Raw genomic sequence first — 576,716 nt, 5'->3', positions numbered from 1 at the left:
CAGACAAAGGGGAACAGAACAGGTTCATGCCATCAAAATTGTGTGTCCCAGGGACTTGGGTGGTGGTGCAGTGGTTAAGGCTTCATCTTCCAGTGCAGGGGGTGAGGGTTCAATCCCTGGTCAGGGAGCTAACAGTCCACATGCCTCATGGTCAAAAAACCAGAACAGGAAAAACAAAATAAAAGCAATATTATAACAAATTCAATAAAGAATTTTTTTAGGGAAAAAAAAAATTGTGTGTCCCAACCCAGGGAATTTGGTGAGGAGTCTTATGATGAGCATGGTTCAAGGGTGGGGTTGCCAATAATGATCAAGTTATGTGCAGGACCTGCAGTCTTTAATCTGGCTTTAGATGGTCTACTGATGAGTTTCTGTGGTTCTTGAGGTTTCCAAACTGTGACCTTCTCTCTGGACTAAAGAATGCTTCAACAAGTAGTAGTAGTCGTTGTTTCCTTCAGGCGCTCAGTTGTGTGTCCAACTCTTTGCGACCCCATGGACTGCAGCATGCCAGCTTCCCTGTCCGTCTCCATCTCCCAAAGTTTGCTTAACCTCATGTCCACCGAGTCCTTGATGCCATCCAACCATCTCCTCCTCTGTCGTCCCCTTCTCCCCCTGCCTTCAATCTTTACCAGCATCAGGGTCTTTTCCAGTGAGTGGGCTCTTCTCATCAGGTGGCCAAAGTAATGGAGCTTCAGCTTCATCAAATAGTTAACATCTTCCACTTGTTGGGGTTTTAATTTTGCAGAAAAGTTCAAAGATATTGATACAGTTATCCCTTGGGGCAAAACAGGACTCTGTCCCAAGCCTGAACTATTGTTTCTTGACTGCTGCACTCTTGACTGCTGGTCCCTTGTCTCTGCATCCCTTCCCTTCCCTGATTAGCAACTGTTTGAACCTGCCCTATAGAACTCATGGAGGCTGAGGCCTATTCCCTATGAAAAAAGAAATGGGGGACACAGATAGGTTTCCATGCCCAGGAGCCCTGCAGGGCCCTGCTCAGTTTCAAGGGCTAACATAAATTCTGAGAATTCATTCCTGAAGCTGGGAAAGTATAGGGCTTGTAGGCCTGTGGAGTACAGCCCAATGTCATATGGAAAGGAGCTGCTAAGCTGCTAAGTCGCTTCAGTTGTGTCTGACTCTGTGCGACACCATAGACAGCAGCCCACCGGGCTCCCCTGTCCCTGGGATTCTCCAGGCAAGAACACTGGAGTGGGTTGCCATTTCCTTCTCCAATGCATGAAAGTGAAAAGTCAAAGTGAAGTCGCTCAGTTGTGTCCGACTCTTAGCGACCTCATGGACTGCAGCCTACCAGGCTCCTCCATCCATGGGATTTTCCAGGCAAGAAAACTGGAGTGGGGTGCCATTGCCTTCTCCAATGGAAAGGAGAGTGGCTCCCAAATTAGATTTTTCATTACTCAGCAATGTAACAAAATCTAGCCCTAGGAAGTTGTCTCTCTGGGTCCTTCCAAACAGTTCTGCCCCCATCATTCCTACGGCTGACTTGCCCACCCATCTCTGGGTACTTTCTCTCTGCACAATATCTATCCATGATGCCCTGTCAGGGGTGCTGTTGTATGGATGAGGCCCAGGAAAGGGCACATCTTGCCCAGGTGCAATTCAAAAGTGGCAGGACCAGGTTTTAACCTCTAGCCCATCTGACCCAGAACCCACACCCTCCCTGTGACTCCACTCTACTCCAAAATGAAGTTCACTGGGCTCTCTCCTCTGAAAAAAAAGAAAAAAGAAAAACTTTTGTTTTATAAAGAGAACCATTTCTTGTAACATTTATTTTTTCCCTTTCATCCATACCTGTCGCTCAAGTGCCTCCTCCTAGCCCCCTGCTTCCTTCCTCAGAAAGCAAAGTCACGGACAGGTTGAGGCAGAAATGTGCTGGTGTTTCAGCCACTTTAATAACCAGATCAGGTGTCTTTATGGTCAGCACTAAGCTAGCCAGATGGAACAAAGCTGTATATGCCTGGGGCAAATATGTTCATAGATGATAGCCACGGTGAGCTTCAATTCTCCAAGACACATCTAAATATTCACTTTATGCTTGTCCCAAACTTTCCCCTGCTTCCCGTGGTCATTTATGCCTTAACGTTGCTCTCCTGCCAGCAGCCAGCAACCTGCGGCTCCTGAACAGCCCCTTAGGGAGATGGCAGCTCTTCTGCCTCAGTCCCTTCTTCATTTTCCGGGTTGGTCTTTGTTTCTTCATTCTTGCAGCTGGGCTCCTCCCAGGGTCTCCCCACCTTTGTCCCCTGGCCCCCAGATAGCTGTCACTGAGACCGCTGTTGACCCTGGCCTTTCCAGGACCTGCTCTCCTCCGCCCGACATCCTTTATTGAACTGCGGCTGCCTTAGGCAAAGCTGATTAAACTCGCCTCCTGCACTGCCACGCTCCTTCCCCGGGGCTTTGTGCCACCTCTGGCTTTCTTCTTACCTCTCCTGTGATCTTTTACCTTCTGTTCTCCCAGCTCCCTTCAATTCTGCCTGTGCACTTTGTTTCTGTCTGACCCCCTCTATCCCTTCACTTTTAACTGTAGCAGACTCAAGGGACTGTCTTAAAAAAAAGAAAAGAAAAGAAACCTGAAACACTCTCTTCCCTCTATTCCCTGCCTTCTCTCTCCCAGCTCCTCCTTTCTCTTTTAAGGCAAGTTGCCACCATGTCAAACTAAAATCGAGTTTTATTGTTTTTGCCTCAGGCCCTTTCCTTTCTCATTCCTAATTCCTAAACTCCAAGCCTAAAGTACTCCTACAGTGTCTCAGATTGAGACCCTCTTTTCCTTTTTTTCCAAAGATCTTCAGAAATCAGTCTTCAGCTCCTTCCTCAGCAGAAATGTCTTCATTCAGGGTCTGTGTGGTACACCTCGGCTAATGAAATTCTTGGCTTTTCATCATGGAGCCCAAGACAGAACCCAAGACCGCCACCTTCGAGGCCTTCTTGGATGGCTAGTACAGATGTAAACACAAGAGAAGTGTCTTGTTCACGGCAGGCACGTGATAAATACTGACGCAGCACAGAACGAGGTAGGATGGTGGTTTCTGGAGTCAGGCAGATGAAGGTTCCAATCCTGCTGGATTCCTTAAAATCTCCCCATTCCTTCCTCTGTGAAGGATAAATTATAATGACTGCCTACTTTATGTGCTTGTCGTAAGGACTGGGTGACATAATGTGTACAAAAGTTAAGCCCTAAGTCTGGTACAAAATACTGTTCTAAAACATTAGTTGTTATTAATAGACGAGGAACAAATTCCATGAGACAGAATTGTAGCTTCTTACAGCTTAACTTCTGACTCTAATTTTTAAAAAATAAAATCTCAGCTTATTGCTAGGTTTAACTGACTGAAAGTGGTTCCCACTGTGTCTTAGGCCTGTTTCTAGTTCTTACGTGTAATACACATTTGGAGTATGAGCAGTTCAGCATGAATCAGGCAGCCCCCACCCCAGCTTTATCTAAAAATCCCACAACTCACCTTGTCACTTTCCATTGGTATCCCCTGTCAGAGAGCTTTGAGGTACCTAGGCTTCCCTGGAAGCTCAGCCAGTAAAGAATCTGCCTGTAGTACAGGAGACCTGGGTTTGATCCCTGGGTTGAGAAGATCTCCTGGAGAAAGGAATGGCAATCCACTCCAGTATTCTTGCCTGGAAAAATTCCATAGACAGCTTGGTGGGTTACAGTTCATGGGGTCACAGAGAGTCTGACATGACTGAGCGACTAATACTTCAGGGTTCACTTGAGGGGACAAGTTTATGCCTTAGGAAAGAATTATTTTAACTTGCGTGACCACCCATCCCCAGCCCAGCCCTGTGCAGTATATGTCGCTTAAGACAGTCACAGGAAAGGCATGGACACAATTCCTCCCCAGGAGAGATTGTACTCTTTCAACTCTTTTAATTAAATTGGCCAGTAAATTCAATAAGCATTTTAAAGAAGGATCAGTGCAATCAAAGAAATAAGGAATTCAGTATAGCCACAAGGTAGGGGTGGGGTGGGGATGTGGGTGTGTGTGTGTGTCTGTCTGTCTGTCTGTCTTGTGGATGAGCCACTATTGCAGTTGAGACAAAGTGGAAGCATCTGGATTGCATCAACTTCCTTTAAAGCGCTTGCAAGTAAGTTGCCTTGACCAAGGGGCTAAGCAGTCGGCCTTTCACTACCTTCTCAACAAATGATAATTTTTTTCATCAGCCCTGTCAAGTCAGTGTCTGAAGCCAAAGTGTTCGCCATTATTCCCAGAAGAAGAAAAGGGAGCCCAGTGCTGTTGCTTGAGCCAAGAACCGGCCGCCAAGACTTGGAGCTCTTGGTTCTGTTGCATGATCAAGGCTCTGTGAAGACGCCCGGCTTCCTCTCCCTCACCTTCTGCATCTATGAAATAGGAGTGAGTGATGCCTAGGATGGCCAGAGACTCAAGGAGAAACAGGCATCAGTGAGGCCCTATGTGAAATGTTCGGTGAGATTCTTGGATAAAGAATTACCAGGAATTACATATGTGCCTGCCCACTTCCAGATTTACCAAATCTGTTATGTTAATGCATAGTCAAATTCAAGGAGAGCGAGTCCAAATTGTATTAGAAGGAAGGACTTTAAGTGCAGCCAGTTGGGGAAAGCTCCTCTGACCATCTGGGCTCATCCTACTTGCTCTTCCATTTCAGGCATCAGTCTCTGTGTGTGATGGGTCCCCCAGGCCTGCAGTCTCAGGGTCACCCAATCCTTGCTGCCCACCGCCTCCTGCAGCTTTGTGCTGTGTCCTCCAATCTTATTTCACAATGAAAGATCACAAGGCTGCCTTTTTGCTGCTAAGTCTCAAATACCCCTGATGTTAATCCTTGGAGGCTACACAAGAGTGTCATTTTTTCAATGCCATCCTCTATTCCTATCAGTGGGTCATCCAAGCTCAAGAATATACACACCATACGCTTCACCCCCGACTCCATGAAGCCATTTTTCCTTTGAATGAGGGAGTAAGATGCCTCCAAAAATGTATTGTTTTTTTTTCCCTTAACTGACATTTTTGTGAAGAAGTTATGTAGCATTTGCCCTGCTCTCAGATTGTCTCATGCAGTGAGCCATGTTATAGAGACAGCCTTTCCCAAATATCCTCCCACACCTCATGCATCCCCTCTGAAAAAAGCAAAGATGTGTGTGCTAGATTTTGGGGAATGGAAATGGTTCAAGGCTTCCACCCACTCAGAAGGCACCTGGTCTTCCAGCTCCCCAAATCTCATCCTTACTCCCCTTAACGTTTTTTCTTTGTCCTATTTCTTAAAGGAGCCAATTCAGTGCATGTGTGAAGCTGGTCTCCAGGGAGAAACATTCTCTCTCTAGTGAACCCAACTAGGCGGGGGGAAGCCAGACAGGGTCACGTCCCCCCATCCCCTTGGTGGAACCAAGCCAGCAGTCAGCTTGGAATGTCTGCGGAAGAGGACTCTGGCAGCCAATCTAATTGCACAACCCCGCAACTCCCCTGGGCCATGAGTCACCCGCCTGCTGTGAGCCCACAGCGCTTTGATGCAGCCCTTCTCAGATCCCTGGGCCTGCTGCTCTCATGCCTGTCTAGCCCATTTCCCCATGAGTCCAGGCAGGCAGCATTAAATGCTTTTCAGTGTGTCCCTCTGTGCCTAGCACTGTGCCTGATGCTTTGGAAGCCTTCACTAATTGTCAGATGAACGAACACAGATAAAATATCAGTTGACAATTAACCCACTTCAAAGGATATGGAACTCTATTTCTGGAAACTGTATTGAAGTAATTGGTTCACAGCTTAAATTACTAAAAGTGCTTACTGGATAAATGAGTGACTTTCTTGGCACACTTTATAACAAGTGACACCTCTTTGACCAGTCACCAGAAATGTGAGTTTACCCTCCAGTGTATATTGAGATCCATCTGTGCACCCACGATTGTTTAGCACATGGGAAAGGGGAAGACAGAAAGGGAGACGTAATAGAAAGGGAGACCTCAGCCTTGTCCTCAAGAACATCTTAATCCTAACGAAGAGGGGCAGATTCAGAAAACTCTTTGCAGAATCCTTCTGCTGTTTCAAGCTGGCCTCAGATCCCCAGACAAGCTTGCTGGGATTTAGACATTGCTCAGCCAGCCAGATTGGTTCTGGTCACAGTGTCTCAAGAGCTCATCATGTCACGATGCTCTACGGTCACATCACTAAAATATTCAGACAGGCGTTCAACCATTATGAAGCCAAACCAGTGTCTGTGGGGAGATGAGTGGTTCCCATGCAATCCCCAGTCTGAAAGCAGGAAAAGCAAATGGAAAACTTCATCAGACATACCAACTGAAAGAGGAGGAGATGTGCCAGCCTCTTCCATCAGAGCTGTGGTCTCTTCCTTCTGTCTGTCTAGATCCCCTAGCCATCTCTTAAAAGGAGAGTGTGCCTAAGTTGTTTTGATGACACCTATTTCCAACTCCCTTTTCTTTCACAGTCCTCTACTCTCGAGGCTGGAGAAACTATCATTTTTCTCAGCCTGCATTATGAGGAAGGCTGGTCATTTGATCTTTGTGGCCAAGAGATGAAAGTCTTCTAGAGGCTTCTGAGAGTGCTTCTGCTTTCCTGACACTACCCCCATTCAACCCCCAACTTTCTGTCTTTTTTAAAATTATTATTTATTTGGCTGCACCAGGTCTTGGTTGCGGCACACAGGATCTTTAGTTGCGTCTTGAGGGATCTAGTTCCCCGACTAGGGATCCAACTTGAGCCCCTTGCTTTGGAAGCATGGAGTTTTAGCCACCGGACCACCAGGAAAGTCCCCTACTTTCTATCTTGAATGCAGATATGATGCTTCATGTTGGACAGTCTTTTTGTAAACATGAGATAGATGAAGAGAAACATCAGTCTCGACACCCTTGAACCACAAAGCAACCTTCAGACTTCTTATGTGAGAAAAAAAAATTGACTTTTGTTAAAGGCACGGTTAGATTTCCTGTTACTTGCAACTAAATACGTACCTAACTGGATTAAAATTTTAAATGTGTTTTTAACTTTTCATGAGGAATAATCAACAAAACATTAACAATGAACAGCAACTAGGAAAGAGGAAAATGGTAACAGAGAGGCTGGTCTCTCTGGGAGGCATTTATGAAAGAAGAGCCCATTGTGGTTGTTAGTGGATATGTAAGGGGGTCCTTTTCTTGTTTCCCAATTAATACATCGTGGAAACTTTTTTCAGTTTTAATATTTTTTTATTGAAGTAAAGTTGATTTATAGTGTTGTGTTGATTTCTGCTGTATAGCAAAGTGATTCAATTTTCTGTTGTTGTTTAGTCACTAAGTTGTGTTAGAATCTTTGTGACCCCATGGGCTACAACATTCACACCAGGTTCCTCTGTCCTCCACTATCTCCCAGAATTGGCTGAAATTCATGTCCATTGAGTCAGGGATGCTATCCAATAATCTCTTCCTCTGCTGCCCCCTTCTCCTTTGGCCTTCAGTCTTTCCTAGCATCAGGTTCTTTTTCAGTGAGTGAGCTCTTTGAATCAGGTGGCCAAAGGATTGGAGCTTTAGCTTCAGCATCAGTCCTTCCAATGAACATTCAAGTTTGATTTCTTTTCGGATTAACTAGTTTGATCTTCTTGCAGTCCAAGGGAGTCTCAGGAGTCTTCCAGCACCACAATTTGAAAGCATCAGTTCTTCAGCACTCAACCTTCTTTGTGATCCAACTCTCACATCTATACATGACTGCTGGAAAAACCATAGCTTTGACTATATAGACCTTTGTCAGCAAAGTGATGTATCTGTTTTATAATATGCTGTCTAGGTTGTCAGGAGAAGGCAATGGCACCCCACTCCAGTACTCTTGCCTGGAAAATCCCATGGACGGAGGAGCCTGGTGGGCTGCAGTCCATGGGGTCGCTGAGGGTCAGACACGACTGAGCGACTTCACTTTGACTTTTCACTTTCATGCATTGGAGAAGGAAATTGCAACCCACTCCAGTATTCTTGCCTGGAGAATCCCAGGGATGGGGGAGTCTGGTGGGCTGCCGTCTATGGGGTCGCACAGAGTCGGACACAACTGAAGCGACTTAGCAACAGCAACAGTCTAGGTTTGTCATAGTTTTCCTTCCAAGGAGCAAGATATACATTCTTTTGTAATATTTTTTCCATTATGGTTTATCATAGTGTATTGAATATAATTCTCTATGCTTTGGAGTAGGAATTTATTGTTTATCCATTCTGTATATAAAGGCTTACACTTGCTAACCCTGAGCTCCCAGTCCACATCCCTTGCTCAACCTTCTCCCCATTGGCAACTGCCAGTCTGTTCTCTATGTCCATAATCCTGTTTCTGTTTCATAGATAGGTTTATTTGTGTCCTATTTTAGGTTCCACATATAAGTGATATCGTATATTTGTCTGTCTGATTTACTTCACTTAGTATGATAATCTCTAGGTCCATCCTTGTTGCTGCAAATGGCATTATTTTGTTCCTTGTTATGGTTGAGTAGTATTCCATTGTGTGTGTGTGTGTGTGTGTGTATCTTGTCTTCTTTATCCATTCATCTGTTGATGAACATTTAGATTGTTCCCATGTCTTGGCTGTTGTGAATAGTGCTACTCTGAACATATGGGTGCAGGTATCTTTTTTAAGTTTCATTTTATCTGGATATATTCCCAGGAGCAGATTGCTGGATCAGGTGGTAATTCAACTTTAGTTTTCCGAGGAACCTCCATACTGTTTCCCTAGTGGTTGCACCAACTTGCAGTCACACCAACAGTGTAGAAGGGTTCCCTTTTCTCCACAACCTCTCCAGCATTTATTGTTTGTAGACTTTTTAATGATGGCCATTCTGACCATCATTGTGTAAGATGAGGTGGTATCTCATTGTACTTTTGATTTGCATTTATTAAATAATTAGCGATGGTGACCATCTTTTAATTTGCCTAATGGCCATCTGTATCCCTTCTTTGGAGAAATGTCTGTTTAGGCTTTCTCTCCATTTTTCAATTGGGTTTTTTGTTGTTGTTGTTGTTGTTGAGTTGTATGAGCTTTTTATATATTTTGGAATTTAAGCCCTTATCAGTCACATCATTTGAGATATTTTCTCCCATTCCATCGGCTGTCTTTTCATTTTGTTATGGTTTCCTCTGTGCAAAAACCTTAAGTTCAATTAGGTCCCGTTTGTTTGTTTGTTTTTCTATTGCCTTGCATACTGACCTAAGAAAGCATTAGTACAAGTTATGTCAAGGACTATTTTGCCTATGATCTCTTCTAGGAGTTTTATGTTTAAATCTTTAAGCCATTTTGAATATTTGTGTGTGTGTGTGTGTGATGTGAGGGTGTGTTCTAGCTTTATTGATTTGTATGCCACTACCCAACTTTCCCAGCACCACTTGCTAAAGAGACTGTCTTTTTCCCATTGTATATTCTTGATTCCTTTATCAAAGTTAATTAACTGCATGTGTGTGGGTTTATTTCTGGAATTATGTTCCATTGATCCATATGTCTGTTTTTGTGCCAATACCAAACTGTTTTCATTCCTGTAGCTTTTTAGTATTGTCTGATGTCTGGGAGGGTTATGGCTCCTGTTTTGTTCTTTCTTCAGGATTACTTTGGCAATTCTGACTCCTTTTTGGTTTCATATGAATTTTAGGATTCTTTGTTCTATTTCTGTGAAAAATTCCATGGGTAATTTGATAGAGATCACATTAAATCTAGGTTGCTTTGGGTAGTGTGGTCATTTTAGCAATATTAATTCTTCCAATCCAAGAGCATGGAATATCCATTCATTTCTTTGAATCTTCTTCAATTTCATGGAAACTTTAATGTTTTTAACAATGAAACCTCAATTAGCCAGCCCATTGGCTTCAAATATCTAATTATAACTCTCAAATAATTGGCCAAGATCACATCATTGATTACTAATATTTGGATCAATGCCTTCAGGTATTAGAAAGCACTTTTACACATGTCATTTGGTTTGATCACTACATCCTTCATCAGTTCCATGGATACAGATATACACAGGCATGCCTGCCTGGTATTAGAAGGGCATTTTGAATCCTCCAGGAAATATACCTATTAACTAATTATTTACTGCATATGAAAAATATGCTGGTTTTATGTTTTTAAAAGCTTGTGTTAATCATTATAGTATGCTGGTCCATAGTACCATTACTTACGATAGCCAAAAGGTAGAAACAAACCCATGTGTCCATCAACTAATGAATGGATTTTTAAAATTTAGTATTTCATACCACAAGATATTATTTGGCCATTAAAAGCATTTAAGTACTGATACATACTACTACATGAATGAACCTTGAAAATATCATGCTCGATGAAATAAATTGGACACAAAAGATATACTGTATGACTCTATTCTATTTTTAATTCCATTTATAAGAAATGTCCAAAATAGACAAATCCATAGAGACAAAGTAGATTAATGGTTACCAGGGACTGGACAAAAAGATGAATGGGAAGTAATGCTCATGCTCACCAGGTTTCTGTTCGATGGTAAAAGTGTTCTAAAATTACAGGGAGATGATAGTTGTACTAGCCTGGGAATATACCGAAAACCACTGAATTGTATACTTTAAAAGGATGATTTCATGGTATATAAATTATCTCAATAAAATTGTCATTATCTATATCTAGATAGATATGAAAGCTCAGACTTTGCAACCCAGCTTCTTGGGTTTGGATTCCAACACTGTCACATACCAGCTGTGTGATTTTGGCCAAGTTATTAACTTCTCTGTGCTTTAGTTTTCTCATCTGTAAACCAGAAATAATAAGATTCATGTCTCATAGGACTGTTGGGGGGATTAAAAATACATATAAATTGCTTAGAATCATGCCTTACATATAGAAAGTACTATGTATTATTATATTAAATATTATTTATTATTGTTATTATTAAAACCCAATTGTCTTATTTGGTACAAGAACCATTATTTATATCAAGTTGTAGATAAATTTATTTGAAAAATAGATAAATTTTAATGTATAGATTTGGTTTTCCTGTCTTCATCCATTTCCTACCTAAATGGATATCTGTTATAGACTTAGTTTTTTGTAAATTCAAAGGTAGTAGTCACTAGCTAGTGGTTTTAAACACATACACACACAAACGCACGCACGCACACTGTGACTTTGAACTCCACGTATGTTCAAGTATAAGACTTCTCTTTTTTTCAGGAAGTCCCAACAAGGAGCTTGCATGAGCCCACAGTCGATCAGTCAACTTCCATGGGTAGTGGGTGCCCACATTTTCTTTCTTTCTCACTCTGGCTAGCATAGAGCTGCCTGAAGGATCCCCTGCTACACTGGGACAGTGAGCATCCCCAGTGCCATTTCCCACCTAGACTGCTATCTCCAGTGTGCCCAGAGTAGGCAGGGGACCTATACAGAAGAGAGAGTAGAGACCTTCCCTGCCATACCACCCCCCGTGCTGCAAAGCAGCAGTCCACGCCCAGAATCTCACAGAATAGTCTCAGGAGAAGAGCTCTCTCCTGCTTTCACTCTTCTTCCTCTGATGGTGACTTCAAGCCTTACCCACCAGACCATACTGAAAATGGTTGTTCCTACCATCTTAGCCAACACATTCTTTTCTCTTTTGCCTCCTTCCTCTGCCAGTAAAAAAAAAAAAATTCCCCATGCAGTTAAAGGAAGGATCAGAAACAGATACAAGCAGCATGTAAAGAGGAGGCTTGTGTAACTAGCAGCACCCAGGAACAGGGGTCCAGTTTGGTCAGCAAAATGTTCCACCCACTTTTGGTAGAGAACTGCCATCTGAACCCCTCATGAGGCTGACAGCCTGTAAGGCAGTCTTTTAAAAGGTCATGCTAATTCATTCAGTGAATTGTTATTGATCACTTACTAAGTGCCTGGCATTGGGCTAGTGCCAGGGGTACCATGATGCATAAATATAGAATCTAGCCTAAATCACAGTTTGCAGTGAGATGAAACATGGGTGAATTTGCACATGCTTCCTTTCCCAGTAGAGAGCATATCAGTGATGTGTTCTCCCTTTTGGATGAATAAGACACATTCCCAGCCTGGACTCTCCAACTCCCTCCATAGAGAACAGAAAGATAAACATTCTTTTATTTGCAGTTGACATGGTTTTATTTTCATGAACTAGGAGTGGCCTTAATAGACAACAGGCCCTACTCTCCAATTACTGCCAAAAAGAAGAGCTACAAAACATCTTTTCTGAAACCATCTCTGTGAACATTTAACTCACTCAAAGTTCACAGTCCTATACAGTTACCTTTTGGTCTATAGTGTAAATACATATATTCGATACCTTCTAATCTAAATTTTCAGGATAGCACATTAAGTACCTAGTGTAGTCCCCAGATGCTCATTTTATAGAATTCCTCTAGGATAAAGAGAAGTCCTCCTAGGAAAGGCTGCATAACTCATCTAAAAAACAAACCAAAACGTTTGGGAAGAATCTCAGCAAGAGTGATTGGAAGAAAAATGGAGAATTCTAACTAAACCCTCCATTAACCAGACTATCCTCTGCATGTAAGCATTCTAGCTGATCAAAATTTTATTATACTCTCAAGAATTTATAGTAAATCCTTAGGGGGCCCACTTCAACATGTAATGGTACATACTTCCACCTCCTGGTATATATCCCAAAGAATTAAATGGGGGGCTTCAATAGATATTTGTATGTAAATACATGAAAAGATTCTTAACATCATTAATTATTAGGAAAATGCAGATCAAAACTACAATGAGGTACCACTCTACACCCATTGAGATGACTACTATAAAAAAATGGAAAATGAAAACTGCTATTGAGGATATGGAGAAATCAGAAACTTTGTGTACAGTTGGTTGAAATATAAAATAGTGCAACTGCTATTGTGGTTCCTAAAAAAAATTAGAACTTGAACTACATATGATCCAGCAATTCTGCTTCTAGGTATGTACCCCAAATGTTTGAAATTAAGGTCTGGAAGAGGTACTTATGTATCCATGTTCATAGCAGCACTATTTACAGGAGAAAAACAGTAGAAGCAATTAAAATGCACATGGATGGATGAGTGAATAAAAACAATATGGAATATACATATTATGGAATATTATTCAATCTTAAAAAGGAATAGAATTTTGATACATTCTACAACAAGTGTGAATCTTAAAGACATTTGTGCTAAATGAAATAAGCCAGACACACAATGACAAATACTGTATGATTCCATTTATATGAGACACCTGGGGGCGTCAAAATCAGACCAACTGAAAATAGAGTAGTGGTTCCCAGAAGCTAGAAAGGGAAGTATAGTGGAGTTTTTCTGTAAGGGGTACAGAGTTTCAATTAGGGAAGATGAAAAATTCAGGAACTGGATGGTGGTGTTGACGTACCATGTGAATGTACCTAATGTCATTGAATTGTGCACCTAAAATGATTTAAATGGTATATTTCATGTTATTTATATTGTACAAAAAATTAAACTAAGGGAATTCCCTGGCTGTCCAGTAGTTAGGACTGCACACTTTCACTGAACCTGGGGTCAGTCCCTGGTCAGGGAGCTAAGATCTCCAAAGTCACAGAGCAGCCAAAATAATCAATAAATAAAATTTTTAAAAATTAAAGACAGAATAGGTGTGCTTAGAATGCAACTTGCATGTATGTGCATAAATAGAACAGGCCACTTGTCTCTTCAAAATCTGAAGAGCTCTGCCTTCTTGGGTCTGTTCATCCTATAGCAGGGTCGTTGGCCATAGTCTCTATATCCACCATCCAGTAAGGAGTATCTGATTAAGTGACACTGCTGTATCCGCATGATTCACAAAAACCCTGTTTCGTCTTCACCATCACTACTGTTTGTGGCTGCACACGAAATAGGAATAATCTCAAAAGGTTCCAGCTGGCCTTCCTCAAAGGTAAAGAAAATCCAGCATTTTTAAGGTCTCTCTAATCTTTTGTTGTTTCAAGTGAATGCTTCCTCTGAAGGACTGTTTCAGCATTTCTGGGATCTATTAAGAAGAGCGTAATGAATGATACAGAACCAGTCAACTTAAAAAAGAGAGATAGAGAAGAAAATACTGCCAACTTCCAGACACCTCCCCTACTCCTTTTATACCAAAGGAGCCATATCTTCATGCCATAATAAATGCAAATTTGGAAAGGCTCGCAAACCCGGCTGCCTCTTCAGCTGACAGCCTCAATTATGGGGCCTAATCCTGCATTCCTGACACTCCCTTTACCCCTGTATAACTTCCAGAGGAGTCAAAGGACCCTCAGCCCTGGCCCTGGCAGGGAGACATTAGTTATGCACGAGCAGTGCCTGGGGCGTGCTGGCAAATTTAAGGGTCTGTTCATATAATGACACACACTTGGAAGCCTTAAATCCTCATGCTTTGGACTCTTCACCTTCTACTGAAATAAAAAGCCGCAGCAACTCCATTAAAAAATATAAAATTGCTCCACAGGAAATGAACACTAGTTTGCTTCCAGTTTACTTTGGTTTTAGGTTTCTTCTTCCCTGCCCCTCCCCCTTTTTACTTTTAATGTCAGTGTCCAGTTTTATGGAAAATATTTTCTTGAAGGAAAAGAATAAACACAAGCCTCGTGCTGGGTCTTTGCTTTTTATTTACTGAAGTGGGCAAAACAGCTTTGACTTGCTGGCTCTCACCCTCCTGTAAATCAGTTGGAATTCCTCGCAAGTATACACACAGGCTACCCGCCTTATGTCACCCTGTGAGGACACCTAATGACCTCTGGCTTATTGAGAAGTGGCCTTGTTTTATATAAACTAACCATCCATCCAGCTATATTAATAACGAGGCTATAACTCATTTTCATCCCAGGCACACGCTGTACATTATCAGTCTCCTAATTAATCCCAGGCAATTCAGGGGGCAGGGATTATTCCTTCCAATTTTCCTCACCACTCCTCACTCCTGAGACCCGGCCAACAGAGGGTCAGGCTCTGCGTCCCGCAGGCACGGCCCTGAGTCCCAGCCCAGAGCCCAGCCCGCCCCAGACTTGCTCCCTCCGCCCTGGGGAAGCCTGGGAACTCGCACACCCCTCACCCCTGCTGATCTCAGAGGCGGCAGCGCTGCCTCTGGGGAGAAAAAACCTGGGGTCAGCAAACATCTGGCAAGCCTGCCGAATGGACGAAGTCCACAGCTGCTCCCCTGAGTCAGAAAATAAACTCAGAGCCTTGGGGCACGAAGCAGAGCTGGGCCCCATGCTCTGGGCAGCTGAGATATTCACCATCCGCCCCGAAGTCCACCTTGCGGGCACCTTTGTCCTTTCTGGGCACAGGTGGGGGCAGCTCCAGGTACCCTGCCCACCACCACAGGCCAGGCTGCTAGCTGTTCAAAGTAGAGACCAGGGACTGAATGTTCAAATCTCTCCGGCACATCTCCCCACCTCACACAGGGAAAATCAGAATCCTTTGATGACATGGTGTCCAGAATATTGAATAGATTCTTAGGCTTACTGAGAAAGGAGTTTCTCTTCCTCTTCCTCCTTGGTTCTCAGAGCCTGTGTCTGCCAAGGTGAAATGTTCAAGCATGAGCATGAGCATCTCTAAACATCCGTGAAGAAGGACAAGCTCCCTTGACTCCCGGGGTGCTTGAGCACTGGAAAAGCTTCCCTTGTTTCATTTGAAAGACTACAGGGTCTGGAGTGGTGATTTAATCACTAAGTTGTGTCTGACTCTTGCAACCCCGTGGACTCCTCCTCTGTCTATGGGATTCTCCAGACAAGAATACTGGAGTGGGTTGCCATTTCCTTTTCCAGGAGATCTTTCTGACCCAGGAATCGAACCCAGGTCTCTTGCATTGCAGGCAGATTCTTTACCAACTGACCTACAAGGGTCTGGAGACCTGTGTTCAAGTCCTAACTCTCCCATTAACCTGGTGCTTACTTGACCTCCAGAAGTCTTGGTTTTCTCATCTTTAAAGTGGGGATAATAGTGCCCTCTTCCTTTGCAGGGTGCTTGTGAAACAACAGCCTTTTCAGGCTCCTTGATAAGCCTTTCTTTGGCTCAGCCAGCAATGGTGAAGTTCCTGAGCACAGGGTCCCTGACTCTCCTCCCTTCTCACTCTCTCCCTGGCAGTCCTGTCTGCCCCAGTAATGACCATGTCAGTGTTCCACCTGGTAGGATTTTGATCATTTTTGAGAATTCTGTGCCTTACCTATGGTTCCTCGGACAAGGAGGAGGACTGCCCTCAGATTGACTGCATGGCAAAGAGAGGAACATGCCTGGGGATGTATCACATCACATGTGGTTCCTACATGGTGGGTGGGAAAGCTGTGAGGCTTAATGAGTTCTCCAGAATTCCCTTTAAGGAATCAGGCTGACACTGATGCCAAAAACTCAGCCTCTGTGCATCAGTGCTGAATCAAGTCTCAGAGACAGAGTTTGGGCTAAAGTAGAAAAGAATAGCTTTATTGTTTTGCCAGGCAAAGGGTACGCAGCAAGCTCATGCTCCTGAAAAAGGAAGTTTCCCAACCTGTGAGGGTTTGGTAAGGAGTTTTATAGCAGTGGTTCAAGGATGGGGTTGCTGATAAGATTTGGGTGTGTGCAGGGCCTGCACTCCTTTAATCTGGTTTCAGACAATCTCTTGATGAGCCTCTCTGATTTCACTAATCTGGCCTCAGGTAGTGTTCTCTGGAATGAAGAATACAAATCCATTTGTCAGAGGTTTTGGTTCTGTAAAGAGCTCAAAGATATTGTTCTGTGCATCACTTAAGACAGAACCAGGATCCTGTCTCAAAGCTACACAATTGTTTCTTGGCTATTCCTCCCTAATCTCTGCATCCCCTTCCTTCCCTGATTAGCAACTGTTTGAATCTGCACTTTGGAACTTAAGGAAGGTCATGGAGGCTGAGGCCTATTCCCTACAAACAAGAAACGGGGGACACGGACAGGCCTCCATGCCCAGAAGCCCCACAAGTTCCTGTCGATTTCAGCATCAGGCGCACACCTCGCCTCTGCAAGAGTTTGCCTCTATAAGCTTTTGTGAAATGAAACGTGACTCCTGTCTCATATGTTATACTCTTATGTTAAGACAAAATATTAGAAGTTTCTGGTTCCACTTAGTTTCCTCTCTCAGCGTTCAGCTCATTTTCCAGACTAAGAGCTTGACTGGTTTTGGGGAAATGAAACCGGACCTTTGGAAACATAAGAATTAAGTTTCTTCTCTTTAATTGTTGCATGACCCAATCACAATGGTTAATTTGGCCATGGGCTGGAGTAAATTTCAGATAGCGCTGTTGCTTTTGAGCAGGGAAGTGAATCCATGCCGCTTCATTTTTTACCCTAGAACCTGGGCATTTTTACACAGAACCTTGACAGCCTCAGGTAAGCAGCATGTCCCAAGGCAATTCTTCATCTAGGACTTCGAAGATGGCCACACACAGGGACCTCAGAGTCCATGTGACAAGGGAGGCAGGCCCTACGCGCCCTGCTTCTCTTGGAATCCATTTTGTACTTCTGTAGATGTTGGGTGCATCCGGTCCCATCTCTTCATGGGAAATAGATGGGGAAACAGTGGAAGCAGTGTCAGACTTTATTTTTTGGGGCTCCAAAATCACTGCAGATGGTGACTGCAGCCATGAAATCAAAAGATGCTTACTCCTTGGAAGAAAAGTTATGACCAACCTAGATAGTATATTCAAAAGCAGAGACATTACTTTGCCGACTAAGGTCCGTCTAGTCAAGGCTATGGTTTTTCCAGTGGTCACGTATGGATGTGAGAGTTGGACTGTGAAGAAGGCTGAGTGCCAAAGAATTGATGCTTTTGAACTGTGGTATTAGAGAAGACTCTTGAGGGTCCCTTGGACTGCAAGGAGATCCAACCAATCCATTCTGAAGGAGATCAACCCTGGGATTACTTTGGAAGGAATGACGCTAAAGCTGAAGCTCCAGTACTTTGGCCACCTCATGTGAAGAGCTGGAAAAGACTCTAATGCTGGGAGGGATTGGGGGCAGGAGGAGAAGGGGACGACCGAGGATGAGTTGGCTGGATGGCATCACTGACTCGATGGACGTGAGTCTGAGTGAACTCCGGGAGATGGTGATGGACAGGGAGGCCTGGCGTGCTGCGATTCATGGGGTCGCAAAGAGTCGGACACGACTGAGCGATTGAACTGAACTGAACTGAACTGAACTGGGTGCTTTGTACTTCTTTGTGGCCAGGCTTGTCTTGCCGAAGTCTGCCTTGATTTGACACTTTCCTATAGTTTACTCCCTGGTGGCTCAGATGGTAAAGCATCTGCCTACAATGCGGGAGACCTGGGTTCGATTCCTGGGTCAGGAAGATCCCCTGAAGAAGGAAATGGCAATCCACTCCAGCACTCTTGCCTGGAAAATCCCATGGATGGAGGAGCCTGATAGGCTATAGTCCATGGGGTTGCAACGAGTCAGACACAACTGAGCGACTTCACTCACTCATTCATAGTTTACTCAGATTGAGGAGCTGGGTTGAAAATCAAATTCTCAACCTCGGACAAAGCTCTTGATGATATCACTCAGGCCCAACATTTCAGTGACTGTACAGTTTATACAATGCTTTTTTATATATTATCTTTGGGGCCTCGTCCGGCTGCCCTCTTTCTGGTAAGTTCTATCCAGGTCTTCCCTCCTCTTAATTCAGATCTCAGTGTCATCTTCCCTGACCCATGCTGTGAGCAGGCCCTTACACAGCTGTGTATTTTCTTTCCAAAGCTCTCATCACTCTTGGAAAGGATCTTGTTTACTTTTCTGTTTCCTTGCTGAATACCTCTCTCCTCATACCAGAATGTCAGCCCCACAAGGGCAGGGACCTGTCTTATTAATCCTGCCTCTCTGTGGCCAAAAACAGTACCTGGCCCTTTAAAGCACTCAGCAATTTTTTTTGTTGTTGTATTGGTGGAGAAGTAAATGATTTTATTTAAGTATTGTGGTCATGTAAGGTAGTTTTTATCTTCACTTTTGAAATGAGTTACCTACATCTTCATGAGATTAAGCAATTAACCTGAAGTCCCCTGGAGTAGGAAATGGAAACCTGCTCCTGTAGTCTTGCCTGGAAAATTCCATGGATAGAGGAGCCTGGCGGACTATAGTCCAGGGGTTCGCAAAGAGTTGAACATGCCTGAGCATGCATGCCAACACACAGCTGGTCTGTGACAGAATAATACCTCAAACCCAGGTTTTCTACTTCTGTTCTCGAGTCTTCTTATGGGAAGGAAAGTGAAGTTTTACCCAAAATTGGATCATGCTTGGTACTTTTAAAAACAAGCACCCCATCAGAGATCATTGTCAACAGTTTGGAGTGTAAAAACTTGATAAAACCCTGACTCTAGTCCCTTTATCAAAGATGAAAAAGCAGTTTACAAGATGGGCTTATAAAGCAGAGCCCGAGACTGCTTCCTACAACAGTCCCTGGGTGGATCACTGCCCCTCTCCTCTGACATACCACGGACCCTCTCTCATCCCTCCCTTCCCTGGCCTTGGACCTCACTGGCCTCTGGGTCCCTCATTCCTGGAGGCCCTGGCCTGGCTTTCTAGACTTTCTGCAGTTTTTCTGATGTCCTAATTTCTTGATCACCTGTGCTGACACGATCCTGATTTCCTTCAAAATGTCTTTTTTCCACTCCTGGGAAATTTATGTCTGTTCTGGCATATGTCCCCATCTTCCTTTGTGAAAAGAGAGGTAAGGAGGGGAAGGAAAAATGCCTTTTAATATTTTTTTGCAATGTCTTCATGTTCTGTCAATAAATTACCTCTGTCAGCTTTTAGAGGCCCTACTGACTCTTGTACTGACCTCTTGTTCTTCCTGTACTTGAAAAATGCCTTATTATTTATCTTAGCCTCTCTCGCAATCTTCTTTTCATTCTTCACCTTTGCTTTCCTTATCATGTTTTTGCACTTTAACTTTGTACTATAATTTCTCCAGCTGAGTTGCTGTTTGATTTTTTTTAATACTTTCTCGCTTTCCTAGTTTTGATTACTTCCCCTACCACTACCAGATCCTTTTTAGAGCTATTTGTTTGGCCTATTTTCTATGCAGCAGGTTGCTAGGGAGCACGCATTTTCTTTGGGCAGTTTCTATTCATTTCTCTCTGATTACACTCTTCCGTCAGCGGCTTTTCTTTCCAATCTTTCAGTGCCCTTGGCTTTTCTTGGTAGGAACTGACAACTTCTGTTCCTTCTGGAATTACTGCATGTCCTGCTAAGAGGGTCCTAACTCCTGCTGGGCCTTACTTGGAATGAGCCGTTCCCCCAGACGGCAGGCCATAGGTCAAGAGGAAGCTGGGTACTTTGATTGACACATCGCTCAAGCTTCCCCCACATCAAACTGCCTGCAGGTACAAGACCTTACAGCGAGTGTAGGTACCCTGTGCATGCTGGCAGGAACTCAACGCCCTGCAAAGAGCTTGCCTCGGTAGTTGGGAGAATCCCATGGGCTCACTAACAAGACCAGTCGGGTGTGAACACTACCCTCGGGACTCCTTGGCCAGTGTCTACCTTCTGGATGCCTTTTTATCTGCTAGGCACTGTTGCTAATGCTGGGCACTGCTGCCACCTCTGTTGGGTGTTGTCACATTGACTGCTGTTACCACCTAGCCACCACCAGACTGCTCACTGTCGTGGTCAAGACCACAGCTCTCAATATCTCAAAGCCACACTGTTTGGATAGACATCTCCTCTCCTGCGTTATGCCGCAGGTGTCGAGTTGCCCTTGCCTTATAGAGCCTTCGGGGAGGCAGAGAGTTTCATCATTGCTTCCAGCCCTCCTTTACTGGAGTGAGAGCCCTGAGACTGAGTCAGATGCACCCTCAGGATGATGGTACCTTACTTGAAAGGGCGTAGGGAACTGGCCCTGAAGTAGATGGCAGAGCAAGCCAGGGCCACTTGTGAGGCAAAGATACAGAATTGTAAGGACATGAGTAAGCAGAGACAGGAGAGGACCTCAGGAAGACAGAGGACTGGGGCAGATACACAGAGCATGGTGGATCAGAGTTCTCGTGCACCTCTGGCAAATTAACATCCCTGATTTCCTGGTCTGGGCCCTCACACAGCAGCACTTTTTCCCTCTTACTTTCCTGTAACATTATCTGTTGTACATCTAAAGTGGCATTCCTCTTAACTTCAGCTAGTTTAACTGGAGATTTTTGCTCTGCAACCAGAATCTTAACTAATGTAACCTCCCAGTTTACCCAGCTGCGGCCTTCTGGTGCAATTTTTCTGATGCGAATGCCTGCTTAGTCTTCATTATCCAACTTCATTGTCACCTCCTCTCTGAAGTCTTTCCTGACAGCGCCCTCTCTTGTGACACTTCAAAACTCTGCTCATAAGCACTATCCTGGAGTGTGATTCATCTGTTTATAAACACTCCACTTGCCAGACCATGAGGTCCTCGAAGACAGAACCGTGTCTTAGTGCCTGAAACCCAGGTGCTCAGTCAGTGTTTGCAAAGATGCCTCAGTGGCTCCAAGTGGATTCTGGGAGCCACCTGCCAGTTGGCACCACACTGCCTGCTGCTCAACCTTCCAGGCACTCGAGGGGTCTGAATTTCTGCTGACTTTGCTAACTTAGCCCTTCACCCTCAGCTCCATCTTTTCCTAGTCCTCCCTGGGGTCCAGGATTGCTTGCCTGCTGGGACCCTCCTGCTCTGTGCAAACTTCACTACCTTTGGATCGGTGACAATTCCAAGGTGACCCCCTCTGGGGCAGAGCACACGCTGTTTCCCAGGGTTCTAGAACCCTATGCTGAGTCTCGGCTCCTCTTAATGGCTTTGTGTGGTTGCCTGGGGCCCGTGCTACCTGCGTGTCTGCTCATGACAGCATCCCCCACCTGATCCAGCCATCTGTTTATTTTGGCTGCATCTCCTTCTTTATTCTCTCACTCCTGAAAGATGGTGAACAGTAGCTACTTCCTTTAATCAGCCAGAAGCCCGGGTTGCCTTGTCCATGGTAGAAAAATGGTCTCCAGATCAGTTGCTGCTTTCTTACATGAAAAAGAACATCAGTGCTCATTTGCTCAGGAAAAGCAACAACAAAACCCTCTCGCTCTGTTTAGACCATTTTTCCTTTATGGATTTCAGTGCCCCTAGCACGCCCACCAGGTTTCCCTGCCAACTGCCAGCCATGTATCCAAGTTGCTGTTTCACTCCCTGACAGCATGGGGCAGGGGAAGAGCTTCACAGCTTTGGGTGGGGGGTTGTTTGCTTTACTCAGGTTCTCACATACAGAGTGTTTTGCAAGAAGGGTTTCTGCCAGTAACTGATACTCTAACCTCTGTACCTATAGGTGTGCAGTTGCCTGGGGCATCAGGTGGTTTAAATGCTCTGGGGTTGTAACCCCTTTGCCCCTCAAAGTTTTACTTTTCTGACCTCTGCTTCCCGCCAAAAAGAAAAAAAAAAAAAAAAGGATACCCACGCTTAGTTCATCCTCAGGAATTTCAGAATGGTCTCCCTCTGAGCCCCACCTCTTGTGCTGATCGACATGGCTGTCTGAGATTCTGTGATAGCCACGTGCTGTGGTCTGGAAATAAGAGTCAGAACTTTGGGCAAAACAGTGCCTGCTGGGGACCCAGGCTCAGGCTGTTTCTGGTCTCCATGATGGATAAGGATGTCCACTCAGGATGGGCTCATATCCAAAAGAGCTTTTTCTCACTTGAGAGGAAAGAAACAGCACTTCTGCACCAGGCAGTGGCCTTTGGGCCTGTTGCTGTGGGTTGGACACAGAATGAAAAATGAAAGGCCATCTCCAGCCAGGCTGAGGCTATGAGGGATGAGCATGGCAGAGGATGGTGTTGTCCTGCCTCTCTTTCTCTCCTCCTCTCCTCGGCTAACTGCCTTCAGTAAGAGATTTCAGTGCATCAAAATATTAGCTAAAGAGATACTTTAATCTGGGGACAAAAGAACACCTATTTAAACCTATTTATCAGTGAAGGCAGCTAGAAGTGGTTTGTATCTGAGCATAAATTACCACCCCACCCCAACCACCACCCGCCCCACTCCAAAGCTGATCTTTTAAAGTGAAAACCTGGTTTGGTGATTTGGGGCAGCCTAAAAGCATGTGTAATAGAAGAGAAAGAGAAACTGTACAGGGAGTCAGGCCATGTCATTTCTTTATACATACATATACATGTATGTATATAATTTATTTGTTTTATTTTAGGTATTTGGGGCTGTGCTGGGTCTTTGCTGCTGCACGCAGGCTTTCTCCAGTTGCAGCTTGCGAGCTCTCGTTGCAGTGGCTCCTCTTGGTTCAGAGCATGGGCTCGTGGGCTCGTGGGCTCCAGTAGCTGCTATGCATAAGTTCAGTAGCTGCAGCTCGCAGGCTCTAGAGCACAGGTTCCGTAGTTGTGGCATGCAGGCTTAGTTACTCTGCAGCAAGTGGATTCTTCCAATGTCAGGGATTGAACCAGTGTCCCCTGCATTGCAAGGTGGACTCTCAACCCCTGGATCACCAAGGAAGCCCAGTGTCTCCATTTCTACCGCTAGACTCATTACTAATGATGTCATTTTGGGCAAATCATTTCTCCAGCTTCAGTAGTGACCTCAGTGGAAGCAGAAAACACTGACATTCTAATAGCCAAATCCATAGGCTAAGTTTCATTCCTCATCCTATTTGATAACTCCATTGTACATGGTGCTCTTGATTGCTCTTCTCCTCTCAAAACTGTCTCTGCTTTTAGTTCCTGGGGCTCGCCTCTATGAATCCTCTTCCCATCTCTCTCCCAGCCCTTCACACTCCTTTCTTAAACCCCTCCTGTCTCACTGCTGCCCATCCTTTGCCTGCTGGTATTTCCCAGAATTTCCCCATTGAGCCTCTTCTCATCATTCATCCATTTCATAAGCAATTCCAAGGATCCAAACACCATCTCTTAGCTGATAGCTGCCATCTCTCTACTTCAGAGCTCTCTCAGCCTCTCTCCTGAATGCCAGCCTCTCCTTCCAACTTTAGATGACAAGCCCCTCCAACTCAGCCTGTCCAAACTCAGTTCACTGTCTTCTTGTATATGTCCCATCTGTCCCCTGAAACCCAAGTCCTTGCAGCCTGTTTTGCCTTCTGTATTTCACTCGGTCTCAGAAGCTAAATGATCTTTTGTGCTTCATTCTCCCTAAATAGATGTTGCTGCCTAGTTTACCTGAGGCAGGTAGGAACATGAAGATATTCCTACATCTTCATGCCATTGCTGCTGCTCTCTTCTTGTCCTCAGGGTCTGTCACCTGAATCTCTAAAATAGTACCGGAAGTAGTTAAGGATGGGTGTAGCTGACATAATAGAAAGCAAGACTTGCCATGGCTTACCCAAACAGAGAGTTTTGTGGTTTTTTTTTTCTTTTCATGCAATATGAAATCCAGATACAGAAGACCCAGAATCAATATGGCAGCCCCATTATACTTCCAAGGCATGCCCTAATTTCCTTCTATCTTTCCATTCAGCCATCCTTGACTGGTGCTATCATCTGTGGGCTTGTCACCTCATGCTCACTAAATGATTGCTCCTCTTCTACATCCACATTCCAGGCAGAAGAAGAGGAAAGGCAAAAGGCAAATGTCTCTCAAGTCTGTTCCCTTTCAAAGAGCAGTCCTGAAAGCTCCATCCAGTGACCTGACTTACCTTCCATTGGCCAGAATGTCATGGGACCACTCTCTGCAATGAAGACTGGGAAAGGGCGTGGGAGTTTAGTTTGTTTTTTTAAGCAGGGCACATTGCCTCCCTGGGGGGGGGGGGGGGATTGAGGATGGTTCTGTTGGAAAGGAAGGGAAGGAATGAAAGGAATTAACACTGCATAAGCAAATATCTGTGACTGCAACAGCCTGTTCTTGGTCTCCTGGCCATACTCTGTCCTCTATATCCCCTAAAAGAAATCTGACCATACTGTGCCACTATTTAAAATATCTCTGTTGAGTCCTCAGTGGCTGCAGAATAAAGAACAAACACTTTGGTCCGTGGGGTCCCATGTTATTTTCTATGCTCTCCTCTTGTCATCACCGTCTGCCCAGAACACACTCTAAGATCTCATAGAACCCATAATAGTATGACTATTCCCATTGCCCAACTGCCCTTCCCACTGCTGGAGATATTTCTTCAACCTTCATTCCTGGGGAGGGTGTAGGCATATATCAACCCCTTGACTCAAGTTTCTTCCTTAATCTTTAGAAGAGAGACCTTCCTCATGCCTCTGAGTCCTCCCCATCCTACACAGCTTGTGATCCTTGGGTGCAGACCATGGTGTGTTGGTCAGTGTTTAAAAACCAGCTCTCTGGGGATGGGCTTCCCTCATAGTTCAGGCTGTAAAGAGTCTGCCTGCAATGCAGGAGACCCGGGTTCAATTCCTGGGTCAGGAATATCCCCTGGAAAAGGAAATGGCAACCCACTCCAGTGTTCTTGCCTGGAGAATCCCATAGGCTACAGTCTATGGGAAAGTAAGAGTCAGACGTGACTGAGTAACAAAGCACCCTCTGGGGATGGGAGGCTCTGGTCTCTAGAGTTTACTGAGTCCTGTAGTGTAAATACTACCCCCATGACCAGATTCAAGCTACCAACATGATGTAACCCAACCTGTAACTGAAAGAGGCATGGTTGGCTCCCAAGAGCCATTTTGAGTACAGCAGGAGACCCCCAACAGGGAAGAAGGGTGTGTGATTAGGTCACAGCACCAAAACCACAGGCAAAGCTTAGCAGCCACCCCCTCACCATCATCTCTGAACCAACACTCCCCCCACCCCTGCCCTGCCAAATAGATCTCTTCTTTCCCCGAGTTCACACTGCTCTTTGGTGATTCTTCTCCCACAGTAGTGTTTTTCTGAAATCTTCTGTGTGAACGGGTGTACTTTTTCACACTGTAGGTTCCCTTGATCGTTTACTCCACACACGGGGCACTGAGCCCCTTTCATTCGTGATTCCCTGGTGAATCCTCACCTCCCTGGAGAGGCTGCCACACCTCAGGTGACCACCAGGAGTTACTCTTCAGCATCAGATGCAGACACAGAACCTGAGCAGCAGGCGGCACATAGTGGGACTAAATGCCCACTTGTTTAAAGGATGAAGGAGAAAAAAGAACTGATTTTTCTCTACCTGGAGCCCAGTCCCTCTTCCCTGATATCCTAGGACTATTCACTTATCATTTAGGGCTCAACTTAAATGATTCATTCTCTAGGAAGCCCTTCTTGGACCAGCCAACCCTCATCCCCACCACCAAAGGTGGGTTAATACCCCTTCTTTGGGCTCCCATAAGCCTTGGCCATCAGTAGAATTGATCACCCTGTATACCTGTTTCAGTTATGACAGTTTTGACAGCCTGCAGACCATCAGCTTCCTGAAGGCAGGGGCCTTGTTTGCAGTGCCACAAAGGAAGTCTTTACTGATCGTTTGCAGAATGGGGCCTGAGCAGAATGTGTAGAATGCTCAAATATTCCCTGGGGAGGTTTAGTTTCATTTCTTTTGCCTTTGTCTTTTGCTCTTGCTATCCTTATTATTGTTTTTCCCACCAAATCCCTCCTTTCAATTGGTAATACCAAAAGAAAAGAAGAAAGATTTCAATAAATTGCAGCTTCCAGCTGGTTATCATTATTTAAATTCTGGCTTTATCTTTGTGGGCAACTGAAGCCTGTGATTTAAGCTATCTCTAGCTGAGCAAGAAGGTCTGGTGCCCGCCCAACCACTCATATTTCTAGAGTGCACTTTGCTGTGTCAATACACATTACTTGTCACATTGCAAAGAGTCTGAGGAGAAGTTTGATCTCTGCTGTTAGATTGTTGTCATGTGTCAAATCACACAGCCCAGGGGGAATGACTACAAATGCACAAGAAAGGCAGACGCTAAGCCCTGGTTGGACTGCCTGAAAGATAAACACCTTGTAGAGACCAGGAAAAGAAAGGTCAAAAAACAATCAGAAGCCACAGACACTGTAAGCTTTACTTTCGTCTTCTTGCCCCTCTGAGCATCTCATTTTACCAGCCTGGGCAAATATGCATTTTTCATCCAACTGGCCTTCCAGCTGATGCTCCCTCAAGCGGGGACTAGTTTGAGTCTGTAGTAGCATCACTGGTAACCAGGGTGGCAGCCACGATGCTCTCACAACACAGCTGAGGAAACAAGGCCGGGGACTGTGCAAGTTCCTCCCCGCCGGCTCCTTCCCAGTGAAAACCCAGAGAAAATGGGCAAATATGACTAGACTCGGGGAAGAAAAACCCACTTCAGGGAGTGTGAGCTACCCAAGCAGGAAGGCTGGAATAATTGTTTGCTGCGGCTGGTGATAGTTTTTTTTCTTCTTCTTCTTCTTGTTTCAAGTTGGCTGAAAAAAAAAAAAAAAAAACCCAAATGGGTACTAGCTGTTCCATATTAAAGAAGGAATGGGCGCTAGTCAGTCGCCCCATTTCAAAACGCCCACGTGCTTGAAATAGTTTCCTAGAAAGGCAGATATAATTTAACTGGGTGTAGCTTAGCACTCTGGCAGGGCATTTTTACGACACCCTCCAAATCCTCGATGGCTGATCTCGTGGTATGACAGCAGCACACCACACTCATTGCACCAGACAAGGATTAGGGGAGTAAAATTAGTCATGTATGTAAATTGTAATCACGTTGGACGGTTGTATGTGCTCATTTAGGCATTTTAACAGTGTGTGATGCTATCCTCTCCGCAGGACTAATAAGCATTAGCCATAATGAGGTCAGTCAGTCAGCCAGGCATTCTCAGGGGATTTAATTGGGACATGGGTCTCTGCTGAAGTGAAAATTAATAACTTTTGTCAATGTTCTGGTGAAATGTTCTGTCTTATTAAACTATGAGGGTCAATTAGAAAGCATTATGTAATAAAGTCCCCAGCAGCAGAACTCAAATTGAGTTATACCACAGTCATTATTCCAGGGCGAATGCATTTGAAAATGGAAAACCAGAGCGCCATATGGAGGATTCGGGTCAGATTTACAAGCATCGCATGTTAAGGCTTCAACAAGAAGGAAACAATTAAACGTAATACCGAAATAAATCAGTGCGCCCGGCGTGCTGTGCAGGGCGGGGCGCCTGGGGCCAGCGCAGCCCCAGAGCCGTGACACTGCGCAATGGCAGCACAGGCGAAAGGCTTGTTTAGGCTGTATCAGGCAGCGCCGTCCCCGCAGATCTCTCTGAGTGCTTGCTTCAAATCTGGGGCACACCTGGAAGGCTTGGGCCGGCACTCCGCCTCCTATAAATAACTCTTTATTGTCTGGCTATTAAGACGAGAGATTGCTTTTTATTAAAGTGCAAGTTATTGTGGTACAGCAAATTACAGAATTTTAAAGTACACTAAACAGCCTCCGATAGTCCCCATTCAGTCATGTTTTATTGTACTTAATTAAAAAAAAAAAATCGTAACTCCCTCAGTAAAGAGTTCCACGAGGTTCCAGTAGGGTTGATTCGCCTGCCCCCTCAGGACCCTGCTGGGGCCAGGGCACTAGACCTGCTTTTCAGGAGCGCCACAACCTCCATCCTAAGAATGACGGAGCCCATCAGCAGCTAGAATGCTTCTAGCTTCCGCCAATTAGCGCTCACGAATCGTACGCCTTTTCCTGTTTTCTTTTGGATCTGCTTTTTGCGCTCCAGTACTCTTGCCTGGAAAATCCCATGGACGGCGGAGCCTGGTGGCTCCGCCGTCCATGGGATTGCGAAGAGTTGGACACACTGAGCGACTTCCCTTTCACTTTTCACTTTCATGCATTGAAGAAGGAAATGGCAACCCACTCCATTGTTCTTACCTGGAGAATCCCAGGGACAGGGGAGCCTGGTGGGCTGCTGTCTATGGGGTCGCACAAAGTCAGACACGACTGAAGTGACTTAGCAGCAGCAGTTTGCGGGCATCACAAACTCCTTCCTGCGAATGGCGGAGCCAATCAGCATCCAGAATGCTTCTGGCTTTGGCCAATCAGTGCTCACGAATCCTCTGCCTTTGCCGTCTACTCTGGCCTTGCTCTAGGAAAGGTGCTAGAATCCTCTAAGGTACTTGAAATGAGCAGCGTATTATGACGGAGAGAGTCTAGGCCACGCTTTGAGCTTTGACACAGAACTGTTCAGGCACTTATAACGAAGAGAGATTGGGAAGAATGGATGCTGGGGACACGGCCTCAGGCCTAGATGTGCGGGGGTGCTAGGAGGTGGGGTGCTGGAAGGACCCGACTGTCCTGTCTCTTCTGGAATCCTGGGGAGGAGGCTTGTCTGCTGCACTCTTCAAACAGATATTTAAAGATGCTCTGCACCTAAAACAACTAGGGAATAGAAGAGAGGGAGGGGAGGAGAGGCAGGCGGATGGGGGAGAGGGAAAGAAATACATAGAGTATCCTTACTCTCCTGTTGCTGAAGGACCACAGCCTCCTTATCTGTCCCCCACCCACTCTTTTCTGAACTTTCTCTTCCCTAGTGAAGTGATCTGGGGTCTGATTACTTCTCCTTTCCCATAATCACGTATGTTGATTGTGTTTCTCATCAAACGCCAATTGTAACAGTGCCCCTTTCTCGAGTCCAGACCACGGAAGAAGCCAGTTCATTCCCCTCACCCTCATCTTCATGGCCACAGCTACAGTCTGAATCCCTGTCACCTCCCACCAGGGCCCCTTTTCCAATGCTGCCCCCCTCCCACCCATTTTTTCACACCAGTCACAGTAATGTTTAAAAAGACACACACACAGATATGGTCAAGATGTTTAAAAAAAAAAAACCAACTCTAACACTTTTCGTTTGCAAATAGAATAAATTCCAAAACCCTTGCCACAGCCCACAGAATCCCGCCCGGATGTGTCCAGGGCTCACCGGAAGCCATGCGTCCTCTCACACCGCTCCTGCGGCTTCTAGATCTTGTGATGTTGTTGCCCTACTTGGAGTTTTTGCGCATGTAGTTTTCTTAGTCTAGAATTTTCTTCTTCCTGGTTGCGGATGACTAGTTCCTCTTAAGCTTAAATAGCACCATCTGGGAGGCCTTTCCCAGCCATTCTATCTAAAGTAGACCCATCTAGAACTATCATCACCCTGTATGTTCCCAGTATAATACTTTCCATAGTGTTTAATTTTAAAAAACAACTTAGTTTGGGCTGTTCATTTTTTTTTTTTTTTCCGGATTACTTCTGAGTCTAAGTTCTATGATGGCAAAGACCAGATCTGTTTTATTTTCAACTATGTAGTCAGCAGTGGGGACAAGTGACAGGTGCTGTGTGCTCAGTGAATGAAAACCTCATTGAATTAAAGTGTTGTTTCGGACAGAAACATGAAGTTTTTCCAACTCCTTTACTTTGTAGAAACTATTTCTGAGGATGGAGAAATAATATGCACAAGAAAATTTTGGAAGAGTTGGGACCGGTACCTGATTTACCCACAAAATATTTCTTTATTACTTTCTTTTGCCACACCACCCAATCCTATCTATTGAACACATCTTGTCTATTTCCCTATTTGAATAAACACCACCAAATCCTATGGTGAAAGCATGTTTAAAACCATTTTAAAAAGTAAAGCTGCTCCATCAATAACAGAACAGATTATTTGATTCTAGTATATTCACATAAGGGAATGAAAATGAATGAACCAAAGCTATGGGCCTAAAAATGGTTGAATCACAAACACATAATGTTGAATAAGAATAGCTAGTTACAAAACAATATATAATTGTAATAGCACTTATATAGAGTTTAAAACATAAGAAAACTAAATAGCAAGTGGTTAGTGGATATATGGTCAAACTCTAATAAAAAATAGGAATAAAAAATTTTTTTTGAAAAATAATAAAAGGAACATTCAGATGGTTACTTGCCAAGTGTAGAGAGAGGTGGGAAGGAAAGGAGCCTGTGGAAGGAAGAGCATGGAGATGGGGTGGGTGGTGATACATTAGTTGGGTAGCAGTTTCACGATTACCCATTTATTTTTTATACTTAATAATTTGTAAGCTTATTTATATATAAAGGACTTATCAGGTGGTTCAGCAGGGAATAGAATCAGGAGCACAAGAGATGCACTTTCAATCTCTGGGTCAGGAAGATCCCCTGGAAGAGCAAATGGCAACCCACTCCAGTATTCTTGAATGAGAAATCCCATGGACAGAGGAGCCAGGTGGGCTACAATCCAAAGGGTTGCAAAGGCTTTGACATGACTGAGAAGCTAAGTACATGTATGAAAAATTGATTAATTTTTAATAATTAAAATTGACATGATTTCAACTTTGCCTGACTATAGCCAGTCTCAGAAAGGAGTTCTTTCTCCTTCTTCAGGAGTGCCTCAGAGAGCTTTCTCCAGCCTCACAAAGCTGGCGAACTGGAGTTCTTGGGGCCTGTTCCTGAGCCAGGTCAATATTATACAAAAACATGCAATAATTGTTCAGACTGTGTGGAAGATGACGTTGGAGTTAACTACCCAATGGGTTAGAGCCCTTGAGCAAAGTAACCTCTTTATTTGTCTTTCTACAATAACAGACTCTTCTTTACTGTCCTCAGCATTTTTGCTCATTTTCTATCCTGTGATTACAATGCAAACACCCCTGGAAGTATCCACATCAAAATCAACACCCTAATGACCTTCACAGATGCTCAGCGAGTGGTATGTTGAAGAGAGGCATGGCAGTGGTAAAGGAGGTGAGAGAGCCTCAAAGGCAAGTCAGGCTACTGTCCTCTTATCCAGGTGGCCTTACCTATTTTTTTGCACAACCTCATTAATTGAAGGAGAAGCGGGTGACAGAGGATGAGATGGTTGGACGACATCATTAACTCAATGGACATGAGTCTGAGCAAACTCCAGGAGATGGTGAAGGGCCAGGAAGCCCGGCATGCTGCAGTTTATTGGGTTGCAGAGAGTTGGATATGTCTGAGCGGCTGAACAGCAACAATTTATTTCACATTCTTCATCTCTGATTTGAGCCCTGGACTTGTTACCAGCACACAGTACCCCAAGATAGCCAGCAAGTGTGCCCTAGTGGTGTTGCCACATGCTGAAATTAGCCTCCTTGAGCAATTCCTTATTCTAATGTTAGTGGAGGGAGTTCCCACCATAAAGGTTTCTGGTTCATTTGTGTTACTGGGTCTCTCAGGGCCACACTTCTGTTTTGAGAGAGAATTTTGGCATCAGGCTCCTTCTGACATGTCAGGCTGAAAAGTGATTTTGAGCCAAAAGTTCTGTTGCTTCATTTCAGTTATTTATGAGAAGCTGGTATTTTCTGCTAACAAAGACAATGGGAAATTTCAAAACCTAAAAATTATCAAGCTGTTGGGATAATGGTGGGAAAATAGAAATTGCAAAGTATTTCTCAACAGTTGGAGTAACTTGCCTTCCATATTTTTTCCCAAGATAATTATGAAGATAAATGCCACTTGCCTTTTGGAATCTTTTTGCTGATAAGTATGAAACTATTCCAGGGAGATTCTGGATGCCGGGTCCGCATGACCACACACTCCTATAGGAAAATGCAATCTGCCTGCACTTTCATCTGTTGGTTAGTGAAAAAATGGAAGAATGAATGAGAAAACCACTCAGCTACACACACACACATTGCCACATATACTCATGCATTACTTAGTTTGAGGCTAGATTGTTTCTTTATCTTAAAAAATGTGGGGGGTTTCTCTGATTATAAAACTAACATGTCATTATAAAATGCTTGGAAAATATAGAAAAGTATAAAGAAAAAAATAAAAGCATCCATAATCCAGCCTCACAGAAAGATCTTATTAACACTGAGGTTTATATCACACTATTGTTTTTTTGAGCATGTAACTGTTGCATGGCTGAGATGTTACTGTGCATACTGTTAATATCTGTATTAGACAGAATTCTAAGATAATTCCCCAATGCCTGACACCCTTGATTTATCTCCTCCTCCTGGAGCATGGGCAAAAGTGACCTGCAAATGGGAAATAGATATCACTCCCATGGCTGGGTTATGTTACAATGGGCTTTAAGAAAAGGAGACTATCCCAGGTGGGTTTGACCCAATCAGGTGAACCTTAAAAGAGACTGGACTTTTCCTGGACACAGAGATATGAAGCATGAGAAGGATTTAAAGTGAAGGAGATTCTCTCTTGGTGGCCTTGAAGATACAGAGGGCTACAGGGCAAATAATTCTGGAAGGTTTCAGAAGTTAAGAGCAGTCCTCACTGACATCCAATAAAGAGACAGGAACCTTGGTCCTATAACCACAAGGAACTATATTCTCAAACTAGTGGAAAGAGTTTAAAAGAAGACCCCAGCTCCAGATGAGGACTCAGCCAGGCCAACACATTCATTTTGGTCATGAGACCCTGAATCTACAGAACCACAAAATAATAAGTGCCTCCATTTGTAGTAATTTGCCATGTTGCAATAGAAAAATGACCAAATATTCTTTTTCATTCATATTATAACTTAAACCTTTTTTTCCCATTATTGTTAACTAAGATTTTCATATTTTCATCTAATATGTGTACAGATCATTTGTTGTTGTTCACTCAGTCCTGTCTGACTCTTCATGACCCCACGGACTGTACCACGCCAGGCTTCCCTGTCCTTCACCAACTCTCAGAGTTTGCTCAAACTCATGTCCATTGTGTTGGTGATGCCATCCAACCATCTCATCCTCTGTCGTCCCCTTCTCCTCCTGCCTTCAATCTTTCCCAGCATCAGGGTCTTTTCTAGTGATTCAGTTCTTCACATCAGGCGGCCAAAGTATTGGAGCTTCAGCATCAGTCCTTTCATTGAATATTCAGGATTGATTTCCTTTAGGATTGACTGGTTTGATCTCCTTACAGGCCGAGGGATTCTCAAGAGTCTTCTCCAACACCACAATTCAAAAGCATCAATTCTTCAGCCCTCAGACATTTTTATTGTTCAGCTCTCACATCTGTACACGACTACTGGAAAAACCATAGCTTTGATTATATGGACCTTTTTCACCACAGTAATGTCTCTTCTTTTTAATATGCTGTCTAGGTTTGTCATAGCTTTTCTTCCAAGGAGCAAATGTCTTTTAACTTCATGGCTTCAGTCACTGTCCACAGTGATTTTGGAGCCCAAGAAAATAAAATCTGTCACTGTTTCCATTGTTTCCCCATCTATTTGCCATGAAGGGATGGGACCAAATGCCATGATCTTAGTTTTTTGAATGTTGAGTTTAAGCCAGCTTTTTCACTCTCCTCTTTCACCTTCATCAAGAGGCTCTTTAATCCCTCTTCCCTTTCTTCCATAAGGGTGGTGTCACCTGCATATCTGAAGTTATTGATATGTCTCCCCGCAATCTTGATTCCAGCTTGTGCTTCATTCAACCCAGCATTTTGCATGATGTACTCTGTATATAAATTAAATAAGCAGGGTGACAATATACAGCTTTAACGTACTCCTTTCCCAGTTTGGAACCAGTCCACTGTTCCATGTCAGATTCTAACTGTTGCTTCTTGACCGCATACAGGTTTCTCAGGAGGCAGGTAAGGTGGTCTGGTAGTTGCATCTCTTGAATTTTCCACAGTTCATTGTGATCCACACAGTCAAAGGCTTTAGGGTAGTCAATGAAGCAGAAGTAGATGTTTCTCTGGAATTCTCTTGCTTTATCTATGATCCAACAGATGTTGGCCATTTGATCTCTGGTTCTTCTGCCTTTTCTAAATCCATCATGTGCATCTGGAAGTTCTTGGTTTATATACTGCTGAAGCCTAGCTTGGAGAATTTTGAGCATTACTTTGCTAGCATGTGAAATGAGTGCAATTGTGCAGTAGTTTGAACATTCTTTGGCATTGCCCTTCTTTGGGATTGGAATGAAAACTGACCTTTTCCAGTCCTGTGGCCACTGCTGAGTTTTCCAAATTTGCTGACATATTGAGTGCAGCACTTTCACAGCATCATCTTTTAGGATCTGAAATAGCTTAGCTGGAATTCCATCACTTCTGCTAGGTTTGTTCATAGTGATGCTCCCTAAGGCCCACTTAACTTCGCACTCCAGGATGTCTGGTTCTGAGTGATCACACCAACATGGTTATCTGGATCATTAAGATCTTTTTTGTACAGTTCTTCTTTGTATTATTCTTAATATCTTCTGCTTCTGTTATGTACATACAATTTCTGTCCTTTATTTTACCCATCTTTCCATGAAATGTTCCCTTGGTATCTCAAATTTTCTTGTAGAGATCTCTAGTCTTTCCCATTCTATTGTTTTCTTCTATTTCTTTGCACTGTTCACTTTAAAAGGCTTTCTTATCTCTCCTTGCTATTCTTTGGAACTCTGCATTCAGATAGGTATATCTTTCTTTTTCTCCTTTGCCATTTGCTTCTCTTTTTTACTCTGCTATTTGTAAAGCCTCCCCAGACAACCATTTTGCCTTTTTGAGTTTCTATTTCTTGAGGATGGTTTTGATCACTACCTCTTTTACAAACCTCTGTCCATAGTTCTTCAGGCACTCTATCAGATTTAATCCCTTGAATCTATTTATCACTTCCACTGGATAATCATAAGGGATTTGATTAAGGTCATAGTGATTTTCCTTACTTTCTTCATTTTAAGGTTTAATTTTGCAATAAGGAGTTCATGATCTGAGCCACAGTCAACTCCCGGTCTTTTTTTTTTTTTTTTGCTGACTGTATAGAGCTTCTCCATCTTTGGCTACAAAGAATATAATCATAATTTATATTAACCAGTCTGTATTATTGGGTATTTAGGTGTTGGCATTATCATGTTGCCATTATACATCTGTACAGTCAAAGTATGGTTTTTCTGGTAGTCATGTATGGATGTGAGACTGGACCATAAAGAAGGCTGAGCAACAAAGAATTGATGCTCTCAAACTGTGGTGCTGGAGAGGACTCTTGAAAGTCCCTTGGACAGCAAGGAGAGCAAACCAATCAAAGGAAATTAGCCTTGAAAAATTATTGAAAAGACTCATGCTGAAGCTCCAGTCCTTTGGCTACCTGATGCCAGCTCATTGGAAAAGACCCTGATACTGGGAAAGATTGAGAGCAGGAGGAGAAGGGGGCAACAGAGAATGAGATGGTTGTATGGCATCACCAACTCAATGGACATGAGTTTGAGCAAACTCTGGGAGACAGAGAAGGACAGGGAAGCCTGGCGTGCTGCAGTCCATTGGGTCACAAAGAGTTGGACATAACTGAGAGGCTGAACAGCAACAATTATAGGTGTTAGAGATGCATTACTTAAAAATTAAGTGTTGTCTTCTTATTTTGTAACTGTGCTTTTTATTTTATTTTATTGTCACATGAAAGAAAAACAAAACATCTGCTCAGCTTCATTGCCTCTCAGAGGAAGAGACAGAGAAACAAATAGGAACATGGTATGTCTAAAGTTTTCTCTTTGCTCCTGAATGGAAGGTAAAGACTGTGTGTTTCAAAGATGGGAGTCCTGCACACCTGCAGGCTACCTTGCTCAAGGGGAGGGATGAAGACTGGGAGCTACAGAGGTTAAAGACTGGCTTCTCCCTAGTTAGGGGCTCCCCAGGGCTGAAGAGAAATATGGGTTGGACCCCTTATGGAGCTCTGGTCCCATCTGAGCCTGGTGCTCTGGGTCACCTCAGAGTGCATGACCGACCATGGGACTGATGAGGCTCTGCCAAGGTCCTCAAACCCAGTTTGAGGTGGGCAAACTGAGAACTTGTCTCATTATGCTTGGTTACTACTGGTTTCAACCAAATTTAATTTCACTTTGAAAAATAAACATGAAATTTTATACTTAAGAGATATGGGGCATTGCTACCTGTTACTTAAATGGTACTGTGATAAATAGTCCTACGTAAATGTGTCTCTCTATTTATTACTATTTATTTGAACAGGTTTCTAGAGATAGGTTCAAGGATATAAGTATTTTGACATCCTTTATATAAATTGATGCTTTTTAACTGTGGTATTGGAGAAGACTCTTGAGAGTCCCTTGGACTGCAAGGAGATCCAACCAATCAATCCATCCTAAAGGAAATCAGTCCTGAAAATGCGTTGGAAGGACTGGTGCTGAAGCTGAAACTCCAATACTGTGACCACCTGATGGGAAGAACTGACTCATTTGAAAAGACCCTGATGCTGGGAAAGATTGAAGGCAGGAGGAGAAGGGGACGACAGAGGATGAGATGGTTGGATGGCATCACTGACTTGGTGGACATGAGTTTGAGTGAACTCCGGGAGTTGGTGATGGACAGGGAAGCCTGGCGTTGTACAGGCCATGAGGTCGCAAAGAGTCAGACATGACTTAGCAACTGAACAGAACTGAACTGAACTTATATAAATAATAAAATTAGCAGGTTTTTAGATTTCTTAAGCTAAAATATATAGAAGACACTAGATGCATAATAAATTCTCCGTTCGGCCTCTTCCCCCAACCACCCCAGTGTACTAATCACAGAAGATTCAAGCCCAGTGGAGCAAGTGTAGGCACTGTACATTTCCTCATGGAGAAGGTACTAGCATGCAGCCTCCGCTGTGTAACAACTGGCACAGACATGGCCTGATACACACCCACCTATGCCAGTAACTGGCTATGTGACCTTGTGTGTGCATTTCTTGGGGCTGCCATGACAAACTACCATAGCTGGATGGCATGAACAACATAAATTTATCATCTCACAGTTCTGGAAGCTAGAATTCCGAGACCAGGGTCAGTAGGATTGGTTCTTTCTGGAACTGTAAGGGAAGAATCTGCTGAACTCTCTCTCCCAGCTTCTGGTGGCTTACTGGCAGTCACGGCTGTCTTCTCCCCACGTCTTCATATGGTCTCCTCTCCACTCCAAACTCCCAATTAAAAAAAATAACTTTGTTTCCTTATTTTTCACTGTGCTGGGTCTTTGTTGCTGTGCAGGCTTTCCCCTCGTTGTGGCAGGGGCTCCTCTCTAGCTGCGGTGCGTGGGCTTCTCATTGCAGTGGCATCTCTCGTTGGGCAGCACGGGCTTTCGGGTGCATGGGCTTCATTATGCTGTGTATGGGCCCTAGAGCACAGGCTCAGCAGTTGTGGCACACTGGCTTATTTGCTCCTCGGCACGTGGGATCATCCCAGACCAGGGATTGAACCCGTGACTCCTGCATTGGCAGGCAGATTCTTTACCACTGAGTCACCAGGAAAGCCCCCCATTCACCTTTGTACAGGGATACCAGTACTATTGACCTCATCCAAACTTGAGCATCTGCAGAGACCCTATTGCCATACAAGGTGACATTCACAGATCCTGGGGGTTAGGACTTTAGAGAGACACAGTTCAATTCATGACACTTTGGAGAGCCATTACTCTCTTTGAGGCTCTGTTTCTGATCAACGAAACAGGAATGATACTACCCTCCCTATAGTGAGGGCTCAGTTTACATGATAAATGGGAAGAGAGGTAAGTGATAGAGCACTTACTCAGTGCCTGGCACACAGCACTTACTTAATAATATTGACTAAGTTACCAAGTAAAACTGTTGCTCTTTCTGTTGCAGTGCACTCACGTGGATAGAGAAACCCATCTCTAATTATTGAGTGGAGATGTGGGCTTATGTGACCACTCCAGCACCCCTACAGAGGAGAGGCCATCTTACTTTTCAAGTGTCTGGTGCATTTTCCTGGTCCAGTCTTCACAGGCTGATTGTTAGCCAGACACGGACCTCACCTCTGCCACAAAGCCCACTTCGGAGATTGGTGCCTGCCTTCTGCTGCTAGTTCGTTGTTTGAGAAGTGCCAGTGCCCCTGTTCATCCACAGTGCCAGGACTCTGTGCAAAGCTGCCCACACAAGGAAGGCTTCCCTGAACTCCAGGGTTTCAGAAGGTGGATCTGGTACCAACCAAACGTAGTGAGAGAGGCCTTTGTGATACACACGCATGTGCACATGTGCACACACACACACACACACACACACACACACACAAAAGCCAAAGCAAAGACCCCAATCAGTACTTAAAGCAACTTTTAGAAGGAATAGAAATTGCTCAATCTCTTTGATGATATTCAAAGAGTCTTTTTTAATATATGAGAAAGCTCATTCTAAATTCTGAACACATCTGGTGTCCCCAGCTCTTTCTCCCCCCACTCTAAACCCTCTTAAGTCCATAAATTAGAAGGTCTGAAGACACACAAGGATCTCACTGCAGCATAACTGGGCATCCTGAGCCCTCTGGGTTGGTTTTGGTGCCCCACCTCAGCCCAGGGAAACTTTTTCACTGAGTAGGAGAGGGAAGGTTTGGGGAAGGGGCAGGGAGCGGGAGGGCGTGGACAGTCGCCTGCCTTTGATGGGAGAGCTAAGCCGCCTGCAGGAAAATGTTTGCTATTCATTTCACCCTGACACTCCAGGAGAGGAGCACAATTTCTTTTGTGATTGGAGGTAATGTAATCTACAGGAAAATCAATGTGGGCTGACAGGAGAATCGCCCAGCTGATCCGCAGACCAGAGACACTGAATCACAGCAGGCTGCAGGCAGCCGCTTGGCTCTGCACTACTGCTGCCTCTGGGAGAATGAGGTTTTGGAAAAGCTCACACCCTGGGGTGCTCCTGACTCCGCTAGGCTGTCAGCCCGGCTGGCTGGGCTGCTAGAAGTTGAGTGACAAAGCAGTCAGTTGAGGGGAATGTGTTAGGGGCACAGAGGGCCACAGCATGAGGCCTGGAGGGTTTCTGTGAGGAGGGAGACAAAGATGCTCATATTACAAAGAGATGGGAGAGATAGACCCACAAACAGATACACGTGCACACACACTCAGTTTTAAATGATCTTCGTGAGCCTGTATTACTTTACTGCTTTTTAAATTAAAAAATTCAGACTCTCTACCTGTACCCTCAAACATGCATTACTCTAGTAATCAGAGAATTAAATGGAAAAATAAATCGGAGAAACTTAACGACTACAGCTCTTGCCACCCTCAAAACAGCTGCACATTTGCTGGGCCTGGTGCAGCTGACCTCAGCACCCATAGCCACCACAGCGGCAGTGGCAAGGTTAGCAGGTGTCACCCCAATATGGCTGCAAATCACGTCCTTCAATCTGGAGATGTAGTCAGGATCCTAGGCGCATGCTGTCCCCACCCCAAATGTCCCTTTTACTTGCATCACGGTCACGGACAGCCCTCTGGTCCCTGGGTGTTTGATTTAGGCATTACCAACACTTCCCCTTTGGGGGTGAGGGGACTTGAGATCTGTGTAGTTAAAACACGTAGTCTGTTGCAAGAAGCATGTGGAAAACAGCATTTGAGAAAGTAATGGGTTAAGAACCAGAACCCAGAGATTGAGTCCTGGTGGTACCCATTGGTACCCCAAACCGATTCCCAGGCCCAGGAGCCTGGGTGGCCCAGAGGAACTGGCGAGCCTCACAGGCCTCTTGTGACCCCTCCCTCTTGGCTTAGCGAAACCACGTCTCCCACAGACACTGGCTCCTCCACTTCCCTCCTGTCTCCTGCCTCCCAAGCTCCCTGGCAGAGGCTTTCTACTTCACCTACTACGTTCCTAGCAAAAGCGTTTGAGGCCGTAGAGGCGTCGGCCTCAAGCCTGTTCTCTTCCCAGATCTGGGGGCAAGTCTTGGTCTGAACAGGCGCCCATTCCTTCCTTTCCCCCTGCACAGTCCCTGCTCTGCAAGGAGCTGACAAGGGCTCTGGACAGCGGGACAGCGGGATCCAATAAATCTGAGGCCTGTCTAGGTGCTTCATTTATCAAGAGGCCTCATTTACCCAGGCCCTTTAGACTAATTGCAGATTTGCAAAAACTGCTGAGAGTGTAGAACCGAGTATTGTGAGTGTCCCTTGCCATATTTCTGCTAATGTGTTTCATCTGGAGTGCATAAAGAGGCAGGGATGCTGATTTTAGACACAGCACTTTGGGGCTAATCCAGCTAAATGATTAGCCCTAAAATTCTGCAGTGATGTCATTTTCCCTACAGTGCTCTGCCAGTCGGCTTGTTTGCTTTATAGTGAGAAATATGTACTCGCAGCCCCTGCTAGCTGTCTCGGCTTCAGGGAAATCTGCCCTCCGTGGTTTATTTGGGGCAGCAATGCAGCCCATTCGTCAATCTCTGGGTCTCTTCCCGGGTTGACAAGGATTGCCAGCAGACAGCAATAATGGCAAAATGTAACTTCTTCAGGGGACTATTGGATATACTGCAGTCTCCTCCATCACCCTAGGCATGCCTATGGGCAGGTTCCGCCAACCAGGGATGCCATTCAGATTCTGAGTGTCAAGCCAGATGGATATGGATAAGAGATGGGGTCTCAGCTCTGTCCTCAGCTGTGTTGGCACCTGCCAGTTCCACGACCTCTCTGAGCCTCAGTTTCCTCCTCTAGGAAACAGACATGAACACCTACTGAGAAACTCAAAAGAGATAATATGTATGCAAGGGTTACCCAAGGGGGCAGCCCTCATGGCAAGGATGAACAGGGAGCTTTGGAGTCAGATGGCTGAAGTTCAAGCTCAGTCACTTCTGAGCCCTAAGATCTTGATTACTTATCTGCAGTGAGCTCTAGGCTCCTCCTACTTCAGATGCACAGGTATGAAGGTAACCTTGCAGGATGGTTGAACTCAGCATCCACTCACCCCAGCTCCAGGTCTGTGTTCTGCACATGACGGGTGCTCAGAAAACAGTGCTCTGATTTGGGTTTTTGCAAGTCCCCAATGTTGGGCCCATGTATCTGTTTCAGAAGTAGTTAATGGTTGTTTCACAGCCTAGCAAGTTATTTTTCCAGTAAGTTCAAACAAGTCTGCATTTGGCATAACCCATACTTTGGCCACCTCATGCAAAGAGTTGACTCATTGGAAAAGAACCTAATGCTGGGAAGGATTGGGGGCAGGAGGAGAAGGGGACAACAGAGGATGAGATGGTTGGATGATATCACCGACTCGATGGACATGGGTTTGGGTAGACTCCAGGAGTTGGTGATAGACAGGGAGGCCTGGTGTGCTGCGATTCATGGGGTCGCAAAGAATCAGACACGACCGAGCGACTGAACTGAACAGAGTTGAAAAATAAAATTTCTAAAGTTGGTTAGACTTTCTGGAATTCTTGCTGTTTTGGAGAAGGGGTAGCAATATCCAAATTGCCAAAATCTTTGCAAATTCCAAAGCGCATATCCTCCTTAGTATTTATAACAAACATGTATAGAGTGGTTAGTACATGCCAGGCACTGTAATAGAAGCATTTTATATACAACTGCCCATTTCCATCTTAACCACACCTCTCCAAGGCAAGTGCTATTATTGTGTCCATATTAGTGATGAGAAAAATAAACTTTGTAAGGTTAAAGACTTAAACCAAAATTTCTCTCTCTGTTAAGGAACAGAGAAGAAACTCAAACCTTTGGGTCCAGCTCCCCTCCAATTGATGCTTTGTCTGGAACATCACACAGGGGCAAAGTCACAGGAATGGAAACCTGCAAACACAGGCTGCAACCCAGCAGTGGTCTACAGACTGCCAGTTACTAAGCTGGGTGCTGTCCACATAGCATCTCTAATCTTCCCAACAATGCTGCAGAGTGGGAAGTAATATTGATTCAAGTTACAGATGAAGAAAGGAATGCTTGTGCGTTTCCCCAAGTTACTGGGCTTGAAATGGGAGGAGCTGAGAGTAGAATCCAAGGCCAGCTCCCTCTAGAGGCTACTTCTTTGTGCTAATCTGGGAGAAGGATGAGCCCCGCAAATGGGCTCATGAAGCAGACACCCATGATGGAATTGCTGGGCCCGTAATCTTTAGAAACTGGCTCTGGTTCAGTTGTGAGCATGATCTTAACTAGGCCAGAATAAATGAGGCTTTGTCTTTGACACCTTCACAAGGCCCCTCGCTTGCCTAAAAACTCTGCAGCATGATCCTTTGGCCTAGAGAATTGTTAAATAGCAGCCCTGGAGAAGCTGAGGGCAAAGAACTCCTCTATGTTGTGAGAGGCTGGGTGTAAAGCCATCTTATTAATTGGCCCGCCTGGTGGGGATGTCTGTCCTGATGGATCAAAGCTTAAAGTTGAGACACAGCACCCAAAGCCATGGAGGCAACGTTTGTCTTGCATCTCCCATCTCTGATTAAGAAGCTGGGGGGCGTGGGCCAAATTGCATGATGGATTCCTCACACATCATACCATAAATTTACCCCCAAGGGCCCGGTGCCGTGGGTCCCACCTGTGTCAGCATGCTAACACACAGCCTCAGAACCATAACATAGTGTTCTAGGGGGAGGCTGAAATTAATGAAACCCTGGCTGACATTTTGAGCACGCACACACATATCTCAAGATTATCCCACAAGTATATTTCTTATAGAGAGAGTAGTTTTTCCATATTAAAAGATGGCATTAACCTTCAATAGTCCATCACTTGTGTTAATCCTTTCCACCTGTAAATATTTCAGATAAAAATATCACACTGGCTGTGCCTGTGTCTTACAAATGTGGCTTAGATCTGGACATGGGAGAGATGATAGGTTAAATTTTTCACTTGCAAATATCCATCAAAACCAGAATCAGTGGGTGGTGGTGGAAGGAACATGGGATTTGAGGTCTGCAAAGCCTGGATTCAAATACCAGCTTCATTACTAGCCCAGGGACTTTGGGAAGGTTCTTTGTCCAGTCACCCCCTACATGCGTGGAGTTTATGCCTTGCAAAAAAGGGCTTTGTGTAATCAGTCCATCCAGAGTGTCTGAATTTTTATAATTCATCTGCCTGGAGGGCATGGTTTCAATAGTTACACCATTGTAAGCTTGAACACAGTCTTTGCTGCCCTGGCTTTTTCAAGGCTCATCAGCCTCCTCCGTAAAACAAAGAACAAGCCTTCTTTTCCATGTTCTGAGCTTGAGTAATGCTCTATGTATAAGCCCAGACTCATATTTCTATCATGGAAAGGAGGCCCAGTGCATTCACTGTAGCTAGAACCAGGATTATAAAATGGCGGCCTGTGGGCAAGGGTCACTACACATATGGGTTTTATTTGGCTCACACCTGATTTTAGAAATGTTGAAGACAAATCCTTTAAAAACCACAATAATCAGGAGCCTAAAAACCTTTCAAAATCAAGAGCTGTTTGTTTTTATAAAAACTGCACTTCCAGTTGTTGTTTGCTGTTCAGTCGCTAAGCTGTGTCTGACTCTTTGCAACCCCATGGACTGCACTATGCCAGGCTTCCGTGTCCTTCACCATCTCCTGGAGTTTGCGCAACTGATATCCATTGAGTCACTGATACCATCCAACCATCTCATTCTCTGTCACTCCCTTCTCTTCCTGCCCTCAATCTTTCCTGGCCTCAGGGTCTTTTCCAATGAGTTGGCTCTTTGCATCAGGTGGCAAAAGGATTGGAGCTTCAGCTTCAGCATCAGTCCTTCCAATGAGTATTCAGGGTTGATTTCCTTTAGGATGGACTGTTTTGATACTCTTGCTGTCCAAGGGACTCTCAAGGATCTTCTCCAGCACCACAATTTTAAAGCATTGGTTCTTCGGTGCTCAGACTTTATGGTCCAAATCTCACATCTGTACATGATGACTACTGGAAAAACCATAGCTTTTACTATATGGACCTTTGTCAGCAAAGCGATGTCTCTGCTTTTTAATATGCTGTCTAGGTTTGTCGTAGCTTTTCTTGCAAGGAGCAAATGTCTTTTAATTTCGTGGTTGTAGTCACCGTCCACAGTGAATTTTGGAGCCCAAGAATATAAAATCTGTACTTCTAGTTCCTCTTGGCAACTGGAATGTCTGGGCACATGAATGGCACCCGCCAAGAGTGATAATCACCAGGACCTGTGAAAGGGTGCTTCTTGCAGAAAGGCAAGCTCATTGCAGGTCTCACGGCCCCTGCTCTCAGCCTACGCGGGCACCATGCGCGCCACCTCCCTCAGACATGTTCACCACCAGTTCCTGTTCCCACTGCCATTCAGACGTCCAGGCTCCTGCTCCCTGAAGTGCGATCTCCTGGCCAGCACCTGGGAGCATGTGCAAGAAGAGGAAGCTCAGGCCCCAGCACAGACTTCCTGGATCAGGATCCACAGTTTAACAAGGTTCCCCGAGTGAGCCACAGGCACACTAAGGTTTGAGAAGCCCTCAACTACGAAGAGGGTGGCAGTCTGTGGCCTGCGAGCCAAATCCAGCCAACTGCCTGTTTTGCCAGTTAAATTTTATTGGAACACAGCCACGCCCATTTGTTTATATGGTCTCTATGGTGAGTAGTTGCAGCATGCCCTCAAAGCCTGAGATATGTACTGTCTGGCTCTTTACAGAAAAGATTGCCAACTCCTGCTCTAGAAGAATGCTTTTGCTAAAAAAAAAAAGCAAAATATATTTCTAAAAGAATATCTTATCATGGGTTCAAATTGGACATTCTGAGTGCTATAGATGCCACAGAGGGAGTAACTGTTCAGGAACATTTCTTCATACAAACTGCTAGCTTCACCTTCTCTGGTTTCTCTTGATTTGGGGTTCTGAGTTCAGTCCTTAGGGAGACCACAAAATTGTATCCCTAACGTTGGCAGAGGAGCCTCTTCCATTTGGATCTCCTGCCTCTTCTCTGTCTCTCTCTCAGCCTTCCAGGCATTTATCCCCTGTTTCTTCTCTTCCCCAGGACTTGCTTCTTCTTTTTTTGCCTGTTACACCTTCAGCTAGGCCAGGTTTCTTCCTGGATGATTTGGGTAAGTACAGCCCTGGGCCAGTCAGGATGGGGAGGTCAGGCCGGGTTGTCAGTGCAGAACCCGTGAGATAAGCAGGCCTTTCACCAACTCTCAGATTCGTAGTTCATCTTCTACACTAGTGCTTTGCTATGAGCGTGTCTCTCTTTGCCTTATGCCAGCCGTGTGTGTACAGACTCCAGAAGACACAAAGAGCAAAGCAGAGACTCAACCTGCAACCTGATGAAACAACTGGCCCACGGGAGGCCCTCGCTGCTGGTACCTGGGGGCCTTCCCACCTGAAGCAGCGTGTTGTTCTTTTTTTTTTTTTTTACTGATCTGGAGGTAGAAAACTCTGTGAAATACTGCAAAGTAAAATTGTTTTAGAGCCAAAAAAGTGTCTAGAGCCACACAATTTCCATATGTGTGTATGATGAATTTTCAACTGACCAGTCAGTCAACAAAGACTCTTCGTCTTCAAAGTGGAATTCAGCATTTCAGAAGGTGTGCCAGCCAGCAAGGTGTTCACCACATGGGGAGCCCACAGTGATGGAAAACTTCAGGTGGGCCTCAGGGCTTGCACAGAGGATCTGGAGTGTTAGGCACGGTCCCAAACCTCCCCTTGGCACCCGATGAGGGGACTGGAAGCCTCAGCGGCTGAGGGGCATCACACTGGATTGTAGTGTCTGAGCTGGGAGAGGCTCCTACGCCTGCCTTTCCACCTCTTTGTCTATTTGAATGTGATTCCATCAGGGGAAGACTTCCAGAGATCCACGCAAATCCTTTGTATTATTGAACCAACAGAGGATCTCATAGCCCACTCTGGAACCCTTCACCATCTCTGTCAGGAAATGATTCTTAGAGAGAACCTAAATCCCTCTTGCTTCTTTCTCTGCTTTCTGTTTGTTCTCTCTTTTCTAAAGAAGCTTCAGTTGCTACTCTCCCCCTGCCTTTTAAAAAACTCTCATTTATTTATTGCTGGGCTGGTTCTTGGCGACTGCACACGCTTTTCTCTAGTCGTGGCAGCTGGGGGCTACTCTCTAGGTCCAATGCGTGGGCTTCTCGTGGTGGCTTCTCTTGTTGCAGAGCATGGAGTCTAGGGCACACAGGCTTCAGTAGTTAGAGTGCACGGGCTCAGTAGTTGCAGCTCGCAGGCTGGAGAGCACAGGCTCCGTAGTTGTGGTGCATGGGCTTCATCGCTCCGCAGCATGTGGAATCCTCCTGGACCAGGGATTGAACCCATGTCTCCTGCACTGGCAGGTGACTTCTTTACCACTCAGCCACCAGGGACGTCCCCATTCTCTCTTTCGTCTATAGGGAGGGGATAGTGCCCCTATCCTCCCGGCCATCTCTTCTCCAAATTACAGTTGTACTTCCTTTCGTCTTTCCCCATTAGTCTTGTTTTACAACTCTTAAGTATCACTACCCTGGAACTGTTTCCAAATTCCCTGCATTCCTACAAACCTCATTCTTATCTTGAAAATTATATAAAAATGTATGAAGTCAACATAGGAATGGGATGGTTGTATAGGTATTAAACTCTATCATGTTACAGACATGGCCAGGATTTCTTCTGAAGGAAGTGTTCAGAAGTAGTGAAAGTGGGGATCCAGAGCTGGAATTTTCTCACATTTGTTTCTTGGAGTCAGGGGATGTAGGAGATGGTTGACAAAGGCCTACTAAGAATAATGGTAAAGTTAATAATGATGACAATCATATTGAATGTTTATGATGTACAAGGCTCTGAACTAAGGTTGACACGTAGTATTTCACTCAGTCCTCATAATAACCTTTGGAGAAAGCACCGTTATTATTTCTGTATTCCAAACAAGGAAATTGAAACACATAGAGATTAAGCAACAGGCTCAAAGCCCTCCTGTGGTAATTCCAGATGATCTCACAGAAAGGTTCCCTTTCTGCTATGAAGGATATAGAATTTCCCTGATTGTAAGAGAGACATTGAGAAGCCGGTTCAGGGAAGAGGCAATCTTTTTATTCCCCACTGGACCCCCAGCAGCGTGCCTGGTACACAGTGGGTGCTCAGCAAATGTATGTGGGGTGAGTGGGTAAATAAACTTCACTGCTGGCTTTGAGCGTGGTGTCAGGACTCAGCAGAGACCTGTAACTGAGACCCAGGTGATGACGCATGCTTACAAGAACATAACTGAATTAAGGGGTTATCCCTCCTCCTGAGCAGCAGAACCACCCAACAAATGCGGAAGGTGCAGCTCCTCTGGGCTCGCTGTGGGTGTCCTGAATTGGAACCTTCTCGAAGCAGCCCGGGAGTCTGCTTGCTATCAGACCTCTCTAGATTATCAGCAGGCAGGACTGCCCAGGGACTCCTTCACCCTGCGTTGTACCCAGGGAGCGGGACTCTACAGACTGTACTCGTGCGCAGACTGCTTCTATGGGCGCCTGCCCTCTGACTGCTGACTGGGTCCAGGCGTGGCAGAGTACCAGGGGGGATCAAGCGAAGGAGAGCTTTCGTGCAAGTTGCTCTGACAACTGCTGCTTCCCCTACGGAGGCCATAGCTCACCAGGCACCCAGTCGTGGCTCCCTCCCGCCCTCACCCCTTTAGCCTTTCTGTTTCTCTGTTGTTATTAACCTGGGTGCCCCTCAGCACCCCTTTTAGTTTCCCCTGATTGCACCCCTCCCCACACCTTTGAAAACAGTCAAGTATGCAGTCTGCTTCCTCTTGGGACCCGGACTGGCCATGTGTGACTGTGAGGTTAGGCACACTCTCACACAGTGGGGGTGGTATGAAGGGGGCTACCATAGGTTCCTTTCTAGGGAGTTTGCTAATGGGACTATTCTAAGCCCTTTATCCTACTGCTGGGACCCAGAGGCTAACCACTGACAAGGTCTATCTGTGTTCCAATTTGCAGTTTTCAACCCAGATCTGACTTATCAAATTTTTGTTCAAAGTAAGCTGGAAAAATCCTAACATTATCTTTTGGAGTACTGACCTGTACCGTCATGAGCCTGACTTGAAACATTCTACTGAAATGAAAACCTTTCTCTTGTGAGGTTTTCATGTCCAGGTTATTGAAAAGCCACTCTGCCCGAGGTTCCTCTGTTCCCTCACTCCGTGCATCCTGGAAGGTTGGGGTTGTGGGTGAAAGTAGATGAGCCTTATAGGAATGAACATGGGGAGAGAGGGCCAGCATTCCCTCCAGGAGGTAAAACTCAGGCTTCAGATACTTTCCCAAAAACCTCAAAGTGAAAACTGCTCACAGCCCCCGGCTTTGCCTGTTTTCTGCCCAAACTCACTAAATCAGCCAGTTTGCATACCACCCAGACCAGCATCTGCTGAAACAGACTCAGGCCCTGAAGAAACCCAGGCTGAGAAAGCCCCCTCCAAACCCAGTCTAGAGTTTTCGAACCTTGGCCAACCTTTCCCAAGTGTTTGGCCCAACGCACAGGCCTGGGCCCAGTTTAGGGTTTCAGAGTGGCAGTTTCAAAGCCGTCTCATTATTACTGATGACCAGGGCTTGCCGAGAGCAATAGTGTTTTATAGCCCACTGAGCAGAGGGCCCCTGGAACTGTGGGGGATACACTGCCTCTGAACTTGCCCAAGAACTGTTCACAAAGGGGGTGGAGACCACATGCTTAGCTGAAGCTGCTCCAAGTAAAGGTTGCAAAAAGCAGACAACCAACTCTTAGGCTCCCACACAGCAGCCCAGACAAACAGCGGTATCCAGCTGTGGCCTCTGACCTTGTCTGTGGGCCTCTCAACTGCAAGGAAAGCAGAGGGAAGCTGTAGGCAACTGCATGGTTTTGAAGGCAGGTTTTGGTCCTTCCGGACATCATCAGGTCCCCTTAGGATTACTGTTGCTCCAAACTGAATGATGCTTCCACTCGTTCCTGGGCCATCTTGCTTAGGTGTAGGCCTGAACTCTCATTCTTTACCAAAGTCGATTTCCTTCCTGTCACCACTCACCCTCTGCTGTCCTGGCCCAGTAGAAGTCCTGAGAAAAACTGGAGTGTGAGTTTCAGGGAGCAGCAGGAGTAATATTTATTGATGCCAGACTCTTTTCATCCTTTGAGTTTCACGTTTATTCTTCATAGCAATCTTAGCAGGCATGATCATTCTCATTCGCATAGCTAAGGCTGACACACCGGTTTTTAGGCAGTCACACAGCTGGGGGCCTCCCTGGGGGCTTAGATGGTGTGCCTAAGAAGTATGGAGCCAGCTTTGCTCTGTTAGCTTCATGGCAGATTCCAGAGTGAAGCCCTGGGCAATCTGTGTTTCCCCCAGTGCTGTTCTTGGGAACTGTTTATGCAACTTTTGTTATCACACAAACTCCCTTGACAGAATCTCTAATACAGGTCCTCCGGTTGGCAGCAGGGTGTCAGTCTTGGACCTCAGATCCGTGGTGACAGAATCTGTGGGTGTCTCCCAGAGGAAGTCAACGGAGGCAGCAGGGACCAAGGTGACCTCCCCTCCTTCCTTTCTGTATGAGATTGTCTGTTCCTTGAAAAGTCAAACAGGACTTGAATATGGTGGGTTGGCCCGCAGGATTCCCCACACCAGCCTTTGTGGCACGTGGCGCCTCCCTCAGCGATTTGAAGGCGAAACTGAGCTTAAAAGGCATTGCTTGCGCCTTCTGGCTTTACCCTGTTCTGCCTGCCTCTCCTTCTTTTCATCATTGATGACCTGGGGACAGTTCAGACAATGGACTCTGCAGCCACCTGTCTGTTACTTACCAGCTGTGTAACTCAGCTCAAGATACTTAAAGTCTCTGTTCTCAGTTTCCTTACTTGAAAAATAGGAATAATAATCATAACAATACCTACCTTGTGAAACTGTTGTGAGTTGTTATCCGTAAAGCACTTTGAACAAAATCTAGCATATGGTAAGCCCTTTCTAATAATAGTAATAATACCGATATTATTATTCATTCTTACACCTCATTGCAAACTCTGGTGTCTCAGGCACTGAGAAGATCAAAATAAATTAGCAGCTGTCCTCGCCCTCAGGAAGCACATGGTCAAGGAGGGGAGGCAGAGACATAAACACAGACAGGCAGTGACGCATTCCGAGTACCGTGGAAGCCTCCATACAGAGCCCCATGGAGGACCACGGTGGGAGCGGTGGTTACCCTGCAGACCTAACTTGCTCACTGTTTCATCCGCTGTCCCAGGTATAGCCGCTAGTCCAGGGTCTGCATTCTGCTGGACTGGAAACAGTCAGGAGCTGAGCCTGAAGAGGAGCTTACTAGACAGGGGAGTTGGAACGGACTCAGGGTTTTCTAGGGGAACAAAGGGGAAGAGGTGAGAAACAGCCATGAGCAAATGTGCCCTAGCATGAAACAGCCTGGAACATTCTGACAACTTCAAGTTCAATGTGGCTGACCCTCGGGGGTGGGGGTCGGGGGAGAGCAATGTGAGTAACAAGATCGAAGTAAGAAAACCAGCTGATAAACTTAGTGCTAATACTGAGGAGAGCTAATGAGGACCCAGATGGAAGCAGGTCCGTGAGGAGAGCTGGGAAGCCTGGCTGGGGGACTGTGGAGGAGGTAACCCTTGTGGTAAGCTGGGAGTGCAGTCAGCCCCAGGAGGCCAGCCCTGATATCTTGGAGCTCAAGGGGACAGCATGCAGACGAGAACCACTGGGACTCTCGTTTACATGGATGAAAAGTTTTTGCTCAGATAGAGCAGCACTTCCTGTTCAACTCGTAACTTTGCAAGACACTCAGTTCTTTTATCAGATATTTTCTCTGAGGAAAAGAAGTCATGTCATTCCATGTTTAGAAATAGGATGAATGTGCACAGTCAGGTCTTCCCAGTGGTAAAGAATCTGCCTGCCAGTGCAAGAGACGTGGGTTTCATCCCTGGGTCAGGAAGGTTCCCTGAAGGAGGAAATGGCCACCCACTCCAGGATTCTTGCCTGGAGAATCCCATGGACAGAGGAGTCTGGCGGGCTACAGTCCATGGGGTCGCAAAGAGCCTGACACCACTGAAGTGACTTAGCACCAAGAGGGTTCACAGTCAGGGTTCCATGAATGCTCTCTGGCCCCAGGACTGCCTCTCACTTTCCGGCCCAAGGCGCCCCCTACTGGAGGTGTGAAAAACACCCATGGCTGCAGGTCAAACAGGGCAGCCCCGTGAAATCAATCAGATGTCAGATGTAACCAAGACCTCAGAATCTGTGCTTTTGTAAACTCCTCCTCAGGAGTGAGAAATGGCTCAGGATTTCAAAAACAAACCTGTACATTCACAGCATTGCTACTGTTGTGCTGCAGGAGGCAAAGGGGATGTGGCCGCGTGGCCTATTTGGAGTCACCCACCCGTGAGTTACTCTACCCCAAACCAACAGCATTGATGCCAAGAGACACCTTGGGAGCAGACAGCCCGCACGCAGAGCACGCCTCAGCCCCACCTCAAGGGAAACGTCTTGTCCTCAGAGTAGCAAACACCTCTTGTCTCTGTCGTTTGTTTTAAATGGTGAAATCCCTCCCTCAAAAAATGAGAGTGAAAACGTACCTCAGTGTGTCATCATCTATCATCACAAATGAACAATAGGGGAGAGTACCAAGTACTAGCATTCGTTTTGTCCACTTTCGTTTGGTTATTAATTTTTAATTCCTAAAGCAGTTCACCATTATAACAATTTTAAATAATCCATTAAATTGTTCTGGGCACTGATAGCATTAGAATATTTTTAAAGTAAATTTATTACTGACAGCCATTAAATTGTGTTGGTAGTCTTTTGATCATACGCCATCCATTCAATACACTTTTCTGAGATGCCTTTCAACAAGTGCATATTGTCAAGGTTGCCTGTCTTTCTGATCCTATATGTTAAAATATACTAACATTTGTTTAAAGTACAGTAATGAGACAGACAGCTGAGTTTTCCTTACTTTATGCAGTACGTATACTCCTAAAAAGTTGCACCTAAGTGGCATTTTTTTAAAGTTTTCTCATACTTTAGTATTCTCAGTTTCAGTTCGGTCGCTCAATCGTGTCCGACTCTTTGCGACCCCATGAATCGCAGCACGCCAGGCTTCCCTGTCTATCACCAACTCCCGGAGTTCACTCAGACTCACGTCCATTGAGTCCGTGATGCCATCCAGCCATCTCATCCTGGGTTGTCCCTTTCTCCTCCTGCCCCCAATCTCTCCCAGCATCAGAGACTTTTCCAATGAGTCAACTCTTCGCATGAGGTGTCCAAAGTACTGGAGCTTCAGCTTTAGCATCATTCCTTCCAAAGAAATCCCAGGACTGATCTCCTTCAGAATGGACTGGTTGGATCTCCTTGCAGTCCAAGGGACCCTCAAGAGTCTTCTCCAACACTACAGTTCAAACACATCAATTCTTCAGCGCTCAGCCTTCTTCACAGTCCAACTCTCACATCCATACATGACCACAGGAAAAACCATAGCCTTGACTAGGCGGACCTTAGTCGGCAAAGTAATATCTCTGCTTTTGAATATACTATCTAGGTTGGTCATAACTTTTCTTCCAAGCAGTAAGCATCTTTTAATTTCATGGCTACAGTCACCATCTGCAGTGATTTTGGAGCCCAAAAAATTAAAGTCTGACACTGTTTCCAATGTTTCCCCATCTATTTCCCATGAAGTGATGGGACCAGATGCCATGATCTTCGTTTTCCGAATGTTGAGCTTTAAGCCAACTTTTTCACTCTCCTCTTTCACTTTCATCAAGAGGCTCTTTAGCTCCTCTTCACTTTCTGCCATAAGGGTGGTGTCATCTGAATATCTGAGGTTATTGATATTTCTCCCGGCAATCTTGATTCCAGCTTGTGTTTCTTCCAGTCCAGCGTTTCTCATGATGTACTCTGCATATAAGTTAAATAAGCAGGGTGACATATACAGCCTTGATGTACTCCTTTTCCTATGTGGAACCAGTCTGTTGACCCATGTCCAGTTCTAACTGTTGCTTCCTGACCTGCATACAGATTTCTCAAGAGGCCGGTTAGGTGGTCTAGTATTCCCATCTCTTTGAGAATTTTCCACAGTTGATTGTGATCCACACAGTCAAAGGCTTTGGCATAGTCAATAAAGCAGAAATAGATGTTTTTCTGGAACTCTCTTGCTTTTTCCATGATCGAGTGGATGTTGGCAATTTGATCTCTGGTTCCTCTGCCTTTTCTAAAACCAGCTTGAACATCAGGGAGTTCATGGTTCACGTATTGCTGAAGCTTGGCTTGGAGAATTTTGAGCATTACTTTACTAGCGTGTGAAATGAGTGCAATTGTGTGGTAGTTTGAGCATTCTTTGGCATTGCCCTTCTTTGGGATTGGAATGAAAACTGACCTTTTCCAGTCCTGTGGCCACTGCTGAGTTTTCCAAACTTGCTGGCATATTGAGTGCAGCATTTTCACAGCATCATCTTTCAGGATTTGAAATAGCTCCACTGGAATTCCATCACCTCCACTAGTTTTGTTCGTAGTGATGCTTCCTAAGGCCTACGTGACTTCACATTCCAGGATGTCTGGCTCTAGGTGAGTGATCACACCGTCGTGATTATCTGGGTCATGAAGATCTTTTTTGTACAGTTTTTGTGTATTCTTGCCACCTCTTCTTAATATCTTCTGCTTCTGTTAGGTCCAGACCATTTCTGTCCTTTATCAAGCCCATCTTTGCATGAAATGTTCCCTTGGTATCTCTAATTTTCTTGAAGAGATCTCTAGTCTTTCCCATTCTGTTCTTTTCCTCTATATCTTTGCATTGATCGCTGAAGAAGGCTTTCTTATCTCTTCTTGCTATTCTTTGGAACTCTGCATTCAGATGCTTATATCTTTCCTTTTCTCCTTTGCTTTTCGCCTCTCTTCTTTTCACAGCTATTTTTAAGGCCTCCCCAGACAGCCATTTTGCTTTTTTGCATTTCTTTTCCATGGGGATGGTCTTGATCCCTATCTCCTGTACAATGTCACGAACCTCATTCCATAGTTTATCAGGTCTTTTCTTTTCACAGCTATTTGTAAGGCCTCTTCAGACAGCCATTTGGTTTTTTTTTCCCCCCCTTAGGGATAGTCTTGACCCCTGTCTTCTGTACAATGTCACAAACCTCATTCCATAGTTCATCAGGCACTCTGTCTATCAGATCTAGACCCTTAAATCTATTTCTCACTTCCACTGTATAATCATAAGGGATTTGATTGAGGTCATTCCTGAATGGTCTAGCGGTTTTCCCTACTTTCTTCAATTTAAGTCTGAATTTGGCAATAAGGAGTTCATGATCTGAGCCACAGTCAGCTCCTGGTCTTGTTTTTGTTGACTGTATAGAGCTTCTCCATCTTTGGCTGCAAACAATATAATCAATCTGATTTCGGTGTTGACCATCTGGTGATGTCCATGTGTAGAGTCTTCTCTTGTGTTGTTGGAAGAGGGTGTTTGCTATGACCAGTGCATTTTCTTGGCAAAACTCTGTTAGTCTTTGCCCTGCTTCATTCAGCATTCCAAGGCCAAATTTGCCTGTTACTCCAGGTGTTTCTTGACGTCCTACTTTTGCATTCCAGTCCCTTGTAATGAAAAGGACATCTTTTTAGGGTGTTAGTTCTAAAAGATCTTGCAGGTCTTCATAAAACCGTTCAACTTCAGTTTCTTCAGCGTTACTGGTTGGGACATAGACTTGGATAACTGTGATATTGAATGGTTTGCCTTGGAGACGAACAGAGATCATTCTGTCGTTTTTGAGATTGCATCCAAGTACTGCATTATGGACTCTTTTGTTGACCATGATGGCTACTCCATTTCTTCTGAGGGATTCCTGCCCGCAGTAGTAGATGTAATGGTCATCTGAGTTAAATTCACCCATTCCAGAATTCTGTGGACAGAGGAGCCTGGCGGGCTACAGTCCATAGGGTCACAAAGAGTTGGACACAACTGAGCAGCTAACAACACTTTCACTTTTTTTTATTCTTTTAGAAAATAAAAAAGATCAATACTGAACTTTTTTTAATACATAAATTGAGATTCCCCATGTCCAGTGTGCTTAAACTGAAGTATACCTAAGAATCATTTTAAAAATTATATTAACAGTGAATGTATGTATGTGTATTTAGCCTTCATTCAATACATACTTACTGAGTACCTATTGTGTGCCAGGCACTGCTCTAAGAAGCTGGGAATTCAGCAAACAAGCTAATGTCCCTTCCCTTGCAGAGATGATATTCCAGTGGGACAGTCATACTAGCCAAGTAAATAATTGTGTAATGTAATTTCAGCAGCAGAAAAACTGCTATGAAGACAAATAATGCAGGAAAAAGAGAACAGTGGTGGAGAGGGTATCTTAGACATTGTGTTCATTTTCCATTGCTGCCTAACAAATTACCATGACCTCTGTGGCCTAAAGCAACACAAATATATCATCTCACATTTTCCATGGTCAGGAATCAAGGGAGTGTTGGCTGGGTTCTCTGCCTAGGTCTCAAGGCTGTAGCCAAAGGGTCAGCCAGGGCTGGGCTGCATCTGAGGCTTGGGATCCTCTTCTAAGCTCCTGTGCTTGTTGGCAGAATTTAGTTCCTTGCAGCTGTAGAAATCATGGAGGCAAAAGGAGAAAGGCCTGTGACTGCTCATCTGGTTAGGTCAGATCCACCCAGGATAATCTCCACTTGATTAACTCAAAGTCAAATGATTAGTAACCTAAGTATGGCAGTTATACCCTATTAAAGTACAGGTTCCTGGTGCACAGGAACATTTTCCCAGTGGGGAGATCTTGGAGGCCACCTTAGAATGTTGCTTATTACAGAGTGGTCAGGGGAGAACTTTTCATGGAGGTTACATTTGAGCAAAGACATGGGAAAAAAAATCAGAGATTGAGCTGGGTAAAGGTCTGGGACAAAATCATATTGGCATGTGCAAAGGCCCTGTGGCAGGAATTGGTATATTCAAGGACTGCAGAAAGGCCAGTGGAGTTGGAGGTTAGTGAATGAGAGGAAACATGGTATGAGGTCAAAGAGGGAAGCAGGCCACAGCTCATGGAGAGCCTTGCAGGTTATGGTGAGGAGTCTGGAGGTTTCTGGGTTGGAAGTGATTTGTGATCTGATTTATATTTTTAAATTCCTCTCTGACTTCTTTATGAAGAAGGAATTGTAGGGAATTATAGAATAGAAAAAGAGAGACTATTTTTAAAACTTTGGCTGAAGTCCAGGAGCAAGGAAGGTGGTTTGAACTAAGGTGGCAGCTGTTACTTACAGAAAAGGAATTCAAGGTGGGTTTTGGAGGTAAAATCAATTAGATATACTTAAAATATAATGATTTAAAAGCATATACTCTGGATCCAAACTTCCTGGGTTCAAATTCTTGCCCTGCCACACACCAGCCATGGGAATTTGGACAAATTATTTAACTTCTCTGTGTCTTGGTGTCCTCGTCGGAAAAATGGGATTTATAATAACACCTACCTTGTGGGGCTTTGTGAGTGTTTGGTGAAATAATTCTGATAATAATTGACGTATGAATGTCATTTACGTGTATATAAATGGTGGCTGTTATTATATTTATTGATGATAGACGTGGAATTTGAGAGAAAAGATATCACGGGTGTTTTCAAGGCTCTTATTCTCAGTAACTGGAAGAACAGTGGAATGGGAAAGACTGCAGGCTGCACCATGTCAGCTTGTCTAATATTTTAGTGATTAGAATACAGTTACACAATGCATGCATTTGCCACTGACTAGCAGTGAGAAGGTGGATAATAATTAATGTGACCCCACGAACCTCAGTTTCCTCATCTGAAAAAACAAATAGGGTTAGTAATAGTCATTGAGTTAGACAAGGCTGTGATCCATGTGATCAATTTGGTTAGTTTTCTGTGATTGTGGTTTTCATTCTGTCTGCCCTCTGATGGATAAGGATAAGAGGCTTGTGGAAGCTTCCTGATGGGAGGGACTGGCTGTGGGGAAAACTGGGTCTTGCTCTGGTGGGCAAGGTCATGCCCAGTAAATCTTTAATCCAATTTTCTGCTGATGGGTGGGGCTGTGTTCCCTCCCTGTAGTCTGGCCTGAGGCCAAACTATGGTAGGGGTAATGGGAACCTCCTTCAAAAGGACTTAAACACTATACACTCTGCCAGCATTCAGGGGCTCCCAGGTCTGTTGTAGTCAGAGCCCTGACTCTGCAGCAGGCCACTGTCAACCCACACCTCCACCGGAGGCTCCAGGGTACTCACAGGCAAATTTGGCTCAGTTTCTTGTGGGGTCACTGCTCCTTTCTCCTGGGTCCTGATGTGAACAATTTTCGTTGTGCCCTCCTAGCCTGTGGAAGTTCTCCAAAGAAATCCCACTGGCCTTCAAAGTCAAATTCCCTGGGGGTTTTCAGTTCCTTTGCCAGATCCCCAGGTTGGGGAATCTGTTGTGGGCTCTAGAACTTTTGCAACAGTGCAAGAACTCCTTTGGTATAATTGTTCTCCAGTTTGTGGGTTGTCCGCTTGGTGGCTCTTTGGTGGGGCTAATGCCGACCTCCTCCAAGAGGACTTGTCCCACATGCTGTGCCTCCAAGGTCTGCTGCAGCCAAAGCCCCCTTCTCCGCGGCAGGCCGTTGCTGACCTGTGCCTCTGCAGGAGACACTCAGACACTCAAAGGCAGGTCTGTCAGGCTCTTGTGGAGGTAACTGATCCTTTCCCTGGGCCCTGGCATGCACAAGGTTTTGTTTGCGCCCTCCAAGTGTCTCTGGCAGGTACAAGGTTTGAGTCTAAACACAGTTGCACCTCTCCTACTGTCTTATTGACGCTTCTCCTTTGCAGTTGGATGTGGGGCATCAAAAACCAGACTGGAAGCTGACTGTGGGTCAGATCATGGACTCCTTATTGCAAAATTCAGCCTTAAGATGAAGAAAGCAGGGAAAATCACTAGGCCATTCAGGTATTACCTAAATCAAAACCCCTTATGATTATTCAGTGGAAGTGACAAATAGCTCCTATACTTTGGCCACCTGATTGGAAGAGCTGACTCATTAGAAAAGATCCTGATGCTGGGAAAGACTGAAGGCAGGAGGAGAAGGGGATGACAGAGGATGAAATAGTTGGATGGCATCACCAGCTCAATGGATATGAGTTTGAGCAGGCTCTGGGAGATGCTGAAGGAGAGGGAAGCCTGGCATGCTACAGTCTGTGGGGTCGCAAAGAGTCAGACACGATTGAGCGACTGAACAACAACAAAAGTGATATTCATCTTCCAGAATAGAATGAGGTAGCCCCCAGCACACCGTAGGGCAGAAGGAAATGTAAGGATCTCTTGCTTCGAGAAAGCAGTGGACCATAGGGCAGTTCTTGTGTTTTTTCACAACTGTTGAAACAGCTGTCTCCTTTATACTCACTTAGCCAGGGATTTTGCAGTGTTTTTGGCTCTCACTTAAAAAGCCTGCAGGGACTGTCATTGAAAAGCTACGAGGTAGAAAGAGCTTTTGCCTTCCACTATCATTGGGGCTAGCTGAAATCTAGCTACAATCTCTCTGAAAGCAGGCATCATGGACTCTCTCGCCAGGGTGTTGTTAAGAAGCCCTCATCTCCTGATCACTCTGGGACCCTGCAGGCAGTGTTGGGACCCTTACAAACGTGCACAACCTTATACAGTCTGCAGTGGCTGTGTGGCGCATAAGCGGCTGAGAGGACCTCCCTCACATCCAAGGGCAGGAGCGGCAGCTGCACTTTGCTGGAGCAGCTGTGAAGAGATACCCCACGCCCAAGGTAAGAGAAACCCAAGTAAGATGGTAGGCACTGAGAGAGGGCATCAGAGGGCAGACAGACTGAAACCACAGTCACAAACAACTAGCCAATCTGATGACACGGACCACAGCTTGTCTAACTCAGTGAAACTAAGCCATGCCGTGTGGGGCCACCTAGGACGGATGGGTCACGGTGGAGAGGTCTGACAGAATGTGCTCAGCCAGAGAAGGGAATGGCAAACCACTTCAGTATTCTTGCCTTGAGAACCCCATGAGCAGTATGAAAAGGCAAAAAGATAGGACACTGAAAGAGGAACTCCCCAGGTTGATAGGTGCCCAATATGCTACTGGAGATCAGTGGAGAAATAACTCCAGAAAGGATGAAGAGATGGAGCCAAAGGAAAAACAACACCCATTTGGGGATGTGACTGGTGATAGAAGCAAGGTCTGATGCTATAAAGAGCAATATTGCATAGGAGCCTGGAATGTTAGGTCCATGAATCAAGGCAAATTGGAAGTGGTCAAACAGGAGATGGCAAGGGTGAATGTCAACATTCTAGGAATCAGTGAACTAAGATGGACTGCAATGGGTGAATTTAACTCAGATGACCATTATATCTACTACTGTGAGCAGGAATCCCTTAGAAGAAATGGAGTAGCCATCATAGTCAACAAAAGAGTCCAAAATGCAGTACTTGGATGAAATCTCAAAAACGACAGAAGGATCTCTGTTTGTTTCCAAGGCAAACCATTCAATATCAAGGTAATCCAAGTCTATGCCTCAACCAGTAACACTGAAGAAGCTGAAGTTAAACAGTTCTATGAAGACCTACAAGACCTTGTAGAACTCACACCCCAAAAAGATGTCCTTTTCATTATAGGGGATGGGAATGCAAAGTAGGAAGTCAAGAAACACCTGGAGTAACAGGCAAATTTGGCCTTGGAGTACAGAATGAAGCAGGGCAAAGGCTAATAGAGTTTTGCCAAGAGAACGCACTGGTCATAGCAAACACCCTCTTCCAACAACATGTGTAGAGAAGACTCTACACATGGACATCACCAGATGGTCAACACTGAAATCAGATTGATTATCTTCTTTACAGCCAAAGATGGAGAAGCTCTATACAGTCAGCAAAAACAAGACTGGGAGCTGACTGTGGCTGAGATCATGAACTCATTGCCAAATTCAGACTTAAATTGAAGAAAGTAGGGAAAACCACTAGACCATTCAGGTATGACCTAAATCAAATCCCTTAAGATTATACAGTGGAAGTGAGAAATAGATTTAAAGGACTAGATCTGATAGACAGAGTGCCTGATGGACTACGGAATGAGGTTTGTGACATTGTACAGAAGACAGGGGTCAAGACTATCCCTAAGGGGGGGAAAAAAAGCCAAATGGCTGTCTGAAGAGGCCTTACAAATAGCTGTGAAAAGAAGAGAATCAAATAGCAAAGGAGAAAATAAAAGATATACCCATTTGAGTGCAGAGTTCCAAAGAATAGCAAGGAGAGATAAGAAAGCCTTCCTCAGCAATCAATGCAAAGATATAGAGGAAAACAATAAAATGGGAAAGACTAGAGATCTCTTCAAGAAAATTAGAGATACCAAGGGAATATTTCATGCAAAGATGGGCTCAATAAAGGAAAGAAATGGTATGGACCTAACAGAAGCAGAAGATATTAAGAAGAGGTGGCAAGAATACACAGAAAAACTGTACAAAAAAGATCTTCATGACCCAGATAATCACGATGGTGTGATCACTCACCTAGAGCCAGATATCCTGGAATGTGAAGTCACGTAGGCCTTAGGAAGCATCACTACGAACAAAACTAGTGGAGGTGATGGAATTCCAGTTGAGCTATTTCAAATCCTGAAAGATGATGCTGTGAAAATGCTGCACTCAATAAGCCAGCAAGTTTGGAAAACTCAGCAGTGGCCACAGGACTGGAAAAGGTCAGTTTTCATTCCAATCCCAAAGAAGGGCAATGCCAAAGAATGCTCAAACTACCACACAATTGCACTCATTTCACACGCTAGTAAAGTAATGCTCAAAATTCTCCAAGCCAAGCTTCAGCAATACGTGAACTGTGAACTTCCATATGTTCAAGCTGGATTTAGAAAAGGCAGAGGAACCAGAGATCAAATTGCCAACATCCGCTGGATCATGGACAAAGCATGAGAGTTCCGGAAAAACATCTACTTCTGCTGTATTGACTATGCCAAAGCCTTTGACTGTGTGGATCACAGTAAACTGGAAAATTCTGAAAGAATTCTGGGAATTCTGTACCAGACCACCTGACCTACCTCTTGAGAAACCTGTATGCAGGTCAGGAAGCAACAGTTAGTATTGGACATGGAACAACAGACTGGTTCCACATAGGAAAAGGAGTACATCAAGGCTGTATATTGTCACCCTGCTTATTTAACTTATATGCAGAGTACATCATGAGAAATGCTGGGCTGGAAGAAGCACAAGCTGGAATCAAGATTGCCGGGAGAAATATCCATAACCTCAGATATGCAGATGACACCACCCTTATGGCAGAAAGTGAAGAAGAACTAAAGAGCCTCTTGATGAAAGTGAAAGTGGAGAGTGAAAAGGTTGGCTTAAAGCTCAACATTCAGAAACTAAGATCAGGGCATCTGGTCCCATCACTTCATGGCAAATAGATGGGGAAACAGTGGGTGACTTTATTTTCGGGGGCTCCAAAATCACTGCAGATGGTGATTGCTGCCATGAAATTAAAAGATGCTTACTCCTTGGAAGGAAAATTATGACCAACCTAGACAGCATATTAAAAAGCAGAGACACTACTTTGTCAGTGAAGGTGTGTCTAGTCAAGGCTATGGTTTTCCCAGTGGTCATGTATAGACGTGAGAGTTGGACTGTGAATAAAGCTGAGCGCCGAAGAATTGATGCCCTTGAACTGTGGTGTTGGAGAAGACTCTTGAGGGTCCCTTGGACTGCAAGGAGATCCAACCAGGCCATCCTAAAGGAGATCAGTCCTGGGTGTTCATTGGAAGGACTGATGCTAAAGCTGAAACTCCAATACTTTGGCCACCTGATGCAAAGAGCTGACTCATTGGAAAAGACCCTGATGCTGGGAAAGATTGAGGGCAGGTGGAGAAGGGGACGACAGAGGATGAGATGGTTGGATGGCATCATCGACTCAATGGACATGAGTTTGGATAGGCTCCGGGAGTTTGTGATGGACAGGGAGGCCTGGCGTGCTGCGGTTCATGGGGTTGCAAAGAGTCGGACACGATTGAACGACTGAACTGAACTTATACACTCTAGAAAACAGGAAATAACAGCTAGACCTGAAGAATCCAGAATGCACTTACCCTCTCTCTGCTGACCTATTCTGGCCATTGCTAATTCTTGAGATAAAATGTTTATTTCTCCTTACTAGTCCTGGGATAAAGTGGTTCTTCTAGAACATAAGATTCACTGGATTCACTGAGTGGGGTTCTCCCATTGTTCCTTCATGATCTCAGCATTCTGAAACCAGCTGGGATCTCAAAGAGTGGGACACGACTGAGCACCTCCCCTGCCCTCTTAGACAAAGTCAAGATCTCTCATTGTGTCCTCAGGGCTCCCTGTAATATGTCTTCATGGTCACAGGTCATCATTACTGCTTAGATTAAGGTCTGTGTTACCACCTGAACTATAAACTTTGTGGGGGCAAAGACAATCTCAGCTTTGTTCACCACAAACATCACCAGCCTCTCATAGACAGTCAGCTGATGCAGCTCTGCACCCACTACTGAGCGCCAGTTGTTTGCCAGGGCCTGTGTACTGGGAATATGGTAGTTTGCAAGATAGACTCCTTCTCTTTAAAGGGTCTATAGGCAATGTAGTTGTTAACACTCCTGCCAGCAGTCAGCTGGGATGGAATGGTAGAAGAAAGGCTTATATGTTATCTCTGATGTTTGAGAGGTTTGGAGCAAGTAGAAGGAGTATTATATAGCACTGATCAAATGCTTTCTAACAACACTGAAAATGAGCACTATTGTGCTCCTATTTTACCAGTAAGAAATCTGATGTACCAGGAGGTTGGATAGTATCCTGGTGAAAATGTGGAAATGTGGTAAGACCATGATATGAATGTAGGCCAGGGACAGAGCCACAGAGCAGATGCATGGGAGTGCAGGTGCACAGGCCCCCATGCTCAGGAGGACCCAGTGCTGGGCTCAATGCTCTACAGTCCCCACTGTGGGATTCCTAGCAATTTTGCCTTTAACTTGGGTGTGTAAGTGAACTCTGACAGGATAATAGAGCAGGTACGTGAGGAGATGCACATGATCTATCTGCCAGTCCTTCCCCCTCTATTTACATATAGCGTTTGGGATGCCCCGTGGCATAGAATTTCAGAGGCACCATCCTATGTGAGGGTCAGGGAGACTCCAAGTGAGTACAGGGTAAGCGTGTTATGTCTATGGCTGAATAAACGAGGGTGCTGACAGCCCTAAGGACCTGCATCATTTTCGTTTGAACCAGAACTTACTTCTAACACAGGAAGGGAATAACGGCATTCTAAGAAACAATCAATCAGTGAACCCTAGCATATCCTTTCTTACTCTTGCTGCTTCCCATACACTGAGAATGATGCCTTAGAAGGAGAGAGAGAGGGAAGTCGGTCCACATTTGGTTTCCTTCTCAGTCCTTCCACACTCAGCAGTGAGCCAGGCAGAGTGTTGCTAGAACGCACACAGATCCAGCAACTGAAATTTGTGGCATGTATCTACTGTTCTAGCGACAATGAACTACATGTGTGAGCCATGAAATAGGAACGTGTCGTTTTGATGATTCCTCGTGAGTTAAGTGCTATTATGTTTACATTTAAAACTCCATGACATAAAGTTAAATGGTAAAAGGGATGCTAATAATTTAAGATTTTAATTTAAAGGGGGCTTCCCTGGCGGCTTAGAGGTTAAAGAATCTGCCTGCAATGCGGGAGACCTGGGTTCAGTCACTGGGTCAGGAAGATCCCCTGAAGAAGGAAATGGCAACCCACTCCAGTATTCTTGCCTGGAGAATCCCATGGACAGAGGAGCCTGGTGGGCTACAGTCCACGGAGTCGCAAAGAGTTGGACACGACTGAGCGACTTCAATTTCACTTTACCTTTAATAGCTTTGTTTCCTGCTTTTTCAGCATGAGACGCTGCATTTCCATTTGCCACTGGGCCCCCCAAATATAGGTGGTCTTGGAAGGGAAGTACCATAGCTGGCACTATTCAGTGCTACACATTCTTAAGACAAGTTCCATTCTCGTAACTATAGTGTGTGGCTTGATAAGAAGGGTTGTGTAACCACCATTGTCACAAGTACACTCCCAGGGAAGGGCAAGACTGTCATTGTGACCTAGGTAGACCCAGTCTGGGAGGAGCCAGTGAGCAGAGCTGGCGGTTGGTTGATCAGCAGACACCAGCTACTCTCACCTTGAAGCCTCTCATGGAGACTGCATCCTATCCAGAGATTAGTGGAGGAAAAGTGACTGCCTGTCACATCCAAAGAATGGAGATGAGAGTGCTGCCCAGAAGGTTACAGAAGGCTGACAAGACACCAGATCCTAAGCACCACTGAGTCAAAATCTTCCATCTAGAAACCCCAGCGAGTCCGTGATGATTACCCAGCCAAACCCACCAGTTGAAAAGTTCATGTGAACTTTGGGGTTTTGTTGCAAAACCTATAATCAGGCCAGGTTTCAGGTTCCATAACAAAGTGCTTCCCAGCCTGGTGACCGCAAGCCAGACTGACATTTGTGAGTGCATTTCCATGGAAAAAGAAGGTGCTGCTTAATTGCATTAGGAGAATTATACCACAGTCCATGGGGGAACACTGACAAGCTTTGACAAGCATGAGGAAAACGTACTCTTTTCTGCGCCATGTCCATTTTCTTTGGGGTCATGGCCATTACCGTGGAGATGATCTGCAAAGAAGAACTAGAATTTATTCCCCTAATGAAAACCAACTTGGCTGTTCTTTCTTAGTAATAATCACAGCAACCACCCAGTATATTGCTACCAAACCATCCTACTTCCTCTAGTCATGAGGATTGTAATTCCGTTCTGCACAAGGCTATTATTGTAACTTAGGAGTTTCCCAGAGGGAGGGGCATGCTAAGCATGGGGAAAAAATCTAGGGTTATAGGGAGGGAGCAGATAGAGAGATAACACTGATGATTCAGTGTTGTTTGTTAACCAGGAAAGTATAGAAAGCATGTGAAATAAAATCCTTCAAAGACAATTTTTCAGAGTACATACGACCCTTGGGAAAGTGTTTTAGGAAGGAAGTCGAAAATTATGGATGTTTCAAACAGGAAAATTGTATAAATGGACATTTCCTAAAAGGGAAGTGTGTAACTATGCTCCCTGAAAGCTCAAAATCGTATTTCTGTAGCAAGGATAATATTTTGCAAATATTACGCTCTTCTAACTTTTGGGTTTTCTCTTAAATCACCTTCCCCTGCTGTCTTCCACCTCCAAGGCTGAGGCTTGGGGCTTCTGGCCCCAGGGATACTGCCTAGAACAAAGAGACCATTGATCAGTTTGAATCTCAAAGCTGACTTTCTTGACCTCTTAAGCAAGAAAATCATCCTCAAAGCCAGGCATTGTTGAGAAGGAAAGAGATTTTCTAAATTCCTTTAGCTGCCATTAGTATATCAAGAGCCAGGCCTGGTGGAATAGGCCCTAAAGAGATTTACTCCACACCACCATGATGGGCTATGCAGGAGTGGGAAGCTGGCTGCTCTGAGCCAGAGAGGTCAGACAAAGAAGGCAAAGGAGGCAGGCAGACATGGGAACCAGCGGTGTCCTGGACTCTTCTCTCCAGTCCTAAGTCCTGGGCCTGGGGGGCCTTGGTAGAAAGACCAAGGGAAAGGCTGAGAACATCAGGAGGACTGTGACTCACTTCTTGTCATGCTTCCTGGGGGATTCTTTGGGGTGGCTGTGAGCCTCAAGAAGTCCCCTGTATGGTCACCTCTGACAGGATACAAGACCATGAGACACAATGGAAGCAGAAGGGAACCAGGCTTGTGCATCTCAGGTGATGCTCCAGGTTCCTTGCGCCCTTGGTTGTCACATGGAGGATCCAGGGTATAGTGATGAGAAGGTGGGAGGGATGAAAGCAAGGATCAGCATGAAAAGGCCATACCATGCTCTGAGAGCAGGAAGAATGGCCGGAAGTGGGTACCATTCCATCACCCCAAAAGGCCAGGTAAATGTTGATACCAGAACAGGGAGCAGGCCAGCTCTGCCACTTTGCAACAAAGACCAGCAAGAGTCTAGAGGATCCCACCTGGTCCCCTCTCTCCCCTCCCACCAAATTACACAGAAACCTCTTTAGCCACCCTTTAAACCATCTTGAGATGGAAAAAGAGTGGGAGAGAGGACAAGAAGTCCTCTTAAATACAGTCCTTTTACATACAGAGGACACTCTGTATGTAAAGGGAAAATTTAAACCAACCCTAGAAAGGAGTTGAATTTCAAATAAATAAAATATTTAAATGAAAATGAGAAAATTTAAATTGGAAGAGACTCATATTGTTAATTGGCAAGTGGTGGGGAGGGGTGGTTGTCAGAGGAAGATCAGACCAGCTTTGGGAAGTAGAGAGACCATTTGATATTGCGCATCTGAGTGGAGTGTGAGTGAGTTTGCAACGCGGCTACATCTTTATTCCTCCCTCCTCCTTACCATTCTATTGAGCATACACATGTCATCTTCCTTCAAGTCAAAGCAAATTTGGTGTTTGGAAGTGTCCTCTGGGAAGCCTAGGGGCACGAGAAACTTTCTTTAATGTCCCAAAAAGGCAATAGCAATTTGAAGTTTTCAAGATATCCTCCTGAGAAGTCCTCAGTGCTCTCATCACTTGAATTAAAATCAAAGCTGCTGCGAAGACTCGCTGAGCCCCACTGAGCTCCATGTAAAAGTGGAGGTCAGCATTCTTTAGGGTCGGGGGAGGAGAACTTGTTGGGAGGAAGTGGGAGACGTGGAATGAAAAATCATTAAGAGTTTATCTCCCTGTAAAAGTCTCAGTTGAACCCACAATGTGTTGAAGCCAACTAGACAGACTCTGGTCTGCATATGAGAGAGAGACTAAATTTTATGATAAGAGGTAGCTAGTAACAGTTAGTGAGCAGAGCTCCATTTTCCATCAGCATCTCTGCTGCCTCCACCCCTGGAGCTGTGCAGGGCAGTGCTTGTGTGGCTATGTGCACGTAAATATGTGGCCCAGGCAGAGCCCAAGAACTCTTTTAAGGATGCTTAAAAGCTGAAGTTCAAGAGCAAAGCTGAACCTGCATCAGGAAAATGGTTGCACATGTTAAGTCATCTCTAAGGTGTTTGACTGTAATTGAATGCCCACTTTATGGTCATAGGCTGTTTTATGAAGGTACCCATCCTGAGAAGCTGCCCTCTGCTGCCTCTGCCAGCCCTCCTTGATGTTCAGCAGTTTCTGAAAACCATGCTGGATACATGGAGCAGCCTGACTTCTTACAAAACACACAGAATCTCAGAAAGATTCAACTAAAGGTTATAGCTAGACTTGAGCATTGAAGATTAAAGTATGACCTGGTCTGAACATCAGATGTTCAGCAGCACAGAAACATTTAGAATAGCAGTTCTGCTGCCTTTTACTCATGTGCCACCAAATTCTGATCAGAGTATAAATAGATTTTTGTTAAAACAGGCATGTATACTGTTCCAGTGATGTCTGCCAGACAGATGAGCAGAGCCCCATGCAGGAGTGTGGAAGGGATCACCCGCCTGAGAAAGTGTACAAGGTGAGGCATGACAAGGAGTCAGTGTTCAGTGTAGACTAGTGTTGGCTGAAATGTGGGACATCTTTCCTCAGGAGTGTACAACAATGGGTGACCGAGGTGGTCAACAGTTCTATTCAAGGTCAACTCAATGCTGAAGGTCAGGCAAGTCAATGGTGACATAGCAGTAAATGTAACCACCCCATCACTTGAGTGCTACTAAATCTCAGATTCAGAGAGCACAGACTGCAAGCCAGGAGCCGGGAGGGAAACCATTGGTTCAGTGAAATATATTCTTGAGGAAGGAAGTCACAGGTTCCACGTGCATTGTTGTCTTAGGCTGATGTACATTCATGTGATGGTTAATTTATGTGTCACCTGTGACAGAGGTGCCCAGATTTACATTGCTCCTGGCTGTGTCTGTGAGAGCGTTGCTGGATGAGCTTAGAATTGCAATTGGTGGACTCTGTAAAGTAGGTTGTCCTCCCCAAAGTGGGCAGTCATCATGCAATTCATTGAGGATCTGAGTAGGACACAAAGTGGAGGAAGGAGAAATTGGCCCTTCTTTTTCTCCTGTCTGCCTCCGTCAGCTGGGACATGATCTTCTCCTGTTCTTGGGATTTATACCATCCATGACCCGGACTGAGAAATACCACCTGCTTTCCTGGGTCTTCAGCTTGTAGGTGACAGATCATGGGACTTGTCGGCCTCCATAAACATGTTAGCCAATTCCTCATGATACATCTCCTTGCGAATTTATATATAGATAGACTCTAGGATATCTGTATCTAGCTATAGACTTTCAGACATGTGTCTTATTGGTTCCGTTTCTCTAGAGAATTCTAATATAGTTAATTCACAAACTCCCATCTTTGTGCTCTAAAGGGTATCAGAAAGCATTCAATCCAACGCATTCATGTTTCCATACACATTAATTGTATGTCCTGTGGACTGTGCTAAAATGTAATGTGACCCTGCCTTCAGCGTGCCCTCATTTAAGATGACGTTGCATATTTTATGCCATCGTATCATAGGTTCTTCAATTGGAAGGGAATTAAAAAATCCACCACATCCAACTCTCCACATTTTATAACAAGATTCCAACCAAAACATTCCCCTCAAGTGGTCCTTCAGCGCTTCAAACACTTCCAGTGACCAGGAACTTGCTACTTCCAAACACAGCCCATTCTAGCCTTGAAATTACGGTTATAAATTACTAAATCACTCTGTGGAATTTTTATGCTTTGTTAAGAAAGCATCAGGACATTAGCTAATTTTTTTAAACTATTCTCTGCAAAATATTATATATACATGTACAAATGTATACAGTAAAACATAGAATCAGCTGCTATAGTACTTCTCAATAGGATTAATGAGGGAAATGGATTCCACTTGTGTGTGTTTGCATACACATAAGCACACACATGGACACATAGTGTTACTCCAGTTCTTAAATTGTCATCAAGAATGGTTTATTTATACAAGCATTGGCTGCTCTTCTCTTTGGAAATTATTAACAGACCCAAAAGAGTTTTGTGTTGTTGTTTTTTTAAAGCTCACCAGTTTACCTTGGAGCAGAAAAAAATGTAAGTGTAATTTATCATTTTGCCAAAATAAGTAAGCGTTGAGGAGGTGAGCACCAATCAGTTGCTTAAGTGAGTTAATAACGGGAACGTCAATATGGGCACTATCCATTCTTTGTCTGGATATCAGTGAACAGAGCCAGTTCATGGTCTCTCACCCCCGCATGTACCCAGATCATCAATGCACATGCTTCTAGCCATGTGCAGACCTTCTCTCCATGCGGTATGCTGTGGAACAATTGATAGGTCTCTTTGGTGTATTTAAAAGATTCAATACCTTCCTCCCTATTGTATTTCACTGCTGCAAGCACCTTGACTGGAAGGCAGGCCATTGGTTTTACATCACGTTTTAGGGGACACTGATATATCTGATGGACAAGTAAGCTGCACGCTGTAAGCCTCCAGATTTCCGAAAGGTTGAGTCGTGGGAACATCCGTTGCAGTTAAGAAAATACAGTTTACTTTCCTGAGCATCAGAGAAATAAAATGCAAGGAATTTCTTCAGCTGAACTACCACAAAGAGGATTGAGTTTAGGTTTGTCTGGTGTTTCTATCACTTGCCCCATTCCCTCTGGCTGTTCTTCCAAGCCCCCCTGTTCTCGTGAACGTTATGCTTTCACCTCTGTTGGCATCTTCTTCTAGGTACGTTTACTTTTACCACCTTTATTTTTGGCAGCGGTGCTGAGTTTTTTCCAGCCAACCAAAATAGGGCCAGCTCTCATCTGAAGGTGTATCATTTGGGTTTCTTTAAGCTCCTAGGCTGATATATCCCGAAAAGCCGATGTATCAGGAGAGATACAGCCCATGAATTATGGACATAAATAGTATTGGGGGAAGATTGACCTTCACACAGACCGATAAATAAGTGATAACAGTGAGACAAATAAGAGCATGTATATAAATAAGTGATAATCTCAAGAAAACTTTTTTTCTCCCTACATCTGTAACCTGAAAACTTGGGTGTTCTCTATTCATAGGTCTCCAGAACTCTAGAACAGACCCCTCATTTTGACTCCAGCAGACGGTCCAGCAAAACTGAGACAATGCCCAAGCTTCTTTGCAAACAGTGACAGAGTATTGGTGCAAAGTGAAGGACACACTTTGTCTCATTTTGAAAAAGCCACAGGTGGAGGCTAGGGATGGGGTAGAGGGTCTCCCTCTTTCCTTGGAATAAACTTTGCAAAATATTTGCAAATCCTGAGAGGAAATTAAGAGTGGGTCAGGTGCCCTCCAGGTCACTACTTTTTGCCAGTTTCACTGGCAGTCCCTTGCCCAGCTTTGTTCAGCTAATTAATCCCCGCAGACACTTGCATTCACTACATGCAAATTATAGCAGAAAGGAGCTTTTTTCCCCATTCTATTTTTCTTTGACATACACTTGAATTATACTCTTCTGACATCAGCTTCCAGCCCCACTGAGGGGTTTCCAACAGCCTAATAACAAACAGATTAGAGGCCAGAAGAGCATGTATTCCTCAAGTCCCTCTCTGCGTCCAGCTGTGAGGCTGCATGGCCGGTATAGGCAGAGGCGAGCCGGGCTGTGGCTCCAACTCTGATGTTAAAATGGAAACTCGGTGTGAAGGCCTCGGGGGGATTAGAGAACACTAACTTTGCTGCCCATCAGAAAAGGATAATGTTCCCCGTTCTGTTCCTGCTGGTATCAGTTCCAAGTTGGAAAGCCGCCTCCTCTCCTAATTCAAGCTGGGGCCAGAGTGGAGCAAGCCCTCTCAGATATTGTAAGCCAGTGTGAGCTCAAAAAAGAATTCACCGCTCAAGGCCAAATAGCTTCAAAGCTAATAATCCTCCAGAGTCGGTGTGAGAGTGCTACAACTGTCAATGTCAACTTACACAAGGCATGGTGAGAGCGAAACTTCAATAATGACATCATGGAGGAGAGGGCAGAGGGCAGCCGCTACACAGGGAAGTGCCGGGGCCCTTCAGATCTTTGAAACCTGCAAGGATTTATCCGGACTAACGTGTCTCCATGTAGTCATTGCGGTCTTAGGCTACTCTGATTAAGGATTTAACGTATTCAAAGGGTTTCAGCAGCAGCAAGATGACACGTCTTCGGGAGCTCTATTGGATTCCATTATCTTCTCCTCTCTTCTCCTGTAGACACCCTCCCTCCCACCCTGTCCTGTCTCCTCCCAGGCCCCTAGACAGACCTCCTCAAACGAGAGGCTGATCCACTTTGGGGTCTGTACTGGCCCCCATCTCGCCGCCTCCTTTGTTTCGTGCCTGGGTTTGATTGTCAAACAGGCCTGGCCACACTTATGTACTTGAGTGTCAGGATGCAAACCCCAGCAGACTTGAGCAAATTCCTGCAGGATTCCCTGGAGTCTCACATAACTTCCTTAGCCAGCCCCGTGGTGGAAAGAACGCAGGTTCTTGTTAAAATTCACCCAGAGATATATATGGTCATGATCACAGCTCAAAAGAATAAACTTCGCAGGATCCCAGGGGAGGGAGGAGGAGGGAAGAAAAGCTCAGGGCAGGAGTGGAAGGTCAGGGAGGAACCCCCCCCCCATCCCCATCCCCGAGGCCCGTGAGGACAGGGCAGTTCACTTCTGCCACTGGCTGCTGGCCGTAAATGTAGCGCCTGTCTGCCAGGCACAACGGCGACTACAGGAAAGAGGGGGGTTCAGAAGGCTCACTGGGGAAGGGAGATGCCCTGAGGATGTTGGCAGCACAGGGAACCTGAGTGCCTTGCAGCTGCGGCCATGTCTAGTGCCCCCTTTGGAGGACAGCGTGGTCTGATTTACTAGGCCACGATGGGCCCAGTGTCAGAGGCCCTGGACTGCAGGGGTAAGAGCTCAAGGTCTGAATCACACAGATGTGAATGCCAGTTCTGGTCTGACTTGCTATGTGCCCTTGGCAAAAGCCTTCACCTCTATGAACAAGGGTCCTGATCTGAAAAATGAGAATAATACCTCAGAGAATCAGGGCTATGTGATGATTACATAAAATGATCCAGAGTATCTGGCCCTAGTAAATATTCAGTAAATGTTAGCTGTTATTATCATCATCATCATCACCATAATCCAAATGGCAGTTTTCCCTACATCTAAAGGAATTTTCCTGGAGAAGGAAATGGCAACCCACTCCAGTATTTTTGCCTGGAAAATCCCATGGACAGAGAAGCCTGGTGGGCTACAGTTCATGCAGTCACAAAGAGCTGGACATGACTTAGCGACTGAGCACAAAGGAATTTAAAATACAAGAACTTGAGAGAAGCATAAAAACACTTCAGAGGAAAGAAATAAAAAATGTCTACAGATTAAACTATACACAGCTTTCCGTAATGGTTAATGTCAATATATATCCAGATTGAAAATTCCAAGTGTGGTCTGCAGGACTGTCTCTGGAATGTTGATGGAGTCCTACTCAAGAACAGCCATGAACAGCTTGGGATGTATTCTCAAATTAATCAGTCTCACAACCTTATTAAAGCACAATTTACACATAACAAAATACATACACTTTTGGTACACAGTTTTGATGAGTTTGGGCAAATGTGTTCACTCACGGAGCCACCACAACAATCAGTTACAGTCATGAGTGCATTTTCAGTCACTCAGTTGAGTCTGATTCTCTTGTAACCCCATGAACTGTAGCCGTCCAGGCTCCACCGTCCATGGAAATTTTCCAGACGAGAATATATGAGTGGGTTACCATTTCCTCCTCCAGGAGATCTTCCTGACCCAGGGATTGAAACTGTGTCTCCTGCATTGGCAGGCAGATTCTTTACCACGGAGCCACCTGGGAAGCCCCAATTACAGGCATACCCTGTTTTATTATCTGTTGGCTTATTGTGCTTTAACGATACTACATTTTTTTTACAAATTGAAGATTTGTGGCAATACTACAAATCCTAGGTCTATTGGTGCCATTTTCAAACAGCATTTGCTCACTTCATGTTTCTGTCATATTTTGGTAATCCTCAGAATATGTCAAATGTTTTCATTACTATTGCATTTGTTAGGGTGATCTTTCATCAGTGATCTTTGATGTTACTACTCTGACTTGGTAAAGGCTCAGATGACAGTGTCTTTTAGCAATAAGTAATTCTTAAATTAAGATTGTACATTGTTTAAAAACATAATATATACTTGATAGGCTGTAGTATAGTGTAAATATGACTTTTCTGTGCACTTCACGTGGCTCAGTTCATTTTTATATTCATTTTATTTCCGTGGTTGGAACAGAATCTGCAATATCTCTGAGGTTGTAATGAGCACTAGCCACATACCAGAAAGTTCCCATGTATCTATTCCTAGTCAATACTCACCCTTGGACCCGGTCTCAGGCAACCATTGTTCTGCTTTCTGTCACTAAAGATTAGATTTCCTGTTCTTGGTCTTCAAATACATGAGATCAAACAGAGTATATTCTTTTGTGTCTGGATTCTTTTGCTCAGTGTAATATTTGTAAGATTCATTATTTTGTTGCATGTATTGGTACTTTGTTTTCCGTTTCTGGGTAGCATTGCCTTGTCTGGATGTATCACGTTGAGTCATTCAGCCTGCTGATGAACGTTTGGATTGTTTCCATTTTGGGTTTATTATAAAGAGAGCTGCTTGTGAACATTTACTCCGTGTGTTTTTGTTTCTCTTTGGTAAATATGTAGAAGTGCAATTTTTTAATTTTAAAAGAAACTACCAAGCAGGTCTCCAAGGTGGTCACACCCTATGACACCCCCACTCTTGGACTGTTTCCCCATCTTGGCCAAGAGTGAGGTATCAAGGGAGAGGGGAGGGGGCTGTTGGGGGGTTGCCCTAGCCAGGGAGCAGAATGTTATCACTGGCATTGTGTTGCACGGTGATAATAAAAATTGGACTGGCTTTCAGCAGCTTTGTTACTGTTTTTAAGTACTCTGCAGACAGTACCCTTCCTCACTGTCCTGGCCAGATGGACTGTTTGCACCGCATCACCATTGCTCACTGTTCCCCGAGAGGTGGCATGGTCAGTCTTTTGCATCTTAGCTACCTTAGTGCCTGAGTAGTGGTATTTTATGTGATTGCCTGGGATTTCTTTGGAAGGAATGATGCTAAAGCTGAAACTCCAGTACTTTGGCCACCTCATGAGAAGAGTTGACTCATTGGAAAAGACTCTGATGCTGGGAGGGACTGGGGGCAGGAGGAGAAGGGGACGACCGAGGATGAGATGGCTGGATGGCATCACAGACTCGATGGACGTGAGTCTGAGTGAACTCTGGGAGATGGTGATGGACAGGGAGGCCTGGCCTGCTACAGTTCATGGGGTCACAAAGAGTCGGACACGACTGAGCGACTGAACTGAACTGAGTTTGCCTTTTCCTGATGGCAGATGAACTTGAATTTTTTGGCTTCTCATACATCCTTTTTTTTGGCCAGGTGTCTTTTCTAATCTTTTGCCTATTTTTAATTGGATTGCTCATTTGTCTTTATTTTCTGGTGCTGTAGTAGAAGTTCTTTATGTATCCTGGGTGCAAGTCCTTGGCCAGGTGCATGTATAGCAAATATTTCCTCCCGAAGTGTGTGGCTCCTTAAATTTTCGTTTCTGTGTCATCCTGCTAATCTTTATCTCACTGACCTTCATGGACATCAGATTTCTCCCTTGACACCCAACAGTTCACCAAGTGCATTTCTGTTGCAAAGACATAAATGCCACGATGCCACTGACCTAAAGGGGGCGCTCTTCTTTGTTCCTTCCTGTGGTGATTCTTGCTGCTGTCAGTGCCCTTTTTACAGATGCTGGTTAGATTAGGAAGCTCTGCCTTCTGGCCTGCCTGCTGCCAGAAATATTTCCCACCCTCCTGCTCTTTCCCATGTCTCCCTCAAATCCCCAGAATGCTTCATGTGGGCTTTTTCAGGGTCTTGCTCCTCAAAGTCCTACTCTCACAGCCCCCACTCCAGCCACACCATGACATGGGGTCTGTGCTGGGCTTAATCTTCCTGAACCCTTCCCACCTCTATACCTCTGCTTCTTCATACGTCTGCACGATGCCCAGAACTTAACTGGACTGTTTTGAAGCAACCAAACTCCTCTGCGCCTACCCGCCCACTCCGTGCCCGCCCCCGCCCCGCCATAGAGCCATCAGGGGAGGTCAGAGTGTTCCAGAGGAGTCAGGGAACTCCCGGCCCTCCACCAGGAGGCTGTGAGGAAGCATGGCACTGGTTTATAGAGGCGCGATTCGGGAACGGGCTGCTGGCAGGCAGAAGAAAGGAAGGCAGGTGGGAGGCAGGAGAGGCCAGGACCTGCAAACCTGGCCCAAGCGCCACCACAGGATCCCGTCAGTATCTCACTCAGGCGTAGACTGCGAGGATTAAAAGAGATGCTACATAAAAGGCACTTAGTTGATGTCTGGCACCAAATAATTGCTCAATAACTGTTAGCTATTAGATCAGGATCCCTTTTATCTGACACAGTATGGACTGGTGTTGGTCAGTTAATGGAAAAAGTTGGTTGAAAAGGGAAATCAGAGAAAATTATACTACACACCTTCAACATTTTATTTTAACTTAAAACGTATAAGCGTACATCCACTCACTGTTGTTTGATGTAAGTCCAGCGCCTTTCCTTTGAGTGTGGGTCCATGGATGGGCGTGTCCAGCCGCCTTTCCTGAGTCAGCCACACCCAGTAATGTATTATCTACCATTTCGCGTTTCTTTAAAGTGGTTCGAGAACTTACACTTGCCAAGTCCTGAGTGAAGAATCATTAAAGATGTGTGCATTTCCCCCAACCTTTAACGGTGGCTTACCCATACCTAACTCATCAGCAGTACTTCAGCAGCCCAGCATCATTTGCTCATCTCAAAGTACCCAACTCGGTCTGCATACGAATACAGACTCTTTTTCTTTGCGCTCTCATTGTATCATCTGTTTGCAGAAGGTTTCATTTAATTACTTATTCGCAATAAGACTTTCACAAAGACAGGCGAAGCAAGAATAAGACAGGTCCAGGATAAAAAGTCCACTGATGCTTATCATGCAAGGGTACATTCACCTGAGGGGAGTAGCAACTCAAGCTGGAGAAGGCTGTGCTGGTGTGCAGGGGCAGGGCACAGTCAAGGCCCTGGAGGCTGCAGAACGGCTGCCGGCCAGGCTCGTTCCCTGTGACGTGGGCATCAGTTAATTTAGGAGGGGGTTGAAGAGCAGCTGTTATCTAGCAGGTTGGTTAAATAGAAGCCGTTGAGAGAAGCTCTGTGTAACTTGGGTCAGATGCTATTTGTCATCAAACTTTGCCTGGACCTTTGAGATTATAATAGTCCCCTCTCACCCTAGGGAGATACATTCCAAGACCCCTAGTGTTTGCCAAAGCTGTACTCAACCCTATATGTACTATTTTTTTTTCTATACATGCATACATATGAGAAAGTTTAATTTATAAATGAGGCACAATATGAGATTAACAATAACAATAAATAATAAACTAGGACAGTTAGAACAATATACTGTGATAAAAGTTAGGTGAATGTCTCTCTCTCAAAGAATTATACAAATTTATTGCCTTTTTCATCTTAACCAAGCACTTAGCACGCACTGGGGCTATAACAGTTTGAGGCACAACAGAAAAACTAGCACTGATTTCTTTTTTCTTCTTCACAGTTTTCGTAGATAGAAGATTTGTTCTCTAGTGGGATGGGATGGGGCAGGAGGTGGGAGGGAGGTTCAAGAGGGAAAGGATGTATGTATACCTATGGCTGATTCATGTTAATGTTTGGCAGAAACCAACACGATCCTGTAAAGCAATTATCCTTCAATTAAATATAAATAATTTTTTTAAAAAAGATTTGTTCTTACCATAGACCTTAGCAATGTCAGCATACAGTTTTCCTTCTTTCCTCTTTGAGTTGAAAACATTCACTCTTTTACTTAAAGGAAGCACTTTATGGCCTCTCTTTGGCATACCTGAATTGCCAGCATCACTCTTCTTATGCTTTGGGGTCATTAGTAAGTAAAATAAGGTTTATTTCAACACAGGCACTGTGATACTATGACAGTTGGTACGATAACCGAGGAGGCTACTAAGTGACCAGGGGGTAGGATGCTCTAGACAAAGGGAGATTCACTTCCCCAGGCAGGATGGAGCGGGAGGGCAAGAGATTTTGACATGCTCTTCGGGACAGCATGCATTTTCAAAGTTATGAATTGTTTTTTTTTAGACTTTGCCGTCTAATATTTTTGGACCACAGTTGACTGCAGGTAACTGAGACCGTGGAAAGCGAGATCACAAATAAGGGGTGGGGGGAACTACTGTACTTCCCATCCTCCTGGAAATCCACAGGAGGAGGCACTGGGAGTTAGAAGACTGTGTTCTGGTCCTGGTTCTATCAGTACTTACACGCTTGTGACCTTGGCAATGACATTCACCCTCATTTCCTAGGAGGAAGTTTTGATGCTTGGGGAGTTGAGTGATTTTTTCCACATCATTTCTGAGGACCTAATGAGATCGTCTGAGTAAAGCTTTGTCCGAGTTATGACAGATCTCAGCTTGAGCAGTTTCTCTTGTCTTTCCACGAGTTGCCGTAACCCAGAGGCTGAAGGTCAGGCCATGCCACATTTTGTTGTTGTTGCTCAGTCATGTCCGACTCGTGACCCCATGAAATGTGCCACGCCAGGCCTCCCTGTCCTTCACTATCCCCCTTAGTTTGCTCAAACTCATGGCCATTGAGTCGATGATGCCATTCAACCATCTCATCCTCTGTCGTCCCCTTCTCCTCCTGCTCTCAATCTTTCCCAGCATCAGGGTCTTTTCCAATGAGTCAGCTCGTCTCATCAGGTGGCCAAAGGATTGGAGCTTCAGCTTCAGCATCAGTCCTTCCAATGAATATTCAGGGTTGATTTCCTTTAGGACTGACTGGTTTGATCTCCTTGCAGTCCAAGGGACTCTCAAGTCTTCTCCAGCACCACAGTTCAAAAGCATCAATTCCTCAGCACGTAGCCTTCTTTCTGGTCCAACTCTCACATCCATATTTGACTACTGGAAAAACCATACCTTTGAATATACAGATCTTTGTCAGCAAAGTGATGTCTCTGCCTTCTAATATACTGTCTAGGTTTGTCATAGCTTTTCTTGCAAGGAGCAAGTGTCTTTTAATTTCACAGATGGAAAAACCATACCTTTGAATATACAGATCTTTGTCAGCAAAGTGATGTCTCTGCTTTTCAATATACTGTCTAGGTTTGTCATAGCTTTTCTTTCAAGGAGCAAGTGTCTTTTAATTTTGCAGATGGAGTCACCACCCACCGTGATTTTGGAGACCAAGAAAATGAAATCTGACACTGTTTCCAATTTTTCCTCACCTATTTGCCTTGAAGTGATAGGACCAGATGCCATGATCTTGATTTTTGAATGTTGAGTTTTAAAACAGCTTTTTCACTCTCTTCTTTCACCTTCAGCAAGAGGCTCTTTAGTTCCTCTTCAATTTCTGCAGTTAGGACTTTCAAATTCCAGGCACCAGTCACTTAGGACAGGAAAGGGCAGAGGCCTGCCTCTCTGTTAGCTCCTCTTAGCGTCTTGCATCTGCCTTCCTCCTTGCCCTTTCCTTGACTCCAGAGCATTGTTTATCAGGCAGACCCCAGTGCAGCACCTCAGGCAGCAGCTGCTGCACTAGACAACTCTCCCCTGGGTCAGTACACCCATTGCCAATAAGACAGAGTTAACTACAGCCAGATCCATGCCATTCTCTCTGCATGTCTTTGCAAGGGGATGAGTGTGGGGAGAAGGTGCTATATAGAATGTAAAGAAGGAACCCATGTTAAAGACTTCTACCCACCAAGCTGAGCCAAAGCAAAAATGCCCAGCTGTGGATGTGACTGGTGATGGACGTAAAGTCCCATGCTGTACAGAACAATATTTCATAGGAACCTGGAATTTTAGGTCCATGAATCAAGTAAATTGGAAGTGATCAAACATTTTAGGGATCAGTGAGCTAAAATGGATCAGAATAGGGGAATTTAATTCAGCTGACCATTATATCTACTACGGTGGGCAAGAATCCCTTAGAAGAAATGGAGAAGCCCTCATAGTCAACAAAAGAGTCCAAATGCAGTATTTGGGTGCAATCTCAATAACGACTGAATGATCTCGGTTCATTTCCAAGGCAAACCATTCAATATCAGTAATCCAAGTCTGTGCCCCAACCAGTAATGTTAAAGAAGCTAAAGTTGAACAGTTCTATGAAGACCTACAAGATCTTCTAGAACTAACACCAAAATAAGATGTCCTTTTCATCATCGGGGACTAGAATGCAAAAGTAGGAAGTTAAGACATACCTGGAGTACAGGCAAGTTTCGCCTTGGAGTACAAAATGAAGGAGGGCAGAGGCTAACAGAGTTTTGCCAAGAGGACACACTGGTCATAGCAAACAGCCTCTTCCAACAACACAAGAGAAGACTCTACACAGGCATGTCACCAGGCAGTCAATACCTAAATCACATTGACTATATTCTTTGCAGCTGAAGATGAAGAAACTCTATATAGTCAGCAAAAACAAGACTGGTAGCTGACTGTGGCTCAGATCATGAACTCCTCACTGCAAAATTCAGACTTAAATTGAAGAAAGAAGGGAGAATCACTAGACCATTCAGGTATGACCGAAATCAAATCCTTTCTGATTATACAGTAGAAATAACAAATAGACTCAATGGATGAGATCTGATAGACAGAGTGCCTGAAGAACTACAGAAAGAAGTTCATGACGTTTTGTAGGGGACAGTGATCAGAACCATCCCCAAGAAGAAGAAATGCAAAAAGGCAAAATGGTTGTCTGAAGAGGCCTTACAACAGCTGAGAAAAGAAGAGAAGCAAAGGCAAAGGAGAAAAGGAAAGATTCATCCATCTGAATGCAGAGTTCCAAAGAACAGCAAGGAGAGATAAGAAAGCCTTCCTCAGTGATCAGTGCAAACAAATAGAGGAAAACAATAGAATGGGAAAGGCTAGAGATCTCTTCAAGAAAATTAGAGACACCAAGGGAACATTTTATGCAAAGATGGTACAATAAAGGACAGAAACAGTATGGACCTAACTGAAGCAGAAGATATTAAGAATAGGTGGCAGGAATACACAGAAGAACTGTACAAAAAAGATCTTAATGACCCATATAACCAAAATGGTGTGATCACTTAGCTAGAGCCAGACATCCTGGAGTGCTAAGTCAAGTGGGCCTTAGGAAGCATCACTACAAACAAAGCTAGTGGAGGTAATGGAACTTCAGCTGAGCTATTTCAAACCCTAAAAGATGATGCTCTTAAAGTGCTACACTCATTATGCCAGCAAATTTGGAAAACTCAGCAGTGGGCACAGGACTAGAAAAGGTCACTTTTCATTCCGGTCCCAAAGAAAGGCATTGCCAAAGAATGTTCAAACTACTACACAACAGCACTTATCTGACACACTAGCAAAGAAATGCCCAAAATTCTCCAAGCTAGGCTTCAACAGTGTGTGAACTGAGAACTTCCAGATGTTCAAACTGGATTTAGAAAAGGCAGAGGAACCAGAGATCAAATTGCCAACATCCGTTGGATCATAGAGAAAGCAAAAGACTTCCAGAAAAACATTTACTTCTGCTTCATTGACTACACTAAGGACTTGGACTGTGTGGATCACAACAAACTGGAAAATTCTTACAGAGATGGGAATACCAGACCACCTTACCTGCCTCCTGAGAAATCTGTATGTAGGTCAAGAAGGAACAGTTGAAACTGGACAAGGAACAATGGACTAATTCCAAATTGGGAAAAGAATATGTCAAGGCTGTATATTGTCACCTTGCTTATTTAACTTATATGCAGAGTACATCATGAGAAATGCTGGACTGGATGAAGCACAAGCTGGAATCAAGATTACCAGGAGGAATATCAATAACCTCAGATATGCAGATGACACCACCCTTATGGCAGAAACTGAAGAGGAACTAAAGAGCTTCTTGATGAAGGTGAAAGAGGAGAGTGAAAATGCTGGCTTAAAATGCAACATTCAAAAAACTGGGATCATGGCATCTGGTCCCACGACTTCATGGCAAATACATGAGGAAACAATGGAAAGAGACTTTATTTTCTTGGGCTCCAAAATCACAGTGGGTGGTGATTGCAGCCATGAAATTAAAAGACGCTTGCTCCTTGGAAGAAAAGCTATGACAAACCTAGACAGCATTTTAAAGAGCAGAGACATTACTTTACTGACCAAAGTCCATCTAGTGAAAGCTATGGTTTTTTCAGTAGTCACGTATGGATGTGAGAGGGACCATAATGAAAGCCAAGCAGTGAAGAACTGATGCCTTTGAACTGTGGCACTGGAGAAGACTCTTGAGAGTCCCTTGGACTGCAAGGAGATCAAACCAGTCAATCCTAAAGGAAATCAGTCCTGAATATTCATTGGAAGGACTGATGTTGAAGCTGAAGCTCCAGTCCTTTGGCCACCTGATGCGAAGAGCACCTGATGCTGGGAGAGATTGGAGGCAGGGGAAGAAAAGGGGACAACAGATGTTGAGATGATTAGATGGCATCACTGTCTCGATGCACATGAGTTTGAGTAAGTTCTGAGAGCTGGTGATGAACAGGAAAGCCTGGCATGCTGCAGTCCATGGAGTTCCAAAGATTCAGGCATCACTGAATGACTGAAAGACTGAACTGACCCACCAAGCACGTTCGCAGCCTTCGGGGGTGGTTCCAAAGAGCCAAGAGCGCCCGATGAGAGCTGTACTAGGAGAAGTCCTTTTGGGATGGTGGGGTTAGCAGCCCTCTACATTGGGAGCTTTGTTCCTAGGATATCTTCAGGGGGCTTCCCAGGTGGCTCTAGAGGTAAAGAACCTGCCTGCCGACACAGGAGATGTGAGTTCGATCCCTGGGTCGGGAAGGTCCCTTGGAGAAGGGAATGGCAACCCACTCCAGTATTCCTGCCTGGTGAATCCCATGGTCAGAGGAGCCTGGCGGGCTATAGTCCATGTGGTCACAAAGAGTTGGACACGTCTGAAGAGACTTTGCACACACACACACAGGATGTCTTTTGCACCGCCCTCCCCCCCCAACTCATGGCTCCTCACCAGCTCCCGAGGCAAGAGGCCCCACACACTTGTGGCCATTTGTCCTGGGATCATGGCCTCCAGAAAGGAGACACATTGAGTTCTTTCCTCAGGTCCCCTGCAATCTGAGTAGCTTGGAAACTTTTTGCAGACTTATTTTTCATTGGGCTGAAAGAGGAAGACATGGGGACACAGAAGAAAAAGAGAAAGGCAGTATTTGTGGGAGAAAAAAAAAGAACACAGAAAGGAAAAGGTCCAAGGAGACTGCCCAGGACTAGAGCAGAAGAAAAGCCTGACAGTGAGCCAGGTGCCTCAGCAGTGCTCCCTGACATAGCAGCTCACAGATGCAAACAGCCATGCTCTGTGTGTGTCTGTGTATGTGTGGTGTTCCCACAAAACCCCTAAAATCATTCAATAATATTTTAAGTTTTTTTTTTTTTTACAGGATGAACAAATTGACATTCGGTGAATTTTTTCCTCCCTATAAACCCAGCTCTGGTTCTTCTCTCTCCATCTGTGTTCCTTTGGCAGAAACTTGTATCAAAAGAAGAAGAAGAAGGAGCAAAGGGTCATTCTGAGAAGTGACGGGATGCTGGCCAAGCTGGGAATGTTCCACGACTGTGGTGCGCTTCTGCCGAAGGGACTCAGCCACCGGCCACCCTGGGAGACGTTCATGATGGAGTAGAGCCTGGTAAGGGGCCTGAGCTGCGGGTCCATCTCGTGTGTGCTCACTCTTAAGTAAGGGTCACAGCAGCTCCACTTTGGGATTTTTGTGCAGTTGTGTTTCGTTTTTGTAAAGCTTCAGCCCTGCCATCCATACCACATGCTTCTTGCTGGGGGAGGGGGAGGGGGTGCAGGGTGGTCATCACATGAGCTTCCTGAGCCTGGAATTTCCACCCTGGTTGTCCCCACACATCGTGGAAGTTGAGGAATAAATCCTGCATGTTTGCGTTTAACCGCTGAGTGACTGGGTAGGCCCTGAAGGGAGGGTCAGTGTGACCTCCAGAGAGCTGACATTGGTTGTTCACTTGCTGTGGTCCTTCAGGCAGGAACCCATCTTCCTGACCAGACCAAGGTGGGACTCCTGAGTCACTCCGCAGGGTCCTCCCCAGCAGGTGCAGTGGAGACGGCGTCTCTAAGGTGGCTTGCAGAAGTGGAGAGTCTGACTTGTGGAATCCCAGTTCTGCCCTGTCCATGACCTTGAGCAAGTCACTTAATTTATCTGAGCCCCACGCTGAAATGTATCTGGGACTTGACGGCAGGGTTAAGTGAGACTGAGAACAGTTCCTGGCACAGACTCTGAAGGTGACGGCCACTTATCTTACTGGCCCTGGCCCCCTCGTCTTCGTCCCTGGAGAGTGCCCAGTGCCAATGAATGAGGTTAGGGAGGGCTGGCATTTGGTGGAAGAGTCTGAGCTTTCAGCGTTTCCCCCTCGGCCCTACTCCCGCTGCTCCCAGGAGCCCTCTAGAAGGCTGGTGTAGCCCTGAGTGCAGTCTTTACAATTCTAAGTGAGCCAAAGAGCAGCCTGTGGCTGCCTGTCACCATCAGAAAGGCCAGGTTGTGCTAATAGGAAGTGATGGTTGGTCCCATTTAGTAGAAAATGTCCAGGAAGGCAGGATTTAAAGGAGGCTCACATTCCTATGGTGCTTCTCCTGGGAGCTCAGGCTCAGGGGTGAGCAGCTTGGACTCAGATGCAGAAGGGCCTTGCAATTTGGGTAGAAGGAGAGGTGGGGCTTGCAGGCCCTGCACTGGCCCTGCCACTCACCAAGGACTGTTCTATTTCTGTAAACCCTTTATTCAGGCTGAAAAGGGGGAAAGTTTGGGGGAATATTTGGGAAGGACGGAAATGCTCTTGGGCTGGTATAGTATTCCCAGAGGGACAGAAATGGTGGAGAACAGACACACGGGGTCTCTGTGCTGCTACTCTGGAGTCACCCAAACAAGGGCAGATCTGAGTCTTGGCAGTTTGATGCCTGGACGGATGAGATGACCCACAGTTTCATCAGCAGTTCAGGGAGCACACAGTTAAACAGCCTCACCATCACTCTGCTGGCTCAAATGGATGACAGTGTTGTTCGTTATTTCTCGTGATCCATCAAGGCTCTTCTGAGGCAACTCAGAGATTTGATGTCACTGTTCAGTCTCAGGGAGGGAAGACCACTGGCTTGCTCAGGGATCCCTGGACATCACTGAGGCGATCCCAGAGCCAGACCTTCCTACAGGATGGGTGTGTTCATGTGCGCTCAGTCACTAAGTTGTGTCCAGCTCTTTTCAACTCATGGGGTGTAGCCCACCAGGCTCCTCTGTCTGTGGGATTTCCCAGGCAAGGATACTGGAGTGGGTTGCCATTTCCTCCTCTAGGGGATCTTCCCAACCCAGGGATCAAACCCACGTCTCCTGCACTGGCAGGTGGATTTCTTTACCACCGAACCACCTGGCAAGCCCAAGATGGGTACCAGGGCATAGTTCAAGGTAGGCTCAAGTCTTTCTCCACCCACTGCCTGCTTCCCAGATGAGCTAGTGGGAATAACTTGCCTTCTCAAGGAACAGCCTCCTGGGGTCCATATCAGCAATTCTTGCCCACTGACAGGTCAGGCAAAGTGGACCTAAGGAGGGCCACTTTCACTGGGGCATAGAATCCCCTGCTCACAGGTCGGTCTAGTCCTCTGGACTCTGCTCCTTTCAGTGGGGACACACGCTACCTTCTAGCTGGAGGCCTGGACATTCTGGGTGTGCATTTTGTTACAGAGACTTAGATACACAGCATAGACTCTAGCCATAAGAATCATTTAGCCGAGCTGAGTGTCTTAATCCCTTGAGCTGCTATAACAGAATACATTGGCCTGGGTGACTTATAAACAGAAGAAATTTATTACAGTCCCAGAGACTGGAAGGTCCAAGATCAGGACACCAACAGATTGGGTGTCTGGTGAAGGGCTGCTTCCTGGTTCTTAGACAGCTGTCCTATCACTGTGTGCTTGTGTGGGGGAAGGGGTGAGAGAGCTCTCTGCAGTCCCTTTCAGAAGGGCACTGACTCCATCAGGAGGTCTCCATCCACGTGACCTAATCACTTCCCCAAAGTCTTGCCTTCTAATGCCATCGTACTGGGGCTTAGGATGTCAACATGTGAATCTGGGAAGGACACATTCAGTTGATGCACTGAGCCCAGCAGGTAAACTAGTATCTGTTATATGTCAGAACACACAGAAGGTTGGTTACTGTGATGGGCAGCCATGGTGTAGAGTCACAGCATGGTAGAAAAAGAAGGCACTTCAGTGGAAAAGCATGGATTCAGAAAGATCAAGCAATCTGCCCCAGCCTCCCAGTAGATTTGTGGTAGAAATGGGACAAGTTATACAGGTTTCCTGCACCCCAGTCAAGGGATGGTTCTGTCCTGTCTCCCATACCATAGCTCCATGTGGAATGAAGAGCTAACAGGGAAGACGGCACAGAATGATGGAAAGGTCTGAGCTTTGAGACCAGAGAATCCTGGGTTTGAATCCTACTTACTCTTCAGGACAACACGGGCTGAGTCCATAAATGATGATGGACGCTCACAGGCAGTGATGGAGAACCTTCATTGAGAGGACCCGCTAAAAGAATTTATGAGTGTTTACATTTCCTGAGCCTAGGTTTCTGCATCTGTGAAATGGGAACAGCAGGGTCCCCCTAAGCTGTGCCTGTGGAGGGGGAGTCCATGAGAGAAGACACGGAAAGCACTCACAGTGTGTCCTGCCATTCCACAGACTTGTTTACCAGGCTGTCAGTTAAAGCAAAAGCCACATCTTGCAGAAAATAAGGTTAAAAGCAGGTCTGAGAGAGGAGAGATTGTCAGAGCCCGGAGGAGAAAGCTCTCCAGGAGATGAAGAATGACCTTGCCGAGGAGCTCACCAGGGAGGAGTCGGCCAGGTGAATGGCTGGCGTTTAGCTGAGCCAGGCATTCTCGGCCTCGCTCCCGGCCCCCTCGGCCTGGGAAGAGTGCCCTGCGTGTCGGCTGCCAGCGCTCCGAGGCGCCGCGTAATTACTTAGCAGTTTACTAGCATTGGAGACACCCAGGGTGTACTTGAGCCATCAATTAGCTCCCGCTCACAGCCCCCCTGTGAGGCCCAGTGGTATCAGGACTCCCATTTTTCAGCCAAGGAAACTAAGGTGTAAACAGGTTAAGCAACCAGCCCAAGGTCACACCTCAAGTCAAGCGGTCACGAGGCGCCAAGGCCGCGTCCTTGCTGGCTCCCCGGCCTGTCCTTAGCCCACTGGCCCATGCTGCTGCCTATAAAATCTGCCGTTTATATCTCGTCAGAAAGCCAGGTAGTGCACCAGGGACATTAGGAGATGTGCAGAAAGGCCATTCAGCTGATTTCCAAGGCACTACAGGGTTTTTAAGAAGCTGTTTAACCCCGTGCTTTGAGAGGTCGATGGGGGCGACAGGACCTGAGCTGGCAGTTCCTGTGCTGGGTGGCCAGCTTGCCTCCCACGTCACAGCTGACTTTGGGGGCCTGGCTCTGCTTTCTCTCCACCTGCTCTGGGAGACATGCGTGCTGGCACCATCTGGGGACCACAGAGAGCATCTCCTAGGAGATGCTGAGGTGGTGAGTATGAAGTGCAGGCCCCACTCCAGCTGGCCCGTGGTTCCAGGACTCTCCCATCAGTTCCCACAAATAGGAGAGAAAGGTGGCCTGAGATTGACCAGCTTTCACAGGTGTGTGGGTGAGCCGGCAGGAGGGGTGAGGCCCGGGGAGCTCTCTGTGGCCTGATGATTCTCCTGGCCACACAGAGCTGCTCCTGATGGTCCCTGGCCCCAGCCAGCCACCTCCCTGACCTGCCTGTCCTAGAAAAGGTTCCAGACCTTTTCTCTCTCAAGGGCACTGTCCTAGCCCATGTCCTGTTCTTTCCAGGCCTTTCTAGGTCACCAGCCAAATATTCTTGGTTTCTCCCTGTCCCTCAGCATCCCTTCCCTAAATCCAACCACTTGTCTCCCTAAAATATCTCACAGATATTTCTGGAATTGCTACCCAGACAGTTCTACCCTAGACCATTGTAGGTAAATCAACGGCTTAGAACTAGATTGAGTGGTCTTCAGACTGCGTGGGGAAGCCCAGGTGGGGGCCTTTGGTCCTGCTCTTGGGATGAAGGAGAGCTCAGCAGGTAAGTCTCCAGTCTCCCAACATATATCCTTCTTCCATCAGATAATCTGCTCTTGTTAATTTTATCAGTTGGGCTTCTACAGAAGATATCGTTTAAATGAAAGATCTTGCAGCTAGTGAAAGTTAAGGAAACTACCTAACCTATGGCAAGGCCAAATGGGGGCATTTCAGATAGACCAGGGTATCTTTTAATGTGGGCTTCCCAGGTGGGGCAGTGTAAAGAATCCACCCACCAGTGCAGGAGACCCGGGTTTGGTCCCTGGTTTGGGAAGATCCCCTGGAAAGGGGAATGGCAACCCACTCTAATATTCTTGCCTGGAGAATCGCATGGACAGAGGAGCCTAGTGGGCTACAGTCTGTGGAGTCATAAAGAGCTGGACATAGCTGAGCACACACAACAGCAATCTTTTAATGTCCCTCCAGTCATACGCTTATAGCCTCAGTGAGCCTCCTTGAATATAAGCAGGGAGCCCACAGAAGCATCTCTTTTCTTGTAACTTTTGGGAGTCTCCTGGGACCTCAGGCATCAGAGGCTACTTTGGGCAGAAAGGTTCAAGCTGTCAGCTGAGTCTCTGGGCTGGGAAGGCTGCTTATAGCAGAAATCAGACAGGGCTAGTAGAGAGGATGGGCAGGGACTACCTGGCAATAAAAGGACTTGGCCCAGACTCCACTCCAACCTCCAGCTGCATCAGCCATGGCCTCACAGAGAGCTCATCGGAAAGGGACATGGAAAGATGCCAGAATCATCCTATTCATCAGGAACCCAACCTGAGCCATTTCCAGGCACTCACAGGCATGAGTCCCCTTTTCCAGGTACAGACAGGGTGTGTTCAGGGTAGAATGAGTGATGTGGGGAGCAACACAGCCTCTTCCTGGAAGGGCCACCCAGCTCCCTGCCTCGTGATCTCTAGTCTATGTGGCACCCTCCTGGCCACATCTATGGTACACGTAGGCCAACCACAAAACCTCACCCTCGTTTCCTGGGTCCTGAAAGGCTCAGACTAGGGGACCAGACATGTCTGGATTCTTTTCCCAACCTGGCCACTCTGCAAACCCCGAGACCTTTGTTAGGCAAGTGAATGGCTTTGAACCTCAGTTTTTTACCCTGTAAAATGGGGAGAAGTCATTTAAACGATTTGCACTTTAGTTTTCTCATACATAAAAGTACAAATAAAAGCAAAACCAATATCCTTGATTGTAAGGATCAAATGAGATCATGTATGAGAAGAAAGCACTGAGGCAAACCTGACTCGGTGAGCTCAGTTTATCAGGATGAGGATCTGGTTGCTGGCTGAGTCTCCTCTGGCTGCTGGCCCCGGCATGTCACTAACTTCTCCTGCCCACCCCCCAGCACTCTCCTGTGCAGAGTCGTCTGTCCCTCCTCCTCCCATTTCTCACCCCTGATGCCCCATCTGTCCCCACCAGTAGCTGGGTCTAGGATGTCCCCCTCAGGCATTCCTGCCGAGAGGAGTGCCTATAAACACACCTGGGACTAGTTACCATTACGCGTTTCAGCTGTTAGTGGGCATGCAGGCCTATTATTGGCAAATCACACTTTGTTAACAGAAGCCAAAAATTAAGCATTTTAATGTGAACGTTCTGACTTTTGAAGCATTGACTCTTTCTTAAGCACTGTGCAGGTTAAGCAGAATACGTCTGCCCCCGGATGGGCCCACATCTGTTCCAGTGCCTTTGGTTTCATGCCGACCTCCCCGGGGCTGTGATGCCTGCCTCCCCCTCAGCGTGTACCTGGAGGAGGAGGGATATCGGTGGGGAAGGAAGGTGGCTGGGGAGAGAGGGAAAGTGGAAGGCCTGTGCAGCCGGGTGGCAAGTTCTCCCACTCAGAACATTGATCAGCCAACCGGCATGATATATTGAGTTCGTTTCCACAGGTAATTGTTTAAATGTTATAGCAGCTTTAACGTGTTGTCTATTAAAGCGTATTGGTTCGGCAGCCATTGCAAACTTGTAATGTGGGTAATATTTAGATGATTTACTAGGTGAAGTGCAGCTTCTGATTCAATCAGAGTTGCCTTTGATTCAATAGGTGATGCATCTCATCTGACTGGGAGCCCATCGAATCCAGAGGTGATGTGTTTGATTCACGGGCTGGTGTACCTGATTCAGAAGGTGATGGATCTAGTCCATGCTGAAGGATTCCAATTCCCCCACACCAGGTGTTTGCTTCAGTGTGTGATGTATCAGTTTTAATAATAAGACACGCTTTGGCGATGGTGAGGCTACCGGCTCCTCCACAGCTGGCACGTCTGCGGCTATAGCCCACTTCCTACAGAGCTGGTCTCAGCCTCGTGGACCAGAGGGACAACATGGGGGCAAAACCTAGTTTCCCAAGTGTGACCTGAGCCTCCCAATGCTGTGTCACCGCCACCCTTCTAAGATCCATACGTGGTCTTTTGTCTGTTTAATTGTCTAGAGGTCCATGGACAAGGCCATCATGCTTAGGACCTGGTTCCTTGCATGTGAGGGGATACGCTAGTCAATTAGGAGATGCTCGGCTGTGTAGATCTGCTCTCGGCGGCTGGAGGTTCCTGGAGCCTCACCTGACGCTTCGTGGGGTCCCAGTGCAAGTTTTCCCAGGCTGGGCACAGAGCTTTCAAAGAGCATTTGAGGGACTGGATTTTCATATCCCAGCTGGGGAGAGAGGGAAACCACCTTTCTTCCCCTCCCCCATCACCCCTTCCTTCCCCAGTGACTGGCAATCTCCATCCTCCCAAGAGCTGAGATGTCCTGTTCCTATCCTCCCCTCTGCCCAGGATGCCCCTCCCCTTCTTCCTCCTCGTGTCAGCAAGCTGTGTGCCCTGTCCAGAGTCACCGGCTCCTGTCACCCTCCCTGACAAGCCACCCCTGCCCTGCACCTCAGCTCAGCCCCAGAAGAGCACCTTCCATGGTTTTCCTAGTCTCTGGCTGTATCTCTGTGATAACACTGGTCACACACGTTGTCCTGTGGCGGAGAGGTCTCTTCCTCACCCTGCTGTTTCCAGCACCTGCTCAGCACCTGGCCAAGTGCTGGCACACTGACGCGCAGGACATTCCATGGCAGACACGCAACCTCAGAGGGGGGAGGTAAAGTTTTAATTAATAATGTTAATAGTGACAGCTCATATATACGGAGCTCCGCGTATATTCTAATTATTATAAGTGTAAAGTCCTGATACTTCATGAGTATCATCTCTTTATCTCTCTCAATCCTCACAGCACACCATAAGTGGTAAGAACCATCATTACCTCCACATGTACAGACGGAGACACTGAGGCTCGGCAAGGTTAAATGATTTCCTCAGGGTTCACCTTAGCCAAATCAGAGTTGACACTAGATTTCTCAGACCCCAGAGCCAAGCTCTTAACTGTCGCATCATGATCTGGCCCCCAGGAACAGAGAGACTGCTCTGTCCTCAGCCAGGATAGGGAGGCTGGAGTCCCTGGAGATGCAGAGATGCCCTCAGGGAGACAAAACCATGACACAAGGCAGAACAACCTAATTAGCAAACTGAGGCACAGGGGGAGAGGCAGAAGAGGCAGGAGTAATTAGGGAAGGCTTCCTGAAGGAGGTGTTTGATCTCACTCTGGAGGAAGAGAAGAAGAAAAGTGGGGCTGCTGGCTATGCTGATGCCTATCTCAGCTGCCCTTCACCCAACTCTCATGTCCTCAGGCCACGTCTAAGCACGGGGGAGGCAACAAGGCTGAGTGTGTGACAACTAGTCTTTCTGGTAACAACTATCTTTCCCCTACCAGGAGTTCTGTGTGGCTGGGAGCTGGGCCGGGACAGCCCGACAGTAGGAGCAAGCAGCGATCCTATCTCTGCCCACAATGCAAGAGTCGTCTCACCAGATTCCAGGAGGGAGAGATGATGCTCTGAGCCCGCGCTCAGGTGAGTCCTGGATGCTCCGCAGCCACAGGAATCATCCGGGTCCCGCTTCTCTCACTCCTGCTCCTCCAGTACTGACCCCACAGTTTCCCCCTCACTCGTTTCCGTCACAGCCTTGTATCCTCAGAGCCCTGGCCCCGCTTCAGCCTGTAGTCTGTTGTAAGATGCCATCATCCGCGGAGCGGGGTTTTTGGAAGACAGACTCACAGTTTAACCTGCCGCCTTCCAGGCCTCTGTCATGTGGGTCTGAGGAGAAGGCTGGAGGTGTCTGAGGTAGGGCTCTGCTTCCTGGTGACCTGGCCCACTTCCTGTCACAGGCCCCACCGTCTGTCCCCCTGAAGCTGGCATCTGCGTTGACCCAAGCTCTCCGCTGGAGTTCAACCATGACTGCGTTAGGCCAGGTGTGCAGGTGCCCAGGAACAGGGCCCTGGCGTCAGAGATCGCAGGGCCCGCCCCGCCCAGCTCCCTACTGTTCCAGTGCCACAGCTCGCTGAGCCCTCCGCCTCCATACTCTCCATCCCAGCTCCCAAGAGAGCAAATCTGACTGGTTCAGAGCAGCCTAGAGGTTGACCCCTGGCAGCGGGGTTACAGCAAGCACAGCAGGCAGTAGTCAGGGGAAAGTGTGCAAACCAGAGCGGGCAAGGAGGAGAGGATGGACAGCTCTGCCTGGGAAACGAGGCTTTCCTGGCTACCTGCTGCAGGCCAGAAACTTCCACATTCTCCATCCCATCTGGCTCCTCAGCCCTGAATTCTACCCCCATTTTACAGAGAGAACACTGAGGCTTGGAGAAATTAGTGGGCTTAGCCAGGGTCGTCTACCACAAGTGTTGAAAAATGAGGGAGGGAAGTTACACATGCCAGCCCAGGGCTGCCCGCCCTGTCTTTCTCTGTCCCTGTGTGTCTCTGTGACTCTGTTTCTCTGTATGTCTGTCTCTGTGTCTCTCTGTCTCTGTGTGTCTCTCTGTTTCTGTGCATCTCTCTGTCTCTGTGTGTCTCTCTGTCTCTGTGCATCTCTCTGTCTCTCTGTGCATCTCTCTGTCTCTGTGTGTCTCTCTGTCTCTGTGCATCTCTCTGTCTCTGTGTGTCTCTCTGTCTCTGTGCATCTCTCTGTCTCTCTGTGCATCTCTCTGTCTCTGTGTGTCTCTCTGTCTCTGTGCATCTCTCTGTCTCTGTGTGTCTCTCTGTCTCTGTGCATCTCTCTGTCTCTGTGCGTCTCTGTGTGTCTCTCTGTGCGTCTCTCTGTCTCTGTGCATCTCTCTGTGCATCTCTCTGTGTATCTCTGTGTCTCTGTGTGTCTCTCACAGTGGGCTATCAGGCCCTGTGACAGGCTGGTGTGGGAGATTTTGGACCAAGTACATCTCCGTGTCCTCCGGGCTCACCACCCAGGCAGAGGCCTGCTCTAGCCCAAGGTTGGTGACGGGCCAGACAGGCTGATTCCTGGGAGGCTCGGTGCAGAACAGCTGCCGATTCCATTTCTGCTGCTTCCGGAGGCTGCCGCGGCCCTGACTACACACATTTTCCCAGGCTGCACCCGAGAGTGGGGGGTCCTCACATGCAAACAAAGGAACAGCTCAGCCCTGCAAATGGCTTTGAAAATGGGGCCACAGGGATTCCACTTGGCTGACACACTCCACCCTGGCCTGGGCTTCCTCCCCCAGGGGCATCCCCCAGCCCCTGCCGGCCAGCTGCGTCTCCCACCGCCACCCACTCCAAAGCCCTGACCACATGGACATGGTGGCTCAGTCCAGAATTCCCTGCGCACCCCTTCCCACGCAGGGAGGGGCAGACAGCAGGGGTTGGGGGGCTGACTCACCGCCAGAATCTAACACTGGTCACAGAGCCTCACAGGGCATCCACACCCCCCCCACCCCCCCGGGCTCAGCCCTGCCTGAGCCGAGCAGGGTGTTCACATGCGACCTGCCTGTCGTTCTTGCCTCGGATGAGACCTCCAGCCTGAGACAGAGGATGTTAATCCCCCACCACGCTATTGAAGGATGTCAGACCACTTATGCAGAACTTGCTAAGGGGTGACCACAAAAGACACAGGCACCTGTTAGCCCGGCAGTCTTCCTGGGGGGTGTCCCTGGGGACATATGGACACATTCACAAGAGTACTGAAGCACTGACAGTTTTGAAGACGTCACTTTCCAGCCCCTCTGTTTTAGGTATTCTCTCCTAAAACCAATGCGTCTGAGCATACACTGGTGGCTTCCAGTTTTCCCACAAAACAAAGAAGGGCCTTGCCCTTCCTGAATCGGGCTGTGGTACGTCTCCTCAGTAAGTAAAGTGCTCAGCACCAAACAGAACTGCAGACTCCAGCTATCATCCAGGCCAGGCGTGGTCCACACAAATGACAAGTCCCTGCGAACTCTGCATCTGGCTGCCTACCATCCATCTATCTTGTGCTAAGAATGCAAATGTCTCCAATACATATTAATATATACATTTGAACAGAAAAATGAAATCCAAAGTTTTCCTTTTTTTACAAAAAGGTGTGATCTAGCTATTTGCTTTTTGCTGAATTACATTATAAGGTGGCTATTTTCTGTAAATTAAATAACCCAGATCTGCAACTTCAAGGTTTTGATGAACAATATTTAAAGTGTATACGTCATATTCAATACTCCAGACATTTTATCCTTTATAACTATGTAAACTTGTGATGTAACATTTTGGACATCAATCTCAAATGCTTAATCATGAAAGCATTTTAAAATGCTTAAAAATATTTGAAAGGCGACATGGTTTTCCAAAATTCTTTTCAGTTCAGTTCAGTTCAGTTCAGTCGCTCAGTCGTGTCCGACTCTTTGCAACCCCGTGAATTGCAGGATGCCAGGCCTCCCTGTAATCAAACAGGAAATGTTGAAGGCCGTTGCCTGAGTCCACCTCACACTTCAATAACTCACAGAAGAGGACCGGTCAATAGTGACTGATGGGGACAGTTTCCTCAGAGCAAGAGTTGTCTTGCGAGCCTGCTCTGTGGCCCTGGATCCTCGGGAGAGTGTGACCTCAGGCCTCTGGACAGATGCTTACTGCGCAACAGGAATCTGAGTCATGGTGAGAAAACTAACTGGAACCTCTCAGGAAGGCAGCCCTCGAGGGAGCCTGACACGAACCCAGGAGCTGGAGACACTGTGTTGATGCCTGGAGCACATCTGCAGAGGCCCGAAGGTGAGCGGCTGGATGAGGGCAGAGAAGGCAGCAGTGGGGAAAACCGGGCTTCCACCCAAACAGGAGAAGGATGAGGCTGCAGGCCATCGTTTGAGGGCCAGGTGCGCCTACGAAGGCAGCAAGTATGATTTTGTCTTGGAGAGCCCTCCAACCGAGCAGGCTTCCTGCCAGGGCCTAGGCAACCCCAGGAGAAGGAGGCTAGAGGTGGCTCCTGGAATGCAGAGCTTGAGAAGGGCAGGTCGTAAGCTGTCAGCTAGAGATCGCATCTCCCCAGCCATGTAAAACCATACGAAGTTATGTTTCATCTTTCACTAACTTCCCATAGACTCAGACTCCTCAAGGCAGGGAGGGGGTGGTCAAAGCCTGGTGCTCATGGTTAGGCTTCAGAGAAAGCAAACCTCCACAGGTGATGTCAGGCAGAGAGAAGAACAAGGCGAAAGGTCCGTGCTAGAGGAAGGTGATAGTGCACGTGCGGCAGGGCGAGAAGGGTCACCGAGCGGCTTTCATTGCACAGCGTGTGGCAGCGGGGGGAGCCAGGGGGGAGCGGCGGGCAGGGTGAGAACTGCTCCAACAGCATCCCCACCCTCAAGCGTCCCCCCAGTTTAGTAACCGTGAGTTACAGGGGGCCATCTGTGACATGTGCCAAGAGTGTGGTGCAACGTGTTAGAAGAATCTGGAAGAGAGACTTCACCTGAGATGACTGAACCTCCGAGTTGGACTTTGAGAGATGGGAGGCTGAAGATGCTGAACGAGTTTATGGAAGAGAAGGGCAGACTTGCTGAGTCCTGGGTGATGCCCACACAGCCTTGCTAACCCTGTGGTCTCCCAAAGCCCAGACAGTGCTACCCACCAGCACAGATCCATCTGCCACCCTCGGAGCCCCAGCTTCTGAGCTGTCACTGTGGTCACCTGGGCTTAGGCACCCAGATGAGTTGGGGCCGCAGGCGGAGCTTTCAGATGTGCCTGGCAACCTGCCCTGCTAGGTCCATTCAGTCTCCATTCTTCTTAGCCCCAGAGCCAGTGTACCCACAGACGCAAACATGTGTACATGTCCACATACACACACATGCATGGTGATACGTGTATACACACTGCAGATGCTACTTGTCTCAGGGAGCAAGCTCTTTGAGAAGAAGCAGAGTCAAGCACAGGCAAATACCTTTTGCCTCCTAGTCCCTAATTCACCAGACATAGCCGATTTGATGAAGGCAGCAACGATGAAGAAGAAAATAGCCCAGACTCATCCCACCCACTAGGGAAGGGTTGGGTACAGACAACTGCCGAGTCTTGCCTTGACCGTCTCCCTCCATCACATGAGCCCTGTTAACTTCTCGTCCTTTCAGCATTCTCTCTGCCTGCAGAGGAGGCCATGGCCATCTCAGGAGCATCTGGAGTCCCAAGGTCTCAGTGGCCTGGAGGTGCTCAGTTCGCCATGCTCGTGCAGGCCCCCCAGAGTCCGGACTTGGACATCTGGTTCCCCCATCTGTCCAACCTGTGGAGAGAATGCTACTCTCTCCATGAGAGCACCAAGAATCTCCTGTGTCAGTTCTAGGAAGGAGAAGTCCTGTGGGGAAGGGTGGTTGACCAAGTGACGTGCACTTTCGCTGAGTTTGACCTTCTCTTGGGCTCACTCCCATTTCCACCAGCATGTCACCCCATGGGAGTATTGTTCCCCTGATTGCTCTGAACAAGAACACTTGGTTGTCTGGAAGGACCTTGGTGCTCATTCCCAGTTACCTGGACAATGAACTTGCTGGCACCTAGGGCCCCAAATTTCCTGGCGAGGAGAGCCTGGGCCAAGGTCAGTTGCCCAGAGTCATGGGTCTCAAGGGCTCCAGATGCTGGGAGCTGGTGTCCTTGGATACCTCTGGTAAGTGCTGGACCCCAGGGCCAGCCTGCATTGAGCTAAAGTGGTCTGATTGTTGCCCCCAAAGACATGGTTTTTCTCTTGCTTGTTCTATAAGAAGAGACCTTCAGGAAGGACAGAATCTCTATGTGGGAGTGAAAAAGTTTGCAACCCAGAAAACTTCCCAAACCCATGGGCCCAGTGGAGAATGGGGGCCTTTTCTCTGGGACTCCTTATAATTTTCCATTCTCTGTACAACCTGTCCCTTAGCCCGTGGACTAAGACATCTGCCTCCACCTGGTGCGTGATACACTGTGCCCAGCAACAAGCCAGCTAACTGTGCCATAACAAGGTACTGTCAGCCGACTAGCTTAAACAGGTCAGGAGTCTAAGATCAGGGTGCCCATAGGGTTGGGGTGGTGGCTACTGGGGTGGAGCCAAGCAAGGAGATTTCCAATACTGTTCTTTGGGCTTGTGTTGGGAACACAAGTCTCGGGTTTATCTTTGTTTCTGTCTCTACCCAGGCATTGCTGGGAGTGGTTGCATAATGCTGTCGCTTAACAATTGTGTGATATGTGCTTGTTTCCTGTACACCAGCATCCCCAGTGCAGTTTGTGCATCTAAGATCCAGAAGGATGAAGTATTAGGACTTGAAAGACCACCAGGGAAAGACTAGAAAGTGTTTGCTGCCCTTAAGGCTCTGCTTGCCTAGAGGAGAGTCACATAGCCTTTAAACAACACTATCACAATGTGTTAAGTTCCCTGATCAAGTGATGCTTTGGGGGGTCCCAGCAAGGGACCAAGGAAATGGCAACCCACACCAATATTCTTGCCTGGAAAATCCATGGACAGAGGAGGCTGGTGGGCTACAGTCCATGGGGCTGCAGAGAGTCAGACACAACTGAAGTGACTGAGCAGGGATGGGAGCAAAAAGGATTTCCCACATTTTGGGTGATTAAAGTGGGGCCTGGAGAGTCAAGGTGATGACAACTCTTTTTTTTGTTTGCTTATTTTCTTGTTTGTTGGTTGGATGCCAAGTCCAGGAGAGGCCCGAGTACTGCAGTGCTCTCTCTTTCCAGAGTCGGGTCTGTACATGGGGTTGCCTCCCACCCTTTGGTAGCCCTGACACTCAGCATCCCCAGAGAAGATGCCGGCAGCGCTGCCCTCGCACTGGCTGAGTACCTGGAGCCGTACCAGGCAGCCGATGCCCACCCTGTACTGGGGCCACCTGGACAGTGTGGTGGCCTTCCGGGGATGGGGGGGGGGTCGGGTGTGCAGGGGCAGGGAGTCCACCTGGTCTGGTCTCCCAGCCACAGGAAGTGACAGCTCCTGGGCTCATGTCAGCAGCTGTTGCTTGGTCTGCATGGCTGGGATAAAGAGGCTGATGTCCTCAAGGCGACCTCCCTGACTCAGAGAGTTTGGGAACTGAGGTATTCATTCCCTAGGGGGCAGGGAGGAGGCAAGGACAGGACTTGAGCTGCTGACTCACCCTCTCTTGCTATCTCTCTGTTCCCATTCTTGAGGAATCAGGAGAGAACTGGGCAATGAAAGCGCTCTCTGTGAGGGACAGGTTCCAGGACAGGCTCTCATGCCGCCCCTCGCCTCTTCCAGATGGCAGCCGCTTGGGGCACTGTCTAGCCTTCGTGAGACAGCCTTCCTTACGAGGCCTCTGGGTGGTCAGGTGAGCGAGGGAGGGGAGAGATGATCCCACAGGGTGCCAGCTGGAGGCACAGCTAGGTAAAGTCACCACAAATATTTTTGGGGTGACATATGAATTGTAAATATTGGAGAAGGAAATGGCAACCCACTCCAGTGTTCTTGCCTGGAGAATCCCAGGGACAGGGGAGCCTGGTAGGCTGCCATCTATAGGGTCGCACAGAGTTGGACATGACTGAAGCGACTTAGCAGCAGCAGCAGCATGAATTGTAAATAAACGAGGTGGGGATAATAGCAGAAACAGCCTAGAACTTTAGTGAACAGAGGAGCCTGAAGGGGCATTAGACAGTGCACAGTCTCAGCCCATGGCCAGGGCCAGCTTCTTGGGCAGGTGACCTCCGCAACCGTATAGGGCCCCGCCCTCAGAAAGGCCCCACTCTTGGTTTAATCCAAGCAGCTCTGCTGCTACCATCTTGAAATTCACAATAATTTTCTGACAAAAGACCCACATTTTCATTGCACACCAGACTCTGTAAATTATATAGCCAGTCCTGTCCACAGCCTTCCAGGTGAAACAGTCCAAGAGGGATCATGGCTGCTCAGGGTCACACACCTTGTTTGTTATAAAGTAGTAGTGACAGTGTTAGTCACTCAGTCGTGTCCAACTCTTTGTGACTCCATGGACTGTAGGCTTCTCTGTCCCTGGAATTCTCCAGGCAAGAATACTGGAGTGGGTTGCCATTTCCTTCTCCAGGGGATTTCCCCAATCCAGGGATCGAACCCGTGTCCCCTGCATCTCAGGCAGATTCTTTACCGTCTGAGCCATTGGGGTTTGTTATAAAACCTGAATGGACCCCAGCCCTTTGTTCTTCTGCCACACACTGAGTCTCACTCTGCCGATCGTCTCTGTTTGGGGCAAGAATGTCAGCCTCTTGACTCCTCAGCGCCGAGGCTCTGTGCTCTGTCGCTCTGTCCACAGAGATAGGCCATGGCATCCTGGGTGCGGCTGGGTGGCTGTTAGTTGTTGGCAGCCCCCAGCTAAGGGGAACTGGAGTTCAGGGCAGCAATATTGGAATCTCAGCTCAATATTTCTTCCTTTCAACCTCTCTCTGACCATTTCAGATATTAGTACCTATTTTTAGCAATAACACAACGGTTAAAGATAACGTATGTCAGGAACCCAGGATGTCAGCTCGTGTATGTTTTGGAGAAGGAAATGACAGTCTACTCCAGTATTCTTGCCTGGGAAACCCCATGGACAGAAGAGCCTGGCGGGCTACAGTCCAGTGACGTTGCAGAGTCAGACACGACCGAGCAGCTAGCCCACCACCACTAGGTATGCAGTAGTTCCCACTGGTAGGAATCAGGGCTCGTTCTCCAGCCTTCCTTCACCTGCAGACTGTCACAGCTTCTCAGACCTCCACATCTCTGAGTGGCAGGTGGGTCAAGAGAACTAATTTTGGAGCAGATAGAGAGATTTAAGCTGCAGTTCCACCATTTTCTAGCTGGGTAAGCTTGGGTCAGTTCCTTTATCTTGCTGAGCCTCAGTTTTCTCACATAGGAAGTGGGAATAATAATGGGATTCAGTGTATGGAGTTATTAGGAGGATTGAGTCTGTGCAAAGCAAGGATTTAGCACTGCACCTGGCATAGATCAAGTGCTCTGATGAAGAACATTGTTGCTGTAGCTCCGCTGGGCCTGGCCTAAGGGGAAACCCCTGCCTTAGCTCTTGAAGCTGTCTTCTTGAACCCTCCTGCTGCTGCTGCTGCTGCTAAGTCGCTTTAGTCGTGTCCGACTCTGTGCAACCCCATAGACGGCAGCCCACCAGGCTCCCCCGTCCCTGGGATTCTCCAGGCAAGAATACTGGAGTGGGTTGCTATTTCTTTCTCCAATGCATGAAAGTGAAAAGTGAAAGTGAAGTCGCTCAGTCATGTCTGACTCTTAGCAACCCCCTAGTCACACCATAATCTAGGGACCAACAGGATTGGCCTTGCCTTGAAAATCACCAGAAATGCAGAATCTCAGGCCCCACCCAGGCCTACTGCAACAGAATCTGCAGTGTCGCAAGATTCCCAGGTGACTCATGGGCATTCACTTTTGAGAAGCAGTGTGACTTCCAGTGCATGCAGCTGGCCTCTCTTGCCCTGCCTAAGGGGAGATGAGTCACTTCCTAGACCCAGACAGAATTCTTCTTAAAAAGGCAGAGCCCAAGCCTGCCATGGTGGATTTGACTAGAATCTCGGGCCCTTCCTGAAGGCTTGCAATGTGGCTGGGAGACTAGGCGAGGAAGGCAGTGACGTGAAGGGTGTATTGAAGCATAAATGAGGGATAGTACTGCAGTGGTCCAAACAGGAAGTGAAGGGCCTGAATTAGGACAGGGCCAAAAGTGTGGGGTAGAAGGGGCTGAGTTGTAGAAAGTTGTCCATCTAGAATTCAGCAGACTTAGCACCCAGGTTACAGGTAAAATAGGATGAGGAAGGATCAGGGACAACTCTGAGGTTCTAGATGGAGATAATGGGATGATAATACATTGACAGAGACAAGGTTGGCCAGAAAGAGGAGAAGGGGGTGATGATTAAGAGAAAGGAGGTATGCTTTCCATCCAGGACACTGTAATTCTTTTTTTTTTTTCTTAATTGAAATATAGTTGCTTTACAATGTTGTGTTAGTTTGTGCTGTACAACAACTTGAATCAGCTATATGTACACATATATCCCCTCCCTAGGGAGCCTCCCTCCCAATCCTAGTCTCCCAACTTGTCCTACCCTCCCCTTCCTGCTCTGTGCTGGACACTGTGATTCTGATGGACAGGTGGCAAATTAGTTAAAGGTTTTCCATGAGAAGAGTGGGCTTCCCATGGCAATTAATTCCCATCTCCTTGCAGCACTCATTGTTCTGTGGAGTGCTTCAGGGCACTGACGTGAAAAGGCTGTGGGTTCAAACCCTGACCCTCCCACTTAGGAGCTGTGCAGCTTGTACAAGCTTTTACATGCACAAAATTACCTATCTCAGACCCCAGCAGAGAGGATTACATGAATTAACATTTGTGATGTGCCTTAAACCATGCCTGGACCATAGCAAACGCTCAGATATTATCCATTATGATAATGGCCTGTTTATTTGAAATTGTGAGGTCCTTGGGGACAGGGACCTCAAATAAAATCATCTTTGTGTTGCATAACACTAAACACAAAGCAGGTATACAATATGGCCCATGACATATGTTGTTCATTAAAGGTGGCCCAGTGGGCCGGTGTGGTATCTGTACACAGATGAGTACAGATGTTGTATCCCTTTACAAATGTTCATCCCTTCCCCACTCCTTTTTTTCTAATCACAACTTAATGACTTGTAGGTAATGAGAATCCATGCTCGTTCACAGCCTAAGCTTGGCTGTGGGTTACTCTGATAACTGAGCTGGCTCTTGGGTAAATCCACTCTCCCCAGAGGATGATACTGCCCCTCGAGCAGGGGCAGCCTGTCCTCTGAAGATTCTCTCGTTCATTTGACAAAGATTATCTGTGTGCCAATCAATAAGAATGATATTCACTGCCATTTCTTGAGGTCAGACCCCAAGCTGAGTTTGAGTAAGACCAAGGCTCTGCACCTTGCTCTAGAGCTCACAGTCTTGTCAGGGAGAGAGACCGGAAGACAGGAGATTGTAACAGAGTGTGAGATATGTGACATGGGAGGTAATGCTTGCTGCCAAGGGCCGGGCAGACTCAGAGGAGAAAGAGCACCCCAGTCTGCTCACTTGAGATGTGTCTTCTTCCAAAAGAGGACCAAAATGGCAGCCTTGAGTGCATGCCAGCCCCACCCCAATGCTGCATACATTTTCTCTTTCACTGTCACACTGGGCTTGGTGACACTGGTCAGGATTAAAGACTGGGAGCAAAAGGAAGGCAGAGGTCAGGTACCAGGCACACGGGCATGGAGGAGTTCACGGCTGGCACAGATCTTAGTCAGAGTGTCTCAGGTCCTCTTTACTAGAAGCAGAGCTTGAGATTTGGGGAGAGTACAGGTGAGTTATTGAGGGGGTGCTTCTCAGGGAAATCTAAGGAGGGAGAAGGGACAGAAAGTCAAGGAAGAGAGAGAAGAGAGCAAGAACGTGGTCTCAGCTGAAGTCTGGTCTTTTCCCAGATCCTCAGGGTCGGGGCTGAAGAAGCCTTGCCCAGGCAAGGCCCTCCCTTGGTCACACAGCCGAGAAGGCAGGAGGCTCTGAGTTGTCGATAGCCAGCAGCTGCAGCATCTAGGGGGGCACACTGACCCAGAGAAGGGGACCTGGGTGTGGCCTCCACATGCCAGCACAGGCAGGTACAAGTCCAGGGTACCAGCGTGCCACAAGGTCCACTCACCCCCAGGATCACTTTGGTCTATCTGTGACCTCTCAAGCATGCACTTTGTGAACTGGGGTGTTCTACCAGGTTCCTGGAAGAATCTCAGGCCACACTCGGTATAGAGCTTGCTGGTGACCAACTCTTCCAAGTCTTTTCCACAAATGCTGCTGCTGAGCACATCTACCTCATCTTGCTTGTGCATCCAGAATAGTCCTAAGAACCAAGACTTTGAGTGTTCAGGACAAGTTGGTTTGCCCCACACGACTGGATATGGACACCCTGGAAGTTAGAACTCAGAAGATCACTGGAATGAAAGTCAATCCAACTGGCTTGCTGTGTGACCTCGGGCAAGCCCCTCCAGCATCCCAGCTCTCCCAACTTTGGCTTCCTCACCTGAAAAATGAGGAACTAGACTAGAAAGTTTCCAAAGTGAGATATCCCGGAGAAAGCAGACAGACAAGTGTACACAGCAGGTATTAAAGTTACATCCGCAGTTCACACACATCTGTAAACTGGTGTGTGTAGTTCTGTGTGTAGAGAAAAAGGAGAGTATTTGCAAGCCAGAGTGCTGGGACCTTTTATTCATATGTATTTAGAACCTTTGCTGTTTGTACTTGGCCAGCTTTGGATGGCAAAACAGTCTATTCTCTGTGGAAATTCTGACTTATTTTTCCAGCTGGTCTGCCAATTGCCAAGAAATGTCATCTGAATATCATTATTTAATCGAAGATTAGTCCACGCCTGTGATATAGGCTGTAACTATTATCTTCTTTGATTTTTTACATAAGCACACATTTTCTTCCAGGATTAAACCTCACATTCATAGAGGTAAATACTACCCCATCTTTGACCAAATGGCCAGGAGCGTGATGAAGTAACCCATTGGGATTGTGACCCTCTATATCTCTGTGTGTGTGTGTGTGTGTGTGTGTGTGTGTGTGAGTATTCATTGCATATACGCGTGTGAGTGGGAGGATGTATAAGTGAGTATGAGTGAGAAAAATACCTTTGGATTCATTTCTTACAGAAAGAAAGAGGACCTTCCTCGATCGTTGGTCGTATCACCACAGCCTTCTTGCAGCTGATTTCCAGTATTTGTTTTCAGATCAGAACATGTGAGAAATAAAACCCAGCCAAGCCTGCTGGGAGGTAAAGGGATGGACCAGACTCTATTTGCAACCCAGTCATATTGCAGATCTCTTGGGAAAAGCGAAGGAGGAGAGGGCAGGGAGGGCATGAGTTCAAGCTGTAAACGTTGGCTTGGGTGTTGGAAAACTCTAGACTGAATGACCTTAGGAGGCTCCCACTTAGCCCTGGAATGTCTCCAGCCTTCTTAAGCTCCATGTGACATCTAAGCTAATCTAGTGCTTTCAGTGTTTCCTAGGACAGTTTTCTCATTGGCCTTGGTCTAGCCAGTTGAGGTGATAACATTTCATTTCAGTTTCTTTTTTTTAATCAGGTTGCTCCCAGTAAAGCTGGGCCCCCACCTGCCCTCGAAATAGAGCTCATTACCAAGTTAGGACTAGCTCCCCAGTTCATGAAATCCCTTTAGATTCTTCCCTTTTTTTCCCAGGCTCTTGGCTTCTGCCTGGTCTTAGGGCCACACTATGGCCAAACATCTAACACCACCATTCCCAAATTATTAGTTAAATGATTATCTGCCAGAAAAAGAGAGTCCAGGGACAAGACCTTGGACCTACTAGGCTGCGTGACTGTTCTCATACACCATCATGGGGGCAGAAGAGGTCACTGGCTTCATCTGTAGGAGCTGTAGGGACAGCAAGCCTGGACCCAACAATCGGGAATTCTCAGGACTTGCTTATTCTCCTCTCCACTTCCTTTCCTTAAACTTTTTCTATTTCCAAAGGCAGTTCATGGATGTGTGTTTGCAGATGCATGATGCTCAGTTATGTCTGACTCTTTGTGACCACATGGACTGTAGCCCACCAGGCTCCTCTGTCCATGGAATTTTCCGGGCAAGATACTGGAGTGGGTTGCTGCTCCCTACTCCAGGGGCTCTTCCCCACCCAGGGATCAAACTCGCATCTCTCGCATCTCTTACATTGGCAGGCAGACTCTACCACTGGTGCCACCTGGAAGGTGCAGTTCACGGTTGTGTCAACTCGGAGAGGATCATAAACACCAGGATGATCACGTGCACACCACCAACACTTCGCCACAGGCCTGGCCTGTTGTAGGCCCACAAATACATTTTTTGAATTAATGAATGGGGTGAGTGCATGAGTGCATGGAATGGGTGGATAGATGGAGATAGGTTTCAGAATAGACCTTCAAGATAATCTTCTTTGGAAAGGGTAGAGTTGGGAAAAGTCCTTCGTCTGCATTTGTGACACTGTTACAGACGTAAGTGTTTCCTACCCTACTGAGTGATCCAATCTTCAAATCAAATTGGAAAGCTCCTTTGAGGTTCCTCTGGGTGCATAAATGAAAGCTGGACGAGGAACAGAGGCAGATGGGGAAGGAGTAACCAAGGTGAAGGTCAGACCCCAGTTCCCATTTGAGCTATATGTATATTTCAGGTCTTTCCCATACTATTCCGCACATCTCTCCCCCTGGGACTCCCACAGGTAATGATGGGGAAGATGACTCGATGGAGAAGGTAACCAGAAGCCCAGCTGGATTTTCTTTTCTTTTTTTTTTTTTTGGTCCAGTTGCTCAGTATAGAGTGACTCGTAAGAACTCCAGACAAGGATGACGATGGAAAAGGAGTCTAGCAGTTCAGGGGAGGGTTGGGGGAAAGAACGGGGGACCCTGGAGGCTGGGAGAGAATGGGAAACATGTTTTTTAAGATTTCCAAGATTTTTGGGGGCTGTTGTTAAGGACTTTTTCGTAAGACCTGTTATCCTGCTGGGGTTTGCATCACTATTTGATCTAAGCCCCAACAGGACGGCTACATCTGCTACTAAGCTGTGTTGTAAATGTCTTTAATTTTTATATTTCATCTGAAGGGAGTTGTTAAAGTGAGTTTACAGGGTGATGGCTCTTTGAATAAAGGCCATCAATACTGGAGCAGGGCTCTGTGTGACACTTAATTTTCACTCTAATAAGCCCTCCTAAAACATTACAAGATTTAGAAGAGGTGTGTGTGTTTTTCCCCCTTCCTTTCTTCCTTTCTCCTTTAACTTTCCTCTTCGCATTTTTCCTCCGCTCTCGATCTCTTGTGCTCTCCTCTCCTGCTTTCCTTGAAGGACACATTTGAAGAGAATATTTCTGCCCAGATGACACCACTTCTCTTTTCACTGCCAGCCAGATGTGCTCTTGACTTCTGAACAGGAGAAATGTTTCTTTGAAGTTTTTCAAAGACGTTGCTTTTACTTAGAATGTTCTTCCCTTTTCTTTCTCTCCCTCATGTTTAACTGATTGGGAAGCCCTGAGAGGGGTTTTCACAGGGGCCTCTTTTCTTTTTTGGGGGGCATAAAAGGACTGGGATCAGAAGCACTTTATTCCCAGAGAGCCTTCTATCTTCAGCCCCAGTGATTCCAAGTATTTGCTGGTGGAGCCGCTGTCCCCAAAAGCAAAAAAAGACGGCATCGCATTTATCCCGGAAGCATGTTTCTGAGATGAACAGAATAGTTCTGTTGGGAGTGCATTTTTCTGAACATCTCTCTATCTTCCATAAGGTTGGATAAAAGAGGCTTTTTCTTTCTGGCTATGGTGCAGTGGCTCAGAAGGTAAAGAATCTGCCCGCAATGTGGGAAACCTGGGTTTGATCCCTGGGTTGGGAAGATCCCCTGGAGAACGGCATGGCAACCCACTCTGGCATTCTTGCCTGGAGAATCGCCATGGACAGAGTTGCTTGGCAGGCTACAGTGCGTGGGGTTGCAAAGAGTCGGACATGACCGAGTGACTAAGCATACATGATGTGGTCACGGAGGCGCAGATACTCCTGTTCGGTCACTAAGGCACTGTTCCTCACCACCTCCAGGAGTTTGCCCAAGTTCATGTCCAGATGCTCGTGCCTTGGCTTGAAATTTTGTTAGAACAAAGATCAGTGATGGGAATTCAGGGGACACTTCAGAAAAGTATAGATTGGCACCCAAAAACTAGATCAGAAGCCCCTCTGAAAACAAGAAGAGAGCTTTTTTCTGTCTTTATCTCCCTCAAAGCAGCATAGTTCAGTGTGCTACCAGACAGACCAGTGTTTTAAAAGGGAACTGGGACGAGTTAGTGCTTCAGGAGATGTAGTGATAGGAAGCTGCAAGATCCATCTGGAGAATGGGCCCATCTTTAATATGACATATTAGGGCAGAGGATTTGGAATATGAAATCCTGGTTAAAGTTCCAGCTGTGTGCAGACTACCTGTGTCTCTACCCCCATTGAATGTAATTTCCAAAAAGGTGACATACTCTGGGGCCTAAAAGAATGCCTGGGACTCAGTAAGCACATGGTAGATCTTTGTTGCCTTTGTGAATGTGTCTGTCTAGCAATAGCTGTGATTCTTTGGGAGGGAAGGGCATTCTAGACTTAGAAAGAATTTGTTGCCTTAGAGTTTCTCAGAGGAAATAGTTACAGTAAGCCCCCTACATATGAACCTTCAAGCTATGAACTTTCAAAGATGCGAACGTGCATTCACATATCCAGTCACGTGAGTTACTTCACAATGTCTGGTGTGCATCGTCATGTGTGTGCACCCTCTACAAGCGGTGGTGCTCCTGTGGACTTTGCTGTACAGTACTATATAGAGTACAGTAGTACAGATCTTAATTTCAAGCTAGATCTGCAAGAGGAGGGCTTCTTTGAACGACTTGCTGTGCAACATAAGGAGCTTACTAATGAAGACCTGATGGAATGGGAGGCCCAGGGAAAGGATGGACAGAGACAAGAGGAAGAAGAAGTAACTGAAGAATTGAAGAGGTTCACAGCACAGGAAATGTCAAGGGGATCTGGTTTATCTGAGCAGGTACTGTTAGTTTTTGAGGTGAAGGAGCCAGCTGTAGAAGGATACACGAAGGTTGCAGCAGCTGTTAAGAATGCAATCCGTGCTACTTGCGTCTAAGAGGAGAAATAGTTACTACCCAGACATCACTGGATTGTTCTTTCAAGAGAGTAGATAGACTTGAATCCAGCAAGGAACCCAGAACCTGTGCCATCAGCATCAGGCGTGAGTGAAATTGCCTCTTGCCCGGCATCTCCTGTTGCTGACGATCCTTCAGCTCTCCCATCTCCCACCTCCTCGCCCTCCTGCCGTCAGTGACTGTTCTTTCGATGCCAGCCCCTGTATGCTAGCTGTTATACCGTACTTTTCAAGGTGCTGTACTATAAGATTAAACATGTTTTACTTTTCTGTGTTTGTTTTTATGTATTATTTGTATGAAAAGTATTATACACCTATTACAATACAGTGCTATATAGACAGTTGTGTTAGCTGGGTACCTCTGCCAACTCTGTTGGACTTCTGCACTCTCAGATGGGAATTTGCTCCTATATAGGGGACTTACTGTATTCAGGATTATCAGATAACTTCTTACTCCATCAAAATACTTATATTTCTGAGGTTGCTGAGAAAGATAAATAGATTTGGTATTGTGGATTTTGTGTTTGGTTTATGTAAAAATGTGTTGATTGAAACCCAGAAGTGTTTGTGTACACATGCACACACGAACTGGTTTCTGTCTTATGTGAAGTGTGTTGATGCTACAGATAATCACAGTCAGGCACTCCTTTGACTAACTCCTGGGGACTAACAAAGACCCAGTCAGATTCAAGGCACGCCACCTCCCAGGTGCCTGGAATCATACTACTCCTCCAAGTGACTGGGTGAGTTACTAAAAGTTATTCTCCAGCCTCTCTTCTTACCTACTTACCTGTGTTCTTAGGGGCAAGTTTCACATATGACTTTAATTTCTGGATTTTGGGGAAACCCTGAAATTACCCTAGTGTAGCTAAAACGATGAGGCCATCGTATTTCCCAACCTCCTTTATAGTTACTAATCACATTGTCCTAATAATAAATTATATAGTATAATATATTTTATATATAATTATCATATATATATAATAAATATAGCGTATTATTAGGATGGTATGATTAGTTCAGTACAGCAGACTGTGAGGAGAGGTGATGCTGATCACCTCTCAGTCAAGTCAGTTGAAGGTCTTTATGCCTCTTCTGTCCCTCTGTTTCTTCCTCTTCTTTAGCATCTGGAAGGCCACATCCTTCAAATGGTACAGAAAAACAGAACAGGACCTCTTTCAGGCTGGGTTTCTGAATCTGGGATGTTCAACATAAGCAAGTAAAAACTTGTTACACTGCATATTGAGATTTCAAGAATCATTTGTTATTGCAGCATAACCTAGCACATCCTTACTAACATGCCTTTGGTCCGCTGCCCAAGCTATCACACCAACAAAGCTGATGGCTCCCCTTTCTTAAAGTCTCTCACATCTGTTCCTTTCCATTTCCACTGCCAAGATTCCCAGTTCACACACCCAACCTCTCACTTGTACACTTGCAGGAACACTGCACCACCTCTAAGCCTCCAGCCTCTCCCACTCTATTCCTTCCTCCTACCTCATTTTCAGGTCCTCAAACATAGCTTAGCATCCTGCCACTCTCTTGCTCCAAAGGGCTCCCCTTTGCCTATAAAATAGTCCAAACCCTGAAGTCAGAGCCACAAACCCTTCTGTAATGAAAACTTAATCCTGTTGTTGCAGCTTCTTTTCTCAGACCCCTCGTCCTACCTCTGATTGAATTAATCAGTCTCTCTCTTCGTGCTCCCATGCTGCACTTTCCCACCTCCACTATTGCTGTTCTTCCCCCATAAGTCTTATCTCTCCTCATTCCGCACCCCAGTTATTCCTACCTGACAAAGGCTTCAGGGCCAATTCCTCCATGACATTCTCTCTCTCTGTTTTTAATTTTTATTTTATATTGGAGCATAGTTGATTAACAATGTTGTGTTAGTTTCAGGTATATGGCAAAGTGATTCAATTTTATTTGTACACACACACACGCACACATCTATTCTTTTTCCAAATAGGTAATTACAGAGTATTGAGCTGAGTTCCTGGTGCTATACAATAGGTCCTTGCTGGTTGTCTATTTTAAATTTAGCAGTGTGCACATATCCATCCCAAGCTCCCAGCCTATCCCTCTTCCACCCTTCCCTCCATAACCATAAGTTGTGTAAGTCTGCAAGTGTGTTTCTGTTTTGTAAATATGTTCATTAGTATCATTTTTTTTAAGATTCTGTATATAAACTATGTCACATATTTGTCTATCTCTGATTTCACCTAGTGATAATCTCCATGTTGCTGAAAATGGCATTATTTCATTCTTTTAAATGGATGAGAAATATTCCGCTGTATGTATGGACCATGTCTTCTTTATCCATTCATCTGTCGTTGGACAGTTAGGTTGCCTCCATGGCTTGGCTGTTGTAAACAGTGCTGAAATGAATATTGTGTGTTTCGTGTAGCCCTCTGAACCATGTTTTTCTCTGGATATATGCCAAGGGGTGGAATTGTTGGATCTTATGGTAGCTCTGTTTTTAGTTTGTTAAGTGAAGTCACTCAGTCATGTCCAACTCTTTGCGACCCCCATTGACTGTAGTCTACCAGGCTCCTCCGTCCATGGATTTTCCAGGCAAGAATAGTGGAGTGGGTTGCCATTTCCTTCTCCAGGAAATCTTCCCAACCCAGGGATTGAACACTGGTCTCCCAGATTGTAGGCAGACGCTTTACCATCTGTGCCACCAGGGAAGTCTCTTTAGTTTGTTAAGGAAGCTCCATATTGTTCTTCATAATGGCTGTACCAATTTATATTCCCACCAACAATGTAGGAGGGTTCCCTTTTCTTCACACCCTCTCTAGCATTTATTGTTTATAGATTTTTTGATGATAGTCATTCTGACTGCTGTGAGGTGGTATCTCATTGTATTTAATTTTTATTTACTTATTTATTTAGTTGTGCTGGGTCTTGGTTGCACCACACAGAATTTTCGATCTTCTATTGGAGCATTTGGAATCTTTTAGTTGCAGTGTGCAAAATCTTAGTTGCAGCATGTGGAATCTAATTCCCTGACTGGGGATCAAACCCAGGCCGCATGTACTGGTAGTGCAGATTCTCAGCCACAGGACCACCAGGGAAGTTCCTCATTGTAGTTTTGATTTGCATTTCTCTAATGATTAGTCAAGGCTATGGTTTTTCCAGTGGTCATGTATGGATGTGAGAGTTGGACTGTGAAGAAAGTTGAGCACCAAAGAATTGATGCTTTTGAACTGTGGTGTTGAAGAAGACTCTTGAGAGTCCCTTGGACTGCAAGGAAATCCAACCAGTCCATTCTGAAGGAGATCAACCCTGGGATTTCTTTGGAAGGAATGATGCTAAAGCTGAAACTCCAGTACTTTGGCCACCTCATGTGAAGAGCTGACTCATTGGAAAAGACTCTGATGCTGGGAGGGATTGAGGGCAGGAGGAGAAGGAAACGACAGAGGATGAGATGGCTGGATGGCATCACTGACTCGATGGACGTGAGTCTGAGTGAACTCCGGGAGCTGGTGATGGACAGGGAGGCCTGGCGTGCTGCGATTCATGGGGTCGCTAAGAGTCGGACACGACTGAGCGACTGAACTGAACTGAATGATTAGTGATGTTGAGCATCTTTTCATGTGCCTCTTGCCCACTTGTGTGTCTTCTTTGGAGAAATGTCTATTTAGGTCTTCTGCTCATGTTTTGATTGGGTTGTTTGTTTTTTTGATATTGAGCCACATGTGTGGTTTGTAAATTTTGGAGACTAATCCCCTGTCAGTCACATCGTTTGCAAATATATTCTCTCATTCTGTGGGTTGTCTTTTCATTTTATTTATGATTTCCTTTGCTATGCAAAAGCTTTTGCTTTTAATTGGGTCCCATTTGTTTATTTTTGTTTTTATTTCCACTACTCTAGGAGATGGTTTGGAAAAGACATTGCTGCAATTCATGTTAAAGAGTGTTCTGCCCACGTTTCCCACTAAAAGTTTTATAGTATCTTGTTTTACATTTAGGTCTTTAATTCACCTTTTGAGTTTATTTTTGTGTATGGTGTTTAAGAATGTTCTAATTTCACTATTTTACATGTAGATATCCAGTTTTCCCAGAACCGTTTATTGAAGAGGCTGTCTTTTCTCCATCACGTAGTCTTGCCTCCTTTGTATAGATTAAATGACCATAAGTGTATGGGTGTATTTCTGGGCTTTCTATCTTGGGCCCTCTATCTATGTTTCTACCCTCAGCTTTCCATCTATGTTCTATTAACCTATGTTTCTGTTTTTGTGCCAGTATCATGCTATTTTGATAACTGTATCTTTGTGGAATAATCTAAAGTCAGGCAGCCTGATTCCTCCAGCTCTGTTTTTCTTTCTCAAGATTGATTTATCTATTTGGAGTCTTTATGTTTCCATACAAATTTTAAGATTTTCTGTGTTCTAATTCTGTGAAAATCCATTGGTAATTTATTAGGGATTGCATTAAATCTGTAGATTGCCTTAGGTGGTGTAGTCATTTTGATTTTTTTTTTTTCCAATCCAAGAACATGGTGTATCTCTCCATCTGTGTGTGTCTTCTTCAATCTCTTTCACAGCACATGATAATCTCTCTGTCTAGCTCCCTCACATAAAAGTGATCCTATCTGCCTCTGAATTCCTAAAGACCTGGTCCTTTCCTGTCACAATTAACCCCTACCTCAGAGTATTACTTGTGTGTTACAGAGGAAGTCTAAGAACTCTTTATTTGCACCATCCTCATCTAATTCACAGTGACTAGCTCAAAGCCAACACACAGTAGCTCTACAAACTGCTGAAGAATTTACAAAGAATGAGCCAATAGCTCAGAGACCTAGTAGGAAGGAAGCTCTTTATTCTACTGTGTATACTAGCTTATCGAGTATTTAAAACTGTTATTTTGAGAATATTCTGATTCCACAGCTTTAGAGTGGATCTCCACAATGTGTATTTTAGTAAGGACACAAGGGGATTCTGATGCAAGAGATCTGCAAACCACATTTTGAGAAACACTGAAGTATACAAATGTGTGGGTACGTGTTAGTGAATGCTCTCAGTATATGACTGAAGTGCGATGGTAGTTTGGGTCATCAGAGTGCGATCTTTTCCAGGGATGGCAAATACACTTTATCTCACTTGTCAACACCAATACATTTGCTGGGGCTGTCCAGAGTGCTGTTTTAAGTAGGTCTCTAGGGCCACATCTGGACTGCACAGGAAAAAGTCCTGTGATTGATGGATGATGTCTGCTGTAGGACCAAGAAGGAAATGTGGCGGCCTGTGTGCCAGGTGTCAGCCATCACTGCCAGCTCCTTGTTTTGGAGACAGTGAGCCAGGACATGGAGATGGAGATCAAAGGATCATCTGACTCTTAATCCAGCCTGCAACCAGAACTGACATCAGCCATCGACTCCCTCAGGTGACTTTGTGGCAAAAGAAAATAAAATCAAGATGTGTAATAAAAGGCATCAGTCAACAAAGAGCTACAAGTTGTTGGAGCGAACATTTGTTGTTTACATCCAAACCTCCATTGCCCCCCACCATTCAACGGCAACTTGATTTTCCCCTCATGCATGCGCCCCTCTCTGTTCTATTCTGTTCCCACACACCTGTTCTGAGGTGGGCTCTGACCGGCTTAGGCCAAGCAGCATATTCTGTCTCTCCAGGAGCAGGAATGGAAGAGAGATTCCCAGGACTCTTGGGAGCTTGAGGAAGACCCTTTCCTTGCTCCTTGAAGGGAGGTATGAGGGTGTGAAATTGGACCTGGCTACAGTAATTTTATTACCATAAGAGGAGGAACTGCAGCTGCTAGGGGGCCACTCTGAGCAGTTGAGGATGATGCCAATACCACTGAGAAAGAGAGACGAGAAAGAGGGAAGTGGGTCCCAGGTAACATTATCTGGGCCACTGGATAAAGTCTGACATAGCATCAATCTTAACACTAGACTATTCAGTTACATGCACTTTCTTTGTTATCTAACTAGTTTTTTTAGTCGTTCAGCACCAAACGAATCCTATCTACCAGTTCATTGAAGGAAGATGGAGATTCAGTGGTATTTGGCCCTAGCATAGGCCAGACACAATTGTGGCAGACTCAAGGCCCCACCTGGAGTCCATCTTTGTCTGACTGTGCACACATAAATTCACTTCATTCCTTTGGTGCTTCTGCTGCCGTTACCCTGGAGTGAGCCATTCATTTCAGGAGGAAAGGAAACAGAGGGAAGTCAGTCCCACAAGGTGGTTCGCTCTGGGCCGCCAGCCTTGCGCTCGGCTTTCAGCACCTAGACCTCATCTGAGTCACTGGGCAGTAACGCCTGAGCTTTCATTACTTGCATTGGTACTGGTCTTTGAAGATGAAAATTGCCGAACATCAGTGTTTTGATTCTTTTGAACTTAGGAGCATGTTATTACACATATAAAATAAAAAATCAATAGCCACTGAATTATAAACACTAAAAGTGGTTGGCTCACACATCAGCATATAGATATATAACAATTGCTTTCATGGGACGGAATTTAAATTTATGTATTATAAAAGATCCTATTGTAGGGCTCTCATAACTAGAATATTTTATTAGTCACCTTTTTCACTACAGCCCCAGCTAAAAAGAAAATTTTATTTCTACACAAACTTACTTGTCTATGTGGGGTTTATTCAAAATCACATGTATAGAAAACACTTTGAATGAAAAAACACTCAAACATAAAAACACAGGCCTCTATTGTGGGTTATTTTTCCTTCCCTCCATTGGTTATCATTTCTCTTCTAAATTAAAGGTGAAATTGATGAGAATTAGACTGTCTGCAAGCTGGAGAAGCAATCACTTAAATAATAACATTCAAATAGATCATTTGGTATCATGTAAATGTCGAGTGAGGGTCATTTTTCAAAATAACACCTTTGTTCAACTGGGTCAAGTGTCCAGACACACTGTGTCCAGCTGCAGTGAGTAGATCCCTCCCTCTTACTTTCTGTTGGTCCTTGAACAGAAGGGCACCACCTCTCATTAGAACATCCTGTGCCCTATGTGTGTGTGCATGTGTGTGAGTCTGTGCAAGTGGGTGAGTGTGGGGAGGGGAGGAGTCAGCTCAAGAAAGAGATCTTCCACTTCTTAAAATGATACCGTTAATTTCTTCAGTTTGGGAAAAAGAAAAGGTTGTCAAGATGAAGAAAAAACAAAAACAGAACAATTTCCTTCCTCCCTTTTGAAATTCAGCCTTATGTCTTTAAACCACCCTCTGCTCTTTTCGTCTCTCCACCAAAATCGTGCCGTCTGGTTTCTTACCTTATGAAATATTATCGACCAGCTTGAAATGAAAGTGGGCTGTAAATTAATGCAAGCTCCCATCGGACGGGTGGGGCTGGAAAGCCACAGCTTTTAGAATGTTAAATATTTATGGTTATCGTTTGAACCAAAATATGAACTTGTACAAAGAACATGATGCAGATCACATTGAAAAGGTTTGCCTCACATTATGTCACAGAGAAACTTCAGAAAACTAGGCCTGGTGCGGATCGTGCAATTCGGCTATGAGCCCATAGACTCCCAGAAGAGAAATGCAGGACTGGGTTGCAAATGACTGGGAAGAGCCGCCAGTCTCCCTGAGGAGCGTTTCCCTTGTTTCCCGGTTGAGAGATGAGAGGCTCATTTAGAGGATCCACTTTCCCATCCTTACATCTGGCTGAGTTCTTCATACTCTCCATGTGACCTCCCATCGTGGAAATGAAAGTTGCTTATCAAGTATTCTTCTAAAAGTCATTGCTATGGATCATTTATTGCAGACAGTAATTGCTTTGTCTTTGTTATTGTTGGACCTTTTAATCCCTAAAGTGGGAGAGTCTTAGTCACTCAGTTGTGTCTGAGTCCACCAGGCTCCTCTGACAATGGAATTTCCCAGGTGAGAATACTGGAGTGGGTTGCCATTCCCTTCTCCAGGGGATCTTCTTGGCCAGGGATCGAACTCAGGTTTCCTGCACTGCAGGCAGATTCTTTACCATCTAAGCCACCAGGGAAGCCCTAAACCTGAATATTTAAGATTTGTTGTTAGTTACAAATCTCTCAGCAACTGCAGATTTGTGAAGGTTTGAAAAAAATTTTTTTGAATATTTTTACTTATATATTTATTGGCTGTGCTGGGTCTTTGTTGCTGCAAGGGCTCTCCCCTAATTGTAGCGAGTGGGGGCTGCCCTCCAGTTGTGGAGCACAGGCTTCTCATCGCAGCAGCTTCTCTCGTGGAACACAGGCTCTAGGACACAAGGGCTTCAGTAGTTTCAGTGCCTGGGTTAAGTACTTGGATTCCTGGACTCTAGAGCACAGACTCAATAGTTGTGGGCACGGGCTTAGTTGCTCCATGCCAGGTGGGATCCTCCTGGACTAGGGATCGAACCCACGTCTCCTTACCTCAGTGGATTCTTTACCACTGAGCCAGCAGGGAAGCCCTGAAGATATTTTGAACATAGACAAATACTGTAGGAGAATAAACTGTGTTCTCTTTTGGACTTCATCACCACAAGGAAGTGAATTTACTTCCCAGGTCTAGCAAAGAAACACAAAATAACTCCAGGTATGCTGTGACCAAAAATATTATGAAGAAAAATCAATAAATTCACGATGTAAGTTGAAACCAAAGAGTGGCAGGTGATTTAGAAACGCCTGCAAAGGCAGAATATAAGGATGTCCCAGAGATATGAGCTGGGTTCTGAAAGGATCAACACTGTATACATTGTGTCATACTCCACTGAGATGTGTCTGCCTCAAAGGCTTCAAAACCTTCGCACTCAGGGTCAAATAATACTCATATCCCCACCTTAATCTTGAAAGAAATTCAAGTGGCTTATAAAGATGTGAATATTATTCCAAGATTAAGTAACTGTTACATAAGGTTTAAAGTTTGAGACAAGGGAAAATAGGGTCAGAGAAGTAGGGTGGCATCAAGAAGCTAAACTAAACTAAACACCCACAATTAAGCATTCAAGTTTGAACTACAGGCGGTGGTAAATTTTCTCTGCGCTTCCCAGCAGCCACCATGAGGAGGGAAACATGAAAGGCCATGGAAATTTAGTCTGTAAAGTAAAAATAAGCCAGTTTTTCAAGGAAGCAACATAGTCATTGCTGGTACTGAGACCAATCCGGTAGCTCTCCCGAGGGTCCTTGTAAAATAATAGATGTCATCTTCTGCAGCATCAATGATCATAGCAATAAGCTTCATAGACTATGTCTTATGAGAAGAGGAGGCTATGTTTTTTGTCAAGGGCACACAAGTAACTGGGCTTCTGAAGATGCTTTCAAGGTCTGTCTGTAGGTTGGAATAGGAGAATTAGTCTTTCTGAATATTGCAGTCCATCAATCTTACGCTTGTACAAAGTACAAATGCAGTTGGATAGGACTTGACTAAGGTCTCGAATTAGCAGTGTTTGGAAGGTTCAGAATTCTGCAGTGAGGTCACACGTCTCCTTTCAGAGTAAGCTGTCTGTAAAATGGCATGTTAGCCCTTACCAAGACAGTGGATATGATATGGTTTTGTGGAGGTCCTGTTATTGATAAATGGATTAAATTGGTCTGTTATAGTGAGAAGTGATAAGATTGCTTTGTTGCTAGCTAAACGTCAAAGGACTTTTCTTCCTCTTATCGTGCAATGAGAGGGCTTTTATAAGAGTAAAATGGTAATGAGATGCATCATTTGTCTGCCAGAACCCCTACCTTTCTCTGCAATACAATCCACCCCATTTAGGACATTGTTCCTCCTCCTCTCTCAGATCATTTATTTGTAGCTGGGGTCAAAAGCCATAGTCCCTTAGCCCTTTGACCCCAGTTGATTTCTCTAAGTGTGGTACCTGATTCAAACTGGGCCAATCAGAATTCTTCCCTGGGATGTTTCAGACTAGAGCTAAAGAAAGGGCTTCAGGCTATCTTTGGTGGTAAAATTGTTAAATAGGGGCCCCGGGAACTGTCAGCAACCACAGTCTCAGTCATCTGAAGGCAGCCAGTCTGCATAGAAGGTGATGAAAGATGGAGAGAAGCAAAGAAAAGGCACAGACCTGGCACCATCATGGCCCAAGGTCTCTGGGCATCTTTTAGACCTTTTATGATTCCCCTGTAGCCAGTTAAAGTTGAGTTTCCACCACTTTGCAACCACGTCTTGACTAGTTCACGCTCTTACCTTTCCTCTAAAACCTTTCCCCCAGTTTGAATAAACACAAGTAAGCAGATTATCCTGAAGCTCCCCCAGGAATGTTTTATACATGTTTTCCAGAGCGGGGTTGCTCAGTTAGGAGATAGTTTGTGTTCACATAGCTTATTCTCAAGAATTATACAAATAGTAAGATGGAGAAGAGGGTGAATTCCAGGCTTCCGGGCATCAGCTTGGGCCTCATGTTCTACAGTTTCCAGCTCAAAGCTGACATCCAACACAGCTTTACTGTGTCACACACAGAATCACAGGGCTCCCTGACCTTAACATATTTCTAGCAAGTGTTTAATTTAGGCTGTTTGACAGTTTATATGATTTAGAGCCAGTTATATCTGGACCAACAGTCAAACTGGTGTTTTCATAGTCATTGTAAATTGGGACAGTCTCCCCTCAAGAAACATATCTCTCCAACTTCAGTTACCGAGTAAGAATGGGAGGCCAGATTTTTGTGTTAGGTATCATGGAAATTAATGAATTAACAAACTGGTCTATAACCCAAGAAAACACATTTTAAAATTATTTATATGGGAGTTAGTAACTGAGAGCTAGATCTTTGTCATAATGTTCACTGATTTTAAAAAGTTGTTTTTCCAGCATTTTTACATCCTTGACAACAGAATATAATTGATACTAGATGGGGGACTATAGTTGCAGCATTTCTTTCTTAATAATGCATGAAGTGATAGGATATCTTACAAACAATGGCATTTTTTTTTATTTTATAAAACATGGTGTCTGATCAGGAGAGCGTGTTTTCTTTGCTATAGTATTTTCAAATATTATTTCCTTTTTTCCTCACAAAAGTTCTGTGATGTCAGACAACTTCAGAGATGTCCAGGTGTGAGCCTAAAGCTCCCCAGCTGTTACTGGCAGAGCCCAGCTTAGAACTTGCCTCTCTGGGGTCCCGTGCAGGGTTCTGCACATGGGCTCAGACTGAGCAATTCCAGATGAGAAGTGTATTCAACAAGAGCTCTCTAGCTACCCCCAAATATGTTTGGTTTCACTATTTCCAGGCACTTCCAATAAAATTGGTATGGGGTGAAGGGGATAGAAGTAATTGGCACCATAAAGGAATCAGTTTCTGGACCTCAGAATGACCAAATGTTTAGTAAGGATTTGGGGCATGTACCCCTGACTAAGGCCCAACCACATTGTCCTCTCTCAGAGTCTTTTGTTGAATGTCAGGACCGGAAGTGAAATTGGTAAGTCTCTGCCTATGGTGGACACTGCTATGGGATCCAATTCTCTTTCCCATTGACTCTGTGTTTTCTGCACATAAAATAGTTGGGAGAGCCACTGCCAATCACATACAGCCCATCAGATGAAACCCTTTTGTTACCCTTGACCTTCAACAGGAATTCAATCCCCTTAACCCTTTGCAGTCTGAACACAGCCTCCATTACTTGCCAATTTCATGCCATAGTTGATGGAATTGCTCACTGTCTCCAGCTAGATGCTGAATTTTCAATCACCCTGCCCTCCAGAAACTCCTTACTTTTCTTTCGCATGTTCACTTGTCCTTTCACAGTAACCCCCCCAAAAAACAACTTTTTTTCCATCAAAAGTAAGCAGTTTGAGCACTAAACTCCTATAGCATTTTATCTTCTGTTTCTGTTGTATCAGATTTGAATTTGTTCCATGATATAAGGTGCAAATAACATTACTTACTCTTCCTCCAAATAAAACTATGCTGATGACCACTAAGGGCTGGGCCTCAGGATCTATAGGCACTGTAAAATTGGGCATTGGCACAATGGCTGAGGGCAAGGAGTCTAGGAGCCAGCCTCAGTTCAGTTCAGTCACTCAGTCATGTCCGACTCTTTGCGACCCCATGGACTGCAGCACTCCAGGTTCCCTGTCCAGCACCAACTCCCAGAGCTTACTCAGACTCATGTCCATTGAGTCAGTGATGCCATCCAACTGTCTCATCCTCTGTTGTCCCCTTCTTCTCCCACCTTCAATCTTTCCCAGCATCAGGGTCGTTTCCAGTGAGTCAGTTCATGGCATGAGGTGGCCAAAGGATTGGAGTTTCAGTATCAGTCCTTCCAATGAATATTCAGGACTGATTTCTTTTAGGATTGACTCGTTGTTGGTTTTTCAGAAGCGTGTTGTTTAGCCTCCATATAAAATAGACAAACCATTAGCCAGACTCCTCAAGAAAATAAGATTGACTGATTGGATCCCCTTGCAGTCCAAGGGACTCTCAAGAGTCTTCTCCAACACCACAGTTCAAAAGCATCAATTCTTCTGCACTCAGCTTTCTTTATAGTCCAACTCTCACATCCGTACATGACTACTGGAAAAACCATAGCTTTGACTAGACAGACCTTTGTTGGCAAAGTAATGTCTCTGCTTTTTAATATGCTGTCCATGTTGGTCATAGCTTTTCTTCCAAGGAGAAAGCATCTGAATTTCATGGCTGCAGTCACCATCTTGCAGTGATTTTGAAGCCTGTTTCCATTGTTTCCCAGTCTATTTGCCATGAACTGATGAGATTGGATGCCATGATCTTAGTTTTCTGAATGTTGAGTTTTGAGCAAACTTTTTCATTCTCCTCTTTCACTTTCATCAAGAGGCTCTTTAGTTCTTCTTCACTTTCAGCCATAAGGGTGGTGTCATCTGTGTATCTGAGGTTATTGATATTTCTCCCTGTAAACTTGATTCCAGCTTCATCCAGCCTGGCATTTCACATGATGTACTCTGCATATAAGTTAAATAAGCAGGGTGACAATATGCAGCCTTGACGTACTCCTTTCCTGATTTGGAACCAGTCTGTTGTTCCATGTCCAGTTCTAACTGTTGTTTCTTGACCTGCATACAGATTGAGAAGGAGTAATCCTGCTTCTGCTACTTCCCACCTATAAGAGCTTAGAAAAGAGACCCAACTTCTTTCCACTTCAGTATTATCATCTACTGAAAGAGGATGAGAATGGAACCTATTTGGAGAGATTTTATGGGAATTCATTATAATATACATAGAAAACTTAGCACAGTGTCTATCACAGAGTAAAGCTCAATAGGCATTATTTATTATTATTATTACTATTATGAGGCTTCCCTCCTGTTATATGTTAGGTCAAACAAGAATTTTAGGACTAATGGGCCTGGCTCTCCATCTTTGGTGGCCACCACCATTACCTGCCTCCTCCTACTATAGGGTAGCACAGGTCAGCAGCAGTCAGTCCTCTGCCACCGGTGGCCCTGATGCAGCAGGCAAGCTCCAGAGGCGCACTCCTAGAGCTCACTGCAGCCGCAGCTCCTCCCCTCCCCAGGCTCCCAAAACATGGGAGCTTAATAATCAGTCCAACGACCGGGGTCTGCCCTTTCAGAAGTGATGCAGTCTGGCCCAGAAAGGACAGCAAGGAGGCCCAGCACAGTTTCTACCCTCAGACCATCAGCCCGAGTGGTCCTCTCTCCACCTCCTCCACTTCTGCCCAAGCTCCAGCCGTGACTCCTGCCACTTCATGAGTCCTCTCAAGTCCCCAAAGACCCTATGTGGGGACTCTCCTGGAGTCAGACATTTTGGGGGTGAGTGGGGAAAATTACATTTTCATTCTTCTGTGCCTCCTCTAACAGCAAAAATGAATATCAACTTCCATTTTCCTGGCCGTGTCCCACTGTGGAGAAAAGTGCTTCCCTCTGCTATCAGACGGTAAGCTCTGGTGGGTTATATCCACGTCAGGCTCACTCTCTGGTTTTCCCTCAGGGTTGTGCACAGTTCAGCTCATTCGTGTCCGACTCTTTGCAACCCCATGGAATGCAGCATGCCAGGCTTCCCTGTCCATCACCAACTCCTGAAGCTTACTCAAACCCATGTCCATTGAGTCGGTGATGCCATCCAACCATCTCATCCTCTGTCACCCCCTTCTCCTCCCGCCTTCAATCTTTCCCTGCATCAGGGTCTTTTCAAATGAGTCAGTTCTTCTCATCAGTTGGCCAAAGTTGTGCACAAAGGGTCCTTATTCTATGAGTATTTATAGCAGAGAAACTCCATGGGGGCCAAGACACTCGATACCTGCTTCCCCTACAGCCACCCCATCACCCCAAGCCACTGGGTTAAAATACTGCCAAGACATGCTGCCAGTGGGTGAGGGCAGACCAGCTTCTGGGTCCCTCAAGCCAGCTTTAAATCTGGGGAGAGGGTCCTGCCATCAGTCCCCCTCCCCTTCCTTACCTCAACTTAATGAGCAAATAAGGAAAGAAAATTAAAGCAAAAAAAATTAAGCAGCTTTAGCTAAGATCAATAGAATTCTATAAAGCTCTGGGCTGTGGTATTGAGTGAGCCCAGAGTAATCCCCAGCATATTGCATGTTAAGTTAACTTGTAAGAGAAATATGCTCCTTGCTCAGCCTCACACCTTCCTCTCCACTGTGAATGAGGAAGCAGGGAACACAAATTAAAATAATGTTGATTTAGTTTTTAAAGGGAGTGCCTGGGAGCGTTTTCTGCATGGCCAGCTGAAAACCCCAGCCCCAGATGCACGGTGCCTCCCTCTGCACAATACAAAGAGAATATTTGATACCCGGAGCTCAGCCCATGAGTGGATTTTTGTTTTGTTTTTGGCTTTTGTTTCCTTTACGCATTCCTTTGGATTTCAAACTTTTAAACGCCAACTCGAAAATTCCTTTTTCTGCAAAAGGTCTCTACTCTAGTCCTGCAGGGCTCCCTGGACTCAGTCCTCACCCATAGGCGTCTGTGATCTGGATGCTTTGCATATGGGAAGCAGGCAGGGAAGTTGACCGCCTGTGCGTAGGTACAGTGTAGGTTACTGTGTCTTTTCATCCACTTGGGTGCCCCCAGGTGATGGAGAGCTCAGGAAATCAGGTCTTCAGGCTTGTTACTGGCAATTCAGCCACCTCCTCAAGTCCTGCCGACACCAGGTTTAAATTCAGACCGTGGCAGGCACTGGAAGCCAGTGAGGCCCCAGGGATGATTCCTTGTGAAATGAACGCATTCATGGTCAGCCATAGTGAAGAAGTGTCAGGGCTTGAAAAGGGGGCTGAGTACTCAGGCAGACCTGTGTCACCCCTAGCTCCACCACTAATTAGCTGCATACCCCTAATGAAGTTATTTAACCTCTCTAAACCTCAGGCTCCCATCTTTAAAACAGGAGTTGTAACGCTCCCCTTGCAGAATGGCATTGAAGATTAAGTTAGATAAAGCGGTCAGGCCACTCAAGATGACTGTCTTCACGCTCTACGTGCATCCCTGTTTCTACCAGCACCTGCTTCACCTACACCCTACTCACATGACTGACCTTCCCACATACCTGCCCCAGCCACAGATCCTTCTAACCTTTAGATCAGAACATCTTCACCTGTTGGCTTACTAAAGGAGTGGTGAGGGGCATGCCCCTCTGCTGATCTCCCTGGTAAATGATGAGCCAACCTGAAGTAATTCTCCCAATAACTAGTAACCTCCCCTTCCCTCAGAAGTAATGAAGACTGCTGCCCTGTCCTGCCCATCATCTGCAGCACACTCTGGGTGTCGCTTCAGAACCTGGCTTCAGACGTGTAAGTCTCCCATTCATTGAACCGCTGATGGCTGTGTCACTGACTTTAGGCCCTTTCTTTGGTCTCATGACTGGGCAAGCACCAGGCTCATAGGCCTGTGAGGTACAAGCCAACAACTGGTAGAGCGGCCAGGAGACCAAGGAAACTCCCATGAGATGTTGGGAAATAAGGATGGGGATGGGAAGTTGCAGGGGGCCATGCACTAACATGTGGGGCCTAAAAGTTGTAGGGGTGCTCTCAGGAAGGCCTTCCACTAGAACAGGAAGTCATATTGAATGTAGAGTACTTAAAAACTTTAAAGACATAATCAAAGAGAAGTAGTAAAAAATCCATAATCTTGGCAACCAGAAATAGGTACCATTATTGTTTTGGTGTAAGCGTTCTGGATATTTGTTAATTTGCAGAGATACAAATATTTGTTAAAGCAAAGAAGGGACCATCCTGAAACACTTTTGGTGTAACCCATTTCATTTATTTAACAAAAGATCTTTAACATCTTACCATGTCATTCAATGTCCTTCTATTATGTGACTTCTGTTAAGAACTGAATAGTATTCCCCGAACATATCTTCATTTCTTTAACTAGGCTCCTTCTTGAATATTCAGGCTATTTGCAAAGGCTATTCAGGCCTTTTATGAATGAAGCATGATGAATACCTTAGACATCTGTCTTTGTGACCACGTTTGAATACTACCTAAAAATGAGTTTCTAGAAATAAAATTCTGGGTGAAAGACACTGGAAAGGTCTAAAGTCTATCAGAAAAAGAGCTTGAAATAATGACATTGTGGGAGCAAGATCCAAATAACTTTCATAGCTACCTGACCTCCCTTTCTGACCAAATGAGGCCCCAGGCCTTGGCCCAAGGCTGGAGCTTGGGAACTAGAGGTGGCCAGAGGGGAAGGCCTCCTCTGAAATGGCCTGGGGGAGAGGGTGAAGAGATGAATAGAGGCAGAATAGGTGATGTGCCATCATCACCCGTGGCTGTTTGACCCCAGGCAAGTGTTTTCATCTTCCTGAGGCCCTGGGAACTCTGCAAAGTAAGAATAGTAGTATTTTCCCACCCACTTTGGGGGCTTGTTATAAGGATCTAATGAAAGGATATCTGTGAAAATGCTTTGGGAAGAGCAAATGAAACTAGGGAGGAGCTGTTCTATGGGCAACTCGGGAAAATTGAACAGTTTTTCCAAACCTCCAGAGACTAGCTTCTCAGTGTGTGGCTTTAAGCTTTTATTTGCAATGATATGAATTCCCAAAACATCAGACACACCCACGGTCAGATGTAAGTACAGAACACACCCGAGCCAAGGGTGCTGGGAATCCTGGCCCCTCTCTATTCATGGTTATTCACCCTGGACCCGCCTTCCTTCCACCAGGGCAGTCAGCTGCCTGAGATACAGATTACAGATGCCACATCACCAGCCCCCAAAGCACCAGCCTGGAACCTTTGTCCATCATCCATGTCACCCAGTCATCGGGTAGACGGAAAAAAGGAAAAAGACAAGCATAGTTGCCAATTTATCCAAGTCTTCTAGGCTCTTGGGGACATTTCCAGATACCCCTTAATTCTGGTCTGGTGAAACTTTCCAGAAAGATGGCTGAGGCTGGCTTTCCTTCCTGCAGCTTGAGCTCTCAATCTGGCACAGCGTCTGCTACCATCTCTCCTCCAGGGCATGTTCTTGTGTCTGGAGGAGTGAGAGGTGCGTCAGAAGAACCAAGACCAGCCACTGTGAAATACAGCAGCTCTCCCCTGGTCTGCCAGAGCAATAAGCCAAGTTTGTTTGGATCTAGACAGTCCAGTTTTGCCCACCCATTGGGGGCTTTGGCTGGGGGGAGGGCAGAGCTGGGCTATTGCTGGAGAGAGTGCATTCATTCACAAGTCAGTAGAGGACATTCCCTGGATGCTGGGGCCAGAGCTAAGCACTGGTGCAAAGGTATGAGAGACAACATCTTCTGAAGGAGTGTATGGAGCTTCCTCCTTGTGGAAGAAGAAGCCCTCAGGCTCTGGGCCTATGCACCACATCCACCTCAGCCCCTTCTCCTCACTCTGTCAGCCTTTCTCCTCTGGACCTTTCCAGTCTCAGTGCCTCCAACTACCAACGGGTATAGGCTACGTTTGCTAAAATCTCTCACCATGTCCATTCTCCCCAAAGCTCCAGAAGGGTCAAGACAGTTCTTCATTTCAACAGTCACTCAGCTGGAGCATTGGGCAGGGTGACACATGAGATATTAGTTCCCCTCTGGCAAACAACCCCATCCTTGGGGTTCACACACCAGGAAATGCAGCCAGCTTTCCTCAAAGAGATCTTCCTGTGATGACAGCTGACTCAGGTCCTTGCAGTGAGCTGGGCACTGTTCTCTGGGTTCTGTTGATAATTATAGAACTCCCCAGTCTCTATACAGTGAGCCATTTAATCCTCATAGCGTCCCCATGAGGTAGATGTTCTCATCACCCCCATTTTACAGACAAGTCAATGGAAGTACAGAGAGGTTAAGTAACTTGGTTGAAGTCTCACAGCTCGGATGTGACCCAGTCGGGATCTGAAGCCAGGCTGTCTGGCTCCAACTTCTGGCTCCTGATCACAATTGTCCAGTGCCTCTCCATCTTTCTCTTATAGGCTGGAGATGAAGAATGGATCAAGGTGTCAGAAAGGAATTTAGTCATCTCAGCATGTGAGCAAATGTGTGTAGCACCAATCTCTGGAATGTGGTGGGTATTTGTCACGCATTGACATCAGCTTTCAGTGAACCAAAATTTTATAGACAGCAGTCAAGGTCCCACTTAACAGACTGTTACTTATATATTTAGAAATTTGCCAGCCATTTCTTTATAACAAATGGAAGCTTCAAGGCTCATGGTTTAGAAGGGAGAGAACGAGCCAGAACAAAATGTATCATAATGCTGTGTGAAAGTGAAAGTGAAGTCACTCAGTCGTGTCCGACTCTTTGTGACCCCGTGGACTGTAGCCTACCAGGCTCCTCCATCCATGGGATTCCTGAAGTGGGGTGCCATTTCCTTCTCCAGGGGATCTTCCCAACCCAGGGATCAAACCCAGGTCTCCCGCATTGGAGGCAGATGCTTTAACCTCTGAGCCACCAGGAAAGCCCTTGGTGCTGTGTAGATGCTGTGTTTTTTATTTCATGTCATGAATTTCACAAATATTTACTAAACACCTACTATGGTCTGTTAGGGGCTGAGGATATAGTGATCAGAATGGACAAGGTCCCTGTATTGTGGAAAGTCCCTGCAGTTGGATGGGAAAGTGTCCTCTGGAAAGAATTTCTATTACCTTTTGCTGCATGAATAACAACTCCAAACTTAGTGGCTTTAGATGACAGCAGCCGTTATTTGCTCATATTCTGTAACTTGGAGAGGCTCAGAGGGGATGGCTCAACTCTGCGGCATGCGTATCTGCTGGAGTCTCTTAGGCTGCAGAGACCTATTCACCTGGGGCATGCGTATCTGCTCGAGTCTCTTAGGCTGCAGAGACCTATTCACCTGGGGCATGCATATCTGCTGGTCTCTTAGGCTGCAGAGACCTATTCACCTGGGGAGATGTCCAGGAAGGTATCACCCACAGGTCTGGTAGTTAGTCCTGGCTGCAGGCTACTGTGCCTCAGGTTTCTCTCTCCCTCTGGGAGTCTATATTGGCTTCTTTACCAAATAGTAGCTGGTTTCCAAGAGGGAAGTCCCAAGAGGATGAGCCCCATTGTGCAAGGCTCTCTACTTGCATCTGGCTTGCTTATGTCTCATTGACCAAGCAAGTCACAAGGCCCAGCCCAGAGTCCATAGGAGAGGGCACCACACAGGGAGGCATGGTTCACGGGGGGCCAGTGGTGGTAAAGTCTACCACAGAAGGCCTCACAGGCTGTCTGAACCCACCAACAGCCTCTCCCAGGTAACTGAATCTGGCTGTGTTCCTGGCTCCCACCCTCCCTGTGGAAATTCGGACCTGGAGACTGACACTAGAAAGCTTCTGAGCCAGTGGGAAAAGGCCAGGAACCTCTTCCCATCAGATCAGAAATCTACCTTCTGTATCATCACTTCTGTGGATCACTTTCAAGATACACCCTCAGGGTCCCCATCTCAAAAATAATCTCACCCTCTGCCATCTCTCCATTATAGCTGCATTCTTTGGAAAATACATTCATGTCTGAGTGGAATAGAGACATCTTTAGTTACTGAACCCGAGCCCAGCTGTGTGTGATTTGGTTCATAACACATAATTGTAACAGGATCTGTCTGGACCCTGTTAGCCTGGAGGAGAGCTTAAGGGCAGTTTAAATAGAATTAATCAAATGGTTGGAGTGAAGTGGCAGAGTACAGAGAACAGCTTCCCTGTGGGCTGGTCACAGACATGCTGTGAAGGCAAGTCCTTGGTAGATGGCAGGAAGAAGAGGTTGAGGGCTCTGGGTGGGCCAGTGAGAACCAGAGGGTGGGCAGACTGCAGGGATTGGGATGAGGGTGGCTGCGGTGCATCCCCATTAAACATCTCCTCCATTGCTTTCCCTTTCCTCGGTTTCCCATAATCCCAGTGATTTTTCTAGAGGGGTCCAGGCAGGAATGAGAATCCCTGGAAGCTCAGTTGTAAAGAATCTACCTGCCAAGGCAGGAGACTCGAGTTCAATCCCTGGATCAGGAAGATCCCCTGGAGAAGGAAATGGCACCTCACTCCAATCTTCTTGCCTGGAAATTTTCATGGACAGAGGAGGCTGGCAGGCTACAGTCCATGGGTTTGCAAGAGTCAGTCACAACTTAGTGACTAAACCACCACCACCACAGGCAGGAACATCTTGCTCTTAATCCTAAATTTCTCCTCTATCTTTTGTCAGTTCTTTCTTTCCTCACAGGGTCTAGCGTTTGGACCTCAAAGCCAAGAAGAAGTTCCCTTTTTCTCTGCCTTCCCCTATCACATTCTTTCCTGAGGGAATGAATACAGAAAGACTAGCCTAATTGAAGGGGGCAAAGGGCCAGAGAAATTATAATGGGGAGAAAATTTTGTTGACATTTCCAAAAATTATTATCCCATTGCGTAAGAATGCATAACCTAACCATATGCTGAAACTTATATTGGTCTCATCCCTTTGGGTGGGTTCAACCATGATTAACAAACCCTTGTATTGTCTTGTTAAGTTCAAGAACCTCTCCAGGTATTTTTATAGCAAGAGTGGGCTAAGTGGGAGTGACCCACCTCTTGTAGTCAAGATTCTGGCATCCAGAGAGGAAAAATGAGGTAAGTAACTCCCCTTACAAACAGATTTTTCCCTATTGGCAACAGCAGAGTTTGCAGGAGGATAGGAAGTGACATGACCAAAATTGTATTTGGGGAAGATTAATCTGGCAGCAACGTATTAGGCTGGTCTGGAGGTGAGAGATCTAATAATAATATCTATGAATTATATAGTATCTAATGTGACCCTGTAATAGACACTTGATGTAGTCACTCCCATCTCATCCTCACACACCTTCAAGGCCGTGCATTGCTTTCTGAATTTTGCAGATAAGGAAACTGAAGTAAAAGAAAGCTAGACATGTGCCCCAGAGTTTCGCTTTACTTCACTGCCAACAGAGTGTTAGCCACTCTGTTGTGTCCAACTCTTTGTGACCCCATGGACTGTAGCCCACCAGGCTCCTCTGTCCATGGAATTCTCCAGCAAAGAATACTGGAGTGGGTTGCCATGTCCTTCTCCCGGGGACCTTCCTGACCCAGGAATCGAACCCAAGCCTCCTGCATTGCAGGCAGATTCTTTACCATCTGAGCCCCCAGGGAAGCTCTGACCCAGAGTTCAACTGCAAATAAGTGGTAGAGTCAAGATCAAATTTAGATCCATGTGGCTCGAAAGCTCCGTCGTCTCTGTTCAAAGATGCTACGATAGCATAGATGAGAAATGACAACAGCCAGAACTAGGGCGTTGAGAAAGGTGCAGTGACGAGCACAGCGGGACAGAAGACCTGGGTCAGAGGAGTCCCACAGGCTCAGCATCAACGTGAAGTCGGATTGAGCCAAGGCGTCTCTGAGTCCTTCTACCTGGACCACTGACCACAGGCATTGAAACTGCATTGGCCCTGGAGTCCAGAGACAGCTTCTCAATGAGGCAGACAGGCCAGGAGAAGCAAATTCAATCAGGCTTTCCTGGTGGTACCTCTGTTCTGTTTCAGAAAAACTGATGAATCCTACACATTTAATAGGCCAGGAATGAAGGGTAATTATTTACTAATCATCCACTATTTTAAATCCATCTCTTCATTTGTATATGCCTGCTATGCTAATTCACTTCAGTTGTGTCTGACTCTTTGTGACCCCCATGGACTGTAGCCCGCCAGACTTTCCTCTGTCCATGGGATTTTCCAAGGAAGAATAATGGAGTGGGTCGCCATTTTCTTCTCCAGAGACATTTGTGTATTCTCTTATTCAAATAATCAGGGTAGGGTAGGGGTGCATGGCATAAACAGAAAGCAGGAAATCCTGGAAAAGACACTAGTTACTATTCCATAGTGATGGCAGTGCCCTGCTATAACCTGCTACCACTGAGAAGGCCAGCCCTGATGCACACACCCCTTTTGGTTTCCATCACTTAACCATCATAGCACCCCTCCCAGAGTAGAAATTCAACACAAGCTTTGAGATCATGATGTTGACAGGGCCACCCGAGAGACATCAGACTGCCTGGTCCAGACTCTAGATTCATGGATGGGTTACGGGTCCCTGAGCAAGTCATTTAATGTCCTGGTGCCTCTATTTCCTCATCGAAAGGACAGGAGAGGAGTGGGACTTACCCCAGTGGGTAAGTAAATTTAGTGAGTTATATGTAGAGGACTTTAAGCAATGTATTCTAAAAGTATTAGCTATTATTATTATTATTATTAAGCACCTGGCTCCCATTAGGATCAACTACCTTGTCTCCACCACAGGCTCCTGGGGGTGGTCTCAGGGACCCGTGGGTTACTAGACACAGGATTTTATTAGCCCGAAACGGAAGCTCATTGATGTGAAGAAGCTCACAGTTCTCTGAACCAGCTTGCCTCCCACATTCTCAGCCTCCCCTCCTATGATGCCACTCAGCTCTGTGCCTAGACTGAGTCTGTGGTGGTGCCTAGAGCCTCCCACTCTGAGACTGTCCCCATTGTCACAGGCACCTCCTCTCTTCCCAGGACACCCTCACTGAACCCTGCTTTGATCCTCTCTGTCATGTTGAGAAAATCTATTTCAGCTGCTTCCAGCCTCTCCAGCCAAGTGGCCCATAAGTGCTTCAGGAAAGTACTCGGGTTTCCCAAGCAGACAAGAAAGGAGGTGAATGGTAGCTCTGGCCGACAGTTTTGGAGGGACCCTGGAAGCACCCTGTCCTGCACCCGTCCTGGTCACCTCTCCCATTCTGAATTTCCTGCCAGGACCTCTTTGATCTACTTCTGAGAAAGTCACTGTCACTTGGTACAAGAAGTCCCATCCTCTCTCTGGTTTGCTACCACTCCTTCACCAGTCATCGTCCTGCTCATCCCTACTAGCTCAATGTCTTCTTGTCTTTGCTGAGGTCCCCCCTCAGGTCACCCATCCTAACCCTGAGAGCATTTTCTCCGTGGCTCACTTTTGTCCACTCTTGGGCTCCCCTCTCTCATGCTTCTCTGGTCTCATTCATCTGATGGGAATATACAGCGTGTGTGTGTGTTAGTCACTCAGTCATGTCTGACTCCTTGTAATTTCTTGGACTGTAGCCCACCAGGCTCCTCTGTCCCTGGGATTCTCCAGGCACGAATACTGGAGTGGGTCGCCATTCCCTTCTCCAGAGGATCTCAGCCCTGGGATTGAACCCAGATCTCCCGCATTGCAGGTGGATTCTTTACCAACTGAGCCACCAGGGAAGCCCAAACACACAGCACTCATGCCACCTTGAGAGGCTTAACCTTGACCCCACTGACCTGTTTAGCCTGCATCTTAGTTCATTATTCCTTTTCTGTTTCGAACCTTTGGATCTCAAAGTAGTTATGTTTGCAGCAATAGCCGCCTCCTCTCCCACTGTCTCCCTAAGCCCTTTTCTTCAACTGGTGTCCACCTCCTGGTGTTACTCACAGTTCTCTCTCAAGAGTCATCAGAAAAACCCCAACCTCCAAAGCAAATGACTGTTTCCTAATCCTTAACTCTCCAGACCTTTCAGAAGTATGTGTCTGCATTGGACACATACTCCTCCTTCAAAACCTGCTCTTGGTTCCTGGTGCCTCACTTCTCTGGCTCTCCTGCCTCCTTGAAGGCTCTTCATCTCTGTTCTTAGTGGGCTTATTCTAAAGCCTGAGACTGTTCCCTTTAGGGATCCCATGTCAGCAACTCTCCAATCTAGAGCTGCCTGCAGGATATTTCCACTTGGTATCTGATGACCAGATCCAACCTAGAAGTCTAAAATGCAGTGATTTGGCCCCTTGACCAACTGGCTTTCCCATTTTCCATCTGTATGTCTCTCAGTGGTACTATGGTGTTTGAGGAACTCAGCTTGCAATCTGGAATTGCCAGTGATCTGAGTCTTCTGCCCAATTTCCAGGTCCCTCAGATGTCAGGGTTCATCCCCTAAGGGTGTCTTTCCATCTCCCTGCTGCCACTGCCATCAGGGCCTCCACATTTCTCCCTGGATCATCACAAACTGACCTCTCCCTTTCCATTCTGCCCCCAGCCCTCGTCGGACTTAAACTGGGTCTTTGGTGGTTATGGAATGATTTCCGGAATTCAGGTCTCATTTCCCTAAGACTGGAGGACCATGATGGCATCACCTTCATTCACCAGTCCCAGGGGGCCATGTCCATAAAAAAGTTGTCATTAGCTGTGGCCCAAGACATGTCTTTACGGTAGTTGTATCCAGGGCAATGATTGTGACTGGTCTGTACCGTCCCTTCTCCCCTGGTAGCAATGGTTCTAAGACATCAGTCAACTTCTGGATTCACTCTGACCACCACCAGGGACCTTTGCTTACAGTCCTTAGACTCCCTAATCTCTCTTAGCACTATCTTGCTACTTGCTCTAAATGTCTTCTGCTGTAGACTGTGGTCCTTTATTTAGTTATGAGGACTTTTTAAAGGCAGGAACTACATCAATTTTGCCAACACTGAATGGAGAATTGTGTGTGTTAAGAAAGGTGATAATCTCCAGGGCCAGCACACTAACATTTAAACATTTACGCTCACATTATTTCCCCAGTTATCCCAAAGTTCTCTATGCAAAATGACAATATCTCACATTTTTCTGAATGTTCCTCTTTGTGTGTGTGTGTGTGCAATAGGAAAAAATTAGTTTCCACAGACCAAAGGAAAAAAACATCCAAGTTGGAAAGACCTTAGTTTTGCTACCATTTGCTTAAAAAAAGACCGATTAAAGACAAATGTGCCCATGAGTCCACAGGAGGTGATTAAGCAGTCACGCTCCTCGCCCTCGGGGAGGTCATTACCTTGAAGAATGAAGCAGCCACTGCAGCTCCTATTAATGGTACATATTGACTATATCTGTTTTCGAAATCCCTTCCCTTAAGGATGGGGCACGTCCCCCAGGGCCACCAAGCTCTGTGCAGCCCTCCCAACCTCAGTGAAGGTCATGCCCTGTAGGCTGCCCTGAAAGCCTGATGCCACCTTGCACTTGACACCACAGTGGTGAACAATGAGGCTCAGTCTGTAGGGATCAAACATACACAGAGGGTAAAAACACAGGTGTCGATGACTTCAAAGGAAATGGCAGACCCCAGGCAAAGAGCCTGGCAAGTACCATTCACTTCAGATGATTCTGAAGACTCAGAAGTATCAGCAGACCAGAAGCAGCATGGCTGGAAGCAATCTCTGCTCTGATACTTGGTAGCTGAGGGACTTTGGGTAAAGCATTTGTCCTCAAGTCTCAGTTTCCTCATCTGAAAAACGTCCACCTCGTAGGGCTGCTGTAGGGATGACTTAACGTCGAATAGGATTTCAGTGTGTATTTTGTGCCCAGCACAATTCTAAGCATCTATAGGCATTAAGTCATTTAATTCTCTCAACAAACCCCTGAAACAAGTAGTAGTATGATCCCCATTCTACACTGGAAGGAAATCAGAAACAGAAGGGTAAGCAGATTGCCTAAGGTCACCCAGATGATAACTGATGACTATGCACAAAGCCACTAGCACAGCGGAGCAGCTGCTCTAAAAGGTTCGAGTCAGTAGAGGAGACCCGCTTGGAGGGGGTACAGAGCAGGGCCGTGTGGGACACTCCCACGGTCTAGGAGCAGAGAGGGCATTGGGCAAAGATCACCCTCTGATGTGTCAAAATCAAATCTGACTGTTTTTCCCCCCTTCTTCTTAATGTGACTGTGTAAGTGTGTGCACGTGTGTGTGCACATGTGTGTGTGTGTGTGACAGGAATGAGGAGGCTCAGGAATGGGGTGACACCCTCAATGTATCTTTGGCCCCTCCACAGCTGCTGCCCTGAAACCTCTGCCTTCAGACAAGCACAGGTGACGGGAGCCTTAGGGAGAAGTTTGCTTCATCCCTGACTCCCTCTTCTGGCTCCTGGTCCATCTCTTCTCCTCCAGACTAGCTCCTGTTTGATCTGTTTATACTTTGGGAATTCAGGTTAGGTCTTGTTGGGGAGGAAAGAGTTCTGCCACTTTATAAAACCTTTAAAAATCATCAGTGAACACATATTCTTCATATAAGGATCATTTACACCAACCAGGTTTTTAAAAAAAGTTGGAGCCAGTAGTTGGAAGTTACGAGTTTCTGGGAAAGAGCTAAACTTAGTAATGAAATAGACAACTCTGTCCATCTTGGAAATGAAGTGCCTGTTATCTGCATGTGTGTTCAGACACTAAGTCGTGTCCAACTCTTTGCAACCCTATGGACTTAGGAACTAAGATTCAAAGTTGCCTTGATGAGGCCCTGGCTCCCAGGGGGTTTTCAGATAGGGAGAAGATAAATACATGGAGTGTGAGGCAGGGATGAAACAGGTGCTGGGAAGACCAAGAGTAGGGGTGCTGAAGCCTCACGAAGTGAAAATGCTAGAATACTGGGTTTGATCAGTTGCTTCCCCAGCAGCCCTGCTAGGAATAATCCTGCAACTGACTTCACTCACCCTAAGACTCTAGAAGTTCTCCACTCAAGCTTTCCTAGGACTGATCCAATTCATGACTCTGCCTCTCTAGGACCCACACAAGGAATTGAAAGCCTCGTATCGGCCTGTAATCTGCATTTTTCACCATCAATGTACTGGGATTTGTACTGGGCTTATTGCTATAGATAAACACAGCCTAAGACACAGTAATAAATAGTCACGGAGGTTTCCCTTCTGGCCAGGGCAGCTCTGAGGGGCAGGGGAAGGTGATGAGCTGAAGAGGAAAGGCAGTTTCCTCACTGAAGGGACCAGGGGTGGATAGGACGCGGAGGCTGTTGCCTTCTTCGTTTTCTTTTCTTAAGGTGGAGCCCCCCACGGTGGGATTAGTGCTCTTCTAAGAGGAAGAAGAGGCCAAAGCCCACTCTTTCTGCCACGTGAGGGCACAGCAGGAAGGATGTTGTCTGCAAACCAGAAGAGCCGTCACCAAGCCTGAATCTGCTGGCACCTTGACGTTGGGTTTCCCAGAACTGTGAGGAATGGCTGTTGTCTAAGCCAGCAGTGGGTGGGAGGGATAGTTTCGGTTTTGCCCTCTGCTGCTTATCTCTTGCTGGGCAGCCTGGTTCCTAACAAGCCTCAGACCAGTACCAGTCTGTGCCCCAGGGGTTGGGGACTGCTGGTTTAAGCCACCCAGTCTGTGGTGTTTTGCTACAGAAGCCTATAGGAAGCGTAGGAAATTTCCTACAGATAAGAACTAGGATCTGATGCAGAAAGAGCTTGGAAAAGTGGGGAGTCTTTGTACCCTGTGTCTTCTTGCCTATTTTAATACCCCATCAAAGGTCTCCTTCCCACACCAGCATGCCAGAATCAGTCAGCCCCAACTTTGCTAGGACTTGAGGGCTGGTTATCATGTGTTGGTTGGACAGTCATGTCTGACTCTTTTGCTACCCCATGAACTGTAGCCCGCCAGGGTTCTCGGTCCATGGGATTCTCCAGGCAAGAATACTGGAATGGCTTGCCATGCCCTCCTCCAGGGGATCTTTCCAACCCAGGGATCAAACCAGAGTCTCTTGCATCGGCAGGCAGGTTCTTTACCACTAGCGCTACCTGGGAAGCCCCTTGAAGGCTGAGCTCCTTTGAAAGAGGCTTTGATTTGTAAACCTAGGAGGCTGAAAACTTGAGTCCTTCTGAGAACAGATCAGAATGGAAGTCCCTCTGGAGACAGTGTGGGGTTCGGCTTGGACACACAGACACACAAGGAAGAGAAGACAGCCAGCAGGTTAGGTAGAAGAGAGAGAGGAAATATCTCAGGACTCCCGCTGGGGGCTGTCCCCCTCCCCTCCCATCCCGACCCGCAACCAGAGCACTTCATTTCCAACGAAATATGAATCAAGAAAGAGTGTTGGTCACACGCGGTAATGAAAATCCATGATTCAACTGTGCGTTCATAATTATTTCATAAATAAATGGCTTCTGGAGAACTGCATCTGTCTCTGGCCACAGTGTCTGTCTTTCACTAATGTATGCTGGCCTGCACAGAGCCGGCCCATGAGCCCCACTCACGGCCTCCTCTCCTCCTCTCCATCACTGTCCACCCAGAGGTTCCTGTGGTTCAGAAAGAGCTGCAGCCCCACACTCCTCCTTGAGGCTGATGGCTCGTCAATAACATTAGCCGGCATTATGGGCCGCATCGGAGTAGAGCAGAATCAATACGGCCAAGTAAAAAGTCTGATCAGTTGACGTGGCTATCCTCAGCAGGCCTTGCATTACAAGAAATGAGTTTTCTTAAGGAATCAGCATCAGGGTTGCTTAGGTGTCCCACACCCAGATGTCCTAAGATTTATAGCTTTGCATTAAGCAGGATTGGTGGGGAAAAGTGAAATGGTAACTGGGGTTAACAGTAAAATAAATGGGGGGCCTGGGCCACTCCATTGATGAGGAGGGAGGCATGTGGCTGGCGGAGCCTTCGTGGGACCGTGCTCCCCACAAGCCAGCCAATCCTGCAGCTCATACTGCTGTTCTATTCCCAGGGGCGACTCCTGCTGAATGACGGGAGGTCACTTCCCCTCCGAGAGGCTGCTTAGCCCTCAGGCACTGCCGCGGCCACCCCTCCTCCTCTCCTTTCACCTAGAGTCACCCACATGCCACCAGAGCAGAGAGGAAGATGCACTAGGTCTGTTACTCTTGTGAACTCAGATGCTCATCTTTGTCCATTTGTCTGGTCAGTGGTAAAGAACCTGCCTGAAATGCAGGAGACCTGGGTTCAATCCCTGGGTCGGGAAGATCCCCTGGAGAAGGGAATGACAACCCACTCCAGTGTTTTGCCTGGAGAATTCCATGGACAGAGGGCTACAGTTTGGTAGGGTACAGTTCATGGGGTCGCAAAGAGTCAGACATGACTGAGCAGCTAACACTTTCCTCTTCTGGTGATCAGAGGGAAGCCACATTCAGTCACCTGATATGAAAGTGTCAGCAGGAGACTTTACTGGGCTCAGTCGTTTTTGAGACAACCTACCAGAGGTAGGTTTCTCCACAGATTTGCTGTCTTCTTCTTAAAGGGACAGCCCCGTGATACAAAGCCAGGGGGAGAATTCCAGTAGCCCCAGGAGAGCGCTCACCCATTCAACCTCGCCTCTCATGAGCGCACACAAGCCTTTATCTCCTTTGGCTGTGCGGGCCCTTTGCTGCTGCATGCAGGCTACTCTAGTTGTGCCCAGGCTTCTCACTGCAGGGGCTTCTCCTGTTGCAGAGTACAGCCTCTAGGGCACTGGGCTCAGTAATCATGGCACGTGGGCTTAGTTGCTCCACGGCGTATGGAATCTTCCTGGACCAGGGATTGAAGCCATGTCCACTTCATTGGTAGGTAGATTCCCAACCACGGGACCACCAAGGAAGTCCCACACAAGCCTTCTGACCTCAAGTTCACAAACATAGATCAAGGGTGAGGGAAAGTGCTGCTAAGTCACCCCAGTCGTGTCCGACTCTGTGCAACCCCATAGACGGGGGCGCACTGTCTCTGGGATTCTCCAGGAAAGAACATTGGAGTGGGTTGCCATTTCCTTCTCCAATGCATGAAAGTGAAAAGTGAAAGTGAAGTCACTCAGTCGTTCCCGACTCTTAGCGACTCCATGGACTGCAGCCTACCAGGCTCCTCCATCCATGGGATTTTCCAGGCAAGAGTAGTGGAGTGGGGTGCCAAGAATAAGAAATGGTCTCTTCCGCAAATTGCTGGTGGAATAAAGGAAGGACACAGGCAAGGGCCCAAAATGGCTACTATATCAGGCAGGCTGAGAAACAGTCTCTTTCATTCATTCTTATAGGAAACAAATACATTGAGGACCTACTGTGTGCTGGCATTGTTCAAGGTGCTGCAGTTGAGCAGTGACTGAGAGAGACAAGGTCCCTGTCCTGGAGAGCTCACACTTTTGAGGGGGTCAGCAAACAGTGAGCAATTTCACAGGTGAATATAGTTTCAGGAAAATTCTATGAAGAAAAATAAGGCAGGTGATGGAGAGGGCAGTGGAGATGAAAGGGGAGCTGCTGCTGTGAATGAGGTTGGTCAGTGAAGGCCTCGTTGAGGAGGCACATTTGAGTAAAACTGTAAAACAAGGCCTGGCTGAGAAGACAAAGCACAAAAGTCTTGAGCAGGCCAGGAGTGTCCCTGGGGAGTTAAGGAGGAGCTAGGAGGTAAATGTGAGGAAGGAGAGAATGGCAGGAGATGGCACTGGGGAGGGAGCCAGGGGCCAGAGCCTATCGAGTCTTCTGGGCAAGGACTATGGAGTCTCTCTCAACTATATTGGGTTGGCCAAAAAGTTCCTTGGAAAAACTTGAACGAACTCGTTGGCTAACCCAATAGTAGGAAGCCATTAGACAGTTTTGAGAGGGAAGTCGACATCACATGTTTTCACTTTATCAGGATCCTTCTGGCTATTTCATGAAAATAATTTGGGACAAACTGGGTAAGAGATGATGGACTCAGCAGTGGAGAGAGTGATAAGAAGTAGTAGGATTATTTTGTGGAATGGTGAAATCAAGAGATGACTTGGGGCATATTGAGTTTGAGATGCCTATTAGTGTGTGACAGAAAGAAGTCAAGGGTGAGGCCGGGGTTTTTTGCCTGAGGGAATGAGCAAATACTGGGTTCTTGATCACAATAAACTGTGGAAAATTCTGAAAAAGATGGGAATACCAGACCACCTGACCTGCCTCTTGAGAAATCTGTATGCAGGTCAGGAAGCAATAGTTAGAACTGGACATGGAACAACAGATTGGTTCCAAATAGGAAAAGGAGTACATCAAGGCTGTATATTGTCACACTGCTTATTTAACTTACATGCAAAGTACATCATGAGAAACGCTGGACTGGAAGAAACACAAGCTGGAATCAAGATTGCAGGGAGAAATATCAATAACCTCAGATATGCAGATGACACCACTCTTATGGCAGAAAGTGAAGAAGAACTAAAAAGCCTCTTGATGAAAGTGAAAGAGGAGAGTGAAAAAGTTGGCTTAAAGCTCAACATTCGGAAAACAAAGATCATGGCATCTGGTCCCATCACTCCATGGGAAATAGATGGAGAAACAATGGAAACAGTGTCAGACTATTTTTGGGGGCTCCAAAATCACTGCAGATAGTGACTGCAGCCATGAAATTAAAAGATGCTTACTCCTTGGAAGAAAAGTTATGACCAACCTAGATAGCATATTCAAAAGCTTTGCCGACTAAGGTCCGTCTAGTCAAGGCTATGATTTTTCCAGTAGTCATGTATGGATGTGAGAGTTGGACTGTGAAGAAGGCTGAGTGCTGAAGAATTGATGCTTTTGAACTGTGGTGTTGGAGAAGACTCTTGAGAGTCCCTTGGACTGCAAGGAGATCCAACCAGTCCATTCTGAAGGAGATCAGCCCTGGGATTTCTTTGGAAGGAATGATGCTAAAGCTGAAACTCCAGTACTTTGGCCACCTCATGAGAAGAGATGACTCACTGGAAAAGACTTTGATCCTGGGAGGGATAGGGGTCAGGAGGAGAAGGGGACAACAGAAGATGAGATGGCTGGATGGCATCACTGACTCGATGGACGTGAGTCTGAGTGAACTCCGGGAGTTGGTGATGGACAGGGAGGCCTGGCATGCTGCGATTCATGGGGTCACGAAGAGTCGGACACAACTGAGCGACTGAACTGTCTCAGGTGGGAGCAGATTTGAGCAGGTAAAATCAAGAGATGATTTGGGGGCATGGTGAGTTTGAAAAGCCCATTAGTATCCGAGCAGATTAGAAGATGTAGCTGTGTGTTCAAGCCTGGAGTTCCATGAGAGTTCTAGATTGAAGAGATTAACTTGGAAGTCACCGGCATACTGATGATGATAATATTTAATATCATATTCCTGGATGAGTCACTAGAAGATGTAGCTGTGTGTTCAAGCCTGGAGTTCCATGAGAGTTCTAGATTGAAGAGATTAACTTGGAAGTCACCGGCATACTGATGATGATAATATTTAATATCATATTCCTGGATGAGTCACTTTGAAAAGGAGTCCAGCGAATGCAGCCATGCAAAGGGATCAAGCACTCTGCTTGGAAGCACTCCAGCATTTGGGCGGCAGAAAGGTACAAAGGAGCCAGCAGTGAAGACTGACAAGGGTGGTCTGGGAGGTGGTGAGGGTTTGGACAAAGTGCTGTGAGATCAGTCCAGAGGGAAACGTTTAATCTGGAGATGGCAGAAGTTGAATGTCAACCTTGAAGGATGAGATAATTGTGATTAGATGGGAGTGGAAGGAGGAAAGTTTGTCAGGAAGTGAGGGTGGAGAGTGAGGGTGGAAAGAACAGCAGGGAGAGACAGTGTGGGGAAAATGGCAGGCTGTCCAGACAGGCTGGCACAGGTCATGCATGGGGGCAAGGAGAGGTAGGTGAGAGGAGAGAGCCCAGATCAGCAGAGTCTGCAGCCAGATTCTGAGTGAACATGCATGACTCGACACGACGGAGAAGTGATAGCAAGTTGTGTCCAAACTGCGTCAACAGCCATCAGAGAACATGGGAATCATAGCCCTTCCTAGGTTACTTAACAGGTAAGACCCCTGAGCTAAAGTGCCTTCTACCCTATGTTGAATATCACCCACCTCTCCACTTCCCATTCCCTCGTGGCTCAGAAAGAATTTGCCTGCAATGCAGGAGACCTGGGTTCAATCCCTGGGTCAGGAAGATCCCCTGGAGAACGGAATGACAACCCACTCCAGTATTCTTGCCTGGAAAACCCCATGGACAGAAGATCCTGGTAGGCTATAGTCCATAGGATCACAAAGAGTCAGACACGACTGAGCAACTAACACCTTCACACTATGGGAAATGCTCATGTAATTCCAATAAGCCTAAGCAATTTAAAACATAAGGAAAAATTAAATTGCCAACTGAACAGAATGAGTCAAGTCTCTGTGTGTACCCATCCCTTGAACAAAACTGAGCTAAAGCTTCTTGAAATATCTGATCCATTTGCTGATGATTTATCCCATGAAACAAATACTAACATATTGTTTCTTTCCCCCAAATATCTACATTGATTTTGTCGTACATTCATCTTATGTTGTATTTTAAAGACCCAACGATTGTCAGTTCTGCCAATAGCTTTGGCCAAAAGCAATAACATTCTGACCTGTGAAAAGACCTTGTTGGGTCTTTTGGGAAAATAAAGGCTTATGGAACAGTGTCTCCAGGGAACTTAAGCTCCATCAGGGGAGAGAGCACAAGGAATAAGGAGCAATAATTGCTCTAGAAAGAAGAGACTCAGAGTGGGGCGATATCACCAGCTGAGGGTGGCTGGGAAAGCACAGGAACCCAAGGGACCCGCATTTGGGAGGAGGAGCTGCCGAGGAAAGTAGTGAGAATATCATTTGCTGAGTGCCCATCTGAGTCAGGGACTGTTGGGTGCTTTACAGGAAAAATAAACAAACCCCAAACAACTCTGTGGAGTAAACATTATTTACCTTCATTTTAGAGAAAAGCCAAATAGGAAGGTTAAATTCTTGTCCATAGAAGTGGAGCTGTGAGAGGAGAGGCAGGTTTCCACTGCAGGTCTGTCTGGCCCCAAACCTTAATCATTTATCCTCCAGATTCTCACAGAAGAACTGGCTTGAGTGAGTGGACACATGAATGCAAGGAAGGAGCAAACAGTTAGAAGAATCTTTGGAGTGGGAGAGCCTTAAACATGCTTTGTTAAACTATGCAGTGGCACCATGAACACTTTCCACCACCAACAATAGAATGAAATAGAGGCTACAAATAATCCCCAACCACACCTTCAGTGGACTGAAAACACGCAGGCCCCCAAAACACAGGGCTATCAGTGACTAGAGCTACCAGAGCCACCAGTGACAGAACGACCAGAGCCTTGCCCTCCATAAGGCTAGCTCCGTCAGCCAGGAAATCTTCAGACAACTTGAGTTCAATAAGAATGAGACACTCTGGTGTCACGTGTTAGAGAATTTTGGTAATAAATGTATACCTCCAAGATGGGAAAGGTTCCTCTTAAATATGGCACCCTGGATTGGTAATTGAAAATCTCATGTTGAAGAAACCATGAGAAAACAAAATTACTGGTGGAAAGGCAACAAGGTTTAAACTTTACAAAGATCATTTGTAAATATGTGTTAAAACTTTAAGCATATATATCCTTGGACCCATCAATTACTATGGAAGAATAGATTCTAAGAAAATAATTGAGTAGGTCAATTAATTCATGTGTTCTTGCCTGGAGAATCCCAGGGACAGGGGAGCCTGGTGGGCTGCCGTCTATGGGGTCGCACAGAGTCGGACATGACTGAAGTGACTTAGCAGGAGCAGCAGCATTAATTCATGTGCAAGACTATTCATTGCTAACTGTTAATATTAATAATGAAAATCAGAAACATCTACATTTTATAGATAGAGAACTCATTAAATTATATTAAATATTAAGTGGAATATCAAATCACTGTTTTAGAAGTGAGTTAAATCTCTGTACAGAAAAAATACTATCAATATCTAGTTAAGTAAAAACAAAATCATATATTACCATTATTTTTAAAAGTTTATACATAGAAGAAAATCTTGAAGGAAACCAATATGGAGGTAATTGTGGGCAACCTTCCCTTTCTTGTTTTTCTGTTTACTAATTATTTGGATTTTCCACTAAACAAGTATCACTTTTATAATAAAAATAAATAATTCTGTACTGAAAAAACAAATCAAGTTCATAAATGAGAAGGCTTTGAGGGAGGAAGTTTTTCAAATTAGTTTGTCATTAACCAAAATAAATTCTAGCTGGATTAGAGTTAGGTATACAGTCTGTGTTCAGCAACTATATTCCAATAAAAACTAATAATAATAATTGGAAAAATAAAATTATTACCAATAAATAAATAAAAGCAGTCTATAAAAACCAGAAAGAGACCAAGTATTGAATAATCTCTGCAGAGAAAAGAATGTCTTAAATGTAAAATCAAAGCAAGAACTAACAAAGGAATTTCATTTTTGTGTATTTAACTAAGTCAAAAGTTTGAAACTATCTTCTGAACATCAAAAATCATCATGAGTAAAACTGGAGAAAATATTTTCCACAACAAAGAGATAGTGACTACTGCCTTTGATATACAAAAACTCACTGAAAATGTTAGGAGAGATACTATGAACTCAATATTTTAAGTGGAGAAACATGAGAGGTGATAAATATGTTCATAATGTATGTTTACCTCATTGGTAATTTACAAAAGGAAGACTATACAAGGAGATAATTTCTCTCTTGTTTTCTCTACTGTTTTATCAACAAAGACTTTAATGTAATAATAGCACTGGAGAACATGAGCCTGGCATTTTTCACATATGGCTGGTGAGAAGGTTAAATGTTCCTAATCTGGGGGAGAGCAACGTGGAAATATACAACTCCTTTCAAGGGGTTTTCACCTCTTGGTCTTAATTCAGAAATATTTCCTAGGGAAATAGAGAATAAATAACAAAATTTCTTATACATCTTCATGGTATGTTACATAATAGCAAAGAAACAAATAGAACGGAAATGTTCAATAGGTGAACAGCTGACTATATTCTGCAATAGACATACTATGGGGCATTGTGCAACTGGGATAAAAGCAAGTAAGACAGTTTTCCAGATTTTTCTTTTTGAAAATGTGGTCCTTATCTGCAAGGATACAATTCTGCTGTGGAGGTGAGTTGGAGAACTAGCATATGGTTTCAAGCTAGTATATGGTTAAGGCTGCAGGTGCTATCAGGATTTCAGAGACAGAGTAGCCCCGACACACACACACACCTTATATTGTATAACTCTGTGTGTGTGTGTGTGTGTTTGTGTGTGTGTGTGTGCATGTCGCTCTGCTGCTGCTGCTGCCAAGTCGCTTCAGTCGTGTCCAACTCTGTGCGACCCCATAGATGGCAGCCCACCAGACTCCCCCATCCCTGGGATTCTCCAGGCAAGAACACTGAGTGGGTTGCCATTTCCTTCTCCAAAGCATGAAAGTGAAAAGTGAAAGTGAAGTTGCTCAGTCGTGTCCGACTCTTAGCGACCCCATGGACTGCAGCCTACCAGCCTCCTCCACCCATGGGATTTTCCAGGCAAGAGTACTGGAGTGGGGTGCCATTGCCTTCTCCCTGCATGTTGCTCAGTCGTGGCCAACTCTTTGTGACCCCGTGGGCTTAGCCCACCAGGCTCCTCTATCCATAGGATTCTCCAGGCAAGAGTACTAAAGGAGCATCATTTTTCCTGCTACTCCATCCTATTTTTCTTTTTTTTGCCTTCATTCTTCAAGGTAAGGTGGTTGGACCTAAGATAATAACTGTTTCTCTGACTTACTACACTTAGTGTGGTAATCACTAGGTCCATCCATGTTGCTGCAAATGGCATTATTTCATTCTTCTTTATGACCAAGTAGTATTCCATTATATATATACATATCTAATAGAAGAAGGTGTGGTGTGTATATATATATATACACATATATCTCCATTCATCTATTGATGGACATTTAAGTTGTTTCCATGCCTTGGCTATTGCGAATAGAGCTAGACGTGGAGTGCTTCTAACGCAACCATTTCTGCCTTCTAGGAGGAAGAGAATCCATCATGAACGAGGCTTTTGCTGAGAGGCCACAGTGAGACACTATTCCAGTCTATTCCTTGATATATTAGGATTCAGCTGTCATACTGAAAAGCCAGTTTATTCTTCATAATAAACAAAGGGGGTCCTACTTAGGCAGACAAATTGTTCTTCCGGGACTTGGTGGGATGAGGCCACCAGCATGGGTCTAACCCAAAGTGGAAAGAGAGAATATAAGTATTTGACTGCCACTGTAACAATTTATCACAAACTTGGTGGCTTAAAACAATGCAAATTGGTTATCTGAAGATTATAGATCAGAAGTCTCACAGGGATTCTCTGGGTTCAAATCAAGAAATTAGTAGAGCTATATGGTGAAGACCAGAAGCTCTGGGTGAAAATCTGCTTCCAGGATCATGGCAGAATTCAGTTTCATGAGGCTGTAGACTGAGGTCCCCCTTTCCTGGCTGGCTTTCACTGGAGGTGCTTCTCAGCTTCCAGAGAAAGCCAGCTCCTGCTCTGCATCCTCCATTTTCAGAGCCAGCTACAATGCTTGTCCCTGGGGATTTAATCAAACACTCACCTAGGTACTGTTGTGAATGGGGTTTTACAGATACACTTAAGCTTACTAATTAGCTGACCTTTAAGAAGAAGGCAGCCCAACTGAATCGCTTGAGCCCATAAAAACAGAGAAATTTCTGGAACTGGAGGCTGAGAGATGTGGTAGAAAAAGAAAGTAGAGGGTAGATAAGGAAGAGGGAATATTAGAGGTCTGACAAGTGAGAAGAGCTTAGCCATTGCTGGACTCCGTAGTCTGTGCCGTCCCATCTATCATGCTTCTGATTTTGTAAGTAACCATCTCCATCTTCTTTTACACTCTCTCTGTGACTCTGCTCAGCTGTGAGGGGATTCCGTGGGGCCAGGCAGCCATCTGGGAGGATTTCTGCAGCATTAACTAATGATAGCAATCTTTGCCACCCCAGGATATGACTATTTCCCCACCTCCAGGTTGGGGTTCACTGAAGGGATTGTGTCTTAGAGATTCTGTCTAAGCTGTCAGGTGTATCTTAAGTGGCTACTCTCTTTAAACCACACCAGCCTAAGGAAGTCCATCCTCTGTCCAGTGTTGGTAGGCAAACTAAATAACAACCAGAATGGCCCAGCACTGACAATCTTGCTGGACGCCAGCCCCAAACAACCCAACAGGCATACTGTACGAAACATGAGCCCTGTCTCCATCTATCTTCTGATCATGGTCCACAAGGAAGCGCTTCCTTCATTCCTCTTTTTGGAGGTTGAATATGGTTCCTCACACAATGAACTCACTATTTTCCAGAGGCTTTTAGTTCATTACAAGAGAAAAGACATCCTTCTGGAGATTAAGCTGTCTAAAAATTTCCTGTGGTCACATTCAGAGAAGGCATTAGCATACACTACTCTTCTTTGCCTCGGGCAGTTGGAAGGCACAACAAGGAAGAGAGTTCACGGGGCGGGAGGCAGGAGACCTGTATTTTCATTGCATGGCCATTCTTTTTGACCTCAGGTGTGATGGATCGGTTTAACACGTTAGCTTGGACTCAGCTATAACCCTCAGTTATTCAATCAAACATTATTCTGGGTGTTGCTATGAAGTTATTTTGTACCTGTGACTACAGTCTACAGTCAGTTTACTTTAAGCAACATTATTCTAGATTATCTGGATGGGCTGGCTCAATCAGTTGAAAAGCCTTAAAAACAGGACCAAGTCTTCCTTGAAAAAGAAATTCCACCTATGGAATGCAGTTTCAGATCATGCCTGAGTCTTCTGGTTGCCCTTCTTGAGCCTGCCTTGTGGTTTTCAAGCTTGCCTAACAGACTGCACAATCACATAAGCCAAGTCCTGGCAATCAATCTTCATATAGCTTTTTACATACAGAAAAGCTAGGCACCTGAGTGTGCTCCCTCTGCAGTCCTGCAAGCCTGCAAACAAGCCTGTGGCCCCTTCCTTGGGGGAACAAGGCCCATGCCCTCCAGAGTGGGAACAGGTGAGTAAGAATGGGGCTTGCTTTACAACAATGATCGGAACAACAGCAGGCATTCACAGGTGCTTGCTGTGTGCCAGATCCTCGTGACCAAGAGGTAAGTACTATTATTATCCTCGGTTTGGAGACCTGACACTGAAACCGAGAGGAGCATGTACTCAGTCCATGATAGGGTTGGCAGCGGGCACCAGGCAGCTTCCTGTGCTGACTCGGACACCCGCGGCAGCACCCTGCGTCTGGGAGCGCTTACACAGGGCCTGTGGCCTCCCTCCTTCTGTTCAACAATGGTTACAGGTAAGAATCTGTCTTAAATGAAAATGGTTTTCATTTGTCTTAAATGAAAACAGAAAATGGTTTTCTCCTGTAAAGTTTCCAAATTTTAGGACTCAGACTTGCTTTGGGGGTAGCTAGAACTTGTGTACCTTTAATTCTCCTTCATGGTGTTACTGACCTCCTTGGTTCTAGCAATTGAAGTTGGAGTATTAATAAAGCAGGGGTCCCCAAACTCCAGGCCATGGACCACTACCCATGCATAGCCTGTTAGGAAGCTGGCTGCACCGCAGGAGGTGAGTGGTGGGCCAGCAAGCGAAGGTTTATCTGCTGGTGCTTGTCGCTAACATTATCACCTGAACCTTCCCCAACTCCAACCCCACTCCTCTGGGTCCATGGCAAAATTGTCTTCCTCAAAACCAGTCCCTGCTGCCCCAAAGATTGGGGGCCTCTGTATCAGAGGAAACATGGGACATTCTAATGCATGATATTGTTTCTGGTTAAATGTATTGCAGTTTAAGGGCATCAAAGCAACAGGGTAGTGTGAGCAAATAGCTGAACCATCCAGGTATTTCTTCAACAATCCCTTTTTGGTGTTGACTCACTTATTTGGAGCACTTGGATCTGTGGGACCCAGGTTTCTGGGGAGACAGAAAGCTCAGCCCAAAATAAGCCTTTGTGTCCAAGTTCAGGTGCTGTGCATTAATGACCATCTCCAGGTCAAAGTCTTCCAGGAAAAAAGTCAGTGTCACCAAGAAGGGGCTGGGTAAGCATCAGAAAGCGGGGGGCCAGGTTGGTACCCGCCTCGCGTCCTGAAGGCCCTCAGTTGAACTTCAGGCCAGCCCCTCCAGGGATGGGCTGGTGTTAATTATGATGCAATCCCCCAGCCATGCAGCCTCAGCAACAATTTCGGGAGTCAGGGTCCATGTGCAAGGCCATTAACACTAAACATGTTTTAATCCATAATTGTGCGAGATTTATTTAATTTAGGGGCTTTATTTATAGTTCGATTGGAATTGTAATGTATTTTCGGCCCTCCGCACTGGGATCTGTCAATTTTTACGGCGTCTTTTAATTGTGTTCTTCTAGGCCAGGTGCAAGCAGTTTTCCAAAGCAGGCTGATCACAGGAGGCCTCCTGTTACGTGATGGGGGAGGGGAGCGGCCTTGCACAGACATGACCCGGTGTCACCAGGAGGGCAGGGACATTGACGCTGGGTCCCCAGTTCTTGGAGGGACCCAGCCCTCAGGTTGCAGTCATGACCCCCACCCAGCCCAGCCTCTCCCTTCCTGGTATGTCAGAGCTTGTGTGCTGAGCACCAGCTTCCAAAAATTTCCACTAACACCCTTCTATCCTTTGTTCATTCCTTTGTTTGATTATCAAATGTGTGCTGAGTGTCTATTGTGTACCAAGCCTTGTGCATGGCTTAAGAATGCAAAAACAAATAGGCTGGTGGCCCAGACTTTGAGGAGCTGAGAGTATACCAGGAGGAGACAAAGAAGAACTCATAGGCTGCCTGGTACTAGACACTGAGCTCCATGCTAGAGACTCACAAAAGAGCAGAACCTCATCCTGCAGATTTGGAGGAATGAGAACAAATTTATCTGAGAGTCATTTGGCTGTCATTTGTCTGGTAACAATGTGGAGGAAAGCAAGTTTGTCAGTACGGCGATTTGATCCAAGCACCTCCAGCTTTCATGCTGTCTGCACTGAGCACTTCTGCCGGGGAGGAATGCTGGGTTTCATTAAACACAAATATTTCTCAGCCTTGTTTATCTTGGAGCTTTGGTAGTTGTCAAACACCATGGGGGTACTTTTGCAACCCTTTATGCATCTTTGAGCATTAGTCTAGTTTTCCAAGTTATTTCCCTCCGAATCATATACTGCCACGAGCTATGAGTGTTGGAGGAAAGTACCAGAAATCGAACTAAAAGGAAATGGAGAAATGAAACAAGGTTGTGCCAGCTGGGAGCTCACACTGGGAAAGATTCATTCAAATGTAGCTAGAGGAGAATATAGCCCCGCCTCTCTGCTAAGACCAAGACACTCGATGAAGTCGGGGCCTCCTCTGTATGGTTCACTCAGTTATCCCCCAGAACCTAGAACAATGCTTGGTGTGCACAGTCATCAATAAATATTGAATGAATAAATGAGTGGGGAAAAAAAAAACACCAAGGGACAATGCTTTACTGGTTAGAAAAACAAACATGCTTGGTCAGGAAACAGTGGGGAAAAAAATGTATTTTCTGAGTGCCTACTACATGCAGTAGGGGTTACAAAGACAGTCTCTTGCAAATGGTGTTAATAAAGCTATATAAACCACATGTAACAAAGTAAATCCTCACAACAGAGTGAGGTGATCATATTATTCCCACCTTGCAGAAAAGGATTTGAGAGCTTAGGGAAATGAAATAACTTGTTTGGGGTCTCCAATTATAAGAGCTAGGGAAAAGAAAGGTTAAGGATAGCCCTGGTGAAGAAGACCTCCTTTCCTGTAGCTTTGCAAGAGCCAAGATAGCACATCCTAATTCAGGAATAGCTGATAATGGCAACACATTACTCCAGAAAGAATAGCAACATTTTATAAACATGTAATTATTCAAAGTGCTATACTTTTGTAGGTTTTCAGAAGAATAGCTTTAGGGCTGAACAAGCCATATTCAGTAAAATTGGAATATGAGGAAGCTGAAATATGAAATCCTTCCCTCCCCCGTCCCACCCCACCCCACCCATGGCAGCTACAAGTCTGTTCTCTGTGTCTTTATGTTTCTGTTTTGTACTTAGGTTCGTTTCTGTCATGTTTCAGATTCCACCTATAAGTGATATGGTGTTCTTTCTGATTTCACTTAGTATGATAATCTCTAGTTGCAACCATGTTGCTGAAAATGACATTATTTCATCCTTCTTTATGGCTAACAGCCCACTGTATAAATACACCTCATCTTTATCCATTCAACTGTTGATGAACATTGAGGTTGTTTCCACGTCTTGGCTAGTGTAAATAGTGTTACTATGAACATTTGAGGTTCATGTGTCTTTTCAGAGTATAATTTTGTCTGGTTATATGCCCAGGAGTGGGATTGGTGGATCATATGATAGCTCTATTTTTAGTTTTTTGGGGAATCTCCATACTGTTTTCCATAGTGACTGTACCAATTTATAACCCCACCAACAGTGTAGGAGGATTCCCTTCTCTCCAGACCCGCTCCAGCATTTGTTATTTGTAGACTTTTTAATGATGGCCAATCAGACTGGAAGAAACACAAGCTGGAATCAAGATTGCTGGGAGAAATATCAATAACCTCAGATATGCAGATGACACCACCGTTATGGCAGAAAGTGAAGAGGAACTAAAAAGCCTCTTGATGAAAGTGAAAGTAGAGAGTGAAAAAGTTGGCCTAAAGCTCAACATTCAGAAAACGAAGATCATGCCTTCTGATCCCATCATTTCATGGGAAATAGATGGAGAAACAGTGGAAACAGTGTCAGACTTTATTTTTTGGGGCTCCAAAATCACTGCAGATGGTGATTGCAGCCATGAAATTAAAAGACACTTACTCCTTGGAAGAAAAATTATGACCAACCTAGATAGTATATTCAAAAGCAGAGACATTACTTTGCCGACTAAGGTCCATTTGTCAAGGCTATGGTTTTTCCTGTGGTCATGTATGGATGTGAGGGTTGAACTGTGAAGAAGGCTGAGCACCGAAGAATTGATGCTTTTGAGCTGTGGTGTTGGAGAAGACTCTTGAGAGTCCCTTGGACTGCAAAGAGATCCAACCAGTCCATTCTGAAGGAGATCAACCCTGGGATTTCTTTGGAAGGAATGATGCTAAAGCTGAAGCTCCAGTACTTTGGCCAACTCATGCAAAGAGCTGGCTCATTGGAAAAGACTCTGATGCTGGGAGGGATTGGGGGCAGGAGAAGGGGATGACAGAGGATGAGATGGCTGGATGGCATCACGGACTCGATGGACGTGAGTCTGAGTGAACTCCAGGAGTTGGTGATGGCCAGGGAGGCCTGGCGTGCTGCAATTCATGGGGTTGCAAAGAGTCGGACACGACTGAGTGACTGAACTGAACTGAATCTGACCAAATGAGGTGATACCTCATTTGTAGTTTTCCTAATAAGTAATGATGAGTATCTTTTCCTGTGCCTTCTGGCCATCTGTATGTTTTCTCTGGAGAGATGTGTATTTAGGTCTTCTGCCTGTTTGTTGATTGGGTTGATTTTTGTTGTTGTTATTGACTTGTATGAGTTATTTGTATATTTGAGAAATTAATTCCTTGCTTGTCAAATTATTTGCAAATATTTTCTCCCAGTGTGTGGGTTTACTTTTCATTTTGTTAATGGTTTATTTTACTGTGAAAGGCTTTTAAGTTTGATTATATACTATTTGTTTATGTTTGCTTTGATTTCTATTGCCTTGGGGGATTGATATTTTGCCTATATTCTGGGAATATTAGGGTGTCATGTCTTATATTAAAGACTTTAAACCATTTTGAGTTTATTTCTGATTGATATAAGGGAATATTGTAACTTCATTGATTTACCTGCACCTATACAGCTTTCCCAATACCAAATGCTGAAGAGACTGTCTTTTCTCCATTGTTTTTTCTTGCCTCCTTTCTAAAAGATTAGTTGTCCATAGGTGTGTGGGTTTATTTCAGGGATCTCTATTCTGCTGCATTGGGCTGTATGTCTATTTTTGTGCCAATATCATGCTGATTTGATTACCATAGCTTTGTAGTCAGAGAAGGCAATGGCAACCCACTCCAGTTCTCTTGCCTGGAAAATCCCATGGATGGAGGAGTCTGGTAGGCTACAGTCTATGGGGTCGTGAAGAGTCGGACACGACTGAGTGACTTCACTTTCACTTTTCACTTTCATGCATCGGAGAAGGAAATGGCAACCCACTCCAGTGTTATTGCCTGGAGAATCCCAGAGACGGGGGAGCCTGGTGGGCTGCCGTCTATGGGGTCGCACAGAGTCGGACACGACTGAAGCAACTTAGCAGCAGCAGCAGCAGCAGCAGCAGCTTTGTAGTATTGTCCGAAGTCTGGGAGGGTTTTGCCTCCAGTTTTGTTCTTTTTCCTCAGTATATCCTTGGCAATTCTGGGTCTTTTGTAGTTCCACATAAATTTTAGGGCTATTTATTCCAATTCTGTGGGAAATATCATGGATAATTTGATAGGGATCACATTCAATCTGTAAATTTCTTGGAGTAGTATGGACATTTTAACAATATTCTTCCAATCCAAGGGCATGGGGCATCTTTCCATTTTTTTTTAATCATTGTCATTTCCTTTATCACTGTTTTATTGTTCTAAGTGCATAGGTCTTTCTCCTCCTTGACTAGGTCTATTCCTAGAAATTTTATTTTTTAGACACAAAAAGATTTTTTTTTACTTTCTCTTTTTGATGTTTCTTGTTAGCATAAAGAAACAAAACAGATTTCTATATACTTATCTTGCTATGTTGCCTACCTCATTTATCAATTTTAGTAATTTATGTGTGGAGTTTTTAGAATTTTGTGTATGGTATGTCATGTTATCTGAATATAATGACAACTTTACCTCTTCCTTTTATTTTTTGTCTGATTGTTGTAGCTAGAACTTCTGATACTATGTTGAGTAGAAGTGGTGAGACTGGACATTCTTGTCTTGTTCCAGAATTTAGCATAAAGGCTTTAAGGTTTTCATCACTGAGTATTGCATTGGCTCTGATGTTTATTATGTTGAGATATGCTCCCACTATAGCCACTTTGGTCAGAGTTTGATCATGAATGGCTATTGAATTTTGTCAATGCATCTATCATCTTTTGAGTCATGTAGTTTTTGTCTTTTCTTTTGTTGATGTGGTATATTACATTAATTGGTGCATAATGAACCACCTTATGACCCTGGGATGAATCCAACTTGATCATGTTGTACAATATTATTCTTCTTTGTTGTTGGATTCAGTTTGCTGGGATTTTGTTAAGGATTTTTGCCTCTATACTTATCAAAGATATTGACATACAATTTTCTTTCTTTGTAGTGGCTTTGTGTGGTTTTGTTATCAGGCTGATGGTAGCTTTGCAGAATGATTTGAGGAGTAGTCTGTTCTCTTCAGTTTTTTGGTAAATTTTGAGAAGGATCAGTTCAGTTCAGTTGCTCAGTCGTGTCTGACTCTTTGTGACCCCATGAATCACAGCACGCCAGGCCTCCCTGTCCATCACCAACTCCTGGAGTTTACACACACTCATGTCCATAGAGTCAGTGATGTGATCCAACCATCTCATCCTCTGTCGTCACCTTCTCCTGCCTTCAATCTTTCCCAACATCAGGGTCTTTTCAAATGAGTCAGCTCTTCACATCAGGTGGCCAAAATATTGAGTTTCAGCTTCAATATCAGTTCTTCCAGTGAACACCCAGGACTGATTTCCTTTAGGATTGATGGCTGGATCTCCTTGCAGTCCAAGGGATTCTCAAGAGTCTTTTCCAACACCACAGCTCAAAAGCATCAATTCTTTGGTGCTCAGCTTTCTTTATAGTCTAACTCTCACATCCATACATGACTACTGGAAAAACCATAGCCTTGGCTAGATGGAACTTGTTGACAAAGTAATGTCTCTGCTTTATAATATGCTGTCTAGGTTGGTTACAACTTTCCTTCCAAGGAGTAAGCATCTTTTAATTTCATGGGTCCAATCACCATCTGCAGTGATTTTGGAGCCCCCAAAAATAAAGTCTGCCATTGTTCCCACTGTTTCCCCATCTATTTGCCATGAAGTGATGGAACTGGATGCCATGATCTTAGTTTTCTGAATATTGAGCTTTAAGCCAACTTTTTGCTCTCCTCTTTCAGTTTCATCAAGAGTTTCTTTAGTTCTTCTTCACTTTCTGCCATAAGGATGGTGTCATCTGCATATCTGAGGTCGTTGATATTTCTCCTGGCAATCTTGATTCCAGCTTGTGTTTCTTCCAGCCCAGCGTTTCTCATGATGTACTCTGCATATAAGTTAAATAAGCAAGGTGACAACATACAGCCTTGATGTACTCCTTTTCCTATTTGGAACCAGTCTGTTGTTCCATGTCCAGTTCTAACTGTTGCTTCCTGACCTGCATACAGATTTCTCAAGAGGCAGGTCAGGTGGTCTGGTATTCCCATCTCTTTCAGAATTTTCCACAGTTGATTGTGATCCACACAGTTACAAGCTTTGGCATAGTCAATAAAGCAGAAATAGATGTTTTTCTGAAACTCTCTTGCTTTTTCCATGATCCAGCAGATGTTGGCAATTTGATCTCCGGTTCCTCTGTCTTTTCTAAAACCAGCTTGAACATTTTGAGAAGGATACGTATAAATAATTATTTGTTTGGTAGAATTTCCCAGTGAAGCCATCCAATCCTGGACCTTTGTTTGCAGGGAGATATTTGGTTTTCTTTTTGCTTATTTGTCTTAGATTCTATTTCATATAGACTGATCAGTTATTCAAATTGTCTGTTTCTTCTTGGCTCTTGTTGGCAAGCTGTGCTTCAGGAAACTTTTCCATTACTTCTAGGTTGCTCAGGTTGTTGGCATATGTTCATAGTATTTTCTTATACTTTTTGGCATCTCTGCTGTATCTGTTATTTCTCCTTTCTCTTGAGTCCTCTCTTCAGTTTATCAATTTTTGTTTATCATTTTAAATAGGCAGCTGGTTTTTTTTCTGTTGTTGTTCTCAATCTCCATTTTATTTCCTCTGATCTTTGCTTTCTTCCTTCTGCTAACTTTACATTTTGCTTGTTCTTCTTCTTCTAGTTCTTTTATGTGGTAGTTAGATTGTTTGAGTTTTTTTTTTTAATTTTTTTGCAGAATGCCTATATCATTTTGAATTTCCCTCTTAGAACTGCTTTTGCTACATTTCTTAGATTTTGTAAGGTTGTGGATTCATTTTCAATTGTCTCAATGTATTTTTTGATTTCTTTGATTTTATTGTTGGTCCATTTTTTTTTTAGTAGAATATTTAGCCCCCATGTGTTCTTTCTTTTCCAATTTTTCCTTCTATGTTTGATTTCCAATTTCATATAGTTATAGTTAGAAAATGTGCTTGAAGTAATTTCTATTTTCTTAAACTTGGAGCTTGTTTTGTGATCTAGTATGTGGTCTATTCCTGGGCACATTCTGTGTGCACTTGAAAATAATGTGTATTTTTTTTTCAATGTAATGTCTGGAAGAAATGAATTAAGTAAATGATTATTGTGTTATTTTAGGGTCTCTGTTGCCTTATTGATTTTCTGTCCAAAAGATCTGTCCTTGATGTCATTGTGGTGTTAAAGTCACCTACTATTATTATTGTGTTTCTGTCAATTTCCCCCTTTATGTATTTAGGTGCTCTGACTGATGCTAAAGCTGAAACTCCAGCACTTTGGCCACCTCATGCGAAGAGTTGGCTCATTGGAAAAGACTCTGATGCTGGGAGGGATTAGGGGCAGGAGGAGAAGGGGACAACAGAGGATGAGATGGCTGGATGGCATCACTGACTTGATGGACGTGAGTCTGAGTGAACTCCGGGAGTTGGTGATGGACAGGGAGGCCTGGTGTGCTGCGATTCATGGGGTCGTGAAGAGTCGGACATGACTGAGTGACTGAACAGATACTATGTACATATATGTTAATAAAATATAGAATCCTATTCTTGAGCTTATCTCATTATCATTATATAGTATCTTTCTCTTTCTCTATGACCATTGTTTTAAGCTTATTTTCTCTGAGTATTGCTATACCACCTTTCTAGTCATTTCTATTTGCACAAAATAGCTTTTTCTATCCTCTCATTTTCAATCTATATATATCTTTCACACTAAAGTGTGTCTCTTGTAGGCAACATGTTGTAGATTCTTGCCTTATTATCCAATCTGCCACTCCATATTTTTCAACTGGGACATTTAGTCCACTGATGTTTAAAGTAATTATTGTTAAGCACATATGTATTGGGCTTCCCTGGTGGCTCAGTGGTAAAGAACCCATCTGCCAATGCAGGAGATGCAGGTTCTGTCCCTGTGTTATGAATATCCCCTAGAAAAGGCAATGGCAACCCACTCCAGTATTCTTGCCTGGGAAATCCCGTGGACAGAGGATCCTGGTGGGCTATAGTCCATGGGGTCGCAAAAGAGTCAGATGACTTAGCAACTGAACAACAACTCATTATTGTTACAATCACTTTCACAAAAAATTTTTATTGTTTTTCAATCTATGTACTGGCTTACTTAAGTGGTATTCAATCCCTTTATATATTTGCCTTTCCTTTTATGATTTTCCATTTGCAATAGATTCTTGTTTCTCTTCTATTTAGACAAAACTTTTCAATATTTCTTCTATGTTTGTTTTAGTATTGTTGTACTCTTTTTTAGATTTTGACTGTCTGAGAAATTCTTATATCTGATTCTGTTCTAAATGGTAATCTTGCTAGGTGGAGTATTCTAGTTTGCAGGGGTTTTTTTTGTTGTTGTTTTTGTTTTTTTCAGAAATTTGGACATATCTTGACACTGCCTTCTGGCCTGCAAGGTATCTGTACAGAAATCAACTAATAGCATTATGGGGGTTCCCTTGTAATTGACTCTCTAATTATTGAAAATATAACACATTTACAGGAGACTTGGAAAATACAGAGCAAATTTACATATAGTTCCACTATACATTACAATTGTTTCTTTTAAGTAGATCAGTTCAGTTCAGTTGCTCAGTTGTGTCTGACTTTTTGTGACCCCCATGGACTGCAGCATGCCAGCTCCCTGTCCATCACCACCTCCCAGAGTTTACTTGAACTCATGTCCATTGAGTTGGTGATGCCATCCAACCATCATCCTCTGTCATCCCCTTCTCTTCCTGCCCTCAATCTTTCCCAGCATCAGAGTCTTTTCAAATGAGTCAGTTCTTTGCATCAGGTGGCTAAAGTATTGGAGTTTCAGCTTCAACATCAGTCCTAATGAACACCCAGGACTGATTTCCTTTAAGATTGATGGTTGGCTCTCCTTGCAGTCCAAGGGAATCTCAAGAGTCTTCTCCATCACCACAGTTCAAAAGCATCAATTCTTCAGTGCTCAGCTTTCTTTACAGTCTAACTCTCACATCCATACATGACTACTGGAAAAACCATAGCCTTGACTAAACGGACTTTGTTGACAAAGTAATGTCTCTGCTTTTTAATATGCTGTCTGGTTAGTCATAACTTTTCTTCCAAGGAGTAAGCATCTTTTAATTTCATGGATGCAGTCAATATTTGCAGTGATTTTGGAGCCCTCCAAAATAAAGTCTGCCACTGTTTCCATTGTTTTCCCATCTATTTGCCATGAAGTGCTAGGAAACATGATGCCATGATCTTAGTTTTCTGAATGCTGAGCTTTAAGCCAACTTTTTCACTCTCCTCTTTCACTTTCATCAAGGGGCTCTTTAAATAGATAAATTAAGATTTTTAGTTGGAGTTTTAACATCAGCCTCTCAAAAATTAATAAATGAATGTACAGAGAAGTAGAAGAATACAGTAGACCTGAAAAGCAATATGAACCAATTTGACATAATTAAAATTTATACTATTTTCACACAACAGTAGAATACAAATTCTATTCAAGTTCCCATAGCCTTTAAGCTAGGAGACACTGGAACATATCCAGAGACATAAGACCAGGTAGAGAAATTCATGGTCTAAAGGTAATGAAATCATGCAAGATTCTGTTCTTATTACTGTGGAATTTTGTTAGAGATCAATGTCAAAAGATATTTGAAAATAACCCACATGTTTTCAAGTGCAGTGTGATATTTACCAAAAAAGTTCTTTGATTTAGCTATTGAAAGTCTCAATAAAGTTAGAAAACTGAAAAAACCCAGAGGGAGATGGCAGAGAAGAAAACATTTAAATGAGAAATTAATATCACAGATACTTTAACTAATCCCTTGTATTTGGAAATCAAATGTCCACTTTTAATGAGGGATATATATGAGAAGCCAAAACAAGGAAAATTAGAAAATATTTGTAGTAGAATAAAAATGAAAAGAGAATTTACCAGAATTTGTTGCAGGCAGCTGAAGCTGCTCAATGCAATTAAATATAATGTGGAGTCTTGAATAAGGTATGAAAGCAAATAATGGACAATAGCATAAAATTTTGTGAGATCTGAAAAAATCTGTACTTCAGTTAATAATATGGTGTTACATGCTAACTTCCTGTTTTTACAACATAGTATTTCTTTATATTCTCAAATTAGAATATCAAATTAGATTAGAAGTTTCAAGCCTCATTCATATTTTTTAATCACTAATAAACTTTCTAGACTTTTAGTAGTAATGCTAGATGCCAAAATACAGGGAACTATACAAAAATTTGAATGAATATAAATTAGAAATCTAGCATTATATTCATACTAAGTCTAACAAGTGGAATCAAAATGTCATAAATTGTTTAGCTGGGCAAAAATTCTAAAGTTTTCTGAAATATATGTACTATGTATGTATGTATGTATACAAAAGCTTTTCTACTATCCTTGGTAGGCTTGAGAAAGAACATTTAAAAAAAGAGATGGAGAAATTTAAAAACATAAGCTAAATGAAATGGGAGCACTGAATATGAAATAGAAAAAATGAAACAAACTAGATAAAAGTAAAAGATCTTTATATAGTCCAGTTGTTTTTAAACATGACTGCTCATTAGAAACCTATCTGGAGCTCTGGCAAAACAAAAGAAATACCTGAGCATTTGTATTTTTCAAACACTTCTAAGATAGTTCTGATATGCATCTGGATTTTAAAAAGTGATTACAGGTTTTTCTATTAAATGCTGGTTTTAGTGATATAGAATTCTATTATTTTCTGTTGGTCAATCATGATACAGTTATTGTATTAAATAAAAATCACAATAGTAGATGTTTATCGTTTTCACAATCAATAGCCAAATCAAAAAATATCATTACAATTGCAAGCCATAGTGGAAACATGATTAACCTAACAATATAAAATAATTACATACAATTTGGGGGTGTTAAGTAGAATGATGTGGTAAGTGGAAGTACATCCATGCACATGTTTTCATCTGCCCAGCCAGTCTATATTTTTTGGTTGGTGCATTTAATCCATTTACACTTAAGGTAATTGATATGCATGATCCTATTACCATTTTCTTGTTTTGGGTTTATTTTGTGTAGGTATTTTCCTTCTCTGTGTTTCCTGCTTAGAGAAGTCCCTTTAGCATTTGTTGTCAAGCTGATTTGGTGGTGCTGAATTCTCTTAACTTTTGCTTGTCTGTAAAGCTTTGGATTTTTCTGTCAAATCTGAACCAGTCTTGCTAGGTAGAGTATTCTTGGTTATAGTTTCTTCTCTTTCATCAGTTTAAATGTATCATGCCATTCCCTTCTGGTTTTTACAGTTTCTGTTGAGAAATCAGCTGATAGCCTGATGGAAGTTCCCTTATATGTTATTCATCATTTTCCCCTTGTTGCTTCTAATATTTTATCTTTGTCTTTAATTTTTGTTGGTTTGATTACTATGTGTCTTGGTGTGTTCCTCCTTGGGTTTATCCTTCCTGGGACTCTCTGTGCTTCCTGGACTTGGTTGACTATTTCCTTTCCCATGTTAGGGAAGTTTTCAGCTATTATCTCTTCAAATATTTTCTCTTTTCTCTCTCTCTCCTCCTTCTGGGACCCCTATAATGTGAATGTTGATGTGTTTAATGTTGTCCTAGAGGTCTCTCTTAGGCGTTATTCATTTTTTGTTTTCATTCTTTTTCCTATATTCTGCTCTGTGGCAGTGATTTCCACCATTTTTTCTTCCAGGCCATTTATCCATTGTTCTGTCTCAGTTATTCTGCTGTTGGTTCCTTTTAGTGAATTATTCATTGTTTGTTCTTTAGTTCTTGTAGGTCTTTGGTAAACATTTCTTGCATCTTCTCCATTGTTTTCCTGAGATCCTGGATCACCTTCACTATCGTTATTCTGAATTCTTTTTCTGGAAGGTTGCCTATGTCCACATCATTTAGTTATTTTTCTGGGGTTTTATCTTGTCCCTTCATCTGGAACATAACTTTCCACTTTTTCATCCTGATTAACTTTCTGTAATGTGGTTTTAGTTCTAGCTGTGCGATTGTGTTTCTTCTTGCTTATTCTCTCTTCCTTATGATGGAATCTAAGAAGCTTTTGAAACCTTCCCAATGGGAAGGACTGGTAGTGGGAAAAACTGGGTCTTGCTCTGGTGGGCAGGGCCTTACTCAATAAAGCTTTAATCGAATTATTTGTGGATGGGTGGAGTTGTGCTCTCTCTCTGTTAGTTGTCTGGCCTAAGGTGACTCAACCCTGGGGTCTACAGGCTCTATGGTAGGGTTAGTGGTGACCTCCAAGAGGACTTATTCCAAGGGGCCCCTTCTAGGACTGCTGCTGTCAGTGCCCTGATCCCTGTGGCAAGCCACTGCTGACCCACACCTCTACAGGAGACCCTCCAACACCAGCATTTAGGTCTGGTTCAGTCTTCTGTGGGGTCACTGCTCCTTTCTCCTGGGTCTTGGTGCACGCAAGACCTTGTTTGCATCCTCCAAGAGTGGAGTCTGTTTCCCCCAGTCCCATGGAAGTCCTATAATCAAATTCTGCTGGCCTTCAAGGTCAGATTCCCTGGGGACTCTCAGTCCCTTTGTTGGACCCCAGGCTGGGAAGCCTGATGTGGGGCTCAAAACCTTCACAACAGTGAATGAACTTCTTTGGCATTATTGTTCTCCAGTTTGTGGGTCACCCAGTTCAATTCAGCTCAGTCACTCAGTTGTGTCCAACTCTTTGTGACCCCATGAACTGTAGCATGCCAAGCTTCCCTGTCCATCACCAGTTCCCAAAGCCTGCTCAAACTCATATCCATTGAGTCAGTGATGCTATCCAACCGTCTCATCCTCTGTCATCCCCTTCTCCTCCTTCCTTCAATCTTTCCCAGCATCAGGGTCTTTTCCAATGAGTCAGTTCTTTGCATTAGGTGGCCAAACTACTGGAGTTTCAGCTTCAGCATCAGTCCTTCCAATGAATATTCAGGACTGATTTCCTTTAGGATTGACAGTTCCTTGCAGTTCCAACACCACAGTTCAAAAGCATCAATTCTTCAGCACTCAGCTTTCTTTATAGTCCAACTCTCACATCCATACATGACTACTGGAAAAATCATAGCTTTGACTAGGCAGACCTTTGTTGGCAAAGTAATATCTCTGCTTTGTTTTTTTTTTTTTTGGTGGGTGGCCCAGCCAGCAGGTATGGGATTTGATTTTATTATGTTCGTGCCCCCACTACCATCTTGTTGTGGCTTATTCTTTGTCTTTGGTTATGGGGTGTCTTTTTTTTTTTTCTTTTGGTGGATTCCAGTGTCCTCCTGTTGATGGTTCAACAGCTAGTTTCAATTTTGGTGCTCTCACAGATTAGCGCATGTACTTTTATTCTGCCATCTTGAACCAGAAGCTGTAATTGACTCTTTGTTTTCCTCTTGCTGTATATGGAATCCTCTCTTTATTTATTTATATATTGTCAGCTGTGCCGGTTCTTCATTGTTGCTTGCAGTCTTTTTCTGGTTGGGGCAAGTGGGGGCTATTCTTAATTGTGGTGTGTGGGTTTCTTATTATAATGGGTTATTTCATTATGGAGTATGGGCTCTAGGCATGCACGCTTCAGTAATTGCAGCCTATGGGCCCTGGAGTGTGCAGGCTTCAGTAGTTGTGGCTTGCAGGCTCATTAGTTGCGGCCCTTGGGCTCTAGAGCACAGGCTCAGTAGCTGTGGCACATAGGCTTAGTAGCCCCACCGCATGTGGAATCTTCTTGGACCAGGGAGTGAAGCTGTGTCCCCTGCATTGGCAGGCGGATTCTTTACCACTGAACCACCAGGGAAGTCCCTATCTATAACAGTTGACATTTTATTTATGGAATGTCTGCTGTTCCATTTCATCTTGTTTGGGACCATCTTTGCTTCCTGTTCCTGGATATGTGCTTTCTTCTTTAGGTTTGGGAAGTTTTCAGCCATAATTCCTTTTTTGTTTTAATTGAAGTATAGTTGGTTTACAATGTTGTGTTTCTGCTGTACAGCAAAGTGATTTAGTTGTGTATACATATATATTCTTTTTAAAGATACTTTTCCATGATAGTTTATTAAAATATATTGAATATAGTTCCTTGTGTTATCAGTAGGCCCTTGTAATTTACCTGCTTTATACATAGTAGTATGTTTTGTGTTAATCCCAAACTCCTAATTCATCTCTCCCTCCATTCCCCTTTGATAACTGTAATTTTTTTTCTATGTCTGTAAATCTGTTTTGTAAATAAGTTCATTTATATTCTATTTTTGATCCCAAACTTAAGGCTAGGACGTCTGTCCTGCTCTGGGACATACATGATCCCAAAGCCCAGCATGACCAACAGTGTCCCACCATGAGCATGCTGATAATGAACTACTATGGCAGACCCGCCCTCCATCCTGTGTGCACCCATAATTGCAGCACAGACTATAGTCTAGGCTGTCTCCATGCAACCAAACCAAGGCCTCTAGCTGAGTCCGTCCACTGAAGCATGAGTTTTGCTGCCTACCCACTGCATCCACTAGCAGGAATGCCTCATGAGCTGGGAAATGCAGTGATGTGGCAGGGACCATCTGTGCCAGTCCCCCTGTACACTGCCTGGCGGCTCCCATACCCTCCTCATGCCCTCCTCTTGAGCAAATTCTAAGCCACTCCATATTCCTGTATGTTCCAGCAGGCTTCTGAGCCAGCAGAGGATCCCAGGTTGAGGGACCCTTTCCTCTTTTACAGCTCCCTCCAAGAGGTACAGTTTTCAGCCTGATTCCTTCTTGTATTTTTCTTTCCTGTCATCTTACACGTTACATAGGGAACTTTCTTGCAGTTTTGGTTGTATAAGCACTCTTCTGCCAGTTTTCAGTTGGTATTTTGAGATTTGTTCCACATGTAGACGAGTTTTTGATGTGTTTATAGAGGGAGGTGGGTTCCATGTCTTTCTACTCTGCCATCTTGATCTCCTTCTCCCCATTCTAACTAAATTTTGAATCTTAGTACTGGTTTGTAGTGGGCATCCTTGCATACCATTGTTCCTAGAAATTTCTCACTGGCAATCTCTCTGCCAACCTGTTGCTCAATACCCTTTGCCTACCTTTCCCCTCTCCTTTTAATGTCTTCTTTTAAAAATGCTTGTTTTAAAAGTATTTATTTAATTAATTTGGAGAAGGAAATGACAACCCACTCCAGTATTCTTGCCTGCAGAATCCCAGGGACAGAGAAGCCTGGCAGGCTACAGTCCATGGGGTCACAAGAGTTGGACATGACTTAGCGACTAAACCACCACTTAACTAACTAATATTTTGGCTGCATTGGGTCTTAATTGTGACACATGGGCTCTTCTTTGTGGGCTTAGTTGCCCTATAGCACGTGGGATCCCTGTTCCCCAAGCAGGGCTCAAACCCACACACTGGAAGGTGGACTCTCAACCACTGGGCCCCCAAGGAAGTTCTTCCTTTTAACTTGTTAATCAGAGTAGTTTGTCTGCCTGCTTGTTCCCATGCATTCTGGAAGGATAATGCCCTCTGCACTCTATTTCCACAAAAAAGACTTGGAAAATTATGTACAATACAAAGACTTTAGAGGAGCACTGATGCTAGTGATTAAGGTAATATATTTTTCACCCCTGAAATAAATAGCTATATTCTTCCTTAAAGCCCAAGTTGGCATGCATCCTATGGTCACATTTAAGATACTTGTAGACTGAGCAGGTAGCAGAAAAATAGCCAAAAGACTAGATTCAGGAGTAAAGAAAAGGAAGTGTTTGAATTAATGGGTATATCCCATCTTGAAAATTAATTACAGAAATTTCATACTATTTTAGATGACTTCTCAGGACATAAATTGCTTTTCTCAGTCCAAGATAACAAGAAGCTGAATCCCAAAATTATCTCCATGCCTTGGGTTAGCTAACACCTGGCATCACCACCAAGTTCTGCCCAGACTACTCTGAAAAGCCTCTAAGGTAAATTCACTTTGGAATGTGCTGGTTGACCTGCTTTTTAAAGTAAAGATTCTTTTCAGTCTGTGCACTCAATCCTAAAGGACTGTAACATCATGAGCAGATGTGAATGAACTCATGGAACCCTAAAACTTTGGGTGAAGTCAGAATTGTACTGAACTTAATTTCCTTAGGAGAGGAAACATAATTCTATGGTAAACAGAACCATTTTGATTATACAATATAACTAGAAAAAAATAATGGATTTCTTATTTTCAGAAAATATATTAAAATATGTAACTAATTTTTTAGAAATGCTGATGATGGTTTAATAACTAAGTCATGTCCAACTCGTGAGCCCATGGACTGTAGCCCGCCAGGCTCCTCTGTCCATGGAATTCTCCAGGCAAGAATATTGGAGTGGGTTGCCATTTCCTTCTCCAGAGAATATTTCTGACCCAGGGATTGAACTCTGATCTCCTGCATTGCAGGCAGATTCTTTACTGACTTAGCTATGATGGGAGTCCAAGCACTTATTGTCTAAATCTGTCTGTGTGTTTTTCAAAAACCATTATGTCCCAGTGGAAGACTTCCTTGATCAATGTTAACATTCACTGATATTTTTTTTAAAGGTGAGATCAATCTAAATAATCTCTCTAACATACATGCAACAGAGATTGTGAAGAATTTGCTAAGCTGACCCCAAGGGTTCTACTCAAGCAAACTTTGTACTTGAGGTATTATGAGGACTTTAGGGAAGTGCTTGGGAGAGCTGCAAGGTTAAACAAGAGCTTGAAGAAAGGTGATACTTTAAAAATTATATCGTTGGATAAATTTTGTATGTTTTAACGAAGTTTGAGTCATTCCCCCCCTCCAATTTTTTGTTTTCCTGGGTTTTGGTTTGTTTGGGGTTTTTTGTTTTTGGGTTTTTTTGTTCTTTTTTATCAATTATCTGTTTCTGTGTTTGGGAATGGTCTGTCATATGAATCTTGAATCTTGGGTAGGGCATGTGCCAGTCAGATTAAGTTAAAATATGTCATAACAGGCTTCCCCATATCATAGCGGCTTAAAGTCTAATTCATGCTAATGCTGCATACACGTCATAGGCTGGCTATAGCTTTGCTCTTCATCCTCTTCTCTTCTTATACCCAGGTTGATGGAGCAGCACCAGTCTAGAATACTGATGTTCTTGCTATTTTTAATTGAACTCTAATGTCTTCCCTGATGGCTCTGCCTGCCAATGCAGGAGGAACGAATTTGATCCCAGGGTTGAGAAGACACCCTGGCGAAGGAAACGGCAAGCCACTCCAGTATTTTTGCCTAGGAAATCCCTGGGACAGAGGAACTTGGCAGGCTGCAGTCCATGGGGTCCCAAAAGAGTCAAACACAATTTAATGACTAAACAACAACAATATAGTTGCTGTACCATATTGAAGTTATAGGTATATAAAATAATGATTGACAATTTTTAAAGGCTCTACTCCACTTGCAGGTATTATAATATAATGACTATATTCCCTGTTATAGAGTATATCTTTATAACTTGTTTTATACATATTAGTTTGTACCTCTTAAGCCTCTATTCCTAAATTGCCCCCTCCCTCCTTTTCAGTCCCTACTGGTAACCACTAGTGTATTTTCTGTATCTGTGAGTCTACTTCTTTTTTGTTATATTCACCAGTTTGTTATAGTTTTTAGATTTTGCATATAAGTGATATCATGCAGTATTTGTCTTTCTCTAACTTATTTCATTTTGTATAATATCCTCCAAATCCTTCCTGCTGTTGCAAATGGTAAATTTTCGTTGTTTTTATGACTGAGTGGTATTCCACTGTGTGTGTCTGTGTGTATCGTCCTTCGTAACCATTCATCTGCTGATGGATGATTACATTGCTTCCTTATCATGGCTATTGTAAATAATGCTGCCATGAACATTGGAGTGGATGTATCTTTTCAAGCTAGTGTTTCCGTATTTCTTGGATAGATAACCAAAAGTGGAAATACTGGGCTATATGACGGGGTATTGTTTTAGTTTTAGTGTTTTTCTTTTAAACTCCATATTATTTTGCACAGTGACTGCCCCATTTACTTCCCCACCAACAATGTATGAGTGTTCCCTTTGTTGTTGTTGTTAGTTTAATTTTTATTTTATATTGGAGTATACTGATTTATACTTGTGTTAGCTTCAGGTGTACAGCAGTGATTTAACTGTCCATATGCATATATCCATTCTTTTTCAGAATCTTTTCACATATAGGTTATTACAAAATGTTGCATATAGTTCCCTGTGCTAGACAGTAGGTCTCATTGATTATATATAATATAATATATTATATATATAGTATATATATACTATATATAGTAATGTGTTTATATATATAGTTATATATATATATATATATATAGTAGTGTGTATATGTTTTATATACAGTAGTGTGTATATGTTAATCCCAAACTCCCTGCCTTTCCCCTTTGGTAACTCCAAGTTTCTTCTTGAAGTCTGTGACTCTGTTCAGTTCAGTTCAGTTACTCAGTCATATCTGACTCTTTGAGACCCCATGAACCGCAGCACGCCAGGCCTCCCTGTCCATCACCAACTCCCAGAGTCCACCCAAACTCATGTCCATTGAGTCAGTGATGCCATCCAACCATCTCATCCTCTGTCGTCCCCTTCTTCTCCTGCCGTCAGTCTTTCCCAGCATCAGGGTCTTTTCAAATGAGTCAGCTCTTCGCATCAGAAGGCCAAAGTATTGCAGTTTCAGCCTCAATATCAGTCCTTCCAGTGAATAACCAGGACTGATCTCCTTAAGGATGGACTGGCTGGATCTCCCTGCAGTCCAAGGGACTTACTATTTTGTAATTAAGTTCATTTGTATCATTTTTTTTTTTTTTAGATTCCGCATGTAAGTGATATCATATAATATTTGTCTTTGTCTGACTTCACTTAGTGTGATAATCTCTAGGTTCATCCAAGTTGCTGCAAATGGCATTATTTCATTCTTTTTATATGGCTGAGTAACATTCCATTGTATATATGTACCACATATTTACCCATTCTTCTGTCAATGGAGATTTAGGACATTGACTCTTGTTAATAGTGCTGTAGTGAACATTGGGGTATGTGTCTCTTTTTAAATTATGTTTATTTTCTAGATATATGTATAGGAATGGGATTCCTGGGTCATATGGTAGCTCTCTTTTCAGTTTTTAAAGAAACCCCCATACTGTTCTCCATAGTGGATGTACCAATTTACATTTCTGCCAACATTGTGGGAGGGTTCCCTTCTATCTACATACTAGTCAGCATTTACTATTTGTGGACATTTTGAAGATGGTCATTCTGACTGGTGTGAGATGATACTTTATTTTAGCTTTGAATTGCATTTATCTAATGATTAGGGATGTTAAGGATCTTTTCATGTGCTTTTTGGCCATCTGTATGTCTTATTTGGAGAAATGTCTATTTGGACCTGCCAATTTTTTGATTAGGTTGTTTGTTTGTTTGTTCTTTGACATGGAACTCCATGAGCTGTTTGTATATTTTAAAGATAAATCGCCTACTGTTTGCTTCATTTGCAAATATTTTCTCTCATTATGTGGGTTGTCTTTCAGTTTTGTTTGTGGTTTCTTTGCTGTGTAAAAATGTTTAAGTTTAATTAGATCCCATTTGTTTATTTTTGTTTCATTTTCATTACTCTAAGAGATGGATCCAAAAAAATATTGCTGGGATTTATGTCAAAGAGTTTCTGTCTATGTTTGCTTCTAAGAATTTTATAATAACTGGCCTTACATTTTAGGTCTTTAATCTGCTTCAAATTTATTTTTGTGTCTTATACTAGGAAATGTTCTAATTTCATTCTTTTACATGTAGCTGTCCAGTTTTCCCAGCACCCCTTAATGAATGAAGCATCTATTTTTTCTACAATGTATATTCTTGCCTGCTTTGTCAAAGATAAGATGACCATAGGTGCATGGGTTTATTTCTGACTTTCTATCCTGTGTCATTGATCTATATTTCTGTTTTTGTGCCAGTACCCTACTGTCTTGATTACTATAGCTTTGTAGTGTATGTAGTCTGAAGTTGATTCCTCCAGCTCTATTTTTCTTTCTTAAGATTGCTTTCACTACTCAGGGTCTTTTATGTTTCCATACAAACTTAAAAATTTTTGTTCTGTTTTTTTGTGAAAAATGCCATTGGTACTTTGATGGGGATTGCACTGAATCTGTAGATTGCTTTGGGTAGTATGGTTATTTTGATTCTATCTATGCAAGAACATGTTTTTTCCCATTTGTTTCAATTTCGATTTTTTTCATCAGTGTCTTAAAGTTTTCAGAGAATGGATCTTTTGCCTCCTTAGGAATGTTTGTTCCTAGGCATTTTACTCTTTTTAAAAAAATTATTTATTTTTAATACAGTATTGTGTTGGTTTCTACCAAACATCAACATCAATCAGCCATAGGTTTACCCATGTCCCCTTCCACTTGAACATCGCTCCCACCTCCCTTCCCATCCCACCCCTCTAGGTTGTTACCAAGCCCTGGTTTGAGTTCCCTGAGTCATACAGCAAATTGCCATTGGCTATGTATTTTACATATGATAATGTATATTTCCATGCTACTCTCTCCATACCTCCAACACTCTCCTTCTTCCCTCCAGCCCTGTCCATTAAGTCTGTTCTCAATGTCTCTGTCTCCATTGGTCCTCTGCAAATAGGTCCATTACTACCATCTTTCTAGACTCCATATATATGCCTTCAGTTCAGTTGCTCAGTCGTGTCCGACTCTTTGCTACCCCATGAATCGCAGCACACCAGGCCTCTTTGTCCATCACCAACTCCTGGAGTTTACTCAAACATGTCCATCGAGTCGGTGATGCCATCCAGCCATCTCATCCTCTGTTGTCCCCTTTTCCTCCTGCTCCCAATCCCTCCCAGCATCAGAGTCTTTTCCAGTGAGTCGACTCTTCACATGAGGTGGCCAAAGTACTGGAGTTTCAGGTTTAGCATCACTCCTTCCAAAGAAATCCCAGGGCTGATCTCCTTTAGAATGGACTGGTTGGATCTCCTTGCAGTCCAAGGGACTCTCACGAGTCTTCTCCAACACCGCAGTTCAAAAGCACCAATTCTTCGGTGCTCAGCTTTCTTCACAGTCCAACTCTCACATCCATACATGACCACTGGAAAAACCATAGCCTTGACTAGACGGACCTTTGTTGGCAAAGTAATGTCTGTGCTTTTGAATATGCTATCTAGGTTGGTCATAACTCTTCTTCCAAGGAGTAAGTGTCTTTTAATTTCATGGTTGCAGTCACCATCTTCAGTGACTTTGGAGCCCCCCAAAATAAAGTCTAACACTGTTTCCAGTGTTTCCCCATCTATTTCCCATGAAGTGATGGGACCAAATGCCATGATCTTCATTTTCTGAATGTTGAGCTTTAAGCCAACCTTTTCACTCTCCTCTTTTACTTTCATCAAGAGGCTTTTTAGCTCCTCTTCACTTTCTGCCATAAGGGTGGTGTCATCTGCATATCTGAGGTCGTTGATATTTTTCCCGACAATCTTGATTCCAGCTTGTGCTTCTTCCAGCCCAGCGTTTCTCATGATGTATTCTGCATATAAGTTAAATAAGAAGTGTGACAATATACAGCCTTGATGTACTCCTTTTCCTATTTGGAACCAGTCTGTTGTTCCACGTCCAGTTCTAACTGTTGCTTCCTGACCTGCATATAGGTTTCTTAAGAGGCAGGTCAGATGGTCTGGTATTCCCATCTCTTTCAGAATTTTCCACAGTTTATTGTGATCCTCACAGTCAGTCTTTGGCATAGTTAATAAAGCAGAAATAGATGTTTTTCTGGGACTCTCTTGCTTTTTCAATGATCCAGTGGATGTTGGCAATTTGATCTCTGGTTCCTCTGCCTTTTCTAAAACCAGCCTGAATGTCAGGGATTTCATGGTTCACGTATTGCTGAAGCCTGGCTTGGAGAATTTTGAGCATTACTTTACTAGCATGTGAAATAAACACAATTGTGCGGTATTTGAACATTCTTTGGCATTGCACTTTTTGGGGATTGGAAAGAAAACTGATCTTTTCCAGTCCTGTGGCCCCTGCTGGGTTTTCCAGATTTGCTAATAGCATTATCTTTTAGGATTTTAAATAGCTCAGCTGGAATTTCATCACCTCCACTAGCTTTGTTGGTAGTAATGCTTTCTAAGGCCCACTGGACTTCACACTCCAGGGTGTCTGGCTATAGGTGAGTGACCATGCCATCATGGTTTTCCTGGTCTTTAAGATCTTTTTAAATAGTTCTTCTGTGTATTCTTTCCACCTCCTCTTAATCTCTTCTGCCTCTGTTGCATCCTTGCCGTTTCTGTCCTTTATCATGCCCATCCTTCCATGAAATATCTGTTTGATATCTCCAGTTCTCTTGAGGAGATCTCTAGTCTTTCCTATTCTATTGTTTCCCTCTACTTCTTGGCATTGTTCATTGAAGAAAGCCTTCTTATCTCTCCTTGCTATTCTCTGGAACTCTGCATTCAGTTGGGTACATCTTGCCCTTTCTCCCTTGCCTTTCACATCCCTTCTTTTCTCAGTGATTTGTAAAGCCTCCTCAGACAACCACTCTGCATTCTTGCATTTCTTTTTCTTTGGGATGGTTTTGGTCACTACCTCCTGTACAATGTTATGAACCTCTGTCCATAGTTCTTCAGGCACTCTGTATACCAAATCCAATCCTTTGTATTTGTCACTTCCACTGTATAATCATAAGGTATTTAATTAAGACCATACCTGAATAACCTGTTGATTGTACCCAGTTTCTTTAGTTTAAGCCTGAATTTTTCAATCAGGAGCTGATGACATTAGCCACAGTCAGTTCCCAGGTTTTTTTTTGCTGACTGTATCGAGCTTCTGCATCTTTGACTGCAAAAAATATAATCAATCTGATTTTGGTATTAACCATTTGGTGAGGTCCATATGTAGAGTTGTCTCTTGTGTGGTTGGAAAAGGGTGTTTGTTGTGACCAGTGCATTGTCTTGGCAAAACTCTGTTAGCCTTTGCCCTGCTTCATTTTGTACTCTAAGGCCAAACTTGCCTGTTACTCCAGGTATCTCTTGACTTCCTACTTTTGCATTCTAGTCCCATATGATGAAAAGGACATCTTTTGGGGAGGGGGGTTAGTTATAGAAGATTTTATAGGTCTTCATAGAACCATTCAACTTCAACTTCTCTGGCATCAGTGGTTGGGGCATAAACTTGGATTACTATAATGTTGAATGATTTGACTTGGAGAACTAAGACCACTCAGTCATTTTTGCAGCACCCCAGTACTGCATTTTGAACTCTTGTTGATTATGAGCATTGCTTCATTTCTTCTATGGGATTCTTGCCCATAGTAGTAGATACAATGAAAAGTGAAAGTCACTCCGTCATGTCCGACTCTTTGTAACCCCATGGAAAAGTCCATGGAATTCTCCAACTCAGAATACTGGAGTGGATAGCTGTTTCTTTCTCCAGGGAATCTTCCCAACCCAGGGATCAAACCCAGGTATCCTGCATTGGAGGCGGATTCTTTACTAGCTAAGCCACCAGGGAAACCCAAGATTACTAGAGTGGGTAGCCTATCCCTTCTCCAGGGGATCTTCCTGACCCAGGAATTGAACTGGTGTCTCCTGCATTGCAGGTGGATTCTTTACCATCTGAGCTACCCAGGAATTCCAGTAAATAACAATGGTTATCTGAATTAAATTTGCCCATTTCCATTCATTTTAGTTCATTGATTCCTAAGATGTTGATGTTTAATCTTGTCATAACCTGCTCGACCATGTCAAATTTACCTTGATTCACAGACCTAACAGTCCAGATTCCTATGCAATATTATTCTTTATAGCATCAGACTTTGGAGAAGGCACTGGTGACCCAATCCAGCACTCTTGCCTGGAAAATCCTGTGGACAGAGGAGCCTGGTAGGCTGCAGTCCATGGGGTCACTAAGAGTTGGACATGACTAAGTGACTTCACTTTCACTTTTCACTTTCCTGTATTGGAGAAGGAAATGGCAACCTTGTTGCCTGGAGAATCCCAGGGATGGGGGAGCCTGGTGGGCTGCCGTCTATGGGGTCGCACAGAGTTGGACACGACTGAAGCGACTTAGCAGCAGCAGCAGCAGCAGCAGCAGCAGCAGCAGCATCGGACTTTACTTTCACCACTAGACACAGCCGCAACTGGGCATTGTTTCTGCTTTGGCCCAGCCGCTTCATTCTTTCCGGTGCTATTAGTAATTGCCCTCTGCTCTTGCCCAGTAGCACTTTGGACATCTTCTAACCTGCTGGGCTCATCTTTCAGAGTCATATCTTTTTGCCTTTTTATACTGTTCTTGGGGTTCTTGCAGCAAGGATACTGGAGTGGTTTGCCATTCCCTCCTCCAGTGGACCATATTTTGTCAGAAGTCTTTACTGTGACCCATCAGTCTTGGGTGGCCCTACAGAGCATGGCTTATAGTTCATTGAGTTACACAGCCCCTTCACCACAACCAAGTCACTGATCTATGCAGGGGATTTTGCTGTGCAACAGATTTTAAGCTTAATTAGGTCACATTTGTTCATTTTTGTTATTATTTTCATTTCTCTAAGACGTGTGTAAAAAGGCTCTTGTATGATTTATATCTAAGAATGTTCTGCCCATGTTTTCCTCTAAGAGTTTTATAGTGTCCAGCCTTATCTTTATTTTTTTTTCAGCCTTATCTTTAGATCTTTAATCCATTTTGAGTTTATTTTGTGTATGGTATTAGGAAGTGTTCCAATTTCATCTAGTTTTCTCAGTGCCAGTTATTGAAGAGACTGTCTTTTCCACATTGTATATTCTTGCCTTCTTCATCAAAGATAAGGTGACCATAGGTGTATGGACTTATATCTGGGCTTTCTATTCTCTTCCATTGATCTGCATTTCTGTTTCTGCGCCAGTATCCCACTGTCTTGATTACTGTAGCTTAGTAATATAGTCAGAAGTCAGGGAGCTTGATTCTTCTGGCTCCGGTTTTCTTTCTTAAGATTATTTTGACTATTCAGGGTCTTTTGCATTTCCATACAAATTAAAAAATTTTTCTTCTATTTCTGTGAAAATTGCCATTGGTACTTTGATGTTGATTGCAGTGAATCTATAGATTGCCTTGGGTAGCACAGTCATTTTGACAATATTGATTTTTTTCTATGCAAGAATATATATATTTTTTCCATTTTCATTTTCTTTCATCAGCATCGTATAGTTTTCAGAGTACAGTACAGTTTTTTGTCTCCTTATGTAGGTTTATTCCTAGGCATTTTACTCTTTTTGATTTGATGATGAATGGAATTGTTAATTACTCTTTCTTATTTTTCATTGTTAGTGTATAGAAATGCAAGAGATTTCTGTTTGTTGTTCAGTTGCTCAGACTCTTTGTGACCCCATGGATTGCAGCATGCCGGGCTTCCCTGTCCTTCAATATCTTCCAGAGTTTGCTCAAACTCGTGTCTGTTGAGTTGGCGATACCCATCTGACCATCTCCTCCTCTGTCACTCCCTTTTTCTCCTGTTCTCAGTTGCTCCCCACATCAGGGTCCTTTTCAGTGAATTGGTTCTTCTCATCAGGTGGCCAAAGTATTGGAGCTTCAGCTTCAACATCAGTCCTTCCAATGAATATTCAGGACTGATTTCCTTTAGGATTGACTAGTTTTGAGAGTCCCTTGGACAGCAAGGAGATTAGAGTCTTCTCCAGCACCACAGTTTGAAAGCATCAACTTTTTGGTTCTCAGTCTTCTTTATGGTTCAACTCTTACATCTGTACAAAACTACTGGAAAAATCATAGTTTTGACTAAAAAACCTTTGCAGCAAGTGATACATCTCTGCTTTTGAATTTTCTTCCAAGGAACAAGCGCCTTTTAATTTCATGGCTGCAGTCACTGTCCACAGTGATTTTGGAGCCCGAGAAAATATAGTCTGTCACTATTTCCATTTTTCCCCCACCTCATTGGCATGAAGTGATGGGACTGGATGCCATGATCTTAGTTTTATGAATGTTGAGTTTTAAGCCAGCTTTTTCACTCTCCTCTTTCACCTTCATCAAGAGGCTTTTTAGTTCCTCTTCACTTTCTGCCATAAGGGTGGTGTCATCTGCATATCTGAGGTTATTGATATTTCTCCCAGCAATTTTGATTCCAGCTTGTGCTTCTTCCAGCCCAGCATTTCTCATGATGTATTCTGCATATAAGTTAAATAAGCAGGGTGACAATATACAGCCTTGACGTACTCCTCTTCCTATTTGGAACCAGTCTGTTGACCCATGTCCAGTTCTAACTGTTGCTTCCTGACCTGCTTATAGGTTTCTCAAGAGGCAGATAAGGTGGTCTGGTATTCACATCTCTTGAAGAATTTTCCCAGTTTGTTGTGATCCACACTGTCAAAGGTTCTAGTATAGTCAATAAAGCAGAGGTAGATATTTTTCTGGAATTTCCTTGCTTTTTCTATGATCCTACATGCATGTATACTCAGTCCTGTCCAATTCTTTGCGACCTCATGGACTGTATAGCCCGCCAGACTCCTCTGTCTATGGAATTTTCCAGGCAAGAATACTGGAGTGGGTTGCTATTTCCTATTCCATCTATAATCCAACAGATGTTGGCAATTTGATCTCTGGTTCCTCTGCCTTTTCTGAATCTAGCTTGGACATCTGGAAGTTCTTGGTTAAGCCTAGCTTGAAGGGTTTTGAGCATAACCTTACCAGTATGTGAAATGAGCACAGTTGTGTGGTAGTTTGAACATTCATTAGCACTACCCTTCTTTGGGATTGGGAAGAAAACTTGACCTTTTCCAGTCCTGTGGACACTGCTGGGTTTTCCAAATTTTATGACATATTGAATGCAGCACTTTCCCAGCATCATTTTAGGATTAGAAATAGCTCAGCTGGAATTCTATCACCTCCACTAGCTTTGTTAGTAGTAATGCTTCCTAAGGCCCCCTTGACTTCACACTCTAGGATGTCTGGCTGTGGGTGAGTAATCACACCATCATGGCTTGCTGTTGTACAGGCACTCAGTCATATCTGACTCACTGTGACCCCATGGACCGTGGCATGCCAGGCTTCCCTGTCCTTCACCATCTCCCAGACCATGCTCAAATTCATGTCCATTGAGTCAGTGATGCTATCCAACCATCTCATCCTCTGTAATCCCCTTCTCCTCCTGCCTTCAATCTTTCCCAGCATCAGGGTGTTTTCAAATGAGTCAACTGACTCTGTATCAGGTGGCCAAAGTATTGGAGCTTCAGCTTCGGCATCAGTCCTTCTAATGAATATTCAGGATTGATTTCCTTTAGGACTGACTGGTTTGATAATCATCATGGTTATCTGGGTCATTAAGACCTTTTTTTTTACAGTTCTGTGTTCTTGCTATCTCTTCTTAATTTCCTCTTCTTCTGTTAGGTCCATAACATTTTCTGTCCTTTATTATGCCCATCTTTGCATGAAATATTCTTTTGGTATCTCTGATTTTCTTGAAGAGATCTCTAGTCTTTCCCATCCTATTGTTTTCCTCTGTTTTTGCATTGATCACTGAGGAAGGCTTTCTTATCTCTTCTTGCTGTTCTTTGGAACTCTACATTCAGATGGATATATCTTTCCTTTTCTCCTTTCCCCTTTGCTTCTCTTTTTATTTTCTCAGCTATTTGTAAGGCCTCCTCAGACAACTATTTGTCCTTTTTGCATTTCTTTTTCTTGGGGATGGTTTTGGTCACTGTCTCCTGTACCATGTTATGAACCTCTGTCCACAGTTCTTCAGACACTCTGTCAGATCTAAGCCCTAGAATCTACTTGTCACTTCCACTTTATAACCATAAGAGATTAAGTCATATCTGAATGGCCTGGTTGTTTTGCCTACTTTCTTCAATTTAAGTCTGAATTTTGCAATAAGGAGTTCATGATCTGAGCCACAGTCAGTTCCCAGTCTTGTTTTTGCTGACTTTATAGAGCGTCTCCATCTTCAGCTGCAAATAAAATAATCAATATAATTTTGATATTGACCATTTGGTGATGTAGATATGCAGAGTTGTCTCTTGTGTTGTTGCAAGAAGGCGTTTTCTATGACCAGTGCGTTCTCTTGGCAAAGCTGTTAGCCTTTTCTCTGCTTCATTTTGTACTCCAAGGCCAAATATGCCTGTTACTCCAAGTGTTTCTTGACTTCCTCTTTTTGCATTCTAGTCCCCTATGATGAAAAGGACATCTGCTTTTGGAGTTAATTCTAGAAGGTCTTGTAGGTCTTAATAGAACCATTCAGCTTCGGCTTCTTCAGCATTAGTGGCTGGAGCATAGACTTGGATTATTGTGATACTGAATGGTTTGCTTTGGAAATAAACAGAAATCATTCTGTCATTTTTGAGATTGTACCCAAATACTGCATTTCAGACTCTTGTTGACTATGAGGGCTACTCCATTTCTTCTAATCACTTCTTTCCCATAGTAGTAGATATAACATTCTTCTGAATTAAATTCACCCATTCTGGTCTGTTTTAGTTCACTGATTCCTAAAACATCAGTGTTCTCTCTTGCCATCTCCTGTTTCATCACTCCCAACTTACCTTGATTCATGGACCTAACATTCCAGGTTCCTGTGCAGTATTGTTCTTTACAGCATCAAACTTTACTTTCACCACCAGACACAGCCATGACTGGGTGTTGTTTCCACTTAGGGTCAGCATCTTCATTCCTTCTGGAGCCATTTCTCTGCTCTTCCCCAGTAGCATCTTGGACACCTGTTGACCTGGGGAGCTCATCTCTCAGTGCCATATGCTTTTGCCTTTTCCTACTGTTCATGGTTAGTGTATAGAGATGCAAGAGATTTCTGTGTATTAAATTTGTGTCCTATAACTTTCTGAATTCATTGGTGAGCTGTAGTAGTTTTCTGGTGGAATCTTTAGGATTTTCTACATATTACTATTATGTCTTCTGTGTACAATGACAATTTCACTTCTTTTCCAATTTGGATGATTTATTTTTTTCTCTTTCTGACTGCTGTGGCTAGGACTTACAAAGCTGTATAAATAATAGTGGCGAGAATGGGTCCCTCTGTCTTGTTCCTAATCTTAGAATAAATGGTTTCATTTTTTCACCACTGGGAATAATGTTTGGTGTAGGTTTGTCATCAGTATCAGTTCAGTCGCTCAGTCATATCCGACTCTTTGCGACCCCATGGACTGCAGCACACTAGGCCTCCCTGTCCATCACCAACTCCCAGAGTTTACCCAAACTCATGTCCATTGAGTCGGTGATGCCATCCAACCATCTCATCCTCTGTCATCCCCTTCTTTCCCTGCCTTCAATCTTTCCCAGTACTAGGATCTTTTCAAATGAGTCAGCTCTTCACATCACGTGCCCAAAGTAATGGAGTTTCAGCTTTAACATCAGTCCTTCCAATGAATATTCAGGACTGATTTCCTTTAGGAAGGACTGGTTGGATCTTCTTGCAGTCCAAGGGACTCTCAAGAGTTTTCTCCAACACCACAGTTCAAAAGCATCAATTCTTTGGCACTCAGCTTTCTTCACAGTACAACTCTCACATCCATTCATGACCACTGGAAAAACCATAGCCTACTAGACGGACCTTTGTTGGCAAAGTTGAGGTAGGCTCCTTCTATGCTCACTTTGTGGAGAGTTTTTATTAATGAATGTTGAGTTTTGTTAAAAGGTTTTTTTTTTTTTTGCATCTACTATTATCATATGGTTTCTGTTCTTCACTTTGTTATTGTGGTGCATCACATTGATTGATTTGTGTCTAGTGAAGAATCTTTGCATCCCTGGGACAAAGCCCACTTGGTCATGGTAAATGATCCTTTTTATGTATTGTTGGATTCTGTTTCCTAGTATTTTATGAGGATTTTTGCATCTGTTTTCATCAGTGGAACTGGCCTGTAATTTTCTTTTTCTGTGATATCCTTGGTTTTGGAATCAGAGTGTTAGTGGCCTTGTAGAATGAGTCCGGGAGTATGCCCTCTACTGCAGTTTTTTGGAAGGGTAGGTATTGGTTCTTGCCTAAATGTTTGCTAGAATTCATCTGTGAAGCCATTCATCCTTAGGATTTTGTTTGTTGGAACATGTTTTGTTACAGTTTCAATTTCAGTGCTTGTGATTGTTCTGTTTATATTTTCTTTTTCTTCCTGATTTAGTCTTCGATGGTTATACTTTTCTAAGAGTTTGTCCATTTCTTCCTGGTTGTCCATTTTATTGGCATATAGTTGCTTATAGTAGTCTCTTATGATCCTTTGAATTTCTACGTGACTATTGCAACTCTTTCTCATTTCTAATTTTATTGATTTGAGTCTTTTTTCTTTATGAGTCTAACTAATAGTTTACCTATTTTGTTGATCTTCTCAAAGAACCAGGTTTTAGTTTTATTGATCTTTGCTATTGTTCTCTTCATTTCTTTTTCACGTATTTCTGCTATGATCTTCATGAGTTCTTTCATTCTGCTAACATTGAGTATTTTTTTTCTTCTTTCTCTAACTGCTTGAAGTGTAAGTTGAGGTTATTGACTTGTGATTTTTCTTATTTCTTGAGGTAGGATTCTGTTGCTATAAACTTCTTTGTTCTGCTTTTGCTGAATCTTACAGGTTTTGGGTCATTGTGTTTTCATTGTCACTTCTTTCTAGATTTTTTTAAATTTCCTTTTATATTTCTTCAGTGATCTCTTGGTTATTGAGAAGTGTATTGTTTAGCCTTCATGTGTTTGTGTTTTTTACAGTTTTTTCCTCTGTAATTGATATCTAATCTCATAGTGCTGTGGTTGGAAAAGATGCTTGATAATGATTTCCATTTCCTTAAATTTGTTGAGACTTGATTAGTGACCCAAGATATGATTTATTCTGAAGACTATTCCTGTTCACTCGAGAAGAAAGTGTATTCTGCTGCTTTTGGATGGAATGTCCTGAGATATCAATTAAGTCTATCAGTTCTAATGTGTTATTTTAAGTTTGGTTTTCCTTATTAACTTTCTGTCTGGATAATCTGTCATGTAAGTGGGGTGTGAAAGTCATCTACTATTATTGTGTTACTATTTCTCTTTTTATGGGCGTTAGCATTTGCCTTGTTTATTGAGATGCTTCTATGTTGGGTGCATAACCATTTACAATTGTTATATCTTCTCTTTGGAATGATCTCTTGATCATTAGATAGTGTCCTACACTGTCTCTTGTAATTGTCTTTATTTTAAAGTCTATTCTGTCTGAGTATTGCTACTCCAGCTTTCTTTTGAGTTACATTTGCATGGAATATCTTTTTCCATCCCCTTACTTTCAGTCCATATGTGTCTCTAGAGCTGAGTGGGTCTCTTATAGGTGGCAAATACATCTATGGGTCTTGGTTTTGTATCCATTCAGCCAGTATGTCTTTTGGTTGGAGCATATAATCCATTTACACTAAGATAACTATTGATATATACCAAGATATATTCTCTTATAGCCATTTTGTTATTGATTTGGATTTGTTTGTGTAGGTTTTTTTCCCTTCCTTTCCTCTTTTTCTTCTCTTGTGTTTTGATGACTATCTTTAGTGTTGTGTTTGGATTGCTTTTTCTTTCTTGTGTGTTTCTGTTGATTTTTGACATGAGGTTTTGATATGGCAATCTATATATATATATGTATATATTGTGTATACATATATATGTGTATATATGATATATATTATATATATACACACATATACCATCATGATTATATGGGTCATGAATATCTTTTTTGTATAGCTCTTCTGTGTATTCTTGCCACTTCTTCTTAATATCTTCTGCTTCTGTTAGGTCCATACCATTTCTGTCCTATATTGTGCCCATCTTTGCATGAAATGTTCCCTTGGTGTCTCTAATTTTCTTGAAGAGATCTCTAGTCTTTCCCATTCTGTTGTTTTCCTCTATGTCTTTGCATTGATTACTGAGGAAGGCTTTCTTACCTCTCCTTGCTATTCTTTGGAACTCTGCATTCAAATGGGTATATCTGTCCTTTTCTCCTTTGCTTTTCACTTCTTTTCACAGCTATTTGTAAGGCCTCCTCATTCAGCCATTTTGCTTTTTTGCATTTCTCTTTTTGGGGATGGCTTGTTCCCTGTCTCTTGTACAATGTTATGAACCTCCATCCATAGTTCTTCAGGTACTCTGTTTATCAGATCTAATCCCTTGAATCTATTTCTCACTCCCACTGTATAATCATAAGGGATTTGACTTAGGTCATACCTGAATGGTCTAGTAGTTTTCCTACTTTCTTCGATTTAAGTCTGAATTTGGCAATAAGAAGTTCATGATCTGAGCCACAGTCAGCTCCTGGTCTTGTTTTTGCTGACCATATAAAGCTTCTCCATCTTTGGCTGCAAAGAATATAATTAATCTGATTTTGGTATTGACCATCTGGTGATGTCCACATGTAGAGTCTTCTCTTGTGTTGTTGGAAGAGGGTGTTTGCTATGACCAGTGCTTTCTCTTGGCAGAACTCTGTTAGCCTTTGCCCTGCTTCATTCTGTACTCCAAGGCCAAATTTGTCTGTTACTCCAGGTGTTTCTTGACTTCCTACTTTTATATTTCAGTCCCCTATAATGAAAAGGACATCTTTTTTGAGTGTTAGTTCTACAAGGTCTTGTAGGTCTTCATAGAACTGTTCAACTTCAGCTTCTTCAGCATTACTGGTTGGGGCATAGACTTGGATTACCTTGATATTGAATGGTTTCCCTTGGAAATGAATGGAGATTATTCTGTTTTTTGGTTTTTTTTAGATTGCATCCAAGTATTGCATTTCGGATTCTTGTTGACTATGATGGCTACTCTCTTTCTTCTAAGGGATTCTTGCCCACAGTAGTAGATATAATGATCATCTGAGTTAAATTCACCCATTCCAGTCCATTTTAGTTCACTGATTCCTGAAATGTTGACATTCACTCTTGCCATCTCCTGTTTGACCACTTCCAATTTGCCTTGATTCATGGACCTAACATTCCAGGTTCCTATGCAATGCTGCTCTTTACAGCATCGGACTTTGCTTCCATCACCAGTCACATCCACAACTGGGTATTGTTTTTGCTTTGGCTCCATCTCTTTATTCTTTCTGGAGTTCTTTCTCCACTGATCTCCAGTAGCATATTGGGCACCTACCGACCTGGGGAGTTCATCTTTCAGTGTCCTATCTTTTTGCCTTTTCATACTGTTCATGGGGTTCTCAAGGCAAGAATACTGAAGTGATTTGCCGTTCCCTTCTCTGGTTGACCACATTTTGTCAGAACTCTCCACCATGACCCGTCCATCTTGGGTGGCCCTACACAGCATGGCTCATAGTTTCATTGAGTTAGACAAGGCTGTGGTCCATGTGATCAGATTGGTTACTTTTCTGTGATTGTTATTTTCAGTGTGTCTGCCCTCTGATGGAGAAGGATAAGAGGTCTATGGAAGCTTCCTGATGGGAGAGACTGACTGAGGGGAAACTGGGTCTTGTTCTGATGGGTGGGGTCATGCTCAGTAAATCTTTAATCCAATATTCTGTTGATGGGTAGAGCTGTGTTCCCTCCCTGTTATTTACCTGGGGCCAAACTATGGTGGAGGTAATGAAGATAATGGTGACCTTCTTCAAAAGGTCCCATGCATGTACTGCTTCACTCAGTGCCCTCAACCCTGCAGAGGGCCACCATGCCCGTCAAAGACTCCTGGACACTGCTGGGCAAATCTGGGTCAGTCTCTTGTGAGGTCACTGCTCCTTCCTCCTGGTTCCTGGTGCACACAAGGTTCTGTTTGTGCCCTCGAAGAGTCTATCTCCCAGTCCTATGTAAGTTGTGGCAGCTCTATGGTGGGTTTCATGGTGACCTCCTCCAAGAGAGGTTATGCCATGCCCAAGTCAGCTGCACTCAGAGCCCTGGCCCCTGCAGCAGTCCACTGCTGACCCGTACCTCCACAGGAGACACTCAAACACAGTTCTGTCTCAGTCTATGTGGGGTTTCTGGGTCCTGGTGTGCACAGGTTTGTTTGAGGTCTCTGAGAGGCTCTGGTGGAAATGGGGTTTGATTCTAAACTCAGATTTGCTTCTCCTACCATCTTTCTGGAGCTTCTCCTTTGCCCTTGAATGGGGGGGTATCTCCTTACAGCAGCTCCACCACCGTGCAACCACAGCTTCAGCACCATAGATGTATATGTGTGTGTGTGTGTATGATATATATATGTTATATATACATATATATGCGTGTATATATGATATATATATGTTATATATACATATGCATGTGTGTATATATGATATATATATGATTATTTTAAGTTGCTGTTCTCTTAATTTCAAGTGCATTTTCAGCACCCTGCATTTGCATCCTCTCCTCACTATTTTGGGCTTTCCTGGTGGTTGAACAGTAAAGCATCTGCCTGCAAAGCAGGAGACGCAGGAGATACGGGTTTGGTCCCTGGGTCAGGAAGATCCCCTGGAGGAGTAAATGGCAACCTGCTTCAGTATTTTTGCCAGGAAAATCCCATAAACAGAGGAGTTTGGTAGGCTACAGTCCATGGGCTCACAGAGTTAGACAGAACTGAGCATGCACACAGGGGTCAGGGCCTTCCCACTATTGCTCGTTTCGATATCTGCATGTAGTTGATTTCCTATCTGTATGGTATATTTGCTTTTACTGGTGAGCTTTCCCATACATAATTTTCTTGCTTCTTGTTTCTTTTCCTCATAGAGAAGTTACTTTAGCATTTGTAAAGCTGGTTTGGTGGTGCTGAATTCTCTTAGCTTTTGTTTGTCTGTAAAGATTTTGATTTCTCCATTGAATCTGAACAAGAACCTTGCTGGCTAGAGTATTCTTGGCTATAGGTTTTTCCACTTCATCGCTTTAAGTATATCCTGCCACTCTTTTCTGGCATGCTGAACTGCTGAAAAATCAGCTGATAGCTCTGTTAGAGTTTTCTTGAGTGTTATTTGCTGCCTTTCCCTTCCTGCTTTAAATATTTCCTCTTTAATTTTTGTTGCTTTAATTAAAGTGTGCCTTGATGTGTTCCTTCTTAGGTTAATCCTGTGTAGGACTTCCTGTGCTTCCTGGTCTTGAATGACTGTTTCCTTTCATAGTCAGGGAAGTTTTCAGCTATTAAGTTTTCAAATATTTTCCCAGGTCTTTTTCTTTCTCTTCTCCTTTTGGGACTTTTATACTTATACTGCTTTTTACTGTATACTGCTTATACGTTTATACTTATACTGCTTATACTACTTTTGATTCCTTGCAGTGTATTTTTCATTTTACTTATTGTATTCTTTATCTCTGTTGGGTTGTTCTTTGTGTTTTGTAATTCTTTGTTAGAAACTTCTGCCTTCTCACTCTGTGCATCTATTCTTCTCCTGAGTTCTTTGATTATCTTTAGGATGATTACCGTCAGTGCTTTTTTAGATAGAGTGCCTATTTCTTAAATTGAAGAAAGTAGAGAAAACCACTAGACCATTCAGGTATGACCTAATCAAATCCCTTAAGATTATACCGTTGGAGTGAGAAATAGATTCAAGGGATTAGATCTGATAGAGTGCCTGAAGAACTATGGATGGTGATTCTTGACATTGTACAAAAGACAGGGATCAAGACCATCCCCAAGAAAAAGAAATGCAAAAAAGCAAAATCGCTGTCTGAGGAAGCCTTACAAATTGCTGTGAAAAAATGAGAAGTGAAAGGCAAAGGAGAAAAGGAAAGATATGCCCATTTGAATGCAGAGTTCCAATGAATAGCAAGGAGAGATAAGAGAGCCTTCCTCAGTGATCAAAGCAATAAATAGAGGAAAACAATAGAATGGGAAAGACTAGAAATCTCGGTAAGAAAATTAGAGATACTAAGGGAGAATTTCATGCAAAGATGGGCACAGTAAAGGACAGAAATGGTATGGACCTAACAGAAGCAGAAGATATTAAGAAGAGGTGGCAAGAATACACAGAAGAACTGTACAAAAAAGATCTTCATGACCCAGATAATCATGATGGTGTAATCACTCACCTAGAGCCAGACATCCTGGAATACGAAGTCAAGTAGGCCTTAGGAAGCCTCACTAGGAACAAAGCTAATGGAGGTGATGAAATTCCAGTTGAGCTATTTCAAATCCTGAAAGATGATGCTGTGAAAGTGCTGCACTCAATATGACAGCAAATTGGGAAAACAGCAGTGGCCACAGGACTGGAAAAGGTCAGTTTTCATTCCAATCCCAAAGAAAAGCAATGCCAAAGAATGCTCAAACTACCGCACAATTGCACTCATCTCACATGCTAGTAAAGTAATGTTCAAAATTCTCCAAGCCAGGCTTCAGCAATACGTGAACCATGAACTTCCAGATGTTCAAGCTGGTTTTAGAAGAGGCAGAGGAACCAGAGATCAAATTGCCAACATCCATTGGATCATTGAAAAAGTGAGAGAGTTCCAGAAAAACATCTACTTCTGCTTTATTGACGATGCCAAAGTCTTTGACTGTGTAGATCACAACAAACTGTGGAAAATTTTGAAAGAGATGGGAATACCAGACCACCTGACCTGCCTCTTGAGAAATCTGTATGCAGTTCAAGAAGCAACAGTAGAACTGGACATGGAACAATAGACTGGTTCCAAATCGGGAAAGGAGTATGTCAAGGCTGAATATTGTCATCCTGCTTATTTAACTTATATGCAGAGTACATCATGAGAAATGGTGGACTGGTTGAAGCACAAGCTGGAATCAAGATTGCTGGGAGAAATATCAATAACCTCAGATATACAGATGATGCTGCAATTATGGCAGAAAGCAAAGAAGAACTAAAGAGCCTCTTGATGAAAGTGAAAGAGGAGAGTGAAAAAGTTGGCTGTAAACTCAACATTAAGAAAACTAAGATCGTGGCGTGTGGTCCCATCATTACATGGGAAATAGATGGGGAAACACTGGAAACAGTGTTAGACTTTATTTTGGGGGGCTCCAAAATCACTACAGATGGTGACTGCAGCCATGAAATTAAAAGAAGCTTGCTCCTTGGAAGAAAAGTTATGACCAACCTAGACAGCATAAGACAGAGACATCCATTTGCCAAGAAAGGTCCATATAGTCAAAGCTATGATTTTTCCAGGAGTCATGTACGGATGTGAGTTGGACTAAAAAGAAAGCTGAGCACTGAAGAATTGATATTTTTGAACTGTGGTGTTGGAGAAGACCTTGGACAGCAAGGAGATCCAGTCAGTCAATCCTTAAGGAAATCATTCCTGAATATTCATTGGAAGGACTGATGCTGAAGCTGAAACTCTAACTTGTTGGCCACCTGATGTGAAGAGCTGACTCATTTGAAAAGACCCTTATGCTGGAATGATTGAAGGTGGGAGGAGATGGGGATGACAGAGGATGAGATGGTTGGATGGCATCACTGACACAATGGACATGAGTTTGAGTAAACTCTGGGAGTTGGTGGTGGACAGGGAATCCTAGCATGCTGCAGTCCATGGGGTCACAAAGAGTTGTACATGACTGAGAGACTGAACTGAACTGCCTACCTCCCCTTCACTTAGTTCTTCTAGGGTTTTATCTGTTTTCTTTATCTGTAACATGTTCCTCTGCCACCTCATTATTCTAAGTTACTATTTATATTTTTATGTATCTGGTAGGTTAGTTATATTTCCTGACCTTGGAAAAGTGTCCTTCTGTAGGAGACATAGCTTATTACCCAAGCTATGCTACCCCTATGAAGCATGTGTGGGTCCTTCAGTTATAGTGGGATGACTATGTGGGCAGTCTGACATGCTTGAATGGCCCCTAGTCTGGTTGGTTGCCAAACCCTGCATTGTGCAAAGGCTGCCAGCCGGTTGTTGTCACAGTTCAGTTCAGTTCAGTTGCTCAGTCATGTCCGACTCTTTGCGACCCCATGAGTCGCAACACGCCAGACCTCCCTGTCCATCACCAACTCCCGGAGTTCACTCAGACTCATGTCCATTGAGTCAGTGATGCCATCCAGCCATCTCATCCTCTGTCGTCCCCTTCTCCTCCTGCCCTCAATCCCTCCCAGCATCAAAGTCTTTTCCAATGAGTCAACTCTTCACATAAGGTGGCCAAAGTACTGGAGCTTCAGCTTTAGCATCATTCTTTCCAAAGAAATCCCAGGGCTGATCTCCTTCAGAATGGACTGCTCAGTCATGTCCGACTCTTTGCAACCCCATGCACCGCAGCACGCCAGGCCTCCCTGTCCATCACCAACTCCCAGAGTCTACCCAAACCCATGTCCATTGAGTCGGTGATGCCATCCAGCCCTCTCATCCTCTGTCGTCCCCTTCTCCTCCTGCCCCCAGTCCCTCCCAGCATCAGGGTCTTTTCCAATGAGTCAGCTTTTCACATCAGGTGGCCAAAGTATTGGAGTTTCAGCTTCAAATCAGTCCTTCCAATGAACACCCAGGACTGATCTCCTTTACGATGGACTGGTTGGATCTCCTTGCAGTCCAAGGAACTCTCAAGAGTCTTCTCCAACACCACAGTCTGATTGCAGGGACCAGGGATCCCAGAGTTGGAATCAGATCACCACATGTGTGGGGGGAGAATTCCTGACAAAACTAAGTATAGGGTCTGGGGTGTCCCAAAGCTTGTGTTAGCCTACTAGGGTGTAGGGCTGGGACCCATCTGATCCCAGGGTAGGGTTTGGCCTCCTGTGGGCAGGCCGGGTCTGCAGGCTGTGTGTTTGTGGTTTTCTTATGTCTGGTGTCTGCCGTCTGGTGAGTGAGGCTGCTCCAGAGGTTAATGGAGGCTTCCTGGAGGACAGGACTGGTACCTGACCACTGGTGGGTGGAGCTGTGTCTAGAGGCATGACTACAGTAACTGCGGGCTTAGGAAATCTTTTGGAAACTTGTCTGCTGGTGGGTGGGGCATTGTGCCCATCTAGTTAATTGCTTGGTCAGGGGCTACCAAGCCCTGATAATCACATACTCTTGGGTGGGGCCGGGTCTTGGTGCTAATCAGCTAGAGGGAGAAATTTATAATGGTGCTCATCAGCACCAGTATCCATGTGGTAGAAGAAGTTCCCATTGATGGTTTGTCACCACTGTGTGTCCACAGGGTGAGACACAGATGACTCTTGCCTCCCTAGAAGATTCTTCAAGACCTGTTGGTAGGTCTGGACCGGATTCCTATCAGATTACTGCTCTTGTCCAGGATTCCCAAGCATTTGAGATTTTTGTGTGTGCCAACAACAACAACAACAAACAATAAAACAATGAAAGTGTTCTTGTTCAGTCACTCAGCTGTGCCAACTCTGAGACACCATGGACTGCAGTATGCCTGGCTTTCTTGTCCTTCACTCTCTCCAGGAGTTTGCTCAAACTCATGTCTATTGAGTTGATGATGCCATCCAGCCATCTCATCCCTTGTTGAGATGGTGTCAACAATTAGGGTGGTGTCATCTGCATATCTGAGGTTATTGCTATTTCTCTCAGCAATCTTGATTCCAGCTTGACTTTCATCCAGCCCAGCATATTGCATCATGTACTCTGCATAGAAGTTAAATAATCAGGGTGATAATATCCAGCCTTGACGTACTCCTTTCCCATTTGAACCAGTCCATTTTTCAGTGTCCAGTTCTATCTGTTGCTTCTTGGCCTGCATACAGGTTTCTCAGGGTAAGGTGGTCTGGTATTCCCATCTCTCTAAGAATTTTTCAGTTGTGATCCACACAGTTACAGGCTTTAGCATAGTCAATGAAGTAGAAGTAGATTTTTTTTGGAATTCTCTTGCTTTTTCTATGATCTAATGCATATTGTCAATTTTTGATCTCTGGTTCCTCTGCCTTTTCTAAATCTAGCTTGTACATCTGGAAGTTCTCAGTTCACCTACTAAGGAAGTCTAGCTTAAAGGATTTTGAGCATTACGTTGCAGCATGTGAAATGAATGCAAATGTGTGGTAGTTTGAAAATTCTTTGGCATTGCCCTTCTTTGGGGTTAGAAAACTAACCTTTTCCAGTCCTTTGATCACTGCTGAGTTTTCCAAATTTGCTAGTATATTGAGTGCAGCACTTTCACAGCATCATCTTCTAGGATTTAAAACAGCTTAGCTGGAATTCCATCACCTCCACCAGCTTTGTCCATAGTAATGTCCCTAAAGCCCACTTGACTTCACACTCCAGGATGTCTGGCTCTAGGTGAGTGATCACACCATCATGGTCATCCAGGTTATTAAAACCTTTTTTGTACAATACTTCTGTGTATTCTTGCCACCTTGTCTTAATCTATTCTTTTTCTGTTTAGTCAGTTCAGTCGCTCAGTTGTGTCTGACTCTTTGTGACCCCATGGACTGCAGCACACCAGGCTTCCCTGTCCATCACCAGCTCCCAGAGCTTGTTCAAGCTCATGTCCGTCGAGTCGGTGATGCCATCCAACCATCTATCTCTTCCTGTGTTGTCCCCTTCTCCTCCTGCCTTCAGTCTTTCCCAGCATCAGGGTCTTTTCCAATGAGTCAGCTCTTTGCATCAGGTGGCCAGAGTATTGGAGCTTCAGCTTTAGCATCAGTCCTTCCAATGAATATTCATGGTTGTTTTCCTTTAGGATTGACTGGTTTGATCTCCTTGCAGTCCAAGGGACTCTTCTTGCTGTTCAAGGGATTATGCTTCTCTTAAGTCCATACCATTTCTGTCATTTATTGTTCCTATGTTTGCATGAAATATTCTCTTGGCAGCTCTAATTTTCTTGAAGAGATCTCTAGTCTTTCCTGTTCTATTATTTTCCTCTACTTCTTTGCATGATTTACTTAAGGCTTTCTTATCTCTCCTCGCTATTCTTTGGAACCCTTTATTCAGATGGTTCTATCTTTCCTTCTTTTCTTTCCCTTTCACTTCTCTTCTTTTCTCAGCTATGTATAAGGCCTGCTCAGACAACCATTTTGCCTTCTTGCATTTCTTTTTCTTGGGGATAGTTTGGTTACCACCTCCTGTATGATATTATGAACCTCTATCCCTAGTTCTTCAGGCACTCTGTCTATCATATCTAACCCCTTAGATTTACTTGTCATTTCCACTGTATAATCATAAGGGATTTGATTTAGGTTATACCTGAATGGCCTAGTGGTTTTCCCTACTTTCTTCAATTTAAGTCTGAATTTGGCAATAAGGAGTTCATGATATGAGCCACAGTCAGCTCCCAGTCTTATGCTGACTGTATAGAGCTTCTCCATCTTTGACTGCAAAAAATATAATCAATCTGATTTTGGTATTGACCATCCAGTGATGTCCATGTGTAGAGTCATCTCTTGTGTTGTTGAAAGAAGGTGTTTTCTATGACCAATGCATTTTCTTGGCAAAACTCTGTTAGCCTTTGCCCTGCTTCATTTTTGCCAAACTTGCTTGTTACTCCAGGTATCTCTTGACTTCCTGCTTTTGCATTCCAGTCTCCTGTGATGAAAAGGACCTCTCTTTTTTGTGTTAGTTCTAGAAAGTCTTGTACATCTTTATAGAACTGTTCAACTTCAGCTTCTTCAGAATTAGTGGTTGGAGCATAGACTTAGATTACTGTGATACTGAATGGTTTGCCTTGAAAATGAACAGAGATCATTTTGTCGTTTTTGAGATTGCATCCAAGTACAGAATTTCAGACTCTTTGACTACAAGGGCTACTCCATTTCTTCTCAGGGCTTCTTGCCCTCAGTAGTAGATACAATGGTCATCTGAATTAAGTTCACCCATTCCTGTCCATTTTATTTATTTTTTTAAAAAATTATTTATTTTATTTTACTTTCCAATACTGTATTGGTTTTGTCATATATCAACATGAATCCACCACAGGTGTACACATGTTCCCCATCCTGAACCCCCCACCCCCATACCATCTCTCTGGGTCATCCCAGTGCACCAGCCCCAAGCATCCTGTATCCTGCATCAAACCTAGACCGGCGATTCATTTCTTATATGATATCATACATGTTTCAATGCCATTCTCCCAACTCATCCCACCCTCTCCCTCTCCCACAGAGTCCAAAAGACTGTTCTATACATCTGTGTCTCTTTTGCTGTCTCGCATACAGGGTTATCGTTACCATCTTTCTAAATTCCATATATATCTGTTAGTATACTGTATTGGTGTTTTTTTTTTTTTCTGACTTACTTCACTCTGTATAATAGGCTCCAGTTTCATCCACCTCATTAGAACTGATTCAAATGTATTCTTTTTGATGGCTGAGTAATACTCCATTGTGTATATGTACCACAGCTTTCTTATCCATTCATCTGCTGATGAACATCTAGGTTGCTTCCATGTCCTGGCTATTATAAACAGTGCTGTGATAAACATTGGGGTACACGTGTCTCTTTCAATTCTGGTTTCCTCAGTGTGTATGCCCAGCAGTGGGATTGCTGGGTCATAAGGCAGTTCTATTTCCAGTTTTTTAAGGAATCTCCACACTGTTCTCCATAGTGGCTGTACTAGTTTGCATTCCCACCAACAGTGTAAGAGGGTTCCCTTTTCTCCACACCCTCTCCAGCAATTATTGCTTGTAGACTTTTGGATCGCAGCCATTCTGACTGGCGTGAAATAGTACTTCATTGTGGTTTTTATTTCCATTTCTCTGATAATGAGTGATGTTGAGCATCTTTTCATGTGTTTGTTAACCATCTGTATGTCTTCTTTGGAGAAATGTCTGTTTAGTTCTTTGGCCCATTTTCTGATTGGGTCGTTTAGTTTTCTACAATTGAGCTGCAGGAGTTGCTTGTATATTTTTGAGATTAGTTGTTTGTCAGTTGCTTCATTTGCTATTATTTTCTCCCATTCAGAAAGCTGTCTTTTCACCTTGCTTATAGTTTCCTTTGTTGTGCAGAAGCTTTTACTTTTAATTGGATCCCATTTGTTTATTTTTTCTTTTATTTCCAGTATTCTGGGAAGTGGGTCATAGAGAATCCTGCTGTAGTTTATGTCAGATTTAGTTCACTGCTTCCCACAATGTCGATGTTCACGCATGGCATCACCTGTTTCACTACTTACAGTTTACCTTGTTTCATGGACCTAACATTTGTGGTTCCTATGCAATATTGCTCTTTATAGCATTGGACTCTACACTTTCACTTTCAGATGCATCCACAACTGGGCACTTTGGTTTAGCTGTTCAGCCTCTTTATTCCTTCTGGAGCTATTTCTCTGCTTTTCTCCAGTAGATTATTGGCCACCTACCAACCTGGAGTGTTCACCTTCCAGTGTCATGTCTTTTTGATTTTTCATACTGTTCATGGTGTAAAAGCTAAGTCTCTATTTCTCCCAGTTCTTTGGGACTCATGAAATTAAGCCCTGCTGACCTTCAAAGCCAAATGCTGAGGACATTCATCTTCCCAGTGCAGCACTCCCTGGGCTGGGAGCCTGATGTGGGGCTCAGAACTCTTATTTCTGTGGTAGAACTTCTACAATGTAATTATTTTCCAATTTGTGGGTCATCTACCTAGAGCATGTTGAATTTGATTACATGGTGTGTTTGCCCCTCCTACTCATCTCATTGTGATTCCTTCTTTATGTCTTTCATTGTAGAAAATATTTTCTGGTAGGTTCTGGTCTTTTTCATTTGCAAATAGTTGCGATTTTTGAGATGCTTGTTAGAGGACAGGGTCTTTCTACTCTGCCATCTTGGCTGATCTTGAAAGTACAGACTGGCTCTTAATGTTTCCACATGGAAGTTGTTCATCTCATTTTTCTGCCAAAATATTTTTTTTTTAGTTCTTAAATTTTTTATATTGTATTGGGGTATAGCCGATTAACAATGTGGTAGTTTCAGTTGAATTGCGAAGGGACTCAGCCATACATATACATGTATCCATTCTCCCCCAGACTTGCCTCCCATCCAGGCTGCCACATAACTCTGCACCAATGCCAAACAGAAGTACAGAGACATTTATGGAGGACAAGGAAAGAGTGACTTTATTTCTTTGCCAGACAAAGGGAGAACACAGCACACTAATGTCTCAAGAACTGTGCCCACACTCTCTGATGAATAAGGAGAGATTATGTAATCAGGAAGGGGTATCTGATAAGAATCAAGGCAGTAACAATCTTGCATTCTTCTTTCTTCTGCCAAGTTTCAAGAGGATGGGTATTCTGACAAGATTAGGGTATGTGCAGGGTGTTAGGTGGTCTCCTAAACTTAATGAGCCTCTCTGGTCCCTTTAATCTTGCTTCACGTGCTTTCAGCTGGAGAAGGGATAGGCTACCCACTCCAGTATTCTTGGGCTTCTCTTGTGGCTCAGCTGGAAAGGAATCTGCCTGCAATGCAGGAGACCTGGGTTCGATCCCTGGGCTGAGAAGATCCCCTGGAGAAGGGAATGGGTACCCACTCCAGTATTCTGGCCTGGAGAATTCCATGGATTATATAGTCCATGGGGTCACAAAGAGTCAGACAAGACTGAGCAACTTTCAGGTGCTTTCATGGCTGTTCTTCCCTTGATTAGCAACTGTTTGATTCTTCTCATTGGAACTCAGAGAAGGTCATGGAGACTGGGGTCTTGTCTACAAGTAATGGGGGACAAAAAGGCCTCCATGCCTGAGAGTGCCACAGGGCCATTCTAGGGATCAATTTTTGCTTATATTTTACTGGTCAAGATAAGCAACATGGTCAAGCCAGATGTCAAAGAGACAAGGAAGTATAATCCTCCCCCTAGGGAGGCACAGCAAACATTTGGGAACAAAGATATAGTATAGTACACAGAACCTTCCTTTCTACTATAAAAACGTTCAAAGACTAGACTTGCAGGGATGGTCTAGGACTGGCCAAGCAGATTAACCCACTTGGACTCTCTGATTGAGAGCTGGCTATGCAAAGGAGCAGGATCAATGGAGAAGTCATTCTAGGTCTACCGGGCTGCAATGCTAGCTGAAGTATCCAACACCCAGTGCTGATGACACATCCAGGTTCACACTGGACTAGTTCTGTGATATGATTTTGTTGTTTGCTTAGTTTTAGCCTCTTTCATTTCTGTCTACTTCCAAGCTTTAGTGATCCAATCTTCTTAAAACTTCTGTGAGCCACCCAGTAGTATCTGGTACATCTTTTCTATATAAATAAGTCAGTCATTCTCTGCTGCTTTCAGTTAAAAACTTGACTGATACCATAAGACTTTCAGCCAACACAAACATTTCTCCAATTTCTGATCACCATGTGACTTTTGCCCAAAGCACCATTACCCCTGTACAGATGAATGTCTAGGAAAGTATCAGAGCAATTTACACTAAAAAATATTGCAGAGGAAAGGTTGGGAGGAGCCCAGGTCAGTCTTGGATTCTGTGCACTCTTTAGATTGAGAGGCGCTGAAGGTCAAAAATAAATGTGAGAAGGGTTTTGTTAGGTGGATACTGGGATAATCTTGAGTTGAGTTCAGTTCGGTTCAGCTGCTCGGTCGTGTCCGACTCTTTGCGACCCCATGAATTGCAGCATACCAGGCCTCCCTGTCCATCACCAACTCCCAGAGTTCACTCAAACTCACGTCCATCGAGTCAGTGATGCCATCCATCCATCTCATCCTCTGTCGTCCCCTTCTCCTCCTGCCCCCAATCTCTCCCAGCATCAGAGTCTTTTCCAATGAGTCAGCTCTTCACATGAGGTGGCCAAAGTACTGGAGTTTCAGCTTCAGCATCATTCCTTCCAAAGAACACCCAGGACTGATCTCCTTTAGGATGGACTGGTTGGATCTCCTTGCAGTCCAAGGGACTCTCAAGAGTCTTCTCCAACACCACAGTTAGAAAGTATAAAAAAATGCAGCAAAGTTTCAGTAGCATGACCAAATATTCTGGGTTGCTCTGGACAGTCCCAGGTTACTATTTTTGTGAATCTGTTCATGCGTATCAATTATCTTTATTGTCCTCTTTTACTCTCAAACATTCTAGCTTAGACAATAAGTTATATGACCACTCCAACTGTAATGGAAATGGTCCTGGACCAGAAGTCAGAAGATCTGCATTGTAATCATAACCTAGCACTAATCTAGGCAGTGACCAATAAACTTTCTGAACCTTAGCTTCCTCATCTATAAAGTGGAAGAGTTCATGTAGATCACTGGTTGGCAAATCATGTTCCAGTTTTCGAGAACTACCTCAGAGTCCCCTGCAGCGAGGAAAAGAGGAGGCCAAGTGGGAAAAGCTCTTGACACTCCCAGAGAACCTCTCCTCCTGTTTGTTTCATGCCTTGTGGCTGAACCTAACTTTTTGTTAGGAAAACGTGTTCATGCAATAAGAAACACACAGACACAGACACACACACACACACAGGAAACTCAGTGGCCTGGATAATCTCTCAGACTTCAAAAGTCCGATTCCTAGAACTTGCTCTACTGTTGTAACCTCTGTGTCCTTGACAGTGAGCTGGTCATGAAAGGGAGTCATTAGGAGAGAGGTGCTTGGCTGCTCAGCTCTTTCATTTTAAAGAGACAAATGCCAAACTCCTCATTCTGTCAGTTTAACAAGTTCCATTAAAATGCTGCTGCTGCTGCTAAGTCGCTTCAGTCGTGTCCGACTCTGTGCCACCCCATAGACGGCAGCCCACCAGGCTCTGCTGTCCCTGGGATTCTCCAGGCAAGAATACGGAGTGGGTCGCCATTTCCTTCTCCAATGCATGAAAGTGAAAAGTGAAAGTGAAGTCGCTCAGTTGTGTCCAATTCCTAGCGACCCCATGGACTGCAGCCTACCAGGCTCCTCTGTCCATGGGATTTTTCCAGGAAAGAGTACTGGAGTGGGTTAAAATGATGCTGACATTTACTTATTTATTTTAATTGTTAAAAATATCCCTAACCCCCCTTTTCCATCCTGGTTTCCTGGGTCTACTCTGTCCCCAAACCTGCCTCAAGATTCCCTGTAGCTCTGCCTCAGCTTGTGGGGCCCCTCATCCTCTCTTGGCCAACTCTGAGAGTTCAGCCCAAGTGCCGTCTCTTCTGGGAGGCCTCCCTCAACCACTGCAGCCCTAGGAATGACTTCCACCTTTCATCCTGGCCTTCTCCACCTTGTTCGGTAGTTAGCATATGTTGCTTCATATGCTATTGTCTTTCAGCCCTAAACACACTCTTTTAGATTCTGGTCTGGGATGCTGAGGCTGGTACTCTTCCACCTCCATTTCTCCTTTGCCAATTGACTTCCTGTTACATGGTGCCAGTATTGGTAATTCCAGAGAGATTAGAAGGCAGGAGGGAGAGAAAATGGACTTGCTTCTTCCCGCATGCCTGCTATTCCTGTCAGTGTTGCCCCCAGGCAGTAGAGCTTGGTTCTGACCTCCAACTTCCTTGCCTATATCCGGAACCAGCTTCACTGAACAACCTCAGAGGTCCTACCGGTAGCCAAGCAATAGTCTCTCCTCAGAAATCTGAATTTCAGTTCTTCAGGCCCCTCTACCTCAAGCTCCTGAGATAAAAGTCCTTGGCCAGACAGCCCACCTCCCCATGTTTCAACCCCAGCTCCTTAAGGCACTTTGTCCATACCTCTGAGGTACCAGAGGTTCTATACTTTCTCAGAGGCCCAGTTAATTAGGCCCCTCCTCTGAACTTGAAGGTTCTGAAGACCCAACCACTTCCTTCCTTTTGATCCCTAAGACTTGGGGGTAGTGGCTGCTCCCTGTAGCTATTATCTGTTTTCCTTCAACATTCTCCTTTACCATTTTCAGGCTTCCAACACCCATTTAACAATTCCCATATTGAATTCTATCTTCACTATGAAGTACACAGTGAAGTTTCTCTTTTCCTGACTGGAACCTAACTGGCCTACCATGAACTGTCACTTATGTCACACATATTTTTATTTCTCAACTCTATTGGAAATTTGTTTTAGTTTTAGGTGCACCAAAAAGAACTCCACAAAAGTTTTCTTGTTGATTGATGAGCATATAAGATTCATGAATAGGAAAAATGATGAAAAGTGAAAAGAGCAGGACTTCAGACAAACAGATCCGAGTTCAAAGTCCAATTTCAATGGTCTCTGTTACTGAACTTCCTTGAGTCTCACATTCTCAACTGTAAAGTAGGATAATGCTTATCCTACAGGTGTGATGGGGGTGGGGCAAACATGAGAAAAGGTAGGTCAAGTGCTTAGGAGGGAGGCTGGTGGATGTTTCACACTTGTACATGGTGCTCTTTCTTCCACCCACACTGATCACTTTGAATATTCTGTAGCTCCTTCTCTGCTAGGTAGGTGGTCATCTCTAGGCATTTCTGGTCCCTTGGGTATTTGTAGCAGAAGTATAACACTCTCTGACTGTCGAGGTCGATCGAGAGGCGGGACTTAAATGAGTCAGCGTAATGGTATTCCTTACATCCTCCTTCATGCTTGAGTCTTTCCTCTGATTAAACACACACACACACCCCACTGCCCTTGACCTTTCTTTGCAATCTGACATAAGCTTTCTTCTTTTTGCCACCAAGCTTCCTAAGAAAGCGCCCCACACAGCCTGATCCCACACACCCTCCTGCAGGCCAGAGCAGCAGTGGGGACCTGCTTCTTCATCCATCTCTCTCAGCATTCCTAGCCTGTGTCTGTCTCTCTTTTTCTCTTTTAACGTTTGCTGTTTTCTTCTATCACCGAACTGCTCGATCTACTTTATATATCAGAGTCCAAATCCTGGACAGAGCTGGTTTAAATAGCTGTTATTATGTTTGTTTTGTACCAGACCTCCTCATAGGTCCTCTTGTTGGCCAGTTGCCCAGTTGTGTCCGAGTCTTTGCAACCCCATGGACGGCAGCATGCCAGGCCTCCCTGTCCTTCACCATCTCCCAAAGTTTGCCATCCAGCCATCTCAACCTCTGACCTCCTCTTCTCCTTCTGCCTTCAATCTTTCCCAGCATAAGGGACTTTTACAATGAGTTGGCTGTTCGTATCAGATGACCAAAATACTGGAACTTCAGCATCAGTCCTTCCAACAAGTATTCAGGGTTGATTGACTAATTTGATCTCCTTGCTGTCCAAGGGACTCTCAGAAGTCTTCTCCAGTTCAAAGTCATCAATTCTTTAGTGCTCTGCCTTCTTTACCATCCAGCTCTCACAGCCATACATGACCACTGGGAAGACCAATGTTGTTCAGTTGCTCAGTGGTGTCTGACTCTTTGTGACCCCCATGGTCTGCAGCATGCCAGGCTTCCCTGTCCTTCACCATCTTCCAGAGCTTGCTCAAACTCATGTCCATTGAGTCAGTGATGCCATCCAACCATCTTGTCCTCTGTCATCCCCTTCTCCTCCTGCCTTCAATCTTTCCCAGCATCAGGGTCTTTTTTTTCCAGTGAGTTGGCTCTTTGAGTATTAGAATTTCAGCTTCAGCATCAGTCTTTCCAATGAATATTCATGGCTGTTTTCTTTTAGGATGGCCTGGTTGGCTCTCCTTGCAGTCCAAGGGACTCTCAAGAGTCTTCTGCAACATCACAGGTTGAAAGCATCAATTCTTGGGCACTCAGCCTTCTTTATGTACCAGCTCTCACATCCATAGATGACTACTGGAAAAACCATAGACTTGACTATACTCACCTTTGTCAGCAGAGTAATGTCTCTGCTTTTCAACACACTGTCAAGGTTTATCATGGCTTCCCTTTTCAAGAAGCAGTTGTCTTCTGATTTCATGGCTGCAGTCACCATCTGCAGTGATTTTAGAGCCCAAGAAGAGGAAATCTGTCAGTACTTTGGCCTTTTCTCCTTCTATTTGCCATGGAGTAAGGGGGCCAGATGCCATGATCTTAGTTTCTTAAATATTTCATTTTAAGCCAGCTCTTTCCCTTTCCTCCTTCACCCTCACCAAGAGGCTCTTTAGTTCCTCTTCACTTTCTGCCATTAGTGGTATCATCTGCATTTCTGAGGTTGTTGATTTTTCTCCCTTCTATCTTGAATCCAGCTTATAACTCAGCCAGCCTGGTATTTCTCATGATGTGTTCAGCATATAGGTTAAACAAACAGGGTGACAGCAGACAGCCCTGTCGTACTCCTTTCTCAATCCTGAACCACTCAGTTGTCCATACAGGGTTCTACTGTTGCTTCTTGACACGCATACAGATTTCTCAAGAGACAGGTAAGATGGTCTGGTATTCCCATCTCTTTAAGAGCTTTCCACAGTTTGTTATGATCCACACAGTCAAAGGCTTTAGTGTAGTTGATGAAACAGAGGTAGATGTTTTTCTGGAATTCCCTTGCTTTCTCTACGATCCAGCAAATGTTAGCAATTTGATCTCTGGTTTCTCTGTCTTTTCTAAACCCAGCTTGGACATCTGGAAGTTCTTGGTTCCCATAATGCTTAAGCCTAGCATGCAAGATATTAAGTATGACCTTCCTAGCATGGGAGATGAGTGCAATTGTCCAGTGGTTTGAACAGTCTTTAGTCTACCTTGTTGGGAATTGGGATGAGGATTGACTTTTCCAGTCCTGTGGCGACAGCTGGGTCTTCCAGATTTGCAAAGTGCAACACTTTGATAGCACTGTCATTTACGGTTTTGAATGGCTCTACTGGAATTGCTTCGCATCCACTAGCTTTATTAACAGCAGGGCTTCGTAAGGCCCACTTGACTTCGCACTCCAGAATGTCTGGCTCTGGGTGACTGACCACACCATCATGGTTATCTGGTTCAAGACCTTTTTTGTACAGTTCTTCTTTGTATTCCTTCCATCTCTTCTTGTTCTCTTCAGCATCTACTAGGTTTCTACAATTTCTGCCCTTTATTGTGCCCATGTTCCCTTGATAGTTCCAATTTTCCTTAAGAGATCTGTAGTTTTTCCCCTTCTGATGTTTTCCTCTATTTTTATGCACTGTTCATTGAAGAAGGCTTTCTTGTCTCTCCTTGCTATTCTTTGGAACTCTGGGTTTAGTTGAGAATCACCTTTCCCTTTCTCCCTTGCTTTTTACTTCTCTTCATTCTTCAGCTATTTGTAAAACCTCCTCAGATAATAACTTTGCCTTCTTGCTTTTCTTTTTTTGGGGGGGGATGGTTTTGTTCATTGCCTCTGGTAGAGTATTATGGACCTCTGTCCCTAGTTCTTCAGGCACACTGTTTACTAGATCTAATCCCTTGAATCTATTCACTTCCACTGCATATTCATTGTATTGTTCAGTCACCTAGTCATGTTCAACTCTTTGCAGCCCCATGGACTGAAGCATACCAGGCCTGTCTGTCCTTCACCATCTCCCAAAGTTTGCCCAAGTTCATGTCCATTGCATTGGTGATGCCATCCAGCCATCTCATCCTCTGACACCCTCTTCTTCTTCTGCCCTGAATCTTTCCAAGCATCAGGGACTTTTCCAAGGAGCCAGCTGTTCAGATCAGATAACCAAAATACTGGAGTTTTAGCTTAAGCATCAATTCTTCCAAAGAGTATTCAGGGTTTATTTCCCTTATGACTGACTGGTTTGATCTCCTTGCAGTTCAAGGAACTTTCAAGAGTCTCCTCCAGCACCAGAGCTCGAAGGTGGCGTTCTGCCTTTTTTACAATCCAGCTCTCACAACTGTATGTGACCACTGGAAAGACCATAGCTTTGACTATATGGACCTTTGTCAGCAGAGTAATCTCTCTGCTTTTTGTCATACTGTCTAGGTTTGTCAAAACTTTCCTGCCAAGAAGCAAACATCTTCTGATTTCATGGTTGCAGACACCATCTGCAGTGAGTTTAGAGCCCAAGAAGGGAAAATCTGTCAGTACTTCCACCTTTTCCCTCTCTTATTTGCCATAAAGTAAGGGGGCCAGATGCCGTGATCTTAGGCTTTTTAATATTTAGTTCTAAACTGGTTCTTTCATACTCGTAGGGGATTTGATTTAAGTTGTACATGGCTGGTCTAGCGGTTTTCCCCCGCTCTTTTTAGTTTAAGCCTGAGTTTTGCTATGAGAAGCTGATGATCTGAGCCACAGTCAGCTTCAGGTCTTGTTTTTGCTGACTGTATACGGCTTCACCATCTTCTGCCATAAAGAATGTTATCAATTTGACTTTGGTTTTGACCATTTGGTGATGTTCATGTGTAAAGTCATCTCTTGTGTTGTTGAAAAGGGGTGTTTGCTATGACCAGTGCATTCTCTTGGCAGAATTCAGTTAGCCTTTGCCCTGCTTCATTTTGTTCTCCAAGGCCAAACTTACCTTTCATTCGAGGCATCACTTTACTTCCTACATTTGCATTCCAACCCCCAGTGAGGAATAGACTGAACATCTCTTTTTGGTGTTTGTTCTAGGAGGTCTTCTAGGTCTTCATAGAACTGATCAACTCTAGCTTCTTCAGCATTGGTGGTGGTGGCATGGACTTGAATCACTGTGATGTTGAATGGCTTGCTTGAAAAGGAACTGAGATCATTCTGTCATTTCTGAGGTTGTATCCAAGTACTGCATTTCAGACTCTTTTGTTGATTATGATGGCTACTCCATTTCATCTATGGGATTCTTGCCCACAGTAGTAGATACAATGGTCGTCTGAATGAAATCCACCCATTCCTATTCATTTTAGTTCACTGATTCCTAAGATGTCGATGTTTACTCTTACCATCTCCTGCTTCACCACATCCCATTTACCTTGATTCATGGGCCTAACATTCCAGATTCCTATGCAAACTGTTCCCTTACCAGCCTATAAACGGGCAGCTCTTGGTCTGTCACTCATGCCTGGACAGTCTCTGGGCACCGTTCTACAATAGTCGAACGAGCATGGCTTTCTCGTGTCGGGGCTGAGGGGGAGCACTTCTTACTAGCAAGGAAAGCTGGACTTGATAGGCACTTGTAATTCATACCTTCTGGACATGCTCCGTTTGCACCAAAGTATTAACAGTTTCCTTAATCACCAAATCTAATGAATGCATCCCAATTTTCATCTTACCTGATTCTCTGGAGTGTTTTATATAGCTGACCACTTACCCTTTGACACTTCTAAGTCCCCTATTTTCCCCTCCATGAGTCTGGTTCTCTCCTTACCATTCTTGTCAGTCTCCCTTGTTGATTTCTCTGCTTCACTCACTGCTAACTTTGATGAAGCAGCTAGTCCATGGACTTTGCAGTGGAGACATAACACCTCAGACATCCTTCCTACCTACACCCTTGTTGCTTCAAGGTACTGCAGCCTGTATGTGCATTAGGAGAAATGTGGAGGGAGTAGCTGGAGATTCAGTTTCCAGTTAGTGACTGCAGGGTACTGAGGAGCCCTAGGGCAATGGTCAGGAATTAGGAGCTGCTTACTGGGCTAGAGGGAAGGGCTCCAGATAGTTAATATCACAAACATTCTGCCCCTGTCCTTCTCCATCACAAATATCGGAAGTGTTCTCTAAGACTTGTCTATCAATATGAAGGCTCTTAGGTAACTCCAGTCTTTCACTGGCGGCATCTCCTGTCAAAATGTCCCGCGCCTCCCTTTGCAGGCTCCATTTAATCAGAACACACGGCTGTAAATAAGCTGAAGAATATTTAAAACTTCAGGTGAATTTAAATCAATGAGTTTTCCCTAAAGGATTTAATTTTAAGCCTTATCATTTTGATGTGAAGGACTCTGTCCTTTTTTAAATGACATTCCTGTAAAAGCAAACAAATAAGAGAAAGGGATGTGTCACTTAGAACTGAGGGTGAGAAGGAGGCAGATTCACTCTCTCTGAAATCAGAGTGCCTAGCTCTAATTCCATTAAAAAAATTAATATATAGCAAAATCTACTTTTCCCCTGTATTCTATAAAATTCAGGACAGAGTGGTTACCACCATTGCAAACAGGACATAGTAATGTTCCATCACTCCAGAAATTCCTTCCTGCTCTCTCTCCATAGTCATAGTCCACCTTCTCCCTAAGCCCTGGCAACCACTTATCTTTCCTCTGCTGCTACCGTTTTGTCTGCTGCTGCTGCTGCCAAGTCGCTTTAGTCGTGTCCGACTCTGTGCGACCCCGTAGATGGCAGCCCACCAGGCTCTCCCATCCCTGGGATTCTCCAGGCAAGAACACTGGAGTGGGTTGCCATTTCCTTCTCCAATGCATGAAAGTGAAAAGTGAAAGTGAAGTCGCTCAGTCGTGTCCGACTCCTAGCTACCCCATGGACTGCAGGCTACCAGGCTCCTCCGTCCATGGGATTTTCCAGGCAAGAGTACTGGAGGGGGGTGCCATTGCCTTCTCCCACAGTTTTGTCTTCTAGACAACATTATATAATAGAACTGTACATGGTATAATCTTATATCATAGTTGTCTTAAGTTTTACATATACTATGTATATACTAAACCTATACTAAAACACCACCACACAATGTCATATTTTTTTGCCTTCAAACCATTAGAAAGTTAGCAGGAGAAAAATAATTTATTGTATTTGCCCATATATTTATAATTTTTGTTGCTCTTCTTTAAAAAAAAAAAAACTAGTTATTTTTAGACTGTGGTGGGTCTTCACTGCTGCATGCAGGCTTTCTCCAGTTGCAGAGAGTAGGGGTTACTCTGTTGCAGTGTGTGGGCTTCCCATTGTGGTGGCTTCTCTTGTTGCAGAGCATGGGCTGTAGGTCATGTGGGATCAGTAGTTGCAGCTCATGGACTCTAGAGCCTGGGCTCCATAGTTGTGGTGCACAGGAGTGGGGCTCCCTAGCAGGTGGGATTTTCCCAGAACAGGGACTGAACTGGTGTCTCTGCATCGCAAGGTGGATTCTCAAACACTAGACCACCCGAGAAGCCCTCTGTCTTCTTTCTTGAAGTTCCAATTTTCTTTTTGTGTAATTTCTTTTCTTTATAAGTAATTTTCTTTAGCAGCTCTTTTGGAACATATATACTGGTGGAGAGGGATTGAGAAATCCTTCATCTGAGAAGGTCTTTAATTCACTTTCCTGCCTGCAGAATATTTTCCCAGGATTTAGAGTTCCAGGTTGAATGGTCTTTTCTTTCACTACTTAACAAAATGTTCAACTTCTTTCTGGCTTTCTTAGTTTCTGATGGAAAAAACACAGTCATTCCAATTGTTACCCTAGAAGTGATGTATCATTTTTCTCAACTTGTTACTTTTGGGGATTTTTTTTGCCTTTCAGTTCAGTTCAGTTCAGTCACTCAGACGTGTTCGACTCTTTTCGATCCCATGAATCGCAGTAGGCCAGGCCTCCCTGTCCATCACCAACTCCCAGAGTTCACTCAGACTCACGTCCATTGAGTCAGTGATGCCATCCAGCCATGTCATCCTCTGTTGTCCCCTTCTCCTCCTGCCCCCAATCCCTCCCAGCAGCAGAGTCTTTTCCAATAAGTCAACACTTCACATGAGGTGGCCAAAGTACTGGAGTTTCAGCTTTAGCATCATTCCTTCCAAAATAATCCCAGGGTTGATCTCCTTCAGAATGGACTGGTTGGATCTCCTTGCAGTCCAAGGGACTCTCAAGAGTCTTCTCCAACACCACAGTTCAAAAGTATCAATTCTTCGGCACTCAGCCTTCTTCATAGTCCAACTCTCACATTCATACATGACCACAGGAAAAACCATAGGCTTGACTAGACAGACCTTAGTCGGCAAAGTAATGTCTCTGCTTTTGAATATACTATGTAGGTTGCTCATAACTTTCCTTCCAAGGAGTAAGCGTCTTTTAATTTCATGGCTGCAATCACCATCTGCAGTGATTTTGGAGCCCCCCAAAATAAAGTCTGACACTGTTTCCACTGTTTCCCCATCTATTTCCCATGAAGTGATGGGATCAGATGCCATGATCTTTGTTTTCTGAATGTTGAGCTTTAAGCCAACTTTTTTACTCTCCACTTTCACTTTCATCAAGAGGCTTTTTAGTTCCTCTTCACTTTCTGCCATGAGGGTGGTGTCATCTGCATATCTGAGGTTATTGATATTTCTCCCAGCAATCTTGATTCTAGCTTGTGTCCAAGCATTTCTCATGATGTACTCTGCATAGAAGTTAAATAAGCAGGGTGACAATATACAGCCTTGACGTATTCCTTTTCCTATTTGGAACCAGTCTGTTGTTCCATGTCCAGTTCCAACGATTGCTTCCTGACTTGCATACAGGTTTCTGAAGAGGCAGGTCAGGTGGTCTGGTATTCCCATCTCTTTCAGAATTTTCCACAGTTTCTTGTGATCCACACAGTAAAAGGCTTTGGCATAGTCAATAAAGCAGAAATAGATGTTTTTTCTGGAACTCTCTTGCTTTTTCCATGATCCAGCAGATGTTGGCAATCTGATCTCTGGTTCCTCTGCCTTTTCTAAAACCAGCTTGAACATCAGGATGTTCACAGTTCACGTATTGTTGAAGCCTGGCTTGGAGAATTTTGAGCATTACTTTACTAGCGTGTGAGATGAGTGCAATTGTGCGGTAGTTTGAGCATTCTTTGGCATTGCCTTTCTTTGGGATTGGAATGAAAACTGACCTTTTCCAGTCCTGTGGCCACTGCTTTTTTTTTTTTTTTTTTGCCTTTAGACTCTAGCAATTTGATTTTGCCTATCTGGGTGTGTATTTCTTTGGTTTTATCTTGTTTGAGTTTACTCAGTCTCTTAAATCTGGAGGTTTGTGTCTGTTGCCAAATTTAGAATGTTTTCAGTGATCAGTTTTTTAAATACCTTTTTTTTTTTACTGAACTTTCTCCTGTGGTTCTGGGACTCTAATAACACACATTAGATGTTTTGTTATCATTCACAGGTCCCTGAGGCTCTGTTCAATTTTTTTCTCTTTGTTGTTCAGATTGGGTAATTTCTGTTGACCTGTCTTCAAGTTCACTGACTTTCCTCTGTCATCTCCATTTTACTATTGAATGGATCCAGTGAATTTTTTATTTTAATAATCTCATTTTTTGGTTTTAAAATTTCCATTTAGCAGTCTAGGAGAACTTCTAGTTTGCTATTTGTTTCAACAGAGTTTGACCTTACTGTTGGTGTATTTAAATAATACTTGCTTTTAAGTCTTTTTCAAGTAACTATACGTTTGTCATCTTGGTAATATAATCTACTGATTGTCTTCTCCTATGTGAAAGATTTTCCTAGTTCTTCATAGGCTGAAAAATTATGGATTATATTCTGACTGTGTGTCACCACTTTTATCAGTCAAGTTGTTAAAAGTAAGTCACTAGGTCCAGCCTATACTTAAGGGGATGGGATCGTGTAAGGATATGAAAACTCCAATAGAGGTTTATTGTTGCTGCTTTTCAGTCACCAAGTTGTGTCCCACTCTTTGTGACCCAATGAACTGCAGCACACCAGGTTTCCCTTTCACTATCTCCCTGTGTTTGCTCAAACTCATGTCCATTGAGTCGGTGATGCCATTCAACCATCTCATCCTCTGTCATCCCATTCTCCTCCTGCCCTCAATCTTTCCCAGTATCAGGGTCTTTTCCAATGGTTGGCTCTTTGCATCCAGTGGCCAAAGTATTGGAGCTTCAGCTTCAGCATAAGTACTTCTAATGAATATTCAGGGTTGATTTCCTTTCAGATTGACTGGTTTGATCTCCTTGCTGTCCAAGGGACTCTCAATAGTCTTCTCCAGCACCACTGTTCAAAATCATCAATTCTTAGGCAATCAGCCTTCTTTATGGTCCAATTCTCATATCCATACATGACTACTGCAAAAACCATAGCTTTGACTAGATGGACCTTTGTTGGCAAAGTGATGTCTCTGCTTTTCAGTACATTGTCTAGGTTGGTCATAGTTTTTCTTCCAAGGAGCAAGCATCTTTTAATTTCATGGCTGCAGTTACCATCCACAGTGATATTGGAGCCCAAGAAAACAATGTCTGCCACTGTTTCCATTTTTACCCCATCAGTTTTGTCATGAAGTGAAAGGACTGGATGCCATGATCTTAGTTTTTTGAATGTTGAGTTTTAAGCCAGTATTTCACTCCTCTTTCACCTTCATCAAGAGGCTCTTTAGTTCCTTTTTGCTTTCTGCCATTAGGGTGATGTCTTCTGCATATCTGAGGTTGTTGATATTTCTCCTGGCAATCCTGATTCCAGCTTGCACTTCATCCAGTCTAGCATTTCACATGATGTACTTTGCATGTAAGTTAAATAAGCAGGATGACAAATGTAGCCTTGATGTACTCCTTTCCCATTTTGAATCAGTTCATTTTTCTGTGTCCAGTTCTGTCTTTTTGACCTGCATACAGGTTTATCAGGAGGCAGGTAAGGTATCTGGTAGTCCCATGTCTTTAAGAATTTTCCACATTTTGTTGTGATCCACACAGTCAAAGGATTCAGATAGTCAGTGAAACAAATAGATTTTTTTGGAATTCCCTTGCTTTTTCTATGACCCAGCAGATGTTGGCAATTTGCTCTCTGGTTCCTCTGCCTTTTCTAAATCCAGCTTGTACATCTGGTAGTTCTTGATTCACATATTGTTGAAACCTAGCTTGGAGAATTTTGAGCATTACTTTGCTAGCATGTGAAATGAGTTCAATTGTGTGGTAGTCTGAATATTCTTTGGCATTTCCCTGCATTGGGATTGGGACGAAAACTGATCTTTTCCAGTCCTGTGGCCAGTGGTGAATTTTCCAAATTTGCTGGCATATTGAGTGAAGCACTTTCACAACATAATCTTTTAGGATTTGAAATAGCCCACCTGGAATTCCATCACCACTAGCTTTGTTGGTAGTAATGCTTCCTAAGGCCCGCTTGACTTAGAGCACTCCAGGATGTCTGGTTCTAGGTGAGCAATCACACCATCGTCATTATCTGGGTCATGAAGATCTTTTTTGCATAGTTCTTCTATGTATTCTTGCCACCTCTCCTTAATCTCTTACACTTCTGTTAGGTCTTTGCTGTTTCTGTCCTTGATTGTGCCCATCTTTGCATGAAATGTTCCCTTGGTATCTCTAATTTTCTTGAAGAGATCTCTAGTCTTTCCCATTCTGTTGTTTCCTCTATTTCTTTGCATTGTTCACTTAAGAAGACTTTCTTATCTCTCCCTGCTATTCTCTGGAACTCTGCTTTCAGGTGAGTATATCTTTCCCTTTATCCTTTGCCTTTCACTTCTCTTCTTTTCTCAGCTATTTGTAAGGCCTCCTCAGACAACCACTTTGCCCTCTTGCATTTCTTTTTTTGCAGATGGTTTTGATCACCGCCTTCTGTACAGTAGTACAAACTTCCATCCATAGTTCTTTAGGCATTCTGTTAGATCTAATCCCTTGAATCTATTTGTCACTTCCACTGTATAATCCTAAGGGATTTGATTTAGGACATATGTGAATGGTCTAGTGGTTTTCCCTACTTTCTTCAAATTAAGTCTGAATTTTGCAATAAGGAGTTCATGATCTGAGCCACAGTCAGCTCCAGGTCTTCTTTTTGCTGACTCTAGAGAGCTTCTCCATCTTCAGCTGCAAATAATATAGTCAATCTGATTTTGGTTTTGACCTTCTGGTGATGTCCATGTGTAGATTTGCCTCTTGTATTGCTGGGAGAGGGCATTTGCTATGACCAGTGTGTTCTCTTGGCAGAATTCTGTTAGCCTTTGCCCTGCTTCATTCTGTACTCCAAGGCCCAACTTGCCTGTTACTCCAGGCGCCTTTTGACTTCCTGCTTTTCATTCCAGTCCCCTGCGATGAAAAGGACGTCTGTTTTTAGTGTTAGTTCTTTACTGTAGGTCTTTATTGAATATTTATATTTCAGCTTCTTTGACATTAGTGGTTGGAGCATAGACTTGGATTACTGTGATGTTGAATGGTTTGCCTTGGAGAACTGAGATAATTCTGTCATTTTTGAGACTGTACCCAAATACTGCATTTTGGAGTCTTTTGTTGACTATCAGGACTACTCCATTACTTCTAAAAGATTCTTGCCCACAGTCATAGATATAATGATCATCTGAATGAAATGCATCCATTCCCATCCATTTTAGTTCACTGATTCCTAAAACGTCAGTGGTCACTCTTGCCTTCTCCTGTTTTACCACATCCAGTTTACCTTGATTCGGACCTAACAGTCCAGGTTCCTATGCAATACTGTTCTTTACAGCATTGGATTTTACTTTCACCACCAGACACATCCACAACTGGGCATCGTTTTCACTTTGGCTCACCTCTTCATCTTTCTCTGGAGCCATTTCTGTGCTCTTCCCTGGTCGCATATTGGACACCTACCGACCTGGGGGGCTCTCCTTTTAGATTCATATCTTCTTGCCTTTTCATACTGTTCACGGGCTTCTCAAGGCAAGAATGCTGAAGGGGTTTGCCATTCCCTTCTCCAGTGGGCCACGTTTGTCAGGGTCTGACAATCAGGGACATGCCCTTCAGCCACTCCACGCACCTGGATGACATGCCTGGTGCCCTGGTTGTCCCACTGTCAGAGTTTTGCCAAGAGAGCACACTGGTCCTTGTTGAGTACCTAAACCTTCACTAGCTTATTAGGGACCATCTTAGAAGTCTGCCTAGTGCCTACTGTTGGAAGCAACCCAACTCCCTGTTAGCAGATTAATGGATAAACAAAATGTGGTGTATATACACCATGAAACCCATGGAGCTTTTAAAGGAAGGACATCCCAACACATGCAACAACGTGAATGAACCTTGTGGACATTATGCTAGTGAAACGAGCCAGTCTCAAGAGGACAAAGATGAGAAGATTCCACTTAGACGAGGCAGCTAGAGTAGTCAAATCCATAGAGAAAGAGAGCAGAATGGTGGGAGAAGGGCAGTGGAGAGTCAGTGTTTCATGGGTACAGAGTTGTATTTGAGGAAGATGAAGAGTTCTGGAGATGGATAGTGATGATGGTTGCCCGACAATGCGAATGATACTCAGCACCACTGAACTGTACTCTTTAAAATGGTTAACAATACATTTTTGTTATGTATATTTTACCACAGTTGAAAAGCAAGAAGTTTGCTTACAACACATATTATGAGGTGCTGCTGCTGCTGCTAAGTTGCTTCAGTCGTGTCCGACTCTGTGCAACCTCTAAGACGGCAGCCCACCAGGCTCCGCCGTCACTGGGATTCTCCAGGCAAAAGAACACTGGAGTGGGTTGCCATTCCCTTCTCCAGTGCGTGAAAATGAAGTCACTCAGTCGTCTCCGACCCTTAGCAACACCATGGACTGCAGCCTACCAGGCTCCTCCATCCATGGGATTTTCCAGGCAAGAGTACTGGAGTGGGGTGCCATTGCCTTCTCCATGAGGTTTTGGGACTTGTTTAATTCCTGTGGAGAATATCTCCACGTTTTTAGCAAGGCCTTCAACCTTAATTCAGGTTGCAAGTCCCACATCAGCCTTCTGTGGGTCTTTGTTCCGGTGTCAGTTCAGTTTTCAAAACCCTTGAAGCACTATTTGGATCTGGCCCATGTGAGGATGTGCTATGTGAGATCAGGGGTGATTCAGAAATTCATCGGAAGGGGCTGCTTTTTCCAGGATCTCTCTGTCTACCATCTCCCTGGAATTTTCCATCCTTGCCCTTTCAGTCCTCTGGCTGGAAAGCTGCTGCTTCGCAGTTTACTTCCTGGGGCTATGCTCACCTCCCAGACCAAGTGGGTGCACAGACTGAGAGAAAAAGCAAAAGGGGTTTCCCCACCCTCTCTGGACAGAAGCTCCCCCAGTTCAGGCGGGTGGCTCCCTTCCCCAGGATTTAGGTGCCTTCCGGTTCCTGTTGCCACTGTTGCCCGTTTTGTCACAGGGTTGCTTGGGTTTGAGGCAGGCATGAAAAAAACAGCAAAAAGAAAAAGGAATAGGGAATTTTCCCCACTCTCCTGAGCATCCATTGTTTTCTTCCTGGCTCCTTGACCTGAGGGTTTCTCCTGGAGAGTTCTCTGTCCAGCTCTGAGGACTACTCATGGGTTTCAGGTTTCCAGGAGTTCCGGCCTGGGCACAGAGAGGGAAAATGGCAAAGTCAGGCTATTTCAGCGATACTGCGAATCCTGGTCAGCTTCCTCAGTGTTTCTGCTACTATTTGCTTTGCAGAGTCTTCAAATAGCTGATGCCTGCATTCTATGCAGGTGTGACAGCCTCCGCCTTATGCTGGCTCTGACCTTGGCATTTAAGAGCTCTATCCGTTCACCTTTCATCCCCATTTGCGGTACCCATTTATTCTGTGGATGCACCTTGACCACCTACTACGTATCACAAACTATAAGGGTTAGAGAAACTGCCCATCTTTAAAGTGTTGAGGACACAGTTCCCTGCTAGACACAACTTCCTGGATTTCACCCTGCTTTCTGCTTACATTCACAGTAGATCTGTGAAGTGAGTGGGCTTTGTTGCTTCCTTGAAAAGGCATGTCTGTATATGAGCCTGAAACCATTCTCATATGTGTGCTCTGTGGGTGCGGCTGAGGGCTTTGGAAAGAGACATCTTTTCAAACACACAGGTTTGTGGTTTTTGAAAGAACAGAAAGCATAAAGCATAACATCTTGCAGGATTACTTTCTGCTGAAGACCAATTGATGTGACATCTGAAAATAATCAAATAAGTGTCTTGTTTTCAGTCTGCAAATGACTTTGTGAAACTTGGGAAGGAAATTCTCCACTTAAGAAAAAAATAAAAAATTGAAATTGAGATCATGGGGAAGAACAAAGATGGGGAATTATGAGAGTGCTTTGAATTCTTAATAGCACTTACATTTGTAAAAATGAATCTCTCTAAAAACCTGGAAGTGGCCTAATAACTTTAAATCACCTCACACAGTATATGCCCCAAACCCTGATAACCTCCAAATTCAATTGCTCATAACCACATTTTTGTTTTTTATTTTTTGGAGCATTCCAAAAACTTGAAGTTACCGCACAATCCACAGAGCTTGGGATTTAAAATTACTGAAACCTTTGATATTTTTTTTCCATATAAGCTCTGACGTTTGGAAAGAAGTTAAGGTACAATTTAATCCCAGAGGATCAGAATTTATTGAACTGATTTTTTTGTTTGTTTTTTGGTTTCGGCTAAGAGAATAGAAACTGAGCTGAACATTATAATGAAGATAATAAAGACAGGAGGAGAAAAGGCTGAAGGTGGTACATACACAAAATTCTCGAAGTCCAAGGAGAGGCTGGACCTGAAGGTGAACAAGTCTGCTGACCAAGGTAAGACAAAGACACACTGGTGAGAAAAATTGGAGGCAAATGACATTAAACATCATCAAAATCCGAGACTGAGGTAAGGAGAGACTGGAGGAAAGAGAAACTTGCCTTTAGCTTCAGGGGTTAAGGGGTGACTTCATGTTCCTACAGCATTTCATTCATATCTAAGTCAAGTGTTGCTAATATCCAGTGTGGATGACAGGCAGTTGGACTTCGTGAATTTCTGGTTTCTAATGATGCATTTGAGTTTTATTTTTTACAGCTGTCCTTGTCTTAATCCTTTCCATTTTTTTTTCTCCCTGGGGTTCAATGGTTTCTAGTTACCTATCAGCATTTTATACAGCCTGTCAACCTCCAGGTAGCACATGGCTTCTGATAGTTGTGGTGTGTGGGTCACCACTAGTTCTCTGGAAGGACAAGAGCCCGCCTGAACCACACAGCAAACTCCCTTGTATGAATGGAGCACACTGAGCAGGTTCTGGGCGCATGCTAGAAATTGAACCAAATACCTTTTGCAAACAGCAGCTCAATGAGGTTTCCTGCCATGAGGCAAAATGCTTGGAAAGTTACTCTGCGCTGGCATCACTGGGTTTGGGGTCAGCGTGCTGAAACCGGGACTCATTATGTTCCTACCATGCCAACTTGGTGCAATTAGCCTAACACGATAATTTCCCGAAGCCATATGTTGATCTTTAGGGGAGTGAAGGCTTCATCTGCCTGATGGCTCTGAGCTCTGACTGGCATGTCCCAGCTTCCAGCACATTTCTGTAAATCAAGATAACACAAATGGCAATCAGAGATGAGGTGGGACTGCCAGCCTGGAGAGGGGCAGGCAACCTGGAGCAGGGCTACGGACTTGTTGACTGTTCTAAGTGGGTGAGTTTTCTCTTTTTTCAAAGAAGGTTTCAGAGAAAGGTCAAGGGAGCACCACTGTGTACAAAGCTGTCTCTCCCTCCACCCTCCCCTCCCCACTAAGCAAAATCAATGGAAGGACCTAGAACAGAGTAAGTTATGTTCCAGGGCTGCATGGCCTGTATTCCCATTGGAGACCCATCAATGTGAACTAGCCCTGTTGGGAGCTCTCTTCAGCTGCCCCTGTTAATCAATACCTCTGTTCATTATATGTCTCTGATGAATATGGGTAATGATTGGGTGCCTGAGAGTCAGGTGACTAAAAATAACTGCGCTGTTCAGAGGATCAATAGATTCTCAGCCCCCCTGCCACCCCCGCCCAGTATTACTTGAGGCAATTCGATATTCTCTGCCACCCCTCTTGAGCCCCCAACCCATGCTATCCTCTCTGGTCTTCATTGATAGATCGGCTCCGTCCTCAGAGCAGCTTTATTAAATTAGTAGCACTTAATCTGCTGTCCTGTCATCAATGACACGGGGCAGACTAGCAGATGGCAAGTCTTTCAGTGGCTCAGGAGAGCTAAGGGCTGTAGCCCAGGCAGTGCGGATTAGCCTTGTGTTGAGAGCTGAATTCATGGGTGCCTCTTCACTAAACAGGAGGATTTCCATCGTTTGACGAAACTTAAGAATATATTTTTTTAAGAAGGAGCTCTTTGAGGGAGGATTCTTGCCAATTACAGACGTGTTATGACAGATGAAAAGATCATAATTATGCTTGGATTCCCCGTAGGGGTGCGTTAACATATCCATGACATTTAATAACCACATGCCTGAACCAAGGTTGATTTCCCCCAATTGTTTTATTTTTCATTTCTTTGTTCTTACCCCTAGTCTGTGGGTGCTCAGAGGAGATTGGGATGGGGGGAGGAGTGTCAAGCCTTGGTGGCTGGCACCTTAGTTACCTTGGGAGGGACCCTCAGTCAGTGGTACCTGAAGCTGGCTGGACAGTTCTTTACTGTGGGTCTGATGACAGCCAGCAGATACAAGCAGCCCTGTTTAGCTCCTTGCTGCCAGAGACCTGGGGCCAAGGGGGCTGCTAGATTGAGTCTGGGTAGCTGCTGGTTTCTCTGGGTCAGAGGAAATGGGAGAAGGGGGTGCCACAAGATGGGAGACTTAAGATATGTGTGGCTCCAGGGATGGAGACTAGGAAATACTAAATGGAAAGGGAGACTCTAGGAAAAGTTACCGTCTGGGTTAGCCTACTGTTAAGCTAGAATTGGTTTACGAGGTGGGGGTGATATTAAACAATCGCGGAGTCAGAAGCAGCCTGTATGCTTCCTCCCACTGGCCTCAAGCAGTGTGGCAAGAGATGTGGCCGATGATGACCTCTCTCCATCTGCTAGTTTTATTTCTAGATGATAAAAGCCCAACCTGCAGAAAACCATTGTCAAGAGAATATAAACTAAAACACAGACATCTAGTTTGAAAAACTATATAGTTATCATCCTGTTAGCTGCTGTCCACAAATTTCCCAAGGTCAGGGTGGAAACTATTTACAGAAGGCCAAGGTGCAAAGATACTTAAGGTCTTCCTTTCCTTAAAAGATCTTGGGCCAAGGCTTCTGGGAAAGGAAATTCTGGAGACACTGGAAAAACATCCCCAAAGGGATAGCTTTAGTGATGAAAGAGACGGTGTTTGCTGGGCTCCATTGGAACTGACTGACTAGGATCTCTGGGGCTCTGACTCAGCTTGGCTATCTGAGCATAAGATGAATTTGATCTTCCTAAGAAGTGTGTTCAGTAATAGCATGATTCAGTCCAAAAAGGAGACCAAGTTATCTAACACAGGAGCTTAAATAAGGGTGAATCACAATGTAAGCTAAAGTGTGTCTTGGTGTATTTCATAGTGGTCTCTTGGAGTTGGTTGAGGTTTCTTCAAATCAAGGAGGTAAGAAGAGATCAGTGACTGATAAATCTTTAATATAAAAATTGTACAAGAATTTTGATACAAATTACAAGAGGTATTTGGACAAAATATGAATAAAATTCCATTTACATCCCCAAACCCTTATGCATTTTATGCAAAAAGACATACTGTAGACAGTTACAGTACAGAAAGTACAACAAAGGAAACGGCAAATAAAAGCTTTTAATTCCCTTAAACTACTAAGAAAAAACAATAACAAAACAAAGACAAAACCCTTGTTCAAGGTACATACAGTATTTATGAAGCTACCGACGTCACAATGATCAGATCAGGGTGATGTAAGCTGTGCCCGTCCCTGGGTGCTGACCCCTTTCGTAGTGCAGACTTTGGTTCTGTGACAGGCTGGGCAGAAGAGGCTGGTTTGATGCAGAGGAGGACAGAAACAACAAAAAGCACAGCCCCCTCCCCCCACAACAAACTCCAGGGGAGGGGGTGGGGAAGAGGACCTATCTTAGGGAACATTCCTTTTCCTTAAGATGATTTCAGTTCCCTTTGGCCAATTTTGCTGTCAAATAGGACGGTTGTGTCCTGTGTTTTTGTTAGCAAGACACACCATTGGGTTTGGGGTGAGTAAGAAAGTTATGCGTTCTCTCAACCAGGTGAGGGGATCTTGCTAGTTCTAAAAGGCTTAGTCAATGAAGAGCATTTGAGATCTGAGAGCTTGCTTTCCTGAAGTATTGACTCACCTCCACCTTTGAGGAAAGGCCCAGGGAGGCCTCAGACTCACATCTTCTCCTGGTTTCTCCACCTCCCTCACCCCTCTGACCTCCGGGTACCCATGTTTAGCTCTCCTGCCCTGTTCATACTGGCACTGGTAGGAAAATGGTGGAGACTTTTCTGCAGGGCAGCAGAACCAAAGTTTGCTCAGGAAAGGGAGAGCACCATATATTATAAATCTTAGTCATATCAGGTTAATATATAATACTAGAACACCTCATTCACTTAATTCACGTTATGTAAACCCCAGACAGGGTGGAACACACAAATGTTTCCAGAGCGATCAAAATCCAGATGAAGGAGGGAGTGTTCTACCTTCTTGCTTCAGAAAAGATTTTCTTTGAAGAGGGGTGGGTGAGATCAGAAGAAGAAGAAAGGGCAGTAGTGGAAAGATAATGGAGAAGTCAGGGGAGATTAAGATGGGCAACGAGAGGAGTGGATCTGTACAAAGACACGCAAAAACACTCCACATTGAGTACTAGATGAAAACAGTCAACTTGGTTTATACATCTCAAGTGAGCCTGTTAGCTGAGCACGTTGTCTGGGAATCAAGAGCATCATGCCACATGAATCACTGTCGTCTTGGCCACGGCACTGATTCACAGGCAGGCCAGGGTGCTCTGTCTCCTGGAGTGGGAAGGGCGGGTCACGCGGCTCCTGCGGAAACAGGGCCAGGTCAGCTCACCTTGGGGTAGGTCTACCAAGAGGGCTGGTCTTTTCTCCCCTTGTTGTGGAAAACGCTTCCAGGGCCAGAGGAGTGGAGCTGTCTGACCCAGATAGGCCCCTTCAGCCCTGGGGCCGCCTCTCAGTCCTGCACTTTGTAACAGCAGTGGGCAGAGCCGGTTGGTACTGGATTGATGTGCCTTCTTGTGCATTATTTCAGCATCGCGTTTGGCAACAGGAAGCCTTATAAAGTCTTGGTATAGCTCTTGCATACTTTAAGAAATATAGTTTTATACTATTTCTTTCCATTTTTGTTAAAATACCTTTTTCCATTCTTCCTTTCCTTCAAAGAATCTTAGAAAAAGGAAGTTAAAAATATGCTAAAACAATTAAAACTGTCCTTAAGCATCCCTGTTAAGTGCAGGGGGTGGGGGTACAGTTAATATTGAATAATGTGTGCAATTTTGGCAACTGAATTTTTAATTAAGATTCTCTTAAGATGTTTGCTAAATGATTGTAACATATACATACTGGGAGAACTTAAAAAAACATCAACTGCTTTTTCCCTGACTGCAAGAATCGTTACTCAAAGTGCTTTTCTGCCCAGTCCGCACATTGCTTAGTACAATTATTTTAGCACGGGTTTGTCTACGTAGATCTTTGTCTCTCTCTTAATCTGCCACTTTTCTCTTTCCAAAAGTTTGCGTCAAAGATGACACCTCCATGTGTCTTATTTTTTGACATAGATTTAAAATGTGACTGTTTAAAGTCAGTGGGGGTGAGGGGGTGGGATCAACAGCATGTATCAGACCCGCTGCAGGAGGGTTTAGAAAGAAGCAGGGTGTCCCCTAATTCCCCAAGGAAGAGGCACACTGAGATCTTATACTTCATTTAGCCACTAACTAGCCACCGTTATGATCCTTTAAGTAGTTCAGTATACAAAAATAGCAGCCAATACTTATATATATGTTATTTGGGCTCAAGATGTTTGGGAAGATCACATTTTCACATGATTTTTCTTTGCACCTTTTGTCCCCTCGTACTTGATTTTGTAAAGCTCATGTGCTTATAATTACCCAAATTCTCCCAAAGTGGAGAATATACTTTCTACATATAGGGTAGTCCCTGTTTTAGTGATTAAACTCAAAGTCCCTGTGCCTTATTATTTTTTTTTCAGATTGTCAGTCCAATTAAAGGTAAATCTGTCTTGTTACACTATGGATTTGGAGGTTGTCACAGCAAGAAACCTGTGTACATCTAGACTACTGGTTGGAGGCCAAAGCTAAAATTTTTTTTTTTCAAACCACCATGCACAACCAATTTGTTTACAGCACGTGCACTTTTTGAAGGAGAGGAAAAACATCTTAGTTCTTTATTTACAGAACATGGGGCAATCTAATCCCACTTTTGCCACTGACTTGTAGAAAATTTGTTCTAATTATGGGGCCATACCCAATACTCCCAAAATACACGGGCTTAGAATTGCAATACTTAAGTTTCCAAAGACCCAGAGGATGCTGTCAAAGCCAGAATCTCTCTACTGACCCTTTATTTAAGAAGTAGTCTTGTTACTGTGCATTTAATAGCTGGAGAGGGCACCGCAAGGCAGCCGTGGGCTTACCAGAGATAGTTTAGTGGGTGTGTGTACGTGCTCGTATGCTGGGAGGAGGTGAAGGGAGGGAGGGAGAGACTGTGGATGTGTGCGCATCGGGGAACTCAGTGGGAAAGCCTAGCCCTTGTACTCAATTTCCCCTTCACAAGGGATAAACAGGCAATTACGCATCCTTTTATATTTGATGGCCAAGTGCTGAACTGGAAAGCACACTATTAGTTTGTGTCCCTTCAGGGCCAGGGCAATAAGTAGCCAGGAGAGCTGGGGCTGAAGCAGACAGGGTGTTGTCTGCTGTTAGTGTGACAGTCTTGTCAGCAGCGTTCACATTACTGGAAGGTAATAAAGTGACAAGTAAGTTATTAGAAAGATATGAGGTGAAATTGAACTGAAGCTTCTCGCTGCTCAGCCTGGCTTTTTCCGTTTCCTCTTTTGTAATGGTCCACTATTTGTTACAAACTGAGCCTTGTCTTGATACTCTATATAGAAAAGATTTTTTTTTTTTGCTTGCAGTAAAGGTCAAGTGAATTTACAACAACACTTCAGAGGAGAAGAATAAAGATAGTTTTATGACAACTATAGTATGTTACTTCAAAAAAATATATAGCATTATAATGAACAATAATGCTGATCCAATTCAGTGTACTTGTAAAAATGTTTAGTTTTTTTTTTTCTTTAAACCCCCTGTGATCAGGCATTTGGATTTTTCGACAAATGCCAAAAAGATAGCTGTTGATGTCCAGTTATTGCCGAATGACCATAAACCTCATCTTGTGCAAGATGTGGGAAGAATAAGGATGATGGGAGGATCCAGGAGAGGATGGGTGTCTGGGCAACAGTGATGTTACATTAACCCACCAGTCAGTTGTACAGCTGGGTTTACACAACACTAATGGAAAAGTACCGTGTACAGTGAGCAAGTCCTGACTAGAGGGAAGGGAAATGCCTTTGGGACAGAGCAGATGTGGCCTGATGCTAACATGAGGAAAGCTACCTACCACACATGGTTTGGCCTGGAGGGAAAACGTGAAAGCAGCAAAGTTGCTTTTATGTCTGTAGGAAGGTGAATGAGCTCACATTTTGATCAAGAGATCTTTGCAGCCAAAGAGCAGCACAACCGCGGCTATGTGGGCAAGCCACAGTCACGATGGAGGAAGAACAGACCTACACTGGCAATCATGCCTTTCCACTCAGCACAACTAGGGCTTGGTCTGACCACCAGCCTTTTCTAGGATCTGGTAGACCCAATGGATCTTTTAGTTCCCTAAGGGACTTGAGCATCACTTCCACTCCAAAAGTAAGAAAAAAAGAACACCCCACCCCCACCCCGCCACTAAGTGCCTGACCTGGCTGGGACTTGAGCTACTCCAGGCAGCACTCTTGCTTTCCTCCTCCCTTCTCAGACTAGGATTCAGTGAGGCACCTGGTCATGGGGTGCTCTGGGATGCACTGCATGGATCCGCTCCCACCCACTGCTAGGCTGAGTTGCACCGGACGTTCCTCGACTGCCTCCTTTCAGCGTGTTCACCATTTTCTTTTCTAGTTATCTTCAAACCAGGACAGGTACGAGTCCTCTACTTAACACCCCTCACTTCACTGTAAAAAACTGGGATTCCCTCCCATCTCTGTGGCACCCGTCTCTGAATGCCCTCCATACTTATTTCAACCCCTCCCATTAGAAACACAGAATGAGAACGAGAAGCAAACTCCTCTAAATATTCCAAGTCTGGGTGAAATGTAAGTGATTTTCCTAAACCTCAAAATTTGTCATAATTTTTTGCAAAGCTCAAGAGAAGGAGCGTGTCCATAAGATCAAAGAAAGTATCTTCTGGCTGATTTGTTTCATATGACAGTAGATGTAGCGTGTCTTATGACAGTTGACACTTATTTACTTAGTCGATCTAGCCCAACACTAAAGACCAAGTGCAAGTTAGGACTGCTCAGGTCAACGGCTGGCAGTTAGCAGCATGTCCATCTCTATCTGGTTACTGGCTTCTTTCTGTTTTAATTCCCAAGGGCCTCTGTTCTCATTTGCTTGGCACACATGAGGGGTGTGTAAAGAGGAAAAGGAACAAAAGGTCACTTTTTATTTGGTGGGAACCTAGTGCATGGTTTCCCCTGAGTAAAATGAGGAGAATGCCTCTGCAACAGTCCCTTCTTGATATATTCAAAGCTTGCCTTTTTTAAAAAATAGCAATATATATATATAATATATGTATATATTATATATACACACACACACTAACAGGCTATTAACCAGTTATGTGCCTTTCTCCTCCTACTGGAAGGGCCTGGGAATTCATGACCAAAGAAATTACACTATAAGGACAGTGGTGCCATTGTGCTAAAAACAATTTCAAAAGAGATATTTGCCAGCTTTAAAAGGCATCAGCCTGGACTAAGATCTGAGATGCACTGACTTATTTCTATACAATTAATAGCAGAACGAAGAATGTCATGCTTTTTATCACACTTTAAACACCAAATTATTTATTATCTCTTGTTATTCTTGCTCCGGGTCATCCCCTTCCACAACACACAGACAATCCTTAAAGGAGACTAAGCCTTTCTGATCCTTACAAACATATAGCTTAAAATGATCAAAACAGAACATTTCAATACCACCTAGCAAACATGCATGTTAATAATACTGCCCAGTTTTGTGCCTGTGACAGAATGCTGGTTAAAATGAATCAAATGGGGGAAAAAGGTTGCTTGGATGAAACGCTGCATCCTATTCCTTTTTCAGCTGCCCTAGCATGGATGCAGCTGGACAGAGCCTGTGTCACAACAGAACACTCCTATGAAAAAAGAAATGAGTATGAATGGACAGAGAGGAAGGGCTCAGTGGTTAAAATGGTGATCACATCATCCTTCCCATTTGCAGATAAGCCTTGGGGTCACCATCTTAACTAGATTTAGAGTTAAGTCAAAACACTGCACTCAGGCACACACCCAAGAGCAAGCAACACTCTGGGACTAGAAGAAATGTACGTTTTCATGATTCTACATCTTATGGACCACTTCTGTCCACTCCCCCTGTCCCTTTAAGCAATTAGGCTTTAAACTGGAAAATATTATACACCCACTTAAAAGGCCACCATAACATGTGGGCACTTGAGGCACAAAACTAGTAGCAAAGAGAGGAGAGACTTAAAAAGGGCAGGTTGTCCAGGACTCATGGTCATTTCTCCAACAAAAGGCAGGTGAACACATTCATGCTTCTGAGCAATGGAAATTCTGCTAGAGAATCTTGTTACTTCTGGGCTTATTCTAACTGGCTATCCACATCAGCCTGGTTTGTGGTGAGTAACAAACACTTGTTCTAAGCCTGGTTCCTTTGTTGTGACCTGCTGGCAGCTATGTAATTCACTCATTAGGGCTCTTTGACCTTTCAGTTGACATTAAACAGACTAAGCACTGATTTTGTACAAGCTGAGTTCTAATATCTCAACTGAGTGTAATTGTTAAAAATCGCTGAAAATGTGTTATTTCATAAAAGTGTCATTTGGTCTATGTACACTTGTAAAGCTAGCGTTTCTATAATCTTTTGCTGGGATACCAACAAAATATTTTTCCACCCTTCTGGAATCAAACCATTTGGTTAATGGGGCAATAGCGCAACACAGAGAAGGCTAAGAGGACCAAAATGTTTGCAAACAAATTTTCATTATTCTAGTTCAATCTTCCACAAACATACTGTACAGAGTCTTATATGGTATAAAACAAAGGAAAACATCTCTGTCTATTCAGTTTAACAACACTGAAATAAAGCAATTAAGACTTTGGGGAATTCAAAGGTACAAGAAAAACAAAAACGGTTAGCACTAATTCCTCAGCTTTTTTACCGTAAACATTTGTCATTAAAACATAGTGTTTGATATAGTTTCTTTTGTACTGCAAATACTTTTGGTCTCTCCTCACTGTAGAACAAATGAAAAATTAAATGAACCCCATAGCATCCTCTGAAGGAGATGAAAAGATAAAGCTGCTAGACACATCTAGCTTATCTTAAGATTCCATTGTTTCTGAAATTTTCACACAAAAATACTGAAGCCTCAACTAATGATGCTTATTTTTGGAAACAATAAATACTGAGGTACAATAAATCCTACAGAATAATAACGAGAGAAACATATTAACAGTTTCCTTTGGCAAATTTAACGGAAGTGAATGCTGATGTGAACCTAGAAAAAAATAATTACTAAATATATGAAAAATGGAAATGCCATTAAAAAGTTAAGACAAAGGGAGTACTTCTAACTTTTAGACTGATGAAAGAAATGTTTGAGGCCCTTAAATGCAGAAAAGAAATACATTCTCTTTAAATTATTGTGTCCTGTTCGACAAAATAAGCCTTGTTTATCTTTTTCCCCCTCCACTTAAAAAAAAAAAAAAGACAACAAAACACTGTCTGCAATGCACACCCTAATGGTTTTGGCTGCAGATTGAATCTGAGTAAATATCATCATTTAGTCAGTATGTTGTGGTAGCTGAGGCTGCCGATGTGGTTAACCAGCTCAGGCAACATGTGTAAACATCGGAAACAAAATAAAACAAAACAAAAAAGGTTTGGAGAATCCTCTCCCTGTTCTTTCTCACTCTCGATTGCTTGGTTTCAGGCTTGCTTTCATTTCTCTCTGACAAATCGCGTGGGGAAACACAAAACACTAAACGGTGAGAGATCCTATTTTAAACCCCCTTCTGGCTGCTCAGAAAGGAGTATTGCTTAGTTCAAGTTCAGCACATGTTTGCAAAGCTTCCAAGTACTGCTGCCTCTACCATTAAACGTCTTTTGATTTTGTCTATCAAACCAGCCTGAATCATAGTACTACTGCAGTACTTGTGACAAATTACACAGCCACATAACAGACCCACTCAGTTCAGACTTTTCCTTCTTTTTAATGGAGAAGGGTCAGGTCCTTGCGCATGAGCATTCAGCTCTTTCACTGTATTCAGCTTTGCTCCATAGTGAGTAATCTGGGCTTTTGTATCCTGAAATATTATCCTGCCTCTAAAGAATAAATGCCTTGGCTGTTTCACACGCATCACTTTGTTTTCCTTTTATGTAACTTAACATATAAGCAAGAAGGATACAATGTTGATTGTAATAACATTCGGCACTTGAAAGCATCACCAAGTGTTTTTTTTTAAAGCGGTTTTCTGGTGGCCGACAAATTGGCCTGTGGTTATGTTGAGTGACTAATTGTATTTTCTTTTCTGGAAACTTGTGCAAAGTTGGCAGTTTTGTGTTAACACTAATACTTTTGTTTGGCATTTGTGCCCTATACTGACCAGACCATTTTTATACAAGTGAATTTTTTAAAAAAGACACTTACTTGAAGTATGGCAATAGTTTAAGGATAAAAAAGAAGCATGGATATTACACATCCCCTTGTAGTGTATGAAAAAAAGTGCATGACTGGATTTATGTACTAGTACAGGACATTTTAAAAAATCAGATCTGTGCTGTAAGGCATGCCAGCACCTCTTTATCACTATATCTAGCAGGTAGTAAAAACAAGACCATGTTTTTTTTTCCTTAAAAAATGTGCATTAATGCTAACATAAATGAATAGAGCTAGCCAGCAAACTATTTTTTTCCTGTATATCTAACAGCTGGATGTAACTGTAAAAATTAAACAAAAGAGTTAAACAACCATCAATACAATTGTTTTACATCATTGGCCTCTGAAGGCTAAATATTTACAGGTGAATCTGCCATGCTCTAAATGAAGATTCTCTCAAAACCTTAAAGTTCACAAAAGACAACTATAAGAAGTTCCTTTTTTGTGTTTCCCCCCCCTTTATCTCTTTGCAGGCAACAGTCATAGGTACAACAAATCGTCTCTTTGGAGAGGACCAAAAATTGTTATTCTGTCAAAGTTTGGGCTAGTTGCACGCTTTTATGTGTGTGCGCGTGTGTATTTAAAGGGTACTTTGTTTCACCTCTAAATTAAAGATCTGACTTCTTTCTCAAAACTATAAAGGAAAAGGACAAAAAATTTCAAAAGCACCTAGTGTTTATCTTCTTATAATCTAAAGAAAAGGTGTGTGTGTGTGTGTGTGTGTGTAGACACAGGTATACGTGTGTGTACACACACACACACACACACACACCTCCTCCCCCAAGTACACAAGCACACACTGACTATGGCAGTTCAGATACATAGGCCGTCTGGTGAGAGCTGGCATTTGTAGTGTCCGTTCTGAGGCTAATCTACTGCAGTGAAGGGAATGTTTTTGTGGAGGTTAGGGTTCTGACTGTGCCGATTCCGGCTTCGCACAGAGGAAAACATCATATTGCAACCGGGGACTTTGCACTTGTGCATCTCTCGCAGATGCACGGTTTTGTAGTGCACCCTCAGCGTCCCCTTGTTGCTGTACATCTTGTGGCAAATGTTACACATGATCCCACCAGTGCTCCCGGACAAGCTGTTGAACATCAGAGACCCTGAAACGTCAGCCCCGAGGCCGCCAGGGAGGGTGGGGGCCTCAGCCTTGTGCGCCGACTCCCCACTGTCACTCGCCCCGTCAATGTCGTCCAGGAGAATCCCCTCATCGCTGCCGGCATCGGATTCTCTGGAGGAATGGATGCTGCTGCTGGACTGGAGGCTGGAGGTGGTGCTCAGGTCCAGGACCATGTAGTCCTCCGCCATGCCCCTCCCATACCCGTTCAGGTGGGAGTCTTCCGTCCCCGCGGGAGAGGAGGCGTCTTCCCTGATGTCGAGCCCCAGGGGGTGCTGGGCACCATAGATCTTCATCAAAAATTCATCCCGGAGGTCCTTGCTAAGGGAGGGCTGTGATGAGTCCAGGCCCATGTCATCGAGTTCTTTGGTCAACAGTTTACGATGCAGATTTATGTTGGCACTGTGTCTAGGAAAACAAGAGGGAAGGGGGGGCGGGTAGGTGTACAGGGAGTGGAGAGGGCGAGAAAAAAGAGAGCATTTTAAAATTGATTCAGTTTCCGCCAGGCATCACCTAAGCGGATTCATTGCTAATGACATTATTGTAAAAAGCAAGCATTTTCCTACATCCTCAGGATTAGGGAGTAAGTGGCAGTGGGGAGTGCAATAAGGGGAGCTCTTCATTAACATAATTTTTATAAGAGTGAAAGTCCTCAATGGAAGGACGAAAGCAAACCCATGCACCTTTTTCTGAATGATTGTTCTGTTCCTTTCACTCTGTAGCAGCATCAGCTGCAGAGAATCTCACAGGAGAGATTTGAAAAAATATACTCAATATGATAAACAAATGGAAACTTTCTGCTTGTCCAAATAATTTGAATTTACCTACAAACAGAAGGAAACCCCCTTTTTTCTACAGCAAACACTTTAGAGGTATGAAAAGGATTCCTTTAAAAAAAAAAAGTAAATAGTTTAGATAATTTAGAATTCACTTGACAAAATAATAACTTGTTCCCCCTCATCTTCCTCATCTTATTTAAGAAAATAATTTAGCTTAAAAGGTTAGCAGTTTATTTAATAAAAATAGGGTTACACACTATCTTTAATATAAATCCCCTTTTTAAGAATGATTTGGGAGATCAGCTAAATCTAATAGTAAAATACATTTATCTTCAGAAGCTGCTATATTTCAGAGTTAAAAATAATATTTCAAGTAATACCAAGTTGTAAACTTTAATCTTAAAAAAAGGTGAAAATTAGCTTAATAAATAAAATCCACCCCCCCATTAAAAAAAAATCACACCCAACAGAAAAAAAAAGGGACCAAAAAAGAAAAAAAACCCACACACAATAAATATAAAAACAAAATTTCAAGCACAATAATAACACATGGTCCCTCCATTTTAATAATTGGAATCCATACTTCTTAGGCAAGCAAAACTTACACTGTACTCACTGAGTGCTTTGCTTGTGTATATATATATATATATGAAGAAAAAAAACCCCAAGATTTGTTCCAGAGCATCCATAGGGATGTCATGATTTACAAAGCCTGATAGGTTATTATCTATCTGAAAACACTGACTTAGTATTTACATCCCCCATTTATTTTTAAAGTGCCCTTGGGCATATACCTCTCTCCACCTGCAAAGGCTTATGTTTGACAAGTGTCTAAATTGAAGGCTACCCTTCCAAAAAGCAAACCAATAAATAAATACAGATGCATAAAAGCTTCTCAATAATGGTGGAAGCTCTACATCTTGGAGAAGTTAATTGTGATAATAGAAATGACCCAGAATGGCCTGGATCAAGTTTGACAGACCTGCTGATTATAATTAAAAAGTATGGAAAATCCAAAATGAGTCACACCATTCAGTGACGAGCGTGGCTAATATTTCTTAGAGATGGTTGAGAGGTATGTGCCTCAGAGACAAGAAAGGTGGGAAACACGTTCCACCTTTCCACACAAGACAATATATAGCACTCTGGGTTTGAAGGGGCAGAGGGGCGGCGGCCCCCTCTGCACTGCACTTAGAACGGCTGAGCTTACCTTGTGATAATAAGATCAGCTTTCTAATCTTTTGCTAAATCGATCACAAAAGAAAGCAAGAATGAGAGACAGAGAGAGAAAAAGAGAGAGAAGGAGAGAGAGAGAAAACAAATTCACATTCTAGACATCTGGTTTGGAAAAAAAAACTTAAACAGTAACATAGGGATTTAAAATGTTCTGATCAAAAAATCATTTTCTGTCATAAGCGATCATTTCATATGCTGTCTTGATGATTTTCAGATCAGCCGCATCATCCAAAAGTCATAAATTAAGATAAACCAAATTCACAGCATCATCGTCATCCATAAATGAGTTCTATACAGATGCATGCAGTGTTGCAGATATGTGAATGATAAACAGAAGTGGTCCCCAGGGTCCCTGCTCTGACAGTCGCGCCCCGTCTCCTTGGTGTCAGATGGCAGATGATTCCAAATGCAGGTTGTTAAGCAGAGTGCAGGAAATGCCTACTGAGAAATCTTTCCCCTTGACATGTGGGTATGACACCACCAGAGTTATTACAGGAATGTGGAAATAGAGTTACAGTATGTACCATTACTCCATTGATAAAACAACCTGCCAACCATAAGCAGCTCGCAAAATCCTACCCCTCTGTGTATTATTTTTAACACCCTTCCCTCCCTTTCTTAATTTCACAAACACACATTTTGCGATGACTTTAATCTAGAACTCTGTTGCTTCTCACACATCTGCAGTTACTGCTTCCTAGATTCACTGCTGAGAAAACAGCAGCCAGACATACAGCAGTCACATCAAGACACACTGAATAAGGAAGAATAAATTAACATTGACAAAAGGACACACTGATCCCCAGATGGACACATCTTCCCTGAGATGACTTGTGAAATTACACATCTCCACTGTTGTGTTACCAGGAAGAGATGTTTCTCTTCATGTCTCACTTACAGCAATAGAAATCCGTAATCTAATTAGATGAGGTACCAGCCCTCAATATCTGTCAACCAAATGATGTGCAGAAATGTGTAGGCCAGCTCCGGCACTCGGTTCAACAGTGTCCCTTTTCCGCTGTCAGCAGTACTGTTGGCCTCTGCTAATATAATTACACTGACTTTTATTCAATTAAGTGCCATCCTTGCCTTTAAAAAAAAAGCTACTTTATCAATTGATTCAGGTGTAATGCAATAATAAAGATGAACTCATGGCAGTGCATTAGCTCTGCTGTTCATAACTTCAGTACATGGGTTCATTCGTGGTAGTCGATTTCCATTATGCAACCACAGTTCAAGAGGATTGATTCTTTTATGTTCATTTCTTAATCTATTTCATTTTTGTGTAATAATCTTCCTAAATACCATATGCAAAATACTAGAAGTAGGGATAGGAAGAACGTGCGGTGGAAAGCTTACTGGTTCCCTCTCATGATGGTGGGCTTGGAGCTATTCTAACTTAACTCCCAGTATTACTGGAGTGGAAAGAGGCAAAGCAAGAGGAGGGAGAGGAGACAGACTCTTGAGAGAGTCCTGATGCTGCACCTCAGGAGGTTAGCTTTGCCTCTACAGGGTGGACAAAATGCAGCGCTTGATGTTAACAGACTTGGACCCAGTCAATCCAAACCATGAGCTGCCACAAAACACTACCGAGGAGAAGAGACGGAGTCCAGGAGTTAACAGCAGCTTACAAGTTTACACGGACCAGCAAAACCTAGACAGGTGTAAAGGCAGATGAAGAGACACAGAAAGAAGTCACCAGGAGACTCTCAGGTATCCAAGACAGAGGATTCCAAAAAGTGGAAGAAGACCAGAGAGTGTGCTGGAAATGGGAGGACCCCCCGCAGAGGAAGCAGGGGCAACTGTCTGCAGTAAGGAGCAGGAGGGCTCCAGAAAGGAACAGATGTGGAGTTCTCCAGAGATGAGTTTTTCTAGAAAATGAACCTAATGTTCTGAAAAGAGGAAAAAATAACCATGAACTAAAACTGTATGAGAACTTACTATATAAGAATGTCAGCAGTACAAAAGCTGTTTCTATTTGCATTGATGGGGTATTAGGTAGGTAATACCAATATGAGGAGGCAGCTTCCTCTTAGAAAAAAAAGACAGATGAAAACAGAAGGTAAGTTGATAAGTAGAGGGAGGAAGGATCTGATCTTACTGGGGATCTCGTCAAGACAGTAGGCCAAAACGTAGTTCCATGATGGTCACTTTTAAGAACACAAACTATATCTTATTCAACCTCAAGTCTCCTGCAGCTCAAATAGAATACTGGGTTGACCAAAAAGTTCATTCGGATTTTCCCATCACATCTGATGGAAACACTCTAACTTTTGATCAACCAATACTTTGCACATGGACATAATTAAAAGTACGTTTATTTGACTTCATTCAGCAATAGACAGAGTCTTAAAGAAACTTTCCCCAAAACAAATTATAGAAGTGAAAAAAATGATCCCAAGATTGGAAACATGTACCTAAAGATTTAAGAAAAGACACAGATAATATAGCAGAGGATAATCCTGACCTTCTCACACCCCACTGTGGTGCAAGGTAATGCTACATAACTAGGGCATGACACAGTCCTATAACTTGGGCGATGCTTAGAACCACAAATGTTTCTTCTGACCTCTGCACTCATTCCTACTATTTCTGTACTGAGTTTACCAAAGCCTCTTGAAAACTAAGAGCACCCTTAAAAGCAAAAGGTAATGAAGCTTATATGACATAGAAGAGGTCATGAAATCAGATTTACTCTTTGAAATGCGTGGTGGGAGCACTCTCACTAGATTAAAGTGGACTGCCACTCTTTTTTTTGGTTTCTTTAACAAAAACAAGTCAATTATATCTCAGTTGAAAAAAGAAAATTTTACCATGCAACCACAGAAGACAGCAAATCCAACAATCAAATAAATGCAAACCCCCTTTAGGGAAGTCAGTCCTATCTTGAGCTTTTCTTTCCTCACATTTCCCTTTCTAAGCTTGTTCAAATACCTAGTTCAACTTAATGCAATGCTTAACCATAAAAAGAAAAAGGAAATTAAGCACACTGAAAAAATGTTTTGGGATTTTAACTTTGGTTTTGAGATACAAAGAACTTTTTAAAAAATAAAAATCTCATGACTAAGAAAATCAAAATGTGGCCATCAAACTGTATCAAGCTATAGGTTACAGAAGAAGCCCAATCTAACCTTAATTCTTAATCAGTTCTGAGCCATCCTAAACTTACTGAACTGAAACAAAATACTTGATAATTAATTGCAGTGCCCCAGGTGAAATGGAACTGAGGCTCCGTTTTGGCCTAACTTTTGCCTTTATTTTTTCTTCTTATCTTTGCCACTTCACACACACATGCACACACCTCAAACTGTCCAGAATGATCACAGTGCAGTATACACAGCAGATACAACCACATATAAATAGTGTACGTGTGTTTTTATGTATGTATATGGGCATCCATAAATTTATATTCAACCTGTAATATAAAATCTGGATGCTGGGTTTGAGTGTATCGTTGGACACTGAGTCAATATTCCTGATCGGAAATGTAAATCTGCTCTCCAAATCCACAGAAACGAAAAGTTAAAACTTCTGTGCCTTATTTATTCTTTTATCTAGATTGCCATGACACTACCTGTTGTCCTGAATGCCTCAAAAATATTTGTATTCCCATTTATTGATGGTGGCATACTTATAGCCCTGTGAAGTCATGGTATTTTTGAGAGTATATACATTTTTGCAAAATGAGCAGGTGCTCTCTAAGGTAGTATTTAAAGATTTTCTCCAAAAGATCTGAAAACCATCCCCAGCTCAGGAAATTCAATGTAAAATTTTAGTGAACAATGCTCAACCCCTCCCACCCCCCAAAAGTACAGAAGTACATGATAAATGCAAGAAACAAAAGCTAAGCAAATTCTTACAAATTAAAAGTATGAAATCCAGTCCCTTCAATCCCTTTCAATATAAAACAAATCATCCATACTGGTCACGCAGACAGTTCTCTCTCCATTCAAATTATTCACTTGAAGATAAGCTCCCACCAAACTCTTTAGGGGTTTAGCTAATTTACTGCACAGATACGGCACGTCTGTTGTAATAACAGGTAGGATGTATTGGGGTCGACCATTTATCAGAATTAGACTTCTTTTCTCAATTCACAGTGAATTATGCTGCCTACATGACTCCCCTCTCTCAGAGCCTGCCATCCCCTTACGGCCCCTAATGTGGCAGGCAAACCAAATTGACAGTCTCATCTTGTCAACAAGGGGTGATTCTCCTGAGAAGCCATTTAACTTTGCCGAGGAAGCAATGTATTAATGTGCCTGTCCCAGGAATGTTAATCATCTTCAAGCTTCCGACCTAACTTTGACGTGAACGAAATCACCAAATTTGTTTACTAAATGAATCGTAATATGCTAATAAGAAAGCATGACATATATGGAAAAGCCAAACAGATGGTTTGTTTACTCCACTTTGCAACTTTATAAATGTTGTAACTCTGAAGATGTTAGTGAGAATTACTGGTTTGTTGGCAGAGGCGAACGTGTCTCTCGCATACTAAATCTGGCACTACGGCTACAAAACAATTTGTCATTGCTGTGGAATGCTTAAAAAATGTTAATGTGGTGATGGCATGTGGGAAGGAAGATTGGTGGATGGAAAATGTCTATGCTGGATATTCAGGTTAAGTGCAGAATTGATATCCAACGCTGTTCCCTAACCATTTTACTTCTGAGCTGTATCTGACACATCGAGGCTTCCCGAGGGTGCTGATTATTCAACAGATAACCTGTTGCACTGTAATGTGAGATGTGTGTTACACTGTGAATAGCATTATGTTTTCACAGCATTTGGAAAATTTCTCAATCAGGCAGCTCATATGGTGCTCAGCTTACTACTACTGTTGGGTAAGAGAAAGCAAAGCCATTCATCCCGGCATCTTTTAAGGACTTGAATAAAACCTGAGCTACAATTTTGAGATGTATATTTACCCTGGATGAACTGCTGCTGCTGCTCCTGCTAAGTCACTTCAGTCGTGTCCGACTCTGTGTGACCCCATAGACGGCAGCCCACCAGGCTCCCCGGTCCCTGGGATTCTCCAGGCAAGAACACTGGAGTGGGCTGCCATTTCCTTCTCCAATGCATGAAAGTGAAGTCGCTCAGTTGTGTCTGACTCTTAGCGACCCTGTGGACTGCAGCCTACCAGGCTCCTCTGTCCATGGGATTTTCCAGGCAAGAGTACTGGAGTGGGGTGCCATCGCCTTCTCCGCTGGATGAACTAACTCTCCAGTTTCCCATCCCATGTTTTACCATCTTATACAAAGAGTTCCGAATATCTATTTCCAAAGCAGTAAGAATGCATTTTTCTCTTGACATTCAAATTTCTTCTCCTATTTAAAAATAAGCTTTCTTTTCTAATGTGTACAACATGGAACATCAGTTTCTTTCTGAGATCTTTTTCAAAGGAAATTCTTCCTAACTATCCAAGAAGGTTTTATATCATTAAAACAATTTGTGATCTTTTAAAAAGAGAGCATTAGGGATGTGTGAATTTCCCAAGGGACAGGATTTTGTAGGCAATATTATAATTGAGCTACGGCCTTATCTAGAATTCTGTGTTGAAAATGAAACTATTTAAGACACATGAACAAAAAGAATGCACAAAAATCTAATTTATATCTTTGGTTAAATGGTGTCAAAACTACCAACAGGAAAACTTCAGTTAAGCAACCAGCAACACAACTACGCTACCTTCCAATGTTTAGAAACATTCAGATTTTTTGGAAATTCTTTTTACTCCTGATTCACACAAGCATAACCATAGAAGCAGAATTCTGTATGAAAGAGGTGCTTATTGCTTCCAATACCAGTAACCACTTCCCCCAACTTCTTAGTCCTATATATACATACTGAGACCACCACACATCTTGTGGGATTCACCTAGTGTATCACCACAGAAATTTCTACCCGTCTGCCGAAGAGAAACGAGAGCAAACCAAGCTAAAGAAACCTCTGACTTCATCTTGTTGCCCAAGGATCACTTTGAAGCAAGAAACATTAGCAGCTTTCCCAGCCTGGCGCATCTCATTTGAAACATCTCCTCGTTCCTGACCAACAAAGAAAATTTCAATAAGGTACTTTTACTGGTTTAACAACAGTGAGCTCCTGGGATTGTCAAAGTGCTAAGCCTTTTCCAAGGAGAGAAGAAATCAGCAGCTCAAATATAATTAACCTTCCATTCTCAATGCAAACTGCCACGCACAGGAGCTCTGCAGTCTATTAGCGAAGTTATAATGGCCAACGGGCAGAAGCGAAATTGGTCAAAAAGTTGGCTGCTGCTGTCATATTTTTGGAATTATGATTAATGGCACTAATAATGTGGATGATTACTGATATGTGTATCTCCAGCAGTTTATCATATTGCTCTGGCTGCCTACGTCCACAATAAGCAGGATGCTATCATTTACCTCTTTATTGAAGGCAATCCTTCTCTTGAAGGAGCATATTCTAATTACTTCGTAATGTTTTATGTCTTAAACATTTTGCAGCTCTGGACCTTGCCAACTGCTTCATGTCTACCATTGATTAATTACTGAATGTTTAATCAAAATTTAGAACCTAATGTAGTCATTTATGAGCACACTGCAGTGCCAAAGTAGTTAGGCTCTGCTCCCAAGTTTGGGGAGTGCTGGGTTAAAAATCAAATCCCAGCCAGGCATGAGGATCCAAGAATTTCACCTTGGGTGCTCTGAGGTTGCCAATTCCATCTCTGCTGATGAATGGAAGGTAATCTAACTACAGGGTAAACAGCATCTTTACCTCCCCTCTCCCCACTGGATCTCTCCCTCTTCTCCTGATTCCCTAATCAACAGAGCACCGCTGACTGCTTGCTTCTCAGAGCAAGAAGGTTCTTCCTGAAAACCCATCTCAAGAACATAGCTTTGAAGTGGTTAAACAAGTGAAAAATAATTTGCTGGGACAAATACATAAGTTTTTTTTTTTTTAATGTGGATTTTTTATGGTACTGTCATACAACCATTCACCGTTGAAGTTAAGTGTTTTTTTAATACCATTACTGAACTGCTGAAATGGATGCTAATATAGCTTGGAGTGCTAATGTCAAGTCCTGGTAATAAAAAAGACAGACTGCTGAATGAAATAATTTCAAGTAAAAAATAGAACAAAAGTGCTCTCTCTCTTGCTCTCCACTTTTATTGAATTGGGACTGACTGAGCCAATTGCTTTAGAAGTCTGTAAAACACAATTACTAGTGAGCGGACTGACCCCCCAGTGCCCCCTTGGTGACAGAGCGGACTAAAAAGCCAGCAGAGTTCGAGCGGCTCCCCTTAGCTGGCCGTCAGACCCAGGAGGCTTACTTCTGAAGGTCTGTCGTTCTCATCGCCCAAATCTGTCTCTTCTGACTGAAAAAAAATCTTATTTCCCATCCATGTGCTAAAGTAACTTCATACATCATTTCCCAAGATGAAGATGTCTATTCTGGCAATTAAGAACGATCTGTCTTTTGATATTCTGATTTATGTGGCTGTTCACATATAAACACACATATACTTTATGTGGATACATTTACATGAGAACGTTAGCATAGTTTCTGAATAGCTGGCAATAACTCCAATTGATATATGCAATAGCAAACTGGAGCCATCACTTACATATGTTCAGGTTAGAAACACAGCTTTTTTTTTTTTTTTTCCTAAGGTAAAGTCAAAATAATTAGAGCAAGCAAGAAAAAGAATTAAACCAGAAGTAGGTAACATTTTCCCCCCCTAGTTAATAAAAGAAGTAATAAACTCCATAAAGTACTAGAGTTAAGATCACTAACACTTCAGGCATAACAGCTTTCTACCAGGAATTTACAACTCCTGTTTTAATTCAAGCTGCTTGCATTAGGACATAAACTCTAGGTATTTTAAAAAAGTGTAGCTTTCTGTTAAGTAACTGAAGAAAAATTGTCCTTTCCTGAAAAGCATTCTTTTTTCCTCTTTCTCAGCTTGCTTCTCTCTCACACATGCACACACACACATCTTGGCACTCAAGAATCAAAGTTAATAAATCCTTTTTTTATGACATTGTAATTTTTTGGCAAGTGTAAACTCCTTTCATATTCTGCCACATTCATTTATTTGAAGCTTGTGGGAGTCTTAAGGCAAAAACATTAAATTATTTCTGAGAAGGCTTTTTAAAAAGAGAAAAAGAAAGGCTTTCTAGCCCAACCTTCACAATGAAATTTCAACAGAGAAAGAAAAGTCTGTTTCCTTAGCACAACAACAACAAATCACTCAGCAAGAAAGGGCTGGTAGACGCTTCTTACCTTATGGAGAACCCACTTTTGCAGGATACAAGCAAATACTAATATGTATGTGAAGTCTCATAACCTGCTTCCAGGTGAGAAATGGCCTTTCTTATTTGTTTTAAAAAAGAAAAGACTATCTACAAAAACAAATACTTAGAATGAATCATTATGAGAAAGAATGAGACCAAAAAAGTCTAGCCGGCGATCAGATAGATGATGGGAAACGCAAGGGAGACGGAAATCATGAAGATGACCCTTTCAAAGTGGTGCTATCTTGAAAATTACCACCTATGCATGCAGTATGTACATGCTGATCTAAATGCTATTTCTGCCTGGATTTTCAAGTTCCCAGTGGAGAGAGTAGTAGCTCATTCCTTTTGAGGGAAGGTAGGAATACAGGGTATATGGAAGCATTGCATTTACGCAGTAGAAGTTATGTAGTCACAAGAGATTTAATGGTACTCCTACCAAGAGAAATTTGTAAGAACTTCTTTGTATCATGGACAGGAAGTCCTTTGCTCACCATTAAGCTTTGTTGTCTAGTTGGTAGGCAGTTTGGTGGAAGTGATTGGTGTACTTCTTGGGCTGGAGGAGTGAAAGGTCAGCAGAGGCTTAAATGAGCTTGTCTTACATCCAGCTGGGCCAGCAGGAGGTCATTAGGAAGATCCGAGGCTCATGGTAGGCTTGACAGAGTCTCTCCCCATGATACAAGGAGGCCGTTTTGCTCACTGCCCTTCTCCCAGGATATAAAAAGAACCCCCGAGACAGGAATGACACTGAAGTTTATCTTACTACCAAAGTTTCACTTGAGGAGGGCACAACTAGCAATTACTCAGAAGGGGGAATTTATTTTGTTTGCCTTTGATGGAAAGTAATGGAGATAAGTACAAAAGACCTATTGATCTCCTGGCTGTATTGTGAAACTAAAAAGAGTAACAGAGGGGGAAAAAAATGTCTTCCTTTAAAAGTCAGAGGACCAACATGACTTTACCTTTTAAAAGAATTCTGGTAAAGGAGAGCTGCAGTTTGGATGGCAAAAAATATAGGAAATGAAAAAGCTGATGCCTTAAAAAGTGTTCTCTTCTCGTACTTGGAGAAGATTAACACACTGTTTGACAGCTAATTGTATTAGGGCAAATACACTAATAGTTATCTTAAATTGGTGCTAAGTGGCTTATTTCTTGGAGGTATTGCCTGGTGAAATCATATGCATTTATTGAAAATCTCTCTTTGGAAACTTACAGAGAACTTTTCTAAACAAGAATGATGGCAAAAATGGATGTCACTGTTGGGAAGGTGAAAACAGGAGGCAGGTAGCATGTTTTCGCATCTTCACCTCTGCTGTTAATGTATGCAGTGGCTCGTCAGAGGTAGCTTATGTTAATTTATTCCTGCACACCTGTACAGGGCTGGAAGTCAGGTAATCAAACAAGCAAAAACCATACATCTCTGCTTTTTAGCTACGGCTACCCAGAGGCCTATATAGGAACAAATTTAGTTCTGGAGACATCAGCAGGTTTTAATAAACCAAATACAGATGTCTTACTTCATACAAATCAAGAAGTTTACATGTTTAAATCTGGACGGATTTAAGTAGCAATCAAAGAGAAGGTTTCCACTTGGCACCAATGGTTGCCTCATATTTATTTATAAATCACCCTAAGCAAATATTATTTTGTTTCTAAATTTATTCATGGGGCTGAATCACCTTTCCTACACCTTGAAGATCAAACATAATGCTTACCTTTCTGATAAAATTCAAGACAAACTGTAGCCATGAGTGGCCACTATTCTCAGAGGGAAGAGAGGAGCAAAGATGGTAAAACTCATGTTAAGATGAAAAACAAACAGATTAAGTATTTCCTTCTATGCAGACCATCTAGTTTCTGTAGACAAAGTCTTCATTATAGTTGAGGAAGTTTTAAAACAGCGAATCACTGAAACAGGTATAAATAGATTTTTAACATACTAACAAATGATAAGGAATTCAGTAGAAGAGGACACAGGGGGTTTTATTTTTTGGAATAAAAACCAAATGTAATTTATAAATGGGCTTCCCTAATATACAGATGATCCATGGACACTCAGCCCTCCTGGGGATCAAAACACCAGACAGAGGATAAGAAATGACCATAGAAAGCCACGGCCAACCAATTCTATGACATTCTTCAAGAAAATGTCCTTTATGAAGACTGTAGGTTCTAGGCCAGTTAGAATTCTTCTTCCCAGGGAGTATTTTCATAGGTATACTTCAAAGCCTAGAGTCAGCTTTGCTGTTCCCTGACAGAAGAGCATCTTAGCAGAAAAATCAAGGGACAAACAAGAAAGAAGTACAGGTGTCTAGTGACTGTTGGGTGTAACACTACACACTACTATCAGTATACACTTAAACACTTAAATATCAGTCATCGCCTTATAGTTCTGTAGTTCTACTTCCATCCCGCTAACTGCCTGTCTGAGACCACACACACAACTCCCTCAAATATAACCCTCTTGGCAGAAGCCGAGGAAGACCTGTTTCTCACTCCGGTAAGGTGTTCTAAGCCCAAAGACAAGAAGGCTGTTTTCATAAATAGAAGGAAGAGGGTTTATTCTGTTAAGTTTTATCACAGGTAAACCCCTTGCATACTTCGACCCCACCTCAAAATGCCTTCTAATGCTCTGTTTGCACAAGGAAGATATTGCGGAGTCCAGAATGGATGAATCGAGACGCTGGGGAGAGGAGAGAAATGGACACAGGCACAGCAGGATTAAAGACAGAGGGGGATTTCTGCTTGGGAAGGTGTGTTGGTGCAGAGAAAGGCAAGAAAACTTACTAGCTTCATAGTGAATTGAGGAGGAAAAAAGCAGGGGCATAAAATTCCTGGGGTTCTTGTGACTGATACAAAGAAAAGTGAAGAGACAAGGGAGGAGAAGTCTACTGGGTAGATTTGAGATGTGAGGCAGAGGCTTTGTGAATAAGATCAAATTACAGGTCAACATTAGTTGATGACAATGAAACAGGGGTACAATTATAGAGCAGTTACATTTCCTGAGATGCAGAAGAGGATGGTATTTAACGGCATCCCTGTTTTTGCTTATTTGGTGGTAGCTACGCTCACATATTAAGTCATAGACGCAACAAGGATGAACACTCTTCTTATAAAAAAAAAGTTGAAGTATCAAAGTTTCGGCTAAGTGTTTACCCTTGGGTCAAAAGATTTGAGGACTCTTGAAAAGCAAAGTTTCAAGTGAGAATCAGAAGACTTTCTTGTACTTTTTTTTTCCAATTTGCTTCTTATTGCGTGTGACAAACTTCCAGAATTAAAACGATTTGGCGTGACATGCTATTTCACCCATATGAAATGTAATCACCTGTCTTCTGGGGTTTGCAATCTCTTGTGAGACTGAACATACATGGGAGACTATCTGTATTATGCTTCCCACCTGGAATAGCCTATATCCTAGTTATCCTGGGCAGTGGTCTCAACTTGTATATGGATGGTCAACCATGGAACGCTCAATCCTTAGAATAAAATTAGAAATATTCTGCTTCTATCAATAAATGTTTTTCCTCAGACAAACCACCCTCTCCACAGTACTTTCTTATATACTGAGGCATAAAAACAGCGCTTGCATTTTCTAGTGGCTTGATGTAAATGAAAGAACCAAGCTTTGGGTGTTGTAGCCTTTGGTCCCAGAGCCATTTATCTGAGTGTTATGACTTGCAGTATTTTCAGCAAAACAACTAAAACTGTGATAGGAATTCATGCAAATAAGCTTAAATTTTGGCTTCTCTTCAAACACTCCATTTCCATAAATATTTTATGCAGTTTTTCATGAGTCTTTTATTTTTGTTAAAAAAAATCCAATGCATTAACCTCATTATCACAAGTGCACTATTTCAAATGTAAAAGAATGAATATTACTTACAAACGTGGGGGGGATGGATATAGTATTATATTTTATTATTCAAAGTCTAGCTATCTTAACTGCTGTATTCTGGGACTGTTAATGATAACCTGGAACTTCAGAACTCTGTGACCATAAAACATTTTTACAGAACAAGGTAAATGGAGTTGGGGGGAGGGAATTTTTTAAGAAGATAGATTTCTCTTCAAAGCATGTTTTGAATTGTATGAAGAAAGCTACTGAATTTTCTCAGAGCTTTTGCTTTTCATGCATTGGGTCCCATGTATTTTAGTATAAAAGGAAAAAGTATTTTCTTCTTTAATTTTAAGAAGACTGAACTTTTAAATATGGCAAAAACAGAACATTCTAGAGGCAGGTCACTACTTTTCAGTGTACTTCTATTGTATGTTACTTTATCAAACAACTCTACCCACCTGGGAAACACTAGAATTTGGGGGGTAGCTATTTGGAAACTTCCTAGTTAATATTGTTTCTTCTACATATATTGATTTTTACCATGTAAAAAATTTTCTCCAGATACATTATTAAAAGACAATGTAAAACCAAAACCTGCATTTGTTATCATGGGATGAACTAACTGTGTGACTCTCGTTAGGCTGGTGTGTAATACTCTGCTCATAAGCTTATCTCCACAAGGGGAAAACAACTGTGCCACTCCACCACTGACCACCTTAACACATTCCTTTTATATTACATTTGCTTTAAGATTGAAAAAGAACACTGTAGGTTTAGGACCAGCTGCTTCTGTTTAAGCCCAACTGTTTCAGAGCCACAGCTACATACCTAAGGTGTGATGTCATCTGAAGGCTGGACATAATATATTCTAACTGATCCTCAAAGTATATGCATGCCTCCCCTTCTATGCATAATTCCCATGACAGACTATATTTCAGAGATGTGCTCCAAGACACTGTGAAGTTGAAGTAACCCACAATCGTCATAACAGTTCCCCATATCAACAACTACTTTGGTCCCATTTTCTTCCGCTATTTCTACAACTCTTAAAGAATTCATGGACACACTAAATACTCATGTAAGAACGATAACATTTCTGGTTATACCTACGCAGATGCAGGCTGTCTCGATGTCCTGGACCTATGGTTCTTTCCATCCGTAAATTTCTGTTTCTATATTGGATAAATACGTGTGTATGAAGATAATATATTGATTTAATTATAAAGCCACAAGGCAAAGCAGAAATATATATAACAGAAGCTGCAGCTTCTAAGTGAAGGTTCACGGGAAAGCAGGGAACTGTGTACACAGTTAACTTATTCACACCTAGATGCATGGAGACACACACACACATACACACAAAGCACAGAGAAAAATGGCGTGCATTACTGAGTAAGATGGCGTATGATTCTGCATGCTTAATCAGAACAAGCATCGACTGCAACAATCCTTCACGAGCATGGCAGCCTGGGGATCACGCGGTCACTGTGGACAATCTTTACAGTGCATCGAAAACATTGAAGTTGGATTTTTTTTAATGTGTCAAGTCCACCATGACTGGCACCCTCCACCCCCCGGCAGGAGCAGCCAATGGAGATTTACTGACCTGTCTCTGCTTCGGCGAGAGGGGAAGGCAGCGTTGCAGCCAGCCACCGTGCAGACATGCATCTCTTTCAAGTGAACGTTTCTGTAGTGAAGCTTCACGCTGTAGGAGCTTTTGAAACTCTTCTTGCACACATAACAGATTTTAGGGTCTGGGCTAGAACACAGGTCCCCTTCTGGGGAGAACTTCTGAGGGCTGCCGTAATTCAGAGACGATGTAAAACTCTCGTGCAGGGCTGCCATGCTGGCACCCCCGCCGTTGTACAGTCCATACTGGCTCATGTAAAACATGTCATAAGTGGGATCTGTAAACTCCTCCTTCACCTTGATGACATCCTGGTGAGAGGGCTCACTGTGGTTCTCGTCCGGCCTCTCACTGCTCATCAGGACTTTCTCGCTCACCTCACCGTGCATGTGCTCATCCCCCTCCATGGATTCCTCACCAAGTTTGGGCTCCGAAGACTCAGACTCATTCTCATAGTCCCGCTCAGGTTCTTGGTCCTCAGAAGTCATGCTGTCAGCCCTTCTTATTTCTGTCCTTGAAATGCACCGGGTCCTGCTATGCTTAGAAAAGTCCTTCACCGACATGCCCGGACTCATCTCCTCCTGGGAGTGGCAGTGATTGTCATGGCCCCCATCGTTGACCACGGCCCCGCTGTCGTTGGGGTCGTCATCGTCATCGTCAAACTCATCGGCGGTGTCGATAATTTCCTTCTCGATCTTCACAGGCATGCTGGACTTCCTGGGCTTCTTCTTGGGCGCCAGGTCGGCACTGGGCTCATGAGTGGCCATCATCACTACTGGCACTGCTGGCTCAGAGGAGGGTGGGGGGTGCTGCTCTATGGTACCACTGGTTGGAATGATGGGACTGGTCGGGAGGGAGGTCGGAGGACTCACCATTTCCCCTGGAGTGAGTAAACTTCTATAAAATGGAGGAACTGGTTGGACAGTCTTTAGTCCAGAGAACACCAGCTGGCTAGGGAGAGGGTTCTGTAACACGGGGTCTAGTGGGGGAGTGGTAAAACCCATTGGGGGCCGGCCAGGGCTCGTGAGTGTGAGATTCGATTTTGTACTTGCTATGACGGGGGTGGCGGCCCCGGACGTGGCCCGGATTAGATCTTTGTCTCGGTTGTTCCTTAGCATAGGCATGTGAAGGCGAGGGTTAGGGTTCGCACTGTGGCGGTTCCGGCTGCGGAGGGAGCTAAAGACCATATTGCAGCCTTCAATGGTGCACCGATGTTTGATCTTCAGGTGAACGGCATTATAATGGATTTTGAGAGTACCTTTGTCATAGAACGTCTTCCCACACGCGTTACAGAACACTCTTCCCTTCCGGGAGGCTGACCCCATCCTTCTCATCCGGTGGATCCGGAATGAGCTCTTCGGGTGTTCAGTTTTGGACAGATCACTGACTGGGGCGGAATTCTGAATGGGGGACACGCAGGCTGGCTCGGTTTTGGGCTCCACGTTAGTGATGCTGGTCAGGGCATTTCTATTGGGCGTTTGATCATTCTTATAGGGCGTGGGGGAGACTTCAGACTCACTGCTCTCATTATATTCATTCTGGGTGGAAAGGCTGGGCTCCCGCAGCCTCAGTCCTGGTTGCTCTAACAGCAGCCCGTTCGGAGGCAATCCTAGCAGCGGGGCTGAGACCGGGTTTATGTACTGGAATGGCAGTAGGAAGGCAAGGCTGTTGGGGATGTTTTCAAAGTGATGAATGCTGGAAGGGTTGCTGTTCTCTAGATGGGCGAGGAGGCTAGGACTCCTGGTGCGATTATTGCTCTCAATGAAAGTTCTGATGTCTGAGTCTGTCTTTGAAGATGGTACAGCTACGGCCTGCCCTTCTTTCTCCTGAATCGCCATCAGCTCCACGATGGATTTGGTTTCTCCGAACCGCAGAAACTGCTGAAGGGTGATGATTTCCTCTTCTCGAGACATGATGGCCCAGCGGTCCAGCACCTTGCCGGCAGCATCCTGGAGGCCACATCAAAGAAACGACAAAGACAAACACAGAAACTTATTGATTGTGCATAATTATTCAGTGCAGCTGAAGGTGCTCTGTCTGCTCACGGAACACCGCGAGCAAGAGCAGAAAACAACATGCAAGCTCTGTTAATATACAAGTTGATCCACAAAGCAAACTTTTCTGCCATGCAAATGCAGTCATTAGAGTCACAGTTAGAGAAACAGATTGAGTTTAATAATGTCAAAGCAAACAAAACGTAGACCACGGGGGCTCTGTGATCTAAAATGCCTGCACTCTACTGCTACTTTTAACAACAATGGTCTATAGACTATGCAAGTATTTAGCATATATTAGTACAAGACGCAAACTCTTGCTGTGCAACCCAGTGTATGCAAAAGCAAAACATAACATGGTACCTTAATCTTTATCAAATAGTGACACCACAGGAAGGAATTAGGTACATTTTTCAAATTTTATTTTTTTTCTTTTCAAATTTTCTTTAACACAATCAGACATGACACTGGATTCAATGATGAAACTTCTTTTAAATAAGAGCTATTATCTGAGTTTCTAAATCACGAAGATGAATGAAGTAGCGTCACCCCCATACTCACATTGCTATGCTGTATTTCTCCCCTTTCGAGTGGCTGAATTTTAGTGTCATGTTACAGTAGGCAACTTCATAAGGTAGAGTAAGGAAACACAGTAGTTGTACTTTTTCTGAAAATTGATTGTAATTCTATGATTCAAAGTTTGAGTTAAGAGTATTTGACTTTTTATGATCTTGTTATAAATGACAGTTATAGATATTCAGAAAGTAAACATGTGATGGATTTAGATAAGAATGTGTAAAAATATTGTCTCTTAACATCCTGCTCTGATAGTAGAGAGTGTCCACAGAGAATACACATCAGTAATCACCAGACTATGTGTTGTTAAATATACATTAAAAAGCATTTCACACTTTCATTTTTGCTAGTAACTATGAGATATGCCTGGAGGTAGCACTTAAAAATCCTGCAATGTAACGTCAGGCAATCCATTTCAGTATGGATTGAGAGAAACCTATTCAAACACTTAATGACTCCATCATCTTCTAGGGCATAGCTCCTTCCCACCAGGACAGGACACTTGGCAACTCTCTGTGAACAGTACTTGTTCCAACCCTTGACAGTCGATTTATGGAAGCACAAAATCATCTTAAATACAAGACAAGAACCTTATTAATTACAAAGAGGAAAATCATAACATTGTAAGGAAGAAACCTAGCAGACACCACCTTAACCAACTTGCCTAAATGAAGGATCGTCACAGACCTTGTGATCTATATACTGAGAAGGATACACTGTGGTTTCTGTGGCATGCTTGCCAAAAAAAAATGCATACCTCAATCTAATTATGAAAAAACATCAGATAAACCAAAATTAAAAGGTGTTCTGCAAAACAGCCGCAAGTATTCTTCAAAGTGTAAACGTTGGAAAAGATTTTTTTTAAGTCAAAGAAACACCAAAGATTGGTTAGAGACTGGAGGAGACTAAGACAGCGCAAATGAATGTAAGATTCTAGGGATCCTAGACCAGAAAAAGAACATTTGTGGGAATACTGGAAAATTTCAGGAAAGTCTCTCAATTAGTGAACAGCGTGGTATCAATCCTAATTTCTCAGTTTTAACAACTGTACTATGCATATGTAAGATGTTACATTAGGGCAAACAGGATAAAGGGAACTGTACTATTTTTACAAAAGAGAATTCTCTCTCATAGACAGTTCTACTCAGCCCTGTGATGTGAAATTCTCTCTGGACCACAACTGTATGGTCTGAATCACAACACCTAATTTGATATTAAGGTGATACTTGTCATTTATTTAAATTACTTAAAAAGAAGCTCTAATAGTTAAAAGTCATTCCTTATAAGGCTCACTTCTGACATTCTATCCTTTTATATGTGTGTTGGTGTCTAGTACTACCTGACCTGCCTCTTGAGAAATCTGTATGCAGGTCAGGAAGCAACAGTTAGAACTGGACATAGAATAACAGACTGGAGCCAAATTAGGCAAGGAGTACATCAAGCCTGTAAATTGTCACCTGGCTTATTTAACTTATATGCAGAGTACATCATAAGAAGCGCTAGGCTGGATGAAGCACAAGCTGGAATCAAGATTGCTGGGAGAAATATCAATAACCTCAGATATGCAGATGACACCACCCTTGTAGCAGAAAAAGTGAAGAACTAGAGCCTCTTGATGAAAGTGAAAGAGGAGAGTGAAAAAGTTGGTTTACAGAATTGAAAGAGACACGTGTACCCCAATGTTCATCGCAGCACTGTTTATAATAGCCAGGACATGGAAGCAACAGATGTCCATCAGCAGATGAATGGATAAGAAAGCTGTGGTACATATACACAATGGAGTATTACTCAGCCATCAAAAAGAATGCATTTGAATCAGTTCTAATGAGGTGAATGAAACTGGAGCCTATTATACAGAATGAAGTGAGCCAGAAAGAAAAACACCAATACAGTATACTAACGCATATTTATGGAATTTAGAAAGATGGTAACGATAACCCTGTGTGTGAGACAGCAAAAGAGATGCAGATGTATAGAACAGTCTTTTGGACTCTGTGGGAGAGGGAGAGGGTGGGATGAGTTGGGAGAATGGCATTGAAACATGTATAATATCATTATATCAAACGAATCACCAGTCTAGGTTTGATGCATGATACTGGATGCTTGGGGCTGGTGCACAGGGATGACCCAGAGGGATGGTATGGGGAGGGAGGAGGGAGGGGGGTTCAGGATGGGGAACACGTGTACATCTGTGGCGGATTCATGTTGATGTATGGCAAAACCAATACAATAGTGTAAAGTAATTAACCTCCAATTAAAATAATTTATATTTTTTTAAAAAGTTGGTTTAAAACTCAACACTCAGGAAACTAATATGGCATCTGGTCCTATCACTTCTAGCAAATAGATGGGGAAACAGCGGAAACAGTGAGAGACTTTATTTTCTCGGGCGTGCTTGTAGCCATGAAATTAAAGACGCTTACTCCTTGGAAGGAAAGTTATCACTAACCTAGACAGCATATTGAAAAGCAGAGACATTACTTTGTCAACAAAGGTCCATCTAGTCAAGGCTATGGTTTTTCCAGTGGTCATGTATGGATGTGAGAGTTGGACTGTGAAGAGGGCTGAGCTCCCAACAATTAATGCTTTTGAACTGTGGTGTTGGAGAAGACTCTTGAGAGTCTCTTGGACCGCAAGGTGATCCAACCAGTCTATCATAAAGGAAATCAGTCCTGAGTGTTCACTGGAAGGACTGATGCTGAAGCTGAAACTCCAATTCTTTGGCCACCTGATGCAAAGAACTGACTCACTGGAAAAGACCCTGATGCTGGGAAAGATTGAAGACAGGAGGAGAAGGGGACAATACAGGAAGAGATGGCTTGATGGCATCACTGACTCAGTGGACATAAGTTCGGGCAAACTCAGGGAGTTGGTGATGGACAGGGAGGCCTGGCGTGCTGCAGTCCATGGGGTCGCGAAGAGTTGGACACGACTGAGCGACTAAACCATGTAAACTGGCAAATACAGATATCCCTCCCTCATTTGTAGGAGAAATCAGCCTTCAGATTAAACGTTCTCATGCAGTTCTCTGCTCACAACAGTCATACCAAGATATGTCGACACAGTGACTGACTGGATAATCCTGGAGTTGCGAAGGAGCCGCTTTTTTAAAAGTATCACTCGTAGCACTGGTCTCCCTTATGTCCTTTATTGGGACAGGGAAGTAGAGGAGACTGTTGGTATTGTAAATAAGCAGAGAAATAAATAGTGATTTTACAGAGATTATCTCATTTGAGTCTTTATAATAGCTTTCAGAGCTCGGCAAATGTTTAACAGATGAGACACCAGAGGTATGACTGCTTAAGGTTGCAAAGATGCTAACTGGGGTCCAGGACTTGAACGCAGAAATTCTGACTCCAGGTTCGCTGAACTTACTGTCATCCATGAGGCCATTTCCCAGGTGGGCACACTGAGTCTGTGATAACAGGGGGCAAGACCTCTCCTGAACAAGGCTGGTCTCCAGATCACTGCCATGTCCTCTTCTACACCATTTTTCCTTTACCATCAAATCCATTTTCTTGATTATTCTTTTTATGAAAGCATTCACTGTGGAAACTCAATCTGAGTGGTGTACAGCCATTTTTACCTCAGGTTCTTCCCAGGTAGCCTGCACCTAAATGTGCATGTTGATACCGTACATACAGAGCTGGCAGCCTCTGATATTAAAATGGGCCTCAGAAACCATAGCAACTGATCAAACCCACCTGAGGCATCTCCTTTCCATCACCCTTCTGTCTTCCCTCCCCTAACGGTACACAGCAGTCCCATATGGTTTCTCTTTTCTCCTGGCCCGCCACGAATGCCTGCTGCTATTTCTAAATCTACTGCCTTTCAGATTCTTTTTTAGTCCTGAGTGGCTGTCTCCACTAAAATGGAGACTGCTCTGTTAAACTACTTACTTCTGGTGGAAGAGATCCAGGTAAGCAAGGTTTAGAACTTTGCTGGTTGCCTGAATGGTAAAAGAGAAGCTTTATTTATCATGGTAACAGAAGCATCCATTTATATTTACCTAGAAGGACAACTGAGTGACTTCACTTTTGCTTTTCACTTTCATGCATTGGAGAAGGAAATGGCAACCCACTCCAGTACTCTTGCCTGGAGAATCCCAGAGACAGAGGAGCCTAGTGGGCTGCCGTCTATGGGGTTGCACAGAGTCGGACACGACTGAAGCGACTTAGCAGCAGCAGCAGAAGGACAACATAGTATCTTTGTAAATGAATGTGCCTGGGGACAGGTCAAGTATCTACATGACATACTCCAACTAGAATCCTCCTGATAGGGTACCCTCTGGATCCAGGCAATGTGACGTTCTTTCCAAAGAAGCCATCATTCATCAAGACCATCTAAAGACCATCCCTTTCATAAACAGAAAAACTGCAACAAGAAACAAAGTTGATTGTCTCATGTAATAGAATGGGTCTGAAAGCTCAATGCAAGGAATGACTATCAGTTTTAGCATATCCTTCAACTCCTTTAAGTTGAAGGGAGTTAGAAATCATCAAAGGAAAACAAGGGAGGCCCAGGATTTTTGCCTGGAGATCTTTGTGACAGAGGTAATCCGGATCTGGTGCAGTGATTCTTAAACCATGGCTTAAGACTCCTCTGTTAAGACTTTACATGAGTGGCCTGAAAGAAAGTAAAAGTGAAGTCGCTCAGTTGTGTCCGACTCTTTGCGACCCTCATGGACTGTAGCCCACCATGCTCCTCTGCCCATGGGATTTTCCAGGCAAGAGTAGTGGAGTGGGTTGCCATTTCCTTCTCCAGAGGATCTTCCTGACCCAGGGATCGAACCCAGGTCTCCCGCATTGTAAGCAAGACGCTTTACCGTCTGAGCCACCATGAAAGTCCTAACCATGAGTGGCCCATATGCTATCAAAAAGGACCACTCTGCAAGGAATTGAGAGTAGCTATCTGGTAACTTTCAGGACAATGTGACACTGCTGTACAATGAAAGACATGGTCATTTCTTCTTTTAAAATTAACTGATTTTTACTTTATTTAACTTAAGTATTGGCTCAAGATCAGCTGGGGGAAAACTGGTCCTTCCTCACGGATAGTTTGAGAAGTACAAATCTAAAACCTAGGCCTCCTTATCATGTCAACTACACTTTACCAGTGATTGAGAGCCATAAAGAGAATTTGGTATTGTCACAAAATAAACAGTAATGGAAAGAATTCAATCTGTTAGGTCACTATGGACATCCTGACCGCTTCATACTGGGATAATGGGCTTGTGTGTGGATGAAAAGTCACATCAGAGTGAGCAATTGGATTCGCGTCCTTCCCATTCGTATTGTAGCTGGTGACTGAGTTACTTTCGGCTCCCCCATTTGTAACCAGCGCTCAATGACCATTTCATTGGAAATTATTATTTACAAAATAAGGATGATAAGATTTGTCCTGCTAAGTGAAATGCAAAGTATTAGCATAAATACTTTTTTTTAATTTTTGGCTACACCATGTCAGTCTGTGGGATTCTAGTTCTATAACCAGGGATCAAACACAATGAAATGTGTTGGCAATGAAAGCACGGAGCCCTAACCACTGGACAACCAGTGAAGTCCCTAGGATAAGTATTGATTTCCTATGATAATAATTGGCTATCCTATCAATTAGAAGATTTGTAAGCAAATAATCCAGACTTATAAACCAGTTTTACTGGGTTCAGAAACAGTATAAAACACTTAAAATATTTACATCTAAACATTTTAAATGAAAAGCCTTCCTTTTATATTCACTGAACTGGTGCTTATATCACTTAGGAGAAATCTGGCACCCAGTTCAATATGGGTCCAGAGTGATTTTCTAAAATCTTTGTCAGTAGGGTCAACAATCATGGCTTCAGTGGTTTTATTTGGGTCCCTTTTTCATATCAAAATACCTTACATGATGCGTAGTTTTACAACCAAAGTCAAGTAAGATTGACTTTTTTTCTTATGTGATGGAAGGGAGAATAGAGAGGGAAAGATGTGAAGAGACTGGAGAGAGACCAGATAGAGACTCTGGGATCATTAGACTGTCAGCTGACCTTTAGCCCTGAGAATCTGCTTGAAGGCCAAGAATAAACTTGTTTGTGCTCATGGCAGGCCACTAGCATGCTAGAGCACAGAGGGTAACACTGCCTTTCCTTCCACACATGGAAATGAGACCGGAACACTAAACACAGCAGAGACCTAGGGCCTATTTGCTCAGGCACTATTCACATTACGAAGAAATCAGCAAACAGCTTAAAGACCAGCACAGAATAGTGTAATTTTCTACTCTATTTCATAAATTTCTTTCTGTCAAATTTAAGGCATAATTTAAAGGAAAAATAAAAAAAAAGGAATAGCTAAACACTAAAAACATTTCCCCTTTGATCTAATTTTAAAGCTTTTAATGAAATGCTATCCACCTAAAACAAAGCGAGAGGTTTACGAGGCATGCCTTCTGATGCCATGTCTAGATTTGCAAGCATAGTGTGCTATCTTAAGGTATTATTCCATTCCAACTGTATCGGCAACTTATTTTCATGACCAGTCTCCTACTGGGATTTTCTCTTCTTTTTGAGCTGGAATCAGGATTTCTGGGAGAAATATCAATAACCTCAGATATGCAGATGACACCACCCTTATGGCAGAAAGTGAAGAAGAACTAACGAGTCTCTTGATGAAAGTGAAAGAGGAGAGTGAAAATTTGGCTTAAAGCTCAACATTCAGAAAATGAAGATCATGGCATCCGGTCCCATCACTTCATGGCAAATAGATGGGGAAACAATGGAAACAGTGACAGACTTTATTTTTGGGGGCTCCAAAATCACTGCAGATGGTGACTGCACCCATGAAATTAAAAGATGCTTGCTCCTTGGAAGGAAAGTTATGACCAACCTAGACAGCATATTGAAAAGCAGAGACATTACTTTGTCAAAAAGGTCCATCTAGTCAAGGCTATGGCTTTTCTAGTGGTCATGTATGGATGTGAGAGTTGGACTATAAAGAAAGCTGAGCGCCGAAGAATTTATGCTTTTGAACTGTGGTGTTGGAGAAGACTCTTGAGAGTCCCTTGGACTGCAAGGAGATCCAACCAGTCCATCCTAAAGGAGATCACTTCTGGGTGTTCATTGGAAGGACTGATGTTGAAGCTGAAACTCCAATCCTTTGGCCACCTGATGGGAAGAGCTGACTCACTGGAAAAGACCCTGATGCTGGGAAAGATTGAGGGCAGGAGGAGGAGATGACAGAGAATGAGATGGTTGGATGGCATCACCGACACAATGGACTCTGGCAGTTGGTGATAGATAGGGAGGCCTGGCGTGCTGTGGTTCATGGGATCGCAAAGAGTTGGACACGACTGAGTGACTGAACTGAACTGAACTTCTCTCTCCTTCAGGAGGAGTTCAGGTATTAAGGCAAGAGGAATGGACTTGGGTAGAAGGTAGAGAAACGATCCCAAGCCAATCCAGCTTGGTACTCTATCAAAACTGAACTATTAATTGCAGAGGTAAAAACTGATGAAACCATGCTATGCAAAATTTGAAACATACGTTTTTCCAGGTTTTCTTGATGTTTAAGTCTTAATTAAATAGTGGGAGAAATACACAAAGGAATCTTCCTTTAAACTATGGATAGAAACATAACCTTAAGAATGAAAGAAGAAGTCAGACCTAAAAGATAACTGATGTTACTATGCCAGTCAGAGGAATCATCCTTGAAAAGTAATCCTACAAGAAGAGAAATGAGATCAGTAGTTGCCAGGGCCCGAGGGTGGAAGAAAGGACTGGCTGTAAAAGAACAGTGGGAACGTTAGGCAGTGATGGAAATGTTCTATATCCTAAGGCTAATGTACATATGACTATCTAGGTTGTAGACTTAAAAACTCCTAGATTTTTTGGCATGTGAAGTCTACCTCAGTGAAGCTGACACAAAACATTAAACTATGAAAATTGCATGAACTCTCACTCGGAACTCAACATTCACAACTTTCCCCATGTATATATAGACCATCTTCATGTTCCCTGCATTCTGTTGTGAACAGGAAAACACATACCCCCTCCTCCATTCTCTCCTATCTGTAGGGGGTACACAAAAGCCCACTGATGTGGTGAGTAAACATGAGAATTTCTATTTTTTTAACCTAAAAAGACAAATGTGTTACGTTTTTATATGTAAATTTACAATATATTACTAACTTGGAAACAGCTTCACATGCACTGGGGTGCACGCTCATGTATTTTATGGAAAGGATGCGTAGTCATAAAAAGTTTAGGCTGCGTCACTACAGAGCTAATATTGACATGTGGCAGACACGGAGCATGCACACACATCTTCACACACACTCTGGAAGAAGTTGAAGAGTAGTCTGTTAATTCACCCAAGCTCCCCTTCACCTGCCTTTGTGCTGGCCTCTTGGTTAGGTGGACGTGTGTCAAGGAAGTGGCCCAGAAATTACGAAATTTATCATTTAACTGGTAGGTCACCTCAGGGGGAAGTGGTGGGCTCGGACTATTACCTCAGATGTCATGAACAGGGCCAGTCCCTCAACTTCATATGGGGGTGTAGGGGGTTGCTGCAAATGAGAGCTCATGTATGCCACCTGAGGGCTGGGCGGGGCTGCAGGTGAGGGCTGAAAGCACTACCTATAGCTTTACCAAAAAAAATCTTACAGAAGTTATAGAAGTCCTCTTCTCTCCTTTTCACCTACAAGCTACCTGTTTTAGAACTCATGTAGGTCCATATGTGACAAGCAGATATTTCAATTTTCAATTGTTCCTCTAAAAGTCAAGTTACTTTTAAACCCTCTCTTCAGCCAAAAAGTTTAACTGGTCTGGGTACTCTCCACATATATCAGAGTCACTTCCCCTCTTTTTGTTGGGGGGGGGGGGGGTGGAATGGCTAATTATTTATTTATCTAATTTACATGACTTGGCATGGGTTAAAATTTTTGTGTCTGTGTGGCTGCATGTGTGTGTGTGTGTGTGTGTGTGTGTAAGCAAGAAGTGGGGGTGGGAGAGGTGGGGGTGTGCAGGAGCGGGGAGATGAAGAAAAATGGTAAAACAACAACAAAAATTTCTTATTGAAAATAACAGATTCTGGGAAGCACTTGGGGAAATTTTGTAAGCAGTATTGTGATAATTTTTCAGAAACACTTGAAATTATGTGGGGAAACAACTTGGCATGCTTATTTGTTTTAGCAAATTTACATTTAAACACACATTTCTGGGAGGGCACCGACTGAGAAAGATGAGCCACTACCATATACAGTATACACTGGAACAGTCTGGTTGTGTAAGTAAACAGAATTATACTCTTCTTTATTCACCGAGTTCTTTCAAGTGAGTGTGCTTTTCCGGTGTTTCAGGCTAATATTTCCAGGCCAGTTGAAACAACTGTAATATCTGTAGGCAGAGTGAGGCATGCTCATTTATACCATGATTGCACCAAATGGTTCAAATTAGACTTGATAAGAAAAAAAATCAAATTTGTTTTGGGTAATAAAAACTACCCGATTTCCGTCATTTGGAAATTTATGTTTTGCAGAATTTCTCAAGGGCATCACTTTACCTTTTAAATACAATGTTGACCAGTCCATTCTTGCTTCTTCTGCCCCTCCCCAGGACAGAAGGGTTCCATGAGAAAGAATCAACAGGGTGTGGTACAAAAAGACATGAAAACTTGCAAAGAAAAATCAAGACTGGACTTTGTTAACCTACATGCACATTTATCCCTTCTGGGAAACAAATATGCTTTCCTCATCAACCCAAGCCCATCGATGTCATGAAATGTGTGCCCAGCTATGTATATATTGGCTGGCTGTGATTACAGAAGCTGGTGCTAAATTCAGTGTGTGGATTATAAAGGACCTGTCTGAAGTATCTTTCCAATTCCTCCTTTTTCCCCCAAAGGAGAAATGAACTCTACAGGAAGATCCACCACTGGTTAGAAGGACAGAGCTCTCAAAAAACTTTGCCTTAAAGAATTTTCTGTCAAGGTGAGACTCTTATTAGTCCTTGCTAACACAGGTCTGCTCTCTGTAAATACCATTTGCACATTAGGGATTGACTTTAAGAGTTACTTATCACGTACATGTGCATGTACACAAACGTGCACCTGTAGAGACTACCATCCTCAGGTCACTGCACGACTCTCATTATAATTGGTCTTATTATAGATGAAAAATGCTCAATCATGAAGAATCAGTAGTATACTAAGGAAAGGCACATCAAATTACTTGCAAAAAAAAAAAAAAAAAGAAAGTACAGAATTAAGGAATTCATCTCCTTGAATGAAACTGGAAGTTTGAAGGAAATGGCCCTTGACTGCAGTTGGGAGCAGAAGGAAAAGACAACATGGTAATTTTATGTGATTTTTAGGTATGGCTGTGGTAGATTTTTCAAGAAATAAATCCCTACCATTTCTGTTTCTGATTCATATTTGAAACTACTTTTCAGTGAAGAAGGTATCTTTTAGAAGAAAAAAATTATTGAGAAATTGAACAATACACCATCCCAAAATGACCACTTCTCAAACCAAGAGAAATCAAAATGTCAAGGCATTAGTTCTAAATGGCTCTTCTGATTTTTTAAAGTATACTGTTTGATTTTTGATATAAAAATTTACTTTGTTATAGAATATTCTTGATTATGGACCAGATGAGAACATATAGTTCATAGAGGACGATTGCTTTTCTCCTCAATAACCGTCTGTACAGCAATTTTATTTTAAAATCTGTGATTACGATAGATCACTCCAGGGTTACAACATATTTAATCACAGAAACTCCAGCTAAGCTCTGTTAAAGGCCTGTCAGGATTTCTTCCCTGTACCCAGGAATTTTAGCTTGTCTGGCTTTAAACCAGGTCCATGCATTTCTTCTGTAGGTTATTTGTTTGCAAATAAATAAAGCAAGTGCCTTGCTTTGCCATCTACAGAATTTTCAGAGGTGTAAATTACTTTCCACAATATCTAGAATTGCACTTCAAAGAGTCCAAAGTTATTTTTCACATTACCTAACTCCACTGTAAATCAAATCTGAGAAACTTTTAAAGACACAATACATTTTAATAATTAACAATGGTATCTTAAGAATCATTTAAGTTTCAAAATAGGAAATCTCAAATCCAGCAGATATTTATTCCTAGAAGATCAACCTTTAATATAAAATTACCCGTGCATCTTTAAGCACAGAGTATCTAACTCGGAACTTAGAGGCTAAAAGAGAATTTGGATCTTAAAATTTCAAATTTTGGTTATGCTTAATATAACTTCCTCATATTCAGCCTCAGAGGAAAATAAAGAACATAAGCAAATGACACCCAAATTCTAGTCTTTGTTTTGCCAATGACCAGCTCTGTGACTAGGAAGTAACCAGGACCTAGTTTCATTTCCTTACATGTAAGTAAGAGTCCTACTAAACTTTCTTGTTGATGGTGTTTAGTTGCTATTGTGTCCAACTCTTTTGTAACCCTATGGACTGCAGCCCACCAGGCTCCACTCTCCAAGGGATTTCCCTGACAAGAATACTGGAGTGGGTTGCCGTTTCCTTCTTCAGGGAATCTTCTCGACCCAGGGACCAAACCTGGGTCTCCTGCACTGGCAGGCATTCTTCACCAAGCCACCACGGAAGCCCCACTAACTTTCTGAGCCTTACTGAAAAAAGTCAAATTCCCTTATTTGACTATTTATACCTAGAATCTGGACACACAAGACATTTCAATTAAAATGTTTCCAATCTTAGGCTAAAATTTTTCCTCTCAACCAACTTGTGTATATACAACTTACTTTCAGAACATATGTGTTTATGACTGAAAATATGCCAGCATGAGTTACTATATGGTTCCATAATCTGCATGCTTCTCTTGATGCTTTATCAGTAATGTGATTAGAAGTAGTAATTCTTGTGGATTACCTTTTACTCCTGGTCAATTTAATGATCTGTTCAAGTGAAAACTTCGCTTGTATAGGGAAACTGCTCAGGAAGTTCTTTCGAAGCCCCCATATCATTTTATCAACAGAGTTTGTGGAAATCCTGTAAAACATGAGGCTCAGCCATTCCAAAATAAATATGTTATATCTCCATCAAGCTAAATAAATAAATATCTGTAGTTCTCCTGTGATCTCTGGAGTTCTGAGAAACAGCAGTATCTGTATATAAGGCTCTTGCCTCAATTAAACCTTTTAAATCGACACGTTACTCTTTTGGAGATGATCACCATGAGATGCTAGGGGGTAAGTCATTTTATGGTTCAGGACAGCAAAGGAACAGTTTGAAATCCTCAGAGAAAACACTAGAAAGAGGAGGAAGGAGAAGGATGGGCCCTGCAAGTGGTCTTGTTTTCTTCTCCCCTCAGACGTAAAGATAAAACCTGAGTCCTTGGACAGCTATAAATCTGCTTGCCTGGCAATAAACACCACTCACCAGAGTCTGTGCTAGCATTTTTGCTTTGAGCTTTACATCTTCTAGTTTACGTTTCTTTCCAGAACCAATGTTCTGCCACCAAGCTTGTAGAAAGCTTCCGTCTGCCCAGGGGTCTGTGCTGAGGTTTTATGTATCTAAACACAAACACCAGAGAGACCCTGGCATTTCCTGTTGGGCTTTCCTATAATGTCTGATAAACAGCAAAAATGGGTGCAAAAAAAAAAAAACAACAACACTTTTTTTTTTTTTTTTTCCACGATGAGTATGATTTTCCACATTAGGTAAGGGTCAAAACCTTGGAATGAATTCAAGGTCACAACCTTCAATCTTTGTATGAAGTTTGTCTGTACAACCAAGATCCTTAGTACTCATATTCCAGCTTCCAAAGCTTAAAAGGCTGATTCTAGCTCACATATTATACTTTGAATCGCTCCACAACTGAAGCTGATTGAACAACCCTAAGGAGCTTTAACATATTCGTTAGGATGTGGGGGGGCAGGGGGAGAAAAGAACTGAACATTCACTAAGCAGCATTCCATACAGCACGAGGAGGACGGAGTGTGTGACTGAACAGAGAGATGTACTGGGAGATTTAACTTTGTTCTTCTCTGGGTATAAGAATGGCAGTAGAACACAAAGATTAATTTCCTGCTTTAGCATTCATCAGGGAACAACACGTTATTACTTGTAACACATACACGAGGCTGTTGATGGATATACTTTCCTTTGATTGCTCAGATTAAATGTGTTCCTATAAAAGGCACCCCCACATGTGTGTGTGTAATTATCAATCTACATATGCGTTATCAGTTTGCGTTTCTATGTATTTCTAAGCTATCAGTGTAGCTATTAGTCATTTTATCTGGCCACAAAACAGAAGTGATTGGGGGTCGGCGGCTGACTGAAGAAATAGAAGGTCAGAAAATGTAATCATCAGAGTAAATAATCAACATATGGTACTATAACGCCAAACTCAGAATTCCAAAATAGAGGAGGGGGAAGCATGCATTACGGAGCACAAGGTAATAACTGCGTCTGCATGCCTTAATACCCTCTTGTCCCAGCAGTCCTGACTTTCGAAGCAGCCCACTTCTCCACATTAACGGTAGTCATTTGGAGAGCAGCAAACGTGCCATTAGAAGCACTTTTACAAGTGTATATTCATCCACCAATTAGCTTAATGTGGCCGCTTTCTGCATATTTTCTATCCAGGCTTGCACAAATCTTATTAATATTTCCCCCTAGCGCTTTGACAGATTACCTTGTCATTACGCATCCTGGAGCCTTTTAAACAATATGGGTAAACTACTGTTTGTGAGGTTAATGACAATTATCCCCTAATTACTGCATAAGTCACTCAGTCCACTTTATCTCATAGGCAGGGTTCTGCTCTGTGTATCTGCCATTGTGTCACCGTAAATGAATCTTGTATTGCTATGTTTATCTGCCACTGCCTTGTAAATTATACTGACAGAAGAATGAACAAATTACTGCATGTCATCACTTAAATACTGCTTCTGAAACTGGAAAAAAAAAAGCAGCTTCAGCACAGAGCTTGAATTGTAATTTTAGCAGATCATTAGTAAAAACATATTTAATGTTTTCTGCTATATTTCAAGGCAGATGGCTTGGAATTTATAGTGAATTCATGATGGCACTGGGGGTAAGTGGAAGGTGAAGAGCAGAGGAAGTAAAAGAAAAAAAAAGGTGAAAACAGAAATGCCAGCCCAACCTCCTGAATGCATTTCCTATCATTCTAACAGCTGATGTGGTACTCTCGAACTATCTTCCAAGATTTTTCAATTCCAAATCAAATTCCGTGGGTTAGGGATAAGCTACACTCTTCAGCTAGGATAATTTTTTTTTTGGGGGGGAGGGTTACTTATAATCAGTCCAGACATAAGACATGGAATCTGTGTAATTGAGAAGAGAGACTGTAATAAAGGCCACAGGCTAAGCCAATTTCATTGATGCATTTTTAAACATCATTAAACAGGCTCACAAATACTGCTTCCAAAGTTGCATTGGAAATTGTTTAACAATGATTACATCAGTGAAATTAGTTTAGTCCCTCTTACTGCCTCAGGGTGACTGTATCTGCTCTAATTTACACGGAAAACAGGACAGTCTGAGTATCTTTAAATTTAAAAATGTAAGCCATATTGAGCCAACTACAAATAATTTGGAAGAATTTGTTTTTAACCAGAAATCTGTGATTCTGAAGATTATCAGGTGAACAAATGTTTGCATGAGAATGGGAAGAAACAGCTGGTTTCCTAAGATGACTGTCATTTAATGAGTGTCTTAAAACATTGTGAAATGAGAAACATTCAAAATGCCTCCATTTACATGACACCAGGTTGGCTGACAACTGACAAGCTTAAGTGACAGAGCCATCTGAAGGATAGGTGTGTAGAAAGCTGGGTGTGTAGAAAGCTTGCATCAAATCTGTCTTATGAAAGCCACGAGCATGTGAAGGAGGGCCCACAGCACTGATGATAAAGCTATTCGGTGGAAGCATACACGCGTGCACAGACAGGACCTTCTGGTACGTTCACTAAAAAAGGTGGAAAAAAGGTTGCAGCAGAGAAAAAGGGAAAACATGAAAGCCAGAGTTGATGGCCTGACCCAGCAGCCTCAGGGATCCCAAATAAACCCCCAGGGGCTCCCTGTGATCCCCTCAAATTGATCTTAGTGTCTGTCCTGTGTTCAGTCAATGCAGCTTCAATCAAGCAAGTGTTACAATCAAACATGAAAACACCATACAATGTTCTTTGCTTTTAGTGTGTTAAGCCAAAGTTAAGGGTTAACATCAGTTAACAGCAGTTAAGACTGACATCACTGTGACAACCACTAAGGGATTAAATTTTTCCTGACCTTTAAAAAAAAAAAAGCTATCTAAGCTACCTATGGATACTGAGTAAACTAGATTTCTTTTTTTTTCTTTTTTGGAAAGTACATTTCTAAATCATTCATCTCCTTTTTCTTTTAACACTGGATTTTCTTGCCTTTAAAACAAAAACAAAAACAAAAACAAACCACATTGCTAATGGTACAGCCACTCTGCTTGGTTGGGGATAGGGGGAGCCGGTGTGCACTTAGGGGGAGATAAGCTCTTGGTGTCACCTCAGAGGAGCACAAACACTGTTTTCTTGAGTTTGTGAAGTCAATGATGGTTACAGAAAGGGAGACAGTGCTGGAGGGATCAATATAAGTGCACAAAGGTACCTGGGTGTAAGGTAACAGATGAAGACAGCCATTAAGAAAACAAATCGGGTTTCCTTGCTCACTTTAATCCACTCTTTACAGACTCTCATCAAGTTTCCAAAAACTGAGACTCAGAATATTTCATTCCCCTTCCTGGCAAACCTTCAGGGGCTTCCTATTGTGCAGAGAGCAAAAAATTCCCTTATCTGGCATCTGAAATCCCTTCGGGTGCTAGTAGTAAAGAACCTGCCTGCCAGTGCAAGAGACATAAGTGACACAGGTTCGATCCCTGGGTCGGGAAGATGCCCTAGAGGAGGCAATGGCAACCTACTCTCGTATTTTTGCCTGGAGAATCCCACGGGCAGAGTACCTGGCAGGCTGCAGACCACAGGGCCGCACAGTGTGGGACACAACCAAAGTGACTTAGCACAGATGCACAGTATAGACCCAATCCACCCTTCCTACATCATTTCCTGCCAGGACCTCTGAACTCCAACTGCAAAGATCTTACCATAAACACCAAGTGCAGTAAAATCTCACCTGCTTTTGAACCCTCTGCTTCTGACACATTTCCATCCTTCAAGGTCCAACTGAAATTAACCTTTAAGATATTTCCTATCCTACCCTTTTCCTTCCTTCTCCCCACTCCCAACAAGAATTACCTGCCCCTTCAGCAATCTGCTTATATTTCTATGTCATGTGTATCTCTTTATCACAAGATTATTGTACCTTCTATCCCAACTGCCAGGATGAATCAATACTGAATGAATTCATTAGTATTATGAATGCAGGGGTTGGGAGGCAATTTAGAGGTCATCTAACGCCACTTTTTAATTTTACAGAAGAGAAAATTAGCAAGTATCTTGCCCAAGATCAGGAAGCAAGAGTGTGAGGAGCTGACTTGAGAGAACCTGTCCAGCTCCTCTGAGCCAGTGTAGTGCTTTTCCCACAATACTGTCCTTTTCTTTTATGCTGGTGTAAGGACTCAACTCAGGACAGAGAACACTGACTGTACTGTACTTCCATGTGCTGAGTGTGAGTAGATTCCACTCAACTGGGAGTCTTTTCAGCCCCAGACTAGCCCTACCTGGAAGCCATTTTCGCCTGGACTGGACTCCCCTGCTGACTATCATGAAGATGCCCAACACAAATGTGAAGCCATTCCCTAAGACCACTGGTGCAAGGAGGTGGCTTCATTATAGTGTGCTGGGGGTGAGAAAAAGTTAAGAATGGCAGCTTTAGCCATATTAATATGCTTTTTTTTTCCTCTGAAAGTACCAGAAAATTATCTATTGCATTTGGAAAAAGCTTTTGGCAATGGCATTACATTTATGTTGGACATTTTCAGGATCAATTTTAAATCCTGGCATACAAAGGGCTAGAAGGCAAATGTAACAGTGTCCTATGCATGGCTGATGTTATGTATTTGCCTACAGAGTGAAGACATGCATTAAATTAGTGAGTTTAATATTAGACACAGAAATGACAAACCACTACAGTTAAAGATGTGTGTGCTTGCACATTCTTTCTTCATTTTGTCTGCTGAAAACAACTGTACTTATTAATTCCTGAATCCTCATCCACCTTCCCATCAAGCCTGCCATCTTTCATCTCTAACCTGCATCTGCTTTATCACTTTCCTGAGAAAAATATTACGTCTAAGGGTTTCTTTAGGGATTCTGCCTCTAAACCCAGTTGCTCAAGAAAAACTGTTATCTGAATTCTGAAAACAAAACAAAATCTGAAATACACTAAGGCATGGAGGCAACTGAAAATGCTCTTTTCAGGCTCTGAGTTTGCTTAAATAATACATAGTTGACCCTTGAACAATGTGGGGTTATTACTGACCCTCTGAACAGTCAAAAATCAGCATATAGCTTATAGCTAGTCCTCCATATACGAGAATTGATTCTTCTATCTGTGGCTCCATATCTGAGGATTCAACAAATTCTGGAAAATGTAGACTGTTGTATTTACTATTGAAAAATATCTGAGTGTAAGTGGGACCCACACAGTTCAAACTTGTGTTGTTCAAGGGTCAACTGTAGACTCTAAACTTATCTTTCCCATATATGAAATGGATAAAAATAGCTACCTGCTAGGGCTCTGAGCCAACTCACTAGAAAAGACCCCGATGCCTGGTAAGATTCAAGGCAAAATGAGAAGGGGGCAGCCGAGGATGAGACGGTTAGATGGCATCACCAACTCAATGGTCATGAATTTGAGCAAACGCTGGTAGATTGTGGACAGCAGAGGAGCCTGGCATGCTGGTGGTACACTGCAGTCGATGAGGTCGCAATGAGTGGACACAACCTAGCAACTGAACAACAACAAAGGGCTCTGAGGGTTAAAGAAAAAAAATAATGCCTACACTTTGTTGAGCACTTACAACGAGCCAAAGAGGCCTCTAGGAAACTTACATGTATTACATTCATCTACACTCAAATCAGGTTTGAAGTACTATTACCAGACCCACTTTACAGATGGGGAAATTGAGGCACATAAAAGTTCATTCAGTTCAGATCAGTTGCTCAGTTGTGTCTGACTCTTTGTGACCCCATGAATCGCAGTACGCCAGGCCTCCCTGTCCATCACCATCTCCCGGAGTTCACTCAGACTCACGTCCATCGAGTCCATGATGCCATCCAGCCATCTCATCCTCGGTCATCCCTTTCTCCTCCTGCCCCCAATCCCTCCCAGCATCAGAGTCTTTTCCAATGAGTCAATTCTTCGCATGAGGTGGCCAAAGTACTGGAGCTTCAGCTGTAGCATCATTCCTTCCAAAGAAATCGCAGGGTTGATCTCCTTCAGAATGGACTGGTTGGATCTCGTTGCAGTCCAAGGGACCCTCAAGAGTCTTTTCCAACACCACAGTTCAAAAGCATCAATTCTTCGGCGATCAGCCTTCTTCATAGTCCAACTCTCACATTCATACATGACCACAGGAAAAACCATAGCCTTGACTAGACGGACCCTAGTTGGCAAAGTAATGTCTCTGCTTTTGAATATACTGTCTAGGTTGGTCATAACTTTCCTCCCAAGGAGTAAGCGTCTTTTAATTTCATGGCAATGATTTTGGAGCCCCCAAAAATAAAGTCTGACACTGTTTCCATTGTTTCCCCATCTATTTGCCATGAAGTGATGGGACCGGATGCCATGATCTTCGTTTTCTGAATGTTGAGCTTTAGGCCAACTTTTTCGCTCTCCTCTTTCACTTTCATCAAGAGGCTTTTTAGCTCCTCTTCACTTTCTGCCATGAGGGTGGTATCATCTGCATATCTGAGGTTATTGATATTTATCCTGGCAATCTTGATTCCAGCTTGTGTTTCTTCCAGCCCAGCTTTTCTCATGATGTACTCTGCATAGAAGTTAAAGAAGCAGGGTGACAATATACAGCCTTGACATACTCCTTTTCCTATTTGGAACCAGTCTGTTGTTCCATGTCCAGTTCTAACTGTTGCTTCCTGACCTGGATACAGATTTCTCAAGAGGCAGGTTAGGTGGTCTGGTATTCCCATCTCTTGAAGAATTTTCCACAGTTTCTTGTGATCCACACAGTCAAAGGCTTTGGCATAGTCAATAAAGCAGAAATAGATGTTTTTCTGGAACTCTCTTGCTTTTTCATGATCCAGCGGATGTTGGCAATTTGATCTCTGGTTCCTCTGCCTTTTCTAAAACCAGCTTGAACATCAGGTTCATCAACTTGCCTAAAGTCATAAAGCTAGTATAGTATATAGTATATTTCTCGAGCTGGGATGCTAGTCGTGATCTGAGTCCAGAAGTACACTGAAACAGAAGGCACTCCTGTTTGCCACCCCCACGCCAGCCTCCAGCAGGGTCTGTTTTCTCTTCCCACTGTTCTCTCCAAACTGAAATCCAGGCTTGGATAACTTAGTTGTCCACTCACATACCTGTCTCTTTATACCTATTCTCTCAAGCTTAGTGATGTCCCACATTACCTAACTGGATTATTTTAACCATTCCTCATACTTCCCATTTACTCTTTTCATCTCACTTATATTTTGACTACATTCTGATGTGAAGTTGCATTCCCTAAAGTCCATCTCTGGACACATTACAACTTTTCCCTCCAAACTATACTTCAACAGCTCCCCCTGCTAAATGACTTAAGCATAGATTCTTCATGCTAGTATTTAAGAACTGTCCTCATCTAGCTTTTAAGTCTTGCTTCTTTTGTGCACACTCTGTCACTGGAAACCGGACCAATCAACTATCAGTGCACACACTATGCTTTCTCACCACACCATTTTGTCTATACTGTCTCTTCCACTTGGCAAGGCTGGCATCAATTTTCTAGAGGCCCACTATCAATCAGCCAAGGCCCTCTTTTCAAATATCACTTCTATCATAAATTCTATGATCTACCCAGAATTCCCATTTGCTTTTCTTTTTTTTTTTCAGTCTTTTAGTTTTTATTTTAATTGGAGGTTAATTACTTTACACTATTGTATTGGTTTTGCCATACATCAACATGAATCCGCCACAGGTATACACGTCTTCCCCATCCTGAACCCCCTCCCTCCTCCCTCCCCATACCACCTCTCTGGGTCATCTCAGCACACCAGCCCCAAGCATCCAGTATCATGCATCGAACCTGGATTTTTATTTTTACCACATTCCATTATATTGGTTACATGCAATTTCAGAAAACTAAGATCATGGCAATCAATCCCATCACTTCATGGCAAATAGATGGGGGAAAAGAAATGGAAACAGTGGCAGATTTTATTTTATTGGGCTCTAAAATCATTACAGATGCTGTCCACAGCTGTGAAATTAAAAGGTGCTTGCTCCTTGGGTGAAAAGTTATGACAAACCTAGTGTGTGTGTGTGTCTTAGTTGCTCAGTTGTGTCCAACTGTTTGAGACCCATCAACTGTGGTCCACCAGACTCCTCTGTCCATGGGATTCTCCAGGCAAGAATACTGGAGCAGGTTGCCATATAGGGATCTTCCGACCCAGGGATTGAACCCAGGTCTCTTGCACTGCAGGCAGATTCTTTACTGTCTGAGCCACCCAGGATGCCCATGACAAACCTAGACAATGTATTAAAAAGCAGAGATATGGACAAAAGGTCCATATAGTCAAAACTATGACTTTTCCAGTAGTTATGTATTAATGTGAGAGTTGAACCATAAAGAATGTTGAGCATTGAAGAATTGATGCTTTCAAACTGTGGTGCTGGCAAAGACTCCTGAGAGTCCCTTGGACAGCAAGATCAATCAACCCTGAGGGAAATCAACCATGAATATTCAATGGAAGGACTGATGCTGAAGCTGAAGCTCCAAAACTTTGGCCACTGATGTTGAAGCTGAAGCTCCAAAACTTTGGCCACTGATGTTGAAGCTGAAGCTCCAAAACTTTGGCCACCTGATGCAAAGAGCCAACTCATTGAAAAGACCCTGATGCTGGAAAAGACTGAGGGCAAGAGAAAAAGGGGTGACAGAGGATAAGATGGTTGGATGGCATCACTAACTCAATGGACAGGAGTTTGAGCAAACTCCAGAAGATAGTGAAGGACAGGGAAGCCTGGCATGCTGCAGTCCATGGGGTCACAAAGAGGTTGGAAACGACTTTGCAACTGAATAACAACTTGCAGTGTAGCCAGGCCCTTGAGTAGAAAGGCTCCACAGTACTCATCTTTATATCCCTATAGCAACCATGGTGGCACCTCACACATTTTAAGCAAATGACTTTGGCTTTATACCAATTCATTTCTGTTCACAACTGATCACTTGTAACTTCTGTAAACCCACTATTTTCTTTAGATGGATGCTTACTAGATATCTAAAAACAGTATGAGTCCAAAACCTAACTTGTCCAATATCTGGCTAGGCAGTCATATGCAAAAGCAGATATCCATAAGTCATATATTATGTACTTAGGAAATAAAAATATATTTTCTAACACAAGTAAATAATTCATTTTTCTCAAAATATTTTAAGTTCTTGGTTGATTCTATGCTTCCAACATCATTTTATTTACTTTATTATTTACAGGTTCAGGGACAAAAAAGTAAACTTCCTAAAATGCAAAAGGAAATGACAATACAGAAAGAGTGACTGTCACAGGAAAGTAAGCTGGGGGGCAGGGGGAGGAAATTTGGGAATAAGAAACAAAGTATTAGAAAGAGAGCTCGAAAATGCATACATAGAATATGAATATACATTTAAAATCTGACAGACTAGAAATGATTTCCACTTGTGGCCAGCAGTGAATTACTCAGTGTTAATACTGAATATCAGAATATTTAAAATGATTTGATTGCAATAGTACATAGCTGAATCCTGGCCAGGGTTTTAGGAATATCAGTATGAGCAGACTGGGTAGAGAAGAGGAGGACACAAAAGCATAGAAAGATTTGGTAAAACTAAAAGGGCAAAGAGAAAATTAATACCTAGGTATATGAAAGTAGAGGCTACGGTAGTCAACTTTGAATATATCAATTAAATTCTTACTATGGAACTCTGGTTGTGTGCCAAAAGTAAAATAGACAGGATGGGGAGTGAAAAAGCATAGAAAATAAATGTGGATGAATTAACATGAAATGTTTTTTAAAAAAGGAAATATTACAGAATACCTATCCAGCTAAACTGTAAAATATAAAAGGCTTTCATTTTTAATTTTATTGAAAAAAATTTAACATTTGTACAGAAACAGAAAAGACCCCCAAATAGTCAAAGTAATCCTAAGAAAGAAAAAAGGGAGCTAGAGAAATAAGGTTCCCTGACTTCAGACTATACTACTGATACAAAGCTATAGTCATCAGAGCAGTGTATGGCACTAGCGCAAGGACAGAAATATAAATCAGTGGAATAGAACAGAGAGTCCAGAAATAAATCAATGCACCTATGGTCGATACAGAAATGTTATGGACCTAACAGGAGCAGAAGATATTAAGAATAGGTGGCAAGAATACACAGAACTGTACAAAAAAGATCTTCACGACCTAGATAATCATGAAGGTGTGATCACTGACACTTACCTAGAGCCGGACATCCTGGAATTTGAAGTCAAGTGGGCCTTAGAAAGCATCACTATGAACAAAGCTAGTGGAGGTGATTCCAGTTGAGCTATTTCAAATCCTGAAAGATGATGCTGTGAAAGTGCTACACTCAATATGCCAGCAAATTGGGAAAACTCAGCAGTGGCCACAGGATTGGAAAAGGTCAGTTTTCATTCCAATCACAAAGAAAGGCAATGCCAAAGAATGCTCAAACTACCACACAATTGCACTCATCTCACATGCTAGTAAAGTAATGCTCAAAATTCTCCAAGCCAGGCTTCAGCAATATGTGAACCGTGAACTTCCAGATGTTCAAGCTGGTTTTAGAAAAGGCAGAGGAACCAGAGATCAAATTGCTAATATCCACTGGATTCTCAAAAAAGCAAGAGAGTTTCAGAAAACATCTATTTCTGCTTTATTGACTATGCCAAAGCCTTTGATTGTGTGGATCACAAGAAACTGTGGAAAATTCTTCAAGAGATGGGAATACCAGACCACCTGACCTGCCTCTTGAGAAATCCGTATGCAGGTCAGGAAGCAACAGTTAGAACTGGACATGGAACAACAGACTGGTTCCAAATAGGAAAAGGAGTATGTCAAGGCTGTATATTGTTACCCTGCTTATTTAACTTCTATGCAGAATACATCATGAGAAACGCTGGGCTGGAAGAAGCACAAGCTGGAATCAAGATTGCCGGCTGAAATATCAATAACCTCAGATATGCAGAGGACACCACCCTTATGGCAGAAAGTGAAGAACTAAGAGCCTCTTGATGAAAGTGAAAGAGGAGAGTGAAAAAGTTGGCTTAAAGCTCAACATTCATAAAACGAAGACCATGGCATCTGGTCCCATCACTTCATGGAAAATAGATGGGGAAACAGTGGCTGACTTTATTTTTCTGGGCTCCAAAATCACTGTGGATGGTGATTGCAGTCATGAAATTAAAAGACGCTTGCTCCTTGGAAGGAAAATTATGACCAACCTAGACAGCATATTAAAAAGCAGAGATATTACTTTGCCAGCAAAGGTCCATCTAGTCAAGGCTTTGGCTTTTCCAGTAGTCATGTATGGATGTGAGAGTTGGACTATAAAGAAAGCTTAGTGCCGAAAAATTGATGCTTTTGAACTGTGGTGTTGGAGAAGACTCTTGAGAGTCCCTTGGACTGCAAGGAGATCCAACCAGTCCATTCGAAAGGAGATCAGTCCTGGGTGTTCACTGGAGGGACAGATGTTGAAGCTGAAACTCCAATCTTTTGGCCACCTGATGGGGAGAGCTGATTTATTTGAAAAGACCCTGATGATGGGAAAGATTGAGGGCAGGAGGAGGAGGGGACGACAGAGGGTGAGATGGTTGGATGGCATCACTGACACAATGGACACGGGTTTGGGTGAACTCCGGGAGTTGGTGATGGACAGGGAGGCCTGGTGTGCTGTGGTTCATGGGGTCGCAAAGAGTCGGACACGACTGAGCAACTGAACTTAACGGAACGGTCAATTAATCTACAACAGAAGAGTCAAGACTATACTAAATGGAGAAAAGACACAGTCTCTTAAAAAAATGGTGCTGGAAAAACTGGCCAGGTACCTATAAAAGAGAATTTCTAATTTCATTCTAACACCATACACATCATTCTCTAACAACATCATACCATAAACTCAAAATGGATCATAGAACTAAATGTAAGGCCAGGTACTATAAAATTCTTAGAAGCATACCTTGGCAGTACCCTCTCTGACACAAATGCAGCACTATCTTATTAGATCCACCTACTAATGAAAGTAAAAGCAACAATAAACAGATGGGACCTAATTAAATTTAAAAGCTTTTGCACAGCAAAGGAAACCATAAACAAAACAAAAAGACAACCCACAGAATAGGAGAAAATACTTGCAAATGATACAACTGACATGGGGTTAATCTCTAAAATATACAAACAGCTATCACAGCTCAATTAAAAAAAAATAAAAAAAAATAGGCAGAAGATTCAAAGAGACACTTCTCCCAAGAAGACATATAGATGGCCAAAAGACACATGAAACGATGCTCAGTGTCACTAATTATTAGAGAAATGCAACTCAAAACTACACTGAGGTATCACTTCACACCAGTCCGAATGGCCATCATCAAAAAGTCTACAAACCATAAATGCTGGAGAGGGTGAGGTGAAAGGGAGCCCTCCTACACTGTTCGTACAAATGTAAATTGGTACAACCACTATTGAAAACAGTATGGAGGTTTCTTAAAAAAACTGAAACTAGAGCTACCATATGATCCAGCAATCCCGCTCCTGGGCATATGTCTGGAGAAAACCATAATTTGAGAAGAAACATACACCTCAATATTCACTGAAGTACTATTTAATTGCAAATAATTGCCAGGACATGGAAGCAACCTAAATGTTCATCCAGCAGAGAAATGGATAAAAAAGATGTGGTGTATTTGCACAATGGAATATTACCCAGCCATTAAAATTTGCAGCAACATGGATGGACCTGAAGATTATCATACTAAGTGAAGTAAGAGAAAGAAAAATGCTGGATGATAGCGTTCATACGTGAAATTTAAAAAAAAAAAAGGATAAAAATGAACTTACAAAACAGACTCACAGACTTCAAAGACAAACTGATGGGTACCAATGGGGAAAGGTGGAGAATGGGATAAATTAGGAATTTGGGATTAACATATACACACTACTATATATGACAGATCAGCAACAAGGACCCACTGTATAGCACAGGGAACTCTGCTCAATATTCTGTAATAACCTATATGGAAAAAGATTCTAAAAATGGATATATGTATAACTGAATCACTTTCCTGTACACCTTAAACTAATAAACATTGGTAATCAACCATACTCCAATATAAAATAAAAATTAGAGATAACTGTTAGAACTTCATTTAACATAAAGTATTTCATACAAACAAAAAATTAGAAGCTTTCACTTATTCTACTTTTCATACCTATTGGCAGTTGTTACTTCTAAACACTGACTGTAATGGTTCCACAGAATATCAAAGGAATGACTTGGTTGTCTTAGAAATGTACTAACTTTAATAACTAGTGAACTGCTCCCCATGAAGCACTGTGCAATAAAACAGCTGAAGCCTCCTTTTAAGAAAATCAACTCTTTGTTGATTTTCTAAATCACCAGGAGGACTCTTTCCTTTATTTATGTTTATTTGAGGATGATAAGGTAGTATTGAATAAAAATCATCATGGAATTAAGTCACTTTAATAAAGAAAAATGTTATTCATGGAGAGAATTGCATACCACATTTTACTTTTTACAGAGTCACCTATCAAGGCAGGAAATAAGATTTTTGTCATCTCATCCGTCTTCTCTTTCAACTGTCTATTTTCACGAAGTCTAAAATAGACACTGTCTATAAATTTACATGCTCTATTTGCTCATGTTCACTTGTCTCAGAAGTAACGCATGGAGGTTATCCAACCAGACCAAAAAGGCAAAGAGTATGTAAACTCTTGCCAACGGAGGAGAGCAGGGCCAGGCCAGCCAGCGGCAGGCACACTGTTGACGGTAGCCACCAGTGAATCCAGTTATTGGTCTTACGTTCTCCCCAAATGCTCTCCCGGGGGATTATTTCTCAGGAGCACTTCTGTTTTGCCTCCTTCTTTCCCAAGGAGTAAGCAAGTAAAAAAGCCTTCCAAATGGAGAGAGAGACTTAAAACTTTAGCAAATTCTCCGCGCAGTAAGGAAAGGCAGATTCTAGATACACATGCAAGATGGAGAATAGGGCAATTATAAGCCCCCCAGATTTAACCTTAATTGAAGGTAATTTTTGTTATTTTATTTTGCTAACTCAGATTTCCAAATCAAGGGCAACTGCCACTGTATTCCATCAACGAGGAGAATTCTAGTTAGTACTGATTTCCGATTATTAGCAGAAGAGATGACGGGGGAAATGTATGTACGCGTGTAAGAGGAAAAGACAAGACAATGTGTTTTGTCTCTCTCTCCTTTATACCTCAGTTCCAAGGCAGTAAGGAACAAGGATGAATTCACATGGATAACTGAATGTGCCAGATGTGCCCACCTCATTATACTGCAGTCTAAACACCGTTACTGAGTGTAACACCAAAATGAAGAAGTGCTTAGGAGGAAAATGATCCATAAGGCAAAGCCTTAGGCACACCTTCTGCCTTCCTCCTTGTATGGAATCCTACACAAGTTAGGTTTTAACGACTGTGCTGGGGGTTCCCAATGCTAACCCCAATCAGTAAGACTTGCAGGACTCGGCACATAATCATGCTCACAGCTAAGATTTATTATAGTGAAAGGACACAAAGCCAGCAGAGGGAAAAGGGCATAGGGCAAAGTCCAGAAGAAACCAAGAGCATCCTTCAGAGTCCTTGCCCCACAGAGACACACAAGATGCATTTAATCTCTAGCATTGAACTGTGACAACACATAGGAAGTGTTGTGTACAAGGGAAGCTGCTTAGCAACTCAGTGGGTGGGATTTTCACTGGGGGTTGGTGACATGGGCCCCCTTTGTGGCACATGTACTAAAACTCCAAATTCCAGACTTCCAGAAGGAAAAGTAAGTGTTCAGCATAAACCACTATTATTTGCACAAACAGTTTAGAAAAGTAAAGTGAAAGCTGCTCAGTCATGTCCGACGCTTTGTGACCCCATGATCTAGTCCATGGAATTCTCCAGTCCAGAATGCTGGAATGGTTAGCCTATCCCTTCTCCAGAAGATCTTCCCAACCCAAATCAAACTGGGGTCTCCTTCACTGCAAGCGAATTGTTTACCAGCTATCAGGGAAGCTTAGAACAGTAAGCCTCTCGTCAATTACAGAATGGTGGAAACACCCCCAAACCTAAGTTCCTAGATGCTGCTGCTGCTAAGTCGCTTCAGTCATGTCTGACTCTGTGCAACCCCATAGACGGCAGCCCACCAGGCTCCTCTGTCCTTGGGATTCTCCAGGCAAGAATACTGGAGTGGTTCGCTATTTCCTTCTCCAATGCATGAAAGTGAAAAGTGAAAGTGAAGTCGCTCAGTCGTGTCTGACTCTTAGCGGCCCCATGGACTGTAGCCTACCAGGCTCCTTTTCCTTCTGCTACTGCTTCTGCTAAGTCGCTTCAGTCGTGTCCAACTCTGTGAGACCCCATAGACGGCAGTCCACCAAGGCTCCCCCGTTCCTGGGATTCTCCAGGCAAGAACACTGGAGTGGGTTGCCATTTCCTTCTCCAATGCATGAAAGTGAAAAGTGAAAGTGAAGTCGCTCAGTCGTGTCTGACTCTTAGTGACCCCATGGACTGCAGCCAACCAGGCTCCTCCATCCATGGGATTTTCCAGGCAAGAGTACTGGAGTGGGTTGCCACTGCCTTCTCCGGCCATTTCCTTCTAGCGACAGGCAAATTTCATACGCAGGCCTTTCTAAGGATAGCAACACAGACCTGCTATGTTACCATTTTTCTGCACACCTACCCATTATTGTTTCAGATCCAACATTGTTTCAGAGCTGTACCCCACCTGCCACCCCACCCCAAAATGAATTCCAGTACTGAGGTTCTAGATGGCCATAGCTCTGCTACTTGCTCCAGGAAAGGGTGCACAGGTGGGAGACAGGGAGAAATCTGTCTTCATTTGCACACAGTTAAGTGTGATTTATTGTTGCCCTCTACAGTGTCAGCTTGCCTGGTGGCTCAGATGGTAAAGAACCTGCCTGCAATGCTGGAGACCCGGATTCAATCCTTAAGGGGAGTCAAAAGACACTAATGAGGGCTTTCCTAGTGGTCCAGTGGTTAAGAATCTACCTTGAAATGCAGGGGACACCGGTTCAATCCCTGGTCCAGGAAGCTCCCACATGCTGTGGAGCAACTAAACTACTGAGCCCACGCTTGGCAACAGGCAGCCACTGCAATGGGAAGCCTGCACACTGTCACTAGAGGGTAGCCCCTGCTGCCCCACCCCCGCCACAACTGGAGAAAGTCCACGGGCCACAACGAAGACCAAGCAGCCAACAAAACTAAAAAATAAAAAATATTTTTAAGAAAGACAGTTTTGAAAACGTAATCTGTCCCTAAAGCGAAAAAACCCTACCATTATAAACTGTACAATGCACACATGAAAGTCAAGGTTCATAGAAGCCAAGGGACTGTATTAGCTTCATTTCCTTTTGAGAGTATTCATTCAAATGAGTATTTAATGTATCAAATGTTATTTATTAGAAGATGCAACTAATGGTTCCCCAGAAGAGGCCTCTAGTCCAATAAGAGGCTGGAAAATCAGCTTTTGTGGGCACTTTCCATTCACTTCTAATAACAAAAATCAGTATGGGGATGTTTACAAATCTCTTGGTTTTCATTTTACATTAAAATAGGGAAAAGAGTCTTCATTGTTGTCTAAAACTGGCTCATCAGTACGTCTACCATCATGACATCCAATTATTTATGGCAGTCTCTTAGAAATGTAAGATTATTTAGGAGAAGGAAATCAAGGCAATCCACTAACTATATGTAAAGTTGTAAAATTCTAATTTCAAGTCAACATTTCCTGAAGCAAATTTCCAAGGTAGGAATTGACCCTCAGATCTAACTAAAAGGATCTCAGAAATGTGCATTAAAGAGAGAGGCAGAATGTGGACTTGACTTCAATGAAAAGTAATGACCACTGTTCACCAAGCACTCACTACATGCCAGCACTAAGGGGAAAGAAAAGCACTTCACCTACATTGCTGTTGTTTGGTCACTAAGACGCATCCACCTCTTTGCGACTCCATGGACTGTACCCACTAGGCTCCTGTGTCTATGGAATTTTTCAGCTATGAGTATCAGCGTGGGTTGTCATTTCCTTCTCCAGGGGATCTTCCCAACCCAGGGACTGAACCCACGTCTTCTGCATTGGCAGGCAGTTTCTCTATCACTGAGTCACCAGGGAAGCCTTTGCTTGCACTGCCCCCTCAGTTACCCCATCACTCAGTGCACACATGAGGGTTAGTACTGCAACTCAAGTCCAGAGCAGGAGGAGAACACGGAGCAAGTGCATGCACTGTCCTGCGGAGTTTCCTGGTTCTGGTATGAGCATCCCTGCTGAGTGGGGAGATGGAGAAAGAAAACACATTCCTTCCACATCACACAGGCGAGGCAAGTACAAAAACCTCACAATCTCTTGTGAATAATACCACCAATCAAGACTGAAATCCTTATTTAAGTAATTAAAAAAAAAATTAGAGAGTTAAATGGAAGCTAAAATACACCCATATGCATGTATTACCTTCTTCCATTGGATATTAGTCAGAATTTAGTGTCACGAGGTAGAATTTGTCCGGACAGGTGTGATTGTGTTATAGAACATGCATGCCTCTCTCCCTCTGCAAAATGGTCTGATGCTCACAAGAAGCTAGAAAAGAAGCAAGAGACGTAGCACTGGCTAAGAGTCCTGACTGAGAGTGTGCTTCATAAGCAACATTCTGGGAGTTTCCAGGCCTTTGTAAGTAACTCTCTCAGGCCACAGGTGTTGGATTTGTTTTCTGTGGCTTGAGGGTAAAGCTCTGCCATGGATTTTACTCTACTTAGGGGGCGGGACGTGAGGCTCTGGGCAAAATGAAACATGGAGGTCTTTGATCACTCCAAGCCAACAAGGAGGAACACACCCATGTGTTAAAGTCCCTGATCCAAGAACATTTACCATTCTCCACAGAAGCACAGGCAACACGCAGGCAGGAGAAGGGGGACTCGGGACCTGGGCCTGAGGCTCCCACACACATAGCAACAAAGCAAACAGCATGGAAACAGCAGCTGCACTGACACTCGGGGAAGACGGAGGCTGGTTTTTAGATCTCACACGGGAGAGAACAAAGTCATCCCCATTAATCACAAGGAAGACAAGTGGAAAGTTGAGGCTTCTGCATCTATCCACAATAAAAAGGAAAAAAAGATCATGGCAAACACATATATTCTGGCATGTTATCTTTCATTTACATAAACCACAGGCTACACAGACTTCCTATGGCCACAGTTGCCTGCTCCATTATCCCTAGCTGTAAGGGTTTTGAGAAAGAAGAGGGAAGGAAATGGGCTAAAAATATTTCCATTATATATGGAATGGATTGTTGCCAGGTAAGTATTTTTTAGCCTTCAAGAACATTTTAACATGGGTTTCTGGCAAAACTTTTAATCACTGAATAAATATTTTATTAAAGTTAATAACACTGAACAAGAGGCCAACTCCATGTTGTATCACAGAAGTCACAGTTCAAAAAGAATGATAGCTTACGATGGAGGGGAAATTCAGTAAAAGAGCAGAAGCGATCACTGACTGTGGGGAAAAAAATGGATATGCTCTGGTTGTAACAATCCTAAAATACACTCTCCATAGAAGTAAGGGGAAGCAGAATGGAGTAGGAAAACAAATCACATCATATAGAAACAAAACAAGATACAGGGTAGAGTGTGAAGTCACAGGTCTGAGCGCCAGCACGAAGCTGTTTCCTCACGAGCGATATGATCACAATGAGCCTCCTTCCCAGCTATGAAAGTAGATGGTCATACTTGAGTTTTACTATTATCCTTTGGATTATTAGTCATTATTAGGGTTGAGTTAAATACAAAGACTCATGACAGGCTTTGCTGAATTCCAAGGCACACTGCAGGCACTCAGTAAATACTTGCTCACAGATACACTGCTAGCTTTAGCATAAATCCAAGGATTAATTGAAATCTTGACCTTACATCCAGAAATCTGTACAAGACGATCTACTGAGACTGCATACAAAATAGTAAGTGACACAACAGACTTTTAAGACAAAGGTTAAATTTTTCATAAACTACATTAATGGTCTTTAACTACTGGAAAAAGTCTACTTTGATCAGCTTAAGAATCTCCAGGTTCCAAGTGCCATGTAAAACATGCAGAGAGGAAATTCTTATTGTGATAACAGGATCTTTTCTGAACATTTTTCACATGAATGTCGTTCACTGAATCCATGACAAGTCTTTCTAAAAGATGATCATTCTATCCTTTTTGTTTACTGGCTTGTTGGGTGTTCGCTGTGTGTGTGTGTAAAAGAGAACATGTGTATACAGAGAAATCAGGGTCCTTTTCATTTTTAATAAAAAGTATGGCAGGAATCTGGTTCTGCTTCTCCAGTAGAATGGAACTTCTTTCATAGAACAGAGATGCCACTTGAATGAGGATTTATGATGCGATGAGAGCCAAATATTTCACAAATGAAGCAACCATATAGGTGATTCTGTAAATATTTTATTAATCCTCTAAGAGCCTCCTAAGTGAGGCCTCACAGATACTTATATTTTTAATCTGCTATGAATAAATGCTACAACCCAGTGCCTGCATTCCAGAGACCCAGGACTAGAGAGAGGAGTGCAGACGGTTTTGGGTGTCTCAGGTACAACTACCTGTCAAGACAGAGAACCCAGTGACAGCCTCCCCCACCAGGGACGGCTCGCTCCAGTGATTCAAGGAGGTTACAGGCCTTGAATCAAAGAGGCAGCAGGCCTTGATGTCAGCTACATGGTTTTACATACTTACCATCTCAGGGGCTCTCAGCCTTCCTGGGAATTCATTCGGATAGAAGAAGTACTGCTTTTCTAATAGCATCTTCCTACTTGCCACTGAGCTGGACAGCCACTGGCTTCTCCTGGGCTTCCAGGTCACAAATGTTGGGCGTGTGCCCTTCAAGATACGTTAAAGGAAACACAATCTCGCTTGTGCTTCCTAACAAATGATTTTTGTAATGCCTTTCCTTGACTTCATTCGCATACTTCTAGTTGTAGACAGTCAGCTACAAGACACATTCACAGTTGCCTGCTTCTCATCACATGCGGTTCCTATTAACATTTAATGAGCATCCACTGGCAAGTCTGTGGACTGCTCTCCCCCCTCACCCCAGAGATCCTCCTGCTGTCTCTGAGCTAACACAGGATTTCTTCACTAACATTCCTTTTTTTTTTTTTTTTAATAACTCAAAACCAGCTCAAAACTCATTCACCAGCCAAAGAAAGAGTTATTTATGCCTGCTGAAACATGGCATGCTGATATAAATGAAATTTGGCCTTACTCTAAGAATTAAAAGGTATCTCCTAGAGAAGGAAATGACAACCCACTCCAGTATTCCTCCCTGGAGAATCCCAGGGACGGAGGAGCCTGGTAGGCTACAGTCCATGGGGTCGCAAAGAGTTGGACACAACTGAGCAACTTCGTGATCGTGATCCATCTAAAACATCTCAGGAGCAATCTCCTGAGATTTTTTGCCCCCAACTTTTACTTTCACCAACACCTGTATCTTCTCTAGCCACTCAAACGTCTGAATTAAATTTTTGCTTAAGTGCAAATTGGTGGACAATGGGAACCAAGATCAAGATCTCATGTTTGATTCTTTGACACAAAGAATCAAAAACTAAGTCTGGAGAAAAGTGAAGGAAAACACTTCATTAACATCTGCTAAGATTCAACCTAACAGGAAGTGGCAAACACATGCAAAGGGCTTTAGCTGTATGACAGTGAAGACCCAATCTGTCTTCAAGCTACATCGTTCATCACTCTCTTACCCTGAAAACAGGGAAGGGAGGGAATGCACCATCAGTCTGCGATGGGGAATCAAAGACAAGGTCATCAGCTCCATCACTGCTGCTTCCTGGTGTTCGCCATCCACTTCCTTTGCTAGAGAAAATGAACCCCCCCACACCTCGTTCTTTGTATTCATCCATTTGTCCAGGTTATTTCATCTCTCTCCAGATCCCCAAAGGCTGTGCCTAAAGTTTCTTGCTTGCTACTCTCCTCTGATATCCTGATTTTACTCCCAAATTTATAGTCCCACCTTCCCTCTTCTCTTGAACCATTTCCCTATCTCAGAGCTCACCTGTTCCTTTCTTTCCCCATATAGCTCCTCTGGCCTCTCTTCATTCTCACTTCTGAAAGCAACCTTCCTTTCCTTGATCACTCCTCTCATTTTGGTTTAGACAAAGGAGGGCTGTTGCCAAGAGCATGTAGTCACACTGTTAGAAGCTGGGAGCTTGTGTAATATGAAACACTGACCATTCCATGGCAAATGCAAAGAGCATGTTCAGAAGACTGAACCAGGATGAGTCAGAAGATGTTCTGTGATCGTTCTGGAAAGTAGAGAACAATGACCACATTGAAATGGTGCCACTGTGAGCACAGAAGACGTACAGAATCCCTGGGACGATCTACCCAAATGGAAGGCATTCTCAGTGCCATTTCACTGTGCTGATAAAATCAGAATTAAATTCCATTTGTCACACATGAAGGTTACATAGACACCGACAAGAGATTCTTTTCTAATTCCTCGTCGGACTACCAAATTTATAACTAAAGAAGACAGATTTAAGAGCTTCCCTAGTGGCTCTGGAGAAGGCAATGGCAACTCACTCCAGTACTCTTGCCTGGAGAATCCCATGGAGGGAGGAGCCTGGTAGGCTACAGTCCATGGGGTCGCAAAGAGTCAGACACGACTGAGCGACTTCACTTCTTCTTCTTCTTCTTGCTTCATAACTAAATCATTATATGCTATGATTTAATGTTGTTTATCAAAATTTAAACAGTATCTTTTCTATGCATCAACCCTTGAAAAGTTAAACCAATCATGCCCTCCTCTTCCAGAAGTCCTGCATCAAGGGAGCTGATGTTTGTGCCTCAACTCTGAATTATGTGCTTATACCTCAGTAAGTGTGGAGATGACAGCTCTTCCTCTAACCTTTCTCAATGCTAAGAGCCCCGAGGGATGCTGCCCCAGTGATGATTCTAATCATTTCACTCCCTTGCCCCAACCCTCCAATGGTTCCCCATATCCCACAGCAGTGGTCCACAGACTCATAATCAGTAATGGAACTTTGAGTACACAGCCCAACACTGATATACTAACTTGAAGGAGTGATATAAAAACTCCTTAATAACTGGTATGGCTAGGTAACAGTCAATCTGTAAGGCTGCCATAACCAATCAGAAAACACCAGCCACAAAAATAATTATTATGGACACACTTGTATACTGTCTGAATTTCATGCTCACACCATCTATACGTACTACTCTATACTAATATACAATGCCTTATATAATGTATTATGTGCACATATTCATATTGCCCACAAAGGTCCATACAGTCAAAGCTATGGATTTTCCAGTAGTCATGTACAGATGTAAGAGTTGGATCATAAAGAAGGCTGAGCAGCAAAGAATTGATGCTTTCCATCTGTGGTGCCAGAGAATACTCTTGAGAGTCCCTTGGACTGCAAGGAGATCAAACCAGTCAATCCTGTAGGAAATCAACCCTGATATTCATTGGAAGGACTGACACTAAAGCTGAAGCTCTAATATTCTGGCCACCTGATTGAGGAGCAAACTCATTGGAAAAGACCCTGATGCTGGGAAAGTTTGAGTGCAGGAGAAGAAGGGGGTGCCAGGAGATGAGATGGTTAGATAGCATCATTGATTCAGTGGACATGAAGCAAACTACGGGAGAAAGTGGAGGACAGAGGAGGCTAGCAGTCCATGAAGTTGCAAACAATCAGACATGACTTGGCAACTAAACAACAAAACAACAAATTATAAGGCAAATTTAAGACAAGAAAAAATAAATACAGAACGTTATCATTATCTTCCCATTTCTCAATGTCTATACCATAAGCACGCCACTTAGAAGATGATTGGCACGGAGTATAAACTCAAAACACTTTTCTTAGGACAAGGCCCTTCATGATCTGGCCTCTGGTTATCCATCCAGCTTTATTGCCTGTGAATCTTTTTACACTCCAGCAGCATCAGTTCAGTTCAGTCGCTCAGTCGTGTCTGACTCTTTGCAACCCCATGAATCGCAGCACGCCAGGCCTCCCTGTTCATCACCATCTCCCGGAGTTCACTCAGACTCACGTTCATCAAGTCTGTGATGCCATCAGCCATCTCATCCTCTGTCGTCCCTTTCTCCTCCTGCCCCCAATCCCTCCCAGCATCAGAGTTTTTTCCAATGAGTCAACTCTTCTTGTGAGGTGGCCAAAGTACTGGAGTTTCAGCTTTATCATCATTCATTCCAAAGAAATCCCAGGACTGATCTCCTTTAGAATGGACTGGTTGGATCTCCTTGCAGTCCAAGGGACTCTCAAGAGTATTCTCCAACACCACAGTTCAAAAGCATCAATTCTTCGGTGCTCAGCCTTCTTCACAGTTCAACTCTCACATCCATACCTGACCACAGGAAAAACCATAGCCTTGACTAGACAGAACTTAGTCGGCAAAGTAATGTCTCTGCTTTAGAATATGCTATCTAGGTTGGTCATAACTCTTCTTCCAAGGAGTAAGCATCTTTTAATTTCATGGCTGCAGTCACCATCTGCAGGGATTCTGGAGCTCAAAAAAATAAAGTCTGACACTGTTTCCACTGTTTCCCCATCTATTTCCCATGAAGTGATGGGACCAGATGCCATGATCTTCGTTTTCTGAATGTTGAGCTTTAGGCCAACTTTTTCACTCTCCTCTTTCACTTTCATCAAGAGGCTTTTTAGCTCCTCTTCACTTTCTGCCATAAGGGTGGTGTTCTCTGCATATCTGAGGTTATTGATATTTCACCTGGCAATCTTGATTCCAGCTTGTGTTTCTTCCAGTCCAGCGTTTCTCATGATGTACTCTGCATAGAAGTTAAAGAAGCAGGGTGACAATATACAGCCTTGATGCACTCCTTTCCCTCTTTGGAACCAGTCTGTTGTTCCATGACCAGTTCTAACTGTTGCTTCCTGACTTGCATATAGGTTTCTCAAGAGGCAGGTCAGGTGGTCTGGTATTCCCATCTCTTTCAGAATTTTCCACAGTTGATTGTGATCTACACAGTCAAAGACTTTGGCATAGTCAATAAAGCAGAAATAGATGTTTTTCTGGGACTCTCTTGCTTTTTCGATGATCCAGTGGATGTTGGCAATTTGATCTCTGGTTCCTCTGCCTTTTCTAAAACCAGCCTGAACGTCAGGGAGTTCATGGTTCACGTATTGCTGAAGCCTGGCTTGGAGAATTTTGAGCATTACTTTACTAGCATGTGAGATGAGTGTGATTGTGTGGTAGTTTCAGCATTCTTTGGCATTGCCTTTCTTTGGGATTGGAATGAAAACTGACCTTTTCCAGTCCTGTGGACACTGCTGAGTTTTCCAAATTTGCTGGCATATTGAGTGCAGCATTTTTACAGCATCATCTTTCAGGATTTGAAACAGCTCAATTGGAATTCCATCACCTCCACTAGCTTTGTTCGTAGTGATGCTTTCTAAGGCCCACTTGACTTCACATTCCAAGATGTCTGGTTCTAGATTAGTGATCACATCATCATGATTATCTGGGTCATGAAGATCTTTTTTGTACAGTTCTTCCGTGTATTCTTGCCATCTCTTCTTAATATCTTCTGCTTCTGTTAGGTCCATACCATTTCTGTCCTTTATCGAGCCCATCTTTGCATGAAATGTTCCCTTGGTATCTCTAATTTTCTTGAAGAGATCTCTAGTCTTTCCCAATTTGTTGTTTTCCTCTATTTCTTTGCATTGATTGCTGAAGAAGGCTTTCTTATCTCTTCTTGCTATTCTTTGGAACTCTGCATTTAGATGCCTATATCTTTTCTTTTCTCCTTTGCTTTTTACCTCTCTTCTCTTCACAGCTATTTGTAAGGCCTCTCCAGACAGCCATTTTGCTTTTTTGCATTTCTTTTCCATGGGGATGGTCTTGATCCCTGTCTCCTGCATAATGTCACGAACTTCATTCCATAGTTCATCAGGCACTCCATCTATCAGATCTAGGCCCTTAAATCTATTTCTCACTTCCACTGTATAATCATAAGGCATTTGATTGAGGTCATACCTGGATGGTCTAGCGGTTTTCCCTACTTTCTTCAATTTAATGGATTCACAAAATTCAGGAAGAGGCTCCTCTCAATTCTGTGCTTTAGAGGACGCTGTTCTTTAGTGTGATGGAATACTTTGTTTCCAAGAATCTTCTGCTTTCATCTTTTTTTAGTGTCACCTCAATCGTTACCTACCTCTTTTGTGATGTCTTCTGATCTCCCAAGACAAACTTAGCGAGGTTCCTTTTTTTAATTAATGTGATGGTAACAAGAGTTAACAGTGCTCTGAGCGTTAGCTTCCCACCAAGTATTCTGCTAGCTACTATAACTTCATTATCTTCAATAATTTCCCAAACCATCATCACACGGTATGTACTAACTCTAAGCTAAGGCCTAAAAAGGTTAAAAGTCTTATTCACGTGACAGAGCTAACAGAAGGTAGGGAAGGTGTTTAGGCTCAAGTCTGGCTTCCCTGGCGGCTCAGACGGTAAAGAATGCCCGCAGTGCGGGAAGCCAGGGTTCGACCCCTGAGTCGGGAAGACATCGTGGAGAAGGGAATGGCAACCCACTCCAGTATTCTTGTCTGGAGACTCCCATGGACAGAGGAGCCTGGCAGGCTACAGTCCATGGGGTTGCAAAGAGTAGGACACAAGTGGGCAACTCACACACACACACACAGACAGCAAAGTCCACACTCTTATCCCTCCACGTGCCATACCTCCAACAACACGAATATCACATGGCAACCTAACTGCCGGTTTTGCTCAACAACAAAACTTTTTAGCTTTATAGTCAAAGCACTTAGGCACACAGCTTATGAAAAATGTTTGCTGAGAGACTGTATATCTGCTTACAAATCCTGTACTTTTAAATTAATTATGAGCCTATGTGCCTATGTGTAATGTGGAATATTACATTTTACCTCTGCGTGTGCTCTTTATGTTTTAAAGACTGTTACCAAGGTAGGTAGTGTTCAGTGCAGTTCAGTTGCTCAGTCGTGTCCGACTCTTCGACCCCATGGACTGCAGCACACCAGGCTTGCCTGTTCATCACCAACTCCCGAAGCCTGCTCAAACTCATGTCCATCAAGTCAGTGATGCCATCCAACCATCTCATCCTCTGTCATCCCCTTCTCCTCCCACTTTCAATCTTTCCCAGCATCAGGGTCTTTTCCAGTGAGTCAGTTCTTTGCATCAGGTGGCCAAAGTACTGAAGTTTCAGCTTCAGCATCAGTCTTTCCAATGAATATTCAGGACTGATTTTCTTTAGGATGGACTGGTTGGATCTCCTTGCAGTCCAAGACTGTAAACAGTCTTTTCCAACAACATGGTTCAAAAGCATCAATTCTTTGGTGCTTAGCTTTCTTTACAGCCCAACTCTCATATCCATACATGACTACTGGAAAAATCATAGCTTTGCGTAGATGGGCCTTTCTTGGCAAAGTAATGTCTTTGCTCTTTAATATGCTGTCTAGGTTGGTCACAGCTTTTCTTCCAAGGAGCAAGCATCTTTTAATTTCATGGCTGCAGTCACCATCTGCAGTGATTTTGGAGCCCAAGAAAGTAAAGTCTCTCACTGTTTCCATTGTTTCCCCATCTATTTGCCATGAAGTGACTGGACTGGATTAGGTAATATGCATGAACAAAATTTAGCCTAGGACAGTGAAAGTAGCTCAGTTGTGTCTGCCTCTTCACAACCCCAGGGACTGGAGCCCACCAGGCTCTTCTGTTCTCAGAATTCTCCAGGCAAGAAAACTAGAGTGGGTAACCATTCCATTCTCCAGGGGATCTTCCTGACCCAGGAATTGAACTTGGGTCTCCTGTGGCAGATTCTTTACTGTCTGAGCCACCAGGGGAGCCCAAAATTTAGCCTATGAACAGAAAATCTTGCATTCATCTTCCAAGAACAAGAAACTCTGAAAGAGGGGATGTTCAAATTGTATCAGTGATTCTCTTAGGTCTATGAGGATAAATTCTAGAGGCCCCAGCACACACTGTATTGTGCTGCACTGACACAAAAGGGCAGAGAACTCTCTCGACAGTGTTAGTACATAACCTTTTCCTACCTGTCTTCTCTTTCTCCTCTCATTTCCTGGAGGGGAGAAAGGAAGGACGGATGGACAGAAGGGATGAGTGAGCTCTGCGGCAGGGGATGAAGACAGAAAAGATGGTACAATAACAACTCACAGGAAATGCTGCCTTGCATTCGTGTGGCAGAAAGAATGATACCAACTAGGAAAAACTGAGATCTCAGCTTTCTAAACGTGTCCTGATTACTTTACCCTTACCTAGACTTTGGTGTGTGTTGTGTGCTGTGCTGAGTTGCTCAATCGTGTCTGACTCTCTGTGACCCTATGGACTGTAGCCTACCAGGCTCCTCTGCCCCTGGGGATTCTCTAGGCAGGAATAGTGTAATGGGTTGCCATGCTCTCCTCCAGGGGATCCTCCCAACCCAGGGATTGAACCCAGGTATTCCGCATTGCAGGCAGATTCTTTACCTTCTGAGCCATCAGGGAAGTCCAAGAATACTGGAGTAGTGTATCCCTTCTCCAGGGGATCTTCCTAACCCAGGAATCGAACTGAGGTCTCCTACTTTGCAGGCGGAATATCAGGGAAGTCCTGTGTGTGTATCCACTCCCCTTTACTCAACTGTGCACTCTGAGGAGAAAAATTCAAACATCACCTGGTTCAATCACCTTCTACCTCCTACCAGACTGGGTCTCCTATCCCATCAGGCCTAACCCAGTCTCAAGCCTTCAAACATACTGAGACTTCTGAAACACAAATAGGATCCACATCTTTCTTCCCTATTAAATCTCTTGGAAGCAAATACCATTTTATCAAATTATGGAACCACCAGGAGACACATCATAGAACCCAGCTGTTGGAAGCTCTACTGACTGATACAAAAGACCAATATGGATAGTTATGAGGAGTAACTACTTAGGAAAGGGGGTAAAATAGAAAAAACTCAGTTTTAATTATGTTCACATGGATCTGCTGATAGTACCACCAGGCCTCAGGTGAGTAGACATTTGAAAATGTGGAACCGTGGTGCTGAAGGAAGGTGGAGGCAGGGAAACCAGCTCTGGGTCATCTCCCTTAAAGGCAGCAGTTGTAGCTGCGGGAGATGGTCAAGGAAGATCTAGAGAGAAAGACAATCCTACGGGAGGACAGACTCTAGGGGAAAAGCCTGGAGCTGGGCAAGTTACTAGATGGGCAAGTCCGATGGCTCCTACCTGTCCCTGTGTGGTGGAATGTTCCCAGTGTGCAGTCAGCTTGTCCCCACGGAACTAACACTCTCATCTGTGCATAAGTCAAGCCACTCAGGCAGCATGATGTAATGCAATCGCATGGGCGGAGAGTCCAAAAGATTTCACTTTTGTAAACACAAACCATATGTCATATTCCTCATCTTCCAAATGGGACCCTACCTTCTTTCCTCATGGGCTTCTAACAAGAAACAAATCTGAAAGTGCTCTGAAAAGGTAGGACTGTCACACTTATGAATGCCTTTAAGGAGCTCAAGTTGACTCTTCTGAATTAAAAGGCTAAGTGGACGTACCCTTTAACATATAAAAATAAAAAGGCAACTATTTCTGGAATTGATCCTAGTCCAACAATGTAAGCAATCTTGGGCAGTCATTTCACCTCTCCTTGTCCCAATTTAAAGTGATTTAAATTTCATTCCTGACTATCTCATTAAGGTATTATGATGATTAAGTACTTAAAATGTCTTAAGATCCAGCGAGTAATGTCTTACCATTTGGGGGAGCAGTCATGTGATACTATAGCTTCTCTGAATAATTTTAAAAGCTGTGTGATGTTTCTCCAAATTCTCTGGGTCTTTGATATCAAAGATAAACAGACAAGATACCTGACTCTTGACTGAAGTAGCTAGCACTTGCTTTCAAGTTCTAAGAGAATTATACTTTGTAACGGCACTAATAGAATGCAGTCATCAGCAGTAAAGTTTAATGTTGCTTACTACCCCTGATTATGCATCTTGAAAAGAAGTTAGGAAGATGCAACCCAGCTTAAAAAAATGCCTCTTAGGAAAGAAATTCATTCTGCACACACATCATATTGTGCTAGGTCACTTCAGTTGTGTCCAACTCTTTGTGACCTCATGGACTGTAGCCCGCCAGGCTCTGTCCACGGGATTCTCCAGGCAAGAATACTGGAGTGGGTTGCCACGCCTTCCTCCAGGGGATCTTCCCGACCCAGGAATTGAACCTGTGTCTCCTGCTTTGCAGGTGGAATCTTTACCACTGAGCCACCAGGGAAGCCCCACACATCATGATATGTTGCTTTCTTAAAAGTCATTCCTCATGAAGCACCAAGAAGAACATTATCATGTAAACGGGCAAGAGATGGTGAGAGGTGGAGAAGAGGGAATAAGCTCCTGGGCTTTTCAGAGGCAACCACTTGTTGTGGGGTGGAAGGCAATGAGATGGAAGAGATGGGAAAGAAGAAAGCATCAAAGATGGGCCTTCAATATTGCCAGCCTGGTTGTCTAGATACATACTGGCTGGGTGAAGGTTTGGGGAGAAGGATAAGTCATCAGGTCATATACATATTGAGAATAAAGTGTCTCTGCCATGTTATTATTTGAAAGATCCTTTCATCAACTCCCCAGTTTATTTTCATACAGTAAACCCAAAGGGTTATACTTGCAACTTCCTCTGAAAGTTTAAGTGTTTGAAAATTTAAAAATACTCAGCATTTCTCCTGAAGTTACTACTCAGAGAACTAGTCACACACTGTACTACTACTAGCCTCCTCGTCTAAGAACACCCATGGGAAGGTAATCGTGGCAGCACAAAGCACTGTACCAAAATGGGCCTGAAATGGCATTCACACAGAAGAACCTCAAGCAGACTTCTTGGTTCCAGCTTTAACCTAGAGCTAGACAGGGATTTAAGATAATGCCAGGCTCTTTGAGAACAGGGAGAAGAAAGAAAATAGCAAAGAACTTCCATCCCTCTAGGTACAGTGCTATACAAGGAGATCAGATTTTATACCCTAGCAAATTCCACGAAAGCTTTAGTCTCATGAAAAATAGCATGTAATCTATTATATTTATGAAGATAAGGCTACTAGGTGGAATTTTTCAAAGACAATGTTAGGTAGGGTTAATATGCCTAAACTAACAAAAGAACATCATTGCACACACAGCACCTTGAATACGGTTGTGCCTGCACACGCACGTTATGTACTTGCCTCTTAGCCTGAACATGGCAAGGCTTTTAAAAATATGTCAAAAGTTATTTCGGAACTCAGTGTGTTGCTATGGTGCATGCTGCTGCAAAGAAAAAGCTAATGGGCTCTCTACTTAATGTGATTAGAGCCATTATTGACATAATGCCAGGAAGACGCAAAACCATTAGCATCACACTACAGCTCACTTTAGCATCCACTCAGATTTAGTATTTGATCCACAATTTTAATTTTGTTCTGCTCTATTCAGAGCTGCATTATACAAAATGCATAATTAAAAGCTGCTGTGATTCTCTCTATTTCTCAAATTAAAAACACAGCAAACATTTGTAGTTCTAATCCACTAGAAATTAATAAATCAAATAGTGTCTTTTATCCTCTCTTCCTCCATGCAATTCAGAGTGCAGGTTGGGAATACTTTTTGCCTGCGATAGAGAAGGCTGCAGACAGAGCGGCTGCTCAAAGGAAAGGAAAGTCCCCAAACTGCCTACTGTAAAGGCAAGTGAGAACCTGGAGGGCCTAGAAGCACCGATAGCCTTCTAATTTCAAGCGTTAAGCCGGAAGGGCTTTCTGCAGAGAAAAATTTTAATCAATTCACCATAAATCCTTTTGATGCATTTTCCTTCATTAGCTTACTTTGTCAAGCATACACATGCTCCTAATTTAATTTAATCAAATTCACCATGTCTTTCTGTCAACAGTGAAGCAATTCCCATGTCCAAAAGATCTCCTATCAACTCCCTACCCAGGGCAGCCTAGAGGGGAAGCCAATGAGCAAGAGGAGTTCTGCTTTATCCACCATTAAAAACTGAAAGAAAAAGCTCTGCCAGAAAGATCTGCCGATGAGAGCTGAGACACTGTTGCTAGTTTCAGTGCTTCTAGAAGTGGTCATCATCTGAAATAATGGAGGATTAGGTTTCATTAGAATAAAACGAACACCATCTACCCTGTGGGTGGTGATCCTAGGAAAGTTCTGGGAGGACCAGAAAAAAATAGCAGAGGAGAAGGGAAGTGTGTATCCCAAGCGAGGCCCTACACTGCCCTTGAGTCTCCCCTTAACACACCAGCGATGCTCTAACTGGGCCAGTTCTCCCAGCAGGCCAGGCTTCCTCCCGCCTGTAATCCTTCAGCACCATCCATCCCCTTAAGAACTGCAACTCGTCCTTCAGATCTCTACTCAAAACTCACTTTATCAAGGAAGCAATTCCAGAAATACTCGGTTTTTTAAGCCTTGCCTGTGTGTGTGTGTGTGTGTGTGTGTGTGCGCACGCACTTTTATTTAAAGACGTTATGGTAATTTACATGCAATATGCCTATGTGATTAGTTGAGCCCACCTTCCCCACTGGTCTGTGAGCTCCATGAGGGCAGGGACCGCATCTGTCTCGCTCATCATTTTGACTCCTAGAATCGAGCAGCTCTATCCAGCGCACAGACAAATAAATGAGTATCTGTTAAATCGCTGAATGCTGCAAGTTAATCCACCATGGTCCCCTGACAGTCTTCCCAAACATGCCAAGTTCCTCTTATTTTCCATAACTTTCACCTTACAAGGTGGCTGTTTCTGAAATCATAGGTTAAATAGTATAATGAAGCAAAGGTTTTGAAATGCCCCAAAACTTTACAATCGGTGGGTTTTACTTGTATCTACAGGCTGTCAATGCAGGAGATGTCAGAGATGCAGGTTCGATCCCTGGGTCTGGGAGATCCCCTGGAGTAGGAAATGGTAACCCATTCTAGTATTCTTGCCTGGAGAATTCCATGGACAAAGGAGCCTGGCGGGCTACAGCCCATAGGGTCACGAAGAGTTGGACACAACTAAAGCAACGTAGCAAGCACAGTAGGAAAAGGACAGAGTGACGACGGAAAGTACTGTAGGATTCGGAAAAACGGATAAAGTAGAAGAACCCCCTCAAGAGTGCCCTCGATACTCAACTGGAACTTAAACTCAGCGATGTCCCAAACCACCATCCCTCTCTGCTGGGATGGAAAAGAGGCGGCGCAAGACGGAGAAACCATACACCAATTCACGAATGGGCACAGTCATATGGCTTTGGGATCCCCTTTGTTTACTTTCAGTTTCTAGTATTTACTTCTAAAGACAACAATTCCTTGATAAAAATGTGACGAGAGTTTAAAACACACACACACACACACCTCCACAAAACCAATTCCTCTTAATTTTCTTAACAAATCAAGACTTTAAAACCTATAAGCAGCAGCCAAGGCCATCTCACTGTGATAGACAGTTCTTTAAAAATCTCAAACATTTTTTTCCCCTAAAGGCAAGGCTTATTCTTAGATTATTCTCTTGATCAGTTATGTAAGCATCTTATTTTTAATCTTTCATTGTTTCTGTTTCTCTCCCCAACACAGAAAAACAACAACGTTGCACGCATGATTTGCCTGTAGTTTCAAACCTACTGAAAAACTAAGGCCTCGTTTGGGAGACATCTGATAGACCTAGACTATGTCCTTGCATGCTAAGTCAATTCAGACATGTCCAACTCTTTGTGACTCTATGGACTGTAGCCTGCCAGCCTCCTCTGTCCATAAGATTCTCCAGGCAAAGATACTGGAGTGTGTTGCCATTTCCTCCTCCAGGGGATATTCCTGACCCAGGGATCGAACCTGCGTCTCTTACATCTCCGGCATTAGCAGGCGGATTCTTTACCATAACCCTAAAACAATGCAAAGTGTAAAATATGTGGGGAGAAAAAATACTATATATTTTCATGTCAGCCTTAACAGGATAGAATTTGCCTTCTTTAAATCAAAAACTGAATGCGTTTACTTCTTTATATCAGAATCCTGACTTCATATGTACCTTCTGCTCAGTGTTCCCCCAAAGACAGTCAGCTCCAGAAGCGACTCAGAAAGAAACTTTCTTTAGCTCCCCCTCGAGAACTGATTGCCAGAACAAAGAGGCGGCTCTGCTTTCGGGTGGGGGTTATGGTGCCCCCTTATTGGAACTTCTTAGCACATATTTCTGCAGGTGTTCAGAAAGTATCGTTCTCTTTAGAAACAGCTTAGGGTGGGCACTTGCATCCTTCTGTATCTTATAAATGTGTGACAGGAGTGTCTGGCAGAAATAAAAGGAAAAAAACCCAGCTGCATCTGGCTCATTACATTGGGAGCCATCGTCTCATGGCTCTGAATCCTACACTTCTTTCCTTCTAGAGAGCTGAGGTCTGCCTTCCTATAAAATATGGTCCTCTGAGGCATCAGCTGAGTCTGTGTGTTTCCTGGTCCACATGGAAGCCCTTACAGCTGGGGAGGAGGTTCCACGCTGGCAGGCTCTTCTCCAGAACAAACGCTGTCAGCATCTTCAACTGACCTGCCAATGGTTAGTCTGCAGACCTTTCACCATCCTGGTCACTCTCGCAGGGGACGGCCGGGAGGGTGTCTTACTTTGATTGCTCAATGCTCTTCATACCACGTGATTCTCAGAATTAAATGCAAAATTCCGGATGTGGTCTGAGCAGCACAGAGAAGGGGATTCTTTATTTCATCGTCACAGCTCTCTAGTTAATGAGCAAATGTACCTTTTCATAAAAAAGGCACATGACACGGGAATATAGCCAGCATTTTATAAAAACTAAATGGAAAATAACCTTTAAAAGTTGTGCAAAGAAATTTTAAGTCCAAACCAGAGGGTGAAAAAAGGCACACGACAGAATACAAATATTTTCAACTTAACACTTAAATTCTGCGTGGTGATAAAACGGTGCCTTTTACTTGAGCAGCATCTGTAACCTAATTTCTGATCTTTCTCTTCAATGAACGGCCTTAGCATAACACAGAATATTTGTCCTAAAACCATCTTTTAACACAGATTACAAGATCAAAGGATTGTTAGATATAGTAAGTATAGATCATCTAATGTACAGATGCTTATTAGCTTAAAAAAATGTGAGTTCCACATTAACCATAAAGCTCCTGGCCAACTCTGCTAGGTTACAAAGAAATGTCACTGTGTAAGCTGCTACTGCTAAGTCACTTCAGTCGTGTCTGACTCTGTGCGACCCCACAGACAGCAGCCCACCAGGCTCCCCCGTCCCTGGGATTCTCCAGGCAAGAACACTGGAGTGGGTTGCCATTTCCTTCTCTAATGCATGAAAGTGAAAAGTGAAAGTGAAGTCGCTCAGTCGTGTCTGACTCTGTGCGACCCCATGGACTGCAGCCTACCAGGCTCCTCCATCCATGGGATTTTTCCAGGCAAGAGTACTGGAGTGGGGTTCCATTGCCTTCTCCAGAGTGTCATTAAATGGAAATAACTATTTTGTGGTTCCCTGCGTTCTCAGCTCCTTCTCCGAGACCTTCCAGCTCTGACTAAGGAAAAGCAGCATGACATTGATATTAAGCAGAAGACCAAAATGCAAATGGGAATCCAATTCACACACACACAAAACCACAAAACGACTCAAAAAAGAAAAGGTTGGTGGTTGGAAAAAATCTATCTCGCAGTTAGACTGGACCGGAATCTCATAGGGTGTGTTTCTGTGTGTGTGCCACACCACTAGGACTGCCATCTGTCATATGTCAAAGAGCAGAGGGCCTGGAGAAGGGGTCAAGCTTCAGGGAGGTTTATTTTCCCTTCAGTGCCTGAGAAGCAATGTTGGGAGAGTCTCCCCCTACCACTATTTTATTATTACAATCTTCAAACACATAGAAAGGCTGAATGAACTCAAGAGTAAGCATCCATATATCCACCATCTAAATTCTACAATTATCATTTTATTACATTTGCTTGTAAGGATCTTTTTTATGTATCATTGATCAGCATGAGCAACAGTCACGTAATTTACAATTTCAGGGGGGAAAAATTCCTGATACCACTGGGTCAGCACTCATTTTTAAAGGATAGATATAAAACATTTCAAATGCTTAGACTAACATAATCTTACTTGCCTTTGAGCTCTAAATTCTTTCTCTATGCACTCTTGGTAGAATATCTGTTAGGTTATTTATCTGTTTATTTTAACAGCTCAACAGAAAGATAGTAAAACGTTATCTGTAACAGCTTAACCTTTGGAAGCATAGTTACCTTTTGACAGTTTCCAAATGTTTCTAAAAATTTGAAAATTATCTTGCAAGCTGCTTATAGTCTCCTGTGGGTCAGCTTAAGTTGTATTATCACAATAACAGCCACAAAATAATTAAAGCAGCTAATACTCCTACATTATTTGCTATGTGGCAGGTATCAGTCTAAGTGCTTTGCGTATCTGAGCTCATTCAATACACGTTGTATCTTCATTGAATATGTACCGTTAATACTGATTAGCACCATTTTAAAGATGTGAAACACGAAGCACAAAGAGCCTCAGAACTCACAAGTGACAGAGGTGGGATCAAGGTTCAGTAACCTATCCTGCAGACTTTGACCAGCCAATCCACACTGCCTCTCTATCAAACAAGAGAATAGTCTGTGCTGGACAGAAAACTTGTATTTCGGTCACTGAGGCTCTAGTCAGCCTAGCAACTGATCAGTTATTTTCAGTTGGGAAATTGAACCACTGCTCGATTTCAATGCGTCTTTTCTGAAATCAGTAAATTATTAGTTTGTTTCCAAGTAAACAAATACATGTACAAAGCCCATTTTGGTTATAATATATTTGGACCAGAAAGTAAATATTTTACACTGAAAATGAAATCCATGCCTACATACCTACACACACACCCCAATATGCAAAGAAGATGTGTGATCTTGAACAAGTTAAGTAACTTCTCTGAATGTGTGTTTTTATTGAGAAAATGGGATAATAATATAGAACCAACTTCATGGGGTCACGATGACATTACATAGGGATAACTGGAGTTCCAAAGTGCCTGTAATGATATAATAAGCACTCAATAAACACGTGTAAAACACTTAGCATATGTGACACACAGTAGCCTCCCAAAGTGCTATCAATCATAATAATGATACTATAAGATTGACATATGTCAATAAAATTAATATTTACTAACACCATGAGGGGAGCCATAACTTTGCTTTAATGTTGCCAAAAGAATAATTTTAATCTTGACCAAACACAGCCTTCTAGGAGATGGCATCTTAAAGGAATATCTGATTAATTCAAGATGACTAAATAGTACTATAGCGGATTTAGCAGAGCTGTTTAATTTATCAACAAATCAAACTGGTATCAGCACAAGGTCCCTGCTGCCTATCGTGTGTCAATCCAATACAGTTAGCAAACATTTAAAAACTAACTCTAAATATTTCAGCTATGGAAACACAGACCAAGAGGGGAAAAAACCTACTCTCTAGAATGACACAAGAAGGAATTACAGTCTCTATTTTAATAGTTTAAATTATAAGCTGCCACCGAGGAAAAGGCTGTAAAAACTGACTCATGGCTCTCCGTTTTGAAAGGATGATGAGACATGAAATGTTTCTGGTTATCAAACTCTGTAGCCTGCAGATAATTTATAGACCTGTTACCTATAACCCTAATGTTATCAGGTAAATCCAGGAAGCCAAGAACCAAGAAAATATTCCCTCCCCTCTGTATTTCCAGTTTATAAACTCAGAGGTGTCACCCACTGCAACATTTAAAATCCAGGACCCTTGGGGCCAGATTGGGTTTCTAAGAACACCGATGGGGTCACTGGACCCACATATGGTTTTAAGTGAAAAGTCATGCAAAGGTCCAGGGGCTTTCCTTAGCCAGCTCATCAGTTCAATCAAGTGTTACTAAAATCTCAACCATCCATCTGACCAGACCATTTAGTCTTTGCAGGTCCAAATGGCAATTTGCTGTACATTTTCAATTACATGTGTATTTCCTCCACCATGCCTAACAGCATGTAAAACAAAAAAGCACCGTTTTGTACACACAAAGGCACTTATCAGGGCTCACTGGCCCTCAGCACCATGCACTTTGAAAGGATTGATGATGGTGTGGTGGGAATGGGACAGGAAATGGACATCTGTGTTTTCCCCTGTTAATAACATAATGCAACTGTATTGCTAAAAAGGAGGGAAGAAAAAAAAGAGGATGTTCTCAACAACTCAGCCACTGAAAAAGGCGCTTGCTGCTGAAGTGAGAGACTTGGGTCCTGGCCTAAGGTATTTCACTTCCTTAAGCCACACTGCTTCCTTCCCTTCATTTCCATTATTTCACTGCCCTCAAGTTACATGAATTTGAGTGGTTTCCTCAGATACAAGACTCCAATACTCTAAAATGATATTTTTTTTGGGGGGGGGGGTGGTGATGCAAGTAGGCAACCCAGTCCTTCAACAGATGCTTACTGAGGCTGTATTAAGACTTCCTAAAATTTCAGTAAAACATGTCTAGCAATCATTAGCAAAAGTTATATGGTGCGTGTGGTATATAACATGAGATACGGCACCTTAAGTCGCTAGAGATGAACATAGGAACTTGACGCCCACAGCTGCTGCTGCTGCTAAGTCACTTCAGTCGTATCCGACTCTGTGCTACCCCATAGACGGCAGCCCACCAGGCTCCCGCCCACAGCAGGTACAGTCAATTCTATTGCCGCTAGAGGGTCAGGAACTTTGAAAAGTCTCTGCTCTAATCCAAATCTCAGCAAATACTTAGGCACATAGGTATGTATATATCGAGGACTACTGATTTCTACAGTAACAAAAAAAGACAGGGATAAAAGGCAAACCGTCCTTGTATAAAATTTGTTTGGAGAGTGAACCCAGAGCAAAATGACTTGTAAGCCAACCAGACACGATGTCAGTGGCTTTCAGGCTTCTGAATTTTCATCTTCAAGTGCAAGCCCACTCTAAAGCTTACCTCTGACCCACCCACACAAACCACTGTGTAGATGCCGCCTCTGCACACAGTGGGTGCTATACACAGTGATGATAGAAAGATAAAGATAATGGCAAGAGAAAAAAATACCTGGAACTTCAAATCCCCTTCTGACAATTCTTTTACTTCCCCCTGGCTCTTCTGGGAGAGAGGGATTGTAATGAACTTAACACGACACCATGCCTTCTGCCTCTGTGTCAAGTAGCCTTAAGACGCAGGCAGCTCCTCCCAATTCCCATCTCCTGCTCTTGTTAAATTTTGAACAATATATGCCATTTTACACCTCAGAGCTCTGGAGAGGCAGCATAGTAGCTGGGGTATGGATGTGACAGAACGTTTTTATTCCACCCCTGAAAAAAAAGCTCCCTGTTTTTGACACACTGGAAAATGTACAGCCAGAGAGTGCTGGAGGCGAAGATGCCACCCCAGCCTTACATCTGTCTGCTTTCATTTGTCTACAACTGTGCTTATAGATAAAACAAGCTTTCCAGATGTCATCACAAGCAGGGCTCATATGCTGACTTCTCTGAGACACCATTGTTGGCTGCCAGCATAACAGAGTTGTAAAACTAAAATATTTAAACTCTGAGCTACTCAACACAACTTTGAATGTCACACAGGATCTTATTTCAGGATTAATTAATGTACACCCCAATAAAATAATTATGTGTTAAAAACAGAGCTGGCTGGCGTGCAAGTGGATCTAATTTTCCTCATTCCCACTGTGTTAATGGTATACAGCCGCACCACGAAGAAATTTCTGAAAGCAAGCGCTGCCCGCGACATGGGCACACCCTCTTCAGCCCGAGAGTTCCAGGTGTTGTATCTAGAGAACAAAACATTCTCATTGTTTAAAACTGACACGATGAACCCAAGATGAACAAAAGCAATATGCCAGGCACAGACTATAAAGACATTTCCACTGTTAGAGGGGAAGGCCAATGACAAGCGATGGGGAGATTTACTAAGAGGCATTGTTACGCGCATCCATATGTGAAGCTTGGCTTCAGGCAACCTGGTATCACAGCGCTTGACTGTTTGTTTGAGAACACGATATCCCTGTGGTTATAATTACAACCACCATACCAAAGAGGACTGAGGTAGTTTCACAACATCCCTTAACAAAGAACTCACTGCTCCTGAGCTTCCTGACAAACTCCTCAAATGCACACAGAGAGTATCTCTGATTTCCTTTTTTTTTTTTAAATCCTCAAACTGCATAATAATTTCATTTTCATTGCGAGAGTTCCAGGGAGCTCAGCCTTGGTCTGAATGACTCTTCCTAATAACACCTAATACAGATGTTCTAAGCTAGAAAAAGCAGCTGATTCATGGTTGGGTATGTGAGATCACTTGGATCTCCCTCTAACTGGGCTTTCCTCCTCCTCTGGTACATCTTTTTGAGCCCAGTTTGTGCATTTGAAACCTTGGGTCAGGAATGCACATTAAGCATCTGTTACTCAAAGACCTGCTTTGTGGGTTATTTGGGATGCAGAGGCCAAATCTATCTCAAAAGTACAAGCCTTCTGCAGTTTCTACAGAATTTGACAAGAGACCAACTTTGTATTAACCCAGCCCAGGCATCACATAGGGTGTGTCTGGGCTGGTCCTATATCCCACTGGCTTCTTCCCATGTAGTTGGAGCTTTAAAAAAAAAAAAATCATGTTCTGTGAAACCCCTAACTCTACCCCATCCCCCACAACATTAGGAGAAAATGTTTACTTGTGATGTCTTTCTTTCCAAGGAGACCACTGATTGAGAGGGGAAAGGAGACAGTTATTTCCCACCATCTTGAATGTTTCCATCTTCTCCTGAGCTGATCTAGTTCAAACTCTCTGAAAATAAATCAGCCTAAAGCACTCAAGATTTCCCTAAAGGCTCCAGCAGGCTTCCTGCTTCATGTGTTCCCACTCCTGGGCTGGAGGCTAATGTGTTTTAGGGATGTTTGTTTTAATGCAAAGAACTTCACCAAGTCAGAACAACCTGCCCTGGCAATCCATCTACTTCGGATGATCTTGGCCTCTCGCGCTGCTCCTATTTCAGCCTGGGAGGGAAGAGCTCAAGACCTGAGTGCTGGATTTCAGTCCCTTCTAAGTGTTAGGACAGCAGTGTCCCAGAATAATAATACCATTCCTGGCTTTGCAGGACTCCGTATTCCTTCTTCATTTGAGACCAGGGCCCATTTCTAACTTGGTGCAGGAAGTCACTGCTGAAGCCCATCTTGCACTTGACCTTCATTCCTCCACACCCAAATCAATATACAGCCACTTTGCTACCCTGCCAGGACTAGAGCTGGACAGTGTTACACGAAAGAGTCTCTTCATAAAGTTATTTTGAGTGATGCTTCCCTAATCGAACCTTAATTATCAGCTTTTTTGGCAAAAGTACATTCCCACAAACATTTAATAGTACATCAGGCTCTGGAATACCTGAGCTGAAATTTACTTCCTGTTCCTTAAAGCTCTCCTGGGCTTCTAGGGGGAGTGTAAATATTAAACAGTAGCACCATGAGAAGTTCACGTTCCTCTTTAATCTCATCTGTGCTTTTAAAATCCACAAGGGAATCCACCAACGACCCCTTTTGTAGTCCCCTTTCACAGATGAGAAAAGAGACGGGTGACTCAGTTACCTGTTTGCCTCTGGGAGAGAAGGGGAGCTGGGGGCTGAGCTGGGGGTGCAGCAGGGGACTGGAAGAGCAAGTGGGCGGAGCAGAGCTTTGGGGTCCGCTGTCCTCCTGGCTACAGACCAGGGGACGTAATAAGGATAAGAAGTCTGCCAGCCAGGAAGGAGCCTGTTCTGAACACTGAAACCTAACAGGTTACTCTCAGGACTGTATTTGAGTACAACTGCATTTAAAAATAACCCAATTTAACAATTCACAAGTTCTGATATATGTTTTATAAAAATGTATGAGAGACCTGAAAGCCATGGAGAGCCATAACTTTGAGCTGCCTCATTTGTTTCCCTTTTATTACCATCCTGCACGGTGGCCATAAGCCCTGCACTGAAAAGAGAACATTAAATCTTTATCCTTAACTGTTTTAGCAGAACGATAGTAATAGTTGAATATTATTTTGTCTGACTGATAAAATACCATTCAAATAAGACCAAAGAGAGCACTGAACCCCAACCACGTCCTAGGAGAAGAAAGCAAAGCCCTATCTCCAGAGACAGTATTTGTCACTCTTGAGCCTCCAAGAACATTTCTACTGCAGTATGAGCACAAAAGCTGAAACCCTGAGTGAAGGCGGCTGCTGCTGCTGTTTAGTCGCTAAGTCATGTTCATCTCTTTTGCAACCCAATGAACTGTAGCCCGCCAAGCTCCTCTGCCTATGGAATTCTCCAGGCAAGAATACTGGAGTGAGGAGCCATTTCCTTCTCCAGCAGATCTTCCTGACCCAACTATCCAACCCGTGTCTCCTGCACTGGTAGGAGGATTCTTTACCACTGAGCCACCAGGGAAGTCAGTGAAAGAGGTTACTCAGAAAGAAGACACTTCTCTGGGTCTTCCTTAGCTGAGAAAGCAGCTGTGTGAAACATTCTGACTCCTCCACGCAGGCCTGTGTGGCCTTTTCTAGTGAAGGACCAGTAACGAACCAATGTGGACACATTCAGGTTTACAAGAGAGAGTTCAAAGCTGGAAAATACTCAAACGTCAGTGTGGTTCAATTCAGCAAAATGCAATACTACTATTTATGGCCCTATCTCTTTCTTTAATATTTATTTTTATTTACTTGGCTGCATGGGGTCTTACGGGCAGTGAAGGGGTTCTAGTTCCCCGACCAGGGATCGAACCCGGGCCCCCTCACTGGGAGCACAGAGTCTCAGCCGCTGGCCCACCAAGGAAGTCCCCATGGCCCTATCTTTAGCTCTGTCTTTGTCTTACCAAATCACACATTCCATATGGTGCAAAAAGCACCATTTCCTCTGGATATTTATTTCCCCATGTGTCACTACAGTTTCAGTAAGGTCAGCCTCAAACCACAGCAATGGCCTTTTCTTTGAAAGCTTTCTAATTTTCTATTAAATTTGCAAGGGTTGGTTCCCCCCCACCCAACTCCCCCAACCTATACTATATCTTGATGTTCCAAATAACATAGAAAATAAAATATTAACAACCCCTAAGTTAGGAAGCCTGTTCTCAGACTGAGATACCTCTTTTTAAATAATCAAACACACGACAACGGTACTAATAGCCAAATGGGGTTTATATAACACTAACACGCCTACACTTAAGCTAACTGAAAAATTATACTGAACCTAGTTTGAACTCACATAAATAAATTAAGCAACTTTGTGGAAACATTCAGGGTTTCTACACGTGAGCTACTGAGTCAAGTATTTAGAGGGAAACAAAATGTTTTCTAATTGGCAAATAAATGGTTCTGTCTGAAATTTTTTCATGCACTAAAATATGTGAATTCAGGGCTTAGCCTACAAATAATTTAGATGAAGCGTGCTGCCTTACATACTGTACTGACTATGAATTCCCATTTAAAAAAATACTATCATGGCGATATTTATGAAATACTTGAATCCTAATTCCTATCATCAGCGAGCCTTACTCACTAGCCAATCAAGGAACAAAGGTTAAAGTCAAACTAGCTCCAAACCAAAAACAATTTAAAAAGATAAAGTACTTAACAGGGATAAAAGCATTCATTTCTGACAAAACAGACAAAGCCAGAACCCCCCCGCCAAAAAAAAAAATTGATCGTTAGATCTAGTCAAAATCATAAGTAAAAATTTAAGGAATCCACAAAATCATCTAATGTTTTAGTCACTACTAGTTACCCTCTTCCCAAAATGTTTAGTAAACTCACTCAGTATAAACCTTCACACTAAAACAATGGGATTAGAAAATAACATATGAATTTTTTAAGCAAATTTTCTCAAATACAAATATGTGACCCACAGACATAATTTTGAGTTTTCAAGTGACAATAAGTTAGAACAGGTAAAATCAGCTTTAAGTTTAATAACATATTTTAATCGAGCATGTCCACAATATTGTCAGTCCAACATACAATTGATATAAAAATTCACAGTATTTTACAATGGGTCTTTGTATGAAATCTTTTAAATCTGGTAAGTTTATCTATTTTACTTTTACAGCACATCTCAATTTGGTATGGAATACCTGAAATGTGGCTATACAAATATGGGAATCTGTTTTAAAGTTTACTTAAGTTTAAGTAGACACGTGGTTACCGGCTACAATATTGGACAGCTCAGGTCTATTCTTTAATAACCCTAGTTCACTTTGCACTGAAATAACAAGTCTTAACATACAGCAAAAGCCTAGGACTAGAGAAGTCTTTGAAAAAGCAAACTACAAAGCATCAATCATTGCTGGTCAGAGGGTAGATGGGCCAAGCTGAAGGGCTGTATATGCAAATATGATCCATGGTTTACATAAATGTGTCTCTGACATTTTTCATTTTCCGTGCACATGTGTGGTGATGTGTGATTTAGCATCCTAAGGAGAAAAACACATCACCCATCTTCAAAGGCTCTCGGCTGATATTTTATGATACATGCCTTTCTCCTCCCCAAAGGCTAACTTCATGGCAGGTTTGAAGTACTTTAAAAAGGAAACTTCTTGAGTGATTTGAGTGTTACACGGGGGTGGGGGGTGTGCTAAAAAGTTTCTTTCCCTCTAAAAATTCACATCCCTCTGTATGTTCAGGTGACTCCAAAGAATGTTATTTAACAGTACTTGAGAAGAACAGCAGAACTTACTACTCAGAAAGCCTTTGTTTCCATTCAGTTGCTCAGTTCTGTTCGACTCTTTGTGGCCCCATGGACTGCAGCACACCAGGCTTCTCTGTGCTTCACCATCTCCTGGAGTTTGCTCAAACTCATGTCCATTGAGTCGGCGATGCCAGTTTCCAACCATCTCATCCTCTGTTGTGCCCTTCTCCTCCTACCTTCAATCTTTCCCAGCAACAGGCTCAGAAAGCCTGGTGATAAGAGCCCTTGAGTGTCTGCAACTGATGAATTATGTGAACTGAGTTGAGTTATTAAGCTTTCTACTGCCTGCTTGGTTAACTGTATGTACTATTTATCCCTCTCTTGAAAAAGTTGTTTTATAAGAAAATAAATAGGCAAATCATTCTATTCTTCCAATGACACTCAGATTCAAATGTTTAACTTAATATCTAATACAACTATTACCCCTCCAAGTCAGAGGCTCTTCTCCCCACTATCAGTGAAATCTCATCTTCTCCTAAATGCTCATCTAAGTATAATATATATCTTCATTAGAACAAAGTTTAGCAACTATTTCATTAATGTTAGGGGTGTGAGAGTGTGCACTTAAGAACTCATCTCTTTTCTGTAACACTGGGAGCAGCTAGAGGGCAGGGACCAGGACGTAGTCTTTCTATACTTGTCTCCTAACTCAGGTGCTTAGTACAAGTGCTAGACTGAAAGAGCTCTGGGCTCTCAGAAGAAAAGAACATACGAAAAGCTAGTCTCGACTCTCAAGGGACTTAGTCTCAAATCAAGAAGATAAATACAATGAGATAACACAAAACGTAGTATGACTGGCTACCTCCAGGAGCTCACCATCTAGTGGAGGACTCCTTGGAACAAAAAGTCAAGATGGATCTTTTAAGACTTGAATAAGCAGCATATAAGAGCTAAGGTCCTATAGGCCAGTCCGTCAGTATGAGCAGAAGCATGGAGATGAAGTCTGTATGACCAAGAAATGGGTGGTCACATGGTTGCAGCAGGTTCCCACAGGGTATAAGAGAGGACATTTGAAATGAAACTGGGACCATGTTATGAATGGCACAGAGAGCTAAGACAAATATTCCTTATTTTATGTTGCAGTTAGTGAAAAGCCACTGAGAATTCTGAGTAGCAAGTGAAATGATGAAAGTGAGATTTATGGAAGAAGGATCTGCCCACAGTTTCCAGGAGGCACAAGGCTGGAGACAAACAGGAACATCAACTCCATTTCACTAATATACTCAGTGGGCTTCCCAGATGGCTCAGTGGTAAAGAACCTGTCTGCCATGCAGGAGATGTGGGTTCAATCCCTGGATTGGGAAGATCCCCTGGAGAAGGAAATGGCAATCCACTCCAGTATTCCTGCCTGGGAAATCCCAAGGACAGAGGAGCCTGGCAAGTTATAGCCCATGAGATTGCAAAAGAGTCGGACATGACTCAGCGATCAAACAAGAATATATTCAGCAGGTGGCAAGGGTCTCATGAAGCAAGGTGATCCTCAAATAGAAAGGAAAATGCATTTTCCAGAAATGGCAAGATCTGGTAGCTGACTGGACAAATATTTTTCTCTGATTAAACTGAATACCTTGCAAGTGCAGTGCAATATATATATCTCCAGTGACTCTTAGAGAGACCGGGAAATTGGAATAAGGCTTCAGAAAGAAGACAATGAACTTCATTTGTGGTATATGAAAATGAAAGAAATGTTGCAAGGTAGCAGCTGAAGATAAATATTTTTTAACTTTTCATTTGCAATCTATGTGTGTATGTGTGCATATACACGCATGCATGTAAGTGTGAAGGGTGTATTAGTGATTTCAGAGATAATTTCACTGCAACTGAAATCTATCTTTTCAGTTATATAGGAATAAAGAAAATATTATGACCATGTGTGCTTATGCTACCAGATTCATCAGTATCACTATTCTTTCTACAGTATACCTCAATAGCCACAGCATGCTAAATGAACAAAATGTACTTGTAAACTACATTCTAGTGCGCCCATGGATTCTGTTTTTACTGACTTATTTTACGAGTCAGTTGTTTCTTTCAGATCTGACCAGACATTCATCTATAAATACTGTCTTATAATTTATGAAATACTGTAAAAATCAATGAAATATGTTTGTAAAAGAAAAAGTCCATTCTACAGAAACTAGCTGAATGCTTTGTAAACTCTTTTATTTTTTAAATTGGACTATAGTTGCCTTACAGTATTATGGTAGCATCTGCTGTACAGCAAAGTGAATCAGTTATATATACACACACATCCGCTCCTTTTAAGGTTTTATTCCCATTTAAGTCACCAAAGATCCTAGAGTTGGGTTTCCTGTGTTTACAGTCTTGACAAGGATGGGCCACTATAAAAAAAAAAAAAAAATCCAGCTTCCAGATTGGTATGGGCAAGGCATCTGGAAATGACTGAAGGATTCTGTACACAGGACCACTTATTCCTAAGTTCTAGGTTTGTTTTAAAGCAATCAAAGGCAAAAATCTTAGTGATAAACTAAGATGTCATTTATATAAGAATTCAATTTAGAAATCCAATGAATACAACCATCCATACCTCACAAGTTTGGCTAACCTCAAAAGTTTAGAAAATGAAAGCACTTTATATCTTACATTTAAGATAAAGTTTTAATACATGCGGTTTATTTGTTTTAGTAAGGTTTTACCATTTTGATTAACTAGCTAACTATTGGAGCTGGTTGTAAAAGATAAGAGGGCTATGCCACTGCACACAGTTCCGTCAAAGCAACAAAAGCACATACTGAGAATTACTTTAATATGTATTTACCTGGCAGGTTGTAAAGATGTTCCTGCTGAGAAGTTATGGTCCACTGAGAAATCACATGTTGTACCTCTGATCTTTTAGGAATACATGCCATGCATCCAAAAACTAGCAAAAGCTCCATACTTTGGTGATGGCAATTTTTTTCCCTCTATAGTTATCCATAAAGTCACCTCAATTAATCATGAATAGTGAGTATCATTATAAATCAGTCACAGTAAACAGCTGCTAAAATCTTTATGGGCTATCTGAAATGTTTAGTCTTAATTCAAATTAACATATGGATAAGTTTCTTACCAGCATGACTAAGATGACATTCTTTATCATCAGTACAAATAACATTCACAATATTAATGTTGCTATGGCATTTCCTGTTGATCACCTATACTATAGATCATTAAACAGATTGAGAACTCCCCAGCTCTTATTTCTACTTTTATTCAAAAGTTTCATAGAGGAAATTGCAATTGAGTGATTAAATCATTCTGTTTTCATGTTAAGTTCTGTTTTGAGGAAACAAAGAGTGCTCAGGGAGAGACCACTCATTACCAGTGACACCAACATAGGTCAGCAAAGCCATTGATCTATGTTTCTCAGAAAACATACAAACTGAGGTCCTTGAGACAGCCACTTCCCAGGCAGTGCATCTTGATAGATTTTAGAGTCAGAAAGAGGTTTTGCCTGCCCTGTCTGACCACATCCAGATTTGGCCAACACACCCTGAATTTCAGTGCTATAAATTCAGAAGACTTCTTCAAAGTTTAATGTTAAAACACAAGTATTTTGTAATTGTAATAGGCATTGGGAGTGTATAAGAAGGAGCAAACGACTGGTTCCTTCAGAGTGTTTCTGGGCAACTACTGTAAAGATGGCAGCATCCTAGGTAAATGATAAGAATGAATGAAAGGCTGCGATAACTCTTCTGCTCTCCTCCTGTCTTCAGTTAACAAACTTTTAAAGATACACCTACCCTAGGCTAGGGATGGAGAACACAGGACCAAATAAGGCTCCCAAAAAGCTTATTTGGTTTTTAAAGGAAAAGCCAGGCAAAGGGTTGGAAAAGGGCCATGTATTCACAGTTGGTACTGGGCTGAGAGGGGGACCCAGGAAAGCCAGTGAGGATGAAACCCCTAAGCAGAGGCAGCAGCGAGAAAAAAGGCACCGGGGGTGCAGAGAGTGTGGGCTGATGAGAGAGGGCAGGAAGACTGCAAAGATGAGAGCAAGCAGGAGAGGAAGAAGAGCCACGAGACATGGGGCTGGAGAGGCAGGCAGGGGCCACACTCACTCAGTCCTCGACTCTGCTCATCTTAACTGCCTGCCTGCTGCAGGCTTGGTTCTATTCCAGGTACTGGGGATCTGAGAGGGGACAAAACACACCCATCCTTACTGTCACAGATCTTCAATCCTGGCGGAAGAGAAAAATAGTAAGCCAGCTAAGTAAAATATGGACTATGACAGATGTTAACTCTTCAGGAGGAAAAATACAAGGTAGGAAGGAGGATCTGAAATGTCTGGCGTGCGGCAGAACTGACATTTCAGACACTGAAGCCAAAGAAAGCCTTGTTGGGGAGATTTCAGAGTCAAGACCCGGTATCTGGGGGAAGAGCATTTAGGGGAGAGAGAACACAAGGACGCCCGTGTAGCTGAAGTTAAGTTACTGTAAGTCCTGTAGGGCTTAGGCTTTATACACGGAGGGACCTCTCTGAGTTTTGAGCAAGATCTGGCATGCCATGTTGAAAAGTTTGGATTTTTCCTCAATCCGTGAGAAAGTCATTGATGCATCATTAGCAAGTACGACCTTTCCCGAATTGGAGGAGAGAACAGATGAGAGGCTGGAAGACCACTTAAGAGGCTGGTGCAGAGATCCCGAGGGGGACAAAATGATTAGGGCCTGAACAAGGTGGTGACGGAACATCAACTCTTATCTAAACCATTAACAGATACTGAAAAAGGATGACTGTCGCTCAACCTACTGTGCTTTCTTGGTCGAACATGATAGAAAGCAGCAAAAGGAAAAAAAGTCAGCAGCATTATTGTTTAAATTCAAGATGAAATAAAATGGCTTTTCTGTCCTCTAGAGTGGGTCCATTCCTACCCTAGAAGTCACGCCATCAGCTCTGAGGATTTGGGGCTTGAAGGTCAAGAGACAGACCACTGTGGACCTAATCAGACCACATACTCAAAAGCTCCAATAGAGACAGTGTGGCTCCCAGGGCACCTGCTGACACTGGGCATGCCGTGCACCGAAATCCAGATCTAGAAAACCTAAGGGGCAGAAGGCTCAATAGTGCAGTGCACAAAGGCACCAGCCAGAATGGTAGGAAAGGCTGAATTCAGCTGAGGCCAGGCTCACCGGGATTGAGCCATGGACACTGATTTTGGATGCATCTGTCCAAGAAGAACATTTTTTGTAATTTCTATGAACACATCACAGGCTAGGGAATCTGCATTTTAATCATGGGTCCCAGAAGACTGAGTCAGACAGGCCGTGGCAGGAAGCTTCAACATTACTCCCTTCCACAGTGCTACATTCTACTTTTAGAGTGTTAATTTCACCCTGGGTTATCCAAGTTCTTACTACAGAATATTTCATTTCTTTCCTTTCTTTTAAACAAAACGATGCCACAGGCATACTTTGTCCTGTTTTGCTAAGGTAAAGTATTCAGAGTCCAGACCTCCTCCAATGATGCTGTTTAGGACACATGCACAAAGAAAACAGGTTTATTTCTTTAGAACTAGCCTCGGACTAGTAAAAATAGTATCATTAGTGCATGTAGAACAAACACTCAAAAGGGACCCTACATTGTACTTAAGCACAATTACCTTAATGCCAGTTGAGATTTTATGATACAACTGTGAGACACTTTTATTTTTAAGGCAGTTTAACTTGTTTCACTGCTAAGAACAGACATTTAAGTTTTAAATCAAGGGTTCTCAATAAGATGATTAAGCAGTGCTCAGCAGTTTCTTTAAATATTTAAGAGAATTTTCATCGTCTAAATATTTATGGCAACCACAGTGCCAGGTGCATTTTTTTTTCTCTTTTGTCAAGAATTGGGAGATCCATATCCTTTCCGAAGGTGGGGAGGGGCCTTGCCTCAGCAACCAAAACGTCCTACCAAGCTCCTCAGAGTCCTAGAAAGTGAGGAAAAAACCTTATTTAAACATTTCTGTTCAGATTGATGCTGTAGTTCCCAGACACCTAGCCAAGTCACTGCCCTGAAGGGCAATTTGCAGAACTAACCTCTAGAGTGCGGTCTTCTGAAGTGTCTTCTACCTAATGAACTTTGTGTCCATCGTCACACTGCAGCCTTTTAGCATCACTACCACCATCACGAGGCTGTTCATGATGCCCTTTTTCTGAAGAGGGTAACACAAATTCCACAGATTAGCTATGACTCTGATGCTCCCCATGCCTGGCATCACCTGACAGGGAGGTAAGGGGCTCAGGGAGCCTGTTCAGCCTTGCTGGTTAGTAGCTTCCCATTTCCTCATCACCCCAAGTGCTGCCCCAGTGCCCCAGGGCTCCATGCACCTATATTTTGGAACTGCAATGTCCGAAAGGGGTTTCCTGGTCATCTCAAAATGTGAGGGAGCGAAGGGACTCCCTAAAAAGATCTATCTTATGACCTGGGCTTAATTTTTGGATTTTGGAGAGAACATTATTTAATATCTCATATTTTCTGAAATCATGTCCATGAAGTAGATGCAGACAGTTATTATTCTGTCCATTTTAGATGATGAAAGCATAGAATTGAGAATTTTAATGATGGTTATTAAAATCAACTTTCTCGGCAAATGCAGTGACCATATCCATTGACATATATGAGTATTATTTATTCATCCTCAAATTCGTATTTATTGATGGCTTATTATATGCCACACAGTACAGAAGCTAAGCACTCCAAACGAGAAATCAGAAACGGTCTCTGGTCTCAAGAGATTCACAGTCTGGCGAGGGAAATGAATATTAAGCGAACTCACCAGTCCACAAACACAGGAACACAAATCGTAAAAAGTGCCATGAAAGAAAGGTAGAGGCGCCAGGAGAAGAGAACAAAAGGGAAAAAGTCATTTAGATTGGGTGACATTTAAGCTGAGACATGAGGAAGTGAAGCAGTAGCCAGGAGAGGAGTGTGGGCTACAAACAGCCACCACAATCCAGGGTAGTGTGTATCCCCGAAGAAGCAGAGGGCTTGGACAGTCACACCGATGAACGAGTGAAGAGGCTTTCAAGGGTTCTGTTTTCTTCAGCCTCCCACCTTGAAACATGATGACTGGTATTGGAAAGAGTGTTTTACCGAGTGAAGAAATCTGAGTAACACTTCCAGTCCTATGAATCCTGTCCCAGTTCTGTCCCTCAGAGGAAGTGAGCCGATCTGTCAGGGGTGTGGGAGGGGGGAGCAAACCATCCACCTCGGGTTGCTGGATATCAAATGGGAAAATATTGTGAACATAGAACCTGCAAATGCTAGACACATTTAAAATATTTTCAGTTAATAACATTATTCTGTCATAAGAGGAAAAGAGGTATGTTTACCTCTTTAAAAGCACTATGTAAACAGAATAGAATTTAAAAACATGTATACTAATAATTATAGTTAAAATTTACTGCACTTTACTATTTTGGTGGCGTAAGACGTCAAGGCCTTAACATGCTATCTCATTTAATTTTTCTGTAATTCTTCCAAGGTGGTTATTATTAATCTCATTTTACACAAGAGAAAATTGAGGCTCAGAAGGGTTAAATAACTTTATCTGGTCGTACGGCTCAGTGTTCAATTTTGGCAGTCGGATTCCAGAGTCTATGTCTAGGGACTATTATTTTTAATTAATTTATTGTTAATAGGCTATGGTTTTTCCAGTAGTCATGTATGGATGTGAGAGTTGGACTGTGAAGAAAGCTGAGCGCCAAAGAATTGATGCTTTTGAACTGTGGTGTTGGAGAAGGCTCTTGAGAGTCCCATGGACTGCAAGGAGATCCAACCAGTCCATTCTAAAGGAGATCAGATTACTCAGCCGTTAAAAAGAATTCATTTGAATCAGTTCTGATGAGATGGATGAAACTGGAGCCGATTATACAGAGTGAAGTAAGCCAGAAAGAAAAACACCAATACAGTATACTAACACATATATATGGAATTTAGAAAGATGGCAATGACGACCCTGTATGCAAGACAGGAAAAAAGACACAGATGTGTATAACGGACTTTTGGACTCAGAGGGAGAGGGAGAGGGTGGGATGATTTGGGAGAATGGCATTCTAACATGTATACTATCATGTAAGAATTGAATCGCCAGTCTATGTCTGACGCAGGATACAGCATGCTTGGGGCTGGTGCATGGGGATGACCCACAGAGATGTTATGGGGAGGGAGGTGGGAGGGGGGGGTCCATGTTTGGGAACACATGTAAGAATTAAAGATTTTAAAATTAAAAAAATTAAAAACTAAAAAAAATAAAAATTAAAATTAAAAAAATAAATAAATAAAGGAGATCAGCCCTGGGATTTCTTTGGAAGTAATGATGCTGAGCTGAAACTCCAGTACTTTGGCCACCTCATGCGAAGAGTTGACTCATTGGAAAAGACTCTGATGCTGGAGGGATTCAGGGCAGGAGGAAAAGGGGATGACAGGGGATGAGCTGGCTGGATGGCATCACTGACTCAATGGACGTGGGTTTGGGTGAACTCCGGGAGTTGGTGATGGACAGGCAGGCCTGGCATGCTGTGATTCATGGGGTCGCAAAGAGTCGGACACGACTAAGCGACTGAACTGAACTGAATCAATTATTAATTTGATGACTAAAACATGACCCCCACATTTTAACTATAGCACACTAAATCTGACCAGCTATTTTCTGACATATGGCAAGCATGACCCTTTTCCTCCGCCATCATATACAGCCTCCTTCCTGAATATCAATCTAATACTGCCTATAGTGTCTTCAAACTCTAACCCAACTGCCCAATTTAACTGCTGTCAGACCAAGGCTCTCAGAACTTAGCTGTCTGGATGTCACACTTCCACTCTGAATCTGCATTATGACCAGACTACCTATAACAAGAGGGGCACCTTTCTTGCCTGGTTAATTACGACTCGATGGACGTGAGTTTGAGCAAGCTCCAGGAGTTGGTGATGGACAGGGAAGCCTGGCACGCTGCAGTCTGTGGGGCTGCAAAGTTGGACATGACTGAGCAACTGAACTGAACTGATTCTCAAACTCACAGAGTAGCCAGCTGCTGCCAGCTCCACAGTTCCTTGTCTCCACAAGCCCTCCAGACCAGTCTCCAACTACCTTCACGCTGACTCTGTACCTGCATTGTCTTATATTTCTTCCCCCATCCCCTGCCTTCCAAGAAGACTCTCCTCACCATTTAGAATCTCATTCATTTGCCAAAACTCAACTCAACTCTGATGTGCCTAATTAAGTTCCCTCTAGCCCTCGGTGACCTTGTTTGTCTCCAAATCTGGGGTGTTTAACGAACATCTAGTGCACTTGACTTTTTGCCATCTCTTGCATTCTTATTTGATAACTATACTTTTAACTTTCTAAATGCATATAACTTGTCTTGTAATCATTTGAAAGTTTGCAGATGACAAGAAGAGCATTATTACTCGGTGATCTTCCAGGGGTCCAAGTTAAAGCAGGTAATTTTTTTAATTTCTAGAATTTCAAAATCTTACATTTAAAATAGGTAATTCATGTGTGACTGAGCAATGACAGAGTCTGTTTTGTCCCTGCCAATCTGGTCACAAATGCAGGTCTGTGTTATCCTGGCCCATCTTTTTTACATATGCTTGTAAATTGTGGTAAAAGGGGTGTTGAGGGGTGGATGGGGCAGCAGCACAGGGGAGAGAAAAATAATTATCTTCACTTAATCATTAAATGCAGTATTAGAGAGCTTATCTAGAGACAAATAGGACACACGTGTCACTTCTGTTGTAAGATCACACAGTACTTAATATCTCTTTGGTGCTTTATATCTAATAAAATGCTTTCGGAGGAATGAGACAGACAGTTCATAGGTTATCCGGGGTCCTGCATCAATAACTGACAGTCAGTATCTGAATCCATACCTACAAGATGGTATTTCTTCCAGTATAAATCACTGAGGCAGCAGGAGAGTGTGGTTGACAACCTGGACTCCAGAGCCAGATCATCTGAGGTCCAATCACAGCTCTGCCAATCACTAACTGTGTGACCTCAGCCAAGTTACTGAACTGATCTGTCTCTCAGAACTCTCATCTGTGGAATATGGTTAGAAATGACACTACATAGAGTTGTTGTGGGGATAAAACAAGCAAATAAACGCTTAGAACGGTGGGCCTGCTTTAGAATGTTTGCTCTATCCTTTCACAACATGGTCTCTACTCTGTGTGATGGATATGTATGAAACTTAATTAGCTTCCCAGACAATCAGCTAAGGGAAGTTTTATTATTCATATGAATGTATAAGGCTTATTCTTTTCACTAAAAATCTGGTGGAACAAGGGAAATATCTTACCTCATGAGTCAGTGATGAAAACCATTCCTGAACATATCTCTTGACCAATGATGATAATATCACATTTGTTTTTTTTTTTTTGGTAATGCTCTTTGAGTTTCCAACTGTAAACACTTTTCACACATTTTATCCTCACAACCACTCAGTGAGATGGATGGATAGATGGCTGGATGTACAGATGTTGGATGAAAAGAGAATAAGCAAGTCCTTAGATTCAGGGAAGTTAAACAGCTTGATCAGGGTCAAGTAAAAACTGTCTATCACACTGTCCAATACCTGCTTTAAATCTATATCCAAATGACTACACAAGTTGATGGTTTTCTCTTGTTCTGGGGTGCACACAAATCTGAGAAGTATGAGTAGGACCCTCTATGATTGATTTGATGGAAACACTGATCCTGCCCATAGTGACAGGGTAAGGATTAAGTAGTTTTATTACTCTTCCTCTGTGCTACATGTAACCCACACTCAAAGGAAGGTAGGAAAATGCAGGTCTGTGTTATTCTGAACTCGGTGGAGGGGCCAGAACTCTTGTGGACTGTTGCAGACAACTTTAGGCTCTCTAGGCATATAACTGGAAAAAATGAAAAGTCTAGTTCAGAAAGATACATGCACTGCAATGCTGATAGCATCACTACTGAGAACAGCCAAGACATGGAAGCAACCTAAATGCCTGTCGACAGATGAATGGATAAAAAAGATATGGTACAATGGAATATTACTTGCCATAAAAAGAATGAAATAATGTCATTTGCAACAACATGGATGAACTGGAGATTATCATACCAAGTAAAGTCAGACAGAGAAAGACAATTATCATATGATATCACTTCTATGTGGAATCTAAAAAAAATAATACAAATGAACTTATTTACAAAACAGAAATAGACTCATATGTAGAAAGCAAACTTATGGTTACCAAAACGGAAAAGGGGGAAGGGATAAATTAGAAGTATGGGATTAGATACATATTGCTGTTGCTGCTGCTAAGTCGCTTCAGTCGTGTCCGACTCTGTGTGACCCCATAGACGGCAGCCCACCAGGCTCTTCTGTCCATGGGATTTTCCAGGCAGGAGTACTGGAGTGGGTTGCCATTGTCTTCTCCAGATACATACTACTATATATAAAATACATAAAAAGGTCCTAGTATATAGCACAGGGAACTATATTCAATATTTTGCAAATACCTATAATGGAAAAGAATCTGAAAAAAAATGTGTGTATATACATACACACACACATATATATATATACACATGCACAAATATATAAAAAACTGAAAGACTTTGCCATATACCTGAAACTAATACAACATTATAAATCAACTACACTTTAATTTTTCAAAAAGCATTTAGGTCAAACACAAATAAGGGCAAAGTTAAAAAATTATCCACAGGCTTTGGGTTCATCAGTTAAATTGTTAAAGAACAGAAAAAAGTAAGTAAACTGGAAGAATATCAAGATGTTTTGCCACTCTCTTGCATATTTAGAATGCATTTTTTATTTGCAAGGGCACTGTTTGACTACATTCCTTAATGTGTATTTTATAAATGCTAGTTCCAGAAAAAAGGTCTCCCTGGATAAATGGGTTTGGGAAATGCAACATATTCTACGGGGCTTATTTTTGAGGGTAGGTAGAGGAGAGTGGGGAACATACATAGTGCTTATCAGCATATTGAAAGATTTTGAGAAGGTTTTTAATAAAAAGTTGGGTTAATACTTTCTAACCCAGGCTTTCTCAAACTCATCTGACCTTGCCACCTTTTACAGTGTAACATATACCCCACAGCATATGTGCTTTATGGAAAGTGAAAGTCGCTCAGCCTTGTCCTACTCTTTGTGACCCCATGGACTATACAGTCCATGGAATTCTCCAGGCCAGAATACTGGAGTGGGTAGCCTTTCCCTTCTCCTGGGGATGTTCCCAATACAGGGATTGAACCCAAATCTCCTACATTGTAGGCGGATTCTTTATGGTATACTGCCTATGTTTCTGTCCCAAAACATTACAACAAACACCATTTATAAGAAGAACTGGTATGGCTAGGACTGAGGACATCGCGAGGGTCAAAAAATAAAGCAAAATATCCCTCTCTCAGGACTCAGCTCCAAATAATATACCATGAAAGTGTTCACGGGGAGGAACACATGTGCCCATTCTAATTTATACTCTAACGGATCCATCTAAGCACTTATTTTTAAGGGACTGCTTTTTAAATCAGAAACAAAAAATATATGGCACAAAGACAGTGAGAAAAAAGGGAAACACAGTCATGTATCAATTAGCATCACACAGTACTGTTCTCTGGGAACCAGGTCCTGGTGACATGACAAATTCAAGACGCAGAAAGTAGGGTCAAGCAGCCTCTCTCTCACATACACAAAAACCTGATTAATACCAGTCTGGCAGAATTGACTTAAATAAGGCATCTCTATGCCTGCCAACTTTTTTTACTATCACTGGCATCTGTAGACATGGCTTTATTTATTCAAGCTTTTATTTGTCACCAGAATGTTATAAATACATATAGACATACAAACTACAAATCAATAGCACCTTTATAAATATTTTAAGTACCATTATTTAGCAATTATGTGAGCCTCTTTATGTGCCAACACTATACAATTTTTACCATGCCAATAAGCCCATTAAACCTATTTATGGTGATAGTTATAAAGTTCAAGGGGTTTCATTCAGGAAATATAGTTCAATAAGAAAAACAATCTTGTAGTGAATCAGGAAACATATTTATTGCAGTCAAGAAATGAAGATACCCTGACCTTATAAACATACTCCGCACCTACGAGCAAGTCAGAATCCATAAAGAAACTTTGCAAGTACTGTAATAACACATCACCTGTGTCTATTGGCTGTCTTTTTGGCAACATCACTCATTCTCTAGGTCAGAGTTTCCTCATCTACAAAATGATTCTTTGCTTGCACTTTTATGCAGAAATAGAAAAGCAAATGGGGAGTAATCATGTCCTCCCTACCCCCTACAAAGCAGTAATCTGTGCAATTTATGGAGAATCGAACTCCTCAGAAGTTCTAGGAATAACTGTTTTAATTCTGGGTTATATGTATCAAGTCCAAATATTCTGAAATTACATCCAAACCATTTAAAATGCCAGAGGAGCTTCTGGGATATATTTACTTCCAAACTGGTTTGGTCTATGATCATTGTGTTACTTCTCTGAATTTCAATTAAAATACAGATCCTTACATAAGGGATCTTGCAAACTGTACAGAAGATACAAACTCTCAAAATACTGAAGCTGCATCAGAGACTTGGTAAGAGTCACTGAGCTAGAAACAAAACTAAGAATAAAGTTTCAGCCCTAACAATATGTCCCCTCCTGATCACCAGTAACACCACTGAAAACCGTAGAACCATCATAAGCAGCTTAAATTCCAGGTAACACTATTTTCTTAAGTACAGTCCTTGGAACTTCTTTATAGTGCAGTTAGTGAAAGAAACAACACTGAAGTCAAATGCCTAGGTTTCAAGGCCAAGTGCCTGCTATTTGTAAGAGAAGCTCGGGCAATACCCTGAATCGTTCTGTCCGTTTGCTAATCCGTCAGATGGGAAGCCCAGGACCTACCTTCTAGGACTATTGGGAAGATCAAATGCATGTGCCACTTTCAGCACAGGACTCAAATTCCCTCTCACACCACACTACTGTGATTCTCCAGTAACCGTCAGCTCCACTGGGGCCCCAGCGCTGACACATATTTTACTCTAATCTTTGTTTATAGAAGAAGTAAATAATCCAAACAAAGAACATTCCAGTATGCAGTGCTGATGGTTACACGATAAGGCAGGGCCTGGCACCAACGCCAGGACTGGCGATCTATTAAGGTGAAAACACATAACTTTGATAATGAAGCTGTCTCCTGATTTATAGAAGCTAGGCTGTCTTAACTCTTGGGATTTAGAACCAACCAAGATCCAGAGAAAACTGTGCCTGGTGGGGAGGAGGGAAGGGGAAGGGAGGCAAGGGGAACATGCAGCCAGGATTTAAAGAGAGAAGGTTTGAAGCTTGAAACACTAAAGCTGTTCTGAAAGAAAACAGTGTTTTAAGTTACAAGAAAATTTTTAAGAAGATAATCAGAAAGAGTCTAAGCTCCATATCAGAAACGGTTGTTAAGAGTCCCCCAGAAAAGATCCCAAACTTACATATTTCCCTCCTCTAAATTCACCCCTTATTCACAGACCCAAAAACTTCAAATGAGGTAATTTGAAATTCATTTCAGCATCATATAGTATTGACACCCCGAGGAGAACAAACCAGTCTCTTGAGCTTGAGGTCAAGGTCTCATTTTAGCACATTTGTAGGATGGTTGCAGGTACACAAAGCCTCATTAACCACAGACAATCTCTTGCAAAAATCCTGGAGCCCTGAAAGCAGAAACACTTCCCCAAATAAACAGCATAATTGTAGCTTTCTGGTAGCTCTTTTCACTTACTCCAAAGACTTGGTAAGAAGTGGACTCTGAAAAGCCAGTTAAATAAAACTGGCTAAGAAAGCTTTTACTGGCCCATGAAAGCTTTTAAAAACCTATCACAAACTTTTTGCATTAAAACTTGGATGAAAATTGCTGAAGAATGTTTATCTTTTTAATGGTCAAGTGTAGATTAAAAAAAAATTCATACTGAATTTCACAAACTGCTTACATGAATAACAAGTTTTTGGAAAAGAACTTACATGAGAGCAAACAGAGGCCACCCACTAGGCCCTGGATGGGACCTCAAAAGACCTTCAGGAAGACAGTCACCATTTATCAGGGAAGATCCTGTGCAGAACTAGCTTCTTTTCTGTGACTCTTCTTAACCCCACACTCAAACCAAACTAACTACCTGCTGAAGTTTCCTACGCCTATTTCAATTTCTGAACCTGTGCCATCTGGCACAACTTGAAATCCCACCTCTCCTTGCTAGATGACATTTTTTAAAAAGTTAAGTTCTCTATAAAGGTCTCCCAACTTTCTGGGATGAAAAGAATCTTTTCCCTTTTTAAGTACAGTACTTCCATAGCGCTTTTTAAAAAAAAATCCAGACACTCCATCCTGTACCAGTATTTTCTACCTACTGTTGCTGTTAATTATAGAGAGAGATCTCATCTCTTCTAGTCTATAAGCCTCTTGAGGGTAGGGTATCTGTTTCCTTCCTCGATGCCTTTCACAGTAGGCCCATGATGAACATCTACTGGGTACATAAATGGCCCTTAATCTCCACAGCATTAGTGTAACTCCAAAGACAATTTGAGGATTATCTTCCTATTCACTCAAAGAGGCTGAACTCATGAGAACTTTCCAAGGCAGTTACATTTATATAATAATGCATGCCAAGGCTTCATTACTATAACACTACCAATGAGAATGCAAATACCATATATTCTTTCAATCACTGGGTATTGATTACATGTCAGGCATTTTCCTGGGCACAGAAGATAGCAATATAAGGAAGAAACAGTTTCTCTGCTGCTAAGGCATATAAAGTCTAGTGAAATAGATAAAATATGAGACAATACCAGTAAATAAAGTTTACTTACTCTAACAAAAGTCTCCACTGTTTCTTTGACCATAGATCAACACATTAACAAATTTTAAAATTAAGCTACAAAAACCTAACTTTACTTTTCTTTCTGCTCATTACCATCCTATCATTTCTGGTGAAAGACATCTTGGACTTGATCACTAGGGACCTTTTTCAACACATCCAAGCAGGTTTTAGTATGTAGGGTTCCTGCCACACAGTTGGACAACTGTAAACTAAACTAACACTCGATCCAAAAAAACACAATTTTTGTAGATTCTCTCACTACAAGTATTTCAAACTCCTATCCATTCTGTTTTATTCCTGCTATGTATGTGTTGACCTGGACTGCTGAATTCCTCCAGTTTCTTCACACCTAAATTTACTGAACACATTTTCATCAGAATAATTTCCCTGCCATGAGATGGTCACCATATCATCCCACAACTCAAAACTCTGATTGGTTCTTTGCCACCCAGGGGCCCCAAAAGAAACTCTTCACATAATGTACCAGCTCCCTTTCAACAAAGCCATTTCTTAACCATCAGCTTTTCTTCCATCCAGGACATTCTGCCTTCTGGCTCATGAACAGTCTACTTACTTCTCAGATCTGTATACACTTTGCACGTCTTAAACCTCAGCCAGGATGCCTACTTCACATTCACTTATCAATCCCCATTAGCACCTTGAATAATTAGCTTGAAGAAGTCATACCTCATCTGGGAAGCTATCTTCTGAAGGAAGCACCCAGCCCTGTTATCTTTTAACTCACTTCTGCACTAAAGTCCTCCAAGTCCAATCTATAAACTTATACTTCCTGTTAAGTGTAAATTTTGGAAAATGTACTTCGTGTCACCTAGGACCACTGCTCTACAGACCTTGAGGACAGGAAACACATCAATGCCTGTAATCTCTTGTAGAGAGGGCCCTGCAGACATCATCACTCAGTGAATTCCACTGACAACACTGGCAGGAGGCCTGTCTGTAGCGCACACCACCTCACAAAATTTTTTAAAATGGAACATCAGATTCCTTTATGGATACCATGCAAGTTACAAAACCCAGGGTGATGTAGCAACAGGAACAGAATTTGACTCTTAATTTAAAAGGAGAATAAGTCAAAGTTACTAAGTTGGGTAAAGAGGCCTTCTGCAGGCTGCTGAATAACTGGTTCCATGCTAAAGGATGAGGTTCTAAAATCTATCAAATTTCTGTTCAGGAAAGCAGGAAAATTGGTATCTGGCCAAAGAAAGCAGCATCACTGGCTCTTTTAAGAGAGCCTTCAAAGCTCAGGGTGGTTCCTTTAATGCCACTTAACAATGAAAGAAGAAACATGAAGAAGTCTTTTGGACAATTCTAAGAAACAGAGATGAACTGGCTCAGTATTTAACCTGTAACGATCAGGCGGCACTTCTCTTACAGTCCAGGTTTGGGGTTCTGAATTTAAGGTAAATGTGAGGGCCCAATATTTTTGAATATACGAGTCTGTTTCAGGCTTTCAGTGGGTGAGACCTTTTTCCCTCTGCTGCTGCTGCTAAGTCACTTCAGTCGTGTCCGACTCTGTGTGACCCCACAGACGGCAACCCACCAGGCTCCCCCATCCCTGGGATTCTTCAGGCAAGTACACTGGAGTGGGTTGCCATTTCCTTCTCCAATGCATGAAAGTGAAAACTGAAAGGGAACTCGCTCAGTCATGTCCGACTCTTCGTGACCCCATGGACTGCAGCCCACCAGGCTCCTCTGTCCATGGGATTTTCCAGGCAAGAGTACTGGAGTGGGGTGCCATCGCCTTCTTTGTTTTTCCTTCTGGTGTCTAACAAATGGTTCCAGAGACCTATTTGTCCCTCAGATGTTGCAGGAATTGTTCAGGAACAATTCATTCCTGCAAGTCTACAAGTCACCACATACTGCCAAGGTCAGGAAGACCTCTGCTAACCAAGGCGGTATTAGCCACACACTCAGGCTGTCTTAGAGAAACTGGCCTCTGTGCCCATGTTTCATTTTAATCCATAAGTCATCAATCATCTTTATAGAAGAGAAAACATTCAGCTTCCTCATTGGGCGAAGAGCGTCCTGCCAGGCCTTCATCCTGGTTTCTTTTCAGCTGGTGATTTTTCTAGAGGTGTACAACTGCTTCTAAAAGGCAAGTCTCCTACCTGGTTATGAAAGGAAGGCAGGGAGATCCACTTAATATCACTGTGCAATGAAATTAGGAAATAAAAAGGCAGGAAGTGCGGCTATTGGATATTGAAACAGTTTTCCTAGAGGCATCTGACCTCCTTTCAGGCACTCTTTCCTTTCACCCACTCTCAAATTCCATGTATCATGCCACAACGTTAGGGAAATTCACTGCGTCCCAACAGAGCTGCATATTACATATATGTTTGCACCAGCTCTTCAAATACAAGGTTGAAAACTCGGTTAATATTTTTTTCCTCCAGGTTGGAAATCAATAGGTGTTTAAGTCTTCACAGATTTTTTGAATCATTTCCTCCTCTTCAAACTATGCACATTACAGGCTGGGGAAGGTGGGAAGGAAATTCCAGGGGAATAAATTGGCCTACATATGTTATCAAGTTTTAGCAATGGGTGATGGATAAAATCTTCAGGTGATTCATTGCAGAAGGCAGTATTTGGTGCTCTAATGACAGAACTGCAAATTTCCCTGAGCTAGTCAGCTTCAGTTTGTCCTCAAATTGGGTAGTGGTTGTGGGATTTCACACGGGCAAAAAGTACATTTCCTCCCAGTTGACCCCAAGTGTGAAGGTCTCATTAAAAGACTTTTTCAGACGTATACCTGGGGGCTGTCAGGAAACACCCATTTGTTCCACCAAAAACAGAGAAGGAAGAGCAAAACCAGGAGTTAACAGCACCTGGGCTTTTACTTAACTGTATTCTAGGAAATGCTAATGGGTATCACTAAATTTATTCAATCTAACCCCTGGGGTGGTGCTAGTGGTAAAGAACCTGCCTGTCAATGCAGGAGACACAACAGACGGGGGTTCAATCCTTGGGTTGGGAAGATCCCCTGAAGAAGGTAATGGCAACCCACTCCAGTATTCTCGCCTGGGAAATCCCTTGGACAGAGGAGCCTGGCAGGCTACAGTTCATGGGGTTGCAAAGGGTCAGACATAACTGAGCAACTGAATACAGCATAGCACAACTCCCGCAGCAGAAAAATCAAGTCTTCTGGCTGCTTTAGTAGACAATGGTATTTCTTCCCACATGAATAAGCACAAGGCAACCGCACTCCAGCATCTGTGTTCTTACCTGTCTATGCCAGCCAAGAACCTGCTAAAACAAGCATTTAAAATTCTATTAGTGGTGCTCTCCATAACAATTTCTTTGTTGTGATGTTATTTATGATACTAATGTAAACATTCACAACAGAATCAAAGATTAATAGGGGACTTCCCAGGTGGCGCAGTAGTAAAGAATCTCCCTGCCAATGCAGGAGACACAGGAGATGTGGGTTCGACTCCTGGATCAGGAAGATGCTGTGGAGGAGGAAATGGCAACCCACTCCATATTCTTGCCTGGAAAATTCCATGGACAGAGGGTCTGGCGGGCTACAGTCCACGGGGTCGTACCGAGTCAGACACAACTGAGCAACTGAATGTGCACACACACACCAGGTTGTTAGTACTTTTATTTCTGTTCAGATCAATCTGGTGATCTGCCTACACATGTGCGTGTACACACAGACCTCATCCTTTGATGAAAACTTGACAAATATCTTCCTCACTACTTTAAACATTTTCTCCTTCCTTGAAGTGATGGGAAAGGAAAAGGGTTGTAAGTTTTCTTGTTCGTCAAATGGCTGATATTAACTACATCCTCTCAAATAGAACTTAGCACTTTTAAAAACAACGCCACTTGAGCATGTAAATATGAACAAGTCATAGCAATTTAAAAAGTTGTTGTTACTGAAGATACTAGAATATCTTGAGTTGTGTCCAGCCAAAAACTCTCAAACTAATAAGATCCTTTTTCTGCCTCCACTGTAAAACCTGTAAAATGGGATAATGCGGACATACAGCAGTTGTGAAGAAACAATAAACCAGAACCTGGGCAATGGTGTAATTAAATAAGCAACTGACTGAAGCAACCTACTACATGAGGACAAAGACACATCAAATAAAACTACTTCGTTCTACTTTCTACATTTGCCTACAATGTTAACACATGGGCAACTACATACTCTAAATGCACTATAAAACTTTGATGCTTCAAAGGTTTCTATAAAAACTATCAAGAATAGCTTTAGAAATAAAGCATAATATTTTTTTTAATCAAAGGAAAAAAAGCACCCTAAACATTAATTAGTGAGTATATATGCCTAAGGAAGTGTAACCCTGGCAGAAAGCCTAATTAACTTTCTTCTTATAAGGTAAACTTTAAAAAAAAAAAAACAAGTTGATTGATGATAGAAGGTGTTTACACAAATGAATGATGTAAAATATTATTTAGTCATTATTGTTTTCCCCTTAAAATTCTAGAATCTTATCAATGGAAGTAAGTTTTATGAATAAGAAAGTCTAAGACTTAAGAAAAGGTTGCTAATAATCAAGAGATTGCTCAAGTGTGATGAAATAGAGAGGTGAGTAGGACCAGGAGGAAAACTAGAGTCTTCTTTGAAAGACTAGTTTTATTCCAAGTTGTATGAGAGTCACTGGCAGGAAAAGGCAGTATACTGAAGACAATGAGGCAACTTGAACAAGAGAAAGATAGTAAGGAATGTTAATGGTTAGGGCTTGGTCTAAGGGTTTCCCTCAGGAAAACTTTCTAAGGATGAGCCAACTCAAGGGGTTCAAAATGCAAGGCTATCATCACATTTCACACTGGTGCCTCTGCCGTGTAAAGGTCCAAAACTAGTACTCTGCAAGATTACTATTATAGCAGCCGGATGAGCAGGGATCGCCTATACAAGTGCACTTCCCCTACAGCCTTCTTCTGTAAGATGATAGTTGACATCAGTTTTCCAGTGGAAACCTATACCATTACCAACGTGTAAGTCCCAACTATATACGCTTCCTTCATTGAAGTACCACCAGCGACAGCATGGGTCCAACCTGATCACTCTGGAGTCACCTGGTTTTCAAGGGACGAGTTACCACCACATCTATTACCCCCCAGACCACACAGCCTGAGAACTACCAAGTTCCAGACCAACTTTTACACTCCTTCGGTGCAAAGAACCCATGTACTTTTCACCATTCAAGGAGGAGAGCTTCCAAAACACCACTGGCTGTGATATGAGCAGCTAAGAGTCAGTTGGGAGGATTTAGAAGGGAAGGAGGACGTGGGGATGCAGAGCAGGAAGAGAAAACTGAGGAGCAGAAGCCAGAATCTTACATACTTCCCTCATTGTGCTTTCACCCAGCCCTGATACCTAATTGCTAAGAAGATGCCAACATAACAACAACAAGAAGATGCTGATCATCAAGGAGAGGTTCTTCACAGCAGCTCTGTACTATCAATTTTCTGTCTCCCTCTTTGAAATCAGGTGCATCAACTCTCTTTTTTCCCTTCTCTCTTAGATGTTTGAATTTACAAATCTTACTGTCCTCCCACCAACAGGAAAGCAAGATTTGTTTTTTAATTGTAACTTTTTTTCCCTTCAGTTCAGTCGCTCAGTCGTGTCCGACTCTTTGTGACCCCATGAATCGCAACACGCCAGGCCTCCTTGTCCATCACCAACTCCCGGAGTTCTCTCAGACTCACATCCATCGAGTCAGTGATGCCATCCAGCCATCTCATCCTCTGTCATCCCCTTCTCCTCCTGCCCCCAATCCCTCGCAGCATCAGAGTCTTTCCCAATGAGTCAACTCTTCACATGAGGTGGCCAAAGTACTGGAGTTTCAGCTTTATCATCATTCCTTCCAAAGAAATCCCAGGGCTGATCTCCTTCAGAATGGACTGGTTGGATCTCCTTGCAGTCCAAGGGACTCTCAAGAGTCTTCTCCAACACCACAGTTCAAAGGCATCAATTCTTTGGCACTCAGCCTTCTTCACAGTCCAACTCTCACATCCATACATGACCACTGGGAGAACCATAGCCTTGACTAGACGGACCTTAGTCGGCAAAGTAATGTCTCTGCTTTTGAATATGCTATCTAGGTTGGTCATAACTTTTCTTCCAAGGAGTAAGCATCTTTTAATCTACAGGATCTTAATTTCTATAATCACAAGACTCTCTCAGCAAGGGATGCACCTGACACTTTTAGAAATTCAAAATAACACTTTCACACTGAAAAAGAAGTAGCTGTCAATCAAACCACTTCTTTCTTCACTGTTACTGGCCACCATTGGAATAAAACTTATCATCCTGAGATGAATAATCCCAAATATTCAACTCCAAACTCATAGGATTGATTCCTGACTCCAGCAGCATATTCTGGGATTTAAATCTAGCAAAAACTGTCTGGCAGTTACTCTGACCTAGAAGGGAACAGGAGGCAAAAAGAAAACTCCCTTCCACGGATTGCTATCAGAACTGTTGGCTATTTGCAGAATTCTTATGTCAACAGGACCAGTAAACAAGTGTTAATATTGCAAAGGGGAGCCAATATCCAGAGGGAATTCAATGTAGTTAGCTGAGTGGCGCAGAGCATGGAGATCCGAGAGGGAATTGTGTGAGCTCCTGGAAGCCAGAAGTCAGTGGCTGACAGCGATGAAATGGAGCTGCTTCAAAGCCGAGTGGGCTGTGACCTGAACATTGCACATCCTTGCGCTCAGCGAGAGAGGATCAATGACTGTGTTTGCTGGGCTCTAGTCATCCCCCTGGCTAATGAAAGCTGGACTGAAAGGCATGCTACGGGGCCCCTGGGCAGCCTGCAGCCTGGCATTAGCAGAGTCTGTTATACAGCCAGGCTGGGGAGTGTACCAGGCACCAAAGCCTCCCTCACCCCACCGCCTTCCGTCTTCCAGCCCACCAACTCCCCTCTGGCTGTCTGTTTAGTGTCACTCAGTTGGGATGGATCCTGTTAAAGATCTGACGCTTAGTGAGGACTCGGAGGTGTCTGGAACGCCTGCCTCTAATCATAAACACCACAGCTGGCAATGATGTGGTCGAAAAAAAAAAATCACCTTGATCCAGTACACATTCTCTTTGATGTTTCTACAGCGAGTTCACTGCCCAGAGAAAAAGGTACGAGGTTTTCTTTCTTTTTTTTTTTTCCCTTAAACTCTGAAAAAAAAAATCAAGCTTGACATTCTCAAATCATAACCATATGACTTTCAATTCTATGCTTTAAAAAATTTCATATATATATATATATATCATCACATTTTGTTCTAAGAAACTCAGAGAAGAGGCATCTGACAATGATAACATGAAACAGGTTTGGGAGATAATGGCAGTTTGAGAGGAAAACACTTCCAAAAGGGAAAAAAAAAAAAAAGCCAGACTGCCACAACCAAAAAAGGAAGAAGCCTTCTGCCAAAGATTGCAAACTGCAGTGACCTTAAGTAAGAGACTGTAGCTGATTCAAGGGAAAATGAAAACTTTTCAAAGACAACACTGCTTGCGCTGCGCCACTGTTTATAAGTGCCTTCTGCCCTCTTGCCTTTTGGGTGGCGTGGTAAACACACAGCTTCACTGTGCTTCCAGCCCCAGGCCGCAGGGTTCTAATGAATATTCAGTCACATTAACATGCATTTTCTTTGTGTGTGTGCTGGGGTGTGTATTTTATTCCTACTAAGACAGAGCTAGTATGGGGAATGTCCTTGTGATGCTATGTAGGGTATCTCTACTGTCAGGAGCCTTTGCAAGTTAAATGCTAAAATTCCTCTTAGATTATGAGGAATTTAAAGAAAGATCACAATACATTCACTAATCCTGTCTTCTAAAGAAGTGAATCTAGCACAGATAACAATCAAGCAGGTCTCAAGATAACTCAGGAGACCTTATTTAAACAGACATAAACATTTCTTATTTATTATCAATGTCTGTATTACACAGCTCCACTTCCGGGAGATCCCAGGAAACAGTGAGGACTCAAAGATTCTTCATATGCAGCAGTCAGTTTCTTCGAGTTTACAGTCCTGCTGCACAGAAAAAGCACACAAAACAAGCTCGGTCCTTAAGTGTGCTGCTTTTTCTTTTATGTTTTAATACAAAGTAATTTTAAATAATTTCATATTAAGATTTTGGAATTACACCTTAACAAAAAAGTGGGAAAGAAGTGTATTCACCCAGATAGTTTTAATATGCTAAATCTGACAAGGGAGAAGCATCTTTTATACTTACTTCAAACACAATGAGATAATCGGGTGATTTCCAATTCTAAATGGAGTAAATGACAGCTAGATGTTTTTGGATTCTCAGGGAAAATGACAAAACTGCTCTCAACTGGCCAGTTACACGGTGACACCACCAATGTTTAAGAAATCACTCTATAAATGCACCCAGGAAGGCAGCGGCAACACATGAAGTAACGATATCCAGACAAAGCCAGGAAGTTTAGATACTGCTGTGTTGTTCTAAACTGAGGTTTTGCAGACTAACAGCATTCCCCCATAATGATGGTGGTGTCTTTAGATTGCGATAAGATTCAAATTTACTGAGGGTTATTTACTGTTGTGTATAAGGATCTGTGTGTTAAGGAGTCAAGTAATGAGTTGGAGGGGGGCAACTTGGCTGAGCTCACCGCTGAGAAACCTCAGGAGTCTGCATACCCCTATAAGGTAATTTCTTTCCTTTTTTAACATAGGCAAGGCAATTAAATGTTAGTCAGTCTTAGCAAAATGAAAGGGAGGGATATGCTATTATACGCTGATATACTGGCATTTATCGTAATATTTGCATTACTGTATTAAAGTTTTTGTGATATATTAAGTATAGCTGCCAGAAATTTTAGTCCAGTCCTAATCACGAGTGTGTGTTTTACATTTTTCCTTGCCAGAAAGAAACGGGGGAAAATCCTATATGCTGGAATTTACAATGACAAACTAATTTTAGTGACACCAAAATTAAAAAAAGACATAGATAAATGGACACGCCTGATCTGATGTCCTGTGAAGGAAAGCCAACTTCATTTTATTGTTATTTATAGTAGTATGAAGTTCATTAGCTTATTTCCTTCCTCCAAAGCTAATAGGAGACAAAAAATTATGTCATTTAGCTCATTTTTGAAAGAAAGTCAGTCTGGGGTGTTTATATAAACAAAGTGAAGTATAGGTTTGATGATACCATAAAAGTTTTGACATCTAAAAGGGAACAATGGAGTTGTCCAGTTCTGTTTTCTAAACTGATCACTGTACAAAATAATTGTGTAATCCTCAACCACAGCTTAGATTTGTAGACCAACCTTAAATGGTATAAATATCTCATGCCAGGATTTCAACCAAATCTTTTTAAAAGCTGGCTGGTCTGGAAAGAACACTAAATAACTGGGTAACAGGGCCTACCAGTTACTACTTGAGAGTGAAATTTGGGGAGAAGCAAGAGAAGATGATATTCATCCACTACTATATTTCTGTGTAGCTTGAATTCTTTATAAAAGTATTATAATAAAAACTAACATATAAAATAGAAAACATACCTTTTATGCATAAAGGCAATGCCCCCACTTTACTATTCATTTTATTCTTCTACAATCTGTTACGTGTGATTTGACATAAAAACAGGAGCCAGACGCTGATAAAACTGGAAAACAAATATCTCTATCATATAGTTTAATGGGTCAAACAAGAAAACACACAGATGCATGACCAACATATCCTCATGTTAAGAAGAGAAGATGGTTTGCCAGGATTGTCAGATTAACCTTAGAGAGACAGAAACAACAGCCTTGCCCCATTTCCTTATAAAGAGGGATGAATGCTCCCTTTTACCAGCCCCCTTCTCAACTGCCACTGAAATGTAGCAGAGGACTTCCCTGGTGGTCAGTGGATAGGAGTCTGCCTGCCAATGCAGGGGATGTGGGCTCGATCCTTGTTCCGGGAAGAGGGTGTCACTCACAGGCTATGGGCCTGCTGGGCCCATGCGCCACAACTACTGAGCCTGTGCTCCAGAGCCCGTGAGCTGCAAATACTGAGTCCACGTGCATCCTAACTAGAGTAGCCTCACTTGCTCCAAGTAGAGAAAGCCCACATGCAGCAACGAAGACCCAGTATAGCCTAGATAAATAAAACCGTAAGGTGTAGCAGAGAGTAGTGAAGAGGGTCTCTCTGTCTCTCAGAGGTATAATCTTCATTTACATAACAAATCCCAGTGCATTATGCAACCCACAAAGGGGAGGAGAGGAATCACGAGGGTGATTCCCCAGTTACAGCCCTGGATGAAGGAATCTAGGGCAGGCAACAAGGACAAGTTTATATTGCAGGTAGCCAAATATAAACTCTCAAAAGATAGGAACTCACTTTTTCTAGGAGTTTGAAGCTTTTGCCATAAATCACAGCACATTAAGAAAGTAACTTCTTAGGATGTAGGGATTCAAAGAAAAGAAGCATCCCTTTGGACTAGAACAGGCAACATCCACATGCGTTTCTTGCTTTGTAGTGGCTAAAGAGCTCTAGAAGATGTGGCTAGACTCGGGAGGCAGCACATCCCAGTTGTAGCTGGGTTGCTGTTGACCACACAAACAGAAAGAGGACCGATTAGAAGGCCAGCCAAGGGTGCCGTGGCCGTGACAACAATGGCAAACGACCACAGCTGCCAATTCTGGAGTTCCTACTTTGTGTCAGGCACTCACTTTACCATTATCTCTATTTGTTGTTGTTGCTGTTTTGCAGCCCTGTAAGTTAGATATTCACCATCAATATTTTACAGAAAAGTGAGGTTCATCAAGATTAAGTCATTTGCTCAAATTCATGCATCCAGGAAGAAACAAAATTGGGCTTTGACACTTAATACCCATGATTGTGCCCAGTGTCCTTCCAGATTGAACTAAACGACCCTCATCTCAGAAGAGGGCAGATGACTTCTTCTGTCAGTATACACTGTGGCAGGATGTGATGCTCCAAACCCCTGGGGCCAAAATCCAAAGACCAAATCAAATTATCTTCTAGAATGCTCCCTGAGGACATCTAAAGGTCAGACATGCAAAGACTTTGGCTACCATCATTCTTCTATAGGATGGAATCCGTTCCTTCCCCTTCCAGTTAAATATGCTCAAACATACGAGTGCCAGGAGGCCCACAAGGAAGCATTTTCTCATGCTTGAAATGCTGGTGGGACCTTGAACCAAGCGGGTAACAATCATCCTGGACTATTCAATATCAGCCCCAAAATAACACCTCTGGAAGACACCTGGGCTTTTCCAGATGAAGTATATCCTTGATATGAACAGCACAAAAAAAGGCAACATGAGGAGTCTCTGCTCTATGACATAAATGATTTTGAGGGACGAGGAAACAAGGGAGAAAACTTTGAAAAGAAAATGGAGCTTAAGATTTTAAAAACAGAATTCTGGGAGGTGGATCATAGAGGATCCTGCTGTGATTTATGTCTGAGAGTGTTTTGCCTATATTCTCCTCTAGGAGTTTTATAGTTTCTGGTCTTACATTTAGATCTTTAATCCATTTTGAGTTTATTTTTGTGTGCGGTGTTAGAAAGTGATCTAGTTTCATTCTTTTACAAGTGGTTGACCAGTTTTCCCAGCACCACTTGTTAAAGAGATTGTCTTTACTCCATTGTATATTCTTGCCTCCTTTGTCAAAGATAAGGTGTCCATATGTGTGTGGATTTATCTCTGGGCTTTCTATTTTGTTCCATTGATCTATATGTCTGTCTTTGTGCCAGTACCATACTGTTTTGATGACTGTGGCTTTGCAGTAGAGCCTGAAGTCAGGCAAGTTGATTCCTCCAGTTCCATTCTTCTTTCTCAAGATTGCTTTGGCTATTCGAGGTTTTTTGTATTTCCATACAAATCTTGAAATTATTTGTTCTAGTTCTGTGAAAAATATGGCTGGTAGCTTGATAGGGATTGCGTTGAATTTGTAAATTGCTTTGGGTAGTATACTCATTTTCACTATATTGATTCTTCCAACCCATGAACATGGTATATTTCTCCATCTATTAGTGTGGAAATAAAAGCAAAAATAAACAAATGGGATCTAATTAAAATTAAAAGCTTCTGCACAACAAAGGAAAATATAAGCAAGGTGAAAAGACAGCCTTCTGAATGGGAGAAAATAATAGCAAATGAAGCAACTGACAAACAACTAATCTCAAAAATATACAAGCAACTTATGCAGCTCAATTCCAGAAAAATAAACGACCCAATCAAAAAATGGGCCAAAGAACTAAATAGACATTTCTCCAAAGAAGACATACGGATGGCTAACAAACACATGAAAAGATGCTCAACATCACTCATTATCAGAGAAATGCAAATCAAAACCACAATGAGGTACCACTTCACACCAGTCAGAATGGCTGCGATCCAAAAATCTGCAAGCAATAAATGCTGGAGAGGGTGTGGAGAAAAGGGAACCCTCCTACACTGTTGGTGGGAATGCAAACTAGTACAGCCACTATGGAGAACAGTGTGGAGATTCCTTAAAAAATTGCAAATAGAACTACCTTATGACCCAGCAATCCCACTGCTGGGTATACACACCGAGGAAACCAGAATTGAAAGAGACACATGTACCCCAATGTTCATCGCAGCACTGTTTATAATAGCCAGGACATGGAAGCAACCTAGATGTCCATCAGCAGATGAATGGATAAGAAAGCTTTGGTACATGTACACAATGGAGTATTACTCAGCCGTTAAACAGAATTCATTTGAATCAGTTCTGATGAGATGGATGAAACTGGAGCCGATTATACAGAGTGAAGTAAGCCAGAAAGAAAAACACCAATACAGTATACTAACACATATATATGGAATTTAGAAAGATGGCAATGACGACCCTGTATGCAAGACAGGAAAAAGGACACAGCTGTGTATAACGGACTTTTGGACTCAGAGAGAGAGGGAGAGGGCGGGATGATTTGGGAAAATGGCATTCTATAATGTATACTATCATGTAAGAATTGAATCGCCAGTCTATGTCTGACGCAGGATACAGCATGCTTGGGGCTGGTGCATGGGGATCACCCACAGAGATGTTATGGGGAGGGAGGTGGGAGGGGGTTTCATGTTTGGGAACACATGTAAGAATTAAAGATTTTAAAATTTAATAAAAAAAAAAAAGGAAAAAAAAATAAAAAAATAAATGCAATTCAGATTACAAAAAAAAAAAAAAGATTTTAAAAACAAACGGTTAAGTATAAAATTGAGCAAGACAAGAACTGATGAAAGTTCAACCTAAACTGGGAGCAAGAGATTCCCTTTCTACTGGAATATCATATGTAGTTGGATATCAAGGCATTTCTCACTATCTATATTGTTCCTGTGTTTGGACAATCATGGTTCAGGAGGCAAGAGTTTGGAAGGCAAGAGATAAGATATTATCTGAATAGCACATAAGACAGCGTAGACAAAGGGAGATTCCTTTCATTCAGACAGACTAATCTAAATAATTTATCTGAACTTATTTTGTCTCTGAGCACAGATGGTTGAGGTTTGCATACCGAGGAATGATTTTATTTTGTGACTCCAGATTCTAGCAGGCATGCATATACTAGGTATATGTTGTATTAATATAGGTTCCTTACACCAGGCTACTTAAATGACTCTATAGCTAAGAAGTCCAAACATAGGTAAGAAAATAGCAAAGGAAAAAAAAAAACAAAACAGAGGTCCACAGTAATTTCGAAGAATTTTTTCCAAAAACACATGAATTGGGACTCTCTCCAGATATACTAATCTTAGCATTTACTCTACCATCTACCCAGTCTAGCGGGTTGACTTCAATCCCAGCGCGGCGGTGGGACTCATCATCACAGGAACCAGCAAGATGTAGGACGAACTCCCCAGGCAGGAGAACCGTTCAAAACCAAGTGCCAAATGCACAGGGTTTCAGACTTCCTGGCGGGAGAGGGATGGCCAGGCTTCCCTAGCTGTTTTCGAGAAGATTCAAGATATGATATACATGGCCAACATATTTGGAAAAGATCTGCCAGAAGCTACGTTTTGAAATAAGAGACAAAAGTAGTAGAAGCACCACCTCTCTCCAACTCACTTGACTGGTGTCCTTCCCTGGATCCCTTGGCAACCAAATCAAAACCTCAAGGTGAATTTCCACCAAGAAATCAGGGATCTGACTAAGTAGGAATGGCAAAGTAGCTGATAATTTTGCAGTGTAAGCAGCAATTTCAGGACCACTTCATTGCTTTCTGAAACAGTGTTTTAACATGGCAGCATTTTCCTATTTACTTGCCATAAACAGGCAAATGTAATTATTAAAATAGAAAGTATTATGATTTGTGTATCTATACATATCTTCTGCTATGAAAAGGGTCGTGTACTTTTCTGAGGGAGGAGACCAGAATTAGAAACTCCACAACTATTCTTCTTTATCTGTATGGCCTTGCTTTTATAAACATGTATTTTATATTTTTCCTCTAGAGTCTTTTTAACCTGAAATTCCTTAAAAGTACCACTTCTTATCAATAGTAGATGCCAACATTAAAACTCCTTATGATGTTAAACTGGGTTTTTGAGTTTTCTGACCTTACCTTAAGTGGGGTGAGGAGGGGAAGAGAAGGTATGAGCAAATGTTTTTAAACCATAGCAAGAAATCCACATGATGGCTACAACTGCCTTTAAATACTCATATTTTAGGTCTGTCTGTGACAATGCTTCTTGGAAAAAATTAAAAAGCTCCCTCCCTCCAATAACATGCTCAACATCCTCTTTTGCCAGAGGCATTCACTCATTATATAAATCAAACAAGCGCACGGCACTAGACAAAAAGTGACTCGCAGTGCCTGGCGCATTCCTCCGCGCGAGCTCCGATGATTTGGGTGCATTGCACGCAGATGTCAGGTATTTTAATAAAGGGCTCCATTGTGCAGGCCCCACTACTCCTCCATAGCTCCCAGCACTCCCTGAAAAGAGGGGTGGCCAGGGGAGAGGGGAAGAGCGACAGCCATTCCAGCTGGAGCTGGAACCTCGTCTGAGTCAGGAAAACCACAGCTCATAAGCAAAGAGGAAGCATAATGTTCTACAAGGACAAAACATTAGCAGAAATGTCACTCAGCCCCAGTTCCACATGTTGGCTGCCACGGCCTCTTCCTCCTAGCATGCCCGATTGATATAAATTCCATCTGCTCAGCAGCCAAGTGACAGAGAAGAAATACCGGCATCTGGTCTCCATTGCTGTCGGGTTTTTGTTCCATGTAAGACCTTAGCTAGAAACATATGAAGAGATGAAGGTGCTGGCAAGCAACTAAAAGGCTGAATTGGCATAAAGGAGACTTCTGATGCTTTTCACACTTCCCTCTGTGTTTTTTTTTCTTTTTTACATGGAAGGGAAAGGCTGTCACAAAGACTCGATAAATGAAACAGTGGGAGCCAATAGGCCTGAAGGTCATTTCATGTTTTTTAGGGTGTGGGATTTTTGCAAGTTTTAATGTTGAAAATTATAAAGCACAACACACAACACTTACCCCCTTTTCTGTCCATTTAATGCAACAGAAGGCAACTAAATTGCCTAAGAATGTTTTCAGCTAATATTTTTTTTCCTTTCTCTTAAACATCCACTGGTTTGGACCCACTCCACAGGCACTTTATATTCTCCCGAGGAGAGTTGAAAAATGCCAAAACTCGAAACCACCAACTCTCTTTTAACTCTCAGCTACCCAGAAAAGTATAAAGTCACTATGAAGCCTAAAACCATAGAGCAAATAACAGTTAGTTTAAACCCCATGATGAAGGCTGAAGGCTCCAAGAATTCATTGCCACCTTACTCTGAGGTTGTCATTTATTCACTTACTTGATCAGGAGGCTGAGGAATATAAAAAGAAACATGGAAGCAGAGGCGGTAAGAGAACATGGGTATCCATTTTTCTTTTTTCAGTATCTGTTATTTGCATGTTTGCAAATTAGAAACAGTGAGAATGGCTCCACTGACAAGTATACCATAGAGAGTGTCTTTTTTTTTTTTTTTTTTTTAATGTTCAGGTCAGGTCATAAAGTTGTTTTGGGAAACAACTGTGAGGATGAATCTTGCTAAGTCTTCCTCAAAATATGACAAAAGAAATGTATAATCTTTTCAGCCAAAGAACAGAAAAGAGATTAAAAGGATCTCTTAACAAGTGTACTATTTGAGAATTCTGACTTGAGCTTCACTTAAAAACAAAGAAAGAAAGAAAAAAAAAGACAGTCAGAAACATTGCTATATGAAATTGTGCTGTGAATTAAATTGCTTTTTCCACTTCTTCCTTTTCTATTTATCACTTGGTGAGCACTTGAAGTGAGGACACCATGCACGGTAAGAGAAGCAAATCATGATGAAGACAGTAATATTAAACAGGATGCCAAGGAAGTCAGTAGAAGCAGAGCTGACGATACCCTCAAAGCTGTCCATCCTCATCACAATGGGTGCTGATGACCCAGGAAACGGTAGGAAGAATGGAGTAGGATCTACGACCAGAAGCAGAAGCAGATTCACCAGAGACCTAAAGAGGCTTCAGCTGCAGGTCTCTCATCTGACCAGGCCATTGGTGTTTCAGTGAGCTGTAGAAAGTTCTAGGTGGAGGAGGAAAACCAAGTTGTAACCAAGGATTTCTATGTATGCATTTCTGTTAAATTCCCTTAGGAGATAAATGCCTAAATTTCCATGACTATAGTAATTTTCTCTTTTGGGGGTTGACCTCTTATTCTAAACATGCATTCACTACTGTACCTGAAAATAATTAAAAGTTCACGTTAAGTAACAGATTTGTTAATTAACCCTGCTGTTTGTATATGTAATGATGTTTTGGAAATGTTTTACATAGTTTCAATATTCAAATGTCATTAAAATGACACCCACTGGGTAAAAAAAATAGATCACCTCTAAACAACATACTTTTACTGCCTCAAGAAACATAGAAATCCTGGTTGAAAAACTATTCAGTAAGACTGAAATTAATTGAATAAAAACACAACAGAACAACCCTAGGAGATAACATGAATGGCTCCTTCTATTTGTCTTGAAGACTGGAAGAGCTTTCTAAGCTTGATTTAAGAGTGAGAAGTCAATCAAAGATAAATAAAACCACTTGAAACTTAAAAGAAAAACTGCAAGGCAAAACCAAACATATATAAAATAGATAAGCAAGAAGGACCTACTGTATAGCACAGGGAACTAGACGCAGTATTCTGTAATAACCTATAAGGACAAAGAATCTGAAAAATATATATATATATATATACGTATATATAACTGAATCACTTTGCTGTATACTTTAACAACATTATAAATCAGCTATAGTTAAATAAAAAGAAACTTAGACTGAGAAAACAAACAAAAAAGCAAAAACAAAGACCTAAAAACCAACTGTGACTAATAAGATATTTCAAAGAGGGTAAGAATAAATATGAAAAAAGATTTACCATGAGATTAGAAATGTATGAAGAACTTGAAAAGACATTTTGGAAAAATGGAAACGGAAATGACTAACAATCACAAAAAAGAGAGTATACCTTACTCATCATTAAGAGAAATGCAAATTAAAGCAGCACACTACCATTTATCCCCTATCAACTACCAGAAAGTCAAAGATCAAGAAATTTGTTTCAACACCTATTCTATCAATGCATGAGGGAATAGGCCCATAAATTATGATCTATCCATACAATGCAGCTGTTTAGAAAGAGTGAGGCAGTGCTTTATGTGTTGAAATGAAATTGTTTACAAGATGTACTATTAAGTGAAAATGAACAGTGTGGAATAATGTGCTGATTGTAGCCTCCCTCACCATTTTTATTAAACAAACAGAAGGATATGTGTGCTTTATATGCATAGACTATTTCCAGAACTCTACTCCAATATCAAAGACTTACTTTCAACTATATAGTCCTTTGCATAATTTATTTTTTTGACTACAGTTATCTATTTCTTTCTAAAATGTTATTACTTAAAAAATGTATTTCATATAGCAGAATCAAGAGTCTATCATCCTTGAACTTATAACTAATACCTTTCTATTTATCTTAGTATTTTCAGTCACTTGATCTACCAGACAGTTTAAGTTCTTACAGGCATAATTATCCTTGCCCTTATCAAAGTAAATTAAAAGATTTTATTTTGGGTTGCTGTTTCTGAATTTCCTTGAAAATTTAAGATTTTTTTACTTTTTGATTTTTTCAGACTGCTATTGCATTTAGCTATAAATAAATACACACACGGGGCTTCCCTGGTGGCTCAGTGGTAAAGAACCCGCTTGCCAATGCAGAAGACAAAGGTTCAACCCATGGGGAGGGAAGAGTCCCTGGAGATGGCAACCCATTCTAATACTGTTGCCTGGGAAATCCCATGGACATAGGAACCTAGCAGGCTAAAGTCCACAAATCCCAAAAGAGTCAGAAACAACTTAGTGACTAAACAACAACTGACATACATTATCAACTATAGGGTGTATGTGTGTATTTCTATACCCAAATTATATAAATGTGTATATATATAATTCTGATTATTAGAAATTTTATTATTTTCTATTTCTTGACATTCAGTGAGCTAATGATTGTAAAGATCATTTGGAGGCTGAATCCATTTCTAAGTGATAACCTAACCAATATAATTAACTGATTTACTTCTTTGGAGGATTTATTTTAAAATCATTGTCTGTGTTCACAAATACTGGGATTACTTCCCAGCTACAGTTTAATGCTTTTTTTGCCTTCTGATGTCTTACTCTCAGCCATTTCCTAAGCCGTGTCTGAAGAAATCCTGTACTGCTAAGACATTCTTAGACAAAGAAATGTATTACATTAGGCATTCACTAAAAGGCAATAAGTAATCAAAACGTTTTCCTGTCTATACCCATGGTAGTACCACACTGTATGGGAGATAGTATATGCCTGTAATTTATTGCTTGAACTCTCCCTTGATATGACCATGATATGTCAATGCAAAGTGAATTCATAAAAAATAAACTCTCTCTCTTTCTCTCAACATTAATTTATTGAGGTTCTATGACTCAGTCAGAATGTGGATATAGCAAACAACACTAAGAACCATCCATCAAAGAACTTACAATCTAGTAGAGAAACAGACAAGAGGCAATTACTACAGAGTAAATAAAACTTCATATGGGCACTTGAGGTGGTACAGCCAAACACCAAATACAGAGAAAAGTAGCAACTTCCTGGAAAAGTGATGGCTAAGTTGAGACCTATAGGCAGGCAGGTATCAGCCTTAAGAACTGTAGGAAGCAGCCCATTGCAGACAGAGACAAGGGGGGCAAGTGAGCGTACGTCAGTGCGGAGGATATAAGGGGCAGATCCCATCCTCTGAATTATAGCTACTAGCCTCTCATTCTGACGTTCAGTACAGGCAGAATACCACATCTGCTGGGTTCACTAACCAGACCAAGTATGCCTACCACAAGCCTCTAAATATCAGAGAATGACAGATGACGGCATGATAGATATATGTACATAAAGCATCAGAGACAGAAATGTTGTATCACCCGCTGCCCCATCCACACCATGGCCCTGCTATGGGGTCTAAGTGGGAGCTCTTATCACCTCCAGCCCCAAATGTAATGCCACCTTTCTCAAATTGCATGAGGTGTGTGGCTGCTTGTATGTGAAGCCCCAAAACACAACTTCCCCTGCAGTCAGGGGACTTGCAACAATACAGCTGCTGGGGTGACTGAACAGCTACAGGAACGTACACAAGCTTGAATAGCAGGCCAGAGCACCACTCCTCCGTGAAAGACAACTGATGGGTCAAATCACCAGGGAGCTGCTGAGGAGTTATTAATGGTGACAGGTACACTACCTGGGAGACAGGTTGAGAAGGGAAAAAGATTATTTATAAGCGAATAGTTAACAGCTGTACCTACTGCTAAGCATTACATGGATGCCACAAACTGTAGAATTCAAATCCTGGGTTATTCAAGCACGAACAACTGCCTGTCACCCAAATGCAAGGCATCGCTACAAATTAAGGTGGGAGAGATGAGACTCTGCAACGCAGTCTCGCCTTAGGAAGGCACTGTCATCCTGGAACTCAGATAAGATGTGGAGAAAGGCAGAGATAACCATGAGGTGAATTAAGGGTCTTAATAATAATGATGAACTTGCAAAAACAGCTTTCTAATTTTTCCTGAGGGCTTTAGCAACAGAACAGATGCCAAATGCATCTTGTATTTTCAAGAGTATAACCCAAGTTGGAAACATGGAGAGATAGAAAAGTCATGTTGGAATAGCAAAATTAGAACCTCAGTGAGAAAAAGAAAGTATAGAAGTTTAGTTTAAAAATTTAAGTTATTGGGTTAATTATTACTGGAGATAGTTTTTACTGTATTTTCTATATAAGTATAACATCTGCCACTTTGATATGAACTAATATTAATGCTACTCTATCATGATTCTGAACCATAAACTACATTCTATGGAAACTGTCTCATGTATTAATACTAAGAAATTCAACAGTGGAAGTATTCTTTCGAGTCAGTGTTCTGAGAAGCCTGGAAGTTCAATATATATTGAGTTAGAAGTCTATGAGAATAAATATCCTGAACCAATTTCTATATTTTCCTTTTTGTAGGACGTGAAAATTCCTATGATCATATGTATTTTTCTATCACTATAAGAGCTGTCAAGAGAAGGAAAAGAAAGAAAAAAAGGTGATTCAGGAATTGGTCCCATTTTAGAAAATAAATGAAGTCACATATTGTTAATGGAGTATATATGTTAGTACGAGCTTTTGGAGGATACCTTAGGATACACTCTGACAAAAACTATGATAAATGAACTACCCATACCTTCTCTCCATGGTAACTATTTAGTGAAAAAAGCAAGGAATAGAATGCTAAGACTGTATGGTATTATTTGTGTAAATAAAGAAAAAATAATACTTATATGCACACCATTACAGATTATCTCTGTAAGGCATACAAATATAAAAAGTGAATAAAGAGGCTGCATCTGAGCTGAATGGCAGGAGTACTGAGGTGTATATATTACCTGTTCAAATATAACTTTTTAATAAGTACCTATGTACAGACCTAAGATTCCTATTTTCAAATACTTAGTCTACAAACATTCAACTACAAAGATACATATGTACAAGGATATCTCTTAAACATGTTTGTAAAGTTAAAACACTGGAAACAAACAGTCCAAGTATCAAATATATAAAGGATTATTTAAATAAATTTAGGGTATATCCACACAATGGAAAAACTACATGGAAGTTAAAAAGAATGGGTAAGATCTATAGATACCAATAAGAAAAGAGGACTGTATTAGTTTCCAAAAGCTGCTGTAACAAATTACCACAACCATAATAGCTTAAAAACAATTAAAAAAAAAAAATTATTTTCCTACATCTCTGGAGGCCAGAAGTCAAAAATCAAGAATCTAACAGGGGGACTTCCCTGCCAGTCCAGTGATTAAGACTCTGTGTCTCCACTGCAGGGGGCACGGGTCTGATCCCTAGTTGGGGATCTAAGGTCCTACACGCCATGCCGTGCACAAAAAAAAGACAAAAGAAAAAAAACAGGCTGGCAGGGCGGTGCTCCTTTCAGAAGCTCTGGGAGCTCTGGGAAAGAATCTGTTCCACTCCTATCTCCTACGTTCCGGTGGCTGCTGGCATTCCTCAGCTTATAGGCACATCACTACAATCTCTGCCTCAATCCTGACATCACCTTCTCCTCTGTGCGTGTTCTATTTATCTGTCCCTATCTTTCTTAAAAGGGTGCAAATGATGGCATTTAGGACCCACTCAGATAATGCAGGATTATCTCATCTCAAAAATCCTTAATCGCATCTGCAAAGCACCTTTTTCTAAATAAAGTAACATTTATAGGTTTCAGGTATTTGGCAGGAATATTGGTGGGGTCGGGGGGCGGTTTCCCTGGTGGCTCAGATGGTAAAGAATCTGCCTGCCAATGCAGGAGACCTGGGTTCGATCCTTGGGTGGGGAAGATTCCCTAGAGAAGGGAATGGCTACCTATTCCAGTATTCTTGCCTGGGAAATCCCATGGACAGAGGAGCTTGGTGGGCTCCAGTCCATGGGATAGCAAAGAGTTGGACATGACTGTGTGACTAACTTTCTTTGGTCCAAACGGGGAGCAGGGGCCAAGAGCCATCTATTGCTCTGTCCCAAAGACTAAGATATACCATTAAAATTTAAAACAGTAAGCTACGAGAGAGAGAGAGAGTGTGTGTACATATATACATACACACATATATAATGACTTTGATAAAATCAGTAGAATTATTACTACATATGCATATAATTATTACTACATATGCATAAAAATGGACTATAACCAAACAATTAAAATAGGGGTTGTCCCTGGGGAAAGGGGTTATAAACAGCTTTCATATTTTTGCATTATATATTACTGCAAACTTTGAATTTCTCTATCAGTTTTGTACTACTTTCATAAGCAAACAATGACAACAACACTTATTTAAAAAGAAGCTTTAATGTATTTTGACATTTTCCCAAAATATCTCACCTAACTTTGTAATGTTTTTGGTCCCTGTTAAGGGAAGAAAAGGTTTAGTCAAACCTTTGTAACAGAAGATAATTACCAATTATTTAGCAGAATAAATTTTTATAACTATTATGGATCACAATTTCCAAGAACAATATTCATAAAATAGACTGCCAGTTTCTAACAACAAAAGGTTTATGCTTAATCAGACCTCCTATGAACACCTGACAATAATCCCATTAAAAAAACTCAAACCCCAATTCTATGACCTCTTCCTCAAAAAGGATTTTAAAGCATTGCTCAGGTTGACCATGCAAAGGCATGAGCCACTGAGTGGGGTTAACGGTCCATCTTTCCTTTTACCTCACTCTCCTCTTTGCAGGTTTCCTCTTTGCAGGTTTTCACATCTAAGTCCTCCTCCATTTGCAACATTCAGTAACAGTATCTTCACCAGACTGAATTATTCTGGAACAAAAGTTCCTCAAACCACTGTACATTTCTCTACTCCCTTCTTCCCCCTTTCTTGAGAACTGCAAAGCACTGTGAAAGTCAGCTGGGGTTCCCTGGACTCTTTCCTCAGATCTCTATAAAAATTGAGCCAAGTCTTCTCTGTCCCAAAGATGATGGTCAAGATGAGCTTTTACAACAAAAATGATACTATGCTAAGCAAAGGAGTCAAAGGCAGAAAAGGCACTGGACCCTGGTGGTCCGGTGGTTAAGACTGCGTGCTTCCACTGCAGGGGGCACAGGTTCCATCCCGTAGGAGAGCTAAAATCCCACACGCTTCCCACCACATGGCCAAGAGAACTGTCTGCCTTAATTTTTGTCATTTTCCCCCAAAATTTTGTAAAATGCCTACTGTGCAAAAGGCCACAATGCCAACCCTCGTGTGCAGCATGGTCTGGGTGGAACTTTCGGGGTTGGAGAAAGTGACGACTTTACTAAGGGCAGACTGCTGCTCTGAGGCCCGCCAGCAAGCCAAGGCATGAGATGGGGCAGGAAGAGGACACGAGCTGGACATGTGCCACCCAGGAGCAGTTCTGCAGTCGGGACTCTGGACGCCTGACGATTAACGGATATTGTCAGATTTGCTCAGAGACGGATTTAGCAATGACCAGGGCGGGGGCGGGGGTGGGGGTGTGAGCAGGCAGATTACGAAACGTGCCGCCCACCTCTGATTGGCACTGTCAGTTTCATACGCTCTATTGAAGGCAATCAAGGGTTCCCAGCCTCCCCTGAGATCAAGAGGATATGGTGATTATGAAAATAATAACAGTTTTTTTAAATTACCTAAATGTTCTAAGGGAGCTTTGAGCTCTTGCTTCTGATGGTGTTGAACACTTGCAAGAGGGAAGGCACAAAACAAAAACAAACTGGGAGACCACAGGATCCCCAGTCTGAAAGGCCACTCCAGGGCTACTTAAGCCAAACACCCTCGGTGAGTTTCAGTGGTTAAGCGAGTCTGTCCTCTGGGTGGCATTCCAAAGGCATCTCCTTCACATGGGCAATAACAAGAAAGACGGTACAGCGGGCTTCTGTGTGAGACGGTTTTTAGGGGGAAGAGCAAGAAAGAAGGAAGAGAAAAGCTCTGCTCTCATTATTTTTTTAAACAAAAACTGCCTACAGACATTGGTGTGCGATGCCAAGTTTGTTAAAGTACAAGTGTAATTTACTTTTATATAAACATAACTTCACAGAGCTATCAGTAGGTTCCATTTCAGTAAAAACAAACAAAAAAAAGAAGCTGCAAAAAATAATTATAAAACATATGGTGCAAACCCCGGCTGTGTTTATTTTATGACAGTTAACATTATTTACAGTGTGATCTGGTCAGAATTAATACTCAAAGGGTTATACACAAAATATGCCCAATTTTTCTTCTTAACCATGCACGCCAGCAGTTCTGTCAACTCACCTAAATGAATTTGTCTAGAGAGCTCTTGGATTACCCTAAAGAAGTCAATTATATTTTTAACATTATTTTATTCAAAAAGCTTGAGTAAGTACTACCTATAAGCTGCCAGTAGCAAGACAGGAAGAAGCTCAATCTCTCTCTTTTTAAGTAAGAGGGAAGTTAGACAAAAAATGCATTATAAACCCTGCCATTAGTTGCATCAGATTCTTTCACTGTACACTTCATTATCTCAGCTGGTGCTATTAATATATATTAACGAGCTTAAAAGATCCCAGTTTATTTTCTTCTGTAGGAACACAGCTACTCTGCTTTACAATACACATTCATTATCGATACATCCTGTTGAGAAAAACTAATGTAAACAGCTTATCCTTGCTATTGGAATGGCTTTTGGAGGTACTGATTACAGAATCTGCCAAATGGGACATCACAACAGGATTTTTTCCCTTTACATGTTTAACTGAGATGTATATAACAGCCAAGAGACATCGAAACAGAAAAAGCAAGAATTAACAATAATTCTTGCAATAAAAATCTTAAATTTTTCCCAGCTCTTTTTATGAAAAGATTCTAATATTTTCTTCCCACTGAAGACATATTAATATAAATACCAATATTTATGGGACCAGGTGGTGCTTAGTAATTTAAGCTTCAAGAGAAAATGGGCACCCAGACCCCAAGTTGGCCTCCTCCAGAGAGGGTGCCAGCCACAACCTATCTTTCCAGTTATACCAATCACAGGAAATGGCTTCTTGCAGTGGTGTTGCTGGAGCCAGATAGCACCACCCCAAAAAGGCTGACTGTTAGAGATTTAGGAATGTTTTTAGGCTGGTTTTCAAACACAGACACTATTAAAAGTAAAACTGTATAAACTTACAATTAGAAATGATATTAAAAATAAAGGTAACATACTCAGAACTTGTCATTTCATCGACACTTTACTATTATCTGTGCTCTTGAGATTATTTACTTCTCTTTATGTTTTGTATGGTGGAAATCCTATATAAAAATGTGCTACTACACACCTCTTCAGAGACTTGTGCCTAGAGGCTGAAATCAGCCACGGTGGGATATTTTCATCATAGGAATCAGCCAACACTGCAATTTGGGTATTTTTAAATTAAGAGAGCTGTTGTAATGCATTTATCAACATACAACTAGTTTCTGCTGAATAATAGATGACTGTCTAGTTTCAAAACTTAAGACTTCATTTGAAAACATACATTTGTTTAAACTTTATAATCCCATCTGTACCCATTTGGGAAGGAGAAAGAGAAGAGGAGGAGATAATTTTGCTATGACAGATTTTTTTAAATAACTATAAATTTTATTTGGATCACTTATTTTTATGAAGTCTTGTAAAACATAACATGGAGCATGATTTCCGGATATGAAAAACATTAGATATGACAAATGAAATATATGATTTGTGCCTTGGACAGGAAACACCCTGCACAGCCTCTAGAAACAAATATAGAGATTATAAAGTCCCAGGCACACAGGTTTAAAAAAAAAAATTTAATGCCTGGATTATTCCGTGTTTATAATAAATTAGTAAATGAGATTCTAGCCACTGCAACTCTTTTTGTATATTTTAAAAAATCTGTCTGTTGATCTATGATATAAATACACCTAATGGACTAAAGTACAGAAGACTGAAATAATTCTGAATCAAAGCCAATGAAAAAAAGGCAGCTTACAGGTGTTAAGGTTTAAGGAAAGTTGAGAGCTAAATTATTTTTGCTTAAACATGTAGCAGTGTCTGTTAAGATGGAAATCAGGATGAATCAAATACTCATATTCTTAAAAGCAAATCTGAATAAGAATAAAAATCTGCCTATTTGTATTACATGGTACATTCACAATCTCATTTTTTCAATCTCTGGTGTATAAACTTAAAATAAACATTACATTTTTCAACATTGCAGCTACTTGCAAATCATCTACTAAAAGGAAATATATTGAAACTAAATAGCAGACCATTCAGAAATTTTACAAATGCCAACAAGGAAAAGAAAGGCAGGAAAATATTACTAGAGTTAAAAATGAATGTTTTATAGATCTTCCTATAGGAGCTGGCAAAATTTTATAGAAGTGAATTTTATTAGAGAGAAACACAGTCTAAAAATCAACTTTTAAACAGCCGCTCTTGTGAGTAATACAGGACATTACAATCTAACAATAAAAAATATGTCTGACTTCTAAAATTTGCTTTTACAGACATCTAAATCTACATAACACAGACAGACTTTGATTGTGACCATTAAATAAATCAATAATTATGTAAGTGCTTTTTAAATTTTTAGCTGTATACTCAATAAATAATTCTTATTTAAAGATAAACAGTACACAATGTAAAGAACCCTAGATGTGATACCAGAATATCTAAATTTGAGTACTCAGTTTTGAATACTGTTAAGTTTTTTCACTATCACCAGCTCTAAGTTCTAGTTTAATAACATGTAAAGCAAAATTAATAATACTTGTTCTATTAGATCTCAACAGATCTCCACACTAAGTCAATCAGTACAAGCGAAATCCTTTTGTAAGCTTCAAGTGCTCTGAACCCCAACAGCCAATGAACAAGTTCTTGTTACTCTATTTATCAGCTTAGTGGCTGGCAGGGCAATCCACTCTGAGTTAGGAAAAAATATTTCTTCCTTGATCTAAGATTTTGGAAGTCTTCCTGTTTTAGCTTCACAGGAATTGAGATGACCATGAATAAAAGAATCACACGAGAGTGATGCAAGAACGGAACATCTAACTATGCCACCTAATTCAGTCCAATTTATACCTACAGTTGTAAAACCACATCGCTTTGTTAAAAAAAAAATTGAGAAGATCATTTTTAAAAATCCGCCTATCTCTCTTTCCATTATTTTCCCTTTCCATATCCCCTCTTTTTTAACTGACTATAATATAAAATTGAAATATATTTTTTCATTCATTATATGTTTATATAAACTAGTCTTAATTTAAATGATAAAGTCCATATTTCTCTTTCAGAAGAAAACCATGCACTAAGTTGCTTTTTTCCAAGTCCCTCTTATTATTTTCTTTTGTAGGTGAATCACATGCCCTTAACAACAACAACAACAAAAATGGTTGTTCAACCATGGCTGAATTCATTTTCTATTCATTTAACAGGAGGATGGCCTGTATATATTTTCATAAATAATCTAGACACGATTTCTAAAAAATAAATTACATTATGGACGAGTTAAATCCCAGATTATGAACTGAATGATTAAAAAAGATGCAAAACTTTCATGTTCTGGCTCTGAAACTTGGAGCATAAAATGCTTCAGAAAGGAATATATTACCAAATTTTTACTTTTCATCAAAACTGACATACTTTCAAATATAAAAATATTCTCAAAGAAATACGTACAAAACTAAATTCTCAAAAATCCTAGGCAGATGTTAAACTCTGAGAGATGAAACTAGGAAATCCAAACTTTGAAACATTTTGCTTACAGTGAAGTTGTCCACATGTTTTTAAAAGAGATGAAATACTTCTAGTTACTTAATCATCTTCACAAGGATTAGGGTCAAGAAGTCACTGCGACTAGGTCATGACTTTTAAAGCGATAGATGTAAAAAACAGGAATTTCAAAGACACAGTCTCATTTCATATTAATGTTTCTGGACAAAGGAGGGGAATTGTTTAAGAAGCTACACAGATGTCCTATGCTCACTGCACACATAGTTAGGTCCAAAATCTCACCGGTTCTTGAGATTCCCATATACTCAACCTCAAAGCCTGGAATCAATCGAGGAGCACCTTCTCCCCTTCGCCTACCAAATTCAGTCAGCAAGTAGTTTTATCTAATCCTCCTGTTTACTTTCTCCGCCACCACCCTAATGCCAGGGTTATTTCTACTTGAACTACTGTGACAGCTTCCAACTAGAGAGTCTGGCTCAGGGCTCCCCACTCCTTAGTTCTACATAGATACCACTACGAAATGAAGCTGCCTAAGGCACCAGTCTGGTGATCAATTATTGCAGTGTATGTGGTTCAGGCTTCCTTCTGCACATGTCTCAAAGTAATCACCTCCTATTCTGGCCCTAGGCTTTGCCATGTGACTTGCTGTGGCCAATGGGGTACTAAAAAATATAAGGCCAGAAGAGACATTTTAGAAGTGTTTACATATGTGCACTTGCCTTCTCCTACAGCTCTTCAGCACTCTGTAACTATCTGCATATGAATAAGACCAGGTTCACTGGCTCAAGGATGAGTTATACTACAACCAATTACCACCTCCATGTCCCAACAGACAGCCAGTACCAACCCAACAGCTAGATGTGTAGATGAGGCCACCCAATACCAACCAACCCACTACTCCCTCCATCCTGTCAATGTACCAGTTCACTGCAGAATTTTCCAGGTGACCCACACTCTTGTGAACAACAATAACATAGAGGTTGTTTAAAGCCACCAAGTTTGGGGTGGTGTGTCACGCGGCAGTGGCTAACTAATATAACTCATAACCTACTTAACAAGAATCAATGAAACCAATGAAACGAAACACTTTCACCTGCTGATCAACACCCTTGGTACTCTGGTTCCATTCCACTTTTTCAAAACTCTCCCAATATTCCTCTCCACAGTTCCATTATTTCACTGACTTCATTAAAGGCATGTAACATTGTGTGAAAGTATAAAATGTGGATGTTTATAAAGGCCATCTAAAATACCCATGGTAAACTTTCCCATTGTGAAGTCTGGCAATTTCTTTTCTGCAGAAAGTCTTAAAAGAAAACATTAATAAGTATGTGAATTTTTATTATATTTCAATCAGTGTTTTGGGCCTCATAATTTAAAACTCATGCAAACAAACTATTGCCTTTGTGTTCCTTTCTTTTCATAATCATGAACTGCATAGCCTATTTGACATGGAGAAAAAAAAATATTCTCTTTCTCTCAGAGTCTTGTTTTTAAGCCCTGTCCACAGAAACAGTAACATTAATAAAGCTCTCTATTTTTATTCCATAAATACTTCATAGAATTCTAACTCAAGCTAATATTCTAGTTCAAATGAAGAGATGAATCTTCACATTTTTATTCTTTCCCCCAAAGATTTATTTGGGAATGAAATAAGAGAAAAATTTGGAAACATTTTTGAAGCCAAAGTTTGGGTTCTGTCCTCAACTAAATTTTTATTAACAAAAGCAGTTTTTAATCTGCTTATATTGCCTGTCTGTTTTACACATTGGTTTTCATGTCCCTCAAGGTTAGTTCAGCTTTATAAAGGGAACTTCCTCTATTTAATATATTATTTTTTTTCTAAACTAAATATTTCAAGCATGACACTTAACCTATTAGCATCTCCCAATCTCACAAACTATGCGGCACACAAACGTGAACTACAAAGTGAAAATTACATGGCATCTTGCAGAGCTCATCCTAAGCAGAAAAGTCTCCTGAAACATGTTTAGAGGTTCTAGACGTCACATAATTACTTAGGTTTTCAACCACCTACTCCAGATAAGGGACGATGGATACACCACTCACATGTTTGCCCTGGAGGAAAATTTGCTCTAATTCTGTGAATGTCATTTCCAAAAGAATACATATGCAATGACTAAAAGGTCTACCTTCTTGATATTTTCTATGAAAGTCTGATGTTATGCAATGCATAAGTACATTCAGTTTCCTTCCATCCCACTTAAAATACTGTAGAAGTATTATTTGCAAAACTTCATAAAGTGTTCTTATAGTTAATATCTGCACAGTTTTCTTCCACAAGTATTGCTGTAAGTAAGTGAGTAACAACAAAAGAACCATAATCTTCAAAGCCCTCTTCAACATTCAGATTAATATTTACTAAGTGAAACTGATTATGGGATCTGTTTCTCAAAAAATGAAAAAGAACACCATAGACAAATAACATTTTCCTATTGTCAACATATAATGCTGACATTTAAATTCTATCATCTTGACTTTCTGTTAATATAAAATAACGTGAAAGAGAAGGTACACTTATCTTTCATGGAGAAACCCAATCTAACGTTTTTAGCAAAAGTCAAACCTTGACTAAAATAAATGGCAACCAGACTCATAAGCAAGACATACTTGACCTGTGGCATAAGCAAATCTAAAAAGTTCGTGAAATTTAACCTATCAGACACTTTTCAGGTCTGGGAACTTATATCCAAGATGCTGTTTGGGCCTTCAAAGCAATCTGCCCAAGTGAATAAATCACACATGAAAATGCTATACTAGGGCACTCTTTATAAAGTTCCTTTGTAAGGAGTATTCCCCTCCTAAGGGTGTTCCCCTTTCAGGTCCTAGACACTTTTCCATATGGGAAATATAACACAGGAAAGCTTCCTTCCACCTGGTGCCTTGAAAAACACTTATGAAGAGATTTTACTGAACATCTTTTGATAATCTTGATACTCCAGACATCTCTTTGTCAGAGTCAACCTAAAATGTGAACCATGGAAATCATAATTTATACTAATAGCCTGGATCCAAGTGTAAGGTGCAAAAGAGAAAAGAGAAGACAAAGCAGATGGTATGGTCAGATGGACCCTTGTTATTGTGCAACTAAATATGAGACTACTTTCCACAGGAAGGAACTATTGGCACCAAACTATAACCACCTTAATTATATATATATATATATATATAAAACCATCTTAACTATATATAAAATTTATCAAGTAAGCAGATGAACTAAATTTCTATAAAGGAAACTAACAAATGGAATAGAGACTAATTTCAAATTTGATGTTCCTTATTTTAATAGACAACATACTTTAATATAGAACATCAAATTTTAACTGGCCCACTTACTTCCCAAGTGGTGTTGGCAAAAGTAATTCCTTGGAGATTTTCTGGTTCTGAGTGAGTGACTTTCTGGGTAGCTTTGGCGAAATGATCCTAATAGGGCTTTAAAAGATCATCTTTGGATTCTCAGGAAAGGGGAATTCTAAAAATAAGTTTTTATTAACTTGTCCAAACACTTTTGAGTTAAGGAATTGGAAGGAAATGCATCTTTGCTACTTAACTTCTGTGATCTAATAAACAGGTGAGTTTTCCGAGAGCATAACTTCATTCATTCAAACTAAATGTTTTTAATTCAGAAAAGTAGGGGCTGGATTGTTAGTTTGGTTTAGTCAGTTATTAATTGCAGAGTTTAACAGCACAAGCAAGACAGCTAGGAAATGTTTAAAATCCTTTAAAGCATTAACTTTTCAGGTTAAGTCGGAAATATGTCCAAAGAGTCTATTTACATAAAACTCATTATTGTACTGATTGCAGATCATGCATATATGTACATTAGAAAAGGTACATTAATGGCATCTGCTTTCCTTTAATCGGAACCCCAATTTCCACTAAACTGAGAGCTTGAACAGAGGGTCATGGTGCCTCTCTCTTCACCACTTGAAACTAGCCACCACTCAAGTAAGTATTTGTTCAATGAATATATTTTCCTGAACCCTCAAAATAGAAAAACAAAAGGAAACACACCCAACATAAAGGAAAATTGCCACCTAGTGAAATGTTTAAATAGGGATGGTGGATCAAATTTGAAACAAAGTACACACTAAGTAAAGAGGACACATTATACTATATACCTTAAATGAGTGGTGGCTCACTGGTAAACAATCCGCTTGCCAATGTAGGAGATGCTAGTTCAATCTCTAGGTTGGGAAGAGCCCCTGGAGAAGAAAATGGCAACCCACTCCAGTATTCTTGCCTGGGAAATCCCATGGACAGAGAAGCCTGGTGGGCTACAGCCCATGGGGTCACAAAAGAGTCAGACATGATTTAGTGACTGAACAACAACTATTTAATTAATTTCCATTTTCCACCCCCAACTTCCCTATAAATTTTCTGGATTTACTTACCCACAGTTTTAGCCAGATGTATTGATTAATTTTTCTGTATTAAAAATTAGTAGCCATAGTAAAAGAGAATTTTCCTTCTGTATCTGACCTTCCTACCATACAACTATTCAACATGTTTTTCTCTTATAACTCAAAGATACAATTCAAAGCAACAAAAAAATAATCTGAAGTTCTCAAACTTGCAGAAGTGGTTTACAGAAGCAAACTTTGCTTATAAAAATTTTAGTTTCAGGAAAATACTAGACTTTTACATAAGAGGACTTCATGGTTGGAGAGAGATTCCTATTTAAGTATTGAAAATAATAAAATCATTGTTTAAACACTATATGCTTCAAGATTTTTTATTAATCCAGCTGACCTACTCATCAAATTAAAATGCCAATATTTCTCACACCATACATGAAAACATGCATATTATGATCAGGTACATTAATGCATGAGTTTCCAAAAAATTAAAACAGAGAGAAGCATCTACTCCCAACAAACACCAAGAATTACCTAAAACTTTGATTTAAAGTAAATCAAATATTTCTTTAATTTTTAAAATAATTTTTGTGGGTGCATTTTCAAAAGCCTTATTGGAGAGGGTTGTCCAGACACAAGCTTAATCGACTACAAAAATGCATAAGCAAAGGAAGCTAATGACCTTGCTTAATTAAAATGTGAAACTTCAGCCTCTTAAATTCCATGTATACGATTTTACAGGAGGCTTCAGTAAGTCAGTCTCTTGACAAGAGCATTCAGATTGCAGAGAAGGCTACAAAGCCGTTAATGACATTTACCCCCTAATAAGAGCTGTTCACACTTCATGGTTTTCCCTTGTTATTGCTCAGGACCGACACTAGCACCTCATTGAAAGATCAGTGCTGCAAGGGAGAAAAAGGCCCCTGGAGACACCTCAGACTTGAGGAAAAGCACTAAATCAGGTGATGCCACATGGATGACATGTTTGATTCTTAGGGGTTCTCACTCACCCTATGGCCAGGGATTTGAGGCAGTTAACACAGCCAATCAAAACCCTCCCCCACTCCCAGAAGACAGGGCCATCCTCTTCTGTAGCAGGCAGAATGAAAGCTGGGGAGAAAAGAAAGAAACTTCTTTCAGGTGCCCTAGGTCTGGCAGGATCCAAATGTCTCGTACTGCTTCTCAGTTAATCTCCATCGACGTGGGGCTGCATGAATAAAACACTGACCTTTTCACCTAAGAGACCACAATTTGAATCCAATGTAAAGTCACCGGAGAATCAATGGACAGAGGCGCTCATATTTTAAAGCAATAAAGCACTGCAAAAAGGGAAAGGGGAAAAAAGGAGTTTTTCTGCCGTGGTTTTGGCCACAGATTCAACCCGGTTTCCCTGGCTCAGCTATTATGAATTGGATCTCTGATTCAGAATTGAAAAGCTCCCAGCTCTGCCCCTATGGATCTCGCAATCTGGCACAAACCCACGGCTACTGCAAGCAGACATTCCCTCACATGTCAATACGTGGAAAAGCGATTCCTGCCGGTGATGGAATGATGGCTGACTCAATGGAATATACTCAGCGTGAACTCTTATTCTGGCAGAGACGGCAGGACATAGAGACAAGGAGCTCTTAATTACTCTTTCAAGGGGAATTTAAGAGTGCTTTGTTGTTAATTTAAAATTCTAAACCTGCGTGCATACTTTAAAAAGGAGCAAATGAATGAACCAATTTAAGGAGCATCCCCAGCTACCTAATTCTGTGTCTTATCAACACACCATAAAATAAACAGGCTTAATACTGACGGATACTCTAGAGGCAAGAACCTCTGGAATAGATACTCCATGGTTTAAATGTCAATGTCTCTGAAGCCTGGCCTAACCTGACTGTAAGCCAATATCTTCAGTGGTCTGTACTCCAAACATTCTCGTACTTATTCAACTAAGGATCTGGGGGGAAAACTGCCTGTTGTAGACAGTATTCCTTCAGAATTGCCTCCCAAAGAGCACGCACTGAGCACCAGTATCGAAATACCACATTTACTCAACTGCTATTTTTAAAACCAAAAATGAAAAAAATAAATCCACAGCAGGAAAAACATATTAAAATAAAAATAGAAAATACAGTAACCACATTACTCATACTAACTAGAAAGCTGCCTCTGACACTATTATTATGGCTTTGTTAAAGAGAGAAAATTACACGAGAACAAGGAAACCTCTCCTTACAGACAGGACCTTCAGTTCTCAGAGTCTCTAAAAAATGCTTTTCTGGGGACTAGAGGTGAGAAATACACAGTAAATTGCAGACGAGCTCTGGACAGTAAATGCGTGCCAGTCAATATCCCTTTTTCTTAATTTGGGGTCTTATGTAACGTGGTCTATTGTGGCCATGCAAAGCACTGCACTATTGAAACGCAGAACCACACATTTCAAGTCCCTTGTTCCAGGTCTACCTTGACCAAGAAACAGAGAGAGGGGGCAGGGGAGGTGGGCACAAGAGGTCACTGAGTTGCCACCAACAAATGATAATACTTCTTCAGTAGCAACAGGACCTCAGTGGGGAGTTTCTAAAACAACTGTTCTGGAAGCTGCTAGTCAGTGAGCCACCTTTTTAGATTGGAGGGTTATTAGCAACAAATGTCAGGTTTGTGAACCAACAGAATCACCAGTCACTCCCCTTAGAAACGGAAGGGGATGTAAACACCAGGTGAATGAAAAAGAGCTTCCGATCAACAGGTCCAGGCTTGGTCTAACCACACTCACCAACACCTCAGCTCAATAGAGCTCTCTCTCACAGTTCTCTACAACACAGCACTCTTCCTGCATGGAAAAAGGTTTGTTCCATCCCTTCTACTAGGTAACAATATCTCTCTTCTTTCTGAAGAATCTCCTCTTTCAGCAGGTCTTCCTAGAGTAATTTAATTTGGCAGTGGCCACTTTAATTCTGCTAGCAAATGTTATTGGCCCACATTCTACTTTCCAGCTGCTGCTGGCAATACCTCCACAGCTATCATACGTGAATCAAATAAGTATATCTTTATTTATGTTTGTCCCATCTGCACAGATATAACAAAAGCTTCCAGAAACCTGCACAGATCCTCATCTTATTTTCTATTTTTCATAGCTCTTTGTGATCTCATGTATGAGCATCTGAAATGTAGGTCACTCCAAAGAAACAGATGGAAGTCTACAATCGGGTCTTGAGAACCTGCCCACGACTTCTGCTATAGTCATGATAGAGCTCAGTTCCTGTGCGAGCCCCTCTCATTCTCCACCAGCCCCTTCTGTCAAATTGAGAGAAACATTAGAGGACACTGCAGCTCAAAGAACATACATGGACATGTAGAAGAATGACAAAGCTCTGATGCTCTAGGAACTTAAGGAGTTTTGGTGGGTGTGGAATTGGAAAACTGCTTGCCTTAAGGAATTAACACATACTATCTTGAGCATTGGGGCTTCCCTGATGTCTCAGCTGGTTAAGAAGCCACCTGCAATGCAAGAGACTCTGGTTCGATTCCTGGGTCGGGAAGATCCCCTCGAGAAGGGATAAGCTACCCATTCCAGTGATCTTGGGCTTCCCTGGTGACTCAGATGGTAAAGAAATGCCTGCAATGTGGGAGACCTGGGCTCGATCCCTGGGTTGGGAAGAAAGCTGGAGGAGGATCTAGGCAACCCAATTCAATATTCTTGCCTAGAGAATCCCCATGGACAGAGAAGCCCGGCAGGCTACAGTTCACAGGGTCACAAAAAGTCAGACACAACTGGGCAACTAAGCACAGCACAGCACTGGGGCGTCCCAGGTGGCGCTAGTGGTAAAGGACCTGCCCCAGTGTAGGAGACATAACAGCATGGGTTTCATCCGTGGGTCAGGAAGATCCCCTGGAGGAGATGAATTTAACAAACTACTACCTTTTTTATCCTCAAAACTCCATCATGAGGGTATCATCAGGAAAATGAGGCTTACAGAAATTACTTCCTTTCTGCAAGACTAGAGAACTAATTAGTTGTAGAACTGAGGTCTGGACTCAAAGCTCAGACTACATTTTCTATTTTAAGAAAACCCAACAACTTTCCACTTTAGATTCAACAAGGAGCATGTAAGAATGTTGTTCTGGAGATCAAAGGGTTTAACTGATGCCATCACAGAGAATATCAGTTTCAAGTCAATCTGAATTGGTTCTTCCCATGGCAAATAGCCAGTGAGATCTGGGCTCATTTCTGCTCCTTTTGTGCAATACACAAACCCTCCCTCCACCTCCCATGGACACAAATCCTCTTCTGGTAGTTGCTGCATTCCACTTTAGAATTTGGTGAGCTATCTATTTCTACTTTGCAAGGGTAAAGGGAGGAATATTTTTATTTTAGCTCTGAGTACAAAACATCAAGCTATGTCCTTGGATATAAGGTGTTTATTTTCATTGCTGTTCAAATAGTTAAGAGCTTAGCTTTGGCCAGGGTTTCAAAAATCCCTGTATTCCTTTTCCAGCTCTGACCCTGCCTAAGAAGACTTTAGCCATGATAACTTTAGAAGCAGGGATAATAGTCTCTGAAACTCTCTCTCTAATAGGGAGGTTAGGAGGATTGCTGGGATAATGTCTGTAGAATAGTCCAAGCAGTCGGGAAATCAGACACTATAAATATAGTACATTGTCCTGAACCATCTACTTTTGGATATCCTTCCCAAAGACAGGGGGGATCTTGACCATTCACACCTGCAATCCTTCTTGCCTGAAAAATTCACATATTGTGGAAATGATGCAAAGACCCCTTACGTGATGGTGGTGATAATCTGATCTTTAGTTGAAGTCAAATAATCCCTCCTATCTGTACATTCTTATAGCTTTGAGCTTAATGCCTATGATTTATTAAAAGATGTTTCTTCCATGTGAATGAAGGCTTCCTGGGAGATCTTTTCTTGTGTACTCAGCACAGAGTAATTTATCAATACAACTGGCTATTTGAAGGGCTATCTAAATGAATGTATACCTAGATCCATTTTCTTTCTGTTTCAGAAATTTCCTCAGAAATCTCTCAGGTCAGATAACAGCCATTAAAAAGGGTGCCTATTTTAAGTAAATTTTACTTCATGCAATGGAGTGAAAGCCCAGAGACTCGAACCATTTAAATAAATTCATCAAGTACTCATTCATTCTGTGCCAGGTGCTTGGAAGGGTATTCAAAGAGTTGACGCAATAGAGAAATGCAAAGGTAATAAAATAATAGTCATAAATGGAATAAGTCATTACTCAAAAGAAGCTCACATGTATACACACACACAATGTAGCAATGGTTAATAAGAGTGCTGTGGTCTACTTATTGCATTAAGGACTTTATGTATATCATTTCATCAACCGTTATAGATGAAGACACTAAGATACAAGTATGTTAAATAATCTGTCTTAGGTAACAGAGCTATCAGGAGGTAAACCAAGGTTCATACCCATGTCTGTTTCACTCCAAAGTCCAAAATCTTTGTCACGATCCTCTCCTGGCTCTTACTTGTAAGCACACATGTACCATGGACATATATACATGCAAGTTTGTATGTACGTATGTATATGCACAGGTATGTATGTACTATTTATCTACAATTGAATAGCATCTACCTTTTCACCTGACTGGCTGGGAAGACACCCTGTTCTAAGAGTCATGGTGGAATGCAAAATATTCAGGATTTAAATCTGCTTTATACACACAGCTCTAAAATGGTCAGGCTGGCAACAGTCTAGAGCAGCCTATGTCACCATCTTTTTCATCATCATGTTAACAGTTAACATTTATGGACATTTAGCAAGCAGCATGACTAAATGCTTTATGTGCATCATCTTAGGTTATCCTCACAATAAACCCATGAGGTAGTGAGTATCCCTGCTTTACAGGTGAGGGAGCCCAGTCTGAGGCTCTATTTTCACACACCTAGTAAGAACTGGATCCAGGATTCAAACTCACACATTTGCCTTAACTACACTCATCTTTGCCCAAAGTTTCCTGGCCTGTTTAAAAAGCAGGCAGAATGTGGGCTGCTGCACCACACGTGAGAGGGGCACTGACCTGTGGGCATTCTGCAGGGGCAGAGGCACCACTGGGAGCGACGGCTCGGCAGGACTAGTGTCCCAGTTCCCCCCAGTCACATGGCCCTAATCAGACGTAAGCTCTCATTAGTGACATGTGGAGCCAAGTGACCCACTTTCAGGCCTGGTCCATGAAAACCTTCCCCACCGCCCCTCCACCCAAACTCTCTAGGGGCTGCCATCAGGAAGAGGGAGCTGTAGTCCCACAGAGAGGCAGAGCCATAAAATGGCAGAAGCCCTAAAAAAAAAGAAAGTGAAAGCATTAGTCAGTCGTGTCTAACTCTCTGTGACCCCATGGACTGTAGCCCACCAGGCTCCTCTGTCCACGGAATTCTCTAGGCAAGAATGCTGGAGTTGGTTGCCATTCCTTCCTCCAGGGGATCTTCCAGACCCAGGGATTGAACCCCCATCTCCAGCACTGCAGGCAGATTCTTTACCATCCAAACCACCAGAATGGCTAAGGTAGCCCTCAAATCACCCCAGAGAGGAAAGAACTCACCACACACTGGCTGAGACATTGGCTGAGAAGGAGAAAGAAATTCCTACTATGTTAGCCCACTAGGATTTTACAGTTTATTTACTATCAGTTCAGTTCAGTCGCTCAGTCGTGTCTGACTCTTTGGGACCCCATGAATCGTAGCATGCCAGGCCTCCCTGTCCATCACCAACTCCTAGAGTTCACCCAAACTCATGTCCATCAAGTTGGTGATGCCACCCAGCCATCTCATCCTCTGTCGTCTCCTTTTCCTCCTGCCCTCAATCCCTCCCAGCATCAGAGTCTTTTCCAATGAGTCAACTCTTCGTATGAGGTGGCCAAAGTACTGGAGTTTCAGCTTTAGCATCATTCCTTCCAAAGAACACCCAGGACTGATCTCCTTTAGAATAGACTCGTTGGATCTCCTTGCAGTCCAATAAGAACTAGCATTTATCCTAGTGATATTAACTAATGGCTAAAATATACTTCCTATCTTTTACTAAGCATCTGACATCTACATGTGACATCTAGCATCTCAACATGTTCGAGAAACAAGCTGAGCCTGGAATGGACACTGTCCTGCTGTAACTATAGAGACCCAACTCAACGTACAGATGTAAATGAAAGTACCAGCTGGAACTAGAGTTACAACATGATTTTACCCACATTATTTCATCATTTCACCATCCAAAAAGCAAGAGAGGTATAAAGGGTTATCTCAACCTAGAGATGAAGAAACCATGGCTAAGAATGGCACATTTTCCATGTTCACATAAATAATCGGTGGCAGGACCAAGACTTTGGCCCAATATTCTTACCCAGCACCCAGTTCCTCCTTTACCATCCAACCTGATATCCTTTTATGGACCAGGAAAAAGCTACTTCGTCTCTGCTCCACTCTTGGCACATGATATAGTTGAACTCTTACTAACTAGGTTTAAAACCTTCAGTTTTTTACACTCAATTACAAAAGGCATGTATCCTTGGAAAGGTTAGTCAAAGATGAGCATTGACAATGAAGCATTATTAAGCATTAGATCTAGAGGGAAAATTTGGGTCATGGAAATCAGAAAACAAAGGGAAGCTGATACAGGTGGAATATCAGGAAATAGGCAAGAAAAGGAACCCAAAACAGGAACCAATTTCACATAATTTTGCTACTGAATATTTCTCCAGCCTTCTATGTTCCCCAAACCACACCACTGATCTACAAGACAGTCACATATCACAGCTTGATAGTCTTACTGCTCACAGAGTCAGAGACTCGCATTGGAATCAGATTTCAAAACTTCCTCCATCCAGTATTTAGCAAGCACTATTATGTGCCAGGCTGGGAGGCAGCTTACAGTGATGAACAAGAGGTAAGTGGTTCTTAATTTTCTGGAAGTTTTGCTAATTAACAATTTCTATGATCAAGGAAAAGTCACTTGACCTCTTTGAGCTTCAACAACTACAAAAGTTAATTCACTGGCAATTCCTACAAGAGGGTGGTATGACAGAGAGGATTCCAAGAGCAAATGTATGTGAACTTGCTCCACAAAAGGGCTGTTTAAATCCAAGTGTTTGCTTAATATTGATGTTGCCTACCACACAGATACCACAAAACACTTACGCTACACAGACCACTAGCTGGGGGTGTTGGGGGGTGGAGCTTCTGTTTCTCTTTTTCCTGCCCTCAGTAGCCCAGCTGCTATTACAGCCTTTGGTCCCCAGGACACCTAAAGAAAGATGAAAGGCCATTGGACCAAGTGAAGTCATCGGATATGCCACGGGTTCCATACTGAAATATCAAGTTATGTCAAGTGAAGCAGAATTTTTTACCCATTCATTTAACAAGTATGTACTGAGTACCCTGGCTTCATGGCATTTCTGAGTGAGGAAGCCAGGAAAAAACATTTTAACAGTTGACTTGATTTATTTCAAACTGTATTAGAGCTTGAAGGATACAGAATTCTGAGAGACAACCATGTGAGAAAAGACCTACACGGGTTAAGCCGGACTGAACAAGGTCTCTGTGAAAAAGTGGGACTCTGGCGGACAACTAATGAGTAAAACAGTCCAGGCAGGAGAACCCACGTGTGCAGGGGCCCCAAGATGAAGAAGAATTGAGTGTGTTCAGGAATGGAAGATTTCTGATGAGCTTCACAGAAAGAAGCTATGAAGTAAGCAAGGTTAGTGGAAGTTACTTATCTAACCTCGCAAATCACTTGCTCCAGAACTTCTCAGAGCCTTATGCTAACGTTATCACAAAGCCTGGAATCAAGGCTGCTGGGAGAAATATCAATAACCTCAGATATGAAGATGACACCACTCTTACGGCAGAAAGCAAAGAACTAAAGAGCCTCTTGATGAAAGTGAGAGAGGAGAGTGAAAAAGTTGGCTTAAAACTCAACATTCAGAAAACGAAGATCATGACATCTGGTCCCATCTCTTCGTGGCAAATAGATGGGGAAACAGTGGAAAGAGTGTCAGACTTTATTATTTTGGGCTCCAAAATCACTGCAGATGGTGACTGCAAGCTATGAAATTAAAAGGCCCTTGCTCCTTGGAAGAAAAGTTATGACCAATCTAGACATCACATTCAAAAGCAGAGACATTACTTTGCCAACAAAGGTCTGTCTAGTCAAAGCTATGATTTTTCCAGTGGTCATGTATGGATGTGAGAGTTGGACTATAAAGAAAGCTGAGTGCCGAAGAATTGATGCTTTTGAACTGTGGTGTTGCAGAAGACTCTTGAGAGTCCCTTGGACTTCAAGGAGATCCAACCAGTTCATCCTAAAGGAAATCAGTCCTGAATATTCATTGTGAAGGACTGAGCTGAAGCTGAAACTCCAATCCTTTGGCCACCTGATGTGAAAAACTGACTCATTTAAAAAGACCCTGATGCTGGGAAAGATTGAAGGTGGGAGAAGAAGGAGACGACACAAGATGAGATGGCTGGATGGCATCACCGACTCAATGGACATGGATTTGAGTAAACTCCGGGAGTTGGTGATGGACAGGGAGGCCCGGCGTGCTGCAGTCATGGGGTCACAAAGAGTCGGAAACGACTGAGTGACTGAAATGAACTATCATAAGGCTCTAAGGCAAGGTTCCAGAGTGGAGGTCCTCCCAATGTTTAAGTTGGACCTCCAAGAACAATGGGCTCAGATAGTCGAGGAAATGTTCTCCTAGAGGGTTGATTGTTCTGTTAGTTCTGATTGTTTCAAGACACAGGTGACTTGAACTGGGCATCACTGCTTGTTCTCTCACCAGGCTGCTGACACCTCAGCTAATTATTTGGAGTATCTGATATGGCTCCCTGAATCCTGGCAGGACTCATTTTGCAAAGGAGGAGATTTCCACACATGGGCTGGCGAATGAGCCCAGGCAAGTCAGTTACATGTTCAAACTGCCAAAGAGACTGTGTGAACACTTGATTTTTCAATGATTAAATTCAACAGCGATAATCACCCATATTCTTACTTCCTGGGTCACAGTCAGGGAAAATGGGGAAAGAACAGGATACTGCTTTTAGCCCTTGTCAACAGATCTACCACGAGATATAGACTTGAAATAAGAATGACTCTTCAGCAGCAGGAGAAAAAAGAATACCTCATGTTGCTTTTTTAGGATCAGATTGCCTATTTCTCCCTTTTTCTGTTGTGTGGGAAAATGCCTAAAATTTGCTTCACTTTTCTGGCACTTTCTGAATGAACACTTTAATTGGTACACTGGAGACTACTGGGTTCTTCACCTTTAAGATACTACCTGGATTCTTAACTCACTGTAATCCACGTCATGCTCTGCAGTTTACAGCCTGCTGGTCAGCTTATGAGTCACACAGATAATCATATAAGTAAAAAGCAATTTTACAGAAACAGTACAGGATTCTTAAAAAAATTGCCAGTCTTTTAAATAAATCTGTGGCACCACTATCATCTCCCTCTTTTAATAACCTCTTCAAACCTGCTTGCAAAGGATAGTTTCGAACAGCCAGCCCCTCTTTCCCCCACATCCAAAAATTCAAAATAAGATCAGATACTGCGATAGATACTTTTTACCCATTCAAAAGTATTTCTGAAACCAGGAGTGGCTGTGTTTATACATGAGGGATGTAGGTTTGGACCCAGAGAGAGTTAAATTAATATCCTGGCTTTACCAGTTCAACTTACAGTACATCTTCATTTGCCCAGTAACACAATCTATAGCCAACTGCTAACCAAGTCAATATGTGGTAAGACTAACAGCCACCCTAACTTGCCTTGATAATTATTCTCCTTTAACTGACATAATATTCAATATACTGTTGTTGAGAGCAATAATGCTAAAATTGATGCCTTGAGGGCTACAAGACAATTGAGTTTTAGCCAGATAAAATGACTTGTACACTAATAGTGCATTATAGGTTTCCACAACGTTTGGATGCACATTTTACAGTCTACCTGCTCAAGTATGTTACTTGTAATTATATTCAAAGTCTTCTGAGCATACCTCATCATTACTATATATAATTTTAAAAATATTGGCCAATAATCAAACAACATGGCTTGAGAGAAAAAAGGTTTATTTCTAAACAGCCTACATATTTTCTTTAAATGAAATGATCACTGTCTCACTACATAAGTAACAGCGTTATATGCTTCAACTTTTTGCTTTTTTCTTAAACTGAGAATTGTTTTCACAAAAAACAAGTAGATGATAAATGCTGAATAACAAAAAGCATCATTTAAATAAAATTCATATTACATCAATCCTACCAATAAAACAAGACAGAAACTAAACATAGTGTCCCTCTAATGTAACAATCATCTACAATTATCTCAAAATGTCAATTTTAGACTCTGACAAAAATATTATATTAAATTTGAGACTTTGTCAAAATTGCCATGAAATTAATGAAAATTACCTATAATTTAAGAATCACAATAATTGAAAGTGTTTCTTCTATGTAGTACTTCACCCCCAAATTAGAGACTATAAATATTAGTTAATGGCCTTGTTGAATTTTCCTCTGAAATTTCATTTCTCTTGTAATTCGTATTTTTAAATCTGAGGCCTTCATACAGAACAAAACGTGGAGTATGTTTTCTATGCCTCCCCTAGAGGTTATGTTGAAATACTGAGAAAAAATTAACACCTAAGTAGTAATTTCAAGTAAAACACAGAACAGGCACTGTTCAAGGCAGAACAATAGGATTACACCCCAGAACAACTAGCAGACTCTGTATTTATTGCCATCAAAATGCCATGGTACACTGGGTTGTCATGACGGCGAATCATCACAGTCATGCACGTATCTACGTGCTTCCACAAAGAGCCCATAACTTAGGCAAAAACAGGCATGTAGAACGAAAGTAAAGCACTGGTGATAGACCTAAGCATCACAGTGGAGGCAGTAAAACGGGAACAGGTTGGGGATATTACTCTAATTTTTTAATAAAGGAAAGAGTGCTTAGCCAAGCTGACAGCTCCATTCAAAATGCTGCAAGAGGCTTGTTCCTTCCTGTAGGGTAAAATCCACCCCAAACGGACATTAATAATCCTATGCGGAAGCCACTAGAGAAAGACATGGCACAGTGTGCATCTCTAGGCTGGCAGGAGCAGGGACTGTGAGACTGCTTCCACGCTTCGTTCTTTCTGGCCTCTTTCTCCTGGACCCGGGGTCCCCTCAGGGCCCCCTGACCAGCCAGGACTTAACTCTCCACTCACCCCAGTGAAATGTCCCCATCCCAAGGCAAGTGAGATAATGCTTGTGAAAGTCTTCTATAAACTGAAAACGTAATATATAATTATTCCTATTATCAGCATCATCTCGTCTTCTAAGGGCCAAATTCCCCGTGCCTTCCAAGTTGACATCTCACTACAAAATGGTTCTACACTAACCAAGCAGTCATTGGAGCAGACAAGTGATCCTACTTTCTCCTACCTTCCCTCTTTCTTTACTTCCACATAGCGCCCCCAGTCTGCTCACTTGCCCTGGCTAACACCTGGAGGATGATAGGAATGTGTGTGTGTTCATGCCAGGTTAAAGCAAGGGCGAAATTCTACCCCCCTCAACCCTCACTCATTACACACCAAGCTGGCAGCCTTACATACATCACAGGCTGGTTTGGGGGATCAACAAGGCTGGCAGAGCCAAAACCATTTTTTTTTTTTTTTGAAGGGGTCAGTTCTCCTGGTATTATTCCCCATGAGAAATTTCAAAACATTGCTTCAGATTCTACCTTCTCCAATTGCGATCTCCTTTGGCAAGAGGGAGTATCTCTTCATCGTCCAGTGTGGTCTTTTTGGATCCTGGGGTCTCCCAACATGCCGCTTTCAACATTTACCCTTCAAGGGTAGTAGGAAGACAGATGGCCATAAAAACATTTCAGAGGCAAAGTACACAATGCATAACGACTTAGGAGATACGGCAAAAAAAAAAAAAAAAATTAAAATTAAAATTAAAAAAAACAGAAAAGGCGAGGAGCCTAGGGGTATGGGGAGTGGAGGCTGCCGGCCTTCAGAAAAGTCTCTTACCAGACCCGAGATGCCCTTGACACAAAGAAGGGGCTCAAGCTGGAGGAACAGCTGCTGTGAAGGCCAAGTCTATAACCAGGTCTGCAGGTTTTGGAATGTGAGGGTTTACTGGTTACAAAGGCAGGGAGCTTACTACAGAGGTTACCCAGTTTTTCCTCTGATTTGGATGAAGAAGCAATTAATGGTTAGGGTGCAGAGACCACCAAGGAAGTACCAAACCTACCAGGTTAAGCGTGAGAACGAACTCTGCTAAACCCAGATGAAGAGCAGTCTCAGACTGCCGCACACCCATCACCCACCTCTGAGCCCTCCCTTTCAGAGGAGGCTTCCAGAAGACTCAGGGAAGCTGGGAGGCCCATGTTGTAGGGAGAGGGAGCTGAATTCAGAAAAATGCGAACAGAGCAACCCTAAGCAACAGGCCACCATCTCCCTTCTAACGTTCACCACGGAGCCTGGGCGCTGGCCGGCTGGCACACAGTTCTTGCTTTCCAATCCCCTGCCCAGCCTGCCGGAAGGACCACGTTAACCAGAATGGGGCATGCATGCCTGGGCCTGCGGGGGGTGGGAGGGCAGGATTGGCCCAGGGCTCTTACCCCAGCTCTCCTCCAGCTGGCCCCAAGACACCACTCTGGCGCTTCCCCCTACCTGAAGGATGTACCCCCGGACGTAGTCGCGCAGCGTCCAGCCCAGGCCATGCAGGATGTGGAGCACCTCCTCTTGTTTCAGGACGCTGAAGAGACGGTCCAGTAGGATCTTGAGCCGCACGGGCACCGCCTGCGTGCCGTAGAGCATCAGACTGCTGATGTCGAACACCACATTGGACTGCACGATCTCCACCTGGGTGGGGTGGTACAGGTGCTGTGTGCTGAGCTTATCCAAGGCTGTGGTGGTCCCGCCGGAGGTCCAAGGGCAGCGGGAAGGCAGAGAGAAAAAGGAGAAGGCAGAGATAAAAGAAAGGAGAAGCCAGTTACTGGAAGTTACGGGGGACTGGGTCTCCACTTCTATACCTGGATGGTAACCGAAACTGGACGGTGTAATGTACACAGCGCTCACCCTACCTCCTCCCGACTTGTCTATGTTCTTGTATCCCATGTGTTTGTAAGGTCCAGACAACAGCAGACACAACACACACTTGGCTTGCAGGAAGAGAGCCACTGCGGAGGCTTCTACATGACTGTGGCTGGCACCAAAAACCCAATTAATTTGCTAACTGAACTAGGGCTCAACCCAAGCCACCATGGTGTCCCCCGTCCCTGCACCAAAAGGAGGAACACATACACACAGCTGCCAACTCAGGCCCCAACTGCACGTTCAAGCAGCACCACTTTCTGAGTGAGATTCACCCCTTAAGATACCTGGATGGCTTGAAGAGGAAGAGGAGGGTGTTCTTTGGACTTATTAAGAGGTTAATCCAGAGGGAATAAGGAAAGCTGACCTCTGGGGGCCAGATGGGGGCTGGTCATTTACCTTAAGCTGAATTAGCTAATTATTCCAAGACTCAGTTCTCCAAAATTCCTCTCTTGCTATTTACCCGTTAGTTTAGTGTTCTCTAAGTTATTCAGAAGAAATAAACAAGCAAAAAAAGAAATTCAGGTCATAAATAGGTACTTTATGAACAGCTGTGATAAAGGGTTTAGTATGAGATGAAAATAGAAAAAAAAATGACTAAAATCAAAGTATGAGAATTCCTGTGTATTTCAGCTGCATCATCTCAGCATAGAAAACTGAGGATGACCATTCTCAGAGTAAACATGTTCAGTGGAACTAATGTTTCAATAATTAGGCCTTTTTCTCCTCAAATTTGAGAAATCGCATTTCTGCCCTAGCTCTGAAAGCCAGATAGGGCTATTCATTCTCACCCCCATCCTTATCTGAGTTACTGAGAACCCTACTGGAGATAAACGACATTTTTACTCAGTTTCTCTAGAGTGACCCATTAAGATACAGCATTGTCCCATCCACAGGGCTCAAAGAGATGCTGCAAAGACGACTGCGATAATGAATGAGAGGTCCTTTGAACAGAAGAGAAGGCAAAAGCACTGGATCAGCTGCCAGAATTATACAGATATGACCTTCTAGAGATTTAAAGAGAGAAACACACGAGCCTGAAAGATGCGCACCTAAATGGGCATCAGACAACAACTGCCAGGCTCAAATCTACCTAATTCTACCTGCAAGCACCCAAGGTTTCTGCATGTTCTAACCACTGTCTGGCTGAATGCCTCAATCACTCTTCCCAATAACCTTCTCCCTGATCAGTGCAGGCTACCACAGGTGCACACACTGAGCAGCTCCTCTTTTAATACACTGGTATTTCTGCATATTAATAAGAGTATTTAAAAGTACACACACACACACACACACAATGTTTTGTGTTTCAAATGTATTTTTTCAGGGCTCCTCCTCCACTCTCGTTTCCTCCTGACTTGTGGTCACTGGAGAGTTCATGTACTCTTGATAAATTGCCTTCTTACATCCACAGTGTAAAGGCCCTTATCATTTACCCGCTGGCTTCATTCAACACATTTACTCCCAGGAATACTTTGTCAAAGAGTTCGGGTTTCCTCATACTTCATTTCTTGCAGCTGATTTGTCTGATCTTTCCTATTCTAGTGGTTAAGTCAACTTTGAATAAATAGCTTTAAAAATTAATTTAACGTTTTAGAAAGATAAGGGATTCACAAGCCTAGGGACTGAAGTCTTCTCTCACTCCACAGGGCATTTAGACGGCAGGAAAGAGGCATTATCATCCCTGTTCTTCTTCAAGTACAGCTTAACTACTCATCTTCTGAGCAGCGGCTGCTCTGCTTACAGAATCCAGTATCCAGCTTGGGTGGAATCTGCTCCTCCTCCCTTCCCCTTTATCAGACTCCTCGTATCCGACTCTTCTTCACAAGGTACACGGCTGCAACCACAACAAGTATGAAATCTGGGAGGGTCGGGCAGAGGGGGTATAAAGTGCAACCGAACCTGCTTTCTGTCCATGTGACTGGCACCTTGTTGTCTACGCCTCGAGTATATGTAGGGGTGTGTACCAGTGTACCAGGGGTGTGGGCCAGGTGTAAAGTTTACCCCTCTCTCTTCCCACTCTTTAAAAAGGGCTGGCAGTTTTAGAGGATGAAGAGGACTAAACTGTTGAGGGTACAAAGAGAGGCTGTTCAAAGAATTGAAAAAGCACAGGTAGAACAGATAAGGCAGAAGTATATCCCTAGATACGCTATGAGACCATCAGAGAGTAAGAGTATTCAAAGGACATGAATGGGGACTTCCCTGGTGGTTCAGTGGTTAAGTATCCGTCTTCCAACACAGGGGGTGTGGATTCCATCCGTGGTCTTAGGAAACGAAGATCCCGCATGCCGTGCGGCAATTAAACCCACGCGCTGCAACTACTGAGCGCGTGTGCTGCAACTGAGACCATGCAGTCATAACTAACTGAACAAATATTTTTTAAGAAAATAAAAGGACATTACTGATTGTTTAGCACGTCACATGTCCAGAAGAAGGCATTGTTGTAAGTAGAGGTCAACAATTTTTTTTGTAAAGGGCTAGACTGTAAATATTTTAGGTTTATGGGCCTTGTCTCCAGTTTCACAACTACTCACCTCTGCTATTATAGAGAGAAAAGCAAACTTAAAACTAATGGGCATGTCTGTGTTCCGATATAATTTTATTTACACAAATAAGTGCCTGGCTTACATTTTGGGTTCTGATATGAAAAATAAAAGGGTGGGCCAGACAGTTTAAAAAGTCAATATTTGATACGGAAAAAGCTCCTAGTGTGTGATTTAAGCAGCAATTATCATGGAAATGAGCCATAGAGGAAGGTTGGAAAAATTAAACTGCCCAGCTTGCTGATGTCAACCGCAAATCTCAGCATAAACACATCACCAAAGATTATGCTCAAATGTCTTAAATGAAATCAAAACTTTCTGCTTTATAACTGCTGGATGGTACTGAGTCACCAAGTTGTCAACAGCTTTAGGGGGATGTCTCCTTGGTCAGCAAAGGGTTCAGTAATGATTTTTAAAACTGTCATAGTAAGCTGAAAACTGGACTCTGCCTAAGGTTATGCTCTTCCTATGTCTGATTGTGGAGCAATCAAGACTGGAGCTCAGGCAGGTTAGAAATTTGAGCCAATGGTAATGAAGGGAAAGCAGGGCAAGAGCTTGCTCAGCAGGATGGAATGGGGAAAGATGGTCCCCCACCTTTATGAGCTACGGGCCAACCCTCTGTTAAGATTGTCCTATATCAATTGTTTTGCCAAAATTCCTTCTTCAAATGAAATCTTTACCAGAAACTGGACACAAAAATATATGAAGGTGAAGCTACTCTTGGTAAAGCTTGGGTGGACATGAATTTGACAACTTCCCATTATGAGTTACTATCTCTTCCTTCCCTGTTTAAGCATCTCAGTGGGACCCCTAGAGTTCTCAGAAGCAGTTTGAAAAGCACCTTTCTATACAACGAGATGATATCAATTGTTCCTCCAGCTGTGCTTCCTCTTCATTCTGGGTACAGAAACCACGTTTCCCTTCAGGGGGCCCCTCTTCTTGTACACTCAGTACAGTTTATTTCATACAATGGAATATTCCTGAAGCCAGGCCTGGAGAACCAGTACCTCCCAGTTCCTTGGCCATAAAAACCAGTTTAAGAAAGGGCAAGTGGCCCAAGTCTGAAGAGCGATATTGAATCCAGGGTTTCAGTTAGAACCGTGGGGAGTTTTCCCTCCTTGAAATCGGTAGTTGTCAAATATGCTTGGGAATGAGAGTCACGTGGAGGACAGGTGGGCTGCAGAATGGCTGGAGAAAGACTAAGGACTAACAACGCTGTTTGAGCCAGAAGATACAGTTGCAGAAGAAACAGTTATTTTTCAGTTACACTAGCCAACAAAATCTCTCTCCCTTTCTCTCCTCCTATGTCTGCTGGAAGTAGGATTCTGTAATTTATATCTAAGAGCCTTAACTAAGACAACTACCTTTTGGGGCTATTCTTTCAGCTAGATAACATGTATTTCAAAGAAGCTGGCAGCAGTTCAACTAAAGGTATGTTAGTTCCAGGCCAAAGGCAGTTCACAATATCTCCAGTGACTGGGATGAGGGTATCGCTAACAATTTTATATCTCACACAAATTTGCCAAGGGTGATGGACACCATCAGCAACATTAATAAATAAAAATAATTGTTGTATGGGGGGGGGAATAAAGGAAATGACCATTTAAGTACTAACTAAATGTCAGGCAGGCATCATTCTAAGGTTACAATGATTTTGTTTAATCCTTTAAAAAGATTAAGAACACAAGACATTACTATTACTGCCTACAAGTTCTGTGAGGGTCAGTTAACTGGCCTAAGGTCACTTAGTTATTCCTCCCAAGAAATTCTGTTGCTACTGCATGTTCAGATAAACAGTCAATAAGCAACTCTAGTAACGTGCAAGTCTTTATCATGCTGGAAGTCCCTAACTGCCAGCAGTCTGGGCTTCCTGCCCATCACTCTGCTGAAGCAAGCATTTCAAAGGTCACCATCACCTGCCTTCCTACAAAATCCGATCGCTTTTCCCTTCATTATTCTCCATGATCTCGCCATAGCAGCTGACCTTATTGATCACCACTCCTCCGAGCGCGCTCTTCCCCTTCATTCATGCATACATGCATTTACTCACTGGCACTTAACAACTCATCCCCAAGGCAGGTGCTGCAATGCAGATGCTCTCGTCGTCTATGCTAGAAAAGAGATGTGATGAAGTACTGACCGACACAGAAGAAAGGGCGACTCTGCAGGGGAGGGAAAGTCTTATAAGATACTGGCAAGCAAGAAAGGAAGGTGGCAGTCCAGGTAGATGGAACTAAGGTAGGGATTCTCAAACACTGTGTATCTCAGAATCAGCAGAAAGGGCCTGTTAAAACATAGATCAGATCACTGGGTCACCCTCCCCTGGAGCTTCTGATTCATTGGGTCAGGGGTGGGGGCCAAGAAACAGGATTTCTAACAAGCCTCCCGAAGACACTGATCCTGCTGGCCAGGGACCATACCTTGAGAACCACAGCACTACTGAGATGTGTGTAAGAGAACCGAATATCCAGTGGGTGCGACAAACCTGTGGCCAACAGGTGGAAGATGGATTCAGAAAAGTCAGACAAACAGTCTGAAAGAAACCTTAACACTGCAAGCCAAAACCGCTGAAAAGGTTATAATTTTATTTCTGGTTAATAGGATATCAGTTTAGTTCAGTTCAGTTGCTCAGTTGTGTCCGACTCTTTGCGACCCCATGAATCGCAGCACACCAGGCCTCCCTGTCCATCACCATCTCCCGGAGTCCACTCAAACTCATGTCCATCGAGTCGGTGATGGCGTCCAGCCATCTCATCCTCTGTCGTCCCCTTCTCCTCCTGCCCCCAATCCCTCCCAGCATCAGAGTCTTTTCCAGTGAGTCAGCTCTTCACATGAGGTGGCCAAAGTATTGGAGTTTCAGCTTTAGCATCATTCCTTCCAAAGAACACCCAGGACTGATCTCCCTTAGAAAGGACTGGTTGGATCTCCTTGCAGTCCAAGGGACTCTCAAGAGTCTTCTTCAACACCACAGTTCAAAAGCAACAATTCTTCGGCGCTCAGCTTTCTTCACAGTCCAACTCTCACATCCATATATGACCACTGGAAAAACCATAGCCTTGACTAGACAGACCTTTGTTGGCAAAGTAATGTCTCTGCCTTTCAATATGCTATCTAGGTTGGTCATAGAACATACTAAATATTTCATAAGATTAAAATGACATAATTTTAGATGTAAAACTCTGATGAGAGTCCAGAGGTTTATTTAAAGGAACAGTTGTCACCTGGGGCAACTTGGCTCACAGCCACAAGCCCTAAAGAAGAGGGTCGGAAGGGAGATGGTCAGGGTTCATTTGAAAAACTGCCAGGACTTCCCTGGTGGCTCAGGGGTTGAAAATTGGCCATGCAATGCAGGAGATGTGAGTTCCATCCCTAGCGGGGGAACTAAGATCCCACAGGCCATGGGGCAACTGTTAAGTGCTCTGGATCCCACATGCCACAACTAGAGAGAGGCCTGCGCACTGCAACTACAGCTCCTGCACGCCGCAGTGAAGATCCTGCGTGCCACAACTACGACCGGATACAGTCAAGTAAATAAATAATGTTGTTTTTTTTTTTAAAAAATTACTACAGGTGATGCTGACATACACCTCTAACACAGACACATCACTGAACACCACAGAGATGAGTCAAAGGGCAAGATGACTGAGAGGTGAGTGAACAGGGTAGGAAATGTTTGCAGTGCTCTACTGTGAGACGCCTTGTGTAGGTTTGTGTGTGTGTGTTAGTTGCTGAATTGTGTCTGACTCTGCGATCCCATGGACTGTAGCCCGCTAAGCTCTTCTATCCATAGAATTCTCCAGGCAAGACTACTGGAGTGGATAGCCATACCTTTCTCCAGGATCTTCCCAAACCAGGGATCAAACTTGGGTCTCTCCTGCACTGCAGGCAGATTCTTTACCCTCTGAGCCACCAGGGAAGCCCCTGAACTTCAAATGATGATCTGCATAAACCTGGGGTATGCATGGGCCTTTTAGAGATATGCAGACACATGGACTCTGCTTCCAGATCCTGAAATCCCATATCTATTCTTTCCCAAAAGGAATCCCCCTGAGAACAGACCTGCCTGTCCATGCAGACTGTTCTCTAGTCACTCAGTCATGTCTGACTCATTGCAATGCCATGGACTGTAGCCCACCAGGCTCCTCAGTCCAGGAGATTTCCCAGACAAGATTACTGGAGTGGGTTGCCATTTCCTTCTCCAGGGGATCTTCCCAAACCAGGGATCAAACCCACGTCACCTGTATTGGCAGGTGGACTCTTTACTACTGAACCACCAGGGAAGCTCATCCAGGCAGATTATCCACCCCGAATCCTCCTTTGAAAACTATACCCTTTCTTCTTGACCAAATAAAGGCACACTCTGCCTTGACTTAGTCAGTGCACTGGCCTAGGGTGTAAAGCTCTCCTGGGTGCCAAAATAATGGCCAATTTGAACTGCTTTGTGAAGCCTTGTTTAATGATTAATAAAAGCACCAAGAACCTAGGCAAGGGCCCTCTTTCCCTGATTATGCAAGTAAAGGGTAACTAGAACCTGGTATATGGGTCTATCCTGAAATATTCAGAATTCAGACATTATGTAAAATGGGGCAACAGTCATGCAGTCACCTCTTGAATTGTTACATATGATAATGTATCACTTTTTAGAAAGTATCCTATGAGAGCAAAGCAAAACTGCCCAATGCTGAAAATGGCTTTTCCCTCCATTCTTTTCAATTATTCCTGATATGCACCCCTAGGAGGTGTCACCACCTGGGAAATAAAGCCCCCAAGCACATGTGATGCCCACTCTTTTTAATTCAGTTTGAATATTTTCTCAGACCTATGAAATCTGTTAGATACACTGAATAAAACCTGTGGATATGAATTTTACATGATGTCTTTCAGAAACAATGTTTATTATTTAATAAGGTAATTACTACCCATTTAATCAAGTACTGTCAAAATATTTATTTTGGTTATTATTAAGCATCATTTGCATCTTATAAAGTTTTAAATATCTACATCCTCTTAATAGAGATAAAATTACAATAAACTATGATCTAAACGCCAAAGCACCTCATTTTTAGCAATATATAACTCCTTTCACTAAATACATTATAAATTTGACCATGTTTTTTTATAAAGTGAGTCTTATCTATCTCGTTCCTAAAGTCCAACACCAGACAGTGATACACAGATGAAACCAACTGCATTATCAAAGTAATATTTTAAATTTTAACATATTCCTCACTTCATAAAAAAAGTTATACTTTATAGCATATCATTAGTAATTAAGTAATGAGAAACAGCATTTCTATTGTGTACTTAGTAAGTTAACTTTATTAGCTCCACATTTTACTCTGGACTGTTTTAGCAAACTATCCTGTGACATGCAGCCCATAATTTATTGATTCTTATTAATATTTCTCAAAATGTATATTAATACATTCATTTGAATTGAAATGTGAGTTCATTTTTTTTCAATGATACTTAAGTCTGATTTGGCAGGCTGATTTGACCATGAGCACTGGTGGAAATTTTCATCAATTATGACAGCTAAATCTGCAGTAATAAAAGTATCTCCTTTAAAAAGAGATATATTGCAGAAGTCATTTGAATAACATAGTATTTTTATTTTCTCAATCTTTTTGGTATATAAAATAAATGATATGCCTCTAAATGAAATATTCATGGCTAAATTTATAAACAGGCATTCATCATGTCTTGTTAGTGCAGAAATTGAGAAAGTAAATGACTAACAACATCTGAGTAATAAGTTGGATGACTTGCATTTCTTCCCTCTTAACAAAACTAACTGATCACTCTGTAATTGTTGGCACATTATCTGAAATGATTCCTAAGAACTGAATGACAATGTGATAGCTTCCAGTCGGACCTATTCATGTGAACAGGTGGCCAAGCACTTAGATCTGCAAAAATGGGGAAGGAACCAAGTGTGTACATTTTCTCTTTCTTCCAGTAAGATCCATTCATTTACTGACACATGAACTAATCGGGGAAGAAAACAATTCATTGCCCTATCCATTTTATTGACAGATGCATTTCTGACAAAAATTCACTTTACATTTAATAAGTTAGGAAAATTTGTAATATTTATATTACTTTGATCTTATTCCCCTTCATGATCAAAAGTAAACAATACAATTTCCACTTATAGATATAGTATCTTATTTTCTTAATTTTCCCTGCAGGCATGAATGATAAAAGACTTTCCAATGAACATATGATTTCATTTTTGGTAATGTTATTTGGAGACGGTGAACTGGAAACAAGAGTTAAGAAGAAAAAATAATGACTTAGAGCAATGACTTAAAAGTTCCCAATGTTTAAAGAGTGCTGATTGTCCTCCAGACTGAGAACAGAGTTTCTAAAGCCAGACACCAAGGGTTCAAACGCTAGCTGTGCCACCAACTTGCTTATGACATTGGCAAGTTACTTGATGTACAAAAATATTAGGATGGCTTTTTCTTTTCAAAATTCTTTTGGGGGCAAGCAAGCCAACAGCATGAAGACCGCTACCACAGTACAAGGAGAAAGAAAAGGAGAACAAAGAATCGAGACCAAGCCAACAAGTATGGGGAAGAAAACAGATGCTCGAAGTGAAGATGAGTCAGAGTTACAGGATGACTGAGATTTTTGTCTGGAGGATTTGGACAGGAAATCAACTAAAATGCCTGGGACCCGTCAGGATTTCAGAGGCACCACCTCTCCAGCTGTCCACCTGAGATCATCTGCCTCTAGCAATCCAACTACTCCAGCACTACACAGGCCACCCCTAACCTGTTAAGTTGAGTTCTACCCAACCTCTGTGCCCTAAACTCCAAACATGTCCTTGACCCCTTTACAGTGAAAGGGAAGCCTAAGAAACTCTGCCAAAATGCTTAAAAAATCAAACTTTTCCTGTTGTTTTTTTTTTTAATGAAGATGTCACAGATGCTCAATGAAAAAATATCAATTCAAGAAAAACAAGCAGAAGACAACATACATAATCCCACCAACCAAAGGCACTATTTGCCTACACACTGATGTAGCTGCATCTATTTTCTTCAATCCATAATTCTATATTGTTGTTGTTCAGTCTTTCAGTTGTGTCTGACTCTTTGCGACCCCATGGACTGCAGCACGCCAGGCTTCCCTGTCCATCACCATCTCCTAGAGTTTGCTCCAGCTCATGTCCATCTACTAGGTGATGCCATCCAACCATCTCCTCCCACCTTCAATCTTTCCCAGCATCAGGATCTTTTCCAATGAGTAAGTTATTTGCATCAGGTAGCCAAAGTACTGGAGTTTCAACTTCAGCATCACTCCTTGCAATGAATGTTCAGGACTGATTTCTTTAGGATTGACTGGTTTGATCTCCTTGCAGTCCAAGAGACTCTCAAGAGCCTTCTCTAACACCACAGTTCAAAATCCTTTGGCACTCAGCCTTCTTTATGGTCCAACTATGTAATTCTATACAGTTGAGGTTATGCTGGAGTTAAAAATTTCTATTTTGCTGTTGCTTTTCCATTGACCTTTACATATCATGAACATTCAAAATGAGTGACTGTGAACGTTTCCACTGCAGCTCCCCTGGATCTATCCCTCCTCTCTGGACTAACTTCTACCACGGTAGTATAGACTTTTAGACTCTCCTAAGTCCACTAGTGAAAGTGACTCCTGGCTGGTCTGGTGTGGTGTGGTGGGGGAAGGTAATTATGGCAGTTTAAGAAGTGAGGTGGGGCTGCTAGTTGAGCAGGCACTGACTGAAGTTGCAGAATTTATTCCCTTTCCTACAACTTCAAGTGTTATTTGGGGGCATCCAATGGATTTCTGGGTAAAATCAGTATGAGATCTAGTGATATTAAAGAAAACAAGCTTAATATCAAGGTGCAGAGACTGGATCGTAATGAACAGACATTATGAGAATCATAGTACAGATCACTAAGTTTGTGATCCACATGCTAGATTTAGGGTCTCCGAGCTATAGGAAAAGATACGGTAGAACCAGTCCTCCTCCATGTCAATGGGTACTGATCCATGGACTCAATCAACCATGGATGGAAAATATCCACATACAAAACATTCCACAGATTTCCAAAAAGCAAAACCTAAGTTTCCATACTCTAAGACTACTCACACAGCATTTACATTACACTTACAATGATTTACATAGCATTTACATTGCATTAGGTATTACAAGATGATGAAAATACATGACAGATTTGGGAGGACGTGCATAGGTTATATGAGTGACTTCACTTTCACTGACTGAGCAGCTTCACTTTTACTTTTCACTTTCATGCATTGGAGAAGGAAATGGCAACCCACTCCACTGTTCTTGCCTGGAGAATCCCAGGGACGGAGGAGCCTGGTTGGCTGCTGTTCATGGGTTGCACAGAGTCGGACATGACTAAAGCAACTTAGCAGCAGCAGCATAGATTATATACAAATACTACAGCATTTTATATAAGGGACTTGAGCATCTATGGATTTTGACATCCGTACAGGTTCTGGAACCAAATCCGTTTGGATATCAAGGACAAGTGTATAGACTTTGAAAGGGGGGTCAAAGAATAGCCAACACAATAATATTATAAGAGCATCTACAAAGAAAATACTATTTTTCTTTTGTAAAAGGTCTGGAAGAAAAGAGAAAAAGCAAACAGGTAAATTAACCTCTTTTTAGTATATAGAATTTTATTGGGAAAAAGAACAGGGTTTAACTGCACAATATGGATGTGTATGTGTGTTAAGTTGCTTCAGTTGTGTCCAACTCCTTGGGACCCTAAGGACCATAGCCTTCCAGGTTCTTCTGTCCATGGGGTTCAACAGGCATTCTAGTTAAAAAAGGCTGGGGCGGGGGTGAAATTCATACTATAAGAGCTTCTTAAACTATGAATTAGGTTACTGAGGAAACATAATTTACCTGGATTTCTTTAAAACGCCTGAAACAGAAGCTTAAACTGGTAGTTTTCTGGCTATAAGACAAAGGAAAAATTAAGGCCTGGATATAATTTCAATAAACACTTTGATAGAATCTGTAGCTTTTCAAAGGAAAGCGGTGGCTAAGCCACAAGACACATAAATCAGTGTGAAGAAAACTCATTTTTGACAAGAACAGAATCACCATAAGGACAACAGCCGGCATATTTGTGGTTCATTAATGGAAGTATGTAATTTAAATGTAAAATAAGTGTAAAATGTAATGCAAAATATGTAATAAATGTGAAGCAATATATACTTTTAACTACATTGCTAACTTAAAGAACAAAGTAATGCCCTTTATAAAATTCAGTTTTCAAATATATAAAATAGTACTGGTAGTATGTGAGGGGTGGTTATAAAAGAACTTGCATCTATCAAATGAAATGTGAATAACTATTTTTTATTTCAATTTTTAATAACAGGAATTACTCCCCAAACCTTCAAATAAATTAAAATAAATGTAAACCTGTAATTCTACAGACTTCACTTCCAATATTTTCTGTGAAGGTCATAGAAATAAGAACATATTCAGATACTTTTTTTCCCTTAATGTTGGAGTATAAAAGTGCTTTTCACTGATCCTAGAAAATTGGCTCTCAGTGACAGTTTATAGTTCTTAGTTTTCCACAACTTTTTTTAAACATAACTTTCTTTAAAAGCCAAATTCAAGTGACTTAGGTGGTTTCCACAGGAATATGCTCTAACACTCCAGGCCCTGATGTCCAGTAGACTCCACCAAATAGCTGCTCGGGCATGGTGGCGTGAAGCTTATAACCATTCAATACAATGAAAAGCGAGCCAAATGGAATGGTTTTTCAAAGCCACCTACTTCGCAGAGTAAGACAATTAAAAATTTGTATGAAAACAGTCTGAAAGAAAGCCTTCTATTTTACTAATTTCCAGTCCTGTCCTAGATATTTTTAAAATTTCAAATACTAATTTGAAATAATTTTACAAGTGAAGAAATATTAAAGAAGCCTTATTCTTTGATTTTGGGAGAAAGCCAAGTGAGCCCTAAATTGCAAAGCTAATTGTTTTGAGAACTCCAGTCTCTTGCCCCAACTCCCCTTAGGATCCAAATTATAACAGCATCAAGTGGTCAGCTTGTAGGAGCTCTGGGTCTGAGAATACTATTTTAATCTCTAAGAGGTTCACATTTCAATGTGTCTTTAAAGGGCTGTTTTATGGAATTCTTTCCACAATTACTTTAAGAGTCAAATAAAAACAGCTGTTCGCAACAGAATTTTATTAGGGCAATTTCTGGGGTCAGATTTTTTAAGTTTTGATTACTTATAATCAGAATATTGTTCCCTTTCCTACTTCAAGTACCCAGATCATAACCTCTGAATTTATGAGGGTGGGTGGCTCTTCACTGTTGCTAATATGACCAATAATTTCCAATTATACCACACTTTATAATATGCACACTATACCCAATATAATGATATGTCATTTCAATGTAGCTAGCCCATGAACTTCTACAGGTTTAATGGGATTTTGCGTATTTAGAATTTCATCATAAAGGGGCCCTCTGGAATCATTAGAACATCAATCCTTTCCCATTATAAGACTCAGCTTTCTTACTAGGCAAGAGCATCAGAGTGCAAGGCAAAGGCTTAACCTAACCATAGGTTGTGAGCCAGTTCCTAGTAATAGCTGTCACACTGGAGGAGAACAGTAACAAATGGCAATGATGACGTATTAAAAACTTTTCAGTGAGTCAGGTGATCGATGAGGAAGGTGGACCATGACTGTTACTAAGAGAAAAACTCCTCAGACTAGAAGTAATATTTAGATCTGCACGTTTTACCCACTACTTTGGGGGACACAAGTGTGCAAACTGGGAGCAAATTAAGTACAAAATAACTCATGCTCCTTTTAAGTCACAACTTTCTAACTGTAACTGTCAAGATTGAATTAATTAGGATATTTAATATCAAAGAGAGAGAAGGCTTGCTTTTAGAATTTTTTTTTAAGGAAAGAAGAAAAGGAATGATACGGAGCTGAAAGAGTTGATCCCCAAGCCTGGTGATAAAAACTGTCAGTCCTTATATGTGAAAGGCTTATTTTTTGTACTTGAACAAATAGTGTGTCAGTGTTTTTAAGTCAAAAGAAGAAGAAAAAAAAACGACACCTCTACTGAGCCATCATAAACCCTGATTACATTACTATACCCTGGATGACTTATGTGAAGAGTCCTTGATCTTTTTTTTTCTCTTAATACATGAGGGATAAGTAGATGAATACTCTTATGGTCCATTAGGAAAGGGAACCTACATTGTAGGGAGGAAACGGGGACAGAAGGCATTCCAATGAGCCCCAATGGTCCCACAGATTTTAATTGCTCCCTATTTGACATGCAGCTTTGGGTGTATATGGATATGTGCACGTACACGCAAGTGCACACACACACACACACACACACACTCACAATTAGTCCAGGGTAGAATTTGAGCTCCACTTGAGACTATATAGGTAATATTTCAAACTGATTGGCATTTCCCCCCCTGTGGCCTTATGAATAATACAGTCCTCACAACAGACTTTGGAAATCATTAAAGTCTGACTGAGGCACACGCAGAAGTAGACTGTCAACGCTCAATCTCTCAGCTAGGAGACTAAACAGATCCTTGGTTGTACTTCTCTTCCTTCTTCCTTTTCCTTTCAAGGCCCACTTTTGGGGCTATGTCTCTCCTCATCTGCATCTCCATGAGTAGGTGGTTAAGCAGAAAGAGGAAATGCAATCTCCAAGCTTGACAGTAAGTCTAGGAAGACATCGAATAACTGAATCTGCCTGCTGCAATCAGGTTTGGGGATGATGATTATTATTATTATTCCTGCTGTTGTTCTATCCAGTCTCTAGTTGCCAAGGAGAGCTGAGAGCTGACTACACAAAATCCTGCTTTATATAATTCACAGATCAATGAATTACGTGCACACTGACTACAAAACATATCCCTTTAAAAGTAACTACTGAAATAAGCATAGTTTGTTTGCTGAATACCCTTCTATTCAACAAACAAAAAAATGAATCCTGTAAGAGAATAATCACCCTACTCCCAATTTATTAACTTTAAAGACTTAATTTTCCTGAAGTAGCATAGATCTATATCAGAAACTTCACTATGGAAATATTGCAAATGCAAGTCTATTTATTTTTGATAGAATATGTGCTTTAAACTCTACCACAGCAGTGAAGAAGTATTTCAAAACCTAGAGAGAAGAGTGATACAAAAGCCAGCACTTGGTAGAAAACACCTAAAAGAAAGAAATGATTATATTCAGTCTTTTTTTTTTTTTTGAACGTCACCTTTGTGTCACAAGTATTTTTCCTTCCCTCCCCCAGTAAGTCAGTCTGAAATCTCACTCTAAATCTATAATCAATCTCTCTTTCCCCCACTGTAATCCCTTGAAACTCTGGGCTATCACACACACTTTTGACACTGATGTGTGTTTTCTTCTGGATTGCTGGATTTGCTTAATGCATATATCAAGTATCAAACTGCTTTGCATCAGTGACTGGCGGGATAAAAGACCTCTCTATACAGATTTGCTCATAAAAAAGGGCTAAGAAGGCTGTCTTAGGAAAAGGCTAAACTAACCAATTTTTAAATTCATGAGCATAAAACGTTAAGGACTAAAGCAATGCTTGCTGATTTTTTCACTAATATCATCGATGTACGGCTGAGCAGAGAGGAAGGCCTTAAAAGTTCCCATCCCATTTGCTATCAGTTGGCTCTTTGACACCTGAGTTATCAACAAGGCAAAATAGCATTCAGAGTTTAAGCCACTTGCAAAGTGAAACTATTTTCTACCATCACAAATATTTCATGGAGACCAACTTTTGAGAAAAAGAAGTCTCCTGAAATGACATGAACAAAGAACTGGGGGAGATACTGGTTAGCCTGGTGAATCCTGGTTACCAATTTCATAATAATAGCTCTAATGTCTAATTAGAAGACAAGGTCTACTCATCAGGATCAACAGGCACCTTTCTTTTGAAGATTCAAAATCTCAAGTGTAACCATTGTTCCTGTAGATATTTCACTGTATTTAAAAACCAGTAATAGAAAACACTTGCCAAGTTCATTTAGTCTCTGACTGAGGCACACATATGTGATCTCCTAATTTACAGCTTGCACATACAGATGTTCACACTTAGTAAAAGGGCTTCTTAATAGCTTTTTTTAATTAAAAGTGTGTTGATAATAGGTGTTTTAAACATATCCAAACAACAAAGCTGAACTGACAAATGCCTGTCTTCATGTCTCACATTGAGGAAAGATTTTATGAGAGAAACGACTAGGATTCAGTCACATGTCTATAGGATAAATGTTAACCCCCCCGCCTCAAACCTCCAAATGAAATCTTTCATTAATTTTTTTCTCTATGATCTGTTTCCAAGTAGAAAATGTTAGATTGCTACTAGGTTTATGTAGCCGAAAGCAGAACCACACAGCCGTTGCTGGCTGCCTGCAGTTTTTTTCCCCTTGCAAAACTTTGAACCCCATCCAGCTTTGACACACTGCCTCTTCAGTTAATAACTATCAAGTTTCCCCTTGTCTCCTGTCTACTTTTCTTTGAGGCAATTGCGCACTCAGCACCCCGAGATAATAACACACATCTATAAGATAAAAGCAGTGGCATTAATGTAATTGTCTGCCTCTCTCTCTTTAGCCTAATCTTTTTTTCCTTCAGTTTTGACTGCCTATGTGACACCTGTTTTTGTCTCCTCTGATCCCACGACAGGTTTTCCGCTGACAAGGTTTTTGCCTGACAGAGATTCTGCAGACAAGAACATAATAAAATATGAAGAACTGCTTGTCAGAGTTTCTGCCAATGCTCATATGAAATAAAGGAAAAAAATGACTTTTTTTTTTTTTCTTTTTAACAAGCGGCCCTGTGATGGTCGCTTTTGGCCTGTCAGGAAAAAGACCTCCCTGGCCAGATTCTCCAAGCCAAACAGGTGTTTTCTTTTATGTGAGAGGTTGATTTGTTTTTTAATTTTTACTGATAGTGGAAAACATGAACAGCCAAAAGCGGGGGAGGGGAGAATTTCTTACCCTCAGATTTTTGCAGGCAAAGGAGTATTGAAGAGCTACTAAATAAAAAGTGAAAAATATTTAGCTCAAGACAGATCTTCTGAGTAAAACAAAAATGCCAATATCTGTTAATGATCAAACAAATTTAACTTCTCTAAAATTTACTTCTTGGTTGGGTAGGCTACTGAAACCTTCCAACTACATTTCACTTGTTTTGTTGCTTGAAGACGCACAGAGGAACGAAGATGAAAACAAGAATAAGGACTGATAAAGAAACACAAAAACAGAACTGAAGGCAGGGTGGGGTGGTTTGCAGGCTGTGCTTGAGGCTGCTGGGAAAGAAACTGGCAATCGGAAATCAGAGACTGTTAGGTCCATGCAGGAGATTCCCGTAACCCTCCGTGCCATGTGCTACTCCACTCCCTCATGTGCGGGCTGCTGCAGTGGGTACCAGCACCCAGAGATGAAGAAGTGTTCTTCCTGAGGCCCCAAGCTAGTGGAGGGGTTGGTATTACAGCAGCTACCCTTCTGGTCTCAGTGAAATATACTGATACTATTTAGAACTGATGCCTGCAAACTGTGGTGCTAGAGAAGACTCCTGAGAGTCTCCTGGACAGCAAGGAGATCAATCCAGTCAATCTGAAGGGAAATCAACCCTGAATACTCATTGGAAGGACTGATGCTAAAGCTGAAGCTCCAGTATTTTGGTCACCTGATGGGAACAGCTGGCTCATCGGAAAAGTCCCTGATGCGGAGAAAGATTGAGGGCAGGAGGAGAGTGTGTAGGAAGATGAGATGGCTGGATGGGCATGAACTTGGGCAGACTTTGGGAGATGATGAGAGATGTGGAGGCCTGGCATACTGCAGTCCATGGGGTCACAAAGAGTCGCACGTGACTGGGCAACTCAACAACAATACAGAAGGAAAGACTTAACTGCGTCTGGGGGCAAGGAGGTCCAGCTTCCCTGATGACCAGGGCAGAGGAAAGAGCAACCATCTGCAGCACAGCACATGTGAAAGCACAGAGGACCGAGTGAAGGAAGGACAGGAGCCGGGATAGGGGATGTTAGGATTCTCACACCAATTTTAACTACTCTACCAGCAAACCAGGTTAATCAAATACATGATCTCACACTGAGCTCCACAACAGCCATGCCTAACATAATCACATATGTAATTTTAAATCTCTCTCAGTGCTCAGTTGCTTCAGTCGTGTCTGACTCTTCGCAACCTTACGACTGTGGCCCGCCAGGTTCCTCTGTCCATGGGATTCCCCAAGCAAGAATATTGGAATGGGTTGCCACTTCCTTCTCCAAAGGATCTTTCTGAACCAGGGATCGAACCCATGTCTCGTATGTCTCCTATACTGGCAGGTGGGTTCTTTACCACTAGTGCCACCTGGGAAGCCAGTCTCATTTAAAAAGCAAAAAACCAACAATGAAACTAATTTTTCAAAAATATTTTCTATTCAGCCCAATACATAAAATATTTCACCAATATGTAGACCACTTACTTAACTTATATGCAGAGTGTATCATGCAAAATGCCAGGCTGGATGAAGCACCAGCTGGAATCAAGACTGCCAAGAGAAATATCAGATATGCAGATGACACCACCCTTATAGCAGAAATTGAAGAGGAACTAAAGAGCCTCTTGATGAAGGTGAAAGATAAGAGTGAAAAACCTGGCTTAAAACTCAATATTCAGAAAAACAAAGATCATGGCATCTGGTCCCATCACTTCATGGCAAACAGACGGAGAAACAGTGGAAACAGTGGCAGACTTTGTATTTTAGGGCTCCAAAATTACTGCAGATGGTGACTGCAGCCATGAAATTAAAAGATACTTGCTCCTTGAAGAAAAGCTATGACAAACCTGGACAGCATATTAAAAAGCAGAGACATTACTTTGCCAACAAAAGTCCATATAATCAAAGCTGTGATTTTTCCAGTAGTTACGCATAGATGTCAGAGTTGGACCATAAAGAAGGCTGAGGGCCAAAGAGTTGATGCTTTTGAAATGTGGTGTTGGAGAAGACTCTTGGGAGTCCCTTGGACAGCAAGGAGATCCAACCAGTCAGTTCTAAAGGAAATCAATCCTGAATAATCATTGGAATGACTGAAGCTCCAATCCTTCAGCCACCTGATGTGAAGAGATGGCTCATTATAAAAGACCCTGATGCTGGGAGAGATTGAAGGCAGGAGGAGAAGGAGACAACAGAGGATGAAATGGTTAGATGTCATCATGGACTCAACTGGACATGAGTTTGAGCAAGCTCTGGGAGACGGTGAAGGACAAGGAAGCCTGGTGTGCTGCAGTCCATGCGGTTGCAGAGAGTCAGACACAACTGAACAAGTAGACCACATAAAAATCATTTTCATTGAGCTATTTTACACCTTCTTTTTCTAAGATTAAATCTCTAAATTTCAGTGTAACATACTTACAGCATACCTCAGTTGGGACTAACCACATCTCCAGTGCTCAGTTTGAAAACAGTGGCTTCCCTTTGGGACACCCAGGTCTAGTGTTGCCTTGTGTTCCTTGGCCAATTGAACTTAAGGCCCCAAAAAGCTCTTCTTTCAATTAAATGTGCTTGCACTTGATTTTGTAGGATCATCTGACCATACAAGCAGGCTGAGAGATCTTGAGGCCAAAGGAGGGATTTTATTGTGTATCAAGGAACACAGTCTGGATTTGGAACCAGTCTGTTGTTCCATGTCTAGTTCTAACTGTTGCTTCCTGACCTGTATTGTATAGAAAATATTTAAAAGAATTACAGCCATAACTGGATAGATTTGTAAGCAATCTGTTGAGAAGCCCAGTAGTAAGTTTCCTCTCTCTTAAAGGAGATCAGTCCTGGGTGTTCATTGAAAGGACTGATGTTGAAGCTGAAACTCTAATACTTTGACCATGATGTGAAGAGCTGACTCATTTGAAAAGACCCTGATGCTGGGAAAGATTGAGGGCAGGCGGAGAAGGGGACGACAGAGGATGAGATGGTTAGATGGCATCACCGACTCAATGGACGTGAGTTTGGATAAACTTCGGCATTTGGTGATTGACAGGGAGGACTGGTGTGCTGCAGTCCATGGGGTCGCAAAGAGTTGGACACAACTGAGTGACTGAACTGAACTGATACAATACCTTGGGCTTCCCTGGTGGCTCGGTGGTAAAGAATCTGCCTGCCAGTGCAGGAAGGTGGGTTCAGTCCCTGGGTAGGGAAGATCCCCTGGAGAAGGAAATGGCAATCCACTCTAGTGTCCTTTTGTCCAGGAAATCCCATGGACAGAAGAGCTCAGTGGGCTATAAGTCCAAGGAATCACAAAGAGGCAGACATGACTTAGCAACTGCTGCTGATGCTGCTTCTAAGTCACTTCAGTCGTGTCCGACTCTGTGCGACGCCATAGACGGCAGCCCACCAGGCTCCACCATCCCTGGGATTCTCCAGGCAAGAACACTGGAGTGGTTTGCCATTTCCTTCTCCAATGTGTGAAAGTGAAGTCGCTCAGTCGTGTCTGACCCTCAGCAACCCCATGGACTGCAGCCTTCTAGGCTCCTCCGTCCATGGGATTTTCCAGGCAAGAGTACTGGAGTGGGGTGCCATTGCCTTCTCCGTGACTTAGCAACTAAACAACAACAAATACAGCACTTTGGGTATATGCTCACTAATGACAGATTAACTCAAGCTTCTGAAGAGTTACAGATTTGTAACCTCCTGAAAGGCAAACCCTGGTGAGGAATGAGTCGCACAGACATTTTATGCCTCCCAGAATACAAGTCAGAATTTCTCTAAACACCGGAAGTATCTCATCCAGTGCTTTTACTATTCAAGTGCAGGGCTGAGGGGTGGAGGATGGGTATGGTGGGGGGGACCCACACTTAGAAGAAGTCCTCACTATGACACAATAGGAGGAGGAAGAACAGTGGAAAGTTTTGCTGAGGCATCCCGGATTCTTATGACCCAGAAGCATCTCCTCATTATCTGAACAGAGCATCCTGAGGAAAATGAGAGGAGCTGAGTATGTTTCATTTATAACCCCTTCAATTTGTGTTCTGCTTAACCTGCTGAACTCCAGTTAATTAAGATGTTCCTATAAACAATTAAGCTTCCTGTAGGATCGTTAGCAAGATATAAAAATTTATGATGTAATAAAGCGCAATAAAATGATAAAGTGGTTAGCCCATCAAAGCACTTCGCATGCAAGAATACAGGTATGAAAATAGGCAAGAGTAGCCTTTCATCCTGCCTAAAATTCATTTCCTCCTGGTTTTTGGATTTTTAACAAATAAGCAATCCTATAGTTCAGTTCAACTGATGCGCAGTTCTTAAAATATGAAAAAGAAGTGTTTCAGACTTCTATTCCAGTAAGGGCTCACACGCCATTTTAGGAGAAATGGACAGTATGAAGCTAAATTGGATTTGCTGAGGAATACAAGATCACCCTGGGAAAACTGGGCCCTACAACCAAAGAAACTGATGACCTTACTCTAGCACTGGGCACCAGAGAAAATCTGCATGGGGCCCTAGAGAGTAGCATTACTGTTCAGTCCACTTTTTCATTTAATCCTCCTCAAAACGTCACTGTGCTCTTCAGGTAGCTTCCTATTATTATCTGAGTTTACAGATGAAACGAACTGGGGCTTACCAAATAGAGACAGAGATGGGATTTGAAAACTGGCCTGAATATACTCAACTTTTAACCCCATCAACCACGATAAAACACCTGTTGCGTCATCAAGGTTGAAATTTTTCTTCTGTAAGAATTTAGAAACAACTAACAGTAAGTAGATTATCTCATTTAATATCAGAAAGAACCCTGCAAACTAGGCACTATCATTATCCACATTTCATAGATGAGAAAACAGAGGTTATGTAACCTGGCCTGGGTCCCACTGACAGCGGGTGGTGGAGCCAGGAGGAGAACGTATACAGAGCTGCAGCTTTACCTCCTTTTGTCTTCAGGCCCACTCCCCTCATTTGTGTACCCGAAGCTTCTTCAGACCCTGGGGCTCCAGCTCTGTAGCTTCAATCTCCATTTCCTTCCTGGAAAGTCCTTAGCAGGGGACTTGAACTGTACACTTTAGAGGTCAGGATTTATCAGATCCACCTTATGTTTCTGTCTGAATAAAATGGAGCTAGAAAAAAACATCTGGGGAGCTAACAGGCAGAGAGCCCAGGACTTTGAAGGGGAGGCACTGTTTGTGCTGTGATTTGAAAAAAAAAAAAAAAATCAGAGTTCAAAGCACTGTTCCAAAGGTGGGCAGGCTGAGAAACAAATCAAAACAAGCAGTTCAGGGATGCAGTAAGAATATTGTTAATGCCATGAATCAAGGAGCGAACCGTCACATTTGTGAGGGTGTCCTCCTTTTCAAGCTTATCAACTGGGATCAGGGAGTGAAGGGGAGAAGCACAAGAGGGCACGGTGCCCTCAGGTCATGCAAAGATGGCTCATGTGCCAGGCAGGAAAGCGGCCTTGTGTTTGCTCTCTAAAATAAAAATAAGTGGAGAGATGTTCAAGGACTTTGTCCATAGAGAGAGCATGCAGGCAGAGCTAGGAGGCACCTAAGAGCTAGTTTCCCTGACTGAAAGAGAATCCTTCAGCTAGGCAAGCCAAGTTTCAGGGTCACCATAGCGAAGAACCAAGTCTTCTACAAAGACAAAATTGTTTTTAGCAGATATTCCACTAATTCCCACCTTTTCCAAACCAGTGCACCAAGGGAAGAGAACGGTGGGGTTTTCATCCTCATGTTTCTAAGGAAAGTTCTAGAGGCGCGGCAACCTACTTCCTCCCAAAGGATCAGTTGTCACTGCCATGCTGAAGCCCCTGTGCTGAGGTATCAAGCTAGAACCTTTCTTACTCTTTTCATCTAATCCTAAATATTCCTCTTCAACAATTCTCTCCCAAAGCAAAATTCAGTCTTGCTGGGAAGGTCTTCAGGTTTACAAGAAGGAGGCCAGCACTTTGCTAGTTAGTATCTGCAAGCATTATTTTCCTTTGTCAGAGGACACTGTTTTACTCACTCTCCTCTCTTACCCTTGAAATTTACAAATGATCCTACAGGAACTGCTGCTGCCTTACTCAGAGTGAGCATGAGGTCACAGAAGTGTCATGCGTTATTGCTTTTGATAGAAGACTTCTAGAAGGCTAGCGAAGAACAGAGGGTGGAAAAGGAAAGCTTATACTTAGTTACACTGGCTCCTGGACTCGAGTCAGGGAGAATATTACAGAGCTACCAGTTGGGGATAAACTACTTTCACAGATGTTTAGACAATTCATAAGAAGAGCACAGACTGGGACAAATAATAAAGACATGTGACCTTTCATGGAATAAAATGAAAAATTACTGGTTTTGATCCACCCTGCTTAAATCCTTATAAAGTACCGTGCAGCCAACAAATCTGAGGCGTCCGTGAACAGAATACTGTGATCTAGTGATTCTAAATGTAGGACGGACATAATCAAAAGGTTTCTTGATTACAGAAAGCTCAGAACCAATGGCCTTGATTTGGGACTTAATTATGCAAATTAAGCCTAACTAGGGTTTTCTTTTAGGTGTATGCTTGCCAGATTTAGCAAAAACACAGGACCACTCAGCTAAATTTGCAAGGTATGTGTTTACACTAGAAAATTATTCACTGTTTACCTGAAATTCAAATTTAATGGGATGTCCTATATTTTCTATTTGGGTGAGTGTCTCTATAAATACCCCTGTTCTGATAAGACATATCTAGTAAAGAGCTGGGAATTCAAATTCAATGATGCTGAGGAAAAAAAAAAAAAGAGAAATTACTTCCAGTGAATTACAAAAAAAGAAATACTTGAAATTAATGGATTATATGAATATTAAGTCTTACAGTACATTAAACCATAAAGATGGTTGGTAGACGACACTAAATTAACTTTATACTGCTTATCATTTCCTGTGGCACAGAACTAAAGAATCAAAGCATCCCTGGCCCAATACTTTAGAAATGATATATGTTCAATAAATATCTCTTCACTGATGTCCAGATGACACAGGCCAAGCCTGTTCATTTTACATTAAAAATTCTGAATAGTTTCACTATTGGCAGGAAAACAGCTGGCTTGTTGAGCTAATAATTAAAGTATTTAAAGTCCAAGTATTCTATAAAGAAAATAATCTGCACCAAGCAAGCTACTGTGGGGTTCATTAAGCTACGTTGTATCTTTTTTATTTTTTTCATCAAGCCTCTTACCCTTGAAAATTTTTACTGAACATGCCAAGAAACAGTGGATTTTTTTTAAGGTAGTTTTAACAAGTGAGTGTTGTCAGAAGTAAAAATTACTGATAACACCAAGGAAAAAATTTCTAAATAACCTTTCTAAAATCTGCCCACCTCTTTTATCAAATCAAATATACCCCATCAAGTTTTTATTTTAAACAATAATTTTCCAGTTGTCTTAGATTATCATTAAATGTCTGAAAGTCATTTAGAATACCTTATCTTAATCATTCAGAAATAAAATCATCGTCTAGACTATATACATTAAAACTAATCTGCAAACAATAAATACTAAAACTCATTTAGTACAGTAGCCCTCAACCTTTATGTCCCACCTCCAGTTTATCACAAAGGCAACAGGGTTTATTTGATTAGTTACACTTCTTGCTGGGAGCAGGTTCCTCAGAGGAGACTGATGAAATAAAGCACTCTTCTTTCCACTCCCGCTTGCCCACTACTTGGTATATACTAGTAATACTTGCTAATTTGTAAGACTGTATAAAACGGAGGAGAAGGGGGCAGCAGAGGATGAGATGGTTGCATGGCATCACCAACTCAATGCACATGAGTTTGAGCAACTGCAGGAGATAGTGAAGGACAGGGAAGCTTGCAGTCTATGGGATCACAAAGAGCTGGGCATGACTTAGCAACTGAGCAACAGCAACAACAATATAAAAATCTTTGGCCGAGCAACTTCTTTGGGGTTCCAGTGGCTAAGACTCTGCATTTCCAATGCTGGGGGCCCAGGTTTGATCCCTGGTCAGGGAACTACATCCAGCATGCCAAAACTAGAGATTCCAAGTACCACAACTAACACCCAGCACAACCAAATAGATAAATGAGTGCTTTTTAAAAATTCTTTGCCTGAAGCTTCAATGCTGTGAATAGCAAAATTACTATCTTAGTATGGTGGGAAAGGGTCAAAATGTCATGTCCTAAATTTTGACCAACCCAAACATTTGTGTCATCAGTAAAGAAGTCCATTACTGCTCTGACGCCGAAACATTATTCTGATAATGTTAAACCAAGAAAAATTAAACTTGCAGAAAACGTGTATTTAAAATTTTCTGCAAGACTCATTCTGGTAATTTAAAACAAATGAAGGAAAAACACAGAAAAGACAATGCAAAGAGAGAAAGGAAAAAAAATACAGTTGTAAAGTGAATTAAGTAGCAGTATGCTGGAGTCCTTTAACCAAAGACTACGAAATATGGCAGAATTAGAAAATGCTAGGTTATTATACACTGTCTGTATGGACAACCTATACCCCACAAGAACTTGTTTTAAATAATGTTAAAAATCAATAAAGCCCTGCTTTTATTATCAAACTGCACGAGCTGAAATTCCTTAATGGGGAAAAAGAGCAGGGAATCCTTCATTAATTCAGTGGGAAATGCCTCCTGGTAGTCAAGGAATCATTTTTGGGTTCCCCCTTCTCAACTCAATGGTGCTAAGATTCCAAGGAAGTACCCTGTGAATAGCACCATGCCCAGTGAGTAATTTCAAAGTTTAGGTGTTACAATATGATGAATTCATCATGCCTTTTAATTTTTTAAAACATCTTAAAATTTTGTAAAGCAACTAAAGTCACTAATTCAAGTAGATTTAAGATACAATCTATAAGGCTATAAAGTGAGAGTGTGTGTGTGTGTGTGAATAATAACCTATGAAATCCACAGTCTTGTGAAGAAATTGAAGATGCTGATAACAAAGAAGATTAGCAAGACATTAATTCAAAAGAGGCAACAAATTTCTAAAAATTCACCTTTCTGTAAAGAACCCCTGATTTTGGCATTTAGCTATTTTTAATGGCAAATGTTAACTTTTTATGGGACAGTTACTGGTGGAGTGTGTTCAGTGCTACGGTGAAATTATTATATGAGATGTATTTTGGTAGTCTTACTGCTTCCTGTTCTACCCACTTTCACAGAAAAATCACACCATAGTAAAAATAAGTCACTTTCCCCTTGTCCCACGTGAAGAATAATGTCCTGAGTAAGGCAGCCAGAGAGACTGCTGTGCCTCACCTCTGAACAGAAATAACTGAAGACATGATTTCAGAGTTTTCTGTGTAGGGGAAGAGAGTGAAACAGTTAGTTGAAACGCTAAGGGCAAAAAGAGTGGATGCTCTCATTTCTTTGCCAACTCAAAAGCTAAGAGAAAAACCCTCGCTGTCACATATGTCCTACTATATGGGGGAAGAATGGGATATTTATCTGTGTGTACATATTGTGAGTTGTATACAGACATGTTGCTATTGGCGGGGGGAGAGGTCAAGGTGATAACAGTGGTGAGGAAAAGTTAGAACTGAGAAACTTCGAAATTAATAAACCAGAAACACAAGACTACTAACGGCACACTAGGAAAAGCCCAGTCTGATGTAACAGAAATAACCTTATTCAAGTCTGGGGAAAAAACCACATCCCTCAGAAAATCTTAGAAACAACCAGTGGCTGGGGATAATTTATGTTGTTCAAGAAGGAAGAAATATTGCTTTTCCCTCCCCATTACACTACTAATGTAATATGCATGTGGAAGTTAGACAGATAAAATAAACTGGTGACACAGTAAACTTTTATACTCACAAGGCTACCACAGTAGATAGATGATGGTAACGCAAGATGGCTTCGGAAAAAATGAGAGGGAATGAATGAAAAGTCCTTTGTTTAATGACTGCCCCCCACCCCGCCTTATTGCTCATGTTTGTCCAGTTTGTTACTTTTAACATGTATTATTTATTTTAAAGACTTCATACATTTTATCTTCAATACTCACAATAATCTTACAAGGCAGGTATTATTAACCTTCTGTTACAGACAAGAAAACTCAGATGCAGAGATTTTGACCTATGTGCCATCAAAGTTGTAGAGCCAAGATTTGACCCCACACTGCCTGGCGGATTCTTTCATTTTTGCTTTTCTTTTTAGTCTGCAAGACTCTTAACGGGCTCAGGATATAAGCTATTATTACCTGGCAGAGCCAAAACATATTGTGAGAAAGGATACTTAGTGATATGAACTGAACTGTGTTCTCGCCAAATTCTTATGTTGAAGCCTTCATCCCTACTGCTTCAGAATGTGACTGTCTTTGGAGACAAGTGAGGCCATCAGGCTGGGCCCTCCCCCAACATGACTGGTGTCCTTATGAGAAGAGGAACTTGGATACACAGAGGCAACACAGGTGTGCCCCCCCACAGAGCACAGACCACGAGAGCACACAACCAGAGGGCAGCCGTGTGCAAGCCGGGAAGAGAATCCTCAGAACGAAACCATCCTGATTTTGGACTTCTGGCCTTCGAAACTGTGCAGAAATAAATTTCTGATGTCTAAGCCACCCACTTTGTGGCATTTTGTTACAGCAGTCCTAGCAAGCAGACTACTGTAGGAAAGGAGAAGAAATCATCGAACAGTCACTTCCAAACAAAACTGACAGCAGCTTAAACGTTGTTCGGAACTGGACTGAGAGTTGTTACAGATATTGGCCTTGTTAATGAAGCAGGAACCAGTTCCCTCCCTGGAGGTGCTCGAGGACTGTGGCTTTGTCTGCCAGGCACACGCCTTCTAGTATGCTCCCCCATACTAACTACTCTTTCTACCTCTTTTCTCTCCCTCACAGACACAGGGCTGAAATGTCTCCACAATGCCAACCCACACATCCCCAGCAAGCAAGATACATGATAAATTGAAAGCATTTCAAGGCATGGCCCGGTGTCCTTTCTTCAGATCTTGCTAGAATAACATGACATTTATAAAAATACAACCCACTGGATATTTGGCACTGCTTGGGAATGAAGAATATGTCCACTTAAGAGCCAATCCCCCAAGGCTGTCAAAAAAATCTCAAGCCAGGATTTCTTCTCTAAACATTACCTATCTTTTAAGATTCTACTGTCCAGGAAGTAAAGAAAATGTCTCTGCTTATTCCCAAGTCTCTTCTGGCCTCAACATAAATAACATAAACCAGACAGAGGACAGTTAAATGCTTGGTCAAGGCCCAGGGATGGGACAGCTCTGTGCATCTGGCAAGGAGCCTCTGCATTTCCAGCTGTGGCCCTGGGTCACCCTCGCCCGGAATACACACCTATGCAAAGCTCACCCTCCAGGGGCAGCCAGCCTCCTCCAATCCCTGGGCATGCTGAAAGGGGGTATTTACGGATTCTTTTTTCAGATACCAGTCAAATAATGTTCCCGTTCACTCACTCACTCACCTTAAGACCATACAAAATTTAACATCTGGGAGGATCAACTCTGCCCCGAAAGCAATGACAAGGGTGAGCAGTCATGGAGGAGTTCTCAAGCAAAGAGGATTTGCCAGCTCGCCTCTGAGGTCCCGGCCCTGAAAGGCCAACTGTGGTATGTTTGAGTTTCCATGGGGCCTGGTGCTTGCTGGCTGCTGCTGCGTTCACTCAGAACCCAACTGTGCTATAAACATCTAGCCCTTCTGCTGAGAGGTGCCCGCCTGGCCTTGCTTCTGGGAGCCAAGAATATGCTATTTGGGAGCTGCAGGCTACGTGGGAGCTAACACTTGGGGCACAGCTGACCCTTCTCTTCTCCAGGCCAGTGATGGCTCTAAAAGAAAAAAAAAAAAAAAAAAAAAACACAGGCTTACACGAACATAACAAGAGCAAGGAGAAAAGTCCAGATTTTCCTCACCGTGTGCCACCCAGCCATGTTTACACTGATCGCAAGTCCTCAGGTTAATCTTCCCCGGCTGGAAACACTCACATGTGCAGTTCACCAGTGTGCAGCGGATGGCCTGAGAGTGAGAGGAGGGAAAAAAGATCAGCCTCTGTTCGAAAAGAACCCTACTTCTTCAGCATTTTAAGAAATAACACCTTCTTCCCATTTTTAACAGCTTTAGGGGCCTGGAGACATTTAGAGAAAAATTTTGAAACCATCAAAAATCTCTTACCAAAACATATTAGAAAACAAAGCTGATTCATTAGTAGAATGTTTCTTGCCATTCACAGATAAGCTTTAAATTGGAAGCACAGACTAAATAGTGTAAGAGTGAGCCTTACTCTTATTCTATGAGATGCTGGCCCTGTAATACCAGAGATCTGAAAGAGAAAAACAGATTGCTACTACCAAATATTCACTGACAAGAGTACAAAAGATATAGGCTCTTATACAATAACAAGTGAAATGCTGAAAATAAAACATGATATACAAATAATAGTAACAGAATATGACTTTTCTTCTGCAGTGTTTGCTTGAAATGCTCTATCAATCTCTCAGACACCTTCTGAAAGACACTCCTTTTGGTCCAATAACATCCATCATATTTCCGGCATCATTTATCACTTCCTAACTCCTCGATTTCTTCCATCCTGGAAATATTAATTCCATTTGCATTCCTGATTTGAAAAATGCAAAACAACCCTCTCTTTATTTTAATGATGTAAGAAAGTAAGTTTAAATTTGCTTTTAGATCAGATGTAGACTAGGAAAAGACATTTATGTGAATATTCGATATTTGGAACAATTCACCTATATTATACAACGCTGGAAGACACACTCAAAAACGTTTTATTTCTTTACAAGTACCTTTAAAAATCATCTCATCAGTTTACATTTTAAAGTGAATCCCTAGGAAATTAACATTAATGAAGTGTAACTTTTTATAGATTAAAAACCTAGGCTGAAGAATTGTGCTAAACCTGACCTATGCTCCAGAACTACAGTTAATAAATTTATCTCATACATTTAGTCCTAATTTGCATGGAAATTCTGAAGACAGAAGGGATTTCGTCCAACCATTCACAGATTAACAATCTACTGTAACTATACTGCCAGGAAAAGATCTCTCTACAGCTTTAGATGCAATCAATAATTACTGATTTGGGGGTGGGGCGGGGGTGGGGGGAGAGGCATGAGGCTACGTGAAACTGCAGTGCTGGGCCTGAAAGCTCTGCCCACTTACACAGCTTCAGACGCTCATACTCCTGGAACCAGTTGGGTTTTTATATAAACTGTCTCATTTGTAACAGACAGTATTTTAGATATTGTTAACATGGTTGAGCCAAGTTCCATTTACAGAGAATAAGACTGAATGGGCTTTTACCGTTTCCCATGCTTTAGATCAAGCAAATTTAAAGTATTTCTCTTTTGCTAATGAACATTAAATCTATAGGTCCTTACTCAGTTTTCAGTGTTAAGAGTCGCGGCCGTAGCCTCCTTTCTTGCTTCACCTCTAACCCTAGTTTGCTCCTCTATTACTGCAAGAAAAATAGGCAAGGGTACCATCTGTCTGACGTTTCAGGGTCTTTCTTCCAGTGTCAACAGTCCAATTACATATTAGGAGGTTGTACAACTTTGCTGTATGTATGAGTGAATAAAGGAAACAGCAGTAAGACACAGAGAGCAAAGGAAATGCTGGCATAGCAAGAATAATATATCTGGAGGTTAGAAGGGAAACTATTTCTCCCCAAATTTCTTATAACAAATTCAGTAGTTTAACTGACTGAGCAATACATCAGAATCTTCCAGGTTAGAAAGAGCTTCTTAAAACGGCATGTTCATTAGGAAACTCAGTTTGATTGTACTACAGTAAAACAAACCCCAAACAGTTTTTTAGAGGGCAGTGTTTCTGTGAAGAACAGGGCACTCTGTACACTATTCAGTTATAAATTCAGATACAGCAACCAGACTGACATTAAAATATTTATATAATCTGAGATACGATAACAGAATCTTTCATAAACACTAAAAATAAATAAATAAATAAATAACTCTGCTTACCAAAATAAAGAATGACCAAAACTAAGAATGGCCATTTCTCAAGAACTATATGTTAATTCCGGCACCAAATACATACATCTTTTAAAGTGTTAATTTGATAACATTTTATTATTTCACAAAAATAGCCTCATTTTACATTGTGTTTTAAAATACACTTTCCTCAATTTTAATTATAGTTATATTCAGGACAAAACAAATTAAGAGACTTATAGATTTGCTTTATTTTAGGTATATTTGTTTATTTACTGGTTCAACTATTCATTCATTTACTCAGAACTAGTTTATGATTCAAATATTTTTCTCTTCCTAAATAACTTTATACATCTGCCACACTTGGGAATTAAAACTTTTTGTACCATCATCCTTTTTCATGAATTCTACTCCTTTTGTACCTAAACATACAAACATTGGAACACCTCAACTCCTTTTGTATATAAACACTTAAGCACTGGAATATCCATTTTGTATTTCTATGAATTCCAGAAGGTTTATTTGTTTTAAATCCAGGTTTATATAGACTACGATTGTGCCTTAAGGGAATTATATATGCTTAGACAATACGGTCTAAATAAATATTTTGAATACGAGACTATTGTGGCTTCAAAGGAAGTTTTACTCTAAATAACATTTTTGAAACAGCATAAAAGTTTGACATACTATTTATTCAGAACAAAACAGAACCAATGTGATCACTTGCCAACTCACCCACACTTCAAAACCATAAATTATCATAAAGCTATCCAAGCCAGTTAAGCCTCAAAACGTATACACTTCATGAGGAGAGAGCTGGGAAGAGCAGAGATGGAGAAGCCTTCATTTTGGTGATCACACTCATTTCGTTATGGAGCTAGTAATACACTAGGTCTCCCACTCACTGCTGGGCACCCACAACTACAGAAAAATCAGGGATGATAGCAAAGTGACAGAAAGGGAACAGCAGGAGAAGAGAGACGATCTGATCAGGTTGTTCTTCCTTACAGATTCAGGACCTTATGCAGGTGTGGCCAACTCAAGCCAGCAACCCCTCCACACCTCCAGGATCCCACCTCATCCAATGCCGTGAAACTCTTTCCTCCATTTCAATATGATCAGCTTTTCCAACAGCCCAAGAACAAGAACAAAAGTTCTTAAGCCTACATCTTAAATAAAAGGAATAATTTTCTGCTTACCTTTACCATGGATATCTTGAAAGAAAAATCCATGCACCCACCACCCAGTGCTTCCACCTACATTTTAATTTTATAATTTGGATTCTGTCACACACGGTCCTGAAACTGCTTTCTCCAAGAGGGATATTCTCATCACATCTGGTCCCTTTTTCTAGTCTCCTTGTTCTCCGAGACCTCAAGGCAGCTTAAGGCATAACTCTCCTTCATTCCTGGACTGTAGAGACAAACTATCTTAGTGTTTTGGCAGCAGCTTCTCACTCTCTCTCCACTGTAAATAAATACAGGTGTTTCTCACAGGCAGGCTTCTCGTTCTTTAACTTGGCAATTTCATCCCCTCCTACAGCTTCAAGTATCATCACTATGCAAAACCGATCACTGAAGAGCCAAGTACTGTGTTAAGTGGAAGGAAATGCATAGTGAATCTCTATGCTCAAGGATTTGACAGTCAGAGCTCTTGGGCAGTGGGTTCCAAGGAGACACCCTGAGAACAGAAGGAAGCCCCTGGAGAGGTTTGAGAAGGATCATTTCTCGCTCTTTACAACTTTGTCTTTTGTTCCACCAAAGACAGGACATAAAAATTTATCTACAACAGCAAACCATTAATGATTAATAATAATAATATTTATACAATTAATGTAATATTATAATGAATATAACATTCAATATTAATATTTGATTATTAACAGCAAAGGTTTGCTGGATAGTTGTCATTTCCAGATACTTACAAATATTAGCTCTCCATGAAAATACCATGAGGTCCGTACTAGTATTCCCTTTCTTTCACAGAGGAGGAAACTGCGGTGGAGCTAACTCAGCATCTTACTTGAAGTCACAGCAATCAGATCCAGGTGTGTGGGAGCTCTCCCTCCCACTCGGTCAGGCAGCCATGGGCAGAGCCCCTCCACCTGCCCACCATCCACCTCCACTCTATACTGTTAACTCATGTTTTGCTTTCAAGCTTTCCACACAAATATTACTTCCATCCTCCAGAGCAGCTGCTCGCATCTCCCGATCAAGGCAAAAGCCCCATTAGTCTCCTGTTCCACAAGTGTCACAGCACTTACCACAGTTGTGAAGATTATATTTACCTATAATTTATCTATACTACTTATTCATAACCTAGTTTATGTATACCAGTGGTAAAGAAAACGCCTGCCAATGCAGGAGACAAAGGTTCGATCCCAGGGTCAGGAAATTCCCCTGGAGAAGGAAATGGTAACCCGACCCAGTACTCTTGCCTGGGAAATCCGATGGACAGAGGAGCCTGGTGGGCTACGGTCCATGGGGTTGCAGAGAGTTGGACACAACTGAGTGACTGAACATGCACACATGTGTATATATATGTGTGTGTGTGTGTGTGTGTGTGTGTGTGTGTGTGTGTGTGTGTGTGTGTGTGTGTGTATCTGGGTGGCTATTTGATTAAGATATGTCTTCCCCTCTAAAATTTAAGCTCCTTAATGGCAGGGTGACATATGTTGGGCTTACAATATATACTGGCAAATAAAGGTGCTCAAAAGGCATTTAAAGAATTTCATCAATCTCTTAGCCTCTTTCCCATCTATAAAATGATAACAGTAACACCACAACTTTGTCAGTAGATTCAAATGAAATTAGATTCAAATGAAATAATATAAAGCATGTGGCTCTTTGTCTAGCGATAACAAAAGCTCAAAAGATGGAAACCATTTATGACCTCAACAAACTTTCCACATTTTACCTCTGAATTACTTTTCCCTTATGATTATTTCTTCCACACCTTGTAAATGCTTAATACATATTTAGTCTTAATGAGTAAATGAACACTTTGACATATATGATGCCACTTTCTTCATACTATAATCCTCTAAACTGGGCATAACAGGGATCATTATTTGTTTTAATACTGGAGTTAAAAAATGTTTATATAGGTGTTACACATCTCTTAAATGACAGGGTGGGTTTCCCAACTATTAATCAGTTTATTTCCATTAGCTATAGAAAGAGAAGATATACAAGGGGATATATGTACACTTACAGCTGATTCACTTTGCTGTACACCTGAAATTAACACAACATTGTAATCAACTATACTCCAATACCTTTTTAAGTTGTTAAAAAAAGAAGATACACAGTTGAAACCAGTAAATTATAAATATTCAAGTTCAAAAGTATATCTAAAATTATAAAGTAGACCAATTTGGTATAAAAATATTTAATCAACTTTCAGTCAGTAACACTCTCATATTTGAATATTAAGTAAGAGTGCATTTGCAAGTATTCTGGATGAGTTCCAAAGACCTATTCAAATAAGAGATTCTGTAATCACTAAAACTAAAGTATCTTTAGCTTTATTATACTTGTAGCTGGCTTGAACTCTGCAAATTTATGTGAACTGAACTTCAGTCTCCTCACCAAATGACATTCCTCAGGAAAGCAGAGAATGAGGCTTCAGCTATTAATATTTAGTGTATTCCACAAAAGAACTATACACGAGGCTAATTAATACATCTCCTATTAGCTGTTCCTTGTTTGGGAACACTTACGGAAGTTACCTATTAGTACAGAATAACAAAAGGGAAAATAAGGCCACGGGGCATGTAGAAACGTAAGACACACTCCGAAGGAGCCATCACAGAGAACCTCCCCTTCAAAAAAGCCCCACTAAAAGTAAGACCACCGTTCTGGGCTTTGTCTTTTCACACTAGCCATGAGATCTCCTCAAGTGTTCATTAACTTGGCCAAATAGTCCATGTATAACTAAAAATCCTTTTAAAATCCACTTTCTCCTTATTCATTTCTGAAGAGAATACCAAGATTTACAACTTGGATTATGAAGTTTTACTAGAATGATTTTTAAATGTTAAAGAGTTAAGTACATAACCTGCACTAAAACTGAATTACTGGAAAAACTCAGTCATTAATTCAGCATTCATCTGTCCTAGCAGTTTCTCCCATAAACTTGGGTGGAACAATCTAGGCACACAAATTAATTGGCTATAATGCTGATCAGTGACATGGTTTGCCTCTTATTTTTAACAAGAACAAATTTCTTAATCAACTTAATTTTCTACTTTGGAAATCACACGGAGGTACGATAAATAGGTAAGATCAGCCAACCTTCTATGAGGATACATATAATATAGTCTATGTTATAATTAACTCATTAAATCATCACTGCATATATCACCCATCTCTGAACATACACACAAGTACCAGAAGAAAAGGTATGTATGGTGCCAAAGATCAAGTAAACCTTTTACTTGGCATAAAAATGTCCTTCAAAGACATTTATCTTAAAAATACAAAATCCGGAATAAAAAAGTACCTGCAATGAATCTGGAAACTAGTTATTCTATGATTGCCTCAGAATACACTGCAGTAACTACAAAGTAACAGCTACCAACACTATGGATGAAAAGATATATATATATATGACCAAAAAAAGATGGACTTCCACACCCATGAATATATCTTATATATGAGAACCCAATACAGTATAGTACTTCAGGCACTGCCATAAAGATTCTAAAGAACTCACATGATAGTAATGGTAATTAAGTCAGAAAATAGCCCTTGTATACTTTTCAGGACAGTTTTTTCTCCTCCATTTTCACATGGCTGATTCATGATCTAATTGAAAAGAAACAACTTCCAAGAGAAGTACACTGAGTTTTGGCGAAGACATGGAAAGTCTCTATGTTAACATCTTTGTAGAAGAACATAGTGTCTGAAATTTGCATAAGTCATTGCACCTCGAACAATGACTTTTTTTTTTTTGCATGAAAGAAGACTTCTGAGCTTACTTATGACTAATACGAACTAGACAATTACATGAGAAACTTACTTTTACTTGATTACAAAACATAGGACGAAAGGAAAGGTATTTACACCTGCTGTGCTTCAGGGTTTTATAATCAGGTATCAAAACAAGGCAAGAAGATGGGAACTGGATAGACACAGAACACTGAGCAAGAGACCCCTGAATTTAAATATCCTATAAAGAGGTATTATAACAACCTGAAAAGTCTTATCTAACTCTATGAGACTATTAATATAAATAAATACTTATAGTAAGGTGGGTACGTTTTTGCATTTATGCAAGGAAATGTACAGATCTGAGTTTGAATGAGTTATGTTCCCAGACTTCACAAGTGATTATCAGTGATTATAGGGTGTATGGGTGCACAGAGTGTTAAACTACAATGTAAATGCCGCTGTTCATAATACAATAGTAACAACAGCAAATAAGAAGCAATGAAGTTATCCTGTCTGCTTAACCAAACCCATCAACAAATTCACACAATAGGACTGCAACAGTATATATCTTAGCTGGTGGTAAGATAAATTAGAAATTAAAAAGTTTATTGAGCTTTCAATATAAGATTCCTTATTAATCTTGTAGCTGAGTCAGGAGACTTACAAAGACATGGTCAGTCCAGAGCCACTACAAGGTGTAGATGCTACTGATGTAAACAGTGGACAACAAGGTCAAGACAGAAAGCTGGGGGCTTCCCTGGTAGTCCAGTGGTTGGGAATCGGCCTTATAATGCAGGGGACACCAGTCCGATCCCTGGTCCTGGAAGATCCCACACACTGCATGGAAACTAAGGCTGTCCTCCACAATTGCGGAGCCTTCATTCCAGCGCCTGTGAGCAGCAACTACTAAGCCCTCACACCCTGGAGTCTGTGCTCCACAAGAGAAGCCATTGCAATGAGAAGTCCATCCTCTGAAGCTAGAGAGTAGTCCTCTCTGCAACTAGAGGAAGTCTACGTGTACAATGCAGACCCAGCACACCCAAAAACAAACTTAAAAAAAAAGACAGAATGCTGGGTGACTGAAAATGGCAGACTTCAACAACACATCATAAGAACAACATTACTGACCAAGGAAATATTATCTTCCCAATAAACACATCCAAAATACCTGAAAGAGATTCACTGTGAAAAGGCAGCCATTGAACACCAGTTACTGCTAAAAAGCAGAAGACTGAAAACCTCACTTTAATTTTCTCTTAAAAGGTGTGCTCCCTTCTCCCCAAACAACTGGCAAATGGATAAACAAACTATGTGTATTTGCACAATGGAATATTCATCTGGCTCATACAAACAGAACACTTGATAATACCACAATATGGATGAACTTTATCATGCTGAGTAAGAGAAACCAGACACAAGAGATCTCATATTACATAAGTCCATTCATATGAAATACGCAGAACACAGAGATCTGTACAGATAGAGAGTAGTCAGTGGTTTCTTTTTAAAGTGACAAGAAGTTCAGAAATCACTGTGATGATGGTTGTGTATAACTGTGAACATACTAAAATTCATTAAATTGTACACTTTAAATGAGTAGAATGTATGATCTGTGAACTCTATCTCAATAAAACTGTTTAAAAGTGAGGAGAGCAAACTCACTAAACCACTTAATTTCTTTTAATGGTTTTAAATCATTTAATTCATGAGATATTATTCCTCAGGGGACATAATGTAGCATAATATCCTTCTTTAACCTAGAAGGTCAATATACAAATACTAAATGATTGAATTGTGGTGTTGGAGAAGACTCTTGAGAGTCCCCTGGACTGCAAGATCAAACCAGTCAATCCTAAAGGAGATCAATCCTGAATATTCATTGGGAGGACTGATGCTGAAGCTGAAACTCCAATACTTGGCCACCTGATGTGAAAAGCTGACTCATTATAAAAGACCCTGATGCTGGGAAAGACTAAAGACAGGAGAAGGGGGCAAAAGAGGATGAGATGGTTGGCTGGCATCACCTACTCAATGGATATGAGTTGAGCAGGCTCTGGGAGATGGTAAAGGACAGGCAAGCCTGGCGTGCTGCAGTCCATGGGGTCGCAAAGAGTCAGACATGACTGAGCGATCGAACAGCAACAAAATGATTGAACAGAAGGCAGACCAACTAAAGAATTTCCACTGCTTAAACTTGAAATTCCTCTACTTTGAAAATAGTAAAAACTAGTAGGTCCATGTTAAAATCACAATTACTTTTAAATCCAATGCCATTTTTCCTACCAGGAAAATCCAGGACATCCTTATATCCTCCAACAAATTGGGGGTCAGGAGGCCTCTCAGTCATAATGTTCAGCACGTTAACAGTAAGATATTAGAAAAACTCAAAAGGAATCGTTTTAAATGGACAATGAAGAATCCTGTCATGTGTACGAGTAAAAGCATTCCTCTGTTTTGTTGCTGTTTAGTTGCTAAGTCATGTCCAGCTCGTTGCGACCCCACGCACTGTAGCCCACCAGGCTCCTCTGACCACGGCATTTCCCAGGAAGAATACTGGAGTGAGTTGCCCCTTCCTTCTCCAGGGGATTTTCCCAACGCAGGGATCAAACCCGCATCTCCTGCACTGACAGGCGGATTCTTTACTAGTGAGCTACCAGGGAAGCCCCATTGCTCAACTTACTGGGATGAAACAATTATCTCTGCAAAAGTTAAGAGATGAACATGGTTTAGGAGAAGGGGGCAAAGACAGAAAGCATATACTTCTGAGTAGATGCTTGTGTATGAGTGTGAATGTTTCTATGACTATGTGTGAATATATAAATACAAACTGGGAGAAAGGGACATACACAGAGGCATATAAATTTTCACAGACATGGATCCAATGAGCATCTGCAGTCATTACCTTACAACTACAACCTACTATCAATCGACATGAGGAAGACCCCATTTAAATAATGTAGGAGTTCAGAGTAAAAATCAACAGCGGGATATAGCCAATTATATAAGGAAAATATCCCTGCTTCCATGGCATCAAAGCCTGCATAGTGCTTCTGTTATGCTTTTTTTCCCCCCAATTAAATTAAGTCTATGGTAATACAAGCTATTTTGTTAGGCAATTAGTAATATTAGAGAAACAGGAAATGAAAAGGCATTTCAATTTGGGCAGAAACATTTTATTTTCTTACCTAACAGTTAACAATTAAGATATCTCATTTATTGCCTGTTTGCTTACGAAATTTTATAGACTACTTAGGCAGCTGTGATAACATAATGGGAAAAGACATACTCTTCCCGTGAACGTACACCTAGCATCTAAATGAAAATAAGGAGTTAGCTCACTGTAAAAGAATAACCACATTTTAACTAAGTTCATTCTACATTTACCAGAATTACTTAACTTTATATAAGGAGCCAAAGCACCTCTGATATCATGTGAATGATAAGTAATACTCATCTCATTTCACCTTAACGTTGAATCAGCAATTTTGTATTCCATTGATATATATACATTTTATTCATTTTCGCTAATGCAATTTGAAAGGTGGTAATGTGATTACATTTCTCTGTGGCATTCATGAAAACAATTACTAATATAATATGATAGGGAAGCCATTAATAAGGAAGAGATTTATAATGAGATGCGAGGAGATTTATCAACCTTCAAAAGCTTTACAAAGAAATACTTCTCATTAGGCAAGAAGTAAGACAAGATGAAGCCTAAGTTCTGGTATTTCAGAAGCAGCTTCCATTCTGGGAAGACTGATCGCATGACGATGCCCTACTTTGGTGGCCAAGCAGAGAGGCGCAGGAGGAACCCCAGATTGTCCCACATTGTGCCACATGTATGACATCCTGCACAGAGGACAACATCCTAAACTCAGGGCACCTCCCCTTCCCAGACAGCAAGGGGAGGACTTCTTGAAAGGAAGGAATCCCTCTCAACCTTGCTCCTCTTTAAAAGGAGCCAGCCCCATTATTTCAAATGCCAGAGCACAGTAATCAATCCACTTACCAAGCAAGAGCATAAGGTGGGTGACCTTTTAACTAAATTTACTCCTCTAGGTTTGTGTGAAGAATTTATCCCAGTGAAGCAACCAGGGAGACAGGTCGCTGCATTTTCGAATGTATCATTTCAAATGACAGCTCTGATTACCCAGGCCAGTTGAGGCAGCCTGTGTGAGACTTAACATCTAGCATCAGACAGTGCCATGAAGCTTGCCTAATACTTCAAATACATTCCTGTATTTAATCATCAAAATCCCCTAAATTAGAGATTTTTCAAACAGCAGAAAAATGAGGCTGTGAGATGCCCTTAAATGGCCACAGCTAGTAATCCGGGGCTCTTTCCACCCGGCCATGCAGGAGAGGAGAGGCCCTGAATAATCCCCTTGCCACCCTCCTCCACAGTGAGATTTTCTCAGACATTCTTCCAGTTTCAAGAGGAGTTTGAGACTGAAGAGGAGATGCGCATGAAACTACCCACAGAGGGAGAGGGGTGGGGAAGATTTTAAGCCACTTGAAAAGATGAGGGGAACTGCTAAGTAAGCTGTTAACCATTTACACTAGGATTTTCTACAAACCAAGTGGCACATTTTTAGACACAGAAAGTGACTCTCAACCGCTTTCTATGGAATCTGTCAATGGTTACCTTAAAAAAAGGCAAAAATCTGGAGGGGGTGGGGAATGAGACAAGGATTTGCCAAGAACACTAATTTTACACCATCTTGCTTCAACTTGTCTTGGGATTGTCCATTCATAGACTATCTCAGCAAACATTTTAATACCTTCCATTGTGCATCTGTCTATGCATCATAACTATGTCTGATTATGAAAGAATGTTTCTTTGCCCATGAGCAGATATCACCTCAGGAGTCATACCTATTACTAATAATAATAATGATATGATGAACAGTCTACAGTGCCCTCTTATACGTTATTTATGTGAGGTCATAGACTCTCCAGGGGTCTGTGCTGAGACCTGGACGGGCTTCATTAGAGCATCATATAAATCACTAAAGGCACATCTTGATTTCACCACTGGCTAGAGTCGCTGGAATTTTTTAAGTGGAACCACTCAGATAAAAACATTTTTAAAAAACACAGCATTATCATTTCTTCTAAAAGGTGGGTTTCTCAAATGGTATGCATTGCATTCAGATGCTCACAGAAATCCCACAAATTTCTAAGGACTCTATAAGCATCTGAGGGTAAAAGGTGCCCTAGAGTGTTGCAAAAAACATGATTCTCATTTTACTTTTAAGGATTAGCTTAAAGGACAGAGAGAGACACACAGAGAAAGGCAGCAAGAAACAGACCATCCAGCTGCTATCAAATGCTTTGACATCACTGAGCAAATGGGGAGACTGATGCAATGGTTGTCAGGAACTCTGAGCTAACTCTTGTAAATTCAGAAATAAACAGAAAGCTTGTGGGAAAAAAAGGAGTCTTCCAGAACAACGTTAATGTCATCTTGGGCATGCGGATTGGGTTCACACCTGTGTCAGCTGAATCAACATAATGGGCTATAACAGCTTCGAAGCAGCTAATATGGTCCATTGGGTCAATAATCCGTGAACTAAGAAGGATTTACTTGGTAGACTATAAATGGTTCATAAGAACTCAAGAATCACTCCATCAGATCAAAAATCCAATTTTCATATGGTGCCTTTCTACGCATTAGCCAAAAGAAAGTAATAGCTCTAAAGGACTTTAAGGTCTATCAGTTAAAAATTTACTTTTTAAAGAACAGTAGAGAGGAGGAAAAATTAAATGCCTCTCTTCCTTTTTGGTGAATCAACCTATTTTAAAGGGGAAAAAATACACTTCATGATGGAAAGCTAATATACAATAGGAAATGTTCAAGGGGGCTTTTCACGTTTTCCTCAGGGAACCTGAATAAATAGATCCACAGAAATGACATGCATGCATACACACATTCATTTCCTCTCTCTCTATGCCTCCACATACCTACAGACAACACCTCTAACTACACTGCAAACACCATTTCTAGGACAGCAACATTTAAAAATAAAGATTTATATTTTGTTTCTTTACATGGTTTATATTTGTGGGTCTGCTGCAAGAAGCCTACAGAGACACATGGGTCAGCACATGGACACTGGTCAACTCTTCCATCTTCACGTATGGAGAAGCAGGCCAAAGAAACTATAAAAGGTAAACAGTAAGAACGCCAATATATTTCCAGCATTTGAGAGAGAGAGAGAAGAGAGGGTCAGTGCACAGGCTGACTAAAGCTTATACAGCCAGTACATAGAGATAACTGCAACTTCTGCTCACTCTAGGCTGCAGAGAAATACCAGCCTTTATCCTGTGTTTGTGCTTTCATTACATATTCACACTAGGTGATCGCGGCTGCAGATTAATTTTTTTATATGTAAGCTCATGTATATGAATAATTGTATTTACTAAGTTCATAGCAATGAAGAAAAGCAAAGGAAAATGCTCTGAAAGTATAAAAGACTGAAATTAGAATTCCTAACAAGAAAGAATTCCTTTACTAGGGAAGAAAATGTGATCTATCACCTGTCTCTCAAAATGCTATTAGCCTCTCTTCGTCATAAGGACAACAAGAAGGATTCTTTTCTTTTGGTTTTTACAGAAGTAACACTGAATAAAATAATAAATGTTTTTACGTCAAAGTATCTTAGCTATTGACATAAGCTCGGTCCTCTTAACTTCCACACAAGGGAAAGAAAAATTCCAATAATTCTGAAATAGACAGATAAAACTTTTCTCTGTGGCTACGGCCATGTACTATTATACATAACTGCTTATTTTTTTAAAAAAGCCTTATTGGTGCTCTCTGAAGGATTTTCTTTTATACATAGCTTTATCCTATAATTTTGTCCCTGTTGGGCATGCTGCCTAAATTTAAACACAAACAGTCAAGCAATGAAGAAACATTAACACATTTACTGTGAACAAAAACTCCCAGTTGTACAGTGAAATTTTAATACATTTCAACTTATCTCTTTTACTAATGGGGAGAGTACAAACCCTGCAGGAATTCGCTCTGCAAACTGGTAATTACAGTAGACTCACTTTTTTATAATGCATATGTATAGTCAGACACAAAAAACCCTGGCTGCCCTTTTGATGTAGGTTACAATAGGAATGTTTTAAAAATTATGAAAATCTATAGCAATTCTAAAGGAATACATTATTTCATGGAAAACTGTCCTTCAACTCTGTATATAGACACAAATAGACACATATTTAGATACTGGCTTTATACACCAGGAGGCACAATCTTTATCAGTATGTACTTTTATGTCATTTTCCCCTGTAATCTTGTACAGAATAAATCCACTCCTTGTTGTACAAAGCTGGATGCGACTTTGAATAAAATACTTTCTCTCTTACATAAAGATGATATTCTTTCATTCCATGTCTGGTTTTCCTATTTTGTCCTCTAGTTTTGGGTATTTAAGTCTGTATTTTGAGATCTCAAAGTATCTCTTCATTAAATTATTAGGGATTCCAAATCAATCATTTATCTCTTAGTATAAGCAAATGTGCTCTTAGACCAAACACCCTATGTACATACCTGCGGAGAATAAGAACCATGCACTGTAATATTAATAGTAGCAAATACAGTTGATAGAAATGAGATAAAATCTGTTACTATTCACATCACTTGCTAAACACATTTTTCTGTCAAATTTTCAGTTCCATAACTTTATAAGAAATTGAAATCTGACAGAATGTTAACAGGCAATCAATATATAATTTACATTAAACACATATTTCTAAGTATTGGCATACAGGGCGCAAGGGTGGAAATGAAAGCAGAAAAGCTTTCAAGTGGACATAAGTTTTGAAATGTTTTGTGAATTTCAAAATAAATACACAAATAAATGACGTTGCTAAAAATGTTTATCTGTGACTAAGGAGCAACTACAAATTTCAGCAGTTATCTATCTGGAAATTGACATTATACAATTCACATGTAACATAAAACATACAGCACAGGCTACCAAAACAGGCCAGCTGCTGTACACAAATCATTTCCTGGTCACCCAGCTTCAGAAAAGACAGTGACAAGAAGTAAAACAAGTAAACATTCCCAATAGGCTTGGCTAAAGCAGAATCCACTCATGGTTCAGGGAAGATACATTTTAGATATACATACCAGAAAAGAAATCAATCCACTGGAAGGACTGATGCTGAAACTGAAGTTCCAATACTTTGGCCACCTGATGCAAAGAGCCAACTCATTGGAAAAGGCCTGATGCTGGGAAAGATTGAGGGCAGGAGGAGAAGGAGGCGACAGAGGACAGGATGGTTGGATGGCATGGCTGACTCAATGGAGGCGAGTTTGAGCAATCTCCAGGAGACGGTGGAGGACAGGAAGCCTGGCATGCTGCAGTGCATGGGGTCGCAAAGAGTGGGACACAGCTGAATGACAACAAATTAAGGGCTTCCCTGGTGGCTCAGGAGGAAAAGAATCTACCTGCAATGCGGGAGACCAGGGTTCAATCCCTGAGTCGGGAAGATCCCCTGGAGAAGGGAATGGCAACACACTCCATCTGCTTGCCTCGAGAATTCCATGGACAGGGGACCCTGGTGTCTGGTGGGCTACAGTTCATGGGATCACAAAGAGTCAGACACGACTAAGCAACTAAGACACGCACACACCTTATATCAAGGACACACATGTCTAGCTCTTCATCTATGCAAAATTAGTAGCATTCTAACCTTATGTCTCCCTGTCAGTATAAGAAAGGATGCTTTCTTCTATGCCATCGCCATTTCTCTCCCCTCAAAGGCCACTTGTGTGAGAGTGTGCCTGAAACCAAAACAAGAAAACCAGACTCATCATAGCTCAGGAATCCAGGCACTGGCTCTGTCACAGGCAATGTATATGTTCTTGGGCAACCCCTACTGCTTCCACAGCCAATGAAATGACACATTTCCCATTAAAAAAAAAAATACAGATATAAACACAAATACAGATAAGATATATTTTTTCTTGAAGTCAGTTTTTGCAGCTGCCCCTTTTGTTCCTTGATCCAACTGTTACTAAAAATATCAAATACATAGTGATGATAGTGGCTTTAACATGAACAAATTAACAGAAGCATACTTCAAGGATAGCTGCATGTAAAATTTTGAGCCTCTGCAAAATCCATTCACACTATATAAACGGAACTGAACATGAAAGGGTAACAACTTTAAAATGTATGTGGTCCATCACACACAAAGCGTTCATGCTTTCATTTGCTAAGTCTGTTACTCAGAAGACCCTGCTGCTGCTGCTAAGTTGCTTCAGGTGTGTCCGACTCTGTGCAACCCCAGAGACGGCAGCCCACCAGGCTCCCCCGTCCCTGGGATTCTCCAGGCAAGAACACTGGAGTGGGCTGCCATTTCCTTCTCCAATGCATGAAAGTGAAAAGTGAAAGTGAAGTCGCTCAGTTGTGTCCGACTCTTAGCGACCCCATGGACTGCAGCCTACCATGCTCCTCCGTCCATGGGATTTTCCAGGCAAGAGTACTGGAGTAGGTTGCCATTGCCTTCTCCGAAGTTGTGAACTACTAAACAAACTTGCCATCTGCTCCCTCCTCACATAATTTTGAAGGCCAGGTGATCAGGAACATGAATTTAACATCAACTATGTTAAAGTAATTTGAAGGGTTAAATCATAACTCATGTGCTATAGTTATTTATAGCTCTCTGATGGTCAAACAGAAAGAAGCAGAAAGTCAGTCTTCTGATTCCCTGCCTGTAAGACACAAGGATGGCTCTGAATGAAAGCCTACAGATGCAGACAAAATATACACACTCCTCCAACACCTTCTCCAAACGAATAAGTCTCTCAATTTGTCTTTCAGTAAAGGCTTCCCAGGTGGCACTACTGGTAAAGAATCCACCTGCCAATGCAGGAGATGAAGAGACAGGGGTTTGATTCAGGGAAGATGCCCTGGGGGAGGAAATACCACCCGCTTCAGTATTCTTCCCTGGGAAATCCTGTGAACATGGGAGCCCGGTGGGCTATAGTCCATGGGATCACAGAGTCAGACGCAGCTGAGCACACAACGGAAAAAAGTTGAGGGGGTGAGTCTGAATACCCCGCACAGGCTGATGAAGTCTTCCCAATCTGCTTTCCTACTCTGGAAAGCAATGAAATCACTGGACTATTATAGACTTCTGATTAATATGGAAGTATTACATGAAAAATGGGCAGTATGCTACAATAAACTTAACACATTCATACATTTGAGTTTTTCTTCAGTGATTTAGAGGGTCATTTTTTCATTTTGTGGTGCTTCCACCTCTTCAGTACAAGTACTATCACACAAGTCAATGTATTATTGGATGCCTGGATGATTATATACACACAAATTAGCTTTGGCAGTCTACGAGGATGATAAAGGAAGATAGCAGTAGCCAAAATTTCACTGTATTTATCAATCTTCTACCTTCACAACCCTGATAATGAAAGAAATCTATTCCTAGCCTATATTATATATTATCTAAGATAGACCCTACAGAGATGGTCACAGACTGCAGATAATACTATTCATGAATCTAGCCATCAGTGACAAAAACAAAACAAAATAAAGCACAAGTTAGATTTATGCAAAGTACCTCATAGTTTTGTTAAGATGACTGCTTCCCGCAGTTTAGACAATTAGCATGTCACGTTTGGGTGGACCATAAGTAGATGAGGAAGGCACAATTCACTATGATTTCATTGAAATTTGACTTGAATATACAAACAGCTGGCAGTGAACATATTTTTTAACATTTTTTTTTCATATCCAGTAAATGTAAGACTATTATTTTAATTACAAAATATATTACCTGTGTTCAAATTAACACCGAGGTACAGATGCCAGATGGTATGCCTCAGATATAAGTAAAGTAAGAGGGACAGAATTTTAAGTGGCTGTGTATTTGTATAGTATTTTTTTCTTTTACACTACAGTGGAAACAGTGTCAGACTTTATTTTTGGGGGGCTCCAAAATCACTGCAGATGGTGACTGCAGCCATGAAATTAAAAGATGCTTACTCCTTGGAAGGAAAGTTATGACCAACCCAGGTAGCATATTGAAAAGCAGAGACACTACTTTGCCAACAAACGTCCGTCTAGTCAAGGCGATGGTTTTTCCAGTGGTCATGTATGGATGTGAGAGTTGGACTGTGAAGAAAGCTGAGCGCCAAAGAATTGATGCCTTTGAACTGTGGTGCTGGAGAAGACTCTTGAGAGTCCTTTGGACTGCAAGGAGGTCCAACCAGTCCATCCTAAAGGAGATCAGTCCTGGTTGTTCATTGGAAGGACTGATGCTAAAGCTGAAACTCCAATGCTTTGGCTACCTCATGCGAAGAAATTAACTCACTGGAAAAGACCCTGATGCTGGGAGGGATTGGGGGCAGGAATAGAAGGGGATGACAGAGGATGAGATGGCTGGATGGCATCACTGACTTGATGGACACGAGTTTGAGTGAACTCCGGGAGTTGGTGATGGACAGGGAAGCCTGGCGTGCTGTGATTCATGGGTCACAAAGAGTCGGACACGACTGAGTGACTGAACTGAACTGGTCTACAGGCAGACTCAGTTTTTGCCTCTCAATCAGAAATTAACAAATTTCAGAGTCAACCTACATAATGCTTATCTAGCTATATTCTAGTGGCCAAAGTATTACTTTTAAAAGCAACTGTATTTATTAATTTTTTAACAGTCTTTATTGAATTTGTCACAATAGTGTTTCTGTTTTAAATGTTTTTTGGCTGCAAGGAATGTGGGATCTTAACTCCCCAAGTGAAGTCACTCAGTTGTGTCTGACTCTTTGTGACCCATGGACTATAGCCCACCAAGCTCCTCCATCCATGGGATTCTCCAGGCAAGAATACTGGAGTGGGTTGCCATTTCCTTCTCCAGGGTTAACTCCCCAACCAGGGATCAAACCTGCACCCCCTGCATTGGAAGGTAAACTCTTAACCACTGGACCACCAGGGAAGTCCTCAAAGCATTTTTAATATTTATCTCCATGAAAAATAGTTTAGATTCTGTGTGTCAATTTACTGAAATGGAGATTTTCCCCCCAAATTAATATAATAATTAATTTTATAAAGTCAATGATAAGGGTGAGGAGGAGGGAATCCTCAGGTGCCTAAATTAGTAAGATGTAGAAGTATTACATCAGCTACTAAAGCCAGTTTGTGTGTATTAATAAATTGAGGCTCTCTGCACACAGGTGTCCAGTATGGTACTTAGTTCCTTGTCTGAGAAAGTAAAGCATGTAAAGAACAAGGGTGAGAAATACAAAACCTGTGCTGAGACCTCCAATATGAAACTGCTTCTTGTTTGAATTCAGAATCAGGAAAAGCAGCGCTGGTGCCTTTTTTTCTTTTAGGATTTAGACATCTTAGTTGGAGCAAGGGGAGTCTGTACACTGAAAGTGAGATTTATCAATGTGCTGAGAAAGCTTCTTGGCACAATCTCATGTTCTTTTGCTATAGGCCCAATGTTTACACTTCATTGAAAAAAACAAATCAATCCTGAATATTCATTGAAAGGACTGATGCTGAAGCTGAAGCTCCAAAACTTTGGCCACCTGATTGATGTGAAGAGCCAACTCACTGGAAAAGACCCTGACACTGGGAAAGACCGAGGGCAGGAGGAGAAGGGGACGACAGAGGATGAGATGGTTGGATGACGTTACTGACTCAATGGACATGAGTTTGAGCAAACACCAGGAGATGGTGAAGGACAGGGAAGCCTGGCATGTTGCAGTCCATTGGTCGCAAAGAGTCGGGTACGACTGAGCGACTGAACAACAACAAAAAGAAAACAAAGCAAAGCCTTCACCTATTAAATACAAAAGAGAATGGGGGTATGTCACAATCTTCTGTGGCACTGTACAGAAGCACCACTGCCCGGACCACACTCCAGCATGAAAGCCTTAGGATCTCAAGTGTACTCGCAGGGGCGGGTGGCTTCTCGCATTGTGTTCCCAGGGTCCTCACCAGGGCCTCGGCCTAGAATTGTTAACTTTATGGTGATGCCCGTAAGAGGCATGGAACAAAACCAATGGGCATACATGCCAGAAGATGCCCTGTTTGAAGAACTTCAGGGACAGAGGGAAATCCCAAACTTGTTTCATATCCCCTTGGATACCAGAAGGGAAGCAAGCTGCTTCCTGAGGAAGGCCTCTGGAGCTTTCCGACCTTAGAAAGCAGAGCCTCTCGCAGGGAGCTGTGAGCCATGCCAACTGTTGAAGCAAGGTTCTGGAACAGATTCCTAAGCCTGAAGCTGACGGAGAAGGGAAGAGGAGGCCGGGAGGGCCGGGGTGTTGGTACCTTCATGGCTATCTGTTTTTATTTTAAATGGATGCAAAGAAGAGACATAAATGATTAATCTGACTAATCAGTTCCCTTAGGAATTCCCTTCTCTCCTTGTTGCCACCACTCACAATTTTTCGGGCCTCCCTGCTGGCTCACATGGTAAAGAATCTGCCTGCAATGTGGGAGACCCGGGTTTGATCCCTGGTTTGGGAAGATCCCCTGCAGAGGGGAATGGCAATCTACTCCAGTACTCTTGCCTGGAGAATTGCAAGGACAGAAGAGCTTCAGTCCGTGTGGTTGCAGAGTCAGACACGACTGAGTGACTAACACACACACACCAGTTTTTCAATATGCATTTGAGACAGCAGAGAGTTTGCCTACACCTGGCAATGACTGCTGTCCCACTTTCCTATCCAAGGAAGTCTGGTAATACCTGTACCTTTTAAAAGGTGACACATAGGAAAGTACCTGGCACGGTCCCTACAACATAGCTCCTGGGTGAGCTTTCTCTTCCCTTCATAGTTCCTGCCCTTGTACATAACCATCAAAGTATGAAAGCTACATGCAGCAATAGAGTTTTAACATAAAAATTTCTAATGACAGGGTGCTCGTCTGCTTTCTTCTTCTTCCTTTTTTTCCCTTCTGTCTTTCCAAACCCCTTGCAGAAACTCAATTCTTCACTCCAGACCCTTATGAACACAAAGCAGGTTCTCCTAATTTATGGTAATTGTAAGTGAATTAGGCCAAATCGCTCCCAAACTGATTTTTCAAAGACCGATATGCCCTCTTCTGGCTTCTTTAAAAAAAAAAAAAAGAAAGAAACAAAAATGTGAGCTGATTAAAAGCATAAGAGAGCGGTAGAGTGGTCTGTTTACTTGCTCTATTTGTTTACTAATAATTCTAATGACTTAATAGAGGTCTTCTCAGGCAAGTGAGAATATCTAGTGGTCCCAATAATATGAAGGGTGAAGATACTGTCCAGTAATATGCTACTCAGCCAAGGAGATTTCAACCAATTTTTTCCCAATTAACAAGACTGAAAATGATATAAACTGCATGAACAGGGGTCAAAAAAAAGATAATCAAAATGTGCACCCACTGGCAAAATCTAAGAAAAAGTCCTCCCCCTCGTTGCCACACGCCCCACCAATGCACCCCACTGTATGCCCACGCAGACCTGCTTCACAGCTCGGGGCCGACAGCAATGCCAATTAGTGTCAGTTGTGATGGGGTTTTAGAGACAGGGCCCTTTGTCTTAGAGGAAGTGGGCTGCAACCACCAACTTACTGTACAGAGGCAACCTAACAACCCATTAGGTGGAAATGACTTTTCAGCCACTTCCTCCAGGGACTACATCAGAAATGGATGGCTTAGACAGATGGGAACATTTTTACATTTCTGTATTAACTGCATCCAGGAAGGTAGATTTTTACCATGTAATGCTGCCCAGTCCTCATTTCATCCAATCTCCTCTCTCTGCTCCTTTACTCCCTATCGTAGGATGATATATACCATTAGCTAATAAAATGATGGGCTAAAATTCCCTAGGAATAGAGGCAGTGCATTCAGAGCATGCTATGGGCCAGCCACTGAAACTTTCAGGCATTGCTGAAAACAAAATAATTTTGTTACTGGAATCCTGTTTCTGGAGTAGCATTTTGCATTTTGAAAAGATGTTGATAGTTAACATTTATGCCTCACATTGTTAAAGTGGTACCAGACTTGGTGAAATATATCAGGAAGCAAAAGCAATCCCTATTCCTGAGTCCAGGAGAGGATGGAGTCAGCTCTACCAACAGGAATGCTCATGTGTCTGTTGCGCTGTAAACGCTGGGCTGCAATCCAGCGTTACATCCATGCGCCCACACTGTTGTAGAGCTGAAAACAAAATTTACTCCCACTCAGAATGCCATGTAGAGTACTGATGTTACACGAGAAAATGTGCAATTAGTACAATTTAAATTTTCATATTCTTTAAGATGTGAATTAAAAAACAAACGTAGGTTGATTAGATCCTGCCCATGTAAAGACTTGTTAAACGTTTAACAACCAGGTCTGTCCTAATTCACTTTTTTAAAAAGTCATTTTTTGGTTGATGTGCAAAAATTGTTTGGTTGCAAAGCATCATTTTGAAACATTAGACCTTCTTAGACATTCAGGTACATAAACATTATCAGCAATAAGCAGATATCAAATGCTTTTATAACACAGATATCCAGCAATCAAAACTTCCATTTTGGTTCAAGATGCTTCAGTTTAGACAGAATTTAAAGGGTATCGGAGGCGGGAAATACCATGAAATCTGACAATAATACAAGGTTTTATAGTCACACTGTAATTTTAGGGGGGCTTCACTGCCAACATTCCACAGCTCCTGTTAGTGAATCCTGCTTATAATCTCTGTTGACTTTATTAATGCATTGAGAGATGTAAGTCTTTCTTTAAAATTTTTCTATTTAGGTTTTCTTAAGGACCTTTCTCTCAAGAAGTGAGATGCTTTAAACATCTAATATGGACTACTGTCACTGTCCTGACAATAACACGAATAGAAATTTCATATCAATTGTCAACTTTTTTCCTTGCTTGAATCAAATATAAACAGACACAAAGGTATCAAAACTCTAGTAAATAAATGTTTCTATGCATGTATATAATAAATAAAGTTCTATATAAATAGTATTAAAAGTTTGAGTTTTCCTTCATTTGGATGTTGGCAAGACAGTCGATTCTTTCCATGTTGTTCAAATTAGTTCATGACTTTAAAAACATTAACAATTCGCCTGCTTATCTGACAGATAAATATAACCTATTACAAAGCACTATTCAGACAGTATCTTAATTAGAACATTTCTCTGTCTCTCACTCAGGCTCCCTCTCGTTCTCTCTCTGTACATTGATAGTACGTGGAGATTTTTTAAAAATATTTTATAAAAGAGAAATCAATACTCAATGTTAATATTCATTCCATTTCAACACCTTCTAATTTTATGAAAGAAACACTGAACTACTATGTTTTTAAAAAGCTTGGTGACATGATTTGAATTCAAGGCAAAATCCATATAACTTCCTTAAATATGAATCCTTTTCAATTAAAAAGATCTTGTAAGACAGTGGTGATGGTAGCAGAGCATCAAGACTACTAAAAGCCACTGAAGTACACACTGTAAGTGGGGAATTTTATGTTATGTGGGCTTTAACTTAATTTAAAAAATAAACCTTGTAAAACAAAAGAAAAGTATTTTTGGGTGTCAATCTGTTTTTCAAGTGTTTGTTTCAGTTAAAATAATAAGGTTACTGAATCGAATAAATCCTCTGTTCTTGGGAATTGTTAAAAACAGTGTATGAGTTTTCTTAATGGACCCTTGTCCTTCAAATGGACTTCATATAATGTCCTTGGGCAGGGCTACCCAGGGGGCTTAGTAGTAAAGAGTCCACCTGCCAATGCAGGAGCCACAGAAGATACTAGTTTGATCCTCAGGTGGAGAAGATCCCTGGGAGAAGGAAATGGCAACCCACTCTAGTATTCTTGCCTGGAAAATTCCATGGACAGAGGAGCATGGCAGGATACAGTCCACGGGGTAAAAAGAGTCAGATGCAACTGAGCACGCACACATAGGTCCTCTAACAGATGTCAAAGAGCAAATCATTATTTAAAAAAAACAACAACACACATTTAACACTGCTACTGCCTTCTTTAAAGCACACTGAGTAGCTATGTCAATATAGTGCTAGTCTCTCAGTAGTGTCCCAGTCCTCGCAGCCCCATGCACTGTAGCCCATCAGGTCCCTCTGACCATGGAATTCTCCAGGCAAGAATACTGGGGGTGGGTTGCCATGAAGGAACATCTAATTCCCTAGGAATAAATGAGTAAGGACAACAGCGAAAAGATCCCACTTTAAGACACAGTCTTTTTAAGAATATACCCTTAGTTTCCTCGCATATTCCAAATTCTGTCTGGAGAGTTAGACAGTAATACTGGCCAACATTTCTTATGCACTTCATGTATACCACACACTGTTCTAAACACTCTGTGCAGAAAAATACATTTAACCCTGACAGATACCCTATTAGGAGGGTATTATACTATTATTATCTCTAAATTACAGGTGAAAAGAAAAAAAAAAAAGCAAAGCACAGAGACATAAATTAACTTCCCCACACAAATGCAGGTCTTTCTCCCAACAGGCTAGTCCACTACTAGGCTCCAAGCCACTAGGCTCTACTGCTTCAAAGCTGTGAGACCTTTATGTCCCAGGACTGCTGTGGAGTAACAAGGACTACATCATTTTCCCCCTTATTTAAAATTTAAAATGGACTGAGTTGGAGTTTTTCTTATTGCCAGAAAAAGAGTTCACAGTGGGAATTTCAGAAAATATCAAACAAGAGAATATGACAGTACCAGTGTAGACTGTAGTCGTGGAAACTAGTTCTTTTAGAATTCAGAGTACTTACTGATATACTTAAGTGATATTTAATAAAGAGTTATTCCAATCTTTCAAGAATGATCTTTTTGAAAACCAGCCATTTAGAAGACTAACTTACAACATGGAAAAAAGGCTTCCAACTTCAATGATGAGCAAGCTTTTAGTCCTAAGTAAAAGAATTATTTATAAATTGTGAGAATTATTTATAAACTAGTTTACATATGCATTTAGAACAGTGAATAAAGAAATGTACAGAGGACAAAAGTTTGAGAGAAATTAGGGAAAAAAAAAAAAAAACATTTCTTACAGGGATTAGCTTTAAATAAAGGGGGAAAAAATGACCATGGCAGGGACTATAGGTGAATTAGAGGTAAATTAGAGGGGAGAATAAAATAGGTGTTCAATTTTTGAAAGAAGATTCACTTTGACGAAAGCAATGTGAAACCTCAGAGAAAGAGAAAATGGAGAAAATAGAGATGGAGACAAGGCTAACGGAAGGTAGAGGGACATCCCCGGAGCTCCAGGGGCCAGGATTTCACCTTCCAAAGCAGCGGCGGCAGGTTCAACTCCTGGCTGTAGAACTAAGATCACACAAGCCTTGGCGCCCAAAGACGAGATCATAAAGGACAGAAGCAATACTGTCATAAAAACTTTAAAAATGGTCCGCATCAAAAAATCTTTAAAAAACATTAAAGCGTATTAAAATAAATAAATGAATGAATGTAGAAGAAAGGCGGTAGTGATCCCATGAGGTTCCATCAGAAGAACACAAGCCCAGTCCACACTCAAAACTTGGTCATAACCATTTCAACTTTGGTAGGTGGCGTAGGTCAAAACACAGGAAGCAGTGACAGAGGTCCCTCTGCGAATGAAAACACAATCTTATTATATTCTTATTCAATACATTTTCTGAGCAAAAAAATTAAAAAGCGCTTCTGGTTATCCTACCTTTCCAATATTGTTTAAAAAAAAGAGAAACACTATGCCCAGAGAAACTGAAATCTCCACCTGAACATGCCACAGTGTGCTCACATTCTCCCTGTGCCACACACGCTTCCATCATCAGATGAGGATCTCTGCAAGACTCCTCGACATCAGAGACAATGTTTTCTCCCCTTCCGAGGCAGTTCAGACTTTCAGACGGGAAGTCCCTTAATATTTGAATCACAAGTTCTACTGATCTCACTTATAAGTTAACAAAAATTGATACTTTTTTAGAAAACACAAAAGGAGGCAAGGAAATTTGGCTCCCATGAAGTAAGTGTGTGCTGAGGGTGTAAGCACAGTTTTAATCAGTTAGACAGGGTTCCTGGGACACACACCCCCCAGCTTATTCTTAGGACTACTATCTACTCCCAGGTTTCCAAAAGCCCCATGGTGGGGTCAGCGGCCACACTGCCAGAAGTGACCACAAAGCACTGTATATAGTGAGCAAAACCTTAAGAATCTTGGGGCAACTAGTTCACACAATGAGAGGGCAGGTGCTAGAGAGGGAAGGCTATGACTAACTAAATTTACCCTTATCCACAATTTTCCAAGGACAGAAAAAGGTTCCTTAAAGGTACTCCCCACTTACTGGGTGGGCTTCTACAAGTTACTGATCCTCTCTGAGCCCCCCAGTTCTTCATTTGTAACAACAGAACAATACTATTATTTACAAAGGGTTTTCACATTCATTAGAGATCATCTTAAGTGAAAGTGAAGTTGCTCAGTCGTGTCCGACTCGGTGACCCCATGGACTGTAGCCCATCAGGCTCCTCTGTCCACGGGATTCTCCAGGCAAGGGTACTGGAGTGGGTTGCCATTTCCTTCCCCAGGGGATCTTCCCAACCCAGGAATTGAACCTGGGTCTCCCACATTACAGGCAGATGCTTTACCCTCTGAACCAACAGGGAATCTTAAACAATGCCAAAGAATGCTCAAACTACCGCACAGTTGCACTCATCTCACACGCTAGTAAAGTAATGCTCAAAATTCTCCAATACGTGAACCAGGAACTTCCAGATGTTCAAACTGGTTTTAGAAAAGGCAGAGGAACCAGAGATCAAATTGCCAACATCCACTGGATCATAGAAAAAGCAAGAGAGTTCCAGAAAAACATCTATTTCTGCTTTATTGACTATGCCAAATCCTTTGACTGTGTGGATCACAATCAACTGTGGAAAATTCTGAAGGTTGATGGGCATACCAGACCACCCGACCTGCCTCTTGAGAAACTTGTATGAAGGTCAGGAAGCAACAGTTAAAACTGGACATGGAACAACAGACTGGTTCCAAATAGGAAAAGGAGAACGTCAAGGCTGTATATTGTCACCCTGCATATTTAACTTATATGCAGAGTACATCATGAGAAACGCTTGGCTGGAGGAAGCTGGAATCAAGATTTCTGGGAGAAATATCCATAACCTCAGATATGAAGATGACACCACCCTTTTGGCAGAAAGTGAAGAGGAACTAAAAAGCCTCTTGATGAAAGTGAAAGAGGAGAGTGAAAAAGTTGGCTTAAAGCTCAACATTCAGAAAATGAAGATCATGGCATCTGGTCCCATCACTTCATGGGAAATAGATGGGGAAACAGTGGAAACAGTGTCAGACTTTATTTTTCTGGGCTCCAAAATCACTACAGATGGTGATTGCAGCCATGAAATTAAAAGACGCTTGCTCCTTGGAAGGAAAGTTATGACCAACCTAGATAGCATATTAAAAAGCAGAGACATTACTTGTCAACAAAGGTCTGTCTAGTCAAGGCTATGGTTTTTCCAGTGGTCATGTATGGATGTGAGAGTTGGACTGTAAAGAAGGCTGAGTGCTGAAGAATTGATACTTTTGAACTGTGGTGTTGGAGAAGACTCTCAAGAGTGCTGTGGACTACAAGGAGATTCAATCAGTCAATCCTAAAGGAGATCAGTCCTGGGTGTTCTTTGGAAGGACTGATGTTGAAGCTGAAACTCCAATCTTTTGACCACCTGATGCGAAGAGCTGACTCACTAGAAAAGACCCTGATGCTGGGAAAGATTGAGGGCAGGAGAAGGGGATGACAGAGGATGAGATGGTTGGATGGCATCATGGACTCAATGGACACAGGTTTGGGTAGACTCTGGGAGTTGGTGATGGACAGGGAGGCCTGGCGTGCTGTGGTTCATGGGGTTGCAAAGAGTAGGACACGACTGAGCAACTGAGCTGAACTGAGAGCTGAATTCATCTGTTTGAAGAGCCTCACACAATGGAAGACACGTAGCAAGCAATGAATGAGAGCAATTATTATGAGTATTAATCCTATCTTCACAAAATAATCATGGAAAGAAAATATGTTTCTGATATACATAATATATGGCTTCCAGATATATAGTTCATACATTTATAAATGCCCTTGCCTGTATTCACAGAAATTAGCTAGGGGAAGGAAAAGAGTACCTGACGGGGAAGGAGCTGGGAGGCCTAAAACACTGTGGTACAGCTTGCAGACCTGTCCCTCCCTAGCAGTGAACCTGAAGATCAAACTTGGCTTTCACTGCCTCTGCCATGAGATGCATGCGTTAGAATACGCCCCAGACATCCTCTAAGCTCTAGGTTTACGTATATTATAAGGAACTTGCTTTCATCATGTACTTAAACTTCCTAAATATCATACCCCTCCACCCTAAGTTCAGTCTCCTTAACAGGAAAGGACCTTGGGATTATTGTGCATTTCTCTGGTGCCTAAAATACAGCCCTATGAAAGGAAGGTGCTTAACAGGCTGTTTGAAGGCAAGGTATTCAGTGTACAAGGCTTAGCTGCATCTGATCACATACCGGCTGGAGAAAATGCTATCCTACGGGGCCTTTCAGCGCCAGAGAGCTTTTATGTTAAGAGTTTCAGACATGAAGTCCTTAGTTTAAGAATGACTTTTTCTGAGTACCAACTGTGTGCCAAGAACTGTAGATAAAGATATTGTAAAAGCGTATGAAGACACAACCTGTAGTGTGTAACCTACACACTACCTAAGTAAACAGGCAACTTAGAACGGAGTGGGGTAAACACACAGGGCGATGATGCACAGGGTTGGAAGGGATCCCCAACCCAGTCTTACAGAGAAAGGGGACAGTCTCATTGTGGAGACACTGAAGGAAGAGACCCAAATGGAGAGTACACTTGAGTTTGCCAAGAAAGGTCCGTCTAGTCAAAGCTATGGTTTTTCCTGTAGTCATGTATGGATGTGAGAAGTGGACCATAAAGAAAGCTGAGCACAAAAGAATTGTTGGAGAAGACACATGAGTCCCTTTGACTGGAAGATCAAACCAGTCAATTCTCAAGGAAATCAGTCCTTATTATTCATTGGAAGGACTGATGCTGAAGCTGAAACTCCAATACTTTGGCCATCTGATGTGAAGAACTGACTCACTGGAAAAGGCCCTGATGCTGGGAAAGATTGAAGGCAGGAGGAGAAGGGGATGACAGAGGACGAGATGGTTGGATGGCATCACTGACTCTATGGACACGACTTTGAGCAAGCTCTGGGAATTGGTGATGGACAGGGAAGCCTGGCGTGCTGCAGTCTATGGAGTCACAAAGAGTTGGACATGACTGAGTGACTGAACTGACTGACCTAATCATTTCTATTTCATACATGTTGGGGGTCAGTGTAATATCCACCCCCATCAAGGCTTAGCACCACAATATAGGTCTCATATGGTGTGGTGGTGAGGGAGGGTGAAGTGGAGAAGAATTCAGCACGCCATTAACCACACCAGAAGGACATGGCCAGGGAGAGCACCTAATAATACAATCGCAGAAGTATATACTGAATCAGAAACAGTTTCAGTCACATGCATGGAGCGGCATTTGGGAGCCCTCTCTGTCAGTCACATGCATGGAGCGGCATTTGGGAGCCCTCTCTGTCAGTCACATGCATGGAGCGGCATTTGGGAGCCCTCTCTGTCAGTCACATGCATGGAGCGGCATTTGGGAGCCCTCTCTGCTTGGCAAATGGTTGCTGTGCCTGCTAGACGCATGGCTATGACTAGAGTCGCTGACAGCTGCTAAGAAAGACCAGTGAGCAACATCTTTCTTTAATATCCCCAGGGGGAAACTGAGGTTCCCGGCAACTTCTATACGAGGAGAAAAAGTAGGCTGCACGTATGGGACTGAAGGAGGAAGAGTCATGTGAGAAACTAACAGAACACCGGTGTTTAGTCACTCAGTCGTGTCCAACTCTTTGGGACCCCATGGACTGTAGCCCGCCAGGCACCTCTGTCCATGGCGATTCTCCAGGCACGAATACGGGAGTGGACTGCCATGCCCTCCTCCAGGGACTGAACCCAGGTCTACCACATCGCAGGCAGATTCTTTATCATCTGAGCCACCAGGGAAGCTCATAACACAACACTTAGAGGATGATAATCACCAGGGTTGTATGGGTCTGCAACCTGAAACAGAGATAGGTATTTGTGAATAGATGACCCAACAGAGTTTAAATGGAATTAATGAAGACGATACAATATACACCTGAAAAAGGTTTCTACCTGCTTTTATTTTTTTTTAAATGACTTACCTATGCTTAATTTTTAAGTAAATGGTACTTTAAGGAGGAGCCTGTAAACTTTTTCTTGTATCAGCTATTTTATACATAGTGTCAATAGTGCGTACATGTCAATCCCAGTTTCCCAATTCTATCTGCTTTTCAACAGCCATCTACTCTGTGGTAGACTTCACACTCATTCTAGTCCAAAGCATTTCACCTTTCCTTGCCTCAGAGTTTGAGAACACCATCACCCAGAAGACCACAGTGCCTGATGTCTTCCCCAGGGCATATCACTGTGCATGTCCTTAAAATAATTAGTCCTGAGCATATGCCCATTTTCAAGATGACATATGTGAGGCAGAGTCTGTTGCTTGCTGGCACTTGAGAGAGAGAGTTTTTGCAATGAAGCAAGGAGAAAGTAGCTGTCACTTAGGCTGCCACTTCTGTCATACTTGTTAATGATGCAGGTCCTGTAATTACATTGTGGTTCTTTATATGAACTCAGGGAAAGCTTGCTTGGTTTTAGTATGAAAACAATTTATGAAATTATAGAAACAGACTGAACACAGCAGTTCATTTGTTGAAGCAATTATCCAGATCCTTGTCAAAAAAAAAAAGTACAAGTGAGAAAAGACTGTGATGTGCAAAAAATGTTTCTAATTCTATGCTCTAATATGTACAATATGTCTGTGGTTGTGCTGAATTATGTTAATAAACTGCAGCCGAAATATATTTGTCACAACACAAAGGAAAGGCGCTATCAATCGTCCTGCCAGATATTTTAAATTAGTCACCAAATGGCCCAGCCAGAGTTTCCTCGACAACCTGCAGATGAAGAGAAAGGCTTACTTGATGTGTTCCCAATGGAACCAGAAGGACTTTTCTAGTATTTGGAATTATCTGGAAAATAACTGTAAAGTGAACTATGGCACAAATGCCATTTTTAAGTGACATTTAAAAATCCAACCCTGGACACCAATCTGATGTTATTTTTGACTGGCTATCCATCAGAACGCAAGTATCCAAGACAGACTCTAAGAAGAGGATTTGGGACACTGGTCGCTGGAAAGCTGGGGGAACAAACAGAGCAATCAAGCGACACGAAGGTTACTGCTTCAATAAAACTGCATAAAAACCAAAAAGTGTCTTTAAGGTTAAAAAAAAGTCATTTCTACTCTATGAAGGCCAGAATTCTACAGCTGATTAGCATTTAGTCAATAAAGATTAAGTTGTGGAACAGCATTGTATTATCTAAGTTTCCCTAAGCATGGTTATCAAATCTCTGGAATAATCACTGTTAAGTTCAATTCTCAAAAGTTCTACCTGCAGAGCAAAGGAACAATTATTGATTTAACTAAACAAATATTTAGTTTCCACAAATTCTATACATGTAAATGTATCATATAAATATCTCCCAGTGAAATAATGGCTCAAGGAAAAAAACAATGACTTTCCCACACTGAAACAACCTAGCCTCTTTCTTCTAACTCGAGCACAACACTCCAATAAAAGCATACTACTGAAAGTCTCCTTTCATTTCTTTCAATTATTTTAATAGTTAATTTCCAGGAGGTGAAAAAGAGAGCAGGTATCAAACACTAAAATAAAATGAAGTGCTAGAAAACAGAAGCAAAAAAAAAAAAAAAAAATTGAGCTCAAATTGTGAATTGTGCAAAGTGTTACACACAATAAAATGCGGATGCTGTTCTTTCTCCTCACATCTGGAGACAGTTTAGTATACCGATTTCCAGAAACCAAGCAACCGCCCAGCCTGACTAGCCCCTTTCATTCACAAATAAACAATTAATGGAATGGGCAACTAATTTTCCAAGTGTTCATATTCATTAGGCTGTTTCCTGAAATTAAGTATCAGGCTCATGATACAATACTGTACACATTAAACAGTCTCTCCCGTAGCCCCCCACTTCCTTGGCCTTCTTTCTCGTATCAGACTTAGAGAATGGGCTGTTTGTATTTCTAGTCTCCTTCCTTACAATACACTAGCATCTGAATATCAAATTCCCTTAATTGTGCTGAGTTAGAAAGACAAAATATTAAAAATATGACGCGATCCCCTCACCAAATCCTAGCAAGAATTTCTATTCTCATGATCCGTTGATTCACTAATATTTATCAAACATCTACTATATGAAAAGCAGAATTCCAAACCTTGACTTGTGAAAGTAAATGCGTCCTCGAGAAATTTACAGCTGGGTAGGGAGATAAACCTGACCACAAATAGCTACACCATAAAGGAGAATGTGCTCGACGCGACAAGAAAGGCGTAAACAGAATGCTTTAGGGTTCAAGGGAGAGAGACTTACTCCTTCTGAGGTAACGAGAGAAGGCTTAGCGAAGGAAGTGGTTTGCAAGATGGATAGGCTTTCAAGAGGCTCGGGACTGGAAGGTCTTCAAGGTCAGAGACCATGTCTTATTTCACTTGGCGTCCCCCACCCCCTCAAAACACACACCTGTTGCACAGTGCTGGGCCGTCAACACTATGAGAAAGCTAGCTATTTAGCTGAATTCAAAAGCAAACAGTGGAAAAAGAAGATCACCCAAAATGGATGGGCACTGACCACGGCATGGACTTATTCAAAGAACATGGACATTTTTGAAAAGAGAATCCCTAGAGACATAAGGTTAGACAGGTGGGCTGAAAAATGTATTTCAGAATGAAACAGCTACCACATTTCATTTTAAATTTGTGAACCATGGGGAACACGGAGAATTTCCAAGCATATGAATAATATAATTAGTAGGGTCTTGTGTCTATTATGCCAATTTAAGTAAGGCTATCCTTACTTAAATCTTGTGGACTTTTCCAATTCTTAAAACTTAGAGCACACAAGGGAAGAAAAAATGTACATTAAATAATTAGAAACCTATAAACTCTGTTGACACTGTGCTTTGAAGGCCAAGAAAAGGTTGTACGGGTGTGCAACCCAGGAAAAAATGCTCCTCTAAAGAATTTTTAAGTTGAAAAGGAAAAAAAAAAAAAAATCCAAGAGTAAGATAGCCCCAAATGCTATATGTTACTCAAAATTGATAGTAGCAGTAGGGTGTAGCTGCCATCACTACAGGCTCCCCAGAACACGGTTTTATAGCAAGAATAATACCCATGGCTCTCCTGGAAAAGGAGATAAGCGGTTATCTTTTGTTTCTCAATTTCTTGGATACCGTTCCAGCAGTTCGCCTTGCTGCCTTCCATAACCTTCCACTAAGTGACAATGTGCAAACATAAAGGGGGGGAGGTGCGGTGCTCTGAGACCTCTCACTAGGGTTTAGGGGCCCCTACACCTTTGAATACCCAAACACCAATTCAACTGTAAGTGAGTAAATTCCTGGTAACCAGGACAGCAGACTGTGATAATTCCCTGGGATTTCCCAGAAGGAGTGGTGACGAGCAAGCATGTCATCGGGACGTGTCATACAGAATTGCAAAATTTTCTGAGTTGTCTCAGATTCCGGACAGACTGTGTTATTTTAAATAGTCTAGATGACATCATGTGACATTTGGCTGAACAAAAAAAGTAACAGTCACAAAGGGGAGAAGACAGGACCTTATGAGAAACTGTCCCTAAAGAAAGAGAGGAGAGTGAAAGTAAGTCCAAATTTCTAGAGCATGTGCCCTCAAAGGCAATTCTAATGGAATAAGGCTCAAAACCAAATGATAACATGTCCTATAAAATAGGAGCAGGAAAAAAAAGCTTGGCATTGAAGCTCAAATGTATTTGACTGCCACGAACTTCCAGGAGAAATACAGACGTAATGGGAGAGGAGGTGGTGGACCACGGGATTTCAGAGCATGAATGCCAACTAAACTGGTTGATCATTGGCCAAACCTTGGTAGCCATTCCAGAATACGAGTGTGTAAATGTTTTAGTAGCAATGACAGTGTCTTAACTCATCTCAGCATCCCAATGCTAGCCAGGTGTCTAGTAGGCCATCAATATATGCATGTTTGGGGACCAAAGTCAGTTCAATATGATGGCTTTCATTTTAAAAAGCTAACAAAACCACTTGGAAAGCTGTTTACTTCTTCCTGAAGGAAAAAAAATCCAAAGAACTCAACCAAATCAATCCAAAGACTTTACTATCATAATTTATGGAACTAAGAATGCATTTTTTCCAACTGGCGAGAAAAACACCTCTGCAGACACACCATGGTGCCAGGCAACTTTTGCTGCTGAGCAAAAGGACGATGCTTTCAAGAGTGAGGTTGCAACATGATGAACCCATCATTACTGCCATAATTAATGGTGGAACAGTGCGTATGTAATGTAGCAAGTAAGTTAACCATTCTGTCTCACATATTCCTAAAGCTCACAGTCTCAGATCATTTCTCAATCTATTGCCATGCACTAGGCACTAAGCATATTTTTGGAAATACAGTAGACCCTTGAACAACTTGGGGATGGGGGCACCTGCCCTCAGCTCAGTGGAAAATCTGCATGTCTAGCCAGCCCCCCGTATCCCTGGTTCTTCTGTATCTGTGGTTCCTTCATATCCATGGATCTGCATCCATGGTGTCAAGCAACCAGACTATGCAGTACTGTAGTATTTACCATTAAAAAAAATCCATGTATAAGTAGACGTGTGCAGTTCAGTCCTGTGTTGTTCAACGGTCAACATGCTTTACATACATGAATTTAGTCTTTTTGACAAATGAGCAAGATCAGTACTATTATCAACCCTATTTCACAGATAAGGAAATTAGAAGTCCAAGATTAAATGACTTGACCAACACCTTATAGCGGGTAAAAGTGGAAATTAAAACCAAGTCTGAGCAACTCAACAGTCACATCTGTCCAACAGCAATACATCCCGATAACCCCAGTAAGGGTGGCAAATATGGTGACTACGACTAGTTAATAATGTCTCCATCACCATACTGAAACCCTGGGAACAAGAGGTAGTTTTCTTAAGTGGCTGTCCCTAGCATTGCACAGTATACTCTTTCCCCTTGATCTGAACCATTCTATCCTCATTGACACTTGGGCAAATACAATCACATTTCTGTGCAATCAGACAATAAAGAGTTGCCACAGATAGTATGAAACCCAGTTATGTGAATTCCAACAGGTAGTTGTGAAAGGCTTAAATCACAGTGTTGGCAAATGTGTAGGACTTATTCAGACAACCACCCAGTGCATTTCAGAATGTGAAAATTAATACAGGGTCATGATGATCACTGATAAATGTAAATTTCAGGGTCTACCTTCAAGTCTCTTTTAATTGTGACACTACAATCAAAATGAGATACTTACTCCATAGCCAAAAAAGAAAGAAGGTGTAAGACATCTGGATGTTCTGAGGACTAATAAGTAAAACTTGCTAAAAAAATAAAGAATTTTAAAAAAGAGTCTGCTTTTTGACTACAATTGATAGTCAGGTATAGCTTCTTAGCAAGATGTAAGTTGAGAGTTAACCATTTTGGTTTTCAAAGATGCAACTAAAAACATCATTCTATGACAAACTATATGATGCTTCAAAAAGAAAGCATCACTCAAGGAAAGCAAAGCAGAACAATATGAAAAAGGATTACAACAGCCCTATGTCTAGATCCAAGTGGACTCCACTCAGCCCACGTTCTCACCCGAGAGAGCCACCACAACAGCTCCTTATAGCCAGATCCTTAAAATTTTACCTATGGATGAAGGGGAAAAAATGTGAGGTTATCTATAGGAACCTCTGAGTACAGGCACATAGCTATGGCATTTGTGGCAGGCATAAACATTACTATTATAAAACCCGTCCGTGTTAATAAAGGGTGAGCTTCCTGGGGTAGGTTTCACTAATAATTCTCTGAAGCATCAGCATTTCACTACATCCAGTTTTATTTTATTACTCAAACAGGTCCTCATACTTGTTATATTTCAGGCACTGTTTCAGGAATTACATATCCACTCAGTCTTCACAGTTTGTTTAAGTTACACAGGATGTAGGTATTGTTATCTCCATTTCTCAAGTGAGGTACACGGGGCACAGAGACGTCTTATGCCCAAGAAGAAGGCCACACTATCCAAGGCCACACAGCTAGTACAAATGGGAGAATCCTGTTTCAAGCCTAAGCAGGTTGGCTCTGGAGCCCACGCTCCTTGTCACTGTGCCATGCTGCCCTTTCCCAGGAATGCTAGTAAAACCATGCCTCAACTAATCTCTAAGATTAGTTACGTGTCATTCTACAGTGACCAAGGGCAATTCCAGAGCTAAGATATGCACCCTTTCAGCCTGGCAGGCTTATTAGGAATCCAATCGATCAGCCCCAACCCCATACTTCAGTGCAATGCTGCACTATAGGAAGGCCAGTGCCTTGGGGACTGCTGTGACCAACCCCTTCCTGCCACATGACTTCTGAGATGACCGGGGGGCTGCTGGCCTGGCTGCACTGTCTCTGTGATTTAAACCAGACCATCTGACTGCCTTGCTCTCTGAGCTGGGGCCGGTCTAAAAATGCTCAGATTGCATTAAGCAACTTCTCTGCTCTTTGGCCAGATCCAAGCTCTAGAGTTACTCTATGTGGATTTAGTTCATCCTCTTAAGAGTACAGAGAAGGTTTTCTTTGAGATGAACTTTTTCATGATCAAAGCTTGTTCCTGGGATGACTCAGGTAGAGGAAAGCTACGAGGGACACAGCGGTGTACTTGAGACTCTACATCTGGCGTACTGTTTTACAGAACACAGACAGAAGGAAAGGTCTGTAGATTTCAATTTCAAAAAGGAGGAGGAGGAGAAGTATTTCACATTACAATAGTAAGAAACCCCAGGATTAGAGGGTCTACAAATTCTTAACAACAGCAAATCAAAATCAGGTTGAAGAGAAAAGTGAGAACATGGGGTGGAGAAAGGATAGATATGACTTCCTTCCACAAGAACCTTGACTGTTCAATTCTTAAGCTAGGTGTTCTCAGAAAGCCAGTGAAATTTGGCTGGTCCTCTGTGGGGTCCCAGTAAAATGCTTTTGTTCAACACCTGACCAGTCATGAGGGTGGAGAGCAGAAGGAGTTGCAGGTACCCACGGTCCTGGAAGCTCTGAAGAAAGAGGTGTTCTTTCAAAACTCAACTGACTTTCCAAAAAGAAAAAACAGAGAATGATCTATCACCAAAAATGTTCATCTACTGACACTGTAACAAGTTTAGCTGAGTCACCAAATTTCCCAACTTTTTATAAGTGAAGCAATTGTTAAAAACGTTTTATTGATGATCTACTAAGTGTCAGGCGTGAAGATCGCTCAAACAAGAAATCTTATCTTCAAAGGTCAATCAACTGTGGGCTCAGAAGGAGAGAGGGGAGCAGAATAATGTGAGGGAATGACAAAAATTCAAAGGGAGAGAGGCTCTGGTTGAGGGGAATGATGAAACAAAACTTCCTAGTTAAAATATTCACAGAAAAATAAATATGTACACTATCCATCCTCCTTCCAAGTACATGAGAGGAGAGAAGGGAGCAAGGAGAAAATTCAACCCTAACATGATGCCTTAGAAAAACAAGAAAAGTTTTCTTAAAACAAAACAAAACCCTTTTGGCACACCAAGCTCCCTGTGACTGCAGGGTGAAAACTGTAACATAAAAACCTAGTCCATAAGTGCCAGAGGAAAAGAAACTTTCCCCAAATAACAAAATAAAAATAAACCTTCAGTTAAAATAATATATTACACACTGATGTAAACTGAAATGCTCTTGTCCATGGGTTGAGCTTATGAAACCCTTAAACATGAGCATGTAACACTAACAAACTATTTGACATTATTATTTGGGTTCAAAGACTCTCTTTCTCTAAATGTTTATAGCACCATACCAGTTATTTCAACTGAGCTGACACAATGAATTTCAAATGATCTAATACTTTTGACTTACCAGCGGATTAGCACATGATTACCCTGAGTAAAAGGATTATTATTACTGCTGCTCTAAGATATTAACACTTTCTGTAACACACTCTAAGGACGCTGTATAGATCGCTAAAAAAACGTGACAAAATACATGGGGGAGAGCGGATTTTTTTTTTTTAATGGAAGGTGATAAGTGTTCCTCTCTTATAGAGCTCTCTTGCTTAATATAAGGTGGGCCTCCCAATGGTAGCATTGGCATTTTGCATGGCATTTTCAATGGCATGCAAGTCACAAATAAGTCCAGGATTCAACGCACTCAGGACATTAAGCCACATGTGGCTTTTTTCCCATGAAGATCAGGCTCCAAACAAAACCCCCCACTTTGTAATAGACAACTAATTCTCATGTAATGAATGACAGAACACACTGTTAATGTACTTAACAAGACAGAGCTAAATTCAATGAAGCTTGACGCCATTTATATGAAAAAGGGTTACATCTCTAGACAGAGCCAACAGAAGAGGGGAACGATTCTGAATTAAACAGTGCAGCTTCTGCTTTGGTTCAGGCCTCTCAGTGGAAATAAAAATCACGGCTAAGATGTGACCCTGAAAACTGGGTGCAGCAAACAGAGCTAACTACCACCATATTAAACTCTAACCCTCACAGACGAAGAGGCAACAGCTAAAGGACTTTGTTCAGAGCTTCTGCTGCCCAAAGTGCCATTTCTTCATAGCCAAATCTCTGGTCCATTAAAACACTTTCTTTACCAGACTCCATGATATGCAAATCAGTGGCACTAAACAGAGGCACAGAAAATTCAGACAATCCCAATGATGTTTTACTATCTGCCACATCCTATGGGGTCATCACCAAAACAAAAATTGAGAAAGGAAGCATGTGACACAAAACGAGGATGTTGGAATGATAAACTTAGGTGGCTCTGCGGAAGGTTTTAACATTACATTTACCCTTCTCTAACAAAGATGTACAGAGGAGTCCCAGGGACACAAATTGTGTAGAAGTGTGGGTGTGGATAGGTATAACTGTCACAACAAAAGATTTTTAAAAGCCTATGACTCACGTAATGCTGACTCTCCTCTTTCAAGGCAAGTGCAGAAGACAGATTTTAAGGTATATTAAAAGAACACAGCATATGAACCATGCCGATCAAGCACCCAAGGTTCTGAAAACAATTGATGAATTGTTTTAAGTAGATGAGAGAAAATGTTCATTCCTCGAGTGAGTTTACAGCAAGAACACTGATCTCCATAGCAGGCTTCCTGTAGCTGGTGATATGACTTATTTCTGTAGGATGCTCTCCCACACGTGGAGGTAACACCACCTAGAGTGGCTATACCTTCAGGCAGGGAAGCCTTGCTAGCCTCTTCTCTCCCCTAGCGGCAGTGTTATCTGGTTCTGTTGTTGTCACAGAGCCAGGGAATGAAGCTTTTCCAGAAAACTTACCTAAGATCAAACTGTGCCTGGTGACAGCAATGTCCAGGCCATAAGTAATGTTCAAAGGATTCAACAACGCCTGTGACTGATCATGCTCTCTCCCTTGCCATCACCTGCTGATTTGGTCCAGGTGTTTTATGGCTATCGTGAGAATCTGGAGAACAGACAGAGGGAAGACGCTGCCAATTTCTTTTGTCTGAGATTGTGAATTCCTCACACAGATGGTGGACACCCTCAGCTCAGGGCAGCACCAGCCTGCACTACCTTCAACCTCCAAGAGGGGAAATAGAGGGAGACACAATTGTCCCCCAATTCCAGCACTGCCTATGTGTGTGTGGTTAGGAAACTGAGACACTGTGGCTTCACATGGGGAACAGTAAAGAAGAAAGGAAGTCAACAAGTTATCTTGCAAACATTTACTTGCTTCAGGTTCTGCTAAGCACTGACCACGCAGTTAAAAATGCTGACCAGAGGGGTGATACCTGAACAAATGTGCTTCTATCAGAGACTCTGTACCCTAAGTTTCAGTTACTTTTTCATGTGCACATCTAGAGCCACCAGCTCTTCTAAACTAACCAAAATAGGGACTGGAAAAATCCCAGTCAAGCCTTTAGAAGCTATTATATTGCTGTCAGGGGGCTTCCCAGGTGGTTCAGTGGTAAAGAATCCACCTGCAAATGCAGGAGACTCGGGTTCGATTCCTGGATTGAGCAAAGCCCCTGGAGTAGGAAATGGCAACCCAATCCAGTATTTTTGCCTGGGAAATCCATGGACAGAGGAGTCCATGGGTTGCAAAGAGTTTGACACAACTGAGCATGCATGCACACTGCTGTCTCAGCTGGAAAGAAAACTGGATTGTGTTGAAACCTATGCTACACGGTAGCCACTAGCTACACATGGATACTGAGTACTTGAATCATGGTTAGCCCAGGTTGAGATGTGCTGTGCGTGCAAAAGAGATGCTGGATTCTGAAGACTGCATGTGAAAAAAAGACTGTAAAATACTGATAAATATTCACAATGATTACATATTTTTATACCTATTTATACATGGAAATTATAACTTTGATACATTGTGTTAAATAACATATTATTCAAATTGACTTCACCTGTTTCTTTATACTTGCAATGTGGCTACTAGAAAATCTTAAATCATAAAATTGCTTATCTTGCTACTTACTGGACAACACTGCAATACTGGTCTAGACAAGAGGACTCTGGTCCTTTTCAGTCAGTTGTTGGTTACTTGACCATGGTCAGCTTGGTTAACTTTCTGAGCTGCATCATTTTCAAATAAGAGGAGTAAAAATCAAGAATGTATCAATACCGCCAAAGTTTTACACCTCCAAAATTATAAATTTTTCAGATTATCATCCCTAAAACCCACGGTTCATTTTCATTCGGGCCTGCTGTAAAGCAGCAGTGACGAACAACAGGGAAACAGGTTTTGTTCATTATTCAATTAAGTTAAGAAATGACAGCTGACTGATGGTTTTAACTAAAGCTTTTCAGAATGGTGGGTAGACTGTTTTAATGTATTAACATATTAATGTAAAATTTATTCATCATATGAATTCCATCAGTGACTAACAACCCACCATGATATATAAAATAAAGAATGTGTAGGCCCTGGATGGATATGGGTTTATAAAGCAGTGAACTGAGTGGCTTATTCTATGATTTCAAGCTCAATGTCATGGGTACATCTGACTGCAATTCATTTGGTAAGTAGGCAACTATGGCAGACATCCTTTACAGAAACCTCAGAAAAGCTTTAGTGATTTCTTCACTTAATCAGAGGAACTGTATCTTCCATTATAATGTGCAGTTGATCCCTCATGGAGAAACAATTTTTGGCGCAAGAGTTGCACAGGTCCCATCAGTTATGCCTAACTTTGTGATAATTCCTGAAACACCTCCTCATACAGCTCTTGGGTGGCCAGGCCCAAAGAGGATATTTTTAGAAGCCTGCTGTTCCCACACGTTGTACTGTTTGTGCTAAGTGACCGTAACAGGGCTAAGGATGAAGTATCTACAGAACAACAATTCAGGTGACACTTTAAATACTTAATTACTCACTATTATTTACTTCCTATTAAGGAATGATGGAGGACTTTATTCGCTAAGTTTCTTGATAGGAACATTTTATTTTACAGATTACATTGAGAATTTGATCAGTGTGCTGCCTAAAGTGGAGAAAGGAAATGGAAAGCAAGAAGAGATTAAATGCAGGACAGAAATCCAGTATCTGTTTAATACATGTATTTTTAACCCAAATGGCGGTGAAACTAAACTCTACATCCTGGCACACTAAACACCATGCTGGAGTATGTGACTGTGTGTAAAACACACCTACATGCACACAGCCCTCATTTGTGGATATATTCCAGTGGATGAGATAGAAAGAACAGTCAGGTCATCCACAAGAAATTGAAAGTGTAGCTTAAAGGATTCAAGAGTCGGGAACTAGGAGAGTCAGCAGACTGTACCAGATTGAGTTACTTCTTGGCATGATGAGTTTAAAATTCAAACATAAGTGAGAAAAGAGTTACAAATGAATTCTGCCATACTCTGTGCATCCAATGGGAGGAAAGCATGGACTGTGGGACCTTCTGAAAGACATCCAAGATCAAAGTAAAAAGCACTGGCAGGTAAGTAAAAGCTGAGGAGCCTGGAGAGAAAGCCATCCAAATGGCTTAAGCCATCATGCTCTGCACAGCATTTCAGAGGACACATAGCCGGCGTTATAGTCGGAACTATAGCTGATACTAAGAATCTAACTTATATGCAAGCAAAACATTAAATTATTTGGTCTTAGCATTGTTCTTAATGTATAACAGATAAACATTAAATTGGGGTGGAATCAATTTACAGGTTCCCTTTGCTTGGCTAAAACCAGATGTACATGGGTCAAAATGTGAATCGTTCTTACCAGAAGCTTTGAGAAATTCAAAGTCAGTCCAGTTTTGAGCTCTGTCAGTAACAGGCAAGGTGAAAAGGATTCAGTGAAAAGCAAAGCAAGAAACAGGATGGGATGTTACCTTATAAAAATGGATTACTGAGTGTTTCTGTATGTATTTTTGTTCAATGCTTCTTAAAACAAATATATAGCATAACTTGCTTAAACATTCAATTTGGAAATCATATGGATTTCAAATGATCATTTCATTCAATATTAAGTTGGATGAGTCTTACCTAGCAATTTCATAAGATACACCAAATTTTTTTTAAAACAGTTTACAAGGCCCCGAGTTATAACTCTTAACCTGCCATGTTAGAAAGAAATAATCTTATTCCTCCATAGCAAAGAACTTTCAGAAACCACTCAAACATTCTTGCCCTCTGAATGTCTGGGAATGGTCTCTTCATGTGTTATTAATAATCCAGACGAAGTATTCACATTAATGGGCACACAATGAATATTCAGCTGCATGGAGCCTCATACCACAGGGATATCAAAACCAAAACTCACCTTTAGTTGTACTTGCCTGACATATGCTAGCAGAGCTACCTGACTGTCCCAAACTTTTTGTGGCTTATGGGGTTATATAAATGCTCACTGTGGCAACACAGGCACAAAAAAAACTACTTGCCATTTTAAAAAGAGAGGCAAGGAAAAGTGCTCACGCAACATAAAAGTTAATTTTACATTAGTGTCATTAATATTACACTCACACTGTCACAGCCAAATAACCCTTGTGCTGTAAAAACAAATCAGGTCACTCAAGCTGCATTTGCTAAGAATGCCAAAACCTACCATGCATGGCTCATGTGGACCCTCTTCCTCAATGGCTTCTATTGTCCCTGGTCAACTTTTCCATTTTCCATGCCCTGAATCCCTCACGTGTACAAAGCTACATTAGTGGCATTAAAAACAAAAACTTTAGGGGATGGTTCCAAGTATTCCAAATAGAAGCTACACTTTGTTTTCTTAAAGTCATGGTTATTTCCCCAGTTTATCTGGGCATTTAAGTTTTTTCTTTAAATCCAACAAATATTTCTCTAAAGAAAGGTCTTTATGTGGCTGAAATTAGACTGCACACAAGATAGTTTTTCAAGGCCAGCAAGCACTTCCTAACCAAATCCCCCACTTCCTTTGCTAGCTAAACATAACTCCTTTCAATGTGTACATCCTTTAAAAAGTGAGCACGGAGCACCTCACATGTAATAGCAGGCAGCTGGGAAGCCAATTGGTGCGGTCCGAGCGCACAGTTTAGAAAGCAGCTCTTTAACATTCAATAACTAAGTGGTAATTGGGCACAGAAACATAAACTGTCAAACTGAATCAAAACCCCTCTGCTTTTCAGAGTATTATTTGTAAGATTATACTAGAATTAAATTTGAACATGCATCCACCCTATGCATTCAGTCAAATTATAAAACAAGGAAAAAAAATTGCTGTGCTTTTCTTTGGATAAAATTAATGTCAGCTTTGTGTCCTTAAGCCAGACCCGATCGGGAAATGAAATATGTTTAGTCCTGAAATAGTTGTGGTAATTCAATCCCGGCGCTCTCCTTATTTTCTTGATGACAAAGAAAAACTCCCAACTGGCAGGGCCACCTGCACTGATTACTCCTCCATCCACACCCACAGAATATGAAAATGAGCCAATGATCATTAACCTTAATTTCTTCTAACATAAACCTCGGCTCTTTTTCAGTCTTGCTACTCAGGGAACTCCCCTGAGATAAAGAAGGGGGTGGGGAGGGCTAAGGAAACAGGGAGTGAAAGCTCAGAGCAAAGGGGGTGGAAACAAATGAAAAATGGAATCCACTGGCTTTTAAAGAACTGCACAGCTGGCTTATTAAACTTCATACAGCAAAGATGTTACAAAGATAAAGACATTGTGAGGCATCACCACTCTCTGGGTAGTGGGACACCTTCCTGTCCAGACCTCTCCCCTCTGAGCAACAAACAAGAAAGGATGCTTCCTCCCCACCCTCTCACCCTGCCTGTACCTCGCTCCTCCGCCCAGACCTCACTCTGTAAAGACAGAGAGCAATAAAAGATGAGTCTGGACAGCAGGAATGCAGGTGTGGCTTGGAGATCGCCAGAATGAGGACCAAAGGGCCTGTACAACCAGGAGAGGGATTTCCAAGGTGAGCACTTCAAATACAGTGTTGAATGCATCACTCCTCCTGGTCATTCACATTCAAGTATCACCAACTGGAATCATTTTAATTCAAGCTGTGTAGGGCTAGATCCCATTGGCATTACATCATCTTCTAATGGATGAGGAGCTAGATGGGGCCCTAAAAAGAAACACAACCAGGAGGGGAATGGGAAAATCTCCGAAACAAGGGTCTCTACTGCACAGATGTGTAGATTGAAAATTACCCGGGCGGCCTACAGACCTAAGCAGATTGCTGGAAAAAGATGAGAAGACCATAAACATGAAGAACATATCAACATGTCAACATAGAGAACTCTCTGCACAGCATTCCTGAAGCTGGAAAAAACCCAAACTTTAAAAATCACGATGTTGCTAAATGCAAGCAAAAAATTTTTTTAACATGGTTCTTTTTTCCATTAGAAAACTTGAATGCAAAGGCAAATAAACGCCAAAGAAAAAAAGTACAACTGTATTAGGTACAAGTTTATTACAAGATGCTTGTTGTCTACCCAACACAGGTGGACAGAGAACAACCCTGATTATACAGTGATCCCCTCGTTATTTCAGATCTCAACTCAAGTGGAGGAGCCAGGAGGAGGGTGAGGCAGAAAGGCAGGAAAAACAAACCAAAACAAAACCCTAGCTATAGTTTGGTCCTGGATTCCACAGCGCAACTGAAAATAAAACCTGGATCCAGGTTGCTTGGTGTTCACTGCCTCCTGACTTAGCCTGCTGACTGCACATATACAGCCTTCCTTCCGCTTCATCTCTCCTCTGCACGCCCAAGGTGCCATCAGGTGACCAAAGGTCAACGGTCCTCTCTGGAAGTGAGGACAGAGTATTGAAGTATGCGGTGCCATGAGTCATCTTAAAAAGAGATGCTCTGGCTTGTGACCCGGCGGCGAGCTGAGAGAGCAGAGCTTTTAATAAAGCAGCACTTTTGCACACTCCCAGCCTGGTTAATTTAATACCTGCCGCTTGTTTACCAAACAGCGCGGGCATGTCTCCGTGTCGGTAAGTTCCCGGTGACAGTGAGGCGACTGGATCCAGGCATGGAACAGATGCACCTTTTTACGCTCTGTTAAACTGTGTCACAGACTACAGCCCCTGAGCGCATTCCTTTATTTACGCTGCAGCCAGCTGAGCTAATTGTCAGAGACAGCCATGGTTCTAATTCTGCAGAGTCCAGCAACTACAGGAGAGTGGGTGCTGAGGCATGAACGGTGCAAAACTCTCGGAAATGGGAACAGCTGAAACAGTCCAAGAGTAGAGGAGTAATCTGCCAAAATTTTTTTACCTAGAGAGACTGCAATAATGTCACCTATCTCCACAGGAGGTGATGGGGGTGGGAACGCAGGAAAAGCATCCCTAGTGTTCAAAGAAAAGAGAGGAAAGCAAATATTAAAAGAAGTACCTAGGGACTTCCCTGGTGGTCCAGTGGCTAAGACTCTGAGCTCCCAGTGCAGGGGGCCCAGGTTCGATCCCTGGTCAGGGAGCTAGATCCCACATGCTACAACTAAGACCCAGAGCAGCCAAATAAATAAATAAAATTTAAAAAAAAAAAAAAAGAAAGAAAAGAAATACCTACAGAAAGGGAACACAGGCCAAGCAGAGATGGCATTCATTTTCCAAAGAATAGGGTCAGTTGCACCAATATTCACAAGCTCACAAACTACCTGATTATAGGCTGCTGTTCAATGCAGCTCACACTGATGGTTCTGCAAGATACAACACGGATCATTTCAGATACTGCGATGTGCACCCATTAATGACACCAAGAGTCCCATGTCCAGCCAGCCAGTCAGCTGCAAGCCTGCCTGGTCAGGAGCAGACAAAGGAGCTCCCATTAACTGTTCTCCTCACACCCTGCCGTACTTGGAGTGGTTCCTCTTAGCTGGAATACCAGACTCATATTTTATCGGTAGCAGGAGTTCACTCCAGTTAAAGCTCTTCACCCGTCATGGGCATTTTTCTGCAAATTAATGTCTTTTACTTGCATGACTTCTCTTCGTATTGTAATTTGGGGTTTAAACGGATCATCATACTTTACAGAAAAGAAAAAGAGCAAAAGAGCTCCGTGTTGATAATTTTTACTACTTATGACTAAATGACCTCAACTGAGGAAGAAAAAATTAAGTCATTTGTCTTATGAGGTACAGAGGACATTTTATGGTGTACAATTTAGCTAATAATGGGTTGGGGCCAATGCTTAACAAGTCACATGCTTCCATTGTCCCTTCACCCCCTGCTTATGTTTTTACCACATCCTAACAAAAACATGACCAGAACTGGTGAAAAACATACGGTTCCAACTAATGAATCACATACTTTCCCGCAAGTACAGTAAGTACTACCAGCTGTGTGACAGTCTTGCTCTGGCAGCGGAACCAGCATAGAACAAGCCGGCCCATCTGAAAGCAGCTGCGCTGAAAAACCACAAGCAATAGAAGTGTGTCTGCCTTCTCAGGGCGGCTTTGTCTCTCTGTTCTGTGTCTCTGCTCTGTCCTCAGGATGTGCCAGCCATCTTGTCTGGAGAAAGTTTTGGGAAATTCAGAGGGAAAGAGAAGACCCACAAATTCAAAGAACTTCAGCTTTTTCAAAAGTGTTGTCACTGTGTCAAGTGGAATGCCTCCAGAGGATGATAAAAGGAATACGTCTCTTTCCCACATCCACCCACCCATGTGCCTCTTTGGGGCCCTGTCTTAGACTAATGATTGTGTCTATCCGGGGATCTAAGTATGGGGCGTGAGACACAGAGACAAGAACTGCACCAGATCCAGCTACTTACAGACGGGCTCAAGAATGAACCACACAAAACACACATATCGGACAATTTACAGATAATCAACTCAGGCCACGAGCTACTACAAAATTTCAAACCTGCCGTTTATACAACAATAAGCTTCATTTATAACCACAGAGCATCCTGAAAAAAAATTCCCTGGCAAGCCCTAGATATTTTTACACAAACGCACTTTTCCTTTCTGTGAAACAACATTCAAATGGATAAACATTACTGTTAAAGGGAAAGAAAGTCCAGCAGCATTAGTCTAAAATGTAAGTGGAAATGGTACAATTTTTGTTTTAACCTTTAGAGCAAGTGAAGGCAACAGCTAATAAAATTTTACTAACATTATTAAGTGAACAGTAGCTCTTACGCAGTGTCTAAGAACCATCTCATCAGGTTTTCTCTGAGAAAAAGACTTAAAGAGTTGTCATTCTTGGCTTTGCCAAAGTTTCAATCAAGGGGAAAAAAATAGTGAAATGACTTTTTGTTTGGACAAGCATTTTAAATATAAGGAAGTCACATGTAAGGACTAACAGGGAAGGTCTGCCTTTGATATTGTCCTTTATTGCTTAATTTAGCCAAACACATTGCTCTAAGCTTATGTTGTCAAGATGCTTCATTCAGCAAAAACCTCATCCCAAAGTCATATTCACATGCCTTTTCTGTTTCTACCACTGTTCTATGATCATTTTTTTAAATGAAGCTATTATCGATATGACACTTAGAGAAGGGTCAGAAGATTCACTCCATGAACAGAGGAAACCTTGACCCTCGTGGTTTAAATGCTTCCTAAGTGAGTTTTGCTGTGAGCGTTTGGGTGCGTTCAGGGTTGGGCCGGACAAAGGCAAGGGCTTGGGGTCAGTCCAGAAGTCACATCCATCCCTGTGGTTGGGTCAAGTCAGGCAGACGGGACGGTGTTGAGAGCACTGAGAGCAAGAGGAAAGAGCGAACAACGGACTTGGAGTCAGCCACAAAGAGTAAGACTTCACATGCTCATGAAAACATGGATTTGAAAAATAAGATACTGATAAGTAAGAGAGTATTTAAATAAAAAATAATGACAAGTCTGCAGCACTTGGTCCATATCAAATAAAGAACATTCCCTAACCAAAACTGGATTATGAAATTTCAGAGTGAAGAAAGAACTGACACAGTTAAACCCAAATTACGGTAAAACTACTAAAAAATCATTAAAAACCACAGTGATTAATTTCACAGCTGGAAAATTACAATAGACGAATAATCAAAAATGTAGTTTATGAAGCAGTACACACAGGATAACCCTATTTTTATTTTTGAAATGAATACAAGAGAAAGAAGAGGTAAGAAAATATTCTAAAATTATTAACTCCTCTGTGGACAGTACCATTGGTAAAGCAAATGGTTTTATTAATAAAGTTCCATTTCCTAAATTTTATTTAACATATATAAATTACACGTGAAAAAAATAAGTTTACAGGGGTTCCCTCTGTGTGATAAATTTGATTTTTAAGAACTCTAGTAACTAGATTTCTAGTCTTGACTAGTAATTATACTACAAAGCTTAAGTACTTTGAAAAATGTAAAGCTTTTCTCAAAATCAAAAATTGAATTAATTCTTTTAAAAACTACATTTAAAATTTGTTTCTTTTTTTTTTTTTTTTTTTGGTAAAATAGGAAGACTAGTATTGAATTTATTTATTGTTTGTTTAGTTGCTAAGCCATGTCCAAATCTTCTTCAACCCCATGGACTGTGGACCGCCAGGCTCCTCTGTTCCTTGGGATTTCCCAGGTAAGAACACTGGAGTGGGTTGCCATTTCATTCTCCAGAATTTACTTATGCCTTTCCCCAATTTTCAAAAAGTATACTCTCATAATGTAAGCTACAAACTAGCCTTTGTTTATTCAAACTTATAAAATTAATAAACCTAGATCTAAATCTTCACCTTCCTAATAAAAATAATTTTCAATGGCACTTGTAATTGCCAAAGCACTCCCATAGAATGGAAGTCCATGCCCGCCCACTCCTGAAACGCCATTCTTTCCATACATAGAACAGCTCTCTCAGAACAAAATCCAGGGCCCTTGCTCATGTGTGATACTATACCAGTATGCACTCAACAGAGCAGATCTGTAACATATGCTTATCCAGGTTGAAACATGGCAGAAATAACTAGATTAACAACAGTACTCTTGTAATAAAGGACTTAGAACCAAACCCAGTAACTGGATTTATTGTTAAAGACACATTCCAAGTTTTTCATTCATTCTATGAATTCTGAGAGGGCTGGCATGGACACTCACTGGGCAAGTATTGACCAATGATCATGGCTGAGCATTATGCCCATGTTCAGGTTTGAACAAAAGGCTGCTAAAAATTTCTTGATGTCAGAAAAGGCCTACTTCAGGAGAAAATATACAAAATGTTAACATACTGTAGAGATGAGCAGCAGAAATCCAGTGCGCACTTTAGGAAACAGAACAGTGGCCCTTACTCACTGGGGTTCTGAGAAGACTTCAGGAGAAAAGTAGAAAACCATAACTTGAAAAGATACATGCACCCCAGGGTCCACTGAAGCACTGTTTACAGTAAGTGAGCTGTGGAAGCAAACTAAATGCCCATCAACAGAGGAATGAATAATGATGTGGAGTATTAGCCATAAAAAAGAATGAAACCATGTCATTTGCTGCAACATGGACAGACCTAGAGATGATCACATTAACTGAAGTCAGGCAGAGGAAGATGAATATCAGATGACATCACTTTTATGCAGAATCAAAAAAAAAATGATGCAACTGAACTTATTTACAAAACAGAAATAGAGTCACAGGCTTCAGAAACAAAGTTCTGGTTACCAAGGGGGAAAGGTGGGATAAATTAGGATTCTGGGATTTACCTATACACACTATTATACATAAAACAGATAATCAACAAGGACTTTCTGTATAGCACAGGAAACGGTATTCAATATTCTGTATTAACCTACATGGGAAAAGTCTGAGAAAGAGTGAATATATATATATATGTATAACTGAATCACTGTATGTACACCTGAAGCTCACACAGCACTGTAAATCAACTATGTGCCAATACAAGATGAAAACATAATTATAAACAAGTTTAGCAGCCAACCATGCAGGATGAGAAAAGGGAAGAAAGAGGGTCAGTGTAGGAGAGAACTAGGCAATGAGAAATAGCACAGGATCAGAAAAGTCCAAGCTGATCTGTGTTGCTGGGGCAGGAAGACTGAGGCATGAACAGACAAGAGTGGCGGCGGAACAAGGAGGCAGGGTCCAACCACAGCAGATCTTGCCTGTCCCTCTGAAGGGGTTCTCAGTTCCCATCTTCTAAACAAACAGTGAGAACTGCTGCAGCTCCTAGCGCCAATCCCCATGAGTCAGAACTGTCATCTTGCAGAAGGGAGACTTCAATAAAGCAACACTTCCCATGTGCCAGGCACTGTTTCAGGCACTGGAAACTCTGGAATAAACAGCCCTGCTTCTTATCTCTCAAGCAATTTATTTCCCTAGATACCTCATTCACTAATAATTTCGTGAAAAGAAAAATAAATAAAACTGTCATGGCCCTCTATGTCTTTCAGAGGCTGAAAGACAAGACTAATGTAACAAAAATAAATAAATAATCTGCATATGTGAAAGCACAATATTCCCAAATCATTTTGCTGATCTCATTCAAACTGATAAAATCATAATTAAAGAGAACAATTTGTCAAGTCGCTACTAATGGCAGGTGTTAGCATATTGGACCAACCAAACCTTGGAAAATTTACTCTCTTGGTAAGGTTAACAGGTATAACACTTGGCATGAGCCACAACACAGCGTACACAACACAGAGAGTGTACACTTAGGTCTAAACCACACCTTTGTTCAGAGAAGGCAATGGCACCCCACTCCAGTACTCTTGCCTGGAAAATCCCAAGGACGGAGGAGCCTGGTGGGCTGCAGTCCATGGGGTCGCTAAGAGTTGGACACGACTGAGCAACTTCACTTACTTATTTACTTAACCTCCTGGCAACCCACTCCAGTACTCTAGCCTGGAAAATCCCATGGACAGAGGAGTCTGGTGGGCGGCAGTCCATGGGGTTGTGAAGAGTCAGACACGACTGAGTGACTTCACTTTCACTTTTCACTTTCATGCATTGGAGAAGGAAATGGCAACCCACTCCAGTGTTCTTGCCGGGAGAATCCCAGGGACGGCAGAGCCGGGTGGGCTGCTGTCTATGGGGTCGCACAGAGTCGGACATGACTGAAGTGACCTAGCAGCAGCAGCAGCAGCAGCAGACCTTTGTTCACCCATTATGTTGGGGACCAGCTGCCCTATCTTTGGCTGGACACAATCCCAGGGCCTAATTTCATGCATTTAATTCATAAAATATCAGATAAAATATTGTGATGCAAATTCTGATACCAGTCAAATTTCAGCACCAACTTTTACGCAAAAGTCTATACCCCATAAAAGCCACTTTCTCAATAATTTCTTACACAATATCCTTGGGGAAAACGATATAATCGAGTTTTATAGCAGGGCAGGTTTCTTAATCCCAGCTGGTACTATCTGGGCCCTGAAGCATGAGAACTGATCATATTAAAATCCAGATACCAGCTATTATATCTAAAATGGTTGCTTCATTCGTATTTAGCATGAAGAGGAGTCTATCTAAAGCAGGCTCTATTCAATACAATGTGGTTTTAATTGGAGTCTGTTTTAGATGAGCCACCTGTATTTCATCTTTTTAAAATTATCCCTAATTTTCTGCGCAATTTGCCTCTGCAACATAACGAATAGCAGTTATAGATTACTGCCATTGTTTAGATGTCTGAGAAGGTACAGCTCTCTATTTACTGAAGTACTAGGGCCCTATATCAAAGAACAAAAGTAGAAAACTAGGTTCTGTTCCAGTGCAGGGATGAACAAGGGCATATATGAAAGTATTAGTGAGCCTTAACGAGGAAGACAACAGATCAAACTCTATTATACTGTTTCATTCTGCCTATTCTGAAGCCTAACTAAAATCTCAGTTTCTTTTCTACTCAAGAAGAACCTCTTGAAAAATAATTTCTAACCATAAAAGTTCTATCTCCAACTACGTCAAACAATATTTTTTGTAGTGCTCTACTTCACAATTATTTCCACTCCAATATATTCATTGTTTGTTACCAACTAAAAGTATTCAGTAGTTTTATATGATATCACTATTTTCTGGGATATTTTCCATCTTCATTGTTCTGAACTGCCTAATAATTACTGAAGTATTTTGAAATATGGTATATCACAACACCATCACAATAATATATCTACACAAATCCAAGTCCATAGCAGTTTGCAAACTAAAGGCTGTTTGTGTGATGCCTGGAACAAGAACCATAAAACAAGGAAAACACCTAATATCAAGATTTAAAAGAGAAGTCTTCATTTAATCTGTTCCGAATTACCGAAAATGTATTCCAAAGTCAGAATGTCAGTGGGTGGCAAATATAATAAAACTGTTTGCTTTTTTTTTTTAATCACATGCAAAACTTAGGCCTGCTTGTAAGTGATTAGGTAGAGAATAAAGTGTCACAACCCACGTAAATGTACTAGTGCTATTTACCAAACTATGCTGTCCAACTTTTTTCTCTTCATGCTTACATAAACATAGGTGATTTCTAATTAGATTTCTCCCCTAAACAGAGTTTGTTCCACAACAGGACTCCTCTGCTCATCTTGGCTTTTTAACTACCTACAACTATTTATATAAACTATACTCTCCACTTCCAACTTACCCACCATGCACACGGAACAGACATGACAAAAACAGCACCTTTCTTTTCTGGAAATGTCGATGTGTGTCTGGTCCTCCACTAGTCTTCCCTACTTAAAACATTTTTATTTAAGGGTTTCCTCAGCTCTTATTATTTTCCCAATTTTCTCCAAAGACAGTCGTTATAAGTAGTCTCATGAAATATGAGTATCTACCTAGTGATAAATAGGTAAACTAAATATGATTATAGTATTAAAAGTAGTGCACTCAAAAAAAATCTAACTTGAGGATTATTGCCACTTAGTTACCAACATTATCCTATACGTAAACTTTCAACTATTCCATTCTTAAACACCAAGGCTGAGTCCAAGAATCTGCCTCCAGCAGTAGCATGAGCTACACAGGGTGGCGGGGGAGTGTGGGGAGAATATCACACTAATAAATGTCTTTTCTTTTCAACCCAACCCCAAAATATACCAGCAATTTCCTTACACAGTCCGTTATATCAATAGTTTGGGTTCAGTGCCAACTTGGTAGAGTCTCTGTTACTAGCGTGGTCTGCATAAATTACATATAGCATATCCCATATGGAAACCATATTTTCACAGTGACCAATGTTTAATAACAAACACTGTAACCTGGAGTATCGGTAGCAATTTCTCTTATTCTGCTGCACCCTTTCAGCGATTTGTCTACTCAGATATTTAGTCTATGAAGCCAAGGCTCTTGAATTTTCTCACTGTAGTTAAAAAGGGACTAATTTTATCCCATGTTATATTAGTTACAAGATAATTGGGCTCCTTGAAAGGCACCACCATAAATTATCTTGATCCAGAAATTATCCTAAACATTGGTAGGTAACAATGCTCTTGCATAAACATACTTGTTTGTGGAAGTTACTAATTAATTTTATTTGCTTTACAATTTCATGCCTTTTTTTCCCTTGGTCTCTATCATGTAAAACTGATTAGCCAATGTGCCACAAGCTCTAACTAGTTTAATATTCTATAATACCTTTGTATACTTAGATAAAGCATCCATTTTATTTTAATAAGCACAGTCTCTATGTTAAAACATTGTGAGACTATACAGTTTAACTGAGAACAGTTAAAAAAATTAGTGACTAGGTCAGAGTCTGAATAAATACTGCAGGTTTTTGTGTTTATGCACAGGATACAATTTGCAGATATATATTTCAAAGTGGGAAGAACAATTCTACTACATAAGTTCTTAGCCAACTCTCATTAGAGACTCCAACAAGCTAAATATATTTTTGGACAAAATCATATAATAAAGAAACTGAACAGATAAGTCATAGGACTTTTTTAGAAAGGGCTGCCTAAGTGCCATAACCTTGTTTCAAGGATAGGTTTCTTCAGTGCAGGGGAGAAAGCAAAAGTGCTCATTTAAAAGATCATTAACGAAACTTCATATACTCTAGGTGACAAGGGGTAAGGGATTGGGGGTGAAAGAAAGTAAAAGAAACAAAAGGACTCCCATCTAGTGAGGAGAAGAGCAAAAAAGAGATACATTGTACGGTGGCGGTTAGGTTTTTCTTTTTTTTAATATTGAGAGACTGGGAGCAATTTAAACTTAAGATGAAAAGATACTCAAAATTTACACAAAGGAAATAGCAAAATAATCTTAAGAATGTTCCTTGGACCACTCCAGAATTTCAGAATATGGAGTCTGTTAGGACACGTGAACCAGCACACCCAAAGACAAAATTAAAACTTGAAATTATATTGGCAAGTTGGTCATAAAAATCGAAACACAGCAGAAGTATCTACAGGGAAAAAAACTACTAAAACAAAAAATAAGGATGTCTGACCAGTTGCGGTTTACTGTTCAGGAAAGTGCATGTTTTAGATGAAGTTTTCTGTAGTCTAATGTCTAAAATACATGTCTATATGCTTCTAAGAAGCACGGCTGAAAGAAGAATGCAGTAATAGATTCCAATTCCAAAGAATACCCAAAAAATAGCTAAAGGGAAATGAAGGGTTTCTGGGTTACTTTGCTTTTTCTTTCTTTTTTTTAGCCAAGCTACTGCGATTCTGTCATGACAGATCCTCACACAAGCCAAACAGGTGGGATGTTATTTGAAGCTACAGCCTTTATTTAATTAGTCAACTAAAGGGTGTTGATGCAAAATCTGGATACAATCTTAAATCATTTGTTCTATAATTATTTCATGATAAATTTTTTTTTTTAATTTAAAAGCCCCAGCAGTGCTTTCCTAGCTAATGGGAAAAACAGGTTGGAGGACCTTAAGAATAAATCCTTCCCTGGTTCAAAGACAACTGCTCTGACTTTTTTTCTTCTGGCTGTCTAGAAAGGAGCAAATTTTTTTCTCCATTTTTTTTTCTTATCATACCCTTATGGCTTTCATTAGGCACATGAAAGGCCACAGAGTTAATTTCATGTTCAAAATTACTCAGCACCAAGCCTTTGTATGAACCCTTACAGAAAATGACGCAAAAGAATAAGCTTCTTAAGGTGCCTAACGGACAAGCAATCTTTAAAAGGAAAGTGCTCCTTAGTGTCCATGTATTCAGACCTAAAATGAAGCTGCAATTATGGGAGAGATGCAGGGAGAGCCTCAGCAAGCCCTCAAACAGTGTAAACACAGCAGTTAAAGTTGTGATGTTCACCTGATATTAAAGCCATCCGCTCAGGACGTGCTGGGGCAAGCCCCTACCAGAGAAGGCCTGCCTGCGTTAAATGAATGGCTCTAACCCCCCAAAATAACCCAGGGTGTGATTTAAATCACAACATACACAATAACCTTGGGCTTTGTCACACTCATTTCAAGTGCTCAAAGTCCTAACTAGATTTCTATGGTTACCCCAAATACATACACACATACTTATATACATTCATAAAACATACACTATTGCCCAAAACACAATATACATTTACACACACACACATATAAAACACATAGAAGCTTTTTAAAAAGGAAGTTGCCTCATGCATTTTGAAGACATCTACAAGCAATTAAGCATCTAACACACATGCAGAGTCGAACAGGCAGGAGAGTTTCCTAGCTACTAGAAATTTTAAGAAACAAATGGTACAAGATTAAAAGAAAAAAAGAACATAGTTATTGGGTTACATCAAAGGTGAACAACATATATCAGGTAAGGGGAAAAAAAAATACATAGGTTCAAAGTGTTAGGGATGCTGTGGTATAATTTACATATAGTGAAATACACAGATCTTAAGTGTCTACCAAGAATATATTTTAGAGGGAACATGTAAAAATCATATACTGACTTATTTACATTGACTTTCACACTAGACTGGGACATTAAAAGTTACTATAATTAGCAATGGGTGACTCTGAGCAAGACTGGATTTGTTTCCTAAGTTTTAAGAGATTGCTTGAAGCTAAATTTCTGGGAACTTCTTTGGTCTGGTAATCAGTCTGAGAGTCTTGTAGGAACAAGCTTTCTCGTGATAGTTCCACTGCCTCGTGGTTTCTCGCCAAGTTGAGTCGTCTACAGAAACAAGATTTTCTAAGAGCGTCTTGTTATTTCCATTTCCTATCGCAAATGAAACCAAGCGCATGTGGATGAAAATATTAAAAAAAAACCCCACATGCAAACTCTTTGTCATCAAAGTTGTTTCTAAATCGACTCAAATGAAACCCATCAACAGTACTTTTAAAAACTGAAGGCAACCCTAGTTCTACTATCGTATAAAATAAAAAACTTGGAAGTAAGAAGAGAACCAATTAATTTTGTATTTTTTAAAAGTAGGTTATTCTCGTGACCATGCCAACCTTAAGAATGTTAAGACTTAAGAAATGTTAATAGACTAAGAAGCTAAAAATCTTAATGTAACAAGGATCTTTCCAATGCATGAATTCTCCACACTTAGGTTCTCACCTGCACTTCTGAAGTATGTCTCTAATTACATTAGAAACCCTTATATGCAGGGTGCATTGTTACACATGGCACCATACCATACTCATAAACTATACTCCCAGAAAAAGATACACTTTAAAAGAAAAAGAAGAATGAACTATTTTATTTATTGAAATATGCTGAACAATGGTAAGTAAACTCTGAAAAGAATGAGAAAATTCAGTTTTAAAATATTTTTCTTTCTCTATTTATTTTAGATAAATAAAATTGATTCTATTTTAAATTCCCATAAATTGCCCCATCTAAGACCACTGGATATGATTTATGATTCTCAGTAGGGAATTTAATGTCTAAACACAATGATAACAATTAATTTCAAAAGTTAAAAATAATCAGTCATTAATGATGTCTAGAATGGCAATGTAACCTAAGGATAATGATCCAGTTATTATTGACATGAAAGTATAAGATATTTACAAAGTATGAGGTTTAATAAGCTCTCACAAAAAAAAGGAAGGAGTGAAAAGCATGTTGTATGTAACAGGCAATTTTCCCTTGAAAAACTTTCCTCAAAGCTAACTTGAAAAGTTTTGAAGTTATGGAAAAAAATACCATACGTATTTTTACAAAAACAAAAGTTAGGAAAATACTCTGAGATGACACTTCAGAAGACATTTCATCAAAAACACATTTTACTTCAAGTAACAGAAATAATGAAAATTCATGTTCACGGAAATGCTGTTATTGGCCTCTGTTAATATTGGAGCAAATCATGACCATTTTATTCTAACACTAATTTTAGTAATTAGCTTGAACTATAAACATCTAAAAAACAACAAAAGTTCACCCTGTGTCCTATTTATTTTTTAGTCATAGGTCTAACATATATTTCAAGATTGATTTCAAGTTGTAAGAAGTCATTACAATCTCAGTGCATCACTGTTGAATGTCATTACTGTATTCACTTCTCTATTACCTTTATCTGTTAAGAGTTTCTTATTTAACTATGCACCAAAATTATTTATTTCCCTGTAACAGCAATAACAAAACTGAGGCCCAGGGCATCACATGTTAAAAGGCAGGGGTAAAAATGTAAAAGGTGAATTATATTTTGCCCCTGCTAGTGACAGTCTAAAGGTATTTTTTTTTTTAAAAGAAAGACTAGTTTGTACAGATAAATGAATCCATTTCCAATATACTGCTTCTAATGATTATTATTTAAAGCAACAATATAGGCATTCTTTCCATAAAAAACAGAGGCCACGGAATTATGTGATACACTTATGTCCTTAACTTTGCCAAACCACATTTCTGGTTAAGAAAGTCAAGGAAAAAAAAAAGAACACTATGTCAACAGACTACAGAAACCAAGTGTTTAACAGTTGCAAGTAAAATAAGTGCATTGGTTATGCTACATGAAATCAGGAGACCAAATATTCAAAAACAGATTGAATATTCTCATATTCTTCTCTCCCTTTCTAAACTCCAACCATCATTCCAAACACATTCCTGATCCAGACATTTAAACACATTGTATTCAATACAAATGCATTAAAGCTTATCAAATTTAGATACATTTACAATGTTTAACAAAACACATGAGGGAATATGCGTTCAAAACAACCATTTCATGTTACAAAATGGCAATTATTAACTACTAGCTTTCAACTAATTTTTCATTAACAGGTTAATAGCTTCTTCAGAAAGCAGAGTCTCCCTATTTTTATTCTGTGTTTAACATTTCAAATTATAAAATTTCATCAAGAGGTCACTCTGTTAGGCTAAGCAAACTCGTAGAAAATTTTCCCAAATTTATGCAAGAAACTGTGAAGCCTGGCATGCTGTGAATCAAGCATGAATTTGAGGCATGAGCTTTGAAAGCGTTTTTTTTTTTTTTTTTAAAACAACCCTGTAGTCCTTCAAGAAAATCCCGAAAGAGGCATCAAATATGTGAACTTCAGGTCAAGCTTAATAATATAGCTGGTGAAGAGTCCAAAGTAGGCATCTCAATACCTGCACCGAGGACCTAGCTACATCCCTTGTAGTTATATGACGTCATACCTTTCAGGGGGTTGCGATCTCAGGAGAAAACTAATATTATAATCCTGTTACTTCAGAGAAATACTGTAAGCATTCAACAAGCAGTAAGTACACTGCCTTAGAAAAAGTTAAAATATTATCATCGGAACATTTACAGGCATGTCAGAATAGAAAAAAAAAAACCTGGCCCTCAGAATAAGTTATGTTCATGGAGAAACACATGAGGATCAATGGATAAAGTAACTACTGGAAAGCTACAGAGAATAAAGGGTCTGGTCTATGTTGTAGAAGTCAATTACCAGAAATATTCAAATATTTCAAATATTCAAAGCCCGCTTTTTAAACTTTCCTATTATAATACAAAGATACACACAGTCATACTCTTGACATTATTTGAATATTTTTCAAAATACTTCAGGTTGCAAATCATTCCCCCAAAATCAGTGGGAAGATTAAAGAATCTTCAAGATATTAAACTGTGAAAGACAGCAAGTGGTCAAGTGGATGAGAAGTCTCTTCTCCCTTTAAAGAAACTTTCCTCTCTAGTGCCTGGGAAATTTAAAAATCCACATCACATGAATTTCCTAAGCTACTGTCCCAGATATCTTACAATGAACCCTTGTTACCATCATGAAACTGCTTACTATACCAATCTGTTGCCTCCATTTAACTTTGGTTTTTTAGTTTAAACAGTTTCAAATTGTAATAACCTAATCTTATCACTAAAAATTTCTGAATTAAAAAAGGAACTAAGATGCAAGTTAAGTAATTTATCAGGCTAAAGATGCCCGTTATCACAAAAGTGCTTGAAATCAGTGGGTCCCTAGCCAAGATTTCTAAAAATTCTGTCATACAGCAATTCAGCCCAAATAACCACTACATTTCAATGGAGATATAAGGATTAAATTAAGTACTGCCTATAAAAACATAACTACCTAAGTCGTGTTTTGGAGCAAGACAAAAAATAATAGTAATAGTCTGTAAAGTGGTGTTATCTAATGGAATGATCATTTTTGGTTTGCTGTTAAAATTTAAAAGTCACCAACTAACAGCAACCAACTTACTGGTTAAATATTGTTCTCCATAACAAGTAAACACACACTGCAGCAAGTTACTAAGCAACATTTATCATCTGATTTCCACCTACTCATCATGAGCTTACCATCATGTTCATAAGCCAAACTAAACAGTGACCCTACTTCTAAAACACTCATCTGACATGTTAACAAAAATATTACCTTGCCAACACACTGTTTCCACTTCCCTATTCTGAGCTTGAAATGATATCTGATACAAGTTTTGAAGATTTTTACTTTGATACCTGAAAAGGAGTGCACAGGGTGTTTTGTTTGGTTTTCAATAAACAGGAGAAAGAAAACAACACCTCTAAATATTCAACAAGTCTGCAGAGCATTCCGCTTTGTTAACTGTTGCTTTTAGGCAACAACACAATGGCTTCTGATTCTAACCTAAGAAAATCTGAGGCTTTTCCCCCATGACAGTACTTAGTGCCACCCACAGCTGAACTTTTCCTCAAAAGGTAGAGTGCATATTTTAACATATTCGATTCACCATATAGCTTTCCTGATTTTTTTCATCACTGATAAAACAACCAGAACCACACTACAAAACCAATGACCACCCCACTCACAGCCTCTACCTCACTAAACTTTTTCTTTTACTTCTCTGGTCACAAAATCTTTGAGGCAAAACTACAGCCAGCTGCCAAGGGTCCATTTGGCAGTAGAAAGACTGTCATCACTAATATCCCATGCTTTCTTAGGATTCGAGAAACAGGGAAGGGAAACAGTGAGTGCCTTGGGGGCCACATTTTTTGTTTTAATTTTGGCTTTCAAAATGTGGTTGAGAGTTCCCATGGCTTCAACTGTCTACACAAAACTTCTCTTTTGGAATGAGAAGTAATCAGCGAAGTCTTTTGGGGAAGATACAACTAAGTCGCTCAAGAGCCACTATGCGGGAATCAAACTGCAGGGCTCCAATTCTAATCCTCCACTTGCTCTTGCTCTGTAGGAACAGGCAAGTTCCTTAACCTCTTTGGGCCTGCTTCCTCGTTTATGAAACAGAAATATCTTAGGGAAACAACCTATGTAAAGCTCTTGGGACAAAGTCTCCATCATAATAAGTACTCACTAAATTGAACCATTATTACCATTTTAGAAAGAGGCCTGGGGCTTCCCAGGTGACTCACGGGTAAAGAACCAGCTAGCCGATGCAGGAGACACAGATTCGATCCCTGGGTTGGGAAGATATATGCAGAAGGAAATGGCAACACACTCCAGTATTTCTGCCTGGACAGACGAGCCTGGGGGGCTACAGTCCATGGGGTCCCAAGGAGTTGGACACAAGTGAGTGACTAACACACACACACCAGATATAGAGTGCTGAGAAAAACTCAGATCCAAACCTGGAAGACCTGAATTCCCATACCTGGTCACAAATAATTTAATTGTTATTTAATCTCATAGAATAATTTTACCTTCTATGAATCTCGATGACCTCCTATGTAAATGAGACAGATGGGTTGAGAATCTGCATTAGTGGTCTCAGGCTAGCTGTATATTTTAATCATCTGGGGGAAACTGAAAGAAAGATAATACATACCCATCTCCAAAGATTCAACTCTAACTGCACTTGTTATATTAATATGTATGGTAGCATCATCTGAGGTCCCTCCATTTTTTAATTCTAGAATTCAGGCTGGCTGTATATTTTAATTATCTCGGGGAAACTGAGAGAAAGATGAGTACATACACATCTCCAAAGATTCAACTCTAACTGCACTTGTTATATTGATATGTTCAGTAGCATTATCTGAGGTCCCTCCATTTTTTAATTCTGGAATTCTTAGTTTTACCTATCTTTTCATGCACAAACATCATGGAGATATAACACGTTAAGCATGTTAAGAGCAGCAATCATTACTTACATTTCTTTATATTTATGAATATGGGTAGTAGATATTAAATCATCAGTTTTAGCTTCTTCTGGGGTCAATGGGACAAGCACATGCCTCTAGAGCTTATCAAAATTGATCTCCCCCAGCATGGTTTAAGATTCAGTATCTTATGTTTAGGAAAAGAAATAGCTTTATTTAGCTCATTTTTCTCAAGAACAGTATCAGTAAGGAGCCAATTTTTAAAACCTGGAGTTCTCCTTACACTCTGAACTTCCAGAGATAACCATGAATATGGATACTTACACATAACACTGGGAAAACATCCAGAAAAAACCTTATGAGAACTGGTAATCTTAGTCAAAGCAGAGATTCACAGGTTTTCAGCAACACTCTTTGATACACCTTTTATTTCTATTCTGCTTTTCCGCAATGACATCAAACTCTCCTACCTGTATCAGAATCAAAAGATATCCCAGGGAGGGATTTTCACTGCCAACTTCCCTAGACTGAGTGACTGTCACTCTCCCTAGAGTCAGGAGCAGAACTGGGAAGAGAATCCCAGTGTCTGGAATAACCTCACGTGGCCCCTCAAGTCATCACACCATGAACAAAGAAATTAAAGGGTTAAATCATTCAATGTTAAAGTTCCATGTACCTTAAATGTATTTTGATTATAAGATTACTATTAAGAAAGATTCTCCTTTTTGACAGTACCAAGAGTAGAATATAAACTTTCCCAGGCACCAAAGCTTCAAATTAAAGCTGAAAATTCTTTTCACTATCTTAATCATTATGGTTATTCACAGGGAAAAAAAAAAAAAGGAACAAACACCAAATTCAGTCTAGAGACATTAAGTCAGTGATAGTCACTGGGATTCTAAATAATCCCAAAGTCTCTAAAAACATTCCTCTTTCCTTTAAGCCTGTGCCCTATGTTTACAGAAAATCACAATTTATCCTTTAAACTAGTAAAAACATGAAAAGCAATGTGTAATTAGTGGCATAAAACAGTTAACATAAAATCTCAGCCTAAGAGTATCAAGCGAGATACAGAAGTGAGAGTAAATAAATAACACACATCAACTACCATGTATCAAAACCAGTGACCCTCAAGAAAAGAGGGAAGCCACATTCTAGAGGTCATCCTCTTTCCCAGAGTGACCTTTCCCAGACTGAGCAAAATGTCACTGCTGCTTTGAGCAGGTTTCTTTTCTTTGCTCTTTCCTCTTTCTTTTCTTTTGGCTAGTACTGATTTAAGCATTTTATTTTGCATTGTCTCATTCTTGTCAGTTTGAAGGAAACTAAGACCCATTTGAGAAGCAGACTTAAAAAATGAGCACCTAACTTCTCCACCTTCCGTGCTTTAGAGCAAGTCTTCAACATCGTTAATCTCAGCCTTCACAAGGATGCTGAATTCATTCATTCAAACGGAATCTTACTGTCATGGCAGTCTCTTTGGTAAACTCTTAAACAGATATAAGAATGTCAAAAGTCCTTGTCTGTGCATCACAGTCTAAACTAAACAGATAGTAATTAGAGCAGTGTGCTATATTGAAAATGGATAACCAATAAGGACCTACTGTATAGCAAAGGGAACTCTGCTCAAAACTCATTAACAAACTAACTGAGAAAAAGAATCAGTTCAGCTCAGTTCAGTCCTTCAGTCATGTCCGACTCTTTGAGACCCCATGGACTGCAGCACACCAGGCTTGTCTGTCAATTACCAACTCCCAGAGTCTGCTCAAACTCAGATGTCCATCAAGTCGGTGATGCCATCCAACCATCTCATCCTCTGTCATCCCCTTCTCCCTCTGCCTTCAATCTTTCCCAGCATCAGGGCCTTTTTTAATGAGTCAGTTCTTCACATCAGGTGGCCAAATATTGGAGGTTCAGTTTCAGCATCACTCCTTGAATGAATGTTCAGGACTGATTTCCTTTAGGAAGGACTGGTTGGATCTCCTTGCTGTCCAGGAAACTATTAAGAGTCTTCTCCAACACCACAGTTCAAAAGCATCAATTCTTCAGCACTCAGCTTTCTTTATGGTGCAACTACCACATCCATACATGACTACTGGAAAAACCATGGCTTTGAGTATATGGACCTTTGCTGGCAAAGTGATGTCTCTGGTTTTTAATATGCTATCTAGGTTGGTCATAGCTTTTCTTCCAAGAAGCAAGCATCTTTTAATTTCATGGCTGCAATCACCATCTGCAGTGATTTTAGAGCCCAAGAAAATAAAGTCTCTCACTGTTTCCACTGTTTCCCCATCTCTTTGCCATGAAGTAATGGGAACAGATGCCATGATCTTGTTTTTTGAATGCTGAGTTTTAAGCCAGCTTTTTCACTCTCCTCTTTCACCTTCATCAAGAGGCTCTTTAGTTCCTCTTTGCTTTCTGTCATAAGGGTGGTGTCATATTCATATCTGAGGTTATTGATATTTCTCCCTGCAATCTTGATTCCAGCTTGTGATTCATCCAGTCTGGCATTTCACATAATGTACTCTGCACATAAGTTAAATAAGCAGGGTGACAATATACAGCCTTGACGTACTCCTTTTCCTATTTGGAACCAGTCTGTTGTTCCATGTCCAGTTCTAACTGCTGCTTCTTGACCTACATACAGATTTCTCAGGAGGCGAGTAAGGTGACCTGGTATTTCCATCTCTCTAAGAATCTTCCACAGTTTGCTGTGATCTACACAGTCAAAGGGTTTGACGTAGTCAACAAAACAGATGTTTTTCTGGAATTCTCTTGCTTTTTCTATAATCCAACAGATGTTGGCAATTTGATCTCTGGTTCCTCTGCTCTTTCTAAATCCAGCTTGAACATCTGCAAGTCCTCAGTTCACGTATTGCTGAAGCCTCGCTTGGAGAATTTTCAGCATTACTTTGCTAGTGTGTGAGAGGAATGCAAAATTGTGTGGTAGTTTGAGCATTCTTTGGCATCGCCTTTCTTTATGACTGGAATGAAAACCAACCTTTTCGAGTCCTGTGGCCACTGTGTTTTTCAAGGTTGCTGGCATATTGAGTGCGGCACTTTCACAGCATCATCTTTTAGGATTTGAAATAGCTCAGCTGGAATTCCATCACCTCCACTAGCTCTGTTCATAGTGATGCTTCCTAAGGCCCACTTGAGAAAAGAATAGATACATGTATATGTATGAATCACTGTTGTCTACCTGAAACGAACAACATTGTTAATCAATTATACTCCAATATAAAATAAAAGGTTAAAAAACAAAAAGAAACAAAAAAGATAACAATTAACGATGTTCTTTAAACCTGGACTTAGACAAGAGAATAATCTTTGAAAGAGCAGAGTAAGAGGCATGAGGAGACAGACTAGGTTTTTTTCTTTTCACTGCCTACTGTTCTAGCAAAGTCAGGGAATCCTATCTCAAACTCTCCATCTTCAAAACATCATTTTGTTAATTGCCAAATTCTGAGACCCTTAATTGAAGCAAATCCGACATGGTTAGAGGCTCCAGTTTGAGGCACATTTCCATTCTTTCCCCTAATATTGAATAGTTAAAGAATTATATTAAAATGCTGTGTTGTGCTCAGCCACATCCGACTCTTTGAGGCCCCTTGGACTGTAGCCCACCAGGTTCCTCTGTCCATGCAATTTTCCAGACATGAATACTGGAGTGGGTTGCCATGCTCTCCTCTAGGGGATCTTCCTGACCCAGGGATCAAACCTGCATCGCCTGTGTCTCCTGCATTTCAAACAGATTCTTTACCACTGAGCAACTGGGAAAGCTCCATATTAAAATATACAATACGAAATACATCTGTATCACCATGTGTGCATGCTCAGTCGTGTCCAAATCTTGGCGACCCTATGGACTATGGTCTGCCACAGTCCACGGGACTGTCCATGGGGTTTCCCAGGCAAGGAAACTGGAGTGGGTTGCCATATCCTCCTCCAGAGGATCTTCCTGACCCAGAGATCAAGCCTGTACGTCTGGCAGGCAGACTCTGTACCACTGAACCACCTGGGAAGCTCCCTATATCACTGCACTACCTGTTCAATACTGTGAAGAGTAGGTGTACAATGTCAGGGTAGAGTGTTTGAGAGGCAGGACATCCAATCTGGACTCACACTTGTTAGCTGTGAAACTGTAGGCAAGTTACTCAACGCTTAGTTTCCTCAGCTATCAAGTGGGAAAGATAACAGGACTCAAGGTACATAACTCCAGTGTTAGAAAGATTAGACATGAGGTAATATACACAAAGTCTTAGCCCATTAACTGTAAGGGATAAGCAACATAATGGAGAATAACTACTATTAACATAACGATCTCGTGCTTTCATCATGAAAACATCTAGGCCAGTGGGGCTGTAGGAATCTCTCAGGGAGCAACTCAAGCAAAGAACTACCCTGGGGCTTCTCACAACCTAAAGAAGAAAATACTAATACATCCAATCTGAAATACACTTCCAGGGACTTCCCTGGTGGTCCAGTGGTTAAGCCTCTGCACTTCCAATGCAGTGGGCACAGCTTCCTGGCTGGGCAACTAAGATCTCACATGCCCTGTGGCATGGCCAAAAAATTAATTAATTAAAAACAACAACACTTTCAGAAACTCAGAGATGAAGTTCTTTTCCAAGCCATTCCCAACCACTCTAGAAAAAAAAAAAAAAAAACCCTCAGATTATTTCAGAACCCTGATGTGTACATAAAAAATTCTGCCTTCTAGTAGCGTAACTGTTTTACAAGTGAGAATATCTAGAGCTTGTAGACTCTGGAAAACAACTGAAGCATCCAAGCCTAGCCTCACTGCCTGTGAACCATCTCAGTGCACATAGAGGTCACTCCCCTCTCTGAAGTTCAGGGATGTAGACCAAGAACACCCAGAAGCCTGAGACTCTGGGATGGGCAGGCAGCCCACGGTTGGAGAATTCCAGTAGCCTGGGGTGGGGAGGTAGCAGAAGAATAGTGTAGCAGAAAACAGTCCTGATTACATCAGACATACAGTGATGGTCAACCATCTGTCATACTCAAGGGCAGCTGTGATGTTAGGCTATTTCCATAATCTATACAGAAACAACTCATAAAACATGTCCAAATTTTTTTTTACAGGATTCTTTTTACAATATTTTACAAATTTGTTATAATTTTTTAAACAATTTTAAAATTAAAAATAAAATTACAAAATATTTTACAATATTTAACAAATTTTTTATAGGATGCTGTTTACAATAAAATATTCCTTCTGTAATAAGAATAATATGGATATGCTCTGAAAACATTATGTTGGACAACAACAGAAGTCAGGTACCACATAGTTCAGACTGTGAGACCCAATGCATATAATATTCTAAAATAGGCAACATTATTCTATTATGACAGAAATCAAAATCATGCATGTCTCCAAGGCAAAGGGATTGAGGGGAAAGGAACAGAGGGAACATGATAGGGTGAATAAAATGATATGGATTTGACTTTGGGCATAATTTAACATGGGTGTACATACATGTGTCGCAACTCATGAAACTACCCTTAAAATCTATGCATTTCATTTTATATAAATTGTACTTAAATTTTAAAATTAAGGGGTAAGCAGAAGATATCTTAAAGTTTAATAAGAGTGGCTACAAAAATAGGGGTAGAGAGCAAGAAAAGGTATGGGCTGTATTGCAAAAACCAGAAATGGAAAGGAAGTCCACTGGAGGTGTTAGCCATGGCTGAGTCCCAGGCCTAAGTCACGCAAAGTTCCTCTCGTGGAGCATCACGCGCAGGTCTTTGTATCCGTCTGTATCAGTGGGCCATGCAGACATGAGAGAGCAAGTCATGGGGATTACAGGATTACACGTGGAGCAGTGTAGAGGGGAAGAGAGAGAAGAATGGTAGTGGCTTTTATTCAAATGCAACCTGGTTGCAGACAACACTTCCCATGTATACAAAGATTCTCAAGCAAACATCTACATATGGTTGTATTTTCCTGATGTCTATCAGCCCTTTTTTGTTGCAGACTTGAGCACAGCACATGTTCCAATTAACTCCACTCTTTGTTGCAACTTGCTGAGTTGGGTGTCTCTTGCCAAAAAGGGGTAGGTGGTTGGTTACATAACAAGGACCTGGGTGGAATAGGCTGCCAAGTCTACACAGAATTGGCGAAATGTGTGTGGTATGGATGGGGGGTTGGGAGAAGGTGGGAAGAAGAGAGGAAGCCACAGGAAGAATAATAACCTTTGAGGCAGACTCTGACAGAGGCAGGCCTCATGGGCTAGGCTGCTGGGGAAAAGAAGGTCAAAGAGTAGCCAGACTGGAGGTCATGAGATGTCAGTGTACAGAATGTTGATTCTGATGTGAGATTCTCATGTGAAATTTTCCCCTAGGGTGATGCTTCCAGGAACAGTCTAATGTGATAAGAACTTTAGGAAAAGGCTTGACCCAACTGCAACCATGATGGGATTTTTAATAATGAAAGAGAGAAAGGGAGGTCATAAGGTGAAAGGATAAAGGGGCCTCCACCAGTTTTTCCAAGTAAAACGTTAAGTGATCCAACAATATGTGCATTCATTTTGGTGAATGAAGTACTGGGTTGGCCAAAAAGTGTGTTCATTTTTTCGATAACCAGAAAAACCCAAATGAACTTCTGCGCCAACCCAATACTACTCACTAAAAATCACACTTTAAGTCTGATCTTCTCAGACAGGCTTAAAGGTCTTTTTCTGGGCATTTAGACCCATATGCTATCCAAACTAACTTGTGGGTCAGGTTCTATTCCAGAGCCATGAACTGTTTTCCTCACCCTATTCAACCATCCTCCAACCTTTGAAAGAGTTTATGTACTACTAATAAGACCTGCTTCTTGAGAAACCTATATGCAGGTCAGGAAGCAACAGTTAGAACTGGACATGGAACAACAGACTGGTTCCAAAGAGGAAAAGGAGTACGTCAAGGCTGTATATTGTCACCCTGCCTATTTAACTTCTATGCAGAGTACATCATGAGAAACGCTGGGCTGGAAGAAGCACAAGCTGGAATCAAGATTGCCAGGAGAAAGATCAATAACCTCAGATATGCAGATGACACCACCCTTATGGCAGAAAGTGAAGAGGAACTAAAAAGCCTCTTGATGAGAGTGAAAGAGGAAAGTGAAGAAGTTGGCTTAAATCTCAACATTCAGAAAATTAAGATCATGGCATCTGGTCCTATCACTTCATGGGAAATAGATGGGGAAACAGTGGACGGAAACAGCGTCACACTTTATTCTGGGGACTCCAAACTCACTACAGATGGTGATTGCAGCCATGAAATTAAAAGATGCTTACTCCTTGGGAGGAAAGTTATGACCAACCTAGATAAATATTAAAAAGCAGAGATATTACTTTGCCAACAAAGGTCCATCTAGTCAAGGCTATGGTTTTTCCAGTAGTCATGTATGGATGTGAGAGTTGGACTGTGAAGAAAGCTGAGTGTGGAAGAATTGGTGCTTCTGAACTGTGGTGTTGGAGAAGACTCTTGAGAGTCCCTTGGACTGCAAGGAGATCCAACCAGTCCATAAAAAAGGAGACCAGTCCTGGGTGTTCATTGGAAGGACTGATGCTGAAGCTGAAACTCCAGTACTTTGGCCACCTCATGAGAAGAGCTGACTCACTGGAAAAGACTCAGATGCTGGGAGGGATTAGGGGCAGGAGGAGAAGGGGACGACAGAGGATGAGATGGCTGGATGGCATCACTGACTCGATGGACAGGAGTTTGGGTGAACTCCTGGAGTTGGTGATGGACAGGGAGGCCTGGCATGTTGCAATTCATGGGATCACAAAGAGTGGGACACAACTGAGCAACTGAACTGAATAAGAATTTATCCAACAAATTAAAGTGATAGAAAATAAAACAGGGGTCCCTGGGATTGGTTTCTTTATAGACAGGACTGTAGGGTGTCATCAATATATTCAAAAAATGATTTCAAAAGAGACATGCAGTCTTCAATAGACCAAAAGAAAAAAAAAAGTAATATGGGACAAAAATGAAGTTATTTACTGAAGAGATGAACATCTTTAATGCACAGACTTTCTAGATAAGCAGATAAGACAACAGTGTGAAATTACCCCATTACTGTCATAATTGCTACTGCCATACACTTAGCCTTTTTAACTGAAACTATCTAATCCAGAGATTTCTGGGGCTTTTCTATTTAAGACATCAGGATATCAAACTCTGAGGGAGGAGGTGACAGATTTGTCCAAAAGAGGGCTACGTAAGGGCTACGCAGTGCAAAGAGTTCACCATGGTAGCCCCAAGAGGACAAACAGGTTCCATCAGCTGAGCTCAGATAAGATGTGTGTGGCGCAGGAAAGCAGACCAGAAACGCGATTCTGAACATGGAATTCCCTTGGCTTCCTCGAAGACGAAGGGCTGGGGGATAAGCGTCACAAAACAAACACTACTCACTGGGCTGAATGCAAAGTAATGAGGGCAGAACCTATCATGGCATGTTTAATAACATAATTTTGCTAAGGCAAACTAAGGGGTGGTTAATGAGGTTCCATCAAATAAGTTATGTGAATTGTGTCATTTGCAAACCACAAAATATCACGTTAGTTAAGGGAAACATTTGACAAGCAGTTTCTAGTCTCATGACCAATTCCACATTAGGCAATCTTGCAAATGACATAATTAACACAACTTACTTAGCTGATCTCCATCTGCAATTCATTAGGAAGAGTCTTCCAGCAGAATCATGCCATCTAAAGGTGACCAGGCACAGGAGAGCTGTTAACAAATATGAGGGACTCAACCTACGTTAAATTTTAGTGTGAGTCAATCACTTTGTATTAAAAACCAATGATACTTTTATGCCAAAAAGATAAAGCTATTTGGTCCCCTTGGACTCTGTAACAAAAGATGAAAATATAGAAACATACCTTCCATATAAGTCCACGTATATATGAATAAAAGTGGAGTAAAAAAGTTGGCTTAAAACTCAACATTCAAAAATGAAGATCATGGCATCTGGTCCCATCACTTCACGGCAAATAGATGGGAAAACAATGGAAACAGAGAGACTTTATTTTCTTGGGCTCCAAGATCACTGCAGGTGGTGATTGTAGCCATGAAATTAAAAGACACTTGCTCCTTGGAAGAAAAGCTATGACAACCCTAGACAGCGTATTAAAAAGCAGAGACATTACTCTGCCAACAAAGGTCCGTCTAGTCAAAGCTACAGTTTTTCCAGTAGTTATATATGGATGTCAGTGATGGACCATAAAGAAGGCTGAGCACCTAAGAACTGATGCTTTTGAACTGTGGTGTTAGAGAAGACTCTTAAAGAGTCCCTTGGACTTCAAGAAGATCAAATCAGTCAATCTTAAAGGAAATCAGTCCTAAATATTGAAAGGACTGATGCTGAAGCTGAAACTCCAAAACTTTGGCCACCTGATGCAAAGAGCTGACTCACTAGAAAAGACCCTGATTCTGGGAAAGACTGAAGGCAGGAGGAAAAGGGAAAGACAGAGGACGAGATGGTTGGATGGGATCACTGATTCAATGGACATGAGTTTGAGCAAGCTCTGGAAGATGGTGAAGGACAAGCAAGCCTGACGTGCTGCGATCCATGAGGCTGCAAAGACTCGGACATGACTGAGCAATTAAACAACAAAATATATGGATAAGTTCATCCCCATGCTTTGCATACCACTGGCATGTTAAATGATGAGCAAATAATCTGTTTTCACTTCCAGGTAAAGAGAGAATGAGCCTGATTGACAGAATTTCCAAAGGTGTTTCAGGATTGATAGCATCAGAATTACTCACAGCCCTCAGCATAGGGCACCAAGCTGAAAAGCAGCATGTCCTTTACCCATGAACCACTTGAAGTTGTAAGAGGGTAGTGGTCCACAGATAATCAATTCTTAAGAACCCAAGCTAGGAACTCTTAGTTTTGAACAGACTTTCCCAGAGCCCCTGGGACATAGAGAAGATGTGCAAGAGTATTTTCTCAAACCCTCAGAAGTTAAAAGCGAGAACTGAGTCTGAGTCCATTGACAACACAGCTTTCTTTCCAAGAGCCTGATGCTTTTCTTATGAAAAGAAGCACTGAACTCAGGAAGAAAATCAGCAGCACTGGCACAAATTGGAGAAAGACAGAGACAGAGGAAAGGAGAGGGGAGGAAGGAACACATACTGCCTGCCCCTGACTTTTCTTTTTTAGAGATTTTTTTCAGTAAGAAATAAATGACCGCATGTTTGAAAAGCCACTTCTACAGGCCTCTGTTTCTAAATTTTAAACTTAAAATCTTTATGATTTTACGTTTAGGTTGCCAAAGCTACAAAAGAAAGGCATTTGGTTTATTTCTGATGTTTGAATGATGAATTAGCCAAAATTTCTTTGCAGACAGTGTGCTGTCAAAAATTTCATTTACTACAGAGGCCATTGCCACAGAATCATAAATGATATGGCCATAAGCCTTGTTCAGCCCACTCTAAAATGCAACATTATTCACCCAGCTGTAAACTTCTCGTATACCTCCAAAGAATACAACTAAATGTCAATACCAACTTACAGAGATCTTATAAGTCCATTCCATAACAGTCTTACAAATATTCCCTTGAGGAAAACTAAACCCTAGCCCACACTTTTAGAAATGGAGAAACTGAGGACCAAAGTAGTTCATCCAATCTGGTTGGTTTAGACCTGCAGTCCACACTCAACCCCAGATGTACAGGTAAGGCGCAGAAGAGAAACCAGAAATGCAGACTAATGCACAGTTGGTTTCAAAAGTACTCTGCCCTGAATACAGAATATTAAATGAATATTGCCATTCACAAGACCTCTTTAAAATTCAAAACAATATTGACTCTCCACAGATAGCTAAGATGGAATTTTACTTGTCAACCGTTTTTAATAAGGAACAGAGGGTATAAATATAGCCAAGGAATAGAGGGTATGAACAGAGTTATTCCATTTAAATTATTAGAAAAAAAAAAAAAAGAAGAAGAAGATGCACTATGTCTGAATGCAGGCAGGACTAGGCCCAAATAGTTAGGCCATCACTGATGTGTTTCTATCTCAGTGGAAAAATATTCTGTCTTTACCTATTCTATACAGACTAATTAAACCATTTCCAGTTCTTCACTCTTCCCTTGTACATTCAAGGTACTTCACATCTGCAGCGTAAATAACAAAATCTGCCAAACTGCCTAGCTGCTTTCATAGCAGAAATTATATTTGAAAACAATTAAAAAAAATTTTTATACTAGACTAATTACTCATTTATTTACAGTGCCACCTCAGACCAAAGTCTGACTTCTAAAAATGTAAAACACTGTTTCAAATGGGTATATGGCAGCATGATGTAATTAACTCTGCATATCCTCTAAAACCTTCCTGTTCAAAATACACTGGAGCCTCTAAGTAGCCAAATTCATTCACAAAACTATGCTATAGCTATACGGAGTACAGTCTACCTTTCAAACTGTTAAATACAGGTCTACAAACGCATGCTTGTGTAAGTACTCTAAATAGCCAATATTTTTTCAGTTTTCCTACTTCACTTCTTTTATCTCGTCTTCCTTTCTATTCAGACAGCTCTTTAAAGAGTCATCTTCCCTTTCTCAGTTTCCTCACCCGAAAGTGGGAGATAATAACTGTTTACCCTCAGATGCTACCCACTCTTCCTGATCCCCAGGTGTATTAAAAGGATTAATTAGATATTAAAGTTGAAGTATAGTCAGCTACGCAAAAGAGAAGGCTTAAATACAGAAACAATGATCAAATTAAGATATACTTTAAATAGAGACCCTCATGATGTTACAAACATGTCTACCTGTTTCTCTTCCAAGCTATTAGGTAGATGTTTGATTATGTGTATTTCAAAGTGGTAACTTGCTGATCCAATTTTGCTGATGACTTCAATCAGTAAAAAGAGAAACATAAAAAGTCCATCTCCTTACACTCCCAGTTATAAGCAAAATCAGACCCATGTATATTTCACTTTATTACTCTGACCAATTCTAAATGCAGCTTGACTTTACTGTTGTTTGAAATGATTCATATTACAATGCTTTTGTCACTGAACTGAGGAAAACATTACCGGGTTCGGGTTTCTTACCCTCCACCGGTCACTTGTCCCAGAAGCTAAACAGAACTCCCAGCTCTCTGGCTGATCGTGGCTGGGAGCTCATTAGACTGTTCCTCACGTTAAATTACTGAAAAGGTGATGTATTTATAATACAGCTTGCGATGCTATAAAATGGCTCATCAATCTGTTTTATTCATGGAAAGTCCACATAAGGCCACTAGTCTGTTACTGGCAATAAACCTTGGGTGCGTCTTCAAAAGACCTGCATATTAGATTGTGATTTATGTCCCTGTCCAAGGAATCAAACGTGATACTAACAAGGCAGGGGATAACTCAACTGACACTTTCAAAAGCAATATAATTTTGGTAGTAAATCAAATGGGTATAACATACACAGGAAAGAGAGAAAGACACATGATTAGCATGAACATATTAAAAGAAAAGTAGCGTGTTGGAAAAAATAACAATTCTGAGTGTTCAGATCTTAAACCATTCCTAATCCATTCTCTGCATTATTTTTCTTACACGGTATTTCCTACATAGCCCAGTCACCTCTCACCTCCCACTTTATACCTAGAATATTCTTCTGTAAAGACACAGATATATCCTAAATATTTTGCCTTTTTTTAATGTCTAAAGGCAAAGTTGCTTAGCAGTGCTTACCCTTAAAACATAAAGCTGTTTCAAATGAGAAAGATCCAATGAAAAGAACAAGAGATATTTACAATCAGCATGAGAAACCAAAATAATTAGTTAGCTCTTTACCCTGTTTTCAGAGAACAGCTCATTTATTAGAAATATTTTCCCTGTTAGGTGTCTGGAAATCCCAATATTTCAAAGAGATCTCTCATCTTAAGATCAAGTAAAAAACTGACTCTGAAACAAATGATGCTTTTTTAACCACTGAGTTTTCTTGCAGGCTGCCAAACAGTCACTTAAAACTAACAGTACGAATGCAAAAGCACAGATGTAGAAAATAAAACTCTTTCTCCTACAAGTGAATAGCGAGTTTAAGATACCTTACACGTACTCACTATTTTATCTTCACTGGTCCACTTTAAAGGAAAAAAAAACGTATTTTCATAAAAGATTGTGAGTTCTGTAAATTCAAGCTCCTATCATACATACTGAACCTGTTTGCATTATTTTATTTAGAAAAGGAAAACTTATTTTTAAAAAGAGTTTTCTTCCCCGCCTGCCCCCCATCCCTAAGTGCATGTGACATCACCACTTTTCTTCCCCATCAGTGTGTCTCAGATTCTCCTTTGGGCAAAACTGGAAAGCTACTTGACTTTTCCCCTTGGACTGCTCAATCTTCTGGACAGGGATCGTGCATGAGACAGCATTCCTAAAAGTGAAAGGGAGAAAAGCATCCTCCCTGTTATTGTTAGTTGCAAATAAAACACTCAGCTTCAGCAAGGAGCGACTCCAGACACCTTCTCTCTCACTGGAAGCAAGCTAGCCTGGCCCAGGGAGGATCAGAGGGTCAGCTGTGCTTGCTGAAAAGCCCTCTGCGGTCCCTTTGCTAATGGCTAATAGGTAGGTTCCCGCCTTGAACTCTCCATTTCAAATGCAGGAAGCTGTATGTTTGCATTTACATTCAGTCCAAACAAACACGAATTCTACATTTCAGACCAGTTTTTGCAGCTAAAACTCCCTTGGTTTTCCCAACAAATGGAATTTATTAAATGCTGCAAAATGACAGAAGACTTACAGCAGAGTTTAAGACTCGAAAGGGAACAGTTCGGGTTCGCGCAGTCAATTGATCTATGTAGTTTTACCATGAAACAACTTTTCAGATAATCAGATGTGAATGAAGGGGGAGCGTTGTTGATGCCTTTCCCCACATCTCACCTGCCACCAGGGCTTTTGGGATACAAAAAGAAGAGAAAACTCACCTGCCCCTCTCCAGAAAAAAAATTCAAAATGTATTTAAGTGCCCACACACAGAGATTCTGTCTTTGATATGCAGGAACAGAAAATAAAACAACCCCCTCTTGCCTCCTCAAACACAAAATGCACAGGTATCCACACCCTCAGCCGCCAGACACCCTTCGGGTTATCTCCCAGTTAAATAAAATAAAAAGGGCTTTTGTGTGTGTGTGCGTTTGGACACACACACACACAGATGCACACACACAGTCGCATACTCTAGGAAGCCTGCCTCCACTGTTCTGTCACAAGAAGCACTCTGGGGGCCTGGGGAGGGGCGTGAAGTGTTTGGGAAGCAGAAGGCGCCGGGGCAGCCTGTGAAGTGGACATTGGCATTTCTCGCGCCGGCTTTTCCTGTGGGGTTCATCTGGTTGGTAGGGTGGGGAATAGTTGTCGGCGCCCTACCAAGGTCAGCCTGCTTGGGCTGACAGTGTCTGTCTCCGTACAAAGGAAAGAATCAATACTTTTGGACTACGGCTGTGCCCTCGGTGTAAAACAACAAACATGCAGCGTCTGACATGTTTCTAGGTGATTTGTGGCAGAGCCTCTTGTCTGATCTGTATCCAGGAGCTGCTGTGTTACTGCTCTTTGCTTTTCGCCTCCCCCACCCCCTCCCGAGGCCCCCTCCTGCCCGGCCCGGCTCTGTGATGTCTAATACTTTACTCAGGTACAGAGGCGGGTGTTCTACCCTACAGCTACTTGTCACTCAATAAATCACACCTAGAGCGCCGTCTGCAAGGAGTGATCCAGGCTTTAACAAAGGATCGGAGGGACAAAGTGCAGGCAAGAGACTGTAATTACAAGAAAACTAAAATATTCAGAGAGGGACAACACAAGGGCTCCGGGGCAGGGATAAAATGTCACTGGAAACCGCAGCTCTGTCCTCTCTCTTTGGGTTTCAGTGTTTTCCTGCACCCCTCTCTCCGCGGCCCCCTCCCTGCCCCCCACCATTTATTTTGGTTGCTCTCGTTCTTCTTTGTTCTAAGTAGAATTCAAGGCATAACAGGAGCTTTATTAAAGCATTCACTAAAGCAAATAATGCTCACCTCGTTAAAATATACATAAGTTGTATTAAATCAAAGAGAGGCACTCTCAGTCAGGTCAGTACCTTTAATATCTTCATTATCTACATTTATATCCACCACATTATCTAGTTTGCATCCTTATCTACAATATTTGCACAGAGAAGCCCCAAATCCTTTTGAAACTGTTCACAATGTGACAACTGTACCAACTTATGGCTCGAAGTTAATTATTTGAACAGCCATGAAAATTATTTTACTTACACAAAAACATGCTTGGTTTTGTCTGACTACACCATTTGTGTAGAAATAAGTCAATAAAATGTTAATATAATTATTATGGGCTCTTCAAATGGCTTCAGAACTATTTCATATCAGATTTGTTCTATCTCACCCATCCCCCATCCCCCCTAAAATTTATTTTCCAGAGTGTGAACCATTAGCCAAGTCAGATAAGAGGGTTTTGGACAGTTTCTTCTGTTCTAAATATTTTAAATGCAGCATTTTGAGTTATCTCGGCAATTTCAGTCACATCAGACACCTCTTAATGCAGGAAAAGTGATGTTCCATCATGGAGGTCTTGCACCAGTCTCTACTGTAACTGTTGCTGATGAAAATAAAAGTGAGTTAGAATAGCTCTACACTTTCTTCCTAGTCAATCAATGCCTGACAGCACCAGTTCCTTCAGCCATGTACTTCAGTGATGATGGATCAATAACTGTGGTTTAACAACAGGGAGCCACCAATCATTATACGAGTGATTAAAAGGGGTCTCACTCACATACACCTCTGCAGACAGAGTAGGCCATGAGCTCAGAATACCTGCCACATTACACTTCACACTACCGAAATTCAGGTACAGAAGGAAAAAAATAGGCAGGAAATCATTAAGACAGCATAAAGGAAATATAAAATGCTTGAGCCTGTGTCAACTTTCAGCCACTGTCATTTTAGACATTAGTTCTCCAAATTTACCATGACGGAGTTGAATAAGATTTTTTAAAAGAGAAGAGGGTATTGCTTATTGTTCAATCCTACAAAATATCAACTTATTAAGATTACGTGGGATGTCCCATAGACACCCCTTTTTACCCTCCACGCATACACAAGAACCATCTGCCTGGAGAGTCAGTCCTAGCTCACTATCTTGGAAACCCTTGCTGCCTGACTTATTTTTATCTATATTAAAATTACTCCTTGAACATATTTATCTGAAAAGCCTAAAGGCTAGGACTATTGCATTCAGGAATAAACAACATCCCTGACATGAAGTAGGTGCTCAACCATGATAGACAAATTAATAAAATCAATCAGCTTAAAAAAACATACCATCTCTTTTTAAAGAATCTCAAGCAAAAGATATTGCACAACTTCTCTCATGTACCTACAGAGTATTACTCTGGGGATTTCCCCGGTAATTCAGTGGCTAAAACTGAATGTTCCCAATGCAGAGAAGGTCCCTGCTCAGGGAACTAGATCTCTCATGCCACAATAAAAGATCCCACATGCTGTCGCAAAGACTTGGCATAGCCAATAAAAATAAATAAATATATATAAGAATATTACCTTGAATTCACATAGTGTAATTCAAAGCACCATAAATTATCAAATTAAACCATCAAAATATATCTCTTACAGAATAACAAAATTCTCTGCATTGCTGAGTGTCCTTTCTTATTTTTCTGGGAATAGTAATGAAAAGTCCATTCTGGCATATACTCAGCTAATAAATAAATGTTAACTAGGGGCTCCCCTGGCCTCAACACTGAAACTGGAGGTTCACTGGCTTTGACCTTTGACATCAAAGAAGATAAACAAGTAAAGATCTAACCACAAGACATTAATTTTAAGTGCTTCAAAAAGGTACAAAGAAGACCATGTTTTGGGCCAGTGGGGGTTTTGCCACTCAGGAAATACTTGGCAATGTCTGAAGAGCGTTTCTGATTGTCAGACTGGGGGAAAAGGACAGAATGGAGCTTGTCACTGTTATCTAATGGGTAGACGCCAAAGATGCTGTTAAATATCATACAATGTACAATATGAAACCCCACAACCAGGAATTAGTCAACACAAAATGTGCATCATTCCAGGGTGGAGAAATCCCAGGACAGGGTGTTCAGGAAGTACAGAGGAAAAGAATGCCTAACTAAAGAACAGCAGGAGGAAAGAACACAGTGGAGGACTGGGAGACCCCAGCTCACCCCTAAGAACAGCAGATAAGAAAAGAGCAGCAGATAAGAAAAGCGGTGGGAGGACAGGACAAGAGATGAAAGAGGCTCAGATCACACCGACAGCTTTTTAAAAAGTGTGAATGGATAAACTGGAATATATCCTTATAACAAAGTAATAATCAGTAATTGAAAAGTAATAGGTGATTGATATGCCCTACAATAAAATTAATCTCGAAAATCATGCTGAATTAAAAAAGACAAAAACAGTACATGCTGTATGAATTAATGTATAGTTTTAAGAAACTGAATTAATGTACAATGAGAGAAAGGCAATCAGTGTTTGCCTGGGGAAGGGAGGTGGGGATGGGGCGCAGAGAGAGGGAGTCCTTCTATGATGGTTATGATCATCTAGATCATGGTGATAACTTTATCCAAAGCTTATTAAATTTTACATTAAAAAAATTTTTTTAAGCATTTATAACTCAACTAAGACACCAGGGGAGCTGACTGCCAAGACTTGGGAGTGAGGAAGTGACATGGTTAAGATATGCATGTTAGATTGCTCTGGTTCTGACAGGAGAACAGCCAAGGAAAAGCTGAAAGTAGAGTTTGAAAGCAAAAAATAACCAGAGCCTTTACAAGATCAGAGGTGCTGGGACCGGAGAGAAATGAAGAGGGAAACAACAGTGTTAACTGCTGTTGGATTTGGTGACAGGCACTGGGAAAGGGAAGGCTCCAGGGTGAATTCCCTGTTACTGGCCAGGATGTGGTATTAAACAGAGGTGACACCATTCAATGTCCTGCAGAGACCGGCTGGAAGAGGGCAAGTGTAGACCCTGAAAAATTTAGGTTCTGACTGGCTGAATTTTGAAGTGGAAGGTCTAGGAGAGCTGAACTTCCAAACATGGAGGTCTATGGAGGAGTCTGGATGAAGAAATAATTGAGCAACTGTAAGCAAATCAGCAGGAATTTAACACAAGAGGAATGAGTGAAATTCTCCAAACCAGCTATATGTATAGAATGAGTAGAACTTTTCATTGCTAAATACCCTATCTAGAATTAAGTAAAATTTCCAGTGTGAGTGCTACTGTTTCAGCAATAATTTCAAAATATACAAAGAAGGAAACACAGGTATAAACACAAGGGCAGTGGGGAGAATGAGGAAGAGGAAAGAAAACAAAACCTTGAGCAGCTGGTATACTTTAGTTAATTTTCCTAAATGCCACTGTGAAACAAGGCCACCTTAGTTTATACTGCCTGAAACTAAAACACACACAACTCAGGCGAACATTTGGCTAAATGCTTGTTTTTACCATGAATAGCTCCCATATTGTTCAGCACATCACCTTCTGGATTCCTTTTTTTTTTTACTTTCAAATGGCCAAAGCCACAATTAGAGGGAACGGTTCCAATGTCAAATTCTTAGCAGTTCCCTTATCCTTCCAAATTCTGGGAAAGATCATAGGTCTTGCAAGTATGTGCCCAACCCTTTTCCTCTCCAGCATCAATAAACAACTTGGTCTGTCTTTTAGGGAAAGACTGCTGTTTGCCACCCAGATGATTCACAAAGTAGCCCAGAACAGACAATCGAACTCTCAAATGTCTAGTGTCAGCGCTTTCTTTACCCAGACATGGTGGGCACTCTTTTTTACCCCTTTTTTCAATTCTTTTCCCCAAAAGACATTGGCAACACCTCATGTACTTGAACTGATTGGCTCTTGAACTGTTGGGCAGAGGATAAGGTTTACACTGTTCTAAAATTATCAACTAGATTCAGAAAAATAGACAAGGCCACTCCATAAGCCACTGATTACTGCAACAGTGTGTTTTTTAGAACATGAGTAGACTTAAGCACGGGTTCAACGGAGAGCTAGGGTCTAGAGGGGAACTCAGGTGACAGAAAGTACTCAACAAATATAGGCTAAATGGTTGGTTGGATGAATACATGGATGGGTGAATGGTAGACTGTTGGGAGTGGGAACATACACATACATAAACACACACACACACACACACACACACAATGCAGAGGGCCGTAACAACAGTGGGACACCACTGTAGTCCCATACAAAATGGCTATCATTTTCTGCAGGCCCTTCGGAAATGTCAGGATGCTTGAAAGTGAATTTCACTGACAACCATGCTGTTTCTCAAGGTCACCCAATTTGTTCCAATACCAGGGTCTTTGTCATTGTTCCCTCTGCTGGAATGTTCTTCCCCTAGTTATAGGAGGGCTCACTTTCTAATTTTACTCAGGTCTCTACTCAAATGTCATCTCCTCACAGCTGCCTCTTCTGATCATGCCCTGTCTCTCTTCGAAGTTCTTTTCATGCTCCATATCTATTCTGTTTATTGTTTATTATTCACCTTCTCCATGAAAGTATAATCTTCAAGAGAAAAGGACTTTGTCCATTCACCACTGTTCCCTCAGCATCTAAATGGTTCCTGAAACAAATTATATGCTCAATTAATATGTTAAATGAATACAGGCAAATTATTCCCTGCAGATCACTTTATAAACCTCTTGTCTCCTCTCCCAAGAAGTTTCATCCACAGCAAGGACCCCTTGATTAGCTGTTCCTCAAATGTACTATGCACTTAGCACTCAGCACATGATGCTTTCCTTGCCTTCGATGCCTTGCACCTTCTGATAACTCCACATCATTTAATCATCAAGGACCAGCTTAACTCACATCCTTTTCTAACCTTACCCTGTAGGAAAGCAGCATTGCTTTCTTATCTGCACTCCCCCTCGTTCTTAAAACACTGCACAATATACTACCCAGCACTTTGTATTAGTTACGCCTCACCCAGCAGAACAAGGGCTCCTTACAGTATGCATTAGTAGGAGCTGTTCTCTGCCTGCGCAAATAAAGCCAATATTCTTTGAATAAGAAAAAAGAGAAAGTAAAACAAATGGAGGGGGGGGATTGAGTGCCCATAGAAAATGCCAGCCAAAGTGATTCCTGATCTCATTTAATCCTAACTACTGTAAAATGCAAAGGCCATTGTTCCCATTTTAAAGGTAAAGAAACTGAGAGTGAAGTAAGAAAATTGCCCAGGGTCACATGGTGGAACTGAGATGACAACAGACTTCTTTTCTCCATTTCCAGAGAGAAGGAAAAGGGTGGTGAGTTCGCACTTTCTTCCTGTGTAGTGCCAGGGACAATAGGCTCAGCTTTTAATGAGAAATTCTGGGTTTTAGGCCTAACGAAGTGACACCTTGCTGGCTATGTGAATTCACTTGGGTAAACTACATAACATCTCTAGTTGCCTCATTTATAAAACAGCAGGTACTAACTACCTGTTCTGCCTAAATCACAAGTTTATTTGGAGGCCACCTTCAGTAGTACATGGGAAAGGGATTAGTAAGCTCCAGAGCTCCATGTTAGCCCCCAGAGGTGACCCAAGTATGGGCCCATGTCACAGAAGACTCAAGTGCCCTTTGCCTCAAGAGCCTCTTAAGAAGGCTGAATGCTGTCAGTGTCTTTCCCACACAGGCTGTCTGTTCCTTACAATCACTATATATTTCTATTGCTTTGAGGATTCCTACCAAAATAGCCATGAACTTCTTTCTACTTATCTCATTTATTTAATCTTTTTAAAATTGTTATTGGAGTATAGTTGCTTTGGTGGCTAAGTTGTAAAGAATCTGCCCACCAATGCAGGAGACACAGGAGTCACGGGTTTGATCTCTGGGTCGGGAAGATCCCCTGGAGAAGGAAATGGCAACTCACTCCAGTATTCCTGCCTGGAGAATTCCGTGGATAGAGGATCCTGGTGGGCTACAGTTCATGGGGTTGCTAAGAGTCAGACATTGCTTTACAATGTTGTATACGTTTCTGCTGTACAGCAAAGTGAATTAGTTATGTATCTTTTTTAGACTTCCTTCCCATCTAGGTTACTACAGGGCACTGAGCAGAGCTCCCTGTGCCATACAGTGGGTTCTCTTTAGTTATGTATTTTATACATATGCATGAGTGCTACAGTTACTTCAGTCATGTCATGTCCAACTCTTTTCTACCCCATGGACTGTAGCCCGGCAGGCTCCTCTATACATGGGACTCTCCAGGCAAAAATACTGGAGTGGGTAGTTATTCCCTTCTCCAGGAGATCTTCCCAACCCAGGGATCGAACCCACGCCTTACATCTCCTGCACTGGCAGGCAGGTTCTTTACCACTAGAGTCACCTCAGAAGCCCATTTTATACATAGGGGTGCGTGTGTGTGTGTTTGTCTGTGTGTGTGTGTCTGTGTGTGTGTCAATATCAAACTCCCAATTTGGGGTGTGTGTGTGTGTGTGTGTGGTGTGTGTGTGTGTGTGTGTGTGTGTGTCTGTGTGTGTGTCAATCTCAAACTCCCAATTTGGGGGTGTGTGTGTGTGTGTGTCAATCTCAAACTCCCAATTTGGGGGTGTGTGTGTGTATGTGTGGTGTGTGTGTCAATCTCAAACTCCCAATTTGTGTGCGTGTGTGTGTGTGTGTGTGTGAATCTCAAACTCCCAATTCGGGGGTGTGTGTGTGTCAATCTCAAACTCCCAATTCGGGGGTGTGTGTGTGTGTGTGTGTGTGTGTCAATCTCAAACTCTCAATTTGGGGTGTGTATGTGTGTGAATCTCAAACTCCCAATTCGTGTGTGTGTGTGTGTGTATCAATCTCAAACTCCCAATTTGGGGTGTGTGTGTGTGTGAATCTTAAACTCCCAATTTGGAGGGATGTGTGTGTGTGTGTGTGTGTGTGTGTGTGAATCTCAAACTCCCAATTTGGGGGGTGTGTGTGTGTGTGTCAATCTCAAACTCCCAATTCACACCGCCCCACCACCCACTCTGTCTTTAAAGACTAGATATATATAAGTGATTTGCTGTGACAGAATTCCCTGACTTAAAAAAAACAATAAGAGGAAGCTAATTTCTCAAAGTGTTTCAAATATCTAGACATGCATGTAAGAATAAAATTATTGTATGAATGCCTGATGCAGAATTAAACATTAGCAGAGATTTTTTTTTAACCAAACTATTTAACGAATAAAAACTAATCCAAAATTATTTAACTCAACCCTTTAGCCAACCCATTAGCTTCAAAGACAAATAACAGAGCAAGGCCCAAATTTTGAGTGTGCAGAAAACCACACTAACAATCGTCTTCAAACCGCCAGTTATTTGAAACAGCTGCAAACATGTTTCCTTAGAAAAACAGATTGGGATTTAGGGGCTTACAAGGTGATAGCAATTTAGTTAACCAGTCAAAAGGAAATTTCTATTCAACCCATTAAACTCCTAATATTTCTCCTTCAGGGGGGAAAACACTGACATATTACTTCATGAGCTTGTTTTGTGTACTTGAAATAGATACTCTAGACCTCTAAGTGGTACATACTGTGATGCTACGTGCTTTTTTTTTTTTTTTAAACATTTTAGAACATATGGCTCAAAAAAGTAAACACAACAAACCTACAAAGCATAGAACAGGGCAAGATCTCATTCTATTCGACACTAATCAGACCCCAATTCCAGTATTTTAATTAAATTCTAGTCCACTTCAGAAGAAACATCGATCCCCAAGGGACAGAGCCAGACAACTGGCCAGATTTTAACCCATCACAAGAAATAAAATACCCAACTTAAAACAGAAAAAGGAATAAACATTGACGCATAACATTGGGGAGAACTTTCCATTAGTTCCTGCCCTAGAAACAGAGTTCTTAAATCAGGCTACTTAGTCAAACATTAAACAAACAGCTGGAGGCCCTGTAAATCCAAATCAGCTCCCTCAATAGTAAGGACATTAGGGGAAAACTCAGTCTGTCTTCAAGGTGGTCACCCTCTACTCTGGTTACACTCTATCTGATCACCCAACACATTTCACTAGAAACTGTGCTGATCCCATGGATAACATCCCTTCTCAGCTCCCCCTGCCTGGAATGATCCCCGTGATCAACAGGTTGCCCACTTTATTTTTACTGACATCAGCATAAGTTCAGTCTCACTTACCAACTGCGGTTATTTATTCCAGTTGTGTAACTCTGGGTCACATTATGACAAGAGGAGCCTAAACTAGATGACCTCTTCTATGTGATAATCTTGGTGTCATTATTCCAGTTCTTAGAACATTTGTACTAAAATTATATCTTTCTATAAACCACACTCAAGGTTCTGGCTCTGTCCTCTGACATCATACCAAAAAAATATACAAAACAAAAGCATGTCAAAACCTCAAAAAGAAAGATCATACTCCTAGACCCTTGATTCAAATATGCCTGCTGGAATATCTAAGACACAAAACAAACTAAGGGTGAGATGTGAATATTATTTCCTTAGTTAAGAAAAACATATGAAAGAGAACACTAAATAAAACAGATTTTCCCAAACTCTTTGTCTTAATAAGCAATTTCCGGTTTGAGTAAATGTAGTGTTTAACATATAGTCTAGAAATTTGCAACAAAGTCTCAGCGGAGAAGGCAATGGCACCCACTCCAGTACTCTTGCCTGGAAAATTCCATGGAAGGAGGAGCCTGGTAGGCTGCAGTCCATGGGGTAGTTAAGAGTCGGACATGACTGAGGGACTTCACTTTCACTTTTCACTTTCATGCCTTGGAGAAGGAAATGGCAACCCACTCCAGTGTTCTTGCCTGGAGAATCCCAGGGGCCAGGGATTGGGCTAATGTCTATGGGGTTGCACAGAGTCGGACATGACTGAGGTAATCCCCACTCAAGGAAAGCTCTAACTCAACTAACCAGCCCTTCTGCTAAGCAAACTAACCTTCCACTGATTCTCAACTCTCTCCATCCTGCAAATATCATTGGGAAGACTTCCTTCCTTCTATTTCTCAATGAAAAGAGAAATACCAAGACAAGGACCAACTCTGGACATGGTTAGGCAGCACTCATTCCATCACTGGACTCAATGGGAGTGCTTCATATCACTGACCTCCCACACCCCAGTGTCCCGTGCCCTTCCTTGGCGGCTACTGCCAATGCTAGCACACATTAGCATGCTCAATTCAGTTCAGCTCAGTCGAGTCCGACTCTTTACGACCCCATGGACTGCAGCAGGCCAGGCCTCCCTGTCCATCATCAAATCCCAGAGTTTACTTAAACTCATGTCCACTGAGGTGGTGATGCCATCCAACCATCTCACCCTCTGTTGTCCCCTTCTCCTCCTACCTTCAATCTTTCCCAGCATGAGGGTCTTTCAAATGAGTCAGCTCTTCACATCAAGTGGCCAAAGTACTGGAGTTTCAGCTTCAGCATCAGTCCTTCCAATGAATATTCAAGACTGATTTCCTTTAGGATGCACTGGTTGGACTTCCTTGCAGTCCAAGGGACTCTCGAGAGTCTTCTCCAACATCACACTTCAAAAACATCAGTTCTTTGGCACTCAGCTTTCTTTACAGTCCAACTCTCACATCCATACATGACCACAGGAAAAACCATAGCTTTGACTAGACGGACCTTTCTTGGCAAAGTAATGTCTCTGCTTTTTAATATGCTGTCTAGGTTGGTCATAACTTTTCTATCCAGGAGCAAACATCTTTTAATTTCAGGGCTACAGTCACCATCTGCAGTGATTTTGGAGCCCAAGAAAATGAAGTCTCTTACTGTTCCCACTGTTTGCCCATCTATTTGCCATGAAGTGATGGGACCAGATGTCATGATCTTCGTTTTCTGAATGTTGAGTTTTAAGCCAACGTTTTCACTCTCCTCTTTCACTTTCATCAAGAGGATCTTCAGTTCTTCTTTACTTTCTGTCATAAGGGTGGTGTCATATTCATATCCAAGGTTATTGATATTTTTCCCGGGAATCTTGATTCCAGCTTGTGCTTCTACCAGCCCAGCATTTCTCATGATGTACTCTGCATATAAGTTAAATAAGCAGGGTGACAATATACAGCCTTGACGTACTCCTTTTCCTATTTGGAACCAGTCTGTTGTTCCATGTCCAGTTCTAACTGTTGCTTCCCGACCTGCATACAGATTTCTCAAGAGGCAGGTTAGGTGGTCTGGTATTCCCATCTCTCTCAGAATTTTCCAGAGCTGGTTGTGGTCCACACAGTGAAAGGTTTTAGCATAGTCAATAGAGCAGAAATAGATGTTTTTTCTGGAACTCTCTTGCTTTTTCAATGATCAAACAGATGTTGGCAATTTGATCTCTGGTTCCTCTGCTTTTTCTAAATCCAGTTTGAACATGCGGAAGTTCATGGTTCATGTACTGTTGAAGCCTGGCTTGGAGAATTTTGAGCATTACTTTACTAGCGTGTGAGATGAGTGCAATTGTGCAGTAGTTTGAGCATTCTTTGGCCTTCTCTTTCTTTGGGATTGGAATGAAGACTAACCTTTTCCAGTCCTATGGCCACTGCTGAGTTTTCCAAATTTGCTGGCCTATTGAGTGCTAATTCTTCCCTAATGGCTGCCTTTTGCCCAGAATACCCACAATTCTCACCACCTCGCTCAACCACGACTTCACAGGGTCAAAACTTCTACATCCAGTAACTTCCCCAAAAACTGCTCCAAATGTGGCCATGACTCAGAAAGTCGCACCAGAATTCTGGTGAGGATCTCCAGCCTTGAGGCTGGTCTGATTTGGGGCACCCAAAGGGAATCTGGTTTTATAGTGAACAACTGCACCTTCATTGCAGATGGTGACTGCAGCCATGAAATTAAAAGACGCTTGCCCCTTGGAAGAAAAGTTATGACCAACCTAGATAGCATATTGAAAAGCAGAGACATTACTTTGCCAACAAAGGTCCGTCTAGTCAAGGGTATAGTTTTTCCAGTGGTCATGTATGGATGTGAGAGTTGGACTGGGAAGAAGGCTGAACGCCGAAGAATTGATGCTTTTGAACTGTGGTGATGGAGAAGACTCTTGAGAGTCCCTTGGACTGCAAGGAGATCAACCCTGGGATTTCTTTGGAAGGAATGATGCTAAAGCTGAAACTCCAGTACTTTGGCCACCTCATGCGAAGAGTTGACTCATTGGAAAAGACTCTGATGCTGGGAGGGATTGGGGCAGGAGGAGAAGGGGACGACAGAGGATGAGATGGCTGGATGGCATCACTGACTCAATGGACGCGAGTCTGAGTGAACTCCTGGAGTTGGTGATGGACAGGGAGGCCTGGCGTGCTGCGATTCATGGGGTCACAAAGAGTCAGACACGACTGAGCAACTGAACTGAACTGCACCTTCAGAAATTCTATTTGGTAAAATTTCGGAAAACTGCCCATGTCCTAGTCTGGTGTGGTGTTCAGTGTGGTTTCTACGTGGTCATCACAGACTCATGAAACTGATAGAAAAATCATAGCAGGGACAGTAACAACATTTTTAAAAAGGGGTCAAGTAAGGGGAGGTAGTTGGTATCTTTGGCTGAACATGCTGTATTGCTGTGGGGGTAAGTTTTCCCCTCCTTCAACTGACTTCAGGCAGCCCGACTAACACTGACTTCCTTACTATGCTAACGAATCAGCAGGGACCTCCCTGGCAGTCTAGTGGTTAAGACTCTGCACTTCCACTGTGGGTTTGATCCCAGATCAGGGAACTACCATGCCATGTGGCATGGCCAAGAAGATTAAAAAAAAAAAAGACTCAGGAATACAGAATGAACAAATGCTACCCAAAGTAGGCAGATGGGGTCTGTGAACAAACCATCTGCCTTTTCTTCATTCTTCATCTGTAAACTGGGGCTTCCCTGGTGCCTCAGACAGTAAAGAGTCTGCCTGCAATGTGGGAGACCCAGGCTCAACCCCTAGTTCGAGAAGATACCCTGGAGAAGGCAATGGCTACCCACTCCAGTATTCTTGCCTGGAGAATTCCATGGACAGAGGATCCTGGCGGCAGGGGGTGGCTACAATCCATGGGTGTCACAAAGAGTGGGACACAGCTGAGCAACTAACTTTTACATTTGTAAATTACATAGCATCATAGCTCCATGCCTACTTCTCTAAATGTCGGGGAAGATAAGGGAAGAACACTCTATAAATCTAAGGTGATATTGCCATCACACAATGTATTTTGCCTAGATCTTCCTTCCACTTATCCATTCAACAATGCATGCACTCACGCTCCTACTCAGCACCTCACCCACGCGTGCCAATCACTGCACTGGGTGCTGGAGGCACCAACAGAAATGAGTGAAAGTGAAAGTCACTTTGAACACTTTGTGTTCAACTCTTTGCGACCCCATGAACTGTACAGTCCATGGAATTCTCCAGGCTAGAATACTGGAGTGGGTAGCCTATCTCCTCTCCAGTGGATCTTTCCAACCCAGGGATTGAACTGGGGTCTCCTGCCTTGCAAGCAGATTCTTTACCAACTGAGCTATCAGGGAAGCTCAAACACAAATGAGACACGGCCACAAACCAAAGCAGCCTAAGTGCAGGTGAGAACAACTAAGAAAGCAATTATAGAGTTGTCAGATAGTGTGGCAGGAACAGAGAGAGAGGGATTCCAGGTGTATCCTGATCAAGAGGGCACAAAACCTAGACCAGGTAGACAGGTGCTTAGAGAACTCTTTAAAAAGAAGGAACACTTGAACTGAGTCACCACCAAGAAATACATCGTCACCCTGGCCTGCAAATGGCTGATACACACCTGTGTCAATGTTGTATTTGACTTAATGATTATAATTCAGGGACTGTTCCGTAAACATGTCAACAGGAAACGTGTGCATTAGAAAGCTTTATACCAGTGAAGTGTTATGTCTCATGCTGCAGATACCCAGGCTATTCTAAGGGATCCTCTGTTGATCAAAGAAACCAGTAGAAAGCATTGAAACCATCCCACACCAGACCTGTGCCTTCTTTTACAGAGAGGAATCCTTAGCTTCTTTTGGTACTGCTCAAAACTATCTTATGCTACCCAGCACAAAGCACAAAAGGGTATTTAATATTTGACTAGCATCATGAATTTATATCTAAGACTAATTTGGAGATATGAAAACTATACTGCCAGTTAATTTTCTAATTGGAACAAAATTTACTACTTCTTAAAACAAGCCATCAAACGCCATAAATCTGAGCCTACTCAAGAGTATGATCATTTGCAAATGTCATCTTATTTGCAGCCCAAAGCATGGTGACCAAAGCCCTTTATTTCTACTCTGCTATTGTGTTCTCTCATTTCTTTTTAAAAATTTAAGGGGAATGTTTTCAAATTTTCTTTCCTCTATAAACATTTGATTAAAAGAATAATAAGACCCCCCCAAAACCTGTTAACATATACTCCCAACCTGTTTAACTTTTCCTAGGGATCATCACTAACTAATTAAAAGACACATACTACCATGATTAGTGTTCTAGTAATATTTATAATAATGATTTCTAGAGTTAAAAATGGGCCTTCCTTAGTGACTCAGCAGTAAAGAACTGCCTGCCAATGCAGAAGACACAGGTTTGACCCCTGCGTTGGAAAGATCCCCCGGAGAAGGAAATGGCAACCCTCACCAGTACACTTGCCTGGAAAATCCCACAGACAAATAGCCTGGCAGGCTACAGTCCATGGGGTGACAAAGAGTCAGACATGACTTAGAGACTAAACACCATCATCACCAGGGTTAAAAACAATAAAGGAACTATATTTAATTAACATTTTATTTGAAATGTTTTAATCTGTTAGTCTGTTCCTTTAGGACATTCCAATGAATATCTGCATCTGTTAAAAAAAAAAACAACCCTAATTTTAATAATGACTTATTTGACAATTCTTTTCAGTAGGTTATTTTGTGTAAAAATCAATTTCTATTTCAGTAATTAGGAGATCACATGGTTTTTAGTGTATTTTTCCCATAAAATATATTATTTTTTCCTATGAAGTTCTACCTTCTAACATATTTTCCTCAAGAGCTATATTTTGCCAGAGGGCTTTTCTCTCTCTGTTTTTGGTCTCATCTTCAATTCTCTGTTTTCTTCACCCCGATAATTTTGGCATTCCCTTGATCTCTGTCATCCCCACTGCAAAAGCTCTCTCCTGTAACTCTATGTAGCTGCTTTGTTTTTCTCGAAAGCATGAAATCCAATAAAACAGGCAGGTGATATTAAAGATATTTAATATGCTTCATTAAGAAAAAGAAACAGCAGCTTAAAAACATGCACAAGGAAGTTACTAACCAATACTTTCAATTATCTGAACACTATAATGCAACTGACCACACAGTAAGCAACATCTAAGGTATCTTGGCAATTAAGGAAAAACATCTTCCAAGAACCACTGGTCAGTTTTCATTACTCAGGCTTGCTAAGTGATTCTGTAGCTAAATACTTCAACACACATCCAACTGATCTGATAGGTTTTCTCAGTTCAAATGACATACCTAAACAGGTATGTCATTTATCTGTTTAGCTAAATGGCAACCCACTCCAGTGTTCTTGCCTGGAGAATCCCAGGGACGGGGGAGCCTAGTGGGCTAATGTCTATGGGGTTGCACAGGGTTGGACACAACTGAAACGACTTAGCAGCAGCAGCAGCAGCAGCATAGGATATAATTAACACTAATCTACTCAAAGCAAGACTCACACACATGTTTGAGGTGATCTATCCTTTAAAAAATAGTCTGATGTGTTGGGACGTCCCTGGCGGTCTAGTGGCTAAGACTGTAATCTCCCAACTCTGGGGGCTCTGGGCTCAATACCTGGTCAGGGAACTAGGTCCCAGATGCCATAACTTAGAGACAAAATCCACAACTCAAGACCCCTCATGCTGCAACTAAGACCTGATGCAACCAAAAAAAAAGACGTTTTGAGGAAGCAGTAGCTATTTCACTTTAAGGTAATCAGTATTACTCAACCTGGACACTATACTTGCTTGACTTTATTTTTCGTTTTTTTCTTGCTCAATTACACAGTGTTTTTAAATTCACACACTAATATTTATAAACTAGTAATAGGGTGGTATTTTAACCTGAAAAAAAAAATAAGCCAACAATGAAAACTGTGGGTTTCCCACTTCCATTAAAGAGGCAAATACTAATTTCAGAGAAACACACCTCTCTCTCTCAGAAACACACACACACACACACACTAATGTTATGAAAACACTGTCATTAGACTACATGTTCTGGTTGTTCATCCAAGAATGGTAATGAGTTGTGATGATCTACCTTCTTTAGTCAAGTCCTCCTTTGTAAGAACGGCACCTATTTATTTAACAGCTAACCAACATTTGGAGTGCTGTCTATGTTTATTCAAGAGGTTTTTCCCTTTGCAAATCTAACTGGCCCATACAAGAACAAAATCCATAATCAGGCTCTTGTTGACTCCATGCTCTACTCAACATAGATAGGCAGTGCAAACAACTGAAGTATTGTTACTGGACAAGACGATCAACAATACAGTTAACTGAAAATGAACGGTGGGGCTCTACATCATGCCAAGTGTAGGCATTTGAAGTAGTCACTTTCAAAAACCCAAGAAAGAACAGAGATTCCCAAGTATCGTAAAGTAAGGATTATCTGAGCAAATAGTACTTTCAACTTTTATTGGCATAATTAAGTCAAAGGAGAGATTTATTCTTTTGGTAACATTTTGTTTTCTCTAGCATATATATTATTTAGATATAACCAAACAAGAAATATTTTAAAACCAAAACTAGATTCTTAATACAGAAAGCAAAGAAAGGTACACTTCAAGTTTACATAGAGAAAGCCACGCAGGGTACTTTTTGGAAACCCACCAAGTGCCAGCCAGTCTGCTGGACACCAGTGCAAAGAAAGATAAACACAGCTCAGTTCTTGCTCTCAAGGAGAGTGCCTTTCACTGGAGCTTCCTGATTCTCCACTGTTTGCCACAGAAACGCACTATTCAAAAACTTGACTAAAACATCTCCCCTTGTGAATTCTTCCTGGGTTTGCCTGCCTCAGTGACTCCATGGCACAAAAATCAGTATTTATCACCTTCATTCATTTATTCATCAAGCAGTGATTAGGTGCCATGCTGTGCTGTACTTATTTACTCAGTCGTATCCGACTCTTTGTGACCCCACGGGCTGGAGCCCACCAGGCTCCTCTGTCCGTGGGAATTCTCCAGGCAAGAATACTGGAGTGGGCTGCCATGCCCTCCTCTAGAGGATCTTACCAACCCAGGGATAGAACCCAGGTCTCCCAAACTGTAGGAGGATTCTTTACCATCTGAGCCACCAGGGAAGCCCAAGAATACTGGAGGGGAGAGCCTAAAGCTTCTCTAGGGGATCTTCCAACCAAGGAACTGAATCTGGGTCTCCTGCACTACAGGCAGATTCTTTACCAGCTGAGCTACCAGGGAAGCCCAGTGATTCTGTACCTGCCCACTAAAGGCCAGGCATGATGCTCAGTGCAAAGACCCTAAAAATGAAGAGGACAAAACTGTCCTGGGAAGATCACAGTTCAGCTCTTAACAGATTAGCTCACCACCCACTGTATGCATCAGAGCTCCCCTGCAAATACCAACTTACGCTTCTTTGCATTACCAGCCCCTCGCATACTGTAGGGGCTAAATATGTTAATTCAGTCCCTGATGAAATGATCTTTTAGATGGATAATCAGAAGACCGCATTTTGACCACAATTCGTCACGAAGACACTCCAGGCCCTCACTTTCTTCGTCAAACAAAGAGGTGGCTATCCTTGCCCCATGTGACTTCAGGAGTCTACTGTTATATGAGTGAATATTCTGATTTCAAGGGAGAGGAATAAACATACTTAACAACCTCAGGATGTGCTTTAAACAATTTTAAGCCCATCTAAGCTATGATTAGTTCAATGACTAGGCCTATGCTGAAATCACATCTTGAAACATTATTGTAACCATTATTGTGGAATTTACTTTCTGATTTTGATATATTGAGTTCTTTTCTTCTCTCTCCTTACCCATAAAGGTATAATTTGGGTCTGCTGTATTCTTTCAAAGGAAGAATTGGCAAGGTGGTTGCTGTTACTTAGGATAAGTGTATAATCTCTTTGACTTTCTCTTGTTGGGCAAACTGCCCAGTGAATATCAATTTTTTTTTTTTAGTGCTACAAATATGGTTTTAATAGATTCGCAGATTTCAAATTATTAGAATTCAGAGCACATCTCTCCCAGGGTGAGCAGATAATTCACAACAATCCGTGTAGATGCAAAGGAGATGACGAGAGATCAATCTGGATGTGAATAAGCTGACACACTGGTTTACTGCTCCTTCTGTCTCTACAGCCCACCCCCTGCCCCCTGACACACACACTTTTCATATGAGCAAAAATGCCTCTGTGCCTGGGAGTTCAAATTAGTCATAACATCCACTTTAGGGACTGAGGAAGACTTACTGTAAATCAGCCACTCAGAAACCACATTTGACATATTTTGGTTATAATGTAACTATAAGTTGCATAATATTGTACCTATTGATTGGAGCTTGGGATCATAATGGAAAGCAATTGCCATACATTGAAAGCGACCAACCACAAGATAGAAAAGTGTCCCTGAAGAGCCCACAAAGGGAAATCATTTTCCTTAGAATCTAAAACTCCTTATCCTCTGGATGGTATATTCTATCACATGCTTCAGGCTGTATTGTGCCCTCAAGGTGCTAAGGTAACTTAACCTCAAATCACCCAACTCTTCAACTTCCTCTGCTGCTGCTGCTGCTGCTGCTGCTAGGTCGCTTCACAAGACCAAGTCCTAGAAGAGTACAGTGAACTCTTTCTTGATTGAAACAGTCCCGTCTACTGTGAAATGCCACAAAAGACTTATCAGAATAATATCTCACTGGATAACAAAACTCCCAACTGATGGACAACATTCTAACAGCTCTGTGTTACGTTCACATTAGAATCTGCCTCTCTGGTTTTCCCGTCCCTGCCCATTACCTTTAAAAATATGGAATAACTTACTGAGGGGATGACTATATGTCAGGTCCTGCAACATGCACTTCATTTGCAAGGTGCTCTTCCATCTACTTGTCCACACAGAAAGCATGTTCTTCTCTACCATCCTTAAAGTATCATTCTTAGAGGCAGTAAAAATAAAACAGGAACATCCAGGAAGGAATGAAATTGGATATTACAGACAAAGGATCCAAATCAGTCCACCCACTTATGAGATGAGAAGGGTGTTAAAGATTTGAACTGCAGCTTAGAGTGGATGGTAGGAAACTTTTTTTTTTTTTTCCATCTCCTCTGCATGATCCCTGACAATAGGTTAGCCTTATCATTTTTGGACCATGACTCCAATAGAAAACCCATAATTACAATAAAAAGAACATATATAATAATTGTGTAAGTCAGCGACTCATCTTAGCTGGTTTTGGAAACAGATTCTTCTAAGTACTGAAGACATGCAAAAGGTTTAGATTTCACTGCGACCTACCTTTTTGTTTTACCTAACACTCTTCTCTAAATCTTCACTAATCTATCAGATGTCACGGTTTAACAGAAGTATTAACTACACCTAGTGAGGTTACTGGGTCCATCTGGAAAAATATGGTGAGGATTTGAGTCTACGTTTGAAGACCTGAAAGAACCAAATCACCCTGAGGCTGAACTCTGCGCAGTAACTGTTTTTCAGAAGACTAAGAAGAGTAGCTAAACAGTTAACAGCTTTCCCTCATTCGCAAATCCAGGAGATGGGATATAACTGAAATAAGGCCTATACATGTTTGTGCTTCCATGTGGATAAAGTGCCCATGTGCCCTTGAAAGGAAAAGTGTTAGTCAATTCAGTCATGTCCGACTCTTTGTGACCCCACGGACTGTAGCTCACCAGGCTCCTCTGTCCATGGGATTTTTTCAGGCAAGGATACTGGAATGGGTAGCCATTTCCTTCTCCAGGGGATCTTTCCAACCCAGGGATCAAACCTGGGTCTCCTGTCTTGCAGGCAGACTCTTCACCATCTGAGGGAAATGCATTACCTACGCCCTATCACTCTGGTTCTAACAGGGGATGTTTCAAGTGGTATGCAGAAATTATTGCGGAACATGTCAATGGTTCTATCCAACAAAAAAGTGAGGATAAGAGCACCTGAACGCACCTGAGAAGCACATCATAACAAATGATGGGTTCAGCAGAGACAGTACTCCAGAGGCTCTAGGTTCTTAGAGCTATCCTGGAAACAGTGTATCTCACTCCCTAGAGCAGGCTCCTCCTCTGGCTAGTCAAAATCCTTCCCTCATCCCCTCCGGTTCCTGCCACACCAACCTCCCCCATTCAGAGCTAATCAGCATCTCTCCCTGAGTGTGCGCCCCGCCACCCACAGCCTCACATTCCCAGACAACCTGGAAAAGGATGCCCAGGCACAAGTCCGAAGTGTGCACGATTAATCCCCCCATGGCCACACTGCTCAAGTAAGGATGAGCACCAAGGGGTAAAGGTTTCCCGCTTTTATTTAGGGGGAAGACATATTCATGAGGTGTCTCTGATAGCCCCAGCGAGAGTGAGCACCATTAACAGCAGGACCACAGCAACCCATCTCCGCAGTGGTTTTCCCTGGCCCTTCACTTCTACTCTGGGATGTACCCAAACTGAGTATCGACATACAAGGCACTGTCGCAGCATCCGTTTGCAGGAGGACCTAGATTAAGTGGGGAAGATCCCCTGGAGAAGGATACGGCAATCCACTCCAGTATTCTTGCCTGGGAAACCCAACAGACAGAAGAGCCTGGGGGGTGGCTACAGTCCATGGGGTTGCAAGAGTTAGACGGGACTTAGCTACTAAACCACCACTAGGTTAAGTCAGCTTCTGAAAGATCCTAAGCTAACATAGAATCTGACTGTATCAAAATGAGGGAAGAGATGAAATGAGACATAATTCCCGGTAAAAGGGAAAAAATAAATGATAAAGGGAGAGAAAATGGAAAAGCACAGGAAGGCTAGATCTTTCCACTCAGTAGAATGGACAACCCAGGGAGAAGCTATACTCAGAAAAAGTCTGAGGGGTATAACTTGCAGCCCTTTACTTTTTCCACCAGGGCTTCTACTCAAAAGAAGGCCAGACTATACCCCAGAGCTTTTCATACACTCTGGTCATATGCATCACTCTTAGCTAGAAAAGGGACATGTAGCTTCCCACCATTGCCTTCTCAGCTCTCTGAAACCTGCTTCCCATCAGATCTCAGAAGCAAGCTCGAGTAACCAAGTCAGCCCACTGTTATTAGTCACTTCTTTAACCCAGAGGGCATCATGTCCCACCATGTGCCTGACTCCGATCAGCATATCCCCTGATTTCAATACTGGTTTCACAAGCACTGTCTTGAAAGGCTTCCAGGAAACAGACTCAAACTCCATCAGACATATCTGCATAGTTCAACAGTAACTGAAAATCCAAGTTGCATAACCCAGAAAAGAGCCAAGTGTAACAGAGAAAATGCATCCTTTCACGTAGTGTGAGGTTGTCTTACGCCATAGTTTCTCTCATTAAGCAAACTCTGAACAAAGCATTCATAGGTGATTGGTCTGAAATCTTTTAGTGGTTACTGATTCACAAAACCACAGAAATAATACATATTCTGCTAACAGTCAGAGGATGCTGTCATGGCATCGTAACCACTGTTGAAATTGGGAGATGTGTGGCATTCCTATGATGATGACACAAAACTCTTGAAAACAATATATCCAAATATCCTTTTTGTCAATTTGGAAATGTCTAACGTTGGCAAAGACCAACAGAGAAGGAAAAAAGGCCTAACTGCTTAGGGCAAAATGAAATCACAATGTTAAGATTTTTATGATACACATTCCTAACTGCCTTGTGAATGGTCCTAAAAGGACTATGCTCTAAACCCATTCTCTCAGTAAGATGAAGTAGGAACAAGTCATCAGCCTCTATTCATAAAAGTCAATCAAGAAGGAATAACCTATGATTTTTCTTTTCAATAGTTCCTTAGATAAATTATAGGATACCACTATCAAATTCTGGTAAAGAACAAAAGAACGTCATGGAATAGGTAAGCACTCTGACAGCAAGATCCATCAAATGGACAGCTTTGATTTAATTTCCCATAAGCAAAGTTTTCATTTGGGGACATAGAAAAAACAATTTCATGGAGTCCAGGTGGCGGCGGGAGTGAACACCAAGAAAGCAGGCAGAGTACATGAACGCAAAGAAAACCTAGCAAAAGTTCTGAATCAAATACTAACTAATGACACTAGCAATTTTCTTTTGCACTAGGATTCTGTTTAGCTTTTTTTTTTTTTTTTTTTGAAATGTTTCTGTTTTCTACTCTGGCTGACAAGAACACTTTCCATTTCATACAAAAGATAATGAATGTTCCTTGCATGTGTTAGACATGGACTTATATGACTGATGGTTATAAACAAAATTCCTTTGCACATCAAAGGAAAAAAAACTGTTTATTCAAGAAATTCCTAATGGTTTCATTTATAAGTAAAACTTTCTCTTTATTTGCGATCCAGTGGCACAGCAGAGTATAGCTGGAAGACAGCAGGTAGCTCTCATAATGAACTTTGCACAGTTTTGAGAAAATAATATCTGAAGGCAGTTCCTTCTTCTGAGGTCAGTAGATTAGTGGTTCAAAAAGAATAAACTATCCAGGGAACATCCTGAGATTTAAAAAAAAAAAAAAAAAAACCTACACAACTGGAGGGGAAAAGGAGGAACATTCTCACTAATTAAAATTTCCAGTTCTTATGGTCCCTCTACATACACAAACCCCAGTCAAGCAAAGCCTGCAGGATCAGGCCTGTACTAAGAAAAAGTATATCATCATCACATTAATTGTATTATTACCTCATAATGCTAACCAGCCAGGTTTACACAGAAGAGATTAAATAACAAGATAATCTTATAAACAATGCTCATTTCATCAGTGTACCAAATAAGTTTCATTAATATCTCTGACTGTTCTTCTAATTAATTTATGCACCCACATGCTTTAATTTACACAGACAGACACCTACACTGGGGTAGGGATAGTCACTTTTCTAACGCCTTGAACTTTGATATAGGTTCATGTTTAGACTTCCCAGCGGTGATGTTTTAGTTCCCCTACACTTCAAAACTGAAGTGACTGTTAAAATACCTTGCATTAAAGCTGAAGCATGCAGAAAGAAAATATTTGATCAAACTCAATACCTATCTCCCCTGCCAACTTGTAGATGCTGAATTTTAGTGGGTATAGTTTCATTCAATCTTATAATCAGATCCACTCACCCCTAAGTTGCAAACTTACCTCTTCTTAAAATATTCCCTTCAAAGCCTTTTTTTTTTGGGATATATAAGTTCACCTCACTACAGCATCAATCCTAAACTCCTATCTTTGGTGTAACACAGTTTCTAGTGACTGAGAGCGGGGGAAAAGGCTACTAATTTTTAAAAAACATATCATTTCTACTAATATTAGGGCCTTGGATAAATAATGTACTCTCTAGAATGCCGTATGACCACTGTGAGTATCACAGAAATAAAACAATCCATAGAGGGAAGAAAATTCAACTCATTCCAATTCTTTAAAGAAGAAGGTAAAAAAATGACATTTCTGAATCTAGACCCATTTACAATAAGCTATCAGTGACATGACGGTAATGCCAGCACTCCATGAAAACCATTAAAAAATAACAACCTAAAGGAATATCCTGGTGTCAGGATTAGTACAGTTCAGTCATTGTACAACCTCCACGGATGGTTTCAGTGTAGGGATGAATCAGGCAAGCAGAAAGATTTTTACTTGTCTCTGATATAGAGCTTTTATTTATGTATTTAATCAATGTTTATTTGTAGGACCTTAATACAGTAACAGCTGTCAGCTACATTCTATCTGTTCTTGATTATAAACTCCTAGAGGGCAGAGACCCTGTCTATTCAGCTCACTTTTTATAGGACGCAAACACAAGTACCATACCCAAAAAGGCACTTAAAGATGGTTTTTATAACAGTGATTTCAAGGGGACTTGGTCTTCTTCTACACTCCATGAAACTCCACTGGCACATACTGAACATTTAAGAGTAACAACTTTATATTCTTGAGCAATTCCATTCTTCAGATGTCGACAATGGCACGTTTCTTTTGAAACAGGGATTACTTAGATGGGACAATTTCCACTTCTTAATATTCAAGGGTTAGCTTTTGTCCAATATCTAAATTCTATACTAACTGACAATCCAAGCTTTTAAAAAAAAAAAAAAAAGCCAGACCCAAACATTCCACTTCTTAGCATCAAGTTTGCACCTGCAGAATGCAGAAGGACCTGCTCTTTTCTTGGGGTAACATGCTAAGACCACTACTGTGGTACCCAAAACTGGGGCCTCTTTGCATTCTTTCTGTCCATTCAAATCATACTGAACAAGAGACACACTGCGTTAAATAATTTTCTACGATAAACTCAACACAGTCATATAATGCTTATAAATGCTAATGGAATAAAAAGCCAGTAGACAGTATTTTAAAGGTTCTCACACATCAGAAATGGAGAATTTTCACTAACTAGGTAATCTGGAGCAAGGCTTTTAACATTTCTGGGCCTTGGTTTTCAAATCTGTAAAATGGAGATCTTACATTATATAACTTCAGATTGTTTCCAGGTTTAAATTTTGAAATCACATGAGTCTCAAAGAATCTCACACAAAGTGAGGTTCCATTATCCAGCCAAACAAAAGGCTTTTCTTCTTTCTTTTGTGAGTGAAGGAAGGGAGACTGTATGTTCTCAATGTAAATTATTTACTATGCCTAGCTCCAACAAAATATCCAAACAGAACATCACGAGCTATTTTTGTAAACAAAATATGTGGATATGTATGTAATGATATACACATTGTATGTATGTACCAAATGCATATACATGCACACACTCCAAAACACACAATTCTCTCTATTGTAGCCAAGAATTAAAATACTTTCCAGTTTTCTCATTTTTTCTCTCTCCCTCTCTCTTGAAGCCAAGAATTAAAATACTTCCCAGTTTTCTCATTTTTTCTTTCTCCCTGCATGAAGCATCTATGAAGCTACTATAACATGGGAACTCACATAAAGTAAAAATATAAGCATCTTATTCAACATTTTGTATATTAATAACTGACAGTTCCTAACACATTCAGCTGAAGTTAACCTGGTCCTCTGCAACCTCAACAGCATCCTCTCATAGAAACAGTGGTACTGAGAAAGGATGCAGAATGCAGTCCTCAGGCCATTCAACCAACATCCACTTCATCTATAATGTAACTGAAATATGCAATTCAAGACTTAAAATTTACAAATTAAATATTACTTAAGCAGACAGTGATAGTAACAACAGCAGAAAAAGAATAAAGAAGGTCGTATAGATGTAGGTGTTAGGTAGAAGACGACCAGGACACCAAAAAGAGTGTCTAACAGGCTTTAATGGCCAAGCGCTACCCAGAGGGGTTCCCAGACCCGAATGAGGCAGGTCATGCCCGGACGTGTTGGGGGGTGGTTTATATACGCTCCTTATGAGGGATGATCTGGCAAGATCGCCAAAAACGGTATGGTTAGTAGATGGGGGTTCCGATAGGTTGTTAGGTCGAGGTGTTGCGGGCTGATAGGTCCTTTACGCGGCTGGGGTGGGGATTGTTTTAGCTGGCGAAGTGTGCTGTCATTGGTCCTCGGGATCTGGGAGGATCCTTCCGTTAGGGACTTTCCTGCCTGCGGGAGACAGGTGGCCCATCATGGCCCCCAGGTCCGGCCTTACTCAAAATAAAATGTGGGAGGTGACTTAAGTTCATGAAACTACTTATTTTTATCTTTAATTTACTAAAACACTTCCAGAAGAAAACTTTGAGCAACTACTGAGTATATTATCACTTTCTTTTTAATTTAATTTTTATTTTATAATGGTGTTGTAATTGATTTCTGTATACTTTCAGGTGTACAGCAAAGTGATTCAATTATACTTATATATGTATTTCTTCTTCTTCAGATTCCTTCCCCGTATAGTTCATTAAAGAGTACTGGAAAAAGTTCCCTGTGCTGTAATAGTAGGTCCTTGGTAGTTATCTATTTTATATATAGTAGTATGTATATGTTAATCCCAAACTCTTGACTTATCCACCCCACCCCCACAACATTTCCCCTTTGATAACCATTAGATTTATTCACTATACTATCATTTTCTTATTAGAGAAACCAAAAAATGCCCTATGAACGCAGTGATTTATTGCAAGTAAAGAAAGAAAAACAGGTGTTTTATTCAAAATTTCCTAGGTTCTCTTGGATCCCTATTCTTGGAGGAATAACTGTTAACGCATCTAAAGGCAAATAATCTTTAAATGATAGATATGTGAAATTTTCAGGAAAAAATTTCTTAGTTTTTATCTGCTTAGCCAATAGATGTTAGTAGATCCATTTATATAATTTACATCACTATTTCACAGTGCCCCAACACACATATATCAACTCCTTCAATCCTTCCAACAATGCCAAGAAGATAGAAGAACACAAGTCTTCCTATTCTGTTCCACCAATTAAAATTAAATTCAAAGATCAATACACACAAGAAGCATTATCCTAACTACTGGTTATTCCATAAGACATCAGGAAACTTAAGTGTTTTGATCTGAACATCTTCTTTCTATCTCAAATAAAAAGGAAGATGGTGACTCAAAACCACAAATTTCTGGCTTTCATCAAAACAATTCCATTCAAGCGTCCAGGTAAAGGAATAATTTAGTGAGTAGTCTTCATTCCTTAAAAAAAAAAAAAAAAAAAACTAATCTAGTTTCACTCATGTTCCTTGGGAAAAAAATCCACCAATGGTCATATACAAGTTTATATTAAAATGCAACCTAAATTGTCTAAGTTTACAACTGAAGTAATTACAGATATTAATCTTTTAAATAGTTGCAGCAACATTTGTAACACTATAAATGAAAACAGAACTGCAGTTTGTTTCTTTGGAGGATGGAGAATGAGACCAGGTTCTGAGGAGTTACTGAATATCAAAGGATAAAAACGTGAGGAAATGGAAGATGAAAAGATAAAGGAGACACACAATGAGGGAGAGAGAAAGGCAGTGACATAGCTAGGGGATGGACAGGGCAAAGTGAGGTAAGTCATTCCTAGCAAAATGGCTCTTGTCAAAACCTTACCAGGGCTCTGGACCATTGCCTCTGCCTGCAAGAGGGATGACTTCTTTGACGGTTTGTTAAAAATGCTTCCTGTATCTAAACAGCCTCATTTTATTTTTTCAGATTCCTGCATTTTTAAATAAAAGTTCAAATTTGAAGACTCTGCTCATGTGTAAAAGGAATGACTTTTATTTTAGAAATGTACTTGGAACCTACACATCATTGCTCAGCTTAGAGCTCAAAACCTCAGAGATGTCCCAACATTCCAACCTGACAGTCTTGCCTTTGTAAAGAAGTGAAAACTGCCTCTTTCCACTGTGCCTGAAATTATATTTGAAATCAGTCTTCACTGATTGTGCAAAGTCTTAAAAATAAATACGTGCATCTTCTTGAGGAGTCATCTATCACCAAAGGGAGCTGACTGTGTTCTCAAGAAAACAACGTAGATGTGCCCAAAGTGAAGGAAGCTCTTGAAAGGACATCCAAAGTTGGTCATCAGAAATCGTCCTCTAGCCTGGAATAGGTATGCAGAGCAAAGGTACCCAATACTGTAGTCAAAGCCAGAATCCATGAAAGGGTCAGCTATGAATCAATTCAGCCTGACTCAGCCGATGAAGAACTCCATCGACCCACTCCCTGTGACCTGAAGGCTTCCTTCTTTCTACCCACCCACCTATCCTTCTTTGTGCTCTTAATAAACCCACTGGTTCTGACTATAGGCCTCAATACCATAAAGCATCCTTTTATGTAAAAATTCATTAAATACTGTACCACTCAGTATATTGATCCCACAAACTGTAACTCCATGAAGTGGTTCAACACGATGTCATCACCACAGAGCAACTTGTTTCATTTACAGTATCTGTTTCACTTCTACTCATGAGCTAATATAATTCAATTTTTTTTAACTGCACACAGGCTGCTAGACACATGTGCATGGCAAATGGAATCTGAACTTAGCTTAACAGCCTCATTTATTCCTGATGGTTTAAATTATTTCATCACAATTAATGACACCCCCTCAGCTTCCTGTGCAGCGCTGCCAGATGTTCAGAGACCACAAAGCCACTCTCTTCTTTGACGGCTGGTGACAAGTCGTCCTCTGAAGGACATTCCCTAGGCACACGGACTGGATGACACCTCCATTGCTTTGCACCTCTCTGCCTCCCAGAGTAACCATGTAGAGGAAAAAGCAGGAAGGCATGAGCAACCAGCAAATGCATTAGCGAGAGCAAATTATGTGAAGTGATCTAAACTCGAAGGAACTTGGCTCCTGCCACAGGAGTTCCTAACCTTGTTGTTTTATGAAAGCACTCTTCGCCTCCACCTTCTCAGCCACTGGCATCCACTGAGTGCCTGGCCTGGCGTCAGTCCTCGGGGAACACTGAAGGACATGAAAAATACAAGCTTTTCCACAGGGATCCTTTTTGGCTGTGATAATTTTGTTTTGCGGGGTGTTGTTTAAACTTACTACCCTCTTCATGACCACTGCCTCATTTTTAAGAGAACAGTATCTTTAAGTACAATTATCTTCTTACCCTGTTCAATAGGCACTTCCCATAGAAACACGCAACATTTTGGCAACTTGGGGTGAACAGCTGTGCCCTTTTTTCTTTGTAAAGCTTTACTGAAGTGCAATATAATTGAGAGGCCAAAAGTTACAAACATTTCAGGTATACACCTTGATGGGTTTCCTTTACCTCTTTTTCTCAGGCTTAAGTAGGATTTCTTCTTTTCAGGAGCTGTTGGCTTTTTGGTTTTGTTTTCATTAGGTTTTGTTTGTCCTTGCTTTGTTACTTTTTAAAAAAAACAGAATGAAAAAGAGACTTCACATTTTTCCTACTTTGAGTCTCACATGGGCAAAGCCATTTACTCAAGAGTAAAAACAATTTTTTCTTCTGAAATTCATAAATAGTAATTTTCTTATATTCATCATTTGTTTCCTAGAAAAAATAAATTCACATAATGACAGGTAGCTAAGAGGGCAGCAGAAATCGTAAACACGAGCATTGTTACAATAAGAATCCAATACTGTGGCTCTAATTTGGAAAAAGCTTTCCATCAACTAGGGAACATGTGGCAGACATTTTATGGATTATTTTTTAAATGTTAAAAAAAAAATAAAAACGCTGATCTTATTCAGGGAATAAGGGGCCTTTTCCTTTGCCAAAAAGTGTACTAGGAAAACTGAAAGGCCACCTGGGTCAGCCCACCCTATAGTATGAACATAAGCTATAAGAGCATTTTGGAAAATATTTTTAAACTGAGATGAGAAAAAAATCAATATCAATACAGATTCCGAGCAGATGCAAGAGGCTTCTGTGCATGTTAGTGATTATGTGTGTGGCCTACACAGGCTAATTTCAAATGCCTCCAAAACTCACTGTACATTCTCTTTTATAAACTATTTGGGATTAAAACTAGGACCTTATCCATATCAACTTTGACAATGGACACAAATATAGGGTAGGCTAATCAAGCCAAACAAGTTGAATTTTCCCCCTCATGCATGGCTTTTTAGGTCTTAAATGACTACTGAATTTTACCAGACATGCTACACTTAGTGTTTTGACAGTTGTTTATTAAAACTACTTTCCGAGGAGTCCAGGGAAACCACCAGTCTAGCTTTTATCAGAATTGAGACCATCAGAGAGAAGTCGCGATGATGGTATACTTGCAGCAAGCAGACAACAATAGGAAACTCTAAGCACTCCCAGAGTTGCATCAAATTTTCCATGGACCAAAACTAAAATGAAATCGTTCAATTACTGAGAGGTAGATAAGTAAAATAAACAACTAATTTCATACAGCGAAGTTGAGAGAAAGTCATATGGACCTCATTCTGTTGTCTCCAAACACATTTTATCAGAGGGGAAAAAAGGAGCTGAATCAACTTTAAACTCTCATGTAGGGATGTATTGCTTGTGTGTCCCTGGCAGATGTGGAAAGGAGATGAAATGGGCAGGGGAGAATCAAATATCCCATCGCTGCAGGTTTGCTAAGGGAAAGAACACTGCAAAGATCTCACATCTGGCAATCATTTGTCAATAGCTGGAAAGAGAGCGGCAGGAAACTTTCTGGCTCTTGGAGAAGATGAAAAGACAAAAACCATGTGTCTCACACACACACACACACACACACACACACACACACACACACACACTCACACTCCCTCTCTCCTCTCTCTGCAATGGTACAATGACTACTACACTTATTCTCCACCCCTCCCTTTCCCTCTAAATTTAATGATCTTCAGATATACTCAACTCCATGGTCAAAAACATGCAGTCACTTGACTTGTTAAAGCTGCAGTGTATGTACATTTTTCAAATAAACCCCAGGGCTGATGTTAGAAAATCAGAATCAGTCAAGCATAGACCGCCTGGTACTTTGGGCAGGAATCCTTGTGGTTTAGTCAATAAACAGAATCTGAATGAAAGACACCACAGTCACTAGACAGTAACGTTTTGAACAGTTCTTAACCTGAACGGGGGCTGGGGCATGTGGCTGTGTTTAGGGACCATGGACATGGCTGCCCGTCCCCCCAGATGGCTCCCTCACCCTGTGACAGGACTGCTCAGCACAAGGTCATCTGCTGTTCCTAACACACACTCAACAAGAAAAGGTGAACTTATATTTGAGAGATGCTGGGAGTGAATTTGGGGAGGAAACAACTTGGTGGTGGTGGCTCTAAATCTATTCAATAGGGTAAGAAACGGAAAATCTCAGTTTCCGGGTGTTCATATGGATGATAACAATATATAAAATTTGCTAGCTTCATTATGAGTTCACAAAAATGACCAGCTTCGCCCCATTAGGTTTCCCACATAATAAAAAGTTTTCAAGACAACTCGCACAAAATTAATTAACTTTTCCCAAATCCTAGGAATGTAAACCTGTTTCTAGTGATCGATAGACTTCAATGGGCAGCTCAGCTTTGCCCTTATGCTGCATTTAACCAGCTGAGCGCATCCTGTGATGCTGTAAGTGAATGCTGCAGGTTGTTTAATAACCTGGCAAATTCACAGTAGCTTGTCAAATTATTACAGGAACAGTGTCATCACTAAACAAGCCTGATCACGGTTAATTACAATGCAGACTAGAGAGCAGCCACAATTGTTCATTAATTACAGGAAGCACCTCATTTAAATTTTATGGAAATTTACACTTGCACCCCGGTATGTCTGGAAAAAAAGTGATCCTTCACGCATTCATAGAGGAAAGAAGTCTGTGGTTTATGAAACATCACAGTAAATTGTGTCTAATCAGGTACTGAAATACTGGATTATTATTTACTCTAATTTTCTAAGCACTTCAGTGGTGAAAAATACCAAGTCAAACCTCACACCTTACATTTCCAACCAAGAAGGAACTGTGCTAGGCTAAATGTAATAACACACGATGAGGTACAGTCAGACTAAAATAGTCACCTTTTTTCTGACTAACAATCAAATATTTAACAGCAACCAAGGGAGGTCTAAGGGCTTCCCCAGTGACTCAGACAGTAAAGAATATGCCTGTAATGCAAGAGACTATGGTTCGATTCCTGAGTCCAGAAGATCCCTTGGGGAAGGGAATGGCAACCCACTCCAGTATTCTTGCCTAGAGAATCCCATGGACAGAGGAGCCTGGCAGGCTACAGCCCACGGGGTCACAAAGAGCTGGACATGCCTGAGCAACTAACACTAAGGGAGGTCTAAACTAGAATGTCCATTTCCCATAAAATAATTTTATAAAAGGACAATTTGGGGGTCTGTACATCAGTTACCTCCAGAGCTAAAGAAAGTACACAGTTTCATACCCACTTCAAAAGCCACTGAAGAAAATCCAGGAAGTTAGACAGTGAACCTAAAGTCTGGACTGCCCAGCTACTTCTCTAAATCAAGTATATTAACACGCACAAAAAAGCAGATAACCTTGCAAAAGTCAAGTCAGGCACAGACTTCAATGATGACAGTCATTCAAAACCAACAGCATATTCATGAAAGAGTGTCAGGGATCCTGGGATTATTAAATAATAAAGCTGCTAAGACATCTGAAATTTTGGGACCAAAGGAAAGGGTTAAAAGAAAACAGGTAAGAGGAGAAAGGGGCTCCCTGAGTCCTGAGATCTCATGTCAGCGAAAACACAAAAGCAAACCAGTTATGGGTGCCGTTATGTCTAAAGGAAAATCCTTCACAGAAAAGGATATAAACAAGCCAGAGCTCCTAAATCGAAGTGTACAAGAGGTTATTCTCAGAATCAAGAGGCCAAACAGCAAATCCTCTCGTGGTTATAATGCCTGGCCCCTCGGGAAAGTCTGAGATCCAAGCAGGAAAAGTAAACGACCCTGGCCAGTTCTACGGTGAGTTCCCTGGAGTGCAGAGTTGGACTAAAAAATAAGAAATGGCTCATTCGATAGGAAAAAAAAAAAAAAAACAGAATACACATACCATGGCACGAATGAAAAGGACTCTAAGCTAAAAGCTAGTCCTGGAATTGTTAGCTGGTGAGGAATATATTGAGTCTCAAGTTTATTATGACAAACATAACATGAATATGTACCAGATATCATCAGAATGTATAGAAGCTGTATTTAGAAAGGAACAGGAAAAGAGAAAAATAAATGATTCAAATGGGTCCCAGTTAATTCACCAGTGCATCATAGTTGACTTATCTTTTTACAGATTCAACTTTTCCATACTGTCCGCCAAAATGCTGTTGCAAGATGAGACATCTAACAAAATGAGCACTTTCTTTTCTTTACCCAGTAACTTGGTCTTCCTTGCAAAGATCACACAGCAATGTCAACTCCACAATATGTTTAGCTCCCTACTACCACGGTTTCACTTCAACGTGTAAATATACATTTTCTCCCTTGGTATGTCAAAGCAATAGGTTCCACTGGTCTCTTTCAGGTTTATTTCACACACCCACATCTGCAAAACCCATTGCTCTTCGCACCATAACTCAACATTCAAAAACAGATTATCCAACAACCACCCATGACAGACCATTCCAGGTGATGAGTTTGAAGAACAACACTCGTCCCCCCAACCCCGAAGGGGTCAAGGATCAGACTACTCTTCATGAAAAGTCTTCCATCACTCGGCACATATGTGTCACAACCAAGTTGTAAGTTTTCTAAAACTGGGAAACGTATGATCACGTCTCATACTTGCCACACCTGCTTTTCTGCTGGATCACAGCCATACACCACCCAGACAGTACCAGCATAGGGCACTGCAGAGCTCAGATGGTCGTTCCGAGGCCAGGAGCAGATGTGCAGAAGATGGTGTCCCCTTCAAGAGCATCATAAAAAATGAAACTTCCTACGACCACCACTTCCACTATCACACCCACTATGAAGAAGCCAATTTTTAGAACTATTCTCTTTTTTCATGCAGGGTGTCTAAATCAGTTTTAAAAAAAAGTTTTAACACTGAGCTCACTATGCTTATCCCCTAAGTCTTAAAATTTAGAAAATGATGCCAAACAGAGGCCCTAAAAAATAGTATGGGTGTGCTCACACTAGGGAGGTGCCATCCACATGGAAACTTGAGCCTGCATTTTTGCATCATTGATACACACATTCCTTAACTATTAACAGGTACCCAGCAGTGGAGGTAGGCCTTGGGCCAAGATGTCATATTTATATTTTTAATCTGCAACATACCACTCCGCTTGTAATTTCCCAAGACCATGCAATGAATTCCAAGTCAATACTTGGATGAAAAATGTTCTTTGCTAATAAACTTAATATTACACCAGAGGACCTATCTCCCAAACCATGAAGAAGAAAGATAATATTATTAACTCCTATTTTTCTCATACAGTGCCCAGCTGAACAGCTTCCATTCTCCTGAGCTCGGAGACTCCAGAGCAGGAAGCATGGCTGGCTTGCCCATGTGTCCTCAGAGCCTAACATCCTCTCAGCACGCAATTACGATTATTTGAAAAGAGGAGAGCAAAGATTTCCAGAGTGCCTCTTACATCCTGGTCCTGTGCTAAATGCTAGGTATGTGGTAGAACATTTAATCCTCATTCGTCAGCTATTAAGGGATATCTCCATTTCACAGATGAGAAAGCTAAAGCCCAGTTAGGTTGGGTGACTTGCCAAAGGACTCATGGCAACTTGTGTCAACCTAGGCAGGCAGCATTCAGAAACCATGTTCTTATTCACTGCAGTATATTTATCATGTCTTAACTTCTTGAATGAGTAAACGAATGATCTCTAATTACAGACAATTTATCCTGAAAAGGACTTTTTGCTGCACAGATGCTCCACCAACCCCTTTCAGTCCCAGCAGCTGCCGGATGGCATCTGATGTATCTGTTCAGTGTTCAGAGACCCCTGGTACTGTCACAACACCCCCGACTGATAAAACAGTAAGACTCCGACCTGGACTTCCAGCCTCTGGTCTGGCTCCTCCAGGTTTGGGCAGAAGTCTGCACCCAGCACTCTGCCAGCACATGCCACTGGGACCTGGGGGAATATGGCCGAGTTAGATGCTGGGTGTGGAGGCTGTTGAGAACTGTACACACACACACACACACACACACACACACACACACACAACCCCAACACAAGGACATCCCAGCTGCAGCTCTGCAACAGGCCGTCATGGCCTCATAGGCTTTGAACACTCGGTAGGTCAAATATATTGTAAACATCATACACCCAAGTTTACTGACTACCAAAAGGTAAATTCTAAGAAGAAAAAATACACATAAATATTGTCCCTTGTATCCACGGCGTATAGCACAAAAGCAGGCATTTCATATCCGTGGACTGTAGGAAGGAGAGAGGAAGGGAAGTCGGGGGAAAGAAGGGAGGAAATGAGGGAAAGGGAAAAAAAAAAAACAATTTCTGCTTGTTACCAACATGTACTATTTACTTACTGTACCAACTTACTGTACTGTACTTACTGTATTTAAATTATATTTAAGAGCCTTAGGTCTGCTGTAACAGTACAAATGACAAAAAAGGTATGATTCAGTGAATGTTTCTCTGTATCTAGAATCTTACAGTGAAAGCCACTAAGATTCCCTTTCAAAACTGTTGCCTATTATAATTAGCCAATCTCATCATGAAATATTGCCTACAATGGCACCCTACTGCAGTGCTCTTGCCTGGAGAATCCCATGGATGGAAGAGCCTGGTGGGCTGCAGTCCATGGGGTCGCTGGGAGTCGGGCGCGACTGAATGACTTCACTTTCACTTTCACTTTTCACTTTCATGCATTGGAGAGGGAAATGGCAACCCACTCCAGTGTTCTTGCCTGGAGAATCCCAGGGACGGGGGAGCCTGGTGGGCTGCCGTCTACGGGGTCGCACAGAGTCGGACACGACTGAGGCGACTTAGCAGCAGCAGCAGTAGCAGTAGTCACTTGGCTTACTTCATTTTTAAATGTTTAAGATAGAAAGGGACTTAGATTCCATTGAAACCTATTTTCTGCGTTTTATAATTTTCTCTATATCACTACTCAATATTTCCAAATATATACTACCTCCATTAATCATACAACTATCTTGTTGTTCAGCCACTAAGTCGTGTCTGACTCTCTGTGACCCCATGGACTGCAGCACGCCAGGATTCCTGTCCTTCACTATCTCCCCGAGTTTGTTCAAAGTCATGTCCACTGAGTCGGTGATGCCAGTCAGCCATCTCATTCTCTGTTGCCCCCTTCTCTTCCTGACCTCAATCTTTCCCAGCATCAGGGTCTTTTCCAATGAGTCAGCTCTTAACTATCTATGTGTATTCAGATCTCAATTCATCAATCAGCTCCATCTCACCTGTGTCTTCTTTCCCTCTCAAAGGGCCCCGTCGGTGTTTTTTTTAACTCCAACTGGGATCACCTATGCCCATCAATTCTCTTTGTTCAGAGATCATTTTTTAGCCAAGCGTGCTGCCTTAGAAAGTATTTCCTTCTTTCTTTTGACCAACAAATCTGTTCACTTTTCTAAATTTAAACAATTTTCAATAAACTCCACTTTGCAAGTTCACTAGTGAATATCACTAACATATTTTTTAAAGAACAGTCAACTTTTCAAGCATTTTTAGGTCCAAACTGTCTGTTCCTTTCAACTCTCTTATTCTTTCTTCCTGCCTATTTCCATAAGGTGATGTCAATAGAATGAATATAGGCTGTCTTTGAAATTAATCACTCTTCATCCATGAATTTCCTCACTTAGAGCCTGAGAAGGGAAAGGAGCTCACATTTACTGAGCACTTGTAATGTGCGAGTCGCTGTTTGGGTACCTTCAGTTCAGTTCAGTCGCTCAGTCGTGTCCGACTCTTTGCGACCCCGTGAATCGCAGCACGCCAGGCCTCCCTGTCCATCACTAACTCCCAGACTCACATCCATTGAGTCAGTGATGCCATCCAGCCATCTCATCCTCAGTCGTCCCCTTCTCCTCCTGCCCCCAATCCCTCTCAGCATCAGAGTCTTTTCCAATGAGTCAACTCTTTGCGTGAGGTGGCCAAAGTACTGGAGTTTCAGCTTTAGCATCATTCCTTCCAAAGAAATCCCAGGGTTGATCTCCTTCAGAATGGACTGGTTGGATCTCCTTGCAGTCCAAGGGGCTCTCAAGAGTCTTCTCCAACACCACAGTTCAAAAGCATCAATTCTTTGGCGCTCAGCCTTCTTCCCAGTCCAACTCTCACATCCATACATGACCACTAGAAAAACCATCACCTTGACTAGACGGACCTTAGTCGGCAAAGTAATGTTTCTGCTTTTGAATATGCTATCTAGGTTGATCATAACTTTTCTTCCAAGGGAAAAACAGTGTCTCTTGATGTAAGGTGGGTACGTTACATCAAGAGAAACTGTTTTTTCCTTTAAGCAATCTTATGATGGTAAAGAATCTGTCTGCAATGCAGGAGACTGGGGTTTGATCCCTGGGTTGGGAAGATCCACTGGAGAAGGAAATGGCAATCCACTCTAGTAATCTTGCCTGGAAAATCCCATGGATGGAGGAGGCTGTCCGGTATAGTCCATGGGGTTACAAAGAGTTGGACACAACTGAGCGACTTCACTTTCACTTTTCGTGGGGTATGAGGATCTACATTTTTCAAAAAAAAAAAGAAAAAAAAAAAAAGGGAGGCTTTAGAGTAGGTAAATAATTAACTCAGAGGCACATGCTGGAAAGTTACAAGGCCCAAACTTAAAATGAGAACGAGCAAGAACATATGTCAAAGAAGTTAATGAAAAACACATAATCGTTGCATTTAGTGGCATCCCTTCTAGAGGCATGTGTGGATGTTCCATATGTTAGAAACAACACAGAAGACAATGAAAGGAAGTGAAGAAGTAGCACCAGAAATAAAGACTTACTACTCCCCGCCCTTTGGTCCAGGACAACGTAGGCAAGGTTAAAGGGGACTTCTCCTCTGACTTGAGGAATGAGCAGGAAATGGGGCCTGGAGAAATGCAGAGACACCGCATCTGTGTTTTGTCACACACAGAACAATGCTGATCCCACCCCACGATGACACATTGCGGGGCGGGGGCCAGTGAGCTGGGCGACAGTAACTCTCCCTAGGGTACAAAAGAAGAACTGGGGGAAAATTACTCTTATAATATTTCCTATCAAAACAACCCCTCAAAAGCTTCCTATGAAACCTTAATGAAGGTGATTACTTAACTGATTACAGCAGATTCCATAGGCCAGAAGGTATTGCTACAAATGAAGTGTAAACAATACTTCATTTCATATACACAGAAGAATTCCCACTTACTTTAATATTAGTTGACCCTATCACCAAGTTTCTAGTTCCTTTCTCCCCTCACAGACGGCATTTATAAACACCCTCAAGAGGCCCGGAGAAAGTTAAACAACTACAATTACACTCAATTACAACCTCAAACACTTAGAAATACACAGTTTCTAAGAGAAAACAAAAAGGTCTGTGAGCAAGTTGGGAGGAAACAGTGCCAGGCTACTGGTATGTTTCAACTCTCCAAATCACAAAGAGGAACTAAGAGGAAAGTGAGGCATGCTCCCCATCTCGGAATCCTAGAATTTCTCAGCAGAAAAGAAAATCCTTATGATCCGTGAAAATGGGCTTCCTTAAAGATGAAAATATTTGAGATCTGAACTAAAACCACAAAGTTTCACTCATGAGTTCACCATCTAACAACACTCCCCCACCAGGCCCATCACAATTAGAGTCATTAATTATCAGAGAGGGAAAAAGTGTAAAGGAGAAGGCAAGCTATATCTGTTTCCAGTTCCTCACATCGTCCCAAGGAAAATATAAAGGATATAAAAGCTTGGTAACTTAATTAGTAATAATTTTGCACACCTAGACAATTAGGCCTTTTGATTCAGAAGTCTTAGTAGTTGGCCAGCTAGTTATAAGCAATCGAAAAATTCCTGTAAGAAATAGCAGACATTAAAAAAAAAAAAAATTGGCCACGCTACACAGCATTGCAGGATCTTAGTTCCCTGACCAGGAATAGTTCCCCGCCCCCTGCAGTGGAAGCACAGAGACCTAACAACTAAACAGCCAGGGAGTTCCCCTTAACTACTTTTTACTCCACTTTAAGATACTAAAATAGGATGTGTACCTCTGCTTTCAATGCAATTAAAAATTCAAATTGATTTGGAGAATTCCAGTTTTATCTTCTTGTCTTTATGCTAATAATACTGTGCATTTCAACATCATACTTTAAAACAAAATTTACCATAATTTTCACAAAATTTTCATAGTGATTTTTATCTCTGGAAAGTAGCAGGACAAAGACGACTTTTTAAAATTCTTTTTTGGGTCTTTGTATATTTTGATCTTAAATAAAAACACTTAAGTTAAATACAAGGAAAAAAACTAACCTGATCAGCTGACATTTCTAAACAGCAGGCTGAGGGTTTCATTACGGATGGTAATTGTCTAGCACTCATCTAAATTTCATTCGGCCAGTGCCCTAACAGGAAGTAAGAGGCCCTGAAAGGGACCCTCTAGCATCCCCTGGGAAGCTGGGGCTGAGTGCATATCTTCTCTCCTGTACATACCTCAAAGGAATCACGGTGTGCAAGAGAGCTATTTACAACTTACTTTGTGTATAATCAGCAGAAACAAAAGATATGACAACAAGCATAAAGGCCTCTCTCTTTCTCCTCTCAGGAGAATTCAACAAGGGAGGGCCAGTGGGCATTCACTTCAGTGTCAAAAGGGCTTCCAGAAAACACATTTTCTGTGGGGTAGGGAGGAAATATGGCAGGCTTCCTACACCTACACACACACATACACACACACACACACACATACACACACGATCTTATGTTTACTGAGATCACACATAAAGACCAGACTTCTGAAAAGAAGACAGAAAAAGGCTCCACATTGCAAACGGGAACTACCGTTCAAAATACTTAAAGCTTGTTAAGCAACTATACTCCAATAAAACAATTTTTAAAAAATACTTGAAGCTGAATGGGTGTAGCAGGTGGGTGCAGAAGGTAGAAAGGAAGAAAGAATAAGGCACAGAATTGATAACTTGAGAAAAGAAACATGTTACCAAGAAAAGGGCTTATAGAGTCTGGGGTGCTTCTTGCAAAGCCAGGGCCCATTTGAACTTTAATTTTATTTTTAAACATTGAACATTCAGGTAGGCATTTGCCTGATAGGCACTATAAAAAGTCAGAGCCTAAATAAACTAACTAACTTCCATGCCAGCTCAAGTCTCGCTGGTGAAGCTGGCTGTAAGCCCAGAGCAGTGCTGAACTGTATGTGTTTTGGTGGCTTCAGTCTAGCAATGAAGGAATGAGGCAAAGGAGATGAACCCAAGGAGAACTTGGAAAAGAATGGAGAGACAGAATTGGTTTTAAAAAACAGAGGGACAGAGAAGAGTCCCATAGGAGGACTCAGGAATATGGGCGGGTACAAGCTCCGTTACATTCCAAGTCAGAGAAAAGCGGTAACAGCCTCATGTCAGTGGTTAGATGACGCCAAGCAACAAGAAGAAAAATTACCCAGATAACACAAAGAATTCAGGCAGACCATTCTGTGAACTGGATTTGACAGTAAGCTAGCCAGGAGTTGCTTGTGAGAAAGAGCAGATAAAGAAATAAATTAATTACCCCACACTGTAAAAACAGGGATGCATGTTAAACACAGTGCTGCAAATAAGAGAGAGGAATGAATGAAAAATAAGGAGAGCTAAGTTGCTGGATGTGCAGATAATGTCTATCTTCATCTCTCAGGCGACGATTTAATGAAGGAAATCATTCCAGCACTAAGCCTTCCCAACCATGGAACCCAAGCCTAAGACTCAGAAGGGCCAAGTATACAGCATCTAAAGCTTAAGAATGAAAAACGTCACTTTGTGATGAGAAAGGAACTGCTGAGTCAAAACAGCATTTATCCAGCTGCCAATACAGAATGGCCAGAAATATGCTGGTGCTTACAGAGACCTTAGATGATGCAGAACGTTATCCGTAGGAAGGTGAGAAGGACGAGCAAGGTGTTGCAGGGAAAGAATTGAGCAGGGGGGAGGACAGTCCTCTCCGAGTCATCCAGGACAGTGAGCTGCAGGATCAGGATGAGAGGAGAGAAAGCAGAAGAGGGTCAAGGTTCTGCTACTCACCAGGTTGACAGACACAGAAGATGACTGGGGATGGGGGGTGGAGGACGGGAGGAGACCGCATCCTCCCAGGAGCCAGGACCTGCCTAAGTGAGATTCAGTCTCTCTCTGCCTCGGGAGCTGGTCCTCTGGGGTAAGCTAGGGCCCTGGGCTCTGTGATGGAAGCAACCGCTGCAGGTATGATTACAGGGGATTTTCACAGCCACAAACAACAAAAATACCCTGTTTTTTCTACTGTGAAATGCGGGATAAGAGATAAAAATCTCTCTTCCCTGGTGACACCCTGAGGAGCCTGGTGGACCATGAATAATGCTAAAATTACCCAGGATCTTTCTAACAGAGCTTCAGAGGGCTTTACACAAAATATTAATTCCCCCATCAGACAAGTAAGGGGTGGGAAGGAAATTTCCACCACACTCTTTTTACTGCATTTTTAAACAAGAAAACTGAGGCTGGTCACTGTGGCTCTCCCCTCATTTGATAAGTTGAATAGAGTTGAAACCAAGACAAAGTTATCTACACTACCACGCTAGTGTTTCACTGGAAAAGCCTTCTATCATTTAATAGAGTTCATCCTTGTTTTACATGGGTTTTAGCACTAAAGACAATGAAAAGGAAGTTATTTCCACCTATGCCATGGATGGACTTCAGATTCAAGAAAGAAAAGTGCCTAATTCCACTATATTCAGCTGGTTTGTAATCATTCTTGTCATTCCAGTTTACTGGAAATGGAACACCCCAAGTTGTTGCTCATGGGCATATACATCGCCATGTGTGACAACTGATGTTAAGTCAAATTTCACATATATGTATGTATATATATGCCCAGGTAAACTCTGTCTGTCCTCAAGGCTCAATGCCAACTATCCTAAAGCCAGGTAATATGCAGAGAGCACTAGCTTTGGAATAAAACTTCTGTTTTAATCCCAGCTGTGATATCTTCTGAAGTTGGTCAGTTAGTTCCCAATATAGAGCTTAGTTTGCTACATCTGTAAAATGGCAATAATTCTATTCACTGTGGTGGGTTGGTAAAGCTGAAGAAGAGGACACATCTCTTAGATGTTTCAGGTGAAACATCTAAGCAGACAGTAAGTACACAGCATAGGTAATGATACTTCCCTGGATACCCTGTTCTTCCTCACCCCAGCACACCATTCCCATCAGGGCTGAGAAGTTTGAGACAGGACAGAAGGAATTTAGGGCATGTAAGCAAACCTCAAGTGTCAAAGGAATAATACAAGCAATTAGGGAAACTGAAAATTATACCTATTCAATTAGTCTCAATTAGGGGCCGGCTCCATCAACTTGTAGACAGCTTCCTAGAATGCTGTGCTGACAAAGACTATAAAGATATGTCTGGGCTCTGAGAGACCGACTGTCCAAGTCTCCACTGGGGGAAGGAGAAAGAGACACATGTTACTCTCTGCCACTCCTGCCTCAGCCAAGACCTTTACTATGAAAGGATGAGGCAATTTTCTGAGTTCACTTTCATGCTAGTGGCTTGACCTATGAATTAAAAATGAGTTTCCGATATACACTGCTATATATAAAATAAACAAGGACCTACTGTATAGCAGATGGAACTATATTCAATATCTTGTAATAATCTATAATGGAAAGAAGGTGAAAAAGAATATATATATATGTGTGTACATGTATGTATGTATATGTGGCTGGATCACTTTATCAAATACCGGAAAAACTGTAAATCAACTATACATCAATAAAAGATAAAAGGTAGATTTTCCAGGAAACTCAGGTGAATGAATTCTGAAGAAGCCCTACAGTTTTGGAAAAACCCAAAACTAAACAGCAAACTGACAGATAACAGTCTAAGTCGTGGTTCAAGGTGTATTCTCAGCCTGGGAATGTTACTAGTATCACCAGGTAACTTATCTGAAATATATCTGAAGTCTCATCTGAGACCTGGGGCTTCCCTGATAGTTCAGCTGGTAAAGAATCCACCTGCAATGCAAGAGACCTGGGTTCGATCCCTGGGTTGGGAAGATCCCCTGGAGAAGGGAAAGAATTCTCCAGAGTTCTGGCCTGGAGAATTGTATGGACTGTATCCAAGTCCATGGGGTCGCAAAGAGTTGGACATGACTGAGTGACTTTCACTGAGACCTTCTATGACAGACTCCATGCGAAGTGGAGTTGGGCCGGTTCGTTTTATGAGCCCTCCAGGTGATACTGATGAGCACAAAAGTTAGAGAACCACTGGCCTAAATAAATTTGAAAATCAAAAAAGAACTGGTAAAGCAAAAGTCGTCTTAAAAAAAAAAAAAGACAAAAAAAAACAAAGTAAGAAGTAAGAACAAAGAAGCAAACATCAGGGCACAAGGTTTGGGATCTCGGAGAGTCGGTGTCAGGAAAGGAGACTCTCAAGAGAGAAAAAGCCCAAATGAGCAAGCCACTTCAGCAGCAGTGTTACGGGCAACTCCATGGATGCTGCCGACATGAGAAGGAAATAACTTGGGGACAGACATTAGCTTTAGCATCTAAACTAAAAATCACATTAAAAGGACCCTTGTCACCTTGAACTCAACCACTGGGTTTGCAGCACTCAGCCCGTCTCCCTGGTTTTCACAGCAATCAAGAATACTGAACTCTCTAGTGAGGGCACAGAGACAACTTTCAACTCATGATCACCAAGAATTTCTTTTTTTTTTTTTTGGACAGAGTGGCATTTCTTAGGAAAGCGTTCACTTGGGAAGAAAACAAGTGCATTTCACTTGATCTTCATTTAGGGACAGCACAAAATGGGACAAATCAATGGATTTTTTTCCCTCCCTAAATTTCACAACACTCAAGAGAAGCAGATGACTGGAAAAGGTATACATGAGAAAACGGAAAGGGGAGTTTAAGGAATGAAACATGATAGAAAAATGTGTCACATGCCAGAGAATGAAAGAGAAAATGTTACACCTACCCCTTCCCAAAATTCAACATCCCTTGTTACTTCTTGAACCACCTACATTAAGCCTATTATGATTTAAAAAAAAAAAAAAAGTGTAAGTTGCCATACAATGAGCACTTAAACTAGATTTAATGCACAGTGGTTGTCCAGACAAGCAGATTGCTGTGGACTAGGCTCTTGCCCCATGTGACATGGGTTAGACTTCTTATGGAGAGTGAGCCTGAAGGCAGACCACAAATAGTACCAAGCGGCCAGTGGAATTCTGGGGTGCAGAAACCAGGAGAGCTGGCAGGGAGCCTTCACCATGATGCAGAGGCCTACAGTTCAGCACGCCCAAGATCAATGAAGGAACATGCTTCTCCTTGCACACAAGGCTTGAACACAGGTAATGATAAGAGAAAGGAAGCAGGAAGGCAGATTCACCCCTGCTGCTCCCGACAGGGAAACCTTTCCCAACTCAAGCATAAGTCATACTGCACACTGCAATCACCCCTCGGAACCTGCTGAGGACCTCAAACTAAAAAGAGAAAATGCACAAAAGGATGCGAGGCTGATTTCTGTAGAAGACCCACGCTCCTCCTACCTACCCCACCAGCTTCCCAACCCTAGATCAACTGGGCTGAGGTCAAGGGAAGGTGAAAAGCTGTACACAGTACTCTGGACCAAACAGGTAAGAAGTGAGCCTCAACGTCCCCCACCAATGGCACCTCGCTATTATTGAGGGTCTCAGGAAGTGGTGAGAAGATATAGTGAGGATCCTTGAGGATCATATAAGGTATTTTTTGAAACTGAAATCTTTACTCCTGAAATCTAAAAGAGGTTTAGTAGACAATAGAACACTTTATAAATGATAAAACACCTGGTTTTCCATTTTGTGTGCTTTCGATGTTCATAGCTTCAAATAAAGATAGACTTATTTATGTCAATAACTTACCATAATAAATGCTATTACAATGCCATTTTCTCTCTACATGTGTTCCTTTCAGATGTCATGCTCTCCCCTGGTTTCATCTGCCACCTGTATGAGAACAATGCTCCCCAATCCCTATTCCTTAACACTCACATGAATTTTAGTCCTGTACTTTCAAGCTCCCACTTGAAATTTCCAAGTGTTTAGTTAACACCTCGAGATAAACAAGGATATGGGTTCACTGCCTACCCTTCTTTACTACACCTCTACCCTGACTTTGTTGGCTTTTTTTTTTTTTTTGCATTAGTATCACCAGAATCCCATTAACAAAGACTCAGAACTATAGATGATGATGAAAAGCCTTCTCCTTATTCCCAAAACCCAGTAAATTCTGAAGGCCTATTGCCCCATTCCGATCCCCTCAGCTGTCCTCCCACACACCTTCCAGATCATCTCCCTCCATCCAGACCATTTCTAACAAGAGCATGCTCAGACCTTTGCCGTAACCCTTAAGTGATTGATAATGCGTTTCACACTCATCAACCAGCGCCATGTGCCACCCCTCCAACTGCCAAACCTATTCTCCTAGATGTTCCCCACAAACTACCAATTACAAAGCTCCTTCCAGGCCCTCTACAGCCTACCTCTGCCCTGCCCTTCCAGCTTCATCTCTCCTCCTCGTTCATGACAAATACTTCAGTGAAGTGAAATCGCTCAGTCGTGTCCAACTCTTTGCGACCCCATGGACTGTAGCATACCAGGCTCCTTCATCCACGGAATTTTCCAGGCAAGGGTACTAGAGCGGGTTGCCGTTTTCTTCTCCAGAGGATCTTCCCAAACCCGGGTCCTCCCACATTGCAGGCAGACACTTTACCATCTGAGCCACCAGGGAAGCCTTAAATCCTTAAGAGACAGTCTAATCATAATTAGACTTAATGTCTCCTGCGTATGCTCTGCTACTGCTAAGTCGCTTCAGTCGTGTCCGACTCTGTGCGACCCCATAGACGGCAGCCCACCAGGCTCGCCCGTCCCTCGGATTCTCCAGGTAAGAACACTGGAGTGGGTGCGTATGCTCTAGACTTTCCTAATTTGACATAGCTCTCATACCACTCTTTTTCTGGAATAGCCTCCCCTGCACTAAACTTTTTTTTTTTTTAATTATTGTGGGTTTTTTTTGACTGCACTAGTTCTTCCTCACTGTGAGCTGGCCTTCTCCGTGCGGCAGGGGGATACTCTCTAGCTATGGTGTGCGGGCATCTCAAGTTGTGTGTTCTGTCTTTCTTGTGAAGCAGACTCTGTAGCATGCTGGCTCAACAGTCGTGGTTTAGTTGTCCTGAGGCATTTGGGATCCTCCCTGGCCAGGGATCAAACCCATGTCCCCTGCACTGCAAGGCAGACTCTTAGCCACTGGACTGCCAGGGAAACTTTGCACTAAACTTTTGAACATCTCTGTATTTCTGGAGGCCCTTTCTTCCATTAAGTTTTCTGATACCCCCAGATAGAAGAGCTCTCCCTCGCCAGCATTCTACCACCCCCATGGCAGTGAGCACTACACAACTGCAGACTTTAAAAACACTACATGAAAAAAAAATAAATAAAAATAAAAACACTACATGTTTTTCCTCCTGAAGGGCAAGAACTTACTGGCTTCTCCTTAGTTTTCTCTCAATCAGCTTTTCACACAGCAGATACTCAACCAATGCATGCAAAATAAATAATAAATAAATCTCTTAAAATTCACAGTGGCACCAGTGACCCAGTGTTACAAACAGAGTGATTTTTAACCATATCATTATTCCACCCAATCCTCAACAAATACCCTTAGGGCATTTAAGGGCCAGTAATTCCTATTCTATAAAAATTCAAGATGCAAGGAGGTTTCTATTTATGCACAGAGCAGTCTTCTGAGTGTAATTTAGCCTGTAAAGGTTCAGTAACTAATTCAATGTCACCCTGTTGATCTGTGGTATATTTCTGCTGAAATGATACTTCTCTTGCTAACTTTCCTTCTGACTTACTTAAGGATACCTCGAGAACCTTACTCTATCAAAGCAGTCTTCTACAGGTGAGAAAACACACAATATCTCCTCTAAAATGTAAGTTTTAGAGATACTATTTCTCTGCTCAACAAGTTGTTAACAAATATATATTGGCACATATATCTTCTTATTTTAAAATTTACTAAGCTTTACAAGTAGTGAGAGTATGAAAACCTCCTATAATAAGCTTTTAGCTATTGATTACTATATATCTGGAAAGAAAGTAATCAACCCATTATACTACCCTCAGATAAGAAGACATTTCTAAGATGCGATGCGAATAGCTTATAGATAACTGGGAGTAGATTTCCAGCGCCCATCAGTTTCTCCTTTGTTTCAAGCCAGGAGTAGGTAACTACAGCCTCTGAGCCAAATTCTAGACTGCTGCCCACTTCTACATTAATAAATAAAGTTTTATTGAAACACAGCTGTACTTATTCCTTTATATACATATATATTCTACTGCTGTTTGTGGCTACAAAGACAGAATTGAATAGTTATCACAGAAACCCATGGCTTCTAAACTATCTACCATATGGGCCTTTAGAGAAGAGGTTTGCCAACCACTGTTTTAAAATATACAAAATTGTACCCCTTTTCCCAGGAACATCACTTTCAAGAAATCCCCTTTAGTAAATAAAAATACAAGTACAAACAAGAATGTCCATACTGAGGCACCACTCTCTGTAAATTAAATGAACTGGCAGCAACCTCAATGTCCACAAACCAAGAACTCATTAAGTATATTATGGTACAATGATACACTAAGACTCCATTAAAAATTATGATGGATAGCTTTACTTACAGACATGGAAAGATATCTATGACATGCCCGAGTTTAAAAAGAGTCACGTATCCATAATCCTTGCATGTAATGAGCATCTATCCACACACCTGTGTGTATACGTAAACGAGAAAGGATGACTAAAAAGGACGTTAATAAAATGGTTCCTTGGTGGCAGCCATTCAGGAAGTGTTTACTCTCTTTGTAGTCTTCTTAATGAGATCTTCACAATGAAGATGTACCCTTTATAAAAGCTGTTAAAAAAAAAGTTGAAAACTGAAAAGTCAAAGTCAGCATGCTATGCTTAGATTCTGTGTTATATAAAAAGCACAAGGTTTTTCAGAAAATAAAGGTGGGGGGGAGTTTGTACTTTCTTTTTGGTTAGGGTAGGGCTTCTGGTTTGGTTGTTACTGTTTCTAATCTTCTTTTTTCTTAGTTTTGAAGACAGAAAGGCCCTTCGGCTCACCAACAGCCTGCCTATCTATGAAGCCGCCTCCCCAGTGTCATTGGAAAAGTCCCTTACCGAAGCATACATGGGTGAGGAGGAAGAAGAGAGGTTAAAAGAACAGCCCCTCCATGGAAATGTATTAATTCAATCAGTGTCTTGCTTCTGGGTTACTATAAAAAGGTTCATAAAGTACCCAAAAGCCACACAAGATTTTAGAATTATGCTGCTCAATGACTGATTCTCAGTGAAGAGTAAGAAAGGGGAGATTTTTCTCCACTCTCATTTTCTTCAGCAAAACTAAGCTTCAGCAAGATTGGCATAAGTATTTTTTAAAGTGGTTAACTGAAAAGGCTAAGTGTATACATGACACAATTATTAAGAACTCAGTACCACCACTGATACAGAGATGCTAACTAAACACTGCATAAGGCTTGCAAATTAACAACAGGAACCACAGAAAGAAACTGCTAATAGCAAACAGCGCGGCTCATCCTCTCTGTGCGGGACACTTCACAGGCACCAATTCTAACCCTCCTTTTAGAAATGAAGTAACTGAGCTTCCAAAGTCACATAAAGAAGAGATAAATTCAAGTGGAAACACATCTGGCTAGAAAACCTAGTCTCTGCCACCCATGCTGATAAAATAGAAATTTAATTTTCTAATGAAGGACTGTACAAAATCCCAATACAAATTTAGCAGATGAAAAACTTTAAATTCCTGGTTTATAAAGATATTACAAAATTACCATGTTGACTAATTCTTATAAGCAATTTGTTTAAAACAGTATGTTTTTCAACATTTCTGAGTTAAATCTACCCATATTCTCCATCCTTACCTTTACTTGTATATGCATGTGACATGTATATCTTTTATAGATATGCTATACATTACACAGAGCACAACTTTTTAATATTGTCAAACTGGAATCTGTATACATTTGTAGACACGGGCTGCTGTTAAACATAAAGTGGTGACTTATTCTTTTGTGACTCTTCCCACAATAAAATTACTTCATCACTTTGGACTGAACAAAATCTGTGCCCTGAAAATTAACATGTGAAGAGCTGTACAATGATATAGATTTTTTTTTTTTTACGCTAGTATTTACACACTATTTTTCTCTTAGATACGTTCTCTTTTCAAATTAGGGAGAGATTAGCCTTCCTGTGAATTCCCCACAATTGCACCATGGTAAACGAACCCTTTAACTCCCAGACTACTTGGGTTTGCTATGCCTCCTTTTTATAGGGTGAGCAGGCATTCAACTTCAGTTTTTCTAAGCAAGTATTCCACAGATCAAAGATAGAACTCGGAGGCTGGACCCTTTTCTTCTAGAATAGGTCTAATTTTTATCAGTTCTGAATGTTGGCTTCCTTGCAAAATTTAATCTGAAAGAAAAAGCAAAAATTGGTGGGTTCAACAACTATCTTCTATTTTTTGTAATATCTGACTTAAGTTATAGATGGATGAAGAATGTAAGGAAAAAGCAGATTCTGGGGGTCAAACTTGCTGGATACAGATTTGAGACCTTTACTTCCTCATCTGTAAAATGAAAATAACTGTACCTGCCCTGAATGCTTTCTAAGAGTTGAATAAGATAAAGTGGGTACCACCCCTAGCACACTGTGTGAGCTAGGAGGTAGTTACGAAATGATTAGTTTTTAATCCATCTTTTACTCTTAGCAATAGGTGAAAGTGAACACTAAACCAAATATTTATTTTAGATCTAAAGATGCAGTATGTTCAAACAAGTGTTGGCTAAAAGAAATGAGATGTCAGGCAAACTAACAATGCTAATCAAAGACCATCTATGACAATATTAATCTACTACACATAACACAATTACTTTTGATAAAAACGTAATCCAGGATTAAGACAGTAAGAGCAGCACATTCTGCTCAACAAATAGTTTCCAAGCCCTTAACTACACTTAAGGCAAAGTGCAATACTGTAAATGAAGATAAAATATTGCCCCAATATACGTATAGGTGCCTTGCTATACTCTTTGTTTAGTTCTACTAAAAGGTGTAAATGCTATTTGCTTTAGTGTGACCCTCTCTCCATGAATACAAGTGCATATTCATAAAGCCAGGGACAGGGACCAGGGTACCTGTATAATGGAACTTCTAGCTCTATTACCAAGTGCTAACCAAATGAGTGGGCTTCCAAGGTGGCTGAGCAGTCAAGAATCTGCCTGCCAATGCACGAGACACAGGTTCGATCCCTAGGTTGGGAAGATCCCCTAGAGAAAGAAATGGTAACCTACTCTATATTCTTGCCTGGGAAATTCTATCAACAGAGAAGCCTGGCAGGCTATAGTCCACTGGGTCACAAAAGAGTCATACATGCCTTAGGAACTAAATAACAACAACAAAGATAAAGCAAGAAGCTTTGATTCAAGGGAGTGATTAGAACTGATGATACAAAAGTAAATAGAATGTAACAGAATTTGCCAGCTTAGCTTCTAGTATTTGGTTATCCATAACTGATATCTCAGAAATAACAGCATCATTCTGACATCCAGGAAGGTCATCCCAGTGAGAATTTTGCAGAGTGGCAAAAACGCAGGACTAATGGATGATACAAAGCAATTCTCAAAAGAGAAAGAAAGAAAGAAAGCTGTCTGCCTATACTTAGGATCTCCTTTCCTATTGATATTTGGTGAAATTAAGACATTCAAATTTATCCCTCTTAAAAAAAAAAAGAAGAAGAAGAAGCTTTCCAAGGGACACTTGCCTCAAGACAAGCTCAAAGAACAAGATCTACAGAGTTTACTGAACACCTACTATGTGCCTGAACTTCATGGGTGTTGTCTCATTTCATCTTCCTGACAAATTTTCAAGTGTTCTTTTCCCCATGTTAAAACAGAAGAAAACAAATGTTAGGGATAAAGTGATTCACCCAAGGTCACAAGATCACAAGTAAGTGGCAACATGAGAATCTGAACCTGGGACCAATCTTTAACTCCTCCACAGCTCTCAATCCCCACCAGAGAGTTCTGCAATGTCAAACAATAATGCTGGTACAATGGGGAGAGAAAAATGCTGAAAGAATAAGTATTAATATTTTTTTAAAGTTTGATTTTTAGGGAAAAAATTCTAAATCAACTTTAATTTTCATGTTAAGGAGACGTGATACTGGGGTATTTCCATTCTTTCCCTCTTGGATTATAAAGGGGCAATTTTAATGAATTGAAAAGGGTTTGGATACAACCACAACATCCTTTTTATAATCAAAAACTGCTTCCATGATCAGGATAACAAATTTTGTTAGAGAATCTAAGCATACACAATAGACTTTTTTACCCTCAATTTGGCACTGTTGACAAGCTTTTCTACTTTTTAGGAAAAAGAATTAATTTTGAAACTGGCTAGAAGGGAAAAAGAAATCCAGCACAAAGTTAAGTTTAATATTCCTCTGAAAAGTGCACTTTAAAATTGGAAACTAGAAAAAAAATCATCAAAAGACAACTTCCATCACTACCACTTGATTACATTCAGCACTGAAAAGAATTCTTAAAGTAAGTATTCTCTAGAATGTAAGTGAAAATGTCTAATGAGTTCATCTAAAATTTGAAGTGCCAAGTCCACACATCAATCTTGATTTTGCCATCGAGTTGACTGCATGTTGGTTTAAGACCTCCCATAAACAATATGAATGTATCTGTTTATAAATAATAAACCATCTACGGACAGCACTAATCAGATTAAACTCAGGAGGTCTATCTGGACAAAACCATCATTTTATAGAAATACATAAATCATGTACCCAAAACTCTATAAATAAGGCACACAGACACACTCACAATTTACTGTTTTATAATATATTCTCGACTTAAATTTCTGTTACATAAGATTCTAAAAATTAACTTATCAGTGGAAACCTATCCTGGCTTAACAACTGTAAAAAGTTTTTCCTTGCATTCATGTGGCAGTTGTCAAAGTGTGCATGTACACACAGGCACACACACTTTCACAACTCTATGTATGTCTTATATATCAATTACTACTAAGGAAGAGAAAAATGAGCCATTACAAGAACATGGAATCAAAGCAAGTATTAAGGTTTGCAAGTGAAGACTGATAGGCAACTCAAACCTAAAATGCAAATTGATATGATATGTTTATTTAGGTAAGCCCAAGACAATTTGTATTTCTCTTATTCACTGGGAAAAAAATCAGATGCATTAATATTCTATAAAGTCCCAATGCAAAATCAGGAGGCCATTCCATACGTCCATATTTTAATCTGTTATAAATTAACCTGAGTCAGGTCAAATCACGAAGCCATCAGACAGCTACATTCAACATGCACAATTACAACCCAAGTCCAATCATACACACCCGGAGTAAAGGTAAGCCTTAAACAATTGGAGCGGTGAAGGGCCAGGCTAGAGTTTTCCCCAGAGAGGGACTGGTGGGGGCAACTGAAAAAATGGATACATCCCAGACAATGGCAGAACCTGAGCTGCCCTCTAACCCTAAAGATGCTCACGTGGTTGTACAAAAGTCTGTTTACAAGATCCGCAGCCCAGATGATCTGCATCTTAAACTGCCCTCTTTCCAGAATTCCTGGTTTTCAATCACACTGGAAACCTTTGGCTGCAACTGAACTAGAATGGTTTGGTTTATCCCTTCTGAATGCCAAAAAGAGAGAGAGAAAAAAATAGTGCCATACTTAAGTTTGTTTTGTTTGAAACTCAGTCCTTCTGCATTCCCAAACTGTATCCCTCTGACTAGTAGAAACCGTTATTAGAGAGAAAAGGTTTTTTGAAGGGGAAAAAAAAAAAAAAACCACCACCCACACACAGCCCCCAAAGCAGCCCGGGAGAAGGAATGAGGGAGGCTGACTGGTAACATACGGTACCATGAGCTGCAGTGGCCTCGCCGTCAGCGGTGCAAGGGTAACTGATCGCTCCTGGCCTTCCGCGCACGGCGAAGCTCAGCCCAGGGAAGCGGGGAACAAGGACTGGGCGGGGAGGGGGCCCTTGCCGCTCTCGGGCAGTTTATACAAGAAGGCAGCTCAGCTCCTTTCTGGCGCATTCCTCCTCTCTATCTCGCCACCTCTTTGCCTGTGTCCTGTCGTGTTTTCTTCAGCCGGTAATTGTCCGGATGGCAAGACTTTTAAAACAGTCAGTTTAGGAAAAAGCGAAACCCTTCTAAGTGACCATCACAGCAAATCAGCTTCACGCTGGTGGGTAAAATTTTCCAAGGGAAGTGTTCTTCTGATAGTTCCTGAGTCTCTAAGTCCCCCCCACCCCCCGCCACCCCCGCCCCCACCCGCCGCCACACACACTCCCCTAGAGGGCTAAATGCACTGTGGCAATAAAACATTCATGCGACTTGGAATTTTAACACAATGCCATTTCCCTAGTTTAACCTGAAAGGAATGCACTAGTCACAACAGACTACATCATCCTGCCATTAAACCCTGCCAAGGAACCGCTTTTTTGGCCCTGCCGGGCCAGCTTTGACGGGAAAGGAGTACACAGACCCACACACTGAGCACAGAGGGGCCACCTCTGCTTCCTCGGCCGGGTCCAGCAACACCCTGCTCTTGAACGTGACCCCTGACCCCTCGCATTGTGACCGGCTTGTGATGCGTGTGTCACTCTGGCACTTCTGCAGAGCCACACACTGTGCAGGCCGCTGGCGGCTCCCTCTCAACAGGACTTGGGCTTAAGCCAAAAGGTTCTCTCTTATTATTACTGCTACTATGGAAGGGCTCCTGTGGAAGGGGGGTGGGGGGTGAAGGCTATTGCCTGGTGCTGGAGAAGGGTCTGTTTCTGTTTTTTCCTTTGTCTTGCGACTTTTTAAAACACAAACTTTGTATTTGCCTTTGTAATTAGGTTGTGATTACTGACAAGCTGGTTTGCTTTGGGGACAACTTATCAAAACTGCCAGTTCTTCCTGCATTTAAGTGACATTTCATTTAGACTTACAAAATACAAAAACAAATTTTTCTGATTTCTCCAGAGAATTTTAGAGAAAAAACTCAAAAGGTGTTGAACTCTAAATAAAACATCCACACTTGACCATTTCATGTGGCTAAAGTACTACCACCCAAGGAACAAGGAACAAATTAGTTATTTGGTTTTTTTAAACTCTAGATGTACTGGTTTATTACTTGTGCAGAGCTGTCTGCGTTCCAAGAAACAGAAGCAACAAACTAAGGAACAAGAGAAAATAAATGTACAACGAATGAATACTCAAAAATTACACTAAAAGTTTTTAAATGTTTGAAGTAATTTTGGACTCTGCAGTGATGCCAGTTTGGTACTGTATGGCCTGATTTTTATTAATTTTGAAAGTTACAAGATATTATAAGTTTGCCCCTCCAACCTCTCTTTTTTCCTTTATCCTCAACTTCTCTCTCACTACTCAAGTATGCCTTCCAGATTTTTCTACTTTTCTATTTTTTTTTTCCCTTTTCTGATCCTTAACTATTTTCATATGGGGCACTTTCACTTTCAACCTTGCCTTACTTTTTTGTTCTCTAATTTGTCCTCTCTACTCTATTCAGAGGCCATTCTAAGAAGCAAGTCCCTCCTGACCCTGACCTTGACCCTGAACTACAGCCAGGTGAACCGTGGTTATCCCTGCAAAAGGTGTTCCAGCCTTAATCTCCTAGAATGAGGTCACATCCCCTTCCTACAGCAAGTAAAGAACATCTTCCTTCAGAGAACACCCTAAAATACAAAATAATGATCACTACGCAGGTTAACATGCACACAGAAAATAAAGCCAAATTGTCTCCTTTAGCGTAATTTTTGTCTCCTTAGTAGATGGAATTAGTCTTAAGCCCCAGTTAAAAGACTTTTTTTTCTTCCTTTTCCTTAAACAGACATTATCATGCCTTGAAGAGTCATTCTAATCCCTTCACCTTAGCCAAACCATGCTAATTCTAGCTAGCAGGACAGCAATTAATTAAAAAAAAAAAAAAAAAAAAGAATTGACTTGAGGAACAGGGGGTGGGAAATCAAGCCAACAGAGAAGCAAAGATTATCAAATCCTATGTGAAATATTTCCATTTCAAAATATAAATGCTGAAATCAGATTGTCATTTTAACATATATAAAATCCAGCAATAAAGATATCTGATTTTTTAAATGATCTGACTTATTACCAAAGTATATTCAAATCCAATTTTTATGTTACTAGTGGGAAGCCTAGTAAAACTGCAGACAGCACTACTTAAAGCAATGAAACTAAAATTACAGAGGATAATTTCTATTTAAATTCAGGCAGATACACTTTTTTGCTCATATCAAATCAATCAACACGATGATCTCAAAGTATCTTCGACCAGTTATCTAGAGAAAGAAAAGGGTCAAATCTGTGATCATGCACACACAGCATGTTAAACCTCTCAACTGTGATGCAGTTCCTCTGAAAACCTCAGGAACTTTGAGACACACTGCTAAAAAGAAGCAATAACCCATCCCTTATTTCTAAGTAAAAAACTGTCAACCAATTTTATAACCTTAATACTGATATGGTACAGTGAGGCACCATGAGGAAGTCATGTTTTTATATGAAACGGTACAAAATTACTGGAATCAGAACACTACCAAACCTGGAAGAAAAGAAAGTTCTATCAGTGAGTTTATTGAACTGCGAAAAGTTGCACCAATGCAAAAGTTTTGCAGAAACATTTTGGTGTGGGTGTAAGCATATGATCAAGTCTGTGATAACCATCAATAATTTTCTTTAACTTAACCAAAAGAAAATTTTACTGTGTTAAATGGCATTTGGGAATACACATTTTAAAGTTTTGTGAGTTACCTTTTAATTTCTAGCAAGCAAAATAGGTGAGATGTTTCTCACCAACCCCTATTTAGATAAGCACAAACAGGCATATGTTAATCTATTCTCCACAAGAGTCTACTCGGAGCTATTGGATTTGCTAAGTCATCCACCCCCTAGTAGTCCCTGCCAGTGTCCCACCTCACACCCCCTACAGGCAGTCACACTTTAACCCTCACAGGCAGTCAGACTTTAACCCCGAGTGAGGGCAACCCTCAGAAGCAACAAGACGAGACAAGAAAGGAAGCGTGTGGATGAAATAGTGAAGGAAGGAAAAGAAGGGAGATGCAGAAGGATGAAACCAGACTGAAAGAAACACAAGCAATAGGAAAGAGAAGGAGCAGACAGACAGAGAACGGGGTGGGCAGAAGCAAAATGGAAAGGGAGAGCAAAGGCAGGACTGAAGGGAAAAAAGAGACGGCTGGGGAGAGAGGAGGTACAGGAGCCCCACGACACAACAGTGGATCAAGCAGCTGGCCAGAGATGCTAATTCAGCGCTTTAACAAATCAATGCCACTTGAAAAGTACAATGCGAGCCCTCACTGGGTAAGATGTCAGGGGACTGAGAAAATGCATTCTCAAGTATTTCACATTAAGAGGGAATAATGTGTTAATTTATAACTCTTCACCCTATACACTTGGATTATCTATCTGTGTCAGCGATTTGACTTCTTAAATTTATCAAAAAGGCACGCAAAGGGAGGCAGCTCTGACTGCACCACCGGGAGATGGAGGTTTCGGAAGAGCCTGTCCGGGGTAGTCCTGCCGTTCTTTCCCCTTTCCTATTTGGGCTGACTTGTTGGGGGCGGGGGTGGTGGTGCAGGAAGGAGTGAACATCTGAAGGCAAGATCTGGGGAGGAGGGGAACCCCTGGTCCAGTTACTAACGCAACCCAAGGAAAGGCTTTGTGGGCCTGTGGCTGATTGCATTAGGTACCATCCGTCAAAAGTGACACAGAAGAGAAGGAATAACTTGAATCAGCAACCCCGAGCTGCCATCATCAGAATTTACTTTACGGAAACTTACTTAAGTCTCTCAGCACACCCAGCGGAAGAGAAGCTGCTGACAATCAGAGTGTAATTAAACAGTACTTTTGAAATGCCACCAGAGTCCCATAGACAGAGCTTATCAACATAGGAAGGGAAGGGAGGGCTAGTTTATTTTATTTGGTTAGTTTTGAGACAGGGAGGGGAGATGTAAAAGAACTGACATTACACCCAGTATTTAAGAGCCTAATGTTTCTTTCTTAAGAAAAAAATCTATTTAATTAGACATCAGATTCTTGGAATTGTTTCCTAACTGTTCTTTAATGTAAATTTAACCAACTTTTAATTTAATGATAGCACAGCTCCTAACCTAAGAGAAAGGCTTAATACTTTTTGCTGCCAAATTTAAAGCACTATCAGACTTAAGTCTTCCGAGTGCAGGCACTGTCAAGACACAAAGGCAAGTATGTTAAAACACTGTGGAATAAATAAAAGAGAGTAAATTTCAAGAAAGTATTGAATTAAGGTGACAGCCTTAAAGATATGAAGGGGGCACGTGATTATTACATAAAAAGGGAAGAAAATGACCAGATTGTAACTGCTCTGAGTTTCACTTTAAGATTCTTTAAATGACACACAGCACTGTTTTTAAAGTGAGCAGATATTTTTATTTGCTACAAGTACAACTGCAACAGAAACAGATATTCTCTTATTTTCAGGACATTCACATGTAAATGAATGCTGATGAATGGAAATGAGATGCTATACATGATGGGCAACCTGCAACATTCAGTTTAAAAAAGGCAAAGTTACCTCACTCACTGAAGCTTGAATCTCCTCCTTTCTACACTTGGGCACCAAAAGAAATGAAAGACAATGACTGACCTTCTACCAGTTTCTATTGGCTAAACATCACCCTCCAGAGATACTCGAGATGGAAAACAAACGTTCTTTCAGTCTCATATTTTGCATCTCTGCTATTACACAGAATTACACAGCTACTTCTTTAAATGAGTATTTGATTAGAAACTGAAATTATAAATACTGGAAATTTGACAGCTGCACTGAGCCAACGGATTAAAATGCCCAAAAGAGTGTGATTACTTAACGACTGTTTTCTTTCTTTCAAAGGAGATAATTAATAAGGAATTTCCTAGGTCAAGACCATAGAGTACATTACTTTCCCTTTTCATATAATCTTAAAACAGACAATATATATTCTGAGTACCATATTTGCAACAGCAGAGGATGGTATTATATGCTTTACAAGGGCTTCTGTGCCCTCAGAGTAGGATTTGTCCTATCCCTGGTTTTTGCATGAATTACCATTATTGTCTGTCCCATCCATGCCACCTCCACATAAACTATCTATTCTTATCATTATGGTAACATTAATCCTCTCCCCTTTCCCCTCCCCCACCACACCCACCTAAGGGGTTAAAAGACTTCAGTACATTTGTGACTTGTCAGTGACATATAATACCCGGGTCCTTCATGCAATCAACTTTTACTTGACATGTATTTGCTCATCACAGGACCCGCATTACTACTGGGAAAATGAAGAAAAACCTAAATTAACACTTGACATTCAATATGGTCAAGTCCTTAATTGGCTGGGCTTCCTGAGAAAGCAATTTTCTATTCCCCAAACTGTTCGCGTGTCATGTGTGGAGTGCAGCTCTTGGCCATCACTGCTGTCCCTCGCTCCCTCTAATGAGAGCAGATGAATTAGTGCTACGTGACACGATTTGAACAGGGCTTCCTCCTCTTCCCCTCCCCCCAACCTTTCTCCTATACCAATGACAGCTGTGTGGCAAGGGAAAGAAAGAGAAATGCAAGAGCAAAGAATCCTGTAAAGGATGATCATTTTTTTAAATGAACCTTAAATGTCTTGTTGAAACTCCAGAACAACAGGGTCATTTCATGGTGGAGGTGGGGAAGGGGGTTGTTACAAAGATCAGGGGAATTATCTGGCTATGGCTGATTTGGGTTGTATTAACTTCCAGCATGTTTCTTCCATTCCTGGCTAGCTGCAGTATTAGATTGCACTGGTCTAATTAAAATGGAATTTACATCCACTTAAAAAAGTTTTTTTTAAAAGGTCTGGAGAATGGGTCAACTAGAAAAAAAATGAACAGCATGAAATGATTATTATTCTAAGATAAACATACCTCTGGGTTAAAGAAAAAGAGTCTTTTCAACAAACACTTAAGTCTTAAGAACGTGCAACACAAAACTCTTATCACCCTACTTTGCTTTCAGATACTGTTCAGTACCTGAACTTCATACTCGTCATCTTATTTTAAATCATTTTTGTTTGGTTCCCTTCCTTTGATTGTTGAATTTTTGCAACCAAAGCTATTTGAATGCTGATTTCATCCTATTATTTTGGAGAGAGGGGGAAATATAGTCTGCTATAGATGTGCTATATTTAGCTCAAAGAGAAACTGGATGGATGCATGACAGGAAGGTAGGACAGAATTTGCTTGGTTCAAAGATATTGAAAGGTAAACTGAAGGGATTTCTCTGCACCTTTACTTACTCGCTATGAAACCAAAGAAGAAGTAATTTTAAATGCCTAAATTGCTTAGCCAATCCAACAAGGACCAAACAGAACTGGAGGAGGTAAGGATATATGGCAAATCACACATTTGAGAGAGAAGTTAGTCCAAAGTACATGCATCATGTAAAGATAATTATTTACTCTTTACTCATCTTTATTTAAATGACAGCTAAGGCAAAGATGCTACCTGTGTACTAGAAAGTATATCAAGATTGTACTGGTATTACAAAATCAATGCAAGCATGTAAAATACAAAACTCAAGTCTCAAATGCAGCTCCCCTGCCTCAAATAAGTAGCTTGATCATTTATTAGTTATTCCTCTATAATTCTGAATAGAATTGAACTAATATTTCAGTAAGAAAACTCTGAAGTGCATTTGAATACACAAAATATGGTGAAACCCAGTTTTATACTGTTTAAAGTTATTACCTAAAACCAAAAAAGGTCTTTCCATATTTTATATTCATGGAAAATAACAAGAAAGGAAATAAAGTTTTGTAGCATTTCTCTTTACAAAGTCAATTCACAACATGATTTTAAATACTGCTACACCAACAGAAGACAAGCTGTAACATAAGAAACTTTTGGGAACACCTTTAATTTTCTAATTTGTTGGAACATTATCATTTCAGATAATGCAAAAACTCTCAAATAATTTAGAAATATTTTCACTGAAGCAAAACTGCAATGGACACTACCCCTTCTGGTGGCCAAAGCGCTGATACTTCAAGTATTGTTAAAGATATCTTTGGAAAATATACTTGAGACAGCTTGTGACTGGGCATTCTATCAGGTGTTTATAAGAAATGGATAATTTGGTATTCGGGAAAAGCAGCTCAGTCAAATACATCCAGTTAACTGCTAAGGTAGCTTTATAATCACTGAGCAACAAAGGGCAGTGTGTTCTGCCAATAGCTTTAGGGTGACCTTTGCAATGCTGACTAGTCCGTCAAGTTCCATCTCTGAGATGCATGATACTACAGACAGGGGTGGTTTAATAAGTGAGGTAGGAACTAAAAACCAGGAGCCTCCAAAAGGGTAGGTATTTTACATAGAGGAAATGAAGAATTTCTTTCCCTAAGAAGAGACGCTAAACACCAAGAGATCAGGCTGAACAGCCCCATATTCCTTCCCAAAGCACTAGTAGCCATCTGAAGTGTAGACACTAGCAAGTATTGGGACAGCATTGGGAAGCATCAGCATCTTCCCCCACACTCCCCTATGTTTCTATAACCTGTGATGAAACTACAACTGGGAACTGGTAAAATAGGATCAATGACCTGAGCTCTAGAAGTAAAGCTGAAAAAGAATGCTGATCTCATTGGAAAGCTTTAAACAAATTGTGAGGAGTCCTGCCTTATTTGGGGGCACTTTCCAAGCACTGCTAACAAGATAGATTAATGACTCAGGAGGGCAACAATCAGCGAGATGACTGCACTGGTCTCAAAGACTGGATCACCTGTAGGAAAGCGAGCCTTTTTGACTCAAGAAAGTCACTTCTCAATTGAAGAAAGTTAACTGTGACTGTGGCAGAGTGGCATGCTTAAACTTGATATTCTCCTAGGGATGAGCAGACTTTGAAGTTCATAATAAACTTGAAATGGCTTTGTGGAATGTTAAGGCTTAACGTAGATGGTTGGTGCCGCTATCATGCCTACACAAAATGAAGTCAACCTGAAAATAACTGCATTCACAGCTCCAGGGTATTTAAAATGGAAGGCTCCCCCTCCTCCCCCTTTTTTTTTTTTATTAAGAATTTTACTTTGAACCCTAAGAAGAAGCTGCACTTTCCAACTTGTTTCGCATAGCTCAAATTAAAATACTTATTCCGGTTTAGAAAGGCATCATGTTTGCCACCCACCTAGTTCATGTTACCCTCACATTACACCATTTGCAAGAAGTATAAACACAGGGAGAAAGAAAGGACTGCTTTAAAACAGCCTGGCACATGCAACAATAAAACTGCTTCTAAAACACAAGACACAAATGTTATTTTATAAAAAGGGAGAGCATCTAAAGGAGTATATTCTTTTATCCTCCATTCTTCCCCATCCTCTTTACGGCAATGCTTCCCAACCCAGTATTAAAGATTAGTTTCTCTAATTCCTAGTTGAAAGGTTTCTAAAACTGGTAAGTCACAACTGTGTTGACGCTGAACTTCTGGAACATGGCATACCAACGTCATTCTGACACACTGACAGATGCTTCGTAACAAGTCGCACAAGTCACTTGAGTTAAAATACCTGACTTACTATGTAAAACAAACTGTTACTCTCTGGTCTCTGTTCCAGCTCAGCTCTTCTCTGCTGTTTTGGAAGCAAACCAACAGCTTGTTATGTTTATATCAGCAGTGACTCCCTTCTGATTGGTGCCCGACACTGACGTTAATGCTGTTCAACAAGACCCTAGACGGAAACTAGGCACACGGAGGCACCATTTGCAGATCATTTTAACAAGATGCTGCTTCCTGTTCCCACGAAAATCAATAACAGGATGACCTTCAATTTGAAATTCAAACCAATTAATTACCGGTTCTGTTGAAAATGCTGATAAAATGCTGATATCTGATTTGCCTAGAGAAATTCAACTATGAATAGATTATCTTCAAGAGCCCCTTCAAAAAATTTACACAGGCATTGAAAACATATCTTATACAACATAAATGATGTTTTCTAGAAGCTTGTATACAATATTGGCCTTGTATGAACTGGCATAGGGAATTTTTCCCCTTGTGGTTCATCTCCTCTCCGTGACATCATAGTCAATTGCCTGGTAAATTACTGCAATCCCGCAAAGATTCAGGGCCAACAATCCACTGCTTAAAGGTGAGATAAAAACCTCTTTATAGTTGAATTCAACTTTTCATCTACATCAGTTACTGACACAAATCATGGAATTCTTTTCCAAATTTAGATATCTCCCCTTTCTTCCCTAGAATTCTAAAATTCTTACTTTTCAACTTTTATTAAAATCCTCTGACTATTTTTTGTTTTGCTCACATTTGATTTTTCTTTGTATGTGGGTCACAAGAAGAAAAGCTATACATCAAAACTATCAGCACCAGAAATATATTTACCAAACTTTTTTTTTAAATTGTTTAAAAAAAATGAAGAATTTGGTTCATCCCAGTGGGGAATTCCCAAGATTAATGTTCACATGCAATGAAACTATTATCTTCATCCATTAAAATACTATCTAAAACAGAGGTTTCTATCTGGCAGTCGCTAGGCTGAATAAAGCCTACAGATGAGTTTTGTTTGGACCACACACTTTTAAAAATATTTGAAAAGGTTGCCAAGATTTAAAAATCAGAAGAGTCCACATAAAAATCTGGATTTCTGACTTCCCATTAAAAAGAGAGAGAGAAGACAAGGATCTCACAACACTGGGCCTGCATCCCCACCTGACAACAACTGTCTGGAGCGGGGGAACTGAAAGCTCACTGTGGTTGACACAAGGTCCTTCTGATCCACTGCAGTCCCCATCAGACTCACTCCCCTTGCTTGTTACTACCTTACTTCCTCATGGCCCTTTTGGGCAACTCTTGAACTTTAAAAAGACATAAAACTCCAAAGAGGGTTAACAGAGTTTGTGGAAGAAAAGGAAAAGGGTATCTTCTCTTTCTTATTTCATGGGTTTGCATAATGTAAGATGGGGGGTAAAATTTTTCAAAATATATTTGTTCAATCAAGCATTAAGTGCCAAGCAAACTGCTTTTCATGATTTTTTAAAAAAAATTCAAGCAAATCCCAAACTGATCATCTCTTCTTAAACAGTGGTTCAACAAAACATTTACACTGGTTTTCAATCAACCACATTCTTCCCTGAAGCCCAGCAAAGATGCTCAAGTCAATGGTGTTACTCGGATCTACATCCATTTTGTTCCTTCACATGTTAACACTTCTGTACTTCCTTTCTAGAATGATCCTGTGCTTAAGTGAAAACTGACCCTAATGTGAAAATAGAATACATCTTCAAGGTAAATTTCAAAAGTCAACATTTAGGATGCATGAATATTATCACAGGAAATACTCGTCTTTACTGGCTCCACATGTATGCCACAACCTGACATTTATACTTATATTAAATAGACATTATTGCAGGTTCGAATGACCCCAAAAGTCATGGCATATTTCTTTAAAAATGATTACCTAAAAGCAGATGTCTATGACAGTTACAATGCACATCTATTTTGCTTTTTCCCTTAACTGCAGGTAATTTCAAGAAGAAAATCTTTCTATTTCTCTATTTCCAATCAACCACAAGAAGATAGTGCTTCTATCCACTAATAGCTTTTACAAACAAATCAGAAATACCCTATTTAGCAGAGGAAAGTATCTTTTTGCTTCATCCAAGAATATCAACAGACTACCTCTGAAGTACTATACAGTTCAGAATGTATTAAATGTGCTATGACTAGCCATATTCCAACTTATTAAAAAGAAGAAAATGTAAATCAACTTTCATAGAGTGTTTCTAAGTTATGTCTCATCACTGGACCACATTCTTGAAAGATTAGTGTTTAATTAGGTGCTTCCTTCCTAAAAGAGGTGCTTTTCTTCCCTTCTCACCTTAAGAAAGTAACCCTCGAACACACGCCAAATTCACTTCACAATTAAGACATTAATCCCCAAATTCTCTTGATTCTTAACAACCTGAACAACTTTAAGTAAACAGTTCACAAAATCATAACGATCATACTGCATTCCTTAACACCTATTTGAATAGAAAAAGAGAAAATGCCCAAAGTATGAGCTCCATAAATAAAGTCTTATACCCAAAAGCTGAACAACAATGTTATATATTTCTTTTGGGAAGCATTTTTCCTTAATATCCATTATGCTTGAATTTTGAACAATTAGCAGCAGACACCTGGAACTCAGTTATTAATTTACCTCTCCCCACACCTTTTACACTTCTTCTGAAACCATCTCTTAAGATGCTTCTTAAAAGAGATGACCCCATGGGTAGCATACATGTAAATATTCAGATTATTTTCTTTAAAACATCTTGTTATAATCTAAGATTAAATTTACTCTCTTTTTTAAGAGTATCATTTTGGGAAAAAATTTAATTTCTCAAATAACTGAGTAAACGGATAAAAAACAACAATTAAAACCGTTCTAGGAAAAGTATAATTCACTACATTCATGTTGATTTACCTACTATAATATTTTAGAAAGGGGAATTTTATGGAAAAAACATAGTTAATTCCCATTCATGATGACCAAAGTTTTAAGCTTTTCTCCTCGGGCTCACATCATGGCAGCTGACTGCAAATACATAAAAGAGTTCTAGAAGATTCCTGATTTGGTTATTTTTGTTTGCATTTTACTGTGTCAAGACAAAAAAAAAGTATGAGATAATGAATGCTTAATAATATTTAATCTGTATTATATAGGGATGAAGCATTGCATTCACTTAACTCCTTCCTTCTTTCTATGAATCACCAATTTCTAGGAAATCAAACCTCAAACTAGGCTTATGCTGAGGCTTATTTCAACACTCTGCATTTGTTAAAAAAGAAAAAAGAAAAAAGGAAGAAAGGAGAGAGAGACCCAAAGGACAAGCACAGCAGCACATAAAGCGTAGTGGAGCATCTGCACACTCAGAAGGCAGGCAGCAGTTGGTTTATGAAGAAATTATTAAAAATAACTATTTGCCCAAGGAAAAATGACCAACTTCTCACTTTTAACCAAAAGGGTGTTTTTAATATAACGAGCATCCAAGCTTCCCTGGTCATGAGAAAACCTGGAATATATTATACACGCATAAATGTGGCCCAGGAAGCAGTATATGAGATATGCTCGCTATTGACAGATTAACACTTCATTTTCATTACTCTAATCTCACCACAGGCTGTGAACATTCTCTTTTTCTTATTTGAACAACAATGGTGCATGAAAAACCAAGCTGACAGGCAGGCGGGGTTCATTAAATGCACAAGGCTTTTATTCCCATAACACATCTCACCTGTATGAAGCTAGGGTTCAGGCTCCCAGGCTAGCTACTGAAACAAGTTCTCCCAGATGTTGGACTTCTCTTTCGATCCCTTCTTACTTCATTTATAATAAATGTCAAAAAAAAAAAGAGTCAAATGGAAAAATTATTTTTCACAATGAATTCCATTTAACAGACAATAGGATTGGTAAGATATCTTAAGATTGATTCAATCCCATGAATATTTTCCAAACTTGTCCAAGAAAACAAAGAAATGATTGGGAAGGAAAATGATGAGACATTTGAAGTTTGGGTCAGAGTCTCATCTTGGTATCTCTGTCTCAGCTTGGTTCTAACTCATTTGAGGGTAACTACAGTTTTCCACTGGCTAAAAATGGGCAAGTCACAAAGTAAGAATCAATCTAGCTCTTTCCCAATGAACGACAAAGAGCTTCACCAAAAAGCTACCTTCAAGAAGCAAAAAGGGTCCAAACTAAGGGATCATTTAAATGACATTCCTAAGAAGGGGAATTCCTTTTTAAGGTGAGCCATCCATATGCTCACTGAATCTGAGGCAGCCACTGACAAATCCCCAAGAAACCTAGAAATGAATCACTTAATTCCCACAGCCAACCGAAGGACAGGTATCCACTTCCTGCCTGTCTGTACACCACACACAGACGCACCACCATGTGACAATGTGGGGTCTTACAGGAAGTCTTCCCACAAAGTCTAGAGCAGGGCTTGGGTTTTGGTACATTGTGGTATTCTAATATGAATACCTAAAAAAGAAAAGCAACATTAGCTAGGCTCTACAGATCCTACCCGGCTCTTGAGTTAGGTTCTGACGTGAGGTCAACAAGGAGGTGCCTTCCTGAATACAGTCATTGTATACTTATTGTCCCATTTCTTGCACGTGGCCTTCCAGTCATGTCCCGGCACCGGCAGAGGGCCCAGGAGTGGGCAGCTTTCTTTACGTATGCCTGAACAGGTGCCCAAAGAATCCTCCTAATGATTTAACCCAATAAAATTTTTCTTGCTTAAATTTTTATGGAAGGAAAAAAAAATTTTTTTGAAAAGCCTAGATAGAGGTTCTCATTTTAATATTAGTTTTGTTATTATGTTAAGCCAGCTGAACGTAATTATTTTCAGCATGTAAAACATTCATTATCCTGGATTTTTTTCTGTTTAAACTCCCAATTCAGGTACTCTGATCATCAACTATGAGTCCTGAAGATCTGTCTAGAGAACAAATAGCCACTAAAAGATACCTTAATAAAGTTGAAAAATTCATGACAGTCACACAAAAGTACAGCAGGTCCAAGGACCGGAAGCTGCGTCTTTCCACGTAGAAGAATATTTTCGAACCTTGTCCATTTTAACAGTCTCTCAGCTGGGTAGGACAATGGGTTAAAATTTATTAAATACAAAATAGCAGTGACTCCTCCTCACTGTGTTCCGTATACTGCATGTTTTCCATTTCAATTTATACTGTCATCCATTAATATTAGCCCTGCCATGACTTTGATTTCTTTGTTTTTTTTCAACGTTTCAGTTAATTCTTATTAACTGCAGTTTGGCTCAGAGAGTCATACCTTCAATCTATTGACGGAAAAACTAACAAAATGCTCTCCTGTGCAGATGTAAGTCTAACTGCACAGAATGCTAAAGTCAAGAATTACTTTTAAAAAAGAAAAAGAGAAAAGCAAAATCTCTTTTCAGCTAAGTACTTTCTTCCACAGCGAAGGATCCAATTGAACTGCCTTTCAGCGCCTTTGAATGATAAGCCTAGGGCCCCGGTTACATGTTTTTATCACGCCCGGACTTAAAGAACCCTTACAGAGCAGAACTCAGGACAGTCCTCCTGTCAGCACCTCCACGCTGAGGACCACATCTGAGGGTGGCACCTCTTTCCATCCCTCTGCCAGAGTGATGTACTGGCAAGAAGGTGCCTTTTAATTCCTTTTTATTAGGGCAAATAGAGCCAGTGAAAGTAAGGAGAAATCCAAAAAAAGAAAAAAGAAAGGAAAGGAGAATAAACCAAGAAAATTAATAGGTCTATGGGAACAGGAATAAGAAGAAAAAACAATCTAATCATGTATTTAGGTCATTAAGTAAGTGGCTGCCAACCAAACAGAAATGAGGCTTAAAGAGACCCCCCTCCCCGCCCCCAGCAACAACACACAAACCCTGAAGACAGTAGCAAAATAAGACTGCAGTCCAAAAATACTGAGTAAATAAGATGTCAGATATGCTCAAGAGAATCCCTGTTACAATGAGTAACTTCCTACTGTTCAAGATTATTTTCATTTTCTTCACAGAGAGAAATGAAAAACTGGAGGGCTTAATTAAAGAAAAACAAAAGGATATTATTTTATTGTTAAAGGATCAATTCTTTTTTTTTTAATTGGAATGATGATTAATAAGCCGAGAATTTGATTTCTACGTTAGCCAGTTTGAGTAATGCTTTGTTTTTCCACAAGCATTTCCATTAAGAAAGGCTGAGTGAATGAAGAAATGATACAGCTCCTTTTCTCTTCTGCTCTCTGACTCTGTGGCATGAAATGCCATCCAGAGCGTTTGAATAGAACACCGCATACCACCCTCAACCAAATGAACTCCAGTCATAAATTTTTTACCTTAGGGTTTGAATGTACACTATGAAATTTGCTAGGGTTCCTACAGGGAATGTACAAATTAAAAAAGAATCAATACTTTTATTTTTTTCCAGTCTCTAAAACTTTCTTTTAAAGCTGGGGAGGGAAAAGGCAGTACAGATCATGCTCGGTGAGGAGGCAAGGTACCTCAGATGTCACCGCCCAGGCATCATTTCCCGGGTGTCATCTGCACATATTAAAACTTCCTGGAGCTTTAGTTGCTCAGAAAGTTTTTTCATCTTATTTTTTGCGCCTGTTTACAATTGTATCTTATAGGAAAAGAAACTCCCTCTTTGATACAATGTCTTGCTTGTATGTCAAGACAGAAAGGCTGCTGTGCCTGAATTATGCCTCTTTTCCTTTATTTCTCTAAAGCTTAAAAATAGATGTCAAAGTTCCTTGAAAGGGTTTTTGACTCTCTTTCCCCTCCTCTCCCTGGTTCTTAAGTAGATGGAGGATCACCAGGCAAAATGTGGAAGCCAGCTGCTTTCGGGAAATAAAACTGGCATCAGCTTTGGCAGACAGGGGTAAGATCAATCATTTCCTACGATCCCCAAACAATCTTCTCTCTGACCAAGGCCTAGAGAAGCGTGGTTATGTAGCGGCAAAAACACACCACGAGGGGGACAGCAGGATTTTCACATGGTGAAGAATTCATTCCATCCACAGAACAAACCAGGTTTCCAAACCTCACGTGAAAGGAAATCTTGGAACCATTACGTTCCATGTTCCTTGGACAGCAACAAGCAGGGACTCCCAGGAAAAAACTTCTCTCACTGAAAAAGTCACCGCACAATTCACTCTCTTCTCCCTGTTACCAAAAAGCTCCCTGACAACACTCCGCGGGAAAGAAAGGAGTTAACTGTAGTTCAATTCCAACACCACGATTCCAGCTGTGGACACCAGCTAAAGGCAAATTCCAGTGTCTTGTCTCATGCCTTCAGATACACATACACATTATAATCAAAAGTCTCAAGTTCAGAAAATACTTCTTTGGCCTTTCACAGCCATTAGCTATACATGTTTACAGGAAAAGTCCTCTCGAAAGCTTTGCAGACTGATAAAGGCAGATGCCCAATCTAACTTTCTTTAAGGGTGTGTCAGACATGTAAGGTGGCACTCGAATGTGTGTTTTTCATGGAACTGGATGACGCCAGCTCACTATCTGTAACGGCAAGTTCCCTAGGAGTCAGCTCCCCGTGTCACAGCGACCTGGCAAACTTGGATGCTTTCTCTATCACTGGAGTCCTTGCAATCCTGCTTTGGCTGTGACCCATTCACTTTTGCCCCAACTTCTCCGAGATGCCTTACTCAGCATCTAATTAGTTAGGGAGGATTTGCCGAGGCTCTTAACCCTGACACAGAAGTGGGAGGATGTGCTGCTGTGGGAGCCCAAATCTGTCCTGTCACTCCATTAATCAGATTTCCATAAAGCCACGCATGAATAACGGGATTTATCAGTGAATGTTAAGATACACTCATAAATATAATTATTAAAAAATACCTACAATTATATAGATAAGATAGCTACACCTGTAGGGATTTATTTTTTGACTGTGGTTACTTGATTCATCTTAGCTTTTGCTAAGGCCTTACAGATTATACACAGACACACAGTCCCAGTTTGCAGATGATAGAAACATCAGAAAAATAATTTCAAAATGATCACCTACTATGTTCAAAGTCACTTACTGTATCATGGTGAAAATAAACTTGAAATGTGAGCACAGATTTTTTAATATATACCAGTCTATACCACATATCCATCTGAGAATATGTTTGTGCCTGCTTTATTTGCTTTAACATGTATATAAACACCATATATAAGGCCTACTACCTTCATTCCCCTTGCATTACAAATTAGACAGTACCTGTTAAGTGAAGTCTGCCTGTTATACACAGACTTACAAAGTACAGGCCAACACACAAGCACCTGTGCTACAACCTGTATTTTAACAATTACCCAAATTCCTAATGTTAGTGTTACATGATAAGAATGGATGAGAAGAATTATATTTGAATAGATGTCTACAGTTAAGTCTTCAATATAAAACATTATCACTCAAATTAGAGAGGCAAACTAAATTGGAGGTAGGAGCCTACTAATTCAACAGGCTGAAATTACATGCCTCCTAATATAATATAAATATTTATTTTAGCATCAAGACCGTCAGTTTGGTCAATTTAATCCTTTTTTAGTAAGATGTGATTACTGAAACACACCAACTGTAGGAAGGGGAGTAAAAAGGGAGGAGGGAAAGTACAGAAACCTAGAGATGGCTGATGCCTGGCAGTGAAAGTCATTTTCAAAGACCATTAACTATCAACTGCTTTACTCCGGGCTCTGGTTAAATAAGAATATACATCCTCTGTTAAAAGGGACAGCTGCACGAGGCGGATAGAGTTAAGAATAAAACGCATTCTGTGAACTAGAAGGAAGAATCAAACCACAATATACAATTAGGCATCTGACTTGTAAGAAACACTGCCTATGTGCCTTTTAAACTGTTAGTGAATAAACATTCAAATTATTTGAGGGGGGGGGCAGGTAGGAAGTCAGACAAAATCACCATTTCTACTTGAATATATAGATTCAACCAACGGAAACTGTCCTTGCCTATATGAATAGAAAGAACTAAAAGACTACTGGGAGCAAAATGCAGATCGAACCTGCTTTTAAATGGATGCCAGCAATGTCATACGTTTCTGACAATATATTTTATTTATCATTTCTCTGAAATGGGCTAGATTTTATATTAGTGAGAAAGTTTGCTTGATTCTGTCCTATCTCTGGTGAGCAGATGCTCTGGTATTAATGTAAATCACTGATTTAATTTTTAGCTTTCTTGGTTTGCCCCTCACCTATCTAGGAAACGATTTCTCTGGTGATAACTAACACATCATGCTAATGAGAGAATCTAATGCACAATAGAAAAATGTCACTACTAATAATATTTGCATGAAGTTAAATAAAGCAACTGTAGGAGAATGTCAGACAGTTGTTCTTTAACAAGATACAGTTTCACAATGAAATTATGTTGTTAATTTTGTTACATCATTGGGTGAATCCTAAATTACTACATAATGATGCACAGAGTCATTTATAATTCTAACTTAGTATTTCACTCGTGTCTGAAAAGAGACCTTATTAAGGGATTCACGTTTTATTTGAAACAGGTTAAATATACCTCACCAATAATAAAAGGTAAATGCCTCTAGTAACGTGTAAAGCATAAGCTCTAGCCCTTTACCTGTTACAGTTTTATTTCTGAGAAGATTTCAAAATATATTATTAGACTACTGCACCCCTTGAGGGAGTACAAACAATTTTAATTGCTATTCTCTCACATGAACAAAGTATTTACAAAAATGGGAAAAAATCATCATTTAAAGCCTGGTTTAAAACAACAACGATTTCCAAAAGCAGACTTTATTTTCTGCTTTTAACAATACCTTGTGAGGTTAAAATGGGCAAAACAACATTCTAGACTCTAGGAGATGAACAGAAAAGATGAGCAAAGAGTTTCTGGTTATTCTCGACCTGTCACTGATCAAAGTGACCCAAAGAAGAACTCCCTTTAGAGAAGTTAAGAGTCATGCCCTTTAAGGTTATCAAGTGTTTGTATGGGAAAATATGATCCCTTTTGGAAAAAAAAATCATACTAAAATATGGAAGAAAAATACAGAGGCAAGAAAATGCAGTCAAATTGTCATATCTTGAACTTTAGGGGAACAGACTTAGTTCCACCAAATCTAAATTGGCTTCAGATTGTGGTATCTTTTTGTTAGAATTAGACAGACTGAAACATTTACATATAAGCAGATCTAACTTTGCTCATACAAAACAAAAGACAAAGATTTTTATATCTCTGCTTCCTAAATTACCCATAGAAGACACAACGCTAGAATATTAAATTTCAGTATTTATGAGCTATCTCCCACTTTAAGTTTTGCTGTAGTTAAATAATACGGATTGTGAATTCTCTATAGTTCAGTTTTGAAACTGGCTAGTCAGTCTTTTCTAATATTTAAAGAAATGATCAGGTAAATCTCACAGTTTTTATCTTATTACAGAAAACTCTGAAACAAAAAAATGCCCAAAATATTCACTTCATGAGCTAAGTCCATTTTTTTTCCTTAGAAATTAAAATAATCTTAATATAGGAAAAATATCTCTAGGCCTTAGAAATATAAAATTCTGCAGTTTTAACTGGACAAACTTTTACCTGTATTAAGACAAATACTGGCTTAATGTGTATATTTAGACTAGTATTCCTTGAAACTGTTGGCTTCGTGAGAGATCATGTCAAGAAGTGTCTTCCTTACATTGGCATATACACACATGTACACACACACTGAATCAGCATTGCTGATGAACTATAGGTCAGGAAAATAAACATGTAAATTAAACATGTACAGTACACATTTTAGGATTTACACATAGTTTCAATTCAAGTTTATACAATATTTATACAAACTAAAACATCATCCTGAAGGAGGAAAAAAAAAAACATGTAAACTTATACCCTCTTTAGATGCTTTCCAAAAATGCAGAGGAGGTAAGCATTTAATAACCATGACAGGAAGAAAAACGAGGGAGTTGCCAATTACATCAAAACCAAAAAATAAAGAAAACATACAAAATAAAATAACTACACTTTTTAAAATTGTGATTTTCTCCTTTCAGTATACTACTGTTTAGTAAATAGTATAATTAACATTACCTCATATAGCAGCCATAAAGCATAAATTATTTCCCTATATTTCTACTCTTTCAATAGTCAGTGATGCTCACTTTCACATGTATATAAACACAGGTACACACAAAAGAGATTTTTATGTATCCAGAGAGTGAAACAGCTGGATCAAAGACATCATAATGGTTTAGCTGCACAAGTTTCTCTCTCTGAGCAATTTCAAATTATTTTCCCAATTTTGATCCACCATTTATATAATTTACTTTTATTTGTTTTTTAGCTAAAATGCTTTGCACAACTTAAAAGTCTCCTTAGATGCAAATCTACTTGGAAATGGGCTAGTGCCAAAGAAGCAATCTAACACCATCTATGTGGTTCAATGGCCATTTATCAATTGATCATTATCTCTATCTGGTTTTATTAACTCTTTTCTAGCTAGAGGGAGACCTAAACCAACCTCCCCTTTCAAAACACACACACAGAGAGACCACGACCTCCAGTAACAAGAAAACCCTGAAGATGATATCTAATTTTTAAAGTAGAGAACAAGTTATTTGGTCCTAAGGTCAGTGAAAACATACTCTGTATTCCAACCACGAAAAGAGTCACCCAGGCAGGGATGTGCTTCAGAAACACACCTCTCAACGCACCCGGCAGTGGCAAGCCAAAGAATATCTCTGGGAGGAAATGAACTTTTTAACTTGCAAGAATGGGAAATTGCACATCAAGAGTTGCTTATTGGGCTTGTGTTGATTGCATTTAAATCCCAGCTTACTGTATCAGCAGTAATCAGGGTCCCTCTACAGGATATGTCAAAATACACCTTATTCAAATGCGTTTATCCTATCTAGAACTGTGTGATACAACTGTTCACTAGCTAAAGGCTACAAAACTCTGGCTCTCTGTACTACCTTTCGCAGATGTATTTCTAAACTTGTCGTAGGTCTCCAGTCTGGTAAACTGGTTTCTTTCCTTCTTCACCAACACTTTAAAAATCAAATAAACTCAATGAAAGTATTTAGTTCTCCTGAACTCCTTACAAACAAAGCAGGTTTCCATAAAAGAAAGTAATTGCAGTATATATATATATATTTTTTTTTTTTTTTGAGAGAGAGAGAGAAGCAATACCCATTTCCTAACAACCTCCATCTGCTTAAAATCCCAGTGTACAGTCACACTTTCGTGCTGTGCGGAGGCTAGTATCATACTAACTCTTGCTTTGTGTGGGTCTGATGGAGGCTTTTGAAAAGCAAAGACGTGTCTGGGAGGGAGGCACCAGGGAACTTCCCTCCCTCGCTTGAGCACAGTCCAAGATGAAAGTTTCTGGGTTGTTTCCCTTCGCTTCCTCTCCCCCTCGCTCCCCCTCGGAGCCGCAGAGCCAGCGATTGTGCAAGAGGAGCCGGGCGCGCGGGGCGCGTAGGTACCACCAAGCGCACGGTACACTGTACGAGCCGCGGGCTCCGCTGATTAACGAGCAGCCTCCGGCGGCCTTGGGCGGACACGTCGACCCTCCCCGCAGAGCCAGCGGCGGTGCAGCCAGCCGGCCCGAGGACGGCTCTGGGGAGGACGCCAAGGCTGCCGAAGTGTGAGTGCACCGGCCGGCGGGTGGGCGAGCGGGCGGGAGCCGAGCGGGAGCGGCGGGAGCGCAGGGCCAGCGCGCAAGAGGCGGCGGCGGCAGCAGCGGCGGAGGAGCTGGGACCGCGGAGGAGCTGGGACCGGCCAGCGGCTCAGCCCGTCACACACGCCGTTCCACCCGCGCCCCTCGGCGGCGCTGCCAGCGGCTCCCACACAGCCTCCTCTCCCCGGCCGGGGTCGGAGTCAAGCCGCTTCTAGCCCAGGGAAGTCCGTCGGGCAGGGCCGAGGGGCCCCTGTATTTCATGGCCGTGGGGTTGGCAAACCTTACTCTTGAGATAGCAGCCACTTGGATGAAGTGATTAATGCAGATAGATAACATGTCCTGGGTGGGGGGCGGGGGGCGGGGGGGGCTTATTATTATTATTATTTAACAGAAAACAAAGAAATAAATGAAGTCTTCCCCTGACCCTGGCTGGACTGTGAAACTTTGCCATAAATGCCTTTCCTTTCTTTTACTTCAGTATCCTTTCCCCCTTTTCTTTAAAGGAGCCCTTAGGGAAGCCGAGAAGTAACCTTGCTCGTTCCAGTAACAATTATGACAAAACAGAACCCAAACTACGAAGTGATCAAGATTTCAAAAATGTTTAGAAAGGAAAATACCAGAAGCAAAAGTACACATAACAATTCAAGGTTTCCTTTAAAAACAGAAAAAGTAACTTACCTGTTGGGACATTCTGAATAAGAGGTTAGTATCAGCGTTTTGCCATGTTCCCATGAACCCTGGTTCAGCTGGAGTCGCTCTGGTTCCGAACTGCATGGAGTTGTCAGTACAGGAGTCTCTTAAAGTCAAGTCTCTTGCCCTCTTTGGCTCTCTGTCTCTCTGTGTCTCTCTTTCTCTCACATCCACTTCTGCCTCTTCTGACTGAAAAGTGAAGGTGGATTTTTGAGCCTCTTGGCAGCCAGTAGCAGGAGTGTAGTGTAGTTAAGAAGCTGGCTGAACTGTGCATTTCATTTGGGAAGGGGGAGATTTGGGGGAGGGAGGGGGTCAGAGCTTCTTTTGCACCTTCTACACAGACACCCCTATCATTTATGCATAGATTGTGACTCCCTGAGCTTGCCTTCGCTCGGTTTAACAGCTGCCTGTCAGGTGTGCAGGCAGCACTGGAGACCCAACCATCAGCTTCAAACTCTCAGCCACTGCATGTCATTGGATAGTAGAGCTGAGAGTCAACTGCACTGTTCCACTGTCAGGCACCGAATGACACCCTGCACTAACCCCTCTCCAGACACACGGAGAGAGAGATACACACTCATGCACACTCCAAGCAGCACTGAGATCAGGGATGGTCCACGGGGCAAGGAGAGGCTGGGGCCCTTCCCAGGGAATTTTTCCCAACAATGCTTTCGGGTATAGCTTGCAGTATCTGACATTAGTCTTTGCTTTAACATTTGTAAACTACTAGGCTTAAAAACATTTTTTTTTTGCCCCCAATTACACTGGAAGAAAGAGAAATACTCAGCTGTAAGAGAATGTGAAGTTGGCTTAGATGTTGTCTAAATGTTAGCTCCTAAAAGAAATAGTATGTGCTGGGCTATTTATAATCACATATAAACTCCTGGAGAAAATAATATACATAGTGATGTGACCTTACACTCTAAAAAGTATATAAATAAACCTAGCAGGTTTTTGAACATAGAAGATGCACAATAAACATTTGCAAAATAAATACACACTATTTACTATACAGTTCCCTCGGGGCATTAATTACTCAATTGGATGTTAAACAATAAGAAACTGAATGGAAAAGGAAAAGAGTGTACCTTTTCTTAAAGCCCAATAAGTAGAAAAAAAAAAATCCTTTGTTAAAGTTCCTGGATGAAGCTTCTACAATATCCTTTCAAATCATAAAAAAGAAAAAGATGAAGAAAAAAAGCCTGTCCCATTTCAGGCAAAAAGTAATGAATATAAAAATTCCATTTTTCATTCAAGATCTCTATAGAAAATTCTATAACATTTTCCAGCCTGATGAAATATAACCTCGATAGCATGTCATATTTTTAATTAAACCCAGTTTAAAACAAAACATCTATTTATTAGATCGTATTTATCTACTTTATTTATGGAAAAGCAGAACTGAACAAAATGCACTGTACATAAACAGTAACTCCAAAATGGAAAGCTAAATTCATGTCGTCTCATAAAAGTAGTCAGCAGGAAAAAGCCATCCCTCCTAAACTTAAAATGTAAGGCACATTAATCTTCAACCACCTACAAATACCGAGGACAAATGTACCACTCTCCTTGCTCCTTCTTAACTCAAGAATAACAATAAACCTTACTCTCTGAAACAACAAAAGAAACAGAAAAGAGCTTCAATGGCAGCTCAGTGTCATTAGTGGACAATGAGAAAAGATGAGAAAACGTGCACTGTGTTGACACAAATGTGCCTTCCCCTCTAGAACCGCCATCTCCTGAAAGCTTTTCTGTTAAACTTCCCTCCGGTTCACCACCATTAAGCACAAAAAAGTCTCAAAAGCAGCAAATTCAATATCTGAAGAGAAACAAACAAGAACCCGAAGAATTGTTGCCTTAAAATATATTAAGTCCACCTGTGGTCAATAAAAATATTCTGGAGGGGGGTGAAGGCAGAAAAACCCTATGAGTCAATTGTCAACAGTGACTGTACCTTTACAGCTAGCTATTACCCACTTAAACTCCCTCTAAAATTTGCTAGCCTCTTGATTTCTGAAGTGGCACTCAGTGCCTCAGTCAAGCTGCCTGCTCAGCTCCTGACCTTCCCACTAATGGCTGTTATTTGTGGGAGGCTTAAGGACACTGTCAATAGCAAGCTTCCTCCTCGCTCCTTGCAGGCTCTGTTGTATCGCTTTGCCTGTGTGCTCTCTCTTGCCTGCCTCTGGCTCTCCAGCTCTCACCCTCTGGGCTCCCCCTCCTTCCTTCCTCTCTTCTTCACTCCCTCTTCTTTTTCCAGCCCCCACCCCTCCTTTCTTTCAGTGCTATGGTCCTCTCCTTTCCCAAGTATCCCCCTCCCCACCAACCACACACACACACACACACACACACACAAACACAAAAATCAACTGGCATGCAGCAGCAAGCACCTGCAGTAATAGACTCTTTTATTAAAACTGTTATTCTGCAAGACTTGAAATTCCCCATGGACCGGGCCATGTCAAAGCCGATATAATTAACTAGAGGCTCAGCAACGGATCAATTACCAGACAAGCAAGTGATAGTGAAATCAATGAAAGATCATCAGCCACATTATCAGTGTTGCAACTCATTAGGGCAAAACTGAGAAATGTGCTCAAAGCGAGCCCAAGCAAGGTGGCATTACAAAACAAAGGGCTAATTTGGAGACCCTGCTGTGAACAATCTGTAACAGAATTAGCCTTTTTTCCCCCTAAACTGCACAACTCTGTAACTAAATGTGACAGACTGAGAGAAGCAGTTTATTAAGACACCAACCCCAAGTTTATTTAGTTCATAAACTCTCTCCTAGAAAATCAATACAGTCTGTACAGGGTTATTAGGCTGACTAGCTAATACATCCAAATCTGGTCTCCCCGGCTGACAAAATGCTACCCAGCCTAGGGAAACTGAGCTCTTTCAGAGGGCAAAGCTTGGGTTGCCCTACATGAAACAAGTTTACAGTGTAAGTAACTAGTACCTGGCATGTAACTACTGTCAAGGCACATGCCTCAAAAGCACCAGTTATCTAAGTTGCTTTGTTTTTTTTTTACTAAAAATCTATCATGCAATTCTGTACCTGCTAAATGGATTTGATCAAACAAAATTTTAACTTGTTTGTAAGAACAGTCTACAAAGAAGACAAGCTTTCATATGATAAGAGATAACAACCCTGACTTACCAAGAAGTGAATGAACAGGTAAACGAAAACAAAAACCTCAGGCATAAACACATACTGTGCTTTGCAGATTTTAAGTTTCGAACAATCATTTTTAAATCAAGTCCTCAAAATACAAATTTGACTCCTCTAGAAACCTCCAAAATGCTTGATTTGAACTTGCCACTTACTTCCACATAGAAACACAGCATGCAGAGTCCTCAATTCCAGGATAATCTTTTGTCTAGCAATCAGGACACCTATAAGGACAGAGATACAAAAAAATACACACCCACAAGGCACTAACATGACTTTTGAGTTTGTCTTCTGGCTATACAGTTTGAAGATTGTAAACTAACTGTCTACAATCACTTGTATTAAAATTACTTAAAACTAGGGGAGTAGAGACAGGCATCACTTACACAGGTTCCTGCTGTCCTGATCCATGTATTTCCACTGAAAGAATCACAAATACTGAAGGCTGTATGTTGGCTTTCCCACTCTTACTGAGAGTGAGAGACAAACCATGGGAAAAAATACACCAGTTAGGTCTAAATGGCACCCAAGTTAGTAAAGACACTGTGAGAATGTGAATATCTCCATCTCATCACAACATGCAGCGGAAATACACTTACACAAAAGTAAGAAACTCAGATGCAGTTTACAATATTAAAGTAAACTGGAGAACTGAAGAAAAAACAAAAAGACAATAGTTTTTGGAAGTGATTTCTTATGTTTAAGATGTTTTCACATTTAAAATATCCCAACAAAAGGATTATACTATAAGCATGACATCAGTGTATCGGCTCTAAGATACTAAATCCTAAACTTCTAAAAAAAAATTCTTCATTCTCACAAGACTTAAATAAAATCCAACTTATAGAGTCCTGTAAACAAACATTTGCCCCCTAACTTCTGAGCTGGCATTTACCAAGTATCTCATAGCTCATGTTTTTGAGTCATCTATGAAAAAAATTAAATATATATATATTCTAAACCTATACTATAGATACCAATGTTTCAGACAGTAATCAAAAGTTGCAATTACAAAGAAATTTTAGTTTTTAAAACCTTTTTGCATATAACTACATACTGTGCATGTACCCTCAATGAGATCCAATTAGTTACAAAGAATTTGCATTTCAGTTAGTGTGGGATAACAAGACTATAGGGAGGCACAATGCAATTCCACCAGCAGAGTTAGAAAGTGTGTTCTTTCTCTTGTTAGCTCTGTAAGCAATAATTCCCACAACCGACTATTTTAAATGTTACTGATCTTTTCAATATTTGGGTATTGAGATGGGTTAGATTTTTCCCTCCATTTCAAAAAAAAAAAAAAAATCACATGTTGGTACAAATATTAGCCACAATGAGCACCTTGAAGAAACAAATGAGCTAAGGATTTTGTTTTGTATGTTTGTATGTGCGATTTTTGGGGGGGGTGGGGGGAGGGATACTGTTTGTTTTCTTTTTAATATTCATTATTAATTTCTTTGAAAACACATTGCTTTCTTAAAATAAGATCCATAAGTGAAGGTAAGGAAGTATCACTGAGACAGTTCTAGAATGTAAATATATGTGGTTTTGCGATAAAGGCATGCATTTAGTACACAGAGAAAGTACTCAAGGATTGTCCTTTTTTCAGCTATGTTTCCAGCAATGTAAATCCTAGGCAAATATCAAATAAATGTACGATTTATAGACACAGTTAACAAGCATCTCTAGGACTTCCGCTGGTTCACGGAACAATACCTGTAATTCCCTGGGTTCAGTTCAGCAGCTGTTAACAGATTCTGTAATCTGTAATGACAGTAAACTGGCCTTTGCTCTTCTTTTATGCACTATTCATTTTCAAGGCTTGGTTAAGTACAGAGCTGGGTTAAAGATCAGTGGTTTTCCATGTGACACACACTGGTATTCATCTAATGGCTTGTCAAGACAAAACTGTCCTGTTCTTGCCAAAATAATAAAAATGACGCTCCACATCGCATGACAATCAGCACTTCCTCGTGGTAAAACAACTCAAGCTTTTGTACTTCACTTATTTTATAGAGAAAAAAAATTCTTAAGTAATTGGCTATCCAAACCTATCTGCAGAATTAGGCTGCTCTTCTCAAAGGAGATTTTTATAATGTTTTGACCTCTCAACCCTCAATGTGTAAACTAGTTTCTAATCAAATCAAACTTCAGAGTATAAAAAGAATGCTGAAGCTACAAATTCGTATAGCATTAATGTATATAACTTAATATATGCAAATTATGCAGAAGCAGCAGGCTGGGCCCAGTCACAGAGGTGGGGGTAACCAATTGAGGAAATGTCATTTTTCCTGAGAACAAAGTATGGGGCTTGCTTTGCAACATCTGTTGGGCTGTGTGAAATGTTAACAGATGTCTTAAGTGAAAAAAAGGAAAAAGAATTAATAAAGGAAACCTCCTCTGAACAGATAATCCACCCAAATTTCCATATTCTGGAGAAAAAAAGTTGACAGCAACCTTTTTCCCCTGTGAGACCTGCCATCCCTACCTTATTGTGCAGTTTCATTTTCTATGTGAGGCTATGGGGGAAATTTTTTTGATTCATTATCAAGAATAGAGATAACGTAAAAACAATAATTTCCACTGAGGTCTTCCCTTTGTGAATAATTATATCATAATCTAAGCTGCCTGTTTTCTCTTGAGTCACATAGGTCATTTGATGGGAGGACAGTGAAAATTCATCCCCCTCTAAAAAAAGAAAAAAAACACAGAGAAAAGATGAACTATTACTCTGCCCGCAGGTTACGAGGGAAAGGAAGGAGGGAAGAAGATTAAAAAGGCGCTCATAAGGTATGTTAGTTGCTCAGTCATGTCTGACTCTTTGCGAACCCATAGGCTGTACCCTGACAGGCTCTTCTGTCCATGCAAACCTCCAGACAAGGATACTGGAGTGGGTTGCCATTCCCTTCTCCAGGAGATCTTCCCAACCCAAGGATCAAACCCAAGTCTCCTGCACCGCAAGCGGATTCTTTACTATATGAGCTACCAGGAGTTCGGATATGAACACATCTCCTGGAAAATCCCATAGACAGAGGAGCCTGGTAGGCTACAGTCCATGGGGTCACAAAGAGTCAGACACGGAGTGAGCAACTTCACTTCACTACTCTTGAAAAGGCCCATCTTCACAAATAAGATTCATCCATCACACCTACATCTCTCCGTCTCCACTGACTCCTAATTTCCTCCCATTACCAGCCTTGTAAGAGTTGAAGTACCTCTCTTTCAACAGCCAAGGGCTCTACAGAAGTCTGATGATCCTGAAGAAACATTTTGGATTCTCCTAGTTGGATCCTTTTTTCTTTTTTTAATAAGTCGCTCAGTCGTGTCAGACTATTTGCGACCCCATGGACTTGTCCATGGAATTCTCCAGGTCAGAATACTGGAGTGGGTAGCCTTTCCCTTCTCCAGGGGATCTTCCCAACCCAGGGATCGAACTCAGGTCTCCCACATTGCATGTGGATTCTTTACCAGCTGAGCCACAAGGGAAGTCCTGGATTCCTGCATTTAAATTTTGAGGAAATCAGAAAACTTTTTTCAGATTCTCATTCGTGTATTAATTGACTGGATGATCTAGGTAAACTTGAATGCAACTGCCTTTAAATCTAGATTTAAATGATGAAGCATGTCTGCCAACTACTGAATCTAACCCTGTGTCTGCTCCTTATGGATGTACTGAACTATGCACCTGTATTCTTCAATAAATCTTTCTCTTTGGAGACAACAATCTTATTACTTATTCTCTAAAAACTTGGGACATAAATTTGGGTTAAGAGCTCATGGATTAACTAATTTAAAATGCAGTTCAAGATCTTTACAGATTCAAATGAAGGAAGAAAAAAAAAACGGTCTGCCCCCATGGATTGCCAGTCTCAATCACTGGCCCCTCTCTGCTCTATGAGTCTGTGTTAAAATTGTACATGTTATGTCCTATTTACAACTACGCCCTCACTAGATGGCTCTGGCAGCCTGGACTGGGCATTTCAACATATAGAAACCTCAGCCAGGAGAGCCGGTGAAGATCTCGGGACAAGAAAGGCAGGCGTGCCTTTGGGTTTTGGTGAGCCTGGTTTTTGCCAAAGCAGCGTGGGTATTAAACCACGCTCTGGTGTTTACTCACATGAATATCACATTAGAGCACATGACCAGAAAATAACAACAATTACTGTTGACCCCCCAAAAATTGATCACTTGCACTGAGGGAAAAGCTTGGACACCGAAAAAGCAGCACTATGTGATCTCAGAATACGGGGAAGATGAGCTTCCTAAAATGAAGTTTGAACAGGGCAGAGATTTAAGTAACTTTCAGCAGTGGTAGGCACATGTCCCGTTAGCAAAGGCTACCTAAGCACCTCATCGTTCCCTTGCGAAAGGGAGAAGCCATTCTGGTTGACACTTGTCTCAGGACCAATTGGCACAATCCGTGTGATACAGCATCTGCTGACAGCCTAATCAGGGGCTCGATTTCAGGGAAACACATCAAGGATGTGTTTTCAGAGACATGTCCAAATGCCATAATCCCTTGATACACTATAAAAAAATAAAAATAAAGAGAACTTGGACAGGGTGTGGTGGATGAGGTAGTTTATAAGATGTTAGGGAAATGATGAATCCTTAGAATCAGGCTATTTGCAGATCCAAAAGCATCTGAGGTCAGCATGAATCTCAGCCTTCGAGGGAAAAAAAAATATCAAACATGTTACCTACCCTGTTTGGACTTAAAGACAGAAAAATGAGTTTATTCATCTTTTTTCAGCTACAGACAGTGACAATGGCTTCTTCCTACCATAACCTGAAGTTCATGTTTTATGAGAAAGTCTAGAGGAAAATGACAAGTAACATGTTTCCTTAAACAAGCAGACAGCAGGCAATTATTTTTGTATGACCAGGAAGAGCTGTAAAGATAGTGCTAATTTCTCTATTTACTTCCTTCTAAAGTCCGAAGACCTGAGAAACTGGCAGCCCCAGTGAAGTTATCATAATAATAGTTCAAATTACTGTCCTGAAGGAAGATTGAGACTGACAGACACCCAGTTAACCCAACTCTTGCTTTCAGAGCTGTCACAGAATAAAGCAACTATGCTGAAGGTATCCCCTTACATGAAATTCACAAACCTAAAAAATTAGTGTAAAAATAAAAAAATTTTGAAGTTTCATAAATTTCACGAAAAAACAGAGGCTCTATCATGTATGTACATATCTAAATGAAAACATGTTAAAACAAAGCAAATTTGAATGCAGCTGAAGATTGTCTTCAAAATTAAGGAACTCGATGCTAGAAACTCATTAACAGCATATTAAAAACAGAAAGAATTAATGGTTAACTGAGTTCTGAAAAGTGATATGACATTTGGTGAGCAGTAATGTTTGTAAGGGACTGCAAGGAGATCCAACCAGTCCATTCTGAAAGAGATCAACCCTGGGGTTTCTTTGGAAGGAATGATGCTGATGCTGAAACTCCAGTACTTTGGCCACCTCATGCGAAGAGCTGACTCACTGGAAAAGACTCTGATGCTGGGAGGGATTGGGGGCAGGAGGAGAAGGGGACAACAGAGGATGAGATGGCTGGATGGCCTCACCGACTCGATGGACTTGAGTTTGAGTGAACTCCGGGAGTTGGTGATGGACAGGGAGGCCTGGCGTGCTGCGATTCATGGGGTCTCAAAGAGTCAGACACGACTGAGCGACTGAACTGAACTGAACTGAACGTTTATAAGGAGGGGCTTCCCTTGGTGGCTCAGCAGTAAAGAATCTGCCTGCAATGCAGGAAACCTGGGTTTGATCCCTGGGTCAGAAAGAACCCCTGGAGGAGGGCATGGCAACCCACTCTAGGACTCTTGCCTAGAGAATCCCACGGACAGAGGAGCCTGGCGGGCTGCAGTCCACAGGATCGCAGAGTTGGACACCACTGAAGCGACTAGGCAGCAGCAGCAGTGTCAATAAGAGGCACAAGGAAAGTCTCTGAGGGCCAGGTAATGTTCGGTGCATGCAGGCATGCTGAGTTGCTTCAGTGCTGTCTGACTCTTTGGGATACTTTGGGACTACTGTCTGACTCTTCGTCTGACTACTGCCATTCACAGTAGCAGTAGTAAACTGTCAGACCTGAAGTATACCACCCGTACAGGAAAGTGTACAAACCATATGGGTATACAGGTTGGTGAATTTTCACAAAGTGATCCTACTCAGAACCACCAATTAGATCAAGATACAGGACACTGGGGCTTCCCAGTTAAATGGTACTATTACTGAAAATGGTGAAAATCAATGAGAACTATGTAAAAGAAAGGAAAAAAAGGAGAAAAAAAAATAAGGGGGGAGTAGGAGAGAAAAGGGAAGAGGCCAAAGAAGGGAGATACATGATCACATTCACAAACTATTCATGTAACTGCCACTAAATGTACGGCTAGCAATGGCTTTTTTGAAGGTAAGAAGTGTGACCGTGAAGTAAATACCTGAGTTTCACAAAATAAGTATGACTGTGAAAGCCAGTAAAAGGGAGGGAGGCAGAATACTTGTGTGTGCGTTAACTTATCTAGGTGATGCAAGAATGGGAGTGTATCCAAGAGGCTTAAACACATCTCAACTTGAGAAGCATCAACCCCACAGTAGGGGACCCTGAAACATGCTTGCCCACCTCGCTCGCTGACCCTGTCCTCTGACTTGTAATTATGGCTATTTGGAGTGGACATTGAGCATGCCTATTGAGAGACTGGGAAGAAAATTACACATACTCTACAGACAGTATTATTTGGAGACACTGAGGACATGAAAACATATTGAAAAAAACTGCAAATAAATTCCTCTAACCACCTAGACACATTTTAAGAGTTAAAAGTCTTCAAGGCTGACAGCATCCCAGCCATCAAATAAACAAATCCTGGAGAGAACAGAAGTAACTCATTGGGAAAAGCTGAATAATTTGCTAATTGATAAGTCATATACTTCTTTTGCCCTGACTAGCTCGGTTTCTAGCTCCCTTTTCTTCCACATGTTATTAAGACACACATTTTCAACTAAGTATTTTTAGCCACTGTTAGGGAATACTGATCAAAGCCCTACTTGCCAAATACAAGGTGTGTGGAACATGAAAGTTAAGACACAGACCCTATAAGTTTATAATCTAGTACAGGAGATAAGCCAGCATGCTTATCTGGCTAAGCAACCTTAACGAAACACAGAACATCTTAAGAGAGATAGTGGCCAAAAGGTATAGGACTTAACAAAAGGAGATTCCTTCTAGCTGGGGTGGGAGGAGGAAATTTCGAAGCAGAGGCAGCATCTGCACTGAAACTTAACTGACAGTATTCCTAGAAAAGTGGTCCAGCTGAACTGGAAAGTAAGGTGGGTCTGTGTAGAACAACGAAGAATGAAAGCGGTGGACTGCTCAATGGGAACTATTATACTGAAAAGGGTCTGGTATGCCACCAGGCTGTGCATGCCCACTCAGTCATATCTGACTCTTTGGGACCCCATAGACTGTAGCCCACCAGGCTCTTCTGTCCAGGGGGTTATCCAGGCAAGAATACTGGAGTGGGTTTCCATTCCTCCTCCCGGGAATCTTCCCAATCCAGGGATCGAACCCATATCTTCTGCATTGGCAGGCGGATTCTTTACCATTCAGCTACGTGGGAAGCCAACACCACTTGAAAGAGATGCTATTTATCCCATATCCATCAACAGTAAAGACTGCTGCAAGCATCTCACCAGCAGCACAGTGTGATCATTACTATACTGGAAGAAGATTTATCCAGCAATAGCATGACAGACAGACAGATGGACTGAAGTGTGAAAAGACAGAAGTGAAGACATCAATTAGGAAGCTACTATAACAATCTGGGTAAAAAGGCTACAGGTAATAAGCCTGGAGAAAAAAGAGCAAGATGCAACATGGAGGTAAAAATCCAGGGGACAAGAATGATAACATGTGTAACAAAGGGAAGGAGTCAAAGATGACACAAAAGCCCTGAAATTCTGAGCATGGGAAAACTGTAGCACTCTCAACAGACGTGGGAGTGAGCAAGGTGGTGGGAATACACAGTAAGCTCAGTTTGAGACAACAGTTGATCATCTGGTGTCTAGGCAATTAGAAACGTTCAGAAAATAGGTTGACACCACAGTGATCAGATCTGAGAGTCATCAACAGAGAAGTGACCCAAAAGGTAAAAGAAAGTGGCCACGGTAAGCATCTTGGGATGCTTATTGTAGAAGATGCTTATTGTCGGATGGCTACTGTGGGAGAAGACAAAAAGAACATCATCAACAGGGGTACTGTGATTGTTCTATATTCTCAATGGCAAGAGAAGTCAGCATTCAGAGAGGTTTAAATATTCTAAGAAACCACACTACTTCCTTTAGAGTACAGTAAAGCCAAGTGTCAAGATTGCTGGGAGAAATATCAATAACCTCAGATATGCAGGTGACACCATCCTTATGGCAGAAAGTGAAGAGGAACTAAAAAGCCTCTTGATGAAAGTGAAAGAGGAGAGTGAAAATGCTGGCTTAAAGCTCAACATTCAGAAAATTAAGATCAAGGCATCTGGTCTGATCACTTCATGGCAAATAGATGGGGAAACAGTGGAAATAGTGTCAGACTTTATTTTGGGGGGCTCCACAATCACTGCAGATGGTGACTGCAGCCATGAAATTAAAAGATGCTTACTCCTTGGAAGAAAAGTTATCACCAACCTAGATAGCATATTCAAAAGCGGAAACATTACTTTGCCAACAAAGGTCCGTCTAGTCAAGGCTATGGTTTTTCCAGTAGTCATGTATGGATGTGAGAGTTGGACTGTGAAGAAGGCTGAGCACCGAAGAATTGATGCTTTTGAACCGTGGTGTTGGAGAAGACTCTTGAGAGTCCCTTGGACTGCAAGGAGATCCAACCAGTCCATTCTGAAGGAGATCAGCTCTGGGATTTCTTTGGAAGGAATGATGCTAAAGCTGAAACTCCAGTACTTTGGCCACCTCACGCGAAGAGTTGACTCATTGGAAAAGACTCTGATGCTGGGAGGGATTGGGGGCAGGAGGAGAAGGGGACGACAGAGGATGGGATGGCTGGATGGCATCACCGACTTGATGGACGCGAGTCTGAGTGAACTCCGGGAGTTGGTGATGGACAGGGAGGCCTGGCGTGCTGCGATTCATGGGGTCTCAAAGAGTCGGACACGACTGAGCCACTGAACTGAACTGAAAGCCAAGTGTAGTAAAAAGTAGTAGTAAATGTAGTAAGAGCAAAACAAAGTACATAGGGATGATAAATACCAAAGTCAGAATCCTGCTTTAGGCTAGGAGGGCGGGTCTTGGACTGAGGAAATGGCAGTAGGTACAGTGTAATTATAGGGCTTCCCAAGTGGTGCTAGTGGTAAAGAACCCGCCTGCCAATGCAGACAGACATAAGAGATGTGGGCTCAATCCCTGGGTCGGGAAGATCCCCTAGAGAAGGAAATGGCAACCCACTCCAGTATTCTTGTCTGGAGAATCCCATGGACAGAGGAGTCTGGTGGGCTGCGGTCCATAGGGTCGCACAGAGTTGGACACGACCAAGCAACTGAGCACACGCACACAATGTAACTGGGATGGTAACCAGGGGCTGAGATGTATTCGTACATTATTAGTTCTTAAGCTTAAGAAAAATGGGTGTTCATCATACCATTCCTCATACATACTTGTAGTTGCAATGTTATATTCCGTATTGTAAGAGAGATGTCTTCATGGGCAAATAGGTATAGAAATTATGTAATCTAGACTGGAAAGAAGAAGTAGAAAACAGAAACTATTCCATGGAGAAATTTTGCAAAGAAAGCAAGTAAAATAAGAGAAAGTGGTCTGAAAGTCCGCAGGGCTTGGGAGAAGTTAGTTGTGTTCCTGTGTAGATGGTTTGTTTTTCACTATGGGAGGTGAGGGGAAGAGTCTATTACAGGCAAAGGGGATGAAACCAGGGGAAAAGGGGATACTGAAGATCTAAGCCAGAGGGAAAATCATATAAAAAGGGTTTTAGGAGAGCATGTGATCAACAGCACAAATGAATAGGGTACCCCTAGACTTCCCTGGTGACCTAATGGCCGAGATGCCGCAGTCCCGATGCAGGGTGCCTGGGTTCACTCTCTGGTCAGGGAACTAGATCACACTTGCAGCAACGAAGAGTTCACATGCCACAGCTAGAAAGCCCACATACAGCAACTAAGACCTGGCACGGCCAAAGGAATATTTTTTAAAAAAGGAGGAGAAAAAGAAATTTTTTTTCAGAAAACAAAAGGTAAGAGAAAAAAATTCTGTGGTGGAAAAAAAAAATACACACACACACATATATATCAAAAAAGGTCATGTAAAATGCTAATTTCCTATCTCCCCCACTAAACTGTATAGTTGTTGAAAGAAGAGTTTTATCTATTGTTGGTAAGCCAGGCCCTCCAGAGTGCTTAACACATAGTAAATGCTCAGTAAATGATAGCTACACAAAGGATATGATCATCTCAGAAAAGATGAGGGCAGTAGCTGAGAGAGACGGGGCAGGAAGACACCAAGGACTGACGAGAGAGGAGAGAGTAACGTGAAACTCTGAACTGGTGAAGGATAAAAGCAATGGCAAACTGCAGAAGGACTCAGCCTTGTTTCCTTCAAAACTGTGATAAGTTACAAGCAAGCAGACTGGGTTCAAGAAAATATAGCTCCTATTTCTCATCTGGGAAGTGAAATGCTTAGAACCAGCAAGGCAATCTTAATACAAAACTGAAAAATGCCTTGTTCCAAATGTACCAACACTAACTTGTGATAATACACCTACATCTTTGCCTTATAGCATTCTTATAGGATTTAGTTCTGATCAAGATTTGAAAAAAATTGTTTAATTTTTATTTAGGTGTCTCCAATTCTAAGTGTTTACCACCTGCGTTTTTTTAAACACTTATGAACTAGCTAATGAAATTCCCCAAAGCAAACAAAAATCAAAAAATGTTATGCTTTCTCTGGATATATGCCCAGGAGTGGGATTCCTGAGCCATATGGTAGCTCTATTTTTAGTGTATGCAGTCTCCATACTGTTCTCCATAGTGGCTGTACCAGTTTACATTCCCGCCAAGAAAAGATACACGGACTCCAATGTTCACTGCGGCACTATTCACAATAGCCAGGACATGCAAGCAACCTAAATATCCATCAACAGAGGGATGGATAAAGAAGATATGGTACATACATACAGTGGAATATTACTCAGCCATAAAAAAGAAGGAAATAATGCCTTTCGCTGCAACATGGATGGACCTAGAGATTGTCATACTGAGTGAAGTCACAGAAAGGCAAATATCATATATCACTTATATATAGAATCTAACAAGGTACAAATGAACTTATTTACAAATCAGAAATATAGATGCGCATGTAGAAAATAAACTTAAGGTCACCAGGGGATAAGGAAGGGGAGAGATAAACTGGAAGACTGGGATTGACATAGACACACTACTATAAAAACAGATTAACGAATAAGGACCTACAGTAGAGCACGGGGAACTCTACTCAGTACTCTGTAACGGTCTATATGGGAAAAGAAACAGAAAGAGCGGATATGTGTATATGTATCAACAGATTCACTTTGTTGTTACCGTGGAAATTAACACAATATTGTAAATCAAGGAAACGCCAATAAAAATATGTTCTTAAAAAAGCGATGCTGTGCCCCATCTGTGACCTGAACGAAGGACTGGAAGACGTGGAATAATGTCCCTTGATTAGTGAACATAAGAGGAGGCTGAGGGGAGCACCCTTTCCTGCGATCGGTATTCAGAGCTGCAACCATGGGCCAAAGCCCCCCAGCTCTCTGCACCGTCAGTCTCCAGGCACTCTCAGAACAGTATCCCTCTAGAGAACAGGGAAACCCTGAGTCACCTGGCCAACCTGTGCCACCGCCAAACAGTCACCTCAGGGACCTGGACAAAGACATTCATCCGCTGCGCTGGCAGCCACTCCAACCCGCCCTCCTAACCTAGTCCTTTCTGTGGGGACCACTATCTAAGCAACCTGTCATAGAGCTTTATAAAGCAGCATTAATACTGTGGGCCAAAATGAGATTGATCTCTGAGCTTCATGGCCTCCTATTGTCAACAGTGCATTATAAAACCAATACTAAATACTTTATAAACAGGTCTCCCTACAGTGTATTAGACAAACAGTGCATACTTCATGCCCCATCGCTGGTAGCCACATATCCATCAGATGAATAAATTATTTATTAGGTGCTCAGAAGTGCAATAAGAGTCAATAAACTAACTTCTAAATACTTATAAGCTACCATTTCATTGGAAATTGTACCTGAACAAAGAAGACCAACCCACTCCCTGAACGGGGCATGGGCGCTTTCTGGCCATCCCATGTGCCCTATTAGAAGGAAGCACAGGCCACATACACGAGACGGGACACATATTTCCGGGACCTGAAAACCGTCTGGGTTAATGAATTTACAAAAAGAGCACCACCCAACCCTATGCTCGTTTTCTTTCTTTTCCATATAGTCTTCTCTGGTCCTGCCAACCTTGGTGACAACTCAGGGAAATTAAAATTGGTGGGAACATTTCACCCTGAGTCAGACCCAATGACAACCACCACCACTCAAGGTTGGTATCGGACATCTCCAAAGAAACTAACCAATGGCTTGCATGTACCAAGCTCTCTGCTACATGCACAGCATAGAATTTGGGACTCACAAATCTCAGGCTTCAAGTGGCACTTTTTTTTTTTTTTTCCAATTTTCAGTTCAAGGTCCCGAGACTGTAGCCTCCCGATGATACAGTCCCTCGTGCCCAGTCCAATATCATCAGTTCTCTCTTTCCAGGTTCCACCCCTCTGAAAGAAAATGACCTTATGTTCAAGAATGTATTTCAGCCCTTCAAGAAGGAATTTCTTCAGCTGGGAGTTATTTCCCAAACTATCAGAGGCGTGGACCTTTGTGTAGCATTGCGGATGCCATGGTTTCACATGCTGGCCACATTAATACTGGAGAGCAAGCATCTGTAACCCACAGCTGAGTGTGCTCCAGCCCCAAAGCACCCGCAAGGCTGATGCCAATGCAAACCACTCTTCCCATCCCACATCTGAACCACACTGGTTTTCTCCAGGAGCCAGAGGCTAAGATACAGTGCTGAAAATGAAGATTCTTGGGTTCTTTCCATTCACATGATGGATATAGAGTATTGAGAAGAATATAGCCGGGGGACTGGCTCTTTTTCTTCTCTCCCCTTCCATACTAAATGAATAAACCATCCAGAGGTTTACAGTGTCTAATGGTGTTCCAAAATATCCCAAGGGAAAAATCCAAATGGATAAATATAGAGATGTCTACACACAAGTTTTGGTCTTTCTTCTTAAAGTTTTACCCCCATGTTTTTGGTTGTTGTTGTTTTAGTTGCTAAGTTGTGTCCAACTCTTTTGAGACCCCATGGACTCTACCAAGCTTCTTTGTCCATGGGATTTCCCAGCCAAGAATACTGGAGTGGGTTGCCTTTCCTTCCTGACGCAGGGATCGAACCCACATCTCCTGCGCTGCAAGTAAATCCTTTACCACTGAGACACCTGGGAAGCCCTTTACCCTCTTTAGCTGGCATTTTTAAGGTTGGAAAATATTTAACATGGGTAGGAAAAGTAAGTGGAAATAAAGAAGAAACATGGCAGAGACCTCCACTTTCTCACTTTCTCAAAGAGACCACCTTGAGTCCTAGAAATAATGAAAGAGCTGATGTAAAAATGTAAGACAAGACTAATTTCTGGCATTGCTTTTGCTACTACAACCACTACAGCTAAGATGATTATTCATATTAATGAGCTTGGTGTGTAGATAAACTATCAAGGATGCAGTCTCTGACCTCAAGTACTTATCTCTGTCTTTTGGGATTTACACTTAACTTTTATTCTTCATACCCTTTGCCCAGAGGAAGCGATCATCACTCAGGGCTTGGAGCACTTCCATGGGTGGGGTTTAAATATGGCAACGAAAAGGGAGAGAACTTTTGCCCTTGGGCAAAGACACTGTCCTTGCCCAAGAGCTCAAGATGTCTAGTTTGTGACAAAAAAGAAATAGAAACTCCCTGTGAAATTTTGATGGTGGCCTCACTGAGCTCTATCAGGAAAATCAGATAAAAGTGTGAAAGTATTCCAGGGCTCTGTCATATCAAGCAGGACATCCACACAACTGTATCAGGGCATATAAATGAGCTAATATTAGATAACAGTCATGATCCACTCTTTATACTCAGCTATTTGTGTTCTGTGTGCTTATAAAGCTGGTCAGAGAGATCCACAATCAGTTGTGCCCAAGTGGTTCTGCAGTCAGATTACATAGGTGTGAATACCTATGGAACCTTTTAATAATCACGTGACCTTGGCAAGTTACTTATTAGTTTTCCAAAGCCAAAATTCCTCGTCTATAAAAAGGAAAGAATACTAGGCTCACCAAAGTGCTGTGAAAATTAAGCATTTTGATTAGTGCCAAAGGTCTAGCTGAGTGCCTAGCATTTAAGTACTCAATAAATATTAGGTGCTGCGTATATACGTATGAGAAGAGATTCCTAACCAGAAGCCCTTCAGCCAAGTTTGTTTTGCTTGGCTCCCTTCATGTATGTGTATGGGTGTGCAAGTATGTTTAATTCATAGTCAATATGCTTTAAAAAATCAAGAATTTTAAAATGAAAACTATGGATTCCCAGCTTTTGGGAGCAGGGCAAGTATCAAGGAACTAAAGACAGAGCAGTCAGTAGAAATCTGTGTTCCTTCACGACAAAAGTCCACCCAGGTGGAGCAGAAGCCATTCCTTTTTGTGCTCACAGATGGGCATCCTGACAGCTCAACTGGTAAAGAATCTGCCTGCAATGCAGGAGGCCCTGGTTCGATTCCTGAGTTGGGAAGATCTGCTGGAAAAGGGATGGGCTGCCCACTCCAGTATTCTTGGGCTTCCCTGGTGGCTCAGCTGGTAAAGAATCCACCTGCAATGCAGGAACACTGGGTTCAGTTCCTGGGGAGGGAAGATCCGCTGGAGAAGGGAAAGGCTACCCATTCCAGTATTCTGGCCTGGAGAATTCCATGGACTGTATAGTCCATGGGGTCACAAACAGTCGGAAACAACTGGATGATTTTCCCAACCCAGGGGTTGAACCTGTGTCTCTTGCATCTCCTGCATTGATAGGTGGATTCTTTACCCCTGTGCCACTTGAGAAGCCAGAATACTAAATTATAAGACCACAACAAAAGACGTTTAGAAAACTGATCGACTCCCATTGCTTTGCTACACAAACAGGGAAACTGAGGCAAAGGAACAAAATAAGCTGGAGGCAGGCTGAACTGTTTTTGAAGACCTGCATTTCCCAAACTACTTTTACATCAAGTTTAAAGCAGTCAAGAGGACTGAGAATCCAGTAGTATACCGGGCCACTCAGTTGACTTGTGAGAACTAACCATTAAACTTTTTCAAATTTTACAAGCCAGTTGACTTTACAGTGGAAATTCACACCAGCAAAAGGGACAGATCAGAGCTCCCCTACCCCCGTGAACTAGCTGTGAGACATATACAGACACATCACTGCTTAAGACTCTGACACTTGGCTGTTGAGCACCTTCACATGGCGCACGTGTACTTCATTCTAAAGATGTGGCGATTTTGAAGAATATGAATAGAACCAAACCAAACCCTTAAGAGTTACAAAATAAAACAAATCTACGCCTAGGTTTGGAGTACTCAGTATGTCCAAGGCTTTGTGATATTAAGTTTTCTTATATCCTCAATAAGTTTTCTAGAAGTTAGAACTACAGTAAGATCTCAGCATCCAGAGCTCATAGGAAGTTAATTGTTCTTGATAGGCAAAGAATCTGGGGGGTGTTGCTTTATATGTACTGAGCACCTGTTGTGTGCCAGGTACCGTGGAAAGCATAAGGTATTTTTCCATATGTTCTTCACAGAGCCTATAAGATAGATCTTATTATTCTCATTTTATCAATAAGGAAACTGAAACTAAGAAAGTTGACTCACTTTGCCAAGGTCTTAAATTAAGTGTCAAAGTTGGGATTCAAAACCAAGTAGGTCTAGTTTCAAAAAATGTGCTCATCTCCATACCCTGCATTGCCTCTCTGGTTTCTACCATTTTAGACAAGAATTCTTTGAAAGCATGCTACATATTCAGTGTATACTTTTTTAAACAGGACACATCTTTCTTGATAATCAAAAATTTTCATCTGAACATTCAATTAATATGTAGTGATACTTTTACAGTTTCTAAGGGTGAAAGGAGCACTGATTATTTTTTTTTCCTGCTCGGTTTTTAAATTTTAAAATCTATCATTTGTCCTTTTGTAGTTAGTTGCGATTACTTCTTGTATCTCTAATATCTGCCACCTTCCTACTTCTAGGACTTCCAGTTTGATTTTATTAGAAGCCCTACCAAAGGAACATTAAGCAATAGCTAAGACGAAATAAAAATGGAAAAAGTAGCAGTCCTCCCTACTCTGTCCTTTCATGTTCCCAGGCTTCAGTGACCCGCGGTCAACCACGGTCAGAAAACATTAAAAAAGAGTTCCAAAAATAAACAATTCATAAGCTGTACACTGCACACCATTCTAAAGAGCATGATGAAACCTCTCGCCCGACTGTTCAGTCCTGTTTGGGAGGTGAGTCACACCTCCTCTGTCCAGTGCATTCAGCCTGCTGGTCACTTAGTAACCACCTGGGATATCTCAGTGACTCTCGCGCTATCAGGGTGCACATGTTTAAGTCATCCTTATTTTACTTGGTAGCCACCTGAGTTATCACAGCGACTCTTGCACCATCAGTGTGCTCATATTTAAGTTGTCCTTATTTTACTTACTGAGGGCCCCAAAGCATGAGAGTGGTGATGCTGGCAATTCAGATACGTGATAGAGAAGCTTTAAATAAGCTTCCTGAGCATAGAAAGGTGAAAATTCTTGTCTTAATAAGGAGAAAATATCATATGCCGAGGTTGCTAAGATCTAAGGTAAGAATGATTCTTCTATCCGTAAAACTGTGAAGAAAGAAAAAGAAATTTGAGCTAATTTCGCTACCACATTCCTAAACTAGGTCTAGGGTATTATGGGCTTAGCTAAGATGGAAAAGGCATTAAATTTGTACATATATATTGGGTTGGCCAAAAAGTTCAGTTGGGTTTTTCTGTTACATCTGATAGAAAAACCCAAACAAACTTATTGGCAAACCCAATATTTTGAGAGTAAAGAGACTCCATCCATATAACTTGTTATAGTACACTGCTGTAATTACTTATTATTAATTACTGTTGTCAATCTCGTATTGTGTCTTATTTATCAACTAAACTTTATCGGAGGTATGTGCGTACAGGAAAAAACAAGGTATACATAGGGTCCCATAGTTTCCAGCATTTCAGGCATCCACTGGGGTCTTGGAATATATCCCCCATAGATAAGGGGGGCAGAGAAGGCAATGGCATCCCACTTCAGTACTCTTGCCTGGAAAATCCCATGGATGGAGGAGCCTGGTAGGCTGCAGTCCATGGGGTCGCTAAGAGTTGGACATGACTGAGCAACTTCACTTTCACTTTTCACTTTCATGCATTGGAGAAGGAAATGGCAACCCACTCCAGTGTTCTTGCCTGGAGAATCCCAGGGACAGAGAAGCCGGGTAGGAGGCCATCTATGGGGTGGCACAGAGTCGGACACTACTGAAGCAACTTAGCAGCAGCAACAGATAAGGGGGGATGACTAGTGACAAGGAACACCTGCAAATATATCATGAGTAAGAGGCAAGAAAAAGAACCAAAAATATAGTGCAAAGAAGTAAAAACCTGGGGAGGGTATAATAAATACTTCTATATTAGCAGAAACTATTTCTGGAAATACCTTTAAGAATCTGGTTAACAGCAGATTACTTTTAAGGAGGGATGGGAAGTCTGTTTTCTCCAAATAGGCTTCTGAACACTTTTTTCACTTCTTACACTCTTTGTGTAATAGCAATTAGCAAAACACACTGTGAGGGGAACATCTAAGCTTAGATGCTTTATTCCATCTCTTCAGGGTGCTCAAAAGCACCTTTTTTTCTTGGTTCTTAACTGTGCTCATATTTGGAATGTGTTGAGCACACTAAAGACCAGGCCTTCTACTTTCACCTGACTTACAGTGTCATTGGAAAGATGAAACACAAACACACCAGCTAAATAGGAGATATAACTTACTGTTCTCTCTTACTAAAGAAGAGCCATAGTCAGTGCTTGTGTTGTTAGCTACAGTGCTTCCAGGAGACAAAGAAATTTTGTCAAAAAGAGGCATATAGCTTGAGTTTCTTGGGCTAAGGAGAATATCAAACAAAGAGAACATTTCAAAGGGTAGAGGGGCATAAATAAAAATACTATAAGAAAGCACCACTCCTTAGGTTGATGTAGGATGTTTGTAAGACAAGAAGTCAGTTAATATACAGGCAAACTGTAGAGGCCTTGAAATTGAGACTTTACGTTTCTGAAAAGTTAAAGAATGGAAGCTTCATTTCGTTTAGGGACAGTGTGCAAGATGTACCAGAAAGACAGAGCTGTGAGGCAGAAGTATTCAATTAGGGGATTTGCATCATGTTCAAACATCCCCTGAGAATGTTAGCTCCAAGAACAAGGAAGCTCATTGGGTTTGCATCTGTTTATATCAGCGGCAACTCAATATGATGCTATTTATACAAACACTAACAGATACTAACAGACACTAACAGAAAATGGACAGTCCATCATGGGGCAGGAAAACCTACAGTAGGTAACAGTAAGAAACAATGAAACAATTTTGAGTTGTTTCATTTTCCAAGAACTTTCGCTTAAGTGAATTTTATCTTTCAAGATAAAAGGAGGCAAACACAATTTAAAGATTTCTAGTTAGGATAAATGGTGGTAGAGGAACCTCCTAAAACAATTGCATGTATTAGATAAAATTTGATGTTTTACACCTATCTGATATCAATACAAGTACTGGAGAGTTAAATATTTCTACCGAAAAGGTAGTCTCTATCATTAATAAAAGGGTCAGTTCAGTTCAGTCACTCAGTTATGTCTGACTCCCTGAAACGCTATGGATGGCAGCATATCAGGCCCCCCTCCAGAGCCTACCCAAACTCACATCCATTGTGTTGGTGACGCCAACCAACCATATCATCCTCTCGTCCCCTTCTCCTCCCACCTTCAATCTTCCCAGCATCAGGGTCTTCCAATGAGTCAGTTCTTCGCATCAGGTGATCAAAATATTGGAGTTTCAGCTTCAGCATCGTTCCTTCCAATGAATATTCAGGACTGATTTCCTTTAGGATGGACTGGTTGGATCTCCTTGCTGTCCAAGGGAATCTCAAGAGTCTTCCCCAATACCACAGTTCAAAAGCATCAATTCTTCAGCACTCAGCTTTCTTTATAGACCAACTCTCACATCCATACATGACTACTGTTAAAACCACAGCTTTCACTGGATGGAACTTTGTCAGCAAAGTAATGTCTCTGCTTTTTAATATGCTGTCTAGGTTGATCATAGCTTTTCTTCCAAGGAGCATGTGTCTCTTAATTTCACAGCTGCAGTCACCATCTGCAGTGATTTTGGAACCCAAGAAAATAAAGTTTGTCACTGTTTCCATGGTTTCCCCATCTATTTGCCATGTAGTGATGGGACCAACTGCCATGATCTTAGTTTTCTGAATTTTGAGTTCTAAGCCAACTTTTTCACTCTCCTCTTTCACTTTCATCAAGAGGATAGTTCTTTGCTTTCTGCCATAAGTGTGGTGTCATCTGCATATCTGAGGCTATAGGTATTTCTCCCGGCAGCTTGTGTTTCATCCAACCCAGCATTTCACATGATGTACTCCGCATATAAGGTAAATAAGCACAGTGACAATATACAGCCTTGATGTACTCCTTTCCCAATCTGGAACCAGTCTGTTGTTCCATGTCCCGCTCTAACTGTTGCTTCTTGACCTGCATAAAGATTTCTCAGGAGGCATTCAGGTAGTCTGGTATTCCCATCTCTTTCAGAATTTTCCACAGTTTGTTGTGATCCACATAGTCAAAGGATTTGGCATAGTCAATAAAGCAGAAATAGACATTTTTCTGGAACTCTCTTGCTTTTTTGATGATCCAATGGATGTTGCAATTTGATCTCTGGTTCCTCTGCCTTTTCTAAATACAGCGTGAACATGTGGACGTTCACAGTTCACGTACTGTTGAAGCCTGGCTTGAAGAATTTTGAGCACTATTTTGCTAGTGTGTGAGATGAGTGCAATTGTGCGGTAGTTTGAACATTCTTTGGCATTGCCTTACTTTGGGATTGTAATGAAAACTGATCCTTTCAAGTCTTGTGGCCACTGCTGAGTTTTCCCAATTTGCTTGCATACTGAGTGCAGCACTTTCACAGCATCATCTTTTAGAATTTGACCTTCACTAGCTTTCTTTGTAGTGATGCTTCCTAAGGCCCACTTGACTTCACATTCCAGGATGTCTGGCTTTAGGTGAGTGATCACAGCATCGTGATTATCTGGGCCATGAAGATCTTTTTTGTAGAGTTCTTTTGTGTATTGTTGCCACCTCTTCTTAATGTCTTCTGCTTCTGATAGGTCCCCACAATTTCTGCCCTTTATTGTGTCCATATTTGCATGAAATTTTCCCTTGATATCTCTCATTTTCTTGAAGAGATCTCTAGTCTTTCCCATTCTATTGTTTTCTTCTTTCTTTGCATTGATCACTGAGGATAGCTTTCTTATCTCTCCTTGCTATTCTTTGGAACTCTGCATTCAAATGGGTATATCTTTCCTTTTCTCCTTTGCCTTTATTATAGGGGACTGGAATGCAAAAGTAGTAAGTCAGGAGATACCTGGAGTAACAGGCAACTTTAGCCTTGGAATACAAAATCAAACAGGTCAAAGGCTAACAGAGTTTTGTCAAGAGAACACACTGGCCATAGAAAACACCCTCTTCCAACAACACAAGAGAAGACTCTACACATGGACATCACCATATGATCAACACTGAAATCAGACTGATTATATTCTTTGCAGCCACAGATGGAGAAGCTCTATACAGTCAGCAAAAACAGGACCAGGAGCTGACTGTGGCTCAGATCATGAACTCCTTATTGCCAAATTCAGACTCAAATTGAAGAAAGTAGGGAAAACCGCTAGACCATTCAGGTATGACCTAAATCAAATCCTTTACGATTATACAGTGGAAGTGACAAATAGATTCAAGGGATTAGATCTGATAGACAGAGTGCCTGAAGAACTATGGACAGAGTTTGTGACGCTGTACAGGAGGGAGTGATCAAGACCATCCCCAAGAAAAAGAAATGCAAAAATGCAAAATGGTTGTCTCACAAGGCCTTACAAATAGCTGTGAAAAGAAGAGAAGCAAAAGGCAAAGGAGAAAAGGAAAGATATACCCATTTGAATTCAGACTTCCAATAAAAATCTAAACACTGAAAATATGTTTATCCTCCATTCTTTACCATGTATTTCTGGCTGCAATCTCATCCAACATGAAGTGGCTTTATTACTCATATGGAACACTGGTCATATCCTTTGCCTCCCAGCACCTTCCAGTGTGTTTGCCTTGCACTATGGAAATGTTAAGGGGCTTCCACAATGGCTCAGCAGGTAAAGAACCCACCTGCAATGCAGGAGATGCAGGTTCAATCCCTGAGTCAGGAAGATTCCCCTGGAGGAGGGCATGGCAACCCACTCCAGTATTCTTGCCTGGAGAATCCCATGGACAGAGGAGCCTGGCAGGCTATGGTCCCTGAAGGCAAAAAGAGTCGGACACAATTGAAGTGACTGAGCACATGGAAAATGTTTTATATATATATATTTGACGAGGGGATTAGCTATCACTGTGTGACAGAAATGGGCATCCCTCCAGAACGCTTGGCATACCCAATCAGCAAACACAATTTAGCTCTAGAATCTGCCAGATTTCTGCAACTGAATATCCTCCTACCTTACAACTTGCTTAGAAGTCCACCTCTCTGAACTGGACCGTCATCATCTCTCTAAAACTGCTGCCTAGCACACTTTGCATTTTTACTAATGAACAATTAAGCCTCCTGCCCATCAAGGACTGAAAGTAAATTCATGTCTGCTCCACCTCCTTATTCTTACCATGCTTGGCATGCTGCCTGGCATTCAGGCCTGTTTGAAGAAACTTGGTTGAAGATATGAACACATGATGACTGCATGAAGGATTATAGTAACTTCCGGGAGTTTCTCTGTGAGGGAGAGTAATCCAGGTCAAGTTTCCATTGACTATTCCCTCAGCAGCTATGGAAGGCATTGCTAACTGAGCAAGAACTTTTTTTTTTTCCCTCCTGATCCACCTCAGCCTCTTAAACCATTCACCACCAGTCAGTCAAAATCCACCCACAAGATAAAACCAATTTGTTGTCCCTGAACTCTGCCTTCCTTTTAAAGTTCAAATGTATCAATTTAAAAAGTTTCTCAGGTAAGCCCAGAATAAAAACCTGAAAAAACTGGTAAGGCCAAAACTAAATCCAGAACTAGGAACTTACATAAAATTGTCTTTCTTTTTGCAATTTAAAGTTGGTAAAGATACCTAGTTTATTTTGAGCACTGGAGTACTGAATGAAAAAATGTAAAAGAGCTCAGTCTTTCTCCACGATCTTTTTATTGTATAAGTGATGCAGATGACACCACCCTTATGGCAGAAAGTGAAGAGGAACTAAAAAGCCTCTTGATGAAAGTGAAAGAGGAGAGTGAAAATGTTGGCTTAAAGCTCAACATTCAGAAAACTAAGATCATGGCATCTGGTCCCATCACTTCATGGGAAATAGATGGGGAAACAGTGGAAACAGTGTCAGACTATTTTTTTGGGCTCCAAAATCACTGCAGATGGTGACTGCAGCCATGAATTTAAAAGATGCTTACTCCTTGGAAGAAAAGTTATGACCAACCTAGATAGCATATTCAAAAGCAGAGACATTACTTTGCCAACAAAGGTCCGTCTAGTCAAGGCTATAGTTTTTCCAGTGATCATGTATGGATGTGAGAGTTGGACTGTGAAGAAAGCTGAGCGCCAAAGAATTGATGCTTTTGAACTGTGGTGTTGGAGAAGACTCTTGAGAGTCCCTTGGACTGCAAGGAGATCCAACCAGTCCATTCTGAAGGAGATCAGCCCTGGGATTTCTTTGGAGGGAACGATGCTGAAGCTGAAACCCCAGTACTTTGGCCACCTCATGAGAAAAGTTGACTCATTGGAAAAGACTCTGATGCTGGGAGGGATTGGGGGCAGGAGGAGAAGGGGACAACCCAGGATGAGATGGCTGGATGGCGTCACGGAATTGATGGACGTGAGTCTGAGTGAACTCCAGGAGTTGGTGATGGACAGGGAGGCCTGGCGTGCTACGATTCATGGGGTCGCAAAGAGTCGGACACGACTGAGCGACTGAACTGAACTGAACTGAACTGAAGTGCCTTTAAGGAAAATGTTGCACCACACCGAAGAGATCAGCAATGAAGTCTCTCAAGAAAAGTTCATCTCTGTTCCCTTTCAAAAAAACCTCTTGGGACTTGCCTCATGGTCCAGTGGCTAAGACTCCAAGCTCCCCCCAGTGCAAGGGACCCACATTCAATCCCTGGTCAGGGAACTAGATCCCACATCCTGCAACTAAGACTGAATATCATGCATGCTGCAATGAAGACCTGGCGCAGCCAAATAAATATTTTTTAAAAATACCTCTCCCAGTTTCTCTTGCATTACAGATTTCTTTTTCTCAAAATAAAAATAAATACCAAATACCATGGAGTCGCTCGTCCATAGAGCACACAACTGTATCATAAAAAGTTGTGACAAGTTTTCTAGAAATATTAATTCACTCAAGATGAACTCCAGAGCTCAATACTACATACATGTTTTTATTAAATTTATTTTAATATTTTCATTAGATGAGGTTAAAAGATCTTTTTAATGTACTGTGACTTGAATTCCGACCTGATGACATAATTAACTGTTGCGTGATATTTCTAAGCAAGATTTAAACTATATCTGTTAAGAAATAGGAGATCAGATGACAAACTGTTCACCCTGTCACATATGTGACAAAAAAAGGGAGGGGGATTACATTTCAGATGACAAGCTGCTTTGACTCTTCTTTGTTGTTACATTCTGCCTAACTAGCGCCTGAACGTGATAAACAAATACAAACTACTAGAAACATTTAGTAGGCTGCAACATTTTCAAACACTTGCTTTCCATCTTAGATAGGGCCAAGTCTACGGCCTTAAATACAATTAAGTATCACGTAAACTTAAAATATTAAAATAACAATATTAAAATAACTGATCAATGAAGTCAATGCGTTGGGGCGGAAGTAGTAAGCCAAACGAGATGGTCCATGCTGCTGCTGACAAAATTGCCAGCTGACTGGAGCTGGGAATTCAGAGTCTCATCTCAGAACTAAAATTCTCATGCAGTCTTAGAAAACAAGTCACTTTTACAAATTACTTGGCAATTCGGCATTTCAAAGACAGATTCTCCAACTGCCAGATCAAAAAACAATTATGAGTTATAAAGGATCTGTACACTCTCCTTTTCTAAAGTCTGTCCTTGTCTAAACCAATGTATACCACAAAGTAAACAAACAAAATCTCAATATTTTTTAAAAAAGAAAGAAAAAGGAAAATATAATAACTTGTATCTGTATCATAATAAAGAAATTGTGAGAGGAGTGTGAGCTGGTAGTTCTGCCAAAGCTAAATGTATTCCACATGGCTAGTGGACAGTGAATTCTGAGAAGGGAAAGAAAATGGGACACGGAGGCCTCACAACGAGCTTAATCTGCTAGATCCCCTCTGTAATGATTCTGGATGCATATTTTAATAGTGATTAAAACGTATGGAAATGCACAGAGCCTTGTGTCAGGATGTTTCTCTGACCTTTAATAACATGTGAACATCCCAGGTCAAACATAACATGATATTAATGGTCTGGAAGCAAAGTGGACTGCCCAAAAGTGGGTCTCTAACAGACCTCAGAGATTCCTCTTTTGATGGTTGTGGGATAGACACGGCAGAGTTTGAACATTAACAAGGGTTGTTAAGGTAACACTTTCACCCAGTGTGTCAGCATAAAACTACCCATTTAAAAAAAAAAAAAAAGATTTTGGGGTATATTTTATTAAATTGTGAAATGCATGTCCTGGTAAATTTCTGTATAAATCTGATGTACGAATTCCACTGAAAATGTGCCACAGCTGGTAGAATAAATGACTACAATAAATCATTATTAAATAACTGTATATCTTGGTAATGACATAATGCCTAACTAAAAAAAGTATGCAGAAGTGAACATTCAGCGGAAGAAAAGCACTCTGTGCACAGGAAAACAAATTACAACCCTTGCCATGCCAACAGTACAGTATGATTCAGTGACTAAACAAGGAAATAAAATTCACATAAACAGTTCTTAAATCTGTGGTGGAATTGTGTTCACTATCGCATCAAACAAGTTGTACGGCAAGGGGTAATGGACTCGGGTTTTTGACAGGAACGCTTGCACCGGCAAAGGGGAACTCTTCTACACACAGCTGCATCCAATATTTTGCTAGACAATAAAAACATATCCCAGGTATCAATCAGCAAGCCCAGTCTGCCTGCCCCTTCTCTGAAGCTTCATAAATATTCCTTTAAAGATAACCTTATTTTCTCACCACCACCCTCCCCTCCATTGAGAACTCCACCCTCCTTCAAAATAAACTTTGAAAACAATTCATATTTACATTCTTTGTGATGTGGGGCAGATGGATATTTCCAGCAACCCATTACTTTAGATATCACTTGAAATGAATCACTCCAAACATCCCTCCCTTAACTCAGTTCTCCCAGGCCTCCATCTGTCAAAGTGCAGACACTCAGGACCTCTGTCACAACCAAAGAGTCTGTGTGGTTCCAGCCAAGATGAACTCCAGCGAAGCGACAGGCCCAAGTGCCCGCTCACAGCCTATGACTGCTCCCCCCTGCCTCTAGGGAAGGGGGCATTACTCACCAACACTCTCACAACAGAAATACTGTCTTGAGAGAAGCCCAGTAAAATGGTTTGTCTACCAAATATTTCACACAGCCAGTTGGCAAAATCTTTGTCCAAGTCATCACTGCTCAGTGTCCTGTTGGGGCTTATACTTTAGTTCACAGCCACTTCGCTTCAGAAAATGAAAAGATGTCCCTGAACACCACCTCCACCTGTCCTTTCTCTACGTGCCAAACCTCCAGGAGGCCAAAGTGCTTCTGAGTAAGGAACCTCGGCCTTTCCCAACAACTGTAGGATTTATCCATATGTAATACAGCAAAGTTGCCCCCATCTCAACCAACAGGCAAACTGAGGTGTCCAATACAAGATAAGGGTAAAGATGGTCTCTATTTTAACCTAGATCAAAATATTTTTTGCAAATATGAATGGAAGGGTCTCCCCCCTGCCCCGAATTTCATTTTCCAATTTGCCTTCAATTTTAAATACAAAAAAAAAAACCATTCCCTTTTCAATGCACAGCAACTGTTTCACTAAGACCATTATTAAGTGCATCTACTCAAGAAATAGTTGGAGACAGTGGGCCCTACTGTCATGGATTTCTTCCCAGCAAGATATTTCTTCCTTCGCCTCCACTTCCAGCCACACAGCCATTCTCTGCATCTCGTCCACACTCAGAGGCAAGCATCCCATCTGTGCTATTGCCTCAAAAGCTGGCACATGCCAGAACAAATAAATAAACCAGTAAAGGAACACCTGACTCTGAGAAGGGGAATATAAACATCGATAAGTTACAAATGGAAACAACGTGAAATATTTCCAAATAAGCAAACGTTCACACAGAGAGAGCGATCAAGACGGCATCAAAAGACACCCGGACCCAAAAGGAGAGGGTAGAGAAGATGTACAGGTGCAGAGAAAGGAGTCAGGGGAAGATTCGGGAGACACAGGAGACTCTACAGAGTACAGAAAGCAACAGTCTACCATACCGGAGTGTGGGACCTAAGTTTTCAGCGACACTGCCCAGGAAAAGGAATCAAAAAATGAAATGTTGACCATGGCTATGACTATATCTTCAGTACTAATTATCAAGGGTCACCTACTGATGTCAACTCCGTTATTACACAAACAACGGCATGACTTCTCTCTTCCTTCCCCACTCCACTTTCCATCTCCCAAGGCAAGCCAGTCTACTCCCAGACTTGACATACCAGCTGACTGCTCAGAGCCGCCAAACCCACATCCTCAGCCTACATCACTCTTCTACACCACAAATGCATGTCACCTGCACGGTAAGGTCTTATAGGAACTTCAAACCCAGCAGTTCTTGTTAGATTCCTATTAGATTATTTGTGTGGCTCTATGACCCCCAAATACGCTCCTTCTCCAGAACCATCCACCTCAGTAAATGACACCATTGGCCACTGAGTGCTTGGAAAATAATTTTCTCCACTTATGAAGGGCAAAAAAACCCCAAAACCTATTTTATCTTTCCTTCTCTAACCTTCGGGCTTCCCAGGTGGTGCTAGTGGTAAAGAAAGCACCCGCCAATGTAGGAGACCTAAGAGTCATGGGCTCTATCCCTGGATTGGGACGGTCCCCTGGAGGAGGGCAGAGGCAGCCCACTCCAGTATTCTGGCCTGGAAAATTCCATGACAGAGAATTCCAGGGACTGGCCTATTGCAGTCCATAGCATCGCACAGATTCAGACACAACTGGAGTGACTTAGCACACACACACTCTAAATTTTAGAGCAGAGATAAACCTCTCTAGAGAGTATGCCCAGACTCGAGTATTCACAGTGTGGAGAACACCAAGGTCACCTGCCAAATCACCTTGATGTGGGAAAACAAACCTCTAGGATTAGCTCATGAGATGTGCAGAAGACTGTCACAGGGGGAAGTCTTTTATCTCTCAACAAGATGAGACGTTACCTTAAACTGTGAGATTGGCTCCAACTTTACAGTCACTTTCATGTTATTCTACACACCTATAAATCTGTGAATTTCTACTCAATAATAAATTGGGTTCTTTTTTCTCTATTCTATGTGGATAAAAAGTGTCCTCTTGTTGGCAGGATTATTTTATTTCCCCAACCACTCCCCCTTCCCCCTCTGACACCTATGCAACCTTTTGAGCTATAGTTGAGCTACGTAACTTCCAAATAGCTTCTCAAATAAATTATCTCTGGACCATCTACTCTCCATTCCTGTGGCTACTACCCCTGTAAAGATTGCCATCTTTTTTTGAGGTATGTGTGACACACAACATTATAGAACACGAAGCCCTTTCTATTTCTCCTTTCCTGAACCTCCCCTTGCCCTCAGAGATGGCATCTTTCTCTGGACTAGAGTATGTTATCATCCACTCCAACAGCATCCCGTACTTCTTCTCAGCATTTGAAACTACTTAATTTCTATCTTCCCTCTGGGGCAAGAAGCACTATAATGGCAAGAGTTCTTTACACCCATATGAAGTGAAGCCAAAGTCACTCAGTCGTATCCGACTCTTTGTGACCCCAAGGAATTCTCCAGGCCAGAATACTGGAGTGGGTAGCCCTTCCCTTCTCCAGGGGATCTACCCAATCCAGGGATCAAACCCAGGTCTCCCAAATTGCAGGCAGACTCTTTACCAGCTGAGCCACCAGGGAAGCACGACAAGAGAAACGCAAAGTGTGTTTACACCTATAACCTCAGTGCCTAATCCAAACAGATTCAACAAATATTTCTGATTGAATATTCCCAACTTACTAGCCAGGCAAAGTGGAAAAATAGCTCAAGTGGGATTTAAAGTTTTGTTGTATAGCTTTACTATGATTTTATATCTCTTGCTGTATGGTACAATATATCGAGGCTTGTTCTTTTTCAACTAATTACAAAGGAAAACCCTGTCTGAAAGATTAAGGCTTCCCATCACCATCGCTTTTCGGCTACCACTAGTACCTATAGCTTCTCAAGACACAGATGAAGTCAGTTATACTCTGGGGTCTGAGTCCAATAAGCCTTGAGCAACTCCTTGACAAGTGTCAAACATAACAGACTTATAATTGTGAGATTCATCAGAAGCTTGTGGACACTTTTCACACCTAATGTAAGCACCTATGTTCCTAATTTCCCACAACCACTTTCTCCAAACTCCACTGCTAACAAGAGCCAATGCAGAGCTTGACCGCATAACTTAAACTTCTTTCAATCTTTACTGAATGCCTACTATGTTCCAAGCATGACACTAACACTGAAAAAAAAAAAAAAAATCACTATCCAAGGCCAAAGCGAACTTGTTCTGTGATTTAACAGCAAATGAATTGTACCAATCCATATATAAGGAAATCCTATAAAATACTAAATACTTGACATCTTACCAGTCCCTTTTGTTCCTTCATAGCTTTAGATTTCAGTAATCACTTTATTGAACAAACTACGAACACAAAGCAAGGAGTACTAGTTTTCTACAGCAGCCATAATAAAGTATCACAATCTCAGTGACTTAAAATGTAAATTTTCTTACTGTTCTGTTGCTCAGCAGTCCAACACAGGTCTCACTGGACTAAAATCAAGGTGCTAGCAGAGTCGTATTCCATTCAGGAGGTTTAGGAAGATCTATCTCCTGGCTTTTTTCAGCTTCTAAAGGCTGCCTATATTTCCTTGGCATGGGGCCCCCTGGTTCCATCTCCAAAGCAGCCATGCTGAAGCTCTCCACCCTTTCTTCCAGTCATGTCTCTCTGACCACAGCTGAGAAAGGCTAATGAGTCACGTGATTAAATTGAGTCCACCTGGATAATCAGTTGTTCTCAAGGTATTTAAACTTAACCATATCTGCAAAATCCCTTTTATTAAGTAACATATTCACAAGTTTTGAAGAACTGGATGTGACTGGGGAAGCATTATTTTGCTTATTTTACACAAAAGCATGCAAAATTTTCAGGTTAATATTTCTCACCTGAGAATTAATGACCATCTGAGCAAGACCCAGTTTCCCCCTCAGTCAGTCTCTCCCATCAGAAAGCTTCCATAAACCTCTTATCCTTCTTCATCAGACGGCAGACAGAATGAAAACCACAATCACAGAAAACTAACCAATCTGATCACATGGACCACAGCCTTGTCTAACTCAGTGAAACTATGAGCCATGCCATGTAGGGCCACCCAGGACAGATGGGTCATGGTGAAGAGTTCTGACAAAACGTGGTCCACTAGAGAAGGGAATGGCAAACCACTTCAGTGTTCTTGCCTTGAGAACCCCATGAACAGTATGAAAAGGCAAAAATATAGGATACTGAAAGAGGAACTCCCCAGGTCGGTAGGTGCCCAAAATGCTACTGGAGATCAGTGGAGAAATAACTCCAGAAAGAATGAAAAGACGGAGCCAAAGCCAAAACACCACCCAGTTCTGGATGTGACCGGTGATGGAAATAAGAGTCCGATGCTGTAAAGAACAATACTGCATAGGAACCTGGAATGTTAGGTCCATGAATCAAGGCAAATTGGAAGTGGTCAAACAGGAGATGGCAAGAGTGAACATCGACATTTTAGGAATCAGCTAACTAAAATGGACTGGAATGGGTGAATTTAACTCAGATGACCGTCATATCTACTACTGTGGGCAAGAATCCCTTAGAAGAAATGGGGTAGCCATCACAGTCAACAAAAGAGTCCGAAATGCGGTACATGGATCTTAAAACCGACACAGTGATCTCTGTTCATTTCCAAGGAAAACCATTCAATATCACAGTAATCCAAGTCTATGCCCCAACCAGTAATGTTGAGGAAGAAGAAGTTGAACAGTTCTATGAAGATCTACAAGACCTTCTAGAACTAACACCCAAAAAAGATGTCCTTTTCATTACAGGGGACTGGAATGCAAAAGTAGTAAGTCAGGAGATACCTGGAGTAACAGGCAACTTTAGCCTTGGAATACAAAATCAAACAGGTCAAAGGCTAACAGAGTTTTGTCAAGAGAACACACTGGCCATAGAAAACACCCTCTTCCAACAACACAAGAGAAGACTCTACACATGGACATCACCATATGATCAACACTGAAATCAGACTGATTATATTCTTTGCAGCCACAGATGGAGAAGCTCTATACAGTCAGCAAAAACAGGACCAGGAGCTGACTGTGGCTCAGATCATGAACTCCTTATTGCCAAATTCAGACTTAAATTGAAGAAAGCAGGGAAAACCACTAGACCATTCAAGTATGACCTAAATCAAATCCTTTACGATTATACAGTGGAAGTGAAACATAGATTCAAGATATTAGATCTGATGGACAGAGTGGCTGAAGAACTATGGACTGAGGTTCATGACACTGTACAGGAGGCAGTGATCAAGACCATCCCTAAGAAAAAAAAAGCAAAAAGGTAAAAGGCTTGCTGACAAATAGCTGTGAAAAGAAGAGAAGTGAAAAGTAAAGGAGAAAAGGAAGATATACCCGTTTGAAATCAGAGTTCCAAAGAACAGCAAGGAGAGATAAGGAAGCCTTCCTCTGATCAATGTAAAGGCATAAAAGAAAATAAAGAAAGACTAGAGATCTTTCAAAGAAAATCAGAGATACCAAGGGAAAATTTCATGCAAAGATGGGCTCAATAAAGGACAGAAATGGTATGGACCTAACAGAAGCAGAAGATATTAAGAAGAGGTGGCAAGAATACACAGAAGAGCTATACAAAAAATATCTTCATGACCCAGATAACCACAATGGTGTGATCACTCACCTAAAGCCAGACATCCTGGAATGTGAAGCCAAGTGGGCCTTGAGAAGCATCACTACAAACAAAGCTAGTGGAGGTGATGGAATTCCAGTTGAGCTATTTAAATCCTAAAAGGTGATGCTGTGAAAGTGCTGCACTCAGTATACAAGCAAATTGGGAAACCTCAGCAATGGCCACAAGACTAGAAAAGGTCAAACTTCATTCCAATCCCAAAGAAAGGCAATGTCAAAGAATGCTCAAACTACTGCACAATTGTACTCATCTCACAGGCGAGCAAAGTACTGCTCAAAATTCTCCAAGCCAGGCTTCAACAGTACATGAACCATGAACTTCCACATGTTCAAGCTGGATTTAGAAAAGGCAGAGGAACCAGACATCAAATTGCGAACATCCGGTGTGCTGCAATTCATGGGGTCGCAAAGAGTTGGACACAACTAAGCAACTGAACTGAACTGAACTGAACCAGATCATCAAAAAAGTGAGAGTTCCAGAAAAATATCTACTCTTGCTTCATTGACTATGCCAAAGCCTTTGACTGTGAGGATGACAACAAACTGTGGAAAATTCTTAGAGAGATGGGAATACCAGACCACCTGACCTGCCTCCTGAGAAATCTGTATACAGGTCAAGAAGCAACAGAACTGGACATGGAATAACAGACTGGTTCCAAATCGGGAAAGGAGTACGTCAAGGCTGTATATTGTCACCCTGCTTATTTAACTTATGTGCAGAGTACATCATGAGAAACACTGGACTGGATGAAGCCCAAGCTGGAAACAAGATTACTGGGAGAAATATCAATAACCTCTGATACGCAGATGACACCACACTTATGGCAGAGAGCAAAGAAGAACTAAAAAGCCTCTTGATTAAAGTGAAAGAGGAGAGTGAAAAAGTTGGCTTAACACCCAACATTCAGAAAACGAAGATCATGGCATCTGGTCCCATCACTTCATGGGAAATAGATGGGAAACAGTGGAAACAGTGTCAGACTTTATTTTTCTGGGCTCCAAAATCACTGCAGATGGTGACTGCAGCCATGAAACTAAAAGACGTGCTCCCAGGAAGAAAAGTTATGACCTACCTAGACAGCATATTAAAAAGCAGAGACATTACTTTGCCAACAAAGGTCCATCTAGTCAAACCTATAGTTTTTCCAGTGGTCGTGTATGGATGTGAGAATTGGACTATAAAGAAAGCTGAGCACCGAAGAATTGATGCTCTTGAACTGTGGTGTTGGAGAAGACTCTTGAGAGTCCCTTGGACTGCAAGGAGATCCAACCAGTCCATCCTAACAATCAGTCCTGAATATTCATTGGAAGGACTGATGCTGAAGCTGAAACTCCAATCCTTTGGCTACCTGATGTGAAGAACTGACTCATTTGAAAAGACTCTGATGCTGGGAAAGATTGAAGGCAGAAGGAGAAGGGGATGACAGAGGATAAGATGGTTGGATGGCATCACCAATTCAATGGACATGAGTTTGAGTAAGCTCCAGGAGTTGATGATGAACAGGGAAGCCTGGCATGCTGCAGTCCATTGGGTCACAAAGAGTCAGACATGACTGAGAGACTGAACTGAACTGAGAATTAATGGCATCTCTGGTGGCTCATATGATAAAGAATGTACCTGCAATGCAGGAGACTTCCGTTGGGAAGATCCCCTGGAGAAGGGAATGGCAACCCACTCCAGTATTCTTGCTTGGAAAATCCATGGACAGAGTATCCTGCGGGGCTACAATCCATGGGGTCACAGAGAGTCGGACATGAGTGAGCAATTAACATATAACACATAAGGAACCATGTATCAATTTTATTTTCACAATCAAAATCTCTGAAGAATCTATTAGCTTTACTTAAACTCACAGATGTAAGACTTAAATAAACCTTTTTTAAAAAATTACCATTTAACTTTTCTTTCATTTAAATGAAAGAGGAAAATATTCTAGGGTCAAAGTGTATGTTTTTGCAATAAACATAGATTCCAGAGGGAATCTGTTCTGATTTTACCCGTGATAAACTTCAGGAAACTAATTCATCTTAAAGTGGGTTATAACACTTAACTTCATGATAACAGTTTCAGTTCACACCAAAAAGCAATGTACAGAAATGGATTACAGGTTACCACTGCAACAGCTGGCTTGAATCTCATACTTCAGTAAAAGGAAAATGTGATTTTCATGCAAAAATCTTAGTAATTGGAATTGAGACTTATTTAGTTAATTGCTTTTTAACATTTTGTAGTTCATTATGAAAACTTTTTTTCAGAGAAAAACCTTTAAGTAAGTAGCACACCTGAAGCTGTTTTATTCAAGGGTAGTATGTTTTCTGTATATGTATTAGAAAGGACTTTAAGGAAAGTATACATGGTTACTTTTAAGGCCTCAGGGATAGAAAAAACGCCAAACAGATTTTTTTTTCCAGGTTCTTAATCTCTGAAATCTTATCATTTTGTTAAAATGTAAGGTTTCAAACAGAAAAGGACTGGCCATTTTCACCATGAATCAGTATTAATGTCCTTCACAATGCATAAGAAGAAAAAAAGAGGAATACTAACTACTGGTTGAAAATAAATTTTTAAGAGAACCTTCATTCATAATCATGCCATTTATACATAATTTAGTTTTATTATTACATATTTTAAATCTGTGAGAGCATACCTCAGTCACACTTAAAGCAAGAAGTATGTAAATATCACAGAGCAGCTCAATTCTTAGAGAAACTCTTATGAGCTAAGAATTTTCTGATTTTTATTTGCGATAAGAATGTATTAATTTTATAATGTAAAAAATCTGTGATAGCTACCAGCTGCAAGCCCATCCACTCCCACAACCAGTGGGGGAAAACGGGACACAAGTTTCCTAACAAAACCCATCTAGGCATGGTGCTAAGTGACCATCTCCATATGAAAACTAAGGTGTCAAAGGCAAAGGCTGTGTAATCTCTCAAGATGACTAGTAATTACCAAAGAACTACAACTGTACTCTAGTGATCTGCAGAAAATGTACTCACTATTGGCTGGAAAGTAAATAGACAAATTGTCAAATAATTTTTGCATCTTCAACCAAAAAAAAGGTAATTATGTGAAGGGATGGAAGTGTTAGCTGGCCCTCCTGCAGTAGTCATTTCACAATACATACATGTATCAAATCACACATACACCTTAAACGTACATGCTAGATGTCAACTATATTTCAATAAAACTGGCCA

The 576,716-nt window shown here is 41.8% G+C and overlaps 1 protein-coding gene across 1 annotated transcript; it reads right to left on the bottom strand.

Annotated features, from left to right (window-relative positions):
- Positions 1-222,468: 222,468 nt before the first annotated feature.
- On the bottom strand, positions 222,469-548,480 carry BNC2 (basonuclin zinc finger protein 2). Its single transcript, XM_068973578.1, is given in 7 exon segments — positions 222,469-223,129; positions 238,461-240,430; positions 359,012-359,247; positions 387,885-387,987; positions 498,384-498,467; positions 538,614-538,810; positions 548,366-548,480. Coding segments are annotated over 7 exon segments (3,366 nt in total).
- Between the last annotated feature and the right edge of the window lie 28,236 nt (positions 548,481-576,716).

The sequence above is a fragment of the Capricornis sumatraensis genome, chromosome 6, assembly GCF_032405125.1.
Source record: "Capricornis sumatraensis isolate serow.1 chromosome 6, serow.2, whole genome shotgun sequence".
Taxonomy (NCBI): domain Eukaryota; kingdom Metazoa; phylum Chordata; class Mammalia; order Artiodactyla; family Bovidae; genus Capricornis; species Capricornis sumatraensis.
This window is presented reverse-complemented; position numbering and strand designations above follow the sequence as displayed.